We start from the raw sequence: 576716 nt of genomic DNA on the forward strand, positions 1-576716 counted from the left end.
GGGGGACGGTCCATGTGGTGGGTTTTCCCGCGCAACTCCCGTGGGTTTTGACACATTTCCAGATCTTCAAGAATGTGTAAACCTAACAATGCGTCAAAACTGTACGCCTTCCCAGGGGAGGTGTAATGATGAGAAATAACTTTATTTCTCCTCGTTTTTTCTTTTCTATGCTTTTTGCAGCCCACATAGAAAGAGTAAAAAGCCTCCATGGATTGTTTTTGTGCAGGGAGGTGATCCTGCCTGCCACAGAGGCACCCTTGCGCCATGGTGCAGGGATGCCGACTTGTTTGGCGCAAGCTAGTACATGGTGCACCAGCGCAGAGGGAGAGGGCGGGAGTGCACCATATTTCATAAATACGGTGCGTTCCTGCCCTTTCACATTGGCAACGGGCAGCGCAGCAAGAAGACTCGCAGCGCTGCCCTACACCACTTCTTCGTAAAGGAGGCTCTGATTTTCCAGCAGTGAAAGTCGGTGCCAGAGGTACTCTGAATACCCTGGGCCACCAAGTATTGGACCAAGCAGAGGAGGGTGTGCCAGAGTTTCAGACTTTTCTGAATTTAGTTTTAAAGAGCTCCTTTTCATCCCCTCTGACAGAGCTACGGCAGTCCCAAAAAGACTCTTTGGTCTCCTCATTAGCTCTTTGGAAGGAGAACATGGTCTGTGTGGCCGTCAGTATAGAATATCCCTTTGAAGCCACAAGATTTAATAATCGAGGCAAGGGGGGCCATATATACATTAAATAACTTTGGACTAAGAGAAGAGCCCTGAGGGAGTTCATATCTCAGTGACATGGGTGTGGAAGTAAATGTAGATATCCAAACTAGGGGTGGGCGGAATTTGCAAAAGTGACTTTCGCAAATTATCGCGAAAATGTTACAAATCTCCGCAAACACGCGGAAATATCGCGAAGATGCGGAAGTTTTTTTCCCGCCCATTCGCGGTCTTTTGTGCATGGTTGCGGCTCGCCAACTTACCCATGCGGTTGCTTGCGGGCGCAGCCATCTTGTTTTCACTCTTCTCGCGGTGCATGACCGCGAGAAGAAAGACGTGATCGCGCGACCAATGACATTACTGCGGGCGCGAACTGTCGCGAGACAGCGCAAATGGCTACCAACAATCCAACATCTTGTGGAGATCGCGACCGGATCGGGAAAACTTGTCGGCGAACGCGGGGATTCAGGTAAGGCGATCACACGCGCGCGAGAATGTATAATTTTACAGCGCGAGCAAGAACCAAATTATCGCTAAGCTGCGGAATGCGGAAATTTTGACATTTTTGCGCTCTCTGCGGAACGCGAAAATGTCAAATTATTGCAATTTCCGCGAGCGGAACGGAAATTTAGCCCAGGCCTAATCCAAACTGTCTGATATCTGTCTTTCCGAAAAGGCTGTTGGCCAAACCATGGCAGCCCTCCGATGCTTAGACGTTCCAAGAGTATAGGATGGGAAACTGTGTCAAAGGCTGCTGACAAATCTCATAAAACCAGAACAGAGGCTCGCCCTAGGTCCAAGTGCATCTTAATAAATGCTGCTGCTTCCAGCACTGCAGACTCCGAACTGTGGGCAGGATTGAAACCTGGCTGGGAAGTGTGAAGGAGATGATGTACTTCCAGGTATCCAGAAATCTGTTTCATTATCATTTTTCCAGCATTTTGTCGGTGCCTAAAATTTCTGAGATTGGTGGGCTCAGCCAATATTTTTATAGGTCTTTCAGAGACAGTGCATGCTCTATCCCTTGCTAGATCTGCCCATCACTTACCCTTGGTTGGTTTCATTGTCACTCGTTTCTTTTCCGTTCATTGGTCAGTAGCGGCTGGTTTAAGTTTGCCAGTCTTACCACCAACAGCTTTAGCGGAATTTTTGTTTCATCCTCTTTAGATGCGACACACACCATTTTTACAAGATCTTTTATTAACTAATAATGTCAGGTGCCTTCATACAAAGAAAGCACAGAAAGCCCTCTCTTCAATACTCCCTGGAGCTAACATTGGATGTAAGCTCCACTACACACCATTTTAGCTGACATCTGCTTCTAGCTTCTGTGAGGTTCAATGTGACCCTTGTCCAGCGCTACTGGCTGAGGTGGGAGAGGGTGTGGTGTTGCTGCATTACAGCTGAGGAGAGGAACCCGGTTGGATCCTTAGGGGCATATTCACAAGGAACTATCGCCGAGTCAACTGCACTTTATCGCAGCCAAAGTTGCAATAAAGTTATCACCCCATTCACAAGCTGGTGTTAACAGCCCACAGCACCAGTTTACCCGCGATAGCAGCCGCAAAAAACATCACCACAGAGGCCCCCTGCAACTATCGCTAATGAGATGCAGAGTGGGCATTCCCGTGCCAAAAGCCACGACGACATCACACCTCAACATTCTCAACGACCAGACAGAACTGCGATAAAAACACAAAACAGGCGATAAGGCGCGTTAGCAGCAGGAAATCGACACCTGCTCTGACCTGGTGTAAAGTCGGACGGCAGCCGGCACCACAAAAGGGAGCACAGCCCAGGGCCACCTCGGAAGGGCAACAGATGCCATGGAGCCACCCATCATGCGGCACGAACACCCAAGCGGGCCACAACACCCACCGACACCACCCCAGGACCACAACCCACACCCGGAACAACCCCCCCAGAACCACCATAGATGCAGCGCAGACAAAGACAGCGGACCCCCAGGAAGCGTACCTGCCGCACAGACCCAACCTCTGACAATGTCACCGTCCACCACAGGCTGAAAGGGACAACCATCCCACACATCCTGACCATCATCGCCCAACAGGCCTACGGCACCAACACAGCGGACAACCAACATCCCACCCCACACCAAGCTGCTGGCTTGGCTGCACCTGTTGGCCCCTGGCACCCCCCAACCGACACCCACCAGAGTCGGAGGAGTCTCACAGCCAGCCACATCCAAGTCCCTCACACCTGTCCTGGACATCACCATCACCCTGGTACCCCAGTCCCCATACGTCCAACACAATGCGCAGGTCACGCTGGAGTCCAAGCAAGGACCATACACCATAGCAGGATGCACGCACGTGTTAGGGGCAATCCACAGCACACATGTCCCACCTGTGCCCCCTGGTGACACAGCACACAATCACCGCAACAGAAAGTACACATCCCACCCCAATGTGCAGGTAACAACAGAACACAGTGGAACCTCCAATAATGTCGCCTTCAAATACACAGCCAGTGTGCATGATTCCTCCATCCTCCGACAGTCCATCAGCAACCAGCGTTCCCAAGATGGCACCAAGGGAAATGCACAGCCCCTTAGCAAGCTCCAAATGAACACCCCACTCACCTCAACTCCACAACCATGCAAATCACAACTCTGGCAATGCACACGTCACAAAATCACAACCAACATGCACAACAACATGCCCACCCACCAGAACAACTCACAATGGTTACCTGGCCCAGCCGTGAAAATGAGCCATCAACGACATGGCACCTCAGCCACACAACAGCCGAATGTGGGGAGAGGTGGCAAACAGGCATGTGTGAAGGATGCAGCAGTACCATCATTGGGAAAGTACATAATGCAATGCCAAGAGTGGCGGAGATGTGCTGGACAGACCGCAGTATGCAGCAAACACCCATATCCATGGCGACATACACCTCTGGTGTATGGAGTGTAGTGGACAGTGGACTCAACCATGTCACCACAGCCAGTGGGGGACCTTGCCGAAATCTTGCCTGTTACGCCCCCCCCCTAAGCGTGACCGGAGTGGGATGGCCCGGCGTACGCCATGCCAGCGTAGGGGATTGAATAAGAAGCACGTAGCCCTGGGCGTGGTTCTTCCGGAAAGCCCAACGTCTATGCCAGGGCGGCACCTCTCATCCCACCACGAGGCCGACGGTGTCCTCTAGAGCGGAGTTGCCTGTGACCCTGTGCACCTGCTGGACCCCGGCAAGCTGGACCACGAACCCGTCAGGCCCGTCCCTGCGCAGCCAGGCCTCACTGATCACCTGCCGACACCGGCGTGTGTCAAGGAGGGCCCACCATGTTCCGGCGCAAGCTCCAGGCCCGAGTCCCATGACCTTGGCAGCCTCCTCAGACCATCACGGCCTCCACGACACGGGCCCGCTTTAGTCCATTTTCGTTGACATACTTTGCTGCCGCCTCATGCCTACTCCTCGGCCCAGTAGGTCCCATGTGTGAAACTGTGTCCTGAGTCATGAATGGCAGTGACCCCAAATTTGGGCCAGCGGCAACAGCACCAGGCCCCACCCGATCAGTGAGGCATAGTTCCATATGGGCTTCTTGCGACACGTGGTGCCACTAACCCTGTTCAACGCCAGCCGGCGACACGTGTTGCCACTAACCCTGTTCAATTCCAGCCGGCGACACTGTTCAGCGCCAACCGGCAATACATGGATGAGGGACCAGGACTACCCTGCCGACCAGTAGGTCCCACATCCAGCACCTAGGCGCAAATCACAAATGGTTGCACAGAGAGGAGTAAGAGGAAGATGCGTCTCAGTCTGGATGAAACCCGGGTCACATGCACGGAGGTGTCCGAACAAGTGGTGTCACTGAACCTGAACTACGCAGGCCGGTGGGGCCATCCAACCTATGCCGGCGACACTCGGTGAATGGGCTGTGCTGACCGCTGCCTCAGGCCTACACCACGGTCAGGTAGGTCACACATTTGAAACTGAGTCTTGATTACACCATGGCAGTGAACACCATTGAAGGCATAGGACAAGTCACTATACTCACTTCGATGTGGTGCCAACATGTCTGTGGCCCTACGCGGACTACTGCCCTCAACCTACGCTGCGCATGAGTGGGTCTCAGATTTGGAACTGAACATCGGTTATTCAAAAGGCAGAATACATGTCTTCGTACGCACAGAGAGGTGTAAGAGTATGATGCGTTGCAGTCCGGAGGGAACAAGATCATCGTTACGGAGGTGATCGAACACTACTGACAACTGCCCTTGTGTCACTAACTCTGTGCCTCGCCAGTCAACGACACGTGGGTGTGGACCACTGCTGACCGCTGCCTTCGACCTACACTGCGGTCCAGTAGGTCACAGGCTCTTCATTTTGCAATGTCTGAGTTCATTTCAGCGTACCGGCATCATCGCAGACAGCATCCCCTCTCAGCCCCGGTGACACTAAGTCTGCTCCCCGACAATCATGGACATACTCTGGTCGAACTTTGGTGGCGTCTGAGTCTATGGACAAGGGGGCAGTTTTCATCCTCATGTAGCTGATACCGAATTGGTGGTGGCAACGAGGCTGTCACATTCCACTCCTCCATTTGCTGCTTCCAGATAAAATCAAACCTTTCGACGTCATGCCCTGGAGAACACCTTCCACTGTCCCCCGAAACCCTTCGCAACATACACCTCGGACATTGATGGTGACCCGCTCAGGTCACATGGCCCGTCTGACTGCACCGTAAGTCACCGTCCCGTGGCTGGGTGCCTGTGCCGGCCGATGTGCATCCGGGGCCACTAACTCTGTGCTGGTCAGGTCCGGGACCCTTCCTTCTGAGATATTGGATGGCCCCTAAAGCGTCGGTCTTGGGGTCATCATTGCCATTTCTCTGTGGCCCAGTGCTGTACGCAGCCTCCGGGCCCAACAGCGTCCCACCAGGGCTCACACACCAAATCGAGTCCTGACCAGCCCGGACGTGGCATCACCGCAGGAGGCACATGCCACCACCGCAAGAACCACCTCCAACAGCCATCTGCCATAGCCGTCAAGGTGGTCCTGACAGACTTACGGAGTTGCTCGGACCTGTCGTGAATGCCAACATCAGCCTGATACCCTGCTCAGCACTCCAGGTGCCAGTGACTCAGTGCACCGCAAGCCATTGTCCGTTACTGATTGAGTTTTGAGCTGTGGAGGGGTTACGCAGCAATGTCACCTCAAACAGTGTGGGGGCCCTGAGACGTTGATGGGGAAGATGATGCAGGTATGACACACCCCACTGCATCTGCAGCAGGTATCTGTCGGAGGGACACAATCAAAGACTTTTTTTTCACATGGGCGTGCTCATCTCTAGTGTCCCATCCCCAGTGCACTGCAACTCATGGACACTTCTGTTTGCATGTTGGCTGTCCTCTGGACTTTCTCTGGCTCCCTCCATGTTGCTCAGCAGTTGACTCTTTTATGCATGTGTGTTCTGTTTCTGTTGCACTGGTGTATAATGTTCAAGTGGTTGCCAGCACCAGACATTCCGTGCGGAATGACTTACACTCACCCCTCACACATCCAGCACAGGCATCACTGCACATGTGGCCCTGCCAATAAAGGGGCTGGGTGCATATGCCCGTAGCCAGTTCAACATGATATCTGCGTGTGTCCCTGTGGTCTTGTTGTATGCATGAGGGCCCTGGGCCCTACGCCATTACATTGTACTGTACACATCGGATGCAGTCGTGTCACCGCAGGCAGCGGGTTGGAGCTTGGATATGTAGCTTTGTCGTCACCCACTCAATTCGTAAGGGGAGTGGCCAGGGCCATGTACGCAGAGCCAACATGGGTATGTGTCTGCTGTTTGAGCGCCCCTGCCTGTGGTTCTGTACTGTGAATCTGCATCTGCATGTGTCTCTATGGCAGTGTGGGTCTCCTTAGTGGGGTGTTGATGGCCCCTGAGGGGTGATAGACACATACGTATGTGTCCTGGTTCGCATTCCATGGGTCCAGCCCCCACCCACACCTGTTGGGCCACCTCCTTTAGTGTGCAGGAACATGGCATTGGGGTGCGATGTGTGGGTGGGTGAAGTGTGGTGAGCCAGCTGTTCTTGCGGGTGCTTCCTGCTGTGTGGTCTGTTGCAGGCTGGGTTCTCCTCTGAGTAGCTTGGCTGTCCGGGTCCTGGTGGAGGGTTGCGTGGGATATCCATGTGCTGTTGTACGGCGTCGGTGTCGACGGTGTGGTGGTCCTCTCTGGCATCACTGATGTGTTGTATTCTGTGCTCTGCTGAAGGTGTTGTGTTCCCCTCTGTGATGTGAAGGGGAGGTGCGTATTGTCTTTGTGTTGGCATATATGTTGGCGCATTGTGCAGGTTTGCATGCAGACTGTATGGCAATGTACATTGTGACTGTTTGGGGGGTGCTGGATTTTTCTGCGGGGCAGTATACATTTGGTCTACATGACGGATGTGAGGTCGTATGCGTACATTTCCATTTCACAGTTTCCGGCTCCGGCAGATGTAGTAGGCATGTTTCTGTGCATGTGCGGAGCCAGTTGTGTCCTCTATTCTGCAGTGTCGGCTATGCGCGTTGTTCCTCGTTGTCGTCAATGTGGGTGTGCTGTTCGTGCTATGTGTGTGTGCTGCAGTGTGCCAAGGGGATCAGGCCCATGGACCTGGGTGATTGTGGGTGTGCAGTGTGTTACACCTCGTTGTGCATGTATGCCATTGTGCCCACTCCCCCCCGTACCCCTAGTCTCTGTTTGTTGCACGCTCTGTTGATGTTGTGTCAGGTCCTCTCGAGCTGTGTCCGTACTCCCTACTCCTTGCACCGTCTCCACACTGATGACTGTGGCCTGGGTTTCCTTCCGCTCCTCCAGTGGCGCTGGACTGCCACCTTCTGTCGCCGTCGCTGCCTTCCTGTTGGCAGTGGGTTTGTGCCTGGTTTAGGTAGTCACGTCATGCCGGCGCCTATTGGCCTCCTCGGCACTCGTGGGTCAGTTGATGGTGGTGTTCTGTCACCTCCGTGACGCTGGTCTTGTTTTCCTGTGGTCTGCACCCCGTCTTCCTCTCCCTCTTCTCCTTGGCCTTCCCTGACCCCGTTGTTCCTTGCTGGTAGTCTGTGGGGGTTGTGGGGTTCGAGTTGGCCCCTGCGCTGTGTCAGGGTGCATCCATGTTGCTACGCACTTTGGATTGTTTTTGGTGTATTTTTTCTGTGGTTTTTATGGTGCATTGTTCCGCCACATGCGTGGGATTTGCAGGCCTGTGGCTGATTTTCGCTACTTTTTGTACAGCGGTTGGCCTCATTGCATCTTTTTTGCATTCACGTATCGCATTTATGCGGCGTGGCGTTGTTATTCACGCAGAGATTTGGTGCATTATCTGGTGACTATCGCATGCTACCGCCTTGTTGTGAATTCCACGTTGACACGGGGTTATTTTCCTGCGATAGGCTGCGATATTGAAAGTTGCGTTACGCTACTCTTGCGGTAGTTATGACACGTTCTTGTGAATATACCCCTTAGTGTCTGCTCAGCACCCTGCGATTCTATGAAAATCACTCAATCTCCCTGTGCATAAGAGTTCACACTATAGAAAACTACAAAAAAATAAAATAAAAAAGATGCACAGGAAATACATGAAATACAAAATAAGAATTGGCAAAGCCAATAGTCTCACCTCTACAAGATCTATTGCCTTTGTCAGTGTATTTAGCCGTGTTGTACAGCACTGTGGCTGCTGTGCAGCATGGTTGAAAGTAAAAAAAAACTAATTTGTTTTTGAAAAGCACTTTGACATGGCCAGTGCTGACTGCGGCATAGCACTTTTTTCATTTACTTTCAACCATGCCGCACCGCAGCTGAGCTGCTACACAACATGGCAAAAAAACACATTGACAATGCCAAATCGCTCTTTTGTTTGGCTTTGTCAATGTTCTCCTGCCACGTCGTACAGTAGTGCGGCTGAAGTGCAGCACGGTTGACTGTTAAAAAAAAAAGTGCACTGATAGGAACACAGTGCTTTTTAGGTCTCACCTACGCAGTGCGCATGCGCTGCTTAGGAGGGCCTTTAGCCGCCGCTCTGCTCATTTTGAAGCACACACTCGTGCTTGTGGCGGCATCCACCTTGCGGGAGTGTGCAGGGGCGCGCCACAAGCACGAGTGCAGTGCTTGAAAATGAGCAGACTGCGCGTGCACGCACCACTGCTGGACTTGATTTAAACAGCCACGCGTGCAGGGGTCATTTGTATTTCAAAATACTTGTTTGTCGCTTTGCCTGCTCCAGACGAAGCGAACATTACCTAGTGCCCCCGGGGCACAAGTAGGGGCTCACATGAGTGCTTTCAGGCTGCTGTGCCCCTTCCTTTCTTTTTGTTGATCAGCACATCCGCTTGCTCCTCATTGCTGTCCTTTCCTTGATGCGTGGTAAACTTTGTTTACCTCTACCAACAACACGGGTGCCTTGCTTAACATTTTTAGCAGGTACCTGCTTAACTCCCACACCTACCTCCCTGGCTCCTTCACTTCCGACTTTATGAGATGGGACCCATAGTTCCTAACACCAGTGTTGCCAGACTGTGTCAGCTGGCTGGTGGCCTTCTTTCTGCACCGAACCACCAGTTTCCTACCTGGAAAACCCAGCTTCATTTCGGCTGATGAAATGAATCTCCCTCCGTCCGTAACACACACAGGTGCTGTGCAGGAGACAAGGCACGGGTGTGCACCCTGACGCTGTGTGCACTTTTTTCAGGCAGTTAGCACAGCAGCGCTCCCGCGGTAAAGGTAGTTGGCATTGGGGGTAATTAGGGGTGTTGGGGAGGGGGTAAAAGTACAAAAGGTGATTTAGTGCTGGCCCCTGACCTTTTCCACTGGAATGGTAACCCAGCATTTCCTGCAGCAGAGGATTGTGGGACAGGAGACCACTCAGAACAGGGAAACAAACTCTATTGATCTGTGTTTCAATTACATCAGTTCGTTCTACCACGTCTCGCTCGTTATAGGACAAGCCTTTAAGCACTGCCCTTTTTAGAACAACACAGAACCATCCTGTAGAGCAGTGCTTCAGCCCGGCTCTAGATCCACTGCTGACCCCAGAGAGCCCTTTGAAGATAGCCCTAACCCTTCTATCTCTGCATGCACTTTCAGCAGGCCGCATTGCTTAAGTCGAGCTCTGCCTTTAATGCACAAAGCTGCCGCTTACATAGCACATGCCCTGGTAGACAGACACTGCTGCTTCTAGCCGAACAAAGAACCTTCTTATAGGACAGTGCTTCATCCTGGCTCTACCACCACTGCACAGCACCTCTGCTGACGCTACAGTCCCTTTTGTCAGATAGTATTGCCCCTTCTAGTTCTGCATGCACCCCCTTGCAGGTCACAGTGCTTCGGCCAAGCTCTTCCCTTACTGCACAGGGCTGTTGCCCTACACTGCATGGGCACAGGCTGACCGACACTGTTGCTTCTAGCCCAGCAGAGAACCCCTCTGCAGACCAGTGCTCCAGCGCAGCTTTAGCACCTCTGCTCGGGGAGGTAACGCAGGTCCATGCAGCTCCTGCAGTCAGAGGTCCCCTTAGCCTTTAAGGGGCCCCATTAAGCCCAATTTCAATTCTTATCTGGAGATATAAGAGGCATGGGGTACTGTTTGCACTTTGGCAGGATGGGCCATCATTTTGTGTTACTCCACTGCCTCTGCACAGGACTGCTGCTCACACAGTCTGGGTCTTGGCAACCAGGCCTGCCCCCCCTTCCAGCTCTGCATATCACTGCGATTCAGCCGAGTTCTTCCCTTACTGCACAGGGCTGCTGCTGGACACCACAGAGCAGTCAAAATGGCGGCAAAACTCTATCTGAAAATCACACCAGGAGGCTGTCACAGGCCATGCGAGGATCAGGCAAAATTAAAAAGTACCAACAATACATAAAACACAATTAAAAACAGTCTGAAAAAGAGTACCTCACGCAAAGGTATGTGCAAAATCACAACAGGTATCTCGTTACAGAAAGCACGTCTGTGCAGCAAGGTCCATTGAATAGGGCGGACAAGGAAACCCTTCCAATCCTTGCCAAGCTGTACCTCCCTGAAGAGGCCTGACATGGCCAATACCGGTCTGGGGTGCTTGTGTTCCCTTCTGGAGGGGGCCTCACCTGGCCGTTGAATATGGACAGTTCCCATGAGGAGCACGGTCAATGCTGGTTTGTGTAAACTGGGCCTTTGTATAGATTGGCACAATGGGTGAAAACAATGGTTTGGAATGCCCCCGAATGGGTTAGAGTTTTTGCACGCATTTCTTCAGTCCTATCAACTTTTATATGATTGATGTTACACTCTGAGTGGCCAAGGGTGTGCCCAGGCATGGGTCCCTTGCTCGCTGTCCCATGGGATTCAAGCTATACTCATATGAGTGGGCCGACACTGGCAGTTCAGAATGGGCTGTTCCCATGTGGAGCCGGGTCAGTATTTAGGGGCGTATCAGCAACGAGGCGATAAAAAGTTATCTCCACTTTTGCGTCTGTTTTCGGGCAAAAAGCGGCGATAATTTTATCTCCTGATCAGCAAGGTCACGCTATCGTGTGAAACCTTGCATTAGCGCCTGAATTCTGAACGCCCAGCTTTGCATCTCTAATGAGATGCAAAGTGGGCGTTCCTGCCCTGACATGACTGGAGAAATGTCGCTAAGCGACATTTCTCCTATCATCAAGCCCCACGCTATGAAGCATAGCGTCAGGAAAAGTAGCGATAACCTCTGTTATCTCTACTTTCCTAACACCTGCTTCAGGAATGACTTAGCCATGATATCCTATGGAAGGTGGATATCAACGCTAAGTTTGCCTTGCCCTATCATCAAGCTAACGCCACACTTGGTGAGATTATCGCTGGGTTTCCAGCGATAATCTCACGTTTGGCAGTTAGCGCTAGGATTTTTATCGCTTTTAAGATAAGCGTTGCTAATAGCACGCTATCTCATCGATAAAAATCCACGCTACCCGGTGATAATTATCCTAGCGCTAAGTGTGCTTAGCGATAAATATCGCCGGTCCTTGATGATATGCCCCGGAGTTCCATAAGGCGGGCCTTTGCTTGAGTGGCACCTGGGCAAGGATCGATAGGTTGGAATACTACCCTGAATGACTACCAGTGGCCAGACGTTTGCAAACATCCCTCCCATCACATGGTGTGTGATTGATAACAAACAGTGGAGGCACTCAAGCAATAACCCCACAAATGGAAATTGTGAGTTTTTGCGTGTTCAGGAGACAATGCTGTCCCTTCCTATACCCTTGGGGTCATGACTTACGCGGCAGCCAATCTTCTGATGTAAATAAAACACTTTATTAGGAAAAGGCATCAATCATAAAAAGTGATGTCCTATCTTTTTATGTGCGGAGTTCTCCACCCGACTGCAGACTCCCCGCAATCATAGTTTGTGAATACCGAAAAAGAGTAAAAATCTGGCTCTACCTGTTTCTAATATGTACTTATAGGGGAAAAATGCCGGCTTTAGATGATTTTTCTAATTTTCCTACCGACAGAAACGAGCCATGCACCAGGAGGCAAGCCTGCCTATTCTTCATGAAATGTCTCATTCTCTTCCTTTTCAGGCGTTGCCGCGTGACACAAACAATCGGCCATCACATTGCAGAGCCCTGGACAATAGTCCACGGTGAAGGTGAACTCCAAGAGCCGGGGTGGCCTTCGGCTGTGTGTGGTGTGGCTTTCTTACACCCTGTTGCAGTGAGAACATCTGCAAGAGGTCTATGATCAGTAAGTACACCAACTGGGACCCCTCTAGACTCATACTGCATAAAACAGTTCACTCCCCCCACATGCCAGTGCCACACTCACACTCACTGAAGAGCTTGCCTCTGCTTTCTTCAGAGGTTAGGAGGCAAAAGCTACAGTTTCAAGCGTTCCTTTCCGCTTTTGTTGTAGGGCAGACCCCACTGCTGTACTCTTAACATCAATTATGACTAGGGAATTACATTTGGTATCAAATTGTACTACTGGGGCTCGGGCTTCAGTAATTCCTTGTTTGAGTCTCACCAGTTCATTTTCACATTTACCTCTCCACTGAAATGTATATTTTTGTTTCCATGAAACATCTCATATGTTTTGTGTTATCTGCACATTTTGAATTTAGAGTAATATTCTGAAACGATGTCAATTGATTCTCGTCCCTAGGACTTGGGTCATCCTCAATACCTGTGATCGCTTTTCTCAGCAGTTCCCTGATTGGTTATTTTATACCCAAAGTAATCCACATTATCCCTGACAGGGTTGCTCCTGTCTTTGGAGATAGTGAAGCCATATTCCTTAAATACTGGTAACACTTCAGTAAGGCTGTCTGGTGCTCTACATGCCCGGATCACAAACAAGAACGTCTTTTTTAAACCTTAGACACATCTTCAAACACCTGTTGCATCCCTCGCTAGTCCACGGCAGATGCTGACAGCCAGCCGAGTGTCATCCACTTGTACCCCCTTCTCTCCCTGGAGTTATGATGTCAGTGCTGTATATTCACCATCAAATGCAATCTGGCGTATGCTGATAACAAATCAAGGGGCGTGAAGGTAGATGCCCCCTAAAAGTCACCAGCATCTCCTCAATTTTTAGCAGAAAATGGCAGACCATGTTTTCTTTCAAATTGCTTAGTACGACATATAGGGCCCCGTGCATCAAACCAAAAACCGGTCGCAAACGTGCAGATTAGCAAAATCTGCCCCTTTGCGACCTGTATTTTTGCATGTGGGATGCATCATCCCAAATGCAAAAACCCCAACTTAAGGAATCGCTAATATTGCGATTACTTAAATTGCGATTGCATTTAAGGAATCGCTAAAATTGCGATTACTTAAATTGCGATTGCATTTAAGGAATCGCAAATTGAGATTCCTTAAATGCAATGCATTAAACAAAAAATTATTGCGATTTCGCTATTAGAAATCGCAAATTACCATCAAACTAAAGTAGTGATGGTAATTTGCAATTGCTTTGAAAAATGCCTTGGGGCATGTGTGTGTGCAACATGTGGAAATAGGGGAATTTCAGGGGTGTAACAGGGTATCCTTTTGGAATCTTGGCACCCTTGAAATAACATGCACAGTTTGTGAGTACCTATGGAGTACTCTCATATTGCGCATGCAAATCCCATTGATTCCTATGGGCCTCTAGGCCCATAGGAATCAATGGTAATCAAATCCTTAATTGTGACTCTGAATTTGTGAGTCACAATTAAGGAATTTTAAGGAATCACATTTTTTTTTGCAATTCCTCCATGCAATGCATTTTGCAATTTCTAAATAGCGAATCAATTAAATTTGCTATTTCGAAATCACAAAATGCGGGCTTGATGCATGTGCCCCATAGTCTTTTACTCTCAAACTGGTACATGCATCAAGCTAGGATTTTGCGAATCCTTAATTGCGAATATTCAGGATTCGCAATTAAGGACTCGCAAAATCCTATGCATGTAGGAATCGCTATAATAATAGTGATTCCTACACATTCCTTACTTGTGACTCGCAAATTGCGAGTCGCAAATAAGGAATAGCTTCCCATTTATTCCTATGGCCTACAGGCCCATAGGAATGAATGGGAAAGTGCAAATTGCGCATGTAATTTCAGGGTGCAAGGGTGTCAATTGACCTGTGCACATACGTTGCGCACACACATGCCCTAAGGGCATGTGTGTGCACAACATGAAACTTTGAAAAATGCACAAAAGTGCTTTTTTCAAAGCTTTTGCAAATTACCATGAAGTTCAACTTCATGGTATTTTGCGCACCCTATTAGCGAAATCGATAATTTGTTTACTTTAATGCATTGCATTTAAGGAATCTCAATTTGGGATTCCTTAAATGCAATCGCAATTTAAGTAATCGCAATTTAGAGACTACTTAAATTGCGATTTTTTCATTTGGGAGGATGCATCCCAAATGCAAAAATACCAATCGCGAAGGGGCAGATTCTGAGAATCTGCCTGTTTGCGACCGGTTTTTTGTTTGATGTATGGGGTCCATAGAGTTTACATGTGACTACAATTGGGGACAGCCAATTAAAGGACGCTATTTTCTTGTTTACCCATCCCTAACAAAACTGGTTGGGCACATTTTGCACTTTGTATGCATTAGGTATGGCATTATCCTTTAGGTTTATACGATGTACAAAACCCTTCAACTGAATGTCAGATGGGTTTGAATTAACTTTGTCAAACAATTGCAATAAATCCTTACCTCATTGTCTGCTAATGCCTGAATGCCTGAATTCTATCACAATAGGGTCCATCCTTGATGAATTCCCCAACCTCACAAATATTTAATGCAAATTCTTCAGGTATGCCTTCACCTGTGTTCTCTTTAGTAAGACATTTACATTTTCAAATGTCAATTTCATTCTGTGCTTTACCTTGCACATGAGGACGTGGTGTTTCTTGCCTTTGCAATTATTACATTTTTGTCTCATCGCACAACAATTTCTGCTGTTTACTACATGCCCAATAACCTATATCTATAACACGTATAGATCACTTCTTTAGTCTTCTTTAGTTTATTTTCCTCTTCTGCACCTTGATACAGTATGTACTTCTGTTTTGTATATGTATGTACGTATGTATGTATGTATGTATGTATGTATGTATGTATGTATGTATATATGTATGTATCTATGTATGTATGTATGTATGTATGTATATATATATAGCTAACCTAGCCAAAAGGCAGCAGAGCACTGCACGTGGTCAAAGACATGCATAAAGTCAACAAGACATGGGAGAGGAAGCTGGGCTGTCAACGATTAATACAATGTGATGTAATGTTCTTTAAAGAGGCGAGTCTTCAACAGTCATGTGGTAATGCTAGGCCGCGGCAGGAACAACACCATGTTACTTGCTCACGTTTAAAGTTGACAACTTTTTCTTGAATGTTGACATTTGACACACATTTGCTTGCGTGCTTGTATGGACATTGTCCCATGAAGTAACTTTACTTACATTTGCACATCTTTGTAGGCATATTATCAGAGCATTGAACATTCTGTATAAAACCTGAAGTTCATCACACAAAATGATGTTTATTATTGTTCGCTCAGCGACGGCTTTGTCAGGATAGAATCAATGCCAGCCTGACTGGGGCTTCGGCATGGCAACACAGCTGAAGATTATTATATAAACAACATCACTCTTTGTTTAGTTAGAGGAGCGTTTTTCTGACACTGTCGAGGTCACCCAATGCTGTATTTCCAGCCCAGCTGAACCCTGTTTTTCTCCTGCGAGGGATGTTGCCCGGTTCTACACCAAGACGGGCTCCCAGAATATACATACCCACAGGTAACTGGGGAAATAGATCACCCTACAGGGATTCTGGCTCATTCGCCCTCTCTAGGCACACTAGGATAGGCAGCGCTAGGTAGGAGCATAACTATCACAATGCTTATATGCAAGCATATATTCTAAGCCACAGCGCAGTGGTTGAACTGTTCATCTTCTTTACCATTCTTGTGATGCGGATTACTCTGTTTTGTTCCCTGTTATTGATAATTGCAGCGCACGTATTTTACACAAGAATCGTATTTCCTCAATAAATATTGAAATGCTAATTTGAGTATTTCTTGTGTCTACCTTTAGGCATGCATGAGTTATCAAACGAAAGGGTTCTAGATCTGTTTCCATGTTTTCCTTGGGGAGTCAGGGTTGTCATGTTCTGAGGTTGCTCATACCACCTGTTACCTTGCTAGGTTAGGGGGACAGATGGTGCATTGTGAGCAAGCAGGACTACGGTCAACGTATCTTGATTGTGTGTGGGGTCAGCCCTGCCCAGTTTTGACTTTATGTTGTACAACAAATGGACAGTTTTACTAAGTAAGTACGAACACTACAACATAATTCTTTCTTAAATTGGAGTAGTGTAGGGGCAGTCCTGATGGATATGGGGATGTTGCTCCAGATTGATTGAAAAGGTACTCTGTCTTGGTCGGGTTGAGCTTCAGGTAGACGCTGGACATCCAGGCCTGGGTCATGAGCAGGCAGTGTTGGAGGCACTGGATAGCTGAAGCTGAGGATCCCTTCAAGTAGAGTTGAATATCATCGGAATGAGGGTGAAACTTGATGCTGTTATCTTCGAGTGGTGACTCCACTAAGAGGTTGAAGATGACAGGGAGGCAGTGTGGAACTCTGCGGAACTCCACAGGTGATAGGGCTCTTTTGGAACCTGATGGTGCCCAGATGAATAAACTCATGTTGGTTGGACAGAATAGGAGGAGAACCAATGAAGGGCATTGCTGGTGAATTCCATTCGAGACTAGGATGCATATGAGGGTGGAGAGGTCGACTGTGTCGAAGGCAGCTGAGAGGCCCAACAATATCAAGAGGGAAGGGTCATCTTCATCTGTGGTCAAGAAGGCATCATCTATGAGGTGTCAGGTAGTGGTCTCCTTGTTGCAGCATGATCTGAAGCCAGGCTGGCTCATCCTACCTTTCTAACCAACACTGATTTGTTCTTTCTGGCACTTCCATAATATCTTCGACCTTTACATGGAGCCTTGTGGTGCTCTACTCACAGATTACCAGGCAAACAAATGATGGACGGAATGCTGAATAAATCATTCATTCACCCACAGTCATTAGATCTGGGTTGAATCCATCATTCTTTTGCTCACCATGCCACCCCAATTTAGACCCAGCCATATGCAAATCAGTCTTGACCCTGTGCCTCATGGGAACAGTCCAGCCTGAACTGCCAAGCCATGTCCTCACTGGACCGTAAACAAGCATCCTAGGACCGGTTTCTGGGTATTACCCTTCATCAGCCAGGATAGCTTGATTCCAGTGGCACAGTAGGCAAGGGACCCACGTCTGGGCATACCCATCCCACTTAGGGTGAAAAGTGCTACACAAACAAATGATGGACGGACTGCTGAATAAATCATACATTCATTCAAGAGATCTGGGTTAAAAGGGCGCAGGGTCAAGACTGATTTGCATATGAGCAAAAAAACGATGGATTTAGGCCCAGATCTCTGTACTGGGGTGAATGTATGACATTGTTCTGCATTCTGTCCAACAATTGTTCTTTTTGCATTTGTCACACCGAGTGGGAGGGGTATGCCCAGACATGGGTCCTGTGCGCTCCATGCCACTGGAGTCAAGCTATCCTGGCTGATGAAGACTGAAAGCCCGAAACTGGCCCTAGGATGATTGTTTCCAGTCCAGGGAGGACCTAGCCTGGCAGTTCGGGCTGGACTGTTCTCATTGGGCGCAGGGTCAAGAATGATTTGCATATGGCTGGGTCCAAACTGGAATGGCATGGTGAGCAAAAAAAACGATGGATTTAGGCCCGGATCTCTGTACTGGGGTGAATGTATGACATTGTTCTGCATTCTGTCCATCAATTGTTCTTTTTGCAACATTAACAGATTACAGCATCGCAAGTCGCCAATAGGCAATGATACACAGATCTACTTGAAAGTCTCCTCTGCTTCAGACATCCAGTGCCTGAAACACGGCATGCACATCATCCAGATGTGGCTGCCCGTGCCTAAACTGAGGCTCAACCCAACCAGAATTATTATTATTGGCCAAGAACAACAAAAAAGATACTGTACAAACCGAGCTCAATGACATGAACCTTGAGAGCTTTGAACGCCAACTCTCACCAAATGCGAAGTCACTTAGATTGAGTCTGGACATCGTCCTTACCCTCAAGGAACACATCGCCAAAAATAGAAAGACGGCCTGGTCCAGAATCCTTCTTCTAGAGGAAGTCAAAACGCTTCTTCTAGAAATCGACTTCAGAAGTGCAGTTTAAGCCCTCATACTCTTTCATCTTGGTGGTGGTAATGCCCTACTCCATGGCCTGACAGACTCCACACTGGCACCCCTTAGGGTCATCGTACATGCCGTAGCACGTCACATCCAGGGCCTAAATGAATATGATCCCATCACCCCCCATCCTGATGGACTTCCATTGGTTCCCCTTGCCTGTCAGCTGCATTATGATCAGCAACCCCACTTATAATGCAGACAAGCAGCCATCTCTGGTGGGTTTCAGCTCACCCACAGCCAGGACACCATCAGCCTGCAGACTGAATAAGAAAATTCAGGACAACAGGCCTTTCCATTTATGTACTCAGGGCCTAGAACAGTGCCGCCGTATCTATGAGGACTGCTCCATCGCTCCAATTTAGGAAGGATTTGAAGACCGATCTCTTTAAAGACCGCTAGACTGCACTTGTTCTGCACTCTGGCTAGCGCCAAGACACCCCCGGGTATACGTTGCACTTTACAAGTATTTTTAACATAACATAACTACATAACAATGCATTAATTGACAACTGTGCCCAAACAAGGATAAGTACTGAGGTTTTTTGTAGCACTGTTACAAGTCTGAGTGAAAGGGAAGCCTCTGGCCGTGGATGTAGGAGTTAGAAACAGTAGGAGGAGATTTAAGCACTTGCATGTCGAATGTTCAGCTCATGTTTAGATCTACCATACGTGCTGCTTTATCTCTCTGTTGTCAACAGACCTGTTGTGGACAACTTAAATAGTGAATTTGGCCTTTTGGCCCGCCCATTGCTTCTCATTGGTTGTCTTTCCTGTCAATGCTATTCGCTTACTTCTTATTCGATGACTTGCCTTCCTCTTCCTGTGTTTAACCCTCCCCTCTTTACCAGCCTTTTCATTGGATGATTAGTAGCATTTTACTCCTTACCGTCAGACAACAATTTATTTTATTTTATTTTACCTCTGCATAGGAGTGCATGTGTTTTCTTGCTGCCTCCACTTGTGGTTCTCTCTCTCCCAACCTTAGTGCTTTCTGTGTTCATTTTCTACCAGCACGGCAGTTGCTTCCTCCGGCTCTGGGCGCTTCCTTTCATTTCCCCTCAGCCAGCTGCCCTGCCCCACACCCCTCCATGCACATCATCCGTCCACACCATGTCACCTGGTGGAATCCACTTGCTCTCTCGCCTCTCACTCTTCCTTTCTTATTTAATGTGTTTATTTATTTTTGGAAGGGCCTAGGAGCTACAATTTGTTGCTGGCCAGTCCGTTCTAACTAATGCACTTTCATGCACCTTTTTTATTTGTCAATTTACTTCTCTAAGATGGGTGTCCTTCATTTTAGAACAGTAAATAGAGGGCATTAAAAAGAAAACATGCCCACTCAAGAGTCATGATGCATATATGCACATATGTGGTAAAGTATGTGCACGTATACGTCATCATGCTGGGGGCTCTGTATCTCCATGACTCATTTGTACACATGTGTGATGACTCACGTATGTGTATACCTCAATGAGCTACCGCTTTTTTTTGCCAATGCTGTTCAGCATCGTCAATAGCTATTTTTTTCTTTTTAAATCAATGGCAGAGCCAAAAGGCAAGTACATTTGGATTTGATAATGCTTGTTGGTCCAACAACCCTTTCTGTGGCAACCAGCGGACTGCGTCCTTCTAGATGTCTAGCTTCTCAAGCAGTGCCCGGCACCTACCAAGCCGCTTGGAGACCACGGTGCTGCTGCCTACTAGTCCAGTGTGTTATCAAAACCAGGCGTGTATCACTCCCTTCAGCAGAACTGGCTGTGCATCCACCAGGGACCAATCAACCTTCAGCAGGACTGGATGTGCATCCACCAGGGACCAATCAACCCTTCAGCAGAACTGGCTGTGCATCCACCAGGGACCAATCAACCTTCAGCAGGACTGGCTGTGCATCCACCAGGGACCAATCAACCTTCAGCAGAACTGCCTGTGCATCCACCAGGACTAATCAACCTTCAGTAGGACTGCCTGTGCATCCACCAGGGATCAATCAACCTTCAACAGAACTGGCTGTGTATCCACAAGGGACCAATCAACCTTCAGCAGGACTGCCTATGCATCCACCAGGACCAATCAACCTTCAGTAGGACTGCCTGTGCATCCACCAGGGATCAATCAACCTTCAGTAGGACTGCCTGTGCATCCACCAGGGATCAATCAACCTTCAACAGAACTGGCTGTGTATCCACAAGGGACCAATCAGCCTTCAGCAGGACTGCCTATGCATCCACCAGGACCAATCAACCTTCAGCAGAACTGGTTGTGCATTCACCTGGGACCAATCAACCTTCAGCATGACTGCCTGTGCATCCACCAGGGACCACTCAACCCTTCAGCAGAACTGCCTGTGCATCCACCAGGACCAATCAACCTTCAGCAGGACTGCCTGTGCATCCACCAGGAACAATCAACCTTCAGCAGGACTGCCTGTGCATCCACCAGGACCAATCAACCTTCAGCAGAACTGCCTGTGCATCCACCAGGGATCAATCAACCTTCAACAGAACTGGTTGTGCATTCACCTGGGACCAATCAACCTTCAGCAGAACTGCCTGTGCATCCACCAGGACCAATCAACCTTCAGCAGAACTGGTTGTGCATTCACCTGGGACCAATCAACCTTCAGCAGGACTGCCTGTGCATCCACAAGGGACCACTCAACCCTTCAGCAGAACTGCCTGTGCATCCACCAGGGATCAATCAACCTTCAAAAGAACTGGCTGTGCATCCACCAGGACCAATCAACCTTCAGCAGAACCGCCTGTGCATCCACCAAGACCTATCAACCTTCAAAAGAACTGGCTGTGCATCCACCAGGACCAATCAACCATCAGCAGAACTGCCTGTGCATCCACCAGGACCAATCAACCTTCAGCAGAACTGGTTGTGCATTCACCTGGGACCAATCAACCTTCAGCATGACTGCCTGTGCATCCACCAGGGACCACTCAACCCTTCAGCAGAACTGCCTGTGCATCCACCAGGACCAATCAACCTTCAGCAGGACTGCCTGTGCATCCACCAGGAACAATCAACCTTCAGCAGGACTGCCTGTGCATCCACCAGGACCAATCAACCTTCAGCAGAACTGCCTGTGCATCCACCAGGGATCAATCAACCTTCAACAGAACTGGTTGTGCATTCACCTGGGACCAATCAACCTTCAGCAGAACTGCCTGTGCATCCACCAGGACCAATCAACCTTCAGCAGAACTGGTTGTGCATTCACCTGGGACCAATCAACCTTCAGCAGGACTGCCTGTGCATCCACCAGGGACCACTCAACCCTTCAGCAGAACTGCCTGTGCATCCACCAGGGATCAATCAACCTTCAAAAGAACTGGCTGTGCATCCACCAGGACCAATCAACCTTCAGCAGAACCGCCTGTGCATCCACCAAGACCTATCAACCTTCAAAAGAACTGGCTGTGCATCCACCAGGACCAATCAACCATCAGCAGAACTGCCTGTGCATCCACCAGAACCAATCAACCTTCAGCAGGACTGCCGGTGCATCCACCAGGGATCACTCAACCCTTCAGCAGAACAGGCTGTGCATCCACCAGGACCAATCAACCCTTCAGCAGAACTGCCTGTGCATCTAGCAGGGACAAATAAAGAAATATGGTAGGTCACACATTCTGGTAAACTTCAATCAGCAGACAAGCTGAGGAATGAGTGCCCCCTTCTGGACAGCAGGTGTATTTCACCACAATTCAAGTTTCAATGTGGATATGTGGATATATTTGGTCAAAGTAGGTGGTAAATCTGTTTTTTCCTACTGAAGACATTTTCAAATGTTATTTTTGATACAAATCCATGTTCTTGAATTATTTACATAAGAGGGAGAGTTCTGTGAATCAGTGTAGCAGGCTGCCACAGAGATGTATTTGTACCGCATGCACCACACAGGGTTTTGTGTCAGGATGTCATTAGCAAACATTTCCTCACAAAGATATGGGAATGTATTTCATAAGTACCCCGAGGTCCCAACGGGTGTTTGCTCCCGCTTTGCGCGCCTCGGGGCACTTTGGTATTACAGGAGGGGCCACAGACGCTTTTGCGGCCCCTTCTGTGATACCGATAGCGCTGGTGCACAAAAAGTGCCAGCGCTCTTTACAGGGGATGTTCCCTCATTTGCATGGGGCATTTTCCCATGCAAATGAGTGAATCTCCGTGCCTCTGAGCCGGCGCTGTATTACAGCCAAAGAAGTTCTCAGGAGGCACACTGACAGTGCACCCCCTGATGGCAGCCCTCTCGGTGGGGGAGGGGGAGGGGAAAGGGGTCCCATGGACCCCCAGACATCTCCAATCTCCTTTAAAAGTGCAGGCGGGTTGCCACGTGCAATTTGAAAACACAAAGCGGCTTCAAAGCACCTGCTCTGTTTTTCATAGGAATGTGCTGCCCCCAGGGCAGCATGAGTTCACGGCTGCCCTGCTGGCATGGCATGGCATTCCATGTAATAGGGCACACTTTCCCTGTTTGCTCCTGGCGCACCTGTTTTAAGGTGTGCCGGGCGCAAACAGGGAAAGTGCGCCATTTACATATTAGGGCCCTCGGTGACCTAATTACCATTACAAATATCATCCATTTGGTGTAAATTTCCGATGATTAGTTTCAATGCGGTGACATGTTTGTGAACAATATTTAACACACAAAATTACTACCAGCTGTTATTTTGGTACCCTACTTGACTCAGGTTTCTGTGCTCTCCCACAGGTACCCCTCACTCCTGCTCTTCTGGCCTCTGGTTCAGTGCACACGAATGATACACCTACATCCCTTGCCACATATTCACGACAGAGGTGTTAGGTTCTGCCCCGCCGGGGAGCCCTTGTAGATGCTCTCTGCTGCACCCTGAAACAAGCATTTGCAATGCAATAGGTCTCGCAGTTACGAGAGTTTCAGCTATAGGCATTGTAATAACAATGCCTTTTATTTATGTTTTTAAAACAAAAACAAAAATAAAAGGCATTATTATTTGCAATGTCAATAGCTCAAACACGCGTAAATGCGAGACCTATTGCATTGCAAATGCTTGTTATTTTATGGAAATGGGTAAGTGGGTTACTGCTTTTAAGACAGAGATGCTTTTGTTACTGGCAGTTCATAAATTGTAATCCTTCTAATATAGCACTTTGGGGTCGGAAGGACACGTGGCTCCTGTAACCTGCACTGTCGTAAGTAACACATCCTTTAAATTGATGTACACACATATGATTTATAGTCAATGTATAATCTGTACATGTGATGTAAAGCGCCCTGACACCCTGCATTGGGATGAGTGGTGCTAAATTGCTATAAAAGAAATACAATTTGAAAATTGGTGTTGAAATTGTTATTTGTGTGAATACTGGGGCGACCAACAGATCTGACATTCTTACAGTGTATGCATATCACTTATATACAGGGACTGAACAACGTCAAAAGTATTCCTCTCTTAAATACCTGTGAAGTGATCAGATGTGAGCCTTTGTTTCCCCTCCATTGCATCAAGGGGTGAGGCTCCCGATAGCTCCCAGCCAGGATACTCCAACAAAAAGAGGCCTCATGGCCCCTTAACTCCGGCTTTTGTTAAGGGCAAAGCTAGAATCTGATAAACCTCTTTCCCGCCTGCACGTGGCAGCTCAGAACAAAAGCAGACAACGTACAGGCACTGCTGAAAGTGTCCCAGTGTCAGAAAATTACACCGGGACAAGTTCAGCATATGTGAATGCAAGAGAAGTAGGAAAGGAATGTGCCACTCCTCTGAAAGTGGCCAGTTTTGCAGCAGGGTAGATGGCGTCTGCCTGCGTCTACCCTCGACTCGAGCCCTACCTGGATTACCAACTGACAGCCCAGCTCAGCTGACTACATCAAATAGGAGGGTGGGGCAGGTGCTGGAGAGAAGCCTTTCAGAGCAATTGTCATTGTGTGCATGAGCACCATTTCCCCCACCACAACGTTCTATGTTTGTGTGGGTTGGACCATTGCATGATTGACAATGTATGTGTGTGTGTAATAAAATGGGTGATGTTGGTATATGTGGGAGAGCTATTGTGAGTGTGATATCAGAAACAAAAAAGGCCAGACTATTGGTTTTACCAGTTCTTGTACAAAATTTTAATGTGGTGGTCAGGGATCTCATAAGCGAGCTGCACTCTCTTGCTTTCTGCAATTTGGCGGCTGCTATGACAACATTTTCTGGGGCTGCTTTTGCTACAAAGCTCAACGCTGGCCTCAGTGCCGGATTGACCATTTATCCCATTGGGCATTTTCCCGGGCGGCTGGAGCCAGTGAAGGCTGGTTTTTGAGAGTGGCTGTCTATGTCTCCAGCTCCTGGGGATTAATGGAAGCAGAAAAAACTAAAACGAGTGTCAGACAGACAGACCGACAAACAAGAATGGTTTGGGTACTTTTGCATGGACCGCTTTTGGTCCCCAGTACGGCCCTGCCTGGTCTGTTAGTGTGTCACAACCAGCCAAAGAGTGACTGATCTGGGAATATACGGACTGCCCGGCTGTCGCAATGCTAGGTAAGCCTGTTCTTTCACACATTTTGATGCATCCTGTGTGCATGTTGCCCTAGAGTCACCAACGGGAAAAGTAGCACGCAGGCAGGCTGGGACATTCATGGCTGGAGCGCTGCGCTGGACACCGGTGAGCAACGTCAGAGTCCAAAACCAAACAGCAGCACGTTCCATGTCTTCCCCTCTGCTCCTTGAATTGTGCAAGCAGGAAATTAGAACATCTAATCTCGTGGCTGTGGGATTTTGGGGCTGGTCGTTGGCGTAGGTGCTGCACGAGGGCCAGCCCACATGTTTTCTTTACGCACACAGTGGAGCGCGCTGGTTACAAGTGTAAAGAGTCTGAGGAGGCTGAAGGGGTGACGCCGAGGGTGACGCTGGTGTTGTGCAGCGCTCGCGGGATGGTAGAGTGGGAGTGAGAAGTTCGAGGGATGAAGGACTCAGTCACACAAGAGTCATCCAGGCGCAGAGAGCGAAGCTCTGAGCATTCCCAACACCATTGCACACAGCTGGAAACTAGGCACGAGTCACAACATTATTGTGTGCTGGTGTGACGTCAGTCAGTTGACTTGGGTGGACTGGGGGAGACGGGTCAACAGCAGGGACAGTTCAGGGGCGCTCACTTTGGTCTGTGAGAGATAAAGAAAATATAACGTGTTTACTTGCTTACTTACTTGTAGTGATGTTGCACTGCTTCGCGTTCTGCTTGCTGTGTATTTTGCTGTGTCTTTTTTTCATGCGGACCTGCTTTGCTGTTCTCAAAATGTGGCTGATATTCGAGCCCGCACTCTCTGAGGTTGTGCGCGCTGAAAGAGATGCCGTGAGCGTGCATCTCGGCTGTCTAGGCGCACGCTGAAAGAGACGCCGTGAGCGTGCACATGGGCTGTCTGGGTGCCGTGAGCGTGCACATCCCTGTCCCCCTTTGGCCACCAAACCGACGACTATAGGTCTCGCCAAGGCGTGAAGCGCATGCGCTGCGTTGCTAGGCGAGACCTAAAAAGGGTTAGCACACACAGCACCACCACACACACACGCACCACCACACACGCACCACCACACACGCACCACACAGACACACACACACACCACCACCACACACACACACCACCATCATCTGTATGAGGCAAGATGGACACCAGTCAAAATTGTTGATGCTGATTTTTTTTTTTAATTTTGCTTCATGAAAGCTTGCTCTGAGCGGGAAATAACCAAGAAGGTAAGTATAAAATCGAGGAAAGTAATGCATAGAAGTCACTATATTTGCCAGGAAAAGAAAATGAAACTAATATCCCAATCTCCCACGCCCTCCCCCTACCCTGTGGAGGTTGGACAACGGCGAAGCTCGCACTATCTACGAATGAAAAAAATACATACACTTAAAATGTTTGTCCAAAATACAAATATCTCATGGGTTTTAAAACAGAAAATAAAATACATTATTTACAAATAATTTGTGGCGCGGTCTGTATAGCGGGGCTGATCGCCTCTAGAAAAGGAGGGTGATAGTAAGGAGGTGTCGTGAGGAGGCACGTGGTGTCAGTCTCTGGGCGGGGAAGTGGTTTTTAGCAAGTACATCAGAAGGGGAGGTGATTGGCTGGGGAGACAGCAGTGTCATCGGGAAGGCGTGTCACAAATATTCTCTGGGAGGCCGGGCCAAGTGTGTGCTAGATGAGAGCAAAGAACATCAGCCTGGTATCTGGAGGGACTGAAACGTCTCTGGAATGAGTTATTGACGGCTACCGTTAGAAGACTGTATAAAATGTTAGCAATGCAGGAACGCAGCTGTAGACTAAGATCAGAGCCACTGGAATTATGCAGCAGGGGAGCACCAATTTATGCAGCAGAGTAGACTAAATAATGCAGCATAATGCAGTATATTCCTTTGATAGTATTACTTCATTATTTTGTCATTTCTGCACATGGTAATACTCTCTGGACAGGATTTCACCTCATTAGTACCAGTATAACATCCAAATGCACAAATATGCATTTGAAAGATGAACACTCAACCTTTGTGAAGGGCCTTCCACTGCACAGGCACCCATGTTTGCATGTTTTTAGTAACTTTTGTTTACTTTGAGCTAGAAACTATTTTTATTGTTAAAATCTGCAAATAATGCAGTTGATGATGGACTAAGGCAAATGCGGCAAATCCACTACTATGAGATTAAAAGCAGCGGCCGCAGAATTGCGTACTTCCAGTGGCCTTGACTAAGCTACAGGAAGTCACGTGTAGCAGCACTGCAAGAGGGAAATGAGGCTGCAGTCCACGAGGCTGCAGCGTAAGCTTACCTCGCACTCACCAAACAGGTATACCACGGGATGCGGCAGTGCAAGGGACATTCACTCACACAGCACTTGCAGTTCAATCACCGGGAATGCAAGCTGGAATCAAATTCAGCAGTAATGCAGGCATCACTCACACACAGGGTGAACATGGACAGTTGGAAGAACGGACAGTGCGCTACAGAAACGTGGCGCACTGTCCGTGAGCCTCCTCGAGGGATGAAAGGAGGTCCCGTGGACCCTCCAGGACCTCCCGTTGGACGCAGGTACAATCACTCATTGCACCTGCCTGTTAGGGGATCTCTCACCCCTCTTTGAAGTGCAGGTGGCATGCCGACTGCACTGTGAAACGCAGAGAGGTTTGTAAACAACTACTCTGTAGTTCTCTGGGTGCGCTGACCCAGGGCAGGAGTAAATTAGTACGGCCCCGAGGGCAGCACATTCATTGCAATAGGGTGCACTATCCCTGTTTGTGCCACAGCACACCCGCTTAAAGTACTCTGAGCAGCAAAGTCTGTGTGCTTCATCTATACTAAGAGCCCAGCAATGCAAGCTTTGGTCACATAACTGACAGTAGCAGTACAAGCTTCTCTCACACACAGAAGAGGGACAGCATGGAGATCAGCAGTGCAAATTTCTATCTCTTTCAGTGCAGGCACATAGTGGGTAGCAGCAGAGCAAACTTGTCTCAGATACAGGACAGGGGAAGCATGGAGGCCAGCAGTGCAGTCTCCTGTCACCCTCAGTACAGGCATAGAACGGGCAGTGCAAGCTTCCCACATACAGAAACAAGGCGCGAGGCACAGGCTGGAGGATACACCAAATAAGGCACAGACGGGAGCTAGGAGGACATTTCACCAAGCACAGATGACAGTCGCAGGCAATAGTCCAGGCATGAAACCCTGAATAGTGGGTCACTGTTCAACGGACGGTGGTGAGTTGGGGCAGTGCAGCAGGCACAGAGAGCTAAACAATCAGGAAAGTGATGAGTTGGGCCAGTTCAGTAGGCACTGAGAACTAAACACTCAAGAAAGTGGTGAGTTGGGGCAGTGCAGCAGGCACAGAGAGCTAAACAATCAGGAAAGTGGTGAGTTGGGGCAGTGCAGCAGGCACAGAGAGCTAAACACTCAGGAAAGGGGTTAGTTGGGGCAGTTAAGCAGGCACAGAGATCTAAGCAATCAGGACAGAGTTGGGACAGGAGCAGCGCTGCAGGTACAGAGAATCAAGCAATCCGGGCAGAGTTGGGACAGGAGCAGGGCTGCAGACACAGATAACTAAACAATCTCTAATCAAAGCTCTAAGATATTATTTTGCATCCAATTTCAATTGACACAAATTAGATCTTGGCTGTAGCGACTCTTCTCGTCCAACTCGTTTCAGTCCAATGTTTTAAGCGGCACCCTTGTGGCTTCACCAGGGGCCATCCTCACAGCCACCAGAAGCTGAGAGCTCTGAGACAAAGTGCACGAACCGGGTCCCAGTGCACACAATACCAGGTCACAGGTTCAATTCACACCATAAATATATAGATATATAAATATTAATAATCGATAACAATCAGATTCCAAAACAGTTTCAAATTAACCTTTGAGGTTTTAGACTTGAATAATGCAGGCCAAAATTGAGGTGCATAGGCGGAGCTGTATGTGTACCCCAAAGTTGGTCTAGTGGGTGACAGTGCTGGTCAGGACTAGACTGCACTTTTAGAGCCGTGTGCGAGCACCGGTACTGAGAAAGATTGGGCGATTGCAGGCCAGAGATATCGAGACTGAGCTGCCTATGTAATGTAATGTAAGGTGGATTTGTAGAGCGCTGTGTGTCACCCGTGAGAGTATCCGAGCGCTATAGGTGCCAGTAGTGGATATTACAGTGCAAAAAGAGAGAGACATTGACAGAGCTGTGCGTCCATTGCACTCCTGTAAAGTTTAGACTGCTACAGGACACGAATAAGGTACAGACCTCAGCAGTCGTACTACAGTGGCCGCACCAAGCCGGATTACAACCCGGATAGGATTGTGCTGACCGAGTGCTTTTTGGGTCCCAGGACTGGTCAGGAGGGTCTGTGCTGACAGAGCTGGGTGTGAATCCCAGTACTGGGAGACCAGCAGCAGCTACAGGACAAGACTGAGGTACATTGACGGAGCTGTGCATCACTGCAACTGCTTGTAGGCCGAGGTCCGAGTCCAGCTGCGATTCGTGCCATAGTTGTTTGGGTGATGAGATAGGTGGTCAGGACACACTCAGTAGACCATGGGTTTGCTCGGCGTCTCTCCGTTCCACAGTTGGCAGATCCATCCACGTGGCTGGCCACACACATGAACAGAGCCAGAAGAAGCCCTGGGATGACACCGGTTTGTTTGTGGGGCAGTTTTGTGGGCTCAGTGCCTCAGGACAGCCTCCTTCCTCCTCTCTCCACCTCTAGTCTAAGAGGCAGAGCAGCCCGTGGCTTTGAGACGGCGCAGTCCCCACCGCTACAAGACACTCTCCATATCCCCGGAGTCGGCGTCCCTGTGAAGAAAGCAGAAAAGGTGTCAACCAAGGAGAATATATTTAATTTCTTTAGGTACACAAGTCCCGGGTATACAAGCCAATAGGGAAACGTTAAAAGCAGTCGTGGCCGCTGCATGTAAGAGCGGGAGGGCGGTGAGGCCGGGTGGAGGGGATTTCGAGAGACGATTATGAGGGGAAATGATCTATTTATTTAATTTTCCCTCGTGGTCGTCTCTCGACATCCCCCCCACCACTCTTACCTGCAGCGGCCGCAGCTGTTTTTTTGTTGTTTTTTTTAATCGTCTTTATTGGTGTTTTCACAGGCTCATACATAATACAATCTGCCAGCTTTATTATATAACAACAGTACAGTGACATTTACACAGTTGACACTTGGTGGGGAACCACTCTATCTAGATGTTGGTGTCATTCAAATGAAGAAAACCATATCTGATCTCATATACATGTCCACTTATATCGTCCATTCGGTAATCAGCAATTTAAAGAACAAGCATTTGCAATGCAATAGGTCTCACATTAGGAAAGTTTGAGCTTTTTGTATTGTAAATTGACTAATTTTTTATTTATGTGTTGGTATTGAAAATATTGAAATTACTAGCTTTCTCATGTACAATGTCAATAGTTTTAACTGTTGCAAATGTGACACCTATAGCATTTGTAATGCAATATGTGTTGTATTTACGTGAAATAGATGTATTGATATTACAAATAACAATGGCTTTTAATTTTTGCAAATAATTAATACTTAAATAAAAGTTAATGTAAATTATAATGACAATCGTTTAAACTTTTGTTAATAACTCTTGTGAAGATTAGTATTAGTGTATTTAATTGCGCCTAAAATCCAAGAACAGAAGTTAAATATTATCTTTTTTTTTTGTGCCATTTGTAATAAAGCCTAAATATTGAGAGACATATTAGAGCCAGTTGTTGTTGAATGGTTGTACAGATTGATTCCGTGGTGGCGGTGAGTGATGTTGTGGTGGTGTCGAGTGATACTGTGGCGTTAATTGATGCTGTGGTACCGCATAGTGATGTAGTGGTGCCCTTGAGTGATGCTGTGGTGGTGCTAAGTGATGCTGTGGTGATGCGATAGATGAGATAGATAGATAGATAGATAGATAGATAGATAGATAGATAGATAGATAGATAGATAGATAGATAGATAGATAGATAGATAGATAGATAGATAGATAGATAGATAGATAGATAGATAGATAGATAGATAGATAGATAGATAGATAGATAGATAGATAGATAGGGCGATAGATAGAGTGTAATTATGTAGAATATAATTATGTGGCACTGAGTGGTTTTGTGTGGAGTGTATGTTGATTTTAGTGGCGTGTAATTATGTGGCGTTGAGTGTTATTTTGAGTGTATCTTGCATTGTTTGCATTGTAATTAATTGGCACTGAGTGTTATTTGGAGTGCATGTGGCATTGAGTGTAGTGTAATTATGTGGTGTGTAATTATGTGGCGCTGAGTGGTATTTGAAGTGTATGTTGCATTGAGCGCTGTGTAATTATGTGGTGTGTAACTAAGTGGCACTGATTGGTTTTTGGAGTGTCTGTTGTATTGAGTGCATTGTAGTTATGTGGCATGTAATTATGTGGCTCTGAGTGGCATTCAGAGTGTATGTTGCCTTGCCTTGTATTTCTATGGTTCCTTAAACCCTTAGAGGCAATTCTTTTATTTTAACTAAAAGGATGGTAGTTAAATGGTGTTTACGGCAGGATGGTCGTTAAATGGTGGCTACGGAGAAGCTGTGTGCTGAAAGGCAAAGAGAACACGGGCATGAAAGTGAAAGCGAGGATGAAAATGGAATGAGTGTGGCAGGATGGTCGTTAAATGGTGGCTACGGAGAAGCTGTGTGCTGAAAGGCAAAGAGAACACGGGCATGAAAGTGAAAGCGAGGATGAAAATGGAATGAGTGTGGCAGGATGTTAGTTAAATGGTGGTTACGGGTAAGCTGAGTGCTGAAAGGCAAAGAGAACAAGGGCCAAAGCTGGAAGAAAACACGAGATGCGAGAGGCATGTGTGTGTGGCAAACACTGGTGGGGCTCAGAGCATTCTGTTGCTGCCTTGATGCCTGTAAGTGTGAGCAGTGGGGCTGTGTGTGTGAAGTGCCTAAAGTTGCAAGAAAACATATGGTTATTTAAATCCTTAGACGCAGAATTAATGGAGCTAATGTTATCAACCTTAGAAGGATGAAAAGGGAATGAGCGCGGCATATGTTAACTTTGTAAGCGCAGAAAGCGTGCAGGGCAAACTTATTATTTTGGTTGTTTGAGACTCAGATCTGGGCAAAGCTGCAAGAAAACACGGAGGGGGGAGGGCGGGCTGTGTGCTGAAAGGCAAAGAGAACACGGGCATGAAATTGAAATCGATGGATGGCAATGCGTCCGTGAGACTAGCCCTGTGGTGGGGGAGGGACAGTTGTGAGAGACGCCATGAGGAAACAATCTCTCGGCATGCGTGGTGGGGGCGGTGGAGCGCATTCCAGGCGGGGGAGCGGACCCTTTGAAGTATGATGCCGAGGCTGTGGCTACACGTGCACGCGCCAGTGGGCTGAAGCGCTTCCCCAAACGGATTGCATGGCGACACGATGCACGTGATTGTGCGCGTGCTCGCCATGCAATCCACTTTTGGGAGCACTTTGAAATGCCCCTCTTACTAGAGTCTCGCATTGCGATTGCGTAAATGCAATAGCTAGGCGAGACCTAAAAACCACAACTAACGTTTCTGTTTATTGTATCGCCCTGCTGTCACAACAGACAATTCACATTAAACACAAACCATGTGATCTCCTCTGACCTAATTATACCATGTGCCTGGGGGTTTACGTGCGCCAGGGTAAGCACTTACATATACACCCTACAAAAGGCAGCGGGGACAGCGGAGGGAGAGGAGGCAGGGAGGGAGGGAAAAGGGGGAGAGGATGTGTAGGGGAGACCGAGGAAAAGAAAGAGAGAAAAAGAAGAAGAAGGATACAGAGAAGGGCCACCGGCACAAGTGCGTTTGCTGTTGGTATTAGTACTGCGTCCCTTGAGGAACTCATTCATCCCTGGGAGGAGCCAGCTGCGTTCAATGTGTTCTCCTCAAACGTCAGGTATTCCTGCCACTGCATGTGGTTCGTCTGTGGAGGGTCTCGGGGTGCCCTCAGTGATTGGGACGTTGGTTCCTCCACCAGTGCCTTACAGAGGTCCGTTAACTAGACTCGTATGCTGGGGGCTGTGCTCGACTTCCAGGACATGGCAATTCTCCGCTTTGCCAATACCAGAGCCAAATCTAAGATTTTATTAAGGTTTTTTCACCCTGCAGATTGCTTGGTGACCCCCAGCAGGAAGTGGAGGGCTTGCGCTGGAATCGTGGTACCAGTCGCTTCCCCCAGCATTGCTGCAATTATACTCCAATAGGCCCCAAGGCAAGGGCACGACCATGTGGAGGAACTTTGCATCTGCACTGGCGCACCGCGGGCACCTGTCGACCAATGTAGGATACATGCGTACCAGTCTGTGTGGCATTAAATATGTGTGGTGCAGGTAACTAAACTGCATATATTTCAGATGGGCATTCGTGGAAATGCTTTTAGGATACTCTATAAATTGCACCCACTGTTTATTGCTCATAGTGGTTGACAGCTCGGAGTCCCAGTACTCAGCGGCCGCAGCTGTTTAAAAGGCGGGAAGTACTGGAACACACTGAGAGCTTGTAATGCAACTGACCCTATCAAACCCCACTGACCTTCCAGAGACACCAACAGACCAGGAAATGTCATACATTTGCCATAAGAAAATCCCTTATTGTTGTTCACGTTGGCGTGAGCGACCATCATTTCATCCGAATTTGGAGGTGAACAAATTAGTTTTTTAGTAACGTTGTTTTACTTCACTTCACTGGCAAGTCCATCAAATTCCAACCCTAAGATGCCTAGTAAGGCCCTAGTCACCAGAATGGGTCATGAACTTTTGTATGAGGTACATCGTCATAGCCCTCTTTGTTGAAACTAAACTTCCAGCATCCCACTTATCCTCGGAGTGCGCGATCTCTGTTTTGCCCAGATTGTATCAAAAAAAGTACAATGAAAAGGCCACTGTCATAGCAGAGATGTAAACAACGGCAGCCATCTTGCAGTGGCTGCCCTGACACACTTCCTAGTAGACCATGTAGTCACTGAAGCACATATGCAACGTCTCTGCTGAGCAGCACATAGGCAATGTCTATGCTGAGCAGCACAAAAGCAATATCGGAGCAGGACATAGGCGTTAGTCTGTGCTGAGCAGCACATTGGCAATGTGTTTGCTGGGCAACACAGTGAACAACGTAGGCAATGTATCTACCTGAGCAGCACATAGGGAATGTCTCTACCTCAGCAGCACATAGACAATGACTGTGCTGAGCAGTGCATTGGCAATGCATCCTGAGCAGCACATAGGCAATGCCTGTGCTGAGTAGTGCATGGGCAATGTCTGCTGAGCAGTACATAGACAATATCTGCACAGCAGCACATAGGCAATATCTGCTGAGCAGCGCATAAGCGATGTCTGTACTGAGCAGCACATAGGCATTATCTGCTGAGCAGCGCGTAGGCAATGCCTGTCTGTGCTGAGAAGCACATAGGCAATGTCTGTGCTGAGCAGCAAGTTGGGAATGTATTTGCTGGGCAACACGAAGTCAATCTGTTTGCTGAGAACCACAAAGGTCTGTGCTGAGCAGAACATAGACAATATCTGCTGAGCAGCACATAGGTAATATCTGTTGAGCATCAGGTAGGCAATATCTGTGCTGAGCAGCACATAGGCGATGTCTGAGATGAGCAGCAAGTTGGCACTGTCTTCTTGGACCTAATATCTCTGAGCAATTCTGTCAGTGGCAAACAATAGAGATGAGTATGATGTTGTGAGTGAGTTTCTCAAAGTGTTTGGTGATGGGTTAGGATTGTTACATGGCTTTGAACACAAGATAATGTTGAAAAAGAATACAGTGTCATGTGTGTATAAGGTCAGAAAGGTACCAAAATTGATGAGGGAACCTATCAAAGAATAATTGGAGAAGCTCTTGAAATTGGGTATTATTGAGGAAACTGAGTCCTCAGAATGGCTTGTCCCGGTGGTTCTTGCTCCTAAAGATGATGGAAAAAGGGTTTGGGTGTGTGTGGATCTCAGGGGACTCAGGAACGCACATTGGGTAGAAAGCCAGCCTCTCCCCAATATATCAGAGATGCTAGCAGTTCTCAGGGGGGCTTGGATGTTTAGTACTATGGATTTGGCATCGGCCTACCACCAGGTTTCGTTGCATGCAGAATCCAGGCATCTTACGCTGTTGTTTGGTGTATGGGTAGGACAAGGCAAATTATGATAAAATCTTGAGGCAAGTACTGGAAAAGTTGCAATCCTCTGGTCTGAATTTGAGGAAAGACAAATGCAGGTTTAGAGTTACAAAGGTCACAAATCTTGGGCACACAATTTCTGGGGAAGGAATAAGTCCCAAGTTAGGTCTGTACAAAAGTATTGTTGAGGCACCCCAACCAAAAAAACAGGGATCAAGTGAGACCATCTTTGGTTTGGCAGAATTTTGTTCAAAGATCATTGTGAATTTCGTGAGTGTGCTTCAATCACTGAGAAGTTTTCTCATGAAAGGTAATGTGTTTTCATGGTCTGATGAGTGTGAGGCAGCTTTTCAGTTGGTCATACTGTCCATTAGAGAACAGCCCATGCTGGGATATTTTGATACGTGTAAGAAGACAATATTAAAAACTTGCGCAAGTCTTATTGATTTTGGAACTTTAGGTGTTTAAAGGGGAAATCAGGAAAGTTGCTTTTGTCTCTGGATCTTTAAATGGTGCGGAGGGGCGCTGCTGTGCAATAGAGCGTGAAGCTTTGGCGGCGGTTGCATGGGCTATACAACATTTCATATTTTGGTGAGGTCTGATCATCGTCCATTGGTACAAATCTTTATCTGTAGGGATCATGGTAATGTAATACCAAGAATCAGAAGATGGATGGGAGGCTGGATGGAATATAATTTTCAAGTAGAGTATCTACCAGATGAGCCTAATTGCTTATCGAGACTACCCATTAAGGGTCAGGGGGAGACTATTGAAAAAGGGTTGATGGGAGATGCTGTGATGTTGTCATAGGTGAAGGAAAGAGTGTTAAAGGAGACAAGATGAGAACAGATTTTAGTAGCACAAACTTGGCCCAAAGGTTCGACATTTGTTTTTGTAGGCACAGGGAGATTAAGTAAAGACACTTGATATTAAGCCAACGTCGAGACACAAACTGGCTTCTCCAGGTCCAAAGACGGCAGCTCACAACGTCTCAACACTTCCTTTAAAAGCGTACACATGGGAATATTCAGGAAAAATTCATATATAACTTGTAGAAATAGAACTGCGCTCTCTTTTAATATCTTTTGTGATTCACAAAAAGCAAGTAAGTGTGCATAAATAAAGCACGCCGGTGGTACTCATTTCCATAAATGGTTTTGTGAATCTGCCCCAATGTCAGCTGGGTCTGGTGCTTCGTGGGCTGCTGCATCCATGGTCACACATTGACATGCTGGTGTGCCTACTCAGTTGTTCATCCTCCTGACGCCGACGAGTAAGAATGAGTTTAGAAACAATAAACGCCTGTAATTTGGCAAAAGTACCCAAGGACCCCTTGCGGTAAATGTTTGCTCTCCAATTATACTTATGTTATGTTATGCTATGTTATGTTATGCTATGCTATGCTATGCTATGTTATGCTATGTAATGTTATGTTATGCTATGCTATGTTATGTTATGTTATGCTATGCTATGTTATGTTATGCTATGGTATGTTATGCTATGCTATGTTATGTTATGTTATGTTATGCTATGTTATGTTATGCAATGCTATGCTATGTTATGCAATGAAGAGCTCGGCAGATGCAATGTACTCACAGGTATTGATTTGTGGGTGTACAAAGCAGCGAGGACACACTCACCTCTCACGGTACCGCTCTTTTCGATGAAGTATTTCGGTGTCTGTCTGATTCAGGTCAGACACTTCCACCTGAGACTTGCTCAGGTATTTGGTGGCCTCATGTGACTGGGCCAGGTGGCCACGAGGTGGATCGATGTCCTTCCTCTGTGGAATGGGTGGTTCATCTGGATTCCAGCTCTCCGCCGCCCCCACACTCAGGAAGGAAGTGTATGCTTCGTCCACCGGTCCTGCCTCATCATGGAAGAGGAGGCTCCGAGACCGAACTGCAAAGATCAGAGAGACAGAGGGTTACAACAGGAGGAAGTGGGCCAGAAAGAAAGACATACAACTGGCTACACTTATCCTTCATAAATACCTATTACTATTGTGATCTGGGTCATTGCCCCATCAGACAACTGAGCACTTTTTGTCAATGCCAAGCATGTTATTTTTCTGTGATGTTACATTGAGTAGAATTTCTTACCAAGAGGTGTTCAGTGTGGAAATGTGGTCTGACCACAAACAATACCAGAGCAGTGTCATCAACATTTGTGAATCTCAAGGGTAGGCTAGAATGAGCTATTTTTGTAACCAAAGTACCACATAAATCTAAGTTCTGTCAATGTCTACATGCATCAATTTCTGCACCCTGATGCATCCTGTATAATTCTCTGATCCATTATAATATATTTGGGATATTCTCAAGAACGTGTAATAACTACCGCAAAAGTAGCTTAACGCAACTCTTCACATCGCAGTCTATCATGGGAAAATAACGTGGTATTCTCAACACGGTGGCACCATGCGATAGTCCCACGACAGCGCGTCAAATGACTGCGTTAAAACCAATGCAACAATGCAAATATGCGAAACACAAACATGAAAAAAGTTGCGATGAGGCCAAGCGCGATACCAAAATCACCGATAACCAGCAACAGGCCAGCAAATCCCACGCGTCATGCGGGAAAATGCACTATAATAGCAATAAAAAAAACCACACCAAAACCAAATCAAACTGCGTAGCACCATGGATGCACCCGAACCGGGTGCAGAGGACAACCCGAACCCCACAAGCCCCATGGAGGACCAGCCAGGAACCCCCTGCTCGGGGAAGGGCAAGGAGAAGAGGAAGAGGAAGACAGGGTTCAGTCCGCAGGACGACCGATCATCGTCACAGAGGTGATAGAACACTACCAACAACTGTTACTCACCTCCACTGCGTCATTGGCAACACAAACGGAAAAATGGCAGTACATCATCACCAATGTGAATGCAGTCGGAGTATCGAGGAGGTCAATGGAGGAGGTCAAGAGGCGCTGGCATGAAGTGCACAGCCCAACCAAGGAGAAACTCGCTGCCAACAGGAAGGCAGCAAAGGCGACTGGAGGTGGGAGTTCTGCGCCACAGGAGGAGCTGAATGAGCTGGAGGAAATGGTGGCCACAGTCATCAGTGTGGAGATGGTGCAAGGAGTCGGGGGCCTGGACACAGCTCGATATGACCTGACCCAACAGCAACAGGGTGAGTAACGAACAGAGACTGGGGGGACGGAGGGAGATGGGCACAATGGCGCACATGCACAATCATGTGCAGCACACTGCACACCCACAATGAGTGTGGAACATGTCCCTCATACCCTTGGCACACTGTAGCACACATCGAAAATCCAGTTAGGCCCCGTCCACAATGTGCACAAATGGCCACCCTCCATATCACCAATGCCACAACCTACCCATGCATATTTGCTGAATGTAGAAAAGCAGCGGCTCTGCGAGCCACACGGACTATGCAAGTGACACTGCATGACAGATAGCATGGTTGCAGTCACAATACACGACATGCTGCATGAGATGATTTCGAGGTGGCTGAGTGTGAACCACATCCGTAAAGGAGCAGGTCACAGTCTGACACATCCACGTGCACCTACAACCCATGACTTCAAAAACACATCTGAAGACCAACAATGCACAAGAGTACAAAATTTGTCCAAGACCACAAATGACCCAAGTCGCAAACATCCCACCAATGGGCAACCACATTATGTGGTTGCCCAGTGGTGGGATGGCCATGTACCCCTCCAGCTCCGACACTCCCCAGAATGTGAATAAAACTTTCCAAAACACACAGATGTGTCATGTCTATGTTCACTCACGTGTACAAGTATGGATGAATGTAGGGACATTGATTGCACTAAAAGGTACACCCTGGTAAATGACATCAATGCGCATGATTGACCCTGACTCACATGGTCAATTAGATTAATGTGAAGGTATGAATTAGCTGTGGCCTCATTGCACATGAACAATAATCTCGCATCCCCCAACGTAGCCCCACGTCCATGTATTTTATAGGGCTGTATGAAATGTCAGAATCGGTAGCATGCATGATGTAGTGTCCCCCATGGAATGTGGCTACGGAACTTCTGTTCGCATGACGTACTCACACACATCAGTGTGGACACAGTCTGTTTTAATGGATCACATTGATCCATATGGCAAGAAGTTGAACACCATACTCACATTGCTGAAGACACGTAAGAGCACAAATCTACTAGCAACTATCCCAAACACAATGTCTGGCTCACAGAGGTGGAGCTGCCAATAGGGATTCACCACCACTGTACATGCAGCAGTCTGTCGCTCCCTGCGTACGCTCAATGCTCATTGAGGCACACGATTTGTCATACTAATCAACACTCATCACAGTTGTAAACTGGTGAAGTTGCATAGACTTTATTAGCATGTGCGTGTCAGTAAGGGCAAGGAATGGGCCACAACAGGCAGACAAATGCATTAGACACTTACAGGCAGAATGGGAACGTGTCGAGGTGCAAGGAATGGGGAGGCAAAAATGAACACCTCTCCTTATGTTTGGCAACGGTCTCAGCCCACCTTGCCTCGCTGGTCGAGTCATGTGATGTTTGGCATCTGCTCATAGCCCTGTGTCAGGGGACACGACTCACAGCCCATGGGATCCGCATGGAGCTGTACCACCGGACTGCGCCAACTGTGTGCCATGCTGACAGTGAGCAGGTGAAAGGGACCAACAAGGTCACATGTCGTGCTACATTGCCATGTGTGTAGTCTCCCTCCAGCAGTATGTCAGATTTAGGAACTTTGGCAAATGACGCTGTGCAGCTCCACCCATGGGGCTGCATCACCTTGCACAGGTGTGTGACAACATACACATGCATTCTGAGTCCGTGCGAATGCAGACATCTCCACTGTTGTTATGGGACTATTCCTCCATGATGCAATACGGTGTTGGGACCTGTGCTCTGGGAGTCAATCAGTTGTGGCTGCAGGAAGGTAGTTACTCGTCCATGAATGCGAGCGCTGCTTCGTAGGCAATCAGTTCCAGGAGTACGTCGTTCTCGAGTTCAAGGAACACGAAGGAGAGCCAATCCATTACCTGGTCTGGACAGATGTGCTCCATCCAGGCAATGTCACCAATCCGCAACACAGCCCAATAGGGGAGCCCCTCGATGTGGTCACTGCACACGATGACTTGTTCAATCTCCCATCCACTGCTGCTCACTGCACATGATGACTTGTGCAATCTCCCATCCACTGCTGCCTGCACAAAAACCACATATCAAGGCATCCCATGCCTGGGTATCCCGGTTGCACTCCTGTTCATGGGCCAACAGGGGCGCACACACAAGTCATAATCCAGTCCAGCTACCATTGTGTTGGATAGGCAGACCTCCATGAGCCACTCGAATGTGCATGATCGACAGTGGAACCAGGGCTGGACGCATGTGACGTATGCAAGCCGGAAACTCAGACGGTAACTGATTCGCAAAACTGCCATTGGCAGTGTTCCCAACAGATGCAGCATTCGTGCACGGTACAGTTCCACGTGACTGGGGTTTTGCATGTGCCCGGGATTGCAGGCCATTGCGTTTGTTGGTCTTGTACCACCGGCACTCCTCAGATCTGCGGCAGTTCTATGGACGATATGCCACAGCTCGGAGCAATGAGTCATATGTGTGTTCAACGTTTGGACGTATGGGTTGTTTTTTACCAATGTGTTGGGGGCATGCCATGCAGGTGTAGCTCGAGCAGGGACAAGTGTGTGTGGGGTGTGGACAAGTTGGTCTTTCATTAGCGCAGTTCGTTCAGTGGGAGTCGCCAGAGTCTGGTATGGTATCTAACTCAGGGGGTGCCAAGCGCATTGAAGACCAAGGTCGGAGGTTCAGATGTTTTTCCGCCTTGTGTATTGAGCCAAAGGAGCTTTTATGCCTAATTTTAGTCTGACTACTGCTTGCATTTCTGAAATGTGATGTGGTGTTCGAGTTGAAATTGTTGCCAGGCCTTCGATTTAGGGTGCACCAATTGCGAAACACATGCAACAGTTGGCATCTATGAGCCAAGGGCCCGATTGTCCTTGCGCTCCTTGTTCAGTTTCTCTCTCTCTCTCACTTTCTCTCTCTCTGTCCTTTGATGAGTGCCTGACACACCTTCTTATCTTGGATATTGTCTTACAGGCTGTCACTTACAGATTGTCCAGGGATGACCCGCCATGACTCTTCCAAATAGTTGTTTGGTGAGAAATTTGATTGTGATATTTTGTTTGGACTTTCAAGGGTGAATGATTGATTCTGCTTTTTCTGTACTCACATGACTGTTAGTTGTCGTGATTCTGCGGCATCAGGCGAATGATTTAATTCATTATTTCGTGACATTGATGTGCAATCTCTTGGTCTGGGGGAGGTGGGGACTGCCCAGGGTAGGGCCCCGAGTGGTCCGGGGGTGGGTGGCGTTGGGTGTTGTGGCCTTCTTGAGTGTCCGAGCTGCATGATCGTTGTCTCCATGGCATCTGTTGTTCTTCAGGTGTGGCTGTGGTTTGGGCACCCTTTTCTGGTGCCGATTGTCGTCCGACTTTGCACCAGGTCAAAGAAGGTGTTAATTTCCTGCTGCTAATGCGCTTTATCGCATGTTTTGTGATCTTATCGCCGACCTGGCTGGTCATTAAGAATGTTGCGAAGTGGTGTTGTCGTGGCTTTTTGCTCGGGAACGCCTACTCTGCATCACATTAGCAATAGTTGCCGGGGTCATCCATGGCGATGGTTTTTGAGGATGCTATCACCGGAAAACTGGTGATATCGACAGTTTGAACCAGCTTGTGAATGGGGCGATACATTTATCGCGACTTTGGCTGCGATGAAGTGCGATAACTTGGCGATAGGTCCTTGAGAATATGCCCCTCTATGTTTACACAAAGTTTCCCTCAGAGATTATGACAAGGAGTACTTCATGGCTCATAATGTGACAACAGAACCCATTCCAGGAACAGTGAGTAAGATTTCACGTCCTTGTAAGTAAAATACTGAAATGTTTGTACTCCTGTTGAAGGCCTTGAAATATTGGAAAAGCCAAAACAGTAGACGATGGTTTAGTGATCATTGAAGCGTCTCTACACACCTTAAATTTAGGTATACATGAAAACATATCTCCTATAGGTTGCCAATTTAATTGAATCAAGGAAATATAAGTGGGCTTGTAGATAGTATGTAATAAACTAAGTATGTATGTAATAAACTAGTATGTAATAACCTAGGTGGATTCATTTGGATTGCTGTGTATGCCGATGTTAAAAATTAAAGCATCTCTTTTTAACACAGACAGCACCTTACATCAATTACTTAAAAAAGGAATTTTCAAGGGCACAAAATGTGAAAAAGTAAATATAATTAACATTCCATGTAATTCCCCAAGGCAAATAGTCCCCCTTTCAGCTTAGATACTCAGTAATCTTCATGGCAATGAACCAAGTCACAGTAACACTGCAGTACAAGGCTAGGCAGGGAGAGGGTCAAAATGATGCAAAGACTGTGTACACCATGGAGCTCAAAATAAAGGTGTCGAGAGTGGATGTGTCTGTGTACACACGTGTACAGGTGGTAACATACATGGACAAGCAGAGAGTGCAATATTCCATAGCCCAGGCACACACCCAGACAGAGCCAAGGCACACACCCAGACAGAGCCCAGGTACACATACACACACACACACAGCCCAGGCACACACCCAAACAGAGCCCAGGCACACACACACACACAGAGCCCAGGCACACACCCAGAGTCCAGGCACATACCCAGACAGAGCCCAAGATCCCAAACACACACAGAGCCCAGGCAGACACCCAGACAGAGCCCAGGCATACACACACACACACACACACAGAGCCCAGGCTTACACCTAGACAGAGTCCAGGTACACACACACACAGAGTCCAGGCACACACCCAGAGTCCAGGCACATACCCAGACAGAGCCCAAGATCCCAAACACACACAGAGCCCAGGCAGACACCCAGACAGAGCCCAGGCATACACACACACACACACACACACAGAGCCCAGGCTTACACCTAGACAGAGTCCAGGTACACACACACACAGAGTCCAGGCACACACCCAGACAGAGCCCAGGCTCCCAAACACACACAGAGCCCAGGCAGACACCCAGACAGAGCCCAGGCACACACACACACAAACAGAGCCCAGGCACACACCCAGAAAGAGCCCAGGCACACAGACACACACACACAGAGTCCATGCACATACCCAGACAGAGCCCAAGATCCCAAACACACACAGAGCCCAGGCAGACACCCAGAGCCCAGGCACACACACACACACAGAGCCCAGGCATACACCCAGACAGAGTCCAGGCACACACACACACGGAGTCCAGGCTCACACCCAGAGAGAGCCCAGGCTCCCAAACACACACAGAGCCCAGGCATACACCCAGACAGAGCCCAGGCACACACACACACACGCAGAGCCCAGGCATACACCCAGACAGAGTCCAGGCACACACCCAGACACATGCCAGGCACACTCCCAGAGTCCAGACACTCACCCAGAAAGAGCTCAGGTACTGACCCAGACAGAGCCCAGGCGGCTCCCAAACACACACAGAGCCCAGGCATACACTCAGAGTCCAGGCACTCACCCATGCAAAGCCCAGGCACTCACCCAGACAGAGCCCAGGCACACACCCAGAAAGAGTCCAGGCACACACCCAGACAGAGGCCAGGGACACACCCAGACAGAGCCCAAGCAAACACCCAGACAGAAGCCAGGGACATACCCAGACAGAGCCCAGGCACTCACCAAGACAGAGCCCAGGCACCCACCCAGACAGAGCCCAGGCATACCCAGACAGAGGCCTGGGACACACCCAGACAGAGGCCAGGGACACACCCAGACAGAGCCCAGGCACATACCTAGACAGAGTCCAGGAACACACCCAGACAGAGGCCAGGGACACACCCAGACAGAGGCCAGGGACACACCCAGACAGAGGCCAGGGACACACCCAGTCAGAGCCTAGGCATATTCCCAGAGAGAGTCCAGGCACACAACCAGACAGAGCCCAGGCACACTCCCAGACAGAGCCCAAGCACACACCCAGAAAAGACAGATCTCAGGCACACACCCAGACAGAGTCCGGGCACTCACCCAGACAGAGCCCAGGCACTCACCCAGACAGAGCCCAGGCACACACCTAGACCGAGCCCAGCCACAAACCCAGACAGAGGCCAGGGACATTCCCAGACAGAGCCTAGGCACACTCCAAGACAGACCCCAGGCACACACCCAGACCAGACAGAGCCTAGTCACACACCCAGACAGAACCCAGGCACACACCTAGACAGAGCCCAGGCACACACCCAGACAGAGCCCAGGCACACACCCAGACAGAGCCCAGGCACACCCAGACAGAGTTCAGGCACACACCCAGCGAGAGTCCAGGCACACACCCAGAGTGCAGGCACACACCCAGACCAGACAGAGCCCAGGTACACAGCCAGACAAAGCCCAGGCACACACCCAGACAGAGTCCAGGCACACACCCAGACAAAGCCCAGGCACACACCCAGACAAAGCCTAGGCACACACCCAGACAAAGCCCAGGCACACACCCAGACAGAGTCCAGGCACACTCCCAGACAGAGCCCAGACACACACCCAGACAGAGTTCAGGCAGACGCCCAGGCAGAGTGCAAGCACACACCCAGACAGAGCCCAGGCACACACCCAGACAGAGCACAGGCATACACCCAGATAGAGACCGAGCACACACCCAAACACAGGAGGGGCTTGTGTCTTCTAACCATTGAGGAATGAACTAAACGGCTCTTTTTAAACACTTTGGACAGCACCTTACATCAATTACTTAAAAAAGGAATTTTCACGGCACAAAATGTGAAAAAGTAAATATAATTAACATTCCATGTAATTCCCCAAGGCAAATAGTCCCACTTTCAGCTTAGATACTCAGTTATCTGCATGGCGAATGAACCAAGTCACAGTAACACTGCAGTACAAGGCAAGGCAGGGAGAGGGTCAAAATGATGCAAAGACTGTGTACACCATGGAGCTCAAAATAAAGGTGTCAAGAGTGGATGTGTCTGTGTACACACGTGTACAGGTGGTAACATACATGCGCAAGCAGAGAGTGCAATATTCCTTAGCCCAGGCACACACCCAGACAGAGTCCAGGCACACACCCAGACAGAGCCCAGGTACACATACACACACACACAGCCCAGGCACACACCCAAACAGAGCCCAGGCACACACACACACACAAACAGAGCCCAGGCACACACCCAGAAAGAGCCCAGGCACACAGACACACACACACAGAGTCCAGGCACAAACCCAGACAGAGCCCAAGATCCCAAACACACACAGAGCCCAGGCAGACACCCAGAGCCCAGGCACACACACACACAGAGCCCAGGCATACACCCAGACAGAGTCCAGGCACACACACACACAGAGTCCAGGCTCACACCCAGAGAGAGCCCAGGCTCCCAAACACACACAGAGCCCAGGCATACACCCAGACAGAGCCCAGGCACACACACACATGCAGAGCCCAGGCATACACCCAGAAAGAGTCCAGGCACACACCCAGACACATGCCAGGCATACTCCCAGAGTCCAGACACTCACCCAGAAAGAGCTCAGGTACTGATCCAGACAGAGCCCAGGCGGCTCCCAAACACACACAGAGCCCAGGCATACACTCAGCGTCCAGGCACTCACCCATGCAAAGCCCAGGCACTCACCCAGACAGAGCCCAGGCACACACCCAGACAGAGTCCAGGCACACACCCAGACAGAGGCCAGGGACACACCCAGACAGAGCCCAAGCAAACACCCAGACAGAAGCCAGGGACATACCCAGACAGAGCCCAGGCACTCACCCAGACAGAGCCCAGGCACCCACCCAGACAGAGCCCAGGCATACCCAGACAGAGGCCTGGGACACACCCAGACAGAGGCCAGGGACACACCCAGACAGAGCCCAGGCACACACCTAGACAGAGTCCAGGAACACACCCAGACAGAGGCCAGGGACACACCCAGACAGAGGCCAGGGACACACCCAGACAGAGGCCAGGGACACACCCAGACAGAGCCTAGTCACACTCCCAGACAGAGCCCAGGCACACTCCCAGACAGAGCCCAGACACACACCCAGACAGAGCCCAGACACACACCCAGACCAGACAGAGCCCAGGCACACACCCAGACACAGTCCAGGCACAAACACAGAAATAGTCCAGGCACACACCCAGACGGAGCCCAGGCACACACCCAGACGAAGTCCAGGCACACACCCAGACAGAGCCCAGGCACACCCGGACAGAGTCCAGGGACACACCCAGTCAGAGCCTAGGCATATTCCCAGAGAGAGTCCAGGCACACAACCAGACAGAGCCCAGGCACACTCCCAGACAGAGCCCAAGCACACACCCAGAAAAGACAGATCCCAGGCACACACCCAGACAGAGTCCGGGCACTCACCCAGACAGAGCCCAGGCACTCACCCAGACAGAGCCCAGGCACACACCTAGACCGAGCCCAGCCACAAACCCAGACAGAGGCCAGGGACATACCCAGACAGAGCCTAGGCACACTCCAAGACAGACCCCAGGCACACACCCAGACCAGACAGAGCCTAGTCACACACCCAGACAGAACCCAGGCACACACCTAGACAGAGCCCAGGCACACACCCAGACAGAGCCCAGGCACAAACCCAGACAGAGCCCAGGCACACCCAGACAGAGTTCAGGCACACACCCAGAGAGAGTCCAGGCACACACCCAGAGTGCAGGCACACACCCAGACCAGACAGAGCCAAGGTACACAGCCAGACAAAGCCCAGGCACACACCCAGACAGAGTCCAGGCACACACCCAGACAAAGCCCAGGCACACACCCAGACAGAGTCCAGGCACACACCCAGACAAAGCCCAGGCACACACCCAGACAGAGTCCAGGCAGACGCCCAGGCAGAGTGCAAGCACACACCCAGATAGAGACCAGGCACACACCCAGACACAGGAGGGGCTTATGTCTTCTAACCATTGAGGAATGAACTAAACGGCTCTTTTGAGACACTTTGGGGCTTCAACAGGTTACTCCAACATGATCATCACAACCTGCAGCAGTTCATATCCTGTCAGAAAACAAGCATGCGTTAATGTTTCTGAGCCGGCAACTCTCGCCAACAGGCACTGAGGCTCAATGAAACTCGGGGATTGTTCAGACTGCACCAGTTACATCCTGACCTGCCTGGTCAAGTGGCAGTGGTTCACCAGACATCTCCGCTCCGCCCAACTGGACCTGGCCACCATCCCACGGATCTGCAAGACCAGGACCGGAGCAAGATCCTTCTCCTACCTCGTTGCGAAGACCTGGAACTCGCTGCCTCTGCAACTCAGGCAATGACCATCGATGCCGCAGTTCAGGAAGGACCTCAATACCTGGCTCTTCGACTGAACCACAGAACCCTCTCCCCCACTCAGCGCCTTGAGACCCTCACGGGCGAGTAGTCGCGCTTTACAAAAAAATTGATTAATTGAGTGATTTGTTCCACTAAGCGAAGAACTCCATACTCTCTCCCATTCACACTGGGAGCGGGGACACAGAGATTCACACTCATTTAGGGAAGATGAGGAGACTCACACAGGTACATTCAGGAGAGACTCACCTCGGCTGGTCGTGTACACATCCGGCACCGCCCTGGGCACTGCTTTCACTGTCTGCGACCCAGAGGAAAAGTGTGGGAAACACGGCACAAGAGAGCCAAGTACGAGGACGAAGCAGATTACCACCACCTGTGGAAGGAGCAGGGGAGAGGTGAGCAAACACCGGCTGCTGAGCAGCAGGGAAGGACCCGCAGCCACCACATGCAAGGTCTCTGCGTGTGAGGGGCAACCGCCCTCGATCTGGAGCACGCATGAAGGCGGAGAGAATTTCAGTCCCAAAGAGCCCCACCACAGGGAGAAACCCCTCACCACAAGGGAGAGACCCCTCACCACAGGGAGAGACCCCTCACCACAAGGGAGAGACCCCTCACCACAGGGAGAGACCCCTCACCACAAGGGAGAGACCCCTCACCACAGGGAGAGACCCCTCACCACAGGGAGAAACCCCTCACCACAAGGGAGAGACCCCTCACCACAAGGGAGAGACCCCTCACCACAAGGGAGAGACCCCTCACCACAGGGAGAGACCCCTCACCACAAGGGAGAGACCCCCCGCCACAAGGGAGAGACCCCTCACCACAAGGGAGAGACCCCTCACCACAAGGGAGAGACCCCTCACCACAGGGAGAGACCCCTCACCACAAGGGAGAGACCCCTCACCACAGGGAGAGACCCCTCACCACAAGGGAGAGACCCCTCACCACAGGAAGAGACCCCTCACCACAGGGAGAGACCCCTCACCACAAGGGAGAGACCCCTCACCACAAGGGAGAGACCACTCACCACAGGGAGAGACCCCTCACCACAAGGGAGAGACCCCTCACCACAAGGGAGAGACCCCTCACCACAGGGAGAGACCCCTCACTACAAGGGAGAGACCCCTCACCACAAGGAGAGACCCCTCACCACAAGGGAGAGACCCCTCACCACAAGGGAGAGACCCCTCACCACAAGGGAGAGACCCCTCACCACAAGGGAGAGACCCCTCACCATAAGGGAGAGACCCCTCACCACAAGGGAGAGACCCCTCACCACAAGGGAGAGACCCCTCACCACAAGGGAGAGACCCCTCACCACAAGGGAGAGACCCCTCACCACAAGGAGGAGACACCTCACCACAGGGAGAGACCCCTCACCACAGGGAGAGACCCCTCACCACAAGGAGGAGACACCTCACCACAAGGGAGAGACCCCTCACCACAGGGAGAGACCCCTCACCACAAGGGAGAGACCCCTCACCACAAGGGAGAGACCCCTCACCACAGGGAGAGACCCCTCACCACAAGGGAGAGACCCCTCACCACAGGGAGAGACCCCTCACCACAGGGAGAGACCCCTCACCACAAGGGAGAGACCCCTCACCACAAGGGAGAGACCCCTCACCACAGGGAGAGACCCCTCACCACAGGGAGAGACCCCTCACCACAAGGGAGAGACTCCTCACCACAGGGAGAGACCCCTCACCACAAGGGAGAGACCCCTCACCACAAGGGAGAGACCCCTCACCACAAGGGAGAGACCCCTCACCATAAGGGAGAGACCCCTCACCACAAGGGAGAGACCCCTCACCACAAGGGAGAGACCCATCACCACAAGGGAGAGACCCATCACCACAAGGGAGAGACCCCTCACCACAAGGGAGAGACCCCTCACCACAAGGGAGAGACCCCTCACCACAAGGGAGAGACCCCTCACCACAAGGAGGAGACACCTCACCACAGGAAGAGACCCCTCACCACAGGGAGAGACCTCTCACCACAAGGAGAGACCCCTCACCACAAGGGAGAGACCCCTCACCACAAGGGAGAGACCCCTCACCACAGGGAGATACCCCTCACCACAAGGGAGAGACCCCTCACCACAGGGAGAGACCCCTCACCACAGGGAGAGACCCCTCACCACAAGGGAGAGACCCCTCACCACAAGGGAGAGACCCCTCACCACAGGAAGAGACCCCTCACCACAGGGAGAGACCCCTCACCACAAGGGAGAGACCCCTCACTACAGGGAGAGACCCCTCACCCCAAGGGAGAGACCCCTCACCACAGGGAGAGACCCCTCACCACAAGGGAGAGACCCCTCACCACAGGGAGAGACCCCTCACCACAAGGGAGAGACCCCTCACCACAAGGGAGAGACCCCTCACCACAGGGAGAGACCCCTCACCACAAGGGAGAGACCCCTCACCACAAGGGAGAGACCCCTCACCACAAGGGAGAGACCCCTCACCACAAGGGAGAGACCCCTCACCACAAGGGACATGAGCCTCCCACGGGGCAGCGCATTCAGGTGAAATAAGGTGCAGGTGCTTCAGAGCTGCACAGTGTTTCACAGACTGAGGTGTGAAGCACAAGGGAGGGAGGGGGTGCAGCGAGAGACCGAGGTGTGAAGTGTACAGTGACAGCCCAAGGGAGGGAGGGGGTGCAGCGAGAGACCGAGGTGTGAAGTGTACAGTGATAGCCCAAGGGAGGGAGGGGGTGCAGCGAGAGACCGAGGTGTGAAGTGTACAGTGACAGCCCAAGGGAGGGAGGGTGCAGCGAGAGACAGAGGTGTGAAGTGTACAGTGACAGCCCAAGGGAGGGAGGGGGTGCAGTGAGAGACCGAGGTGTGGAGTGTACAGTGACAGCCCAAGGGAGGGAGGGTGCAGCGAGAGACAGAGGTGTGAAGTGTACAGTGACAGCCCAAGGGAGGGAGGGGGTGCAGTGAGAGACCGAGGTGTGAAGTGTACAGTGACAGCCCAAAGGAGGGAGGGTGCAGCGAGAGACAGAGGTGTGAAGTGTACAGTGACTGCCCAAGGGAGGGAGGGGGTGCTGTGAGAGACAGAGGTGTGAAGTGTACAGTGACAGCCCAAAGGAGGGAGGGTGCAGCGAGAGACAGAGGTGTGAAGTGTACAGTGACAGCCCAAAGGGAGGGAGGGGGTGCTGTGAGAGACAGAGGTGTGAAGTGTACAGTGACAGCCCAAAGGGAGGGAGGGGGTGCTGTGAGAGACAGAGGTGTGAAGTGTACAGTGACAGCCCAAGGGAGGGAGGGTGCAGCGAGAGACCGAGGTGTGAAGTGTACAGTGACAGCCCAAGGGAGGGAGGGGGTGCAGCGAGAGACCAAGGTGTGAAGTGTACAGTGACAGCCCAAGGGAGGGAGGGGGTGCAGCGAGAGACCGAGGTGTGAAGTGTACAGTGACAGCCCAAGGGAGGGAGGGTGCAGCGAGAGACCGAGGTGTGAAGTGTACAGTGACAGCCCAAGGGAGGGAGGGGGTGCAGCGAGAGACCGAGGTGTGAAGTGTACAGTGACAGCCCAAGGGAGGGAGGGTGCAGCGAGAGACCGAGGTGTGAAGTGTACAGTGACAGCCCAAGGGAGGGAGGGGGTGCAGTGAGAGACCGAGGTGTGAAGTGTACAGTGACAGCCCAAAGGAGGGAGGGGGTGCAGCGAGAGACCGAGGTGTGAAGTGTACAGTGACAGCCCAAAGGGAGGGAGGGTGCAGCGAGAGACCGAGGTGTGAAGTGTACAGTGACAGCCCAAAGGGAGGGAGGGTGTAGCGAGAGACCGAGGTGTGAAGTGTACAGTGACAGCCCAAAGGAGGGAGGGTGCAGCGAGAGACAGAGGTGTGAAGTGTACAGTGACAGCCCAAGGGAGGGAGGGTGCAGCGAGAGACCGAGGTGTGAAGTGTACAGTGACAGCCCAAGGGAGGGAGGGTGCAGCGAGAGACCGAGGTGTGAAGTGTACAGTGACAGCCCAAGGGAGGGAGGGTGCAGCGAGAGACAGAGGTGTGAAGTGTACAGTGACAGCCCAAGGGAGGGAGGGTGCAGCGAGAGACCGAGGTGTGAAGTGTACAGTGACAGACCAAGGGAGGGAGGGGGTGCAGCGAGAGACCAAGGTGTGAAGTGTGAAGTGTACAGTGACAGCCCAAAGGAGGGAGGGTGCAGCAAGATACAGGGGCGTGAAGTGTACAGTGACAGCCCAAGGGAGGGAGGGGGTGCAGCGAGAGACCGAGGTGTGAAGTGTACAGTGACAGCCCAAGGGAGGGAGGGGGTGCAGCGAGAGACCGAGGTGTGAAGTGTACAGTGACAGCCCAAGGGAGGGAGGGGGTGCAGTGAGAGACCGAGGTGTGAAGTGTACAGTGACAGCCCAAGGGAGGGAGGGGGTGCAGTGAGAGACCGAGGTGTGAAGTGTACAGTGACAGCCCAAGGGAGGGAGGGGGTGCTGTGAGAGACAGAGGTGTGAAGTGTACAGTGACAGCCCAAAGGAGGGAGGGTGCAGCGAGATACAGAGGCGTGAAGTGTACAGTGACAGCCCAAGGGAGGGAGGGGGTGCAGTGAGAGACCGAGGTGTGAAGTGTACAGTGACAGCCCAAGGGAGGGAGGGTGCAGCGAGAGACCGAGGTATGAAGTGTACAGTGACAGCCCAAGGGAGGGAGGGGGTGCAGCGAGAGACCGAGGTGTGAAGTGTACAGTGACAGCCCAAGGGAGGGAGGGTGCAGCGAGAGACAGAGGTGTGAAGTGTACAGTGACAGCCCAAAGGAGGGAGGGTGCAGCGAGAGACAGAGGTGTGAAGTGTACAGTGACAGCCCAAGGGAGGGAGGGGGTGCAGCGAGAGACCGAGGTGTGAAGTGTACAGTGACAGCCCAAGGGAGGGAGGGGGTGCAGCGAGAGACCGAGGTGTGAAGTGTACAGTGACAGCCCAAGGGAGGGAGGGGGTGCAGCGAGAGACCAAGGTGTGAAGTGTACAGTGACAGCCCAAGGGAGGGAGGGGGTGCAGCGAGAGACCGAGGTGTGAAGTGTACAGTGACAGCCCAAGGGAGGGAGGGTGCAGCGAGAGACCGAGGTGTGAAGTGTACAGTGACAGCCCAAAGGAGGGAGGGTGCAGCGAGAGACAGAGGTGTGAAGTGTACAGTGACAGCCCAAGGGAGGGAGGGTGCAGCGAGAGACCGAGGTGTGAAGTGTACAGTGACAGCCCATGGGACGGAGGGGGTGCAGTGAGAGACCGAGGTGTGAAGTGTACAGTGACAGCCCAAAGGGAGGGAGGGTGCAGCGAGAGACCGAGGTGTGAAGTGTACAGTGACAGCCCAAGGGACGGAGGGGGTGCAGTGAGAGACCGAGGTGTGAAGTGTACAGTGACAGCCCAAGGGAGGGAGGGTGCAGCGAGATACAGAGGCGTGAAGTGTACAGTGACAGCCCAAGGGAGGGAGGGTGCAGCAAGAGACCGAGGAGTGAAGTGTACAGTGACAGCCCAAGGGAGGGAGGGTGCAGCGAGATACAGAGGCGTGAAGTGTACAGTGACAGCCCAAGGGAGGGAGGGTGCAGCAAGAGACCGAGGTGTGAAGTGTACAGTGACAGCCCAAGGGAGGGAGGGGGTGCAGCGAGAGACCGAGGTGTGAAGTGTACAGTGACAGCCCAAGGGAGGGAGGATGCCGCGAGAGACCGAGGCGTGAAGTGTACAGTGACAGCCCAAGGGAGGGAGGGGGTGCAGTGAGAGTCCGAGGTGTGAAGTGTACAGTGACAGCCCAAGGGAGGGAGGGGGTGCAGCGAGAGACCGAGGCGTGAAGTGTACAGTGACAGCCCAAAGGAGGGAGGGGGTGCAGTGAGAGACCGAGGTGTGAAGTGTACAGTGACAGCCCAAGGGAGGGAGGGGGTGCAGCGAGACACCGAGGTGTGAAGTGTACAGTGACAGCCCAAGGGAGGGAGGGGGTGCTGTGAGAGACAGAGGTGTGAAGTGTACAGTGACAGCCCAAAGGAGGGAGGGTGCAGCGAGAGACAGAGGTGTGAAGTGTACAGTGACAGCCCAAAGGGAGGGAGGGTGTAGCGAGAGACCGAGGTGTGAAGTGTACAGTGACAGCCCAAAGGAGGGAGGGTGCAGCGAGAGACAGAGGTGTGAAGTGTACAGTGACAGCCCAAGGGAGGGAGGGTGCAGCGAGAGACCGAGGTGTGAAGTGTACAGTGACAGCCCAAGGGAGGGAGGGTGCAGCGAGAGACAGAGGTGTGAAGTGTACAGTGACAGCCCAAGGGAGGGAGGGGGTGCAGCGAGACACCGAGGTGTGAAGTGTACAGTGACAGCCCAAGGGAGGGAGGGGGTGCAGCGAGAGACCGAGGTGTGAAGTGTACAGTGACAGCCCAAGGGAGGGAGGGGGTGCAGCGAGAGACCAAGGTGTGAAGTGTACAGTGACAGCCCAAGGGAGGGAGGGGGTGCAGCGAGAGACCGAGGTGTGAAGTGTACAGTGACAGCCCAAGGGAGGGAGGGTGCAGCGAGAGACCGAGGTGTGAAGTGTACAGTGACAGCCCAAAGGAGGGAGGGTGCAGCGAGAGACAGAGGTGTGAAGTGTACAGTGACAGCCCAAGGGAGGGAGGGTGCAGCGAGAGACCGAGGTGTGAAGTGTACAGTGACAGCCCAAGGGACGGAGGGGGTGCAGTGAGAGACCGAGGTGTGAAGTGTACAGTGACAGCCCAAAGGGAGGGAGGGTGCAGCGAGAGACCGAGGTGTGAAGTGTACAGTGACAGCCCAAGGGACGGAGGGGGTGCAGTGAGAGACCGAGGTGTGAAGTGTACAGTGACAGCCCAAGGGAGGGAGGGTGCAGCGAGATACAGAGGCGTGAAGTGTACAGTGACAGCCCAAGGGAGGGAGGGTGCAGCAAGAGACCGAGGAGTGAAGTGTACAGTGACAGCCCAAGGGAGGGAGGGTGCAGCGAGATACAGAGGCGTGAAGTGTACAGTGACAGCCCAAGGGAGGGAGGGTGCAGCAAGAGACCGAGGTGTGAAGTGTACAGTGACAGCCCAAGGGAGGGAGGGGGTGCAGCGAGAGACCGAGGTGTGAAGTGTACAGTGACAGCCCAAGGGAGGGAGGATGCCGCGAGAGACCGAGGCGTGAAGTGTACAGTGACAGCCCAAGGGAGGGAGGGGGTGCAGTGAGAGTCCGAGGTGTGAAGTGTACAGTGACAGCCCAAGGGAGGGAGGGGGTGCAGCGAGAGACCGAGGCGTGAAGTGTACAGTGACAGCCCAAAGGAGGGAGGGGGTGCAGTGAGAGACCGAGGTGTGAAGTGTACAGTGACAGCCCAAGGGAGGGAGGGGGTGCAGCGAGACACCGAGGTGTGAAGTGTACAGTGACAGCCCAAGGGAGGGAGGGGGTGCTGTGAGAGACAGAGGTGTGAAGTGTACAGTGACAGCCAAAAGGAGGGAGGGTGCAGCGAGAGACAGAGGTGTGAAGTGTACAGTGACAGCCCAAAGGGAGGGAGGGTGTAGCGAGAGACCGAGGTGTGAAGTGTACAGTGACAGCCCAAAGGAGGGAGGGTGCAGCGAGAGACAGAGGTGTGAAGTGTACAGTGACAGCCCAAGGGAGGGATGGTGCAGCGAGAGACCGAGGTGTGAAGTGTACAGTGACAGCCCAAGGGAGGGAGGGTGCAGCGAGAGACAGAGGTGTGAAGTGTACAGTGACAGACCAAGGGAGGGAGGGGGTGCAGCGAGACACCGAGGTGTGAAGTGTACAGTGACAGCCCAAGGGAGGCAGGGTGCAGCGAGATTGAGGTGTGAAGTGTACAGTGACAGCCCAGGGAGGGAGGGTGCAGTGAGAGACCGAGGTGTGAAGTGTACAGTGACAGCCCAAGGGAGGGAGGGTGCAGTGAGAGACCGAGGTGTGAAGTGTACAGTGACAGCCCAAGGGAGGGAAGGGGTGCAGCGAGATACAGAGGCGTGAAGTGTACAGTGACACCCCAAGGGAGGGAGGGGGTGCAGCGAGAGACCGAGGTGTGAAGTGTACAGTGACAGCCCAAGGGAGGGAGGGTGCCGCGAGAGACCAAGGTTTGAAGTGTACAGTGACAGCCCAAAGGAGGGAGGGTGCAGCGAGAGACCGAGGCATGAAGTGTAGAGTGACAGCCCAAGGGAGGAGGGTGCACCGGGAGATGGAGGTGTGAAGTGTACAGTGACAGTGAGAAGGGTGCAGCAAGAGACTGAGGCATATAGGGCAGTGCCCAGATCTCACTTACCATAAGGCAGGTGCCCGTCTGTGTGGATGCCAGCTTGTACGGCCGGGAGACCTTTCCAGCCACCAGGGCCTGAAGTTTCTGCAGCTGCTGGAGCAGGGTCCTGGGCAGAAACACAGCAGAGAAGGGACGTCATTACTGTTTTCAACAAACCTTTGCAATTATAACAGTTATTCATTCAGCAGCCATCAAATCCCCACCGTGTTCTTGTGGTTAGGAGGCGGGGTAGCTCGTGTCCCGCCTCGTGAATCCTCGTCTCGTGACCTCTAAAGGTTGAAGGGATGACTCAGCACTGCTTTAAATGGGCCAGTACTAATCGGTACTGATTATCTGCGCCTCTTTAATTTGAAAGGGAGAGTGCCTGAACTTCCCAGCACTGCCAAAATATATTTAATGGGACAGTATCGCCACTTCTCAGCAACAAACGCAGGGCTCGAGTCGGGGTACCTCGCGTGTGGACGGCGTCCCCCCACTTATTTTAACGGGAGCTCGGTAACTGGAGCAAATGGAGCCACACATTCACTCTTTGGCCTCTCAGGGGCGAGGTCGGAGCTCATTCAGAACGCTGCTCACGCGCTGGCTTCTCTGATGCAATCGCATCTAAAGGGTGAGCGAGGGGAGGCAATGAGTCTGATGGTGCAAGCCACCTTTCGTGACTTCACTTCCTGTCGTGACGTCAGCGTCCCCCCACTTCTGTTTTTTAGGACTCGTGCCTTGAACAAACAGGTACTCTAAAGAGTGAGTACCAGCACTTCCATGGTTTCATTTAAAAGCACAGCGAATCGACACTCCCAAAGGTCAAATCTGTGACCTGCTGTTTACAGGTCTAACCCAAACCCACTGAGCTATCGCACTAGTTTATCGAAAGCTGACCAGTTTCCATTTACTTCTCTGATCGAGAGATTTCACGGGAGATGCCCGAAAGCCTCGAGATTCGACATTAGGAATAAAAAAATGAAAACACAACACTTAAGATAGATCAAATCAAATCAAATATAGCTTTATTCGATTGTTAAAAACAACCATAAAAGCATACATTAAAAAAAATCATTGCGTTTAAAAAAGTCACAACTGTTCATTTAGCGATAACTCAATGGCTTAAACACCAGAATTATTAATACAAATCATTCAAGATAGAAGAACCAGGAGCCCTGACGCCATTGGTGGCAAATGAATGACATGCACTTCAGAAACTATCCAGCAGGTGGCAGCAAAACCCCAATCTTGTCTCACTGACGCATAGAGGCCCATAGGAATCATTGGAAATTGCATGTACAATTTACGAGTACGCATTAGGTACTCTCAAATTGCGCATGCAATTTCAAGGGTGCCAAAAGGACACCCTGTTGCACCCCTGAAATTGATATGTGTACACATGTTGCGCACACACATGCCCCAAGGGCATGTGTGTGTGTAACCTGGAACTTTGAAAAAATTCACTTTAGTGCATTTTTCAAAGTTTTCGCTAATTACCATCAGGTATAATAATTCCGGAAATTAGCGGCCCCTAATAGCAAAATTGCTATCTTAAATGGCATCTTGCATGCATTCAAGGCATCGCAATTTGCGATGCCTTAAATGCAATCACAATTTGCGATTTTTGCATTTGGGATGATGCATCCCAAATGCAAAAATACAGTTCGCAAAGGGGCAGATTCTGAGAATCTGCCCGTTTTCGACCATTTTTTTCCTTGATGCATGTGGCCCTAGATCTAAAGTCGGTGAGATACAAAATAATAAAATAAATAAATAGTGTAACATGCTATATGATCAAGGGAAGTTTAAAAAAAAAAGATTTAATACAATGGCAGCACTTACACGATTCAAACGGTAGTTCTTGGATAAGTGGCACATTACTGATATTGCTTATTTGAAGAAGAAAAAAAAAAGCAATGCATTTTCCAATGGCAGCTGGTGCATTATGTTGGGGCCAAAAATAACTATCGATCACTCTCCCTCGGGCCTTGGCAGCCACCGGGCCAGACTTTCACAGTGCACGCAAGCAAACATGCATACATACACCTACAGTTATAGGCACGCACACAAATACATTCATACACATGCAATCTCCAGCACACAAACACACTTAGACTTTCATTCAGAAAAACGTACCCGAGGCTGGCTCACGATTTCCGACCCTCCCATCTCTCTACAGAGGCCAGAGGCAGGCCCACGAGCTTCCAACCAATCAGAAGCTGGACTAGGGTTAACGGTACCAAAGCAGACCTTTTTCTCGATTCCATCTTCTGATAGGGCAAGAGGGCGTGTGATTGACAAGCCCTGAAGCTCCATTATCTGACATGCGGCACTGCGTGAAGCTAGTGCAGCATATCAGATACGTTTTGTGAATGTGTGAGGCTGGGCTGTAACAGCCCCAGCCTCACACATGCGCAAAACAGGTAGTGGAGCCCTCTTCATCTGCCAACCTGACATTACAACTTTTACATGCAAACAAACGATCTTCAAGATCGTTTGCTTTCACATAAAAGCTGTACTATGCTGAGCGGTAGTGGCAGAGGGTCGACGCCCTGGCGCCCCCCAGGGCCAGCCGCTGCTGCTGAAATCTGGAAAACCCCAGAGACCCTTTTTAGGTTTCTCCTACACAGCACTTGCTCTGTGTTTGTGAAATCTATTGCATTTAATATAATATCTTAAAAGGGACTTATATCCCACCTCCTTCCTTTTCATTGGCTAATGTGCTTGCTACTTACTTTTCCTCCATATTTCTATTGGCTCTAGCATGCTGGTTCCAGCACTAACCAATGCTTGTTCCTCTTGTGTTTCTTTCCCACCACTTATTTTTCAAAATGTTTTCAGCACGTTTTCATTTATGTAATTATTCTTACCCTGGCTCAGCCTTTTCAGTGTATATACCGGCTTTTTTTTTCTTTAATTTATTCTTACACAAGACTTGGAGCGCATCGTGCTCTAAGCCTCGCTTTCAGGCCTGAGCCCCGCAAAGCCTCAGTCTTTTGCCTTTTTTTTCTTTTCTTTTTTTGAGTTTTAAATAGCACAAACTAGACCCCGAACTGAGGTGTCAGAGCACTTTACATAAGCACCAGTTGTTACAGAGGGACATATTCATTTTATTAGGCATGAGGAAATTGAATGATTGCCCAGAATCACAGTATGTTGGAGCGTCCCTGCCGAGACTCGAACCCGGTTTCCCAGCTTCCAGGTTGACTGCTGTAGCCACCCTGTTTTTTTCTTTTCCTGCTTCTTTGTGGTGATGTTTTGGCTTCTAGCAATTTCCCATTTGAGATCGGCCACTGCCAAGGTCAAATTGGTAAAGTTATCCAGTATCAAGCTGTTGAGTTGTTTGAAAATAAATCTCTCATGGCAGGGAATATTTACTGCTCAGAAGGGTTTTCTTTCTAGCATGGGGTCGAGGCTTCTCACGCAAGTTCCCGATAACCTGTCCTGCTGCTCAAACTCCTTTCAAATGCAAGTGTGCTTCCTGAGAGCAGCAGGTATCAGAGGAAGAGCCCTTGCGTCAACAGTGCTGCTTTTTCACTTTTGTGCCTTTCCTTGAATGACAAAGGACGAGTCTTTAAGAAGATCTTTGTATAAGAATGAAAAGGTCAGCCACTTTGACCTTTACAGAACCCTGGCCTCACATCGGTGAATCCAAATGCATTTACCAATGCTTGTTAATTGCAGAGTTTGCGGAATGAATGCAGGAGACCATGACACCAACAGTGAGAAATGAAGGCCCTGCACCTCTCAGACTGTCCAGCAGATGGTAGCAAAAGTCTGTGACGCACATACGAATGATTTAATTGTCAGTGATGTCGTATGAGATGTCTGCACTAATGTCATCTGTGATGTCATTTAACATGTCACAAGTGATGTAATATCTGAGGTCATTAACAGAGCATGGTGGGGCCGTTAACTCAGAAATGTAGAACTGGTGAATTTCAGAGGTCTTATTCCAATACCCAACCATAACGCCAGTTTAACCTATTTTGTTTTCAGTGAATGTCAAGGTTTTTTTTTTAATGTAACCTTACATAACATAGCTAAGATCTTATTAGCAAACCTAACTGTAGCTTCACCATAACCTTTGGTGATATATACATATATAGATATTCAGTGGGGAAAAAAAGGTTACAGGGACATTATATTTAGGTTCAGATTTTACACACACAAAACCACAGAAATTCAGCAGTGAAAGTTGTATTTATCTCAAGTAACTATAACTTGTGCCCACACCATTGAAAGTTTTCTCATCAATAAATTCACTGCAAATGTTGCAGTGATATTATCAATGATATCATGAGTGATGTAATCTGTGGAGTAATTAGCAGTGCATGGTGAGGTTGTGAGTTATAGTTACCTTGGGGTACGAGTTATAGTTACTTAAGATACCTATAACGATAACTGCAGAATTTCTATGGTTTTGTGTGTGTAAAATCTGAACCTAACTATAACATCCCTGTAACTTTTGTTTTTTCAGTAAATTTCTAAGGTTTTTTAAATTTTATTTTCTAACTATAATGTTCTGTAACCTTTGTTTTTTTCCTGTGACTTTCTATGGATTTTAAATGATAAAGGAAAAAACTCTGTTGTTTGGAACTCCTTGTGCTATGCGAAGTGCAGAGTGGGAAAAACACCATGAGCAGAGTGGTATTTCATACCCAGGCCTATCCCACACCAACTCACATACCCACACATCCCCGCTCACATGCACTCACACACCCACCACATACTCACACACCCACATACACACCCACAAAACCACTCGCACACATGGTGGGTGTGTGAGTGCATGTGAGCGGGGATGTGTGGGTATGTGAGTTGGTGTGGGATAGGCCTGGGTGTGAAATACCACTCTGCTCATGGAGTTTTTCCCACTCCACACTCCGCATAGCACAAGGAGTTCTAAACAACAGAGTTTTTTCCTCACTCGTACTCACTAACATTAGGCTGGTGAGTGCGAGCAAGAAAAATCTTACTCCAGACCACCTCTCGGTGAGATTTCTCAATGCAGGCGGTCACGGATGGTTGTTCCCGCTCACTTTGAGAAACTTGAAGGCATTGAGGAAACTGCCGCTCGAGTAGGACATCTACTTGAGCGGTAGAAAATGGCAGCACCCTCTTGCACTGCACTTGGTGCTGCTCATGCTTATTTCACAGCGCGGGACAAACACCTGGCATAGGGCTAACAGCCAGCACTGAGTATGGTGGAGTTTTTTGGACACTTTGAGGAGTTCTGCAGCAAACTCTTCTGGAATTCCCTAAATTCTGTTGGAATAACAATAATCTTACCTACCAAGGACAACTGTATAGGCAGACACGGGGAACCCCCATGGGCGCCTACTTCACCCCCAGCTATGCAAACTTGTTCATAGGCTGGTGGGAGAAGCAGATGGCATGTTCTGATGCTCTAGACACCTGGGTCGAACAGATAATCAGTTGGCAAAGGTACATAGATGATCTATTCATTATATGGAAAGGAACGGAAGAGTCAGCGAAGCAATATATTTCCTTCTTAAACAACAACACCATAATCTAAAATTCACAAGTGTTATCAGCTTAGAGAGGGTGAATATCCTTGATCTACAGATATTCATCTGTGAAAATAGAATCTGTACTGCCCTTTACAGAAAACCACCAGCAGGCAATTCAGTACTGCACGCTAATAGCAGCCATCCTATTAAACTCATCAACAGCATAGCATGTGGTGAGCTATTGCGAATAAAACACAACTGCTCAAGAGAAAGCGATTTTCAAGCAGCTGCAGAGGACAGTATAGGAAGATTCATAAAGAGAGGATACAGAAGACAGATACTCCTTGATGCTATGCATAGAGTGAAAGAAAAAACAAACAAGATTTACTGAAAGAGAGGACCGAGGAAAGAAAAGATGGCAGTAATAACAACTTCAGGATGATTACCAAATTCTCCAATGCGGCAAAAAGCATTACAAATATAATGCAGAGAAATTGAAGATCCTGAAAATGGATGCCATAATAGGAATAGAACTGCCACCACATCCTCTCATCACATTTAGAAAATCATGCTCTATCTGTGATGAGATAGTGGAAAGTCACCTAAGGTAATCACACCAGAAAGGATTAGCCAGATATCTGAAAGAATTCTTTCCCTGTGGAAAATGCAAGGCCTGTACATATAGTAATAAAGTTTTCAACAATAGAGTACCAGGCCTAAAAAAAGTCATAACTACATTTATGAACTGTCAAATGGAGTTCACAGTGTATTGCCTCATATGTCCATGCAAACTTAAATATATAGGAAGTACTATCCATCCTGTGAAACAAAGGATTTTGGAACATATGAGGGCAATCAGTGATAGAGATGCCACATACCCAGTGGCATTTCGAGTCTCAGCATCGAAGCTACAGAATCCTGTTTGGATCATGTACCCATAGACGAACGAGGTAGTAACAGAGAGCTTAAACTAAGAAAACTGGAATCGAGATAAATTATAGATCTACAAACCAAAATACCACTCAGTCTAAATGGGTATGAAGAGCTGGGAGTTCACCTGTAGAGTAGGACAGAAGACAAGGTCTTTAAATATCTAAGCAAAAGAAAAAAGCAGCTAAATAAATTAAAATGACATGTGACTAACTGTGAATTAAAGCCCATTCAGGGCAAGATATTAAAAATAAATCTTGTCCATATAACAAGCATTGTGAATTGTCATAGGACATAACCCGCATAGTGACAAGAGCTCTGATTAAGAAGCAGAGAAATGATAGAATGAAATTATTGAATAATGTTATGATCATGAAATGACACAGATAAATGTTTGAGAGGTTACATGAACATGAAATATATTGAATGGTAACGTTGCAAGATGGTGCTGACCCATACAGGGCAAGAGTTTATGATGAGGAATATGATTAGCCCATCGAGGGTGCTATTTTGAATTATAAACATGAGCTGTGGCAAATGCACGTAGATCGTATAATGAAATCATTGAATGAGACTCATGAAGAACAGGGTAATTATTGCTCTGAGTTTATGCATTCCACAATAGAAGAATAGTAACGTTAAAAGATGGCGCTGATTCGTAACAGAGACCTTGAAGTCCGTTCTTAATGTTATCATGCACTGTGGCAAAGACATAAATGATGCAAGAGTAATTGCGGCCGTCAACGTCGATAAAGGCGGACAGTCGAAACGCTGTTGTTATGAAGTGTACGAGTCATCCAATGAATTGGATTACGGTTTCCCATGAGTGCTGGTCATAACTTTCCGCAGAGCGAAATGGAGTGCGTGGGCCCACGCACGACCAAGCACCCGCTCGCGAGTGCTGCAGCAACAAACGGGATATCTGGAGCATAAATATATATATATACTGCTGCTCACGTGCGTTCTTGTGCATGGGCACACTTGGAGCTTTGATTAGTAATGCGGCAGCTCAGCCGGAAGAACAGCACCACCCCGGGGATTGCAGGTGGCTGACGTACTTGGAATCTGCCAGGTTCGACTTCGGTGCAGTCGTTCCAGATTCAGAAACCACATCACAGTGGGCCGTAATCCAAGCAATCCTGTGAGCGCACTACTAGTCCCAAGATGCAAAGGAACTCACTCATTTGAGTGGCCCATTGGAGGGCGTATATTAAAATGCGGGCGCTCACAGGCTGCAAGGTTTCGTGTGCAGCCTAGGAAGAAGGGCGCTATGCGCGAAACGCGTCAGTGATGAAGCTTCGAAACAGGGCTTGAATGAACTTTGACATGCTGATGTGGTTTTGGAATTAAAGACTCTTAGAGTATACTGCTGCTTGAGTGCATTCTTGTGCATGGGCACACTTGGAGCTTTAATATATATATATATATATATATATTACCTACTGGCGGTCGCCAGTAGGTAGTTATAGTTAGGACCACGTTTCCATAGGAAATCCGCAACATTCTATTTTGAATAACTTTGGCGCCGGTTGACGAATCCTCGCGAATTTTTCAAAATAGGTGGGGCGCTACGCTCCGCTCCTACCCTAAAAGTCTCGGGGGGATTTGTCAAGTGGGGGCTGAGATAAAAGGGGGGGTCCCAAAACGCGTTTTTCCCATGCATTTTTCCATAGGACCTTTAGACACAGCTACAGCCCGAACGGCTGAACAGAATTACTTGAAATTTGGCAGAGAGGTAGTCCTCAGGTCAAGGAAGTGCCTTTTGTAGGTTTGGTGTAAATCTGTTCAGTAGATTCTGAGAAAATAGCCTTTAAATCAATATATATATCTGAGCCAGCTTACGGTGCGCTTACCGTACGCGTACGGTGGCGTGCGCGAGCGCGATTATGATTGGCCCTTAGATCTTAGTAAACATTCGAATCGGTCGAAATCAGGAAGCGGCGGCCGCCATTTTCTCTCTCGCACTCTGACAGGGGGTTGAAAAACCAAGTGCAAAAACATGTAAAGGGGCTGTTTACACAGCTCCCAAGCACCTAGCCATGTCGAGGGAGTCCCCAACGATCCCCCAAGTGAAAAAAGGCAATTTTAATTTTTTCGAAAATTTCGCCAATTACGCTTACCGTACGCGTACGGTAAGAAATAATAAAAAAAAAAAAAAATATCCACATTCTCCCCACCCCGTGTGCAAAAGGTGCCCCAAGGGCACCTTTTATGCATGGCTTAATAGAGCTAAACAAAACATATATTTTACCTGTCACAACGATGCTCATCATATGTCCTCCATGTGCGCACGTGCGTTCATGGCCCATCTAGCGTAACGTGGGCACGAGGTGCGCGAAGCGCACGGCGTGCTCACTGTGCACGCACGGTGCGCGAAGCGCACCGTGCGCGCACGGAACGAACTGCGTTAAGTGGGCGCGCACGCCACAAATGGCGTAAAGTAACTTAGCATTTAAAAAACCGTACAAATTCACTGAAAAAACCATAGGTTTCACACACGTTATAGTTAGGAATTAGCATTTAAAAAACCTTGCAAATTCACTGAAAAAACCATAGGTTTCACACATGTTATAGTTAGCTGGACATTTTACTGATAAAAAACCAATGAAATTCCCCCGTTATAGTTACTGTAGGCAACTATAACTCACGCGACCGTAATCCTCTGCTGATGACATATGTGTCTTTATGAAAAAAAAATATTTGTAATATATGTATAGCTAAAATTTAATGGAAGAAGACATGGGCAAATAAGTGTCTAAATACAGTATTAGCATCAGCAGAGGATTACGGTCGTGTGAGTTATAGTTGCCTACAGTAACTATAACGGGGGAATTTCATTGGTTTTTTGTCAGTAAAATGTCCAGCTAACTATAACATGTGTGAAACCTATGGTTTTTTCAGTGAATATATATATATATATATATATTCAAACACACCTGGTCCTCAGCTAGTGAGTAACGTCCGTTACACCCACCTCCACACCAAGGAACCACGAACCACCGATTGGAAGCAACAAGATGTTTATTGAAGCTGTAAGTCCTCTAGAAGACGCGTTTCGGGCGCCACTCGCCCTTGTTCACATCAACGAGGCAAGGTAACTCAATAATTTTTAAATAGTGATGCAAAAAACCACGTGACCACACACCATGTATAGACATAGAAGAAATATATACATATATTCAACCGTTACTATACATAATTGTTTTTAGGTGTATATACAAATTTCACAACATCCATCATAACATTGGCTAAACATTTTTTTGTTGTTTTAGCTTAGTTTTTTTGTTATTTTGTTGTTTGTCTCTCCTTTTGAATCCGTCTATAGAAAATGACATATTTATGCCCGTATTTTGTCCTTTTAATTTCATGTTCTATCATTCCGTGGAGACACATCAGATAAATATATATAGGAAAAACTGCGAGGCTCAATACCGGAGTGTGGTAAATAAAATTCATTACCGGGACTTAATTTGATACGGAAACATAATAAAATAGCTCAGTAAAATGAGAGGCAGAATCCGTGGTATCAGAGGTTCGGAATGGGCTTTATTCCAATGAACGATTATAATCGGTTGCTCCAAGTTCCATCACCACGGAGGTTCAGGAAGTGAAGTACATACTTTATTGACAAGAAATGACTTTTATAGTACATACATTACAATGAAGCGAATGCAGTAGGCGTAACAATTGATAAGGAAAATAACGATTCACATGCGTAACCGAAAAATGGGTGTAATAAGGAGTAAAAAGGAACATAATTGGTTATGATGTCATATATAGGTGGATCTATAAGATAATACTTGGCATAGATGCGCGCGCAGCAGCATGACGTGTGATTGACGTGCAACTAGGGGGTGAAGGGGACTTGACATTTAGCTCTACATGTGGAGACGAAAAGTCTGGGGGGTCAAGTCAACCTAATCCCAAATCATATCTAACATCCTATGTTTAAAGAACTATGTTATCCACAAAAGAAGGACTCTCGGACAGAATCTATTCTATACTGACCGTGCGTGCGTGTACAAGCGTCTAAGTGTCTACACTAAACGCGAGGGGGTAGGAATATTCCATGGTAACAGGACTATGAATTACTTGCATAAAGACAGAGAAGCCGAGCCATTGCTCGGTAGCTGAAAGGAATGTTTACTTAAACTACTAGACAGGAATGCATCGGCTGAGGGGCGAAGCAGATAACTCGAAGGTGAAATACAGTTCTTGGCAGAGAATAGGCTGATGTCAGGCTTCGTGAGCCGCGCAGAGAATGAGACAAAGTTCATGGTCACGGATGCAGGCTCAGACTGGAGCTTTCAGAGGCAGAAGGCAAGAAGAGTTCGATGACAGAATCAGGGCCTACTTGCCTGGACTGTAAAATGTCATAAGTGAACCATATAAAGCCGGTGGCCTTTCATACTTAAGAATGGAATATCCGGCCTATTCATGGCGGATCTGACAGAGGACATGTTGGCGGTGGACGCACATGTGTTTGCGTCTTCATAACTAGAACTGGAGGGAACATACATGTACTTGTGACTCATACATGGAACCGTTGGGGTCCAAGATAGGGGACATAACTGATCAGAAAAATCCATATTTCCACATTCCCTCCTTGTCCCCTACTTGCCCGTTAAGAGATATCAATCTTCATCAATCCATTGATCTGTTCATATAACATCATTTGTTCTTCTTTCTTCTTCCGTGACGAATAAAATCTTGGTGGTGGAATACACGATGTGGCACACAGGCCACAGATCGCTGGTCCACATTGTAGACATAAACAGCAACTGAATAGTATGAGAAGGCCAATACCTAGGAAGGATAGAACTCTCCATCCCCAGGCTGATATCACACTCCAAAACCAACCGGACCAAGTCCAAGTGCCTGGGTTCTGGTGTATCTGGCTTACAATCTTATGAAGGCGAGTTATAGCTTTATATACAGATGGCGAATTTTCTGGTATGAATACGCAGCAGCTTGATCCGATGACCCTACAAGCTCCGCCCCTATCAGCCAGGATGACGTCAAGGACAAGACGATTTTGAAGCACAACAATCCGCATAGCAGACTGCTCTTCTGTTAAATTGCCTAAAGCGGAAATAGTTTCATTCACTACTCCTTCAAGGGTTCTAGTTAATCTACGTATCAGCTTACTATTAGTAACAGTACCTATATAGGGAAAGAGACCTTTATTGAAATCTGTGTATTTTTCCCATGCTGTTTCAGTGTAATCGACTATTGGGAGATCTCTCCTTACTCTACTATTTACTAAATGAATATTTCTGTGATAATCAGGAGGAGCTAAAAAAAACAGGTGGCAAAAGAAATGCAATGTAGCAGGTACCATCCCAATCTAGGGGTAGACGCATATATGCAGTCTGACCACATATAAAGTAGGAGTGGCGATAAGCTCTAAATGAGGATTTGCCTTGATCACTGAATTCTACTATAGTAGTGCATTTACTATGGCCCATATGTATGGAACCAACCTTTCTTACACACAATTCACCTTTCGCTGGGAATACTGACATTGTTGGTAAAACTAGTTCAACTTCGGATTCGACATTTAGAATCATGAGATTAGGTGTAAAATTACCTAATCCATATACTTCATTTTCTAGATCAGTTCCTGTTCCTTTGGGGCGACCCTCCTTGTCGGGGTAACAGACCTTGAATAAAACTAGGTTCAGATTTCCCCATACCCAATGGTCTTGATAAACTGCTGTGTCTGAGTCTATGGAATTGATTAAGCTGAACCATGCTCCACAGGAGCCATTATGTGTAAACGGATGTGGAAAGAAAGGCAGGACTCCTTCATAATTCTGATAGGGAGGGAGCCGGCCACACACCCAACAATTAGTTGCATTACTAGTCTGATGGGAATGATGTAACATACTAATGAAAGTGTTATTGCGCAGCGCAAGTCTATAAGACAATTCATGCGGGGGTAAGTCACTAAAAGAATGTTCAGCAGTAACATTGTAAACATGTCTAGAAATAGGATAATATATGTGCAACAATATACTTGCAGTAATTATTAAAAGACTCAAGAAAAACAAGATTAATAATGTCACTATGCAATGGCTACGCAGTGATTTACAATACGCCTGTCGTTTCATCATTTTTCGCGACTGTCCATGATTCAGGTCTAGGCGATACATGTCGGAGACAGATTCAACCGCTTCACCTAGGAGAGGACTTAAACAATCAAATCGTCCGACGGCCTAGGCCTTAATTTTAGTTTATAAAGTTCTTTACTGTCGGCCTCAGCCAGAGGTAGTTTTGAGTCAATTGGTGAGGACACACGAGGTGGGCTGTTTACATCTGAAGGAAGTCCATGAAATTTTTTGATATGACTTGAATGCACCCATCCTTTCCTGCCCTCGATCTTCACGGCTGTCCTTGTGGTCAGCAGGACCAGCTGGGGTGTCTTCCACCTGGGCTCCAGCTGAGTCTTTCGGTCGAAATTTCTCACAAGCACAAGGTCCCCCGGAACTACGTCATGGGGTTTCACCTCAGTGTTGTCGGGAAAGGCTGCAGCTACCTGTGAACGACAAGATTGTAGTGCAGACATCAAGGAAGCTAGGTAATCTGTTAGCATATTACAGTCAATATCAGTTATTTTTCGTGGCATAGGCGTCCCCCACATATTTGGTGGTCTGCCGAAGATCACTTCATACGGGGATAGCCCTGTTCGAGAGTGTGCTACCATTCTTGTGTAAAAGAGTGCAACTGGTAGTGCTACTACCCAGTCGACACCTTTCTCCCTGCATATTTTGGACAATCTAATTTTCAGGGTCTGATTATGTCTTTCTACGAGACCTGCTGCCTCAGGGTGTCGGACACAGTGGAATTTCCACTGATAACCTAACAGAAGTGAAACATGTTTCATTAATTCGGATGAGAACGGCTGGCTGTTATCTGAGTGAACAACACGTGGTAAACCGTATCGTGGGAAGAATTCTCGAACTAACTGTTTGGCAGTAGTCGGGGCAGTGTAATCTGAAACCGGGTATGCCTCCGTCCAGCGGGACAGAGCGCAGACAACTACGAGAACATATTTGAATCCTCGACATCGTTCCATCTGGATATAATCCATCTGGAGTACTTCAAAAGGGTGATTAGGAGGATGAAATCCACCTTGTTCTACGGGAACACTTTTTCCTGGGTTGAACTGGCAACAGATCATACAGGTACGGACCTTTTGTTTGGCTGCTGCTCGTAAATGTTTATTGAACCAAATGTGTTGAATGCTATCTAGCATAGCTTTTTCTCCTAGATGTGCTGGACTATGTATAGTGTTAATTATAACTTGGACCATTGAATCAGGAAGGAACCACACAGACTTTTCCTTCATAATCCATCCTTGATCCGTTTGGATCCCTCCTAACTCGGTCCATTTCTTTATTTCATCTGGTGTAGCGTGTGTCTGGATGTCAATTACGTCAAAAGTAGGATCTTTAACTGTCATACAATGTGTCGGCGTTGGGACTATTATCTTTGTCATGTCGGATGTTTGTGTTTGAGCAGTCTGTTTAGCTGTTCTGTCGGCTAGATCATTGCCTTGAGAAATGATATCAGTGACTTTCGTATGAGCTTTACATTTCATAATTGATATTGCATTCGGTAGATGTATCGCATCTAATAAAGCATGAATGAGGGGTCCGTGTTGAATGTGGGCACCGTGGGAAGTTAAATAACCTCTCTCTCGCCACAGCACGCCGAAGTCATGTACAACTCCGAATGCATAACGTGAATCAGTGTATATGTTGACTTTTTTACTTGTGGCTTGAATACAGGCTTGTGTCAGAGCGATGAGCTCTGCGGCTTGAGCTGACAAAGTATTTATATGATTTGTTTCAATGACTTCAGTATCTGTCGTGACTGCGTAAGCAGCCACTAACTCTCCTGTATTTGTTCTCATACATGAACCATCTACATACAATGTCAGGTCTGGATCTGACAATGGGACATCGGTTAAGTCTTGTCTGGGTTTCGTCGTTATAGTAATAACTTCAATACAGTCATGGGCTAGTGGGTCTGTTCCGATTACTGGCAAAAGTGTGGCAGGATTCAATGTGTTACAGCGTCTGATTTCTATGTGTGGCTGAAACAATGTAAGTTCGTACCCTGTAAGTCGCGCTATAGTAAAGTGTTGTGTTTGCGTTCTATTTACAAGAACCTCCACTGCATGTGGTACTTGTACTGTCAATGGATGTCCTAACACTATGGCATCGCTTTGTCTGATTGCTAAAGCTGTCGCTGCCACTGATTTCAGGCATGCAGGCAAAGCCTGAGCTACGGGATCTAATGTACTAGAAAAATAAGCACATGGTTTGTGTGCTCCTGCTTGTTCCTGTGTGAGTACTGACAAGGCAGTACCTTCGCGTTCTGTAACAAAGAGTGTAAACTGTTTTCTGTAACATGGTGTTGCTAAAACAGGTGCTTGACATAAAGCTTTCTTTAGGCTTTCAAAAGCTTGTGTATGTTCCTGAGTCCAAGGGAGAACAGTCGATGTGGCTGCCTCCTGTGTTGTCAACTGAATGAGCGATTTTGCTAGAAATGCATATTGAGGGATCCACTGTCTACAGTATGAAGTGAGGCCTATGAAAGCCCGCACCTCCTTTTGTGTCTTGGGTATTTGCATGTTAGCTATTAACTGAATGCGGTCGGGTGTAAGCTGCCTTCCCTCCTTGGACAGCGAGTGTCCAAGATAAATAACTCGCTGGACACAGAATTGCAGCTTAGAAGGGGACACCTTGTGTCCCTTTTCAGCTAGAAATTGTAAAACTGTCAGTGATGCTTTCTCACATTCGGGTTCGCTTCTAGCGGTGATCAACAGATCATCGACATATTGAAGCAAGGCAGTGTTAACTGGCATGTGGATACTGTCAAGTTCTCGTTTCAGTGCTTGGCTATAGATGCTGGGGCTTTCTGTAAATCCTTGAGGTGTGCGTGAGAATTTAAAGCTACGTCCATTTAAACTAAATCCGAACAAATATTGGCTTTCCGGATCTATTGGGACGCTGAAAAAGGCGTTTTTAAGATCAATTACAGTAAAGAATGTTGCTTCGGAATCAATGGCTGTCAATAATGACGAGATATCAGGGACCACAGGGAATTGTGGCACAATGCACTTGTTTAATTCGCGCAGATCAATAACCAATCGATATACTGGCGGGGCCTTTGGATCTGTTCGTTTAAGAATCGGAATTATCGGTGAATTACATACATTGAGTCTGTTTCTACAACTACTCCTTGGGTAATGAGCTCGTCAATGATTTGTAGCAAAGCCACTACAGCATCTGGTGGTAACTTGTATTGTCGCATTCGTGGTAGCACCACTCCTGCCTTTAATGTGACTCGATATGGTGTAATATTCATGCATCCAACATCAGTAGGGCCTTGTGCCCATAGATGTGTAGGTAAAGTCTGCAGTCGGGGATCCATGTCTCTAGACACATAATGACCTTTAAAATCACGTAAAAACAACCTTACTCCTTCCGGAGAACAACATATTATAGCTCCTAGAGCTTTCAGTGTTTTTATTCCTAACAGATTTTCTGGACATGATTTAGTAAGCAATAAATCTGTAGTTCGGGTCAAAGGTCCTATCGTAAGTGGAAGAGGCTGTGACACTTCATTAACAATAGGTTTTCCTGAAAAACCAAGGGAAATATTCTGAGAGCCTGAGAGGGGTGCCCCTGGAACTTCACTACGTTTTATGGTCGTTCGACTTGCCCCTGTATCGAGTAAAAATTTTCTGTCTTGGCCTAATAATTCACTATGTACATAAGGTCCTTCTTGATCTACAGGGATCTCGATAAGGGGTAAGTCAACTTCCCTCTCTAGGCTGGTTCATGCGTATCGTTGATAATCAGGATAGTCGTACTGTGCGGTCTGGTATAGTTGTCGTGTCGTGGTTTGTGTGGCAGCAACGGGCAGCGCTGGTGCAGCTGGCACAAACTGTACAGACTGTGGTGGAGCTGGCATGGACTGTGCGTGCTGCGGAGCTCCTTGTTCATTCTGATCCTGTCTAGGTGGCCGTGGTCTTTCTTTTGTATTACCTATGGCGATATTATGTTTCAAAACTGGACAATCGTGTACGTAATGACCTGGCTTTTTACAATAATTGCATGTCCCTTTTACAGGTCCTGCTGAATCACCGGAATGTGTCATACCCTTTTTATGTCCTTCAGCTGGAACTGTCTGAGAAACTAGCATTTTCATTTTTGTGTCTTTCATGCGTCTGTGTTCATGTTCTTGTTCCTCTCTAATTCTATTGTGATGGTACTGTAACATTTGTAACATTTGTGATGGAGTGTTACCTTGCCAGGTACTCTCGAATTTTAATACTCTATTCTTTACTTGGGGCAGGGCATTTTCTACTAATTTTGTTACAAACAGATGTGGGAATGATTCGCTACTTGCTTTTAGGCCACTATTTATACCAAAACATTTTTCAAATCGGGCATAGTAATCACTAGTGTCTTCATCTTGCTTCTGCTTACAGGCTGAAATTGTACCCCAATCTTCCTTTTTCGTAGTTAATAAACGTGGCAGTACCTGTACTAATAAACCTGGTAGTGCTTTAGTTTTATCCCCGAGTCCTGCTCCTGCAGTTCGGGCCTTTTCTTCTGCTTCTAATACTGACCATTCTATTTTTTGGTCTCCTACCTCCCACTCTTTTTCCCTGAGTTTCTCATAAATGCCAGCAGGCATCAATACCTTTAATATTGTCATAATGTCGGGATAGGTATACTCTCCCATGAGTAACATGTCTTTAATTTCTCGGTGAAAACCCGCTGGATCTTTGTCATGACTGGGTACCACTTTCTTCATTTCTAACAATTCTATTTTTGATATGGGCGTGTATACAAATACGCGTTTAAACTCGTTGTCCTCGCCCTTTATTGGGTGCACTTCTCGTAAGGGATTCTGTCTATCCATGTAATACGTGGTTCTTTCCTTGATGGGCAATGAGACACGGTCTGAACATACAAAAAGAATATACTGCTTTCTTGATTCTAGAATTTCTTTAATTAATTTAGTACCTGAACCTCTCCATCTATTCATGAGTAATTCAGTCAATATGTCAGGTAAGGGACCAGGGTCCGAATGCTGACTCTGATATAGTATAATGAGTTGTTGAATCATATAAATCCCAGCTAACCGCTGTTCATCTGGGGTGAGATTCAAAAATGCGCGTGCTACTGTATCATCACTATATTTTCCGGGACTGTCCACCCAATGGACAGCTGCCCTAGCTAAATCTTGTTCATCCATAGAATCGAGGAAATGATAACCCCTTCGTTCTCGGAGTAGTTTGTCGGCGGCTTGGAACGAATGCTCGTTAGACCTGATGTTAATTATAGGTATTTGGAAATTCCTGTTATTATCTGGACATATCGGACGTATCGGGTCAATAGGACATCTATTACTATTACAAGATCTTCCTTTACCTACATAGGCTATGGTGTCTGACTGTCCTGCGGGCAGTCCTGACCCTTCCTCCTCGTTTTGTTCGAACTCGTCTTCCGCTAACCTTTCTTCGTGTAGGCGTTCTATTTCTTTACGGATCTTTCGGCACATGGCTATTATACAATTTTGTTTATCATGTCTACCTTCTGATATATTCTGGCTCCATCTGGTAAGAATTTGCATTGCTTCCGGGTCTACCCCCGGTCGGTCTTCATTTCTGATCACACAATTTATGAGGAAACGTAACAGTTCCCCCTGTATCTCCACTTTCTGATATTCCATAGCTCTGTTAATACATTCAGAATCTCGCCCTGTTTGAACAAAATGATATATATTATCTAGATGCGCAGTCATTCCTGGTAACTTCCCTAGATACACCGCGGCTCGTCTGATACGTAATGATGCCAGGGTCATTTCGTCCTCTTTGCCGGGCACAGGGTCATATCTGCAATCTATAAGAAGTTCCTTAAGCGTACGGGCATTTATGAGTTTGGGGGTACGTGAATGTGCTGACTCTTGAAAAGTAAGTTTATTTATTCTGGGTGGCGTAGAAAAAATGTTGCTAGCACCTCCCGCAGCCCCATCTGGGGTGTCGGGTGTGAAAGGATTCGTTGAACGTGACACAGCAACTATAGGTGTGGACACAGCTATAGAAGCAGCTGTGGGAACAGATGTAGAAACAGATGTGCTTGCCGGAACTTGTGACACGATCTGTTGCTGTAGGGATACGGGTACTGGATCTTGGCGTTGAACCTCCCTGGTATGCGGTCTATGTGGGGCGAAATTAGCATATTCGGGAGCTGCGTCGTCTAAATATGAGGAGAGAAAGACATCTTCTGCGGTTCTAGGATGCCCCTTAGAATGTACCTTTATTGGAAATAATGGGGGCGGCAAGTCTTTCGGTATTTCTGGAGTAGCTTTAGGTAATCCTTCGGCTAGAAGGGGATACATACCATTCATAAGGGCATTTCTTTGTCTGTCTACTTGTTCTGATTTCACTCGGATACCTTCCTCAATTAATAGATTTTCTCGAACTTTATTTGAACTCTCTTTATTCTTCTCTTCCTGTCGGAGTGCTTTTTCTGTACGTCTATGAGATTCTTTACGCCATAACTCAACGGCATCTTTCTGTGACTGTCTGACTTTCCTTTTCCATAACTCTTCCTCGACTTTCATGATGCACTCTGCATCCCAGGTCCCCGCTGTGGGCCACCTCTGACTTTCTGGTAATTCCTTGGTGTAGTCTACCCATAAATCAAGAAATAATATAGCGTCTAAGCCATGTTTATGATACATGAAGTACCCTGGAGTGTCCCTAGGAGGAATAGGAACGGCTTCTTCGAGTACCCCTTTTCTTGTAGTGATCTGTCTTAGTTTCGAAAAGAGCGGCATATTGAGAACTGATCTGATACTTAATCTTGAACACACTTAGTACAAAAGCACAATAATGAACAACCATTCATACCACAATATGCAGGACGTTTAACACATTAAACATTAGACATTAAACATTTTTTTAACCTTTAAAATAACCAACAATGATGATCGTCTGCATAACTAATCACCAAGCATAATTCTTTGACAATAACTAGATACTTCGGAATACTTGATATACTGCTAAACAGTACATATACACTGCTAAAACAGTGCAGACCGGATTTGTGTACCCAAACCCGTCTTGACCGGCACAACCTATGTGCACGTCAGAAATGCCTCCCCAGCAATGGTACTCACCGGGTAGCTTCGGAAACGGAAGGCCTCGGAAACTGAACTTGGACCGGACTGGACTCGACTCGACTCGTCGGAAACTGGACTCGACTTCGAACTGGTGGGCCTCTGTATACCTCGGATCTTGCTCTCTCAGCTAGGCTCTGGTCGGGATACTTCGCACTTCTCACCGCCTCGTCTGGGTGTTGATCGCAGCCTCAGTCGCCCCCGCTTGACCGGAGGGAGATACAGGAAATCCTGCTGGTACGCGTTATTGTCCGTCCAGCTGTGGCAGGAGACCGGGCCTGCAACTCACCGCCGGCGCGTGAGATGAGAAAGTGTCCCTATTCGGGCGCCATTCATGTGGTAAATAAAATTCATTACCGGGACTTAATTTGATACGGAAACATAATAAAATAGCTCAGTAAAATGAGAGGCAGAATCCGTGGTATCAGAGGTTCGGAATGGGCTTTATTCCAATGAACGATTTTAATCGGTTGCTCCAAGTTCCATCACCACGGAGGTTCAGGAAGTGAAGTACATACTTTATTGACAAGAAATGACTTTTATAGTACATACATTACAATGAAGCGAATGCAGTAGGCGTAACAATTGATAAGGAAAATAACGATTCACATGCGTAACCGAAAAATGGGTGTAATAAGGAGTAAAAAGGAACATAATTGGTTATGATGTCATATATAGGTGGATCTATAAGATAATACTTGGCATAGATGCGCGCGCAGCAGCATGACGTGTGATTGACGTGCAACTAGGGGGTGAAGGGGACTTGACATTTAGCTCTACATGTGGAGACGAAAAGTCTGGGGGGTCAAGTCAACCTAATCCCAAATCATATCTAACATCCTATGTTTAAAGAACTATGTTATCCACAAAAGAAGGACTCTCGGACAGAATCTATTCTATACTGACCGTGCGTGCGTGTACAAGCGTCTAAGTGTCTACACTAAACGCGAGGGGGTAGGAATATTCCATGGTAACAGGACTATGAATTACTTGCATAAAGACAGAGAAGCCGAGCCATTGCTCGGTAGCTGAAAGGAATGTTTACTTAAACTACTAGACAGGAATGCATCGGCTGAGGGGCGAAGCAGATAACTCGAAGGTGAAATACAGTTCTTGGCAGAGAATAGGCTGATGTCAGGCTTCGTGAGCCGCGCAGAGAATGAGACAAAGTTCATGGTCACGGATGCAGGCTCAGACTGGAGCTTTCAGAGGCAGAAGGCAAGAAGAGTTCGATGACAGAATCAGGGCCTACTTGCCTGGACTGTAAAATGTCATAAGTGAACCATATAAAGCCGGTGGCCTTTCATACTTAAGAATGGAATATCCGGCCTATTCATGGCGGATCTGACAGAGGACATGTTGGCGGTGGACGCACATGTGTTTGCGTCTTCATAACTAGAACTGGAGGGAACATACATGTACTTGTGACTCATACATGGAACCGTTGGGGTCCAAGATAGGGGACATAACTGATCAGAAAAATCCATATTTCCACAGGAGTCAGATGCGTTTATTCACAGGTAAGGTAGCGCAAGAGTTCTCCATTATCCTTACGCGTTTCGGCAGCCATGCTGCCTTGATCACAGGAGGAGAAATAAACAATGTCCTGTGCGTGTAAGCGCACCTTTTAAACTCACAAAGTCACATGAATGATGTTGTAGCATTCATTTCCCACAATGCCTCACACTCGTAGTCAGATTTATCAACTGGATTTCCAATGCGTTCCAGTACACATCGAGTAGAAAGGATTTAATTCAAGGTGTAGGCAAAGTACAATGTGGGTTCATATTACCAGTCCGGTGATGGTTATCTTATTTGCTGATGCTCGATATTACAGATAGCCTGTGTCAACGCTCAGCTCCGGCACGATCAGCACAGGGAATTCCCCATACCGAATCCCTTCCTCTAGTGCTGCAAATTCACTACATTAGCATCTCCCAGGTTGGGTATGCAGCGTCGAGTGGGTCATGCTCCAGACTCACATACCAAAAAAACACCCTCCGCCTCAGGAGCCACCAACCCTGAGGGGCAGCCTCGTTAACAATGGACACGGAGGCGTCCATCAATTTAACATCTAGGAAAAACTGCGAGGCTCAATACCGGAGTCAGATGCGTTTATTCACAGGTAAGTAGCGCAAGAGTTCTCCATTATCCTTACGCGTTTTGGCAGCCATGCTGCATTGTTCACAGGAGGAGAAATAAACAATGTCCTGTGCGTGTGAGTGCACCTTTTAAACTCACAAAGTCACATGACTGATGTAAAGGTCTTGTGCTGCGGATGTCGAGTGCGTCTTTGCCTAGGTGGGCACTCTATATATATATATATATATATATATATAGATATATATATATATATATATGTATATATATTATCTACTGGCGGTCGCCAGTAGATAGTTATAGTTAGGACCGTGTTTCCATAGGAAATCTCAAAATTCTATTTTGAATAACTTTGGCGCCGGTTGACGAATCCTCGCAAAATTTTCAAAACTAATGGGGCGCTCCGCTCAGCTCCTACCCTGAAAGTCTCGGGGTGATTCGTCAAGCGGGGGCCGAGAAAAAAGGGGGTCCAAAACGCATTTTCCCCAAGCATTTTTCCATAGGACATTTAGTCGCAGCTACAGCCCGAACGGCTGAACAGAATTACTTGAAATTTGACAGAGAGGTAGGTCAAGGAAGTGCCTTTTGCAGGTCTGGTGTAAATCTGTTCAGTATTTTCTGAGAAAATAGCATTTAAAAACATATCAATATCTATACGCGCGCAGGGTGCGTGCACTGTGCAAGCCCTGTGCGCGCACCCTGCCGTGCGCGAGCGTAATTCTGATTGGTTGTTAGATGTCAGTAAACATTCGAATCGGTCGAAATCAGGAAGTGTCGTCCGCCATTTTGTCTGTCGCACTGAAAAGGAAAGGTGGAGAACGTGAATAGGGGGCAGAGTAGGGAGTTCTTGACCCCCAAGCCATTGTCAGGGGGTCACAGTAGGACCACGAAGGGCAAAAAAAATGATTTTAATTTTTTTTTAAAACATCGCAAGGTGCGCGCTCTCTGCGCGCACCCGAAAAAAAACATTAAAAAAAATAGAAATAAAAATCAAGTTTAAGTGTTTAGATATAAGGTGGCTCTAAAAAGAGCCCTTGTGTTTATTGAGTGTTTTTCGGTACCTACAAGTAAGTACCGATGCAGAGTCTAAAGTTCAAGCGGAAGACTCTGTTCCCTTCATCATTGAAATGTACACCGTCTCCTCTATAAATGTCTTGCATGTTGTAACGCAAGTTGTTGTGGTATATAGAACCCATACCATAGTCTCTGAGGAAAGCAGAAACAGACTTATTGACGTGCTTTCTTGCTTTGTCAATCTGCGGACAAAATTGGTTGGACCAGTTCCACTTTTGCCTTTGGCATATATTAGAATATACAAAGGCAGTTTGTGGAAAAAGTGACATCAATTGCAGAAAGGTGTCCTTAATAAGCATTTCCAGACCTACCCCAGTTAAAGTGCCTAGGTCATTTCCACCACAGTGCACAATAATAAGGTTAGGCTGTGGGAGAGGTAGAAAGGTTTTCACCAAAGGCATTAATTGGTGCCACTTTAATCCTCTCTGACCAATCCATTTAATGTCTACATTTGGCAAAGCAAGATCTTTTACAATGCCTCTTTTTTCTGCAAATTTTTCACTCCAGAAGACATAGCTATGACCTACAATCCACACTATGAACATCTTTCAAGGAGAACAGGATGCACTCAGGAGGTGTCTTTCAGTAGAATGGCAATATGAAAAGAAAGACAGTTGAAAAATGGAGGCATACATACTTTGTTTTAATAAAAAGAACTCATTGGCTGATTCAAACCATTTTACAGTTAAAAGTAGGCTGTATGTTTACATTTTTAAAAGCATGTTTTGGATTGGTACAGAAAAATGTGTTCCCACTGAACATTACTTTGGATTTGCTGTTAGGTTTGAAAAGTCAAGCACTCTTGCTGTTTGGATTTGAAACATTGTGTGCTGAACTTCTGACCTCTCTGCTCACACCAGTGTTCCATGACCTGTTGCTATGGTAGCAGGCAGAAGTCATGTTGGGGGAAGGGATGATTTGGAAAGGGGTTGAAAGTTGCAACCAATAGAAATGTGTGATTCCATTTGAAAAAATGTGGGAAGGACTGTGATTTTACATTAGCATGTATATGTGTGAAAAAAGAGAGGGAAACATTGCCATTTACTGGTCGTGGTGAGAGGAGAGAGATGTACAGCTCTCTGCCTTACTCCTTCTCAGTTGTTTGCTTTCTGTCTCTGTATCTGTCACTCTCTTTTTGTCTGTTTTACCCTTAACTTCCTTAACATCTCTGGGGCAGATGTACAAGCCACCTGCGCCACCACTTCGTCACTTTTCTTGACGTACTAGTGGCGCAGGGTGCTCCTCCATATTTACAAGGAGAGGATATGCCACTCTGTGTGTCTTTTCCTCTCCTTGTAAATACAGCCAATTCAAACGCAGCACTAAAATGAGCTATTATCTTTTTTGATAGGTTTAGGGTACCTATACGTAAGTACTGATGCAGAGTTTAAAGTTTAATAGGAAGACTCTCTTCCCTTCATCTGTGAAATGTACACCATCTTTTTTTTAATTACTTTGCCACTCCCCTCTCTTTGTCAGGGAGTCCCTGAAGGTTTACTAAAGTAGAAAAAAATGATTTTTTTTTTAAAAAAACGTCATTGGGTGCGCGCAGGGTGCCCGCACCCCAAAAAAAAATTGACAATTAGATTCAAAAAACAAGTTTTTGTGTTTAGATTTTAGGTGGCTCTAAAAAGAGGCCTTGAGTTAATGTAGGGACAGAGGAAGAGAAAAACGAAAAAAATAAATAACAAAACTATGGCCTAGTGCAAGGGTGCTCCTCAAATTTTCTCTGAATGAGATCAACACTGCTCTCACCCATAGTAATAAGAGTAGCACAATCCATGCAACGTGTACTCATCCTCCCAAAACAAGGACGAATATCCAGAGGTGTGTAAGAAAGTGAAGGCACCATCGCAGAAGAAGTGCTCGGCTGAGCTGCCAAAGATGTGCTTGGCTGAGCTACTGCAGATGTCGTCGGCTGAGCAGGTGGAGGGTTTGCTCCAGAAGCTTGACGAAAAGTCACAGGATGCATTTTCTCAACGTGCCTCAACATTGTATGAATACTAAAAGAGTACTTCTTATTAGCATTCCCACGTGACAAGGTGCGGTGACAAAGTATGCAGGTGACCTTTGGTGCATTCACCTTCTTTTGTCCCTCAGGAAAAGTGAAAAACTGCCATATAAAGGAGTCTTTCTACTTCCTCTGCCTCTGTCTCTCAAGAGTGTCCTGCTCACTCTCAGAAGGTGGCTGGTGCTCTGCCATTGTCTCACAAAAACAGAGTAGCTCCTTCTCCAAGGGAATCAGAACTAATAATGAGGGGAGTGGGTGTAGTTTTGGAAGAATCTGGAACTGAAAGTACTTTGAACCAATGAAAAGTGATGTTTCTTGATCACATGACTTGCCATGAGGGGATTGGGTGTGGTGTTGAAACAATCTGAAGCTGAAAGTAATGAAAACCAATTAAAAGTGTTGTTTTATTAATCACATAACCCGAGGTGCGCGCACGGAGCAAGCTCAGAGCGCGCACGGTGCAATTACGCATGCGCAAACGCGTATGTGCGCATGCGCATAAGTATTATTCACGTACGTAACGCGCATACGCAGCACGCGCGCATGCGCGAACGTCAGCGCGCGTACTCTGCGCGTATGCGCGAGTGTAGCGTGCGGAGCACGTACGACGCACGCAAACATATGTACGCATGCGTACTGGGTGCGCGCTGCGAGCGCGTACTAAAACGTACGTATACGTACGTATATAACGTACGTATGCGTACACAAAAAACGTACGCATGCGTACTAGGTGCGCGCTGCGAGCGCGCACTAAAACGTATGTATGCGTACGTAGATAACGTACGCATGCGTACATGAAAAACGTTCGCAAACGTACTAGGTGCGCGCTCTGTGCGCGCACCCTAAAAATTTATAGAAAAAAAAAGAAAGAAATAAAGTGGACATAAGTTAATAGAAGATATTAACTATGCTGTTCAACTTTATCCAAATTCAAAGTAAAAAAAAAATGAGCCACAACAAATTAAAGGATACAGATAATTTATAAATGTATACATAGGGAAAGTTTTGTAAAAGAAATATATAAAAAATATATTAAATAATTCTAAAATTAGCATTTAAAAAACCTTTGAAATTCACTGAAAAAACCATAGGTTTCACACACGTTATAGTTAGGAATTAGCATTTAAAAAACCTTGCAAATTCACTGAAAAAACCATAGGTTTCACACACGTTATAGTTAGGAAATAGCATTTAAAAAACCTTACAAATTCACTGAAAAAACCATAGGTTTCACATGTTATAGCTAGCTGGACATTTTACTCGTAAAAAACCAATGAAATTCCCCCGTTATAGTTAGTTCAGCTAACTATAACTCGCGCGCCCGCAATCCACTGCTGATGACGTCACATATTACATCACTCATGACATGGTCAGTGACATCACTCATGACATCACTGATGACATCTCAAATGACATCACTTTTCTCTTATACTTAAAAATGTTAAAATGCATTTACTCTTTGTACAGGTTTCACCTTTCGAGGGTTTTTTTTGTCTTATAGTCACATTTATATTTTATTTGTATCTTTCTTGCTACATGACTATGTACTGATGTTCTACTTTGTTTACTATCTCAATAAAGCATTCTAAACTCCAAAAAAAAAAAATTTAATTAAATTTAAAGCAGACATTTAAAACACAAGGTTAAGAAATGAGATTGTAGGTACACCCTATGAACAAAAAAAGCAGGACTCCCTGAAATCAACGAAGAGGCACGAAGGGCCTGCCATTTATATATTGTCCAGCAGGTGGCAGCAGCCTCCCATTATGTGTAACTGATGTAATTTAGAAATTGTATCAAACCTGATCTCCATGTGACCCTGCTTTTCCAGCATGGACTCTAATGCACCTTGGCCCTCCCCCTCTGCATCACACACCCCCACCCCCACCGTTCCCGCTACTGAAGAACTGGCAGGCAAACACAACCAGAGAGGAAAGAAAGAGAGAGCAGAGAAAGAAACGATCGAAGACGAGAAATACGAAGAAATCGAGAAGCAAAGAGAAGAAAGGCAAAGAAAAAGTAAACAAAAGCAAATAGATATGCATAAAAAGAGAAACAAGAGAACGAAAGAGAAAAACAAGAAAAAGAGGCGAGGAAAAGAATAACGCAAGAATACATAATTGGAGAGATAGGAAGTTACAAAAAGGAAGAGGTAAAAGACAATGAGAAATAAAGGAGAAGGAAAGTACAGAAGGTAAAGTGGAGGGGAGGGGGGGTGAAGGAAGTGTGAGGGACGATGGAGGGAGGAAAGAAGAGGGGGAGGGCGGAAGCAAGGAGTAAAGGACAAGAGAAGGCTCTCTCTCCACACCAGAGCGGAGACAGCGGTGGAAGGAGGCCCAGTTTCCAATCCAGAGGAGGCTGCTTCAGGGACCCTTCCGCGTCCAAGAACCAGGTGAGTGAACGAGGGCTAGAGTGAGGGAGCTCAAGAGCTGACAAGAGTCACTGTGTGAGTGAACAGGACAGTGGAAGACTGAGGAAACAAGAGTGAGCACATGAGTTTGTGAGTGAGCATGTGAGTTAATGAACTAGTAGGTCAGCGAGGGGGTAGGTCAATCAATCAATTAGGATTTATAAAGCGCAAATCCCCCATGGAGTGCTAGCTGCTTCGCGGTGCTCTGTGAGTAAAAAAGCAAGAATAAGTGAGCGTGCGAGTGAGTGAGCAAACAAGAATGAGTTTGCAAGCAAACATGACTGAGTCAGAGACTATGAGTCATTGAGTGAGCAAGTGCGCAAGCAGGAGTAAGTACATGTGTGAGTATGAATGTGAAGGAGCGAGTGAGTGAGTGAATTAGTGAAAGGGTAGGAACAAAAGTTGGAGGCAAATGAATGAATGGATGAGAGTGAGTAAACTTGAGTGAGTGAGTATGCAAAAGTGAGTTAAGTGAGTGAATGAATGATCCTGTAAGTGTAGTTGCGATAATTTAGTTGTGAAGTGATTACTGCGAGGGTGATCGGAAGATGTGCATCTGGTGGAAGAAGGAGAAGAGCTCTTCTGCACTTCCACAGTTGCAGGATTCAGATCTAAGAGAGCGTGAAACCCCAGCGAGGCAGAGATAAACCCTGGCGCAGACGGACAGGTCTGAGTCACTGTCTACTCTTACAGTAAGCTCAGTAATGCAGCATGGATGCCATGGGCCCTGGTGCAAACAAGGAAAATAGCCCCTTTGACTGGTGTTGGGGTAGTAAATACAACGATTTTCAGGATTCAATGACACCCTCCTCATGGCTCTGGGCATCGGTACCACTGAGCCTTTTGCACCAAGGGTAGGTACACCCCCGCGTAAGCTGACCACGATCAACATAATTCACAACACAAAACCAAAGACACGCTGAGCAGTGTCGGGGGACACGTGTGGAGTGAGCAGTATGAGGGAGCAGAAGGGTAAGAGCACAAGAGAGAGTGCATCACTGAGTGAGTGTGTGAGTGTGCGAGCACCTGCAACATTGAGAGCCCGATTCACAAAGAGTCTCATCACTCCTAGCGGAGGCTCCTGGAGTCGGGCGGAATCTCCACACTCACAGCGGAGCCTCTATACTCATGGTGGAATCTCCGCATTCTTGCTGAAGTCTCTGCACTTCTGGCGGAATCTCCGCACTCACAGTAGAGCCTCTATACTCGTGATGGAATCTCCGCATTCGTGTGGAGGTTTCTGCACTTGCGGTGGAATCTCCACACTCACAGCGGAGCCTCTATACTCGTGGTGGAATCTCCTCATTTGTGCGGAACTCTCTGCACTTGCAGCGGAATCTCTGCACTCACAGCAGAACCTTTATACTCATGGTGGAATCTACGCATTCATGGGGAAGTTTCTCCACTTGCGGCAGAATCTCCGCACTCGCAGCGGAGCCTCTATACTCGTGGTGGAATCTTCGTGTGGCAGTCTCTGCTCTTGCGGCAAAATCTCCACACACACAGCGGAGCCTCTATACTCGTGGTGGAATTTCTGTATTCTTGCGGAAGTCTCTGCACTTGCGGTGGAATATCTGCACTCATAGCGGATCCTCTATACTCATGGTGGAATCTCCGCATTCGTGCAGAAGTCTCTGCACTTGGAGGCAGAATCTTCGCACTGTATTTTCTCATTGCGGAGACTCTGCCACGAGTGCAAAAGCTCTTTGTTATTAGGCCATGAGTGAGTGCATCTAGGCAGCCTCACTGATGGTTTCATGAGTTCTTAGTTTTGTGGATGTTAAAGGGGGGGGCTTACATTACATATACAGAAACCGTGCATTTCTGGCTTGGTGATAAATGTTATTTTCTGCTGAAGTTTTTAGCTAAAAATAAAATCAGTTTTGGAAATTTCCGACAAAGTGTTGGTTTGCAGTATTCACCAGATATGTTTTTATACTCACTCACTCACTCACTCATTTACTCACTCAATGAAAATCCTGATTCCCAAAAGTGTATTATTTATTTTTGTCTAATTTTCCTTTTGGAAATTGCATGGAGCAAAGTGTTTTGGGACCCCTCTTTGTCCCTGCCCCCACTTGACAGATCACCCTGAAACTTCCCGGGAAGGAGTTAAGGTGGATGAACTTTTTCTGGGGAGTTTCCTGAAGAATTGTCAAACATTGCCAAAGTTATTTGCAAAACAATCTTCCCAGGCAAACTCTGACTCCCATATAACTATGAGTCAATGAGTCCAAGACTCGGCTAGGACTGTGGTGGTTTCTCTTCTAAGTATCATACTCAGTTGTTCATTGAAGGGCTAAAATCCAGAGTTTTTGGTCACAGCTCAACCATCATCCCACCTTCTCCTTTTCTCCTACAAAGCTCCTAATTTTTTGATCTCCACATCTAGTTTTTTCCATCTCTTACTATGATGTCTTCTTCCATGTTTCTCTGTGTGATGGTGCAACTTGGTCCCTGCCCGACTGCCAGGTATGGATGCCTGTGACCATTGCTTGAAAGGTAAATATAGAAGTGCAGGTACTCCTTGTCTCAGAGTGCCTGTTTGCTGCAGAGAAGTGCTCGTACTCTCACATCAAAGTTAAAGAAGTGCAGATACTGAGTTCATGACAGTGCCTACCCAGTTAAGGCACTGCCTTTTACCATGTTCCCTCACTCAAGCCCTCCCCTCACCACCCATCGAGTGGGTTCCAAAGGAATATGGCTCGTAATCCCGCAGTCTTTTTCCCCGCAGGGAATTACAACGTGGTCGTTACAACGACCGCGTTGTAATTCCTCATACCATTACCCCGCAAGTCGTAACAATGACTTGCGGGGTGGGGGGCGCTGGATGTTGGAATAGTCTAATTTACTATTCCAACTCCAGTTTGCGCGGACATTAGGGAAGGTGTTGGATTTTAAATCCAACACTTTCTCCCCCCTCCGCAAGTCGTTGTTCCGACTTGCGGAGTAATGGTATGCGGAATTAAAATGCGGACGTTGTAACGACCACGCTGTAATTCCCTGCGGGGAAAAAGATTTGTGGTAAATGTTGTTTACCGCTCCAAAGATGTGGCTAGGTTTCTATTGTGTCTTGCTGTACATGACCCCCTCAAGTTCAAAGTAACAACCCCAATAACTTCAAGTCCTTGGCCTAGTACAATAGGAAGAGTGTGACCTTGCACACAATCAGTGATTCCTGAGATATCAGCAGCACAACCAAGGAAGAACACAATCAGTGATTCCTGAGTTATCGCAGCACAATCAAGGGACACCACGATCAGTGATTCCCAAGAACAGCAGCAGGATCATGGGTCACCACAGTCAGTGATTCCTGAGGTATCAACAGCACAAACAAAGATCACCGTAATCAGTGATTCCTGAAATATCAACAGCACAGCCTAGGGTCTCCACAATCAGTGATTCTTGAGCTATCAGTAGCACAACCAAGAGTCACCATAATCAGTGTTTCCCAACATACCAGTAGCACAACCAGGGAAGAACACAGTCAGTGATTCCCAAGATATCAGCGGGTCACCACAGTCAGTGATTCCTGAGGTATCAACAGCACAACCAAAGATCACCGTAATCAGTGATTCATGAAATATCAGCAGCACAACCAAGGGTTACCATAATCAGTGTTTCCCAACATATCAGTGGCACAACCAAGGATGAACACAATCAATTTTTCCTGAGATACCAACAATAAATCAAGGGTCGCCACACTCAGGGATTCCAGAGATATCAGTAGCAGGATCATGGGTCACCACAGTCAGTGAATCCTGATGTACTGACAGCACAACCAAGGATGAACACAATCAGTGATTCCTAAGATATCAGCAGCACAACACAGGGTCACCACACTCAGGGCGTCCTGAAATATCAGCAGCAGGATCATGGGTCATCACAGTCAGAGATTCCTGCGGTATCAAGAGCACAACCAAAGATCACTATAAAAAGTGATTCCTGAGATATCAGCAGCACAACCAAGGGTCACCACAGTCAGTGATTCCCAAGATATCAACAGCACAATCAAGGGTCACCACAATCGGTGATTCCTGAAATATCGGCAGGACAAGCCAGGACCACCTAAATCAGTGATTATGAGATATTACCAGGACAACCAAGTTTCACCACAATCACTGATTTCTGAGATATCAGCAGCACAATCAAGGATGACCACAATCAATAATTCCTGATATATTGACAGCATGACTGAGGGTCACTACAATCAGCGATTCCTGATATATTAGCTTCACAATCAAGGGTCACCACACTTAGTGATGCCTGAGATATCAGCAGCACGATCATGGGTCACCACAATCAGTGATTCCTGACATATCAACAGCACAACCAAAGTTCACCACAATCATTGATTCCTGAAATATCAGTAGCACAAACAAGGGTCAAAATAATCAGTGATTCCTGAGATATCAGCGGCACAACCAATTCCTGAGATAGAAGTAGGACAACCAGGGGTCACCACACTCAGTGATTCCTACAAAATCAGCAGCATAACCAAGGGTCACCACAATCAGTGATACCCAAGATATCAGCAGCACAACCAAGTGTCACCACACTCAGGGCCCGATTCACAAAAGTAATCTGAGACAAAATCCTAACTTTAAGACTTTCGATATTCACAAAACACATTTACGAGTACTAACGTTAGCAATCCTAACTTTAGTACTCCTAAATACATTTTGTGAATACCAAAAGTCGTAAAGTTAGGATTTTGTCTCAGATTACTTTTGTGAATCGGGCCCTCAGTGATTCATGAGATATCAGCACCATCAAGGGTCAGCACACTCAGTGATTCATGAGATATCAGCAGCACCATCAAGGGTCAGCACACTCACTGATTCCTGAGATATCAGCAGCACCATCAAGCATCAGCACGCTGAAAGATTCCTGAGATATCAGCAGCACCATCGAGGGTCAGCACGCTCACTGATTCATGAGATATCAGCAGCACCATCAAGCATCAGCACGCTGAAAGATTCCTGAGATATCAGCAGCACCATCGAGGGTCAGCACACTCACTGATTCATGAGATATCAGCAGCACCATCAAGGGTCAGCACACTCAGTGATTCATGAGATATCAGCAGCACCATCAAGGGTCAGCACACTCAGTGATTCATGAGATATCAGCAGCACCATCAAGCATCAGCACGCTGAAAGATTCCTGAGATATCAGCAGCACCATCGAGGGTCAGCACACTCACTGATTCCTGAGATATCAGCAGCACCATCGAGGGTCAGCACACTCACTGATTCCTGAGATATCAGCAGCACCATCAAGCATCAGCACGCTGAAAGATTCCTGAGATATCAGCAGCACCATCGAGGGTCAGCACACTCACTGATTCCTGAGATATCAGCAGCACCATCGAGGGTCAGCACACTCACTGATTCATGAGATATCAGCAGCACCATCAAGGGTCAGCACACTCAGTGATTCATGAGATATCAGCAGCACCATCAAGGGTCAGCACACTCAGTGATTCATGAGATATCAGCAGCACCATCAAGCATCAGCACGCTGAAAGATTCCTGAGATATCAGCAGCACCATCGAGGGTCAGCACACTCAGCGATTCCTGAGATATTATCAGCAGAATCAAGGGTGGTGATAGGATGGTTGGAAGTACCACCTACAAACGGCGGCGTACTGGATATGAGACAACTTCTGGTGCAAGCAGAACATGGACGTACATGCTGCATTGATATTTCGTATGAAGAGATTACAACACATATGGAGTTTATTAAGGGATTACTCTGAATAGGACTGGTGGAATCCGGCCCTAGGTGCCGAAGTGGTTAGAGTAGGTGCATGAATAATGTTCTACGTGGTTTAGATTATTTTCACAGCTGGAAATATTTGGGCTTAATACCTATGTTCGTCAACAATGGGAAGATAAAGTTCGAAGTGGATCAAAGACTTCCTCTGTGCCACGATTTAGATGCCTGGGTGATTCACGTGTGGGTGAAGATCTTTAATTTTCTTTGCACATATCAGAATTGTGATCAAACTGCCCATTTGTAGAAGCATTCTTAGTTTTTATGATGTTTCATAGTAACTAAATAAAATCTTAAACAATGAAAAACATTGTAGAATCTAAAACCAAACCAGATACCATCACACAAAGACATATCCTGAAAAAAGACTAATTGAACGTTAATAAATTATGGGTCATTCTAGAATCTGTGATCACTTGTATATACTCTATCGCCCAACCAGGCATTCCTGGTTGAGGCACATCACTGGAATATGATGTGGGATTTGAGACTACGGGCCTGATTTAGAGTTCGGCGGCTGCATTGCGCCGTCACAAGTGTGGTGGTATCCCATCCACCTTATCCCAAGTGCCTTCTATCGTCTGGTATTTGTGATATCCGTCACGTTGATGATGAAGTACCCATCCACCAAACTCTAAGTCAGGTCCTTAGTATTCAGTTGTATTTCTAATCACTGAAGATCAATTTTAAAGAAGATGCCATCATCCCTTGCCCCTCAAGCGTCCCCTCAAGGATTCACGCGCCCTGCTCTGTGAAATCCACTCCCCCCCTCAGCACAGAGTACTCCAGGCAGGTCCAGCTCCCTCCAATCCCTTTCCACACACGTTCCCCACACATTTCTCCCACACACGTTCCCCACACACGTCTCCCAGTCTCAGCCAGAGCATTGATCGTTCAAGGCGCTATCTTAAGTAGACTTGACTACTGTAACGCCTTATTGTTGGAATCTCCTAAATATTTAATCCAGAGACTACAACGTATTCAGAATACAGCAGCAAAATTAGTTCTGTCCAGACTACGTAGCTCTTCTGCTCCGACGTGCCTGGCCGAGCTACATTGGCTCCCTGTGCAGCAAAGGATATTTTTGAAATCCCGTTGCATTGGGTTCAGGCGCTACATGGACTGGGCCCCAAGCCACTGCAGAAGAAACTGGCCTGTTACACTCCTGTCCGTAGTCTCCGTTCATCTTCTGCCTGTCTGGCAAAAGTACCCAGAGTTTATAGGGCCAGACTGGGAGGAAGATCTTTTAGCTATGCTGCCACAAAACTCTGGAATAAGCTTCCACCTGCAATCAGACAGTGCAGTACCTTGTCCCTGTTTAGGAAAAGGAGCAAAACATGGCTGTTTCCTAGAAACTGATCCTGCCACTACCGAGTACCGCTCTTTCCTAGGCTTTATTATATTTTCTTTTCTCCTGTTTTGTGTTGGTCTGTGTTCACGTATCTTTAGCGCCAAGGTACCCGTAGGGTGTTTGTTGCTCTCTACCAATACTGTATACAATACAATACAATACGTTCCCCACACATGCTCCCCATACACGTTACCCACCTGTTTGCGTTCTCCAGGGTCTCTACTTTCTTCCACAGCTCGCTGTTTTCTGATGTGTAGGTTTCCACCCTAATTAAATATATTGCAAAATGTATATCTCAGAAGTACGAATATAATTTCTCAGTTCTCTGATAACAGGTGTTACTATCACTTACATCAATGTTACTTTTTTCTGCCTCGGAAGGATGGGTTGGCCATGCCATGGTTCAGCCCCAAGGCTGCATGTCTCTGTCACTCACACACTTCTGCAGCTAGTCATGAATTGTCTGACAAGCCCAGAGTATCTATACTTGGGTTATTGATTTCATCCTTTCGATGGGTAGTCTTAGATGTCCACACATGGTTAAAAAATACTTAAACAATGACAACTTATGCATGAAAAACAAATCCTATTACTAGAAATATAAAATAGAATTAAATGGCCAAAAATAGTTTTAAATAAACTCTGTGCACATATGTATACATATTATGTATCACAATTTACACACTATGGGGCATTTTTACAGTGAAGTTGTGGAGCAAGGCGTTAGCCTCCTTGGCTTAACGCCACACTCTGCCACTTCAGAAGCGCTGGGCTTCACCATATCTACAACAATATGGTGCAGCCCTGCATTTCCCCTGTGCGCTGGTGCTAAATTTAGCAGCCTAGTGCCAACACAGGCACCCTTGCACCATAATGCAAGGGTGCCTGCGTTGGGGGGAAGATTGTTTATCTGCAGGTAAGGATACCTCCCTACACATAAAAAATCTTTAAATGGCGTTTTGTAACTTTTATGTGTGCTGCTTAACATAGAAGTTGCAAAACATCATTCTTTTCATTGTTTATGTGCAGGAAGGTACACCTCCTGCACATAAACAATCAATGGCATTTTGCTGTTTCTATGTGTGCTGCACAATGCAGCGCACAGAGAAACACACATAGAAACAGGAACAACCAGGAGAAATAATGCATTACTACTCATTTCGCCTATTTAAGACCTGGTTTTCCCCGGTCTAAATGATGGCGCTGCCCCATATTTCAGCCATCCTTGTAAATAGGGGGCAGCATCAAACTCAATGGTTGTTGCGGTGGAACGCCCACCACAACACCGATTGCCCGCCACTTTCATACCAGATATACAAGGCAGTATTAAGGCACGTTCAATGGCTTAACTCTGCCTTGTAAATAAGTCAAAGCCCCTATCGCCACCACAACGTCACTACAAGTGACATCACGGTGGCGATAGGGGCTTGCACATATACCCCTATATCTGTTTACTTTTCAGAATCTACATAGTTTCTTGCTAATCAAACCACATTCTCTCTCATTAAGAGATGTTCAGCAGAAGCCTTACAATCAATAGCGAGAGAACTGAAGACAGTTACCTAAGAAGGCACATTTCTGATTGTTCAAACTTGAGTAGTAAAGATAATGCCAAACGGGAAAACATCAACAGGGTTCGGAAGAGACAATTAGACATGGGCAGAATTTTGATTACGCCGGACTAATCGGAGTAATTTTAACAATTGCACGTTACTCGTTGACACAGAATTAACTACAAATACCCGATTACTCCTGCTCATGTACTTAAGAGTAGTTTGGGGGAAAGTCCTACCACAAGAACACATTTCACTCTTCGAGTTCTGCTGCACTTCGCGATGTTTCTTGGAGCTAAATGCACCCGTGTGTCCATCTTAGACACGAGGGTGAACGTTTCACTAAATAGCAGTAAATGCCGGTTGTGAGTTGGGGTAAACTCCTACCCCAAGAACACGTTAAGCGAGTGCGCAAGGCTGCTCACCTTTACTATTCGTGTTCTGTCACATTTAGCGCTATTTTTTAGCACAAAGTGCATCCTCTCATCCATTTTGGCTGCAATGGGGCATTTTTGGGCAAAGATTTGACACTAAATACTTAATTACGCTTCACGCATAATTCAAGCATTATCTTGCTAAATTCTTAGGTAATTCCTTGTGATTATGCTACAGATATTTACTCAAGTTACTCCCATCACTGGCATTAGCAGCCTTCTTCAGTACAACGGACGATCACGCATCCTATTTACGAGAGGGACACTAAATGTTTTTTGTTCTGGCATTAAGTAACATGTCTATTACCAGATGAAAATACTTGACATAAATTACATTTACCTCTGCAGCATTATGAAACTTCTTTACATTTAGATTGTCTGATTTATTCAGGAAGTAGCATATACAAAGAGAGGGTCCAAGGCTGCAGCAAATTGTAACCCATGCAAGGTACTTTCTTGGGTCATTCTAGAACCAAAGGATTCTGCGGGTGCGCTTCTAAGTACATCATCTTATATTAGCATTTGTCATCATATGCCATACATTGTTTTCTAATCATTTAAGACAATATCTTCCATGATTTCATTTTTTAGGTACCACTGAACTTAGAGACCACTGAGCAAAGAAAATGTATGTGACTCTTCTCAGTGTGATCCATAAGCAACTGCTGTCCTGAAGAAGGCTGCAATTATTAGCAAGCTTGCCGAAACACCAGTCACAAGTTTTCCTTTGGAAGACACATTCATTTTCCTTGGTTTTGGGATTTTAGACACATTTCAGGTCAATGTTCCTTAGTAAATGAGTACAATTCTGTAGCCAATCCATTTTATTGTGATTTTTGCGTTGAATGTGATTTAAAGGCTGTGAACGTGGTTTGACTGGTCTGGTGTGAAGCAACGTAAATTCTGAAATAGTGAACAGGAATGCCGTCCTGTTCATAAAGTGATTCTCCAGACATGGATCAAGCACCAAAACCCAAGAAAGGGTCCTAGAATTGCAGACATCCTGTATTAAAGGAGTTCTTACTTTTATTGGATGTTTATATAAAGAAAGGGGAGGAACTCATATTAGAAATGAGAAGCAGCGAGCCTAGGAACAGGCAGTTTCCTCTTACAATGAATTTGAGAAGTTTCTTCTTTAAGGGCGTGAACCCAGAGTTGAGCCTTACTTTTTTTCCAGGCATTCCACATACTCCTTCTTTTTCCTGCGACTCTCCTGCGCTGAGATCTAATGGGGGAAGTGGGAGAAGCTCATCAGATGCCATAAGAGATCATCCACTAAGTGCCCCCCACCACATGCCCTCAAATTCTCATAACTCACCTTTACCCCCAGATTCATGGTCTGTCACCCCCTTTGCTTCATTCTTACCCTGTCTCCCTCAACTCCAGCTCCTGGAGTAGAACTCTGAGATCCTGAGCTTGACACAAGTCTCAAATATTCCCAAAACTCTGTCCATCCTCATCCCACAAAGACCACCCAGCGTGCATAGCCTGTAGGAACCTGAATCACAAAGGGAAAGTTAGACTAAAAGTCTAACTCAGACTAAAAGTCTAACTTTACTACTTTTCGGTATTGACAAAGGTGAGGTACTAGGAGTAAAGTTGGACTTTTGGTCTAAGTTAAGCCTTTGGTCTAACTTTGCCTTTGTGAATCGGGCCCAGAGTTAGACACTAAGGACCCAAATCACAAAGGTGAACTGAGACGAAAGTCAAACTCTACCACTTTCGGTAGTCACAAAGGTCATTTACGAGTAGTAAAGTTAAACTATTGTCTCAGTTTAACTCAAGATTCAGTCTTAAGTTTAATTGAGGCCAAAAGTGTAGTCTCAGTTAAACTGAAGACCAAAACGTAATTTAAACTGAGACAAAAGTCTAACTTTACTACTTTCAGTATTCACAAAGGGCATCTACAAGCAGTAAAGATAGACTTTTGGTCTAAGTTTCAACCAAAAGTCTAACTTAGACCAAAAGTCTAATTTTACTACCCGTAAATGCCCTTTGTGAAAACCGAAAGTCGTAAAGTTAGACTTTCAGCTCAGCTTACCGTGAATCAGGCCCTTAGGGTCCAATTCATAAAGGTAAAGTTAGACCAAAAGTCTAACTTAGGCCAAAAGTCTAACTTAGACCAAAAGTGTAATCTTACTACCCGTAAATGCCCTTTGTGAATACCGAAAGTTGTAAAGTTAGACTTTCAGCTCAGCTTACCTTTGTGAATCAGGCCCTTAGGGTCCAATTCATAAAGGTAAAGTTAGACCAAAAGTCTAACTTAGGCCAAAAGTCTAACTTAGGCCAAAAGTCTAACTTACCTTTCTGAATACCGAAAAGTAGTAAATTGAGACTTTTGGTCTAACTTTACCTTTGTGAATCAGGCCTGCGGCAATTCTTGTTCTCGCTCAACCTTCACTAAACCCGGGTTCAGGCGCTGCCCAGGGGTCACCTTATTAATAGTCTGTTTGCTCTAAACCCTGTTCATGGGCTATCTAGTTCTTACCTGGGTCTTGTTCTCATCTCTCTTCAACCCCCTCCCCCCAGGACCCACAGTGTTCCCCTTCTCACCCCATCAGGGAGTATGGGCAGTGCCAGGACGCACCTCAGCGCTCTTCTCATGCCCTCGGTGAGGATCGGTACTTCCAGGACCCCAGAGTGTCCCTTTTCACACTCCTCAGAAATGATGGGTGACCCCAGGGCCCCCCCTTGCTCTTCCCACTCCCTCAGTAATACTGAGTTCTGGCCTAGACCCGCCTTTTCATTTTCTTAATCCCCACACTTCAGTAACTGTTAGGACTGACAGAGTGCCTCCTTGTCTTTTTTCTTACCCCCCTCGGTATTGACAGGTAACCCCAGGGCCTCCACTTGTTCCCCTTCTCCCACCATCAGTAATGATGGGTACTCGCCCCTCTTCTTGCGCCCTCACGAGAGGCAGTAATGGTGGGTACCATGATCCTCTTCTTTTTTTCCCCCTCTTGCCCACCCCCCTAGTACTGGTGGTTACAGTGATCCTCATCTTGCCCACTAGTAATGACGGGTACCTGTTCCTCTTCTTGCTCCCAGTAATGATGGGCACCTGTTCCCGTTCTTGCCCCCAGTAATGATGGGTACCTGTTCCCCTTCTTGCCCCCAGTAATGATGGGTACCTTCCCCTCTTCTTACTGCACAGTAATGACGGGTACCTGTTTCTCTTCTTGCCCCCAGTAATGACGGGTACCTGTTCCTCTTCTTGCCCCCGTAATGATGGGTAACTTCCCCTCTTCTTGCCCCCCAGTAATGACGGGTACCTGTTTCTCTTCTTGCCCCCATTAATGACACTTACCTGATCCTCGTCTTGCCCCCCAGTAATGATGGGTACCCACTCCTCTCCTTGCCCCTCGTAGTGATAGGTACCACCCCCTCTTCTTGCCCCCCCAGTAATGATGGGTACCCGCTCCTCTTCTTGCCCCAGGTAATAATGGGTACCTTCCCCTCTTCTTGCCCCCAGTAATGATGGGTACCTTCCCCTCTTCTTGCCCCCCAGTAATGGCGGGTACCTCTTTCTCTTCTTGCCCCCAGTAATGATGGTTACCTGATCCTCTTCTTGCCCCCCAGTAATGATGGGTACTCACTCTTCTTCTTGCCTCTCGTAATGATGGGTACCTTCCCCTCTTCTTGCCCCCCAGTAATGATGGGTACCCGCTCCTCTTCTTGCCCCCAGTAATGATGGGTACCTTCCCCTCTTCTTGCCCCCCAGTAATGATGGGTACCTTCCCCTCTTCTTGCCCCCCCCAGTAATGATGGTTACCCGCTCCTCTTCTTGCCCCCAGTAATGATGGGTACCTGTTCCTTTTCTTGCCTCCAGTAATGATGGGTACCTTCCCCTCTTCTTTTCCCCCAGTAATAACCGGTACCTGTTCCTTTTCTTGCCTCCAGTAATGATGGGTACCTTCCCCTCTTCTTGCCCCCCCCCAGTAATGATGGCTACCCGCTCCTCTTCTTGCCCCCAGTAATGATGGGTACCTTGCCCTCTTCTTTTCCCCCAGTAATGATGGGTACCTGTTCCATTTCTTGCCTCCAGTAATGATGGGTACCTTCCCCTCTTCTTTTCCCCCAGTAATGACGGGTACCTCTTCCTTTTCTTGCCTCCAATAATTATGGGTACCCACTCCTCTTATTTTTCCCCAGTAATGACGGGTACCCGTTCCTCTTCTTTGCCCCCAGTAATGATGGGTACCTTCCCCTCTTCTTGCCCCCCCCCAGTAATGATGGGTACCCGCTCCTCTTCTTGCCCCCAGTAATGATGGGTACCTTGCCCTCTTCTTTTCCTCCAGTAATGATCGGTACCTGTTCCATTTCTTACCTCCAGTAATGATGGGTACCTTCCCCTCTTCTTTTCCCCCAGTAATGACGGGTACCTGTTCCTTTTCTTGCCTCCAATAATGATGGGTACCCGCTCCTCTTCTTTCCCCCCAGTAATGCTGGGTACCCACTCCTCTTATTTTTCCCCAGTAATGACGGGTACCCGTTCCTCTTCTTTGCCCCCAGTAATGATGGGTACCTTCCCCTCTTCTTTCCCACCAGTAATGATGGGTACCCGCTCCTCTGATTTCCCCCCAGTAATGACGGGTACCCGTTCCTCTTCTTTGCCCCCAGAAATGATGGGTACCTTCCCCTCTTCTTGCCCCCCAGTAATGATGGGTACCTGCTCCTGTTCTTGCCCCTCAATAATGACGGGTACCTGTTCCTTTTCTTGCCTCCAATAATGATGGGTACCTTCCTCTTTTCTTGCCCCCCCTGTAACGGTGGGTACCTTGACCCTCTTCTTTCTCCTTTCACCTCCTTCTGCCCCGTTCCCAGTAATGGTGGGTACAGTGATCCTCACCTTGCCCACCTCAGTAATGGTGGGCACCGCCAGGGCCTCTCACCTTGTTCTTGATCTTCCGCCTCACCCTCTTGAGTGCCTTCTCCTCGGCTTTGCTGAGGGGCAGTTTGATGGGGATGGGGTAGCCCTCTGCCACCAGCGTCCTCTTCTCCTCTTCGGTCAGCATGAGAGGCCCTGACGTGCCCTGAAGCTTCTGTGAACAAAAAGGAGCACTTAGGACGGTATGAGCAGCCATGTATGTCACACACAGTGGCAGTGTGTACGTGTGCCATGTTGCATGCGTGTGTGTGCTTGTGTGTGTGTGGGCCATGTTGCATGCATGTGTGTGCTTGTGTGTGTGGGGGCCATGTTGGGTGGGTGTGTAGGATGGCGTGTCATGTGTGTGTGGGCTGTATTGGGCTCGTGTGTGGGGGCCATGTGGCATGTGTGTGTGTGTGTGTGCACGTGTGTGTGTGCGGGGGGCGTTACCTGTGTGTGCGTGTGTGCGCCGTGTTGCACGTGTTTGTGTTTGCTTCTGTGTGCATGGGGGCTGTGTTGCACAAGTTTGTAGGGGCCGTGTTGCGTGTGTGTGTGCGCACGTGTGTGCGGGGGCGTTACCTGTGTGTGCGTGTGTGTGCGCCGTGTTGCATGTGTTTGTGTTTGCTTCTGTGTGCTTGGGGGCTGTGTTGCACATGTGTGCAAGTGTGTGGACCATGCTGCGGTAAGAAGGCCAGGCACAGAAGTCCTGCAAGGGGCGTGGGGGAGGATGCGTGTGCATGCGTTCATGAATGTGTGTGTGTGTGTGTGTGTGTGTGTGCACTTAATTTTGCTCTTGAGTTTCACAACAACAAAGGGTCCCGCTACTACACATGTCATTGTAACTGCAGAGGGCGCCACGGCCTCTCAGGACTACTGAACTGAGCATAAGCTTTCCAACAAGCAACAATCAGGCTACAGCCACACAATTAGAATTGTAAACAACATTACACTTGACAAAGTAAAAGAGGGCGCCTTCTCCATTTACCTCCATGGGCCACGCCCTTGAACGCCTGAATTCCCACTCATGACTTAGGCACGCGGCTGACAGATGTGTGTATCTGGGGGGCTGGTGCCAGACCGAGCTAGGGAACTGGGCGTGGACATGGGGTCAATGGGGTTGTAGACAGAGCAGCAGCAGGACATGGACACCACAGAGGAAGGGAAGCAGAAGGTCCTTCACTCACAGCTAAGGGACCCCCACGTCACTGTGCCCTCAGACAAGGGTACCAGTCAGACCGAACCCACAGATTATTCTGCACCCACCACGGCACACGGAGGAGGAAGAGAACCGGTGATGGAGGACTCGTCAATCAATCATTCAATCAGTCAAATATTTATAAAGCGTGGCAAATCCCCCGTGGGGGTCTCGGATTTAACTAAGAGAGACAGCAACCTCCTGACCGAGGAACGCAGAAGGAAAGTCTTGCACCCTGCACTTGGCTACCAGCCGCAGCCGCCATCAGTGCCCTCCAGCCCGGAGAGGAAGCAGTGACCACTCTCGCTTCCATGCTGTGTGTCCCTCAGAGTAGCAGAATCTAGAACTCCACCAGATGAAGGAAACTCTGAAAACAGGCTGGACATCTCCCAATGTGCTCAAAATTTAAATCCAGTCAGCAGGGAAGATAGGTCAGGTCAGACAGACAGGACGCTGTTGTCCGTCTGCCCTCTCTCCCAGTGTGAATCTCCTTCCATCTCTATCAGTGAAAATGGCGCATCCACCACTAGCCAACCGTGAAGAGTGACAGTTCTGTCACCGTCAACTAGTTGCCATTATCTAACCGTGCCAAGCTTCCAACAGCTCTCCTCAGCCAATCTGCACTGTCCATCATTCACCAGCAATTCTGCACCCGTCATTCGTCTCCAAAGCCACAGTGCCACAGTGTTATGACACCAGAGCATCCAGTGCTGTTGAGACGGTGCCCCTCAGTGGCATGGTCCCACTGCCCCTCAGTGGCATGGTCCTACTGCTCCATAGTGTCAAAGCTACAGTGCTACAGTGTTATGACACCAGAGCCTCCAGTGCTGTTGAGACGGTGCCCCTCAGTGGCATGGTCCCACTGCCCCTCAGTGGCATGGTCCTACTGCTCCATAGTGTCAAAGCTTCAGTGCCACAGTGCCATGACTCCGGTGCTTCCAGTGCTGTTGAGACGGTGCCCCTCAGTGGCATGGTCCCAGTGCCCCATAGTGTCAAAGCTACAGTGCCACAGTGCCATGACTCCGGTGCTTCCAGTGCTGTTGAGACGGTGCCGCTCAGTGGCATGGTCCCAGTGCCCCATAATGTCAAAACTACAGTGCCACAGTGCCAAGACTCCGGTGCTTAAAGTGCTGTTGAGACGGCGCCCCTCTGTCACATGGTCCCAGTACCCCATAGTGCCAAAGCTACAGTGCCACCGTGCCATGACTCCAGTGCTTCTACTGCTGTTGAGACGGTGCCCCTCAGTCACATGGTCCCCCTGCCCCATAGTATCAAAGCTACAGTGCCACAGTGCCATGACTCCAGTGCTTCTACTGCTGTTGAGACGGTGCCCCTCAGTGGCATGGTCCCAGTGCCCCAAAGTGTAAAAGCTACAGTGCCATGACTCCAGTGCTGTTTAGACGGTGCCCCTCAGTCGCATGGTCCCAGTGCCCCATGGTGTCAAAGCTACAGTGCCACATTGCCATGACTCCAGTGTTTCCAGTGCTGTTCATAAAGAGCCCCTCAGTGGCATATCTCCAGTGCCCCATAGTGTCAACGCTACTGTGCCACAGTGCCATGACTCCACAATCTAAAGTGCCACTGAAGGGTCCAATGCCAGCCTGTCTCAACACTCCATTGTCATAGAGCCGTGACTCCGGTGCTTCCAGAGCTGTTGAGACAGTGCCCCTCAGTGGTATGGTCCCAGTGCCCCATATTGTCAAAGCTACAGTGCCACAGTGCCATGACTCCAGTGCTTCCAGTGCTCTTGAGAGGGTGCCCCTCAGTGGCATGGTCCCAGTGCCCCATAGTGTCAAAGCTACAGTGCCACAGTGCCATGACTCCAGTGCTTCTAGTTCTGTTGAGAGAGTGCCCCTCAGGGGCATGGTCCTAGTGCCCCAAAGTGTCAAAACTACAGTGCCACAGTGCCATGACTCCAGTGCTTCAGGTGCTGTTGATACAGTGCCCCCCTAGTGCCCCAAAGTGTCAAAACTACAGTGCCACAGTGCCATGACTCCAGTGCTTCAGGTGCTGTTGATACAGTGCCCCCCAGTGGCATAGCTTCAGTGCCCCAAGTTCAAAGGTACACTGCCACAGTGCCATGACTCCAGCGCTCCCAGTGCTGTTCATAAAGGGCCCCTCAGTGCCATGGTCCCAGTGCCCCATAGTGTCAAAGCTACAGTGCCACAGTGCCATGACTCTGGTGCTTAAAGTGCTGTTTATACAGTGCCCCTCAGTGGCATAGCTCCACTGCCCCATAGTGTCAAAGCTTCAGTGCCACAGTGCCATGACTCCAGTGCTTCCAGTGCTGTTGAGACGGTGCCCCTCAGTGGCATTGCTCTAGTGCCCCATAGTGTCAAAGCTACTGTGCAACAGTGCCAGGACTCCACAGTCTAAAGTGCCATTGATGGCTCCAATGCCAGCCTGTGTCAACGCTCCATTGTCATAATGAAATGACTCCAGTGCTTCTAGTTCTGTTGAGACAGTGCCCCTGAGGGACATGGTCCCAGTACCCCATGGTGTCAAAGCTGCAGTGCCACAGTGCCATGACTCTGGTGCTTAAAGTGCTGTTTATACAGTGCCCTTCAGTGGCATAGCTCCACTGCCCCATAGTGTCAAAGCTTCAGTGCCACAGTGCCATGACTCCAGTGCTTCCAGTGCTTTTGAGACGGTGCCCCTCAGTGGCATTGCTCTAGTGCCCCATAGTGTCAAAGCTACTGTGCAACAGTGCCAGGACTCCACAGTCTAAAGTGCCATTGATGGCTCCAATGCCAGCCTGTGTCAACGCTCCATTGTCATAGTGAAATGACTCCAGTGCTTCTAGTTCTGTTGAGACAGTGCCCCTGAGGGGCATGGTCCCAGTGCCCCATAGTGTCAAAGCTACTGTGCCACAGTGCCAGGACTCCACAGACCAAAGTGCCATTGATGACTCCAATGCCAACCTGTGTCAACACACCATTGTCATAGTGCCATGACTCCAGCGCCCCCAGTGCTGTTGATACAGTGCCCCCCAGTGGCATATCTCCAGTGCCCCTAGTTTCAAAGCTAGAGTGCAACAGTGCCATGACTCCAGAGCCCCAGTGACACTGATACAATGCTCTTGATACCATGGCTCCAGTGCCCGCTCTAGTGCCACAGTGCCATATTTCCACAGCCCACAGCGCCAATGATTCAGTGACCACCATGTCTCTAATGCCCCCCGCCCCTAGAGTCCCAGCGTGCTTTCTTCCCTGTTACTTACATGAGGCGCTGTGAGCAGCGGAGAGGTGGAAATGGCATTTGAAGACCGTGCCACCGGCCGGACCGGGCTGGATGGGGGCTGCGACCGGGGGCTCTGGGACCCATCGCTGTCACTGCTGTGGCTGCTCGGTGGGGTCGGTGGAAGCTGCGCCAATTCGTCTGAAAAGAAGAGGAAAGAACACCTGGTCACTGATTGGCAGATTTCCATAGAGTCCAGTGACTCTGAAAGGCCAGAAGGTTTGGGAAGAGTCAGTTACATGTCCGGATTCCCTCACATTGAAATGATGCTATCCCGGCCCACCTGGTCATTGAAAGGCACGAGGCTGCCGTTGACCCTGTGTATTTGAACATCATTGGGGCTGGTCTTACATGTGAATACCACTCGCCGGACCGTTGCACCTCTCATAGGTCCTTGCCTTGGATTTGACAAACTCTGCCTCTGCGTTGCACTGAGTGGAACTCTCTTGTTTTCACGATACTTACATCTGCCCCTGCAGGCTGCAGTAGAGGTCTCAAGTGCAGTTCATTCAGACCTATTAGTAAGTCTCTTCTCCAAACTGTGCAAGTTATCTGGTTGCAAAAGACCTACTGGGGGCTTACCAGGAACTTACAGTGAATGTACGGCCCACCCATTGCTTACCATTGGTTGGTTTTATGTCACTGTCATTTATGAGCTTTTTATTCAGTGCTTTCCCTTCTTCTTCTTGGATTTGTTCCTCTCCTGGAGCATAGCCCCATTACCTTTTGATTGGCTCACTTGTATCCTTCCACTGCTCCCTTGAAGGGAATTACTTTTGTCTTGTTAGTGAACCACTCCATGTTAGTTCATGTATTTTCTAGCTGTCTTTTTCATATGCTTCACCCGCCTGTGCCTCATTCTGCTTGATCCCTCGTGTGCTGCTTGCTCACTCTCCCGCATGCTTCTACCCAGCCCGCTTGTTACTCTCACCCTCGTGTGCTGCTTGCTTACTCTCTCGCAAGCTTCCACCCAGCCCGCTCATTACTCTCCCCCTCGTGTGCTGTTAGCTCTCTCTCTCGCATGCTTCCACCCAGCCCGCTCATTACTCTCCCCCTCGTGTGCTGTTAGCTCTCTCTCTCGCATGCTTCTACCCAGCCCGCTTGTTACTCTCACCCTCGTGTGCTGCTTGCTCACTCTCCCGCATGCTTCTACCCAGCCCGCTTGTTACTCTCACCCTCGTGTGCTGCTTGCTTACTCTCTCGCAAGCTTCCACCCAGCCCGCTCATTACTCTCCCCCTCGTGTGCTGTTAGCTCTCTCTCTCGCATGCTTCCACCCAGCCAGCTGGTTACTCTCGCCCTCATGTGCTGCTTGCTCTCTCTCTCTTATGCTTCTGCCCAGCCCGCTCGTTACTCTCTCACTTGTGTGCCGTTTAGACTCTCTCTTGCATGCTTCTACCCAGCCCGCTCGTTACTCTTGCGTGCTGCTTTTTCTCTCTCTTGTATGCTTCTATCCAGCCTGCTCGTTACTCTCCCCATTTCTGTGCTGCTTTTTCTCTCTCTCGTATGCTTCTACCCAGCCAGCTCGTTACACTCCCCCTCGTGTGCTGTTAGCTCTCTCTCTCGCATGCTTCTACCCAGCCTGCTCGTTACTCTCCCCTTCTGTGCTGCTTGCTCACTCTCTCACATGCTTCTACCCATCCCACTCGTTACTCTCCCCCTCATGTGCTGTTAGCTCTCTCTCTCGCATGCTTTTACCCAGCCCACTCGTTACTCTCCCCCTCGTGTGCAGTTAGCTCTCTCTCTCGCATGCTTTTACCCAGCCCACTCGTTACTCTCCCCCTCGTGTGCAGTTAGCTCTCTCTCTCGCATGCTTCTGCCCAGCCTGCTCGTTACTCTCCCCCTGTGTGCTGCTTGCTCACTCTCTCACATGCTCCTACCCAGCCTGCTCGTTACTCTCCCCTTCTGTGCTGCTTGCTCACTCTCTCACATGCTTCTACCCATCCCACTCGTTACTCTCCCCCTCATGTGCTGTTAGCTCTCTCTCTCGCATGCTTTTACCCAGCCCACTCGTTACTCTCCCCCTCGTGTGCAGTTAGCTCTCTCTCTCGCATGCTTCTGCCCAGCCTGCTCGTTACTCTCCCCCTGTGTGCTGCTTGCTCACTCTCTCACATGCTCCTACCCAGCCCGCTTGTTACTCTCACCCTTGTGTGCTGCTTGCTCTCTCTCTTGCATGCTTCTTCCCAGCCCGCTTGTGACTCTCACCCTGGTGTGCAGCTTGCTCACTCTCTCGCATGCTTCTAGCCAACCTGCTCGTTACTCTCAACCTCGTGTGCAGCTTGCTCTCTCTCTTGCATGCTTCTACCCAGCCCGCTCGTTACTCTCGCTCTCATGTGCCACTTGCTCTCTCTCTTGCATGCTTCTACCCAGCCCGCTCGTTACTCTCACCCTCGTGTGCCGCTTGCTCTCTCTCCCGCATGCTTCGACCCAGCCAGCTCGTTACCCTCGACCTTGTGTGCAGCTTGCTCTCTCACTCGGTGCTTCAACCCAACCCGCTCATTACTCTCACCCTCATGTGCCGCTTGATCTCTCTCTCGCATGCCTCTACCCAGCCCGCTCGTTACTCTCGCCCTCGTGTGCCGCTTGCTCTCTCTCTTGCATGCTTCTACCCAGCCTGCTCGTTACTCTCGCCCTCGTGTGCCGCTTGCTCTCTCTCTCGCATGCTTCTACCCAGCCCGCTCGTTACTCTCACCCTCGTGTGCCGCTTGCTCTCTCTCCCGCATGCTTCTAGCCAGCATGCTTGTTACTCTTACCCTTGTGTGCTGCATTTCCTCTCCTGCCCCCACCGGGCTTTATTCTAATTTTAGTCCACTCTCGCTTCCCACTACCCATTGCTGGTCTCCTCCAAACTCTTTGGACTTTTTTTTCCTAAAATGTAATTCTTTTGGCTGAGGCTGCTGATTGGTGATGACTGCAGACCCCTCTGCCTTACATAAAGCATGTGTGGAATTTGTTTTTTTTATTTGCTGATGTATATTGGATTGGTAAACATTAAAATAGCACCTGCATCATTTCATAGGCGTGCGTGCATAGCGATGCATGCACATGAATATGCCATCATCATGTGTGCGTGCCTACGAAATAAAGCAGATAGCAGTTTCATCGTCATGCCTTTTTATTTTGGTCTCGCCAAACCAAAGAGTGTGTATGCAGTCTCTTTTGCAAGACATTTGTTTGGCTTAGAGTGCGCTCATTGCTTAGCCTTGGTTGGTTTTATTGTCACTCACATTTGCTTGCTTCTTACTCGTCAGCCTCCTTAGGGTTTCCTTACTCTTCTTGTGTTTGTCCCTCCTCTGGAGCATGGACGCATTACCTGTGTCCTTCAACCGCTCATTTTTCAGGTGCTACTTTTTTATTTTGGTTAGTCACTCTACCAGAGTGCATGTGTTTTCCACCTGTGTCCCATCTCTACTTCCCTCCTTCGTGCTCCTCTTTCCCGCTTTCCGTCAGTTGCCATTCTTAGTTCCTGCCCACCCACCTTTCCTTGCTTCCTCCAACACTATTATCTATTTGCTTTTCCAGCTCCACCCACTCACCCTCTGTTATCCATTTGCTAACAAATCCCTGCCTGCCCAGCCTTCATTGTCACGTGTTTCACCAGCCCTGCCAGCCTGCCCTCCATTGTCCATGTGCTTCCCCATCAGCTGCCTGATACAGCTCTGCACGTCCACCCTCCGTTGTCAGCTGGCTGTCCCAGCCCCTCCCATCCAGCCTCCATTGTCAGCTCCCTTTTCCAGCCCCTCTTTGGGTCATACAGGTACCACCTGAAGAGGGGGCTGCACCCCTCCGACGCCACATGGATGACTTACCTGAGGGTGGGTGAATGAAATGGGGCTCATCCTGGGGTTCATCTTTAATGGTCTGTGTCATCTCCACTGAAGCCTGTGGGAAGTAAAAAGGTGATCACTGAGTGTGTAAGAGTTTGTGCTCAAATTCTGCAGGGGGGTATGAGGAACCCGGAGAACTAGAGGTTAACCAGGGAAGATCTGGTGTAGAGTCAGTTATCTTCTTGACATGTCTGACTTTACCTCAGCCCTGCTTGTCATTCAGAGGCAGGGAAGCATATCTGACTGACTCCCCCCAACACCACTGGCCTCTCAGTGGCAGCTGAGTACAACACTTCCCTGACTCTGCCCCAGCCCTGCTGCCTTACAGAGGCACTGGCCTGTTGGGAGCGCTCCTTGTTTCCCTGTAGCACAGCGCCGCCAGCTGCTCATTGGTGGGTATGGCAGGTAACCCTGCATAGTTGCACAAAGGGCTACATGTACAAAAGGTTTTAGAGGTCGCAAATACAGAATGAGGCAGTTTGCAACTGCTAAATAGCCTTTTGACGTGTACTAACCCTATTTTGCGAGTTGGTAACCTACAACAGAATCGATAAATCGCTATTAGGAAGGAACGTGAGAAGGACGTCCCTTCATAGTAGCAAGTTGCAGGGGAACGTATGAATGTTTTGCGACCGGAATGCAATCGCAAAACTTTTGTAGTTTGTCATCAACTTCAAGTTGATAGTAACCCATTCGCAAATGGGAAGGGGCCCCCAAGGGACCCCTTCCCTTCAGTGCCTGAACCCTAACAACCCACTCTGTACACGTTTCAACCATTGAAAGTATTTATATATTACACTATCAATACTACTATGGTTTAAAGCCCACAATTCACAGTGCTTATGTAAAACCCATAATTTCTATTTTAGCTTGTAAAGCAGATTCATGAGAGATAATGCGTGCCAAGGTCCAGTAATACCCTCTTGGAGGGGCCACTATTCACAAGTAATGCTGCCTGATCTTTGTGCTTACTCCACATCACCAGAGCCCATCAACGGTATATGTGAACCATGTGTTTTATCAATGTTAAAAAATATATATTGGTTTTAGGATATCTCTCTGTCAACTGCATATTATAAACACCAAAACAATTTCAACAAGTTTTTTAAAAAGAACATAGTATGCACCCTTAAAAATGGTGTACGCCAGATGTGCACACACAATAAGGTATAACTCTAAGAGACATGTACAGATTGTGCCCAAGCATCATGCGTGCAATGCTCCCGTGCATGCGTGCAGGCTCTGCGATTCACCCAGTGAAGCAATGAAGCAAGAGGGCCTGGGCAGTCAGTGACATGACGCAAAATCATGCACCACTCCCCCAACAATGACACCAGCACCAGAGGTCTTGGGCTCAGCAGGTAGGCCCCGTACGGTGTCCAATCAAGGCCTAGGTGTGAACTCTGCTCCGTTCCTGGAGTTTACAATGTTAACTGCACTCCGCGTTCCTTGGAGCACGCGGAGTTCCAAAAACTCTGCTCCGCGAAGCAGAGAGGAGTTTCTTTACTCACTCACGCTCACCAACATTAAGTTGGCAAGCGAGGAAAACCCAATGCAAGACCACCTTTCAGCAAGATTTCTCAACGCGGGCGATTGTGGATGGTCGCGACCGCTCTTGTTGAGAAGCCATCCGTTCGCTTTGAGGAAGCGGCTGCGCGAGTTGAAAATCTGCTCAAGCAGCAGAAGCAGCGCCCTCTTGCACTGTGCATGGATCCATTCGCGCTGACTTTCTAGCAAGGGACAAACACCCGGGACAAGAAATTAGCATGAACGGCATGACCTATCGCACTCTGCTGCTTGCAGATCTCTGCTTATCGCGGCTACGTTTTTGGGTCACTTCACGGAGCTCTACGAAGGGGAACTTCGTAAACTCCACCCAGGCCTGGTCACGTCCCTCTCTGCAGAATGTGGTGAGGGGTCCCAAGACTCCTGCATCTCACAGATATCAGAGGTCTCGGGCTCAGCGGGGAGCCCCCTTTAGGGTGCCCCTCCCCTCTCTGCAGAATGTGGTGAGGGGTCCCAAGACTCCTGTATCTCACAGATATCAGAGGTCTCGAGCTCAGCGGGGAGCCCCCTTAGGGTGCCCCGCCCCTCTGCAGCATGTGGTGAGGGGACCCAAGACTCCTGCATCTCACAGATATCAGAGGTCTCGAGCTCAGTGGGGAGCCCCCTTAGGGTGCCCCACCCCTCTTTGCAGAATGTGGTGAGGGGCCCCAAGACTATGCATCTCACAGATATCAGAGGTCTCTGGCTCAGCGGGCAGCCCCCTTAGGGTGCCCTGGCCCTCTTTGCAGAATGTGGTGAGGGGCCCCAAGACCATGCATCTCACAGATATCAGAGGTCTCGGGCTCAGCGGGGAGCCCCCTTAGGGTGCCCTGGCCCTCTTTGCAGAATGTGGTGAGGGGACCCAAGACTCCTGCTTTTCACACATATCAGAGGTCTCAAGGTCAATGGGGAGCACCCTTCAGGGTACCCCGCCCCTCTCTGCAGAATGTGATGAGGGGTCTCAAGTCTCCTGCATCTCAAAGATATCAGAGGTCTCAGGCTCAGTGGGGAGCCCCCTTTAGGGTGCCCTGGCCCTCTTTGCAGAATGTGGTGAGGGGCCCCAAGACCATGCATCTCACAGTTATCAGAGGTCTCTGGCTCAGCGGGCAGCCCCCTTAGGATGCCCTGGCCCTCTTTGCAGAATGTGGTGAGGGGTCCAAAGACTCCTGCATTTCACACATATCAGAGGTCTCAAGGTCAATGGGGAGCACCCTTCAGGGTGCCCCGCCCCTCTCTGCAGAATGTGATGAGGGGTCTCAAGTCTCCTGCATCTCACAGATATCAGAGGTCTCGGGCTCAGCGGGGAGCCCCCTTTAGGGTGCCCTGGCCCTCTTTGCAGAATGTGGTGAGGGGCCCCAAGACTCCTGTATCTCACAGATATCAGAGTTTTTCGGCTCAATGAGATTCCCCTTAAGGAGCACCCCCAAACTTACAGATACCAGAGGTCTTGGGTTAAATGAGGAACCCCCTGAAGTCCCCCGCACCGGGCACATCAGGGGCAGCATGGGCCCAAAGGCAGAGGGGCATTGTACATGGTCAAAGGCCAGCGTAAAGTCAATGAGTATTCGGAGAGGAAGCTGGCTATGGGTGGTTAATGCATCGTGATGTTGTGTTCGTTAAAGAGGTGAGAGTTCAACTCTATCCTAACTTAAAGCAGAGTTGGGGCCGTCCTGATAGATACAGGGATGTTGTTATAGGGCCCGATTCACAGAACTAACTTAAGACAAAATCCTAAACTTACTACCATTTTGGTATTCACAGAAGGCACTTACTCATTTCGGTATTCACAGAAGTTAGGACTCCTAACTTTCCTACTCCTAAACTGAGAAAAATCCTAACTGTAAGACTTTGGGTATTCACAGAAGGCATTTAGGAGTCTTAAAGTTAGGACTCCTAACTTGACTACTCCTAAACTGTGAAAAATCATAACTTTAAGACTTTCTGTATTCACAGAAGGCATTTAGGAGTCCTAAAGTTAGGACTCCTAACTTCTGTGAATACCAAAATGAGAAAGGGCCTTCTGTGAATACCAAAATGAGTAAGGGCCTTCTGTGAATACCAAAATGGTAGTATGTTTAGGATTTTGTCTTAAGTTAGTTCTGTGAATCGGGCCCATAGATCCTGGGTGCTGAGATGAAAAAGGCCTGTTGTCTTTTTCATCAGGCCTTTGTGAAAGCATTTTTTTGTCATCGACCCTGGTAAGAGGAGGGGTGTTATAGTTTCCTGTTGAAATAAGATAAGAACTTACATTAAAATTGGCCAGTTCTAGTTCTGTTAACTAACTCTAACTTGCATCCCTGTCATGCTCTGCGTATGACCTCACATATTACATCACTCATGACATGTTTAATTACATCACTGATATGTCATTTGACAGCATTGATGACATCGCTGATGACATCATCCAGGATACCCTGAGATGGCAATATAGGAGCATATCGCGCACAATAACTGTTATAAATAGGTAAAAAGTTGTGGGCCACTTCATAGAGTCAAAGACAAGCGTACAGACCGCGAGTGACTGAAGAGCGAGCTGGTTTGTGGTCCGTTAATGCATTGTGATGCAGTGTTCTTGAAAGAGGTGCGTCTTCAACTCGTTCTTAAAATAGTGCAGCGTTGGGGCGGTCCTGACAGACATGACAGTGCTTAATTTGTGGCAGTGTCTTCCGGTGCTCGGCACAGGTACTTCATTTTCAACACCGGCACTTGTGTGTCTGCCACATGGAGGCGCTGTTTGTCTAGTTTAGAAATGAGCACACCAGTATCTTTCTATGAATTCAATATATATTAAATATGACTATTGCCTGCCTCCCACGTCATTCTTATCGCTTTGGGGGCCTGGAATAGTCTGAATTGTTGCACATGTGGGAGTGTGATGGTGAGCAGTTGTGTTTTTACTATCACTGACAGCATGGCAGGGGCTAGGTGTGGTGCAAGCTGCGTTAGCACCCTGACGAGGGACCTGGCATTTATTTGGTTACAAATTAAGCACTGTCAAGATACCTACGTGCAGCTGACAAGCTCCTCCTTTGTGGGTGGGACCGCGGAGCCTGTCAACATCTTAGAACTTTGGTTTTGCAACTTCTAAAAGTGTCAAAAAAAGAATGTTAGATGTGTGCACGTGCAACACAAACGCAGCTTTACCCTACCCAGTATTGATGAGGCTGGCACGCAGCATTTGACTTTCTCAGTACCCCCATCTGCTTGCGGGTTTGGGGGTGACAGGCTGAACTGCTGACCTGCACCCCTTTGGTGATTCCTGGGTGGTGGGCAGTAGGCCCCCCACTCTGCCAAACCAATGTGCAGGTCTGAAAATGCAGTGGTGCAGACGCAGTGATGCAGACGCAGTGGTGCAAACCCAGTGGAGTAAACGCAGCGGTCCAAGCGCAGTGGTGCAGACGCAGTGGTACAAATGCAGTGGTCCAGATGCAGTGGTCCAGATGCAGTGTTGCAAACGCAGTAGTCCAGATGCAGTGGTTCAGAAGCAGTGGTGTAAACGCAGTTGTCCAGACGCAGTGGTGCAAAAGCTGTGGTGCAGACACAGTGGTGCAAACACAGTGGTCTAGGTACAGTGCTGCAAATACAGCTTTCCAGATGCAGTGGTCCAGACGCAGTGGTGCAAACACTGTGGTGCATACACAGTGGTCCAGACGCAGTGGTCCAGACGCAGTGGTTCAGATGCAGTGTTACAGACGTAGTGGTCCAAACGCAGTGGTCCAGACGCACTGGTGCAGACTCAGTGGTTCAGATGCAGTGTTACAGATGCAGTGGTCCAGACGCAGTGGTGCAGACGCAGTGGTCCGGACTCAGTGGTTCAGACGCAGTGGTCCAGACGCAGTGGTCCAGACGCAGTGGTTCAGACGCAGTGGTTCAGACGCAGTGGTCCAAACGCAGTGGTCCAGACGCAGTGGTGCAGACTCAGTGGTTCAGATGCAGTGTTACAGACGCAGTGGTCCAGACGCAGTGGTGCAGACGCAGTGGTCCAGACTCAGTGGTTCAGATGCAGTGGTCCAAACGCAGTCCAGACGCAGTGGTCCAGACGCAGTGGTTCAGATGCAGTGTTAGAGACGCAGTGGTCCAGACGCAGTGGTCCAGACGCAGTGGTCCAGACTCAGTGGTTCAGATGCAGAGGTCCAAACGCAGTGGTCCAGACGCACTGGTGCAGACTCAGTGGTTCAGATGCAGTGTTACAGACGCAGTGGTCCAGACGCAGTGGTGCAGACGCAGTGGTCCAGACTCAGTGGTTCAGATGCAGTGGTCCAAAGGCAGTGGTCCAGGCGCAGTAACATTTCTGGATTGCATTGGTGGCCCTGCAGTTTTGTACTTAAATTTATACGAACATTTGTTGTGACTGATCAGACGTCATCCAGTGCAAAGGTCATTTGTACATTTCTCAAATTGTTCCAGTGTCGGTGCTGTTCATGCTAACCGGGGCCAGCTTTGTGACTATGACCGCGTCCGCACATCCGCACACTGGCTGCGCACAATCGCAGTTGTGAGTGGGATCGTTGTGCACAGGCAGATTCTTGGTGAACTGGGGACTGCATATTGTGTACTCATCACATGAGATCCAGCGAGCAGCTAAAGCTGTCTCAGGCCAGACCTAAACATTCGAGTTCATGTTTGTAAAGTCAACGCCAAAGCGTTAAATAAAAAAAGATAGACTGGGCCGGCATTTTGAAAACACGTCCTAATCTTTTGGAACTTGGCATTTCCTAAGTAAGGCTTCCTTCCCAGAAATATATATGCCAAGATTCAAAGAGAGGTTTAGTTTAGGCCAATGTTTTAAGTAATAAAAATATGGGTTTCAGGCGGCATTGACTCGCATCTGAAACCGCTGCTTTACGGCTCATAACCTGGCCCGGCGGGGTCCGACCCCCCTGTCTTTTGGCTTCAAAAGGGGGGTTCTCTCGACAGGCCCCAGCGCCAGATTCAAAGCAGCGTGGCTCCTGTGATTAAATACATAAGCCACCTCTTTAGACGGCGAGGCACGACTCCGACTTTGTAACAGAATCTTCCTGGCAGCTGCCACATTTATATTGTAAATGAGTGTGTGCCAAATAAAAAAAAGCTTAACTTACACCAAAAATAGGAACCAAAAATGTGTTTATAATAAGCGCAGTAAAAGTCTTCTGGGCACCAGAGATGCAGAAAGTTCGTTTTTAAAGGGCTGTGACTTGTTAACGCTCCCAGTGTTTTTAATTTACTATCTACGACCGTGTCAACGCAGACTCCCCGCTCACACATTTCAATTTTTATCCAGGATGTATCTTTTTTTCCGCCATCTGGGGTGAATCTCTCCATTTATGCATTTCCTGTCTCCTTTATGTACGGAAAGCAGGTGGGTAGAGCGTTCAGGGTGCATTCGACGGGTGTCTGGCCTGTGCAGGGTCACTCTGGGAGTCAACAGTGCCCCAAACATGAACAGACACTGTCAGGCTAGGGAAGGGTACAACAGGTGTGCGTCTGTGCGGATGTCTGCAGTAGCTATGGGTGCTTTGGCTCTGCCCAAGATCACACAAGGAAACCGCAACAATGGAAAGCGCGTACTATAAGGCAGCGCGCCATTAGGACGCGGGCCTCTAGGATCCCGGTCACGCCCTCGTGGCTCCTGGCCGAGGGATTGGTCACTGCGAACGGTGAGAAGTACTTCCGGGGCGAGACCGGCGTCACTTCCTGCTGGGGCCAGTAATGGAGGGGGGGAGCGGGCCGGGGACCTTTCTAGGGCACATCGCCCAGGCACTGGTCCTCTCTTCCTTACAGCGCCGGCCCCGTGCGCTGCGGACTGCTTGATTCTCCCACCCACCCACCCCTTGAAATTAGAGCTTGGGAAGGTGTTGGAAGTTGGAAGAGTGGCGGTAAGGAGGCCACATAAATTGCCTTACATTGTTAAGGGGAGTCTTCCTGCATACTCCCTAGGCCAGCACTGAGGGGAAGATACGGTAAGCTCACCCCAGAGAGAATGGAGACACCGCCTGGAGCAAGGGCGCCAGTTTACAATCTAGGGCATGGGGCATCCGCCCCTGGTCATTCCCTACGAGCCCCGATGAGCAACCTGGAGGTGGACGGGGGGCCCTCAGGTGGCGGACAAGGACCAGATGGCAGGGGCTCACCCCTCAAGGACGCAGGTGGGTTGCGCCTTGCATTGTTCTAAGTTGGGGGGCGCTAGCCTTAGTGCTGGAGTGATAGACAACATTCTTTGTCGATAATTTAAGTTCTGTCATCTCTGCTGATAGATTATGAAGTTGGATCAACATGAATGAAAATATTGTTCAGTGATCAAAGCTGATAAATCTATGTCATATGAAATTTGAATCTTATTGATGATATATTGTCATATTTATATGTGATGGTTTATAATAAACATGGCCTCTTTTACCCACAGCTCTGGTCTTCAAGTCTTGATTTGTGGGTTCTGATGGGGGCGGGGCCGGGAACAACTTGGGGGGTCCGGTGTGAGAAGGTGGCCTGATATATGCTGTCCACTAGTTCTAGTGGACACCATGTATCAGTCCAAACAACCCCTTATGGTGAATAGGTTAAAGACAACCTTTATTGAAAGCTATCCTAGTGGTAGCTATGGAGAGCAGCCTTCAGGCTAAGTCTTGAAGGAATGTAAAGCAGCTTGTTTTACCAGTCTATAATCTCTTGAATGATCAAATGAAAAGACAACCACACCAGGTATGTATTCAAAATATATGTATTTAACATAAAACACACCCCTCTAGTCTCTTTATGAGACTGGAGTTCGATGTACATAGTTTAGAAGTGAGCAAGCATCAGTAATAGCACAAATACACGTTTGGGCCCTAGGGGGGGACCAAACCATATACCAAAAAAGTGGTATAAGAATCACAACTGGAATAGACACTAGGCCTATTGCCTGTAGAATCACTGGGACCCCAAGGAACCACCCAAGGTAGTGACACAGGGGACCCACGGGGGCCGTGTGCAGTGTGTAAACACAACTGCGGGGTCCCGTTATCTTCTATGGGCAATGTCGCGGTTCGAAATTTAAAGATTAGGGACACTTCTAATCGAGTCAGGACCAAACCCTTTTGGACTTAAGAAGTTCTAGGGCTAGCACCCACGTGAGCACCGGAGTACTTGAGTTACATCACCCAGGGAAGCGGGGTGCATAGGTGTCTTTTGGTGTCGGGTCGCGTCGTCGATTTCAATGGAAGCCTGCAAAGAACTGCTGCTGCCGTGAAGAGTAGAAGTGTCCAAAGAGATCCAAGACTGAATCTAGGATGGAAGAAACCTGAAAGCAGAGGGGACAGAGTCTGGGTCAATTGCCAGTGACCGAGGGCAGTATGGACCAATGCCCACAAATGTCGGGTGCTTCAGGTGAGTTTATGAGTGTCTTGACTCTTCAGCCACGAGGTCCAAGAGGCGTCAACAAAGTCCATGAGCTGGATTCGAGCTGGCCCATAAAGTCTGTTGAGTGCTGTGGTGTCGGCGGCCAGAATGGACCCAACAAGCCTTGGCAACGGCAAGTCACTGGAATTTAGAGAAAGGACTGTGGTGCAGACCAGCAAGGTCTGAGGGACTCATTCAGCAAGGGTAAGTCAGGGCACGTCTGGAGCAACCAGAAAAGCCCAAGTAGAAAAGGAATTGCCTTTGTGCGACCTGCTAGCAAACGGGCTAGTGATCGCGAAGGAGCCTCAAGCGGTCGCACTTGAAGCTGCCCACGGGTCACTCGTGAAGTGGAGGCCAATAATCTTCAGTGCAGGAGGTGCTCAAGGCTGGGGCTACTCAAAGCCCAAAGCACAACTTCGAGGAGGACCAGGAAGATAGTGTTGCTGCAAAAGTTCACGGTGTCCAGGGGTCAAGGTTTCACGTCACCCACGATGGCCACGGGCCTCAGCTTTGCTGTGGACTCAGGGTAGCCTCAGAGAAGTCTGGAAATCCACCTCTGGTGATGCAAAGACTTCGACGTCCGGCGAGAGCTTTAGCAATGCAGACCGGTCAGTTGCTTCTTTGGTGCCTGCAAGCAGGGGAGTCACTCCTTGAACCCAAGGGAAATTTGTTCAGTCTTCGAGTCAGGATAGAATGTCGAAGGGCCAGGATGTACATTGCAGAGTTTCGTCCAGGGTAATCTAAAGTCCTAGGTACTTGATTCCTATAGTTTAGGGGATGGACTAACTCTAAGGCCCCACCTATGGGTGGGCCAGGAAAGAGGGGTGGTTACACCCATTTCCTTTGTCCAGTTTTACGCCAGAGCAGGAGCAGGTAGCCCCTGCAACCGGTTTGAACTGGGCTATGCACAGGGACACCAAACGTGCCCCCAGTGCAGGACTTCAAAGCACCAGAGAGTTCTCCCTCCCAGCCCCAAAACACATCTGCCTGTCTGGTGAGGTGGTCACACCTCCCTTCGACAGGAAACCTATTGTCCAGGCCTCCCCTGCTGGAGTTTCGGTCAGCAGCAGGAGGCCAGCCCGTGTCTGTGGCAGAGGCTTCCATTTTGTGATGCCAGGGCTCAGGAAAGTCCTACCGGGTTTAGCCAGTGTGAACATGTCTCTCCCTCTAGAAGGGTGGAATGCTACCCCCGCCGCCAGAACTGGTGGGAGGGTAGTATTCCAAAACGTTTGACACCAAACACGACATGTTTTGATGCAGCCATCCCAAAGTTAGCATTTACCGCGAGGTTATAATGCACTTAAGAGTATATGGTATGGCTGTATCACAGAACAGCCATAAGGAAGTATTTCCGAAAGCTGCAGAGTGGCTCAGCTCATGCTTGGGCACCCTCTCACATAAAACCAAGCACTCTGCCTTCAGGATTGTTAAGGCCTGCCATAGGAGTGGCTTATAGGTTTATATGTGTCTGTATATGGTAGTGATATAGGTAGCCTATAGCACTGTAAGGGGTGCAAGCACACCCTTACCCAGGCTGCAGTAGCAGACCTGTGGTGCCATTTTGGAGTGCTTCCCAGGGGTGGCATAATACATGCTTCAGCCCCTGGTAGGCCTCTGGGGTACCTATGCCCTAGGTACATAGTATACCCCTATACTAGGGGCTTATAAGGCACTCCAGAATCCAATTAGATATGTACCTAATGTACATGGAAACCATTTTAGAGAGGAAGCAGCTAGGCTGGGGTCCTGATTAGCAGGGCCACAGCCAGACTAAGGTCGAAAAACAGTGAAACACCCGCAAAAAGTGGGGGTACCCATGTGAAGCAGATCCTACTCTCCTACATCCGGGTCCTATAGAACAGCATTGTTCACCTTTGAGGGCACGAAGGGTGCAGAGAGCATGCTGATTCACAAGGCAGACTCACAAAACTGATTCACAAGGCTGATTCACAGACTGCCAAATCATGCATTTTACATCCCTCCTCAGCGAGCTTCACTGGCTAAGGGCGGAGGAATGCATCCAAGTTAAGGCTCCAGCCAGGTCTTCAAAGCAAGGGCTGAGGGGGACCCCCGCCCTATCGCTGGCCCGCTAAACCCGCATCAGCCTGCTCGCTCTCTGCGCTCCAGCGCCCTCTCCCTGTGCACATGATCATACGGACTCTCAAGGGAGGTCGCTCGGTTGCGGTCCCGGCCTTAGCTCCGGAACGCTTTATCGGCGCACCAGGGATTCGGACAGACTTGAGCTGGGCTGGGGGAACTTTACCTGTTGCTTAAAGCGCCGGGAAGCCCCGAGTGGGGAGCTGTCGCGCTATCTAAGCATACATGCTACACTCACAGAAACACAGAGATGACTTGCCTGCTCCTCGGCGGGAACTCGGGGTCCTGGGTACACTTTCAGCGTGGAGGGACACCTGTGATAGTCGGGGTTCATCTCCGGGTGTCTGTGCACGGGGCTGTACTCGGCATGCTGGTACAGAGTGTTCACTACTGGCGGGGGCTCGGCCGGCTCTGGGTCCAAACTCTGTTCCTGTTTCACCAGGATGGCACACAGCTCGTGCTCCAGGGCCCAGGCTCCGCTCTCCAGCTCTGAAGATTAGAAAACACGAAACAAGGATTTACTCTCATCAGCTCTGACCGGGGAAGAAAACTGCACACCAGACGTGAACTGCATGGTGACAGTCAACCTGCAGGGCGGGTACAAACTGAAAGGCCCTCAGTCGGAGCCAGGACAGGTGAGAGCAGTGGGGAGGGGTGAAGTCAACAGATGAGGGGAAATAAAATAAAATACAACAATTAAAAAACACCTACCTTGAGCCGAGTCAGCAATGCGACGATCGCAAGGTCAGTGGTTTTCTGTCGACTTCATTCCCCTATCCTCCGCCCCAACCCCACCTCACCACTCCCTGCACTGGCCGCAACTGAGGGCAGGCAAAACTGCAGGGCATACACTGTTAAACCACATGCCAGGTGCAAACTGCAGGGCAGACACAGCCAAACTGCATGAACTACCTGATGATAGTCAACCTGCACAGCAGACTCAAACTGCAGGGCAGACACTGCTAAACTACACAGCAGGTGCAAACTGCAGGGCAGACACTGCTAAACTACACAGCAGGTGCAAACTGCAGGGCAGACACTGCTAAACTACACAGCAGGTGCAAACTGCAGGGCAGACACTGCTAAACCACACAGCAGGTGCAAACTGCAGGGCAGACACTGCTAAACTACACAGCAGGTGCAAACTGCAGGGCATACACTGCTAAACCAAACAGTAGGTACAACCTGCAGGGCATACACTGTTAAACCACATGCCAGGCGCAAACTGCAAGGTAGACACAGCCAAACTGCATGAACTACCTGATGATAGTCAACCTGCACAGCAGACTCAAACTGCAGGGCAGACACTGCTAAACTACACAGCAGGTGCAAACTGCAGGGCAGACACTGCTAAACTACACAGCAGGTGCAAACTGCAGGGCAGACACTGCTAAACTACACAGCAGGTGCAAACTGCAGGGCAGACACTGCTAAACTACACAGCAGACTCAAACTGCAGGGCAGACACTGCTAAACCACACAGCAGGTGCAAACTGCAGGGCAGACACTGCTAAACTACACAGCAGGTGCAAACTGCAGGGCATACACTGCTAAACCAAACAGTAGGTACAACCTGCAGGGCATACACTGTTAAACCACACGGCAGGAACAAACTGCTGCGTAGACACTGCTAAACCACACAGCAGGAACAAACTGCAGGGCAGGCACTGTTAAACCACTCGGCAGGAACAAACTGCCGGGTAGACACGGCTAAACCACACAGCAGGTGCAAACTGCAGGGCATACACTGTTAAACCACACGGCAGGAACAAACTGCTGGGTAGACACGGCTAAACCACACAGCAGGAACAAACTGCAGGGCATACACTGTTAAACCACACGGCAGGAACAAACAGCTGGGTAGACACGGCTAAACCACACGGCAGGAACAACCTGCAGGGCATACACTGTTAAACCACACGGCAGGCACAAACTGCAGGGCATACACTGTTAAACCACATGGCAGGTACAAACTGCAGGGCAGGCACTGTAAACCACACGGCAGGCACAAACTGCAGGGCAGACACTGTTAAACCACACCGCAGGCCCAAACTGCAGGGAAGACACTGTTAAACCACACGGTAGGCACAAACTGCAGGACAGGCACTGCTAAACCACACGGCAGGTACAAACTGCAGGGCAGACACTGTTAAACCACACGGCAGGCACAACCTGCAGGGCAGACACTGTTAAACCACATGTCAGGCACAAACTGCAGGGCAGACACTGTTAAACCACACAGCAGGTACAACCTGCAGATCAGACACTGTTAAACCACACGGCAGGCACAACCTGCAGGACAGACACTGTTAAACCTCACGTCAGGCACAAACTGCAGGGCAGACACTGTTAAACCACACGGCAGGCACAACCTACAGGACAGACACTGTTAAACCTCACGTCAGGCACAAACTGCAGGGCATACACTGTTAAACCACACGGCAGGTGCAAACTGCAGGGCGGACCGCTAACTGCAGAAAAGAGACAGCCAGACTGCAGGGTTTGCACAATCAAAATTCAATCTTGGTACGGAGACGAACTGCAGGGTAGACTCACCTCTATACTGGACAACATGCACATGATGCAAGGCATGTAAGCAACTGGAGTTACCCATAAACCTCCAAAGGACCTGGGTATACATAATAACAAAAATAATGCCCCTAAGGTAAAATGTAAACAATCATTATTTTAGCATGACATAAGGTATTTTATACAATCATATAGAAAAGGAAGAGAAATAGGACAAAAAGCGAATAATGCAATATATTCAATATTTATTAACTTCATTTATAAAGCAGCATTGAAAAAGTGTTCCAAGTGCAATGTGAAAAAACTTGCTCGAAGAAGTGCAAGCATCGCAAGAATTATAGACAGAAAACAATGGTGAAAAGAAATAATAACTGTAATGATGTTCAATATTAAATCATAGTTAAGAAAAATTCCATTGTTCTAAAATGATAATGCATTTTTTTTCCAGTGGATATATTGTCGAATGTGTTTCGGCCTTACATGATTCAACAGGTCATCATCAGGACAAAACAATAACAGACTATAAGAAAAAAGGAAAGATTGCTGCATAAAATAGAATAAGAATTATGTGTGGGAGATATCAGAATTAAGACTATATTAAAAACCACTATAGGTCAAAAGATTAAATACTAAGTACCTGTAAAGGTAGTACTTGGTAGTCTCGAAGGAAAAAAGACACAAGGCCACATGTCACTAAAATTGGTATAATCCTCTTTTTTTACAAACTTGAAAGAATTGAAAATAAGGTGCCACACACGAGTGAAAAAGTGCGAAGCCTAAGACTAGATACACCAAGAAAAACTTACTGAATTGGGAGGGGAGCATGGCAAGTAAAAAACAAGGGCTCACAGGTACCCCAAGGGCAATTGATATAAACTGCGAAAGCAAAAACATGTAATTATCTCACAAAGAAATCACAAGGAAGAAACCTGAGAAAAAGGGTAACCGAAATTGGGTAATAAGGTTTACCTTTGACAAAGAAATCCACAGATGAAAAGCCGCTCTGCCAAGGTGCATGAACGATCATGTCTACCAATAAGCAGCCAATGAGGACATTTTAAAAGGAAGCGTTTCACCCAACATGTGTGCACAACAATATGAGCCATGCATGCCGGTACTGAAAAGCTAGTGCATGCAAGCTAACATCTTAAAGTCACCATCCTAGGGAGTCAAAAAATTCAATACACAAAGCGTGAGATATTCACTTCCGTACACCCAGTCTGTCAGTAACTTCAAATGTACGACCTATGCGGCGGTTTCTTCCTTTATTCTTATTCATTTTTTATTTTGATAATTGCTCTCCCCCTCAAATAATAAATTCCATGCAGTTTTGGAAGCAGTTTCCATTTGTGCACCCCTTTAATCTTACAACTATGGATTGCAGAGATCAAGTTCTGCAATTAGTCTTCTGAGTATCTTACGCTTTGCATATGTCATTTTTTAAGCCCCTAAGATAGTGCCTTTATGGTTTTAGCTTGCCCGCACTAGCTTTTCAGTACACGTGGGGTGTAACGCTTCCTGTTCAAATGTCCTTGCGGGCTGCTTACTGGTAGAGACGATTGTTCGCGCTCCACAGCCCAGAGGCTTTTCATCCGTGGTCTCATTCGTCAAAGCGCTTTGAGACCCTTGGGCGATATGTGCGCTCAACAAAATAATTTGACAAAGGTAACCCCAATTACCCAATTTCAGTTACCCGGTTTCTCAGGTTCCTTCCTTGCAATTTCTTTGTGGGCTAATGAAATTTTATTGCTTTTGCAATTTATATCAATTGCCCGTGGGTTACCTATGAGCCCTTGTTTATTACACACCACACTCCCTTCTCAATTCAGTAAGTTGTTCTTGGTATATCAAGTATTTAGGCTTAGCACTCTGTCACTCATGGCTGGCACCTTGTTTTCACGTTCTTCTAGTTTGTAAAAAAACAGGATTAGACCAATTTTAGTGACAAGTGGCCTTGTGTCTTTTTTCCTTACAGACTACCAAGTACTACCTTTGCAGGCACATAATATATAATTTTTGACCTATAGTGGTTATTAGGTTGAGCCTAGTGCAGCGCGCATGCGCTGCTCTGCTCGACTTTATGTAAGGGCTTCTGAAAGCTCACCACACGCTCGTGCGTGTGTTTTTATTTGTGTCATAGGGTATTGGGCTTTGCGTGCGTCTTTCTAAGAAACACAGCACGCAATTGGGCAAAGGCGGGTGCATGTCCCGCCTTTGCTCCGCCCACGGCCTATTGCTTGCGGTTACCCGCACAGGCCACATCTGTTTTCAATTATCGTGCCCAGACACGGGCGCGATAATTGAAAACAGATTGCTAGCGTGCTTGTTTTGTTTGTATTCTCCCACAGGGAAAGGTAACATTAGCTGTGTGCTTCGAAATTTTAATATCTCTTTCCTTTACCGTCTCCTGGCATCTCTTTTTAATCCCCTGTCCACATCTTTTCACATCTTATTATTTCTCAGGTTTGCCTCAGCCCTCCATCGTTTTCATTCGCCATTCTTTTCATTTCATTGTCCCCTCGTTGATTCCTCAATATCTCCCATTATCTGCTTCTCTCCCTTTCACCCCTTTCTGTCTTTTTCATTTGCTCGTCTCTTTCTCCCACTCTTGCCTTCACACTCTATTGATCCCTCATCACCACCAACTTGTTCCTTCCCTCCAAGTGACCGATTCTCTTTCTCTCTCTTCCCTTTACCCTCTCGCCATCTTTGTCACTACGTCTCGTCCATTTCATCTTTTTCTCTTTCGGGCTCCTTCACTCCCTCTTTCTTTCTTTCTCATTTCCTGTGCCTCCTATCTGACTCCTGCTTGTAGCTCCCTTTAGTGCAGTTTGTCCAATTTTCCCCTTCTGGCTCTCTAAGTTCCTTTCATCTTTTCTCTCATTTGTTATTCACAACCTCCCCCTGGTCTCCCTTTCACGTTGTACCAGCCTTTGCACCCCTCTCTCCTTTGCTTCCATTTCACACTCCCTCCCAGTAGTTCCTATCATATTATTTCCCTCCCTACTTCCTTTTCAACTTCTTTCCATCTCTTATTTCAGACGGCTGTGCCCCGTTCCCTTTTTCAGCGTCCATCATGCCCTCCTCACTCTTTGACGTGTGATCTTCGCCCACCCTGTTTCTCCCCTGTGTGCCCTCACTCCTTTCCCTGTTTCTGTATTGGTCCTCTCCTCTATGCTTCCAGTTCTCCCTTTTTGTCCCCCTCCCCCTCCCCGCCAGCTGCACTCTTAATCCCTGTCTGCCTGACCCTATGACTCTGCATACTTTAGGGGAGGAGAGGGGTAAAGAACTGGCGAACGAGCACCTTGACCTCATCGGACAGAGCCAGCTTTCATAGCAAAAAGTATGCTTTCTAATCCAACGCATTTTTCCCCACACTCCCTGACATGCTCGCAGGGCCCGCCACGCTAATGACAAAAGCGCAGCTTCTTCCCTCACACAAAAAATCGTCGCCACCAGCAATTTTCAAAATATGTTTTCCTTTTCTCCACATATGCGGGTCTTTGATTATCAAGCAAGCCTTTCAGTGTACTTGCTTTATCTGACGAATGAGTGAACCTGGCATCTATTGCAGTTTCCATCCACAATTCACCATCTCTCAAGATCTGGGTTCACTGCGACTCTAACCCCTTCATTCCACTCTCAGATCTACCGTGTGTACAATAACCTGCTGATTCCCGCGCACCACCCTGCCCCTCAACGCATCAAGAGTCACCCACAGCTTTGTTTCCAGCCACGCTTGATCCAGATGCCCATTCTGCACTTTCGGCCCCGTCACTGAAAGCCGATACTTGTGATATTCACTTCTTCAAATCAAGGTGCTCCTATGCTATGCGCACGTGCATAAGAAAACGTATATATAAGTAAACATACATGTTAACTGGAGGGTAAGTGTAGGGTAGTGTAGGGTGTTCAGTGTGGAGTAGTTGGGTGTAATTCTCAGACAGGACATGCCTGCTTCTTTTTCTACCCTCTTTGCTTAACCCATTCCGAGCTGTCAGGTGGGGCGTCTATGGTAATGTTGCAAATCGCAGCAAACCGTATAAGGAACATTTCTGTTGATTGTTTTCCCCTGGAAATTTGATATTCTGACAATTGCCACCCTCGGCTGCAGGACTTTTTTCTTGAGCCTCTGCCTGGATTTTGGACCACGAAGGAATGGAATCAACTACTTTCAGTATATTTGGGCATGAAGAAGGAGACACCTGTCAATGAAAGAAATAGCTTTTCAGGCGCTGCACTTCGAGAGGCTTACAAAATATCTAATCCGACAAGCTTCTACGTTATTTATCTAATGCCTCCTCCCTCACCCTCTGCATAAAGGAGGATTTTGTTTGCCTTGAAAAATACCTGGTCATCAGGGAATGAGTCTTTAAGGAATACTCCTGCCTATCTCGTATATTAAAGAAACAAGCATACAAGAATCTAGAGAGACCTTAGGATGAACAGAAAATATGAAACATTCAGTCACTAGCCAAAGTGATTTCTGGATGTTATGCCATCCACTTCCACAGAACCCTAGAGCACCTTACAGAAAACATCAGTAGTTTATTAGTACCTTAGCTGCCCTTGTTGACAAGTAGCTCATTGACAAATTTCTCCTTGTAAAGAATTATGGTTTCCCCGTTTCTTAGTCTCTTTTTGACCTCCTGTCCATGTTTCCATCATAAAAAAAGAGTTTGTTGATGCCTAAGGGCAGGGACATCAGCAACCCTCCACTTTAGCAGTGGGGTCAGTGGCGGTTGTCATCTATGGGGCAGGGGGCTGGGCATGCGTGAAAATACTATATAAAACAAGCATTGGCATAGCCGATAGGTCTCGCCTTTGGGACCTTATAAGTATTTAGTTATGCAGCACAATTTCCTTGGTGCAACAACATCAACTGTTGCATGGCTAAACACTTATAAGGTCCCAAAGGCGAGACCTTTTGGCTGTGCCAATGCTTGTTAATATAGTCTTAACTTATGATATCTCTCACACATAATTATAATTTTTTATGCAGCTCTGTTTCCTTTTTTCTGAGGTTCCGTTATTGTTTTGTCCTGATGATGACCTGTTGAACCATATAAGGTCGAAACGCTATCAATAATATATCGGCTAGAAAAGAATTGGATTATCATTTTAGAAAAATAGAACTTTGCTGAATTATGATTTACTTATGATCATTGTTACAATGATTATTTATTTTCACCATTTCTTTTTCCTGTGTATCATTCTTGCACCATTTGCACTTCTTTGAGCACATTTTTGCACATTATACTTGGGACTTCTTTTTCAATGCTGTTTTAAAAATTAAGTTATTACAAATATTGCAGTATCCACTTTGAGTCATATTTCTCTTCTTTTCCTATATGATTGTATGAACTATCTTATGACATGCTAAACGTATGATTGTTGCTTTTGAATAATATCATAGGGACATTGTTTTGTTATAATGATGCAAGGCAGGCACAGACATTCTTCTGAAGTTACACAATCAAATGTAGTCCAGCTATAAAAAACAAATTGCATGACAGATGCAAACTACAGAACAGACACATCCAAACTGCATAAACAGCATGGAGACAGCCAAACTGCATGACAGGCATAATCTGTAAGGAAGACAGATCCAAACTGCATGACCTGCACAATGACAGCCAAACTGCATGACAGGCACAATCTGTAAGGAAGATACATCGGAACTGCCTAGTAACAATCCAGCTGCATTGACAGACTCAAACTGCATGACAGACACACATGCAAACTGTGCGAGAGGTAAATTACAATTGCTTGATTAACAGACCCCCACCTGCAGAACCACTGACCTGCTGTAGCATAAACGTGCCATGAGAACTTCAACATTCAATGCAAACCCTGTGCAAATTCAAGGAACACTTTCCCCAGTTGCACAGTCTGCTATTTGTTGTACATAGCGAGTGCTTCTTTGTTTCACGATGCGTACAACTCAGAGTAATTTCGCAATGGCCGAATGTATTATTTCCATAAACATGCCCTCATATTAACAATGATAAATGATTTTTATCTGTCACTCGGAATTGCAATGCAGCAAGTCAATAGGACTGTAATATATTTCTGCAGCCTATCGGGAGTACATTTTTAAGTTATTAAGTGACTTCTAGTTAGTGTACGTTTAGTGTACTTGGTCTCACACCAATACTGTTAGGTACTGAACATGCTACTGATCAGCATGTTACTTTCCTGTCTTTGTGTATCGCTCATTTATGATTTGTTTAATTTCCTTCCGTATTCTCAAAAGATAAGTTGGCACTATTCACAGAAGTGTGATTCAGGAAAGAAGATCGAACAAACCATTAATTAATTCTGAGTGTGAGCTATCTGTTGTTTATTACTATGTCAGAAAAGGTGCCTGTCCTCATAAATAAAGGATCGCTGTAAAGTATTGTTTCCTATTGGTAGGTACCCTCATTCATAAAAACAGTGGCCTCCCATAATAAAAAATGGGCACCCCAAAGTAGTGTTTTCAATGGCTGAGACCACAATTCATACATAGGACATTTTGCAAGAACTTACCACCAAAGTATATGACGGGCAAAGTTAAATTGTAAAATAAACATACGACCAGCATATAAGACAGACACAGTTAAACTATTAAAAAAAACATACCACCTAAGTGTAAGACGGGGAAAGACAAACTGTAAAACAAAAATACCACAAAGTGTAAGAAGGGCAAAGTTAAACTGTAAAACAAGCATACCACCAAAGTGTAAGTCTGGCAAAGCCAAACTGTAAAACAAACATACCACCAATGTGTAAGAGGGGCAAAGTTAAACTGTAAAACAAACATACCACCAAAGTATAAGACAGACACGGTTAAACTTTAAAACAAACATGCCACCAAAGAATAAGATGGGCAAAGTTACACTGTAAAATAAACATACCACAAAAGTATAATACATACATGGTTAAACTGTAAAACAAACATACCACTAAAGTGTAAGACAGGCAAAGTTACATTGTAAACAATCATACCACCAAAGTGTAAGATGGGCAAAGTTAAATTATAAAACAAGCATACCTCCAAAGTGTAAGACAGTCAAAGTTAAACTGTAAAGCAAACATACCCCTAAAGTGTAAGATAGACAAAGTTAAACTGTAAAACAAACATACTAACAAAGTGTTAGACAGACAAAGTTAAACTGTAAAATAAGCATAATACTGAGTAAGGAAGTGTTAGATGGGCAAAGTTACACTGTAAAATAAACATATCACAAAAGTCTAAGACATACATGGTTAAACTGTAAAACAAACATACCACTAAAGTGTAAGACAGGCAAAGTTCAAGTGTAAACAATTATACCACTAAAGTGTAAGATGGGCAAAGTTAAACTATAAAACAAGCATACCTCCAAAGTGTAAGACAGTCAAAGTTAAACTGTAAAGCAAACATACCCCTAAAGTGTAAGACAGACAAAGTTAAACTGTAAAACAAACATACTACCAAAGTGTTAGACAGACAAAGTTAAACTGTAAAACAAGCATAATACCGAGTAAGGAAGTGTAAGATGGACACAGTTAAACTGTAATACTAGCATACCACTGAAGTGTAAGACGGGCAAAGCTAAACTGTAAAAGAAACATATCACCAATGTGTAAGTCAGGCGATGACAAAAAGTTAAAGAAAAAGACAATCAAAGTGTAAGACAGACGAAGCCAAATTGTAAAACAAATATACCCCCAAAGTGTCAGACAGACACAGTTAAACTGTAAAACAAACATACTACTAAACTGCAAGACAGACAAAGTTAAACTATAAATCAAGCATACCACCAAAGTGTAAGACAGGCAAAGTGAAACTGTAAAGCAAACATACCCCCAAAGTGTAAGACATACACAGTTACATACTACCAAATTTGTAGACAGACAAAGTTAAACAGTAAAACAAGCAAAATACCAAATACGTAAGTGTAAGAAAAACACAGTTAAACTGTAAAACTAGCATAACACTAAAGTGTAAGACGAGCAAAATTAAACTGTAAAAGAAACATAACACCAATGTGTAAGTCAGGCAATGCCAAAAAGTAAAAGAAACATACAATCAAAGTGTAAGACAGGCGAAGCCAAACTGTAAAACAAACATACCACAGAAGTGTAAGATGGGCAAAGTTAAACTGTGAAACAAACATCCCACCAAAGTGTAAGCCAGCCACAATTAAACTGTAAAACAAACACACTAGCAAAGTGTAAGAGAGACAAAGTTAAACAGTAAAACCAGCATAACACCAAAGAGTAAGACAGGAACAGTTAAACTGTAAAACAAACATGCCACCAAAGTGTAGGACATACACTAGTAAACTGTAAAACATGCATACCACCAAGTTTTGAGAAAGGCAAAGTTAAACTATAAAACAAACATACCACCATCCATTAAAAGAAACAAAGTCAACCTGAAATACAATCACACCACCAACCTGCAAGACAGGCACAGAGAAAGTACTGAAGAAACACACCACCAAAGTGCAAGACATTGAAACTGTAAAAGAAACACACTGCCAAATTGAAAGAAAGGCACATCCAAACCTTGAACCAAACATACACCAAAGTAAAAGACAGTCAAACTGTAAAATAAACTACCAAACTGTAAAACAAATACACCCACAAACTGGCACTGCACAGCAGATGCAGCCAATTGTAAAACAAGCACACCCCCAAACTGCAAGACAGGCACAACCAAACCATAAAACAAGCATGTGCCAAAACTGCACCAAAGGAACAGACAAATTATAAACAAATACGCCCCCAAACTGCAAGACAGCATGGCCAAACTATAAAAGAAACACACTGCAAGGCAGGAGAGCCAAACTATAAAAGAAACACACCCACAAACTGCAAGAGAGGCACAGCCAAGCTATGAAAGTAACATGCCACAAACTGCAAGACAGTAACAGCCAAACTATAAAAGAAACATGCTCAAGGATGTCAAAATAAGAGCCGGTAGAAATGGCAAGGTTGTGCAAGAGATATTTTGTTTCTTGATTGCTCTGTGCTCTTTTCCGAAGTAACTCACCCTGAAGAGCGCAGTACCTTAAAAATGCCACACTTTAGATTACTATAAATTGTACAGTTTTATAATTAGGGAAGTTTGTTCATTCACGTTTTGAGCTAGGGCTTTATTGCTTTCTAGGTCTGTGCTTGTCAGGAAGGTAACAGGAACACTACCTTAGAGGTTTGTCCCAAGGAAGTTCCTTGGTACGTTACAAGGAATGCACCCTCTAGCATCAGGGAATTTAATACAGGATGTTCAGGAGTCACTTCCTTTCAGTTGGAGACTGGAAGTGGGAGGAGACCCATCCGGAATGAAAGCAACATGGCCCCTTTAAATTAGGGGATTCGGGGAACATCAGGAAAGTCACGTCGATGGAGTAGAGGAGAATCCCAGAGTGCTTCAGACCAGGGAAAATGGCAAACCTCAGCAGGAGGCAGGACGATCCTCCAAGGATGAAGCTGTGAAAAAAGGGCCTAAGCCCCGATTAGTGGAGTGTATCAGGAGAAGGAGCAGCAGGGAAGCCAGGAGGCCACCTGACCCACACAGTGCCCAGACACGCTCCTGGAAGACTGTGACTAGCCCAGATCCAGGATTGTACCCTGGGGAAGTCAGGGAGGCAGGAACCACTGTTCGTGGGCCAAGAGGGAGTGGAGAGCAGCAGAACTGAACCCCCTCAACAGGTGCTGCCACATAACCTTAAGGGCAAAATACCATCTCAGTGGTCCCGCCTTCCTGGAAACACCTGAAGAGGGAGAAGAAGGATGACGTCAGGAAACACTCAACCCCAAATAATACTTTAAATAAAGCAATAAGTTGAGAAAAATAAAGTTGCATGAGTCCTAAATCCATCGCTTTCAATAGGGGTTTTAATCCTTTTTAGGTACCAAACAGTGTTGTGATAGACATATTGTGAACTGCACAGAGAGCTTAAAACCCGTCCATTGATTACCATTGGCTGGCCTCATTGTCACATATTTGCTTGCTTCTTATTCAATGGCTTGTCTTCCTCTTCTTGTGTTTGTCCCTCCCCTGGAGCATTGCCTCTTTACAATCCTTTTTGCTTGGTAGAATAGTATCCTTTCACTGCTCACTTTTAGGCAATACTTGTTCCTTTTTGGTTAAGCACTTCTTGAGAATGTATGTGTTTTCCAGCTCTCCCCCTTGTGTGTCTATCTCCTCCTCCCAGCATTCCATATTGCTCTGTTTACGTGTGTATCTTCCATGCCCCCAAGCTCTCTCTCTCTCGTGTACTTCTCCCCTCTGCCTGCTGTCTCCATTATGTGCTTCCCCGCCCACATATGTTGCTCACTCACTTGAAGCATTTGCCCTCTTCGCCTGTCACCTTTATTTTTTGTTTTATTTCCCCACCATCCATTTCTCCATCACCCCGCTACCACCCCAGCAGTCCTATTTTTTTTATATTTTATTTGTTTTGCAGGGGCAGGCAGAAAAATGCTTCTAGCCTCTCCTCCTTAGGAAAATACGTTTAGGGCTACTTCAGGTTAGATTTATTTTTGATATATCCATCCAAGTAGGGACAGTATATAAAAAGAAACGGCTCCTGCATACCTCATTACTCATGTGCATGCCTACAAAATGGTATGGCCACCAGAACCAGGCATGTCATCATGACATGTTTCCTTTTTTGGTGGGGCTTGCTACATAGCATAAGCAAAAAACTAGGAGTGGGAGGAATTGCAGAGTTTGATTCCACCGAATCATGTGGAATTACATTAAAATGCTGCCAGATTTAGTGGAATTCTGCTACGGGGCTGAGTGGCCATTTGCCACTATTTTCTTTGTGAAAAAAGCATCCTTGTGTCAAAAAATGGATGTGAGGGAGCATTTTGCCTAGGAAAATAGCACTGCCAAAAACCACTCGACGCCCTTACATACACTGCAGCAATGATTACAAGTTTTAATCACTGCAGAGTATGTAATGCCGTGGAGCGGCATGCAGTGGCTTTAAAGCTTTAGAAACCACAACATAATTTTTAATTCTGTCGTCAGATCGGCAGATTTTTGATTTATCAATAATTTCACTTTACTAAAGTGACACAAACTTACCAAGGTTCCTCCAATTCTGCTGGCAGAATTGAAAATTCCATGTAGGCCTGCAAAAATGTTTTTTGTCTATGCTGTATATCTTTGCCAAAAAGCGTTGACAAAACCAGAATGTCCCCATGGCGAGACCTATCGGCTTTGCCATGATTGTTAGCATTTAGATTTCATGGAACTTTTCTTTTTTGGCGCCTCCATCCTGATCCGTTGCAAAACCTCCGGCTATTACGGTGCTGCTACTGTCTCACACAAAGCTCTGAATAGCACCTCCGTCATGGTCTTCCACAGTGCCCACACTGAGCTCTACCAGTGCTTTAATCATGACCTGCTACATATGTGACTAACAAACAGCTCTGCCTGTTGTGTGTTTCCTGCATGGCCCATTGTGGTTCTCCCTATGTTAGCCTAACTGTACACATTGTAGGCCTCATTTTCCTTTGCACACGTTACTATATAAACACGCTTACTTTTGTGCCACATTGTACTTTCACACAGAACCTGCACACGATTTTGCGTTCCGTTCTGTTCCTAAGATTTAGTCTGATCACCGCCAACAATGTCAAACAACAATGTCCCTTGCTATTCTTTCTGGCCAGGCACTAGCACCTAGAAATTGCACAAGAATGCAGCTGTTGTTTATGTGCACACAAGTCCTATCATATAGACGAGCACATGAGCCAAAAACACACACATGGAACAAGAGATCTGAGACAAGAGCACTGCGTCCGCTGAGACGTAGAGCGTCCATCTGTGAATGCTAAGGTACGGGGTCTGCGTCCGCTGAGACGTGGAGCTTCCATCTGTGAATGCTAAGGTACGGGGTCTGCGTCTGCTGGGACGTAGAGCGTCCATCTGTGAATGCTAAGGTACAGGGTCTGCTTCTGCTGAGATGTGGAGCGTCCATCTGTGTATGCTAAGGTACGGGGTCTGCGTCTGCTGGGACGTAGAGCGTCCATCTGTGAATGCTAAGGTACGGAGTCTGCGTCCGCTGAGACGTAGAGCTTCCATCTGTGAATGCTAAGGTACGGGGTCTGCGTCCGCTGAGATGTGGAGCGTCCATCTGTGAATGCTAAGGCACAGGGTCTGCGTCTGCTGAGACGTAGAGCATCCATCTGTGAATGCTAAGGTACAGGGTCTGCGTCTGCTGGGACGTAGAGCGTCCATCTGTGAATGCTAAGGTACAGGGTCTGCTTCTGCTGAGATGTGGAGCGTCCATCTGTGTATGCTAAGGTACGGGGTCTGCGTCTGCTGGGACGTAGAGCGTCCATCTGTGAATGCTAAGGTACGGAGTCTGCGTCCGCTGAGACGTAGAGCTTCCATCTGTGAATGCTAAGGTACGGGGTCTGCGTCCGCTGAGATGTGGAGCGTCCATCTGTGAATGCTAAGGCACAGGGTCTGCGTCTGCTGAGACGTAGAGCATCCATCTGTGAATGCTAAGGTACGGGGTCTGCGTCTGCTGGGACGTAGAGCGTCCATCTGTGAATGCTAAGGTACAGGGTCTGCTTCTGCTGAGATGTGGAGCGTCCATCTGTGTATGCTAAGGTACGGGGTCTGCGTCTGCTGGGACGTAGAGCGTCCATCTGTGAATGCTAAGGTACGGAGTCTGCGTCCGCTGAGACGTAGAGCGTCCATCTGTGAATGCTAAGGTACGGGGTCTGCGTCTGCTGAGATGTGGAGCTTCCATCTGTGAATGCTAAGGTACGGGGTCTGCGTCTGCTGAGATGTGGAGCGTCCATCTGTGAATGCTAAGGCACAGGGTCTGCGTCTGCTGAGATGTGGAGCGTCCATCTGTGAATGCTAAGGCACAGGGTCTGCGTCTGCTGAGACGTAGAGCATCCATCTGTGTATGCTAAGGTGCGGGGTCTGCTGAGATGTGGAGCATCCATCTGTGAATGCTAAAGTATGGGGTCTGCGTCTGCTGAGATGTGGAGGGTCCATCTGTGTATGCTAAGGTACAGGGTTTGCGTCTGCTGAAATGTAGAGCGTCCATCTGTGAATGCTAAGGTACGGGGTCTGCGTCTGCTGAGATGTGGAGCGTCCATCTGTGAATGCTAAGGCACAGGGTCTGCGTCTGCTGAGACGTAGAGCATCCATCTGTGTATGCTAAGGTGCGGGGTCTGCTGAGATGTGGAGCGTCCATCTGTGAATGCTAAGGTACGGAGTCCGCCACTGATTCCATAGATCTTTGAGTTATAATCATTTAGCTTCAGGAGCAGGGGAGGGGAATTAGGTTACCCTATCCTCTAAAATGACAGGGCTTTTCATGGTCTATGGATTATTAACAATTCTAGCAATATTTTTAGTATGCATTTGTTTTCTAATTGTGGAACGTATACTGCACTTCAGAGAACGATAGTTTGAATAAATATTCTAAACTGCCTTTGTGTCTCCTGGTTATCTTATTGTGGACGAGTACAAGTGAGAGAGCGAAAGGAGGCTTCCTATTACCGCGATCCCTGAGAGGGTCGAGAGGGTTGTGTTCTGACGTGCGGATTCACTTGTCTCTCTTGTAAGGTTAGGAGGGCAAGTGAGGGAATATAGCTAGTCGGACTCGGACTCATAGATACTGAGGTAGTATGGTGACTCAGTCCATACATGCTGAAGTTCTATGGCTACAAGCAAAGTTCTGTTCCAGAGCCGAATCTGTGCAACTTCAATCCTGCCAGAAGAACTCCTGATATTCCATAAAGTTCCAGTACCCTTACTCAGTAGAAACACCACCAACCCCTTACCCATGTGCACTTTTCTTTCGGTCACTCACCATTATCGGAGTCCTCTGTTTTCACCGATAGCAGTGGACTTTGGGGGGCAGAGTCTCCACAGAGGGAGTAGCTGTGCTCAGCCTGGATATCAGGGGTTTGGGGGTCAAGTTCCATATCGAGGAGGGCGTTCCTCTCTGCCAGGGCAGCATCTTCGAAGAAGCTGTTGAAGAGCTCATTGGAGAAATCTTCCAGGCTTTCCGAGAAGTGCTGGGGAAGACAATAGATCTATTCAGCAGTGAGCAATGGTGGCACATTAAAGACACACATGTAGATAGATAGATAGATAGATAGATAGATAGATAGATAGATAGATAGATAGATAGATAGATAGACAGACAGACAGACAGACAGACAGACAGACAGACAGACAGACAGACAGACAGACAGACAGACAGACAGATAGATAGATAGATAGATAGATAGATAGATAGATAGATAGATAGATAGATAGATAGATAGATAGATAGATAGACAGACAGACAGACAGACAGACAGACAGACAGACAGACAGACAGACAGACAGACAGACAGACAGACAAGACAGACAGACAGACAGACAGACAGATAGATTTCAAAGTGCGATTATAGATAGGTTATTGTAATAAAAAATAATTGGATATTCACTAAAAAAAGCACAGGTAAAAGTGGCATTATATAGTTAGGAAAAAATGTCAGTTAAAGCAAATCATTTTAAACTAAAAAGAACACTGAAATTCATCAGTTATGGTTATCTCACGGCTCTATAATTCGCAGCCCCAACATGCACAGTATTGTCATAAATGATATTTCAGAAGTCATTAATGGTGAGATTAATGCTTTCATTGAACATGTCATGAGTGATGTAACATGTGAGGGTTTAAGCAGTGCAAGGCAAGGGTGTGTTCTTGGCTTTATCAAAGGATCAGCCCCTTGATAAAACAAATTTAATAAGCTTATAATCATCATCGGACTCAAGAAATCCGAAAACCATGCTCAAAGATATTCATCATTATTAACAAGCATCGCATGGCTTGTTAATAAAGATTAAAATTACACATTAATATTCAAACCAACTTTAAACACTATTAGAGTCTTTCTCCTCAGTCCACATAATGCAACCATTGGGGTATTCTGAAATTCTGCATTTCCGAAGTGAAATGTAAAAACTCCAGCTCTGGGAAAACTCAACAATGTTATCAGATTTTCCTGGGGTCATACTGACCCAAGGAAACATAGTGGTATTACTATATATATATATATATATATATATATATATGTCTGAGGGGCTGCTGCACTCCCTGGAGCCCCCCACAATACTTAAATAACATGCTGGTGATGTCCCTGCCCAGGTTGGGTCACCACCATTAAGCCTATTATATGTTAATTAGCCCGTGAAGTGCATTATAGGGAAGCTACTTGCCAGGAGCATTGAATAATACATGAGCAGCTCGGGCTACTCATTTACAATTCTCTCCCACCTTTTTCTGTATTTTAATTTTTTTGGGGGTGGGTGTCCCAGTCCCTCCTGGGACACCCACAGCTTGCTTTTGTGTGTTGGGCACTGCAGGGGGGAGACCCAGGTTCCTCTCAGTCCAGTCGACTCCCTGTACACTGCCCTTATTCTATGGGGCAACGCAGGAGTCATTTTTTTGTTTAGTTTTTTTGGAGTGAGTGTCCTGGTCCCACCACAACTTTCTAAAATATGGGGTGCTGCAGGGAGAAGCCCATGGCCAGAAGTCCATTGGTTCCCCTGCCAGCACCATCCTGTGTGAGGTGGGAGCCAGTCTCCCATTTTTTGGGGTGTTTTCCCCAGCCAAAACATTTTCTGCCATTGGGGTATAGTAAGGAAGGCCCATGACCTTCAAGGCCCTGTTGGCTCCCCTGCCCGCACTCATCCAGGCTGAGGTGGGTGCTGGCTTCACTAGACTGCTCCCGCCCGGTGGGAGCAACTTTTGGTTCTGCTTCTGTCCAGCGGAAGCAATCTTGTGTTAGGGAGTTTGAGTACTCCCTGACTGCACTCTGGTGACCAGGTAACAACAGTGTCCTGCGAGATGACGTCCCTGGGTCACTCATATGCTGCAGACCTCAGGTGATTGCGCACCTGGGTCTTTAATAGGCTCAGGAAAGCAGTGTCATTCCCCCTCTCCAAATCTATATAAGTCGACCCCAGGTGATAGGGCCTCCAGGCCATAAAATGTCTCGGGGAGGGTGCCCCATACCTGTTTACCTCTGTTTATTTGCATAGGAAAAATGTGTTTTGGAACCACCCCTTTTTCTCTATGCCCACTTGACAGATCACACAAAACTTTTCAAGGAGAAGCTGTGGCGGATGAGACTTTTTGTTTGAAAAGTTTCGTGAAGATTCATCAAACAGAGCTAGAGTGATTAGAAAACAAAAAAATACATTTGGCGACCACGGGGTAATATATATGTTAGACTTGGTCCTCTCTGCGGGGTCAACCCCAAATCTTTTGGATTCACCTGCCTGTTTTCTGAACCTGTTCTTATTGGCTTCTGGTCTTTGCACACTTCACCACTGCTAATCAGTGCATGTGCTCTGTCCTTTAAACATGGTAAAATTAGGTGTACTTGTAAGTCCCTAGTTAAGTGATACTACATGTATCCAGGGCCTGTGAATGACATGCTACTAGTGGGATTGCTGCACTTACAGTGCCATCCACTTAAGTAGCCTTTTTAAACATCTCAGGCCTGCCATTGCAGCCTGTGTGTGCAATTTAAACTGCCATTTTGCCCTAGCTAACTAAACCTTTTGCCAGGCCGAAACCTTCCCTTTTAACGCACATAAGTCACCCCTAGGGTAGGTCCTAAACAGCCCATATGACAGGGTGCATTGTGTATATAAACTGGTGGAAATGTACTTTTAAGTTTTACATGTCCTTGGAGTGAAAACTCTAAAATGTGCTTTCACTATTGCAAGGCCTTCCCCTCAAATACGATAATATTGGGTTACCTTCTTGCATTTAATAAGTAATAACTTTTGATTGGGAGGAAGTAGGAAAGTCATGTTTGGTGTCTGATGAATTGTATTTTAAAACCCTATTTAATGGTAAAGTCAAATTTTAAGTTGCAATTCTGAAAATGATACTTTTAGAAAGTTCAACATACAAACGCAACCCAATGTTCCCTTATGGGCTTGGGTATTAGAAATCAGGTGAGTAACAGTGCCAACCAGGAATTCATTAATAAACACTGAAATCACTTTGTAAGTTAATAGGCTATTCGCCAATGCACGTTGAAGACTACTTTCAAATATATAGCATAAAAGTCTGTCTCTCACGGAATGACTAGACTTTGAACATAAATTTAACAATCACTAAAATGAAAGTTGGGTTAGGCGTTGACATTTTGGTCTCGGTTGTTATGCATCTGTGAGATCATCTTCAGGACACTGTAGTTGTATTAAGATTAAAGACCCCCTTATTGGTGAGTCAAATTGTGACTCCGGTTTATTAATTGCCTCTTGTCAAAGGATCAGGCCGTTCTTCAATCTGTGAGGTTGATTTGATACTTGAAAATTGTCTCATTATTCTAGAAACCACCGCACAAACCGTCATTCTCTGTTGGAAGTCAACAAAATTTTGCTTCAATCTTTTGTTGGTAAAGTGTTTTTATTTGAACGAATTCCTTGTTGGCACTTTTAGGAAGTTGGTATTTTCTTCTCCTAAATATTTGGTGCCTGAAGCCTGTTCCCAGGAAACATGACTAAAGGTGGTTGTCAGCTGTTCATTGTGTATTCCTCCTAGACAGTATCACAAAGCAGGGTCTAGGTGTTGGCGGGATGGGCCATCTCTCACTTGATAGGGGTGGATCTGTCAGTTACCACGCTTGCACCTCAATTTGATTTGTGTATTTTTAAAGTGCTCAAATGCCCGGGGGCATTGGCTCGGCTCACAATTCTGCACCCCAGACAGGCTCGGACCAGGGCAGGGAGACAGGAAAAAGTAACGTTATAGTTAGGTGAATTTGTCTATGACAAAATTAACATTTTTAACTAAAAATCACAGAAATGCACCAGTTGTTGGCACTGATGAAAGTAAGTGCACAATAGCTCAGAAGAATATGAAGCTTCTTTACTGCTCTCATACATCCAACCCCCATAGGTAAAGCAGGCTGGTGTTATGTGCAACATTGACCTGATACCTTATACTTCATGGGTAGCCAAGTTCATGTTGACTATTAACCACGGATGAAAGGGTAACCTATCCTGCACACGGTGTTGAATCTGTATACAACTGTTCAGGGAAACCAAGTTCATCCAGATGCTGAAGCCCTGTTGCATTATAATGCCATTATAATGCCCTACTATGGACATCCTTTACCTGTGTCGAGCCCCTGACAGTCACTCGACCTGCATTGTGAAACGAAGTGGATATGAGTAGAAAAGTGGGTACTGCTAGCAGTGTTTACTCTATGGAGAGAGTTTACTCTGTACTACACTGATTGCAGACAGTGAATCTCTCATGAGAAATATCCCACAGCGTATTAAAAAGTGCCTACTAAGCACAGCGTACACTCTATGCAAATCTTGTCTAAGGAGCGACTAATCACTTAAAATTTCCAAGGTCTGAAGGTGTTAAAGATCATACTATCTGCAGCCTTCATACTGTGGTGAAAGCTTTACAGATAGCCCATCGCCTGAAGCCAAACAAGAACATGCTCATGGGTTAGTACCTGGTGCACTCAGTCTTTTATGTTAAGCAGAAATTGTCATTTTTAGATGATTCTGTCGAGTAACTGAAGGCTGCTCACAATACTAAGTATGGAGAACGTGGAATGTTTGCCTTGCTGGAAACTTTTTCTACAGTATCAAAAAACTTGTGTGGAACAAAATAATCACAAGTCAACTAACACCTGCACACAGAGTTAGTCTTCAATATGAAGATTTATAACGTGTTCAATACATCTACACACCTATGCTGCATTAGGAGCGCATGTGCTTTGTAAACACTTATAGTGATTAGCTGGACACAGACTGGGCGAAAATATGTAGAAAAGTAATATTGTAGTTACCCGCCACTATGTACACTATAAAACAAGCTAACACACTCATTGGATGATGTATTATCCTTATTATCGTTAGCGCTTCTAACCAGGGGCGTAGATTCAAGGTGGGTGTTTAGGGTGTCGCACCCCCCTAATAAATGTATTTTCTGGTAAACAGCTGGGTACAGGTGCTTTCAGTCGGGCATGATGAGGTGTCTCTTGGATTTCAGAGGAATGTTTACATAAATACTGACAGAACCGAACACATACCCTCTCTGCTTTGAAAGTCTTCAACAATGTTGGTTATTTAACAAAATATTGTGTTTCCTCTCACTTAGTTCCCCTGCCAATCAGTATTTGTCTCCCTTTCTACCGCCCTGCTTATCCTATAATGTATTAACATTATACACCAGCGTGATAGTCGGACAATCTGAAGCTCACCCGCCCCCCCCACCACCCAGTCTTGCTGACCAAGCTATGTCCTTGCTTCTGACTATAACTGGTGAATTTCAGTTTTTTAACATATATACAAAAAAGTAAGTTTGGAATTCTGGGTAGTTCCCAGGTTTTAGGTAACCCTGGGCGTAGTTCGCGTAGTCGAGCTACGCGAAGTTCACTTTGCACTACGTCACGCTACGCGTAGCTACGCAAACTGCGTAGTGCTGTAGGGAAATGCTGTTCGCAATGATTGCACAATGCCGGGTGCTTGTCTGCACTGTGCAGTCATTGTGAACGGCATCATGCACAGTGCAAGCGGTCGTTTTCTGCCGCTCAAGTAGATTTGTACTCGCGCGGCAGCTTTCTCAACGCGGACTGGTAGTTTTAGGCAGAGAGCAGCTCCTGTATACGTAACACTCTACAACACCGCTGGATCTCTAAAATAGTTCACCTCCAATGTCTGTTTCATCTATTTTTATACATTTTTTTTGCGTGTCTGGGTGCTTTTATTGTGCAAAATGTGAAGTGATATCAAAATGCCTATTTCACTGGGGAACTGTGAAATATGAAAAATGTTTTATGGTTGCTTGTGAACTATGCGCCTCATCATCATAATGAGACCCCTCAGATCACTCTGCAGTGCTTTTACATTGCCAGGGTTAGCGGGGGGAAACAACCGTTACAACGCATGCATTACAACGCATGCTTTTACCCCGCATGCTATTACAACTAAAATGGCTTGCTGTAAGGGGTATAAGGTGCTGGATTTAACTCCAACATCTTCCTTCCAGTTGCACAGACTGGGGTTGGAATAGTAAATTATACTATTCCAAACTCCAGCGCACCCCCGACAGCAAGTCGGAGTAAAATATTGCGTTGTAATGGCATGCGGGGTAAAAGCATGCATTGCAACGTCATGCAACCGCTAGCGGGATTATGCCGCACGGTGGACCGAATTATGCAGGGAGGTTATCTGGAAATACCCATAACATTTCTTTACTCCATCAAAATATCTGATTCAAAAGGATGGCCCTAGAGCCCTTGGTTATTACATGAAGTGCTTTCGCATGGAGGTCATTTAGGGGTCGCCAGGGTCACTGCTGTGGCCCCAGCCATGCCCCCTGTGACCCCTGGCACTGCGTATGCGACCCCTGGCATCAGCAGTGACACCATCAGTGGCAGGAACGGAAGCAGCTGATCCTTATGGGCGTCAGTGGGGGCGTCACTCACAGCGTTTCTTGTTAATTTTCTGTTATACAAAGAGAGAATAAGATGACATTCTTGATTATTCTATTACTTTAATAAAAAAAATGGTGTACAAATAGCTGGAATATGAATTTTCCTGGCAACTGAGAATAAGTTAAAAAAATGTTTTTAAATGTATGTATGCTGTGTGCATGCTTGCAGCTTTGAGTGTGTTTATGTAAGAGAGAGTGTGTGTATGTGTGAATGTGTGTGTGTGTATGTGAATGCGTGTGCATGTGTAGGCAGAATGTGTGTGACTGTGTATGTGTAGCCAGTGTGTGTGTGTATATGTGTGTGTGTCTGTATATGTGAATGTGTGTTTATGTATAAGCATATGTATGTCTGAGTGAAAGTGAAGGTCAAAGGGCATGTGACGTCATTTCCGCTTCCTCAGGCATGTCGGTGAATCCGTGTGCTTGGGGCCAATCCTAGGCTGCCTAGGCTCTTAGAAGCGCTTTAGCACTGATTTACCTTGAGTTCAGCGTTGCTTCACGGCACATCCTGTCACTGTGATACCCCTATGCTGGGCCAACAACCGTAAATGACCCAATCTGAACCTCATTAATCTCTTGACGGACACCCCAGGTTCCCATTTCCAGACAGTGAGTCCGCGTACGAGCCAAGAACAGAGGCCAAGTCCACACAGCGAGTCAGCGGCAGATTAGAGCATCGAGCCCAAGTTCAGACAGGCGGACACGTGGGGGGGAGGGGGCAGATGGGGGTTGTGAGATTTCTTGTCATGTGCAATAAGCTTAAGTCTCACAAGAACCGTGGGTGCGCCAGCAATTTAGCGCCGAGATTACGGTGAAAATGGTGCGTGAGGTATGAGAAGCGTCCTAAGCAGCGCAGCAGCTGCGCGTGGAAGGCTTCCAGAGCGGCCGTTCCAGAGACATGTTGTGCTGGAGCCACGTCTCCCTCAAGCAACATTATGGGGAGAGTGTAAACATATGGAAAATGGGAAGCACGCAGAATACGCAAAACCCAATAATCAGATTTTCTGCGAGACTAGGCGTGATTGATAAAAATGTAGCACAACCCGGAGTCACGCAGAGTCATCAGCGGAGAATAAAGCAAAGTTTCATAACGAGAGCAGGAATGTCCTATTACTTACCGGTAATCTTCATTACTCCGGGTCCCGTAGTCCTCGACATCGCCATGGACAAGTGAGATGTAACTATCTCACTGACAGAAAAAAGAACGAAGGAATGCTGGACCTACCCTCCCCCTCCCACTGGGAGTACTTAAGGAGTACCGTCCCAGCATTCCTCCTGAAATACCAAGCACCAATGAAGGCCGGCAGACAGGGAGGGAGGGAGGGAAGTCATGACGGTGTCGAGGACTACGGGACCCGGAGTAATGAAGATTACCGGTAAGTAATAGGACATTACCCCCAGGTCCCTACGTCCTCGACACCGTCATTGACAAATGAGAAATACCAAAGCAAACACCGGCATTCATACTAGAAAACACAACAAACCACCAGGATAGCAAACAAACCCAGAGATTTATTGGAAATAAAGCAGAAAAAAACATTAGGAGCGAACAGAGCTCAACACCCCCAATGCAAAACCTCCATCATCCCCCAAAAGATTGAGGAGACGATAATGTCTGATGAAAGTATTGGAAGAAGCCCACGTGGCAGCCCTACAAATCTCAGAGAGAGGATCACCCTGAACCTCCGCCCAAGAAGCAGCCACCCCTCTCGTAGAACGACCCTGAACCCCCAAAGGAGGAGGAGAACCAGACAGAGAGTAGGCCAAGGAAATGACTTGCTTCAGCCAACGGCCGATGGACACAGAAGAAGCCTTACTCCCAAGCGAAGCCGCACCAAAGGAGACAAAAAGGGAGTCCGATTTGCGAAAAACCGCCGTACGGTCCAGATAAATGCGCAAAGCCCTGCACACATCCAACAAAGACCACTGGGGACCACCAGGAGAATCCAAAACAGAGCCCAGGGCAGGCAACACCAACTCCTGGCACCTGTGAAATTGCGAAGAAACCTTCGGCACAAAAGAAGAATCCAGTCGGAGCACCACACCCTCCTCCGTGAAGGAAAGAAAAGGAGGTCGCGCCATCAAGGCCCCCAACTCCCCAAGACGACGAGCAGAGGTGACAGCCACCAGGAAAACCACCTTGAGAGTCAGAAATTTCAAATCCACCTCATCCAAAGGCTCAAAAGGAGGACCAATCAAAACCCGCAGGACCAAAGGCAAATCCCACAGGGGAAAAGAAGGACGAGGAACAGGCCGAGAAACAGTAAAACTGCGTAGAAGACGAGAGACCAAGGCCTCAATATCGGAAAGAGTAGACACAGCCAAACCCTTCTCGAAACCTTCCCACAAAAATTGAAGGACAACCTGTAAGGAACAAAACAAAGGGGAGACCCCCAACGCCGAACACCAACGATCAAAATTACCTCAATGCCTATCATAAGCCTTAAGGGTAGAAGGCCGCCAGGAACGTTGAAGAGCCACCGCTAAATGCTCCGGGAAACCGCGCCGTCTCCAACCCTGCCTCTCAACTTCCACACCGACAACCGCACCCGGAGAAGCGACAGGCACGGGGAAGACCGAAGTGGAGACGGAGACAGGGGAAGAAACCAGGGACCCTGCACCGCCAAAAGACGCACCGTTGGAAACCAAGACCTCCGAGGCCAAAACGGCAGGACCGCCACCACCTCCCGATCCTCCTGACACAAACGGGCCAGAAACCTGGGAACCAGAGCCAGGGGGGGGGAAGGCATAGAGGAGACGCGACGGCCACGGGAGAGACAGAGCGTCCACCCCCCAGCAACCCTCCTGCAGAAACCGGGAGCAAAACCGAGGGAGCTGAGCATTGTGCCGGGAGGCAAAGAGGTCCAGAAAGGGACGCCCAAACCTCCCGCACACAAGCCGAAACGCAACCGGGGTGAGAGACAACTCCAGAGAATCCGGAAAGCACCGACTCAGGGCATCCGCCACAAAGTTGTCCACTCCCCGAAGATGAACCGCCGTCAGAGACAGCAGATGGCCCTCCGCCCAACAAAACAGGGGCACCACTATCGCATTCAATGAAGCCGAACGAATCCCCCCTTGATGATTCAGATAAGCCACCGTCACCATATTGTCGGACCGCACCAACACGTTCCAACCGAGCAACAGATCCCGAAAACCCATCACAGCTCGGGACACCGCCGTGAGCTCTCTCCAGTTGGACGACCGGCGGCTCTCCAGGAGGGACCAACGAACTTGAAGGGAGCGGGACCCCAAGGTCGCCCCCCAACCTAAGGCGCTGGCATCCGACGTCAAGACCAGAGAAGAAGAAGAACCGGGAGGACCACCGGAGACACAGGAATAAGAACATCCAAGTCGCGGGACAGGGGATCCGAGAGAGACAGGAGGTACACCAAAAGGGGGCGCAGATGAAATCGCGCCCAGGCCACCGTAAAAACTGTTGCCGCCATCAGACCCATAAGACGCAACCAAAGGCGCACCGGAAAGGCACCCCCCACCCGGAAACGACGAGCAAGGGTCACCAATGTCACAACCCGAGGCTCGGGGAGGAACACACGGTTCAGATCCGAACGGAAGCGGGCCCCAATGAAAACCATGTCCTGTGACGGCGCCAGTTGACATTTGGGCAAGTTGATCAGGAAACCATGGGCCCGCAACGCCGAGCACACCACCTCCCTGGCCTCCAGCAACAGGACCCGAGATGGAGCATGGATCAACCAGTCGTCTAAATAGGGGTACACCATCAACCCCTGGAGATGAAGCCACGTGACCAAAGGCGCCACCACCTTCGTAAACACCCTTGGCGCCGACCGGAGACCGAATGGCAACACCATGAACTGGTAATGACGCCCCTGAACACAAAACCGCAGAAACCTGCGGGATCGAGGATGGACCGAGACATGGTAATACGCATCCTGAAGATCGAGGGTACACATGAAGTGACCCGTCAGCACCAATGGAATCACCCTCTGCAAGGTCTCCATGCGGAAAGGAATCTTGGCCACCCATTTGTTCATAACCCGCAGATCCAAAATCAAGCGGAAACCCCCCGTGTTCTTTGGAACCAGAAAGACCAGGGAATAGAAACCCAACCCCGTCTCCAACGGAGGAACCTCCTGAATGGCACCCTTCCGAAGAAGGTCCAGAATCCCGAGAGAAAGATGAGACCGCTTCACACGACTCGAAGGCCAAGGAGTCGGCCGAACACCCGAGTCTGGAGGAGGAGCCGTAAACTCCAGAACATAACCCTGGCAAATGGTGTCCAACACCCAGACGTCGGAACAAGACTGAACCCAGGCATCCAGGAAGAAGCGCAGCCGCCCTCCAACCAACAACCCGGGAACCACCGCCAAAGAGTCAGGAACGCGGCTTGGCAGGAGGAGGGGACTTAGCCTTACGGTCCCGACCACGGCCAGAAGCAAACCTACCCTGGCCTCTCACAAACTGCCTACGAGAAGCAGGGCGAAAGAAAGATTTGGGTTTAGAAGGGACAGGAGCAGTAGCAGAGACTTTAAAAGAAGAATAATGCTTCTTTTCCTTAAACAATTTGTGCAATTTCGCCTCCAACTCCCCCCCAAACAACATTGTACCCTGAAAGGGCAACCTCAAAGCGCATGCTTTCTGCGCAGAGTCAGTTTTCCAGTCCTTAAGGACAAGACTGCGACGTGCAGCCACACAAGCCCCCCCGGACAGAGCAGAAGCACGCACAACGTCAAAGGAGACATCAGACAGCAGCTCCACCTGACGCTCAATCTGCTCAAGTAAACCAGAACAGTCCGTGGCATTATCCATAGACTGATAGAGAGACTTCAGGTCAGACAACAGGGACTGCGACACATAAGTCCCGTAGATGCCTGCCCTCAAGGCCAGGTGGGAACCAGAATACACCTTACGGAGCGCCACATCCGCCTTCTTGTCAACCGGATCCTTCAGCACAGCATCTTCAGCAAGGGAAGTACGCCCCACCAAACTAGCCACAAACGAGTCAATAGGAATTGAATCAGGCAGTTCAGTAGCCATATCCTGCAGAGGATAGAGTTTAGTCATGAATCGCGGAATCAGAATGCGATCAGGATCAGCCTACTCGCGCTTCAAAACATCCCTGATGAAGGGATGGACAGGTACATCGACAGTGGCAGCACTCTGAAATTGTCGCAACAAAGGGCCCCTAGAGGTACTAGGTGCGTCCCCGTCAGGGAACCCCATGTTCTCTTTAACATGCTGCACAAAAATGGTCATAGCATCCTTGTCCACATATTTGCCCTTCAACTCTTCATCCCCCAAACCAGCAGACTCATCGCCACTAGAGGCCGAAGAAACAGGAGCAGGACACCTGCGACGGGATCCAGCATCACCCATCTCAGTCAAGGTTTCCCTGATCAAGCGCTTAATATGCGCATCAGCACCAGCATCACGGCGCCTGGACCTGGCAGGTGAGGGGGACCTGGAAGCACTAGAAGAAGAGGAAGACCTCTCCCGGTGATGTCTTTTCCTGGAATGCTTTCCCATCGCAAAGAACACACCAACAACAGCAAAATCGCCAGAGATAACAACCGCTATGCGGTACTCACCCCAAACGAGTTTCCCAAAGCCGGTAACCTCGAGGCGCCTGACTTCCGTCCACACGATCAAAAACCGGAAGTCAGGCATGACGACTTCCGGCCGGGGAAGGAGCTCAAACCAATCCAGAGGAGCAGCTCGGCCGCGCCCCCCAGCAAGCCCGGCAGGCCAGGAGATGCGGCCATCGGGCCAAGATGCAACCAACGCGGTATTACACCGCCGCGAGGCTGACGAAAATGGAGAGGCCCGCGCCACTCCCCCCAAGCCCAGCAGGGAGGGAGAGGCCAACAACGAAGGGCCGCCAGCACCAGGTAAGAACCAGCAGCCACAACGCAGGATCCAGAAAGAAGGCAGGAGCGCCCCCGCTCCTGCCGCGTCCTCACACTGTCAGGATGACAGAAAAAAGAACAGGAGGAATGCTGGGACGGTACTCCTTATGTACTCCCAGTGGGAGGGGGAAGGGTAGGTCCAGCATTCCTTCGTTCTTTTTTCTGTCAGTGAGATAGTTACATCTCACTTGTCCATGACGGTGTCGAGGACGGAGGGACCTGGGGGTAATACTGATCTGTCTACGATATAAAATGAGCGGAAAAAAAGTCAAATAAAATGGCAGAATGCATAAAGAGCAGAGACTGGAAGTGAGTAACAAAGTAACCCCTTTCACACGCTCGACTCTCCCAGGGTAGCAGGGTGAGCAGTCAAGGGCCACAGAAGATGACGTGCAGCAGAATAGAGCCAATGTCCAACCAGAGCCACAGTTTCAAAAAGAAAAGTTTTACAGAAGACTCGCAGTGTCCGTGGCTAAGAACCGACCCCGCAGACGACTGAGGCTTTCATGGAGCCAGAAGGTGAATATATATTACAAGGGGCCCTCTGGCCAATGCTGCACTGGGGTGGAGGGTTAGGGGCCCAGGGTCATCTGGGTGGACTCTCAGGGGAGCCCTCTGGCCAATGCTATACTGGGGTGGAGGGTTAGGGGCCCAGGGTCATCTGGGTGGACTCTCAGGGGAGCCCTCTGGCCAATGCTATACTGGGGTGGAGGGTTAGGGGCCCAGGGTCATCTGGGTGGACTCTCAGAGGAGCCCTCTGGCCAATGCTATACTGGGGTGGAGGGTTAGGGGCCCAGGGTCATCTGGGTGGACTCTCAGGGGAGCCCTCTGGCCAATGCTATACTGGAGTGGAGGGTTAGGGGTCCAAGGCCATCTGGGTGGACTCTCAGGGGAGCCCTCTGGCCAATGCTATACTGGGGTGAAGGGTTAGGGGCCCAGGGTCATCTGGGTGGACTCTCAGGGGAGCCATCTGGCCAATGCTATACTGGGGTGGAGGGTTAGGGGCCCAGGGTCATCTGGGTGGACTCACAGGGGAGCCCTTTGGCCAATGCTATACTGGGGTGGAGGGTTAGGGGCCCAGGGTCATCTGGGTGGACTCTCAGGGGAGCCCTCTGGACAATGCTATACTGGGGTGGAGGGTTAGGGGCCCAGGGTCATCTGGGTGGACTCTCAGGGGAGCCCTGCGGACAATGCTATACTGGGGTGGAGGGTTAGGGGCCCAGGGTCATCTGGGTGGACTCTCAGGGGAGCCCTCTGGCCAATGCTATACTGGGGTGGAGGGTTAGGGGCCCAGGGTCATCTGGATGGACTCTCAGGGGAGCCCTCTGGCCAATGCTATACTGGGGTGGAGGGTTAGGGGCCCAGGGTCATCTGGGTGGACTCTCAGGGGAGCCCTCTGGCCAATGCTACACTGGGGTGGAGGGTTAGGGGCCCAGGGTCATCTGGGTGGACTCTCAGGGGAGCCCTCTGGCCAATGCTTTACTGGGGTGGAGGGTTAGGGGTCCAAGGTCATCTGGGTGGACTCTCAGGGGAGCCCTCTGGCCAATGCTATACTGGGGCGGAGGGTTAGGGGCCCAGGGTCATCTGGGTGGACTCTCAGGGGAGCCCTCTGGCCAATGCTATACTGGGGTGGAGGGTTAGGGGTCCAAGGCCATCTGGGTGGATTCTCAGGGGAGCCCTCTGGCCAATGCTATACTGGGGTGGAGGGTTAGGGGCCCAGGGTCATCTGGGTGGACTCTCAGGGGAGCCCTCTGGCCAATGCTATACTGGGGTGGAGGGTTAGGGGCCCAGGGTCATCTGGGTGGACTCTCAGGGGAGCCCTCTGGCCAATGCTATACTGGGGTGGAGGGTTATGGGCCCAGGGTCATCTGGGTGGACTCTCAGGGGAGCCCTCTGGCCAATGCTATACTGGGGTGGAGGGTTAGGGGCCCAGGGTCATCTGGGTGGATTCTCAGGGGAGCCCTCTGGCCAATGCTATACTGGGGTGGAGGGTTAGGGGCCCAGGGTCATCTGGGTGGACTCTCAGGGGACCCCTCTGGCCAATGCTTTACTGGTGTGGAGGGTTAGGGGCCCAGGGTCATCTGGGTGGACTCTCAGGGGAGCCCTCTGGCCAATGCAACACCTGGGGAGCTTTAGGGGCCCAAGACCATATGTGTGGACTCTTGGTGGGCCCTGTAGCAATGCTGTACCTGGGGTAACGGTTTAGGGACACATCGCTCTCTGTGTAGACTCAGGAGCGCCCTGTGGCAATGCTGTACCTGGGGTAAAGGTTTATGGGGCTGCTGTACTCTTTGTGAATTCTTGGGTAGCCCTGTGGCTAATGCTACTCAACGGGTAAAGGTTTAGGGTCCCTGGCATTCTTTATGGACTCCTGTCTATACTATGGGTGCTTTTCTACCACCACCAACAAAATAGAGTGCTGTGTAGAGCTGTATTTTAATTGCATTGGTAAAGCTCTTACAGCTCCTTACGAGACGTTGAAGCGCTTTGAAGCACTTTGCAGCGAGTAGCACGCTACTCTGGAAGCCAAGCCACAGTGTTTAATCCAGAGGTTATTGGTTACTGTAGGTTTGTTGATATCAGTCGCGTTCCCTGTGTTTACTCCAGAGTGCTGTGATGGACCACACTAACGGAGTAGGAGGAGGAATCGCCATCGTCCACAAGAACACCCTCAGAGTCTCGACCAGCACTGACAACACCCTCAGTACCGCCGAACACCTGCACTTCCAGATCCACACTGACCCCAACACCACCCTCAGAGGAACCCTTGTCTACAGACCCCCCGGACCCTGACCACAGTTCAGCGACTCCATCGCCGACTTCGTCAGCACACATGCCCTCGCCTCCATGGACTACATTCTCCTCGGGGACCTGAACTTCCACCTCGAGAACAACAACGACGCCAACTCCGCCACCCTGATCGACAACCACACCAATCTCAGATTCAGACAACTCGTCACCAAACCCACCCACTCTGCCGGCAACACGCTCGACCCCATCTTCTCCACAAGCCCCCACGTCTCCTTCAGCCACACCTCCGAACTTCACTGGACCAACCATCGCTGCATCCACTTCACCTTCCGTAAACCCACCACACACCATCGCTCCCAACAGATGCCTCGCCGCTGCTGGAGCAAAGTCACCGAAGGCCAGCTAACCACCACCCTCGCCCAGAACCCACCCCCCAAGCCCACCGACGCCAACACCGCCGCCCGCAACCTCAGACAATGGATCGTCGACTGCGCCAACACCCTCGCCCCGCCCAAGAAACCCTCCAACAGTCACACCAGCAGGAAAGCCAGCTGGTTCACTGAAGACCTCCAGGCCTCCAAGCAAACCTGCCGAAAGCTTGAGAAGAACTGGCTCCGTGAACGAACTCCGGACAGCTACGCAGCCCACAAGAACGTCACCCGCAGACACCATCACCTCATCAGATCAGCCAAAAGGGCCTCCTTCAAAGACCGCCTAGTCAACAACGCACACAACAGCAAAGAGCTCTTCAACATCGTGAAGGAACTCTCCAACCCCAGCTCCAACACCAACGACATCCCACCATCGCAAGACCTGTGCGACTCGCTGGCCACCTTCTTCCATCGCTAGATCGCAGACATCCACGACAGCTTCCACAACACGACCGCCCGACAACCACTGAGATCTCCACCCCCACAATCACCATCCGCACCAACTGCCTGCTCTCCTGGACTGACATCAACGACGACGACACCATCAAGATCATGAACACCATCCACTCCGGATCTCTGTCAGACCATTGCCCACACCACATCTTCAACAAAGCCAGCACCGCCATCGCACCCCATCTCCGGAAAGCCATCAACATCTCCTTCGAGACAGCAACCTTCCCGGAGAGCTGGAAGCACGCCGAGATCAACGTCCTACTCAAGAAACCCAAGGCGGACCCCAAGGACCTCAAGAACTTCCGGCCCATCTCCCTGCTCCCGTTCCCAGCGAAGGTCATTGAGAAGAACGTCAACAAACAAATGACCCGCTACCTCGAGGAGAACAGCATCCTGGACTCGTCCCAGTCCGGGTTCCGTAGCAACCACAGCACCGAAACCGCCCTCATCGCCGCCACCGATGACATCAGGACCCTGCTAGACAACGGAGAAACTGCGACCCTCATTCTCCTGGACCTGTCAGCCGCCTTCGACACGTTCTGCCACCTCACACTACGAACATGCCTCCACGACGCTGGGATCCAAGAGAAGGCCCTGGACTGGACCACCTCCTTCCGATCCGGCAGAACACAGAGCATCCTCCTCCCCCCCTTCCGCTTCGAAGCCACCGAGATCCTCTGCGACGCACCCTAGGGCTCATCCCTCAGCCCAACGCTGTTCAACATCTACATGGCACCGCTCGCCCACGTCACCCGACTGCACGACCTCAACATCATCTCCTACGCCGATGACACCCAGCTGATCCTCTCCGTCACCAGGGACCCCCACACTGCCAAAACTAACCTCCATGAAGGAATGAAGGCCGTTGCCGAATGGATGAGGAACAGCCGACTGAAGCTGTACTCGGACAAGATGGAGGTCCTCATCCTCGGTTCCACCTCTTCGGCCTGGAACGACTCCTGGTGGCCGACCGCACTGGGAACAGCTCCAACACCCACCGATCACGCATGCAACCTAGGGGTCATCCTCGACTCCACCCTCTCCATGACCAAGCAGGTCAACGCCGTCTCTTCCTCCTGCTTCAACACCCTCCGCATGCTCCGCAAGATCTACAAGTGGATCCCCACCGAAACAAGAAAACCAGTCACCCAGGCCCTCGTCAGCAGCAGGTTGGACTACGGAAACGCCCTCTACGCAGGAGTCCCAGCCAAACTCCTGAAACGGCTTCAATGCATCCAGAACGCCTCTGCACGCCTAATCCTCGACATCCCTCGCCGCAGACACATCACACCCTACCTGAGAGACCTGCACTGGCTCCCCGTCAAGCTCCTCACCCACGCACACAAGGACCTCCACAACACCGGACCAGCGTACCTCAACAGCTGTCTCAGCTTCTACACCCCCACCCGCCAGCTCCGCTCCGCCGACCTCGCCCTCGCCACAGTCCCCCGCATCCGAAGAGCGACCTCCGGCGGCAGATCGTTCTCCCACCTCGCCGCCAAGACCTGGAACACCCTCCCCATCCACCTACGGCAGACCCAAGTCCTGCTATCCTTCAGAAGACTCCTCAAGACCTGGCTTTTCGAGCAGTAGTGGCATTCCCCACCCCCCAGTGCCTTGAGACCCTCATGGGTAAGTAGTGCGCTTTACAAATGCTATGATTGATTGCTTTTCTACCACCACCAACAAAATAGAGTGCTGTGTAGAGCTGTATTTTAATTGCATTGGTAAAGCTCTTACAGCTCCTTGCGAGACGTTGAAGCGCTTTGAAGCACTTTGCAGCGAGTAGCACGCTACTCTGGAAGCTAAGCCTCTGTGTTTAATCTAGAGGTTATTGGTTACTGTAGGTTTGTTGATATCAGTCTTGTTGGAACGTGTTCCCTGTGTTTACTCCAGAGTGCTGTGATGGATTCAATGAGTTAGTTCTGCTGGTGAGTGGGGCATTGGGAGCTCATGCAGGCGGCTGGTGCAATGAGAGCTTGGCGGGGCGGATCAGGTATTGTTAGCTTGCCTGGAGGTGGTTTCAAAGATGGGGAGGTTGTGATGGATTCAGTGACTAAGTGTTAGGTCTGCTGGTGAGTGGGGCATTGGGAGCTCATGCAGGCGGCTGGTGCAATGAGAGCTGGGCGGGGCGGATCAGGTATTGTTAGCTTGCCTGCAGGTGGTTTCAAAGAAGGGGAGGTTGTGATGGATTCAGTGACTAAGTGTTATGTCTGCTGGTGAGTGGGGCATTGGGAGCTCATGCAGGCGGCTGGTGCAATGAGAGCTTGGCGGGGCGGATCAGGTATTGTTAGCTTGCCTGGAGGTGGTTTCAAAGAAGGGGAGGTTGTGATGGATTCAGTGACTAAGTGTTAGGTCTGCCGGTGAGTGGGGCATTGGGAGCTCATGCAGGCGGCTGGTGCAATGAGAGCTTGGCGGGGCGGATCAGGTATTGTTAGCTTGCCTGGAGGTGGTTTCAAAGAAGGGGAGGTTGTGATGGATTCAGTGACTAAGTGTTAGGTCTGCTGGTGAGTGGGGCATTGGGAGCTCATGCAGGCGGCTGGTGCAATGAGAGCTTGGCGGGGCGAATCAGGTATTGTTAGCTTGCCTAGAGGTGGTTTCAAAGATGGGGAGGCTGTGATGGATTCAGTGACTAAGTGTTATGTCTGCTGGTGAGTGGGGCATTGGGAGCTCATGCAGGCGGCTGGTGCAATGAGAGCTTGGCGGGGCGGATCAGGTATTGTTAGCTTGCCTGCAGGTGGTTTCAAAGAAGGGGAGGTTGTGATCTATGAAGTGCAGTGTGGATCATGTGCAGAGGTACAACAACAACGACTGAGGCAGACAGTCACGTGACTCGGAGTAGGGTAGAGGCAGAGAGAGGAGGCATGCGGCAGATGGAAAATGAAGCATTCGTTACAAGGACAGGAGATGGAAAGACTGTAGTTTTGAACACGTTGTAAGAATATAGTGAGAGGGATCTTTTTTGAATCGCTTCCAATGTGAGGGTGTTACACTGGAGAAAGAAATGGCATTACTTGCACTTGAGATGGTGAACTGTAGTATTTGGATGGTGCTCAATACCTCTTTGTGGGATAGTGATGCACACGGACATCGGGCCACATTTACTAACATTACCGTTTGTGATTTCCTAATATCGATTTTTGCGATTTGCTTCTAGGAAATCACAAACAGCGATGTACTATAGTATGCTTTACACTGTTAGTGCTACCCAGTGGGTCGCAATGGACCTACCTCATTAATATTCATGAGGTAGCTCTCAATTTGCGACCCAGTGGGAATGGCCTGTAATTACAGGGATGGTGACCTGCTGGGAACAGAAGACCACCATGTCCGTGTTTGCTTTTAAACAAAGCAACGTTTTTTGCTTTTTTAGGTCTCGCCTTGCATTGCAGCGCATGCGCTGTTCGCTTGTGAGATCTATTGTCGTTGTGTTTCTGTCGGGTTTCCTTCGGAAGTGAGGTGAAAGCTCTACCCACGCTTTTGATTGGCGCGCTTCATAAACGCTCACCTTTCATTGAAAGTGAGGCTTGTTTGTTCCCTCCCTGTCTCCCTCTTGCCTCGCCCACCCGGACTGGAGATTTAGCACAGCGTTACATGCTTTCATGTATAGATTGCTTCTGTATTATTATTCACATATACTTTCAGTGACAATAGCAGCAAAGCTGCATTTCTGGTACGTAATGTTTTGACACTATCCTGACTTCTCCACTTCCATTTGAAACGGGTTAAATAGTTCTTCCACCAGGGTCAGTAGAGGGCCACTTCTGATAGTCAAGACTTTCCCGGTATTCATAAGCCCCTCCCATCATCGCTGCAGGCTGGAGGTGAGCTGTAGTGTCCCGCACGCCACCGTCCCGATCGATCAGTAACATTATCAGGTATCATTCATGCACAGGAGGCCAATTAGCGTGCGCGCTCCATCGATCGAGCAGGCTTCACACCGGATCCTGCTCGACTCCTCCTGGGCACGAGGTAGATTTACTGCTTTGATGGGGACAGAGCGCCGCTGCTGTTCTGCCACCAGGGGCTATGACGTTGAGTGCCCCAGCCCTAGCAGTCTTACCAAAGGGACGAGTCCGGCAAGAGATGCGTGTTCGTCCCTTGCGGTAGACCAGTGCATCCCTGGTCTGCATGCACAGGTCTGCAGCCACGAAAACAAACAAGACTCAGGCCTCGAGGCGCTAATTAAGTAAGGTGGCTCCACAAACAGAAAAAAAAATCATTGGCTTTTCTGAGCAGAGAAACACTTCTAGAGCAGAAGCCTCAAGTACAGTGACACTTGGGGTGCTCTGAACCCCACGCCCTGTTAGTACATTGCGCCTTCTCTACTAGCTTGTATGGTGCCAGTTGATACATAGGTGGGGGCTCCAGGGTGGCGGGGCACAGCCCGGAGTCGTACCAGCTATTTCATTAGTACTTACACAATGAAATTTAATTTTAAACCACACAGTTCTGACCTAAAGGCACGCATCAGATGGGGAAAATTAATTAACTGTTGCCGTAAATTAATTTCTTTTTATCATTAGCATTTTCTTTCCTGCTTGAAGAGTATCTTGAAGTGCATCTACATGTAACAAAGGCTGCGAATTTGTGATTACATGCGAGCACAGGGCACTTTACTCTTGTATGATTTTTGGTTAAAATTACATCCTTTGTTTAAAATTGATTCTGTTATTTTCACTGCTGTCACAATACTCCTCTAAGTCACCCGGCTCTCTGCGCCATTTGATCTTTCAAATGGCGCACACCACGGACGGAAACATCTCTTTGCGCTTTACTAGTAGGTGCTGTAGTTACTCGCCTATAGGCCCTCATTACAAGTGGGGGACTCAATTCAGATCCATGGATCAGAATTACAAGTTGTGTGGTAATAAACACACCCTCAGATTTCCCCACTAATGCATTTCAGACAACTGCAGAATTTCACTGGGGGGAAAGACCGTCAAAAAGTCAAAACATGTGGAATGTGGTGTGTTAAATACTGATTCCAAATGTTATGCCACATTCACAAGTTGACACCTGGAATAAGAGGTATTTCCCTCACATAGTAAATACCTCAACCAGCAGTACTGGTATTTATCGTGTGCGTAAAATTGTAAATACAATGCCAATAACTCTAACTCTAACTCATGCGAGACCTGTTGCATTGCAAATGCTTGTTTTAAATGCAGCTCATTTTCCTGAAAGGAAAACGGAATCCATTTCAAATATAAACATGAAAAGTTTCCTTTTCATTTTTAGGTCGAGCCTGTGCAGCACATGCGCTGCTCTGCAAGGGGTGCTGCATAAAGGGAGGGACTTGAAGCTCCGCCCATGGCCAACCCATCTTTTCAATTGGCTCCTGTTACCGTCCTTCCGAAATCGTTGCTTTTCATTCCTGAATTGGCTTGTTAGTCCCTCCTTGGCACCGCCTTGTCTGCATCTGTAACCTCCCATAATGACTGGATCGTTTAGATGCCTTGTCACACGGTCTGCTTTATCTTGGCTCTGAGCACTATTTTTTTCAATGATTTACCCCTATTCCACCCACTACTGGCAGCACGCCTCCCGCTTTTATTTTAATTACTGATGGCGGGCCGTTTTAACTGTAGCTGCCGCTTCTCTTTCTTTCTTTATTTTAGCAGCGTGGTCCGATTTAAGTATAGCTTATTAATTTAATTATTTATTGTTTACTAGCGCCCATGCGGCGCCTTCACATTAATGAAGGCGGCGCCCCTTTCTTTAGACAAACCGCATCTAAAGAAAGGGGCGCGGCCGCTATTAAAGTGAAAGCACGGTATGGGGCGCTTTTACAAAAAAAAAAGCATTTGTTTGTCTACTTGACACGGCGGTCTTTTAACCTCGTTGTGCTCTTCACACGGCAGTCTTCTAACCTTGTTTTTCTCTGCACACGGCGGTCATTTAACCTCGTTGTGCTCTTCACACGGCAGTCTTCTAACCTTGTTTTTCTCTGCACACGGCGGTCATTTAACCTCGTTGTGCTCTTCACACGGCGGTCTTTTAACCTCGTTGTGCTCTGCACACGGCAGTCTTTTAACCTTGTTTTTCTCTGCACACGGCGGTCTTTTAACCTCGTTGTGCTCTTCACACGGCGGTCTTTTAACCTCGTTGTGCTCTTCACACGGCAGTCTTTTAACCTCGTTTTTCTCTGCACACGGCAGTCTTTTACCTTTAATCTGGCTCTCAGTGGCACACAACAGCGGCAAAGGCCGGAAGAATTGTGCACGGGACACTCACTTGAGTTATTTGGACTGAGGTGCAGCATCTAAAGTCCGGCGCTGGATTTTTTGATTGAGTTGTTGTGTACTACACACTGCAGTGTTTTCACCTTCAACCGGTCACCAACCACCTGCTGCCCTCAGTCCGCTGTCAGTGACACTGACCACTGTCCACACCTTGTTTACAATCCCAGGTCACAATAGCGGAGGGCTCTGTCGCACAAGTGTGAAAATCATACCCCAGTTTTTGTGCGCTCAGCTCAAGGATGGTCGAGTCCACCCTGGAAAACACAAGGCAGGATGTCACAGTTTCCAGGCCGAGTAAGGACTTCCACCACAGCAGGTGTGAGGAGGGAGAGTGGTGCTGTGCAATCTGATTCCAAGGTCCCTGGTTCATTCCAACCGATCAATCGCTGATGGATTGATCAACCACAGCAGGTGTGGGGAGGGAGAGTGGTGCTGTCCAATCTGATTCCAAGGTCCCTGGTTCATTGCAATCGATCAATCGCTGATGGATTGATCCACCACAGCAGGTGTGGGGAGGGAGAGTGGTGCTGTCCAAGCTCATTACAAGGTCCCTGGTTCATTGCAATTGATCAATCGCTGATGGATTGATTGATGGGTTGATACACCACAGCAGGTGTCAGGCAGGGGAGTGATGCAGTCCAAGGTCCATTCAAATCAATCAATCACTGATTGATTGATTGATCAATTGATGGATCCACCACAACTGGTGTCAGGAAGGAGTGTGGTGCAGTCCAAGCTGATTACAAGGTCCCTTGTTCATTTCAATCAATCAATCACTGATTGATTGATCGATTGATTGATTCACCACAACAGGTGACAGGGAGGAGAGTGGTGCTATCCAATCGGATTACAAGGTCCCTGGGTCACTGCAATGTGTGCACGAGCTCTGTTACCGTAAATACCGTACTTCGGAGTCCGGCGCATTCTGCACCCGTGCAGTCCTCCCAGGTTCATATCAGCAGCTCAAACACAACACTATTTACCAGGGAAAAGTCCCGAAAAATACTGGGACATGCGGACATAGCCATGGTGTAAGCATTCAGTACTGGTATGGGAACGGAATAATTCACTACAGGGCAGAACTGGGGGGCGGGATGAAGGACAGAGGCCCCTCAAACTCACCTTTGGTCTCATACAAGTCCTGGAGCGAGGCGGACGAGGCGCACAGGTGACACCCCACTAGCCAGAGGCCAGGCCCTGTGCCCCCACTGCCCTGTGCCTCGGAGTCGGCACCTGGGGGTGGGGATGAAGGGGGGCTCAGGCCCACCAGACTCACCTCTGGCCTCATACAAGTCCAGGAGGGAAGCGGCCAAGGCCCACAGGTGACACCTCAGCAACCAAGGGCCAGGCACCGAGCCCCCACTGCCCTGAGCCTCAGCACGGGGGGGGGGGGAGCTGGGGGTTGAGAGACTTCTCAGACTCACCTCTGGTCTCATACAAGTCAAGGAGCGAGGCGGACGTGGTGCACAGGTGACACCCCACTAGCCAGAGGCCAGGCCCTGTGCCCCCACTGCCCTGTGCCTCGGAGTCGGCACCTGGGGGTGGGGATGAAGGGGGGGGGCTCAGGCCCACCAGACTCACCTCTGGCCTCATACAAGTCCAGGAGGGAAGCGGCCAAGGCCCACAGGTGACAACCCAGCAACCAAGGGCCAGGCACCGAGCCCCCACTGCCCTGAGCCTCAGCACGGGGGGGGGAAGCTGGGGGTTGAGAGACTTCTCAGACTCACCTCTGGTCTCATACAAGTCAAGGAGCGAGGCGCACAGGTGACACCCACTAGCCAGAGGCCAGGTCCTGTGCCCCCACTGCCCTGTGCCTCGGAGTCGGCACCTGGGGGTGGGGATGAAGGGGGGGGGGGCTCAGGCCCACCAGACTCACCTCTGGCCTCATACAAGTCCAGGAGGGAAGCGGCCAAGGCCCACAGGTGACAACCCAGCAACCAAGGGCCAGGCACCGAGCCCCCACTGCCCTGAGCCTCAGCAGGGGGGGGGGGGAAGCTGGGGGTTGAGAGACTTCTCAGACTCACCTCTGGTCTCATACAAGTCAAGGAGCGAGGCGCACAGGTGACACCCACTAGCCAGAGGCCCGGCCCTGAGCCCCCACTGCCCTGTGCCTCGGCATCCCGGGATAGGGGAGGGGGCTTGTCCCACTAACATAGATGTCTTCCCCTCCTCTAGTCCCAAACTCTGTAATTTCAGGGCGGGGCTGGCCTTTCAGGCAATCTAGCAGGTCAGTGTGTGGGCTCTTTTTATAGCCGTTCGAGGAGGCCTGTTTTGTGGCTGTATGAGGGTTCTACTGTTGTTTCCCTGATGTTACCACAAACATTGCCTGCAGCGAGCACTCATGCCCGCAGTTCCCCACAGCTGGTAAAACACCTACACAGCGTATCTGGGCAAAACTGCCCCGATGTGCAGATGGAGGGTGGGAGGAGGGGGGGCACTTTCTAAGCTGTCTGATTCGCTGGTGGGGATCCCTTTCATTCTGCTGCTCACCCGGGCCTGTTTTCTCTTTCAACCCCTCATATTTCAGACTGAGGCACCACCGACACTTGGACCACCCCGACCTGAACGCACTTTAATGGATTGGCGCAGAGAAGAGACACGTGTGACGCACTGGGCTTGGGGGCTGTCGCCAAGCGCTCTATATACTGAAGCGTACAATAGCGCTTAGAGGCGATGGCAACGGTGAATATTGAATTACCCAAAAGGTACAAGGGAAATTAACTTTAAAAAAACAGAAACAGCGAGAAAAGACACGTTATCACCAAGGTGAGAGGAAACATCTCGGGCCCTATCAGATTCAGAACCGGTCCTTGGGACAGCTCCGGCCCTATCAGAACCGGTCCTTTGGACAGCTCCGGCCCTATCAGAACCGGTCCTTGGGACAGCTCCGGCCCTATCAAAACCGTTCCTTTGGACAGCTCCGGCCCTATCAGAACCGGTCCATGGGACAACTCCGGCTCTATCAGAACCGGTACTTGGGACGAGCTCCGGCCCTATCAGAACCGGTACTTGGGACAGCTCCAGCCCTATCAGAACCCGTCCTTTGGACAGCTCGGGCTCTATCAGAACTGGTCCTTGGGACAGCTCGGGCTCTATCAGAACCGGTCCATGGGACAGCTCCGGCTCTATCAGAACCGGTCCTTGGGACAGCTCGGGCTCTATTAGAATCGGTCCTTGGGACAGTTCTGGCTCTCTCAGAACAGGTACCTGGGACAGCTCGGGCTCTATCAGAACTGCTCCTTGAGACAGCTCGGGCTCTATCAGAACCGGTCCATGGGACAGCTCCGGCTCTATCAGAACTGCTCCTTGGGACAGATCGGGCTCTATCAGAACCGGTACCTGGGACAGCTACAGCTCTATCAGAACCAGTCCTTGGGAGAGCTCTGGCTCTATCAGAACCAGTCCATGGGATAGCTCGGGCTCTATCAGAACCGGTCCTTTGGACAGCTCTGGCTCTAACAGAACTGGTCCTTGGAACAGCGCCGGCTCTATCAGAACAGGTCCATGGGACAGATCCGGCTCTATCAGAACCCCTCCTTTGGAAAGCTCGGGCTCTATCAGAACCGCTCCTTTGGAAAGCTCGGGCTCTATCAGAACCAGTCCTTGGGGCAGCTCGGGCTCTATCAGAACCGGTCATTGCGACAGCTCAGGCTCTATCAGAACTGCTCCTTGGGACAGCTCGGGCTCTATCAGAACCGGTACTTGGGACAGCGCTGGCTCTATCAGAACCGGTCCTTGGGACAGATCCAGCTCTATCAGAACTGGTCCTTGGGACAGATCGGGCTCTATCAGAACCGGTTCCTGGGACAGCTACAGCTCTATCAGAACCGGTCCTTGGGACAGCTCAGGCTCTATCAGAACCGGTCCTTGGGACAGCTCAGGCTCTATCAGAACCAGTCATTGCGACAGCTCAGGCTCTATCAGAACTGCTCCGTGGGACAGATCCAGCTTTATCAGAACCGGTCCTTGGGACAGGTCAGGCTCTATCAGAACCGGTCGTTGGGACAGCTACGGCTCTATCAGAACCGGTCATTGGGACAGCTTGGGCTCTGGAAGAACCGCTCCTTGGGACAGATCGGGCTCTATCAGAACCGGTTCCTGGGACAGCTACAGCTCTATCAGAACCGGTACTTGGAACAGCGCTGGCTCTATCAGAACCGGTCCTTGGGACAGATCGGGCTCTATCAGAACCGGTTCCTGGGACAGCTACAGCTCTATCAGAACCGGTTCCTGGGACAGCTACAGCTCTATCAGAACCGGTCGTTGGGACAGCTACGGCTCTATCAGAACCGGTCATTGGGACAGCTCTGGCTCTATCAGAACCGGTCATTGGGACAGCTCAGGCTCTATCAGAACTGCTCCGTGGGACAGATCCGCTCTATCAGAACCACTCTGTGGGACAGCCCGTGCTCTATCAGAACCCCTCCTTGGGACAGCTCGGGCTCTATCAGAACCGGTCCTGGAACCAGCTCGGGCGCTATCAGAACCGCTCCATGGAACAGCTCGGGCTCTATCAGAACCGGTCCTTGGGACAATTCGGGCTCTATCAGAACCGCTTCATGGGACAGCTCTGTCTCTATCAGAACCGCTCCTTTGGACAGATCCGGCTCTATCAGAACCGGTCCTTGGGACAGATCCGGCTCTATCAGAACCGGTCCTTGGGACAGCTCTGGCTCTTTCAGAACCAATTCTTGGTGCAGCTCTGGCTCTATCAGAACCGGTCCTTGGGACAGATCCGGCTCTATCAGAACCCCTCCTTGGGACAGCTCAGGCTCTATTAGAACCGGTCCTTGGGACAGCTACGGCTCTATCAGAACCGGTCCTTGGGACAGATCCGGCTCTATCAGAACCCCTCCTTGGGACAGCTCCGGCTCTATCAGAACAAATACTTAGTACAGCTCCGGTTCTATGGCACCGTCAGCTGTATGGCAGCTATGGTTTTCTCGGAGCTAATCATCTCTTTCAGAACCAAACTTGTTAACAGACACCCCAGGTAACAATCAGCAGAGTCACAAACACTGTAAGGGCTCAGAAATGCACCCCCAGAGGTTGTCAGATGAACAGACGAGTTTTCATCAGGCAGACTTCCTATCTAACTTCTAACAAGCATTAGCGTTGCCAATTGGACTTGCTTTACTGGAATGTTGTATGGTAATGTGAAGTATTACAAGTAAATAGCATTGGAATAGCATGGGCGGCTCCTCCACTAGGGCGGTGGAGTGTCGCCCCACTGCTTTCTCGCAATGCAGCATGCATGGAGAAAATGGGCTCCCCGTAAGCCCCTGGCCGGGTGGCGTCCCCACCAATCACAACGCTGCCATTGCAGCATTGTTATTGGCTTAGGGGAGGGAAGGGAGGCTACCTACTTCCTATTTCTGCCAGAGGCAGGAGGGCAGGAGCCGAGTAGACGTGGGACCTGGCCGGCAGAAAGATACGTTTTAAAAATATTTATTTTTAAATTAAATCTCCCCTCCCCGCGTGACCTCCCCATGCGACCCCCACCACACCACCACACGCAAGACATGACGGCCAAGACTGTGACATAGATATGTATTTGTGTGGAAGAAAAGAACTGTAGAATAATATTGGTGCATGTTAAAAGGTTAACCAGACCTAAAACCCCACGTAGCTTAACGACAGCCCTCCTCCCATCCCTGCTGCTGTCAGAGAACAACAACAATTGTCAAGTTATCTAAGACACTTTAAGAGCATTCCGGTGTCAAGTGTGCGCCATACAAAGTCCAAGCTCAGGCGGCTGGATAAATAAACAAAATGACCACAGCTGCGTGGAGGTCAACCACTTTTCTGTTGGGTCACACCACTTCTGCCTAATTAAAACTTGTACTTCTGACTCCCAACATGTGGGTGGAGCCAAAGCCCCTCTCTCATGATGCTCACAAAATTGTCTGGCAACAGCTGCATTGTGAAGACAGACCATAAAAATGACACAACTCTACCAAAGATAACAGAAGACCTGTCCCCTCCGCACTGACCGGAAGAGCCTGGCCCAGAGGGGAAATCAGGATGCACCCTGAATTTGTCAGTGTCACCAAAATGGAGGCCACTCTCTTCATTGGATAAAATTACTTGGGTCTGACAATGATTGCCACTCAGTTTCCCTCAACTTAATGTTTCTGCACAAGCTCGAGATATGTCATCTCACCGTATGGTGGGTCCACAGTCCCACTCTCCCCCGCTGGCTTCACTCCTTCCGTTTAAGACAAGGACCTACTCTCCCCAGCTGGCTTCACTCCTTCAGTGTAAACAAGGACCTGCTCTCCCCCGCTGGCTTCACTCCTTCAGCGTAAGACACGGACCTACTCTCCCCCCGCTGGCTTCACTTCTTCAGCGTAAGACACGGACCTACTCTCCCCCGCTGGCTTCACTCCTTCCGTTTACGACACAGACCTACTCTCCCCAGCTGGCTTCACTCCTTCCGTTTACGACACAGACCTACTCTCCTCCAGCTGGCTTTACTCCTTCCGTTTAACACACGGACCTACTCTCCCCCAGATGGCTTCACTCCTTCAGTGTAAGACAAGGACCTACTCTCCCCCCGCTGGCTTCACTCCATCCATGTAAGACGGGGACCTACTCTCCCCCAGCTGGCTTCACTCCTTCCGTTTAAGAAAAGGACCTACTCTCCCCAGCTGGCTTCACTCCTTCAGTGTAAACAAGGACCTACTCTCCCCAGCTGGCTTCACTCCTTCAGTGTAAGACAAGGACCTACTCTCCCCCCGCTGGCTTCACTCCTTCAGTGTAAGACAAGGACCTACTCTCCCCAGCTGGCTTCACTCCTTCAGTGTAAGACACGGACCTACTCTCCCCAGCTGGCTTCACTCCTTCTGTTTAAGACAAGGACCTACTCTCCCCAGCTCGCTTCACTCCTTCCGTTTAAGACAAGGACCTACTCTCCCCAGCTGGCTTCACTCCTTCAGTGTAAGACACGGATCTACTCTCCCCAGCTGGCTTCACTCCTTCAGTGTAAGACACGGATCTACTCTCCCCAGCTGGCTTCACTCCTTCAGTGTAAGACACGGACCTACTCTCCCCCAGCTGGCTTCACTCCTTCAGTGTAAGACACGGACCTACTCTCCCCAGCTGGCTTCACTCCTTCGTTTAAGACGGGGACCTACTCTCCCCAGCTGGCTTCACTCCTTCCGTTTAAGACAAGGACCTGCTCTCCCCCAGCTGGCTTCACTCCTTCAGCGTAAGACACGGACCTACTCTCCCCAGCTGGCTTCACTCCTTCAGCGTAAGACACGGACCTACTCTCCCCAGCTGGCTTCACTCCTTCAGCGTAAGACACGGACCTACTCTCCCCAGCTGGCTTCACTCCTTCGTTTAAGACAAGGACCTACTCTCCCCAGCTGGCTTTACTCCTTCTGTTTAAGACACGGACCTACTCTCCTCCAGCTGGCTTTACTCCTTCAGTGTAAGACACAGACCTACTCTCCCCCAGCTGGCTTCACTCCTTCCGTTTAAGACACGGACCTACTCTCCCCCAGCTGGCTTCACTCCTTCTGTTTAGGACACGGACCTGCTCTCCCCCAGCTAACTTCACTTCTTCCGTTTAAGACACGGACCTACTCTCCCCCAGCTGGCTTCACTCCTTCAGTGTAAGACACGGACCTACTCTCCCCAGCTGGCTTCACTTCTTCCGTGTAAGACAAGGACCTACTCTCTCCCAGCTGGCTTCACTCCTTCAGTGTAAGACACGGACCTACTCTCCCCCACCTGGCTTCACTCCTTCAGTGTAAGACACGGACCTACTCTCCCCCACCTGGCTTCACTTCTTCAGTGTAAAACAAGGACATACTCTCCCCCAGCTGGTTTCACTCCTTCCGTTTAAGACACGGACCTACTCTCCCCAGCTGGCTTCACTCTTTCAGTGTAAGACACGGACCTACTCTCCCCCAGCTGGCTTCACTTCTTCCGTTTAAGACGGGGACCTACTCTCCCCAGCTGGCTTCACTCCTTCCGTTTAAGACAAGGACCTGCTCTCCCCCAGCTGGCTTCACTCCTTCAGCGTAAGACACGGACCTACTCTCCCCAGCTGGCTTCACTCCTTCAGCGTAAGACACGGACCTACTCTCCCCAGCTGGCTTCACTCCTTCAGCGTAAGACACGGACCTACTCTCCCCAGCTGGCTTCACTCCTTCGTTTAAGACACGGACCTACTCCCCCCAGCAGGCTTCACTCCTTCAGTGTAAGACAAGGACCTACTCTCCCCAGCTGGCTTCACTCCTTCCGTTTAAGACAAGGACCTACTCTCCCCAGCTGGCTTCACTCCTTCCGTTTAAGACACGGACCTACTCTCCCCAGCTGGCTTCACTCCTTCAGTGTAAGACACGGACCTACTCTCCCCAGCTCGCTTCACTCCTTCAGTGTAAGACAAGGACCTACTCTCCCCCAGCTGGCTTCACTCCTTCAGTGTAAGACAAGGACCTACTCTCCCCAGCTAGCTTCACTCCTTCAGTGTAAGACACGGACCTACTCTCCCCAGCTGGCTTTACTCCTTCCGTTTAAGACACGGACCTACTCTCCCCAGCTGGCTTCACTCCTTCCGTTTAAGACACGGACCTACTCTCCTCCAGCTGGCTTCACTCCTTCTGTTTAAGACAAGGACCTGCTCTCCCCCAGCTAACTTCACTTCTTCCGTTTAAGACACGGACCTACACTTCCCCAGCTCGCTTCCCTCCTTCAGTGTCAGACAGGGACCTACTCTCCCCCAGCTGGCTTCACTCCTTCTGTTTAAGACAAGGACCTACTCTCCCCAGCTGGCTTTACTCCTTCAGTGTAAGACACAGACCTACTCTCCTCCAGCTGGCTTCACTCCTTCCGTTTAAGACACGGACCTACTCTCCCCCAGCTGGCTTTACTCCTTCCGTTTAAAACAGGGACCTACTCTCCTCCAGCTGGCTTCACTCCTTTCGTTTAAGACACGGACCTACTCTCCTCCAGCTGGCTTTACTCCTTCAGTGTAAGACACAGACCTACTCTCCCCCAGCTGGCTTCACTCCTTCCGTTTAAGACACGGACCTACTCTCCCCCAGCTGGCTTCACTCCTTCTGTTTAGGACACGGACCTGCTCTCCCCCAGCTAACTTCACTTCTTCCGTTTAAGACACGGACCTACTCTCCCCCAGCTGGCTTCACTCCTTCAGTGTAAGACACGGACCTACTCTCCCCAGCTGGCTTCACTTCTTCCGTGTAAGACAAGGACCTACTCTCTCCCAGCTGGCTTCACTCCTTCAGTGTAAGACACGGACCTACTCTCCCCCACCTGGCTTCACTCCTTCAGTGTAAGACACGGACCTACTCTCCCCCACCTGGCTTCACTTCTTCAGTGTAAAACAAGGACATACTCTCCCCCAGCTGGTTTCACTCCTTCCGTTTAAGACACGGACCTACTCTCCCCAGCTGGCTTCACTCTTTCAGTGTAAGACACGGACCTACTCTCCCCCAGCTGGCTTCACTTCTTCCGTTTAAGACACGGACCTACTCTCCCCCAGCTGGCTTCACTCCTTCAGTGTAAACAAGGACCTGCTCTCCCCCGCTGGCTTCACTCCTTCAGTGTAAACAAGGACCTACTCTCCCCAGCTGGCTTCACTCCTTCAGTATAAGACACAGACCTACTCTCCCCCGCTGGCTTCACTCCTTCCGTTTAAGATGGGGACCTACTCTCCCCCAGCTGGCTTCCCTCCTTCAGTGTAAGACAGGGACCTACTCTCCCCAGCTGGCTTCACTCCTTCTGTTTAGGACACGGACCTACTCTCCCCCCGCTGGCTTCACTCCTTCCGTTTAAGACACGGACCTACTCTCCCCCAGCTGGCTTCACTCCTTCCGTTTAAGACACAGACCTACTCTCCCCCAGCTGGCTTCACTCCTTCTGTTTAAGACATGGACCTACTCTCCCCCCGCTGGCTTCACTCCTTCAGTGCAAGACAAGGACCTACTCTCTCCAGCTGGCTTCACTCCTTCAGTGTAAGACACGGACCTACTCTCCCCAACTGGCTTCACTCTTTCAGTGTAAGACAAGGACCTACTCTCCCCAGCTGGCTTCACTCCTTCAGTGTAAGACACGGACCTACTCTCCCCAACTGGCTTCACTCCTTCTGTTTAAGACAAGGACCTACTCTCCCCAGCTCGCTTCACTCCTTCCGTTTAAGACAAGGACCTACTCTCCCCAGCTGGCTTCACTCCTTCAGTGTAAGACAAGGACCTACTCTCCCCAGCTGGCTTCACTCCTTCCGTTTAGGACACGGACCTACTCTCCCCAGCTGGCTTCACTCCTTCTGTTTAAGACGGGGACCTACTCTCCCCCCGCTGGCTTCACTCCTTCAGTATAAGACAAGGACCTACTCTCCCCAGCTGGCTTTACTCCTTCAGTGTAAGACAAGGACCTACTCTCCCCAGCTGGCCTCACTCCTTCCGTTTAGGACACGGACCTACTCTCCCCAGCTGGCTTCACTCCTTCTGTTTAAGACGGGGACCTACTCTCCCCCCGCTGGCTTCACTCCTTCAGTATAAGACAAGGACCTACTCTCCCCAGCTGGCTTTACTCCTTCAGTGTAAGACACGGACCTACTCTCCTCCAGCTGGCTTCACTCCTTCAGTATAAGACACGGATCTACTCTCCCCAGCTGGCTTCACTCCTTCAGTGTAAGACACGGATCTACTCTCCCTAGCTGGCTTCACTCCTTCAGTGTAAGACACGGACCTACTCTCCCCAGCTGGCTTCACTCCTTCTGTTTAAGACAAGGACCTACTCTCCCCCGCTGGCTTCACTCCTTCAGTGTAAGACACGGACCTACTCTCCTCCAGCTGGCTTCACTCCTTCAGTATAAGACACGGATCTACTCTCCCCAGCTGGCTTCACTCCTTCAGTGTAAGACACGGACCTACTCTCCCCAGCTGGCTTCACTCCTTCTGTTTAAGACAAGGACCTACTCTCCCCCGCTGGCTTCACTCCTTCAGTGTAAGACAAGGACCTGCTCTCCCCCGCTGGCTTCACTCCTTCAGTGTAAGACAAGGACCTACTCTCCCCAGCTGGCTTCACTCCTTCAGTGTAAGAAAAGGACCTACTCTCCCCCGCTGGCTTCACTCCTTCAGGGTAAGACAAGGACCTACTCTCCCCCGCTGGCTTCACTCCTTCAGTGTAAGACATGGACCTACTCTCCCCCAGCTGGCTTCACTCCTTCTGTATAAGACAAGGACCTACTCTCCCCCCGCTGGCTTCACTCCTTCTGTATAAGACAAGGACCTACTCTCCCCCAGCTGGCTTCACTCCTTCAGTGTAAGACACGGACCTACTCTCCCCAGCTGGCTTCACTCCTTCAGTGTAAGACAAGGACCTACTCTCCCCAGCTGCCTTCACTCCTTCCGTTTAAGACAAGGACCTACTCCCCCCAGCTGGCTTCACTCTTTTAGTGTAAGACAGGGATCTACTCTCCCCCCGCTGGCTTCACTCCTTCAGTGTAAGACACGGAGCTACTCTCCCCCAGCTCACTCCTTCCGTTTAAGACACAGACCTACTCACCCCAGCTGGCTTTACTCCTTCAGTGTAAGACACGGACCTACTCTCCCCAGCTGGCTTCACTCCTTCAGTGTAAGACACGGACCTACTCTCCCCCGCTGGCTTCACTCCTTCAGTGTAAGACAAGGACCTACTCTCCCCAGCTGGCTTCACTCCTTCAGTGTAAGACACGGACCTACTCTCCCCCGCTGGCTTCACTCCTTCAGTGTAAGACAAGGACCTACTCTCCCCCGCTGGCTTCACTCCTTCAGTGTAAAACAAGGATCTACTCTCCCCCAGCTGGCTTCACTCCTTCAGTGTAAAACAAGGATCTACTCTCCCCCAGCTGGCTTCACTCCTTCCGTTTAAGACACAGACCTACTCTCCCCAGCTGGCTTCACTCCTTCAGTGTAAGACAAGGACCTACTCTCCCCCGCTGGCTTCACTCCTTCAGTGTAAAACAAGGATCTACTCTCCCCCAGCTGGCTTCACTCCTTCAGTGTAAAACAAGGATCTACTCTCCCCCAGCTGGCTTCACTCCTTCCGTTTAAGACACAGACCTACTCTCCCCCAGCTGGCTTCACTCCTTCCGTTTAAGACACGGACCTACTCTCCTCCAGCTGGCTTTACTCCTTCCGTTTAAGACGCGGACCTACTCTCCCCCAGCTGGCTTCACTCTTTCAGTATAAGACACGGACCTACTCTCCCCCAGCTCGCTTCCCCCCTTCAGTGTAAGACAAGGACCTACTCTCCCCAGCTGGCTTCACTCCTTCCGTTTAAGACAAGGACCTGCTCTCCCCCGCTGGCTTCACGCCCTTTCTTTTAACTTAAGATGAGGAGAGGAGGAGGTTCGAGCCAAAGTCGGTTCTCCCGGCAGCCTCTGCGCTCAGCCTCCCCTCCCAGGTGCTAGCCCCTTTAGAGCCAGGAGAGGGCGTCTTCACAAGCTGCCCAGCAGGCGTGCATTCCGACCTCGGGCTGTCCAAGAGGGGGCGTTTCAGGTCAGGAGATGCAGATCTGTCCTTATTCGAATTAGAAGCGCAGAGACTGGGGGGGGCTGGGGGGAGTTGGGGCCTGCACCCCAGCTCTATCTGTTCTGGCTCTCCTTGGGCCCCACCATCAAAGCTGTTCAACGTCACAGAAAAAACACAGTCCTGCACCTCCCCACACACATTATTTATTTATTTAGTTATTTTAAAAGTTTTATATAGCGCTAGCTTGACCCGTAGGTATCCGAGCGCTTTACATACATACTGTAAAGAAAAACAGACGGAAATTGCATTACATAGTAGGCAGGCAGTAAGGAACCAAACCAGGGATAAAACAAATACAGCACGGAAGATAAGGTGGTTAACACAGTCCGGACACCAACTATCCTTGAATGTCAAGAGAGGAGTAAACGCGGATATGGACGTCTAGGTTAGTTGACGTTGGTCAGGAAAGTATTTGTTAAGGAGATGGACATTACTGTATTCAACCGCGTTTTACTGCGAAGAATTGTTTGAAGAAATACATGAGCCTGCATTGTTACTTACAATGTGGAAAGAACTCGATGTATAATGTATATATGTATATCTACAAATGCATAGACATGCACAAATACATACAAAGCCATACTAAAATATTTAAACAAAGATAGATAGATAGATAGATAGATAGATAGATAGATAGATAGATAGATAGATAGATAGATAGATAGATCGATCGATCGATCGATCGATCGATCGATCGATAGATAGATAGATAGATAGATAGATAGATAGATAGATAGATAGATAGATGGATGGATGGATGGATGGATGGATGGATGGATGGATGGATGGATGGATGGATGAATGGATGGATGGATGGATAGATAGATAGATAGATAGATAGATAGATAGATAGATAGATAGATAGATAGATAGATAGATAGATAGATAGATAGATAGATAGATAGATAGATAGATAGATAGATAGATAGATAGATAGATAGGTAGGTAGGTAGATAGATAGATAGATAGATAGATAGATAGATAGATAGATAGGTAGATAGATAGATAGATAGATAGATAGATAGATAGATAGATAGATAGATAGATAGATAGATAGATAGATAGATAGATAGATAGATAGATGGATGGATGGATGGATGGATGGATGGATGGATGGATAGATAGATGACACTACACGGGTGTTGTAAGCAGCAGCGCAATTAAAGTTAGGTCAGATTTCCCATTGGAAAGTTATTTTGTGTCTTCTTAATAACTTTGGCCTGTTTCTCAAATCTGCAGAAAACTTTCCAAAAAACACGCTTATCCACTTTAGCGTTTTCATGGAAAGTTTTGCACTGATCTGTCAAGCAGGCACCAAGAAAAAGGGGGGGGGGGGTCTCAATAATGTGATTTCCTGTTTTAATTTCCACAGGAAAACACAGCTGAAGACAATTACACCAAATTTGGCTCAGGGTTGGATCTTTACTCAGAAAGTGCGCTTTTTGTTATTTGGGGAAAATCTGTTCAGCTTTTGAGAAATGACCATTGAAAGAGGTGCTCAGGTCGAGCATGAAGAGATAATCCTAAGAAAAAAATTGTGCTATCTGGGAAGGTTGGATTCCTGGTAGCAATATTTTTTCAAAAGCCGCCTCAGATTGTCTGCATGAGCTTTTACTCCCATCAGCCATTTCGGTACAGCAGATCTGGAGAAGAACCCATGGTACCGAAACAAACGTATTGGGTATAACATGGGAGAAAATGTTGCAGCCGCCATTACAGGACCCAGGGACTTGTCACCTGGTCACCTGGTCAGAGGCCCATACCTGCTTCCAACCCCCCACTGCCCGCAGTGAAAGGCCGCGCACAGTGGGGGCTTGGCCGTCTGCAGGAGATTGGGTGCAGGTTGCTCTTGTTAAGACCTAGTTCATATAAGTAGAATTTGATGTTTGCTTATGACTTTGGCGCTGTTTGACGAACCTTTACTAAACTTTCCAAAAAGAAGTTCATCTCCCTCAGCTCCTGCCTGCAAAGTATTCAGGGTGATCCGTCACGCAGGGACTGAGAAAAAAGGGGGACCCAAAACGCAAAGTCCCCATTCATTTTCCACAGGGAAATTAACCAGCAATAGCGTGAAAACAGCTGAAGAGAAGTGCACCAAATGTGGCTGAAAGCGAGACTGAAGTCCAGAAAACATGGTTTTTGTGATCTGGTGTAAACCCATTGTTGGACTTGGCCCTTCTGGCAGGTTCACCCCTGAACTTTTTTGCTTTTTACTGGTGACTTGGTGTGGTAATTTTTTGGTTTCTGCGCACTTTCCCTGTGTCCCAGGGTAAAGTGCGTGCGTGCTCTGAGTGCATGTGGTGAGATAGGCCTGCCCTCCCATAGGAATGCATGGGGAATGTATGTGTCCCTAGTAGTTCCTGATGCGTGGGGTGTGCAGGCCCGAGTTTGGTATGTGCGGACTCGTGGGAGTGAATGCTGCGCGATGATGTGTGCGGCGTGCATGTACCTAGTGTGGAAGTGCCACTTCTAGAGGTGGGCACTTCTGTGTGCAGTGTGTCTGTCGCGTGATTGGCTGGTCATGTCATGTGACGGGCTAGGGATTCCCCAGAGTCAGGATGAGTCACCCAGTGGTGAATGGGGAGATCAGCAGCTAGATGGGTGGGAGGAGTACACCTGGGTCCTGAATAGGACAGGGTTTTCCACACACAATGCTGGCTCCGCCCCCTGTGGTGCGACTGACGACCCTAGCCCTGCCAGTGAATAGGGTGAGGGGCTGAGCACATCAAGGGTGCTCCCCAACCAGCTGCGACTGGTTTTCCCCCTCACCCTGAACCCAGAACAAAGGGGTTTGCTGTATAAAAATGGGGCTGTGTCCCCACAGAAACTGTTCTCTTCCAGGATCCTGAGGGGGGCTGCTGCTGCTGGAGGCCAGGAGGAACCGCCACTTTGGACTGCCTCCCTGCCTGGAGGGCCCAGTGAGCTGGCCCCTGGCCCAGCCTTGCCCCCCTGCCCACCTTCCGAAGGACTTTGCTGGATATATGTGTTTACTGGCACCCCTAAGCGCCTGGAAGCGCTTTTCTTTGTCCTGCGCGCCTGGAAGCGCTCTGTGTTTCACCTCTAGCGCTGGGAGCGCTTTATTTGTGGCCAAGCAGCGCGGCGCTGCAATGATCAGCGAGGGAACCCCGACGTAGGGATTCCCTGCTATTTTCGCCATCCTCAAACGCGGGTGCCCACCCCGCATTGTGGTGCTTGCGGGAGCCTACCCCGCTTATCGGTAAATTAATATCCCTAGCGGGTGCCCACCCCGCCAGGGACCTTGCCGTATTGAATTTCACCCCCCCTCGCGGGTGCCCACCCCGCGTCACCGCAATCGCAACTCACCGCCGCAGCCCAGGAAGTCAGGCAACGCTGACTGGGACGTGGGCGGGACTTTGAAGCAGGAAGCGACGAGAGCCCACCTCGCGCTCCTGCACTGGCCAGAGGAGAGAGGAATCCGGAAGCTCGGAGCCCGGCAGGCTCCGCTCACCAAGTCCCGGGTCCCAGGAGGGGGCCCGGGCGAAAGGAAGAGCCGCGCCGCCGAGACCGGAGCAGCAGTCCCGGTGAGTGGAGGGGGCTCCTGGCTGGCCGGTGAACGGGGGGGTGCGCTCCAACCACGGGGGCATTGGCGCATTGCTGAGATTAGAGTCCGCCGGGACTCCAACGTTAGGGGCAGCATTCTTTACCTGGGAGCCCACGAGGCTCCACCGCATACGGGGGCAGTTCTTTTGATGCGCAGAGCGGCCCCGGAAGGCAGCGGGCCGCTCCAACGTTACCCCCCACATTTGTGCACGAGCCCATCGAGGCTCCAACGTCGGGGGACATTCTCGTTCTTCAGAGCCCCGTCAAAGCTCCAACGACGGGGGCATTTTGTGTATGCACAGAGCGGCCCCGGAAGGCAGCGGGCTGCTCCTACATTATCTAGGGGGCATTCCTTGTTGTAGAGCCCAGAGGGGCTCAGGAGGCCATAACTGTTCTAAAGGCACAGTGGTGCCCACGCTCATTGTCCACAGCTGCCCAGCACTTAGTGGGCAGCTGCAACGTTTAGGTTGGGGCCCGTGGCACTTTGCCCTGACTGCGTGCGCAGTCTTGCCCTGACTCTGAGTTTTGGACTGCGCCTCCTGCGCAGTCTTGCCCCTGACTTTGCTGGGACGCAGGGCGTCCTCGCCCCGACAAGGCCAGTTGGCCTAGGGACTGCCACAGAGAGTGGCTAATGTGAGTTTTTGCGCCATTGTACCTTTCCTGCACCTCTGAATGTGTTTATGCGTCATGTGCTTTGCTTTACACCTCTGAATGTTATGCATCATGTGTTTATGTGCTTAGACCCCTACAGGTATTGTGATACTTAGGTGGTTGTTTTCTCCTAGTACAGGTGGTGCTAGTGAGGTCCTGATTCCCTGCGCAATATTTTCCTAAGGTGGTTAGGGTTGCGTAGGTGGTACTTACCTGATGCTAGTGTGATGACGCTGAGGTCATTATTGCGCCAGTAGTTACTGGTTGGGTGCTACATGTTCTATTTTAGTGCTACAGTGATTGTAAGTGCTATGGTCTAAAGTTTTATTCCTATGTTCTAAAGTATTATTCCTACGTTCTAAGTAGGCCTGGGCAGTAAATTCCGTTCCGTTCGCGGAATTTGCGGAATTTGGGCAATTTCGCGTTCCGCGGAGAACGCGAAATTGCCCAAAAACCCGCGTTCCGCGACTTCGCGAAATTTTTTGCTTGTTCGCGTTCTCAATATGCGTGTTCGCGAGATATTTCACCCCGAGCACGCAAACAGCGATCGCGAACAGGAAAAAAGTATCGCGAACAAGCAATTCCGCGTGTTCGCGGAATTTCTGCGTGTTCGCGGAGATGTTTTACCGTTTCGCGGAGATTTGCGTAACGCGATTGCGCAAATTCCGCCCACCCCTAGTTCTAAGTGCTATTTCTACAAAGTGCTAATTCCTGACAGTTGTCCATGTGGCCCTGTCCCCTGTATATATAATCCCTTGTAAATTCTACCCGTGCCTTTTGGCACATTGTAAAGTGTGTGTTTTTATCTAATGTGTTGTGTATAATACAAAGGTTATTTTTATATAATACCTTGTGTGGAGTTTCCTTTGTGGTGGGCCTTGGGTGTTGTTGCTTGGTGCACGCGCAAACGCTTTACACATCGCCTCAGGGATAAGCCTGTCTGCTCGTGCCAAGCTACCAAGGGGGTGAGCAGGGGTTATCTTTGGCGTGTAACTTCCTTGCCCTGACTAGAGTGGTGGTTTCTGCCTGACTCTGGCGCAAGCCTTAGCCAACCAGAAATCCCATTTCTAACACCCATGCAATAATTTTGAGTAATTTATATTCAAAAACGTTGTATATCTGGACTATTGGGTTCGCAAGAGTACGATGATCATGCAGCTTCAAAAAATAGAACGATCTGATTGGCTGAGAGGCCTTTTTTCCTGTCGGCCATCTTGCTCCCACGGAGTTGCCTGGCTGACACATAAACAGAAATGTTGCAGCCACCATTTTAGGACACGTGGACTAGGTCCCCATGGACATGACCTTCTGGAGGCAAGGGGGGGCCAGATAGTCGGGCAACTATGCTGGCCTGTGTTGGTAAGGTCATGATTGATGGGCATAGTTTACGGTCCTTAGCAAGCATCACCATTGTCAAATGAGGACGCCATAGAGGGGGACAGATGATCTCTCATGCAACTCCAGGGGCAGTTACAGCCGGTAGGCTGAAAGGGTGCGGGGGAGGGGAAGTTCCGCTTCCGGTAGGCTGTTTGGCCAACCCCGCATATGCGCAAAGGCGCAAGTAAGCTGGGAATAACTGCACAGCCCCTTATGGAAATACTGTTGAGGGCGTAGGGGGTGCCCCGGGGTGAGGTAACCTTCCAGCGAACTGGGACACCTGCGCAAGGTCACTCCGGTAGGAGGGTGGGACCTAGCTTGACCTTGATCTCAGACCAGTCATTGACCTTGCCGTAGGCGCAAACAGGGATACGCAGGAAGATAATGTTGTTGATCACTTAGCTTATGATAGGAATGGCTATGTATTAGAAACATGTTACGGGTAGCCAAAATAAACAAAAACCTCACCCGCAAGCTACAGAACATCCAAAACGCCGCCGCAAGACTGGTCCTCAACCTGCCAAGACACTGCCTCATCTCCCAGCCCCTGCGCACACTCTACTGGCTCCACATCGGAGCTAGAGTCACCTTCAAGATGCTAACCCACGCTCACAAGGCCCTCCACGACACTGGACCAGCATACCTGAACAGCCGACTCAAATTCCACGCACCCCAAAGGACCCTACGATCAGCCCAGCTCTCCTACGCCGTGGTCCACCGCACCAGAAAGACCAGATCATGAGGCCGCTCCTTCTCCTTCCTCGCGGCCAGAGCCTGGAACCTCCCTCTCCACCTCAGACAGATAACATCGCTCCCCATCTTCTCAAGAAACCTCAAAACCTGGCTCTTCAACAGACCCCCTCCTTGATGGACTGGAACCTGCGAACCCTGCCACACACACATCCCAGTGCCGTGAGACCCTTACGGGTGAGTAGTCGCGCTGAACAAACGCCGGATTTGATTTGATTTATCCTCGTTAGGGTACGTAAGTCGGAAACATCATCACATACATCGCATCGTATAATTCAGTATACAAACGCGAAAGATATAGTATGTCTTAAATCTATACGAGTATAGAGGGAAACCGTCACGTTGGTTTCGGTTGCTGTTCAGAATCCTGTTTTTTTCGACATTTGATCAAAACAAGGTGGCCGTAAACATTAAAAGATGGCCGCCACGTTTGCAAGTAATCATCATATAGCTTTTTTGGAGTTAATTGAACCACACGACCACTGAGATGGTATTTAAATCACATCATGAAAAGAGGGGGTCACGTATTCCGACCCGGAAGGCGTTCACGAAGGAGCAGGGAGGCCGGATCTTTTTTACCAAGTAAATCTCTAGCCCGCAAATATATTAGACGGGAGACGTAAACGATAACGAGTTAATATTACAGTCTAAAAGTTGATAGTAGATGGGGGATCCATACCACATTCAATGCATTACTTTATTTGAGCATTTAAAGCGGTGAGTATGTCTCTGTATCGCTAGTAAAACAAGAATAAAACTCATCTTTGTAATATATTTGCATCAGAGTACATCTTAAAACCTCATATACAGCAAAATAAAAGTAGTGGTAGTTTCAGACCATGAGCAGAAAGCATGTCAATACAACGCTATTAGTCCAGATTGAGAGTCGAGCGTGAGAATAACTTTAGAACACTAGTAAACTCGTGTTTGCGACACATTTGAATTAGAGGGCACTTTAAAACGCAATGTACAGCAAAGTAAGCGCGGTCATATTTCCAGACCAAGGGCAGAAAACACGTCTACAGAATGCGATTAGGCCAGATCGAGCGTATAACGCGAGAATAACTTTTGAACAATAGGGTGGTAGAGTAGACTTTTTTTTAAATGCAACCATGGGAGTTCCGATATTTACGGGATATTTCCTATAGTGCTATAAGCACCAACTGGGAAATAGAACTCAGAGCCCTGGGATAATAGATGTAAAGCTGGCAACAAGACTAAATACATTTGTGTACAAATCTAGGAATGTACAGACACCTGCTAAAAGCACGGGAAAACGTATTAATTCTTGGTTTTGCTTTCAAAACTTTGACCCACCAGAAACCGCCACTCATCTAAATCAAATTATCAAGAACTGCAACATATTCAGGTAACTGATATTAATTAGTAATAAATCGGGGACTCCAGATATAGTATAAAGAATGTAAAAGAGAAAAAGAATTCCAATTAATAACTTACATTACATTGTTTTTATTTTCCAGTACGACTAACGTGCAAGACAAAAAGTGCGCTATGATCATATGGGAGTCCAATCACGGCTCATCAGGTTTGATGATGAAAATTGATGAAAAATTGATAAATTTCTTTTAATGGTAATGTTTATTGTATTCCAAACACGTTACGAAACTCCGTGTGGCTAAGTCCTGTTGGTTTCTTATATTATCTAACATATCTCTTCTTAAGGTTGCTATACATCAGCGATAATATATATCGGTGGCTCCTACGTACGCAGAAAAAAATAAGGAATTGTACCATATAAAAAAGGTACGCCCTAAACTAACCGAGATAAGATGAATAGTATAACAGAAAATACTCGCAGGCTTACCTGTTAGTTCTCTAATGTAATTTGTCTTATTACAGGACATTCTTTGATTTTTATTGGAAAAGGCGGTTCCCATCTGAATCAAACAAGGGATCCACTTTCCTGAAATCTCCCCGATAGGTAGGTTACATAACAAATATGTTGGATCGTTTGTTGTTTCTAGCAATGGAGTAGTATTCTGTTATAATGTCATTTTCACGATTCTATATTGCTTAGTTATTGGATTCTGCCACAATACCACGCACAATGTCTTCTTCAAAAGTTACAAAAATCCTCCATGGTTCAAGTATTATTGAGGATGTTATGGTGGTTTTAATGTTGTCGTAGTTATGCGAACAATGAATTAACAGTAATGCACACACAGGTATTTTAGAATCAGGCCAGTGACTATCTCTATGATTTGAGGGCTGCAATTTTTTGAAACATTTACTGGTGTTCACATGAATTGTAATTTAATTTGATGTATTTTTGTATATTATATTTGTAGAAAACTATGTCCTGAAGAAGGTGACCAATCCGAAATTCACCGAAACGCTGCGTCGACTTTTATATAGTTTTCTTGTTTTAACCTTTTCATTGCAAAATTCATTGTATGAGTTTTTTTTAATGTACGGTTTAAACTTGAACCGAATATTTTTATGTGATAAACAGCCTTTTTAATATATGTAGAACACTGTATTTAAGAAAAGCAACTATGAATAAAAACTGATTTTGTACATTTAATACTGTGGTAGCATTACTGTTATGTGTGTTAAAGTGTTATTTCGACAACGAGGATTTATTGAATTTGGCTTTTAGCATCTTGTTAAAAGTATCATATGAATATGTTTATTACTAGAGATGCGGCTCGATGATAGCATTTGATCCACATATTTTCGAAGGGACTTGAAGTTTTCTTGGCTCAATTATAGTTGTAACACTGTTCCGTAGGTAATGGAGGTATAAACAACTGATATATATGTAGATATTGTATATTGTGTTTTATGTGTTATAGGTTTTCCTTACACCCCCGTCCTGATGAGACCCAAATCAAGGCGTCGAAACGTGTAGACCACCAGATAAGGTGGAACCCTTTGATCACTAAAGTGGCGGATAGCTTATTCTGTACGGATACAAGGAATATGTAGAGGTGGAACTGTGTTTTTCTCTCTTCTGCACAATAGGGTTACCTCACAGTGGACCGCAACAGAATTGCGTGTACGGACACTGGTTGGTATTAAGAACTGGGGCCTAGGAAATGCTATAGACTTTGTATATATGTTGTGTATATATGTTGTTTTTTTATGTAAATTATTTTGTTGAATATGTGTATAGAAAATGATTAGTCCCAAGTTCCCAACCAGAATTGATATAAGAAATTAAATATGGTTGCGACATAGAATGGCTTTCTGAATGTGATTTATTATCGATTAATTCTAACCCTAATTTATTGGGATACAGACCCCAAACGTTGGAGTAACTAAAGGTACTGCTCCGTAATAATGTTACCATATTGGTTCCTTCACTTAATGTTCTTCTTTTTGAAATCGTACCGAGAGGAGCAGCGCTTAGGTCGCTCGTAGGCTCAGAAGGGGTCAGCTGCTCGGTGGCCTCGTACTGGCACGGGGTGGAGTGTGGCAAACATGGGAACTCGAGCAGGAGAGGCCACAAAGCTGCAGGATGGCAGAGGTACCAGCCTCTCACAGGGCAGCTCTGCTGACATAGGAGACGCAGTCTCAGGTACCCTCGCCGTCACTGAAGCTGTCTCTTTCCTGTCGCTCACTGCATTAATGCCCAGGTCCCAGGTGCCCTGACAGTCACTGAAGCTGTCTCTTTCTCATCAGTCACTCTCTGCATTAATGCCCAGGTGCCCTGGCAGTCACTGAAGCTGTCTCTTTCCTGTCGCTCACTGCATTAATGCCCAGGTCCCAGGTGCCCTGACAGTCACTGAAGCTGTCTCTTTTTCTTGTCGCTCACTGCATTAATGCCCAGGTCCCAGGTGCCCTGACAGTCACTGAAGCTGTCTCTTTCATTTCACTCACTGCATTAATGCCCAGGTCCCAGGTGCCCTGACAGTCACTGAAGCTGTCTCTTTTTCCTGTCGCTCACTGCATTAATGCCCAGGTCCCAGGTGCCCTAACAGTCACTGAAGCTGTCTCTTTCATTTCACTCACTGCATTAATGCCCAGGTCCCAGGTGCCCTGGCAGTCACTGAAGCTGTCTCTTTCCTTTCACTCACTGCATTAATGCCCAGGTCCCAGGTGCCCTGACAGTCACTGAAGCTGTCTCTTTTTCGTCAGTCACTCTCTGCATTAATGCCCAGGTCCAAGGTGCCCTGGCAGTCACTGAAGCTGTCTCTTTTTCGTCAGTCAGTACATTAATGCCAAGGTCCCAGGTGCCCTGGCAGTCACTGAAGCTGTCTCTTTTTCGTCTGTCAGTGCATTAATGCCCGGTCCCAGGTGCCCTAGCAGTCTCTGAAGCTGTCTCTTTCACGTCAGTCACTGCATTAACCCTCTAGAGCAGAGGTCTTCAAACTTTTTTGCTCAGAGCCCCCCCTAAGCAAAATGTTTTGAGGTTGGGCCCCCCTGCAAAACTGTAAGGCAACGATTGGTGGAGTGGGGGGGAAATGGCTGTGTGCAAGGGATGGGGTTTATGAGATGATTTCAGGAGTACTTTTTCTATAGCTCATAAACCACACTAAGTATGATACTTATAAAACAGCAAATGCACCAAACCCAAACATGTATGGTCCCAAAAATACTGCTTCCCATAATTGGGGTGTTGTGAGCACGTCACACTCTTGGACCCCAATGCAACTCCACCCGCTGTATTATTGATAACAGCAGTCCTGAGTAGTAGGCTATCTCCTCTGCATCTTTCACCTCGTCCCCACTATGCCTGACCATCACTCCGATTTTGAATCAGGTCCCTTTCAGAAAAAAATAAAGCTCCCACACGTTGTCTCCCTTTTTTCTGCAAAGGTGCCCTCGGTTCTAATGCTTAAAAGGAAAATAAGCTCACATGCCCCTTTTTTAAAGGTAGACAGTGATAACTGTGATGCAGTGGGCCCCTCAAACCCATTGGCCCCAGTCCTGCTGCATCTGCTTAATTATTGATAACCAGCAGTGGCCACTTACACACCTGGCAGCAGTACCTGCTTCACTAATGAATGGCCTTTTTTAAAGAAAAAAAAGGGGGGGAAAGGCCACTTATATTACCGCATTTGCTACATAATCCATCATCTGTTGCATAGTAATGCACATCCAATTCTTCAGTGCTGTAAACTAGTACTTACAAACATTCTATTCTGGAGGACAGATTTATGTATTTTCGATAATTCTGCTTTATTGTGCAGTACAGGAAGACCAATACATTCTTGTTGCACACTTATGTTTTTAAGTGAACCTAGTTCTATGTATGTTGTGATTTATTTTGCTGCACAATTCACTTCTTTTGTGGTCTTCTCCCATGTTTTTTAAATATGTTGAGCATTGATTCAGAAGCCATTTAGTCTCCCAAACCTACTTTGTGATGGGAACATCACGGACGGACACCTTGTTATGTCATAAGGCCGTTTGAGCTCAGGTATATAAAACCAACCATCTGCTTATTGCCGTGCAGATTAATATGTCCTCATGGCACTCGAACAAACATTAACTATTCCCTTTACCGCTGAACAATTCCCACCCCCTTCAACAATTTGTTATTTAACTTCATCTTGACAACTTCCGTTGGTGACGAATCCTTTTGCCCTTGCTCCTGACTCCAATATTTCTTTGCACCGAACCAGCCTATCTGCCCCTGGACCAAGCCTACCTTCCTTTCATTCCACCATTCTGCTCTTACTTTCCGTTGCTCTCTCCCTTTTACCTCTAAACTCATCCTTAGTGCCTTTTGATGAGCTTGACCTCTATAACTAATACCTCTTTCTCTGACTGCATCTCTTTCCCAGTGCTCAACCTGCTGCTGAAGCCTATTGTCCCTGTACCAGAGTGGGCTGGTAGGCTCAGTACTTCCCTGCTCGGTTGTGAATTCAGTGCTGTGTAGCTATTACCACTCCCAAATCTCCCGGGGTGAAGAGGGCAGTACCTACCAATCCACCCGTACCCTGCAAGTCCCTCTTTGTGAGGTGTGTATGTAAACGTCATAGAAAATAACAATTGAATTTACCAACACTGTGTGGTTCTGTAATTACAGCATATCTTATAATCATGATTCAAGCAGAAAAAAACAGCTTCCAGAAGATTCGGCACTATGGAAATTTCTGTTATAAAGGCCTAACTTTTGAACTTGTCAAGAAACATCATTTACAAATCAATAGCTCTAACTCTCACAAATTCCAGACATATTGCATTGCAAATGTTTGTGTTTTTTTAGCAACCTTTTTGACCCTGCCAGCACACTTCCTGACCTCCGCTCCCACAGCACGCTGATCACCGTTCTCACAAGGGCTCGAAGTAAATGAAGACAGCCTGGAAATGCAGCAAATAAAAATTGCCGCACTTCCAGGCCATCTTCATTTACAGGCAATTCCAGAGGCATTTGCGCCCCCCTGGGAACCCATCCACGCCCCCCCAGGGGGGCGCGCCCCACAGTTTGAAGACCTCTGCTCTAGAGGTTCCCTGGCAGTCACCGAAGCTGTCTCTTTCTCGTCAGTCGCTACATTAATCCCCAAGTCCCATGTGCCCTGGCAGTCACTGAAGCTGTCTCTCTCTCGTGTTTTAACCCCCAGGTCCCGGGTGCCCTGGCAGTCACTGAAGCTGTCTCTCTCTCGTGTTTTAACCCCCAGGTCCCGGGTGCCCTGGCAGTCACTGAAGCTGTCTCTCTCTCGTGTTTTAACCCCCAGGTCCCGGGTGCCCTGGCAGTCACTGAAGCTGTCTCTTTCTCGTCAGTCACTCTCTGCATTAATGCCCAGGTTCCCTGGCAGTCACTTAAGCTGTCTCCCCCCTCCCCATCTCTGCATTAATCCTCAGTGTGACGAGCGTCAGAGGAGGCTGGCATTAGTCGCTTGTAAACACAGAGGCCGCTCACGCACGGCGTCACACCTGTCCCGGCGCACCCGCGGGTGAGCAGGAAGGAAGTGGGCAACCCCGGATCCACCGGGCCTCCGGATCCTGCCCTGGCAGGAGGGGCTGTTTGCACTGGACTTCACCTGTGCAGGTGTGTAAACAGGAGGCTGAGGTGGGAGGGTGACGGGAGGGGGAGGGAAAGTACGAGGGTGCAGCGGGAGAGAGCGAGCATGAGAGACAGAGGCATCGAGATGGAGAGAGAGAACTCGCGGCAGACAGCAAGAGAAGAATGCAACTGACAAGAGAGTGACACGGGAAGACACCACGCACGAGAATCAAAAGTGAAACTACACCTACCAGAATGCATCTCGGCAGCGGCTAAAAGCCCTGAAGCCAGATTCGGAAGAGACGAGGTGGGGGGCTGAGTTACTGTCTGGACACAGAATACTATGTCAGACTGGATGCACAGTCTCTTATGGATGGCGTCTCTTCCTCTCCCCAACCCCATCTGAGCCCACACATCGTGTCTGGCTGTACAGCGGCCTCTCCTAAAGGTTGCTTCTCTGCTTCTCCTATAGAGACCACGCAGCACTCACTGTAAGTGATGTAAATGTCGCATCCTATAGCCCCCGGGCCCTCCCTGTATCCACGCTCTGTCAGACCTCTTTGGAGACAGCAGGTGCACAACACATCTAGCATACTAATCCCTAAGGGAGAGGAGTTGGCCTGACGGCTAGGGCGGTCGACCTCGATTCAGGGGAACTGGGTTCGAGTCTCGGCAATGACGCTGAACATCCTGCGATTCTGGGCAAATCACTTAATCTCCCCATGTCCTCGTGGTGCTATGTAAAGCGCCCTGATACTCTATTCGGGTCAAGTTTGCGCTATATGAAACTATGTAAAGAAAAGTGTCCGTGGCTCTTCCTCCTTCTCAGAGGGCACAGTGAAAAGAGAGCAAACACTACCCACACATACGTCACAGGCCACACACGCACTATTCCATCCACAGCCCCACCCCCCATGGAGGAGCTTGCAGTCACGTCACCAGAGCACTCTAGCGCCTCGCCAGCGGTGTACAGCACTACATAATTACAGTATGGCATCCCTCACGGGCTATCTGACCCAGTTTGCCTGCGTTAGTATCACACTTACTTAATAAACCATGCGTTGATTTTCAAACAGAAATGCCACCACTTTTCAAGTTATCTGTTGTACAAAGCTCTAATGCCCACATCGGGCAGGTCAACCTTTATTATTAACCAAATTTAAATAAAAATACATTCAACTCAAAGATGTTGGATTTTTTCGACCTGGGAGGGATGAAGGATGGATTTAGCCCAGACATGACTCAGCAAGAGTGGTAGAAATCTCTGCAGCAGGCGCATTGACCTTTGAACTTCCAAGCGGTCTCACACTAGCAATAGCCACCAAACCCTCCTTTTGACCCAGCCCTTGGCTGGTTTCTCCCTGGCCTTCTCGTGATAGGCCTGCCGTAGCGCGTGCCACAGGGTCTGCGATGGCACAGCACCGCCTGGTACTTTGAGGCGCCTTTGAGGTGGCACAGCGCCGCCTGGTATTCTGAAGCGCCTCGGAGATGGCACACCTCCCCCCTGGTATTCTGAAGCGCCTCGGAGACGGCAGCATGGGATTCTGAGGCGCTTTCTGGTATTCTAAAGCGCCTCGGAAATGACACAGCGCCGCCTGGTAGTCTAAAGCGCCTCGGATATTTGACAGCGCCGCATGGTATTCTGAAGCGCCTCGGAGATGGCACAGCGCCGCCTGGGATTCTGAGGCGCTGTCAAGAATTCTAAAGCGCCTTGGAGATGACACAGCGCCGCCTGGGATTCTGAGGCGCTGTCTGGTATACTAAAGCGCCTTTGAGATGACACCGCGCCGCCTGGGATTCTGAGGCGCTGTCTGGAATTCTAAAGCGCCTCGGAGATGGCACAGCGCCGCCTGGGATTCTGAAGGCAAGTATTCTTCCAGTAAGCCCGGCGGGGCCCCCTGTCTGACGGCCCCGGGGCGGGCGGCCAGGCGCGGCCTGTGTTTAAGGCCCATTACTGTCTATAGTCGGCGCTAATTACGGTGATTGTGGAAAGAGGGAGCCGAAAACCAGAGCTTCCGAAATCTGGAAAATAAAAAAATCACTTTAAGTGATGTTTACACAAGAGCCGCTGGCACCGGCTTTGGCAGCGCAGACAGGGCCGTGCCCCTGGGGCTGTGCCAGGGGGCCGGCGGGGAGGAGGCGACGCCGCAGCAGGTGGAGGCTGGGAATGCCATCGACGTGACGGCTCGTGCCAGAGCCCTGGGGCTGGAGGCATGGGGTGGGGGCGCTATGGCATTGTCACAGGAGCAGGAGCAGCTCACAGAGGGGACACCTCACCCCAGGCACCTGGGGCTGGCAGCATGGGGGGGGGGGGCGCTAGGGCATTGCCACAGGAGCCGGAGCAGCTCACAGAGGGGACACCTCACCCCAGGCACCTGGGGCTGGCAGCATGGGGGGGGGGGGGCGCTAGGGCATTGCCACAGGAGCCGGAGCAGCTCACAGAGGGGACACCTCACCCCAGGCACCTGGGGCTGGCAGCATAGGGGGGGGGGGGGGCGCTGGGGCATTGCCACAGGAGCCGGAGCAGCTCACAGAGGGGACACCTCACCCCAGGCACCTGGGGCTGGCAGCATAGGGGGGGGGGGGGCGCTGGGGCATTGCCACAGGAGCCGGAGCAGCTCACAGAGGGGACACCTCACTCCAGACACCTGGGGCTGGCAGCATGGGGGGGGGGGGCGCTGGGGCATTGCCACAGGAGCCGGAGCAGCTCACAGAGGGGACACCTCACTCCAGGCATCTGGGGCTGGCAGCATGGGGGGGGGGGGACGCTGGGGCATTGCCACAGGAGTCGGAGGAGCTCACAGAGGGGACACCTCACCCCAGACCCCTGGGGCTGGCAGAAGAGACTGGTGTGCGCCCGTGGAGCAGTGCCATGGGCGCCGGAGGGCCCGGAATGCCATAGGCGGTAGAACAGACGGGTGACCCCGCTGTATATGTGCAGGTGGGGGGAGGGGAGGCATCAATGCAAGTCACCACCTGGAAAAGCCACAGAGCGCGGGGGTGGGGGGATTCGCCTCTTCCATGGGCACATGCTTCTGGCTGGTATGTCCCTTCGATTTGTGGGGTTCAAATATTGCTACCCAGCTCTTTCATTTTCAACTAAAGACGAGGATAGCAGACACTGGAAGAAGATTGTATGTGCTGCCAATCCATCTATAGACACATTCTGAGCTTTTATGGGTCCCTGGTAAAGAAAACTCGCATGTACGCTGCAAATAATTGTGTGTTGGGGCTTTTTGAAAGGCTGAGCACATAACCTGCTAACATCGCTAATGCTATTAACTATCAGTTACCTCTCGGCTTCGGATGTGAGGATGTCCTTGCCTCAGAAGTCCCGTAACACCCAGGTCCACAGCTTCCCCAAGGGTAGGGACCTTAACCAAAGATTCTCGATTCTTGACAAGAGGAAATGGTGATGGGAAAGGTGCAGAGATGAGACATGGCGAATAATTAGAGGAGAGTGTGTGGATAGAAACGACGAGGGCAAGAAAAAAAGGAAGGATAGGAAAACAATGCTAAGGAAAGAGGTGTATGAAAGTAGAGTAAAGTAGAGAGTAGGAGGGAAGAGAACAAATATGACCGAAGGGTTGGGTGCAGAGGAGTGTGATGAGTGACAAAGCAGAGAATGGGATGAGGGTGTTCGAGGCGGATGAATGAGGACAGAGGGGGGACGAGGGGCAGAGTGGGGGATGGATCAGGGCAACAGATCTGAACTGAGGAAGGAACGAGAGGTGAGTGGAGAGGGGAGTGGGGAGGGGTGCAGGTGGAGGATGATGAAGATAAAGGAGCAGGGTGATGAGAAACGAAGGTGATCGGTGAGAAGCCTTCTGAGCAAACCTACGTTGTGTTGGGGCAGAGAAGGGGTGTTAAGAGGAGAGAAGTAGGGCAGAAGGGGGAGGAGAGTGGTGGGTGGGAGGGTGATGGAGACAGAGAGGGTGATGGAACAGAAGAGACTAGAGGGAGGAAGGAAGAGGAGGAAGGAACATGAGCCACAGTTTAGAAGGCTGTTCAGCCGAGAGGAACTCACCTGAGCTATATATGTCCACATCGTTCCCCTTAAAATACCTTCTACTGAAAGCTCTGACAGCTGAATATTGTCGCAAAAATGAACCACCAAATTACAATTTGAGGGATAATCCTCAGAATCAGTGCTCTTGGCATAGTGGGCACCTAAGGGAAGAAACAGGCTGGCATTGGATGTTTGGCCAGTTGTCAACTCTGATTTAACCCTGGGTGGAGTTTGCGGAGTTCCACTGCGCAGAACTCCGCAAAGTGCAAAAAAACTCTGCCTCACTACGCGGAACTCCGCGGACGGCAGAGTTTCTTTAGATAAATGCAGTTTGCGGTGATTTTCAGTGCCAGGTGCTTGTCTGTATTCTGCAATCATCTCGAACGGCATCATGCACAGCGCAAGCTCAAGTAGATTTTTACTCGAGCGGCAGCTTTCTCAATGTGAGCGGGTGGTTTCTCAACGCGAGCGGTCACGAGCCTATGCAACAACTCACAATGAGAAATCTGACCGCCTGCATTGAGAAATCTCACCAGGAGGTTGATTTTCCACACTCACGCTCGCCAACTTGGTGTTGACAATCGCGAACAAGGAAAAATCTCGCCGGGAGGGGGATTTTCCTTGCTCGCGCTCCCCAACTTGACATTGATGAACACTAGCGAGGGAAAAAACTCCGCTCCACTACACAGAGCGGAGTTTTTCGGAACTCCGCAAGCTCCGCGTAATGCAGAGTGCAGAAAACTCCACACACTCCGCGAGCAGAGTGGAGTTCACCACTCAGACTTACTCTGATTGCTCTTTCAATTGTTGTTACATTTATTTAAAGTAAACGGACAGCAGTGGGATCTTCAAAAAGTCGCGTAGCCTTTTCACAATCTCTTTAAAATGTGCAAGTACCCCCAGTCTTTGTAGACTTTCACACTCTGTATAATCCAGGCCTTGATGCAGCTGCTGTTTGAAATGTAGGCCTGGGCAGTGTACTCCGCTCCGTTCGCGGAGTTTGCTGAATTTTCAATACCCCGCGCTCCGTGAAGCATCGGGAGTTCCAAAAAACTCCAGTCCACAAAGCGGAGAGGGTTTTTTTCCTCGCTCGCCAACGTTAAGTTAAGGAAAATCCAGAGCTAGACCACCTCCCAGCGAGATTTCTCAACGCAGGCAGTCGCGGATAGTCACAACCGCTCATGTTGAGAAACCTCCTGTTTGCGTTGAGGAAGCTGCTGCTCATGTACAACATATACCCAAGGGGCAGAATGAAGCATTGCCCTCTTGCCCTGTGCATGGTGCCGTTCTCATTGATTTACCAGTGCAGGACAAACACCCGGCGCTACAAATCAGCGTGAACAGCGCAAACTAACGCACTCCGTCGCTTGACAAACTCCACATAGTGCAGCTGAGTTTTTTGGTCACTTCGTGGAGTTCCGTGTAGTTGAACTCCACGAACTCAGCCCAGGCCTATTGAAATGTTGAGAGCTGCCAGTGGAGAACAGGTATAGGGCAGCAGGATTACCCAGTCATTTACGCATACCCTCACAAGCACGATCACTGGCGCAGAAACAGTTCAAGCTTCCTTTACATACAGAAAATGATTATCCAGTAGAAAGCAGCACTAAAGGTAAGGCTGAGAGAAGAGGGCGGGGTGGAGAGAGTCAAGGTTGAGATGGAGAGAGAGGAGGTTGTTGACGCAGAGAAAGGGAGGGAGATAGGGAGGAGAGTGAGGCTAAGAGAGGAAGGATACTGAAGAGGAGAGACTGAGGCTGGCGAGGAGAAGAGAAGGAGGCGGGTGAGGGGAGAATGAGAGAAAGGCATGGCATAGAAAGAAAGGAGAAGCGAGAGAGAAGAATGAAGTGGAGACAGAAGAAGAAGGTGGAAGAGGAAGCACAGTGAGAGGATAGAGTGGTAAAAAAAGAGAAGATTGAGGCAGGAATAGAGGAGGGTGTTGGGAGAAAGAGATGAGGGTGAGGTGGAGGGAGAGGGAGAGAATGAGGACGCCACTGCAGGGAGACGGGAGGATGAGCTGGGTGAGACGGAGAGAGAGGACGGCGAGGTGAAGAGAGACAACACTGAGGGAGGAGGGCGAGGAGGGCAAAGACAGCAAATAGGGGTACAACTAGTAAGCGTGGCTCCCACAGTAGGCAGAGTGTGCAGCTCAACCCCCTACAAGACTACCAAGCATGCCCAGACCCAGGGAGATGCTACACAAATACCTTCATCATCATAGCCCACCCATGCTTCTTCATGGCCCTCCCGGAGTTCGAATCCTGGAGCCGGGCCTCAATGGTGGGGGGTGAGAGGGAGGGGCGGGCTGGGGGTTCACATCTCTACTGGGGCCTTTGCACTCCATTCAGTCAACATCCACCCTGACGCCCTTCTGCACGGAACCTTCCTACACTGGCACCTTTCTGCACTTGCACCGTGTTACACTGGCACCCTTCTGCGCTGGCACCCTTCTGCACCAGCACTTTTCTGCACTGGCACCCTTCTGCACTGGCACCCTTCTGCACTTGCATCTTTCTGCACTGGCACCCTTCTGCACTTGCATCTTTCTGCACTGGCACCTTTCTGCACTTGCACCTTGCTACACTGGCACCCTTCTGCGCTGGCACCCTTCTGCATTGGCACTTTTCTGCACTGGCACCCTTCTGCACTGGCACATGTCTGCACTGGCACCCTTCTGCACTGGCACCTTTCTCCACTGGCACCCTTCTCCACTATCACCTTTTTTGCACTGGTATCCTTCTGCACTGGTATCTTGCTGCACTGGCATCCTTCTGCACTTGCACCCTTCTGTTCTGGCACTTTCTGCACTGGCACCCTTCTGCACTGGCATCCTTCTCTACTGACACTTTCTGCACTGGCACCCTTCTGCACTGGCATCCTTCTGTACTGACACTTTCTGCACTGGCACCCTTCTCCACCGGCACCTTTCTGCACTGGTATCTTTCTGCATTGGTATCTAGCTGCACTGGCACCCTTCTGCACTGGCACTTTTCTGCACTGACACCCTTCTGAATGGGCACCTCTCGGCACTGGCACCCTTCTGCACTGGCACCTTTCTCCACTGGCATCTTCCTGCACTGGCACCTTTCTGCACCCTTCTGCACTGGCACCTTTCTCCACTGGTACCTTCCTGCACTGGCACACTTCTCCACTGGCACCTTTTTTGCACTGGTATCCTTCTGCACTGGTATCTTGCTGCACTGACATCCTTCTGCACTTGCACCCTTCTGTTCTGGCACTTTCTGCACTGGAAACCTTCTCCACTGGCATCCTTCTGCATTGACACCTTCTGCACTGGCACCCTTCTTCACTGGCACCTTTTTTTGCACTGGTATCCTTCTGCACTGGTATCTTGCTGCACTGACATCCTTCTGCACTTGCACCCTTCGGTTCTGGCACTTTCTGCACTGGCAACCTTCTCCACTGGCATCCTTCTGCATCGGCACCTTTCTCCACTGGCATCCTTCTGCACTGGTATTTTGATGCACTGGCATCCTTCTGCACTGACACCCTCCTCCACTGGCACCTTTCTGCACTGGCATCCTTCTGCACTGGCACCCTTCTGCACTGGCACATGCGGCACTTTATTCTTCCATCCTGGCAGCCCTTGAGTTGCTAGGATGGAGGGGCACCGAAGACAAGTAAGTGAGCAGCAGAGTAAATGAATGGGAGCCGAGCACAGACTTCAGCTTCGTGGCACTACAAGTAACAACAGTCACAGCCGCACAGTCAGCACAACATGCGCGTGTTAAGTGCCTTTGTGAAGCCCCTTCAAGTTCACGAGCCCCAGAGTCAGAACCAGTCCAAGGGACGGGGTCACCCCCGCGGTACCTGCCAACATGTACCAGTGGAGCGAGAAAACTTCAAAGGAAGTGTAAAAAGGCCAATAAAAATGCCTTTGCCACTGCACCATCTCCAGGTGGCACTCACATCAACCCTGACCACAGCTCGGGTTACTGCAGGAGGTGCCCAGGCAGAGGGCGCCGAATAAAAACCTGCCAGTCCATGCCATGCAGAGATCTTCAAGGGGAAGGAGGAATGTGTCTGGCACACTTTGCAAGATTCTAGACCCACAAAATATCCCAGAGAAGAGCATAACTTACAGACCCTCGACCTACCACTGTGTGGGAGTAATCCCTCTAATGCAAGCAAGAAGGTAGGGGCACCTCTCCACAGCCCTGCGTGTACCTCCCTCTGGCAGTAACCCTTTTTAACACAGCTGATCAGAAGGAGGGACACCTCTCCACAGGCCTGCGTGTACCTCCCCCTGGCATATCCCATCTTAGACACCACACGGAGGAGGGACATCTCTCTACAGCCCTGCGTGTACCTCCCTCTGGCAGTAACCCTTTTTACACAGCTAATCAGAGGGAGGGACACCTCCCCACAGCCCTGCGTGTACCTCCCTCTGCCAGTAACCCTTTTTAACACAGCTAATCAGAGGGAGGGACACCTCTCCACAGCCCTGCGTGTACCTCCCTCTGGCAGTAACCCTTTTTAACACAGCTAATCAGAGGGAGGGACACCTCTCCACAGCCCTGCGTGTACCTCCCTCTGGCAGTACCCCTTTTTAACACAGCTGATCAGAGGGAGGGACACCTCTCCACAGCCCTGCCTGCACCTCCCTCTGGCAGTAACCCTTTTTAACACAGCTAATCAGAGGGAGGGACACCTCTCCACAGCCCTGGGTGTACCTCCCTCTGGCAGTAACCCTTTTTAACACAGCTAATCAGAGGGAGGGACACCTCTCCACAGCCCTGCGTGTACCTCCCTCTGGCAGTAACCCTTTTTAACACAGCTAATCAGAGGGAGGGACACCTCTCCACAGCCCTGCCTGTACCTCCCTCTGGCAGTAACCCTTTTTAACACAGCTAATCAGAGGGAGGGACACCTCTCCACAGCCCTGCGTGTACCTCCCTCTGGCAGTAACCCTTTTTACACAGCTAATCAGAGGGAGGGACACCTCTCCACAGCCCTGCGTGTACCTCCCTCTGGCAGTAACCCATCTTATACAACAAATCGAAGGTAGGGACACCTCTCCACAGCCCTGGGTGTACCTCCCTTCAGCAGTAACCCATCTTATACAACAAATCGAAGGTAGGGACATCTCTCCACAGCCCTGCGTGTACCTCTCTCTGGCATTAGCCCATCTTATACAACAAATCGAAGGTAGGGACATCTCTCCACAACCCTGCGTGTACCTCTCTCTGGCAGTAACCCATCTTATACAACAAATCGAAGCTAGGGACATCTCTCCACAACCCTGCGTGTACCTTCCTCTGGCAGTAACCCATCTTATACAACCAATCGGAGGTGGGGACATCTCTCCACAACCATGTCTGTACCACCCTCTGGCATTAGCCCATCTTATACAACCAATCGGAGGTAGGGACATCTCTCCACAACCCTGCGTGTACCTTCCTCTGGTAGTAACCCATCTTATACAACAAATCGAAGGTAGGGACATCTCTCCACAACCATGCCTGTACCTCCCTCTGGCATTAGCCCATCTCATACAACCAATTGGAGGTAGGGACATCTCTCCACAACAGTGTGTGTACCGCCCTCTGGCAGTAACCCATCTTATACAACCAATCGAAGGCACACCTCTCCACAGCCCTGCGTGTACCTCCCTCTGGCATATCCCATCTTAGACACCAATCGGAGGAGGGACATCTCTCTACAGCCCTGCGTGTACCTCCCTCTGGCAGTAACCCTTCTTAGACAACCAGTCAGAGGTAGGGACATCTCTCCATAGCTCCTGCATGTACCTACCTATAGAAATAACTCCTCTTACACCATCAGTCAAACCCAGATAGGAACGTTTCTCCACAGCCTCCGGTCACACCTCCAAGTGGAAATAAGTATAACCCCTCTTAGAAATCAATAAATTAATCCTAGATAGAAACCTCTAATGCCCCACATCATTTACAAGAGATAGCTAAGGCAGACAATATTCCTACATCAACGTCAAGGGAGTAGCTACCAGAAACCCTTCTACCCGTTGACCTTAAAACAGCAGATATGGTAGAATGAACCAGACCATATACGTTGTGCTGCACGTAGACACCACGTACATCGCAAAGCAAGTAGTAGCAGGCAAAGGTCCATATATGATTGTCCAATGAACAGCGGGAGGTAGGCCTAACGGCTTTTTTCCTTCAATTTTATTAGATATATTCAAACATTACTCCAGCCAATGCATTGTGTTCCTTGACAACGGCAACATCTTCACGGCTGTAATGAATCCAAATCTACGCATTCATATATAAAAATCTAGTTAAACCTATATTAAATGTCAGCTCCATTGCTAAAACCAATAATTACAAATGTCCCAGTCATTGCAAAGCGAGCACCGTGAATTGGCGCCTTCACATAATGATGTGGTTTGGCTACACACAGTAATCATTGACTAGTTCATTGTCAGTCTGTGTGAGTATTTCCTGTGTGTTATAGATATAACTCTGTTTGTTTCAGTTCCCAACAATCTAAATTAATTAGGTTACGCACTGCATCAGAAAAACCCAACAAAGTTGATTTTAAACGTTGCCTCACAAATGTATCCAGGGAACTCTAATTTGAATGTGCATAGTTTTGCCCCAGATTCTCCTGTTCCATAGAAAATAAATGGAAATAAATGGAATTGATAAAAACAGAGGCTATAAACCCTTAGCGACCTAGTAATTTTGAGTAAAAAGCAGTTCAAAACAAAAGGTGTTCTGCTCCACATGGAAGTCCTATCCTCACAAATTCCAGTGTTCTGGAAAAGTAAACCATTCGTGTAACGAGCTCCTGCTAGCAGATATGATAGTCCATATCACATCTAGTAGTGGGGCAAGGGCAGGTCTGCAGAAAAACTGACCAATAACACACAATAAGACTGGACGCGGCGTGAATCATACGTTGAAAGGTCATCATTAACCCTGGGCGTACACACAATAAGACTGGACGCGGTGTAAATCATACATTGAAAGGTCATCATTAACCCTGGGCGTATACACAATAAGACTGGACGCGGTGTAAATCATACGTTGAAAGGTCATCATTAACCCTGGGCGTACACATAATAAGACTGGACGCGGTGTAAATCATACGTTGAAAGGTCATCATTAACCCTGAGCGTATGCACAATAAGACTGGACGCGGTGTGAATCATACGTTGAAAGGTCATCATTAACCCTGGGCGTACACACAATAAGACTGGACGCGGTGTAAATCATACGTTGAAAGGTCATCATTAACCCTGGGCGTATACACAATAAGACTGGACGCGGTGTGAATCATACGTCGAAAGGTCATCATTAACCCTGGGCGTATACACAATAAGACTGGACGCGGTGTAAATCATACGTTGAAAGGTCATCATTAACCCTGAGCGTATACACAATAAGACTGGACGCGGTGTGAATCATAAGTTGAAAGGTCTTCATTAACCCTGGGCGTATACACAATAAGACTGGACGCGGTGTGAATCATACGTTGAAAGGTCATCATTAACCCTGGGCGTATACACAATAAGACTGGACGCGGTGTAAATCATACGTTGAAAGGTCATCATTAACCCTGGGCGTATACACAATAAGACCGGACGCGGTGTGAATCATACGTTGAAAGGTCATCATACGTTTGTAGCCATATGGTAGAGAAACACACAAATGTAATCGCGTAGCTCACTATACCATCATTGTTGCAGACGAATGCAAACGTGGACCTCAAACCCGAGCCAATCTTAATCTCTTTGTAGATATTACAAAAGATTACTTTCAGCAAGACGGCTAGCAACCGTCAAAAAAGTTCTACCAGAAAAATATATTCCCAAGTGTTTTCATGGAGTCCGCTGGGGCCACCATCTTGAAATGTAATGTAGCGACACTCTTCTGAATGTACTCAAGCACATTATGTCCCAACAAGCATCATTGTTTTTAGATTCCTGGGATGCGCTATAAGACAAGGCAGCTTGAGTTGGCACAAAGTCAGTACAGGATATCTAAACAAGGCATAGCTAGGGACCCACTGTTGGAACCAGCACTGTCTGGTTGGCTGAAGAGATGCCCCCAGCCCGGCAGAACCTACCGCTCCCGTCAAGGGCTGGTGAATACACTCTCTGTATAACCCGGACTCACCCTCTGGTAGCTTGGCACTGAGCAGTCAGGCTTATTTCAGAGGCAATGTGTAAATCAAAGGCACAGCAATCACTCATGACAAATACACTGAGCGTCACAAGAGACTTCACACAAGATGTATGCGAAAACGTTTATATTCAACGCACGTATTCAATCATCATACCATGACCATCATATACTTTTGGGCATAAAACACATTCGGAAATATTACTAGGGGTACTAAGCCCACTCGTATTGTTATGATATCTATAGTATGCACACTGTGAACTATTCCGAATCTGAAAATTGAGAGACGCTATCCTAATGCGGTGCACAAGAGCATTATGTACATAAACATAAATAGAACATTTTTTGGCAGCACCGCGGGCCAAAACCAGGCAGGGAAACCCGATGTGAAAAGGTATTGTGCTTCTGGCAACAATCATAGTATGAGGCAGCACCACCGGCCAGTGTCGTGAATCACAGGCAGTCCGTACACGATCACTCCCACTCACACACATCCACTCTGCACCACTGTGCGGTGTGACAGGTATCAGCCAGTCTGTATGGCATACTCTTACACACACACAAACGCACTCAGCACCCTACTGCGGTGCCACTGGTACCCCGGACAGTGGTTCACCCTTTGCAGACTTCTTGCCCCAAGCCTTCCTCCACCCACTGGTACATCCTGATGTCCTATACTCCCGGATGGAGGATAACCAGCCCTGACTCCCGGACGCTGGGCCGCATGCGACCAAAGTCACACCTAGTCTGGGTCCTAGGGACACAGGTGAGTATGTGTAGCAGTTTTTGATTAGGAGCTAGACTTAAACAAGGGAGAGGTTAGCAGCCACTCGGGAAGGTCATCCACAGGTCTCAAAACACAAAGGAGTCACGCAGTCTCTTGACCAGCTTCTGAACTGTCTCGGAAGCGTTTCTTCAACTCAATCAATCTATCTCGCTACTACCTGGTGTCAAGATGTCTTCAAGAGGGCCATGTGTGGAGAGGGCAGTTGGACTACCGCAATGAGGGTCAACAAGGGAATAAACAATTAATGGGGAGTAACACAGGGGAGCCTCTCAATAGAATGAGGTGCTCCGATTATTACATGATGATCCGGGTCATGCCCAGGCAATCCGGGCACAGCGTCTGGTGCTCGTAGGGATGAGTCGCACCAGGCACTTCAGAATTCAAACATGATGAGTTGCAAATTCAACACCTCCCTGGAAAGGAGGAACACTGACCGCTGCACGTTGATTTGGGTTGTACAACGCAATTTGGTCACACAGACAGCGAAGAGTTACAATTCCAAACCTCCCTGGAAATTAGGCTCAATGTTCGGTGCACGATGATACAGGTTGCACCAGACCAGTCTGGTCACTCTCAAACAGGCGCACAATCAGTAGAGCCACATGAGGTAGAATGAGGGACTTCTCTGGGTACACCCCTGCCTCTCAGGTTTGCACCTTGTGAATCAGACCCTGCATGCAATGAGCATGCAGTCAGTGTGTCGCACAAGAGAAATGAGGTGTGGTTGCCGAAACTGGCCGCGCGTGTTCCCGCAACTGGTGAATCCGCTCACTACCAGTAGTTGCTTATGAGTGTCAGGCTGCCCGGCGTATGAGAACCACACGTCTTAGATGTGGGCACGATTTCTGGGGCTCTGCACTAGGCAATCTGGCCTTTAGGCAAAAGTTTTAGGTCCACGCTCACACCACACTACCAGTGTGGATTCAGTAGCCGAGGTGGGCACTTGAGAGGGCTCCACTCTCCATATCTTACAGGTAGATGTTGTAGGTCCCTTGGGGGAGATCTTTGATGTCCCTGAGGTCTCTGAGAAAACAGGAGGCCCATAGTCGGGCCCTTGGAGCGCACACTTCAGGGAGCCACACTTCAGCAGATCCGCGGCCCCGACCAGCCTCAATTCGAACAGTTATTCTCTATGTGCACAACAGAGTCCTCTGGCAATGTACACCACGCAGTTTGGGTTCTCTGGTTATACATCTCCACAAGCGTATCTCACCCTTTGCTGGAGGATGGCACCCATAGTTATACTGACGTGTGTGTTTGAAGTTGGGGTTTTCTCTTTGAACTACAGATGTCTCCCCTAAATTGTAGGTCTGTCTGTCATGGGGCCTTGGAATATATATCTTAATCTTTTAGGGGGCGCCCTGATCCGGCCCGAGAGGCCAAGCGTCACAACATCTATCTTCAATTTATTACATTCGGCCCTCAAATGGCAGAGGTCTGCCGTTCCTGTGGGATGCCCATGTTTTACGGCTGTCGATTGGGGAATGCACAGATGTACTCCCCCGACTCCTGGTGTCCATCGGAGCCAGATGCTCTTGGAGCATAGAAATGTCCTTATTGTATGAGTGGAATATGTAAGCGAGTTATGCCAGAAACCCCTTTACCAATGGAAAGGGTTTGGCACCGCAAATCCATCGACAGGAAACACCATGAGGCTGCTCCACTACAACCCGCCTTTGCCTTGTGCAGTATTGTCATCCACTTCCCCATATTATCCTATTGGAAGAGCAGGCCTCATAGGGAGTGAAAACACGCATGTGTGCTATTGAGCACCCCGGCCTGCAATGGCAGGAGGGACACATAGCTCCCAGCACCATTGGTGACAGTGCACCCGTCTGAGTCTGCGCAGCAGACGGGACACGGGTTTAGCTAATACGTGTGTCTGTGCGCACGCACTAGCCTGCGTTTGCATGTGGCACACACGTTCATGGGCACCATAGGTTTGAGTGTGCACTCACAGCGGCTTACAATGGCAAGCCCCTCATGATTAGTGTCATGCCCATGTTTCAGAACAGGGAATCAGCACCGCTTCGCAACACGGATCGGACGGGCGCGCACACGTTCACACTGTATTTACAGAGGGAAAGTTCCCGAAGGCCACATAAGAGAATCAGCAAAACCCTGGTGGAAAAAGCAAAAAAGTTTAGGGAAACTCTAACTGACGAGTCTCACGTCCAACACTCGCCGTCATATATCCCGGGATATCCAAGCAACGCATCCCTCGGGACTCGCCTTCTGACAGGTTTGTCACACAAGTTCAGCTCGGTTAAGCTTGTGGTGTTGGCATCCCAACCAAACCCCAACTTGACACCTTTGTTTATACCTCAAGAAGCGTTTTCTATTGAGAATGCCCACGTCATGCCTGAAATATGACTTCACACTCTTAGGCCTAAGAGTGCCACTCTGGAATGGTAAACGGGAAGGAAAAACTACTAACGCAACCACGTTTTTATGAAAACATGCCAGAGAGTAAAGTGGCATGTCCTTATCAGGATCGGCAGACACTCAACAAGAGCCTACTTTACTCTACTTTACTATTTCAACTCTAAGCGTGGCCTCTTAGCGCCTCTATGTGTAACGCAGGCATGTTTATAGTTTACTGTTGAAGATGCGACTTGAGAAATGACATCACATGCTTAAGCTTTACGGGCGCCATATTGGAACGGTAAATGAAGACCACAAATAACTAAGGTTCAGATAACCACGTTCCTATCAAAACATCACAGAGAGTTCATTAGTTTTCCTTATCCGAATCAACTCATGCTCAGCAGCAGTTCTCATTCGTCTTCAGTTCTAGGCAGGTCTAATAAAGTCGAACGTGTGCTTTGAGCATGGAACTTTTTAATGCATTTTAATTAACAATATTTATTTTTCGATAGTGCATCATGTGTGAGTGATTGTCATTTTAAAAAAAACACAGGTGGTCACAATAGGGGCACTAAGGTGCAATGTGCAAGGCAAAATCCTGGCTCTTACGATAGAGTCTTGGCCCGATTTTGGTGTTTATAGATGCTTTTACACGGGATAAGAGGTCAATCAAAATAACCTTCTATAACCACAAACAATAGCTTCCCTTCCCCCCCCCACCTAAAATCCCACCCATTACAGACCATTCGGACTGCTGTGAACATACACTACATTATACATCAACTTTCAGAGCCCAGAGGAACCGGTTCGAGGCGCAGTGCAGGATCCAGCAGTCCCAGGGCTTGTAGAGTTTGTGGGCACGCCTGATCCCTGGATCCTGCGTTCATATATGAAGGAGCAGGAACCCATAGTTTATGAAAGAACTGAGGTTTGTCCACCAGGTCATATGCTGTTGCCTCATGCCCCAACGGATGCCGAAGCCGGTTGAGCCGAAGTGTCCAGGATGGAGTTGTTAGTTTACCCCGGAGAGAGAGAATGGTGTGCCTAGCCGCTAGAAGGAGATGGGATATTCGTTTAACCGCTTTGGCGTGGAGTGGATAGAATCCTGCCAAGGGTCTACCGAGGACGGCGAACTCACGAGACTTGGCTAGGGTCTGGACCTGGGTCTGTGAAACTGCAAGAAAGACACTGTCCCACAAGTCTCACAGTTGAGGCATGACCATAGAGGGAGCCTGTGTCTCCACACCCACGCCCCGTCTCAGGGTAAGTGAAGTCGATGATGCAGAGGTGTGCACGGTAAGGTGCCAACAAAACAGTATTTTGTAGAGGATTTCCCTGCCTTGGGTGTGGCGGGCAAAATTATTAGTACAAAGAAATACCTCCTGCCAATGTTTGCCATCTAATGTAATATTAAAGTTTTCGCCCATTGTAGGTGAAAGGAGGATTCACCCGCAGATGTTGGGGTGTTAAGTGAGCTGCAGATGTTGGAGACCGAGTGTTTGAGAGAGGAGAGGGGCTGCAGGAACCTCTCAAAAGGTGTAGGTGCTGTAGTGGCAGATGCTTTGATACTACAATGTGAGATCCAGGGGCACATCTGCAGGCATCAAATTTGGGGATCCCATGATCATGCCTGAGCGACTCACAAGTTTTCATTTGGCGCTCCGAGTAGAAGCCCCAGAGGCGACTGCAATCCTTCTCCGTCCAAACCTGGACGGCTCGTGTTGTCATCCCGGTGGGAAGTCTGTGTTGTCTACCAATGGTTTGAAGAGGGAAGCAACAGAGGTAATAAGGCCCTTCTTGCTTCTAATGGAGTTCCAAAGTGCTAACGTCGCTCTAGTAATGAGGAGACATCTTAGATGCCCACGGTCCCTCACCCAGCGGCCTAGCTGCAAGGATCTGGTCTGTAAAGCACCATTGTTGATCTGTTTCCCCTCTGAACCAATAAACCATATAATATTTTTGAGATGGCTGGTAACAATGTAGTAGTTGCGGAACCACCAGACCCACTACCCGGGGTGTTTTGTGCAGGTCTTGAAGGCCACGCTCAAACATTTCCCTTCCCAGATCTAGTTTAGACGGGCTGCCTGGAGACAACATATATCATCCCTATTGACCGGGAAAGGTCTCGCTTGGAATGGGTATAAGGTACGCAGTCACTTTAAGTGCTGCGATACACCCGACTCATGGAAGGTAAGCTAAGTTGCCAGTGAGGTCTTGGTTTCGCGTAGGAGATGTTCAAAGTTTATCTTGGCGTGATTGGAGGGATTTGGAAGCAGGAGGACTGGAGCTCCCGGTCCAACAGAACGGTCCTGCCTTAGATACGGAGTCTGAGAAGAAGGGTTTCCCTCCCACTAAGATTGAGCCTTCGGATTTGGTCGTGTTTATCTGCAGGCAGCCACTGCCTGAAATGTCTCGAGGAGGAGATCAAGGCCTGAAGTGAGCGCTGGGGCTCCATAAGTGCGAGTCACATACTGTCCGCAAAAGCTGATACCATAAAAGTATTGTACCAAAACGAGAGGCCATGGGTCTGCGGGTCGTTTCTGATGTTCTGCATGAGGGGCTCCAGGAAGACATCGAACAGGAGTGGACATGGAGGAGATCCCTGGTGGGCACCTCTGCAAATAGGAACAGCGGGCAATGATCAACTGTTGACCTTACCTTTCCTCTAGGATCAGAGTTTAAGGCTGCGATGCAGCCAAGGACCCTATTGCCTTCACCGAACAGCACACCCCAGTCCACACTGTCAAATGCTTTTTCAGTATCCAGTGACTGGAGGACGGCCGCTTTCTCTTTTTTCCTGGCAATATCAATAAGATGAGGGGCCAGCTGGGTCTTGTCACTGGTAGCAGGATTAAGTATAAAGCTTAGTTGGTCGGCGTGGATTAGATCCGGCATCAGTTTGTCCAACCGTTTAGTCAAGACTCTGGAAAGAAGTTTGATATCAATATGAAGTAATTAAATTGGCCACTAGGATTGTGGAAATTTAGCTCGCAAACTGAACATTATCTGCGCCATCTTGCCCCTCCCCAGCACCACGCGCAGCGAATGCACAGCCGCCATTTTAGGCACCCCACTCTCTCCCCGCTCACTCTCGACCGCCAGCGCTTTCCCCTGGCGCTGCAAGCATCCCCCCCCGCGCGCCGGCCACCCCCGCTCTCTCATACAGGCCATAAACCCTCTCCTTCTGCGCGACCCTGCTACGGAACCACTTCCAACCGACAACCCATACATGGTCATGCCTCTCCTTTGATAACCCCCTTCCTCTGCGCCCCATTGTCTGAACTGGTCCCAGGCCATCACCTAGCCCTGCGGATGCAGTTTACTGCCCCTACTGTAAGGGAAACACCCCACTTCAAAGGGATTACAGTAGATCAAAGCCCCTACCCCCTGAGACCCGGCCAGTTGCACACACCCCCGGGAATTAGCGGAATTCCCTGCTGCGCGATAGCCATCTCCCACTGCGGGTAGGGTGGGAACTTCTACTGTATCTATGTGTGGGATCGGATCTGAGCCGGGGCTTCAGGGGATGTTCTTTCAGGCATCAAGGGAATCTCAAGAATGTACTATATGTAATAAAGCAATAAACCAGTGTATAAGAGACCAGGTCTCAGAGATGCAGTTAGAGCACCTCGTGACGATACCTTGCTGTCTGATCTGATGTGTTCTGCTCCGACGGAATAAAACTTTGTTTCCTGCCTTCCAGTCTCCGGCGCCTGCCTCTTTTATTGGTAAATTATCGAGTGGTATGAGAGGCGATTACCGCCGGGCAAATATTTGAAAGATTATCAACTGAAACTGCCGCTACCATTTAACAATTGGCGTCCCAAACGTGGGGCCCATCAGCGACACGTGGATCCAGTGGGAGAGGTCCCGACGACAGAGTGAACGACTGCAACGATCGGGAGAGCTCCTGCCCAATAGACCCTCGTCTGGCAGCCGATCATCCGAACTTCACTGGTTCCGAGCAGACCTCTCTCGAGTGATCTACGGTCCTGACTGGGAACCATCAGGAGTGCCGCGGCAAATACGGAGAGTAGAGGACGATCGGGCGCTGGAGGCGGAAGACGAGAAACTGTCCACGCGGTCCGGGTAAGGTCGTGAAATACGACAAAAGTGCGAAATAATTGATTGATTGTTTGAATACTAGTATTGCTCATTGATTGTGCTCATTGATTGTTCTCTTTGAGATATTCGCTGTCTACAAACGGGGAGGAGTAGAAATACTCTCTCTCTCTCCCTTTGCAGATGGTGAAGGGTAGGTAACGCAGACTTTTGTCCCCGTTGAAACCCGTCGTGCCTATCTTTATCTCCCCATTGATTGATTGTCCGAACATTGATTGTTTTGAAGAATAATGCTTTTGAGATATTCTCTGTTTGCAAATAACGTAGAATAGGAATATTCTGTCTAGTCTTTGCAAATAGTGAAGGGTAGGTAACGCAGACTTTTGTCCCCGTTGAAACCCGTCGTGCCTACCTTTATCTCCCCATTGATTGATTGATTGATTGTCCGAACACTAGTTGTTCGATATTGGTTCTTTGGAGGTATTCTCTGCTTACAAATAACGAAGAATAGAGATATTCTGTCTAGTCTTTGCAAGCAGTGAAAAGATAGGTAGTGCTGACTTTTGTCCCCGTTGAAACCCGTCATGCCTATCTTCTCCCCACTGATTGGTAGTTGGTTCTGCCCGGACCGCTTATTAGAGGTGAACCACCCGGCTCCACTGGAAGGCACCCCTAATAAGGACATGTTCACTAAATATGGACTAGTCGCCGTAGCTTATAGCAAGCTGTGGCATAAATATACCAAGAAGGACCCCGAAAGTCAGTGGCCACTGATGGGATCCTTCGACGACCATAAGATAGAAGCGCTAGAAATAGCTCTGCGTAGCAATAAGACGACGCCTACTATGCTTGACAGTATCGGCATGTGGCGCAAAGAAGCAACGCAACGGAAAAAGAGGGAAGAAGTAAAAGCAGAAAAGGAATTACGAAAGGCAGCTCACCTTGCCGCTAAAAAGTTAGAAGAAGACATAAAAGAGAGAAGGGAAACTAAACTAAGACAGGAGCCCGAAACCTCAGGCCAGTACGCTGTTAGGACCCCTTCTTTGCTCTACCCTGTATTGTCCTCCAAGCAGCAAACGAATGACGAATTACTGTTAGGTCCCCCGATCATTTACATGCCCCCTCCGTATGCACCCTCCCAATCAATAGTACAACACCCACAACCCCCGAACACGAGCGAAAGCAGTACAAGGGCCTCGGCCCTCACGGCCTCCGCGCCGGCTGAGCCTCTTGTGCCGAACCCAACGTCGACTACAACGCTAGACGACCATGAGATAGGAAAGAAAGAGTCCACCAGAATGAATCGATTAGCTAAGGATGAACGAACAGGAATCGACAAGATAGTAAAGGCACTGGTAGGATCCTTTTTGACCTTACAAAAACTAAAATAACGCTAGGAGTTAGCCCTTTGTGGGACATATGAAACCAAGGGAAGGAGTCAAGCTCACGGTCGAGACGACCACGAGGTAGCCCGACTCCATTACTCTCGCTACCTAAACATGTCTGCCCTACTGCCCACCCCGCCCAATAAGCATGACAAAATCCCGCACAAACGGAAGCCTGCTGACACCCACCATCGACGTCACCGAACTAGGGCTAGCTCGCGCACAATTGGGCTATGTTATTTTTCCGATTGCACAGTCACCTCCTGGTGCTCGTCATCTGACTACAAATATGTACAAACACTCCAACGAAGTAATGTAGTTATAACATTTTAATAACTTATAGGATATAACAAACACACCAACAGGGTAAACAGGTTAAAACACGTTTTAAAACAACTATTTACATGACGGTCTGCTGCAACCTCCATCCCAAAGCCTTAACGTCCACGTGACACCGTCCTCGCCTCTCCTTCCTCGAAATTGCAACATTGGCCTGTTTTGGGCGGTCCCTCTTAGTTGACTTTGGGCTATAAAAACCATGCAAAAATCCATTGACATCAGTGGCGAGCGATTGTGCGAATAGGCCGGAGGCTATACGAAGCGCCGAAGTTCTGGCAACACCAAGGCGGAGCCCGCCACGCTGTGCGGACCTTCCCGTTTTCTTTCTTCTTTCTTCAATTATGGCTGCTGCCCTGGCGGGGGGAGGCGACGCGGACGGACCTCCCCCACCTCCCCAGGTGGAGGCTTGCCAGGCACCCCAACCGCCTTTAACTCTCCGGCCAGCTAAGCTGCACCCAACCGTCTTTCACTCACCGGCCAGCTAAGCTGCACCCAGCCATCTTTTTCATCGGCCTGCTGAATTTCACCCTGGCACGCTGTGCGGGTCTTCCCAGTCACTTCTTCCTTCAATAACGGAGGGTGCCCTGGCGGGGGGAGGCGACGCGGACGGACCTCCCCCACCTCCCCAGGTGGAGGCTCACCAGCAGATGAGGGCACCCCAAACCACACCTTTCACACGTCGGCCAGCTGAGTTGCGCCCTGCCACTTCATTCGCCGTTCGGCTGAGCCGGCACCCCTGCACGCGGCCGCCAGGCAACCACCCAAGCACCGGGTTCACCAGGACTGCCGCTAGCGCCCGACGTGAGGAGTGGGCCCCCGCAGCAAGGTAATCGGGGACCCACCCCGGTGGTGATACCATCCAAACTGCTGTCGTCACTGCTACTGGAATCACCCCGGTGGCAGCACCACCCGAACTGCTGCTGTTACTGCTGCTGGCTCCTCTCCGGTGACTGTACTGAAGAGCTGCTGCTACTGCTGCCCTTGAACTCCGGCGGTCGACCCCTCCGGTTCCAGGCCTGGCCCACCGTGAGACAATTCTGGACTCGAAAGCTTGTTTGCTAGGGCATGGGCCCCACCCTTGACAGAACGCTCCCCTCAGCCTTGCAGAATTGGTTGGAGTCATTTGACGTTCGACTCCTGCGGACTTCCGGTAAGGACAAAACCACCACCATTGCTCTTTTTGCCCCCGGGCGGCAGCCACCTTGCCTCCGCTTGATACAGTGAGACAGTAAAGCGTCGGCGGAAGAACCCGCCTGCTGCCCCGCCCTAAGAACAAACCGTGGCATTGCTACCAGGTTGCAGTGACGCAAAGTTGACGCTAACGAAAGTTCTCGAACTACCGAAAGGGATTCTGGTTCAACTGCTAATTCATGGAAAGACTTAGACTGTGCACTGGCCCGACCCCGCCCTAAGATGGCGCTGATGTAGGAGTGGCCTACAAACTCCTTGTGGCGTTCCAGTCACGTGACATTCGTGTTAAAAAGAGATATATATACATGTATGCGATGCTTTCACACATGGCGGTGGGGGAGAGGGGGGAACCGATTTTTATGTTAATCCAGTGTTGCTCATGTTGCTCGACGCCTCTCACACCGTGGCCGGCCTATAGCGGCTGTAGGCCCGTATTTCCATACTGACATTGTTTTAAATAAAGGGCTTCTTAAAAAGGAATTACGAACTCAGTGTCATGACTAATCATCTAGGTTGTTGAAGGTTTTTCTTTTTGAATAAATGATTGTTACTCCTAAGCGAAAGCATACAGATAATACAGACACAATTTGCCTAAAAATCTTTTTGTTTAACGGAATTTGTACCCATCACGCCTGCCCTTTTTCCAAGAATTGTCAAATCAATAATGAACTATAACTTAAGGTATATGTCGCATGCAAGGTATGGTATCCTGCACCATAATACACGACCAATTGAGAAATACATGCACGACCAGGGAACGCGAATTTAGGAGATGAATGAACTAGAGCATCTTTGCCTCAAACTAAAGAATAATGGGTCCGTGGTATTACCCAACCCTGCGGCTAGCCTGGTACATGGTAGGTAGAACCTTTCGTGTCTGCGCCCGCTGGGGTATTTTGAATACTGCACCTCCCCTCCCCTCTTATTTCCCCTCTATAGGTCACGACGAAGTTCCGACTGAAGAGTGGAGTGGACATGGACCGCACCAAGTTCAACATCAGGGAAAACATAGACAAACGTTGTGAGATAGTGTGTAAAATTACAGACCACCATTGAGAACATGAAAAACTGTATGATATGATTGTGCGTGTGTACTACGATTATACGATATGAATGTGTATGCATTTCATGTTCGGATCACTTGAAGAGAGCGTCATTGTATGATTGAAGTGTGCGTCCACCGATCAAAGGGAGGAGAATAAAGGGTCAGACAACCCATAAGATGAACTACAAAATACTGAAGGTACGCAGCATGCATAGGAATAGAGGACAGGAAAGGAGAGGTCCCCGTGCTCGACGCAGCCCTGAGTCTCCGTCTTGACGCATGTACTGTCACACCCTATCCGGCATTTGTGTGTACGTGATCACCGAATTTATGTCTTTTCCCCGCTTGTGTTTTCTTACATGGAACAGACCCATGCTACTCCATGTTGTGTGTGCACCAAGTGACCTATTATCTTACCCATCTCTCTCTCTCTCGTTTTGTGTCGTATGTACGCCAGAATAGCCTACTTGATGCACACGTGTCTCTCTCTCTCTCTCTCTCTCTCTCTCTCTCTCTCTCTCTCTCTCTCTCTCTCTCTCTCTCTCTCTCTCTCTCTCTCTCTCTCTCTCTCTCTCTCTCTCTCTCTCTCTCTCTCTCTCTCTCTCTCTCTCTCTCTCTCTCTCTCTCTCTCTCTCTCTCTCTCTCTCTCTCTCCCTCCCTCGCAAAAGGCTCTTTCTTGCCCTCTTTCTTCTTGAATAAATTAACGACATACACCTCTTTGGTAAGTGTATAATTGGCCTGAACACAGTGGTGTTCGAACAAATTGATAGAAACAAAAACGACCATACTTTACCACGTTACTACCTCTCCTTTTTACAAACATTAAGCCTAATCGGCTGAGAAGGAAAGGACAGGTAAGACGACTGATGTCTCCCAATCTGACCCACAACACGGGGACTATATGTCAGTGGTTTTTGTTCTTAAAGGACACCATCTCCACCACCCAGAATTACCCCTGACCAATTGGCCCGGAATAAAATGTCTAAAGCACCCTGTTCTCCCAAAGATAACTCCAGCCCTATACTAGCCGTCTCAGAGTATCCCGAACAAAACAGCTGATGGCCCCTGTTTTAAACTGATAAAGGGTCACCTACTGTATGAAAAGGATACTCGTGAACGCATGACCATAGCACCTCGCACTTACGGGTATTACCAAACCTTGCATTATAGGGCGCAGAAACTGACACCTAGAAGGCCAGACGATGGACAGGGACACCCACAGAACCCTGCACCACAGCAGTAATTAATAGATTAGTAACACGCACATTAACATCAGAGTTAATAGACACCAATCATATAGTAACAGATAAGAGCATTTCCGCAACTACTCAGTGGTTGGGAGAGAGAATGAAGTATGTAAATGTCTTCCCTGCCAAGATCTCTAAGACTTTCGTTTCTTATAACCTATTCAAGGATAACCTGCAGCCATCGGAAGAGAGGGGTCGGATGTGACGCACAGTCTGGCTGCGGATCATAAAACATCTATGACATCGACCAAGGGGGAAGCGACGAAGCAACAAGAGTGTGAGACGAGGCACCATTATCAGAACGATGAGCGCGAAGGGCTACATCGAGGCCCCTGCTCACTGACCAGCGTGCCTGAAGTCTTAACCCGTCGGGCCCGATTGATGGGCCCAGTGCTGAAAAGATTCTGCTCTCCTTGGTCCGCATTTTTGATCTGATCCCATGCCACCCCATTCTCTCTTCCTCTTTCATTTGGACTATGACTTTGACCTACTACCGAGGAACAAAAGGCCGGCACCCTGTCTCAAAAGTACCTGTGGTGAACTGTGTTAAGGAACAGGACTGTGATCAAAGAACAGTGAGTGGTCACACCCTGCCACGTGAAGAAATCGGATTTGAGCTGGACCTTAGTTCCACCGCCGGTGCTCAACAGTGCCAACGAAAGAAGAACAACAATGAGAGCTTACCAGTGATAGCTCTTTATAAACAAGGACACTGGAAAGAAGAACCCATGTCAAAGTTGAAAATCCTCTCCCAACCACCTTATTATATTAACTATCTTCTTATCAAGTTTTCATGATGTTGCATCAATCACTTCCGACTGTACACTGAGAAGTTAAGAAAATGTAACTTTGTATAGTAACATTCATACAACACCAGCCATGTACACAACTATACTGTAACTTTGAATGTACTTCCTCCTCGCCTGCTTCATCAAACTGTATGAGACAATGTACAAATGTGTCAGATTACTCCTGCCTACCCTAAAGACTCTGTATCTTTAAATGTGTGACGAACATTGACGATACTGTAACTGAAAGGCTAACAAAGGCGAATATTGGCCGGACAAGCTGGCGAGATATGTTAAAAGGGAGGACTGTGGAAATTTAGCTCGCAAACTGAACATTATCTGCGCCATCTTGCCCCTCCCCAGCACCACGCGCAGCGAATGCACAGCCGCCATTTTAGGCACCCCACTCTCTCCCCGCTCACTCTCGACCGCCAGCGCTTTCCCCTGGCGCTGCAAGCATCCCCCCCCCGCGCGCCGGCCACCCCCGCTCTCTCATACAGGCCATAAACCCTCTCCTTCTGCGCGACCCTGCTACGGAACCACTTCCAACCGACAACCCATACATGGTCATGCCTCTCCTTTGATAACCCCCTTCCTCTGCGCCCCATTGTCTGAACTGGTCCCAGGCCATCACCTAGCCCTGCGGATGCAGTTTACTGCCCCTACTGTAAGGGAAACACCCCACTTCAAAGGGATTACAGTAGATCAAAGCCCCTACCCCCTGAGACCCGGCCAGTTGCACACACCCCCGGGAATTAGCGGAATTCCCTGCTGCGCGATAGCCATCTCCCACTGCGGGTAGGGTGGGAACTTCTACTGTATCTATGTGTGGGATCGGATCTGAGCCGGGGCTTCAGGGGATGTTCTTTCAGGCATCAAGGGAATCTCAAGAATGTACTATATGTAATAAAGCAATAAACCAGTGTATAAGAGACCAGGTCTCAGAGATGCAGTTAGAGCACCTCGTGACGATACCTTGCTGTCTGATCTGATGTGTTCTGCTCCGACGGAATAAAACTTTGTTTCCTGCCTTCCAGTCTCCGGCGCCTGCCTCTTTTATTGGTAAATTATCGAGTGGTATGAGAGGCGATTACCGCCGGGCAAATATTTGAAAGATTATCAACTGAAACTGCCGCTACCATTTAACAGGATGGCAATGAGCTGTATCCTTGCCTGGTTTAGGAATCACTGCTTGGGACGCTTCGGTCATGCATGGAGTAGCTGCTGCAGTAAGGTCATTAAAGAGAGTGCTTAGAATAGGCAGGAGCTGAGGGGCAAAACGCTTGTGGAACAATTGGGTAAACCTATCGGGGCCTAGAGCCTTAGAGGTTTGAAGATGGTTGGCGGCTGCCAAACTCTCTGCAGCTGAGATGAGTTTTTCTTGCACTGCAACGAATTCTGCCGTGAGGGTGGCCGATCTCAGATTCGCATGTCGATGTTCTGGGGGCATCAGGTGAGCTGAATATAGACTGGTAGAAAGTGTGAAACGCTTGAAGTTTGCCCTCCGTGGTGGTAGATGTGGTGCCATTGTCTCTGATTTCATCAACAAATCTGTGGGCTTGGTGAGCCCACAAGTTGTAAGTCAACATAGGGCCTGGTTTGTTGCCCCCCTCATGGAAAGGGGCCCCCAGTTTTGTGAGAATATAATTATATCTGTCCAATTCTATTGTGCATAATTGACATTGTACCACCAGTGTTTTCTGCTAGAGCATGTGAGAGGGTGCACATTTGTGCTGTTGCTTCACAGCCGCTAGCTCAGTAGTTAGTTGGGTTCAGGTCGGTTCACGAATTTGAGTCTGGGTCCCTCCTGATTAATAGTCCCCCTAATGACTGCTTGGAGAGAGTCCCATACCGTGAAACTATCCATTTCCCTTGTGTCATTGAGAGCCAAGTATACTGTGAGCTTCTTCCAAATCTCAGCCACCACCCACCGGATCTCGGAGGACGGAGTCAGGTGCCAGGTTTCCCGATGCTGACTGACCGACCACTCCTCCCACTGAAGAGTTGGCGAGACCGGACCATGGTCAGAGAGAGTTTGGAGTATTCAAGCATTTTTTCTAACAGGAGGAGGTCAATCCAGGCATAGTTTTGATGTGTAGTGTAGTGTAGTGTGAGTAATCTATAGTGAGGGAGTGTTGTGTACACCAAACATCGAGTAACCCCAGAACTGCAATCCAAGCCCATCACTCCAGAGACAACTCCGGGGTCCCATAATGTCACTGGTGTGAGCTATCTTGGGCAGTGTGTAGACCAATGTTGAGATTGCCCCCGATTATGAGATGCTTTCAGCAAAAGTGCCCCATCTGAAGTGTGTCCCTCAGGAATCGTTCCTGTCCAGAGTTTGGGACGGAGGTTGATGCCAAACTAATAAGGCGAGCTGCCCCCAGAGGCCACTTACCACTACCCTTCGGCCCACTCTATCTGATTTATGGTCATGTTCTGTAAAGGGCGCCGAGCTGGCAAGCATTGCTGTACCTGCCTTCCAGGTACAAGAGGAGGGGCTGTGTTGGATCTCTGTCTGGATGTGTCCATCCACAAGAGACGAGACTCCTTAAGAAAGAAGACATGGGCTCCTGTCTATTTAAGTTCACCTTGGAGGGGTATTAAGCGATCTAAGGTCCTAGGTGACGACTTTCAGCTAAATAAATTTAGTGGCCATGTCGCAATGAATGCATGAGAAATAGAGCCCGCGGCATCACAACTCTAGAATCCAAAAGTGTGGGCAAAAGTGAGTGGTCATTGGTGCGTGCAAAACTTCCAGGACTGTAAAACATCAACAGTAAATGCCTAAAAATGTGTGAAAATAAACCACACAATACTATAAGCATGAGGAAACATACTGCGAGCTTGGAGGTTTCCACACCCTTGTAAGGAAAACAAGACTAGGGGGGATATTGGCAATGGAGACACAGAGAAGTAACCATTCCTCCACCCAGACCCCAAACCGTAGTAGGGTCCCCCCATGGTGCTGGCTCACCACTCATCACTAAGGAATAATTCTGTTGTGTTCATCCGTTTAGCATTCGTCCATGGTGCCATTATCAGTCGTTTGTCAGACATGTTCCAGGAGTTGGGCTTTGTTGTTTTTGATCTCAGTGGACCTCAAACAGTGCCTTCCAGTGTGCCTGGGAACCATTTGCCAGCCAGACCCGCCATCTTGAGGAGCACTCCAGTCCTCCGGAGACCCATCTGCGGGGCTGCAGGCTGGTAAGTTCAGGATTTGTTTCAAAATCTGGAGGGAGGCTGTATTGTATGTGTGACCATCCTAAGTAAAAGTTATGTGGGACGGATATGCCCAGCTATATTTCTTGTCACAAGTGATTAGAAAGTCTGTAAGAGGCTGAAGTTGAGCCATTTTGCAAGGGTGGTGGGTGAAAGATTTTGGAAGAGGAGAAGCTGTGACATATTCATATATAAGGGGACCTCAAATATTATGTCACATCTGGGTGACCCATCATGAAAACCTTCTACTCATCTATCAACATGTATGCAGCTACCGTTAGGTGCGTGTGCTGATAACAGTGATGGCATGTACAGGTGTAATGATACCTCAAGCTGCGCCACTGTTCGTTGCCAAACAATAGTAGATCTATCCAGCTGAATAAATCATTGGGAATAACCAATACACTAATGGCACGAAATCACGGGAGACCATATCCAAAACCCCACATTTCAGTACTCAAATCTTATATCATCCATTCAAATACGCCTTTAGAACATTTCTACTCACAGGTACTTACAGTAAAGCAATAATGACCTGGGAGGTGCATGGTATTCTAACATAATTGTAATTTTAGAGCCACCTCATGTTGCTCTAGATGTGCCGTTTAAATCCAGATGCCACCAGGCTATGAGGCCAACATCCATAAGTCTTCTTGTATCACTCATATAAAGTGACGTAATTCATTATCAGAGTTATGTCCCAATACAACTGTCTGTGGTCTCCTAACCATTGCTCCCCACTTTGTCTAAATTACAGTTCTCCATCACCCGCACCTCGAGTTTTGTTTAATGTGCTCTATACTATGAAACCAAAGTCTTTACAGTCATATTGACATTCTAGACAGTTTGTGGTCATCGGGTACCTACTGTCCCCATTTTTAAGCATCCTGGTATGTCCCTGACTTCTTTATTTGACTTGGCCTGTGGTACTGACAACATATATTTTGTTACAGGGACTACTTACAACATGCACCACAAAAGCTGTAATGCAGTTAGTGAAACTCTTGAACTTAAAAGTTCTCTTTGAGTTATAATAAAACTCCTGGGTTTTATTGCGACCATGTGGTCAAATATTGTAATTCTTACAAATAAAAAAAATGATGGGTTTGTTAGTCCGTCTGGTATTGGCAGACTGTCCTGATCTGGGCGTGGCAATATAACGTGGAGTCAGCATATTTCTCATGGGTTCCCCCTTCAATATAAAACCCTAGTCTTGGATTACAATCTGCGCTTTTTAAAATGTTTAAAATGTCTCCACTCAACAAGTTATATTGTTTGTTGAATGCAACAGGCTGTTGCTGTTTATGCTTTTTGTGACATTGAAGCTCAACAATTCACTCAAGTTTTTAACTCTATTTTCTCTTTTTATGAGACAAGTTTCTCTGTAATGTATATAACTAAAACATTGTTTTTTGCAATTCCTCCTTGCACGCACCATTTTTCCATAGGTTATGCCATTAATCACTGATATGACGTGTGTTAGTCTCATGGATCACACTATTGCACGTCATGGCTTTCTGGGAGATCATGGTCTTGTATTTTATTATTCATCACATAAAGCTCCCAATCATTGTCAGATTTACATTATATGGATTCCAGTTCAGAACATCATGGCGCTCAGCAAGCGGGTTCACAGCACCAGTCCATATGACACCAGCGTCATCTATAAATCTCCATCCAAAAACAGACTCAATCCCAAGGGCTCCCGTTTGCCCCGGGCATGCTCCTTCCCATAGCAACCAGTAAACAGGATAACATAAGAGGGAGCAAACGTGGCCCTCATGGCAGTGCCCTCCCGTTGACCACACCAGGTTTGGTTGTGATAAATCGTCCTTGTTAAGTGTAATATCAACAACCTCTAGCAGTATTTGAGTATCGACCAAAACATGTGCTTTACGTGTTGATAGGAAGCATTTCAAAAGCCGTTGGGCCAAAATCCTTCCTAATGCACGTGTAAAGCTCGCTACATTAAATGTGACATAAATACTTTCCTTTTTCCATTGTACGTTCCCAAATTTGTCTCTATGGGCCTCACAGGTACTTCCTTATAGAAGTAACGCCTTGTATAGAATCAATCAATCAATCAGATCAGATTCAGATAGGAGCAAATATACACAGCCCTGCAAGTACCTCCATATAAAAGTAAACCCTCTTAGAAAATCAAGAAGTAACCCCTCTTACACAATCAATCGCAGATAGGAACAGCTCTCCACTGCCCCCACGCGTACCTCCTTATAAAAGTAACCCCCTCTAATACAATCTTTCGCAGATGAAAACATCTCACAGCTGCCCCGGCACATGCCTTCATATGGAAGTAATGCGTCTTATACAATAAATGAATTACATATGGGAACATCTCTCCACAGCTCTAGTACATACCTCCTTATAAAAGTAAGCCCTCTTTAAATAGTCTATCAATCTCAAACAAGAACATCTCTTCACAGCCCCCCTGTGAACCCCACTAACAAAGTAATCCCTGTATTGCAATCAGTCCCAGACAGGTACATCTCTCCACAGCCCAAGGTGTACCTCACTATAGAAAATCAATCCCTGTATTGCAATCAATCTCAGACAGGAACATCTCTCCACAACCCCTTGTGTACCCCACTATAGAAGCGTTCCCTGTATTGCGATCAGTCCCAGGCCGGACCTTCTCTCCACAACCCTCCTGTGTGCCTCCCTATAGAAGCGTTTCCTGTATTTTAATCAATCTCAGACAGGAACATCTCTCCACAACCCCTTGTGTACCCCACTATAGAAGCGTTCCCTGTATTGCGATCAGTCCCAGGCCGGACCTTCTCTCCACAACCCTCCTGTGTGCCTCCCTATAGAAGCATTTCCTGTATTTTAATCAATATCAGACAGGAACATCTCTCCACAGCCCCTTGTGTACCTCGCTATAGAAGTGTTCCCTATATTACAATCAATGCCAGACAGGACCATCTCTCACAGCCCCCCCTGTGTACCTCTCTATAGAAGCGTTTCAGACAGGAATATCTCTCCACAGCCCCCCTGTGTGCCTTGCTATGCAATAATTCGCTGTATTACAAACAATATCAGACAGGTACATCTCCCCACAGCTTCTCTGTGTACCTCACTATAGAGGCACTCCTTGTAAACCCCTGTGTGCCCCACTATAGAAGCGTTCCCCGTAATACAATCAATCAATCCTAGATATGCGCATATCCCCACAGATCCTGTGCACCCCTCTTCATAGAAGTAGCCCCTCCTATGCATCTCTCCACGGCTCCTACAAAGACCTCCCTATAGCACCACTTCCGCTTCTAATAGTGTTCTTTCCCTAAGAGGATGTCTCTCGTCACAGGGTATCTCTGTACACAAGCACTTCCTGTTATAAGAACATTCTCTGATAAGACCTTCTGTCCATGGCCTCAGCATAGTTCTGCCCACCACATCTGGACGGCCTTCAACCAGGCGTCAAGGCCGCGAGGGACACTACATCCACCCTGCCTACGACGAGGGATCTGTGCTCTGAATGAAGACAAGCCAGCCCTCATAGGACTTGGCAAATCGGAAGCTACTACACTCAGAAACAGAACATACTCCTGAAAAGGGCTGAAGAAAGGGCTGATTAGCTGTCTGTGTCCACCACATACTCCTGAAAAGGACTGAGAAGGCCTTATTTGTACCCAAGCATGTACTCCTGGAAAGGCTCGAGAAAAGGCTTGGTGGGTTCTTCGTAATCACATACTCCTGAAAAGGATAAAGAGATGGGTTGGTGGATTCTTCGGAACCACATACTCCTGAAAAGGACTGAGAAGGCCTTATTTGTACCCAAGCATGTACTCCTGGAAAGGCTCGAGAAAAGGCTTGGTGGGTTCTTCGTAATCACATACTCCTGAAAAGGATAAAGAGATGGGTTGGTGGATTCTTCGGAACCACATACTCCTGAAAAGGATAAAGAGATGGGTTGGTGGATTCTTCGGAACCACATACTCCTGAAAAGGATAAAGAGATGGGTTGGTGGATTCTTCGGAACCACATACTCCTGAAAAGGATAAAGAGATGGGTTGGTGGATTCTTCGGAACCACATACTCCTGAAAAGGACTGAGAAGGCCTTATTTGTACCCAAGCATGTACTCCTGGAAAGGCTCGAGAAAAGGCTTGGTGGGTTCTTCGTAATCACATACTCCTGAAAAGGATAAAGAGATGGGTTGGTGGATTCTTCGGAACCACATACTCCTGAAAAGGATAAAGAGATGGGTTGGTGGATTCTTCGGAACCACATACTCCTGAAAAGGATAAAGAGATGGGTTGGTGGATTCTTCGGAACCACATACTCCTGAAAAGGATAAAGAGATGGGTTGGTGGATTCTTCGGAACCACATACTCCTGAAAAGGATAAAGGGATGGGTTGGTGGATTCTTCGGAACCACATACTCCTGAAAAGGATAAAGAGATGGGTTGGTGGATTCTTCGGAACCACATACTCCTGAAAAGGATAAAGGGATGGGTTGGTGGATTCTTCGGAACCACATACTCCTGAAAAGGCTCGAGAAAAGGCTTGGTGGGTTCTTCGTAACCACATACTCCTGAAAAGGATGGAGGAAAGTGTTGGTGGACTCTTCGTAACCACATACTCCTGAAAAGGATGGAGGAAAGGGTTGGTGGGCTCTTAGTAACTAATAAAAGACTCAGAGTTGGTTGCTTCAACCGCTTACTAATTTGGCTCGGGCACGTCGTCCCGGAGGTGTTACATGGAGCAAAGAGCTGTCTGCTGTAGCCCCCCCTAGTGGGCGATGGAGAAGGGTGCAGCTATCGCTACAAGGCTTAGACCCTTGATTGGAGCTATTAATTAAACATGGCAGCGCTTCCAGGCACTTCCAGGGCTTGGGGTGCGCTGGGCAAGCAGACAGATGTGAGGGGGTCTTTCTCTGCCTCTGTGCCAACACAGTAACTTGAGTCTGAGGCGATCTCCCAGCTGACTGAGCGGGGCTTTCACGCTCAGGGGACTCATTCACAAAGGTAGTGTTAGACCTGAAGTTTAAGTGTAGACCTGAAGTGTAAGTTTAGACCAAAACTCTAACTTTAGACCTGAAACCCAAGTTTAAACCTAAAGTTTAACTTTACACCTGAAGTGTAAATTTACACCTAAAGTCTAACTTTACTCATTTTCGGTATTCACAAAGGTAAGTTACTACTACTAACTTACCTTTGTAAATACCGAAAATGAGTAAAGTTATACTTCTAGTCTAAGTTAGACTTTGGGTCTAAACTTACACTTCAGGTCTTAACTTAGACTTTTGCTCTAACTTTATATTTGTGAATGGGCCCTCTATATGTTAATTTACACTTCCTATCTCTAGATGAATTTGCCATGTGCTCCCCTTGACACTTTCCTACATTACAGGTTGCCGAGATGCTGGACCTATCACCCCTAACGTTTCCTGTGTATCTACCCCCTGCCAGGCGCTGGACACGTTGCTCTCCTCGGCCTCTAATAAGCACTAGATCTCTCAGCTGTATCTGGTGGCGATGGAGGGCGCCCGTGCCTTCTTCATAGGGGCGGCTCCGCTGGGAGGAAGGGATGAGGTTTAAGGTGCCAGGGAGGTAGAAGCTTTGCTATACACAGACGACGGGAAGGATTTCTCCTAGCAGCAAGTAGCACATTATTCACTATAAAATCATACAGCAGGAGTATTTCAATGATTAGGATTTGTAAAGCTCTACTAGTCACCCGCGACGGTATCCAGGCGCTGCGAGCCTGGCTGCAGAGGGTGGACTCACTTGAACAGCCAGGTCTTGAATCCCTTCCTGAATTCCTGAAGAGAGGGTGGAGTCCAGAGGTGGACATGGCAGTGAGGTAGGAGAAGGAGTGTCCTCCACTGTTCCTCCAGCGGATGGGGGTGGGGGGGGGGAGCGGGAGGTAGATGGAGGGCGGAGTGCAGGTGTTGATGGAAGCTCGGGCGGTGGCTGATGTATGACGGTCCTTGATTGTGAAGGGCCTTGTGAAGGTCATAGGTCAGCATCTTGAATTTATGTTTCTTGTGGACGGAGAGCTGATGGAGTTTTTAGAGATATGGGGTGATGTGGGTCCATTTGGGTAAGCCGAGGACGAGTCTGAAGTGTTACACTCCAAAAGCATTACATGATTTTGGTGTGGGAGAGACCTCAGCTTCTGCCAGATGTGGGGAGCTGAGGGCAGGCTGTCTGCATACAGTCATATTGGAAGGAGCTCCTTCCGGCTCTGTCAGCCACCATAGGGCAGGATGTACCTCGAGACGCGAGATTGCGGTATTAGGGTGGGTAAGGAGCTCCCGACTCCGTACAGACCCTACACAGCCCTGGCATGGTCGGTGGCCAAGAGATTGCCTGCTGTTGGGGTACGGCAAGATCCCCTAAATAGAAGCAGTGGAGGGAGCCCTTAATACTGAACTCTGCGTCGAACGTATGCCGCCTACTTCTGGCCCTCGAGATGTGTGGAGTCCACTGAAAAGCTTCCCGATGTCCGCTCCTCCGGAGCGTGAGTGCCTGTGACTCCCGGCCTGGCCTGGGGGGGGCTATTAGGGTTGCAAGCAGAGGGACCCCGAGACTCGGACTCAATGGTATGAGGCCAGCGGTTGGTAGTGGAGGTGGGCGAGGCCTGCTATAGTCCACCGGATGTGGTGATGCTTGACACATCATGACAGATGACGCCACCGAACATGTGGAGTTACAAATGGGTAATGTTGGTCAGTTGTGGGTGAATCTAACTATACCAGTACTGATTTATTGTGAGTGACTATTTTGCATCAACTATGTGGTACTGGGTGTGCGATACATGAAATAAAATAAACCCGTCTGCTGTGTAATGTCTACTTGTGCATTGAGGCTCTGCTCGCTGTGCATGGAGCCACACCTGAGATCCTGCTGGGAGCGGCAGACCCTGACCCACCCCCTCCGACTGGTCCCCGCTGGTCAAGAGAGACTCCCTCCACCCCTCTGAATGGACTGACCGTGGGCGAGCTCTCTCTCCTCTGTTGCCCAAATCAGTCCAGCGGGCAGGTCCACCAGCCTTCAGTTCTGGTGCCCTGCTGGCTCTGGTGGCACAGTGCACTAATGTGACCACTGTAGGGGCCTGTGTTTGACCTCATGGTCACAGATTCAAATCTAGGCAGGGCCACTCAGCCTTCCATCCTTCTGAGGTAGATAAAATGGGTACTTTTGAGCTGGGTAACAATAAATATCTGTTATTCAGCGCCAAGAGGCCCTTCAGGGTGAACGTGCGCTTTATCAATACACAAATATGTCTCTCTACGCCCCCTGAAACTGACCACCGATGGAAGTGTAGCGGGCTCTGGTGGGGGCACAGATAGACTCATGCCACATGCACTGGGCTGCTGAAAGTCACCACGGGGAGGGCTACCAACGCTTCGGAACCCAGCAGCCGGACGGAAGCAGAACTGAGGGATTAGGAACACATATTAGCAGCCATGGAAGCCTTTCCCTGGCCCACGGTAATCTCAAGGATGCGATGTAAAGTGCTTTGCAACCTTCACCACAGGTACCAGGGTAAGAACCTGGTTATTACATAATCTAGCGCCTCGTGACTTGCCTAACAACGCCCCTGAGATCGACTACTGTACATCGGATCACCCAAGATAGACATTCAAACAGCTGTACTATGAAGGCCGCAATCTGGAAGCCGCGGAGTCCGCGGACAACATAACACAGGTGCCCAAGGTACTGCTGAAGTCTAGACGCGCCAAAACAAAGTCCCTGATTGCTAAGAAAGGTAAGTAAAGGGAGACTGCACAGAAGCTGTGGAGTCCGCGGACAACATAACACAGACGCCAACGATAAACACTACTGCTACACTCTGAACGTGCAAAAACAAAGGCCCTGATTGCCAAGAAATGAAAGTAAAGGGAGACTGCACAGAAGCTGTGGAGTCCGCGGACAACATAACACAGACGCCAACGGTAAACACTACTGCTACACTCTGAACGTGCAAAAACAAAGGCCCTGATTGCCAAGAAATGAAAGTAAAGGGAGACTGCACAGAAGCTGTGGAGTCCGCGGACAACATAACACAGACGCCAACGGTAAACACTACTGCTACACTATGAACGTGCAAAAACAAAGGCCCTGATTGCCAAGAAATGAAAGTAAAGGGAGACTGCACAGAAGCTGTGGAGTCCGCGGACAACATAACACAGACGCCAACGGTAAACACTACTGCTACACTCTGAACGTGCAAAAACAAAGGCCCTGATTGCCAAGAAATGAAAGTAAAGGGAGACTGCACAGAAGCTGTGGAGTCCGCGGACAACATAACACAGACGCCAACGGTAAACACTACTGCTACACTCTGAACGTGCAAAAACAAAGGCCCTGATTGCCAAGAAATGAAAGTAAAGGGAGACTGCACAGAAGCTGTGGAGTCCGCGGGCAACATAACACAGACGCCAACGGTAAACACTACTGCTACACTCTGAACGTGCAAAAACAAAGGCCCTGATTGCCAAGAAATGAAAGTAAAGGGAGACTGCACAGAAGCTGTGGAGTCCGCGGACAACATAACACAGACGCCAACGGTAAACACTACTGTTACACTCTGAACGTGCAAAAACAAAGGCCCTGATTGCCAAGAAATGAAAGTAAAGGGAGACTGCACAGAAGCTGTGGAGTCCGCGGACAACATAACACAGATGCCCAAGGTACTGCTGAACTCTAGACGCGCCAAAACAAAGGCCCTGATTGCCAAGAAATGAAAGTAAAGGGAGACTGCACAGAAGCTGTGGAGTCCGCGGACAACATAACACAGACGCCAACGGTAAACACTACTGTTACACTCTGAACGTGCAAAAACAAAGGCCCTGATTGCCAAGAAATGAAAGTAAAGGGAGACTGCACAGAAGCTGTGGAGTCCGCGGACAACATAACACAGATGCCCAAGGTACTGCTGAACTCTAGACGCGCCAAAACAAAGGCCCTGATTGCCAAGAAAGGAAAGTAAAGGGAGACTGAACAGAAGCTGTGGGGTCCGTGGACAATATAACACAGATGACCAAGGTACTGCTGAACTCTAGACGCGCCAAAACAAAGGCCCTGATTGCCAAGAAATGAAAGTAAAGGGAGTTTGCACAGAAGCTGTGCAGAATGGCAGAAGCAGGACACCGAGCAGAGACTTGAGTACAGCGTCCATCCCCGTGGGGTGTTGGCGGATGATAAAGTCTCGGCATCGACGGCTCGAGGCTGGCACGGCAATGATGAGACCCGGATGAGGTCAGACGCTTTTTTCATTTCTCAGTATCCAGCTTCAGAAAATGTGACTTCCGCCAACATTTATCAGCGAAGACGAGAATGAAGAGACGTCAGGCTAAATTATTTAAAAAAAACTAAATGATTTGCATATCTTCAACATACATGAAATGATCGGACCTGTATGTAGATAAAGGTGTGCATCGACGTCTGAAATAGAAACTCAAAAGAGGGCAGTTATGCATGTACCATAGTAAGATTTTTTTCTACGCCAATCTGGCCGATTGTTGAATGTATCTGTTTTATAATCTTCAATAAAAAACATTTTTTACAAAGAAAAGAGGGCAAAGCCGGCGAAGTCTGTAGAACTTGCAGGGAACATCTTAAGGTTCTAGGGGAGCAAGGGTAAACCTTCCACCCCCCGCCCCCTTAAAAGCAAGAGTCGCCCAGTCCAGGGTCACCTCGAGGAGGTCAGAGGATCACAGCTCTGACGCTGTCGTCATCCCTCGTGTGAAGCAGAGAGAGCTGTAACCTACTGCTGTGTCCAGGTGACAACCTGCTGAAGGGGCTCCAAGACATTATATCCAAAGACACGTAGCAGCGCCTTTCAAAACATATCAATAAATAAACAAGTCCATTCATTAACACACGCATTATTAGGTTTAACATACTTATGAAGGCACCCGGCTGTCACACTTTTTCCGAGTCCGGCCAAAAGGCGGGCCTGGGGTGGAAGCCGCCAGATTGGGTGAAACGTTGATTGGCAGGGGAGAGATTCTGCGACCCTTTCTCGATGGAAGGGAGGAAAGGGGGCTGCTTTGAGAGCAGGGGGGCAGCTCAGAGACGTTTTAAGGCATGGGTAAAGTGGGCCCTAGCCCAGGGCCCCAGCCTTTCAGGGGCCCCCAGATAGTGGCAGCTCTGTTCTGCAGAGAGTCTTGCCCTCGTGACCTTGAATAATTCTTCAACAGGTTATTTTGAATGTCATTTATTTGTTAAGGTGGGTGACGTGTGAGTCTATTACAGATATTTTGCAGAGTAATGTTGTGTTTATGTTTTATACAAAATCCATAAAAACAGTTTCTTTTAGATCACAATAGGATCTCACCTATGAGAAGCAGGAGGGCGTCTCAGAGGTTATTTGCAGTGACATCAGAGCGCTGCTGCTGTGTTACAATATTGAACACACCTCACAATCCCTCAATATCAGATGTAAAGACATTCAGAGTTTGATCCAGTGATCTACCCAAAGAGGGCATAAAGAGATGAAATTGGATCATACATTAAAAGTTGTTCCGAACAGGGGCCCCCGAAATACATTTGGCCAAGGGCCCCAGCATCCTTAAGATGTCCCTGGGTGGCTGCCAGGGCCCAGCCATGAACGCTGCAAGAGTTCCTGCTAAGGCTCCTAAGGTGTGGGTCTCAAATCCACATTGAGGCCTGGCCTGGTTCTGGATTGCTTAGAAAGGAAATGGAGGTAGGACTTCAATCCACTGGCTAAACAAACTTATAAGACAACATTAAAAGCCTATTACAATAAAGCTCGCCTGGGAAAAATGAACTTTCTCAATGAAAAAATTGAGAAAGCAGGAAATAAAAGTGAAGAACTTTTTTAAGTTGTAAAAGATTTTACAGCCCCTTGTGCTATAAAGAATCCCTTTACACCAACGAAAGAATGGACTGAGAGCATTGCTCAATTTTTCTTCACTAAAATCTCCTCTATACAGGCCACTTTCGGAGCGGCTTGTCCAGACCCTCAGGTGAATTTGGAAAAGCTTTTCTTACAGACACCTCCGTCTGCGAATTGCCTATTACAAATTCCAGCACTTTCGCTAGAAAAATCCTTACACATTCTTCGCTCTCTTAAGTCAGGCTCTCCCGTGGATCCCTATCCGGCAAAGATTCTGGCCTCGATAGCAGAGGTTATCAACCCGGCAGTCAATCGGGTGCTGAACCTCTCATTAACTGAAGGGTCAGTACCGGATAGTTGGAAACACGGGAAAATTCTTCCTCTTTTAAAAAAAACCCTCTGCCGATCCCTGGACAGCGGGTAAATACAGACCTATCTCACTGCTCCCGGCCCTATCCAAGACTCTGGAGAAATATGTAAATCAGGTTCTCGGGGAGTTTATTGAATCCAATGGCATTTTTCATCCTAGCCAATCAGGGTTCCGTGCTAATTACAGCACAGAAACAGCTCTCCTCGAGATATCAGAGTCCATAAAAGTTACCTTGGACAAAGGTGGGAAAGCAGTTTTGATATTGCTTGATTTATCTGCAGCTTTCGATACCGTACCCCATGACCTTCTTCTTGATCGTCTTTGGAGGTGCGGTATTGGCGGCATTGCCCTACAATGGTTCCGGTCCTACCTCACCAATCGCCAGCAGACAGTTTGGTCTCCCCTTTTGAGACCCCCATTCAACCAATGAATGTGGGAGTTCCTCAGGGATCCATCTTGAGCCCCACACTGTTTAATGTGTATATGGCTCCCCTGGCATTGTTGGTTGAACCTTTTGGTGCCAGAATCGTTTCCTATTCTGATGACACGCAACTGCTGTTCACGTGCGGCAAGGGCGAAGTCTTGGACGGGAAGAGGCTTAACCTATGCCTATCTGCGGTATTCAATTGGTTTAACGTAAACCAACTACGCTGCAACTCTGAAAAATCAGAAATGATCTTCTTCGGCTGCACGCCGGGTGAAGAATGGCGAGAATGGTGGCCATCTTATATGTCTCCTCCAACCACCTTGGCTACTACGGTCAAGAATTTAGGGGTTAAATTGGACAATAATCTTTCCATGAATGCCCAGGTTCAAACGGTGGTGGCATACACAAAACACAGGACTTCCTACGCTTATCTTTCAAAAAGGCAATATGTCCACAAATATTAACAGCAACCACAGACAACGGTGTACAGAACAATGTTATTTCATTTATTAGCTCATTTTGTTCATTTTTTCATTTTTTCATTATTCTTTTGGGCGACATATACATATAGCGTCACAATATTGAAACAAAATTGTAACTAACCTTAACAATATAAAGACAATACATCTAAAAAACATATATACAACATAAATTCAAGGACATTCAAAAGCATTCAAGACAATAGGCCTGAAAAACCCCAAAAAATTAAACAACAGTCTAATAACGGTTAAAACCATGAGTTGTACAATATAGACATGAGACCAGCGCCAACGCGCGTTTCGGAGCACATAAGTTGCTTTTAAGGGCTCCTTCTTCAGGGCGTGCTTAGGTGGTCTTTCAAACAACCAAGGCTTCAAGGCCTAGTTAGGTGTCCAACCTCACAAGGTATAGTTACACAATCAATATTGACAGCCGTAAGTCTGTGGGTATAAAGAACCTCAATGAATAATTTATAATCATCATTTAGATTTAGCAATTTCTTTCAGGAGGTGGAAGGAGCTATTACTGAGAATGAAGGCGTTAAAGGCTCATATTAGCCCGTGATAAAAAGCAATCACCTGAAGAAAAGAAGATGGTGAAGGAATAAAATTCCAAGGACCCATCACCTAGATGTGCACATAACAAACTGTGAGAATAAATATATATACACATACTTGTCATGCAACGACTCTTTTTTAGAAAGAGGATACCAGGTAGGCAGCGACTTCGTTCTTTGAATTAACTTTATACATGGAAACTAAGAAAATAAAATAAGAAACAGACACACATTGACCCTTTTTCAAAATATAAGGATATACTAATAAGTATAAATCTGGGAAATTTTAGAAGTGAGTATTAGAATTACAAGGTTCACGCTCGGTCTAAATAAAAGGAGAACAGGATTTTCTATTTCTTGCTAGACCCTAGTTAGGGATGGTGTAACAGGCTATGTCTAGCTACGAATGTGTACAGAAATTTAAAAGAACATGTTTGTTCTAATACAACTCTCAGATCTAGCGATGTAGATGGCGATAGGCTAATAGGACTTCTTCGCGCAAAAGGTTGGAAGGAGCGCGTGATGCTAGAGGGACTAACGCCAAGGTAAAACTAACCAACTTACTTACTCTGCCGGGGTATAATGGGATGAGATGGCAGTGTCTGAGTCGGTAGGTTTCAAGAACGACATCTGATTGAGTCCAGGTATGTTTGTGTGGATAAGGCTAGTAAGAATGGTCGCATTCAGGAGTAACCTGAAAATGTAAGAACACAAACTGAATAAAAAAATTTAAATACATTTTTTTTTTTATGGGGGCAAGGTAGATATAATAGATTCTATACTAGGCTGCTTACCAACAAGGGTCATCACCGTCCACATTAGTAATATCCAAGCCTGGATATATATAAAATGAGTCAGGGGGATTTCTTATCAATGATTAAAGTTCCCGCAAGGATGTGGTATAGATGGAATCTATGTGGTCACCAGGTTACTCGAGACCTGAGAGTATATATACAGCAGGTTTTATAATGAGCAAAAGGGAACTGAGTATAGTTTAATGGGTTAAAGAAGCTTGATGAATGGTGTGTCATATCCAGAACAAAGAATTAAAGCTGATATTCTGGACATTACCCAAAGGGCACTTAATAGGGGCACTTTGTGTACCCAAGAATTCAACTATCTCAATGTAGAATTCCATCGAATACCCATTCTTTATGGGGTTCCAAAAATACACAAGAACCCACTGTCCCCCCCATTTAGACCAATAGTATAGCCTGTTACACCATCCCTAACTAGGGTCTAGCAAGAAATAGAAAATCCTGTTCTCCTTTTATTTAGACCGAGCGTGAACCTTGTAATTCTAATACTCACTTCTAAAATTTCCCAGATTTATACTTATTAGTATATCCTTATATTTTGAAAAAGGGTCAATGTGTGTCTGTTTCTTATTTTATTTTCTTAGTTTCCATGTATAAAGTTAATTCAAAGAACGAAGTCGCTGCCTACCTGGTATCCTCTTTCTAAAAAAGAGTCGTTGCATGACAAGTATGTGTATATATATTTATTCTCACAGTTTCTTATGTGCACATCTAGGTGATGGGTCCTTGGAATTTTATTCCTTCACCATTTTCTTTTCTTCAGGTGATTGCTTTTTATCACGGGCGAATATGAGCCTTTAACGCCTTCATCTCAGTAATAACTCCTTCCACTTCCTGAAAGAAATTGCTAAATCTAAATGATGATTATAAATTATTCATTGAGGTTCTTTATACCCACAGACTTACGGCTGTCAATATTGATTGTGTAACTATACCTTGTGAGGTTGGACACCTAACTAGGCCTTGAAGCCTTGGTTGTTTGAAAGACCACCTAAGCACGCCCTGAAGAAGGAGCCCTTAAAAGCAACTTATGTGCTCCGAAACGCGCGTTGGCGCTGGTCTCATGTCTATATTGTACAACTCATGGTTTTAACCGTTATTAGACTGTTGTTTAATTTTTTTTGTGTTTTTCAGGCCTATTGTCTTGAATGCTTTCGAATGTCCTTGAATTTATGTTGTATATATGTTTTTTAGATGTATTGTCTTTATATTGTTAAGGTTAGTTACAATTTTGTTTCAATATTGTGACGCTATATGTATATGTCGCCCAAAAGAATAATGAAAAAATGAAAAAATGAACAAAATGAGCTAATAAATGAAATAACATTGTTCTGTACACCGTTGTCTGTGGTTGCTGTTAATATTTGTGGACATATTGCCTTTTTGAAAGATAAGCGTAGGAAGTCCTGTGTTTTGTGTATCATACTTATCCCTGTATTCTTCCTCGCTCATTAACTTTATCAGGGTCCCTCTTTTGTAGTTCCTTCAAACGGTGGTGGCTTCATGCTTCGGCCTTTTAAGGGTGATGCGCAACTTCCTACCTTTACTTTCTGTATCCCACAGGAAGATAGCCGTGCAAGCCCTAATACTATCTCGGCTCGACTACGTGAATGTCCTATATTTAGGCCTTCCCGAGTATCTGATCAATCGGCTTCAGGTCGCCCAGAACGCTGCTGCCTGAGCTAGTTTTTGGGCTGATCGCCATACACACACTACCCCTCTCCGTAGAACACTTCACTGGCTCCCAGTGCGTAAGAGAGTGTCCTTCAAGGCACTGGCACTGGCCTTCAAGGCCTTTCATAATATCGGCACTCCTTATCTGAGGGATAGATGCCAGCAGTATGCTCCAGCTCATAATCTACGGTCTTCATCCTCCTGTCTTTTACTGACCCCAAGGTTTCATCGTGCTCGGCTGGGAGGTCGTTCCTTTCAGGTACTGGCATCTGCACTCAGGTATAATCTACCTATTGAGCTGTGCCGGGAAAATGATCTTTTGCGCTTTCGTCACAAACTAAAAACCTTGTTGTTCCTATGATCTGCGATCTGGGTCTGACTGCTGAGGTTTATCTTGTTACGGGTTCTCTGTGTTAGTGCCGGGACACTCTTGGGAGTAGCCGTGTGCTCTATAAATACCCAGTAACATTAACATTAACATTTCAGTCCGGCCCTGATGAACGGGGGCACAATGGCAACTCCAAACAGGGAGACGTCATCCCACTGCCATGGGATGGGTCCACACGGTGGGCAGAGAGGGGGCTACAGCAGGTTTCGGCTCTCTGGCGAGTCTAGGCCAAGGATCTGTGGCTGGACCAGGGGCCGTGATGGATGCATGAAGATAAGAGACTGTATCTTCAGAGGGGGGGGCAGGTGCACTGACTGGTGGTCGCCGCAGGCGCGCCTGACCCTGCAGCGCACTAGCAGTGTGTGACGTGCTCCCCCTCATTGGCCACATGAGTCAAGCTGTCCAGTCAATTCCTTTCCTCTGCTGGTTGTATTCAGTGCACCAGTGACTTGTCAGTAATCTTTAGTTGTGTCTCCTAAGCTGGCAGTACCTTTCCTCGCCTCATGCACCTGCAGGCTGAAAGCTTGTCCTGAACCTACCTTCCACGGACCCACCAGGCCCTCTCTTCCATAGGTGGATGGGGGGGCAGGTAGCTTCATGCCACACTTTGTGTTACAGGCCTCCTAGCCATTCTGGGGGTGCCAGTTGCATTTCATGGTCCACATCCTCCCGGGGCTCCCCTGCTGGTCAGCCCTTCATGTTGTCATCTTAGGTTCCTACCTGTGATATTTTGCCACTTGCTTCTGAGTTCTCTCTCTGCGTGACCTCTTGTGACTGGCACCGTCTCGTGACATTGTGGGAACCACAGTCCCTTGTTGGCATCTATGGGGACTTGTACCGTGTGAATCTAGCAGCACAGCCCTCATGAAGACCCTCTGAGCTCAGCATCCGCCTTGGCGGACACTGTTCGGTCAACAGTTCTTCCCCGGTTCACCTTCCCTTCACGTCCACTGCGTGTTTAGCATGGGCAGCTGCCTGGTCAGAGGACAAGACTCACACAAGAGCCGGGTCCCATGTGTGATATACAGACATCAGTTAAATATATACAAACACTGTCACGCTCTTAGGTGTTTGATTTTGCGTCCATTTTTCTTTTGAAGACGTCACATATAAGACTACTGACAGGACAGTCTCATGAAGCCACAGCACCGGTGAACAGAATGACAGGGTCCGGCCACCTGGTACCACAGTTTTCATGTGCTCGATGTTGAGTTTGAGCCCGACTCGGACAGTCAAGTCAAGGGGCGAATGTTGAGTTTAAGCCAGGCTTAGCTTGTGCCCAATGTTGAGTGTGAGTCAGGCTCGGTCACTCAAGCCTTGTCCCCAGAGTTGAGTTTGAGCCAGGCTCAGCTTGTGCCCAATGTTGAGTGTGAGTTAGGCTCGGCCACTCAAGCCATGTTCCCAGAGTTGAGTTTGAGTCAGGCTCAGCTTGTGCCCAATGTTGAGTGTGAGTCAGACTCGGTCACTCAAGCCTTGTTCCCAGAGTTGAGTTTGAGCGAGGCTCAGCTCGTGCCCAATGTTGAGTGTGAGTCAGGCTCGGCCACTCAAGCCATGTTCCCAGAGTTGAGTTTGAGCCAGACTCAGCTCGTGCCCAATGTTGAGTGTGAGTCAGGCTCGGCCACTCAAGCCATGTTCCCAGAGTTGAGTTTGAGCCAGACTCAGCTCGTGCACAATGTTGAGTGTGAGTCAGGCTTGGCCACTCAAGCCATGTTCCCAGAGTTGAGTTTGAGCCATGCTTGTCCAATCAACCCATGTACCAAATATTGAGGCTCAAGCCAGACTCAGACAGTCAATGCAAGCCCAGGACTGAAACTCCATAGCTGTTTGTACTAGTTGCCCCCTCCTGCCATTTTTGCATTTTCCCTGCATGTAATCTATTTGAAATGGTTGTTGTGCCCAAGTGGCTAGGCACGAACTCCTGCACCCTCTGCACAGCCCCTGGCTACTGCTGGTAAACGAGAGACCCCAACTGGGCCTTAGTGAAGCACCCTAGCTCCCTTGTTCGAAGGTGGCCTGTTGGTAGCTGTAGAAAAGTCCCTCTTTTTACATGGTTAGTCCCCGCTTTTTGCCTGATACGTGATGTGATTGCGAATGAAAGTGCACTGGGTCACTGCTGACCAGGTTTACAATGGCAGGTCTCTTTCCTAAAACTGCACGACAATTGACACAACTTCAGTAACCCCTGTTTGTCCCTAGTAAGTGGTAGCCCTGGTACCTAGGTCATTGGTACTGACGAGGATACACTAGGGCTGCAGCAAAAATTGTGCCACCCTCGGGACCCCTCACCAAGACCATGCACACTGCCATTAAAGTCTGCATGTCTTGGTGCAGAGAAAACCAAAGAGCTGACTTGGCCCAGATCCCTGTATGCCATGCTCACTGACTCTGCATGATATATAGGTAAGTCACCCCTACTGCAGGCCTTACAGCCCTAAGGCAGGGTGCACTATATCCCGTGTGTGGACATATCTACATGAACAGATTTGAAGCAGTAATATCTAAGTCCATTCTTGGATGTTGTAAGTGCCCTGGAAGCCATAGACGGTACAAGGACTGGATACTTGTCATCACAAGTTTCCTAAATCCATGATGGCTTCACCGTACCCTAAGATATTTGGTACCAAACATCTTTTCTTAATAAAGCCTCACTGATGCCAGTGTTGGATTTAATAATACATGTATAGAGAGGGCACCTTAAAGGGTAACCAAGGCATCTCCAGATAGTGAAGGATGCCAACCCCTGTCCTGCACCACATTTGGTGGGAGCATTGGCAGGAAAATTAGTTAGCTTAGGAGATGTGCCCATATTCAGCCATCACCACCTCTAAGAGGGGGATAGCTGATGTGGACACTACTTTTCCAATTCCTCTCTTTTGAGATGGTAAGAATTACCCTATGAGGGCTAGGGTAGTGCCCCTTCCCACAGAAAATGGTCACTTACAGGGTGTAAACATCCTAAATGTATGTAGCCCATTGGCTACAACCTGTCATTCACTTTAAAACCCCTAAATTTAGTATTTAGGTGGCATCCATCGACCCAGAACTTGTATCTGACAGATGCAAAGAAGACACCGACAAAGAGGAGCTTCGGACCCGAGAACCGAAGACCTACTTAAGAATGTAGCACAAAACCCTGCCTCCTGCTCTCAGGACTCAACCGTCGTGGTGTGCTGTCTCGTCCTGCTGCTGTGAGGCCTTCTGGAACCCTGGAGCACCTCCAGCCCTTTGCCAATTACCAGGGAACTCCTTTGGGGTAGAGGAACTACTCCCCTGCAGTCTGCAGGCATCAGAGCCACAGAGTCTGGTTTACCGACTTGCTTCTCCCCAGCAACTTAGAAGCAGCATCCATGCAAGAAGAAGTACACCAGCTCCTGAGGGTCAGATTAGTCTTCCCATCGAGTGCGAAGACACCAAGACCTACCAGAGCCGGTCCGCACCAATACCCGGGGTACTTGACCCCTGAAACCTACACCGAGACCAAGAGTCCAATCTGGACTCCAACTGCCCAGGAGGCAAGCACCCATCAAAGGACATCAAGACCCCTAAGGCCCACTTCGTGAGTGGCCCAGCTGTCCCAGAATCATCCCACAGACATATGGGCAGAGGACAGAAGCAGTGGCTGGCTGGATGCTCCAGAGTGTGCTTATCATTTTGAGTGGCTGTCTTGCGCCAGGACCAGTTAGAATCTGGCCAAGGATAAGAGGAACCAATTTACGGAGCTGATACTCTCCTGTCTGGCTTGGATCTAAAATAAACGTAGGAGACGACAGTCCAGGCCAGCTTCTGACCCTCACCTGCAAAGAGCATCTCACCTGATTGGTGGAATTATACCAGGCATCTGTTTAGCAGTGACTATTTGGTCCAACTGCACAGCTTGAGACTATAACCTGGTGCTAAGGCTGAGAAATTTGAAGAGTTTCATGGACAATTCAGGGCTAGGTGAGGTGAAGTGAGATATGAACGGTGGCGGTGGTAGATGAGGTGAGATATGAACAATGCAGGGGTAGGTGAGGTGAGATATGAACAAGGCAAGGGATAGGTGAGTTGAGATATGAACAAGGCAAGGGATAGGTGAGGTGAGATATGAACAAGGGATAGGTGAGGTGAGATATGAACAAGGCAAGGGATAGGTGAGGTGAGATATGAACAAGGCAAGGGATAGGTGAGGTGAATATGAACAAGGCAAGGGATAGGTGTGGTGAGATATGAACAAGGCAAGGGATAGGTGAGGTGAGATATGAACAAGGGATAGGTGAGGTGAGATATGAACAAGGCAAGGGATAGGTGAGGTGAATATGAACAAGGCAAGGGATAGGTGAGGTGAGATATGAACAAGGCAAGGGATAGGTGAGGTGAGATATGAACAAGGGATAGGTGAGGTGAGATATGAACAAGGCAAGGGATAGGTGAGGTGAGATATGAACAAGGGATAGGTGAGGTGAGATATGAACAAGGCAAGGGATAGGTGTGGTGAGATATGAACAAGGCAAGGGATAGGTGAGGTGAATATGAACAAGGCAAGGGATAGGTGTGGTGAGATATGAACAAGGCAAGGGATAGGTGAGGTGAGATATGAACAAGGCAAGGGATAGGTGAGGTGAGATATGAACAAGGGATAGGTGAGGTGAGATATGAACAAGGCAAGGGATAGGTGAGCTTAGATATGAACAAGGCAAGGGATAGGTGAGGTGAGATATGAACAAGGGATAGGTGTGGTGAGATATGAACAAGGCAAGGGATAGGTGAGGTGAATATGAACAAGGCAAGGGATAGGTGTGGTGAGATATGAACAAGGCAAGGGATAGGTGAGGTGAGATATGAACAAGGCAAGGGATAGGTGAGGTGAGATATGAACAAGGGATAGGTGAGGTGAATATGAACAAGGCAAGAGATAGGTGAGCTTAGATATGAACAAGGCAAGGGATAGGTGAGGTGAATATGAACAAGGCAAGGGATAGGTGTGGTGAGATATGAACAAGGCAAGGGATAGGTGAGGTGAATATGAACAAGGCAAGAGATAGGTGAGCTTAGATATGAACAAGGCAAGGGATAGGTGAGGTGAGATATGAACAAGGCAAGGGATAGGTGAGGTGAGATATGAACAAGGCAAGGGATAGGTGAGGTGAGATATGAACAAGGCAAGGGATAGGTGAGCTTAGATATGAACAAGGCAAGGGAGAGGTGAGGTGAGATATGAACAAGGCAAGGGAGAGGTGAGGTGAGATATAAACAAGGCAAGGGATAGGTGAGGTGAGATATGAACAAGGGATAGGTGAGGTGAGATATGAACAAGGCAAGGGAGAGGTGAGCTTAGATATGAACAAGGCAAGGGATAGGTGAGGTGAGATATGAACAAGGGATAGGTGAGTTGAGATATGAACAAGGCAAGGGATAGGTGAGATATGAACAAGGGATAGGTGAGGTGAGATATGAACAAGGCAAGGGATAGGTGAGGTGAGATATGAACAAGGCAAGGGATAGGTGAGGTGAATATGAACAAGGCAAGGGATAGGTGAGGTGAATATGAACAAGGCAATGGATAGGTGAGGTGAGATATGAACAAGGGATAGGTGAGGTGAGATATGAACAAGGCAATGGATAGGTGAGGTGAGATATGAACAAGGCAAGGGATAGGTGAGCTTAGATATGAACAAGGCAAGGGATAGGTGAGGTGAGATATGAACAAGGGATAGGTGTGGTGAGATATGAACAAGGCAAGGGATAGGTGAGGTGAATATGAACAAGGCAAGGGATAGGTGTGGTGAGATATGAACAAGGCAAGGGATAGGTGAGGTGAGATATGAACAAGGCAAGGGATAGGTGAGGTGAGATATGAACAAGGGATAGGTGAGGTGAATATGAACAAGGCAAGAGATAGGTGAGCTTAGATATGAACAAGGCAAGGGATAGGTGAGGTGAATATGAACAAGGCAAGGGATAGGTGTGGTGAGATATGAACAAGGCAAGGGATAGGTGAGGTGAATATGAACAAGGCAAGAGATAGGTGAGCTTAGATATGAACAAGGCAAGGGATAGGTGAGGTGAGATATGAACAAGGCAAGGGATAGGTGAGGTGAGATATGAACAAGGCAAGGGATAGGTGAGGTGAGATATGAACAAGGCAAGGGATAGGTGAGCTTAGATATGAACAAGGCAAGGGAGAGGTGAGGTGAGATATGAACAAGGCAAGGGATAGGTGAGGTGAGATATGAACAAGGCAAGGGATAGGTGAGCTTAGATATGAACAAGGCAAGGGATAGGTGAGCTTAGATATGAACAAGGCAAGGGATAGGTGAGGTGAGATATGAACAAGGCAAGGGATAGGTGAGGTGAGATATGAACAAGGCAAGGGATAGGTGAGCTTAGATATGAACAAGGCAAGGGAGAGGTGAGGTGAGATATGAACAAGGCAAGGGAGAGGTGAGGTGAGATATAAACAAGGCAAGGGATAGGTGAGGTGAGATATGAACAAGGGATAGGTGAGGTGAGATATGAACAAGGCAAGGGAGAGGTGAGCTTAGATATGAACAAGGCAAGGGATATGTGAGGTGAGATATGAACAAGGGATAGGTGAGTTGAGATATGAACAAGGCAAGGGATAGGTGAGATATGAACAAGGGATAGGTGAGGTGAGATATGAACAAGGCAAGGGAAAGGTGAGGTGAATATGAACAAGGCAAGGGATAGGTGAGGTGAATATGAACAAGGCAAGGGATAGGTGAGGTGAGATATGAACAAGGGATAGGTGAGGTGAGATATGAACAAGGCAAGGGAGAGGTGAGCTTAGATATGAACAAGGCAAGGGATAGGTGAGGTGAGATATGAACAAGGGATAGGTGAGGTGAGATATGAACAAGGCAAGGGATAGGTGAGGTGAGATATGAACAAGGCAAGGGATAGGTGAGGTGAGATATGAACAAGGCAAGGGAGAGGTGAGGTGAGATATGAACAAGGCAAGGGATAGGTGAGGTGAGATGTGAGGAGAGATACGAGCAGTGCAGAGAGTAGGAGACAATTCCCCGCTCTTCTGACAGAGCAACCACTGGATAACCTAAAGAATTTGTTCATTTTTGAGTTTCTGTGATCCCTGTTTAAATGACAGACTTCGCCAATTATATAGAAAAAAGCCTCAGAACTTTACTATTATAAGTCAACTCAGAAAAGCTACAAACTTTCTGCAGCTTTTATGTATTTTTTAAAACTGACGCGCATTGAACTGTTTCTAATATCTGTTTGCAACAAATATCTAACAGGTTTTTGATGTGTTTAACTTTGCAATTGAGCTTTTTTTTTTCTTCTTTATGTTTGTAAACATGCTCGTTCTTTCACTTGAAAGAGCTACGCACCAAGATTGTGGCTTGTGGGATTAGGTGATGGTGCGACCAAGTACCATATGGGATAAACTTCCCCCTGTGTACATGATAAGGATATTACAAACCCCTCTGAAGTTCCATCACCTTATAAAGGAACTCGTCCTACAGCCTCGTTCCTCGATATGGTTATGAAACTCCTCAGTGACTTGCAATATCCTTATAATGTACAGCAGGGGGTACTTTATTTCATATATAAAACTAAAGAATTGCCAAGGCCATGTCAAGAGCAGACTTGATTACAAACCCGCCAGCAAGTCACTCTTTCTATCTGTTACATATGTTATGATTCAAATTGGGCATCTGTTGCTGGTATTTATTAAAAGCGTATAGAGCATGCATTTGAACGTAAACAAGGGTTAAAAGGATGCAGAGCCCATTGCCAGCATTCAGTGACTGGAAGCGGCGCAGTTGAAGCCACCTGTGCATTTTTCGAAAGGGATGAATAAATTACGTTTATTTTGAAGACTTCCTGACCATCTGGACATCCAACACTGGCGACGAGGTGGAGTGGACAACAGTCATCAGTTTTTGCAATCCACACAGATTGTTTAAAAAATACAGTACCAGCCGTTGGAGGGACTCCACAAAGAGGCGTGCTGACAGGAACCTTCTTCGGATTTGATGGCAGTGACGATCGAGCGTTCATATCGGATTTGGATTGTTTTTCTTGCTTATTGTTTCTATGCTGCATATGTCATCGCAGCTGTTATTGACATTCATGGCAGGCAGCCATCTTTGATTGGGCAGCATGATTGCATCATCACGCATGAGGTTATTGACGTTGACAGTGGGCAGCCATCCTGGAGCGGGGTGTTACTAGGGGTGGGCAAAATATTCTGTTTCACCAGCGGAATTGCTGGAATTTTGGTGAATCTGCGTTACTCTTGTAACACGGCGTTGCACCCAAATTCTGCCAATGGCCGTGTTCTGGATTTTTTTCTTCACACGAGTCCAGAACAGTAAGTTGGCGAGCAAGATTTGGCATCCCCGAGCGTGACTTCCAGTCGCTATAGAACAACTGGCAGGCAGTCACAACCGTACGCGGTCACAAGGCTGATGCTCAAGTAGAAAATGTACTCAAAAGGCAGCATAATCAAATCGAGAAGCTGCGCACCCTGGCATGCCGTGTGGTGCCATTCATGCTGATTTTCAACACAGAACGTGCTACCAGCGCCAAATCACTGAACGAGCAGTGCAATGTGCCGATTTCAGCTCATTGGCAGAACTCTGCAGAATCTCACTGAGTTTTTATATTACTCCGTGGTATTCCACGAGTTCCGCCCACCCCTGGGTGTTACTCAGCCGCGGCCCGTGGAGAGAGTTCCGTGGGGCGGTAAGGCGGGGCGGGGGAGGGGCAGGGTGGGGGGTTCTAAAAACCGGAATATGGATAATTACAGGTGAGTAAACAATTAAATAAATAAAACGAATCTGTATTTCTTGCTTATGTGGAAGTGTTAGAAGGACATGATTGTAGTTTGGAAAGTTATCATTGTTTAAGTCGCCTTGGGTTAAAGGAGTATGAGAATTTACCAGCTGTGGTCAATGTTATGAATGTAGACATTTTTCAAAGAAATGCACATAAGGCTTGGTAGGAAAACCAGTGGGTTTATGGAAAGATTTACATTTTATTCTAGGAACCAAGGTCTGGATGAATTCATCGAGGGCTGTGCATCAAAGTTGAAATCACTCGCATCGACTTGTGATTTTGAACATATAAATTACGAGCAAGTTTCAAGGGATCAGATGTTTAATGAAGACCAACAGCAAGAATGTCCAAGAAAGGATATAGCTCAGTGTGATATATCACTTGATGCAGTCATTAAAATCTCTAAGTCTGTAGAACATTCGGAAGAATGTGTCTAAGAAATAAGTGGTGCTTCAGGGAGTGAGGTTCACATTGATAAGCTTAAGAAACCTGTGTTTAGGAAAGAAGAAACTACAAGAACATATCCCCTGTCTTATGCATGTGGGAGTTTGTCTCATCTTGGGAATTAAAAAATGGGTCTGCCAAGGATAAGGTGTGTTCAAAGTGCAACAAAAAAGTAGCACTTCAATTGAGTGTGTAAATATAATACCTGGAGAGTGAACTCCGTAAACGTTTGTGATGAGAATCAATACATTTAGGACATTGAAAACAGGATCCTTGGACCTAACATTCCAAGTCCTATAATCCACATATAGACTTCCCTCCAGTCACGCCACTCACCATGAATGCCTTCAGGCGATTCTCTCATTTCTTCTCACTCTCTACTCAAATAAGCCGAACGCCCCACACCGTCTCCTGTTTTCAATTTCTCATCAGAAACTTGTGCCTCCTTAATCTATAAAACTTTGGATCACCACCGCATTGTCAGGCCACAGACTAAATTAGAATCATTTTGGGAAAATGATCTCCAACAAATCTTTCCCTTCAAACATGAAATAAATTTTGATCCAATATTGATTCTTCTTCGCGTTCAGCCCGAATTACACCCTCATCATTCTTTGTCTACAATAGACTGTTTTTAATCTCTATTTCTGTTAATAAATTCAAACTCTACACTAATAACAACTGCTGATCTTCTCAAAAAGATAATAGTGACGTTCATTATATGTTCCTTGAATGTCCAAATGTACATGCCTTTTGGTTGCAGGTTTGGGATAAGATATCCAATATCTGCTCTATGAATATACCATTTGATAACATATGTATTTTCCTAGGAAGTTCCTCACACATGCAGCATTGCCAGAATGGTTGGAAAACTTGTAGACCTACTCATAGCCATTGCGTTACAGATTAACGTGTCTAATTGGAGGGACACTACTAAAATCTCGTATTCCGAATGGTGGGATATGATACGCTACAATCACAGACTCGATAGAGCAAATGCTACTTTCACACATCTGATGATCAAACGGGATTGGCTATGGCAGCCGTTTATGTCCATCTTAACTAGACTATCTGTTATTTTTATCAGCTCTAATCATTGAGTCTGATCCTCCATAAAGCACAGATACTTTTACTAGCTATATTCTTCCTTTTATATTGTTTACACTTACATGTATATACTCTAGTGAGGATTACTTTCCCTCTTTTTCTCTTTTCTCTCTTCTTCTTCCCTCGCTCCCCAAAACAAAAACGTTACATAAAAATGACAAATTGTTTTTTCAGACTTTTTATCGTCCATTATGTTTAGACTAATTCTTTGTATTTCTATAAGTGATCTTATACGCCTCTATCAATTCCAGTTATTCATGTAATTTTGTTTCTTTATTCAATAAAGAATTTTCAAACATAAAAAACAGGATCTTTCCACCATCCTAAGTATAGGTGATGAGAATGTTAAGAAGAGATTTCCATCACCAGGGACGGTAAACAAGTTGCTGTTCTGTTCGATTCGTGTGCTTGGTCCACCATTATTGGGCAAGACGTTCTAGATGAATTGTGGGCTTATAAATGTTTACTACCTCCTGTTGTGTCTCTTGAGGGGTATACAGGTCACATCATTGATTGGTGGGTTATGTTTGGGCTGATTAGGAATTTCAGGTCAAAGTACTTGTTGGGAAGAGTATTTGGTGAGAAAAAGACAATACATATTAGGGTGGCATCATCAAGTAGATATGGGCATCAGATTAGAGACTAGTTTGAACCCCCCATGTGGTTGACAAATTGGAGAATGACTTTCTAGTTGGCACAATTACTTAATCACACGTGAGTGAATTTATGTTAAATCTAAAAGAAAAGCATAAAAGTGCTTTCAGTGAGAAATTGGGTGAACTCCGTGGTTTCAAGCATTGAAATAATATTGAAGGAAGATGTTATAGCCATAAGACAGAAAGTCAGAAATGTTCCATCTCTTATAGGGAGAAGTTTAAGGTGATGTTGAAAGACTTATGTTAAGAGGGTATTGTTGAGCCTGAGTCTCTGCATCAGTCTACGCAGTCTCAATCATGTTATTTGTGTTAATTCCCATCCTCGTTCGAACTTGACATTAAAAGAGACGGCTAAAAGCTAATTTTGAAGATATGAAGTGGAATATCTTGGACACTTAATAAGTGGACCGGGTATTAAACCTAAAGGTGGTCATGTGGAAGATAATACGGAGGCTCCTCTTCCAAGCTCTAAGGAGTAATCAGTCGCCTTTCTTGGACTGACAGAATTGGGTTCAAAGCTACTCTGCAAAGGTTGAACTGTTCAGGAGTTTACTGAAGACCAAGGCCAGATTTGTGTGGAATGAAACAATGACTCTTGCATCCAATGGGTTAAAAGGTGTAACAGTCAATGCATCACATCTGGACGAGTTTGTCGTGGTTAAAGAACGTGTGGTTGTGGTGGGTCCACACAACTGTGGCCTGGGAGGGGTCCTCATGCAGAGAGAAGATGGAAGGGAGGGAATTGTTTCTGACGCGTCGAGAGCGCTCCGTGGGGCAAAGAGAAATTACTGTGTCATTGAAAGAACTTCATGCATTTGTGGGGGTCTGGAACATTTCAAGATGTTTTAATGGGGGACAAAATACGTGATAAAGACAGATCATAGGCCTTTAATGTATACATTGTCACTGGAGAGTGGACAGTACATGACCGCTAGAACAGCCAGGTTAGCATCTCGATTGCAAGCATTTCAATATAGGATTGACTATGTTCCAGGGACCAAAGTAGACACGTGGCATGGATATTTATTGTAAATCAAGATTACCAATGTCAGTGGAGGATTTGGATGGTGGAATGGTGGCGGTTTGTGATGTGACATTTACAGTTCTAATGTCAATGTGATTGCTGCAGACACTTGCCAGGGAACTCAATCAGGGGCGGCCCCTCTGCAAAGACGGAGGAGCGTCGGCCACTGGCTCAGAGCCCGCAAGTGAAAAGTAAAACAATATACAATCATTGTATTATTTTTCATTTGCTGGCTGTCGGCCGGCCTGTGAAAGGAGGAGGAGTGCTATGTGCACCTCTACGTGGGCATGTGCGTTTGACGGGATGTCTCAGGCCGGCCAAACACACATGCACACTTATGTTTCTCCAACACGGCTGTATTGACCAGCAGGGGTGAAGCATCAGCACAGACTCCATGTTCTGAGCAAAATGTCTTTTCAGCCTGTTCAGCAAGCAAACAACAGGGTAATACCCAATTGACCCTTTATATACCTGGGTATGGGACGTAGTTATATACAGAAAAAGAGAGCAGGCGGGGATTGCACAGGGAGTCTGGTGCTGCCCCAGTGCATGCTGGGACCAGGAAGCAGCACAGCAGAACACCGAGGCGTGAGGAGTGATGCGTCCGGCAAAGTGTTTTTTTACATTAATTATTACCCCCCCAGCGCTCCCATCCTCCCCTTCACACCACGTCTTACTTGTGTCAGCCGCCACTGATCTAAATGGAATGGTGAAATGAGGTTGGACTCGTTTCTAAATTCATTGAGTGTGGATGGCCTGAGAAACGTTATTTCCCAGGGGTGTTGATGGGGCTCCATAAGGGTACAAAAAACTTGGTATTGAGAATGGGATAATAATGATGGGAGACAAGTTTGTGCCGCCTTTTGTCCTGAGAGAAAACAAGTATTGACTGTGCGCATGACGGTTGTATGGGAATCTCCAGCACAGGAGGTATGTAAGAGAACTGTTTTGGTGGCCTGGAATTGATGCCATGATCAGGTTAGATCACGTCATGAGTGTGTGTCCCGTGACAGTTCTGCACGGCCTCTGATTGGCTGTTCGCTTCCCGTTGAACTCCCTGCGGGACCGTGGAGGACGGAGGGAGTTGATATCATTGGTCTTCTTGCAGCTTTGCCCTGGCAAGAAGCATTTGGTGTTGTTGTTGCGGATTATTTTCCTAAATGGCCTGAGCTCACAATGGTCAGGACTGTGACTTCAGAAAGTATTGTGGAGTTTTGGGATGAGTTGCTTTGCAGAGATGGGTATTCCACAAGGGAGTTTTTCAGATAACTGTCCGAAATGTATTAGTATGTATACTCAAAACTATTTGACTAAATGCGGCATCTTTCAGAAGAAAACTCTCGTATTCCATCCTGAATCCAATGGTCGAGATGAGAGGTGCAACAGAGTGGTGAAAGATGCCATCCAGTCGGCTGTCAAGGGAGGATTACATTGAATAAAGGCGTTTTGCAAACGATGTCATTGGCTTATAGGACCATTACAAATTCTGTGACTATATCAGGTCCATGTGAGTTGCTGAGAGAACGCAAGCCGAGCACTAATCTTGTGCTGTAGTGATTAAGGAAAAAGAAAGGGAGTGATGACGAGGTTGATTTTTAAAATATAAGAAGAGGGGTAGGGGATTATAAGCATAGAATAAAACTCAACATGAACAAAAGGAGGCGTGCTTGTAGTAAAGGGTGTGTAAAAGTTGGTGATTTCGTGCTGCTCAAGAAAAACATAGCTGTAAGAAAAGGATCCGCGTATTGGGCTGTTCCTGTCAGAGTTATTGAAGTGTTTAAGAATGCAGCACATCTGATTGGTGGTCAATCAATCAAATAGGATTTATAAAGCACAGCTTGTCACCCGCAAGGTTATCCATGGGCTTGATGTAGGTCTTAGTCGAAGAGACAGGTCTTGATCCCCTTCCTGATGTTGGTCAGCGAGGACAAGGTGTGATGGTGGAGGGTTTTCCAAGCCTTGGCGGTGAGACAGGAGAAGGAGCGCCCTCCAGCATGGCAACCGCGTATGCACGGGATTGTGCGAGGGTGAGGTGTGCAGAGTGGAGGTTCCTGGGAGCTCAGTTTGCCGTGCAGATGGGGGTTCAAATTCCGGTAGTTGTTGAGGGTTATTTGAAGGTGGCTCTGTCAGTGTGGTTCCTGCTAGTATGCCATCTTCTTTCTAGTTGTTTGCATCTGTGTTTTGATGTGCTAATTTCCAGGGTGTACTAGCTGGCTTCTTTTGAGGGTCTGTCCGTTTCGGCTGGTGGTGCAGTTTGGAATTGTATCATCGTTCTTCATTCAACGGAAGAACAGCGGAGTTGATGGAAAATGGTGAGCGCAGGACGGGGTGAGGGTGATGACAGAAGTAATGTATTTTGGGATGTACCTAATGTAAAAGTGAGACAAACAATGACTCGGCGTCATGAGCAGAAGCGACTGCGGGTTTCCACGTCAATACCCCCGTACCTGGTGTTATGAGGTGTAATCCTTCTAAGGAATATGCATTTAGTAGCAGAATACGCAGATTACCTGCCAAAATCAAAGGTTGCACATATACTAGTAAGTTTTATTTTAATTTTGATTAAGGGGGAAGATCTTTTATGTATGTTATGATTCAAATCTGTTGCTGTTATATATTAAAAGTGTATAGCGCGCGCATTGGATTGCGGAGAAGGAATACAACACACCTCACTTTTATGTTGTGTTACAGCAAACAAATGATGGACGGAATGCTGACAATGCAAACATTCGCCCCCAGTCAAAAGATCTGGGTTAAATCCATCGTTCTTTTGCCCACTACGCCACCCCAGTTTGGACCCAGCCATATGCAAATCAGTCTTGACCCTGTGCCCCATGGGAACAGTCCAGACCGAACTGCCAGGCCAGGTCCTCCCTTGACCGGAAACAAGCATCCTGGGACCGGTTTCAGGGTAGGTCACCCTTCTTCAGCCAGGCTAGTTGAATCCAGTGGCACAGTGAGCACGGGTCCCACGTCTGGGAATACCCATCCCACTTACGGTGAAAAGCGTTACAACAAACAAATGATGGACGGAATGCTGTCAATGCAAACATTCTCCCCAGTCAAAAGATCTGGGTTAAATCCATCGTCCATTTGTTTGCTGTATCACTTTAATGTAAGCATTAACACCCGATCAATGTATCTTTGTAAAAGATTCGCTGAGAGCATTTAATCTACTCAGTTAAAATTTCTCTTTTCAAAAATGTCAACAATTCTTACCTCCCCTTCATTTTAAAATCTTGTTTCTATGGGTTATGCATACCTTTGCCTCTTTTTCTTAATTTATAGCTCTTACTGTCTTTTTAAGGGACCTAAAATTAACAGATCTAAAAGAAGTTACTAATATAGAGAAAGTGAAACAACAAAGGGGCATTTTTTAACCCTCATATAACATAGAGTTCAAGTAGCTTCTTTACACAGTTTTCGTTTCCTGTTTGTTCACTCACTTCGTGACCTTGCGTGACCTTTACCCAAAGATAAGTAGAAAAGCAAAGTTTTCTATTTACTCTAAAGATTATCCTTGTGTTACTGGTTGGTTGTGTTAATTCCTTTGTTCAAGTTCTGAAGTCGGGCTCTCTGTCTCCTTTCCGTTTATGCGGGATTAGTTTCCACTGTGACAGATTCTGGAGCTCAAAGTTGCACTCAAGAAGTCTGCAGAATTGAAAATAACAAGGGCCCACCTACTGTGATTGGTTCATCAAATATCCCTCATAGTTACTTAATGACTCTTTTCCAAAAAAAGTCCAGTTTTCGAAAATTGAGAAATGTGTAAACGTTGTTGTTTGCCTTATGACACTTTCAGTCATCAGTGTTGTTTTAAAATTCACAAATCCTTGCTTCCATTTCGGTTCGATAAAGCTCTCAGATTCCAGGGAGCTTGTATACTTCACTTTTTCCAGGAACATAATTTATGATTCTGGATCCCATTTGAATATTATTTTTTGACATTTCTGTCTGTAATTTTCTCTGTTTATTTTGATCATATTGTCTCCCCATATATTAATTTTAGGTGTTGTGACAAGATGAAGCAGCTACCAGTGGTTGGTTGCAAATGTCTGTAACTGGTACAGGCACACTCATTCCCACCCTATGTATATACTTCGCCCCTACTATACACGGTGTTATTATACGCAGCCGACTCGAATATATCTCTTGTAAATGACCCCTGTTTCCCCCACACTATTGACCTCCTTCCTGTCTTCTTGTGCATTACTTTTTGCTTCCCACTTACGTCATACCCCCTGCAAAGGATGAATATATAACCCTTGTGAAGCGCTGTGATGCCCTCAGATCAAGTTTACTCTATACAAAATTAAACAAATAAATAAAAAAGTAAAATGGAGAACCATCCCTTTGCAAAAAACTCTTGATGCTACCTCAAAAGGGGCAGTCCATCCCGAACGTGTCGATGATGTCCCCTCTTCAGAGAAACCCTAGCAACCTCAATCGCACTTTACCCTTTTTGGTCCTCCACAGTGAGGTGGTGTGATCACGAAGGGACCTCCGTCCTCAGTGAGGCAGTGTGATCACGAAGGGACCTCCTCAGTGAGGCAGTGTGCTCATGAAGGGACCTCCGTCCTCAGTGAGGCAGTGTGATCACGAAGGAACCTCCTCAGTGACGCAGTGTGATCACGAAGGGACCTCCGTCCTCAGTGAGGCAGTGTGATCACGAAAGGACCTCCACAGTGAGGTGGTGTGATCACGAAGGGACCTCCGTCCTCAGTGAGGCAGTGTGATCACAAAGGGACCTCCTCAGTGACGCAGTGTGATCACGAAGGGACCTCCGTCCTCAGTGAGGCAGTGTGATCACGAAGGAACCTCCTCAGTGACGCAGTGTGATCACGAAGGGACCTCCGTCCTCAGTGAGGCAGTGTGATCACGAAGGGACCTCCTCAGTGAGGCAGTGTGATCACGAAGGGACCTCCTCAGTGATGCAGTGTGATCACGAAGGGACCTCCGTCCTCAGTGAGGTGGTGTGATCACGAAGGAACCTCCTCAGTGACGCAGTGTGATCACGAAGGGACCTCCGTCCTCAGTGAGGCAGTGTGATCACGAAGGGACCTCCTCAGTGAGGCAGTGTGATCACGAAAGGACCTCCACAGTGAGGTGGTGTGATCACGAAGGGACCTCCTCAGTGAGGTGGTGTGATCACGAAGGGGCCTCCACAGTGAGGTGGTGTGATCACGAAGGGACCTCCTCAGTGAGGTGGTGTGATCACGAAGGGGCCTCCACAGTGAGGTGGTGTGATCACGAAGGGACCTCCTCAGTGAGGTGGTGTGATCACGAAGGGCCCTCCACAGTGAGGTGGTGTGATCACGAAGGGACCTCCTCAGTGAGGTGGTGTGATCACGAAGGGGCCTCCACAGTGAGGTGGTGTGATCACGAAGGGACCTCCTCAGTGAGGTGGTGTGATCACGAAGGGGCCTCCACAGTGAGGTGGTGTGATCACGAAGGGGCCTCCACAGTGAGGTGGTGTGATCATAAAGGGGCCTCCACAGTAAGGTGGTGTGATAACGAAGGGGCCTCCACAGTGAGGTGGTGTGATCATAAAGGGACCTCCACAGTGAGGTGGTGTGATCACGAAGGGGCCTCCTCAGTGAGGCAGTGTGATCACAAAGGGACCTCCTCAGTGAGGCAGTGTGATCACGAAGGGACCTCCTCAGTGAGGTGGTGTGATCACGTAGGGACCTCCTCAGTGAGGTGGTGTGATCACGTAGGGAGCTCCTCAGTGAGGTGGTGTGATCGCGTAGGGACCTCCTCAGTGAGGTGGTGTGATCGCGTAGGGAGCTCCTCAGTGAGGTGGTGTGATCACGTAGGGACCTCCTCAGTGAGGTGGTGTGATCACGAACGGACCTCCTCAGTGAGGCGGTGTGATAGTGCAGGGACTTCCTCAGTGATACAGTGTGATCGTGTAGGGACCTCCTCAGTGAGGTGGTGTGATCACGAAGGGACCTCCTCAGTGAGGTGGTGTGATCACGAAGGGACCTCCTCAGTGAGGTGGTGTGATCACGAAGGGACCTCCTCAGTGAGGTGGTGTGATCACGAAGGGACCTCCTCAGTGAGGTGGTGTGATCACGAAGGGACCTCCTCAGTGAGGTGGTGTGATCACGAAGGGACCTCCTCAGTGAGGTGGTGTGATCACGAAGGGACCTCCTCAGTGAGGTGGTGTGATCACGAAGGGGCCTCCACAGTGAGGTGGTGGGATCGCGTAGGGAGCTCCTCAGTGAGGTGGTGTGATCGTGTAGGGAACTCCTCAGTGATGCAGTATGATCGTGTAGGGTCTTCCTCAGTGAGGTGGTGTGATTGTGTAGGGACCTCCTCAGTGAGGTGGTGTGATCACGAAGGGACCTCCTCAGTGAGGTGGTGTGATCACGAAGGGACCTCCTCAGTGAGGTGGTGTGATCACGAAGGGACCTCCTCAGTGAGGTGGTGTGATCACGAAGGGACCTCCTCAGTGAGGTGGTGTGATCACGAAGGGACCTCCTCAGTGAGGTGGTGTGATCACGAAGGGACCGCCTCAGTGAGGTGGTGTGATCACGAAGGGACCTCCTCAGTGAGGCGGTGTGATCGTGCAGGGACTTCCTCAGTGATGCAGTGTGATCGTGTAGGGACCTCCTCAGTGAGGTGGTGTGATCGTGCAGGGACTTCCTCAGTGAGGTGGTGTGATTGTGTAGGGACCTCCTCAGTGAGGTGGTGTGATCACGAAGGGACCTCCTCAGTGAGGTGGTGTGATCACGAAGGGACCTCCTCAGTGAGGTGGTGTGATCACGAAGGGACCTCCTCAGTGAGGTGGTGTGATCACGAAGGGACCTCCTCAGTGAGGTGGTGTGATCACGAAGGGACCTCCTCAGTGAGGTGGTGTGATCACGAAGGGACCTCCTCAGTGAGGTGGTGTGATCACGAAGGGACCTCCTCAGTGAGGTGGTGTGATCACGAAGGGACCTCCTCAGTGAGGTGGTGTGATCACGAAGGGGCCTCCACAGTGAGGTGGTGGGATCGCGTAGGGAGCTCCTCAGTGAGGTGGTGTGATCGTGTAGGGAACTCCTCAGTGATGCAGTATGATCGTGTAGGGTCTTCCTCAGTGAGGTGGTGTGATTGTGTAGGGACCTCCTCAGTGAGGTGGTGTGATCACGAAGGGACCTCCTCAGTGAGGTGGTGTGATCACGAAGGGACCTCCTCAGTGAGGTGGTGTGATCACGAAGGGACCTCCTCAGTGAGGTGGTGTGATCACGAAGGGACCTCCTCAGTGAGGTGGTGTGATCACGAAGGGACCTCCTCAGTGAGGTGGTGTGATCACGAAGGGACCTCCTCAGTGAGGTGGTGTGATCACGAAGGGACCTCCTCAGTGAGGTGGTGTGATCACGAAGGGACCTCCTCAGTGAGGCGGTGTGATCGTGCAGGGACTTCCTCAGTGATGCAGTGTGATCGTGTAGGGACCTCCTCAGTGAGGTGGTGTGATCGTGCAGGGACTTCCTCAGTGATGCAGTGTGATCGTGTAGGGACCTCCTCAGTGAGGTGGTGTGATCGTGCAGGGACTTCCTCAGTGAGGTGGTGTGATCACGAAGGAACCTCCTCAGTGAGGCAGTGTGATCACGAAAGGGCCTCCTCAGTGAGGCGGTGTGATCACGAAGGGACCTCCTCAGTGAGGCGGTGTCCAGTCTTCCATGTGCAGGCCTTGGCCAGTACTTGTGATAATATCATGAAATGCTTCATCAATATAAATTATAGATAGGTATCCTGGTTTTATGTTATTGATTTTTTTTATTTCCATAGACATTTTTCCATATTTCTTTTTTGATAATTTCATGTGTATTTAGCCATATTTATATTGAGTTTTTGCAAAAACAATGAGTTAAAACAACTATATTTACACGTTTATTTAACTAATAAATGTACACTCATACTCGAATAGTTGACACTTTTCAATTACATGAGTATCCATATGTTATAAATCAGCTCATTGGTGTGCATACAGGTATATTTTAATATCAATCATATGCACATATACAGCTGTTTCAACCTCATTAAGAAACTTTCGCTCTCTTTTTCCCCCCTGCCTGTCAATCTGCAGAGTTATTGGCCCGGCAGTCACCACTGACAGAATTTTGAATCACTCAAAAGACAACAGACTTTCTGGTTTTTATCCATAATTAAGAATAAATACAGACTTGAAAATAGATATATTTCTGTCTCCGTCTGTAAAACACAGTAACAACAGAAGTCTGGGAGCCTTAATTATAAAATATCTATAGTTATTCAGAAGAAATATGATAATTTTCCCCCAACTATCAGCCTGTTTCTGAAAATGTACACATTTTGCGATGACACACAGAGATTTGTTGTGGATAAAACATTATCTTCCTCCAGGTGAAAGGTAGTCATTTTCATTAACAAAACACTCTTTATAAGTATAAATACCTTTTAGTAAATACATATTTGGCCACCAAACATCAGTTTTTCATGTTATCAAGTACTTGCATGTACTGCAAACACACAAAGACAGATTCTGACTTTAATGCTGGTTACCATCAGATACCAGGGACTTCCACCATCCTAAGCACGTCACTCACCACTATGCCAAGGATATGTAAATGTTGTAAATGTTGTAGACTTGTAAAGCGCACAGCTACCCCAGCAACGGGGCGTCCCGGCGCTGTAGACCGCTGGGGAACCCATCCTGGCTATCCCTGTGAGATGGTCCCTTTCTGGGTATCTCCAAGGTGAAACCAGGCATCCCCGGCGTCTGTGGGGGGCCGTTGTAGAGATGAGGCAAGCTTAATGCCCAGAGTTGCCGAGTGTGTTCCTGGTTAGAGTAGGTACCGAGGCGAGAATTATCGAGTCCGTTTTGACCCTGGTCCACGACCCTGCCGCGTCGGGAATTGAACCCTGGTCCCTGGCCGATTCTCTGCTTACGGGTCTGCCGCCTCTAACTAGTGAGCCACACCTCTCCACATGAGTGGAGTCAGTGTTATGTCACTCACAGTATAAGTTTACCATCATGCCAAGTCTCACAGTAAACCAAGGACAGACAAAAGGATGTCGCAAATGTTACATCACGGATGGGCACCATTCACTTTACAATTCACCATAGGGGTTATGTAACACCTGAACAACTCAACCGCACACCCGGGTGGCCCACGCTGCCACGCACCATCCATCAGTGGATCTTAAATATATGAGGCGTTCAAATACCACTCTCACCATATACTGGCAGGAATAGTTGGAAATGTGTCAAGAACATCTACAATATGTCAATGGTTGGGGGCGGGAGGAACTCGCAGAGTTTCACTCTGCGGAAATCCGTGGAGTTACAGAAAAACTGCAGGATTCTGGGGAATTCTGCCAACAGGCGGAAAATATCTAGCTCGGGCTGCATTTTGGCGCAGGTAGTACGAGCCGCGCTGAAAATCAGTGTCATGCTTTGCAAAAGAGCTTGCCACCATTTGAGTTGATTTTGCTGCTGCTCACGTAGAAAATCAACTCGAGCGGCAGGAAATCTACTCGGACAGCAGCAAATCTACTCGAACAGCAGAAAATCTACTCGAACAGCAGCCCTCTGACTGCAATCACTCGATTTTATTCCACTATTGTTCCAGGAGTGGCCAAACTGTGGTTGAGAATGCCTTCAATGTATCATGTATGTGGTTGAGAATGCTTTGATGTATCACATATGTGGTTGAGAATGCTTTCAATGTACCACATATGTGTTTCAGAATGCCTACAATGCATCACATATGCCGTTGAGAATGCCTTCAATGTATCATGTATGTGGGTGAGAATGCCTTCAATGTACCACGGATGTGGTTGAGAATGCCTTCAATGTATCACGTGTGATATAGAGAATGCCTTCAATGTATCATGTGTATGGTTAAGAATGCCTTCAATGTATCATTTATGTGGTTGAGAATGCCTTCAATGTATCACGTGTGTGGTTGAGAATGCCTTCAATGTATCATGTGTGTGGTTGAGAATGCCTTCAATGTATCACGTGAGTGGTTGAGAATGCCTTCAATGTATCACACGTGTGTTGAGAATGCCTTCGATGTATCACAATTGTGGTTGAGAATGTCTTCAATGTATCATGTGTGCGGTTGAGAATGCCTTCAATGTATCATGTGTGCGGTTGAAGATGTCTTCAAAGAATCATGTGTGCGGTTGAGGATGTCTTCAATGTATCATCATGTGTGCGGTTGAGAATGCCTTCAATTTATCATGTGTGCGGCTGAGAATGCCTTCAATGTGTCATGTGTGCGGTTGAGAATACCTTCAATGTATCCTGTTTGCGGTTGAGAATGCCCTTCAATGTATCATGTGTGCGGTTGAGGATGCCTTCAATGTATCATGTATGTGTTTGAGAATGCCTTCAACGTATCATGTATGCGGTTGAGAATGCCTTCAACATATCATCTGTGCGGTTGAGAATGCGTTCCACGTATCATGTATGTGGTTGAGGATGCCTTCAATGTTTCATGCATGCGGTTGAGAATGCCTTCAATGTATCATCTGTGCGGTTGAGAATGCCTTCCATGTATCATGTGTGTGGTTGAGGATTCATTCTATGTATCATGTATGTGGTTGAGAACGCCTTCAATGTATCATGTGTCTGGTTGAGAATACCTTCAATGTATCATGTGTGCGGTTGAGAATGCCTTCAATGTATCGCGTGTGGTTGAGAATGCCTTCAATGTATCACATCTGTGGTTGAGAACCTTCAATCAATCAATCAATCAGGGGTTGGTAAAGCGCACTACTCACCCGTGAGGGCCTCAAGGCGCTGAGGGGTGGGGGGGGGGTGAGGGCAGCTCAGGTCAGTTGAAACGCCAAGTCTTGAGTGCAGTCCTGAAAGCCAGCAGGGTTGGTGTGCGTCGTATTTCCAACGGGAGAGAGTTCCAGGCCATGGCCGCGGTGTAGGAGAAGGCCCTGCCTCCGGATCTTCTAGGGCGGATGCGGGGGACTTCTGCCAGGGCGAGGTCGTGTATCATGTATGTGTCATGTATGTGGTTGAGAATGCCTTCAATGTACCAGGGGTAGCTAAGTGTCACCGATCACATGCAGCCTCACCAGTGACACTGGTGGTGACAATAACTTCAAAGTTGTGGAAAAGGCCTGACAATGTGTGTTGTTTCATTTTTTTACCAGCTCATCAGAACTTGTGTATCTTCCTTTACTTGCAGCACCATGCGCTGCAGTGATCGCTGCGCTCTCTTTAGATGGTCCCAGGACCCTTCTTCGTGGTTCCTTGGGAGTATCCGCATGAGGGAGGGGTGGTATTTTTGGGCCCCTCGCCATCAGCCCTGAGATGTCTCTGGCAGTGGCGGTCAGCCCTTGCTGTAAAGGTTGGACACGGTTGGCAGACATTGCCCCCTTGTCTGACTCCATTCCTACCTGGAGGTCACAGTTTCATGCTGTTAATGTTCACCTTACAGCTGATTCATACATGAGGTTGTTATGTTGTATGTTTCGCTCTGCTCCAGTAATATTCGCAGTCTACAGTCCAGTTCTGAGAGGGTCGACTCTTTTTCGAGAGTTAATAAAGTAACCAGATGTTTCCTGCCGCGTTTTTGTTCTTGGCATATTTACTGCTCCGTCTCTGCTTGGAGAAGATACATTCTGCGTTTCACGGTTTATTTATTAAAACTGCTAGGCCCCTTGTAAAATAATACTGTCATTTCGGGTCAGAGGTGTCCTCTTGAAAATAAGGCTGCCCAGATGCCAGCCCGAAGAGGCCCCCGCAGCTGTTTGGGGCGAGGCTGCCTTTACAGCCAGGACTGATGTGTCCTTGCTGGGAAGTGCCCAGATTGTAATATTATGTTGCAAAGCTTTAAAAGTGCCTTTGGTCGTGCAGTAAGTGCTGTATTCGAGTATTCCATTTAGTATATTGTATCTTTGGTGACATCTTCCAGGACACTTAGCTTTGTCTGTGTCTTCATGCTCTCTGTGAGGGTTTCAGCAGGGTCATATTCCTTCCGGCTCACTGTGAGGGTTTCGGCAGGGTCATATTCCTTCAGACTCTCTGTGAGGGTTTCAGCATGGTTATATTCCTTCCGGCTCACTGTGAGGGTTTGAGGCAGGGTTATATTTCTTCAGGCTCTCTGTGAGGGTTTCAGCAGGGTTATATTCCTTCAGGCTCACTGTGAGGGTTTGAGGCAGGGTTATATTCCTTCAGGCTCACTGTGAGGGTTTGAGGCAGGGTAATATTCCTTCAGGCTCTCTGTGAGGGTTTCAGCAGGGTTATATTCCTTCAGGCTCTCTGTGAGGGTTTCAGCAGGGTTATATTCCTTCAGGCTCTCAGTGAGGGTTTCAGCAGGGTCATATTCCTCCCGGCTCTCTGTGAGGGTTTCAGCAGGGTCATATTCCTTCAGGCTCTCTGTGAGGGTTTCAGCAGGGTTATAGTCTTTCAGGCTCTCTGTGAGGGTTTCGGCAGGGTTATATTCCTTCAGGCTCTCTGTGAGGGTTTCGGCAGGGTCATATTCCTTCAGGCTCTCTGTGAGGGTTTCAGCAGGGTTATATTCTTTCAGGCTCTCTCAGGCTCACTGTGAGGGTTTTGGCAGGGTCATATTCCTTCAGGCTCTCTGTGAGGGTTTCAGCAGGGTTGTATTCCTTCAGGCTCTCTGTGAGGGTTTCAGCAGGGTCATATTCCTTCAGGCTCTCTGTGAGGGTTTCAGCAGGGTCATATTCTTTCAGGCTCTCTGTGAGGGTTTCAGTAGGGTAATATTCCTTCAGGCTCTCTGTGAGGGTTTCAGCAGGGTCATATTCTTTCAGGATCTCTGTGAGGGTTTCAGCAGGGTTATAGTCATTCAGGCTCTCTGTGAGGGTTCCAGCAGGGTTATATTCCTTCAGCCTCTCTGTGAGGTTCTCTGTGAGGGTTTCAGCAGGGTTATATTCCTTCAGGCTCTCTGTGAAGGTTTCAGCAGTGTTATATTCCTTCAGGCTCTCTGTGAGGGTTTCAGCAGGGTTATATTCCTTCAGGCTCTCTGTGCGGGTTTTGGCAGGGTTATATTCCTTCAGACTCTCTGTGAGGGTTTCAGCAGGGTTATATTCCTTCAGGCTCTCTGTGAGTGTTTCACCAGGGTTATAGTCTTTCAGGCTCTCTGTGAGGGTTTCGGCAGGGTTATATTCCTTCCGGCTCACTGTGAGGGTTTCGGCAGGGTTATATTCTTTCAGGCTCTCTGTAAGGGTTTCAGCAGGGTTATAGTCCTTCAGGCTCTCTGTGAGGGTTTTGGCAGAATCATATTCCTTCAGGCTCTCTGTGAGGGTTTCAGCAGGGTTATATTCCTTCAGGCTCTCTCAGGCTCACTGTGAGGGTTTCGCAGGGTCATATTCCTTCAGGCGCTCTATGAGGGTTTCAGCAGGGTTATATTCCTTCAGACTCTCTGTGAGGGTTTCAGCAGGGTCATATTCCTTCAGGCTCTCTGTGAGGGTTTCAGCAGGGTCATATTCTTTCAGGCTCTCTGTGAGGGTTTCAGTAGGGTTATATTCCTTCAGACTCTCTGTGAGGGTTTCAGCAGGGTCATATTCTTTCAGGCTCTCTGTGAGGGTTTCAGCAGGGTTATAGTCTTTCAGGCTCTCTGTGAGGGTTTCAGTAGGGTTATATTCCTTCAGGCTCTCTGTGAGGGTTTCAGCAGGGTCATATTCTTTCAGGCTCTCTGTGAGGGTTTCAGCAGGGTTATAGTCTTTCAGGCTCTCTGTGAGGGTTTCAGCAGGGTTATATTCCTTCAGCCTCTCTGTGAGGCTCTCTGTGAGGGTTTCAGCAGGGTTATATTCCTTCAGGCTCTCTGTGAAGGTTTCAGCAGGGTTATATTCTTTCAGGCTCTCTGTGAGGGTTTCAGCAGGGTTATATTCCTTCAGGCTCTCTGTGAGGGTTTCAGCAGGGTCATATTTCTTCAGGCTCTCTGTTAGGGTTTCAGCAGGGTTATAAAATATTCCTTCAGGCTCTCTGTGAGGGTTTCGGCAGGGTTATATTCTTTCATGCTCTCTATGAGGGTTTCAGCAGGGTCATATTCCTTCAGGCTCTCTGTGAGGGTTTCGGCAGAGTCATATTCCTTCAGGCTCTCTGTGAGGGTTTCAGCAGGGTCATATTCCTTCAGGCTCTCTGTGAGGGTTTCGGCAGGGTTTTATTCCTTCCGGCACTCTGTGAGGGTTTCAGCAGGGTTATATTCCTTCAGGCTCTCTCATGCTCTCTGAGAGGGTTTCAGCAGGGCTATATTCCTTCAAGCTCTCTGTGAGGGTTTCAGCAGGGTTATATTCCTTCAGGCTCTCTGTGAGGGTTTCAGCAGGGTTATATTCCTTCAGGCTCTCTGTGAGGGTTTCAGCAGGGTAATATTCTTTCATTCTCTCTGAGGGTTTCAGCAGGGTCATATTCCTTCAGGCTCTCTGTGAGGGTTTCGGCAGGGTCATATTCCTTCAGGCTCTCTGTGAGGGTTTCAGCAGGGTCATATTCCTCCCGGCTCTCTGTGAGGGTTTCGGCAGGGTTATATTCCTTCCGGCTCACTGTGAGGGTTTCGGCAGGGTTATATTCCTTCAGGCTCTCTGTGAGGGTTTCAGCAGAGGTATATTCTTTCAGGCTCTCTGTGAGGGTTTCAGCAGGGTCATATTCCTCCAGGCTCTCTGTGAGGCTTTCGGCAGGGTCATATTCCTTCAGGCTCTCTGTGAGGGTTTCAGTAGGGTCATATTCCTTGTGGCTCACTGTGAGGGTTTCGGCAGGGTCATATTCCTTCAGGCTCTCTGTGAGGGTTTCGGCAGGGTCATATTCCTTTAGGCTCTCTGTGAGGGTTTCGGCAGGGTTATATTCCTTCAGGCTCTCTGTGAGGGTTTCAGCATGGTTATATTCCTTCAGGCTCTCTGTGAGTGTTTCAGCAGGGTCATATTCCTTCAGGCTCTCTGTGAGGGTTTCGCAGGGTCATATTCCTTCAGGCTCTCTGTGAGGGTTTCAGCAGGGTCATATTCCTTCCGGCTCACTGTGAGGGTTTCGGCAGGGTTATATTCCTTCAGGCTCTCTGTGAGGGTTTCAGCAGGGTTATATTCCTTCAGACTCTCTGTGAAGGTTTCAGCAGGGTCATTTTCCTTCAGGCTCTCTGTGAGGGTTTCGGCAGGGTTATATTCCTTCAGGCTCACTGTGAGGGTTTCAGCAGGATTATATTCCTTCAGGCTCTCTGTGAGTGTTTCAGCAGGGTTATAGTCTTTCAGGCTCTCTGTGGGGGTTTCGGCAGGGTTATATTCCTTCCGGCTCTCTATGAGGGTTTCAGCAGGGTTATATTCCTTCAGGCTCTCTGTGAGGGTTTCAGCAGGGTTATATTCCTTCAGACTCTCTGTGACGGTTTCAGCAGGGTTATATTCCTTCCGGCTCACTGTGAGGATTTCGGCAGGGTTATATTCCTTCAGGCTCTCTGTGAGGGTTTCGGCAGGGTTATATTCCTTCCGGCTCACTGTGAGGGTTTCAGCAGGGTCATATTCCTTCCGGCTCACTGTGAGGGTTTCGGCAGGGTTATATTCTTTAATGCTCTCTGAGGGTTTCAGCAGGGTTATATTCCTTCAGACTCTCTGTGAGGGTTTCAGCAGGGTCATATTCCTTCAGGCTCTCTGTGAGTGTTTGAGCAGGGTTATAGTCTTTCAGGCTCTCTGTGAGGGTTTCGGCAGGGTTATATTCCTTCAGGCTTTCTGTGAGGGTTTCAGCAGGGTTATATTCCTTCAGACTCTCTGTGAGGGTTTCAGCAGGGTTATATTCCTTCCGGCTCACTGTGAGGGTTTCGGCAGGGTTATATTCCTTCAGGCTCTCTGTGAGGGTTTCGGCAGGGTCATATTCCTTCAGGCTCACTGTGAGGGTTTCAGCAGGGTTATATTCCTTCCGGCTCACTGTGAGGGTTTCGGCAGGGTTATATTCCTTCAGGCTCTCTGTGAGGGTTTCAGCAGGGTTATATTCCTTCCGGCTCACTGTGAGGGTTTCGGCAGGGTTATATTCCTTCAGGCTCTCTGTGAGGGTTTCGGCAGGGTCATATTCCTTCAGGCTCACTGTGAGGGTTTCAGCAGGGTTATATTCCTTCCGGCTCACTGTGAGGGTTTCGGCAGGGTTATATTCCTTCAGGCTCTCTGTGAGGGTTTCTGCAGGGTTATATTCCTTCAGGTAGGTTTATAAAGTGATCTGTTCATGTCTCGACCTCCTGGGCAGCCAGATCTGGTTTCTCAATTGCTTGAAGCCCACCACAGCTCCCACCAGGAGGGTGCACGCCTGGTTGTTCATCTTGTGCTCTGTATTTACTTAATGTTGATTTATATTCCCTGAGCGTGTCAAGACATTTTCAGCATAACTCAAGGTCTGCTGGTCCCAGTGCTTAAGGTCGGATGCCTTATAGAGCGGCGGTAAAGTAGGCTCCTAAGGTACTCGTTTGCATACTCATTCATGCCTTTGTGTATTGATGTTAAAACTTCTAAAACTGGAATAAAATGGGAATCTTCAGAAAATATTCATATAGTCGTGTACAAACAGAAAGTACTGCGCTATCCTTGCAGTTTTACTAATATGGAGTTTGATGTTTCGGCCGATTCACAAAGGCGCGTGCAGGGTGCTTCTACAGTACCTCTTCCTAGATACATATATATTTTTGTGAATCCTATTCTAGGTATTTGCCTTGATTTTAGATGTCCTTTCCAAACACAGCATCAGCTGGTTATATTACTTTTCATCTTTGTTGCTAATGTTCTAGCTGCCCTGACAAGGGTTCTCTTAAGCCTCGGACAGGGTGGTGGGTGTGTGATTTAAGAAAAGCACTGGCCTTTTCTCTAGTTCGCTTATTTGAGAGTATGCATGAATTCCATCCCCCTCCCAAAGGAAGGAAGCTAGAGGGCGCCAGAAGACCAGCTGCTACTCCTGGCTTGCTGATTGTGAGTCCAAGCACCGCCCTTGCTACCCAGCAGGGTCCATGGAGCGAGCAGTAGGGGCAAGGAGGGCAGGATGTTCTAAGCACTCTTATAACTATCGCCAGCTCTCACTCCTTGCTGGTCCTGTACTCAAGCACCAAATGTGAATGAATGAATACTAATGTATATAGCGTCAACAGCTGGCTTCTGAGGAAGCTTCCCAATGCTAAACTGATAAAAAAGACACACTGCAACTTTAACACTGTTCTACCCTAAAACTGTACCTTTTCTTTAAACAAAAATGTTTTCAAGTTGGCCTTTAAGATGGATTCAAATAGAGTGGCTCGAAGCTGGTCCGGCAAAGAGTGCTGTAGGTTGGCAGCGTGAACGGTGAAGGACCTACCTTTCCCCTGTATGTAAGCAGGGTCTTTACTGTGTATGGTCCTAAATGTGATCCTTTCAGCTTTGCCCTTTATTCTTTGCTTGACCGGCAGCCAATGCAGTTGCTCCAAGTCCCTCCGGATAGATTGTCTTTTGAGGATGTTTACAACCGGTCGTTGCACTCGTTGTGTCCATTGAGCACTTTTGTGAATGTCCTTAGATGCAGTGCATTGACACAGTCCAGCCGAGGAGTTATTAAGGCATGTACCATGTCCTTCCTGGTCACTATCGGGACAAACTATAGTGTCTTGTTTAAAGACTTGAACAAGTGTCAACCAATGACATCTTTGGGGGTCCGTTTTTATCAGTGGCGGCTCCTCCGCTGAGGCGGAGCGTCGCCCCACTGCTCTCCGAGCAGTTGAAAGAGGAAATTAAAATTATAAAAACTCAGCGTTATTATAATTTTATTTTTCCTGCTGCAGCGGCTGAGTTGAGGCGGAGCTGAGCCCCATGACGCCAGAGCACTGCTGGGGGAGGAGTGGAGAGTGCACTCTGTGAGTGCGCATGACGCTTTGGCAGGCCCGCAACTTTGCATGTTCTCGACACACCGTGTCTCCTATTCCCTGGCTGAGTGCCGCACCACAGTGCTCAGACCAATCACAACACTGAATTGAAGCATCGTGATTGGCTGTTGGAGCCTGTTGCTTTCTGCTGCCGGACTCAAGGAAGACGAAGAGGATTGGGTAGAGAGAGACGGCAGCCGATGCTATTCCAAGTAAGTGTTTTATTTTTATTTTTTAATCTTTTTTATTCCCCCCCCCACTGCACCACTCCTGTCCAGTAGCAGCTGCTACTGGTTTTTATCCCACAATTGTTTCTACATCAAATGAATTAAAGTTATTAAAAATGTTTGCAGATGGAGTAACAGTGCAGCTGACACTTTTCAAATGTTAAGTGGCCACGATTACTGTACTGGCGCTTTACTCAGGCATTAAAAAAGGTAACAGTTTTGACAAGATGCTGTAAACAGATGGACAGGGGAAGGGCTTTGCTTGCAGCGCCATAAAAGCAGTAAATAAGGAAGAGAGGAGAAATCATGGTCACTTCTTGTCATGAAAATGTTTTTTTTTCAGCATTCAATCACACTCATGCTAGCATCACAGGCAATGCCCTCAGAGCAGCAACAGCAGCGGTGTGGCGCAGCGGCCAGGGCAACTGACGCTGGAACCTGGGGGCTCACGTTTCGAGCCCCAGTGCCGGCGGCAGATCAGCCCAGCACCATGTGACTCTGGGCAATAGCTTGCTTAATCTTCCCGAGGGCCCCCAGCGCCTTGACATCTTCGGGTAATTATTTGCGCTTTACAAATACTGGACATTTTTATTTTGAAGTGTTCAGTCTGGGAACCTGAGAGCCAGTGAGTGTGGACGCAAAGCCAATGAGTGCAGTGGGGGCGGGGTCAGTGAGGGTGGGGGCAGAGCCAATGAGTGCAGTAGGGCGGAGCTAGTGAATGTGGGGGCGGGGTCAGTGAGTGTAGGGACGGGGTCAGGGAGTGTAAGGGTGGGTTCAAAGACAGGCTAAAAAGAACATAATTTTTAGCAAATATTTTGTGTGGCTTTCACCTTTAGGTAAATAAATATAAAAATATAACACTTTCTCCTTAGATGAAAAATAAACGAAGTTAAAATAATCAGTGGTAATGCACTCTCCTGCATTATGCAGGCTCAGCTGGTCAATGTGATCACAGCAGATGCCTGTGTGTCTGTTTGTGAACAAGTAATTGTCAAGTCGGCGATGCAGCGCGCTCAAGGTAAATTGTTTTATTTATTTAATTACTTACCTTACTCCTGTCCGTCGTGGGTCGGACTCCACTACCCCCCACCCTTCCCCGCCCCACTCTCCCGCAGCACTCCCTCGTCGAGCCGCCACTGGACTGGAGACTACCTCATGCGTAGGAAAAGTTTTAGAACATAACCGAGATGTGCAGAATAAACAAGGCCTGCCTTTACTAGAAGAAGTGTGCACATGTAGACAGCTTTGTGCTGAAGTGCAAATTTGCATCTATTTTTCACAACCCACCTCTCTATTGGAAGTTGAAAGAATAGAGCAGGGCTATTGAGGTGGCGATCCTGCCCTGTCATGAAAGCCAGAATTAATAATTGTTGGTGACTAAAATTCTGAATTGAATTAGCTGGATGTGTACAGATTCTCTCTAAAGAGACGTGTACTTGACAGCATCAGGATCCCTTCTCTATCACGATATACTAATGCCAAATAGCTACATAGAACATGCCATAGAATTTACCATAAGTCATATAGTATGCCGCATAATTAGATTTCCGGTGCCACAGAAAGTGTCTTTCATTGCCACATGATTTACCCATACCAGACTAGCAGTTGTGTTTTCTCTGTCTGTAAAAACCCACTGGGCCAGTTATAACTTCTTAGAGCTCCCCACATATGTGTGAGGTTGCCTGTGTTTCACTCTAGACTCGAGGGCACCTGGCCTGGCGGTTCGGGCTGCACTGTTCATTGGACCAGGACCTAGGCGGCACATGGCTGGTTTCTGTCTAGAGGGGCATTGGTTGTGAAATAAATACGGGCCAGAACACAGACTGGTGATGTTAGCAGTGACTGGCATCAATAAAGCATTCCACTCACCACTGTCTGTTTGGTTTGGGTCTGGCAGCTTAGTGGACTAATGCCTCCGCTGCAGGGGCCTGTGTTTGACCTCATGGCCATAGGTTCACATTCTGGCGGGTCCACTCAGCCTTTCAGCCTTCTGAGGTCAATAAAATGAGTACCATCGAGTTTGGTAACAATAAACATCTGTTATTTAGCACCAAGAGACCCTTCTGGGTGAAAGTGCACTTTACAAATACACATAATGTTTCTGTATATTCACTCTTGTGCCTTTTTTGTCACTCTAGCATCTTGCTGTTCCCCAAGTGTCTAAGATCATGTTATCAAAATTTTTTCTGCTCTTTTGTTTCCAGTTTCGCTTTTTTATTAAAGTTCAAAGGAGGGTACACAACAATTAATTCAACAAGATCATTCACAATATTAATTTTCTAAATTCGTATAGATGCATTACACTGATAAACTGACCGCCTCTTTATGCACCACATAGTCAAGGTGTGCATACTTTTGGTCAGCCCTCTTCATCCATTGGTCTGTTGAAATGTAATTCACGTTTTGGTTCCAACCGCTAGGAGGGGTCAGGGTGTGGTACGGAGCCCCACCTATTCAGTGGGAGAGTGGTCAGGGTGTGGTATGGAGCCCCGCCCATTGAGCGGAGGAGGGGGTCAGGGAGTGGTACGGAGCCCCGCCCATTCAGTGGGAGAGTGGTCAGGGTGTGGTATGGAGCCCCGCCCATTCAGCAGAGGAGGGGTCAGGGTGTGGTATGGAGCCCCGCCCATTGAGCGGAGGAGGGGGTCAGGGTGTGGTACAGAGCCCCACCCATTCAGTGGGAGAGTGGTCAGGGTGTGGTACGGAGCCCCGCCCATTCAGCAGAGGAGGGGTTAGGGTGTGGTATGGAGCCCCGCCCATTCAGCGAAAGAGGGGGTCAGGGTGTGGTACAGAGCCCCACCCATTCAGCGGGAGAGTGGTCAGGGTGTGGTATGGAGCCGGTGGTGTATTTTGCAACACACTGTTACACATACCATGGAATGGTAGCCCGGTGTCATTTACAGACAGTGCATTTGTACAGCACACGTACACCTCTGTTGGAGGTAGACGTGAGCTGTATATATTCCAAATAATAATAATAATAAGTTCTCCATTTAAATGGCCACTAAATTTGCACAAACATGTTGTTTACTGATAACAATATATAGCACACAAATGTATCATTTGAGCAACACCGTGTCTTGATTTCTTTGATCATATTAAAATATTTGTTCCTATCACACTTCAGAGTTACAAAAGAAAGTGATTCATTTGTGCTTTCCGTCCTGCCGTTATTTTGACATATTGGAGCAGTGTAAGTTTTGTTGTGTGTTTAAAAAAGATTAACAACCTTTCCTTTCGCACTCAGCAAGATTGTCCCATTGATCACATTACAAAATCCTCTCCCTTTGAAGTCAGAGAAAGAAAAGTAAACACCAGTCTCCTCTGTGACAAGATATACACAACATTTAAACGCATCTTGATTGCTCATTCCCCTTCTGAAGTTCGGTATGGTTATTTTGAGGGGTGCTGGAGCAGCCCGCACCCCTACTTCCAGCGCCTATGACCACCACACCATACTGCATGGGGCTATGGTCCCGGTCCCGCCCACTTCAGCGATTGGCTCTTCTCAGGGTGATTGATGGCACTCTGCGCGTGAACATGTGCACATCCACCAAAGAGTCCTCCAACTCAGTGCCACAGCTCGTGGCCCACTCCCTCTTTTCAGGGGTTGTCGTCCTCAGGCGCATTCCTCTTGCTAGCCGCCTTCCTGTTTAGGACTACAACTTCCAGAGGCCTCCCAGGCTGCACCCTGGTGGGTAATGTCTCCCACGCAGCAGCACACAGATCTGGGGGTACTCACTGCACAGACCAGGGGGTCCCTACTGCAGTTTCAGGGGGTGGATGCAGCTTCCTCTCACCCCCACCTTGCCTGACTCTAAAAGTGCAGCAGGTGCAGCCCCTGGTGGGCCTGAGGGGTTCGTCTCTGCTTCAGTTATGACTGTACTTCACCCCCTAAAGGGAAGCACGGAACGCTTTAAGAATTAAGGCCCACGCCATGCACCTCTCGCAGGCCGGATGTCTCCCCTTCACACGTGAGCCCGATTGACACCAACATGTCTGCGTTCGCATCCTCTTGAGATTAAATACAGAAGGACACTGCAATGTGCACGCCAGACGACAGACAGTTGAACTTTGCCCTCCCGCCTGGGTGTCTTGTTAACATGTGTATTGCTTTTATTCGAGCTGCTTTTCTGGGAGGTTGCTGCCTTGAACGACGAACACAAGGACGTCACGAGCTTAATGTGTGTTGATCCCTCTAGCAGCTCAGTTTCAGAGGTGTAGCACAAGTAACGTATTTTATATGCAGCGTTTGTTGCATTTGGAACCGAACGCGATGGATGATGGGAAATTGAATGTATACTCAACGTGATCTGGGCAGGTTGGTTAGATGCACCCCTGGGGTGTTTATCATGGCTAGGTTCACCCTTAGGGTATTTATGATGCTTAGATTCACCCTTTGGGTGTTTATGATGGTTAGATGCACCCTTATTGTGTTTGTAATGATTAGATTCACCTTTAGGGTGTTTATTATGGTTAGATGCACCCTTATGTTGTTTATGATGGTCGGATCTACCCTTAGGGTGTTTATGATGGTTAGATTCATCCTTAGGGTGTTTATGGTGGTTAGATTCATCCTTAGGGTGTTTATGACGGTTAGGTTCACCCTTTGGTTAGATGCAAGTTCATCTTTAGGGTATGCAGGAAGGTCAGATGCACCTTTCGGGTGCTAAATATGGTTAGTAGAACCCTTGGGGTGTTTATGATGGTTAGATGTGTAGATTTATATAGCGTGGCATATCACCCATGAAGATTCCATCTTGGAGTGTTTATGATGGTTAGATGTGTAGATTTATATAGCGTGGCATATCACCCATGAAGATTCCATCTTGGAGTGTGTATGATGGTTAGATGCACCCTGAGTGTTAATGATTGTTAGATTCACATTTGGGGTGTTCATGATGGCTAGATTCACCCTTCGGTGTTCATGATAATTATATAGACTTTTGGGGTGTTTACGATGGTTAGATTCATCATTGGGGTGTTTACGATAGTTAGATTCACCCTTTAGGTGTTTAGCATTGTTAGCATTGCCCCCACAGTGTGTTTGTGATTGTTAGATTTACCCTGGGGTGTTTACAATGGTTAGATTCAACCTTGGTGTGTTTATGATGGGTAAATTCACCCTTGGGGTGTTTATGACTGTTACATTCACCCTTGGGGTGTTTATGATGGTTAGACTTACCTTTGGGTGTGTATAATAGTTAGACGCACCCTTGGGTGTTAATGATTTTTCGATGCACCCTTTGGGTGTTCATGATGATTATATAGACTCTTGGGGTGTTTACGATGGTTAGATTCACCCATGGGGTGTTTACGATGGTTAGATTCACCGTTAAGGTGTTTATCATTGTTAGATGCACCCTTGGGGTGTTTGTGATGGTTAGAGTCGACCTTTTGGGTGTTTATGATGATTAGAGGCCCCATAGTGTGTTTGTTGTGATTGTTAGATTTACGCTGGGGGGTTTACAATGGTTAGATTCACCCCTGGGGTGTTCTGTAAGATGCACCTTAGGGGTGTTTATGAAGGTTAGGGTCACCATTGGGGTGTTTATGATGGTTAGATGCACCCTTACAGTGTTTATGATGGCTAGATTGACCCTTGGGGTGTTTATGATGGGAACATTTACCCCTGGAAAGATTCACCGTTGGGGTGTTGATGATGGCTAGATGCCCTATAGGGTGTTTATGGTAGTTAAAGTCACCCTTGGGATGTTTACAATCAGATTACGCCTTGTGGGTGTTAATGATGGTTACATTTGCAGATTTATATAGCACAGCTTATCACCAATGACGATTCCCCCTTGGAGTGTTTATGATGGTTAGATTGGATTCACCCTTGGTGTGTTTATGATGGGTATATTCACCTTCGGGGTATTTATGACTGTTAGATTCACCCTTGGGGTGTTTATGATGGTTAGATTCTCCCACCCTGCTCAACAGTGTGATATAGAGTTATAGCTTTACCCATTCCCTCTTCTGCAGATACAGGCAGCCACGTACCCTGCTGGCCCATGTGATATAGACATAGAGCTTTGCCCACTCCCTCCCCTGCAGATATAGGCAGCCACGTACCCTGCTGAACCATGTGCTATAGTCATAGAGCTCTGCCCACACTCTCTCCTGCAGATACAGGCAGCCACATGTTCTGCTGACCCATGTGATATAGACATAGAGCTCTTCCCACTCCGTCTCCTGCAGATACAGGGAGCTGTGTGCCCTGCTGACCCGTGTGATATAGACATAGAGCTCTGCCCACTCCCTCTCCTGCAGATACAGGCAGCCGTGGGCTCTGCTAAACCATCTGATGTAGACGTAGAGCTCTGCCCACTGCCTCTCCTGCAGATACAGGCAACCACGTACCCTGCTGACCCATGTGATGTAGACATAGAGCTCTGCCCACGCCCTCTCCTGCAGATAGAGGCAGCCATGTGTCCTGCTGACCCTGTAATAGAGACGTAGAGCTCTGCCCACTCCCTCTCCTGCAGATACAGGCAGCCATGTGTCCTGCTGACCCTGTAATATAGACATAGAGCTCTGCACACTCCCTCTCCTGCAGATACAGGCAGCCACGTACCCTGCTGACCCATGTGAGATTGACATAGAGCTCTGCCCACACCCTCCCCTGCACATACAAGCAGCCGTGGGCCCTACTGACCCGTGTGATATAGACATAGATCTCTGCCCACTCCCTCTCCTGCAGATACAGGCAGCCACATGTCCTGCTGACCCGTGTGATATAGACATAGAGCTCTGCCTACTCCGTCTCCTGCAGATGCAGGCAGCCGTGTACCCTGCTGACCTGTGTGATATAGACATAGATCTCTGCCCACTGCCTCTCCTGCAGATAGAAGACAGCCACATGTCCTGCTGACCCGTGTGATATAGACAGAGCTCTGCCTACTCAGTCTCCTGCAGATGCAGGCAGCCGTGTACCCTGCTGACCCATCTGATATAGACATAGAGCTCTGCCCACAATCTCCCCTGCAGATACAAGCAGCCGTGGGCCCTGCTGACCCATGTGATATAGACATAGATCCCTTCCCACTCCCTCTCCTGCAGATACAGGCAGCCACATCTCCTGCTGACCCATTTGATATAGATGTAGAGCTCTGCCCACTCCCTCTCCTGCAGATACAGGCAGCCATATGTCCTACTGACCCATGTGATATAGAAGTAGAGCTCTGCCCGCTCCCTCTCCTACAGATACAGGCAGCCATGTGTCCTGCTGACCCTGTGATATAGACATAGATCTCTGCCCACACCCTCTCCTGCAAATACTAGCAGCTGTGTGTCCTGATGACCTATGTGATACATATATATGTCTGCCACCATTAGATCTAGACAGTTTTAAGCACTGCTGCCCTATGTAATAAGTATTCATGTCTGGCCCCATAAGCTGCAAACAGACATGAGCACTGGTGACCTGGGTAAAACCAGTCACCTTTGCGACTTCCACTCCCCATGATATATTAGAGATGGGACGGCCGTAGAAAGCTCGAGGAAGGCTCGAGTCTGAAGCCTACGTTGAGCCCATGACAAGGTGAGCATTTCTGTAGCTTCGGCCTGCCTCCCTTGCACGACCCTCATGTATAAAGAGGGAGAAACAAAGTATTAACACTCAAGGTAAAAAAGAAAGAGACATGGACACCCATTTAGTGTCTAATTTGCACGGTGTGAACCTGAAAAATCTGGATTCATCGCTGCTTTCCCTGCTCAACCAAACTGTGTGATCTCAGGCAAAGATTTGATTTCACTGATTCTCTTTTTTCTTCATTATCACATGTGAAAGCACCTTCAAAAAGTGAGCTCCGACTGCCAGCTGCTCAAAACCCTATTAAGTTTGATTTAATAAACTACAAGGTTATCTTTAAGACCCTTGGCTCGGCTCTGGCCCAACTGGCTCTGAATGAATGAATGAACAAATGAATGGATTTCAAAGCGCTCTGCTACTGCAAGAATGTCCCGGCACTAGGCATATAGCCAAGGGAGGATCGAGACCATCTTATCCCTTGAACAGGTAGGTTTTCAGTTGTTTTCGGAAGAGTTTTTTTATCCGGAATACATCTAAGGGCCGAGGGGATTTCATTACAATAGTTGGCAATCAGCACTGAGCAGGTAGAGCCACTGCATTTCATTCTTTTGGCAAAAGGGATGGACAACAGATGGACCAAATGTGACTGTAGAGATTGTTAACATCGGTGAATGCGATGTCAATGTACACCATGATGTATGCATGCACAACAGCGGCAATACCAATAAATGCAATGTCGATGTACGCCATAAACTATGCACACATAACAATGTCATTACCAGTAAAAGCAATGTCGATATACGCTATGACAACTGTAAGCATAATGATGACAATTTTGGTAAATATAATATCAATGACCGCCATGTTCTATGTACACGCACTAACAAACTTGTATAGTTGCGGTCGAATTCACCCAAGATAACCTCTTCATCAACCCAGAGTCAGAGATATGTGGCCAGACAGGCCCTACAACCCAATCGATCGATCACACTGACAGATAGTTTAATGACAAACAGGTCCAAAGAAATTGGCCCCAATAAAACACGTTTATCCAAAGGCACACATCCCCAAAATACCACAGAGTTAGATACCACATGTAGTCAGGAACACTCAGCCAATCTGGACACCACAAACACACCACACGTAGTGATCACGCATTCCCCATGCCGGACATCTGCACGCATACAAACTGGCCTACACTAGCTCTCCCCGAGATCGAGAGCCACCTGTAGTCCCCTTATCAGATGGTTGCATTTAGTAACTATGACCAAGGCCCGGATCTCCATGTTTGCCAAGAATTCAAAATCATTTTATTAAACCTCAGGAACTGCATGTATGGTCGGCCAAATCTTCAGTGTATTCAGACTGTCTTCAGAGGCAACTCTGTGGACTCTCTCCCGGCCGCTGCATTTAAATCAACTTGTTCCTCTTTTGCCAAACGCCTCTTGTCTTTCACTTTTTCAAGGTAAATTCATATCCAAGCAACAAGATTTGTTAGGGCAGTATAGGGTCATTCTTTTAAGTAGGTATCTTAGGCTGATCTTATAGATAGATGGCTAAGTGTGCCAAAGCTTTAAAAAGGGCTCTGTCCTTCACTCGGGCCTGCTGGCTTCAGTATTGGGCGATCGAGGAGTGTCTGGGAAGATTGCAAATGTATTGGCTGTCCCACCTCACTGACATATAAACAGTTGTGTCCTCAGCTTACCCATCTCATATATCTACACCGGCCTCCCTCCTCCAGTGAGTTACAGACAGCTGTGTACCATGCTGGCTCGTGTGATATATACCCCTCCTCCAGTGAGTTACAGACAGCCGTGTACCATGCTGGCTCGTGTGATATATACCCCTCCTCCCATCAGATACAGACAGCCGTGTACCATGCTGGCTCGTGTGATATATACCCCTCCTCCCATCAGATACAGCCAGCCGTGTACCATGCTGGCTCGTGTGATATATACCCCTCCTCCCATCAGATACAAACAGCCGTGTACCATGCTGGCTCGTGTGATATATATACCCCTCCTCCCATCAGATACAGAAAGCCGTGTACCATGCTGGCTCGTGTGATATATACCCCTCCTCCAGTGAGTTACAGACAGCCGTGTACCATGCTGGCTCGTGTGATATATACCCCTCCTCCCATCAGATACAGACAGCCGTGTACCATGCTGGCTCGTGTGATATATACCCCTCCTCCCATCAGATACAGACAGCCGTGTACCATGCTGGCTCGTGTGATATATATGCCCCTCTTCCCATCAGATACAGACAGCCGTGTACCATGCTGGCTCGTGTGATATATACCCCTCCTCCCATCAGATACAGACAGCTGTGTACCATGCTGGCTCGTGTGATATATACCCCTCCTCCCATCAGATACAGACAGCCGTGCACCATGCTGGCTCGTGTGATATATACCACTCCTCCAGTGAGTTACAGACAGCTATGTACCATGCTGCCTCGTGTGATATATACCCCTCCTACAGTGAGTTACAGACAGCCGTGAACCATGCTGGCTCGTGTGATATATACCCCTCCCCCCATCAGATACAGACAGCTGTGTACCATGCTGGCTCGTGTGATATATACCCCTCCTCCTTTCATATACACACAGCCGTGTACCATGCTGGCTCATGTGATATATACCCCTCCTCCAGTGAGTTACAGACAGCTGTGTACCATGCTGGCTCATGTGATATATACCCCTCCTCCCATCAGATACACACAGCCGTGTACCATGCTGGCTCGTGTGATATATATACCCTTCCGCCCATCAGATACAGACAGACGTGAACCATGCTGGCTCGTGTGATATAAACTCCTCCTCCCATCAGGAAGAGACAGCCGTGTACCATGCTGGCTCGTGTGAAATATACCCCTCCTCCCATCAGATACAGACAGCCGTGTACCATGCTGGCTCGTGTGATATATACCCCTCCTCCCATCAGGTACAGACAGCCGTGTACCATGCTGGCTCGTGTGATATATACCCCTCCTCCCATCAGATACAGACAGCCGTGTACCATGCTGGCTCGTGTGATATATACCCCTCCTCCCATCAGATACAGACAGCCGTGTACCATTCTGGCTCGTGATATATATACCCCTCCTCCCATCAGATACAGACAGCCGTGCACCATGCTGGCTCGTGTGATATATACCCCTCCTCCTATCAGATGCAGACAGCCGTGTACCATGCTGGCTCGTGTGATATATACCTCTCCTCCCATCAGATACAGACAGCCGTGTACCATGCTGGCTGGTGTGACATATACCCCTCCTCCCATCAGATACAGACAGCCGTGTACCATGCTGGCTCGTGTGATATATATACCCCTCCTCCCATCAGATACAGACAGCCGTGTACCATGCTGGCTCGTGTGATATATGCACCTCCCCCCATCAGGTACAGACAGCCGTGTACCATGCTGGCTCGTGTGATATATACCCCTCCTCCCATCAGGTACAGACAGCCGTGTACCATGCTGGCTCGTGTGATATATATACCCCTCCTCCCATCAGGTACAGAAAGCCGTGTACCATGCTGGCTTGTGTGATATATATATATATATATACCCTTCCGCCCATCAGATACAGACAGCCGTGTACCATGCTGGCTAGTGTGATATATACCCCTCTTCCCATCAGATACAGACAGCTGTGTACCATGCTGACCTGTGCTATTTATATATCCCCCCCCCCTTCCGAATCGCTCCAGACGGCTATGTACCATGCTGCCCCATGTTTTATATATCTACTTCCTCCTCCCAAGAGATACAGACAGCTGTGTGTCACTCTGACCCGTGTGATATACACACACACCCCCCAGCCCCCCTCCCACACCCGAAAAGGCATCCAGTCAGATATGTTGCCAGCTGCCCCGTGTGTAGTATGTGCACTTCTGCCTCTCTTCACCCATGGGATATGCACGGCTGTGTGCCCTGTGACTCCTGTGATATATATACCCCATGAGATATAGACAGTCGTGTGCCTTGCTGACCCCAGTGATATACACAAATCTCTGCGTCCCTGCCCCCTTGTGTGATCTGCGCAGCTCAGACGCCCCCACCCAACGCTCCCCCTCCTTTGGCCAAAACTCAAAACTTCACTCACTTTCCAGCTGGAAGTCTTTGAAGAAGAGGGTTCCCCGGGACAGCGGATTGGCCGCTTCCAGAGGGCTGCGAGCCAATGGGAGCCTAGTATGCAAAGCAGCGAGCAAGCCAAGGAGGCCGCCTGAACCGATCTACAGGAGTGCAGGGTTAGGACGGAGCGGAGACTGCAGTGCAGAGAGCAGGGGCAGTACTGTAGTACAGAGAGTAAGGACGGTACTGTAGTACTGAGAGCAACGGTGCAAAGAGCACTACAGCACTGCAGTGCAGAGAGCAGGGGCAGTACTGTAGTACAGAGAGTAAGGACGGTACTGTAGTACGGACAGCAACTCTGCAAAGAGTACCACAGCACTGCAGTGCAGAGAGCAGGGGCAGTACTGTAGTACTGAGACCAACTATGCAAAGAGTACAACAGCACTGCAGTGCAGTGCAGAGAGCAGGGGCAGTACTGTAGTACTGAGAGCAACTATGCAAAGAGTACAAAAGCACTGCAGTGCAGTGCAGAGAGCAGGGGCAGTACAGTAGTACTGGGAGCAACTATGCAAAGAGTACAACAGCACTGCAGTGCAGTGCAGAGAGCAGGGGCAGTACTGTAGTACTGGGAGCAACGATGCAAAGAGCACAACAGCACTGCAGTGCAGAGAGCAGGGAGAGTACTGTAGTACTGAGAGCAACTATGTAAAGAGTACAAAAGCACTGTAGTGCAGTGCAGAGAGCAGGGACAGTACTGTAGTACTGAGAGCAACTATGCAAAGAGTACAACAGCACTGCAGTGCAGTGCAGAGAGCAGGGGCAGTACTGTAGTACTGAGAGCAACTATGCAAAGAGTACAAAAGCACTGCAGTGCAGTGCAGAGAGCAGGGGCAGTACTGTAGTACTGAGAGCAACTATGCAAAGAGTACAAAAGCACTGCAGTGCAGTGCAGAGAGCAGGGACAGTACTGTAGTACTGAGAGCAACTATGCAAAGAGTACAACAGCACTGCAGTGCAGTGCAGAGAGCAGGGGCAGTACTGTAGTACTGAGAGCAACTATGCAAAGAGTACAAACGCACTGCAGTGCAGTGCAGAGAGCAGGGGCAGTACTGTAGTACTGAGAGCAACTATGCAAAGAGTACAAAAGCACTGCAGTGCAGTGCAGAGAGCAGGGGCAGTACAGTAGTACTGGGAGCAACTATGCAAAGAGTACAACAGCACTGCAGTGCAGTGCAGAGAGCAGGGGCAGTACTGTAGTACTGGGAGCAACGATGCAAAGAGCACAACAGCACTGCAGTGCAGAGAGCAGGGAGAGTACTGTAGTACTGAGAGCAACTATGCAAAGAGTACAAAAGCACTGTAGTGCAGTGCAGAGAGCAGGGACAGTACTGTAGTACTGAGAGCAACTATGCAAAGAGTACAACAGCACTGCAGTGCAGTGCAGAGAGCAGGGGCAGTACTGTAGTACTGAGAGCAACTATGCAAAGAGTACAAAAGCACTGCAGTGCAGTGCAGAGAGCAGGGACAGTACTGTAGTTCTGAGAGCAACTATGCAAAGAGTACAACAGCACTGCAGTGCAGTGCAGAGAGCAGGGGCAGTACTGTAGTACTGAGAGCAACTATGCAAAGAGTACAAAAGCACTGCAGTGCAGTGCAGAGAGCAGGGGCAGTACAGTAGTACTGGGAGCAACTATGCAAAGAGTACAACAGCACTGCAGTGCAGTGCAGAGAGCAGGGGCAGTACTGTAGTACTGGGAGCAACGATGCAAAGAGCACAACAGCACTGCAGTGCAGAGAGCAGGGAGAGTACTGTAGTACTGAGAGCAACGATGCAAAGAGCACAACAGCACTGCAGTGCAGAGAGCAGCGCAGTACTGTAGTAATGAGAGCAACAATGCTAAGAGCACAACAGAACTGCAGTGCAGTGCAGAGAGCAGGGACAGTACTGTAGTACCGAGAGCAACGATGCAAAGAGCACAACAGCACTGCAGTGCAGTGCAGAGAGCAGGGGCAGTACTGTAGTACTGAGAGCAACTATGCAAAGAGTACAAAAGCACTGTAGTGCAGTGCAGAGAGCAGGGACAGTACTGTAGTACTGAGAGCAACTATGCAAAGAGTACAACAGCACTGCAGTGCAGTGCAGAGAGCAGGGGCAGTACTGTAGTACTGAGAGCAACTATGCAAAGAGTACAAAAGCACTGCAGTGCAGTGCAGAGAGCAGGGGCAGTACAGTAGTACTGGGAGCAACTATGCAAAGAGTACAACAGCACTGCAGTGCAGTGCAGAGAGCAGGGGCAGTACTGTAGTACTGGGAGCAACGATGCAAAGAGCACAACAGCACTGCAGTGCAGAGAGCAGGGAGAGTACTGTAGTACTGAGAGCAACTATGCAAAGAGTACAAAAGCACTGTAGTGCAGTGCAGAGAGCAGGGACAGTACTGTAGTACTGAGAGCAACTATGCAAAGAGTACAACAGCACTGCAGTGCAGTGCAGAGAGCAGGGGCAGTACTGTAGTACTGAGAGCAACTATGCAAAGAGTACAAAAGCACTGCAGTGCAGTGCAGAGAGCAGGGACAGTACTGTAGTACTGAGAGCAACTATGCAAAGAGTACAACAGCACTGCAGTGCAGTGCAGAGAGCAGGGGCAGTACTGTAGTACTGAGAGCAACTATGCAAAGAGTACAAAAGCACTGCAGTGCAGTGCAGAGAGCAGGGACAGTACTGTAGTACTGAGAGCAACTATGCAAAGAGTACAAAAGCACTGTAGTGCAGTGCAGAGAGCAGGGACAGTACTGTAGTACTGAGAGCAACTATGCAAAGAGTACAACAGCACTGCAGTGCAGTGCAGAGAGCAGGGGCAGTACTGTAGTACTGAGAGCAACTATGCAAAGAGTACAAAAGCACTGCAGTGCAGTGCAGAGAGCAGGGGCAGTACAGTAGTACTGGGAGCAACTATGCAAAGAGTACAACAGCACTGCAGTGCAGTGCAGAGAGCAGGGGCAGTACTGTAGTACTGGGAGCAACGATGCAAAGAGCACAACAGCACTGCAGTGCAGAGAGCAGGGAGAGTACTGTAGTACTGAGAGCAACTATGCAAAGAGTACAAAAGCACTGTAGTGCAGTGCAGAGAGCAGGGACAGTACTGTAGTACTGAGAGCAACTATGCAAAGAGTACAACAGCACTGCAGTGCAGTGCAGAGAGCAGGGGCAGTACTGTAGTACTGAGAGCAACTATGCAAAGAGTACAACAGCACTGCAGTGCAGTGCAGAGAGCAGGGGCAGTACTGTAGTACTGGGAGCAACGATGCAAAGAGCACAACAGCACTGCAGTGCAGAGAGCAGGGAGAGTACTGTAGTACTGAGAGCAACGATGCAAAGAGCACAACAGCACTGCAGTGCAGAGAGCAGCGCAGTACTGTAGTAATGAGAGCAACAATGCTAAGAGCACAACAGAACTGCAGTGCAGTGCAGAGAGCAGGGACAGTACTGTAGTACCGAGAGCAACGATGCAAAGAGCACAACAGCACTGCAGTGCAGTGCAGAGAGCAGGGGCAGTACTGTAGTACTGAGAGCAACTATGCAAAGAGTACAAAAGCACTGTAGTGCAGTGCAGAGAGCAGGGACAGTACTGTAGTACTGAGAGCAACTATGCAAAGAGTACAACAGCACTGCAGTGCAGTGCAGAGAGCAGGGGCAGTACTGTAGTACTGAGAGCAACTATGCAAAGAGTACAAAAGCACTGCAGTGCAGTGCAGAGAGCAGGGGCAGTACAGTAGTACTGGGAGCAACTATGCAAAGAGTACAACAGCACTGCAGTGCAGTGCAGAGAGCAGGGGCAGTACTGTAGTACTGGGAGCAACGATGCAAAGAGCACAACAGCACTACAGTGCAGAGAGCAGGGAGAGTACTGTAGTACTGAGAGCAACTATGCAAAGAGTACAAAAGCACTGTAGTGCAGTGCAGAGAGCAGGGACAGTACTGTAGTACTGAGAGCAACTATGCAAAGAGTACAACAGCACTGCAGTGCAGTGCAGAGAGCAGGGGCAGTACTGTAGTACTGAGAGCAACTATGCAAAGAGTACAAAAGCACTGCAGTGCAGTGCAGAGAGCAGGGACAGTACTGTAGTACTGAGAGCAACTATGCAAAGAGTACAACAGCACTGCAGTGCAGTGCAGAGAGCAGGGGCAGTACTGTAGTACTGAGAGCAACTATGCAAAGAGTACAAAAGCACTGCAGTGCAGTGCAGAGAGCAGGGACAGTACTGTAGTACTGAGAGCAACTATGCAAAGAGTACAACAGCACTGCAGTGCAGTGCAGAGAGCAGGGGCAGTACTGTAGTACTGAGAGCAACTATGCAAAGAGTACAAAAGCACTGCAGTGCAGTGCAGAGAGCAGGGGCAGTACAGTAGTACTGGGAGCAACTATGCAAAGAGTACAACAGCACTGCAGTGCAGTGCAGAGAGCAGGGGCAGTACTGTAGTACTGGGAGCAACGATGCAAAGAGCACAACAGCACTGCAGTGCAGAGAGCAGGGAGAGTACTGTAGTACTGAGAGCAACGATGCAAAGAGCACAACAGCACTGCAGTGCAGAGAGCAGCGCAGTACTGTAGTAATGAGAGCAACAATGCTAAGAGCACAACAGAACTGCAGTGCAGTGCAGAGAGCAGGGACAGTACTGTAGTACCGAGAGCAACGATGCAAAGAGCACAACAGCACTGCAGTGCAGTGCAGAGAGCAGGGGCAGTACTGTAGTACTGAGAGCAACTATGCAAAGAGTACAAAAGCACTGTAGTGCAGTGCAGAGAGCAGGGACAGTACTGTAGTACTGAGAGCAACTATGCAAAGAGTACAACAGCACTGCAGTGCAGTGCAGAGAGCAGGGGCAGTACTGTAGTACTGAGAGCAACTATGCAAAGAGTACAAAAGCACTGCAGTGCAGTGCAGAGAGCAGGGGCAGTACAGTAGTACTGGGAGCAACTATGCAAAGAGTACAACAGCACTGCAGTGCAGTGCAGAGAGCAGGGGCAGTACTGTAGTACTGGGAGCAACGATGCAAAGAGCACAACAGCACTGCAGTGCAGAGAGCAGGGAGAGTACTGTAGTACTGAGAGCAACTATGCAAAGAGTACAAAAGCACTGTAGTGCAGTGCAGAGAGCAGGGACAGTACTGTAGTACTGAGAGCAACTATGCAAAGAGTACAACAGCACTGCAGTGCAGTGCAGAGAGCAGGGGCAGTACAGTAGTACTGGGAGCAACTATGCAAAGAGTACAACAGCACTGCAGTGCAGTGCAGAGAGCAGGGGCAGTACTGTAGTACTGGGAGCAACGATGCAAAGAGCACAACAGCACTGCAGTGCAGAGAGCAGGGAGAGTACTGTAGTACTGAGAGCAACGATGCAAAGAGCACAACAGCACTGCAGTGCAGAGAGCAGCGCAGTACTGTAGTAATGAGAGCAACAATGCTAAGAGCACAACAGAACTGCAGTGCAGTGCAGAGAGCAGGGACAGTACTGTAGTACCGAGAGCAACGATGCAAAGAGCACAACAGCACTGCAGTGCAGTGCAGAGAGCAGGGACAGTATTGTAGTACCAAGAGCAACTGTGCAAAGAGTACCCCAGCACTTCAGTGCAGTGCAGAGAGCAGGGGCATTACTGTAGTACTGAGAGAAAAAATGCAAACAGTACCACAGCACTGCAGTGCAAAGAGCAGGGCCCGTTCTGTAGTACTGAGAGCAACGATGCAAAGAGCACTACTGCACTGCAGTGCAGTGCAGAGAGCAGGGGCAGTACTGTAGTACTGAGAGCAACGATGCAAAGAGCACAACAGCACTGCAGTGCAGTGAGCAGGGGCATTACAGTAGTACTGAAAGCAACGATGCAAAGAGCACAACAGCACTGCAGTGCAGTGCAGAGAGCAGGGGCAGTACTGTAGTACTGAGAGCAACTATGGAAAGAGAACCACAGCACTGCAGTGCAGTGCAGAGAGCAGGGGCAGTACTGTAGTACTGAGAGCAACGATGCAAAGAGCACCACAGCACTGCAGTGCAGAGAGCAGGGGTGGGCAGTACTGTAGTACTGGGGGCAACGATGCAAAGAGCACAACAGCACTGCAGTGCAGAGAGCAGGGACAGTACTGTAGTACTGAGAGCAACAAAGCAAAGAGTACCACAGCACTGCAGTGCAGTGCAGAGAGCAGGGGCAGTACTGTAGTACTGAGAGCAACGATGCAAAGAGCACAACAGCACTGCAGTGCAGTGCAGAGAGCAGGGACAGTACTGTAGTACCGAGAGCAACGATGCAAAGAGCACAACAACACTGCAGTGCAGTGCAGAGAGCAGGGGCAGTACTGTAGTACTAAGAGCAATGATGCAAAGAGCACCACAGCACTGCAGTGCAGAGAGCAGGGGCAGTACTGTAGTACTGAGAACAACGATGTAAAGAGCACTACAGCACTGCAGTGCAGTGCATAGAGCAGGGGCAGTACTGTAGTACTGAGCGCAACGATGCAAAGAGCACAACAGCACTGCAGTGCAGAGAGCAGGGGCAGTACTGTTTTACAGAGAGCAAGGACATAACTGTAGTACGGAGAGCAACACTGCAAACAGCACAACAGCACTGCAGTGCAAAGAGCAGGGACAGTACTGTAGTACTGAGAGCAACGATGCAAAGAGCACAACAGCACTGCAGTGCAGAGAGCAGGGGCAGTACTGTTTTACAGAGAGCAAGGACAGTACTGTAGTACGGAGAGCAACACTGCAAACAACACAACAGCACTGCAGTGCAAAGAGCAGGGACAGTACTGTAGTACTGAGAGCAACAATGTAAAGAGTACCACAGCACCGCAGTGCAGAGAGCAGGGCCAGTACTGTAGTACTGAGAGCAACAATGCAAAGAGTACCAGAGCACTGCAGTGCAGAGAGCAGGGCCAGTACAGTAGTACTGAGAAAAACACTGCAAAGAGCACTACAGCAGTGCAGTTCAGTGTAGAGAGCAGGGACAGAACTGAAGTACTGAGAGCAAGGACAGTACTGTAGTACTGAGAGCAAGGATGCAAAGAGCACAACAGCACTGCAGTGCAGAGAGCAGGGACAGTACTGTAGTACTGAGAGCAACGATGCAAAGAGCACAACAGCACTGCAGTGCAGTGCAGAGAGCATGGCAGTACTGTAGTACTGAGAGCAACAATGCAAAGAGCACAACAGCACTGCAGTGCAGAGAGCAGGGGCAGTACTGTTTTACAGAGAGCAAGGACAGTACTGTAGTACGGAGAGCAACACTGCAAACAACACAACAGCACTGCAGTGCAAAGAGCAGGGACAGTACTGTAGTACTGAGAGCAACAATGTAAAGAGTACCACAGCACCGCAGTGCAGAGAGCAGGGCCAGTACTGTAGTACTGAGAGCAACAATGCAAAGAGTACCAGAGCACTGCAGTGCAGAGAGCAGGGCCAGTACAGTAGTACTGAGAAAAACACTGCAAAGAGCACTACAGCACTGCAGTGCAGTGTAGAGAGCAGGGACAGAACTGAAGTACTGAGAGCAAGGACAGTACTGTAGTACTGAGAGCAAGGATGCAAAGAGCACAACAGCACTGCAGTGCAGAGAGCAGGGACAGTACTGTAGTACTGAGAGCAACGATGCAAAGAGCACAACAGCACTGCAGTGCAGTGCAGAGAGCATGGCAGTACTGTAGTACTGAGAGCAACGATGAAAAGAGCACAACAGCACTGCAGTTCGGTGTAGAAAGCAGGGGCAGTACTGTAGTACTGAGAGCAACAATGCAAAGAGTACCACAGCACTGCAGTGCAGAGAGCAGGGCCCGTACTGTAGTACTGAGAGCAACGATGCAAAGAGCACTACAGCACTGCAGTGCAGTGCATAGAGCAGAGGCAGTACTCTAGTACTGATAGCAACGATGCAAAGAGCACCACAGCACTGCAGTGCAGGCAGAGAGCAGGGGCAGTACTGTAGCATTGAGAGCAACAATGCAAAGAGCACCACAGCACTGCAGTGCAGTGCAGGGAGCAGGGACAGTACTGTAGTACTGAGAGCAATGATGCAAAGAGCACCACAGCAGTGCAGTGCAGTGCAAAGCGCAGGGGCAGTACTGTAGTACCAAGAGCAACTATGTAAAGAGTACCACAGCACTTCAGTGCAGTGCAGAGAGCATGGGCAGTACTGTAGTACTGAGAGCAACAATGCAAAGAGTACCACAGCACTGCAGTGCAAAGAGCAGGGCCCGTACTGTAGTACTGAGAGCAACGATGCAAAGAGCAGCACTGCAGTGCAGTGCATAGAGCAGAGGCAGTACTGTCGTACTGAGAGCAACGATGCAAAGAGTACCACAGCACAGCACCGCAGTGCAGAGAGCAGGGTCAGTACTGTAGTACTGAGAGCAACAATGCAAAGAGTACCAAAGCACTGCAGTGCAGAGAGCAGGGCTAGTACTGTAGTACTGAGAGCAACAATGCAAAGAGCACTACAGCACTGCAGTGAAGTGCAGAGAGCAGGGACAGTACTGAAGTACTGAGAGCAAGGACAGTACTGTAGTACGGAGAGCAACACTGCAAACAGCACCACAGCACTGCAGTGCAAAGAGCAGGGACACTACGGAGAGCAAGGATAGCACTGCAGTGCAGAGAGCAGGGCCAGTACTGTACTACAGAGAGCAACAATGCAAAGAGTACCAAAGCACTGCAGTGCAGAGAGCAGGGCCAGTACTGTAGTACTGAGAGCAACAATGCAAAGAGCAATACAGCACTGCAGTGCAGTGCATGGAGCAGGGACAGTACTGAAGTACTGAGAGCAAGGACGGTACTGTAGTACGGAGAGCAACACTACAAACAGCACCACAGCACTGCAGTGCAAAGAGCAGGGACACTACGGAGAGCAAGGACAGCACTGCAGTGCAGAGAGCAGGGGCTGTACTGAAGTACAGAGAGGAGCACCGGCAAAGAGCACCACAGCCCTGCAGTGCAGTGCCGAGAGCAAGGCCAGTACTGTAGTACTGAGAGCAACACTGCAAACAGCACCACAGCACTGCAGTTCAGAGAGCAGGGGCAGTACTGTAGTAAGGAGAGCAAACCAGCACCACAGCACTGCAGTGCTGAGAGCAGGGGCAGTACTGTAGTACAGAGAGCATGGGCAGTACTGTAGTACGGAGAGCAAAACAGTAACACAGCACTGGAGTGCTGAAAGCAGGGGCAGTACTGTAGTACTGAGAGCAACAATGCAAAGAGTACCACAGCACTGCAGTACAGAGAGCAGGGACAGTACTGTAGTATTGAGAGCAACAATGTAAAGAGTACCACAGTACTGCAGTGCAGAGAGCAGGGCCTGTACTGTAGTACTGAGAGCAACAATGCAAATAGCACCAGAGCACTGCAGTGCAGAGAGCAGGGCCAGTACTGTAGTACTGTGAGCAACAATGCAAAGAGCACCAGAGCACTGCAGTGCAGTGCAAAGAGCAGGGACAGTACTGTAGTACGGAGAGCAACACTGCAAACTGCACAACAGCACTGCAGTGCTGAGAGCATGGGCAGTACTGTAGTACAGAGAACAACACTGGCAAAGAGCAGGGACAGCACTGCAGTGCAGTGCAGAGAGCAGGGCCAATACTGTAGTACGGAGAGCAAGAGCAGTACTGTAGTATGGAGAAGAACACTGCAAAACAGCACCACAGCACTGCAGTGCTGAGAGCAGGTGCAGTCCTGTAGTACAGAGAGCAACACTGGCAAAGAGCGCCACAGCACTGCAGTAAGCAGGGCCAGTACTGCAGTGCAGAGAGCACAGGCAGTCCTGCAGTGCAGAGAGCAGGAATAGTACTGCAGTGCAGAGAGCAGGGACAGTACTGCAGTGCAGAGAGCAGGGACAGTACTGCAGTGCAGAGTGCAAGAGCAGTACTACCGTGCAGAGAGCAGGGGCACTACTGTAGTACGAAGAGGAGTACTGGCAAACAGCACCACCGCACTGCAGTGCAGACAGCAGGGGCAGTACTTTAGTACGGAGAGCAACACTGGCAAAGAGCACCACAGCACTGCAGTAAGCAGGGCAGTACTGCAGTGCAGAGAGCAAGGACCGTACTGCAGTGCAGAGAGCAGGGACAGTACTGCAGTGCAGAGAGAAAGGGCAGTACTACAGTGCAGAGAGCAGGGGTCCTACTGTAGTACGGAGAGGAGTACTGGCAAAAAGCACCACAGCACTGCAGTGCAGAGAGCAGGGGCAGTACTGTAGTATTGAGAGCAACACTGTCAGCACCACAGCACTGCAGTGCAGAGAGCAGGGACAGTACTGTAGTATGGAGAGGAGCACTGGCAAAGAGTACCACAGCACTGCAGTGCAGAGAGCAGGGGCAGTACTGTAGTATGGAGAGCAACACTGACAGCACCACAGCACTGCAGTGCAGAGAGCAGGGGCAGTACTGTAGTACGGAGAGCAACACTGTAAAGAGTCCCACAGCACTGCAGTGCAGAGAGCAGGGGCAGTACTGTAGTACAGAGGGGAGCACTGGCAAAGAGCACCACAGCACTGCAGTGCAGAGAGCAGTGCCAGTACTGTCGTACGGAGAGGAACACTGACAGCACAACAGCACTGCAGTGCAGAGAGCAGGGGCGGTACTGTAGTAAGGAGAGCAACACTGTAAAGAGTCCCACAGCACTGCAGTGCAGAGAGCAGGGGCAGTACTGTAGTACGGAGAGCAACACTGTAAAGAGTTCCACAGCACTACAGTGCAGAGAGCAGGGGCAGTACTGTAGTACGGAGAGCAACACTGACAGCACCACAGCACTGCAGTGCAGAGATCAGGGGCAGTACTGTAGTACAGAGAGCAACACTGTAAAGAGTCCCACAGCACTCCAGTGCAGAGAGCAGGGCCAGTACTGTAGTACGGAGAGCAACACTGACAGCACCGCAGCACAGCAGTGCAGAGAGATGGGGCTGTACTGTTGTACGGAGAGCAACACTGTAAAGAGTCCCACAGCACTGCAGTGCTGCGGGCAGGGGCAGTATTGTAGTACAGAGAGGAGCACTGGCAAAGAGCACCACAGCACTGCAGTGCAGAGAGCAGGGTCAGTACTGTAGTACAGAGAGGAGCACTGGCAAAGAGTATCACAGCTCTGCAGTGCAGAGAGCAGGGGCAGTACTGAAGTACAGAGAGGAGCACTGGCAAAGAGTACCACAGCACTGCAGTGCAGAGAGCAGGGCCTGTACTCTAGTACAGAGATTAGCACTAGGAAAGAGCACCATAGCACTGCAGTGCAAAGAGCATGGCCAGTACTGTAGTACTGAGAGCAACACTGGAGAGCAACATTGGCAAAGAGCACCACAGCACTGTAGTGCAGAGAGCAGGGGTAGTACCATACTACAGAGAGGAGCACTGGCAAAGAGCACCACAGCACTACTGTGCAGAGAGCAGGGCCAGTACTGTAGTACGGAGAGGAGCACTGGCAAAGAGTACCACAGCACTGCAGTGCAGAGAGCAGGGCCAGTACTGTAGTACGACGAGGAGCACTGGTAAAGAGCACCACAGCACTGCAGTGCAAAGAGCATGGCCAGTACTGTAGTACTGAGAGCAACACTGGAGAGCAACACTGGCAATGAGCACCACAGCACTGCAGTGCAGAGAGCACGGGCAGTACGGTAGTTCGTAGAGGAAGGACAGTACTGCAGGGTAGAGAGCAGGACAGTACTGCAGTACTGAGAGCAACACTGGCAAAGACACCACAGCAATGCAGTGCAGAGAGCAGGGACAGTGCTGTAGTACAGAGAGCAGGGGCGGTACTGCAGTGCAGAGAGCAGGGACAGTACTGTAGTACGAAAAGCAACACTGCAAACAGTACCACAGCAAGCCAGTACAGACAAAAGGTACCACAGCGGCCTGAACTGCAGCACTGCAGTGCAAACAACTGGTACTACAGCAGCCCAGTACCACATCACTCCAGTGTAGTCAACTGGCACCGTAGTGGCACAGTACCACAGCAACTCCTCTAAAAATAGAGAGTTACCCCAGTTGGGCCAAAAGGGACTGTGTAGTTACAACTAAGGACAATAAAATGTCCCTTCTGTATCATAATAATGACCAAAAGTAGTATACACCGAACCAAGTCCACACAACCAAATGATGAGTATCTGACAATTCTAATATATCGAAATAAATGTATTACATACAATACACATAAAAGTTCATAACAATTCTGTTATTTAAGATGTATTGAAAATGCAATCAAATAGTTTGTCTAGTTATCAACATTCACAATCGTATAAAGAACTACTTGTATATATCTAGAGTCCTGTACAGAAACTATTTTTTTTTAAACTTCTCTTTAAAAACTTTGCAATTTCCCTGTTGCAAAATCCATTTAGTAAACATAGAAAAAATGTGTTGACGCAGCGTTTCGGCTGATCTTTTATTTTATCTCTGCCTTCTTCAGGACTTATTCAAAATACACAGGTTTTTCATGTAATTAATAAATATCAGACGTAGAATCCAAACAAGCTTAAGCGGAGCAATTCCACATGTTAGGCTGAGTGCCTTGCACCCCATAATGCAAAGGACCCTCTCGCCTGACCTGCTGGGGGGCTTAGGTGCTTCAATCAGATCTGGGGGTGCAACAGGGCATTAAGTTGCCCAGATCTCTCTGGATACGAGACCCAGTAGTGATTAAAAATGGATATTGAACAGGTCCCTGTTGGACTCGATAACTTTGTTCTTAACCCTACTGGTAACAAGAATCCGCAATGCAATAGGTCTCGCATTTACGCGCATTTGATATATTGGCATTATAAATGACAATGTCTTTTATTTATGTTTTTTTAAAAAACATAAATAAAAGGCATTGTCATTTACAATTCCAATAGCTTAAACTTTTGCAAATGTGAGACCTATTGCATTCCAAATGCTTAAAGGCATTTTTGAGCTGACCACTTCTCTCTCCCATGGCCCCTGAAGAGCTCCCCATTTGCTACGAGTTAAATAAACAAGCCTGTGGTCACAACTGCGCATGAGAGACCTTCCTGTAGTAAGAGAAACTCATTAAAGAAAATAGAGCTCACAGACTAAAGAAGCCGTACCGTGTAACAACCGAAGTAAAAGGACCAGTCCTCATGGGAAGTGACAAATAAAGACAGGGCGGTAATAAGGAGGGACTAACAAGCCTAATAACGAATCAGAAGCCAGCATTTACAAAGGACAATGGCACAAGCCAATGATAAATTTGGACGGAGAGTGGGCGGGGCTTTAAGTACATACTCCAATACAGCGTGCATCGCAGAGCAGCCCTGGCCAGGCTCGACCTAAAAACACTTATCGATGCCTGAACAATAATTGTAAAAAACATTAAGGTGATGGATATCAATGAATTAGTTCCGGTGTATATTTCTCATGTTTGGCTTAATTTTGCATTCCCTAAGAGTGTTAACTATTTGCATGATGTTGTGTTTGTCTATTTTTTGTGTGTAGCATGTTTCTCTTGTGTAGCGCAGACTCTGAAGGGAGCTGCATCCAGGTGTTTACAACGGGCCACGATTGAGACCTTTGGAATTGTGGCTGAAGGCAGTATCGGTTTCTCACAGTGCCTGTCAGTGGGTCAAACAGATGTTCAGAATGCATGATCATCCAATCCATGGCCTCTCTGTAGAGGGCAGTAGTCATGAATTCTAGTTGAAATTGAGAATGTTTGCAAATCTACGTGCAGGGGGTACACAGCTGTCAAAATACTAACAAGAAAAAAGTAAAATAAAGTGCAGTGCTTGTAGGTGAGTGAGTGTGTTGTGTGGTTGGGGGATGGTGAACGGAAGGAGAAGCGAGATAGTGCATTCAGGAGAGAATGAAAGAGGGTTCTAAAGAGGAAAGCGATGAGGTATAAGACATACAGATGGACGAGATGTGGAGATAAACAGGGTGTACATGTCTAACAGGGTGAACATAATGGGGGTGACTGAGGCACTCTGAAGAGCACTGCCCCTTCCACTGGTATAAGTAACATTTAATTCACAGCCTCACAATTTTAGAACTGAAACATTTTCAATATTAATTTATGTTGTTACTAATTTACCTTAAATATCTAGCAACCACTGACGCAGCCAATAGTCCTGGCTGGTTTTAGGTGTCTGTCAGCTTTTGTGTTAATAATCTGGATGCAATAACGAAAGCTCAGAGTGGAACCAAAATACGGGTTGGGCAGCACAGTCTAGGATTCGCAGAAATTCATGAATTTAAGCCACACCCTTAATTACATAGGCCATGCCATATCTAGATTATTGTGTACAGTTCTGGAAGAGGCCTCATTTGAAATATTCTATTGAAGAAGTCAACTCTAGAGCACTTCTTTCAGTTGTTGAGATGGACTCAGCAGTATTTGCCATGCTCTGGAGACCACATCTGGAATGATGTGTCCAGTTCTGTACACATGTATGTGGTATTTGTATAGCGCAATCCTTGCCAACAAGTATTGTGTCCATCTCTGAAAGCCGTACTTGCAGTATTGGTTGCAGTTCCTGGGTCACATCTGGCTCATTCTGTCCTAGCTTAGTTGCGCATCTGGAGTATCATGTCCAGGTCTAGAGGCCCGGGTGGGCTCAGAGGGTAACCTATGTCTGCTGTGTGTCCAAAGCTGGAGGCCTCATCACCAGATGGATGAATGGATTATTGGCAGCTCATAAAAGTCACTGATTGACCCTCACCTCTGTGGTGGAGGAGTAATTAGTGAAGGAGAGATGGAGGCATGAGCCATGGCAGCCTCCATCAGGAGCCAGAGGTTGACGACTCAAAGTAACTCCAACAACTCTTACTTCATGGAACGGGTGAACTGCAGGAACTCTCTTCCAACACAAGCGTGAAGCTGGAGACCAAGTACCATCTGTCAATCTATCAATCAGTACTTATATAGTGCGGCTTATCACCCCTGGGGTATTCAGGTGCTGGGTTGCTTGGCTTAGTTTCTTTCTTGAGTTTCTGTGAGTCAATTGCAGCTGGATTGTGGGCAGCTTTGGTGGACGAGTGCCTGTATCTGTGTAAAATTCTAGGTTTTCAGGCCTTTTCTCGTGCCCCACCCAGGAACAGCTGACATCACCATAAAATCAGCCACAAAACCAAGCTGCCCACATCAAACCCCCATAAACTCAACATTAGGGAGTCACTGGCTCAGGCAGCCAGTAAGAGAAGCCCATTGAAGAGGAATGCACCAAGAGTGGGGGTGTCGGGGGCAGCAGACTCAGGGGGAGGGTTCAAATGGGATGAGGCTTGGCTTAGCTTCGTGCATTCTTTTTACAGTCTGCTCCCAAGAGGTGCACTCTCTGGACATAGCCTCTCAGTTGGGAATACCATGCGCTCATCATATGGAGGCTCATGCCTACCCCTATAAGGCAGAAGGTGTCTCTGGTGGTTATGTAGATAGACCCTGTCCATTAAGGAGACCCTTGCCCAGGACTGAGATCTCATGAAACAGAATAACTCACCTGAGGCAGATGGTGAGGTCATGACTTCTCTGCTCATGAGAGACGCCCCTTGCATGAAGGAGACCCCAGCCTACTGGAGAGACCTCCTGCTCAGCCGTGATATAGAAGAGGCACCTCCTTCTATAAGGGAAACCACGCCCCTGAGTGAGATGCCTGGCTCCCTCATGGTATGGGATGGACCCCCCTCCATTTCCCGAGAGAGACCCCTGCCCACTAGAGACACCATGCAACCACCGCCCCTGAGTGAGAAGCCTGGCTCCCTCATGGTATGGGATGGACCCCCCCTCCGTGTCCTGAGAGAGACCCCTGCCCACTAGAGACACCATGCTGAGCCACGCTATAGGAGAACCACCCCCTTGTGGGAAACCACCGCCCCGAGTGAGATGCCTGGCTCCCTGCTGGTATGGGATGGACCCCCCTCCGTGTCCTGAGAGAGACCCCTGCCCACTAGAGACACCATGCTGAGCCATGATGTAGGAAAACCTCCCCCTTGTGGGAAACCAACGCCCCTGAGTGAGATGCCTGGCTCCCTCATGGTATGGGATGGACCCCCCCTCCGTGTCCTGAGAGAGACCCCTGCCCACTAGAGAGACCATGCTGAGCCACGCTATAGGAGAACCAACCCCTTGTGGGAAACCACCGCCCCGAGTGAGATGCCTGGCTCCCTGCTGGTATGGGATGGACCCCCCTCCGTGTCCTGAGAGAGACCCCTGCCCACTAGAGACACCATGCTGAGCCATGATGTAGGAGAACCACCCCCTTGTGGGAAACCACTGTCCCTGAGTGAGATGCCTGGCTCCCTCATGTGATGGGATGGACCCCCTCCGTGTCCTGAGAGAGACCCCTGCCCACTAGAGACCTCCTGCTCAGCCATGATATAGGAGAGGCACCTCCTTCTATAAGGGAAACCACCGCCCCTGAGTGAGATGCCTGGCTCCCTCATGGTATGGGATGGACCCCCCTCCGTTTCCCGAGAGAGACCACTGCCCACTAGAGACACCATGCTGAGCCACGCTATAGGAGAATCACTCCCTTGTGGGAAACCACTGTCCCTGAGTGAGATGCCTGGCTCCCTCATGGTATGGGATGAACCCCCCTCCGTTTCCTGAGAGAGACCCCTGCCCACTAGAGACACCATGCTGAGCCATGATATGGGAGAGGCACCTCCTTGTGGGAAACCACTGCCCCTGAGTGAGATGCCTGCTGGTATGGGATGGACTCCCCTCCATTTCCCGAGAGAGACCCCTGCCCACTAGAGACACCATGCTCAGCCATAATATGGGAGAGGCACCTCCTTGTGGGAAACCACTGCCCCTGAGTGAGATGCCTGCTGGTATGGGATGGACTCCCCTCCATTTCCCGAGAGAGACCCCTGCCCACTAGAGACACCATGCTCAGCCATGATATGGGAGAGGCACCTCCTTGTGGGAAACCACTGTCCCTGAGTGAGATGCCTGCTGGTATGGGATGGACTCCCCTCCATTTCCCGAGAGAGACCCCTGCCCACTAGAGACACCATGCTGAGCCACGCTATAAGAGAACCAACCCCTTGTGGGAAACCACCGCCCCGAGTGAGATGCCTGGCTCCCTGCTGGTATGGGATGGACCCCCCTCCGTGTCCTGAGAGAGACCCCTGCCCACTAGAGACACCATGCTGAGCCATGATGTAGGAGAACCACCCCCTTGTGGGAAACCACTGTCCCTGAGTGAGATGCCTGGCTCCCTCATGTGATGGGATGGACCCCCTCCGTGTCCTGAGAGAGACCCCTGCCCACTAGAGACCTCCTGCTCAGCCATGATATAGGAGAGGCACCTCCTTCTATAAGGGAAACCACCGCCCCTGAGTGAGATGCCTGGCTCCCTCATGGTATGGGATGGACCCCCCTCCGTTTCCCGAGAGAGACCCCTGCCCACTAGAGACACCATGCTGAGCCACGCTATAGGAGAATCACCCCCTTGTGGGAAACCACTGTCCCTGAGTGAGATGCCTGGCTCCCTCATGGTATGGGATGAACCCCCCTCCGTTTCCTGAGAGAGACCCCTGCCCACTAGAGACACCATGCTGAGCCATGATATGGGAGAGGCACCTCCTTGTGGGAAACCACTGTCCCTGAGTGAGATGCCTGCTGGTATGGGATGGACTCCCCTCCATTTCCCGAGAGAGACCCCTGCCCACTAGAGACACCATGCTCAGCCATGATATGGGAGAGGCACCTCCTTGTGGGAAACCACTGCCCCTGAGTGAGATGCCTGCTGGTATGGGATGGACTCCCCTCCATTTCCCGAGAGAGACCCCTGCCCACTAGAGACACCATGCTGAGCCACGCTATAGGAGAACCAACCCCTTGTGGGAAACCACCGCCCCGAGTGAGATGCCTGGCTCCCTGCTGGTATGGGATGGACCCCCCTCCGTGTCCTGAGAGAGACCCCTGCCCACTAGAGACACCATGCTGAGCCATGATGTAGGAGAACCACCCCCTTGTGGGAAACCACTGTCCCTGAGTGAGATGCCTGGCTCCCTCATGTGATGGGATGGACCCCCTCCGTGTCCTGAGAGAGACCCCTGCCCACTAGAGACCTCCTGCTCAGCCATGATATAGGAGAGGCACCTCCTTCTATAAGGGAAACCACCGCCCCTGAGTGAGATGCCTGGCTCCCTCATGGTATGGGATGGACCCCCCTCCGTTTCCCGAGAGAGACCCCTGCCCACTAGAGACACCATGCTGAGCCACGCTATAGGAGAATCACCCCCTTGTGGGAAACCACTGTCCCTGAGTGAGATGCCTGGCTCCCTCATGGTATGGGATGAACCCCCCTCCGTTTCCTGAGAGAGACCCCTGCCCACTAGAGACACCATGCTGAGCCATGATATGGGAGAGGCACCTCCTTGTGGGAAACCACTGTCCCTGAGTGAGATGCCTGCTGGTATGGGATGGACTCCCCTCCATTTCCCGAGAGAGACCCCTGCCCACTAGAGACACCATGCTCAGCCATGATATGGGAGAGGCACCTCCTTGTGGGAAACCACTGCCCCTGAGTGAGATGCCTGCTGGTATGGGATGGACTCCCCTCCATTTCCCGAGAGAGACCCCTGCCCACTAGAGACACCATGCTCAGCCATGATATGGGAGAGGCACCTCCTTGTGGGAAACCACTGCCCCTGAGTGAGATGCCTGCTGGTATGGGATGGACTCCCCTCCATTTCCCGAGAGAGACCCCTGCCCACTAGAGACACCATGCTCAGCCATGATATGGGAGAGGCACCTCCTTGTGGGAAACCACTGTCCCTGAGTGAGATGCCTGGCTCCCTCATGGTATGGGATGAACCCCCCTCCGTTTCCTGAGAGAGACCCCTGCCCACTAGAGACACCATGCAACCACTGTCCCTGAGTGAGATGCCTGCTGGTATGGGATGGTCTCCCCCCTTTCCTGCGAGACCCATGCCCATGAGAAGGACATACTGCTCAGCCCCACCCTCAATCCAAGGCCCCAACAGCCCTGGTATGTTATTTCCATTTAGTAAAGTGCATCAAATTGCACTGAAGATGTACCTTGGTGCTCTGCCTCCACAACACTCTCATCCAATAACTCAAACAGACAGGTTTTCAACAGTTTTTTAGATGTAGGAAAATCCAAGCAGCAGCGGAGATAGAGTTAGAGCTGATCCCACGCCATTTGGCCAGTTTCGGAGAACGCTCGACCCCATATTTCGAGGCACAAATGCGAGGACTGGCCAGCAGCGCCGTGCCGCTGGATCTTACTGTGCACGAGAAGGACAATGATAACGTCATTTGTGAAGGGCTCTGACGATGGGGGCAGGAGCAAAGCCTGGCAGGAGGTCACAAACTAAACAGGCAGCCGTATTTTCCGCCCCCTGTAGTTCTGTCGGGAGGGTGTCCTTCGTTGCCATATGCAAAGCGTGGCTATAACCCACATGGCTAATCATCAGAGCCTGGACCAGCGTTTTTCTAGCCAAAGATGGAAGCGGGAAGAAAACGTTCCTCAAAAGTCTCAAGGTAGCAAAGCATGTTCCTCTTCTAGATGCGACGTGGCTTTTCCTAGACAGTTAGAAAGAGATTGCTATTACTAATCTCGTAAATAGTAGATACATTTCTACCGTAGAGCCAATAAGAAGAACGTAAGCAGTTCAGATACAAACAGTAGCACTTGCATATTCCTTGAATGCGCGCCCTAAATAATTTTGCGAAAATGTACCGAGCCTAACCTGGATGTGGAGGTGTGTGTGTGTATGGCTATATGTATCTGTAGCCAAGAAACCCCCAGGGATGTACCAGCCCCTCACCTGATGGTTGAGAATGAAGGACCCCGCCTCTGCTCCGAGGATGACACCCCGCAAGGGATGTCAGACCGCTCAGGACCCCGTCTCAGCTTGGAGGGAATTCTCCTCTAATTTGTAGGGGGAGTGAGGGTCTTTTATACTAAAGTGGTCCCTCTAGGGTTTTTCTAGAATCTATATGTTTTTAAAACAACCATGGATGTTTTGAAAACAATGATACATGTCTTGAAACAATTACCATTGCTTATCTAAACAAGTGTGATCATGCGCAGCTGGCTGTTGGCCAAGGATGAAAAAGTGCTAACCCTCCTACAAAATAAATCTGCCGTGCCTGGGGACATGTTTATGTGTGTCAGGTACAGGGATTATGATAGAATACCGAGAGCCTGGTGTCGGGAAGACAGGAGCAAGCTACTAGGTAAAAGGTCACCTGTTTAGAATCGTTATTGTTGTGTTGATGGGACAATGTATGTAAAAATGGGGTATACATTGATGAGACTATCCTAAAAGACATGACAACAGCACAAGCATTTCAGGGGCGTCCGCATCCCAAGAAAAGCGGATGGAATCTGTGACTGCAGCCTGTGCCGTCTGTGCTGTCGGCCGCTCTAAACCCCGATTGGGAGGGATCTAGAATCGCAGGATCCTCCAAAATTGTCATGAGCTGTTTGTTCACACAACTTTTGAGCTTTTTCCCTTAAAAAGGTATGGGATGATAGTCGGCTGGGTTTTTAGGGTCCACATTAGGTTTTTTAAGTATGGGGCGACCAAGGCAGTCTTCCAAGCTGATGGTCATTTCGCTGACTCCAGAGAAAGGTTGAATCGCAATGCGATGGAGGGAGCTAGCCCTGCTGGTAGAGTGGCAAGATCGTAGGGGACAAGAACCTGGGTTTGCTTTAGTCAGGAGAGCTAGGATATGGTCTATAGTGAGGGGTTCATACCTATCCCAGATCGGAGAAGAATCACCACAGGAGAGTGTCAGTGGGATGAGATCCATCTGCCCCTGATTGGTGGAACATTTCTTGTTAAAATCACCTGCAGAATCGCATCCTCGGCGGCCAAGGATGGATAAAATCATTCAGCACTTTATCAACCTCTTTGGCAGAGTTGCCCGATGTGCAATCTAGCTGCAGATGAACCCCCTCCTGGTCTTTCTGATGTGGGCATGGTATTCAGACGCGGCATATTTGAGGCTGCTTTGTCATTAAAAATTTGTGAACGGCACCAGCGTCTTTCAAGCCTTTTGTACTCAGCTTTCAATGCGCTTAATCCACTGGGAAACCACAGCGCATGAGATCTGGCCCAGATCTGCTGGGAGTGTTTAAGGGGTGTCATTTTATCAAATGCGGCAGACAGAGCCCTGTGATAATTATTTAATGCTACATTAATAGCTGAGCCCTGGTTCCCACTCCCAATGAAACGACCCTAGAGAACGTTTCAAGCGAGATGCCGGTCCAAGCTCTATAGGTCCTTTGCCCCACTGTAGCAGACTGATTTGTAGGGTCAGTCCAAGCAATCCGGAAATTAATCAAGTCTGTCCAGGTGAGGGTAAGAGTTTGTGAAAAGCAAGTCCAGTGTGTGGCCAGCCATGTGCGTGGGGCCGGCAATACACGGGTGGAGCCACAGCACCTCTAACTCTTCTAAAAGAGGAGCACCCTCTGGCTTTGAGACGTCCTCCCCGTGGTAGTTGAAATCTCCCAGCAGGAGGGAATTATTAGAGGAAAGTACCTGGGGAGCAATGCGTTCAATCAAAAGATGACTCAAATCTTTCTTAGATCCTAGGAGGGATAGATCAGTTCTCCCTTCCAGTGAGGGCCTGCTGCTCGCTCCAGTCTGAACATGCACATTTCCACCAACTCTTTGATAAATGATTCAATCATTTGAACCTAAACAGGGTTGTGAAATGCAAAGGAAACTCCACCGACAGGTCTGGATTCTCTGTCCAGTCTGACCAGTTGGTAATTATCAGGAGAAATGTAGGGGAGAGCCAAGATATTTACTCAAGTTTCCATAGGAAAACAGCATTCTGGGGAAAGGGATGTTGGAAGATCCCAGATTTCAGTTGCATGCTGTGGTAGGGACCTAATATCGCAATAGATGCCACGGAGAGGGCTCTGGGCCATTTTTGCCGTGGACCACGCAGGCAGCGTTGACAGGACAGTAGAAGAAGAGCCAGGTAAAGAAATAAAATTCAACCAACTCGTAGGTGGCAGAAGGAACGCAAGACTCACAGGGACTTTAGTTGTCACAGATAGGCAGGAAAACCTGCAAGTCGTACAGGTGACCGGGCCTTCTAGATTTCGAGAAGAAAAATAGCCACAGGTTTGCTTTGGCCCATCAGGGTATAAAACATTGTTACCAGTTTCATGCAGGGCCACAGAAGAGTATCAAAGTCTATCCTTAGAACTCATAGTTGATACCTGAGAGGCAGGGCAGGGTGACGTCCGGGTACAGACGGGAGCAGATGGTCTTGCCTTTGGCGTGCCAGTGGGGAGTCTGCACTATTATCCAGCAGAAATAGGTACAGCTGAGATGAGCAGTAAACCACTAACCAACCGGAAAGCGGAGAGCAACCAATAGAATTGAGTCTACCTAACCACTGTTACCGCACAAACGGCTACTACTGCAGCGGACCGAAGGGCACAATGTCAATCAAGATGAGGGTTCCAAATCAAGTAAAACCCCTCCCATCAAACACAACCCAAAAAATCTTTAAAAAGAAAGCGGCGTTTAACATAATCAGATGCGGGGAACCTGCATATGGCCCTGGACGGGACAGATCACTTCAACATCTCCCTGTTCAGCCCTCATACCTGGTGAACACATCAAGGTCAACTAAGAGAATGAACCCTTTGGCTCCATACTAGACCCCATGGACCCCTCCAAGAGCTTAGCTACATGTCAAGGCTCTATACGGGCACATCAGAGGTCAACACACTCCTCAACGTCTACAAGACAACTCCATGAGTGGGCGCCAGGGTCTGGTCTTCTGCATGGGGGTGATGTGGTAATACTTTTAGAGGACTGTGATGAGGTGCGCCCCTGCATGGATGAATGCTGGTGAGGTCCTGGCGCGGCTATTATTGATAGTGCTACCTCCAATCAGGTGGGCGGAGCTAAAGATTGCGCTCTTCTTCTGAAATTGGCTTATGGAAGAAAAGGTCTCACTTTTTGTCATGACGTTGAGTTGGCACCACATTGGTTTGGTTTCCTTTGCAAATTGTCGGTTGAAGGAAAGAGTTGTGTCAAAGGCAAATCCAAGTTATTTTGCTTTGGCCAGGAGTTGGGTTCATACACGGTGTTGGTTCGAGTCAGGTGACCATGCTAGAATCACTGGTCGCTTGGGCTATTGTCAAACAAGGATTTTGTCCTTCTATGGTTAAGCTTCGTGTGGTTAAGCTTCATGCAGGTGCATGACAACCAATTCTGAGTGAGTTTGAGGCAGGCTTTTAGGAAGTGAAAGTCATTCACTGTGGAGATTTTGAGGTGGCGTTGAGTGCCGTGTTGGCATTCTGTTGAACGTCGATGTTCCCGGTGAGAAGGGATCCAAGGGATGCCATGCAGAGTTGTAAGATAGTGAAAAGGATTGAACCCCTTCGTGCGCCACAGCAGCTGCTAAGTGTTTTGGGTCTTGTTGTCGCTATCTGTACCATCAGGTGATTGTTAGCAATGTAGGAGGTGAGGCATGTGGATCAGTGATTGATGGTCATCGGCGATGGAAGCTGCAGAGGGCACCTTCAGAACCAGGAGGTAGCGATTGTTCGTGTCGTTCATGAGGATGTCATTGTTGACTACCTAAAGGGTAGCACTCGCCATGCTGCAGTGTGGTCTGAAGCCACTTGCAATCTTGAAGATTATTTTCATAGTTCTGATCATGTTGTTGGGTGTTGAATGCTCTCTGGATGTTTTTGCCAAAGAAAGGCAGGTGGGTGCTGGGGCGATAGATGTTGAGGTCGCCCAGGTGTCGGTTGTTTTTTTTGTATCAGGTGAGAACCTGTCCTGGACTGTGAGCTTCTCGGAAGATTCCTGTGTTACGGGTAGGTATGAGTTTGTTTCCTCAGGGAGATTTGACAATGAACGACTGTAGATTGTTATTTACCGAGGAGGTGGAGGTGCATGATGAGGTCATAGGCTTTCAACTTGCAGGTAGTTTTATGAGTGATTGACAGCAGGCTAGGTTTCAGTCTCATGGTGTTGATCTGGGATAAGATTTTGTTGAGCTTCTTGGGGAAGCGGTGATTGATGGGTTGCATTTGTAGACTGTCTGAGGGGTTGGAGGGTTTCAGCGGAGGTTGGCACAGTTCTTTGCCTCTAGCGGACATTCATTGATGGCCTTCGCTTCTCTTGCACGCCCTCTGATGGCGGTCTTGTACAAGGCGCCCTTGGCAGTGGGGGTGCATCATCTGCTTGCTGGGAAGGGGATATAAATATGGTGAGGCCACTGGGAATACTGGTCCATTTCCAATGCGAGTTCTTGGCTGTACTATGTTGCCGAGTGTTTGAGTTTTGTAGATCGTGTTCCTGATTGTGTACTGAATTTTGCATGTTTTTCAGAGTTGTGTTTTGTATACATCTAGGAATGTGAAACATCTAATATGGGCACATGGGTGTTTGACATGTTGGTAGGTTCTACTGGGCGCCAATGGGTGGATCTTCGAAGTAGAAGAATGTCTTTCTCATTTTGCTGGGTCTCAATGTGTCCATCCATGAGGTCTGAAGAAAGAAGAACGTGATGGCGAAGTAAGGTGGCCAGTCTAGTGGCATTGGGAGTTGAATCAAGGGTGAACCTGTCAGAATGAGGCCAAGTGTGTGCCCTCGCAATGGGTGGGTTTGGTGTCATGCATCCTCGTATCAAGGCAATCGAGCAGCAGGCCAAGGACTCTTTCAATGTCTCTGTGTTTGGGTCCCAGGGAAGGTTGAGATCTTTAAGGAATGTGGAGTGGCTCTTCTGAAAGGAAGCGTCTGAGATAAGATGCAAGTTTCCTCTCTGAAGTTCTTGGTGGGTCTACAAAAGAGATGACCTATAGATCAGGCTTTGGATGCTGAGTGTGGAAAGTTACGTAAAAGTTGTTTGGTCCCATGAAAGTGAGAGACCCTGCTCAGCCATGGAGGAGAGCTGAGCTTCCTTCCCTTAGGGAGACCGCTGCCTGTGAGGGAGACCCTGCCAGGTCAGATATCCCACCAATAGTTTGGGAGGAAAAGTTCCTGCCAAGACATGAATAGGAGGTATGCCCCTTCGCAGGAGGATCTCTGAGTAAGAGAGGCCTTTGGGCTGGGCAACCTGAGGCACATGCCTCAGATGGGAATAACCCCCCACTGCCCCTTACATCAGGAAGCCCTATGCCTCCTCAAGGTATAGATGAAAGACGCAACGTCTACCAATAATATAGGAGAAAGACCCTTTCTTCAGTCCTGGTGCATGAGAAAAGCCTTGTACACAGCTGTTGCATGGGAGGGAGGCAGCCTGCTCAGAAGGACTCTTGTCAGCAGGACTTTGCATGTATGGTCCTCAGGCGTGCGGTAGAGGAGGCTTATCCCCGTTCGCATAGGGGACAGGGAGAGTCACTCCGGCCATCATGATATTTGAGGCATCCCTAGTCCAGAAGGACCAGCCAGGGCCTTTCATCAACAGATGCTTATAGAGTGGTCTGTGCTCAATCCCCCAGTCCTGGAGGGAGACCTCCGGTCCATACGTGTTATGGGAGGGAGACCGTCTGTTCAGAATGTCAAGGAGGAGGGCCTTTTAATGGGTTATAGAAATACCTCTCATTTACAACATTTAATAGCAGAAAACCTTGTCCATGGTAAGCCCAGGAATAAATACAGGTTTTATCGAATTGTAATAGACGTCTAACGCAGGAGAAGGACCCTATGGTGGCTTTTCATCTAATGGACTTCGTTTTGCTTTAGACGCTGCAAGTGTCGCATCCTTGCCTCTTACATCAAAGACTTTCTATATAGAACTCGGTCCCTTCTTGGGTTTTAGGCACAGTTGGCCTCACCAGTCTTAACCCACCGGGACCTTCCAAGACAGAGAAAGAGATCTGCTTCCAGGTGAAGTGATGTCAAGGTGCTGGTGGGGATCACGTAAGCGTGGCCACGCCCTCTCTACCACCTGGATGACATCACTTCCTCATCTTTCTCACGCTCACCTCTTGTGTAAATTACTGAGTTATACAAGAGGTTGCCTTAACTCTTGGGAAAGTTATTTATGCCCCGAAGCACTTTCCAACAATACAAAAACTACACCTGACAGGTCAAGCTGGCCTTAGGTCCATCCACACCTACAGCTCAAGGAACAGACTGTCCACTGATTGGCTGGCTGCTGGTTACCACACGCCTCTTTTTTAGGTCCCTCTCAAACTCCACGCCCCAAGCCAGCTTCCTTCCCTGGTTCTCTTTTCTCTTTCTCGCATTCGCAAATGACTCTTTCCTACTTCTAGTTCACACTCTTTCATTAGGTGAACAGAAGCCCGTTCCCAGAAGCCCCTTGCCCTGGCGCGCGGCACTATATAACAACTATATAATGTAACACATCAGTCAGTCTGTGTGTCCTCTATCTACAGGAAGAAATCTGGTAACTACCTCTTGGGCATTAAATGGTCAAATGATCTACCACCGAAGGACAACGTACGAGAGTATTGTGTGTCGCTCTCCATGGCACGATTCATAGTTTTCTGATTAGTTGGTAAACTGAGTTAAGTACACTAACTGAGCCCTAATAGTAGGTGATTTTAACTGGATTTGACCCTACTCTGCCTACTCTCTGCCTCTGAAAGCTTGCAGGACCCTCTAATGGGACACCGAGGACATGCAGCGGGTCCAATATTGCAGAGCAGGTCAGCTGGTTGGATCATTCAGGTATTACACTTTGGATCAAAAAATATTGGCCACTTTCTTTTTCTTGAAAATCACTCGGCATAAATTCTAACACTTCCCATCTAACTTCATCCAGAGGGGCTCATGCAAAAATTAATTTAAAAAATGTTGAACTAGGCAGAGGATGCGTGATTGTATTTCTTAGACCTTAAGATTAAATGTCCAGTTTCCCAATAATACTGACGCGCTATGGAACTCCAGCTCTTAAACTGGAATGATCGGACTAGGAGTTGCGTGGAGGACAAAATATCTTCACAAATATACCAAGTCCAGTGTAAGTCACCTGAGTCATTAACACTTCTGAGACGAACGGCTTGGTATGTTGCGTTATGTTCTTTTAATTTGTATAGCGCACTAATCACCCGAGAGAGCATCCAGGCGCTTGGGCCGGTGTGTAGGTTTGTGGTCCCCAAGGTGCTTACACCAGGAGCCAGGTCTACAGCTTCTTCTTCGTATCAGATAAACTTTTTTTTAAATATATTACAACAAGATCCAAAAAAGAGTAAAGTACACAGCAACCACAAATCTAAAATCTAGTGGATGAAAATCATATTAGGTGCCCGTCCGTCCGGCCTGCACTGGGACCGGAACTGCTGTGCTTGAAGGAAGGCGACCATCACTGACTCATGGCCAGGTCACCCTCCCGCACCTGTTGGCGGCTTTGGACACAGTGCAGCGCCCACCCTGAGGAAGCGATCAACGCGGTGGGTAGGATCGTGGGTGGGCAACGGCCTCTGGCTCTCAACAGTGCTGGAAGCCCTCTTTTGTTGTAGGGTCCCCACATCAGCCTACAAGCAGGTGACCCCCACTCCACGCGGCTGCCCAGTGATGCTCTAGGAGGAAGGTTTGACAGGTACCACAACATGCTTTCCAACCTCAACTGTGGGGCACACCATGAACCCCTCTAGTCTATTCATCTGTTCAATGTCTCTATCAGGACAACCCAGTCTTAGCAGGACACACGCATGAGGATCCGTGATGCGTGGACGAAGCACACCTGCTCGCCATCACCAAAGTAAAAGAGGCCCTCGCTCTCACCTCAACACATGGACCGGCTGCACAAGAGTTGACCCAACTGAACACCAACAGCATGGAATCAGCTTGTTTTGGGTCCCAAGTCAAAACTAAACTTACTCCGCCTCAGTGGGGTGATCCCAAGCCTGCTCAGCCGTAAGGTCCTCACTGCACCCGTGGTAGGAAACCTTAATTTCAGCCGGGACGAGGCTCTTTCCATGCGTCACAAGATCAGGCTGAGGTAAGTTCCGCCACCCACCGCAACGTAAAAACAGAGTCACCATGTGCCTCCTCAGTAGTGTAATATCTAAGGCAGGGCCAGACTGGGAACCACAACCGGCCCTGGCAAAGTGCTCGGCCCCCCATCCCTCCCCCCCCCCCCCCCCCCCAGCGGTTGGGGGTGCTGCCGAGCTCTTTGCCAGGGCCGGTTTTCGGACGATTTTGTTACAGGGTCGATTTTCCAGCTATGCTGCAAAAACGGCCCTGTAATAACCCAGGGGCCCAAAACTGGCCCCCAAACGTGCGGCCCACCGGTGGATCTAAGGGGCTTATTTACAAGCCCCTTCTGCCACCAGTGCGTAACTTTTTATGATGCACCCCTTACAAAAGTATCGCCGGATTCCTATTTTGCATGCAGTACACACTCTTTCCCTCTTTGTCGCCCTCCCTGAAATGCCATCTCGTACCCCAGGGGGGTGCGGGCACTCCAGGTTGAGACCGGATGGTTTACAAGATGAGCAATGTGTGACCAGTAGGGCTGGCGCGTGATTGCTGCCAGAAAGAGGTCGCTATAAGGCCACAGATAGACCATGGATGTGTTGCCAATGGGTCGAAGCTTGCCCTTTACCCCAGTAAAAAGGCTCCTGTCCCTGTAGCGCTCTGAAGGGTTCATCACCCGGCGCTAGAATGGAGGGCGGGGGCGAGCTCCAGCTGCCCTCCCTCGCTCTCTGGGAGCGACCACACCCGCCGCCCTCTGCTGCGATCGCTGCGCCGCCATGAGAACGGCGGTCTTGATCTCTCTCCAAGAAACATCGGATGAGATTCCGCCTCAGTCACCGTAGAAAGGCGGAGCCGCAGTGGAGTTAAAGACAGAGCGGGAACGGCGTCCTTTTCGTCTCTGCGACGCTGTAATGAGAGGTTCCTATAAAAAGACGGAGCAGCAGCCCGCCCTCATCCCCCCAACCGTCGCACGGCGCGCCCCTGGTGAACGCACAAGTGCAGCGCCTGGAGTCCGGCCATCCGCAGAGGGAGCTATGCTAACACCGCCTGCCTCTTCCACCGAGCTGCCTCCCCGACCCCGCGGGGCAGGCACAGTCATTCGCAGGCGCTGAGGATACGCTGCTGCTGGGTGTCTCGGGTCCCCCCCCCCCCCCCCCCCCCCAATCTCAGAAACGCATCTTCTCCCACAGGTAGAGTCGGAGCAGCCCCCACAGCGCCAGAGAGTGCGGCTTCCAGAGTGTTATTCAAACGCAGGTTGTCAGTTAGGGTAAACCCGCAGAAAAGGATGCCTGCATGCCCTTATTGTAACCCCTCCATGTGCTTTACAGTGAAGAACAGCCCCGCAAGGACACGGACCACCAGAGCAACGCTGGCCCTCAGCTATTGAGAGGAAAACAAGTCCACACCATATATGGAAGGTTGAATCTTGGAACGGCCCATACCGTGGCCACGACCTCCTTCATATCGCCCCGTTCTTCTCCCCAGGGCGTCGCCTGCAGCTCATACAGAGCACCTGACGCTCCCGGCCCTTCTCAGTCAGCTGCGTGACACCTGCCGCCACTCTCCTGTCGGAAGCACTCGTCCGCACGAAGCGTGTCCATGGTCAGGGGTCTTGAACGCAGGTGCATTGCACAGACCAGCCTGAGATCACTGCATACCGCCTGACTCTGCAGGACAGGTGACACCTGTCGCAACTCTCCTGTCAGAAGCACTCGTCCGCACGAAGCGTGACCATGGTCAGGGGTCATCACCACAGGTGAATTGCACAGAGCAGCCTGAGATCACTGCATACCGCCTGACTCTGCCGGACAGGTGACACCTGTCGCAACTCTCCTGTCGGAAGCACTCGTCCGCACGAAGCGTGAGCATGGTCAGGGGTCTTCAACACAGGTGCATTGCACAGACCAGCCTGAGATCACTGCATACCGCCTGACTCTGCAGGACAGGTGACACCTGTCGCAACTCTCCTGTCGGAAGTACTCGTCCGCACGAAGCGTGACCATGGTCAGGGGTCATCACCACAGGTGAATTGCACAGATCAGCCTGAGATCACTGCATACCGCCTGACTCTGCCGGACAGGTGACACCTGCCGCAACTCTTGTGTCGGAAGCACTCGTCCGCACGAAGCGTGAGCATGGTCAGGGGTCTTGGACACAGGTGCATTGCACAGACCAGCCTGAGATCACTGCATACCGCCTGACTCTGCCGAACAGGTGACACCTGCCGCAACTCTCCTGTCGGAAGCACTCGTCCGCACGAAGCGTGACCATGGTCAGGGGTCTTGAACACAGGTGCATTGCACAGAGCAGCCTGAGATCACTGCATACCGCCTGACTCTGCCGGACAGGTGACCGCCCGGCTTGGCTGCCTGGAGCTGAGATGTGGCAAGGAGGGAGCGATGGTCACATCACTGGACACGAAGCTTTGGTAGTTGCCATCGACGCTCAAGGAAGTCCTCCGTGTGTCTGGGTTTTAGAAATCTCACAATTAAATACTGCTTGAAGCTTTTCTTCCAGGGCTCTGCTTATGAGCACTCGGTTAGATTCCGATACTTACAATTACTGTTACTGCCACATCAATGGGAATTATGAGTGTTGGGGTCGGTACTGGACCGCCAGCATTTTTACTCACGGATGTTTCAGCAGCTCAAACCTGCCACAGTTTGCCAGGGTAAAATGCCAGCTAAAGTCTGATATTGGTGAAATGGGTGCAAAAAACGTCGGCTCAACATGTACCTCACTGTTTCTTGAGGAAACTCACACTATGGGGTAATTGCCCCATACATTGCTCAGGGCAAATAGTATTTACTGAGTGTGGTAAATTCCCCAGCCCACTTGTGACAGATGCCGTGGGGGTTCATCCTTCCACGTCGCCCAGAGTAGATTACAGCAGACTGACCGAACTGCCACTTACTGGCCTTGTCGGTCCGTTGAGGTCCGTGCATCCTTTACAGGGCCCTCTCCAGGTGATCCGTGAAGCTTTCCATGAATTGGTGAAGAAGGCCGCATCATCTACGTAAGCACAGCTCTTCCAGGCACATGGTTGAACAGGCATTAAAAAGTGGCAAAAGCATTTTTCAGTCCAAGAAACATGAACCTGAATATGTGTAGACCCTTGAAGTTGAGGATGTGAACTTCTTTTTGGCCCCACGTGCAAGGGTCACTGGTCAGATGAAACCTACTGAGACACTTGGCTGTGCCCAGCCTTCTCAGCAGTTCATCCGCTTGAGGAAAGAATGAGCGTCCATCTTGGTTACAGTTTTGAGGCCCAATAGACCATGCAGAAGTGCAGGTCAATTGACCCGTACATGGCTCCCAGTACCACAGGACTGGTCCATGGACCAAGGGAGCAGGCAAGAGGTTCCAGCTCTAGCATCTTGGACACTGCGTCCAGTCTTGATGCATTCTTTGACTTGGCCTGGCATCATGTAGGTCACACTTTTGACTGGCAAGCTTTCCACTGACACAGACTACTGTCAAGTCTGGGTTGATTTAGAAGAGGTAAAGAAAGTGCCCTAGAACTTCCTTGAACTCAGCTTGCTGTGCAGGAGTAAAATTAGAGCGTTACAACAAACAAATGATGGACGGAATGCTGACAATGCAGACATTCTCCCCCAGTCAAGAGATCTGGGTTAAATCCATCGTTCTTTTGCCCACTACGCCACCCCAGTTTAGACATGGCCATATGCAAATCAGTCTTGACCCTGTGCCCCTGGGAACAGTCCAGCCCGAACTGCCAAGCCATGTCTTCCCTAGACCGGAATCAAGCATCCTAGAACCGGTTTCTGGCTATCAGCCGTCATCAGCCAGGATAGCTTGACTCCAGTGGCGTAGTGAGCACGGGTCCCACGTCTGGGAATACCCATCCCACTTAGGGCGAAATTAGAGACATGTTTCACTCCCTTTATTGATCCATCCTCCTTATCAATTTGCATCACTCCCCGAAAACTTGTGCCACTGCCAGAATGGGAATTGCATAATCAGCCGATGAGTTCACGTGTGGTATCTGTCTCTAATTGTTTGTAGCTGAGATTTCCTTGATCATTTTGTAGAGGTACTCATTTGTCCTCTAGAGCTTAAAGGCAGATTGGCTTTAGAACCATCCAATCATAGCCTCTGGCTGCACCATCCTTCATGAGCTGTTAGCTGATCTTAACATTATTTTTCAGTTTGTTCGTGAACTGGCCATGAGCTTCCTCAGGATCAGAATGCAGTCCAGCACATCATGACGAGACGACTCATGGTTGGCTCCCCGTCTTCGCTGACCGTAGTCAGGAGACCCTGAATGGATGCTCAAAAATAGTTCTGTCGGATCTTCCTGTAAGTGAATAAGAGACATGGTAAGCGCTGCTCCCGCCTCCTCTTGAGGGCTCGTAGTAGAGTCTTGATAATAATGTTAAGGCTCTTCTTAAAGCATTCCACTACCCCATTCATTTGAGGGTGATACACCGTGGGCAGTGGAAGGTCACAGCCGCTTGCTCTCATATTGTCCTTATGTTGGAGGAGATGAACAATGTTGCTTGGCAGCTGCCATTCTCCAAGGAACTCTGAGCCTAAAAAGATTCTAATCAAAGTCCAACCTTCTTCCCTAATTACCAGTGTCAGGACTGTTCTTCAGAGAGGAGTCGTCACTACGAGAATGTATTCGTTGCATGAGGCTGTGACCAACAATGTTGATGTATTTTCTCTCCAAGAGCATACCCATTCCAGATAGGGGTACCAGAGGTGCCTTAGTCTCTTCCCTAGATCTACCGATGAATTGAAAAAGCAGGATGGTCCGGCGAAACCTATCAGCATCCTGGCCCATACATGGCGGGTAAATCAGAGGATCCAGACTGTGGTGGGTTATTTTTAGGACCAGGTGCCTAGCTGGGGGAACCTCGTGGGCTGGCGCTGGCTTAAGCAGGATGGTCCGGCGAAACCTATCAGCATCCTGGCCCATAGATGGCCTGTAAATCAGAGGATCCAGACTGTAGTGGGTTATTTTTAGGACCAGGTGCCTAGCTGGGGGAACCTCGTGGGCTGGCGCTGGCTTAAGCAGGATGGTCGTCATTACTTGAGAGACTAGCAGGCTTTTGTTGGCATCAGGTTTAGGGCGAGCAGGCTTATTGCACTGGAAGCCATCTTCCCAAACCAGACTGTGCTTATCTACCTTTCAGTAATCAGTTCCTAGTCTAGTTTTTGCAGACCCATGAGAACAGCACACTCACCTTTTCCCTAATTCATCCAGGGACTGTGCTCCAGGAGCCTACAAATCACACACTCTCCACCTCTCATTCCCCTCTGGGACTTAGGACACTAATGCATGTGCATCCCCAGAGGTTGCCCTGTTTTGCTACGGCCTGCTTACCCTTGGTTCCTCCACTGTCGGAGTGGGTTCTGCCTTTCTAGAGTGTAGCGTGTTTCCTGGTGAGCACATCTGACGAGGCCTGTGCCACACAGGCACTAGGCGCGATGAAAGTGCTGCCCAGCAAGCAAGCAGGGCCCAGTTTCTCCCTCATCGCTGCTTCTGTCAGTGTGCAGAAGGTGAGAACCGACTTCCATTCTCATCTACTTCTACTCTTACAAGTGCGAACTTTATGATGTCTCAACTGGCCACTAGCTCACTCCCAGGGAGAATCTGTGTGGGTTGAAGAAGTGAAACTCAACAACTGTCTGGTAAGCACTAGGTCTGGGCGGTGAACTCCCCTCCGCACGTGGAGTTTGTAGGGGTTTCTGCACTCCACGTGCACTTCATATGAGTTTAGTTGACATCTGTTTAAGTTGGAGAGATGGACCGAAGCCAGATTTTCAAACTATCCACATGAGATACATTTAGATGCAGTGACTCTAAATGGGGGTTATTTACATTGTCAGCGGTCATCCCTGGAGCCGGCCCTCTTTCCTGGACCTACTTTGGGCATCCCTGGCTTAAATGGTGTTAAACGCTTTAAATGTATTTGTCAGCCTAGCTGTAGTCCTGACTTGGATCCAAAGGGAACACAGAAGAAGCATGAAACGAGGGCGATAAACAAAGTAAACCCCTCTCCTGCCCACACATACTGGGGAGTGCACAAGAACCAGCCAAGTCAGCCCTACGTCTTCCTGAGCTAAAATTAACCAGACAAAATGAATTCCGGCTAAATAGAGCAGACGCAGCTGGGCAAGATTTGAGTAAACTCGTACTGGCAGGCACGGGAGCAGTGGCATGAAGTCCTCGCTGACCTGGGAAAGCCAGGCCCAGATTCTAACTAAATAAAGCCTTGGCTGCCTCAGGGAAGCCAGGCCTAAAAGAAACAAACTCTATGGGTCTTATAAGAGGTGGGTCTTAAGGGAACATGCATCGAGAATGTGTGGTGTCCTCTTCGCTCAACTCTCTAACCCCTTCCTCCACCTCTCTGTCCTCTTCCTCCACCTCTCTGTCCTCTTCCACCGCCTCTCTGTCCTCTTCCTCCACCTCTCTGTCCTCCTCTTCTACCTCTCTGTCCTCTTCCTCCACCTCTGTCCTCTTCCCCATCTCTCTGCTCTCTTCCTCCACCTCTCTGTCCTCTTCCCCCACCTCTCTGTCCTCTTCCTCCACCTCTGTCCTCTTCCCCATCTCTCTGCTCTCTTCCTCCACCTCTCTGTCCTCTTCCTCCACTTCTCTGTCCTGTTCATCCACCTCTGTCCTCTTCCCCATCTCTCTGCTCTCTTCCTCCACCTCTCTGTCCTCTAGCCCACCTCTCTGTCCTCTTCCCCCACCTCTCTGTCCTCTAGCCCACCTCTCTGTCCTCCTCTTCCTCCACCTCTGTCCTCTTCCCCCATCTCTCTGCTCTCTTCCTCCACCTCTCTGTCCTCTTCCCCCACCTCTCTGTCCTCTTCCTCCACCTCTGTCCTCTTCCCCCACCTCTCTGCTCTCTTCCCCCACCTCTCTGTCCTCTAGCCCACCTCTCTGCTCTCTTCCCCCACCTCTCTGTCCTCTTCCTCCATCTCTCTGTCCTCTTCCTCCACCTCTGTCCTCTTCCCCCATCTTTCTGCTCTCTTCCTCCACCTCTCTGTACTCTAGCCCACCTCTCTGTCCTCTTCCCCCACCTCTCTGTCCTCTAGCCCACCTCTCTGTCCTCTTCCTCTACCTCTCTGTCCTCTTCCCCCACCTCTCTGTCCTCCTCTTCCACCTCTCTGCTCTCGTCCTCCACCTCTGTCCTCTTCCCCCACCTCTCTGCTCTCTTCCCCCACCTCTCTGTCCTCTAGCCCACCTCTCTGTCCTCTTCCTCCATCTCTCTGTCCTCTTCCTCCACCTCTGTCCTCTTCCCCCATCTTTCTGCTCTCTTCCTCCACCTCTCTGTACTCTAGCCCACCTCTCTGTCCTCTTCCCCCACCTCTCTGTCCTCTAGCCCACCTCTCTGTCCTCTTCCCCCACCTCTCTGTCCTTTTCCTCCACCTCTCTGACCTCTTCCTCTACCTCTCTGTCCTCTTCCCCACCTCTCTGTCCTATAGCCCACCTCTCTGTCCGTTTACTCTACCTCTCTGTCCTCTTCCTCATCTCTCTGCTCTCTTCCTCCAACTCTCTGTCCTCTAGCCTCCCTCTCTGTCCTCTTCCTCTACCTCTCTGTCCTCTTCCCCCACCTCTCTGTCCTCCTCTTCCACCTCTCTGCTCTCGTCCTCCACCTCTGTCCTCTTCCCCCACCTCTCTGCTCTCTTCCCCCACCTCTCTGTCCTCTAGCCCACCTCTCTGTCCTCTTCCTCCATCTCTCTGTCCTCTTCCTCCACCTCTGTCCTCTTCCCCCATCTTTCTGCTCTCTTCCTCCACCTCTCTGTACTCTAGCCCACCTCTCTGTCCTCTTCCCCCACCTCTCTGTCCTCTAGCCCACCTCTCTGTCCTCTTCCCCCACCTCTCTGTCCTTTTCCTCCACCTCTCTGACCTCTTCCTCTACCTCTCTGTCCTCTTCCCCACCTCTCTGTCCTATAGCCCACCTCTCTGTCCGTTTACTCTACCTCTCTGTCCTCTTCCTCATCTCTCTGCTCTCTTCCTCCAACTCTCTGTCCTCTAGCCTCCATCTCTGTCCTCTTCCCCATCTCTCTGCCCTCTTCCCCACCACTCTGTCCTCTTCACCCACCTCTTGGTCCTCTTCCCCTACCTCTCTGTTCTCTTCTCCCATCTCTTTTTCCTCTTCCTCCGCCTCTTTTTCCTCTTCCCCCACCTCTCTGTCCTCTTCCCCACCTCTCTGTTCTCTTCTCCCATCTCTTTTTCCTCTTCCTCCGCCTCTTTTTCCTCTTCCCCCACCTCTCTGTCCTCTTCCCCACCTCTCTGTTCTCTTCTCCCATCTCTTTTTCCTCTTCCTCCACCTCTCTGTCCCTGTTTGGGGGAAAATTGCGTGCCACGGGCTCCCGGGAGGGGGGTAGCCTTGTAGTCAAACGTACTTCAAAGGTCCTGCCTGTTGGTAAACCTATTTGGAGACCTCTGGTCCCCGGTGCTCGGTTGCAGATCCGTTAGCCGAAGAGCCAGGTCTTGAGGGTCTACCTGAAGGTGTTCAGGGAGGGGGCATATCTGATGTCTGCCAGTAGCTCATTCCAGGTCTTGGCTGCAATGTGAGAGAGGGATCTTCCGCCTGCTCTGGCTCTGTGGATGCGGGGGGTTTCGGCCAGTGCGAGGTTGGAAGATCAGAGGTTTCTTTTGGGTACGTGGAAGTTGATTCTGTCGTTGAGGTATTTAGGTCCGTTGTTATGTAGGCATTTGTAGGCGTGAGTGAGGATTTTGAAAGTGACTCTTTTCTCCACGAGTAGCCAGTGGAGACTTCGTAGGTGTTGACTGATGTGTTTGTGTCGGGGGGATGCAGAGGACGAGTCTGGCGGCGGTGTTCTGTATTGTCTGGAGTTTGCGGAGTAGGGACTTGTTGATGCCAGCGTGGAGTGCGTTTCCATAGTCCAGTCTGCTGGTGATGAGTGCGTGGGTGACTGTCTTCCTTGACTCAGGGGGGATCCACTTGAAGGTCTTGCGGAGGATGCAAAGGGTGTTGAAGCAGCTGGAGGTGACGGCGTTAACCTGTCGGTTCATGGTGAGTGATGCGTCGAGTACGATGCCAAGATTCTTGGCGTGGTCTGAAGGGGTAGGTGGGCTTCTGAGTACTCAGTGAGTACTAGAGTATGAGTCGCCGAGGGGTATTGCTAGGGCCTCTTACAGGTACTCTTGCATTGTCGGTTTATCCAAGACCCCCAGATATAAAACTCTGACATGTACAGGATAAAGAGGTGTATTTCTTAACAGTGCTACGTGAGACAAATGAAACATACAGGGGGGGCTCATACTTCACCTCTCCCTTCTCGTGAAGTTTGTTTTTTACAACTAGTGCCAGCTTCACCAACCCCACCAGTTTTTGGAAAGTATTGTGTTTGGGGGCGAAAACTTCAGCAGAAATTGCTGTAAGGTTACATGCTGCCAAAGTTGTGTTAAGATCAAATACTTAGGGCCTGACAATCCGACCACTGGCCCACCACCGTGGTGGGACTGAGTACTTCACCCAGGCAATAGCCTTCCACCCGCCGTATTTAGATATATACGCGATACAGCCAAGACCGCCGGGGTGGCAGTCTCCTATCCTGCCATATCCATCTTGACAAGGGGTACCGCCGAGCCGGTTTGGTTGTTCACAATGGGTTGGCGGTGTCCTGGAAGCAGAGTACTGACGGAGCGACCGCAGCAGTGGAGGGACAGGTAAGTAACATAATTAAAACTAATATCTGTTGTGTCTGTGTATATAAGTGTTTGTAGGATATGTGTAGTGTGCATTAGGTGTACATACTACCTCACCCCCACCTGAGAAACCTGCACTGGCTCCCCGTCAGAAGAGGATATCCTTCAAGCCCCTCATCCACGCACACAAGGCACTCCACAAGACCGGCCCAGCCTCCCTCAACAGACGGCTCTAATTCTACATCCCCAACCACCAGCTTCGCTCCGCCGACCTCGCACTCGCCACCGTCCCGTGCATCCGAACAACCACCACCAGGGGAAGGTCCTTCTCCCACCTCGCCGCCAAGACATGGAACACCCTCCCACTGAGCCTACGACAGACCCAAGACCTGCTGACCTTCAGGGGGCTACTAAAGACCTGTCTGTTCGATCAGTAGCGCCCCCCCCCCCGTCCAGCGCCTTGAGACCTTCGTGGGTATGTAGTGCGCTTTACAAGTGACTGATTGATTGATTGACCAACATACACACACTATGCAATGTATACCCGCATTCACCACGACCACCTACCTTCGATTCTGTCAAGACGTGGTGCCCGTCCATCGCGGGCAAGGTGCAGTGGGATCGGGGCACCTAGACGAAGGAGAAGAGGACAAAACCACATCCTGTACCTCTGAAAAAGGGTGCGTTTCCACCCCTTTTCATCCCATTCTGCTGACTTGAAGTGGTTGGAATTCCCTAAGAAACAGCCACATCCAAATACAAACGGCGGGAATCCTGGCTGGACAGTGCTTAATTTGAGCCGGTGCTAAGCACTGGCACTTAATTGGTTTCCGGTGCTCGGCACCGGCACCTAATTGTCAACACCATACACAGAACAGTTCACCATGTGGTGGCGCTGCTGCTCTAATTTAGAGATGAGCAGAACAACGGTTGTTTAGGAATAGAATATACATTATATTTGCTCATCCCTGCCTCCCCAGCCATCCCTTGAGCTTTGGGGACCTGGAATAATTTGAGCTGTCGCATTTACACGCCAGAGCGATGGTCAGTAGTTGCTTTGGCAGCGATGACAAGGGCGGTGGGTGGTGCAAGCTGCAGTGTCCTCCCGGTCAGGGCCCTGGCACTTCATATTTTACAAATTAAACACGGTGGCTGGAGTCCCGCCCCCGCTGGCTGCAGCCCATCCCGCCATCGGTGCGGGAGGCAAAGTCCTGGTGGAGACGGCGGGATCGCAGGGGGTCATGATCGGGCGCGTGACCGCCAAGAAAGCCAGCCCGCCAACATCTCCACCAGGCCCACAGTCACTTCAGAGAGCTCAAGCGGTAGATCCCGTTCAGCGACCTGCAGAGATCCCTGGACCCTCAGGTCGGAGAGCTATGGGGGATGCTTATAGAGTAACGTGACCCCAAGTCACGGACCCCAACCAAGGCTCCACGGCTGGCGCCGGCCCTTTGTGCCCAGTCAGGAAACGCAGGGCTTCTCGGAGCACAGCCAGAAAGGCTGACGTAGCCTTTTCTGGATCTAGCGCCAGGCCGCCCTTGTCCAATAGGAAAACGCCAACCATGGGATCTGCACAATCCCAGCAGAGGCTGAAGATAGTTCAAAGGGGCTTCCGAGGCCCCCTGACCCAGCTGTTCAGAAACCGAGCCGGCCCGAGCCTCCTCGCTGTAGGAAGGGGCGTGGCTTAGTCACTGAGATTTGGGGGGGAACGCTGCAGGGGAATGGGTAAGATAACTGTGTCTATGGGGAACATGGTCCGCACTGACGCGCATTATTGGAGCCCCTGTCTAGAGTGGCACCGCGAGCGTAAAACGATGTATTGGAATGTTATCGCAAGTAATTGCCGCTGGTTAGACTCTGTGCAAGCATAGGAAGAAATGCATTAAAAGTGATAGTTTTAGAAACATTCATGGCTCGCCCCACCAACGCCACTAGTGAACGAAGAGGCAAGTCGGTCATGTAAACCTCAAACGTGGCCTAGATGCTTATTATAGACAGAGCAACCTTACGGGCTATTGAATCACACACGCCACCAGCTCGCGACTCCGTCACTCAAAAGTGCGCCCGCATCTGATCACAAAGGAAACACGGTCGCTGCGAATAAATGATACTTAGGGCCACACAATGTGGAAAAGCAGGGAAGCCGGTTTTAATTCCAGGTTACCGGGTTTCACATTTTGAACTTTAGCCACCAGAGGGGTATTTCTGTCTCTCCCCATTTACGGCAAAGTCAGGGTTTTGTCTTTCATTCTTGGCTCATGAAAAACGACACAGAGATAGCAGACCCGACTGAGGGGTCCCAGACCCAACTGCCAAGTCAAGTATACATTACTTTAGGGGGCGTCACACCCCGAACACCCCACCCGCTCCCACCCTGGAGCCGAGCCCCAGGCTGCACCTTGACTCGCCTAAGGCAGCACGACCACACACCAGGGATATCCCCACCAGAGGTGTACACCTCTGAGGGACTCGCCCAGCCAAGAGTTGTCACTCAGGGAGGCTTCTAACGCACACTGGCTTCCAAATAGTAAGCAATTACTAACTAGCTACCAACAAATGATATGGGGCGAAAATAAACACAGATTGAACCATTTGAAATGGTGAATATTAGGTTTTTCACAGTAAGAGCTTGTACTCTGCAGAAGGATGAAAAAAGCCGACATCTTTCCACCACCCCCTTTGTGGCAGGATTGAAGTGTGAGCTGAGCCAACGATGAACCGAGCTGCGCTTGTGGCGAAGGTTGGCACAGATGGAAAAATGCTTATACACATTTTTTCTCATGTTATGATTTTCAAGTGGAAGCAAAGGAGTGAAAAGAAAGTATTAGTTTAGTGAGAAATATGCACCATGGTCCAACCCCCTTCTACACTTTCACTTCATGGTCTAACCCCATCCAACACTTTCACTTCATGGTCTAACCCCCTCCAACACTTTCACTTCATGGTCCAACCCCCTCCAACACTTTCACTTCATGGTCCAACCCCCTCCAACACTTTCACTCCATGGTATAACCCCCTCCCACACTTTCACTTCATGGTCCAACCCCCTCCAACACTTTCACTTCATGGTCCAACCCCCTCCAACACTTTCACATCATGGTCTAACCCCCTCCAACACTTTCACTTCATGGTCCAACCCCCTTCAACACTTTCACTTCATGGTCCAACCCCCTCCAACACTTTCACTTCATGGTATAACCCCCTCCAACACTTTCACTTCATGGTCCAACCCCCTCCAACACTTTCACTTCATGGTCCAACCCCCTCCAACACTTTCACATCATGGTCTAACCCCCTCCAACACTTTCACTTCATGGTCTAACCCCCTCCAACACTTTCACTTCATGGTCTAACCCCCTCCAACACTTTCACTCCATGGTCCAACCCCCTCCAACACTTTCACTTCATGGTCCAACCCCCTCCAACACTTTCACATCATGGTCTAACTCCCTCCAACACTTTCACTTCATGGTCTAACCCCCTCCAACACTTTCACTTCATGGTCCAACCCCCTCCAACACTTTCACTTCATGGTATAACCCCCTCCAACACTTTCACTTCATGGTCCAACCCCCTCCAACACTTTCACTTCATGGTCCAAGCCCCTCCAACACTTTCACATCATGGTCTAACCCCCTCCAACACTTTCACTTCATTGTCTAACCCCCTCCAACACTTCATGGTCCAACCCCCTTCAACACTTTCACTTCATGGTCTAACCCCCTCCAACACTTTCATTTCATGGTCCAACCCCCTTCAACACTTTCACTTCATGGTCCAACCCCCTCCAACACTTTCACTTCATGGTCTAACCCCCTCCAACACTTTCACTTCATGGTCCAACCCCCTCCAACACTTTCACTCCATGGTCTAACCCCCTCCAACACTTTCACTCCATGGTCTAACCCCCTCAAACACTTTAACTTCATGTTCTAACCCCCTCCAACACTTTCTCTTCATGGTCTAACCCCCTCCAACACTTACACTTCATGGTCTTGCACCCCCCAACACTTTCTCTTCATGGTCTAACCCCCTCCAACACATTCCCTTCATGGTCTAACCCCCTCCAACACATTCCCTTCATGGTCTACCCCCCTCCAACACATTCCCTTCATGGTCTACCCCCCTCCAACACATTCCTTTCATGATCTACCCCTCCAGCACATTTACTTCATGGTGTAACCACCTACACTTTCACTTCATGTTCTACCCCCTCCAACAGATTCACTTCATGGTCCAACCCCCTCCAACACTTTCACTCCATGGTCTAACCCCCTCCAACACTTTCACTCCATGGTCTAACCCCCTCAAACACTTTAACTTCATGTTCTAACCCCCTCCAACACTTTCTCTTCATGGTCTAACCCCCTCCAACACTTACACTTCATGGTCTTGCACCCCCCAACACTTTCTCTTCATGGTCTAACCCCCTCCAACACATTCCCTTCATGGTCTAACCCCCTCCAACACATTCCCTTCATGGTCTACCCCCCTCCAACACATTCCCTTCATGGTCTACCCCCCTCCAACACATTCCTTTCATGATCTACCCCTCCAGCACATTTACTTCATGGTGTAACCACCTACACTTTCACTTCATGTTCTACCCCCCTCCAACAGATTCACTTTATGGTCAAACCCCCTCCAACACTTCCACTTCATGGAATGTCTCCCAGTTCCTTCCACGCGAGTTATTGGGGTGCAGGCCCGTCCGTGACATCTTTCAGGGTCTCAGCAGCAGCTTTAGGTGGAGCGGGACCTGCCGGGTCTGAGATACAGCCGTGATTGAAAGCCGACTTTGAAACCGGTCCCTAATGGGCCCAATTTTCAGGGGAGTACCTTGCTCATTAAAATTGAGGGGTGGGGGTGAGTTTCAGACTTTATCTTGCATTCTCAAAAAGTATTTGTTTTTTCCAGATGTTCACACAGCATATGACTGTTGTGCATGTTGTGACCTGAGTCACCACCAGGTGTCTGGGTGAGCTCAGGGGCAGATGGGTGTTTATGATGGGGTACCGGATTGAGAGGTCTGAAGTTGATGCTGAAGGCAGAGTGAGGTTTTCACAGTCCCGGTCACTGGGTCATAAAGGTGTTCAAAGTACATGCTCATCCAATCCTTGGCCTCTGTGCAGAATGCACAGAGCAAAGCTCTCATCTGTGCCAATTGTAACTGTGGGAAAGTGTCTACGCTGCATAAATAGAAATAGACAGGTCCAAAAGAAAAGAAAATGTATTTCTTACAGATGAAAGGGTGGATTATGCGGGGGAGTGGCTAAGTGGAGGAGATGAAGTGGAGGAGAAGGGGGCAAGTGAGTAACAGAGTGAGAGACTCCAGAGGAAAGTGATGCGAAGGTAAACACTCAGAAGTCCACTAACTCTTCACAGTCCTTAGTAATGCATAATTCAGTTTTGCCATTTCAGAATAGAAATATTTTAAATTCTAATAATTTACAACAAAATTATTGTAGGCGCTCATTTCTTTGAACCTGGTTACATGCATTGACAAAGCAAAAAGGTCTGGCTTGTTTGAGTTGTTTGTGTTTGTTGTTGTGTGACATATTTGGATACAATAATGGTAGAATTACCCAGAAGCACCCAAATGCTGGCCCAGTGGCTTTAGTTCAGATGTTTTTAGACGCACCCTTTATTCAAAAGGCCCCACTCTTGCAAAGGTGCCTTAGGTATGCCCCAGGAGCAGAGCCGCCCAGCGTGTAGAGATCCTCACCTATTACATGCCTCTTAGACCCTGGACATGGAGTGATTACACGAGTGTCTGCACAAAGAGAAACTGCAGGATGCTTTAGACATAGAGTAATGAAGCAGTGTCCACACAGAGACAGACAGAGGGACTGTTTAGACATGGAGTGATTATACCAGTGTCTGCACACAGAGGGACTGTTTAGACATGGAGTGATTATACCAGTGTCTGCACACAGACCGACCTTAAGGGTGTTTAGACATGGAGTGATTATGACAGTGTCTGCACACAGACAGAGGGATTGTTTAGACATGGAGTGATTATACCAGTATTTGCACACAGATAGACCTTAAGGGTGTTTATACACGGAGTGATTATACCAGTGTCTGCACACAGATAGACCTTAAGGGTGTTTATACACGGAGTGATTATACCAGTGTCTGCACACAGATAGACCTTAAGGGTGTTTAGACACGGAGTGATTATACCAGTGTCTGCACACGGACCGACCTTAAGGGCGTTTAGACACGGAGTGATTATACCAGTGTCTGCACACAGAGGGACTGTTTAGACATGGAGTGATTATACCAGTGTCTGCACACAGACCGACCTTAAGGGTGTTTAGACATGGAGTGATTATGACAGTGTCTGCACACAGACAGAGGGATTGTTTAGACGTGGAGTGATTATACCAGTATCTGCATACAGATAGACCTTAAGGGTGTTTAGACACGGAGTGATTATACCAGTGTCTGCACACAGATAGACCTTAAGGGTGTTTATACACGGAGTGATTATACCAGTGTCTGCACACAGATAGACCTTAAGGGTGTTTATACACGGAGTGATTATACCAGTGTCTGCACACAGATAGACCTTAAGGGTGTTTAGACACGGAGTGATTATACCAGTGTCTGCACACAGGTAGACCTTAAGGGTGTTTAGACACGGAGTGATTATACCAGTGTCTGCACACAGATAGACCTTAAGGGTGTTTAGACACGGAGTGATTATACCAGTGTCTGCACACAGGTAGACCTTAAGGGTGTTTAGACACGGAGTGATTATACCAGTGTCCAGGCGCACAACCCCCATTGGACTCAAAGGGCTTTAGACCCCCCTCGTGTGTGGCAGCCCGGGATGAAACAGCTTCCCGGGTACACACACAGCCGCACCCGAGCACTCCACAGGTCTTTAAAAGACCATTTGCATGTTAATGAGGCCTCGCTGTTGTTTCACCCCTTCTAAGAGCCCCTGCAGCTCCACTCTGCCTATGGCTTAAAAGATTCAGCCTCCCCCCCGAAACTTTTGGTGTGCTTGGTCGCTGTATCACACCTGGACTCGCCCCACCCTTCCCCCCTGAGCTGGCCTTGGTCTGCTCATCCACGTCTACCTGGAGGGTCAAGGAGGCATAGGGAGGCCACCTGTCCATCATAGACCGAGTCCCTGAGCCCTGGCTCGTGGCGAGCCCGTGAGTTCACACTTTGTAGTGCCTGGTGGCCCTTGCTGTTGTGATCTGGGAGAAAAGGCTTGACAGCACGTTAAAAATGCAACAGCAGCACCACACCTGGACCTACCCACCCCTCCACCACACCACCTTGTCCCCTCCCACCCCAACCAGACCTGCAGAGTTAGGGATGCTGAACAGATCCTGCTTGAACTGAGGAGGGGTGAAATCCAGGGCCTGGCAGCAGCTGGCGCAGCTGGAGCCGAATCAAAGGCAGGAAGGGCCTAGGAGAGCAGCCAGACCTCAGGGACCAGAGGCAAAGGAGGGGGGACTACCTCTGACTTACTCGGGGGGAGGAGAGAGGAGAGAGCAGAGGACGGACAGGGAGAAACAGACAGGATGACAGAGAGGGTGGAGAGAGCACAGTGGTGGGGAGTTGGAGAACAGAGCAGAAGAGGGAGACGTTGGTGAGGGTGAAGCAGATGTGAGGGGGAGCAGAGTGAAAGGCAAGAAGGAAGAGGGAGGAGAAAGACGGGGAGAGGAGAGGCAGCAGGAGAGAGAGGAGAAGAGGGAGAGAGCAGAAGAAAGGGAGGGAGCAGATGAGAGGATGTAGGAGATGGTGAGTGACGGAGGGAGAGGGATCGAATGAGAAGGAGGGACAGAAGGCCGAGGAGGGAGAGAACTCTCTGCCCTTTGCTTCCTCACAACATTTCTTCTTTCACCTGCTTCTTAACACCGGAAATGATGGTACACTAGTAGTGAGGTAGCTCAGTGGATTAAAGCACTGCACATCTGTGCATGTAAACAACAGGTTACTATTCAAGTTCAAAGAATGATTTTAGAATCCCCGAGCCCATCAAGGCCTTAGACTGTACTTCGATACTTTTATGATTCGGCGCTATGTGAGCGCTGTATTATTAATCCGCATAGCGCTTAGAAACCAGACAGTTGTGTATCGTCCACTGTAAAAGGGCCTCTTGTCTTTCATTAACTCATTTTTAAAACACAACAAAAATGAAAGTGAGAAAATAGATAATAATAGAGCCCGAAGCCGAATATTTTTAAAGAGGAGGACAAGACAGGTGCTCTCTTTCTGCCTAGAACCCCCCCCCCCCCACCTTCCTAAAGGTGGCATCAGCTGCTGAAGTGTCATCTTTCCACACTGTGGAACGTTCAAGAGTTTGTCAGATGCCTGCGGTCATCATCCCTCTAAGAGACATGCAGAGACATGCACCACGGCTCCAGTGTTGCGAGATGCTCGAGGCCGCTTCCTGCGGTGCAGTGATATGGAGCCTAATCTCTCTTCGAGGGCTCTATCGACCCCCCTCCTAGAGGTGTGTTTTGAGGAGTTCACTAAGTATGAGTTCTCAATCTCCACTCTCTCACTTGCGGTGTCTTTCAAACTAAAGGCCTAATTTAGAGTTTGGCAGACAGGATACTCCGTCACAAGCATGGTGGCCTCTGCCGTGTTACAAGTGCCACAGGATATAATGCACTTGTAATATAGCGGACGGGATATATGCCATGTTTGTAATGGAGTAATCCGCCCATCAAACTCTACAAGAAGGGCCTAAGTGTCGGTATTCTAAGCATTCTGAGACATAAAGCGTTGAGCTGTTGTGGAGAGGATTCAGAAAGTAGGTTCTAGCGATTCAACATTGTGTTGGCGGGGTTCTCAGAAGGGGCTGAAGGGCAGACTATGAGAACTTCCCAGGGATCTGTCTCTGGTAGAAGTTCCCGAGAGATGGGAAACACATGACCCATGTAAAAACCAGCCATGTTTGTCTGGATCTGCCCATTCCGCTTTTTCTTTTCTAAGCTTACTAACCTAGTTACACCTGTAGTATACAGCTCAGTGTGGAGTGAAGTTCCAACGTGCACCTCTACAGGGCTACTATATCACTTCGGAGAGGGTGTCTAGTCCATTTTCTACCTGCACAGAGGTCGCTACAGGGGACAGGTGCCTAATGCAAGTCGATACTCACTCCTTATTTAATAGCTCCAAACATGTTTGGCAAGCTTTGTGTGGTCCCAGAAATGTGGGTGCACACTCTGAAGATAGTAAGGGCCTGGATCACTCCTTCGGGGCACACTGTCGGAGCAGGCAGACCAGGTTTTCATTTCGGCACAATATCTCAGATGACACAAAAAATGTCCTAACAGTGGTTAATTTGTACCAGTGATTTCAGGTAATGGGTGGGCGCTGTGCCCTTCCCAACAATGACATACATCAAAAGTATCTTCCATGACTAGCAGAACGCTCATCTATTCCAGGCGGGTCCAAAGGTATGAGTTGCAGAGTTTTTGTTGCTAGGTGCTCCCAGATTTAAACAGGGAGCTCTATCTTTAAAACTTAGAAAGCGCACACCTCTCACTACTTTCAGCAGACAGGACAAACACATCTATGGAAACAGTTCTAACCGCAAGCTAGTGTATTCCAAAGGACAGCTACGTCAACGTAAAGCATGTGCCTTGTCACCTTTTAAACTACAACCAAATAAGGGTTCGTCCCGTAACCCTGTAAACCTGGGCGATACAGTAAACAACATACAGAAAGGCTTCCTCTGGGAGAACGTCCAGTCTGTGCTCCCCGGGCCCTTATTCAAAAGGATAGAACTTTCACAATGACTTGCATCTCCAGCTCCTCGATTACTCAAGAACCGAACATCGGTAAAAGTCCATATAATTGCTTCAAAGAAAACAGCGCAGTGGAAGTGGTTTTTGACAAAGGCGAATAAAAGTGCGCAAACAATATTTACAAGAGCTCATCAACTGTAGACAAAGAATATGCTTTCAATGTCAGAGAAGTAATATTCATAAGCTCCACCGTACAACAAAACAATGTGGCAACAGGCAACAGTGGAGTACGTTGACGTTTCGACCCTTAAAAAACGATTGTCTTGGGGTCTTCATCAGGACAAGGAACAATGGTGGCAACGCTGAAGATATCGCCATAGATGTATGTTTGAGCCTGCGGTATCAGCAAGCAGAGGGTAACTCATGCTGTGTCTGTGAGGGTGTTCTATCACTGATTCATTGTGACGGTGAAAAGCGGCATAAAGAGTAAATGGTTCTCCGTCCGGCTCTAAAATATCCTGATGGACACAGGAGCGAAACATTGACAAGGAGCATACTCTAAACCTCTCCCCGGGGAGTCTTATGTGTTGTTCACCTCTAGGCATTGGCATGAAACCTTTAGATGGAGAGCTATGAACGGTGCAGATGATTTAATTGTTATAAATTAATATCCTCACCCTCATCTTGGTGTATTCTTGGTGCTAGCTTGATTCTTGATATGTAAAGCGCGTATAAACCTCCTTGTTGGGCTATACAAATAGACACTCATTTTTTGGGGTCAGGACTTTCATCATCAGACTTTAACCCGGACCAGGAGAGAGAAAAGTGTAACAGGGTAAAGAAAAAGAGAATTTATAGATAGACAGCGGTAACAAAGAGAGGAAAATGGATGAAAAAAGTAGCCAACAGGTCTGAGCTAGAGAGACAGGAGGTTCCGAGTGGTGGAAGAAAGAGGCCACCCCGATATACAGGCGCCCCGGCAGCGGGCTCTTTCAAACTTTGATGCCCAAACACTGCTTTAGATCTCGGCGGACGAGTTGCTCCATCACAACGGGGACAGATCTACCGTCTGATGAAATATAAATCCCATTATATCCTATGGGATTTATATTTCGGTGCAGGGGATATCCGTCACAACGAGACAGAGTAACCCATCTGCTGAGATCTAAATCAAGCCATTAATTTAATACAAACGAATCTCAGGCAGACAGAGACCCGTGCTGGGAGCACACGGCGGCTCGACACAGGTCGCACCACCGCGCCCTGGCCTCTCAGTGGGACTGGGACGGGTCTGGATGCTATTATCTCATACTCACGGCACTCACTCAGCGTCTAGCGCCACCTGACTTGCAGACAGAGTCAAGGCACGCTTTTCGGAGAAAGCCTCGCTTCAGTTATTGGAACTAGCCCCCTTTTCCCCATACCGAGCCCAGATCTCCGCGCAGAGCATCAAAGCTAGCCGCTGACACCTTTCCAGCGGCACTCTCAGAGACATCTTACGGATTTTGGGGGCTATGAGCCAAACTATTTTGGGGGGTCCTGTTCAAAACAGCTTTGAATTTATAATCCAATTTCAGCTCTTTCAGGCCCTCTTTGGTGAGGTGACTGACAGTGCACAGGCGCACTTGCCCAAATTCTAAATGTGTTTCCATCTAATATTCAAGGATTGTAGCACGTGTTTCCAATACTGTGACGCAGCAGCATCGCTCTGATGTTGTTTCAAATATTATCCGTGGTGCCTCCCGTTTCTCATATGTGAGCTCCTGCTTCGATCTGAAAGAAACTTTTTTGTTTGTTGTGTGAAACATAAATACATCTTTCTGCAAAATGTTTGTAATCGACTCTCACACATCAACTGTATTGAAAATGCATTAAAGGAAAACGGTATCTAAAACAATCTGGGCAGATTTATGTTGCCTGGCGCATCCCTGCAAATCAGCAAGGATGCGACAGGAATGATGCGTCACGCAAGTTTACCCTTGCGCCACACATGATGCGCCGCATTTATAATGCGGCGCATCATGGCGCAGGAATAAACTGATGCGTGACGCATCCAATGGCGTAATGTTGGCGCAGTGCTTCAGTTGCGTCGCAAGCGCGACGCAACTCCAGCACTGTTCCAACCAACCCTATTCCTAACATGGTGCGTCAAGCCTTACGCCTGCTTCAAGCAGGCGCAGGGTTTTGGCGCATCAGCGTTGGGAAAGTGACTCAGTCAAATGTTATAGATTTGACTGAGTCACTTTTCAGGGGCGTTCCTGCGACGGAACGCCCCCCCCTATGTCGACACGCCCACGTGAAACCTGACGCAGGTTTTACGTGGCGCAGGGCTTTACATCGTGACGCATCTCCATAGATGCGTCACGATGTAAATATGGCGCAACGTGGCGCAGGGTTTACACCGCCACTGCGTCACAAAAGTGACGCAACGGCGGCGTAAAAGTGGCGCATCTTCGATATAGATCTGCCCCTCTATGTTTAAGAATCATGGTGAGATCTTCAGGGCAGAACTGTCAGCAGAACCGAGCCTATCAGAGGGCCCCTGGAAGGCTGGGGCCCTGGGCCAGCGCCCACCTTGCCCATGCTTTAAAACGTCTCTGACTTAGCGCCAAGAGCCGGCCAAGCGCACAGCCAGGCGCCAGCAGGCCTCGATGTGCAGGGAGCACGCCGAGCTGTGCAGTCCTCCCACGGATACTTCGAGGGCCCCGCTGCGAGCCTGTACCTTCGTGTTAAAGTGAGTGAGGGTGCGTTTAAGTGTTAGCAGGTGAACGTGAGTGCGAGTGACCACTGCTCATGAACGTGTATGCATCAGTGGCGGGAAGTGCTTGTAAGAGTGGGCATTGGTGACGGGTTGTTTGTGTGACAGAATGTAAACGAGGGTGTGTGTTAGTGAGCAGTGGTGAGTATGTGTGTTTGTGTTAGTACAGGTGAGTTCTAGTGTGAGTGAGCTTTGGTGATGGTGAATTTTAGTGTGTGAACATACTAAGTGAAAATGCCTAAATCAGTGCTGGTGCGTGTTTGCGTGAGTGAGCACTGATGAAGGTGGATATGTGAGTGAGGACAAGTGAGTGTGCGTGGTAGTGTGAGCGTGCATTAGTGAAAGTGATTGGTGACTTCATGTGTGTGAACATGCGCAGTGAGGCTGTGTTAGTGTAGCATGCGTCGGTCAGGATATGCACCAATGACGTGCTTGTGACTCTGGGGCCCGGATTTAGAAATATGTCACGGAACCAGTGTTAGAAGTGGGGGGGGAACGGAGGGGCACGGCGTGCTCCTACTTTTAAAAATTATGCTAGTCCGTTCCCCTACTTCTTGATTTAAAAAAAGCGTCCCGGGACTGCCCTAATTCAGGCCCGGTTCTCGTAAGGGCTTGAAGGCAGGCGCGAAACGCCATGGGGCTCAAAGTGCTTCAAAACCGCCCCCCCCCCCCCCCCAACACTCCTCCCCCGTCGTGTGTGTGCGCCTGGGCGCGCACACAGACAGTTTTTGAGATTATCGCAGCCTTACCCGAGTACTTCACAGGTCTTTAAAAGACCATTTACATGTTAACGAGGCTTTGTTTATTTTTTCACCCCTTCATCTCCAACAGGGGCATGGCGAAAGGCGACACATCCTTTCTTTGGCCTCGGTAACCTTTGCCGACTGTCCTGCTGCGTGGATATTCTTTTTCTCAGCAGCGCAGGAGAAAAGAAGTTTGTTTATTTTGATTCACCTTTCCCAACCCCTGCAGCTGCTTATCACTTCAGGCTGCCACACTAAGATTGACTAATGGAGTAGGTAGGAGAATGTGTCACTATTTGTTTTTCTTTTTAAAATCTGCACAGGCCCAGCAGGACATGTACTTCGTGTGTGCTTCATTTAATCCGTTTTTATCATTATCATGGCCTATGCAGGACAACAATAAGACAATACAAAATGCCCAGATAACGCTGGGGATTAATGATCCTGCTGGAGAGCAATCATTTCTCTGTTAGTAGTTAAGTGCAGATGAACTGTATTTTATGTGGAAGCTCAGTGGGTTACTGTCATTGCAACAGAGATCCTTGTGTTACTTGCAGTTCAGAAGTTACAATCCTAACATAGGACAGTGACCAATGAACTGTCATCAAAGAGCTGTATGCAAACCTGAATGATATAGTTAGAACTTCGCGTTTTTTTTTTTTGTGATATAGTTAGAACTTCCCCAGTCTTTCATTATTCTAATGTTGCTAAAATGAGTATCTTTGGGCAGATATACATTTTTATCAGTAAAGCCAACCCCTAACCACTGGAGTACTCTTTAAATCCTGAGTTTTTGCTTCTCCAGACCAAACCCTCTTAAAATATACTGGCCACCAGTATGGATGACATGTGATTCATACACCTTGTAATCCTCATTGGCTTATGTGACATTCCCTGTAGGCTGATTTACATACTTGTATGATTCATTGTCTCTGGATAATGTGTGCGTGGTGTAAAGTACTGACACACACTACACTGATATGAGTAGCGCTACACAACAAATGAAATGCATATGAGAGAGGGGCTACATAAAGATGAGGGGCACTGTTGGAGGGTGGCAGTGAGGGAATCCGAGGAGGAGGTAGTGGGAGTGGCTATGGAGCGATGAGGGGCACTGTTGGAGGGTGGCAGTGAGGGAATCCGAGAAAGAGGTCATGGGGGGGAGGGGGGAGCTAGGGAGAGATGAGGGGCACTGCTGGAGGATGGTAGTGAGGGATTCTGAGGAGAAGGTCATGAGGGGGAGGGGCTACAGCGAAATGAGGGGCACTGGTGGAGGGTGGCAGTGAGGGAATCCGAGGAGGAGGTCATGAGGGGGAGGGGCTATGGGGAGATGAGGAGCACTTGTGGCGTATGGCAGTGATTATTGGTGTGGCGCCAAAAAAGACTTTCGCATCAGCGCTAAAGCCGGCCTTGTCATGGCCTTTCTGTTTTTGTTTATTTAATTAGCAGTCGGGTCATAAGGGCTACTGTGGAACATACTTTAAAGTGTGTGCTAATTATATTTACTGCTATATTCAATGTTTTAAGTTTGAAGGTGATTTTACTAATGTTTTTACCGGGGAAAAAGGAAAGTGGAGCCCGATGGTGCCTGATATGGGCCTGGGGCCCAAGGTCAGCTGTGAGATAAGGTGCACTAGAGAGGAGTAGTGGATAATCAAGCCTGTAAGGAAGTGCGTTGCGGAGTCTGGGGTCAGGTGGAGGTAGCAATGAAGAGGGATTCTCCCTGAAGGCTCGAACAGAGGGAGCCCAAGTAGTGTCACTTGCCTGATACTCTCACCTCAGAAACCTCCTCTTCCCATTAAAGGAAAATTACATAGAAAAAACAGTTTTTGAGAGTGATAATATTTAGAAAGAGATTTGGAAAAGAGTGCGATTTACTGGGCCTTGTAAGACTAAGAAGAGATAAAGGAGGGCCCGGAGGATTTGCAGTCTGGGTGTTGCTACTCCCAAGATAATTTTGAAAAAAAAACTATAGGGTCAAATACTGCATTTTATTTTCAACACCCCATTTTTACACAAATTCTCTCAAAAGCCATTACTGTGCCAAGACAACATCCACAGGAGTTGACCACATTTTTTTTCAAGATGCACAATATGTTCCTCCCATAAGTAAATATTTACCTCCACTTTGCCAAGGCCTGTGTTTTGTCCTGCTTGCTCACATGTTATCTCACTCAGGCTCACTACCCCCATTATTCATTCTCAGTCACTTTCCCTTTTACTCAAAATTGCTCACTTGCACTCACTCTTCAACATTCGGTATCACATTCTCACTCACTCAGTCTCACCACTTTTTCCTACTCTGATTACCTCATTCTAACTTACAGTTTCACTTACTCTACGTGACTCCTTCTCACTCACTTTCTCTCACTTTCATCGACATACACTCTTTCACTCATGCTCAGTTACATTCAGGCACTCAATCATTCACACCCACATTTACTTACTCGCACTCATTCTTCTTTGCAGGACACTTGAATACATATGTGCTATACTATGTTTGAGCAGCTAGCTGGCTGACATGAATAAGAATTATTTATTTATTTATCTCACTTGTAAAGCGCACTCTCACCTAACAGGTATCCTGGCGCTGACAATCAAGAGTGCACAATTTGTGGATAAGAAGGAGCCCTTGTGGGTTTCCGTGAGTCAGATCAGATTCTCTTGAAGAGTTCCTTTGTCTCTGAGCCCTGCTTAACACATGTGTACAGGAGGAGCCCTATATTCATGTCCTCAATGTTTGAGACAAAAAATACTCATTGATTTCTGAACGAGAGTAAAAGCGTTAAGGTAACATGTCGTTCCTGCTTATATTTTGCATGCTTTACATAATCCTGCATTCCCTATGAGTATTTGCTTTTCCCAGAATGTTGTTACTTTTTTCAGGCACTGCATAATTTGAAATGAGTCACATCCAGGTGCTTATAATGGGGCAGAATTAGGTTGTAGCTGAAGACAGTGCGAGTTTCACTCAGTTGTCCATCAGACCACTCCTGAGGGAGCACCCATGATAGACTTTAGAAGGCCCCACTAGACCTTAGAAGCCCTGATCTCTTAGCACCAGCAGGTGAACCCTACCGGTGGCCAGTTGGGTAAACTTAAAGCCCTATCCACCACAATTCATACCGAAGTTCACCACCAGTCTTGCAGGTCTACAAAGCAGCACACCCTAGAGCAGCAGTGGCTTTGTCACGCAGTAGTTTTCCTGCAATAATAAAAGTCTCCCACACAACCCCCACGGTTTTTGACGCATTCATAGATTTACAAGGACTTGTAATCCTGGGAATGCGGCAAAATCTTGCGCTGCCCCAGAGGAGGCATAACTAGGAGAAATATCTTTATTTCTCCTTGCTTTTTCCTCTTTCAAACTGTGCTTTATTCTGCAGCCCACATAGAAAGATGAAAAAGCCTCTCAAGATTGTTTTTGTGCAGGAAGGTGCCCCTTCCTGCACAAAAACAATCCTGCATGCAAAGGAGGCACCCTGGCACCATGGGGCAAGTTTGCCTGCGTTGAAGCTAGGCTGTCGAAATGGCGCCAGTGCAGGGGGAAAAGACCGGAATGCACCATATTGGATAAATACGGCACATTCCCGCCCTTTCCCTGTGACGCAGGGCAGCGCAGCAAAGTAACTTGCTGTGCTGCCCTGCGCCACCATTCCCATAAATATGTCCCTAAGCTAACAAATAGTAAATTGACCACACTAATTATCTGTGTAAGAGCATGTATTGATAAACACAATGAGCAACTGACCTTTTTCTTGGACCTTGTTGAGTTGCCAAGCACAGCAGCAGATCTAATCTTAGATACCTTACTTGCATGCTTAGAGAGACACGGTTTTACTGATGAGTATTTAAAAAGTCATTTGGTTCAGCTTGTAACAGATGGTGCTTCCAAAATGATAGGTAGGAAATCCGGTGTGGCAACTCTTCTGAAACTGAAATATCCACAGTTGAGTGTATGGCACTGTGCTAACCACAAGCTGGAGCTTGCTGTGGGTGATGTTTGTAAAGAAGTCGCAGGCATTAATCAGCTCAAATTTTTTTTTGATAAACTATATACCACCTACCATGCCTCTCCGAAAAGTCAGAGAGAGCTTGGGGAATGTGCTCTGGAGGTAGAAGTAAGACTTCTGGCAATTGGAAAGGTGCTAGATGTACGTTGGGTGTCCTCAAGTGAAAGATCTGCGAGAGCTGTTTGTAATAACTACAAAGGACTTAGTAAACATTTCATGGAATCTTCCGAAGACTCAACGAGGAGTGACATTGAGCAGAGGAAATATGCTGGTTTAAACCGTTTATTAACCTCCCTGGTGTTTGTTGAAAATATGGGCATTTTATATGATGATCTCACAGAATTGGGTGACCTATCCAGAAGGCAGCAGCGGCGTGATATGACCATATATGAGGCCGATCGTTCAATACAGATGCAGATTTTAGTATTTGAATCAATGGCTGATGCACCTGGGCCCTATGTTTGCTACAACTGCATTAGATGCTGCTGAACGGATGCAGTTTGCTGGTGTAGGACTGCAACAGAACAAAGGCTGTGTTAGCATCAATAGGGCACAGTTCTTTGGGAGCTTAGCAAATAACCTGCGAAAAAGAATGACAATGTCTAATGCATCAAATGTTTCTAGATGCACAACCACAAACAATGATGAAATAGAATACAAAGAGTTAGTACATAGAATGAAACTCCTACAACCAGTTTATTGGCCAGATCCAGTAGACATCTTATACGGTGAGGGAGAATTACAAAACCATTGTAGCAGGTTGCATGTATTTGATACCAGGCAGTACATCCTTGGTTTCAGAGAGTACAAACAAAATAAAAATTGCATCTCTGAAAGCCTGAAACCATTAATGCACATTATAAATACCTTTTGTACCTCAACTGCTGAATGTGAACGGGGCTTTAGTGTAATGAATGATGTGCTCACACCACTGCGGAACAGAATATCAATCAATCGTCTGTCTTCTACAATGTTCATAAATATCGTGGGGCCACCTGTCATAGAATTTAAACCTGAATTTTATGTTCAGAAATGGTTAGAAAAAGGGAGGAGAAGTGCAGATGAAAGCAACTGCATGGCTCGGAGACAAATGGCTTATGATTCCACTTATAAGCGTATTTGGAATATTCTGTGATTGGAAACATGTCCCACATTGTAAATGAATTAAATATAAACAACTTATATATTAAACCTCAAATAAACATGTTTATTGAATCTTTGAATTAAATAACGTTATAAGCTGTAACTGGTCAGTGAAATGCCAAACGTTCAAAAATTGGTATGTGTTGCTATTTGTAGCCACACCTCCGACTCCGCCCACTAATCCAATCCTTGGGTTATTCCCGCCCCCTGAGTCTCCGCCCACAGTTCCCCTACTTTTTTCCCCCCACTTCGACCACTGCACGGAACACAGGGCAGCAGCTTGCAGTTACTGCGCTGCGCTGTGCTGCGCTGCGCTGCGCTGTGCTGCGTGACAGCGAAGGAGCACGAGAGGGGCATTTCCACAGAGATGGCCCAATCCTGCTCTCTCCTTAGTGCTGGCGCACAATTATGCTGCCACGCACCAGGTGCACACCCTACCTCCATAGTGAAAGCGTGCGTGCATTATATCTAGCATTCATTTGGTACCAGAAGGGTACCCTTTAAGTACAGATTACTATAGCTAGACACACTTCAAAACGTGTCCCACTTCAGATGTGCTCTGTACAGTGCACATGCAGGAATACACGCGTGTCTCCTTTCAAGGTCTGCTGCAAAGGGACGTTATGTTTTGGTGCAAAACTCTAGGGCCTGTTTTCAAGGGTTTGCACCACCGGAGCGTGATCTGGACCGCAGCAGTGCCCGCCCCAGCCCCACCCACCCGTGTTATCACACCTGCCGCTGCAGATCAGATTCAAAGGGGCTGGATTACAAACTCTGCTTGTTCACTTACTCTCAAGCTGTGATTTTCCGACCCGTCGACTGTGCGTGCATGAGACCTGGCCCTAGGGCGCCGCCTACTCCCCCCTTGCCCCAGCGCACCCTCCCCAGTAGCGACGGCAAGAGGGAACATGAGGGGCTGCCAAGAGAGAGATGGAAGCACAGCAACCACTCCCAGTGCCCCCTCACCCTCACCCTCGGGCCGCATCCCAAGCAGGTTTCGCATTCCAGCGAAGGACCTTCATGGAAGGGGAATGATTCTGTCGAAGCGCAGTGCAGGAGTCAGAGGAGCAGCTGGGACTCCCGTTCCTATGTAAACAGTAGAACATGAATCTTCCTGCCCAGGTCCCCTGGAGGCTACGGGACAGCGGAGGTGCTGTAACACTGACGAGGTAATACTGGAGGAAGCTCACACTGTTAGAGGCCTGTGCACTGACAGGCACTGCAGCTGACAGATCACACTGCAGAGGTACCATAGCACTGACAGGTACTGCAGATGGGAGATCACACTGCAAAGGTACCATAGCACTGACAGGCACTGCAGCTGGCAGATCACACTGCAGAGGTACCATAGCACTGACAGGCACTGCAGCTGGCAGATCACACTGCAGAGGTACCATAGCACTGACAGGCACTGCAGAGGGGAGATCACACTGCAGAGGTACCAGAGCACTGACAGGCACTGCAGCAGGCAGAGCACACTGCAGAGGTACCATAGCACTGACAGGTACTGCAGAGGGGAGATCACACTGCAGAGGTACCATAGCACTGACAGGTACTGCAGAGGGGAGATTACACTGCAGAGGTACCATAGCACTGACAGGCACTGCAGGTGGCAGATCACACTGCAGAGGTACCATAGCACTGATAGGTACTGCAGAGGGGAGATCACACTGTTCATATGTAAACAGTAGAACATGAATCTTCCTGCCCAGGTCCTCCGGAGGCTACGGGACAGCGGCAGTGCTGTAACACTGACGAGGTAAAACTGGAGGAAGCTCACACTGTTAGAGACCTGTGCACTGACAGGCACTGCAGCTGGCAGATCACACTGCAGAGGTACCATAGCACTGACAGGTACTGCAGACGGGAGATCACACTGCAGAGGTACCATAGCACTGACAGGCACTGCAGAGGGGAGATCACACTGTTCGTATGTAAACAGTAGAACATGAATCTTCCTGCCCAGGTCTTCCGGAGGCTACGGGACAGCGGCAGTGCTGTAACACTGACGAGGTAATACTGGAGGACGCTCACGCTGTTAGAGACCTGTGCACTGACAGGCACTGCAGCTGGCAGATCACACTGCAGAGGTACCATAGCACTGACAGGTACTGCAGCTGGCAGATCACACTGCAGAGTTAACATAGCACTGGCAGGTGCTGCAGAGGGGAGATCACACTGCAGAGGTAATATAGCACTGACAGGTACTGCAGATGAGAGATCACACTGCAGAGGTAACATAGCACTGACAGGCACTGCAGCTGGCAGATCACACTGCAGAGGTACCATAGCACTGACAGGTGCTGCAGATGGGAGATCACACTGCAGAGGTATCACAGCACTGACAGGCACTGCAGGGGGGAGCTTACTCTGCATAGGTATCACAGCACTGACAGGCACTGCAGGTGGGAGCTCACACTGCTAATGTATCATAGCACTGACAGCACTGCAGGTGGAAGCTCACACCACTGAGGCACTGTAGCACTGATGAGCACTGCCGGTGGAAGATCACACTGCTGAGGCACCATAGCACTGGCAGGCACTGCAGGTGTAAGTCCACACTGCAGAGGTACCAGAGAACTGACACAGCACTGCAAGGGGAAGCCCGCACTGCAGAGGTATCACAGCACTCACATTGTACTGTATCTGGAAGCTCACACAGCAGAAGTATCACAGCACTCACATGGCACTGCAGGTGGGAGCTCACACTGCAGAAATACCAAAGCACTGACAGGCACTGCAGGTGCAATTCCAGACTGGAGAGGTACCATAGCACTGGCAGGCACTGCAGATTGAAGTCCAGACTGCAGAGGTACCATAGCACTGACAGGCACTGCAGATGGGAGCTCACACTGCTAATTTATCATAGCACTGACAGCCCTGCAGGTGGAAGCTCACACTGCTGAGGCACCATAGCACTGACAGGAATTGCAGGTGGAAGTCCACACTGCAGAGGTACCAGAGATCTGACACAGCACTGCAAGTGGAAGCTCACAGTGCAGGGGTAGAACAGCATACTGACAGGCACCACAGGTGGGAGCTCACTCTCCATATGTATCACAGCACTGAGAGGCTCTACATGTGGAAGCTCACACTGCTAATGTACCATAGCACTAAAAGGCACTGCAGGTGGGAGTTCACACTGATTATGTTTCATAGCGCTGACAGGCACCACATGTGGGAGCTCACACTGATGAGACACTGTAGCACTGACAGGCACTGCAGGTGGAAGCCCACTTTGCTAAGGTACCATAGCACTGGCAGGCACTGTAGGTGGAATATCATACTGCTAATGTACCATAGCATTGACAGGCACAGAAGGTAGGAGGCTACACTGCAGAGGTACCGTAGCACTGGCAGGCACTGCAGGCAGAAGCTCACAATGTAGAGGTATCAGAGCACTGACAAGCACCGCAGGTGGGAGTTCCCACTGCAGAGGTATCACAGCACTGACAGGCACTGCAGGTAGAAGCTCAAGCTGCAAAGGTATCAGAGTAATGACAGGCACCACAGGTGGGAGCTCACTCTGCATATGTATCACAGCACTGACAGGCACTGCAGGTGGAAGATCACACTGAAGAGGTATCAGAGCACTGAGAGGCTCTACATGTGGAAGCTCACACTGCTAATGTACCATAGCACTAACAGGCACTGCAGATGGGAGCTCACACTGCTTATGTTTCATAGCGCTGACAGGCACCACAGGTGGAAGCTCACACTTCTGAGGCACTGTAGCACTGACAGGCACTGCAGGTGGAAGCCCATTTTGCTAATGTACCATAGCACTGGCAGGCACTGTAGGTAGAAGATCACACTGCTAATGTACCATAGCACAGAAGGTAGGAGCCTACACTGCAGAGGTACAGGCATTGCAGATGGAAGCTCACACTGTAGAGGTATCAGAGCACTGACAAGCACCGCAGGTGGGAGTTCCCACTGCAGAGGTATCACAGCACTGACAGGCACTGCAGGTGGAAGCTCAAACTGCAGAGGTATCAGAGCACTGACAGGCACTGCAGGTGGAAGATCACACTGCTAATGTACCATAGCACTGACAGGCACCACAGGTGGGAGCTCACACTGCTGTGGCACTGTAGCACTGACAGGCACTGCAGGTGAAAGCCTACTCTGCCAATATACCATCGCACTGGCAGGAACTGTAGGTGGAAGATCAAACTGCTAATATACCATAGCATTGACAGGCACTGAAGGTGGGAGCCCACACTGCAGAGGAACAATAGCACAGGCAGGCACTACAGGTGGAAGCTCACACTGCAGAGGTATCACAGCACCGACACGCACTGCAGGTGGGAGCTCACACTGCAGAGGTATCACAGCACGGACAGGCACTGCCGGTGGAAGCTCAAACTGCAGAGGTATCAGAGCTCTGACAGGCACCACAGGTGGGAGCTCACACTGCAGAGGTATCACAGCACGGACAGGCACTGTGGCTGAAAGCTAAAACTGCAGAGTTATCAGAGCACTGACAGGCACTGCAGGTGGAAGCTCACATCGATAATGTACCATAACACTAACAGGCACTGCAGGTGGAAGCTCACACTACTAAGGTATCATAGTGCTGGCACAGCAGTGCAGGTGGAAGATCACACTGCTAATGTACCATAGCACTGGAAGGCACTGTAGGTGGAAGATCACACTGCGAATATACCGTACCATTGACAGGCATGGAATTTGGGAGCCCACACTGCAGAGGAACCATAGCACTGGCGGGTACTGCAGGTGGAAGCTCACACTGCAGAGGTATCAGAACACTGACAGGCACCGCAGGTGGGAGTTCACACTGCAGAGGTATCACAGCACGGACAGGCACTTGCGGGTGGAAGCTCCCTCTGCATAGGTATCACAGCATTGACAGGCACTGCAGGTGGAAGCTCACATTGCTAATGTATCATAACAATAACAGGCACTGCAGGTGGGAGCACATACTGCTAATGTAGCATAGCACTGACACAGCACTGCAGGTGGAAGCTCACACTGCAGGGGTATCAGAGCACTGACACGCACTGCAAGTGGAAGCACATACTGCTAATGTAGCATATTACTGACACAGTACTGCAGGAGGAAGCTCACACTGCAGGGGTATCAGAGCACTGACACGCACTGCAAGTGAAAGCACATACTGCTAATGTAGCATAGTACTGACATAGCACTGCAGGTGGAAGCTCACACTGCAGGGGTATCAGAGTACTGACACGCACTGCAAGTGGAAGCACATACTGCTAATGTAGCATAGTACTGACATAGCACTGCAGGTGGAAGCTCACACTGCAGGGGTATCAGAGCACTGACAAGCACTGCAAGTGAAAGCACATACTGCTAATGTAGCATAGTACTGACATAGCAGTGCAGGTGGAAGTTTACACTGCAGGGGTATCGGAGCACTGACACGCACTGCAGGTGGAAGCTTACACTGTAGAGGTGCCATAGCACTGACACAGCACTTCAGGTGGAAGCTCATACTGCAGAGGTACCATAGCACCGACAGGTACTGCAGGAGGAGGTCCAGACTGCAGAGGTGCCATGCACTGACAGACACCACAGTTGGGAGCTCACTCTGCATAAGTATCACAGCACTGACAAGTACTTTGTGTGCAAGTTCGCACGTCAGAGGTATCAGAGCACTTACAGGCTCTGCAGGTGGAAGCTCTCATTGATAATGTACCATAGCACTAGCAGACACAGCAGGTGGGAGTTCATACTACTAATGTATCATAGCAGTGACACAGCACTGCAGATGGAAAATCACACTGCTAATGTACCATAGCACTGACAGGCACCACAGGTGGGAGCTCACCCTGCTGAGGCACTGTAGCACTAACAGGCACTGCTGGTGGAAGCCCACACTGCTAATGTAACATAGCACTGACAGGCACGGAAGGTGGGATCCCACACAGCAGAGGTACCATAAACATAACACAGCACTGCAGGTGGAAGCTCACACTGCAGGGGTTTCAGAGCACTGACAGGCAATGCAGGCGGAAGCTCACACTGCAGAAGTACCATAGCACTGACACAGCACTACAGGTGGCAGCTCACACTGCAGAGGTACCATAGCACTGACAGGCACCACAGGTGGGAGCTCACACTGCTGAGGCACAGTAGCACTGACTGGCACTGCCTATTCTGTGGAAATTTAGCGTGCAAACTGAACATTATCTGCGCCATCTTGCCTCTCCCCAGCGCCACGCACAGCGAATGCACGGCCGCCATTTTAGGCACCCCACTCTCTCCCCGCTCACTCTCGACCGCCAGCGCTTTCCCTTGGCGCTGCAAGCATCCCCCGCGCGCTGGCCACCCCCGCTCTCTCATACAGGCCATAAACCCTCTCCTTCTGCGCGACCCTGCTACGGAACCACTTCCAACCGACAACCCATACATGGTCATGCCTCTCCTTTGATAACCCCCTTCCTCTGCGCCCCATTGTCTGAACTGGTCCCAGGCCATCACCTAGCCCTGCGGATGCAGTTTACTGCCCCTACTGTAAGGGAAACACCCCACATCAAAGGGATTACAGTAGATCAAAGCCCCTACCCCCTGAGACCCGGCCAGTTGCACACACCCCCGGGAATTAGCGGAATTCCCTGCTGCGCGATAGCCATCTCCCACTGCGGGTAGGGTGGGAACTTCTACTGTATCTATGTGTGGGATCGGATCTGAGCCGGGGCTTCAGGGGATGTTCTTTCAGGCATCAAGGGAATCTCAAGAATGTACTATATGTAATAAAGCAATAAACCAGTGTATAAGAGACCAGGTCTCAGAGATGCAGTTAGAGCACCTCGTGACGATACCTTGCTGTCTGATCTGATGTGTTCTGCTCCGACGGAATAAAACTTTGTTTCCTGCCTTCCAGTCTCCGGCGCCTGCCTCTTTCATTGGTAAATTATCGAGTGGTATAAGAGGCGATTACCGCCGGGCAAATACTTGAAAGGTTATCGACTGAAACTGCCGCTACCATTTAACAATTCAATGTTTGACATGCTGTTCCCTGCACAAGCAGCCCAGGCTGACCATTTCAACACAGTATTTTTAAGAGTTTGCACCGTGGGTGCGCCCTCGCCTCCTCTTGGATCAGTCTTGTTGTAAGTGATTTGACAAGGTAAGTGAACAGAACCAGGGGTTCCCTCCTAGGACTGCACAATGTTCAACTCTTCATTTGACATGCATTAATACCAAGCTGCAAGGATGTACTGCGCAGCTTGCCCTAGTGCTACCATAAGTGCTGTTAAAAATGTGCTCTATCAAATGAAAACATGAACAATCTAGTCAAATTATTGTACAATTTACCTTGCCAAAGAGGACAATCAGTAAAAGCCAAGCTTAGTTTTACTTTCCTAGTTTCTTTTAACATAGTTTTAAAAGGAAATAATTAATACCCTCCCTAGATTACCTATTTTTCCAATTTTCAGAAAGCTTTGGGTAGCATGCACAAGGAAGTGGGAGAACATCTGATTTTCCCAATTTTGTGTCCGTCCATCTATTTGACCGCATTCTTCCTAAATCATTTATTAATAGCAGCCACTGTTATCTGAATTACTTCTAGGTGTGGTGGCCTGGCAACGTTGAGAACTTCAACGACTATTTCCTCTTGGAATATAGCAGGGCTGGAATCAAAAGTCTCGTCTGCTGATTGGATAACTTATATAGGAGACTCAGATATCTGGGCATTCCAGGAAACATGGTCTATTGATGGGGTCTTTCACGTTGGCTATTTGAATTTCTTCAAACCAGCAATAAGGGGTCATAGGGGTAGAGCAGTTGGTGGACTGACCTGTTGGGTGAGACAATCTGAGGGGATAACGGTGGAGGAGGTCAGCGTTGATAGCCCAGATATTCTGGCCATAAGGGCCAGATCAGTGAGCGGCCTTGATTTAACTTTGTTTAATGTTTCCTCTAGGGGTCAACCTGGCGGGAGGTGCTCCCAGGTCATAATGGCTTTAGAGAATCGTTTGTCCCAAGTGGCCTCTAATGATGATTTAATTATTGCAGGGGATTTTAATACCTGCTTCGAACCACTAGATTCAGTAGACGGCAGGCTTAGTGAAGAGATTGATGCACTTTGAGGGATCCATCAACTGGATCTCGAGCCTATTAGAAAATGGACTGAGGCCGCACTTCAAATGAAAGGGTTATGCCTGGAACGAGGCCTAAGGGCGGTTAACGGTAGGAATAAGTCCGATGCCAAGGGTGCGGTGACATTTGATAGTGGTAGATCCAAAAGCCGCATCAACTACATCCTTGTGAATGTGGAGAAATGGATACTAGTTTTAGACATGGAAGTGCAATGTCGCCCTGAAAGTGACCACAGCCCCTTGGTTCTTAAATTTGATGATAGGAGTTTTTGTGATCCAGTATTGATGGAAGGCGACATTTGCCCCAATATAGTAACTATTGCGAATGATTTAAGAAGGGTACGGTGGGCCAAGGTAGCAACGGATGGTAAGAACGTGGCAGAAATTAGGGCTCTAGTGTCAGGTTCTTTAAGGGAACTTTCCGAATGCGGCTCCCAGGAGGTCCTAAATGCCAAGTTGGGGGGATTCCATAGTGACCTCTTTAGCGGCCTAAAAAGGTTTTTCATAAACGCTGGACCTGCTAAAAAGATTAGTATGAATAAACCTAACTCGTGGTATAACAACACGTGTAGGCTAGCTCACAAAGCTCTAGTGGTAGCCATTAAATCTAGGATCCATGGTACTATCAAGCAGTGTAGAGTAACTTATAAAACGGCTATCAGACACGCCAAGAAAGAATGGGATGAGGATCGCTGGCATTGTCTGTTGTTAGCATCTAAAGGCAGGAATATGACCCAATTCTGGGATCTTATTAAAAGGGGGAATGGACATCGGTCAATAATCCCGAATAATAAAGTCGAACCGCAGCAATGGGTTGTTTTCTTCGAAACACAATTCCAACTGGTTTCAGAGAGGTCAGGGGTTGTCCCACAAATCCAAATTGACGTCCCTCTGCTGTTTAATACAAAAGAGGTAAAGACAGTTATTAAGTCTATCCCAAGTGGTAAGGCACCAGGGCCTGACTGCATTCCAGCCGATTTATTCAAACTGGATTTTGATTTATGGATACCCTACATTACAAATTTAATTAATTCGATAGCTGGTGGAGCCCCAATTCCTGCATCATGGTCCGGAGCGGAAATCATCCCTATCTATAAGAAGGGTGATCGTTCCGCTACGGCCAATTATAGGCCCATCAGCCTAATTGACGCTACTCAAAAGATAACAGCACGTGTAATATTGGGTAGGATCCAGGGCTGGATGTCTGAAAATGACATTTCATCTCCTTTACAGGCGGGGTTCCGGTGTCATATGGGGACTTTGGATTAGGCTTTCAGATTTGTCCTTATATATTGGAAGGAGGTCTTTTTGGGTAGGGGAATGCTCTTTGGTGCCTTTGTGGATCAAAAATCCGCCTTCGACCTCGTGCCAAGAGCAAAATTATGGGGGGTCCTATTGAGACTGGGGATGCCTAAAGAGTTAGTCTCCCTCGTGGTTATACACCACAAATCAACGTATGCTCAAGTTCGTTGGGGGAAACCGGGCGAGGTTACAAAGAAATTTGAGGTAGGAAAGGGCGTCCGGCAAGGGTGTGTGCTGGCACCAACCCTGTTTTCTCTATTTATTAACGGGGTAGTGCAGTATTTTGTTGACCAACCAACGGACGAGCCGATGCTCGCCGGCCAAAAGGTGCCCCTGCTCATGTTCGCGGATGACACGCTGATACTATCCAAGACGAGACAGGGGTTGCAGTTAGCTCTAGCTCGTTTTGAGGAACTTTGCTGCGAACATGAGCTTGTAGTTAACGTAGGGAAGACTAAGTTTATGGTGCTCCATGGGTCCAAGCCCGTTAAAGCACGAGTCTTTATTTTTTTTTTTTTATTTTTTTTTTATGTAGTTTGTAAAGCGCACAGCTACCCCCAAAGGGGTGTCCCGGCGCTAGAACCTGAGCCTCCAAGGAGAGGAGAGGAGCAAGAAGGGGAAGTAGCGTAGTAAATCAGAGTCTAGAGAAAAGCCAAGTTTTGAGTCTGGCCCGGAAGATGGATACAGAGGGACAGAATCTAAGATCGACTGGCAGTGCGTTCCATAGTTTTGCCGCAGTTACACTGAACCCTCTGCCACCCATTCTGGATAGTCTGAAACGGGGAGAGATCAGAAGGCGTAGGTCATTGGATCTCAAAGATCTGATGGAACGGGATATTGAGACACGTTTTTTCAGGTAGTTTGGTCCGTGATCGTTGATGGCTCGGTGAGTGAGAGTGAGGACCTTGAACTGGATACGGCTGGCCACAGGCAGCCAGTGCAGTTCCTTACGATATGCGGTTACTGATTGACGGTAGGGAATATTGCCAATCAGCCTGGCTGCCGCATTCTGAATAATCTGCAGCCGGTCAATCAGGTATTGGGGAGCACCCGCATAGAGGCTATTGGCATAGTCCAGGTGGGACGTGCTAAGGGCATGGGTAACTGTACGGCGGGAGTCCAGAGGGAGATAGGGAAGTATTTTTCTAATCATGCGCAACTTCAGGAAGCAGGCAGAGGTCACTTTATTAATCTGAGTCTTGCATGAGAGGGAATCGTCAAACTGGAAACCCAGGTTGCGGGCCGAGTGGACGGGAGAGGGAGCGGGATCAAGTGCCGCGGGCCACCACCAGGAGGATGGGATGGAGTTTTTCTGGTTAAAAAACAGCACCTCTGTCTTGTCTGCATTGAGTCTTAGATGGTTTTCAGACATCCAACCACTGATGTTGTTGAGGCACTGGCGGAAGTTGGAGAACGCGGAGTCAGAGTGGTCTCTAAAGGAAAACACTAGCTGGGTATCATCAGCATAGGAGACCACCCTGACTCCGTAGGACTCCACCAGGCCGGCCAGTGGGGCAAGGTAGATGTTAAAAAACAGAGGGCTGAGGGCAGAGCCCTGTGGCACACCGCAAAACAGGGGTTTTTCCTCCGATTTAAAAGGCCGCAACAATACCCTCTGACTTCTTCCTGAAAGGAAGGACTCGATCCAGCTAAATGCAGTGCCGCCAATGCCAATCTGTTTTAGTCGGTCAAGGAGGATGGGGTGAGAGACCGTGTCGAATGCAGCGGACAGGTCGAGGAGGACTAGCATGGCCTCCTCGCCCCTGTCCACGCACTCCCGGATTGTCTCCGATACTTCCAGCAGAGCCGTCTCTGTGCTGTATCCCGCCCGAAAACCAGATTGTGAGTCGTGCAGTAGTGAGTTGCTTTCCAAGTACTCCGTGAGTTGCAACTGCACGGCTTTTTCCAAGACCTTTGCGGGTTTGGGGAGAAGGGAAATGGGGCGGTAGTTGGAGAAGACAGTGGGATCAGCATCTGCCTTTTTTAGAATGGGGATCACCAAGGCTTCCTTCCAAGTGGTAGGGAAAAAGCCATGGTGGAGGGAGGCGTTCCAGATGGTGAGGAAAGAATCGGCTAACGAGGGGGCCAGCTCACCCATAAGTTTGGCAGGGACAGGGTCAGAGGGTGCACCAGACTTGCAATGAATGAGTAGTCTGATGGCATCCTCCTGGGTGAATTTATTAAAAGCGAGAAAGGACGGTAAAACAGGGGGACTAGTGGACGGAGGCCAGGATATTGGCCCTTTAGGGAAAGAGATGCATAGTTTGTTGATTTTTTCAAGGAAGAAGTCCGACAGTCCTTCGCACAGAGTCTGACTAGCTGAGTTCTGAGTGGCCCTGGCCGGAGGATTGATGAAATCTTTAACGATGGTGAAGAGGGTTTTTGAAGAGTTTTTGGCCTTGGCAATTTGAAGTGAGAAATAATCTTTCATGGTGATTTTTTTGTGTTTAAGAAATGTTTTCAGGGCAGCTTTGTAGGCAAGCTTAGCTTCAGGGTCGTAATTTAGTCTCCACTTCCGTTCGAGTGCTTTGCATCTACTTTTTTCCTCACGGAGAGAGGTGGAGAACCAAGGAGCAGAGGGGCGAGATCTAGTAGAGGCAATGATTTTCTGGGGAGCAATGTGGTCGATGGCATTGATGAGGGCGGTATTAAGCCTAGAAATATTTCCGTCGATATCAGAGGATAGATGCTCCGTCTGGAAGTGAAATACCGGGTCCAGGGTGGCGCATGTTACTTTGGGCCACTTCCTTCCCAGCTCCTTCCTGGGTGCAGGAGGAACAGATTTCCGGTCTAAGGCCAAAGAAAAGGGGATGAGGTAGTGGTCGGACCACGTAAGGGGGAGGGGAGGGGAGACAGTGATAGTGGAGAAATTGGCGAAGATAAGATCTAAGGTGTGACCAGCCACATGAGTAGGACCGGTGACTAGTTGAATGAGGTTAAGACTACCCATGATTTCCAGCAGATTATACGCTTTCGCGCAAAGAGGGTTGTCAACGTGGAGGTTAAAATCACCTAGAACTAAAAAGCATTGATGTTTAAGAGATAAGTCGGCCAGCTGGTGGGTGAGAGCGGTAAGAGAAGGGGGAGCAGCAGTGGGGGGGTTATAGATTAGTGAACCAGCCAGTATAACTGCTGCAGAATCGGATACAGAGAAGTATAGGGCTTCAATTATACCAATGTTGGTAAGTTTGGTGGTGGTCAGCTGAAGACGAGATTTGAAAATTACTGCTAGTCCGCCTCCCGATTTACCCCCAGCCCGGTTAATACATTTTATGTCATAGCCTGAAGGAATGGCCAGATAGATGTCCGGAGAGGAGGAATCAGTTATCCAGGACTCAGTGAGAAATAAAATATCCCACTCGTCGGAGGAAATTGACAGCCAGATGTCGTTGGCATGACGGGGGAGAGACCGGCAGTTGACCAAGCCTGCTTTCAACATCCGGTGGTTAGATGCGGGGAGCTGCGGCGTGGGATGAGAAGGAAAGTGAAAAGAATAGGAAGGGAGAGTGAAGTTGCATTGAGGGCAATGAAAAGGAGCGGATTCTAAGCAGATAGGGTTGCAGGGGGTTGTGGCCGCGCAGTGGGAGGGATTAAGTGAATGCAGTTGGGAATTGGTCCAGGACGTGCGAGCGGAATCAGCGGACCAGACAGGGGGACTGGCCCTGGGCCCGATCCAGGCCCGGACGGGCCCAGACGGGCTTGCCTTTGGCGCGCCTTCGGCGCGCTGACGGCGCGCCCGCTGCGCCCGTCCGCTGCGCTTCCTAGCGAGGCACATAGTTTATACCTGAGGGGGGGGGCGTCACGGGGGCGTGGCCAGCTGAGGTGGGCGTGTCTAAGGAAGCGCCTCGCCCTCGGTAATGGCGATGATAGGAATCGTTGCAGCGCTGAAAAACGCTGTTCGTGACCAGGAGGTGAGTGGATATGTTTTAAAAAACAGAGTAATGGACAAACAATTTTAAAAGATTAAGGCTCACTCCCGGCTTCCGCCTCAGGAGACTCGTGGTTCTGTTGTGTCGTGCTATCAGCTGCGTGCACTTTATAGCCGGTATCAGGGGGCGTGGCCAGCTGAGGTGGGCGTGTCTAAGGAAGCGCCTCGCCCTCGGTAATGGCGATGATAGGAATCGTTGCAGCGCTGAAAAACGCTGTTCGTGACCAGGAGGTGAGTGAATATGTTTTAAAAAACAGAGTAATGGACAAACAATTTTAAAAGATTAAGGCTCACTCCCGGCTTCCGCCTCAGGAGACTCGTGGTTCTGTTATGGGTGGGAAACCTCTGGAGCAGACAAAAGTCTTCACCTATTTGGATGTCACCTTTGGCGATAAGTTGAGCTGGGATCTCCAATTTAAGATCCTCGCACTGAAACCCACTCAATTAGCGGGAGCATTGACCAAGGAACACAGGCTATCATTAACTAAGCCAATAGCTCCAGTGGTCAAAATTTACACGACTAAAATCATTCCCGCTATTTTATATGGTGCTGAAATCTGGGGGTTTTGTAACCTGACCCAATTGTCCACAGCCCAGAATAAATTTATGAGATCGGTTGTGGGCCTGCCCCAATCGTCCCCCCGTACTCCACTGCTGTTTGACCTAGGCTGTCATAGTTTTGAGGATACTGTTCGTTATAGGCCGTTGGCCTTCTGGAGGCGTCTCTGGATTACTCCAGAGCTCCATCTCTTTGCTAGGGCTTTGTCCGAAGTAAGGGGATTGGATCGCCTGCATAGGATCCCATGGCTGATTGGCATAAAATCTCTCCTTATTGACATGGGGATGAGGGAACTTTGGGAGAGCCCTGAATCGGTGGAATTTCCTTCCAAAGAATCCTATCGAGCAGCATATTGGGAGCTAATTAAAATAAGGAAGTTCTCCTCTGTCACTAGCCCTACTCTGTCCAGAGATTTTTTAGATCTAAAATATGAACCCTGCCTGGAAAGCTATTGGGACCTTATATCAAAGCCATCAGACCGCAAGCTTTACCACCAATTCAGAGTTGGGTCATTGCCACTCCGGAAGTTTACATGTAAGTGGCAACCAGGAATTGGTGATAAGTGCCGATTTTGCCCGGATCATACCGAAGATATTGACCATCTTCTATTTGTATGTCCGGTCTATCACAAACCTCGTAGCTAGTGGCTAAAACCAGCATGTCGGTCGAACCAGCTCTGCGATGGCTGCTAAGAGGCTGCTGAAATCTGGCAACAATGAGATCGCAGTAATAGGAGTAGCTAAATTCCTGAGTTGGGCATGGGTGTTGCGGATGAAAAATGGGGGGCCCTAATAGCTAAGATATTTTCCCATGGGGTATTGACGAATTACGTGAAATTATGTATTTTTATGGGTTTTTTATGATGTGCTCATAGTCTTGTGCGTGGGATATATTTAATTTTGTATTAGGAACTGTTTTAATATGTAAATATAGGTATTTATTTTTTAAACCTTACTGAGAAACTTGTTAAACTAGTCTTAGGTCTTGGTATGGTATATATGTGGTTGTATCTAATTTTAATATACTGACTGTTCTGTCTTTTAAGATGAATATTCGCAATAAAGACTTTTTGAATTGAATTACTACTCACAGGCATCATATCAAAGTGTTTGAAATGCTGCATTTCTAAAGCTGAACCCTTTGCAGAAGAGGTTCCTGTCGGACCTTAACTACTAATGCTTAGAAAGAAAGGAGGCGGCGGGCGGTGTCTGGTGCTCTCTGCAGATAAAGACACTACTATGTGAGCTCTTATTAATGACTCTGGCACAATCATGGGAACATACAGCTCAAAACAAATTAAAGGAATTGTCTTCAAAGTCAAATTTATGAAGCACTAGTGATAAGAATTGGATCTGCAAATAGTTTTTTTCAGAATCTGACCATATTAAAGCAGCAAGTTTTGCAATTTTAAGTGGGAGTCTGTTATCACCACCATTCCTCCCCTCATCAAGATAAACAAGCTTTGGCAGCAGCTTGGAAAACCTTTTAGAGATAATTCAATCTAACATGTGAGGCTCTGCCCTCAGCAGGAGATGGGTCAGAACATTTCAGATGTCATGGAATCTTTATTCGGCTTGAGAGTCACAGAGCGCAAACCCACGGGCGAGGTAGGAGCCAGCTGCCCCGTATAAGTTACAGAATGAAGGGACACAACTCACATAACGGTGGGTTAACTCAACTGAAAATGTTAGGTAACATTGTGTAACAAAAGCATCCAGTCCTGGGGTTTTATTTCTTATCGGATGTTCTGTTCTTCAGACCACTCTTCAATGGATATCTTGCTATCCAAGGTGGCTCTTAAGTGTTCATTTAGGAAGGACTAGTCTGGAAAAAGCTGCTAAAGGTTATTATCCATCAGATGTAAGGTCTCCTCATACAAGTTACAATATTATTCAGAGGATGTATCATTAATATCTTTATTTTATATGGCTACATGCCCTCTATGGCTTTGAATGGATACAATATTTGTATCAGTCGGTAGTTTTTTTCACTCATGATATGAGCAAAAGATGTTTCTTGTACAACTTGCTTCCTCTGCTTTTAATTCCTAACATATTAGTTCTTGCATTATTTTAGAAGCATTTTTCAAAAGATCGCCAGGTTTGTCATGACACTTTTTCCTGAAAGTTGTAAAAGGTTTCTCTAATTTCTTGTTCTGCTAAAAACAAGAGTACCTATTCAAGTATGCAACTCTAGTGGCCTTAACTACATCCCAAACTGATTGAGGAGCAGAAGACCTAAAGTTAATCACATATGAGTTTTGATTTTCAACTTTATAGAGTTTCCCAAGTCTTTATCTGCCCAGTGATGTGATCTGAATGACCCCCTGAAAAAGATGTCCTAAGATTTATAGGCATTTAGGATGTTAAATACTGACTGTGATCATAATGTGCAGTGGAGGACTACTTTGGGAGTCTAATGCCCTCAACAAATGGCAGGCTTGAGTAGCAGGAGAGGGCCAGTAACGATAGAGCGCGGGCCTTTATCAGGTGTAGCAGAAGCCTTCTAGTGATGTCGTAGATACCGAGAGCCCCCTCCCAGTAGGAACACACTGCTCTACGCTAAACAGAGGGACAGAGAAACATCGGAGTGTTCAAGCAGAGGGCAGCGGTCAGCCAAGAGTCCCCTTGGGCAACCATCGCCTTCAACGGAGCCCAGCATTGCCTTTGGGTAGGTGATGTTCCAGTGATTCAAGATTTCACCGTGGCCTGCCTCCTTGATGCTGTCAGAGGGCTGTGCTCTCCCAGCACAGACACACACTGTGACACTCAGGGTCTGATAAAGAGCCGGCGCCCCGCTCCCACTCTGCCAAACCCGTGTGCGCACTCCCCACCAGACTGTGACTTTTTTAGTCACTGGTGGGCGGTTCTTTGCCGTTCCCATGGCTGTGCCTATGAAATAGGCACAGCCATGGGAACGTCAAAGGCAGTACCTGCACGGCATGGACTGGTGCAGTCCGTGCAGGTACTGGGGTGCAGTGCGTGCAGGTACTGGGGTGCAGTGCGTGCAGGTACTGGGGTGCAGTGCGTGCAGGTACTGGGGTGCAGTGCGTGCACGTACTGGGGTGCAGTGCGTGCAGGTACTGGTGTGCAGTGCGTGCAGGTACTGGGGTGCAGTGCGTGCAGGTACTGGTGTGCATGCACACAGAGGGTCTAAACATGTGCACGCCTGCATGCACCCCATGTCCCAGAAGCACAGTTTCTTCTCCGCCATAGTTTTCATGGAAGAGAGGCTGCCATGAAAACCGTGGTGGAGAGTTATCTCTTAATTTGCTTGGCAGGACCATGGCTGCCCCGCCAAACATATCGCAGCCTCAAGACCACTGTGCCACCGCCAGGGATCACTGATCCCGGGCAGGTACAATAGCAGTCCAACCGCCCAACTTGTAATGGGGCTTTTGGACCGCTGGTGGCTGGACCGCCACCGCTGCACCACCATGAGTCGGGAGGTCTGTGGACGCCAGACTCATAATCGGGCTTTTACGGGAAATGTTACTGCAGAGTGTATTTAAAAACGACTGGGCAGGATTCACCTCACATGTGAGACGTTCATCCGTCCACCAGATTATATATTTATATAGAAGCTTTTCAGTTCTCAGTCAGATTTCCCATGTTGGCAAGTAGAGGTGTGTAAAGTTTGAAGTGGCGCCTACCTTTGTAAATATGTGAAATGCAAATGGAGTTGTTACTGTGCACAATGCAATTTTGTACTTCAAAAAATTCATAGATCTCCATTCGATGTACACAATTTATTATCGTTTCCAAAACCCCATTAACGTCAGAAAAAGAGCATGGCTCAAGCTCCTCTGTCTGACTCACAAATCCCTGATCAGCAAAGACCCCAAAAACTTACAGGAGAAACTCACACTTTACTGCCCAGGCACATGTAAGATCAAAGAATAAACTTCTCTTATGCCCTCGACGCATCTGTACGTCAACATAGGGCGGGTGGGCCCTTTCTCATCTGTCGCTGCCCCCCCCTCACCCCCTTCCATTGGAATAGGCTCGTGCATGCACCGACTTCACAAGTTTAAAAAAAAACATCTTAAAACTTGGTTATTCTGTTCAGCTGCTGCTCCATTTGACTGTCTGTACAGCGCCAAGATGCCTCTCCGGGGGCGAGTCGTTGGCGCTATATCAAGTAACCATTAACATAACATAGCATAGAGTGGACTGTTGCTCTCCTCTAGGCGTGTGCTCTATGAACTCTCAAACATCCATGTACACATGCAGACATACATACATTCCTATGGACTCGCAGACGCGCACACATGCCTTGAAAAGTTAATATGATCTATGTGAGGCTTCCTGAAAACTCTGACTTGGAATAAGAAGGGAAATTTAAAATCGCAGCGCTTTTTGAGTGCCAGGGTGTCCCAGGGAGATGAACTGATGTCATGTGAGGCTGAGCGTGTCAGGCCATGGAGGGCTGGAAGGCGTCGCAGGCAGCTTCAATGAATGAAGCTGATGGTGGTGCCCTTCAACATTTGAAGGGCTGCACGGGATCCCTGGATACTAAAAGGAGCACAGATCTTCTGCGCATGGCCGCGTCTCACCCTACCACTCTGAGAAGGGTCACGCCGGCTTCTGGAGCTTTAGATGAGTGATGACGCTTTCTTAGAATGGCGGCGTCTCACACCTCCAAGAGAACTGCTCACCTGTCTGGAACAATTCCCAGAAATTCAAGATTAGCATTTTTCTAATATGTCATTCATTCTGTATAAAAAAGCTTAAAGGGAAGCTTGACGGACAACGACTTGATGTATGTTCAGTAAAATGTTTGGGTCTGAGTACAATTAGTCATATGTGCCCAAAGGCAACGTAGCGGGTAATAAAGGTAGTAGACAGACTATCAGACGCGTGTCCAAGCTCAACTGGACTCCACAATAATTCAATAATCGAGGGTTCTGGTTGATGGCTCTTGAAGGAAGCCAGAGTTCTTTAATGTCCAGATAGGCCACTAGACGCTTTATTTCCTGTTTTATTAGGATGTCGATTGCTGGGTTACAAACTTTAGGACTCCTAAACGCCTTCTGTGAGTACCGAAAGTCTTAAAGTTAGGATTTTTCTCAGTTTAGGAGTAGGAAAGTTAGGACTCCTAACTTTACTACTCCTAAACTGAGAAAAATCCTAACTTTAAGACTTTCGGTATTCACAGAAGGCATTTAGGAGTCCTTAAGTTAGGACTCCTAACTTCTGTGAATACCGAAATGAGTAAGCGTCTTCTGTGAATACCAAAATGAGTAAGTGTCTTCTGTGAATACCAAAATGGTAGTAAGTTTAGAATTTTGTCTTAAGTTAGTTCTGTGAGTCGGGCCCAGAAAATGTAATCTGTAAATATGTTGTCTCATTTTGAGTAATTGTAAATGTAATCCGTAAATACGTGCCCTTCTCTCTCTTATGTATCCTGCCCCCCCCCCCCCCCCCCCCACTACTCGATCCGTTACCTGGTGATTCTAAGCCTGTCTATGCAATCCTCTGTTTTCTTATAAAGCGCTCTGATACCCTAACGGGCCAAGTTCGTGCTCTATAAACCACAGAAATTAAATAAAATACATAAAACAAATTCAGGATGTGTGAGGTCCCTGCAGAGTGGGACCTCAAGCGAGTGAGAGCTGAAAAGTGCTTTGCGGAGCCCTGAACTGTCCTTGTCTCGTGAATCCTGCTAGTCCTGCAGGCTAAAGAGTTCATCCTCGCGCACAGCTTCCTCGAGGTCACTTCCTGTCACGTGGTCAGGGTACCACTGGCTGAGACCTCCCCAGCCCTCCCTGCCTCTGTGAAGATCCGAAGTCACTCAGGCCACGGGTGAACACGTAGATGTTTTACATCCTTTTTAGGGGCTGGGTTTTACAATTTCGTACCAACCTTACATTGAATGATGATTTTGATCCCAATCGGCCTCAAGTGTCAGTTTCAGTTTCAAAGATCTTTTCGATCGCGAGATCGAGTCTTTTGTGTTCAGATTGCTCAGTTTTGTAATGGATGTACGTCACTTTCTGGGGGTACAGTGCATGTCACTTTAAGGGGGTGCAGTGCACGTCACTTTAAGGGGGTACGGCGCATGTCACTTTAAAGGGGTACAGCGCATGTCACCTTCTCGCAGTACAGTGCACGGGGTACAGTGCATGTCACTTTCTGGGTGTAGAGTGAATGCCACTTTCTAAGGGTACAGTGTATGTCACTTTCTGGGGGGACAGTATATGTCAATTTCTGGGGTTACTGAGTGTATGTCACTTTCTGGGGGTACAGTACACGTCACTTCAAGGGGGTACAGTGCATGTCACTTTAAGGGGGTACAGTGCATGTCACTTTCTTGGGGTACAGTACACGTCACTTCAAGGGGGTACAGTGCATGTCACTTTCTGGGTGTAGAGTTAATGCCACTTTCTAAGGGTACAGTGTATGTCACTTTCTGGGGGGACAGTATATGTCAATTTCTGGGGTTACTGAGTGTATGACACTTTCTGGGGGTACAGTGCATGTCACATTCTTGGGGTCTAGTGTATGTCATTTTCTGAAGGTACAGTGGGTGTACAGTGCATGTCACTTTCTGAGGGTACGGAGTGCATGCCACTCTTGGGGAGGATACTGCATGTCACTTTATTGGGGTACAGTGCATGTAATTTTCTGAGGGCACAGTGCTAGTCACTTTCTGAGGGTTCGGAGTGCACGTAACTTTCGGGGAGGACAGTGCATGTCACTTTCTAGGGGTAAAGTGCATGTCACTTTCTGAGGGGACAGTGCATGTCACTTTCTGGGTGTACTGTGGTATGTCAATTTTGGGGGGACAGTGCATGTCACTTTCTAGGGGGACAGTGCATGTCATTTTTGGGGGGGAAAGTCCATGTAACTTTCTGGGGGTGCTGAGTGTATGTCACTTTCTGGGGGTACAGTGCATGTCACTTTCTTGGGTTATAGTGAATGTCACATTCGGGGGGACAGTTTATGTCATTTTCTGAGGGTAGACTGATGGTGCAGTGCATGTCATTTCCTGAGGGTACGGAGTGTATGTCACTTTCTGGGGGGACAGTGCATGTCACTTCCTGGGGTAAAGTGCATGTCACTTTCTGGGGGTACTGAGTGCATGTGACTTTCTGGGGGTGCTGAGTGTAAGTCACTTTCTTGGGGTAGAGTGCCTGTCACTTTCTGGGGAGACAGTGTATGTCACTTTCGGGGGGTACAGTGCATGTCACTTTAAGGGGGTACAGTGATTGTCACTTTTTGGGGGTGCAGTGCATATTACTTTCTGGGGGTACAGTGCATGTCACTTTAAGGGGGTAAAGTGCATAGCACTTTCTGAGGGGCAGTGCCTGTCATTTTCCGGGGGTACACTGAATGTCACTTTCTGGGGGGGACAGTGCATGTCACTTTCTGGGGGTACATTGCATGTCCCTTTCTGGGGGTATATTAACTGTCTTTAGCTAGGGTACAGTGCCTGTATTTAGCTGAGTACACTGTCTGTCTCTAGCTGGGATATAGTGCCTGTATTTGGCTGCGACACAGTGTCTGTCTCTATCTAGGGTATAGTGCCTGTCTGTAGCTGGAATGCAGTGCCTGTCTGTAGCTGGGTACAGTATCTGTCTCTACCTGGGGTACAGTGCCTGTATTTAGCTGGGTACAGTGTCTGTCTCTATCTGGGTACAGTGCTTGTATTAGAGCCCGGACCCACCAGGGTAACCCCCGCCCCAACCCGATGTAAACCCACAATCAGCTAGTCAGTCCAAGAGTGCGGGTAAAACGGCCATGTTTAATCAATCAAAACATTCATAAACATGACAAGTAAAACATTTTTTAAATAGCCCCACCCTGGCTCCACCCCTCTCGAACTCATCCTAGACCAGACACCCGTCACGGGTGACCCGGAAGTACTACCACCGGCCAGTAGCCAATCAGGCTACTGGCCGGACTATGGGGGTGTGGCGCGGGTACGGGGGGCCTGGCCCTAAGGGCACGCTCGCTAGGTCTCGCGCTTGTCATTAGCTGGGTACATTGCCTGTCTCTATCTGGGTAGAGTGCCTGTATTTAGCTGGGTGCCGTGTCTGCTTGTAGCTGGGTACAGTGTCTGTTTCTACCAGGGGTACAGAGTCTGTCTCTATCTGGGGTACAGTGCCTGTCTCTATCCAGGGTACAGTGTCTCTCTCTGTCTGAGGTACAGTGCCTGTGTTTAGCTGGGTACAGTGTCTGTCTCTATCTGGGTACAGTGCTTGTGTTTAGCTGGGTACAGTGTCTGTCTCTACCTGGGGTACAGTGTCTGTCTCTACCTGGGGTACAGTGTCTGTCTCTACCTGGGGTACAGTGCATGTCTCTATCCAGGGTACAGTGTCTCACTCTGTCTGGGGTACAGTGCCTGCCTCTAGCTGGAGTAAAGGGGCTGTCTCCATCTGTGGTGCCTGTGGGTGCTGGCACCGCCCCACAGAGGCCTGGACGCCGCAGTGCCACTCGTGCTTTCAGCCGCGCTCAGCCAGGACATCTTATCACCAGCTCTCCGAGACTCCAGGATACGCGAACCAGGATAGGAAAGGCTAAGAGAGGGTGGAGAGGCTAGGGGTGGGGGAGGGGGGCACTGGAGGGAAGTAAGGAAAGAGCCAGGGAGGAAAGAAGGAAGAGGCGGAGAGCGGGAGAGGTAACCAAGGAAAGTGCTACGAAGGAGGGAAGAAAATGGAGGGAGAAAGAAAGCGGGAAGAAGAGGAGGGGGGGCGGGAAGAGAGCGAAAGTACGGAATCATCAGAGAAAAATAAGGAATAAACACGTATGTGAGAAGGGAATGTGACTTGACACCACCACTGGGCCTGGAGTGAGCAAGGGGCAGCACAGGGGCCAAGCAGCACATGGACCTGTTGAGCAGCAGGGGGTGAGGAGCGAGCAGCACAGGGGGTGAGGAGCACGGGGGTGAGGAGCACGTCACGGGTTCAGGACATCAGCACAGAGTGCCAGGGGAGCAGCACAGAGGGCCAGGTGAGCAGCACAGAGGGCCAGGTGAGCAGCACAGAGGGCCAGGTGAGCAGCACAGAGGGCCAGGTGAGCAGCACAGAGGGTCGGAGGAGAAGCACAGGGGGACAGGGGAGCAGCACAGAGGGTCAGGTGAGCAGCACAGGGGGTCAGGGGAGCAGCACAGGGGGTCGGAGGAGTAGCACAGAGGGTCAGGTGAGCAGCACAGAGGGTCGGAGGAGCAGCACAGGGGGTGTGGAAGCAGCACAGAGTCAGGGGAGCTCACAGGGGGTCGGGAGAGCAGCACAGAGCCTCAGGTGAACAGCACAGAGGGGAAGTAGCACAGACGGTCGGGAGAACAGCACAGACGGTCGGGTGAGAAGCATATACGAGTGGGAGAGTCGCACAGAGGCTCAGGTGCGCAGGATAGAGGGCCAGGAGAGCAGCACAAAGGGCCAGCGAGTAGCACATTGGGGTCGGAAAGCAGCACAGAGGGTCGGGTGAGCATCACAGAGGGCCAGGAGAACAGCACAGAGACTCGGGTGAGCAGCACAGAGGGTCGGGTGAGCAGCACAGAGACTTAGGTGAGCAGCACAGAGGGCCAGGTGAGCAGCACAGAGGGTCAGCAGAGCAGCATAGAGGGCCGGGTGAGCAGCACAGGGGGTCAGGGGAGCAGCACAGAGGGTCAGGAGAACAGCACAGAGGGTCAGGAGAGCAGCATAGAGGGCCGGGTGAGCAGCAAAGATGGTCAGGAGAGCAGCACAGAGACTCAGATGAGCAGTATAGAGGGCCAGGAGAACAGCACAGGGGGTCGGTAGAGCAGCATCGAGGGTCGGATGAGCAGCACAGAGGGCCAGGTGAGAGAGGTACAGAGATTCAGGTGAGCAGCACAGAGGGCCAGGTGAGCAGCACAGAGGGTCAGGAGAGCAGCACAGAGGGCCAGGTGAGCAGCACAGAGGGCCAGGTGAGCAGCACCGAGGGTCTAGTGTGCCGCCCCCCCCCGCCCCCTATCGGCATCCAGTCCAGCCCGCCTTTGAACCCCATCCTTGTGAAAAGTGCCCAGTACCCGTTATCGCTCACTCTACCTACACACGTACACGTGCACGCGGCGCGCACACACCGGTGCTCCTTTCTAGTGAATCTGCTCCCTACGGTTTCTTAGCGCTGGAAATAACGGCGTCACTCTTTGTATCGGCTGTAGAAGATTTAAAAACGATGTTGACCACAATAACGTACCTGCAGTAAAGACTTTAACCCGCGGAGCTATCCGCGGTAAGATAGGTCTGTGGGGTAAGGTTGTCGCTGCAAAGAAACGTGTGGAAAATGCACACAAGTGTTAACGAACACAAGACACTCCGAGGGTTAATACGCTTGTTGCGGAGCACTGGTTCAGATACCGGTAAGGTAGCTCCGTGGTTAATGCACCTGCTTTAAAGGTGCGTATAACCTTCAGTAATTACGGTGGTATCTCCGCAGGGCCGAATCAAACATACACTCTTCGGAGGCTGATAACAGCATCCTGGGAAACAGTAGCAATTAACGCCTCCGCTTAAGCGCCAGACAACAGCTCCGTTTGTGTAGTGTGAGGTGTAAATAGTCATGATTGGTATAATTAAACACCCACAAACACACATTACCTGTAAAGTGCTTCACGGAGTCATCCTGTCTCCTTTGTCTCACCCGGGTGCCGCGTGCCTGGCTAATCATTCTGCTGTCTCTCCCATGGAGACACCCGGGACAGATCTGTCATTACCCCGTTCCCATCACATAGAGGCTCTGTTCACACTGCGGGTTGTTTGCACCGGTGTCAGCCAAGATCTTTTGGTTTTACCAAGAATATATGTATAATATAAGGTATAAAGGACCCCCGCCATACATTCTAGGATATGAAGTCGCCGAGGAGTTTCATAAAGGGGAACGAGGCGGAAGACTGAGTTCTTTTCTACGGTTAATTGAGAGGTCACTCAACGCAAAAGGTTTACAAAAAACATAAGCTAGCATTGGCAAAACCAAAAAGATGGAGGTGAACATCAGACCTATTGGCTTTGCTGGTGCTTGTTTGTACCATGTCTAATGTTTCAACCCCACACAGTCCAGAGAGACCAGTCACAAAGATTGACAGAAATCCCGTCTCATCAATATTCAGACGGCCCCATTGCTCGCGCCAATCCTCGTGACCACGTGTGAATGGACATGTCTAGAGGAGTGAGTGAGGGCTGGCCAGCCTCCGTGTCTGCGCTCAGTGAGTAAGTGCCCGTAGTGCACGAGACAGGGGTGGACTGTAAAAGGTGCATCGAATGAGCATGGGGCCTTGCTGTCGTTTTTCAATAGTACTGCACACCACACAACTCCCTTATCTAAGCACTAGGAATACCAGATGGTTCTATGACCCAGTTTAGTGGTCATTGATTTAACAAGCATGGACAGAGCAAAGGGAGTCCAAGGATTCATAGAACCCGGAGCCCCCAAGTTGTGGAGCCCCCACGTTGTGACGACCTACTCTCCCCTCTAACCCCTTCCGGGCTCACGTCGGCCAACGGCCGTCATGAGCGCTACCAGGCTAGTGCTGCGCACGTCCGTTGGCTGACGTGCCCCGCCCACTATTTCAAACCGCCGCGGTGGAATTCGCGCCGCGGTTAAGCGGAAACCCCACGAGTCAATGACAGACACACATACACTGGTGCGATTGGGAGAAAAAGGCCGTGTTTATTATAACCCTGGGCAATGAACTCTGCTCCGGTTGCGGAGATTTGTTAACTGCGCATTCCATTAATAACATGGAATTCAGGCAAAAACTCCGTTCCTCCACGTAGCACTAAACTGCACCCAAAAATGCTTTGATACTGCAACTTTACATGCTAAAAAGCATATAACCAATTCACAAAAGTGAACTTTGAAAAAGAATAATATTAGGCAATGAGAGAGGTGATGATTTTGGGTTCCCCCCTAACCTAGGGGGAGGACCAAGCAGATGCCTTGAACACAAAGAGTGCATCATGCTGAACGATTCGGTGGTGGTCCCATCCTCTTAGGACCACCCCAAGCACAGTTATGGGCAAAAATACAATCCCAACCAAAAGCCCTGCAAAGCATTATGGGACGAGATTAGCAGTGGGCAGTGAATATTACAGTATCCAATATCAAAATCATTCTACAAAGAGCTGCAGTTCAACTAGTTTGTGTTTTTTAGTTCTGTAGCGGGTTGTGGGTTTATAGGGTGGGAAGTAATTTAATTATAATAATTTTTTAAAAGAAATGTATTTATTAGCATTTATTTAATTTAGAATTTATAGTGTTAATTGTGGGAATTCATTTATTATTCATTAATTCTTAAGTGTTTGTTAATTATTATTAATTAGCTAATTGGTAAGTATGTTAATAGTGTCATTTTTCTAGGAGCAGGTTGTGGGTTTATAGGGGAATAGGGTGGGAAGTAATTTAATTATAATACATTTATTAATATTTTTTATGTATATATCTATTTTATTTAATATACATTTTATAGTGTTAATTGTGGGAATTAATTTATTATTAATTATTTATTAATTGTTTGTTAATTACTATCAATTAATTAATGGGTAATTGTTTATGTTAATTGTGCTATTTGTTTAGGAGTGGGTGGTGGTGTTTATAGGGGAATAGGGTGGGAAGTAGTTTATTTATAATTAATTAATAAATATTTGTTAATTAATGCTAACTAATTAATTAAAATGTAAATATGGCAATTGTATAATTATTTTAGGATGTGAGTTGTGGGGTTTATAGTGGTAAAGGGTGGGAAGTAAATTCTTTTAAATTAATAACTTGTTTTTAATTGATATTAATTTATTAATGTAAAATTAGTCATGGAAATTGTGTAATGGTTTTTAGGTGTAGGTTGTGGTGTTTATTGGGTAGAGGGTGGAAAGTAATTTATGTTTAAATAATTAATAATTAGATAATCATTAATATTAATTCATCAATTCATAAATATTTATGGTACTTGTTTATTTTGTGTGTGGGTTTTGGTTTTATAGGGGTAACGTTTGGGGAGTAAATTAATTTGTATCTGTTTTAATAATATTTCTTTAATTGATAATTAATTATGTTAATTATGGAGGTAAATATTTTTTAAATTTAGATGTGTGTAGTGAAGTGTGTGGTGTTATAGGGTAGGAAATAAAAAAGAATACATTTATCTAATAATTAATGTTTTTGATTATAAATATTTCTATTTAAAATAGTTATTTGTAAAAAAATTTAAATAAAAAAAATCTTTCTAGGTATTTGTTAGATCCTTTTAACATTATATTATGTTTCTATTTTTTGAAAATGTTAAATATTTTTATATGGCTTCTTTATTTGTTTTTTAAAACTTTTGTGTTGTAGTTGATATTTTGTTTGTTTTTAATTTTGAACTGACTCCAATGGGATTATTAATTTTTACCCCTATGCTATCCAACACTTTCCGTACTGTTGTACTCACTGGAGTGAGAAGAGTAAGTTTTACCCCTCCGCTATCCAACACCTTCCCTACTGTTGCACTAAAATTTAAGTTTAAATACTATTAAATATTTTAATGTTTTAATTATATATATATATATATATATATATATATATATATATATATATATATATATATATATATATATATATATATATATATATATATATATATATATATTCACTTAAAAAACCATAGGTGTCACACATGTTATAGTTAGCTGGACATTTCCCTCGTAAAAAAACAATGAAATTCCCCCGTTATAGTTAGTGCAGGCAACTATAACTCACGCGACCGCAATAGTAAGTAATACCTCTCCGCTATCCAACATTTTCCCTACTGTTGCACTCACTGGAGTGGGAATAGTAATTTTTACCCCTCCGCTATCCAAAACTTTCCCTAGTATTGCACTAAAATTTAAGTTTAAATACTATTAAATATTTTAATGTTTTAATTATATATATATATATATATATATATATAAATATATATATATATATATATATATATATATATATATATATATATATATATATATATATATATATTCACTTAAAAAACCATAGGTGTCACACATGTTATAGTTAGCTGGACATTTCCCTCGTAAAAAAACAATGAAATTCCCCCGTTATAGTTAGTGCAGGCAACTATAACTCACGCGACCGCAATCCTCTGCTGATGACGTCAGATATTACATCACTGTATTTAGACACCTATTTACCCATGTCTTCTTCCATTAATCTTTAGCTATACATATATTACAAATATTTATTTTTCAGAAAGACACATATTTAATCAGTGATGTAATATCTGACGTCATCAGCAGAGGATTGCGGTCGCGTGAGTTATAGTTGCCTGCACTAACTGTAACGGGGGAATTTCATTGGTTTTTTACGAGGGAAATGTCCAGCTAACTATAACATGCGTGAAACCTATGGTTTTTTAAGTGAAGTTGCAAGGTTTTTTAAATGCTAATTCCTAACTATAACGCGTGTGAAACCTATGGTTTTTTAAGTGAATATGTACGGTTTTTTAAATGCTAAGTTATGTATTTATTAATATTTTTTTTTTCAGGTTCTTCACCGTGCGCGCACCGCCAGTAGATAATATATATCTATATATATATATATATATATATATATATATATATATATATATATATATATATATATATATTTATATATATATACATATATATATATATACACATATATATAGTTAATTGTAAATTTTTATATATTTATAACATTTTAAAATAAATTAAAATTAATAGTTATTTTTACCCCTTTGCTATCCAACACTTTCCCTACTGTTGCACTAAAGTTTAAGTTTAAAGACTATTAAATATTTTAATGTTTTCATTATATATATATATATATTACCTACTGGCGGTCGCCAGTAGGTAGTTATAGTTAGGACCCTGTTTCCATAGGAAAACCGCAACATTCTATTTGGAATAACTTTGGCGCCGGTCGACGAATCCTCGCAAAATTTTCAAAACTAATGGGGCGCTACGCTACGCTCCTACCCTGAAAGTCTCGGGGGGATTCGTCAAGCGGAGGCTGAGAAAAAAGGGGGGTCCCAAAACGCGTTTTTCCCATGCATTTTTCCATAGGACCTTTAGACACAGCTACAGCCCGAACGGCTGAACAGAGTTACTTGAAATTTGGCAGAGAGGTAGTCCTCAGGTCAAGGAAGTGCCTTTTGTAGGTCTGGTGTAAATCTGTTCAGTAGTTCCTGAGAAAATAGCATTTAAATCAATATATATATGTGGGCGGAGCCTAACCACACATCTCATCCTGAGATCTGATTGGCTGTCAGCACTTCATCCAAGAAGTGTTGGCAGCCATCTTGGGACCAATATACATGATAGCACCTCATTAAAAAGCATTGCAGTTAATAGAAGATTTTAAGACTTTAGTTACATTATAAATCATTTGTTGATGGTACCATACTCATTTTAGGAATTGTGGTATGTTCTAAGGTGATTTCACCATGTGAAAAAGCCTTCTGCTGGGATATCATGATTGAGAGAAAAATATTTTCTCATGCTTTTACCACAGAGGTTTGGAAGGTGATCTATAAGCTAAACTGAGAGCTTATTTTCTGTAAATTCACATTATCTTTCTCAGTCATGTGAGAATGAAGTCTGACATTCTCAGTAAAACATGTACATCCAACAAGGGCAGAGACTGTCAGTTGATTCCTTTGTGTTCTACTGCAGCTTTCCAGAGTGTTCCAAAGAACTACTAGAGCGCTAACCGTCCTACTTATGATAAATGTATGGCACACCTGAAGCCATCTTGCTTGGATTAAAGTGGTAACTCTTAAAACATTTAATTTAAAAAGGAACAAAATGAGGGGGTTCATTTTTCCATAAAAAGTATGATTAGTGCTGCAGAAAGAAAAATTAGGGCACATTTTGAGTGACTTCTCAAATCCTGACATGCAGACTGAAACATGCACTTTCAATACCAGCAGCAGTTTTCCCTGGTGAGCAGTAGCTTTACTACAGTGATCTAATGAGCAAAAAGAGTGCTAACATTCTGATTTTATGGCAAATGTGTGACACATTTGAATGCCTTCTTGATGGAATCAAAGTAAAAAACTGAAAGTATTTCCTACTGAGGAGACTGCAGTAAATGAGGAAATTAGGAAACTTCATAACAAATAAGTCTCCCAAGATGGCCACCAGAGACAAAAGAGCCCAAATGTAGCCCAAATATCACCCAGATGTAGCCCAAGTATAGCCCAATGACAGAATGTCCAAGAATGTTCTTAAAAACAACTAGAGCACTTACTGTCTTCATTATGACAAAAGTATGGCACACCTGAAGCCATCTTGATTGGAATAAACTGGTAACACTTAAAACATTTAATTTAAAAAGGAACACAATGAGGGGGTTCATTTTGCCATAGAAATTATGATTAATGCTGAAGAAAGAAAATGAGGGCACATTTTGAGTGACTTCTCAAATCCTCTTCTATTTCATTAAAAAATTCTGACATGCAGACTGAAACATGCACTTTTAATACCAGGAGCAGACTTCCATGGTGAACAGTAGTTTTACTACAGTGATCTAATGAGCAACTAGAGTGCTAACATTCAGAATTCATGGCAAATGTGTGACATATCTGAATACCTTCATGATTGAATCAAAGTAAAAAACTGAAAGCATTTCCGACTGAGGAGACTGCAGTACATGAGGAAATTAGGAAACTTCATAACAAATAAATCTCCCAAGATGGCCACCGGAGACAAAAGAGCCCAAATGTAGCCCAAAATCACCCAGATATAGCCCAAATATAGCCCAATGACAGAAGTGTGCAAAACACTTATTATTTTGTGTTTTCGCAGTGTTATATAGTGCAGACTTGTCAGGTATTGGAGTGCTTTACATGAGCATTGGTTACATCACACAAGAACAAATTCATTTTGGTTGTAGACATGGGGAGACTAAGTTATTTGACCAGAGTCACAGAATGTCGAGCTGAAGCAGAAACTTCAACCTGGTTCCCCAGTTGCAAAGTCTGCAGTTCTGGAAGTAACACCACATCCTCTCCCCTAAGTGCAACATTTAATCAAGTTGTCAACTAGATAAAAAAACATAAAGATAACAAATAATTTAAAAGTGCTTTGTCACTATTTGAAAACTCAGAAAATATGTCCTAATTTTAGTGTTTTAGAGCACTAACCATAATTTTGATGCCAATAAGACCCTCTCATATATGCAATTTCTAAAGGAATGCTCTAGGTATTACAGTTTTGATTACATCAAGATGATGTCAGGCGTTCCACACTTTTGTAATAAATATAGAATGTTAGCAATCTAGTTGTTCATTAGGATACTGTTGAGAGGCAGAGGCCAGGGGCACGGACTCTGAAAATTGAAGGCAGGTAGGAGGGTGCAAAGGCAACAATTTAACCACACTGAGCAGGCAGGAAGGGCCGTGGAAGCACAACAGACTATGGAGGGCAGTGGAAAGGGGGGCAGGGGCAACAAACCAACAATACAGGACTTGCAAGAGAGGCTGTTGGAGGGAAGATCTATTACGGGTCAAGGAAGCTAGGGGCGGTCCCCAGAGCACCGGGAGCCACCACAGAACTGAGCAGGAGAGTGAGTCAGGGACAAAAGGGGCACCTTAATTTGAGCCGGGGTGCCTAGGAACGCTTGCTCCAAAAATGAAGAAAACAGACATATGAGACATGGAATTGGAGGCAGAATACAATGGCAGTTTAATGAGAAGATGCAACTTCAAAGAAACCGCAGAATAGAGACATAAAGTACAAAATACAGAATCCAGATAATCATACAGCTGTCATGATATTCTCTGTATCTCAATTAATGGACCGACAGAGAGAGAGAGAAAACACATCTATAAATGCATCATGAGAAACAAGTTACACCAAGGAAAATGTTACCTAGGGACACTCACATTTACTCTTAGAGCAAGCATTCCTGCAATTACAATACAACATCTTTTAAATGCAAAAGTAAAGAGAACAATGGTTAAACATAACATGACATTTCATATAGGTAAAATAGAATAAGATACTTCAAGCAAAGCAGAGCAAGACATTTTAAGCAAAGGAAGACAAGAGCTCCCAGTTCTTGGGGAAAACCTGCACAGCCTGTTAACCTACATACAGACGGCGAGGTTGTCCGTCGATATCTGTGGGTGCTCCCTTTTTATATCATTTTGTGGGCTCCTTTGCACGCTACATCTACCTACGTATGCTACCCAAAAGCTTCGTCTGCAGATTTTACCAGACATTTCGTCATTTACCCACTTAATGCTGACAATGGACTGGGTGAAAAGGTCAGTCTCTCAGGCCAATCGCTTATCGTAAGTTCCATAGAGCAAGCAGAAAATAATGGGTATTGTACAGGAATTCAATATATTCATGTATAAAATCTCCTCAGTTCTCCTAACTTGACGCTCTGCGGTTGCCACTTCCTTAAAAGCGGGAAACCTGCCCAGGAAGCAAGTACCAGTCCAGGATGCAGCCTACTGTATGTCGACAGCTTCAGGGGGATGTTGAACTTTGATACCGAGCACGGAGCACTCGGGTAGGGTGGGGGCTACTAGTTTGGAGCAGAAGGCCTCGCAGACCTGCCTTCAGACTGCTATACACTAAAATTGCAGAGCTATGGTCAATTTAACAAAGAGGCCTACATATTGAACAGAAGGGCCTACACAGGGGTTTTATGCTGGCTGAGTGGTAAGGATGTCTCAGGATAATTATATAGCAACACAGGACCCGCTGGTCAATTTAATACGGCCTACAAATGCGGCTGGCAGGGCAAGGACAAGGGTCTCATACTTCAGGTGTGGACAGAACGGGCCAGGGGCCCCCTGTGATACAAAATCTACCCTCCTTCAAGGCTGTGGCAATGTAATAGACCATTGTGGGCAGAAGGAAGAGGCAATGGTAGTACAACCATACATGCCAACAGACCCGATTCAGCCAGGAAACGTCCAATGTTTTTAAGCTCAAATGGGCTTTATTTGATCTGTCTCCTGTCTACAATATCCTCTTTTTCAATGTAACTCAAAGGGGAAAATCAATACCCCAGTTTTTTTTCAAAATCTCCCTCTTACCAAGTTCAAAATGTTCGCAAGTATGGTACATTGGATCATGGAAGGAAATGGGATAGGGACATGGACTTGGATAACAGAGGACAGGAGAGACATGGAGAGGTGCACCAAACTGACCCTGCAGGGCAGGCATCAGGGTTTGCAGCAGCACAATACACCACACAGGGCATGCAGGACGGGAGTGCAGCACAACAATCCATAGAAAGCAAGAGGGAGGGGACAGGACCATGCACATGGACAACGGAGAACAGAGGGGCAAGAGGCAATGGTAGCTAGCTGACCATAATGGACAGACAGGAGAGAAGGCTGCAGCATAACAGACCATAAAGGGCAGGAGGGACGGATCAGGGGCATTACAATGGAACAGACAAGCCAGGAGGGAGGGAGTAGGGGTCTGCACATGTAAACAGAGGGCTGGGGGCAAGGGGGCAGGGCAGGAGCAGCAAGATAGCCATGGAGGTCAGGCAGGATGGGCACTAGAAGCAAGACACAACATGAAGAGCAACAGTGAGACTGTGATGGCATACACACAGACCATGGAGGGAAGGTGGGAGGGGGTCAGGGGCAGTTACCTGACCACACAGGGAAGGTGGGAGGGGCCATGGCAGCACAGAAGACCATGCATGGCAAGTGGGAGGGTTAGTGGCAGCACAATGGCTATGATGGGCAAGAAGGAGGGTGCAGGGGCATGCACAAAGGACGATGGAGGATAGAAGGGAGGGTCAGGACCTGTGCACAGACAAGAAAGTTCAGGGGAAGGGGCCTCACAACAGACCACACGGGGCAGGCAGGAGGAGCAGTTGCAGCACAACAGACCAGGGAGGGCAGAAGGGTGTGGCAGTACAATGGACCATGTAGGACAGAAGGAAGAGGATAGAGGCATGGCATGTGGACAGGCAGGGTGGAGGTGGCAGGGACAGGTTACAGTCATCTGACAATGCTAGGCAGGTGGGAGGGGAGTGGCAGCTCAACAGAACACTCAGAGTAGATAGGAGTGGCAGGTCCATGGGACATGGTGGGCAAAAAGGATGGAGCAGGGGCATGCACAAAGACATCGGAGGGCAGGGGGAAGGAGAATAGGGGCAGCAAGCTAAGCACAGAGTTTAAGCAGGAGGTCAATGATGGGGCATAGAATTGGGCAATGGAGGGCAGGAGGAGTGGACTGGTACATCATACTAAATTGAGGGCAGTGGCAGCACATCAGACCATGTTCAGAGAAGGCGGGTATTAGAAACTTTATTGTTTTTAAAACATTTTGTCTGTGCAAACTACTTAAAATATGAACAAGTATGCAGCATAATCTCACTTTTATTCAGGAAGAAGAAGACGTTAGTGACTGTGACTCCGGGCTCACTTGGCAAAAACACCCCCTGACCCTCCACCCCCTATCGCAAAATGTAATGCCCGTGAAAAGGGTAGGTGAACACAGTGTTATATAGAACATAGTCCTGAGAGCACGATTGAAAATGAAAACTAGATATAGTGTATGGTATAAACTATGCACCAAAAAGTGTGATATAAGATGAACCAGGCGTGAAATATAATATGCAATACATTGTGCGCAATGACAGATTCATTGGAAAGCGCGAGATAGCACAGGCACTAGCGCGTGCTATGCGATATGCGCCTTGGAGTGTAATATGCACAGGGCAGTGTTGTGTAACCTAACTAGTCTCTAAAGTTGTAATATAAAATATGTGCTGGGGAGTGTAACGTTGCATATGCACTGTGACAAAGATATGGATCCCAAATTGTAATATGTATGGCATAGCACTGTGCGTTATAACATAGGCATCGAGGAAGGCACGTTAGATGGGGCAATATAACCCGTGCGAAGACAAGTGTGGCATGACATTTTCACGGGGTGGTGTTACAGTGCACATGGGCTAGAGAGTGTCATAGCATATGCACTAGCTAGTGGAATACAATACAGACGTGTGTGGCACTCGGCAGGCAATGGTGGGTGTAACACAGCATTGGGCTCTGTCAGGAGCGCACTGTGACTCGGAAGTGATGTTCGTCCCCTTTCCAGAGAGTAAAATAAAAAGTATTACACATCCGGCAGTGGATGTGTGTTTTATTAACTGTGAGGGGGGTTTCTTGCATAGTTTTGGTCGAATTTTTGTCGAATCCCCTTTGAATGGCTTGGTGTGCATGTGTATTAAATGTGCCCGTCAATAGCTACCCATGTTTGTATAAATAAACGACAAGGGTGTCTACCGGGATTAGGCACGGTAGAGCATCAGACATGTCAGAGCTTCACTAGTGGTGTAAATACATTCCACGTGGATTAATTGCATGCATAGTCGCCTTTTAATGAATATCACGCAAATCGTCATGGTGATAGGTACGTACGGTTTGTCCAGCATGTCCTAGGTGTGTCTATAAATATATATTTTTTAAAAATAATAAAAAACAGTGGCCGGCCCTGGGGATTGGGGTCAAAAAAATATAATTAGGAGACAGGCCCTGGGGGATGGGGTCATCAGGGCCAATAAATTAGAATAAGAAGGGGAACCACACAGCCCCCCTTCTTAAAAAAATAAAATAAATAAAAGACTGGCATCGTGCCGGAGGCCATGCCCTCTCCATGCAGCACTCTGCAAACGCGCCCCCAACAGGCATCTCCAGTATGCGCCAGGGAGCTGCGCTGCAGACAGGTGTTCTGAGGCCAAGCCCCTTTTTACACCTCTCTGCAACGCAGCTCTGTGGCGCTTACTGGAGGTACCTAGTGGTCTAGTGTGACCCTAGGGACCCTTAGGATTCAAGGGGACTTAATCTCTCAACTTAGAACAGCCACAGGGCGCGTTTACACAGTGGTGAAGGGAGGGGACGGGGCCTGAGGTGACGTGTGCAAACACGCACCATGGCACGTTTTAAATTGGGGATATAATTTCCCTTCAATACTGAGGGCCCCTGGGGGCTAACTAGCCCACCAAGTGCTTCCAGTAAGCGCCACTGAGCTGCATTGCAGAGAGGTGGTCCAGGCCGTGCCACTTTTTACACCTCTCTGCAACGCAGCTCTGTGGCACTTACTGGAGGTACCTAGTGGGCTAGTTGGACCCTAGGGACCCTCAGGACTCAAATGAACTTAATCTCCCAACTAAAAACGGACACAGGGCGTGTTTACACAATGGTGAAAGGAGGGGACGGGGCCTGAGTTAACGTGTGCAAAAACGCCCTGTGGCCTGTTTTAAGAGGTAGTTTTAATCCCCATGCCCTATTATATACTAGGGGCTTATAGAGGAGGTAAGGCTAATCACAGGGGGACCCCAACGCACAATGTTCCCTAGTGTATGTAGGTGTTTTCACTGTATTCTAAGTGTCTTTTAACATAGCACTGGCTCTAGGACTGGTTAGTCAGACTCAGTTACCACCAGTATCCGTCTGAAAAAGTTGAGGGTACAGGATGATTTTGCAACAAGGCTTCTTTCTGCTCTTCTTTTTGTTCTTTCTGCACGTTATCCTTCTTCCTGCACTTATCTTCGTATTTGAGGACTTCTGTTGCTTCTTTCTGCACTTCTTTTGTTTCTTTCTGTGCATTTTTTCTTCTTTCTTCACATGTCCTATCTCTGTAGGCATAGTTAGAAATTAGCATTTAAAAAACCTTTGAAATTAACAGAAAAAACCATAGGTTTCAGGCACGTTATAGTTAGGAATTAGCATTTAAAAAACCTCAGAAATTCACTGAAAAAACCATAGGTTTCAGGGGTGTTATAGTTAGCTGGACTTTTCACTTGTACAAAACCATTGAAATTCCCCCGTTATAGTTAGTTCAGCTAACTATAACTCGCGCGCCCGCAATGCACTGCTGATGACGTCACATATTACATCACTCATGACATGGTCAGTGACATCACTCATGACATCACTGATGACATCTCAAATGACATCACTGATGACATCACTGATGACATCATCCTTGTGATAGAGTGGCAGACCTCCTCTCACCCTAATATAACCTTTGATACACACATTCAAAAATAGAGACTAAAATTTTCAAAACAATGGACATACCAATACCAGTTACAACAACCTCTTCAGTAATTCTAAGATCCACATACACATCCACTCATTCACCAACAGTCCAATACAGTCACTCATACATGTACTCACTCATCATATGTACTCATACACCTATAAATCCTGTTACACAATGCCACTCATCCATAGAGTTACTCACACACATAGTCACTCATGCTAATAAAGAATCAAACATACATTTACTTGCATATACAGTTATACACACACCACCACACTTACTTCTACGGAAACTTACACATACTTAGTCTTTTAAACAATCACTTATAGAAACACATACTTATTCATACAGGAACTCTTTCAATCTCTCACTCTCACATATACTCACATATATACACCAATAGTCACATATACTAGTTTAAAACATATGTAGTTACTCATAAAGACACTATTGAGACAGTCATTCACTCACTAACACACCCATACACACACTCATCCACCCATACAGTCCTGCACACATACTGTGTTCAACACATACAAACAGTGAGTCACTCATTCATGCACCTATGCACTACGTAATACCCCCACCGAACCATGCAGACACTCAGACTGATACTCAAAAAACCAACTAATAACCTATATAGACACCCATGTAGCTACTCACCAACCCATGCAGCCACTTATACACAAAGTGAGAGACTGATACAGATATTTACATATTTAAACATTACTCACTAAGCCATGTATTCACTATGATACACTTAAATCAGTCAGTTACACAATCAATTTTTCAAAAACAAATCATCCATTTAGACACTTATATACCCATTTATTCTTCCATCGACCTTGAGATATACATATATAAAACATATTTAATTTTCAGAATAACACACATTCACTGGATGATGTCATCAGTGATGTCATCAGTGATGTCATTTGAGATGTCATCAGTGATGTCATGAGTGATGTCACTGACCATGTCATGAGTGATGTAATATGTGACGTCATCAGCAGTGCATTGCGGGCGCGCGAGTTATAGTTAGCTGAACTAACTATAACGGGGGAATTTCAATGGTTTTGTACAAGTGAAAAGTCCAGCTAACTATAACACCCCTGAAACCTATGGTTTTTTCAGTGAATATATATATATATATATATATATATATATATATATATATATATATTTATATATATATACATATATATATATATACACATATATATAGTTAATTGTAAATTTTTATATATTTATAACATTTTAAAATAAATTAAAATTAATAGTTATTTTTACCCCTTTGCTATCCAACACTTTCCCTACTGTTGCACTAAAGTTTAAGTTTAAAGACTATTAAATATTTTAATGTTTTCATTATATATATATATATATTACCTACTGGCGGTCGCCAGTAGGTAGTTATAGTTAGGACCCTGTTTCCATAGGAAAACCGCAACATTCTATTTGGAATAACTTTGGCGCCGGTCGACGAATCCTCGCAAAATTTTCAAAACTAATGGGGCGCTACGCTACGCTCCTACCCTGAAAGTCTCGGGGGGATTCGTCAAGCGGAGGCTGAGAAAAAAGGGGGGTCCCAAAACGCGTTTTTCCCATGCATTTTTCCATAGGACCTTTAGACACAGCTACAGCCCGAACGGCTGAACAGAGTTACTTGAAATTTGGCAGAGAGGTAGTCTACAGGTCAAGGAAGTGCCTTTTGTAGGTCTGGTGTAAATCTGTTCAGTAGTTCCTGAGAAAATAGCATTTAAATCAATATATATATCTGTGGCAGCTTACGGTGCGCTTACCGTGCGCTTACGGTAAGCTTACCGTACGCGTACGGTGCCGTGCGCGAGCGCGATTCTGATTGGCTGTTAGATCTTAGTAAACATTCGAATCGGTCGAAACCAGGAAGCGGCGGCCGCCATTTTCTCTCTCGCACTCTGAGGGGGGGAGGAAAAACAAAGGTTGAAAACAAGTAAAGGGGCAGGTTAGACAGCTCCTAACCACCTAGCCTTGATTAAGGTTACCCAAAAGAACCCCCAAGGCAAAAAATTCAATTTTATATTTTTTCGAAAAAACGGCGATTACGCTTACCAAACGCGTACGGTAAAAACTAATTATAAAAAAAAATTATCCAAATTTTCCCCCCCCCCGTGTGCAAAAGGGGCCCGTAGGGCACCTTTTGTGCACGGAATAGTGAATAAATGAACATTTAATAGTTTACCTTTCACAACGAAGCGCATAATATATCCTCCGTGTGCGGACGGTGCGCGAAGCGCATCGTGCGTACATGGCCCATCTAGCGTAACGTGGGCACGCGGTGCGCGTAGCGCACCGCGTGCCCACCGTGCGTGCACGGCACTAACTGCGTAAAGTGGGCGCGCGGTGCGCGAAGCGCACCGCGTGCTCACTGTGCGCGCACAGTGCGCGAAGCGCACCGTGCGCACACGGAACGAACTGCGTTAAGTGGGCGCGCACGCCACGAACGGCGTAAAGTAACTTAGCATTTAAAAAACCGTACAAATTCACTGAAAAAACCATAGGTTTCACACACGTTATAGTTAGGAATTAGCATTTAAAAAACCTTGCAAATTCACTGAAAAAACCATAGGTTTCACACATGTTATAGTTAGCTGGACATTTTACTCATAAAAAACCAATGAAATTCCCCCGTTGGCAACTATAACTCACGCGACCGCAATCCTCTGCTGATGACATATGTGTCTTTATGAAAAAAAAATATTTGTAATATATGTATAGCTAAAATTTAATGGAAGAAGACATGGGCAAATAAGTGTCTAAATAGAGTATTAGCATCAGCAGAGGATTGCGGTCGCGTGAGTTATAGTTGCCTGCACTAACTATAACGGGGGAATTTCGTTGGTTTTTTATGAGTAAAATGTCCAGCTAACTATAACATGTGTGAAACCTATGGTTTTTTCAGTGAATTTGCAAGGTTTTTTAAATGCTAATTCCTAACTATAACGTGTGTGAAACCTATGGTTTTTTCAGTGAATATATATATATATATATATATATATATATATATATACATATATGGTGTTGCGAAAGGAGGAGTTGATATATGTATATATATATATATATATATGAATCAAGCAAGCTGACCTTGCGGGAGGAGCACTCGTTAGCTGGTGCCGGAGGCGGGGTAAGGACAAACCTCGCAATTGTATCCAAAACAAATTTGAGAAAAACAAAACGCTGCACTCTTCCTGGATATTTGAAGATAGGATTTATTTTCGCTCTTCACCTACGCGTTTCTAACTTCAACAGTTCTTGTTCACGGTAGTATACATAAGTCCCTTTTTGCTTTCCATTATTTATACCAAATCTCCACATAGCCGACAATGAGGCATTGTGGGTATGGTAGTTTATGCAAAACATGCAAAATCACATGAGATTCAAATCGAGTCTAAACCACTGAATGAACATCTTTACCCTGATATCGGCATAGTTCTCAAGTTATTGTTACAAAGATGAGTTTTTGTACTTGTGATATTTGCTTACTATCAATATACATATTCATAAGCATTTGCGTTTAGTCGCAATTTGTTATCAACAGTGCAATACTTTGTGTCAGGTATTCTCGGCTGAGTGCCGTAATTAACAGTGCAATCCTAAGTTTCAGGTATTCTCGGCTGAGTGCCAAACCTGCCTTGATATGCCAGATTGTGGCGCAGTGACAAACAGTGGATCAGACATCGAAAACGAAACAACTTATTTTTCTTTTCTCAATATTTTCAATCTGAGTGATCAAATCATACATTCATATTTACTTAATTGATTCTAATATGTGACAGTCAGGCCATGTCTAGTGAATGTTAATTTCTAGTAAGTATTTACAGTTGCACTTAGAGTTCTTTACAGGTGTACATAAAGTTCTTCATCTCCATTTAACCCTCCAGGGATTCGGGTTTTAAAACGAATTATTAGTTTGGACTCCAGCCGTCTGAGTTTTTGAATCCTGTTTCCACCTCTTTCATGTTCCATAATGCATGCAATGCCTGAATATTTGATCTCTTTCAAAGTTTTTCCAACATGGGTTTGTAGATGTTTTGTTATTGTATATGTTGTGTCTTCATTTTGAATTGCGCGTATATGTTCTAAAATGCGCTTTTTCAATGGGCAGATGGTTGAACCTATATATCGTTTGCCACAGAGACATTCAATCATGTAGACTACAAATTGCGTTTCACAAGTGATTGTGTTTTGAATTTCAAATATACGGCCTTATGTCTTTGATGGCTTTAAGATTTTTGCCTATTTTGCATGCTTTGCATGTCATACATTTGGTGACTCCTTGTTGTCTTTTTTCAAGCCATGTTTTGGTTTTCTTGTTTTCAAAGTGGCTGTTCACCAATGTATCACAAAGAAATGGTGCCTTCCTGTATGAAATTAGTGGTTGATTCCCTATTGTGGGTCCAATGTCCGGATCTTTTTTGATAACATTCCAGTACTTTAGTAGAATTTTACGAATTTTGAAGCTTTCCTTTGAGTATGTTAGAATTAGACGTGGTGCCTCATCTGTAATTGTTGTGTCTTTCTTTTTTACAGTCAAGGTTTGAGCTCTCGTTTTTTGTCTGGCTTTGTTCTCTCCACGTACGATATCACTATGTTTATATCCCCGTGATGTAAATCTTTTCTTTGTGTCGAGAAATATTTCTTCCATTTCTTCCGGCTCAGAGCAATTCCTTTTCATCCGTAGGAATTCTCCATACGGAATGCTTCGTTTCAAAGATTGTGGATGAAAGCTGGTACCATGCAAGACGCTATTTGTAGATGTTTTTTTACGAAAGACTGTTGAATGAATCTTGTTGGACTTGATGTATATTTTAGTGTCTAAAAATTCAATCTCTCTAGATTGTATATTAGAGGTGAATTTTAAGCCTACATCATTTTGATTCAGTATTGTAATATACTCCGCCAGTTTTTCTTTAGTCCCCCTCCATAAGAGGAAGAGGTCATCAATAAAGCGTAGCCACAATACTACATCTGTGGTGTATGAGTCGTTTTCCTCCCTCCAAGCTATGTGTTTCTCCCACCAACCCATGGTGAGATTAGCATAGCTTGGAGAAAAGGAAACTCCCATAGCAGTACCGCACTTTTGAGAGTACATTTGTTTATCAAATAAGAATACATTATTGGTTAGACAGAGTTGGATCATTTCCATCAACATGTTGGTGTGTTGTAGTTCCCCAATTGGTCTTTGTTTGAGGAAATATGCTATGGCTGTCAAACCTACATCATGATTGATTGATGTATATAATGAAAAACATCAATTGTTGCTAGTAGGTAGTCAGATTGCCATTCTGTTTCGATCAGGATTCTTAAAAAAATCACCAGTGTCTCTGATATACGAATTTAAAGTTGGAACGATTGGTGCTCAAAAGTAGTCAACATAGTCCGCTATGTTCTCATAAAGGGATCCACAACTAGAAATTATAGGGCGACCTGGGGGTTTGTGTAGAGTTTTATGAACTTTAGGCAAGAAGTAAATCGTTGGTGTTACTGGATTTGTTACTGTTAGAAAGTTTTTTTCATCTGAGCTCAATAGGCCATTTTCATACCAACTGTTTATTCGATTGTGTATGTCTCTAATCATTGCGGGAATGGGATTGGAGTTTAATCGTATATAGTTATTTTCATCTCCTAGTTGACGATTTGCCTCGTCAATGTACGCTTGTGATACCTTTATGTACACCTGTAAAGAACTCTAAGTGCAACTGTAAATACATACTAGAAATTAACATTCACTAGACATGGCCTGACTGTCACATATTAGAATCAATTAAGTAAATATGAATGTATGATTTGATCACTCAGATTGAAAATATTGATAAAAGAAAAATAAGTTGTTTCGTTTTCCATGTCTGATCCACTGTTTGTCACTGCGCCACAATCTGGCATATCAAGGCAGGTTTGGCACTCAGCCGAGAATACCTGACACTTAGGATGGCACTGTTAATTACGGCACTCAGCCGAGAATACCTGACACAAAGTATTGCACTGTTGATAACAAATTGCGACTAAACGCAAATGCTTATGAATATGTATATTGATAGTAAGCAAATATCACAAGTACAAAAACTCATCTTTGTAACAATAACTTGAGAACTATGCCGATATCAGGGTAAAGATGTTCATTCAGTGGTTTAGACTCGATTTGAATCTCATGTGATTTTGCATGTTTTACATAAACTACCATACCCACAATGCCTCATTGTCGGCTATGTGGAGATTTGGTATAAATAATGGAAAGCAAAAAGGGACTTATGTATATACCGTGAATAAGAACTGCGGAAGTTCGAAACGCGTAGGTGAAGAGCGAAAATAAATCTTATCTTCAAATATCCAGGAAGAGTGCGGCGTTTTGTTGTTTTTCTCAAATTTGTTTTGGATATATATATATATATATATATTCACTAAAAAAACCATAGGTTTCAGGGGTGTTATAGTTAGCTGGACTTTTCACTTGTACAAAACCATTGAAATTCCCCCGCTATAGTTAGTTCAGCTAACTATAACTCGCGCGCCCGCAATGCACTGCTGATGACGTCACATATTACATCACTCATGACATGGTCAGTGACATCACTCATGACATCACTGATGACATCTCAAATGACATCACTGATGACATCACTGATGACATCATCCAGTGAATGTGTGTTTTTCTGAAAATTAAATATGTTTTATATATGTATATCTCAAGGTCGATGGAAGAATAAATGGGTATATAAGTGTCTAAATGGATGATTTGTTTTTGAAAAATTGATTGTGTAACTGACTGATTAAGTGTATCATAGTGAATACATGGCTTAGTGAGTAATGTTTAAATATGTGAATGAGTGACTCACTGTTTGTATGTGTTGAAGACAGCATGTGTGCAGGACTGTATGGGTGGATGAGTGTGTGTATGGGTGTGTTAGTGAGTGAATGACTGTCTCAATAGTGTCTTTATGAGTAACTACATATGTTTTAAACTAGTATATGTGACTATTGGTGTATATAAGTGAGTATATGTGAGAGTGAGAGATTGAAAGAGTTCCTGTATGAATAAGTATGTGTTTCTATAAGTGATTGTTTAAAAGACTAAGTATGTGTAAGTTTCCCTAGAAGTAAGTGTGGTGGTGTGTGTATAACTGTATATGCAATTAAATGTATGTTTGATTCTTTATTAGCATGAGTGACTATGTGTGTGAGTAACTCTATGGATGAGTGGCATTGTGTAACAGGATGTATAGGTGTATGAGTACATATGATGAGTGAGTACATGTATGAGTTACTGTATAGGACTGTTGGTGAATGAGTGGATGTGTATGTGGATTTTAGAATTACTGAAGAGGTTGTTGTAACTGGTATTGGTATGTCCATTGTTTTGAAAATTTTAGTCTCTATTTTTGAATGTGTGTATCAAAGGTTATATTAGGGTGAGAGGAGGTCTGCCACTCTATCACAAGGATGATGTCATCAGTGATGTCATCAGTGATGTCATTTGAGATGTCATCAGTGATGTCATGAGTGATGTCACTGACCATGTCATGAGTGATGTAATATGTGACGTCATCAGCAGTGCATTGCGGGCGCGCGAGTTATAGTTAGCTGAACTAACTATAACGGGGGAATTTCAATGGTTTTGTACAAGTGAAAAGTTCAGCTAACTATAACACCCCTGAAACCTATGGTTTTTTCAGTGAAATTCTGAGGTTTTTTAAATGCTAATTCCTAACTATAACGTGCCTGAAACCTATGGTTTTTTCTGTTAATTTCAAAGGTTTTTTAAATGCTAATTTCTAACTATGCCTACAGAGATAAGACATGTGAAGAAAGAAGAAAAAATGCACAGAAAGAAAAAAACAGAAGTGCAGAAAGAAGCAACAGAAGTCCTCAAAGACGAAGAAAAGTGCAGGAAGAAGGATAACGTGCAGAAAGAACAAAAAGAAGAGCAGAAAGAATCCTTTTTGCAAAATCATCCTGTACCCTCAACTTTTTCAGACGGATACTGGTGGTAACTGAGTCTGACTAACCAGTCCTAGAGCCAGTGCTATGTTAAAAGACACTTAGAATACAGTGAAAACACCTACATACACTAGGGAACATTATGTGTTGGGGTCCCCCTGTGATTAGCATGACCTCCTCTGTAAGCCCCTAGTATATAATAGGGCAGGTGGATTAAAACTACCTCTTAAAACAGGCCACAGGGCGTTTTTGCACACGTTAACTCAGGCCCCGTCCCCTCCCTTCACCACTGTGTAAACACGCCCTGTGTCCGTTTTTAGTTGGGAGATTAAGTTCATTTGAATCCTGAGGGTCCCTAGGGTCCAACTAGCCCACTAGGTACCTCCAGTAAGTGCCACAGAGCTGCGTTGCAGAGAGGTGTAAAAAGTGGCACGGCCTGGACCACCTCTCTGCAACGCAGCTCAGTGGCGCTTACTGGAAGCACTTGGTGGGCTAGTTAGCCCCCAGGGGTCCTCAGTATTGAAGGGAAATTATATCCCCAATTTAAAACGTGCCATAGTGCGTGTTTGCACATGTCACCTCAGGCCCCGTCCCCTCCCTTCACCACTGTGTAAACGCGCCCTGTGACTGTTCTAAGTTGAGAGATTAAGTCCTCTTGAATCCTAAGGGTCCCTAGGGTCAAACTAGACCACTAGGTACCTCCAGTAAGCGCCACAGAGCTGCGTTGCAGAGAGGTGTAAAAAGGGGCTTGGCCTCAGAACACCTGTCTGCAGCGCAGCTCCCTGGCGCATACTGGAGATGCCTGTTGGGCTAGTTGGCCCTCAGGGACCCTCAGAATTGAAGAGGAATTAATTCCCCAACTTACAACTCGCCAGGGGGCGCGTTTGCAGAGTGCTGCAAGGAGGGGGTGTGGCCTCCGGCACGATGCCAGTCTTTTATTTATTTTAATTTTTTAAAAAGGGGGGCTGTGTGGTTCCCCTTCTTATTCTAATTTATTGGCCCTGATGACCCCATCCCCCAGGGCCTGTCTCCTAATTATATTTTTTGACCCCAATCCCCAGGGCCGGCCACTATTTTTTATTATTTTTAAAAAATATATATTTATAGACACACCTAGGACATGCTGGACAAACCGTACATACCTATCACCATGACAATTTGCGTGATATTCATTAAAAGGCGACTATGCATACAATGAATCCACGTGGAATGTATTTACACCACTAGTGAAGCTCTGACATGTCTGATGACCTACCGTGCCTAATCCCGGTAGACACACTTGTCGTTTATTTATACAAACATGGGTAGCTATTGACGGGCACATTTAATACACATGCACACCAAGCCATTCAAAGGGGATTCGACAAAAATTCGACCAAAACTATGCAAGAAACCCCCCTCACGGTTAATAAAACACACATCCACTGCCGGATGTGTAATACTTTTTATTGTACTCTCTGGAAAGGGGACGAACATCACTTGAGAGTAACAGCGCGCTCCTGGCAGAGCCCAATGCTGTGTTACACCCACCATTGCCTGCCGAGTGCCACACACCTCTGTGTTGTATTCCACCAGCTAGTGCATATGCTATGACACTCTCTAGCCCATGTGCACTGTAACACCACCCCGTGAATATGTCATGCCACACTTGTCTTCGCACGGGTTATATTGCCCCATCTAACGTGTCTTCCTCGATGCCTATGTTATAACGCACAGTGCTATGCCATACATATTACAATCTGGGATCCATATCTTTGTCACAGTGCATATGCAACATTACACTCCCCAGCACATATTTTATATTACAACTTTAGAGACTAGTTAGGTTACACAACACTGCCCTGTGCATATTACACTCCAAGGCGCATATCGCATAGCACGCGCTAGTGCCTGTGCTATCTCGCGCTCTCCAATGAATCTGTCATTGCGCACAATGTATTGCATATTATATTTCACGCCCGGTTCATCTTATATCACACTTTTTGGTGCATAGTTTATACCATACACTATATCTAGTTTTCATTTTCAATCATGATCTCAGGACTATGTTCTATATAACACTGTGTTCACCTACCCTTTTCACGGGCATTACATTTTGCGATAGGGGGTGGAGGGTCAGGGGGTGTTTCTGCCAAGTGAGCCTGGAGTCACAGTCACAAACGTCCTCTTCTTCCTAAATAAAAGTGAGATTATGCTGCATACTTGTTCATATTTTAAGTAGTTCGCACAGACACATGTTTTAAAAACAATAAAATTCCTAATACCCGCCTTCTCTGAACAGTTAGCTTGCTACCCCATCCCCCTCCTCCCTATCATCTGTTGTGTGAATCCATGGACTAGCCTCCTCCCTGCTGCCATGCATGGTCTGATGTGCTGCCACTGCCCTCAATTTAGTATGATGTACCAGTCCACTCCTCCTGCCCTCCATTGCCCAATTCTATGCCCCATCATTGACCTCCTGCTTAAACTCTGTGCTTAGCTTGCTGCCCCTATTCTCCTTCCCCCTGCCCTCCGAGGTCTTTGTGCATGCCCCTGCTCCATCCTTTTTGCCCACCATGTTCCATGGACCTGCCACTCCTATCTACTCTGAGTGTTCTGTTGAGCTGCCACTCCCCTCCCACCTGCCTAGCATTGTCAGATGACTGTAACCTGTCCCTGCCACCTCCACCCTGCCTGTCCACATGCCATGCCCCTATCCTCTTCCTCCTGTCCTACTTGGTCCATTGTACTGCCACACCCTTCTGCCCTCCCTGGTCTGTTGTGCTGCAACTGCTCCTCCTGCCTGCCCCGTGCGGTCTGTTGTGAGGCCCCTTCCCCTGAACTTTCTTGTCTGTGCACAGGTCCTGACCCTCCCTTCTATCCTCCATCGTCCTTTGTGCATGCCCCTGCACCCTCCTTCTTGCCCATCATAGCCATTGTGCTGCCACTAACCCTCCCACTTGCCATGCATGGTCTTCTGTGCTGCCATGGCCCCTCCCACCTTCCCTGTGTGGTCAGTTAGCTGCCCCTGACCCCCTCCCACCTTCCCTCCATGGTCTGTGTGTATGCCATCACAGTCTCACTGTTGCTCTTCACGGTGTGTCTTGCTTCTAGTGCCCATCCTGCCTGACCTCCATGGCTATCTTGCTGCTCCTGCCCTGCCCCCTTGCCCCCAGCCCTCTGTTAACATGTGCAGACCCCTACTCCCTCCCTCCTGGCTTGTCTGTTCCATTGTAATGCCCCTGATCCGTCCCTCCTGCCCTTTATGGTCTGTTATGCTGCAGCTTTCTCTCCTGTCTGTCCATTATGGTCATCTAGCTACCATTGCCTCTTGCCCCTCTGTTCTCTGTTGTCCATGTGCATGGTCCTGTCCCCTCCCTCTTGCTTTCTATGGATTGTTGTGCTGCACTCCCGTCCCGCATGCCCTGTGTGGTGTATTGTGCTGCTGCAAACCCTGATGCCTGCCCTGCAGGGTCAGTTTGGTGCACCTCTCCATGTTCCTCCTGTCCTCTGTTATCCAAGTCCATGTCCCTACCCCATTTACTTCCATGATCCAATGTACCATACTTGTGAACATTTTGAACTTGGTAAGAGGGAGATTTTGAAAACAAATTGGGGTATTGATTTTCCCCTTTGAGTTACATTGAAAAAGAGGAGATTGTAGACAGGAGACAGATCAAATAAAGCCCATTTGAGCTTAAAAACATTGGACGTTTCCTGGCTGAATCGGGTCTGTTGGCATGTATGGTTGTACTACCATTGCCTCTTCCTTCTGCCCACAATGGTCTATTACATTTCCACAGCCTCTCTTGCAAGTCCTGTATTGTTGGTTTGTTGCCCCTGCCCCCCTTTCCACTGCCCTCCATAGTCTGTTGTGCTGCCACGGCCCTTCCTGCCTGCTCAGTGTGGTTAAATTGTTGCCTTTGCACCCTCCTACCTGCCTTCAATTTTCAGAGTCCGTGCCCCTGGCCTCTGCCTCTCAACAGTATCCTAATGAACAACTAGATTGCTAACATTCTATATTACAAAAGTGGGGAACGCCTGACGTCATCTTGATGTTATCAAAACTGTAATACCTAGAGCATTTCCTTTAGAAATTACATATAAGAGAGGGTCTTATTGGCATCAAAATTATGGTTAGTGCTCTAAAAGACTAAAATAAGGACATATTTTCTGAGTTTTCAAATAGCGACAAAGCACTTTTAAATTATTTGTTATCTTTATGTTTTTTTATCCAGTTGACCACTTGATTAAATGTTGCACTTAGGGGAGAGGATGTGGTGTTACTTCCAGAACTGCAGACTTTGCAACTGGGGAACCAGGTTGGAGTTTCTGCTTCAGCTCGACATTCTGTGATTCTGGTCAAATCACTTAGTCTCCCCATGTCTACAACCAAAATGAATTTGTTCTTGTGTGATGTAACCAATGCTCATGTAAAGCACTCCAATACCTGACAAGTCTGCACTATATAACACTGCAAAAACACAAAATAATAAGTGTTTTGCACACTTCTGTCATTGGGCTATATTTGGGCTACATCTGGGTGATTTTGGGCTACATTTGGGCTCTTTTGTCTCCGGTGGCCATCTTGGGAGATTTATTTGTTATGAAGTTTCCTAATTTCCTCATGTACTGCAGTCTCCTCAGTAGGAAATGCTTTCAGTTTTTTACTTTGATTCCATCATGAAGGTATTCAGATATGTCACACATTTGCTATAATTTCTGAAAGTTAGCACTCTAGTTGCTCATTAGATCACTGTAGTAAAACTACTGTTCACCATGGAAGTCTGCTCCTGGTATTAAAAGTGCATGTTTCAGTCTGCATGTCAGAATTTTTTAATGAAATAGAAGAGGATTTGAGAAGTCACTCAAAATGTGCCCTCATTTTCTTTCTTCAGCATTAATCATAATTTCTATGGCAAAATTAACCCCCTCATTGTGTTCCTTTTTAAATTAAATGTTTTAAGTGTTACCAGTTTATTCCAATCAAGATGGCTTCAGGTGTGCCATACTTTTGTCATAATGAAGACAGTAAGCGCTCTAGTGGTTTTTAAGAACACTCTGGGACATTCTGTCATTGGGCTATACTTGGGCTACATCTGGGTGATATTTGGGCTACATTTGGGCTCTTTTGTCTCTGGTGGCCATCTTGGGAGACTTATTTGTTATGAAGTTTCCTAATTTCCTCATTTACTGCAGTCTCCTCAGTAGGAAATACTTTCAGTTTTTTACTTTGATTCCATCAAGAAGGCATTCAGATGTGTCACACATTTGCCATAAATTCAGAATGTTAGCACTCTTTTTGCTCATTAAATCTCTGTAGTAAAGCTACTGCTCACCAGGGAAAACTGCTGCTGGTATTGAAAGTGCATGTTTCAGTCTGCATGTCAGAATTTTTTAATGAAATAGAAGAGGATTTGAGAAGTCACTCAAAATGTGCCCTAATTTTTCTTTCTGCAGCACTAATCATACGTTTTATGGAAGATTGAACCCCCTCATTTTGTTCCTTTTTAAATTAAATGTTTTAAGAGTTACCACTTTAATCCAAGCAAGATGGCCTCAGGTGTGCCATACGTTTATCATAAGTAGGACTGTTAGCGCTCTAGTTGTTGGCTGCCAACACTTCTTGGATGACGTGCTGACAGCCAATCAGATCTCAGGATGAGATGTGTGGTTAAGCTCCGCCCACATATATATGATTTTACTTTTGATTTTCTCAGGAACTACTGAACAGATTGACACCAGACCTGCAAAAGGCACTTCCCTGACCTGAGGACTACCTCTCTGCCAAATTTCAAGTAATTCTGTTCAGCCGTTCTGGCTGTACCTTGGACTACAGGTCCCTATGGAAAATTGCATGGGGAAAACCTGTTTTGGGACCCCCCTTTTTTCTCAGCCCCCGCTTGACGAATCCCCCCGAGACTTTCAGGGTAGGAGCGGAGCGAAGCGCCCCACCTATTTTGAAAATTTCGCGAGGATTCGTCAACCGGCACCAAAGTTATTCCAAATAGAATGTTGCCGATTTCCTATGGAAACACGGTCCTAACTATAACTATCTACTGGCGACCGCCAGTAGATAATAGATATATATATATATATATTCACTGAAAAAACCATAGGTTTCACACATGTTATAGTTAGCTGGACATTTTACTCATAAAAAACCAACGAAATTCCCCCGTTATAGTTAGTGCAGGCAACTATAACTCACGCGACCGCAATCCTCTGCTGATGCTAATACTCTATTTAGACACTTATTTGCCCATGTCTTCTTCCATTAAATTTTAGCTATACATATATTACAAATATTTTTTTTTCATAAAGACACATATGTCATCAGCAGAGGATTGCGGTCGCGTGAGTTATAGTTGCCAACGGGGGAATTTCATTGGTTTTTTATGAGTAAAATGTCCAGCTAACTATAACATGTGTGAAACCTATGGTTTTTTCAGTGAATTTGCAAGGTTTTTTAAATGCTAATTCCTAACTATAACGTGTGTGAAACCTATGGTTTTTTCAGTGAATTTGTACGGTTTTTTAAATGCTAAGTTACTTTACGCCGTTCGTGGCGTGCGCGCCCACTTAACGCAGTTCGTTCCGTGTGCGCACGGTGCGCTTCGCGCACTGTGCGCGCACAGTGAGCACGCGGTGCGCTTCGCGCACCGCGCGCCCACTTTACGCAGTTAGTGCCGTGCACGCACGGTGGGCACGCGGTGCGCTACGCGCACCGCGTGCCCACGTTACGCTAGATGGGCCATGTACGCACGATGCGCTTCGCGCACCGTCCGCACACGGAGGATATATTATGCGCTTCGTTGTGAAAGGTAAACTATTAAATGTTCATTTATTCACTATTCCGTGCACAAAAGGTGCCCTACGGGCCCCTTTTGCACACGGGGGGGGGGAAAATTTGGATAATTTTTTTTTATAATTAGTTTTTACCGTACGCGTTTGGTAAGCGTAATCGCCGTTTTTTCGAAAAAATATAAAATTGAATTTTTTGCCTTGGGGGTTCTTTTGGGTAACCTTAATCAAGGCTAGGTGGTTAGGAGCTGTCTAACCTGCCCCTTTACTTGTTTTCAACCTTTGTTTTTCCTCCCCCCCTCAGAGTGCGAGAGAGAAAATGGCGGCCGCCGCTTCCTGGTTTCGACCGATTCGAATGTTTACTAAGATCTAACAGCCAATCAGAATCGCGCTCGCGCTCGCGCACGGCACCGTACGCGTACGGTAAGCTTACCGTAAGCGCACGGTAAGCGCACCGTAAGCTGCCACAGATATATATATTGATTTAAATGCTATTTTCTCAGGAACTACTGAACAGATTTACACCAGACCTACAAAAGGCACTTCCTTGACCTGTAGACTACCTCTCTGCCAAATTTCAAGTAACTCTGTTCAGCCGTTCGGGCTGTAGCTGTGTCTAAAGGTCCTATGGAAAAATGCATGGGAAAAACGCGTTTTGGGACCCCCCTTTTTTCTCAGCCTCCGCTTGACGAATCCCCCCGAGACTTTCAGGGTAGGAGCGTAGCGTAGCGCCCCATTAGTTTTGAAAATTTTGCGAGGATTCGTCGACCGGCGCCAAAGTTATTCCAAATAGAATGTTGCGGTTTTCCTATGGAAACAGGGTCCTAACTATAACTACCTACTGGCGACCGCCAGTAGGTAATATATATATATATATAATGAAAACATTAAAATATTTAATAGTCTTTAAACTTAAACTTTAGTGCAACAGTAGGGAAAGTGTTGGATAGCAAAGGGGTAAAAATAACTATTAATTTTAATTTATTTTAAAATGTTATAAATATATAAAAATTTACAATTAACTATATATATGTGTATATATATATATATGTATATATATATAATATATATATATATATATATATATATATATATATATATATATATATATATTCACTGAAAAAACCATAGGTTTCAGGGGTGTTATAGTTAGCTGGACTTTTCACTTGTACAAAACCATTGAAATTCCCCCGTTATAGTTAGTTCAGCTAACTATAACTCGCGCGCCCGCAATGCACTGCTGATGACGTCACATATTACATCACTCATGACATGGTCAGTGACATCACTCATGACATCACTGATGACATCTCAAATGACATCACTGATGACATCACTGATGACATCATCCAGTGAATGTGTGTTATTCTGAAAATTAAATATGTTTTATATATGTATATCTCAAGGTCGATGGAAGAATAAATGGGTATATAAGTGTCTAAATGGATGATTTGTTTTTGAAAAATTGATTGTGTAACTGACTGATTTAAGTGTATCATAGTGAATACATGGCTTAGTGAGTAATGTTTAAATATGTAAATATCTGTATCAGTCTCTCACTTTGTGTATAAGTGGCTGCATGGGTTGGTGAGTAGCTACATGGGTGTCTATATAGGTTATTAGTTGGTTTTTTGAGTATCAGTCTGAGTGTCTGCATGGTTCGGTGGGGGTATTACGTAGTGCATAGGTGCATGAATGAGTGACTCACTGTTTGTATGTGTTGAACACAGTATGTGTGCAGGACTGTATGGGTGGATGAGTGTGTGTATGGGTGTGTTAGTGAGTGAATGACTGTCTCAATAGTGTCTTTATGAGTAACTACATATGTTTTAAACTAGTATATGTGACTATTGGTGTATATATGTGAGTATATGTGAGAGTGAGAGATTGAAAGAGTTCCTGTATGAATAAGTATGTGTTTCTATAAGTGATTGTTTAAAAGACTAAGTATGTGTAAGTTTCCGTAGAAGTAAGTGTGGTGGTGTGTGTATAACTGTATATGCAAGTAAATGTATGTTTGATTCTTTATTAGCATGAGTGACTATGTGTGTGAGTAACTCTATGGATGAGTGGCATTGTGTAACAGGATTTATAGGTGTATGAGTACATATGATGAGTGAGTACATGTATGAGTGACTGTATTGGACTGTTGGTGAATGAGTGGATGTGTATGTGGATCTTAGAATTACTGAAGAGGTTGTTGTAACTGGTATTGGTATGTCCATTGTTTTGAAAATTTTAGTCTCTATTTTTGAATGTGTGTATCAAAGGTTATATTAGGGTGAGAGGAGGTCTGCCACTCTATCACAAGGATGATGTCATCAGTGATGTCATCAGTGATGTCATTTGAGATGTCATCAGTGATGTCATGAGTGATGTCACTGACCATGTCATGAGTGATGTAATATGTGACGTCATCAGCAGTGCATTGCGGGCGCGCGAGTTATAGTTAGCTGAACTAACTATAACGGGGGAATTTCAATGGTTTTGTACAAGTGAAAAGTCCAGCTAACTATAACACCCCTGAAACCTATGGTTTTTTCAGTGAATTTCTGAGGTTTTTTAAATGCTAATTCCTAACTATAACGTGCCTGAAACCTATGGTTTTTTCTGTTAATTTCAAAGGTTTTTTAAATGCTAATTTCTAACTATGCCTACAGAGATAGGACATGTGAAGAAAGAAGAAAAAATGCACAGAAAGAAACAAAAGAAGTGCAGAAAGAAGCAACAGAAGTCCTCAAATACGAAGATAAGTGCAGGAAGAAGGATAACGTGCAGAAAGAACAAAAAGAAGAGCAGAAAGAAGCCTTGTTGCAAAATCATCCTGTACCCTCAACTTTTTCAGACGGATACTGGTGGTAACTGAGTCTGACTAACCAGTCCTAGAGCCAGTGCTATGTTAAAAGACACTTAGAATACAGTGAAAACACCTACATACACTAGGGAACATTGTGCGTTGGGGTCCCCCTGTGATTAGCCTTACCTCCTCTATAAGCCCCTAGTATATAATAGGGCATGGGGATTAAAACTACCTCTTAAAACAGGCCACAGGGCGTTTTTGCACACGTTAACTCAGGCCCCGTCCCCTCCTTTCACCATTGTGTAAACACGCCCTGTGTCCGTTTTTAGTTGGGAGATTAAGTTCATTTGAGTCCTGAGGGTCCCTAGGGTCCAACTAGCCCACTAGGTACCTCCAGTAAGTGCCACAGAGCTGCGTTGCAGAGAGGTGTAAAAAGTGGCACGGCCTGGACCACCTCTCTGCAATGCAGCTCAGTGGCGCTTACTGGAAGCACTTGGTGGGCTAGTTAGCCCCCAGGGGCCCTCAGTATTGAAGGGAAATTATATCCCCAATTTAAAACGTGCCATGGTGCGTGTTTGCACACGTCACCTCAGGCCCCGTCCCCTCCCTTCACCACTGTGTAAACGCGCCCTGTGGCTGTTCTAAGTTGAGAGATTAAGTCCCCTTGAATCCTAAGGGTCCCTAGGGTCACACTAGACCACTAGGTACCTCCAGTAAGCGCCACAGAGCTGCGTTGCAGAGAGGTGTAAAAAGGGGCTTGGCCTCAGAACACCTGTCTGCAGCGCAGCTCCCTGGCGCATACTGGAGATGCCTGTTGGGGGCGCGTTTGCAGAGTGCTGCATGGAGAGGGCATGGCCTCCGGCACGATGCCAGTCTTTTATTTATTTTATTTTTTTAAGAAGGGGGGCTGTGTGGTTCCCCTTCTTATTCTAATTTATTGGCCCTGATGACCCCATCCCCCAGGGCCTGTCTCCTAATTATATTTTTTTGACCCCAATCCCCAGGGCCGGCCACTGTTTTTTATTATTTTTAAAAAATATATATTTATAGACACACCTAGGACATGCTGGACAAACCGTACGTACCTATCACCATGACGATTTGCGTGATATTCATTAAAAGGCGACTATGCATGCAATTAATCCACGTGGAATGTATTTACACCACTAGTGAAGCTCTGACATGTCTGATGCTCTACCGTGCCTAATCCCGGTAGACACCCTTGTCGTTTATTTATACAAACATGGGTAGCTATTGACGGGCACATTTAATACACATGCACACCAAGCCATTCAAAGGGGATTCGACAAAAATTCGACCAAAACTATGCAAGAAACCCCCCTCACAGTTAATAAAACACACATCCACTGCCGGATGTGTAATACTTTTTATTTTACTCTCTGGAAAGGGGACGAACATCACTTCCGAGTCACAGTGCGCTCCTGACAGAGCCCAATGCTGTGTTACACCCACCATTGCCTGCCGAGTGCCACACACGTCTGTATTGTATTCCACTAGCTAGTGCATATGCTATGACACTCTCTAGCCCATGTGCACTGTAACACCACCCCGTGAAAATGTCATGCCACACTTGTCTTCGCACGGGTTATATTGCCCCATCTAACGTGCCTTCCTCGATGCCTATGTTATAACGCACAGTGCTATGCCATACATATTACAATTTGGGATCCATATCTTTGTCACAGTGCATATGCAACGTTACACTCCCCAGCACATATTTTATATTACAACTTTAGAGACTAGTTAGGTTACACAACACTGCCCTGTGCATATTACACTCCAAGGCGCATATCGCATAGCACGCGCTAGTGCCTGTGCTATCTCGCGCTTTCCAATGAATCTGTCATTGCGCACAATGTATTGCATATTATATTTCACGCCTGGTTCATCTTATATCACACTTTTTGGTGCATAGTTTATACCATACACTATATCTAGTTTTCATTTTCAATCGTGCTCTCAGGACTATGTTCTATATAACACTGTGTTCACCTACCCTTTTCACGGGCATTACATTTTGCGATAGGGGGTGGAGGGTCAGGGGGTGTTTTTGCCAAGTGAGCCCGGAGTCACAGTCACTAACGTCTTCTTCTTCCTGAATAAAAGTGAGATTATGCTGCATACTTGTTCATATTTTAAGTAGTTTGCACAGACAAAATGTTTTAAAAACAATAAAGTTTCTAATACCCGCCTTCTCTGAACATGGTCTGATGTGCTGCCACTGCCCTCAATTTAGTATGATGTACCAGTCCACTCCTCCTGCCCTCCATTGCCCAATTCTATGCCCCATCATTGACCTCCTGCTTAAACTCTGTGCTTAGCTTGCTGCCCCTATTCTCCTTCCCCCTGCCCTCCGATGTCTTTGTGCATGCCCCTGCTCCATCCTTTTTGCCCACCATGTCCCATGGACCTGCCACTCCTATCTACTCTGAGTGTTCTGTTGAGCTGCCACTCCCCTCCCACCTGCCTAGCATTGTCAGATGACTGTAACCTGTCCCTGCCACCTCCACCCTGCCTGTCCACATGCCATGCCTCTATCCTCTTCCTTCTGTCCTACATGGTCCATTGTACTGCCACACCCTTCTGCCCTCCCTGGTCTGTTGTGCTGCAACTGCTCCTCCTGCCTGCCCCGTGTGGTCTGTTGTGAGGCCCCTTCCCCTGAACTTTCTTGTCTGTGCACAGGTCCTGACCCTCCCTTCTATCCTCCATCGTCCTTTGTGCATGCCCCTGCACCCTCCTTCTTGCCCATCATAGCCATTGTGCTGCCACTAACCCTCCCACTTGCCATGCATGGTCTTCTGTGCTGCCATGGCCCCTCCCACCTTCCCTGTGTGGTCAGGTAACTGCCCCTGACCCCCTCCCACCTTCCCTCCATGGTCTGTGTGTATGCCATCACAGTCTCACTGTTGCTCTTCATGTTGTGTCTTGCTTCTAGTGCCCATCCTGCCTGACCTCCATGGCTATCTTGCTGCTCCTGCCCTGCCCCCTTGCCCCCAGCCCTCTGTTTACATGTGCAGACCCCTACTCCCTCCCTCCTGGCTTGTCTGTTCCATTGTAATGCCCCTGATCCGTCCCTCCTGCCCTTTATGGTCTGTTATGCTGCAGCCTTCTCTCCTGTCTGTCCATTATGGTCAGCTAGCTACCATTGCCTCTTGCCCCTCTGTTCTCCGTTGTCCATGTGCATGGTCCTGTCCCCTCCCTCTTGCTTTCTATGGATTGTTGTGCTGCACTCCCGTCCTGCATGCCCTGTGTGGTGTATTGTGCTGCTGCAAACCCTGATGCCTGCCCTGCAGGGTCAGTTTGGTGCACCTCTCCATGTCTCTCCTGTCCTCTGTTATCCAAGTCCATGTCCCTATCCCATTTCCTTCCATGATCCAATGTACCATACTTGCGAACATTTTGAACTTGGTAAGAGGGAGATTTTGAAAAAAAACTGGGGTATTGATTTTCCCCTTTGAGTTACATTGAAAAAGAGGATATTGTAGACAGGAGACAGATCAAATAAAGCCCATTTGAGCTTAAAAACATTGGACGTTTCCTGGCTGAATCGGGTCTGTTGGCATGTATGGTTGTACTACCATTGCCTCTTCCTTCTGCCCACAATGGTCTATTACATTGCCACAGCCTTGAAGGAGGGTAGATTTTGTATCACAGGGGGCCCCTGGCCCGTTCTGTCCACACCTGAAGTATGAGACCCTTGTCCTTGCCCTGCCAGCCGCATTTGTAGGCCGTATTAAATTGACCAGCGGGTCCTGTGTTGCTATATAATTATCCTGAGACATCCTTACCACTCAGCCAGCATAAAACCCCTGTGTAGGCCCTTCTGTTCAATATGTAGGCCTCTTTGTTAAATTGACCATAGCTCTGCAATTTTAGTGTATAGCAGTCTGAAGGCAGGTCTGCGAGGCCTTCTGCTCCAAACTAGTAGCCCCCACCCTACCCGAGTGCTCCGTGCTCGGTATCAAAGTTCAACATCCCCCTGAAGCTGTCGACATACAGTAGGCTGCATCCTGGACTGGTACTTGCTTCCTGGGCAGGTTTCCCGCTTTTAAGGAAGTGGCAACCGCAGAGCGTCAAGTTAGGAGAACTGAGGAGATTTTATACATGAATATATTGAATTCCTGTACAATACCCATTATTTTCTGCTTGCTCTATGGAACTTACGATAAGCGATTGGCCTGAGAGACTGACCTTTTCACCCAGTCCATTGTCAGCATTAAGTGGGTAAATGACGAAATGTCTGGTAAAATCTGCAGACGAAGCTTTTGGGTAGCATACGTAGGTAGATGTAGCGTGCAAAGGAGCCCACAAAATGATATAAAAAGGGAGCACCCACAGATATCGACGGACAACCTCGCCGTCTGTATGTAGGTTAACAGGCTGTGCAGGTTTTCCCCAAGAACTGGGAGCTCTTGTCTTCCTTTGCTTAAAATGTCTTGCTCTGCTTTGCTTGAAGTATCTTATTCTATTTTACCTATATGAAATGTCATGTTATGTTTAACCATTGTTCTCTTTACTTTTGCATTTAAAAGATGTTGTATTGTAATTGCAGGAATGCTTGCTCTAAGAGTAAATGTGAGTGTCCCTAGGTAACATTTTCCTTGGTGTAACTTGTTTCTCATGATGCATTTATAGATGTGTTTTCTCTCTCTCTCTGTCGGTCCATTAATTGAGATACAGAGAATATCATGACAGCTGTATGATTATCTGGATTCTGTATTTTGTACTTTATGTCTCTATTCTGCGGTTTCTTTGAAGTTGCATCTTCTCATTAAACTGCCATTGTATTCTGCCTCCAATTCCATGTCTCATATGTCTGTTTTCTTCATTTTTGGAGCAAGCGTTCCTAGGCACCCCGGCTCAAATTAAGGTGCCCCTTTTGTCCCTGACTCACTCTCCTGCTCAGTTCTGTGGTGGCTCCCGGTGCTCTGGGGACCGCCCCTAGCTTCCTTGACCCGTAATAGATCTTCCCTCCAACAGCCTCTCTTGCAAGTCCTGTATTGTTGGTTTGTTGCCCCTGCCCCCCTTTCCACTGCCCTCCATAGTCTGTTGTGCTTCCACGGCCCTTCCTGCCTGCTCAGTGTGGTTAAATTGTTGCCTTTGCACCCTCCTACCTGCCTTCAATTTTCAGAGTCCGTGCCCCTGGCCTCTGCCTCTCAACAGTATCCTAATGAACAACTAGATTGCTAACATTCTATATTTATTACAAAAGTGTGGAACGCCTGACATCATCTTGATGTAATCAAAACTGTAATACCTAGAGCATTCCTTTAGAAATTGCATATATGAGAGGGTCTTATTGGCATCAAAATTATGGTTAGTGCTCTAAAACACTAAAATTAGGACATATTTTCTGAGTTTTCAAATAGTGACAAAGCACTTTTAAATTATTTGTTATCTTTATGTTTTTTTATCTAGTTGACAACTTGATTAAATGTTGCACTTAGGGGAGAGGATGTGGTGTTACTTCCAGAACTGCAGACTTTGCAACTGGGGAACCAGGTTGAAGTTTCTGCTTCAGCTCGACATTCTGTGACTCTGGTCAAATAACTTAGTCTCCCCATGTCTACAACCAAAATGAATTTGTTCTTGTGTGATGTAACCAATGCTCATGTAAAGCACTCCAATACCTGACAAGTCTGCACTATATAACACTGCGAAAACACAAAATAATAAGTGTTTTGCACACTTCTGTCATTGGGCTATATTTGGGCTATATCTGGGTGATTTTGGGCTACATTTGGGCTCTTTTGTCTCCGGTGGCCATCTTGGGAGATTTATTTGTTATGAAGTTTCCTAATTTCCTCATGTACTGCAGTCTCCTCAGTCGGAAATGCTTTCAGTTTTTTACTTTGATTCAATCATGAAGGTATTCAGATATGTCACACATTTGCCATGAATTCTGAATGTTAGCACTCTAGTTGCTCATTAGATCACTGTAGTAAAACTACTGTTCACCATGGAAGTCTGCTCCTGGTATTAAAAGTGCATGTTTCAGTCTGCATGTCAGAATTTTTTAATGAAATAGAAGAGGATTTGAGAAGTCACTCAAAATGTGCCCTCATTTTCTTTCTTCAGCATTAATCATAATTTCTATGGCAAAATGAACCCCCTCATTGTGTTCCTTTTTAAATTAAATGTTTTAAGTGTTACCAGTTTATTCCAATCAAGATGGCTTCAGGTGTGCCATACTTTTGTCATAATGAAGACAGTAAGTGCTCTAGTTGTTTTTAAGAACATTCTTGGACATTCTGTCATTGGGCTATACTTGGGCTACATCTGGGTGATATTTGGGCTACATTTGGGCTCTTTTGTCTCTGGTGGCCATCTTGGGAGACTTATTTGTTATGAAGTTTCCTAATTTCCTCATTTACTGCAGTCTCCTCAGTAGGAAATACTTTCAGTTTTTTACTTTGATTCCATCAAGAAGGCATTCAAATGTGTCACACATTTGCCATAAAATCAGAATGTTAGCACTCTTTTTGCTCATTAGATCACTGTAGTAAAGCTACTGCTCACCAGGGAAAACTGCTGCTGGTATTGAAAGTGCATGTTTCAGTCTGCATGTCAGGATTTGAGAAGTCACTCAAAATGTGCCCTAATTTTTCTTTCTGCAGCACTAATCATACTTTTTATGGAAAAATGAACCCCCTCATTTTGTTCCTTTTTAAATTAAATGTTTTAAGAGTTACCACTTTAATCCAAGCAAGATGGCTTCAGGTGTGCCATACATTTATCATAAGTAGGACGGTTAGCGCTCTAGTAGTTCTTTGGAACACTCTGGAAAGCTGCAGTAGAACACAAAGGAATCAACTGACAGTCTCTGCCCTTGTTGGATGTACATGTTTTACTGAGAATGTCAGACTTCATTCTCACATGACTGAGAAAGATAATGTGAATTTACAGAAAATAAGCTCTCAGTTTAGCTTATAGATCACCTTCCAAACCTCTGTGGTAAAAGCATGAGAAAATATTTTTCTCTCAATCATGATATCCCAGCAGAAGGCTTTTTCACATGGTGAAATCACCTTAGAACATACCACAATTCCTAAAATGAGTATGGTACCATCAACAAATGATTTATAATGTAACTAAAGTCTTAAAATCTTCTATTAACTGCAATGCTTTTTAATGAGGTGCTATCATGTATATTGGTCCCAAGATGGCTGCCAACACTTCTTGGATGAAGTGCTGACAGCCAATCAGATCTCAGGATGAGATGTGTGGTTAGGCTCCGCCCACATATATATATTGATTTAAATGCTATTTTCTCAGGAACTACTGAACAGATTTACACCAGACCTACAAAAGGCACTTCCTTGACCTGAGGACTACCTCTCTGCCAAATTTCAAGTAACTCTGTTCAGCCGTTCGGGCTGTAGCTGTGTCTAAAGGTCCTATGGAAAAATGCATGGGAAAAACGCGTTTTGGGACCCCCCTTTTTTCTCAGCCTCCGCTTGACGAATCCCCCCGAGACTTTCAGGGTAGGAGCGTAGCGTAGCGCCCCATTAGTTTTGAAAATTTTGCGAGGATTCGTCGACCGGCGCCAAAGTTATTCCAAATAGAATGTTGCGGTTTTCCTATGGAAACAGGGTCCTAACTATAACTACCTACTGGCGACCGCCAGTAGGTAATATATATATATATATATATATATATATATAAATATATATATATATCCAAGCAAAGGGATCCACATTCCGGGGCACACAACCAGCGGGTGCTCTGCATACGGGCCGGATCCTGGCCACGAAAACCACTATTTCATTCCAAAGATGCGGCACTCGGAAAGGAGATATTTCCAAAAAACGTATTTATTAGTCACACAGCTCAACCAACGCGTTTCAGCCTACACGGCCTTGCTCACGGTCAGTAAGTCCTTCTTCTATGGCACTATATATACGCCCAGCTAGCCTCAATGTGGCATTGTGGGCGTTGTAGTGCAGTCAATACAATGTTGTACTTTTTTAAATTAGATCACATACTGTTATTAACAGGAAAATGAATTAGCATCAGCACGTCATGGTATAGTACCTAAGATATACATAATATCATAGTTTAACCTAGTCATTGTATAGTACAAAATGATTTTTACAAAATAATTTCATTAATTCGCAAAGGTTTCCAAAAAACTTTTCAAAAAACTGGTTCAGCCTAGTGTCTCTGTATAGTACATTGTTGCACAAACAGCGGAAGATCAGTAATCAAAAAGTGGAAATAGAAAAGGGGTGAAAAAGGGCACAGGTTGGTGTCAGATCAAAAGGTTTCAATACCTAAAGTGTGTAAAAAGGAAAAGAGAAGAAAGAAAGAAACAGGAAGGGGGATAGAAGAGAGGGGAAAGATACTGGTATTTCAAATTGTCATTGGTGGCTATGGAAATCAGAGTTATTAATTCGTTATTCCAAGTGCACGTAAAGTTCTTCATCATTGTTCATTCCTTTCGGTGTCTTGGTTTGTAATCTAATGATATAGCGGGATTCCAACTGCCGTAGTTTTTTAGTTCTATCGCCACCGCGTTCATTAGGCATGATGGTATCGATTCCATAGTAGCACATTGCTCGCCAATCTCCCTTTTGGCATGATATCATGTGTTTGGCAGTTGCGTATGTAGTGTCTTTATTTTTAACTGAATGCGCTTTTTAAGTGGGCAAATAGTACTACCTACGTATTTGTGTCCGCAGGTGCACTCGATGATGTAAATAGCGAATTTGGTGTTACAGGTTATTCTTTTTCTTATATTTATTGCATTTCCATTTGGCTCGGCGATGTATCTCACATTTTTTCCAATTTTGCAAGCCTTGCAGGAGTTGCATTTGGTAAACCCATTCCGATGTTCTGTTAGCCAGCTGTTTTTTTCTTCCTGAACGAAGTGGCTCTTGACAAGCATGTCCTTCAGAGATGTCGTTTTTTTGTATGTTACTTTCGGTCTTATCCCAACTAATTTTCCAATATCAGGATCTTTTGTAATCAAATGCCAGTGTTTCTTTATTTTGCTCATAATAAGCCCACTCTCTTTGCTGTAGGTAGTGATAAACCTTGGGACTTGTTTCTCATCTTCAGGAGTTGGTTTAGTTTTGGGCATGAGAGTGTCTGCTCGAGTTTTGGCATCAATTCTCTTTTTGTTCCGCTTTAAAATGGACTCAGTATAACCTCTTTGTTTAAGTCTTTCCATGGATTCATGTATTTGTTCCTCCGCGTCTTCTGGTTTTGAGCAGTTACGCTTGAGTCGTATAAATTCCCCAAAGGGAATACTGTCCAACAATGGTTTGGGGTGAAAACTGGTTCCGTGCAGGATGCTGTTGGTAGCCGATTTCTTCCTGTAGAGTGTCGAGTAGATCTGGTCATTTTCAATGTAAATCAGAGTATCAAGGAATGGAATTTTCGATCTGCTCATCTCATATGTAAAGGATAGACCGATCTCGTTGTTATTCAATTTGTTAAAGTAAGTTTGAAAGTCCCCATCTGTGCCATTCCAGATGAGGAACAGGTCGTCGATGTAACGGACCCATAAAATGATCTTGTCCATCTCTTCTTGATTGTCTGAGTTCCAGGCTACAGTCTTTTCCCACCATCCCATGGTGATGTTGGCGTAGTTCACGGAAAAAGAAATGCCCATTGCCGTTCCACACGTTTGTTTAAAGAGTTCTTTGTTGAAACAAAAAATTTTATTTGTAAGGCATATCTTAATCATACTAAGTAACATTTGTGTGTGTTTCATTTCAGTGATTTTCCTTTGTTTTAAAAAATAGGTACATGCTTGCAGCCCCACCTCATGTCGTATTGACGTATAAAGTGACACAACGTCTATAGTGATTAGAAGGTATTGGTTGTTCCAGGAAATACCATCCAGGATCCGTAAGAAGTCACCAGTATCCCTGATGTAGGAGCTCATACTCTGAGCTATGGGAGCAAGAAAGTGATCCACATATTCTGAGATATTTTCATACAGTGACTTGCATGAAGAGACAATTGGTCTACCCGGTGGATGATTCAGGGTTTTATGAATTTTTGGTAAAAAATAAATGGTCGGTGTGACCGGAAATTCATTCGTCAGGAATTTAAGTTCTTCTTCATTGATTAGGTTTTCCTTGTACCATCCCGTTAGTTTATTCTCTAGTTCATGTATCATTTTGTTCATCGGGTTGCTGGTAATCCTGCTGTAATTTGCGGTGTCATTTAATTGCCTATAAGCTTCATCCAGGTAATCCGTGGTGTTTAGAAGTACGGTGTTGCCACCTTTATCTGCAGGTTTTATAGTCAAGGTTTTATCTTGCATCAGATGTTTAATTGCTTCCCGTTCTTTTTTACTTAAATTTTCTCTATTGGTGTTGTTCCTGGTGTTTTTGATTTTATTTAATTCTTCAATTACAGCTTCACTGAATTGGTCAAAGCGGTTCCCAGGTGGTAAAATGGGACAGTACTTAGATTTTTTCTTTAACCCACTGTCTGTTCTCTTATCCGTTTCAATTGACAGATGTTCCAAAACTTGTTCTTCTGTCATGTCGTCATCCTCTAGGTCGTATAGGAGGTCAAAAATAGTTTTTAAATCGGTAGCTTGATCAATGTTAAGCATTAAATCCGAATTGGATGTGTGCTCATTATTTTGTGCATGAGCATTTGTAGGTTTTTTGGAGGTTTGGTTGGCATGGACTTTAGCTAGTTTGAGCTTGCGGATATATTTATATAGGTCTATTCTCACTTGTGTGTGATCAAAGTGGCTCTCTGGGCAGAAAGATAATCCTTTGTTTAAAGCGGATTCTTCTTCCGGTGTCAGTATGTGCTTTGAAAGATTAATGATTAGATTTACATCATTCATTTTCGGCTTCGTAGTGGATATTGCCTTTTTGCGCTTTGAATAGAATGTTGTGGATTTCCTATGGAAACACGGTCCTAACTAGCGACCGCCAGTAGATAATATATATATATATATATATATATATATATATATATATATATATATATATATATATATATATATATATATATATATATATAGTTATTTGTAAATTTTTATATATTTATAACATTTTAAAATAAATTAAATTTAATAGTTTATTAATTGTTTCAAAGTACCTTTTATATATGTATGTTTGCATTTTTTAATTAAATTTCTTTCTTATATTTCTTAAAATGTATATGAGATCCAAATAATATTTTTAAAGTTAATGTTATTATTTAATATATTTAAATATTTTTTATATATATAAAAAATCAATATTTTGTACATCTATATTTTTTACAACAATATTTTTTTTCCGATATTTTTATACTTACCAATATAACCATAGTATGTCGATATTTTTTGACATAGATATTTATGACTCGATATTTGTGTATGAGGATATTTTGGTCGTCGATATTCTGTCAGTGAACCTGGATGAGAATCAATGGCCTCCTAAGGGGTTTTGAGTGGACGCCTGGCATTGCAAACCATTGCCCGATTTACATAGGTAAACTTAGACGTTTTGGCTAAGCATACACCAAACGCCTAAGTTTACGACTTTGGGAATTCAAAAAGGGGATTTAAGAGTACTATCTTTATGTCCGTACTTGGGCCACATCTCCACCCGAACACAAAGATAGTACTGTTAAACGCCCTTTTCGAGTTCATAAAGATAGTACTGTTAAACGCCCTTTTCGAGTTCATAAAGATAGTACTGGTAAACGCCCTTTTCGAGTTCATAAAGATAGTCCTGGTAAACGCCCTTTTCGAGTTCATAAAGATAGTACTGGTAAACGCCCCTTTTGAGTTCATTAAGATAGTCCTGGCCATCGCCCTTTTCGAGTTCATAAAGATAGTACTGGTAAATGCCCCTTTCTACTTCATAAAGATAGTACTCGTAAAAGCCCTTTGTAAATTCTCAAAGTCGTAAACTTAGACATATGGTCTAAGTTTCGACCAAACATCTACGTTTACCTTTGTGAATCGGGCCCCCAGTGTCACTATCTGCAGACGGCTTGCTCATGCTTCTTCGGCATCCCAAATGTTCTGGTCAACGGGCCCTGCAGACAGTCCACGTATCAGGCAGATTCTTGGGCCTCAAACTAAACCTAAGTCTGTAATCTTCTCAACTGGCACCACAAAGACGGATTTGTGCTGGGCCTCCGACTTAAAGATGGCTACAGACGGCTTTCGGGACAGATGCTGGCACGGCAACGTCATCTTACACCCCAGTTAAAAAGGCTACAAAGTGACTTTGCTTTCCCTTGGTGGGTAGGTCAGTCATCTTTAGGTGGTTCCATTACCACAGTTGCCTTACCACATTGACAACTACCCATATGAGTCCCTGCACAAGTTCTTCACCCGTCTTAACCCACAGATCCATACATTTATTTGGGCAGGGTGCAACATGGATCACTCATCAATTCACCAAAATGCCAGGGGTAGCGGAAGGGACATCACACACCGTTTGGCCTTTACTTTGACTCACACACACAAGCGTAAACATACACACACATTCACGCACTCCCTCTCAGATAAACACACTCACCTGCAAGCATGCATACAACCTACATTGAAATGCATTTTCTACTTACCTTAGCTATCAGATAGGGTCATATTGCAGCTCATTATACTCTATTTTTTATTACACTAATTGTGAATAATATTATTTAATATTTGTGTAATAAAAAATTGAACAGAGAGCCAGGATAACGGAGATTCATCCGCCGTCCATAAGGAGGAACTGCTCCTGTGTTCCAGGCACTGATTTTGCCACCTCTGAGGCCAGGGGTGGCTAAGGCAGTGCCAGGGGTAGCAAGGGGCAAGGGAGGATGGAGCTAACACCCCCACTATGCTCTGCTTAATTTCACCTAACTGTATCATCACTTTTCAGTGAGTTTTTAAATGTAAAGTTAGATATTATAAGCATACCTAATGGATGGATGAATAGAGTGAAAGACTGCATGAATAGACCGAGTGAAAGAGGGGATATATGCACTGAGTGAAAGGATGGGTGGAGGAGTTAATGGATGGATGTATGGATGGATGGATGAATGGACGGATGGGTGGACGGATGTGTGGACGGATGGATGGATGGGTGGATGGATGGGTGGACGGACGGACGGATGGGTGGACGGATGGATGGACGGATGGATGGATGGATGGATGGATGGATGGATGGATGGATGGATGGATGGATGGATGGATGGATGGATGGATGGATGGATGGATGGATGGATGGGTGGATGGATGGGTGGACGGATGGACGACGGAGTGATAGATGACATTACAGGCGATTGAGGGGCGCTATTGACATCATAAACCACCAGGCCACAGACTGAGTGGTTTATGTCGCCTGAGCCTCGTGATGGACAGAGGGGTCCATCTTACACATGTTAATCCTCATGTATGTTCACATTGCATGATTCAGGAATGGATTTTAATATTCTTCAGGAGTATTTGGAGCATTTGAGCAGTATCCTAAGTTTATTGTTTAGTAGCCATTGTTTGCCTGAGACTGCAGGTATGTCTGTCAATGTTTTGAGAAAAATTTATTTTTTTGTTGGGGGAAAGATAATATAAAAAATGTTTATATGGACAACGTGTATTATTATATGGGAAATGTATGTGGAAAGCAACATTGTAAGGGTTAAAAAAACTAAAATATGCTCTTTTGTATTATGTAAAATAATTTACGGTATGACTGAAAATGGAGGAGTAAAGAGCATTGTGTATTTAACATATGGCTGACGAGGTTCTGTGTTTACAATCTTTATTTTCAGACACTGGGAGGGTTCATTGGTGGTTCACGCATGAAGGATCGTGACACGAGCGCTGATTAATGCGCCGCGAGCAGCAAGTACAAGCAGCGCTGGCTAACCAATAAGAAATAGCGATGGAAATTGCTGTAGATTAGATATAGATATATATATACAGAATGCTAATTGACTTTAAATGTAACATGATTTGGATTGCCGCGTGTAAACTAGGATCCATGGCCTGGCTGGACCGCAGGATTGTCTCTGGTCAGGCAGAGTCTTGCGGAGACCTTCAGCCATTCCCTCGCCCTCCACTTCCTGCTTTTTGGCTATTTTGCTGCATGCTCAAAGGTGATTGGTGGAGAAGGATGCCTGCTCTGGGGAAGAAAGATCTCTATGAAAGCTATTTTAAACACGCTACACACCCATCACCCACTCCTGGCTGTTTACAACCCTGCAGAACTCCTCTCTACAACTGACTGGAGCCCAGAGGTGAGCCTGTTCTTGCAACTGTCCCTCAGTGGTGGGCACCATGGGGCCGGAGGTTAATTAATACCTCTCATTAGCGCCCAGAGGCCAGACCCTCTGTGTACTTCTTCAAAATAGATGTAGTTGTCATTACTATGGTAACAATCGTCATTATTTTCATATAATACATGGGATTCTACAATCCCTGTGAAGATGGAAGTCACTCATTTCATTGTAATCGGCGACTAGTGGGCGTCACAATGCCCACTGCCAGAGCCGGGAGCCCAAGTGTAAGGCAAGTCAGGTCACCGAGCATATTTGAAGCAGCTGTTTAAAGCCACAAACTGAACTTTGCTTTTCTTTCTTCTGCTCTACTTTAATAGCTTAGAATAACAAGCAAAGAGAATATGTTTATTGTTGGCACTCCTTAGAAAGAGAAAAGCTGGAATCTTTCTGCACGTTTCTACACATTCCAAGCTACTGCAGCTTTTTTTTAAAAAACAGACTTGTATTGAACTGTTTCTAACATCTGTTTGCAACATATATCTAACAGGTTTTTGATGTGTTCAACTTTGCACTTGAGGTTTTAGTTTTATTCTTCATGTTTACAAACATGTTCGCTCTTTCATATGAAAGAGCTACACACCAAGGTTTTAAGTGGTTTCTAGGAAAGGTGATGGTGTGATCATGTATTATATGGGATAAAGTACCCCCTGGCATACATGATAATGTTACTGCAAGTCACCTCAGAGTTCTATACCCTTATAAAGGAACTCAGCCTGCGGCTTCATTCCTCTGTATGGATATGAAACTCCTCAATGACGTGCAATATCCTTATCATTCATGGCAGGGGATACTTTATCTCTTATATAATGCATGGGATTCTACAATCGCTGTATAAAAATGGAATATAGTATAATCGGAGAGTTGTGATGCTCACAGTTGCCAATTATAAAGAAATTACATCAGAACTCAACTGTAATAGCTTATTACAGTTGAGTTTTGACTTCACAATGCCTACTGCCAGAGGTAGCAGCTGAGGGGAAAGGCAGGTCAGGCCACAGTTGCGTTTCTTTCCTCTGCTCTCTTTTTTTAACTCTAAAGTGCCAAGCAGTGGTGGCTCCTCCACCAGGGCGGAGGAGCGTCGCCCCACTGCTTGCAGCAGTGAAATAAAGGAAACATAAAATGATAAGAGCTCGTTGTTATTATTAGTTTATGTTTCTGTCCTGTGGTAGTTTTGTGGGTGGGCGTGGCTGCTCTGCTTACAGAGCAGGGCATGGGAGGAGGGGTTTGCACTCCCTACATGCACCCTCTCCAGCTGGCCAAACAGTCATGCGCACTTTGAATGTTCTCCATGCAGGCTGCATTACAGCCTGCATGGAGAACATTCCCAGGCCCCCAGTTCACGTCTGAGTGCCGAACCACGACGCTCAGACCAATCACACCGCTGCATTGCAGCACTGTGATTGGATTTGGGGAGCCTGGGTACTTTCTACTTCCGAGTTCTGGCTGGAGAGACGACGGAAGGACGGCAGAGGAGAGACCCGGCAACAGGTACATTTTTTTCCTTATTTTTAACCCCCTCACCACCCCCGATCCTTGCCGGCCGCCACTGGTACCAAACTAAAGTAGACATTTAACTGCCTTTAATATATTTTTTCAACGGCCAGCAAACACCTTTGTTGGTGCGCTGGTGATTCTATTTTCATTCTACACGTTTGCAAACATGCTCTCTTTTTCTTAAGAGCTACGCACCAAGGATTTAAGTGGTTTATGGAAAAGGTGATGATGCAACCAAAGTATTATAAGGGATAAGGTACCCCCTGCCATACATGATAGGGATATTGCAAGTCATGTTGGAGTTCCATAACCTCATAAAGGTACTCAGCCTTCGGCCTCATTTCTAGTTGGTAATATTCGTATAATGCATGGCGGGGGTACTTTATCGCATATATAATTCCTTGTACCTCACACCAAACTGACCCCTTCTTCTGAAACAGCCCAAAAGGTGAGCTTCAGAAGTTCAATCACCCTGTGTGTCTCTGTCGATGAAGTCGCCTAGACTGCGAAACGCAGGGGGCGAGCAAGTGCGACAAAGAACCTGCACTCCCACCCCTGTCCTTGCACACCTGAAGGTCCTGACACACCCTGTCTGTACTGGCCAGGTACAGGTCAAAGGGCCTCTGGAGTTCTCTCAGTCACAGCGAAGCCCGAAACCCTCAGTGAGACAGCCTCTGCCGAGGGACCCTCTCACCTTTGGGCTGGGCACGCACTTCCGGTTGGACTTCAGGCACTTTCCTAGCGCTGAGGGCATCTTACTGTAGTGATGCTCAGACTCGCTGCAAGGTTTAGATAGAGTTTATTCCAGTACAGAGGGGGGGGGGGGGGGTAGAGCGGAGCACAACATTCAACACGCAGGGAGTCCGCTGCAGCGGCCCTTCCCCCCCACATTCCACGACACCTCCTACCACGAGAGCCAGAACTCTACCCCGCGCACATGCTACATACCAACTCCACTTAGCAACACCACTTACCTGCAGCTTTGTACACCATGTCATTATTGAATATAGACAGACGTGTCCCAAGACCACGTACATCAGCTGCTGCTCTCTGCGTTCTTGATAAAAGGCTGAGCATTAAAGTTACCCTCTCTCTTCCACGACACTTACACTCACTCAGAATGATATATGCAGTAACTGAGGACTCATGGACCTATAACAACCTGCTCTGCGCAGCGCTTTCTGCAGTGCGGTGCCGCTTCGTAGTGCTGTAAATAACAGCTTTTACTATTAGCTAACTCAACGGTACTCTGGTTCTCAGGCCTAGAAGGATGAAAGGCCGGGTGAGCCCTACGGGAACGTGTCCTTGTCAACTGCAGGTTGAAGACACATGCCAGAAGTCAACTCCCGGAGCATCAGCAGTGACTCCGTCCTACTCTACTCTCTTCCCCTACATCACTCCTTTTCGTCAGACTGGGCGTGTCCCTACCTCTTCTGGTCTCATGAAGCGCTGTGTTATAGAAGCCATGAATAAATGAATACATATGTATGCCTCTAGGGTAGTTAAGTCATTCTTCCATGTTTATTGTTTAGCTGTGCCTGTCCTGCCTCCGCCCTGCATACTCCATCATGTTTCTACCTCTGAGGTATTTAAATGCCTCTATCTTGCCCTCTCCCTCATGATGCCCAGGAGGCATTCGTTAGTATCCAGCTTTTCTCCGCTGTCTCCTCTCTTCCAGGGACATGTCAAGGCTCTTCTCCCTCATCATAGTTACTCTAAGGCACGCCTGGCACCACCTTGGCAGCCCCCCCTGGGCTGGCTCGCATCTAATGGACGTCTGCTGCTACACACCGCTGTATCTGGGCTGATGGAGCAATATGGCACGGTCGGGCACACCGCCCAGGTGCACTGCAGCTCTGCAGAGGCATATCACGCGGGGACCGATGTGAACATGCTCTATTTCTTCTTCAGGGCTGTGTCCACCCAAGCTTAAAGGGAGAGGTGTGGCGAAGTGGCCAGAGCAGCTGTCTCTGGCGTGTGGAGCTCACAGTTCGATCCCCGGCGCCGGTGGCAGCTCAGCTCAGCATCATGTGACTCTGGGCAATAGCTCACTGAATCTTCCCGATGGCCCCCAGCGCATTGAAACCCTTAACAGGGGGACATATTTGCACTTTACAAATATGAATAAAGCGGCCACCAGCCCCCCTACGCAGCAGTGCTTTCAGGGTACCTCGCATAGACACCCTGCAGAGATGGCCTCCGAAAGACAACATATTCCCACAACTGAACCCAACAGCACAGATGTGTCCATCTGTGCAGTTCAGTCAATTCCTGCACCTGTCTCACAATTTAAGGGGACACTTACGCTCCCACACTGTTGAGTATTGGATTGAGTGTTTCCAGTGCTCAACACAATACTACCAACATGTCCTCCAGTACGAGGTACGATGTCCCCCAAACAATGCTCCATTGCTGCAAAAAGGGCACAAATGTAACGCAGCAGCCATAAATGCTGCGCTGCGCGACAGGGCGAGAGCAGGAGAGCGCTACATTCACAGAGCTATGGCCCTCTCCTCCCCTCCACCTAGTGCCGGCGCTGATTTCAACTGCTGTGAACCACGCCCACACCTTAGTGCCGTACTGGGAGAGTGCGTACCTGAGTCTGCCTTAGGTTTTGTACTGGGAGGGTACACATCCTGTACAAAATCCTAAGCTTAGACACACTTTACACCTTTTCCTACTTTACACACAAAATCAGAAAAGAAAGAGGAAATAAAAACATTTCTCATCTTAGCGCCACCTTTCAAATGGTATTAACTTTTGGCACTAAACGTAGTCTGCTTTTGTTTGTAGAGAGGGTTTTGCTTCGAAGGGCATGGGTGGTAGCATCGGAATGCCCATGTAGCATCCTCTTGGCGCTAAGTAACGCTTACCAGTGCTTTGCACAGCTTGTGTCACTTTGAGGTTATTTTCCAACTCAAAACAAGTTTTGCACTGGACAGTAAATTAGGAAAAAAACTGTGGGGCATATTTACACAGATCTTGCGCCATCGCTTCGTCATTATTTTTGACGCAGCAGCTGCGCTTTATTTGCTCCATATTTACAAGGGGACGCATCTAGACAGATGCGTCACTTTTCATAAGCCTTTGCTGTGGTTTTTCCGTCGTCGGAATCGGCTGTGTCGGGTTCGTGTTAATATATGCAAGGTAGGTGTTCCCACCTAAATTCTAGCATTCCCACCTAAAATCCCCTGTAAGACTGACGCAGTTGCATTCATGACATTTATTTGGCAAAAGTGATGTGTCTTCGAGAAGCAGGCCGCTGAGCTTGAAATGTGTCAAAAATCCTACACCTCAAAAACCCAGGTGTAGGAATGACGGACTGGCTGTGACATGGTATCTACCCCACTGACGTGACTTGAAACTGTGCAATCTGTAAGCTATGCCACATCCCCTCAACAGGTAAGTGCACACAGAAGGTAAGTAACACCGCAAATATCACATCACACACCAGCACAGACTTGCATGCCCTCACATTGTACTTTCAAATAATATGTCACACATACGTAGGCACCGTGGTGCACATAAGTACACTATGCCCATTTGTATGTGTGCCATCCAGGACCAATGTGATAGCGTGCACGGGGAGTTTCACCTTTTCACACTCTATTAAATTGGCCCCCTCATGAGGCTACTTGCGTCAGTCAAAATGGATGCGTCGCCTTTGAATTCTACCCCGTTGCTGTAGTTGTGTCAATCTTATCACTAACTACTGCAGTGTGCAGCTTGTGGGCGGGATGCCTTGCGCCATCCGACCCACAGATGAGTCAGAATTTGTGACGCACCCTTGGGCGCTTGCACCATCCCCCTTTTGTAAATACGGCGCATCCATGGCGTTGGAAGGTTTTTTGATGCAGGCGCAAGAAATGTTGACACGTCGCTGCCTTGACGCAGCGATGCGTCATTTGTTGTAAATAAAGCCCATTTTGTGCTGGTTAGTGTCACTTTTGTGACTTTTACCCAGCGCTAAATGTTTGTAAATCTGCCCCTTTGGCTCCAGCTAGAGTGGGCTAGAGGAGGGCTTCAGACCTGGCCACTCTGGTCCGGCTGTGTGCTCCAGAACATGGCAGCATCTTCGAGCTAAGGTCTCCGGAACTGGACCCCGCGCTCATCCATGTTTTAGACAAAGGACACATGCCCTCGTTTCCCATTTCTCTTTAAGCACCACCCCTTCACCGAACCTTCAGAGTAAAATTGGTAACCATTCAGATGTCAAAAAAACGCAGTGGCTGATTTAAGTTTGAAACATCTGCACATTACCAAGAGTCTGAAACTTCTGAGCAGGTTTCACGTCAGTGCAGTTCACGGCGCCCCCCCTACCCACCCACCCCCCTACTCAAGAGTTCTGCTGCTGAGCAGAACCGAGCTCAGCCCAGACTCGGCCCCTTTGGTAGGAAAAAGAATATGGGAACACAAACTCACTTCCGGTCTCTGGTGCAGCTCAACATCCCAGACGCAGGGTGGGGGCCTGAGCTCCCAGGGGCGTGGGGGCACGGCCAGACCCCAAACACGGCAGCACGTGCAAAGGGAGGCGCTAGTGCACGTTTTAGGTGTACATGGGCTACCAAGGGGTATTAAGTCTTAATAACAGTGTGGAACCGGAAGTGTCCTCTGGACCTGAAATTGGGATTCTGGTCAGGAATTGACTGAACGCCACAACAGTGTTCAGTGGACTGCATCTGTTTAAGTTCTGTGGACTTGAACATCAGTGGGTTCAATGTTCTTGGGGCTCAACATTCAGGGTGCTTCACGTCTGCACCAGTAGTTCTGTGAGTCTGACATTATTAAATCGTAACACCCAGAGGTCCTGGGTTTGTGGGCTTAAGATGCTGTGTACACATCATTTCCGGATGGGGCTTTAATGTGCGCCTGTGGGCATAAGATTCTGGGACCTGGGGTTCTGTGTGCTGAACTTCTTGGAGGCCTCGCTTCAGTGGAAAAGAGGTTCTGTGCACCAAAGGTCCTGGCAGCACGTGGTTCAGTGGACCTGAGATTGTATCTAACAAAGGTCCTGGCAGCCTGGGCTAGGGTGGCTCCAGGTTCTGTGCACCAAAGGTCCTGGCAGCACGTGGTTCAGTGGACCTGAGATTGTATGTAACAAAGGTCCTGGCAGCATGGGCTAGGGTGGCTCCAGGTTCGGTGCAACAAATGTCTCGATGCCACAGTTCAGTGTGTCAGCGGAGATGTGTACCAAAGGTCCTGGGAGGCTGGGTACTAGAGGGCCTTAGGTACCTGTGTAACAAACGCCCTCGGTGCCTGGGGTTCAGTGATCCTAAGTTTCTGAGAAACAAACCCCCTGGGAGTTTAAGGTTCCAACAGTCCAGGTGACCTGAGGGCCAGTGAAACTAAGTTTCCGGGAGCATGAGACTCAGTGGACCTGAAGTTCTGTCTGCTAAAGCTCCTTGAAGCCTGAGCTTCAATGGGCCTGAGTGCTTGCGTAACAGAGGTCCTCGGTACCTGGGGATCAGTGGCCCTGAGGTTCTTCTACCAATGACGGTGGTATCCTGGAGCTCTCCAGTCCTGACGTCATGAGGCCGGAGCTTCCATTGTCTCAGACTTTGGTGGGCGCAGGCTCTAGATGGCCTGAAATAGCTAAGATTCTGGGGGCCTGAGATACTGAGGCCTGACCTTCATGTGCCTCAGATAAGCTGCCTCGAGGCTCTGAGTCTAAAGGTTCAGCGAGCTGTCTTCTGGAGGGTTGAATCAACGTGGGCCTAAGATTCTGAGGTCATAACTCCCACTTTCATAGGTTTCAGTGAGACTTGGATTCTCTGTGCTTGTTCCCTGACTCCTGAGTCACTGTAGATATCACTCAGAGTGAGTGTGAGTGTCGTGGAAGAGAGAGGGCCTGGGTTCATAGTGCTTGTTCCCTGACTCCTGGGTCACTGTAGATATCATTCTGAGTGAGTGCGAGTGTCGTGGAAGAGAGAGGGCCTGGGTTCTCTGTACTTGTTTCCTGACTCCTGACTCACTGTAGATATCATTCTTAGTGAGTGCGATTGTCGTGGAAGAGAGAGGGCCTGAGTTCTCTGTGCGTGTTCCCTGACTCCTGACTCACTGTAGATATCATTCTTAGTGAGTGCGGGTGTCGTGGAAGAGAGAGGGCCTGGGTTCTCTGTACTTGTTTCCTGACTCCTGACTCACTGTAGATATCATTCTTAGTGAGTGCGATTGTCGTGGAAGAGAGGGCCTGAGTTCTCTGTGCGTGTTCCCTGACTCCTGACTCGCTGTAGATATCATTCTTAGTGAGTGCGAGTGTCGTGGAAGAGAGAGGGCCTCGGTTCTCTGTACTTGTTTCCTGACTCCTGACTCGCTGTAGATATCATTCTTAGTGAGTGTGAGTGTCGTGGAAGAGAGAGGGCCTGGGTTCTCTGTACTTGTTTCCTGACTCCTGACTCCCTGTAAATATCATTCTTAGTGAGTGCGATTGTCGTGGAAGAGAGAGGGCCTGAGTTCTCTGTGCGTGTTCCCTGACTCCTGACTCGCTGTAGATATCATTCTTAGTGAGTGCGAGTGTCGTGGAAGAGAGAGGGCCTCGGTTCTCTGTACTTGTTTCCTGACTCCTGACTCGCTGTAGATATCAGTCTTAGTGAGTGCGATTGTCGTGGAAGAGAGAGGGCCTGGGTTCTCTGTACTTGTTTCCTGACTCCTGACTCACTGTAGATATCATTCTTAGTGAGTGCGATTGTCGTGGAAGAGAGAGGGCCTGAGTTCTCTGTGCGTGTTCCCTGACTCCTGACTCACTGTAGATATCATTCTTAGTGAGTGTGAGTGTCGTGGAAGAGAGAGGTCCTGGGTTCTCTGTACTTGTTTCCTGACTCCTGACTCACTGTAGATATCATTCTTAGTGAGTGCGATTGTCGTGGAAGAGAGAGGGCCTGAGTTCTCTGTGCGTGTTCCCTGACTCCTGACTCGCTGTAGATATCATTCTTAGTGAGTGCGAGTGTCGTGGAAGAGAGAGGGCCTCGGTTCTCTGTACTTGTTTCCTGACTCCTGACTCGCTGTAGATATCATTCTTAGTGAGTGTGAGTGTCGTGGAAGAGAGAGGGCCTGGGTTCTCTGTACTTGTTTCCTGACTCCTGACTCCCTATAGATATCATTCTGAGTGAGTGTGAGTGTCCTGGAAGAGAGATGGCCTCGGTTCTCTGTACTTGTTCCCTGACTCCTGACTCGCTGTAGATATCATTCTTAGTGAGTGTGAGTGTCGTGGAAGAGAGAGGGCCTGCGTTCTCAGTGCTTGTTCCCTGACTCCTGGGTCACTGTAGATATCATTCTGAGTGAGTGCGAGTGTCGTGGAAGAGAGAGGGCCTTGGTTCTCTGTACTTGTTTCCTGACTCGTGGGTCACTGTAGATATCACTCCGAGTGAGTCCGAGTGTCGTGGAAGAGAGAGGGCCTGGATTCTCTGTACTTGTTTCCTGACTCGTGGGTCACTGTAGATATCACTCCGAGTGAGTCCGAGTGTCGTGGAAGAGAGAGGGCCTGGGTTCTCTATACTTGTTTCCTGACTCGTGGGTCACTGTAGATATCACTCCGAGTGAGTCCGAGTGTCGTGGAAGAGAGAGGGCCTGGGTTCTCTGTACTTGTTTCCTGACTCCTGACTCACAGTAGATATCATTCTTAGTGAGTATGATTGTCGTGGAATAGAGAGGGCCTCGGTTCTCTGTACTTGTTCCCTGACTCCTGACTCGCTGTAGATATCATTCTTAGTGAGTGTGAGTGTCGTGGGAAAGAGAGGGCCTCGGTTCTCTGTACTTGTTTCCTGACTCGTGGATCGCTGTAGATATAATTCTGAGTGAGTGCGAGTGTCGTGGAAGATAGAGGGCCTGGGTTCTCTGTGCTTGTTCCCTGACTCCTGACTCGCTGTAGATATCATTCTGAGTGAGTGCGAGTGTCGTGGAAGATAGAGGGCCTTGGTTCTCTGTGCTTGTTCCCTGACTCCTGACTCGCTGTAGATATCATTCTGAGTGAGTGCGAGTGTCGTGGAAGATAGAGGGCCTTGGTTCTCTGTGCTTGTTCCCTGACTCCTGACTCGCTGTAGATATCATTCTGAGTGAGTGCGAGTGTCGTGGAAGATAGAGGGCCTGGGTTCTCTGTACTTGTTTCCTGACTCCTGACTCGCTGCAGATATCATTCTTAGTGAGTGCGAGTGTTGTGGAAGAGAGAGGGCCTCAGTTCTCTGTGGTTGTTCCCTGACTCCTGACTCACTGTAGATATCATTCTTAGTGAGTGTGAGTGTCGTGGAAGAGAGAGGGCCTCGGTTCTCTGTACTTGTTCCCTGACTCCTGACTCGCTGTAGATATCATTCTTAGTGAGTGCGATTGTCGTGGAATAGAGAGGGCCTTGGTTCTCTGTGCTTGTTCCCTGACTCGTGGGTCGCTGTAGATATCATTCTTAGTGAGTGGGAGTCTCGTGGAAGAGAGAGGGCCTCAGTTCTCTGTGCTTGTTCCCTGACTCCTGACTCGCTGCAGATATAATTCTTAGTGAGTGCGAGTGTCGTGGAATAGAGAGGGCCTCGGTTCTCTGTGCTTGTTCCCTGACTCCTGACTCGCTGTAGATATCATTCTTAGTGAGTGCGATTGTCGTGGAATAGAGAGGGCCTTGGTTCTCTGTACTTGTTTCCTGACTCGTGGGTCACTGTAGATATCATTCTTGGTGAGTGCGAGTGTCGTGTAAGAGAGAGGACATCGATTCTCTCTGCTTGTTTCCTGACTGCTGTGTCACTGTAAATATCATTCTGAGTGAGTGTAGGTGTCGTGGAAGAGAGAGGCAATTTTCATGCACAGACTTTCATACAAGAACACAAAGTAGCAGCTGATGTACGTTTTCAATCGCACGCTCTCTGTTTAATACATTCATTGTATAGAAAGATTTAATAACGATCTAGGGACTGATTCACCAAGGTAAACGTTTACTTTTAAGTACGTTTACTTTTGTTTTGGAATTCACGAACTTCAACTTAGGGGCCGATTCCGATCCGGGTCGGAAAGCACTCCGACCGAGCCGGATCCGGAGTGTTTTCCGACCAAGCCGGAGTCCTGCAATCCGACCGAGCGAGTACGATACGGCCATATGCTGCCGGACTCGGTTCGGTCGGACTCCCATAGAAGTCATGGGCTCCCATTGACTGAATGGGTACGTCGCGGACAAGTGCACCCCCTACAGTGCCGACCCTCCGTAGGAGTTCTTGAATCCAAAACACGTCACCTTACATAAAAATGGAAGTTTACCTCTGTGAATGAGGCCCTCCGTTCTCAGTGCCTGGAAGCGCTGGGTATTCGGCTTCTAGGTGGCTGGGTTTTGTGTGGCCCTGATATTTTGACTCCTGTGCTTCCGCGGGCCCTGGTTTCAGAGGGTCTGAGGTTCATTCCCACAACGGGGTGACCTTCTCCAAATGCCATGAACGGGTCTAAGGTCTGTGGTCTCTGATATTGTCAGAACAGTTGAGTTCTTTGCTACGGTCTGTATCACCTGCAACAGGCCCGGTTCTAGAGGGGGGGCCGGGTGGGCCAGGCCCACCGAAACATGAGCCTGGCCCACCCAAACGTGAGCCTTGGCCCTGACACTGACAGCGCAAAGGCCAATACAAAATGGCATCTTTCATTTCAAACGTTACTCCTAATGTTGTTTTCCTTCCTGTTCTGGGAGTTGAGTGATTTGGCCTGGGCTCTTTCTTACAACCATCCCCAATCACCCAACTCCTTTTAGAAAGGTGGACTGTGTCGTGCAGGAACAATAGGGGCATGGCGAAGGGGGCACATTTTTGATTTGGCACCCAGTAACTTTTGCCTACCATCCTGCTGTGTGGATATTTCCTTTTCTGTTTAGCCCTGGAGAAAATAAGTCTGTTTATTCCTATTCACCTTTCCTGACTCCGGCAGCTGCATATCACATCAGGCTGTGACACAAACTTTGACTAATGGAGTTGGTAAGAGAATGTGATACTATTTGTTTTTATGTTTTAAATCCACAGGCCCAGCAAGGCACATGCTTTGTGTATGCTTCATTTAAATAGTTTTTATCATTATCATGGCCATGGATGCAAGACAACAATAAAAATGTCCAGATATGGTGATTAATGATCCTGCTGGAGAGCAATCATTTGCCTGTTGGTAGTTTTGAAATGGAAAAAGGCTGTATTTTATTTATGTGGATAGCTCAGTGGGTTACTGCTTTTGTCACAGAGATTCTTCTGTAAAAAGTGTTTGGGCCGATATATATTTTTATTAGTAAAGCCGACCCCCAACCACTGGGTTATGCTTTAAATCCTGAGTTTGTGCTTCCCCAGCCCAAACCCTCTTAATATATACTGCCCACCAGTATAGATGACATGGGATTCCTACACCTTGTAATCCTCACTGGCTTATGTGGCCTTCCCTATAGACTGATTTACATACTTTATGATTTATTGTCTCTGTATACTGTGTGCTTGGTGTAAAGTACTGTGAGACCCTACACTGATATGAGTAACACTGTACAGCAAAAGAAATGCATATGAGAAAGGCTACGGAGAGATGAAGGGCACTGTTGGAGGGTGGTAGTAATGGTATCTGCAGAGAAAGAGGTAATTGGTGGGGCGCCAAAAAAGACTTTCGCACTAGCGCTAAAGCCAGCCCTGTCATGGCCTTTCTGGTTTTATTTAATTAGCAGTCGGGTAATTAGGCCAACTGTGGAACATATTTTAAAGTGCGTGCTAATTATATTTACTGCTATAGTCAATGTTTTAGGTATGAAGGTGATTTTTATGGGAATAATGAAAGTGGAGCTGGATGGTGACTGATATGGGGCTGGGGCCCAAGAACAGCTGTGAGATAAGGTGCACAGGAGAGGGATGGTAGAAAAGTGGATAATCGGGCCTGGAAGTACTAGTTTTGAAGCCGGGCCTGTTGGAATTTGAGGGTTAGCACTTAGGTCCAGACATTGCTCTTACTTTCAATGAACTCTCCACATGCTCTGTATCCACACAGCATCTACCGGCTGTATCATGGGGACTGTTTGCAAGTATGATGTAATCTAGGGCTTGTAGGCTATCACAAGAAGCGACAAATTGGGCCCGCAGTGGCCCACCCAAATGCATCCTTGGCCCACGCCAAAAATAAATCCTGGATCTGGGCCTGACCTGCAACCTGCCCATGTGGTCCCTTCTTGCCCCTATCTACCCCTGTGGCACCTCTGTCCACCTCTGCTCTGTTTCTGTCCACCCCTATGAGGCCTCTGTCCACCCCTGTGGCGCCTCTGTCCACCTCTGCACTGTTTCTGTCCACCCCACGGGGCCTGTGTCCACCCCTGCGGTGCCTCTGTCCACCTCTTCTCTATCTGTCCACCTCTGCTGTGCCTCTGTCCACCTCTGCACTGTTTCTGTCCACCCCTATGAGGCCTCTGTCCACCTTTGATGTGCCTCTGTCCACCTTTGCACTGTTTCTGTCCACCCCATGGGGCCTCTGTCCACCCCTGCAGTGCCTCTGTCCATCTCTGCGGTGCCTCTGTCCACGCCTGCTCTGTCTGTCCACCCCTGCGGTGCCTCTGCCCACCCCTGCAGTGCCTCTGTCCACCTCTGCTCTGTCTGTCCACCCCTGCTATGCCTGTCCACCCCTGCGGTGCCTCTGTCCACCTCTGCGGTGCCTCTGTCCACCTCTGCTCTGCCTGTCCACCCCTGCGGTGCCTCTGTCTACCTCTGCTCTGTCTGTCCACCCCTGCAGTGCCTCTGTCCCCCTCTGCTCTGTCTGTCCACCCCTGCTGTGTCTGTCCACAACTGTGATGCCTCTGGCCACCCCTGCTCTGTCTGTCCACCTCTGCGGTGCCTCTGTCCACCCCTGCTGTGTCTGTCCACCCCTGCTCTGTCTGTCCACCCCTGCTGTGTCTGTCCACCCCTGCAGTGCCGCTGTCCACCTCTGCTCTGTCTGCCCACCCCTGCTGTGTCTGTCCACCCTTGAGGTGCCTCTGTCCACCCCTGCTCTGTCTATCCACCCCTAAGGTGCCTCTGCCCACCTCTGCGGTGCCTCTGTCCACCTCTGCTCTGTCTGTCCACCCCTCCTCTGTCTGTCCACCCCTGTGGTGCCTCTGTCCACCCCTGCTCTGTCTGTCCAGCCCTGCGGTGCCTCTGCTCACTTCTGTGGTGCTTCTGTCCACCTCTGCTCTGTCTATCCACCCCTGCTTTGTCTGTCCACCCCTGCGGTGCCTCTGCCCACCCCTGCAGTGCCTCTGTCCACCTCTGCTCTCTCTGTCCACCCCTGCGGTACCTCTGTCCACCTCTGCTTTGTCTGTCCCCCCCTGCTTTGTCTGTCCACCCCTGCGGTGCCTCTGTCCAACTCTGCGGTGCCTCTATCCACGCCTGCTCTGTCTGTCCACCCCTGCGGTGCCTCTGCCCACCCCTGCAGTGCCTCTGTCCACCTCTGCTCTGTCTGTCCACCCCTGCTATGCCTGTCCACCCCTGCGGTGCCTCTGTCCACCTCTGCGGTGCCTCTGTCCACCTCTGCTCTGTCTGTCCACCCCTGCAGTGCCTCTGTCCCCCTCTGCTCTGTCTGTCCACCCCTGCTGTGTCTGTCCACCCCTGTGATGCCTCTGTCCACCCCTGCTCTGTCTGTCCACCTCTGCGGTGCCTCTGTCCACCCCTGCTGTATCTGTCCACCCCTGCTCTTTCTGTCCACCTCGGCTCTGTCTGTCCACCCCGGCAGTGCCTCTGTCCACCTCTGCTCTGTCTGTCCACCCCTGCTGTGTCTGTCCACCCCTGCAGTGCCTCTGTCCACCTCTGCTCTGTCTGTCCACCCCTACTGTGTCTGTCCACCCTTGTGGTGCCTCTGTCCGCCCCTGCTCTGTCTGTCCAGCCTTGCGGTGCCTCTTTCCACCTCTGTGGTACCTCTGTCCACCTCTGCTTTGTCTGTCCCCCCTGCTGTGTCTGTCCACCCCTGCGGTACCTTTGTCCACCTCTGCTCTGTCTGTCCACCTCTGCTCTAGTCTGTCCACCGCTGCAATGCCTCTGTCCCCTTCTGCTCTGTCTGTCCACCCCTGCTGTGACTGTCCACCCCTGCAGTGCCTCTGTCCACCTCTGCTCTGTCTGTCCACCCCTGCTCTGTCTGTCCACCTCTGCGGTGCCTCTGTCCACCCCTGCTGTGTCTGTTCACCCCTGCGGTACCTCTGTCCACCCCTGCTCTGTCTGTCCACCTCGGCTCTGTCTGTCCACCCCTGCAGTGCCTCTGTCCACCTCTGCTCTGTCTGTCCACCCCTGCTGTGACTGTCCACCCTTGCAGTGCCTCTGTCCACCCCTGCTCTGTCTGTCCACCCCTAAGGTGCCTCTGTCCACCTCTGTGGTGCCTCTGTCCACCTCTGCTCTGTCTGTCCACCCCTGCGGTGCCTCTGTCCACCTCTGCTCTGTCTGTCCACCCCTCCTCTGTCTGTCCACCCCTGTGGTGCCCTGTCCACCCCTGCTCTGTCTGTCCACCCCTGTGGTGCCTCTGTCCACCTATGTGGTGCTTCTGTCCACCTCTGCTTTTTCTGTCCACCCCTGCTCTGTCTGTCCACCCCTGCAGTGCCTCTGTCCACCCCTGCGGTGCCTCTGTCCACCTCTGCTCTGTCTGTCCACCTCTGCTCTGTCTGTCCACCCCTGCGGTGCCTCTGTCCACCTCTGTTCTGTCTGTCCACCTCTGCTCTGTCTGTCCAGCTCTACGGTGCCTCTGTCCATGTCTGCTCTGTCTGTCCAGCTCTGCGGTGCCTCTGTCCACCCCTGCTGTGCCTCTGTCCACCCCTGCTGTGTCTTCCCACCCCTGCGGTGCCTCTGTCTACCTGCGCTCTGTCTGTCCACCCCTGCGGTGCCTCCATGGTTTCACCCCCTCCTCCTTAGTATAGGGCTCACCGTCCTAGCGGTCACTCTTTGATACACCTCATGCCTTCCCTTCTTTCCTCTTCGTGGCGCTGTTATTCCCTCGCTCACACGCCCATCCCTTGCCTCCTTCTATCGTCTCTCGCTTTCGATGTCTATATCTGCCTCCCTATGTCCCTCCTTCTCCTTCTCTCTCCTCACATGTGCCTGTCTCTTCTTCTAGCCGTCTCCTTCGTCGGCATTAACGGTCCCCGGCACGGCCACGCCCCTTTCATGTGACAGCGGAGCCACGCCCTTTACATGGGCCAGACAAGCCACATTACTCCCCTGTGACAGCCGAGCCACGCCCCTTCCATGTGAAAGCCCGCCACGCCCCTCCATTAGACAGCCGACCCACGCCCTTTGATGTGATGGGGAGCCACGCCCCTTCCACGTGCAGGCCGTGCCACGCCCCTTTCATGTGACAGACAAGTTGGTCGCCAGCAGCAACCATGCTTCCGCTCTCTCCCCTCCCACTCTCCTCCTGTGATGAACCGCTGCACAGATGTCTTCCCCGAGACCCCTTTACAGTTGTCTCTTCCAATATCTCCTTAGAGAGGCGTCTCCTTAGAGACTTGCTATTACAATCGATGCTTCAGACTCCGTTCTACTGATGTCCTTATGATACACGATTTCATACCTGTCTCTTCTGAGGCCTCGTATGGCAGCTGTCTTCTGAGATCTCAGTTTGCAGGTGTCTCTCCTGACAACTGTCGCCTTCGAGATGCCATAACCTAGATTTCTTTTTGTGGTTGACAGTACTCGGACCTCTCTTATCAGATTATTATGCAAGTCTCTGGACACCTGTGACCTCATTAAACCACATTCACTTTCGCCTCTCTCTCTCCCTGCCTCTTTCTTTCTCCCTCTCTCTTTCTCTCCCCATCTCTCTATATCGTCCACTCTCCCCCTCTCTCTCTCCTTCTCTCTCTCTGCCTCTTTCTTTCTCCCTGTCTCTTTCTCTCCCCATCTCTCTATATCGCTCCTTCCCCCTCTCTCTCTCCTTCTCTCTCCCTGCCTCTTTCTTTCTCCCTCTCTCTTTCTCTCCCCATCTCTCTATATCGTCCACCCTCCCCCTCTCTCTCTCCTTCTCTCTCACTGCCTCTTTCTTTCTCCCTGTCTCTTTCTCTCCCCATCTCTCTATATCGCTCCTTCCCCCTCTCTCTCTCCTTCTCTCTCCCTGCCTCTTTCTTTCTCCCTCTCTCTTTCTCTCCCCATCTCTCTATATCGTCCACCCTCCCCCTCTCTCTCTCCTTCTCTCTCACTGCCTCTTTCTTTCTCCCTCTCTCTTTCTCTCCCCATCTCTCTATATCGCCCTCCCTCCCCCCTCTCTCTCTCCCTCTCTCTCACTGCCTCTTTCTTTCTCCCTCTCTCTCTCCCCATCTCTCTATATCGCCCCTTCCCCCTCTCTCTCTCCCTCTCTCGCCCTCCATCTCTCTCTTCCCTTCTCTCTCGCACACACACAAGAATACCTCGACACAGATGGCTCATACAAGACCCATTACACAGATGTGTCTTCAGAACAGCCTTTGCACATACATCTGTTCTGAAACCCTGTTATATACAGGACACAAGTCGGGGGTACACGGCCTCCATCCACTATTTTCACAGGGTGGACACCGTCCACCCTGCCAGGAAGTTGGGCCCACTGATAAAGATGCTGAACTCGTCCCGGTGTAATATCCGAACGCTGGGACACTTTCAGCAGCGCCGGCACGTGCCTGCAAACACCGTGCAGGCGGGGAGGGGGCTTTCTTATTTCTGACTCCTGCTGGGCCCATAACAAAGGCCGAATCTGAGGGGTCATCAGGCCTCCTTTTGTTGGAGTCTCTTGGCTGGGAGCTGTCAGGAGCCTCCCACCGGATGCAAATGCAGTGGAGGGTAAACAAAGGCTCGCACCTTGTTAGCACTTCACACACGCTTAGGAGAGGCAGCTTTACACTTTGTTCAGGCTCTGTTTAGGAGATACACATGCACTGTAAGAATGTCAGATGTGTTCGTCTTCCCAACTATTTGCACAACATAAATAGCACGTATATAGCGCTTACTACCCTAGAGGAGGCTTGTAGTAATTTAATTATCACTATTTTTTCTTGTAAAGCACTATGGGTAGAGGAAGTTTACGCTGACAAAAGGCAACGTTGCTTTACCTGTAGTTTACAAAAGTGTGAATCTTCTGCCTAAGTCAGGAGGGTTTGTATGTACACTCGAACTGCGCTCATATGTACTCATGATAGACCTGCTAAACATATATGTGGAGGCTTTAGATCTGGTGTCACTTTTTGTGATGTCACTTCCTGTGGTGTCACTTCCCGTGATGCCACGGGCGATGTCACGTGCCGCGATGTCACTTGCATACTGATTAGTTTCCCCACTTCTTTTTTAGGACTTGTGCCCTGGTTATATAGATGTCTCCTCTGGAACCTCTGTATACTGCTGTCTTTTATGAGGCCTCTTCACCATGATGTTTCCGACGAGACCCCTTTAACAGATGTCTCTGCCGAGACCTCAGTACATAAATGTCTCTTCTAATACCCCCATGCACTGCTGTCTCTTGAGGCCTCTTTACATAGATGCCTTCTACGAGACCCTTTTACAGATGTTTTCCACTGGACTCGTTATAGACATGTCTCTTCGGAACCCCTATTTCCATTCTGAGATCGTATTGCACCGGTCTCTCTTCAGAACCCCCAAACACACACGTTTATTCTAAAATCGTATTACCCAGCTGTCTCTTCTGAAGCCCGTTTCACAACGGTCTCTCGTGCGACCCTTTAGCAAGCCATCTCTCCAGAGACGTATTCAAGCAGCTGTTCATTCTCAGACACCCATACCGAAGTCTGAGACATCAATACCTAAGTCTGAGACACACATACCTAAGTCTGAGAGTGAGACACCCATACCTAAGTCTGAGAGAGACACACATACCTAAGTCTGAGAGAGACACACATACCTAAGTCTGAGAGTGAGACACCCATACCTAAGTCTGAGACACCCATACCTAAGTCTGAGACACACAAACCTAAGTCTGAGACATCCACACCTAAGTCTGAGACACCCATACCTAAGTCTGAGACACCCATACCTAAGTCTGAGACACACAAACCTAAGTCTGAGACATCCATACCTAAGTCTGAGACACCCATACCTAAGTCTGAGACATCCATACCTAAGTCTGAGACATCCATACCAAAGTCTGAGACACACATACCTAAGTCCGAGAGAGACACACATACCTAAGTCTGAGAGTGAGACACCCATACCTAAGTCTGAGAGAAACACACATACCTAAGTCTGAGAGTGAGACACCCATACCTAAGTCTGAGACACCCATACCTAAGTCTGAGACACCCATACCTAAGTCTGTGACATCCATACCTAAGTCTGAGACACACATACCTAAGTCTGAGAGTGAGTCACCCATACCTAAGTCTGAGAGAGACACACATACCTAAGTCTGAGACATCCATACCTAAGTCTGAGACACCCATACCTAAGTCTGAGACACACAAACCTAAGTCTGAGACATCCATACCTAAGTCTGAGACACACATACCTAAGTCTGAGACATCCATACCTAAGTCTGAGACACACATACCTAAGTCTGAGAGTGAGTCACCCATACCTAAGTCTGAGAGAGACACACATACCTAAGTCTGAGAGTGAGACACCCATACCTAAGTCTGAGACATCCATACCTAAGTCTGAGACACCCATACCTAAGTCTGAGACACACAAACCTAAGTCTGAGACATCCATACCTAAGTCTGAGACACACATACCTAAGTCTGAGACATCCATACCTAAGTCTGAGACACCCATACCTAAGTCTGAGACACCCATACCTAAGTCTGAGACACACAAACCTAAGTCTGAGACATCCATACCTAAGTCTGACCCATACCTAAGTGTGAGACATCCATACCAAAGTCTGAGACACACATACCTAAGTCTGAGACATCCATACCTAAGCCTGAGACACCCATACCTAAGTCTGACACACACATACCTAAGTCTGAGAGTGAGACACCCATACCTAAGTCTGAGAGTGAGACACCCATACCTAAGTCTGAGACACACATACCTAAGTCTGAGAGTGAGACACCCATACCTAAGTCTGAGACACCCACACCGAAGTCTGAGACATCCATACCTAAGTCTGAGACATCCATACCTAAGTGTGAGACACCCATTCCATACCTAAGTCTGAGACGCCCATTCCTAAGTCTGAGAGTGAGACACCCATACCGAGGTCTGAGACATCCATACCTAAGTTTGAGACACCCATACCTAAGTCTGAGACACTAATACCTAAGTCTGAGAGTGAGACACCCATACCTAAGTCTGAGACATCCATACCTAAGTCTGAGACACCATACCTAAGTCTGAGAGTGAAACACCAATACCTAAATCTGAGACACCCATACCTAAGTCTGAGACACCCATACCTAAGTCTGAGACACTAATACCTAAGTCTGAGAGTGAGACACCCATACCTAAGTCTGAGACATCCATACCTAAGTCTGAGACACCCATACCTAAGTCTGAGAGTGAAACACCAATACCTAAATCTGAGACACCCATACCTAAGTCTGAGACACCCATACCTAAGTCTGAGACATCCATACCTAACAGTTATTTCGAAGCTATGTTAGTTTCGAGACCCCTAAACCTACTTTTCTGATACCTCCTCACCAAGCTGTAACTACTGATACATTACTGGGCTGTCTCTTAGGAGAGTCTCCTTTCGTGTGTATGTTTTAACGAAGGCCATTCATCAGGGTTCTCTTCTGAGACATCGTTTCCATCTGTCTCTCCTCCAGCCCCGACAAACAGCCTCTTCCGAGACCTCCATCCACTCTCTACCCCATTACTAAGATGTCTCTTCTGAAATACCACATTATCGCACCTTATTGTCTAATACTCTCACTCTCTGTACCTTTACATTAATTGAGTCGAGCACGTTACCCAGCCGTCTCATCTGAGACTCTATGATCCCACCATCTCCCATTATCCAGCTGTCACTTTACAGTAATCAACCCCAGATGCAGCTTCTCTGAGCCCCATACGCAGCTGTCTCTTCTGTAAGTCTTTTCTACCACCTTCTTGTCTAAGCCTCCCATTGGCTAGCTGTTAGACTTGATACAACAAGCCCAGCTGTTGCTTGTCTGAGCCCCTTACCCATCTCTCTCATCTCAGAGTCTATTCTACCATCTTTTCGTCTAAGCCTCCCATTGGCTAGCTGTCAGACTAGATACACCAAGCCCATCTGTTGCTTGTTTGAGCTCCTTACCCGGCTGTCTCTTCTCAGAGTCTATCATCCCACCTTCTCGTCTAAGCCTCCCATTGGCTAGCTGTCAGACTAGATACATCAAGCCCAGCTGCTGCTTGTTTGAGCCCCTTACCCGGCAGTCTCTTCTCAGAGTTTATAATCCCACCTTCTCGTCTAAGCCTCCCATTGGCTAGCTGTCAGACTAGATACATCAAGCCCAGCTGTTGCTTGTCTGAGCCCCTCACCCAGCTGTCTCTTCTCAGAGTCTATCATCCCACCTTCTCGTCTAAGACTGCCGTTGGTGGGCTGTCACTTTAGAGCTACCGAGTCCAGCTACTGCTTCTGAGACCCCATTCGCAGATGTCTCTTCTGAGGCACCATTATCCCACTTTCTTGTCTAAGCTTCCAGATGGCTAGCTATCAGACTAGATACATCAAGCCCAGCTGCTGAGTCTCTGAGCCCACTCCAGATGTTTTTTTCTTGGGTTCCCCCTGCCCATCTGTCTCTTCCAAGGCCATGTGCCCTAGATGTCTCTGATTAGAGCTCCAGCTGTCTCTTACCACATTATTGAAGAAGTCGATCTCATTGAAGTCATCCAGGTCCAGAAAGCTGGGGCTGGGGAGCGTGTACCCGCGGGGTCCTGGGAACCCCGGATTCTCCACGAAGTTCATGGTATCCATGGGGCGCGAGTGGTCTCTTGCGAAGGAATCAAAGGAAAGACTGTGGACCAGGTGAGGTCTTGGGAATTGTCCCCGAGTCAAGCTCTGGGGTGTACTCTGGATTCGTGTCTAGAATGTGCCCTGGTTCTTTTCTGGACTCTATCCTGAGTCTGGACTCTGCCCTGGATCCGCTTCAGCGGTGTCTAGAGGGCTGCAGGTTCGGCTGTCAGTGAGCCCTGGTCTCTGCAGGCTCGGATCTCTTAGGCTCGGATCACCTGTGACGTGTGGTCCCTTCTCCACGACTGCTGGGTGGCCCGGGTTCGGACTTCGGATCTCCTGCTTCTTGGTTCGGATCCCGTCTGAACTCAGATCCGGTTCTCCAGGAGTCCTTGAGCTCCCAGGTTCTGACCTCTTGTACTTGGTTCGAACTCCTCTGGTCCTAGGCTCCTGTCTCCACAAATTCGCCTGTCCTAGCCTTGTTCGGATGCCCCAAGTTCGGATCTTAGATCTTGGTTTCGGATCTCTAGGACTTGGGTTCGGATCTTGAAGGCTTGGATCTCTATGGCTTGGGTTCGGATCTTGAGGGCTTGGGTTCGGATCTTGAGGGCTTGGGTTCGGATCTCTGGGGCTTGGGTTCGGATCTCTGGGGCTTGGGTTCGGATCTCTAGGGCTTGGAGTCGGGATTGGTATCGGATCTTCCCGCCTTGGCTAGTCTCGGCACTCAGGTTCGGAGCCGGTTCCGTCTGCTCTCGGGTTCCGGAGCTCCGCTGGTGTCAGGGATACAAGGAGGGGGTTCCAGGGAGACATGCTGCTCTGGGCCTGGCAGGAGGGGCTCTAGGCATCCGATGACCCCCTCTCCTCCTCTTCTGTCTCCTCACTCTCTGTCTCTTCTTTCCTCCTCGCCACCTTCCTCCGGCCTCCCACCTCCATCTACCCCTCCTCTCCTGCCTCTCGCCTCCTTCTCTCTGTCTTCACTCCTTCACTCGGACTCTGTTCATTCTGTCTCCTCCCTTTCTCCTCCTTCGCCGTCTCCCCTCCCTCTGAACCTCTCTGCCTCCCAGCCACGCCCGCCTCTCTCCTGCCATAGGTCCTCCTTTCCAGATCTCAGTTTATATTTGACACTCTCTTCCTTCCCTACGCTTCTCCTTTTCTCTATCCGCTCTTACTCTGTCGTAGTATCTTCTACTCTTTCTTCACACTCTAACTCGTCCCTTTCTCCCTCATCTTCCTTTCTCCCACCTCCCTCTGCCCAGTTTTCCTGTTCTATAACACCTTGTCTGTCTCCCACACCCCTTTCTTCCTGTTATTCGTGTGATTTTACCCTCATTCTCTTCCCTTCACTCTTTCCCATCTCTCCCTTCCTTCCCCTCTCCTCCCTCTGTCGCGTCCTTCCTTCGACCTTTTCTGACCCTTCCCATCTCTGTCCTTCTAATATTACCCATCCCTTTCCCCTTCCCTCCCAACTTGTCTCTCTTTCGTCTAACTCTAACTTCTCCCTCTCCCCTGCTCCCTCGAGCCTTGTTTATTGCCCCCTTTTCCTCTTCCCCCTGTCTCTGCTTCCCCCTATTTCCCTGCATCCATGACCCCCATCCTTTGCCATCTTTTTCCCATGCAAACCATCGCCCCCATCCTTCTCACCTACCCACCTGCTGCCCACTTTCTTCCCCACCCACCTCCCGCGTCTCCCTCCCCGCAGTCTCTTTCCCGCTCTCATCTGTGCGCCCCTACTTTCCTCTGAATCTTGCTTTCCACCTATGTCCCAATCTCGCTGCCTCTTCTTCTATCACTCCCTCTGCTGCCATGTTCTCTATTATTTGAAAATAATGACTGTCTCCCGCAAACTCCTCCCACTCTATTATCGTGACCACGCCCCCGTATTACTGTTAAACAGCCTCATCCGAGCCCCTACTGCTCTACCAGGTCTACTCATTAGAATAACCCCGCCCCCTGGCTTCATTCATAAAGCCAGGCACGGGCCCAGAATAACCGCTCACTGGTTACCCCGGGGGACTTCTAAGGGTGAGCGAAGGATTACTGCTGACTCAAGTTAAAGGGACCGAAATAGTCTCTTAATGGTGCCCCAGGGGCGCACTTCTGTCGTGCAGACTTTCAACACGGCCATATCGGAAAGGGGATTTCACCTTAAAGTCCTTAGAAGAGATGCAACGTTTACTTTCATTCTTTCCCAGAGATAACAGTTTTAAGGATTTCATGGCTGCAATGCTAAAACACTAACATAGATAGCAGAGGACTTGAAACCAATGGTGTCACAAGAAGACCTCAAGGAAAGAATAAGTCCTCCTCAATTAAACGTAACATTATTATAATAACTCCCAATTCCTCACTACTCACGTGACATGGCTAGATTAAATGTCGAAAATATACTTGCCAACGTTTGACAACAGCTAAGAATACAGTAGCCACCTGATTGGTTTTATAAGGGCGTGACCGGTATTATAATGTCCTGCTGGCCTGGTACATAAATTAGAAATATCACCTAAAGTTGATGTGAGAAGGTGGCCTGATATATGCTGTCCACTAGTTCTAGTTCTAGTGGGCACCTTGTATCAGTCCAAACAACCCCTTATGGTGCATTGGTTAAAGACAACATTTATTGAAAGCTATCCTAGTGGTAGCTATGCCGGCTGCCCGGGGTCCACGAAGAAGACCCCCTCTGGGGTGTGAGCAAGGGAGTGGGCAGGCGGTCCACCGGTGGGAGGGGTCGCCCCTCCCCCAAATCTGACCAACACTGATTGGATTGGCCACGGTGTAATTTGGCTCATCAGGTGCCAGGCGGCGAGGGGCTGCCTGCCCTGGGATCGCCCGTAAGATAACCCACCAATCTTGGCATATTTGTAATGCTAATAAACCTGCAGCAGTTTTCTCCACAAAGAAGGTGTCTTGTCTGGTTATTTCTCTAGGAGACTGCTGTGTGGGGGATGGTGAGTGTTGCCGATATTGGCACTATGGAGAGCAGCCTTCAGGCTAAGTCTTGAAGGAATGTAAAGCAGCTTGTTTTACCAGCCTATAATCTCTTGAATGGTCAAATGAAAGGACAACCACACCAGGTATATATTTAAAATATATGTATTTAGGATAAAACACACCCCTCTAGTCTCTTTATGAGGCTGGAGTTCGAAGTACTTAATTTACAAGTTAGCAATCAACAGTAATAGCACAAATACACGTTTGTGCCCTAGGGGCGTACCAAACCATATACCAAAAAAGTGGTATAAGAACGACGACTGAACTAGACACAAGGCCTAGAGCCTGTTGAATCGCTGGGACCCCGAGGAACCACCCAAGGTAGTGACACAGGGGACCCATGGGGACTGTGTGCAGTGTGTAAACACAACCGCGGGTTCCCGTTAGCTTCTATGGGCAATGTCGCGGTTGGAAATTTAAAGATTAGGGACACTTAGAATCGAGTCAGGACCAAACCCATTTGGACTTAAGAAGTTCTAGGGCTAGCACCCACGGGAGCACCGGAATACTCGAGTTACCTCACCCAGGGAAGCCGGGTCTTTTGGTGTCGGGTCGCGTCGTCGATTACAATGGAAGCTGGCAAAGAACTGCTGCTGCCATGAAGAGGAGAAGTGTCCGAAGAGATCCAAGCCTGGATCTAGGATGGAAGGAACCTGAAAGCAGAGGGGACAGAGTCTGTGTCACTAGTCAGTGACCGAGGGCAGGATGGACCAATGCCCAAAGATGTCGGGTGCTTCAGGTGAGTTGATGGGTGTCTTGACTCTTCAGCCATGAGGTCCAGAAGGCGCCGATTACAACCAGGAGCTGGATTCGAGCTGTCCCACAAAGTCTGTCGAGTGCTGCGGTGTTAGCGACCAGATTAGACCCAACAAGCCTTAGCAATGGCAAGTCACTGGAAATCAGAGAAAGGACTGCGGTGCAGACCAGCAAGGTCTGAGGGACTCACCCAGCGAGGGTAAGTCGGGGCACATCTGGAGCAACCTGGAAAGCCCAATTAGAAGAGTAGTTGCCTTCATGGGGACCTACTAGCCAACAGGCTAGCGATCGCGAAGGAGCCTTGAGTGGTCGCCCTTGAAACTGGCCCACGGATCACTCGTGGAGCGGAGGCCAGCAATCTTCAGTGCAGGAGGTGCTCAAAGCTGGGGCTACTCGGAGCCCAAAGCACAACTTCGAGGAAGTCCCAGAAGTTAGTGTTGCTGCAAAAGTTCACGGTGCCCAGGGGTCACGGTTCCACGTCAGCCACGATAGCCACGGGCCTCAGCTTTGCTGTGGACTCAGGGTAGCCTTGGGGAAGTCTGGAAATCCACCTCTGGTGATGCAAGGACTTCGGCGTCCAGCAGGAGCTTCAGCAATGCAGACCGGTCAGTTGCTTCTTTGGTGCCTGCCAAGCAGGGAAGTCACTCCTTGACCCCAAGGGAGATTTCTTCCATCTTCTAGTCAAAATAGAAAGTCGAAGGTCCAGGATATATGTTGCAGAGTTTCGTTCAGGGTAATCTAAAGTCACAAGTACTGGGTTCCCATACTTATAATAAGTTTGGGGGTTGGACATACTCTAGGGACCCAACTATGGGAGGGTTTGGAAAGAGGCGTGGTTACACCCATTTCCTTTGTCCAGTTTCACACCAGAGCAGGGGCAGGTAGGCCCTGCGACCGGTTTGAACTGGACTATGCACAGGGACACCAAGGGTGCTCCCAGTGCAGGACTTCAAAGCACCAGAAAGTGCTCCCGCCCAGCCCCAATACACACCTGCCTGTCTGGGGAGGTGGTTACACCTCCCTGGGACAGGAAACCTATTGTCCAGGCCTCCCCTGCCAGAGATTCGGTCAGCAGCAGGAGGCCAGATCTGTGTCTGTGGCAGAGGCATCCATTTTGTGATGCCAGGGCTTTAGAAAGTCCTACCGGGTTAGACCAGTGTGAACATGTCTCTCCCTCTAGAAGGGTGGAATGCTACCCCTGCCCCCAGAACTGGTGGGGGGTAGTATTCCAAAGCGTTTGACACCAAACACAACATGTTTCCGTGCAGCTATCCCAAAGTTAGCATTTACCGCGAGGTTATAATGCACTTAAGAGTATATGGTCAGGCTGCACCACAAACAGCATCAGAGGAGGTCCCCCAAATGCTGCAGAGGGGCTCTGCTCATGCAGGTGCACCCTCTCACATAAAAACCAAGCACTCTGCCTACAGGATTGTTAAGGCCTGCCATAGGAGTGACTTATAGGTTTTATATGTGTGTGCAATGGTAGTGATATAGGTAGCCTATACCACTGTAAGGGGTGCAAGCATACCCTTACCCAGGCTGCAGTAGCAGACCTGTAGTGCTATTTTGGAGTGCTTCCCAGGGGTGGCATAATACATGCTTCAGCCCCTGGTAGGCCTCTGAGGTACCTATGCCCTAGGTACATAGTATACCATATACTAGGGGCTTATAAGGCACTCCAGAATCCCATTAGATATGTACCTAATGTACATGTAAACCATTTTAGAGAGGAAGCAGCTAGGCTGTGGTCCTGATTAGCAGGGCCACAGCCAGACTAAGGTTGAAAAACAGTGAAACACCAGCAAAAAGTGGGGGTACCCATGTGAAGCAGATCCTACTCTCCTACAGTCGATACATTTCCCCCTTATAAGCACGTACTTTAAGCAGTAAATGCTAGAAGAAAACATTTCAAAATGTGTTCTACATCTGCCCGAATGACCTTTGGCTGATAAATAAAGGCAATATTAAAAATGAATACAGACCACTTCACATAAAGTTCCACTTAGGAATCATGTTGTTCCTTTGCAGAATCCTAGAATTTGATCACATGGCCAGCATTAAAAAAGAAATATAGTGCAAACGCAACCAAAGGTATCCAAGCACTTCACATGAGCACCAGTCACATTACACAACGTCAGATTCATGTTTTTGTAGGCACCGGAAGATTAAGTGATTTTCCTAGAATCATTGGATGTTGAGCAGACCTCGAGACTTCAACCTTGTTCCCCATTTTCCAAGTAGGTAGCTCTGCCTTTCTCGCCACATCTTCTATGGCAAAGGTGGCACCATTAGATAAAGGGGAGATTTGAAAATAAATCAGGAGTGTATTTTCCTCATTGACTTGAACTGAAGTAGTGGATTTTGTTCGGCATGAGGAAACCAAACTGCTGAGGTCCGACTTCTCCCCAAGAAATGGGAAAGAAGGCGGATCACAGGGTCAAGAATAGGGTGACCAGAGGCCTCCCCAAGGGAAAGAGGGTGAACATCCAAAGGATAAAAGTAAAGGGTCTGCCAAAGACCACCAAAAACCTGCTCAGGATGGAGTGCCCCTAAACTCTTCACTACCAAAAACTGGGTACCACGGTAGGAATTGGGATACCCAAAGGATGTGGTGTCACAACTGTAAACAGGCTGGCCGCCGCCCTGGAGACTCTCCCTGTCTCAGGAGAATCCCCTACGGCTCCTCCAGCTCGCTCTGGTTGGCAGGTCTCCAGGTGGGATCCCCACTGTGACCTGAGCAAATCAGAGAGCACACAGAAGCTACATTAGTCTCTGAGGGGCGAGTGGATCTTGCAACCTTAGCTGTTTGGCCTACTTAAATGGAAAAACACAAACAGCAGCGCTTAATAAATGGAATCCGAGGAGAAGCACTGAGAGATACAGGTACAAGTGTCACCATGGCGACTGAAAAACTGGCATCTCTGACTGAACAGACATTTCCTTTCGCCAATGTTGATAATGTTACTAAGGTTCATCCCATGGCTGTGATGTCCTTAGACAGAGAGGAGTTACTGGCCCGAAACAGGCAGTGGTCTCTTCAGCAATCCTGGTTAAATGTCTGCTCGGGAATGATCTAGAATTCTCAGCTTGGACTGACGTCAATCTTTGGTCCCATGCAGCTATGTTGGGAATCCCTGAATGGATGTGCGTAAAAACCCTAGCACAGTGCAAGGCCCAGGGTGAAAAAGAGGTGTTGAAGCCTGAAACTATGGCCCAACCTTCTAAGAGAAAAGGTAAGAAGCTGGGAAACCAGCTTCTGAACAGCCATAAGCTCAGGTACCCTCTCCTCAGGGAGAAGACCTGTCAGTACTAGAAGGAACTGAGTCCCAGGAACTTGGGCTTTACCAGGTAGATCTCCTATGCCCAGGGGGACCCTCTAGGGAAGAGATGTGCCAAGGGCAGAGGATCTGCCCTACTCTTGAAAGCCTAAGACAGCACAGGAAAAGGGTGCTGTCAGTGGCTCCTACCAGACCTATTGGGAGGATGGGCTCCTGCATACTAAGGCCAGAGACCCCAAGCCTGGTGCCACCAGGAGAGTGGTAGTGCCTAAACAGTTTAGAGAGTTTCTCCTCACATTGGCATTGGACACTGCCATAGCTGGCCATCTTGGCCAGAACAAGACTTGGAGTAGGCTAGTCAGCCATTTATATTTGCCAAACATGTCCCAAAAGGTGAGGGAGTTCTGCAACTCCTATGCCACCTTCCAAGCCAGTGGCAAAGCAGGTGGCCACACAAAGCCTCCCTTAATTTTACTTCCAGTGGTTGGGGTACCATTTGAGAGGGTAGGGATTGACATTGTCGGTCCCCTTGACCCTCCAAATGCATCAGAGAACAGATTTATGCTGGTAGTAGTGGATCATGCTGCTAGGTACCCTAAAGCAATACCCCTTAGGACTACTACTGCTCCTGGAGTGGCCAGGACCCTCATTGGTATCTTTAACAGAGTGGGTTTCCCTAAGGAGGTTTTTTTTCAGACAAAGGGTCAAAATTCATGTCTGGTTACCTAAAACATATGTCGTTTGAATGTGGAGTGACTCACAAGTTCATTACCTCATATCACCTATAAACAAATGGCCTTGTTGAGAGATTCAACAACAGCATAATAGCCATGATCATGGGTCTCCCTGAAAAACTCAGAAGGAGATGGGATGTCTTTTTGCCATACCTGCTTTTCACTTACAGAGAATTGCCACAAAAGGGATTAGGATTTTCCCACTTTGAACTTCTGTTTGGCCAGCCTGTGAGGAGACCACTTTGTCTAGTTAAGGAAGGCTGGGAGAGACCTCTCAACAAGCCTCAATCAATCAATCAGATGTTTGTTAAGCGAGACACTCACCCGTAAGGGTCTCAAGGCGCTGGGGAGGAGGGGAGGTGCAGGTTCCAGTCCATCAAGTAGGGGGTCTGTCGAAGAGCCAGGTTTGAGGTTTCTCGTGAAGATGGGAAGTGATGTTTTCTGTCTGAGGTGGAGCGGAAGGGCATTCCAGGCTCTGGCCGTGCGGAAGGAGAAGGAGCGGCCTCCCGATCTGGTCTTTCTGGTGCGGGGGACCACAGCATAGGAGAGCTGGGCTGATCCCAGGGTCCTTTGGGGTGCGTGGAATTTGAGTCAGCTGTTCAGGTATGCTGGTCCGGTGTCATGGAGGGCCTTGTGAGCGTGGGTTAGCATCTTGAAGGTGATTCTATCTTCAATGGGGAGCCAGTGGTGTGTGCGCAGGGGCTGGGAGATGTGGCAGTGTCTTGGCAGGTTGAGGACCAGTCTTGCAGCAGCGTTCTGGATGTTTTGTAGCTTGCGGGTGAGGTTTTTGTTTATTCCGGCGTAGAGTGCGTTGCCGTAGTCAAGTCTGATGGTGACAAGGGCATGAATGACGGTCTTTCTGTGCTTCAGGGGGATCCATTTGAAGGTCTTACGTAGGAGGCAGAGGGTGTGGAAGCAGGACGATGCGACGGAGTTGATCTGGTGGTCCATTATGAGCTCGGAGTTCACGATGATTCCAAGGTTGCGTGCGTGGTCCGTGGCGGTGGGTGGGCTTCCGAGGGCGGGGGGCCACCAGGTGTCGTTCCAGGCGTCGGGGTTTGGGCCCATGATGAGTACTTCTGTTTTGTCGGTGTTGAGTTGTAGGCAGCTGCTTTTCATCCATTTGGCGACGGCTTTCGTGCCTTCTCGAAAGTTATGTCTGGCGTTGTTGGGTTCGTTGGTTAAGAAGAGGATGAGTTGGGTGTCGTCTGAGTATGACACAATGTTGAGACCGTAGGTTCTGAAGAAGGGGGAGAGTGGAGCCATGTTGACATTGAAGAGCGTGGGACTGAGGGAGGACCCCTGGGGGACTCCGCAGGTGGTTGGTGTAGGGTCCGAGAGGAAAGGGGGAGTCTGACCCACTGCGTTCTGCCAGGGAGGAAGGAGTGGATCCAGTCGAGGGCCTTGTCCCAGATCCCTGCGTCGTGGAGTCTGCATATTAGGGTGCGGTGAGGGACTGTGTTGAACGCCGCTGAGAGGTCGAGGAGGAGGAGGGCTACTGTTTCTCCTCTGTCCAGTAGGGAGTGGATGTTGTCTGTTGCGGCGAGGAAGGCAGTTTCTGTGCTGTGGGTTTTTCTGAAACGGGATTGGGAGGAGTTGAGGATGTGCTCTTCGATGAAGGTGGCGAGTTGGTTGTTGTTCTTGAGATCGGCGGGGTCTGCCGAGGGTTTCTTCAGGAGGGGGTTGATCTCGGCGTGTTTCCAGTTGTCGGGGAATGAGGCGTTCGTCAGGGAGCGGTTGATGGTGTGGCGGAGCATGGGTGCAATGTTGTCAGCGGCTACAGATGTGGGGGCCCCGGAGTGGATTGACTTTATTGTCTTCAGTGTGTCTTCGGTAGTGAGGGCTGTCCAGTTGTCAATCATTGGCTTCAGGGTGTTGGGGTGGCTTGTGAGGTTTCAGCGTGTTGGTTGTCTTCGTCGAAGTTGTCGTAAATGTTCTTGATTTTGAGGTGGAAGAAGGTGCTGAGTTTGTTGCAGAGGTCTTGTGAGGGAGGGATGTCAGTAGACTCGCTTGTTGGTTGGGCGAACTCCTTCATGATGCTGAAGAGTTCTTTGCTGTTGTACGCATGTGTGGAGATTCTGTCTTCAATCACTTTTTATCTCATTTTTCTGATGAGGTGGTGGTGGCGGCTCTGAAGTCGTTGTGGGCCTCTGTGATTTGGAGTTCCTACAGGCCTTTTCGAGGTGGCGGCACATGTGTCTGGACTCTTGAAGTTCGGTAGTAAACCATCTGGCTTTCTTGGCGTGAGTGTTGTTGTTTTTCTTGAGGGGAGCTATGGTGTTGGCGCTGTCAGGGATATACATCTGTGCAGAGTTCGGTCTGCGGTGTTGAGGTCATCGTCTTCCGCGATGGTTGGGGTGGAGTTGCTGATTGAGGAACTGAGCTGGTCGTTGGTGATGTTGGTCCAGTTTCTTCGTGGGAGCATGTGCTGGTGTCTGTGGATGGTGGGTGTTCTGAAGGTGAAGTGGACGCATCGGTGGTCTGTCCATGGGAGTTCAGTGGTATGGTTGAGTCATGGAGCTTCCTGTTGGGAAGAGGGGGTCGAGGATCCTGCTGCGTGCGTGGGTTCGGTCACGATCTGGCAGAGTCCAAAGTTGTGGAGGTTGTTCAGGAGGGATGTGGTGTTGGGGTCCAGTTGATTGTCGAGGTGGAATTTGAGGTCTCCCAGCAGGATGTAGTTGGTGGATGCGATGGCATGCTGGGAGTAGCCCTGGGCAGTGAACTTCGCTCCATTCGCGGAGTTTGCGGAGCTTTCTGCACTCCGCACTCCTCATAGCTCGCTGAGTGAAGAAAACTCTGCTTCGCGATGTGCAGCAGAGTTTTTTCCCCGCTCGCTATTGCAAACGGTAAGTTCGCGAGCGTGTACGATAAGTTCGCAAGTGCCAGCTGCCGCTTGGGTAGAATGTCTACCCGAACGGCAGGAATCCCAGTACAATCTGCAGTTCACACTGCACTCCGTCACTTGCGGAACTTTGCAGAGTTTTTTGTAACTTTGCGGAGTTCCGCGTAGCAAAACTAAGTGAACTACGCCAAGGCCTGGCCTGGCGGGGGATGATGTCCTTGATGGAGTCGGCGAATGATCCGCAGGGTCCATGAGGTTGGTAGATGAGGGTTCCCCAGAGGGTGGTGGTAGGGCTGGCCAGTATCTAGAAGTGAAGGTGTTCCATCAGGTCTGTGGGCTCATCGGGGAGTGTGCTCAGGAGGAGGAGGGTGGATTTGTGGACGATGGCGATTCCTCCTCCCGGGCGGGTGGGATGTCCTTCCTGGAGATCTTGTATCCTTGGGGAATGGCAATGGCGATGACCGGTCCCGAGGTGGTGTTGGTCCAGGTTTCAATGAAGAATGCTATGTCCGGGGTGGTGCTGTCGAGGAGGTCACAGATTTCGGTGGCGTGTTTGTGGTGTAATCAGACGTTGAGGAGGATGCATTGCAGGGTCTTCGATTCGGGTGTGTTCTTGGGGGGTGGGTTGTGCTGTGTCAGTGTTCCTGGCAGGGCTGTAGGTGTGCCGGCAGCGGTGACAGCTAAAGGATCAGTGGGTGTCGGCTGGCGATGCTAGCTTGCAGTTGTTGTTGTGGCTTGGGTTGAGTGCGTGGAGTGCCATTGGGTCATAGCGTTGGTGGTGCGGAGGTCCAGGGTTCCTAGCACTCGTCGCGGTTGGGTCACTGACGGGCGCAGACAGGCTTGCAATTGACGCGCCCGCGGACACCATTAAGTAGGGGCCAGCGAGGGCTGGACAGCTGGGAGGGGAGCTGGATTGGGCCGGTCGCGCTGGTCGTGCTGGGGGCATGGGGCCGCGGAGGCAGCAGCGTCAGGGAAAACAGGCGAAAAGAGGAATAAAAAGGAATAAAAAGTGGAATAAAGCAGAATAAAGCAGAAAATCAGAAAAGTGCAAGAAAGGTGGAGGAAAGAGATGAGAGGGAGAGATTGAAATGAGGGTAAAACAAGTGAACTGGAGAAGGAAAGCGGAGCGAGTGAAAAGAGACAGAGGTACACTGGACCACGAGGGATGAGGCGCAGGTATAACCTGCGGGTGGAGGAGGGCCTCGGACACCAGCACTTGAGATTGCAGGGGATCCGTGGAGGCCTCACTTACTTAATGGTGGAGCTGCGAGGGTGGGAGTGCAATTTCACTGAGACTAAACAAGATATTGTGGACCATGCAGGAGACATGCGTTCCAGGGTGGCAGAGTAGAAGGACAAAGCAACCGAAAACCTTGAGGCCAACCAAGAGCTTAAAAAAATCTGTTATGGCCAAAAGGCTGCAATGGTGGAGTTTTAACCAGGATAGAAGGTGTGAGTAATGGATCCTGTGGCACCTAGGGCCATCCAGGAGACATGGAGTGGTCCCTACTCTACCTTTGAGAGGAAAGGTGAGCTCTCCTATCTGGTGGACTCCAAGAGAGTCATCCATGTTAATTGCCTGAAACATTTCCATGACACACCTGAAGTGACTCTGCTAATGGTCACTGAAGAGGATCAGGAATGAGAGACTGAACTTCTCCCTGACCTGCTCTCCAGCAGCTCTAAATAGGGGTCAGTAGATGGAGTTGTCTATTCAGACACCCTCTCTACCGAACAGCAAGGTGGCATGGCTCTTCTCAATAACTCCAGGACAGACTCACTGGTGTACTCATGATTGTGGACACTGGAGACAGCATGCCTGACAAAAACAAATCTATTGACAGCCTGACCATGTTAAGGAGAGCATCAAAGCTGAAGGAAGCAAGATGCTGGAGTTAGGGGTTATTCAACCTTATGACAGCCCCTGGGCTAGTCCAGTAGTCTTAGTTCCAAGGCCTCACACCAAAGTTGGGGAACCAAACCTGAGGTGTTGTGTGGACTACAGAGGTCTCAGTGCTGCCACAAAGACAGATGCATGCCTCACACCCAGGGCTGATGAGTTGATAGACACATTGGGTGCAGCCAAGTTTCTCAGTACCCTTGACTTAACACCAGGGTACTGGCAGATTGACCTAACCCAAGGAGCCAAAGAGAAAACAGCATTCTCAACCCAAGATGGGCATTATCAGTTTTCTGTTATATCTTTTGGTTTGAAGAATGCCCCTGCCATATTCCAAAGGTTGGTGAACCAAGTCCTGACTGGGTTGGAAACTTTTAGTGCAGCTTATCTAGATGATAGTGCTATCTATAGCTCCACCTGGCAGAATCGCCTGATTCATCCTTGGTAAGGTTTTGAAGGGCCTGCAGAATACAGGCCTAACAACCAAGGCATCCACATGCCAGATTAGGCAGGGCACAGTTGTATACTTGGGCCACCTAGTAGGTGGAGGCCAAGTACAACCCTTGCAGCCCAAGATCCAGGCCATCCTGGACTGGGAGGCTCTAACCACTCAGACCCAAGTCTGGGCATTCCTTGGCTTGTCAGGGTATTAGAGGAGGTATCTGAAGGGGGCATGGTATCATAGTGATCCCGTCACAGTACTTACCTCAAAGAAAAGGCCTAAAAAGGCTTCTGAAACCCTGAAAGAGGCAATGTGTTTAGCACCCATTCTCAAAGCTCCAGATCGCTCTAGACAGTTCATTGTGCCGACTGATGCCTCAGAGCAAGGGAAAGGGGCGGTCCTATTCCAGACCAACGGTGATGACTAAGACTAGCCTGTTGCTTTCATTAGTTGGAGGTTACTCCCCAGGGAACAGCATTGGTGTGCCATTGAGAGGGAGGCCTTTACTGTGGTTTGGTCCCTGAAGAAGTTGTGACCATACCTGTTTGATACTCACTTGCTTGTCCAAACTGACCACTGACCTCTCATGTGGCTAATGCAGATGAAAGGGGAAAACCACAAACTGTTGAGGAGGTCCATCTCCCTACAAGGAGTGGACTTTACAGTGGAACACAGACCAGGGACTGCCCATGCCAAATCAGACGGCCTTTCCAGGTTCTTCCACTTAGACAATGAAGACTCTCTTGGGAAAGGATAGTCTCATCCTCTTTCATTGGGGGGGGGGGGGTTGTGTAGGTAAGTACCCTTTTTGCATGGTTACCCCAACTTTTTGCCCGGCATCTGACGCTACTTTGACTGAAAGTGTACTGGGTTCCTGCTAACCAGGTCCATAGTACCAGTGTTCTTTCCCTAAACTGTACCATTCTTCACCAACTGTCACTACTTTAGACTCCAAATAAGTCCCTGGTAAATGGTACCCTGGTGCCTTGGGCATTGGGACTAAAGAGGGTCCCTAAGTGCTGCAGCATGAATTGTGCCACCCTTAGGGACCCCTCACCAAGCTCCAGCAAACTGCTATTGCAGCCTGCATGTCTTGGTGCCATGCCTGCCAAACACTACGTGTGGGATAGGTAAGTCACCCCTACAGCAGGCCTCACAGCCCTATGTCAGGGTGCACTATACCCATGTGTGGGTAGATCTGTGTGAGTAGATATGTACCTGTGATATCTAAGTCCATTCTTATATACCACAAGTGTAAAGGGAACCCATACTGAGTACAGATGGTGGACACTCGTGACTACGAGTTACCCAGCTACATGATGGCTTCACTGTAACCTCAGATGTTTGGCACTTAATAAAACCACACTGATACTAGTGTTGGATTTAATACCAAATGCACACAGAGGGCACCTTAAAGATGCCCCAGAAAAACATTACGACTACCAGTGTGTTGATTGAGAGATACACTACCCTGAAAAAACGATCACAAATGCAAATAAAAGAGCTTTGAATAACAAAAGGGAAGCCCAATTAGGAACATAAAAAAAGCTGGTCATGAGACACTGGGGGATACTGAACACTGGAAACCTGAAGTGTCACGACCCATGTTTGCATTTAAATGCAGTCAGAACATCAGAGACACGTTTGTGCATACACGCCCAACATTTTTGAGAGTGGAGTCTCAACAGAGACTCTGGAATCTCCCTCCACCCACGGGCCGCTACCCACGTGGAAGCTGTGCGGTATGTACATTCAAACAGAAATGCACTGAGGTCGCTGTGGGCCTTTCCTCACCATGGAAAATAAAACACCTAACAAATTGTAACTCAATAACGTGATCTATATGCTGAAATACCCGTGTGGACTCCTATACATAGGGATGGCCTCAAGAAAAGTTAAAGTAAGGATAACAGAACATCGAAGCACCATCAGATGCAAGAAAGATAATACTAAACTGACAAGACATTATATAGAAAGACAACATACTGAAAACAAAATAGAATGGTATGTTCTAAAAAAAAATGGCATGTGAGTATCAGTCCTCCACACAAATTCCTTCTATTAAAAAATCTATAAAACAGAGGCTGGTGGCACATGTAAAAATTCAGGGAACTATATCATTTTCCTTTTAGAAAATGAGGGCTCTGTCTCACATGTCATCCAGAAATATTCTGGAGGGATTCTAGATCTCAGTAATTTTGACAATGAGCAAACGTATGATGTCTTAATACTCTGTTTTGCTAGATATAAATATATTTTTTTGTTAAGAAAACTACAATTTGTCCAGCTATCAATACGATGAGGGACTTCATGTCCCATAATACAGCACAAAAGAGACCATCACATGAGTATATAAAAAACAATACCGGGTTAAACAAACCAGCATTTCAATTACATCGCTCTTCCGCAAGCAAACGTACGTGCCATAGGCCTTGGGGAAACGCCCCAAATCAACATACAATCGAGGTGCAAGGTGCGGGCATGTCTGGCCACGGGGCGGGTCCCTCGGATCCTGACGCATGGTGGGCGAGTATTCCGGCTTTGGTCTGGATTTTCTCACCTGCCCCGCGGCTACGGCCTGCAGACACAGGTGAAAAGGATCCTCTGATTTTACTGTGACATGGAAGCTTAAAAGCAGGAACTTCCAGGCAAAAAACCTTGGCACCAGACGGCTGTTCGATGGGGCAAGTTAGGTGGCTAGTGAAAATCAGGCCTCCACACAAATTCCTTCTTTAAAAACAATCTAAAAAACAGAGGGGGATATTCTCAAGAACGTGTGATAACCATTGCAAATTTAGCTTAACGCAACTCTTCACATCGCAGTCTATCGCGGGAAAATAACTCTATTTTAACGTGGTATTCTCAACACGGCAGTACCATGCGATAGACCCACAACAACGCGTCAAATGAACGCGCTAAAATCAACGCGACTCCCCAAATATGCAAAACACAAACGCGAAAATAGTAGCGATAAGGCCAATCGCAATACAAAAATCTGCGCAAGCCAGCTACAGGCTGGCAAATCCCACGCGTCATGCGGGAAAAGGCACTATAAAAAAAAAAAAACACAATCAAAAGCCAAACAGCAGCGAAGCACATTGGAGGTAGTCGGAGCAAGTGCAGAGGACAGCCAGACCCCACAAGCCTCACGGAGGACCAGCCTGGGACCTCAGGGTCAGGGAAGGGCAAGGACAAGAAGAGTAGGAAGAAGCGGTTCAGTCCGCAGGAAAACAGGATCCTGATAACGGAGGTGGTAGAACACCAGCAACTACTGTTCGTCACCTCCACTGTGTCACTGGCAACTAAAAATGGACTATGGCAATCCATCGTGGACAAGGTGAATGCAGTCGGAGTGCTGAAGAGGACAATGGAAGAGGGCAAGAGGCGCTGGAATGATGTCAAGCGCAAAACCCAGCAGAAACTCGCGAACAACTGGAAGGCAGCAATGCAGACTGGAGGTGGGAGCCCAGCACCACAGGAGGAGCTGGACGAGATGGAGGAAATGGTGCCTATAGTCATCAGTGGGGAGACGGTGGCAGGAGTTGGGGGACCGGACACAGCTCAACATGACCGGACACAACAGCAACAGGGTGAGTAACGAACAGGGACTGGGGGGACGGGGGGAATAGAGCACAATGTCACACATTCACAAATAAGCATAGCACATCTGCGGACAAACCATGCCCCAGACCCCCAAATCCCACCAAGAGGCCAATGCACCCAATCATATATCATTCCAGCACTGCAGAAGCACAGAAGCCAGAGGCAAACCTCATGTAAGGGCCAAGGGGCAGCCAAATCAGAGCTGCAGGGGTGACTCCTCCAAAATTCAGCACACACACATCACATAGAAACCCGGCCAATCACATTTGGCATTGAATGGAACTGTGAGTTTACAATGTACAAGTAAAAACACACATCCGTGCTGTAATCAGAATGTCCACTGTCCCACATCAAATAGGTACACTGTCATGCAGTCTGAATGTAAACATGTACAATGCGTCAACATACATGTGAACACAATGTTAAACTGCATCTCCCCTTCACATTGCAGGGGGAAATCCAACACCTCCTGCAGAGCAGTCCGAACCCCTCTTCTCTGATGACAAATAGGACCACCGCACCTTCGACTCCGACGCCCTCCAACAGCTCATGGAGAACTTCCACAGCCCACTTCCAGGAGCAGGGCAGCCTAACTGCTACGAACGGAACCCACTCCCTGCACAGAACACACAGCAGGCAGCACAAACCACCACGGCTGCCTCCCAGGACCCCCACAACGAACACATGGCCTTCCAACGCTGTGTGTTGGGGTGCCAGGAGAAGCTGGCTGAACAGGTGCAGGTGAGGTTCGACCGCATGGCAGACAAACTAGACGCCATACATGGGTTTCTACGTCCCACCAGGGACCACTCACAGTCCCTAATGGACACCCACAGTCCGCTCCATGCTCTCCAACGAACCATGGCTGACATCGCTAGAGTCCTGACTCTGCGACAAGAATGACTGTCTAGTCAGAGTGCCTCCAGTGATCTGGCCCGGGAGTTGGGACTCATGCGGAGGCTCATGGAGAACATGGAATGGACGCGGGCTGCAAGAGCAGCTGCCACGGCTGCACACCAGCGAGAGGTAGCTGGGTCCCTCAATGCCCTAAAGACCTTCCTCATGGCATCGCTGCCACCAGGCCTGGCGCTGATGCATGCTGCTGCTACCACTCCATCCACATCTCCGGCCCCTGATGTGTCAGTGTCAGTGCCACACAGTGCGGCAGACATTCCACCTCCAGTCCCTGAGGTGTCACTGCCACACAGTGCTGGAGACAGAACACCACCACCCACATGTGAGGCACCTGAAACAGCAGAGGATGAAGATGCAGATGAATCTGCCTCCATGGTCAGAAGGAAGCGGTAGCATTCACTTCCGCCATATGGCCTGTTTCTGCTTGGTTCTGCCCTCTGCATCATCACCTTCCACTGTCCCCAGAGGCACTCTGCGACACTCACCTTGGACCTCGACATGGACTGCCATAATCTGTTTGCTCACCAATGAAACAGCCATCAAACTGCAAACTGAACTCTTCCTCTTCCGATGAACTTGTCATTCCCTGAAGGACTCTGGCTGGCCCTGCATGGGCCACCAATGTGAAGTGGGGTTTGCAGGGCCCTGTACTGCTCCAGCTGCAACACTCCACTGAATGTGCAATAAACATACATGTTAACACAGATGTGTCATGTCCATGATCCTTCAAGTGTGGAAGTATGGATGAATGTAGGGTCAGTGATTCCCCCTTATGTCCATGTTGTGGGACTTGGGTCACAGGGGGACACATTGCCGATCGCGGTGCGGGTGGCGCCGACACGACAACAGGGACACTTCCATTACTCAATTCCTTGTCCAGCCCAGGACGGAACCACGCTGAGAGCCCCGGGGTCATTGTTCACACCCTTACACTGGACTGGCATACGCCAGGCCAGCCCACTCTGCTTACGCTTACAGGGGGGGGACGACAACGCTACATGTCCCAGGTCTTCCCTGTAGTGATCTGCTGCTCACAGGTCTAGATGTCGGCATGCCACAGCCACTCCCTCACGGCTGGTTTACACCCACACCACACCCATCCAGCACAGGCATCACAGGACATGTGACCCTGCCAATAAAAAGGGCCGGGCGCACGTGCTGGATGCCATTTCCACTCTCCAACTGGGTATCTCCGTGTGGTTCTCATTTATGCATGAGGGCCTAGAGCCCTGCCACTTCACATTGACCAGGACTGGGGGTGACATGATGCCGTCTGCACCACAGGACTCAATCGTGAAGGGTCCTTGGTTAGCGGTGCACAGACTTGGTGGCACCGGATACACTGCGGCAGGCAGAGGCACACCACCACGAGACGGTGTCTTTCGGTGCACTGAGGTAGGGGCACCTGAACAGCTGAGTGGGTGTGCAGCCTGCGATGATGCACCGTCCTGGCGGTCCAGACTAGTGAGGATTAGTGTGCGCCCTGCTGGACCACAGTGTAGGCCTGAGCCAGCGGGTAGTGCAGGCCTCCTGCCAAGTGGCGTTGCCTCACGGTTCACAGCGGGTGAGCAGCCTGTGATGATGACGTGTGAACTGATATGGTCTCTGCTATTGCGCAATCAAGACCTAGAATCAAGTGTGTGACCTGGTGGTCCGCGGTGCGGGGGTACATGATGTGGAGGGTGCCATGGTCGCGGGACCCAGGCTTGGAGCTCCCACCGGAACGTGGAGACACGCCAGTGGCGGAAGGTGAGCAGTGAGGCCTGCTTGAACAGGGTCGGGCAATCACCGCTGGGCGGTGGGAGGGGCTGGGGTGTGGCAGCCTGTGTGCGCAGGGGCGGGCAAGCGATGATGGCGTGTGCAACTGTATGGACTCTGCCATTCATGTCTCTGTGAACTGTTTCAGATAAGGGTCCTGGGGGACTGCAGAGTGTAACGGCACGTGGTTGGAGACACACCGGTGGCTGCAGGTGAGCAGTGAGGCCTGGGTCCTCAGTGTCGGCACTCTCTCTCCTTCTTTCTCTCTCTCTTTCTATCTCCCTCTCTCTCCCTCTCTCTCCCTCTTCTCTTTCTCTATCTTTCTGCTTCTCTCTCTCTCTTTTGCTCCCTCTCTCTCTCTTTCTATCTCCCTCTCTCTCCCTCTCTTTCTCTCTCTCTCCCTCTCTCTTTCTCTCTCTTTCTCTCTCCCTCCCTCTCCCTCTCTCTCCCTCTCTTTCTCTCTCTCGCCCTCTCTCTCCCTCTCTTTCTCTCTCCCTCCCTCTCTTTCTCTCTTTGTCTTTCTCTCTCCCTCTCTTTTTCTCTCTTTCTCTCGCCCCCTCTCCCCCCCACTCTCTCTCTTTCGCTCTCTCTCTCTCTGTACTTTGATGGGCGCATGACACACATTCTTATCTGTATTTCTGTCTTGCAGGCTGTGACTTACAGAATGCCCAGAGAAGACCTGCTGTGCCTCTTCAGAATTGTTTTTTTCCCCGTTTAATCTGTAATAAACGTTTTACTTGGATTATATGATATGAATGTATGATTTCCCTTTTTCTGGCCACACCTGTATGTTAGGTGTTGTGATTGTGCGACTTCAGGCCATTTATTTGGTTCATGGTTTCGTGCAGTTGATGTGCATTCTCTTTGACCAAAGGGGGGGCTGGGTCCTGGGGGTGGTGACTGTGGGTGTTGTTGCCGTATTGGGGCTCCGGGCTGCATGTTCAGTTGCTCGGGGGCATCTGTTGTTCTTCATGTTTGGCTATGGGCTGTGCTCCTTTGGCTGCTGCCGGTTGTCATCCGACTTTACACCAGGTCAGAGCAGGTATTAAAAATCCTGCTGCTAACGCGCCTTATCGCCTGTTTTGTGATCTTATCGCCGATCTGGCTGGTCGTTGAGAATGTTGCGGAGTGGTGTTGTCGCGTCTTTTTGCACGGGAACGCCTACTCTGCATCTCATTAGCGTTAGTTGCCGGGGTCATCTGTGGCGATGTTATTTGCGACTGCTATCGCAGGTAAACTGGTGATATGGGCTGTTAGCACCAGCTTGTGAATGGGGCAATAAATTTATCGCGACTTTGGCTGCGCTAAAGTGCCGATAACACGGCGATAGATCCTTGAGAATATGCCCCAGAGGCTGGTGGCACATGTCCCATAATGCAGCACAAAAGAGATCATCACATGACTATATAAAAAACAATCCCGGGTTAAACAAACCAGATTTTCAATTACATCGCTCTTCCGCACGCATACTTACGCGCCATGGGCCTTGGAGAAACGCCCCCAAATCAACGTATGATCGAGGCGCAAGGTGCGGGCAAGTCTGGCCGCGGGGCGGGTCCCTCGAATCCCGACGCATGGCGGGTGAGCATTCCGGCTACAGTCTGGATTTTCTTACCTGCCCCGCGGCTACGGCCTGCAGTCACAGGTGCAAATGATCATCTGATTTTACTGTGACGTGGAAGCTTAAAAGCAGGAACTTCCAGGCAAAAAACCTTGGCACCAGACGGCTGTTCGATGGGGCAAGTTAGGTGGCAAGTGGGTACTCGAACTTGATGAAGTAAGTCTTGCATGGAGTGTTTTGAGGATTGTTAGACTGCAGGCCGTTCAAGAGGCAGTGAAACTGGATATTTTAGTATCCTGGTAAATTGCTCCTATTACAAAAGAGGACAGGGGGGTGGTTTTATGTTTTAAGTATATCTGAAGTGTTGTTGTGCTTCCCCATATTACTCATACTATCTGTGGGGCCTGAATCTTTTGCCTACCATTCTTGTTCTAACCACAGTAGGGCAATATATATATATATTTTTTTTTAAAACATTCTCAGGTGTTTTCCATAGAGATGATATCTGTCTAGCCTCTAACATATATCTATGCGTGACTCAAGAGTGTGACTACAGGAGAGACCTACCCCGAACAGACCATGAAGCACGTATCTAAATAGTTCTAGGTATTTCATTTTGTCTGCTTTCTTCACTTTGATCACTGCATTGTTATATGATATGCTCGGGACTAACCTTATATATGTCACCAAAGGCGAGAGTTAGTCTACTCACCCTAATCACTTGTCTATTGTTAATTAATTTGTGTCATATAGTGCTACATATTTTAAACGTTTTTGGTAAATGGGACCATCTCTCTGGTCGAATATTGTGCTAAGTTAAGTCAACTGTAACTCCTTGTTCACCTATTTCATGAACAACAGTTTTGACTGCTTTTTGTATTTATCTCATAGGTTATCACAAATTATGATACCAGTAGAGAGGTAGGTCCTCTGTGTACATCTAAGCCCACCCAGGACTTACTTATTGCGGTGTACGAGGCATAGACACTGCCCTGACAAATGCCTTGGACCCACGGCTGATTAGAGGCAAAAACATATTGGCATAATTATTTGTACAGTGACACACACGGGTCATTACACCAAAGTATGCCTCCTGTATTTACCCCTTGGTAATATTTTAATCAACCAGGGATACCACCAAATTAAAGGAAACTTTAGAGGATTATCCCATGGTTTTTTAAAGTCATAAACTGGACCTAAATCATTGTTCTGAGAGAAGAAATATCCAAGAACTCCCTCAGCAAAAAACCCCGTTCTGAGGTCGAGTCCACCCTGGTAGGAACATCTTACCAGGGTGCGACGAGGTGGCAAAGATGAAGCATGTTACATTACGTGAGTGAGCCATCCTCGTCCAATTCTTGGAATTGCCTTGAATTTAGGTAACGAACAACTAGCAGCACACAGAGAACTCATTGGGCGTCTGGTACTAACCTGCTGACTTGCTGATTAAGCAAACAGCATTTATCTGAGGGTATCACACCAATGTTTGTGTTTCCCCTGAGGTGAGAGCCATCCCTCTCAGAGGTCGAGAACAAAGCCTGTTCTGAGTGGAGATGTTTGCACCTCCTTCATGAAGGAACTGCATTCCACGGTGGTAAGATTCAAAGGCCCTGCCACCTTTGTTATGCAATCCAGGCCTCTCCAGATAGTGGAGATTTTGCCTCCCTGTCCTGACCCTACTTTTTGGCTACAAGACAGACAGGAAAATTAGTATGTTTAGGAGGTGTGTCCAACACCAAGACAGCACCAACCCTAAGGTGGACTAGCTGTTGTGGACACCACCTTTTCATATTCCTCCATCTTGTTTTGGATGGAATTAGCCTTCCAGCGTCTGAGTTATGCGCACTTCCCACAGGAAGGATATAGAGGGTGTAAACACCCTAAAGGTAGGTAGCCCATTGGCTACTACCAGTCACTCCCCTTAACTCCCTTAAATTGAATATTTAGGTGGCACCCCTGCACCTAAGAACTCATATTCGACGGATCAAGAGAAGAGGGATGAAGAAGAGTCACTACCTGGGGAGAACTGAAGGACTGTAAACTGTTGGCACAAAACCCTGCCTGCTCGCACCTCTCTCAACAATCATGACAGAGTGACTTGTCCTGCAAGCTGGGGATCGACCACAGCCTTGGGTAGCCAGCCAGCACTTTGAAAATTGTCTACAGTCTCCCTTCGGGTAGCGGGGCTACTCCCCTGTAGTCTGCAGGCACCGACAAGCAGAGACCAGCCCACTGCCTTGCAGCTAAATGGCCCGACCGAAGATTCAGATGACCAAGAAGAGGCACTCCTGCTCCGAAATGTCAGATCTGTCTCCCCACTGAGTGTGAATACACCAGGACCAACCGAAGCCCTGCAGCCCCAATACCCGGGATACCAGACGCCCTGTGCCAAACACCAACAGGGAGAGTCCAAGCTGGATTCTCCCTACACCATGACGAGCAGCCTTTGAGGGACGTCAGCATCACTGAGACCTACTTCGTGAGTAGCTCAGCTGTCCTGATTTTGCCCCACCAGCTGTTTGTCCCTAACCGCGAGGAGCACCTTTGCGCAATCAACCCAGACATCCTAACCACTCTGCACCTGAGCTGCCCAGCCTGGGTACCAAAGGACCGGGGGTGCCCCCTTGCTCCAAGGTCCATTGTAACCGAAGCCCCTGTTTGGGAGCTCAAGGAATTGTCCCAAAGTCCCCCTGTGCAGCCTGTTTCCAGGTAGCCCCTTCTCTGTAGTGTGCACAGCTACACCCTCACAAGCACCCTGCTCCAGGCTAAATCCGGGCAGTTCTCGAAAAACTGCTGGTACTATGTTGGACCTTGACCCACTACAACCCGAAGCCCAGAAGGTGAACCCCTGAAACTGACTGTCCTCACCATTATGCATATATGTCTTTTCCTTCCAGGAGATTACATTGTGTGTAAAGGCACACGATTTTGAAAGATTTACTTACCTGTAAAAATTGCTCACAAAAATAGTACTTACGTTTGAATGAAGCTCTTTGGTTTACAAAATATATAAAAAGAAGTGTTATTTTTCTAATTTGTTCTCGGATTTATTCTTTGAGTGTGTGTCATATATTCCCTCTGTGAGTACAACAAATGCTTAGCACTAATCTCTGATGAGCCTGACTGCACTCGCACACTACCACAAAAAGAGCGTAAGTTTTAACTACTTTTGCCTCTGTAAGCCAAATGGGGGTCCACCTGAACTCTCTACACAGTCAGTTTTCTACACATTCATCCTGCAAATTTCCATTAAATTGTTTAGGTGAAATGGTTTCTCAGTAATGGCAAGCTATGAAATCGCTTTTCTGTGAAATAAAATCCATCCATCTGATCTCGTTTTTGAAATATTTTTATGTAAAAGTCTGTAGCTGACTCACGCCCTGCGGGGATGACGAGATAGGATCCCGGCTTGTGTCTCCATGGAGACCAGTGGGGAGGCAGGCGTGCTCCTGTCACTCCTCAGTGTCAGCTCGACAGGATCCTGGCAGAGGGCCAGCGACTCTGGCCACCTGTGGCTCGCCTTCAGGGATGCAGCTCGTGTCTGTCTGCCGGTCTGTCTGTCTGTAGGGTACTTCCAACTCATTCTCTGCCTTCCATCACATCCGCGTCTCACTTCTCAAAGTCTCTCTGCCTCTTCCCTTCCCAATGAACTGCAATTTCATTACCTCAGAGTGGAAAATACTCACCACTTTTTGTACAAGATCACACAGCACCTTGAGGTGCAGTGGCACTACTTTGTAACAGACAAGGGTTACAAATGACAAGATAACATTGTTGTAGACACAAGACCACTCAAAGGTCTGAGATTCCATTAAAGTCAACGGGCCATTGAGGCTGGCGAGGAGAGACACTGTGCGTACAGGTGTGAGTCTCAGTAGATACCTACACGACCATCGAAGATGGCCAGGAGGGACACTGTGCGTACAGGTTTGAGACTCAATAGAGGCCCACAGGACAATTGAAGATGTCCAGCAGTGAGGCTGGGCTTACAGGTGTGAGACTCAATAGAATCCTACAGGACCATTGAAGCTGGCCAGGAGTGAGACTGTGCTTACAAGTGTGAGACTCAATAGAAGCCCACAAGACAATTGGAGCACGCCAGGAGCAACACTACTCTTATAGGTTTGAGCCTCAATAGCTGCCTACAACAGTATTGAGATTGGCCAAGGTGAGACTGGGCTTACAGGTGTGAGACACAATAGTAGCCTACAAGGCCACTGAAGCAGGCAAGAAACAAAACTACCCCCACAACAACCCATATACTTCTATGTATGTATGTAAGTATGTATATATGTATATGTGTGTGAATGTATGTATAGATGTATGCATGCACGTATGTATGTATATGGTATTTCTACAGCACAAACCGAGACAAAAGGCGGCGGAGCGCTGTACCACACTAGGACTTCACCCTTCCCACCAGAACTAACTTGCCTGTATGTATCTATCTATTTACATGCATGTATATAGTATTTTTATAGCACAAACCTAGCCTGATGCCAACTTTGAAGTGATAGAAACTTTTAGAGGTTTCAACAAAAGTGTCCAGAATTTCCTGCCTGCCATTGCCATAGTCCCATTATGTCTGCAGGCACAATACGCTAGTGTGAAGTTCTTTGTGTGAGTGTGTGTGTGTGAGCGGCAGTCTTTTGAAGTGCAAGTGGGGCTGCTCAAAGCTGCACCTCCCCTCATCCTGCCTAAGATGGCCCATTCAGGAACCACTAGTCCTTCTATTGTGTGGCTGTCTTGGAGGCCATTTGCCACCCATACCTAGTCATGTGACCCGCCACCCACACCTAGTCATGTGACCCAAATAGTTAGTGCAGACAAATGCTAACCCAATGAAGGTGGCATGTTCAGAAATGTGACTTAAAATCCGACCTTACCATTAAAGAGGGTTTTGAATTACAATTCCTTAGACAACAAACATGAAATGTAATAATGCAACCCAATGTTACCATATGGGAGAGGTAGTAGTGAATAATACATTTGTGAGCTTTACACTATCAGGTCATATAAAACTTACACTGTTCCATGTCCTATGGGCTGTTTAGGGTGTTGTGTGTAGATTTAGATTCAGATTTATGCCCTTATATAGGTACAATAGATATTGCCCTTATTTAGGCATAGAAAATCCAGCACTTATTCAGGCATTGTCCATGCTAACCAAATACAGGCATGGTCTCCTACAACCGTCAATCCACCTCACAACGAGTTCTGAACATCTATTCCTTAGGGGTTCATTCATGACGTTCCGATGCCCGACTTTTACGTGAATCCTGGCATTCCTAAACACCTTCAAGGTATACATATACCTGCACTTGCCCTGGCAAACCACGGTGCCGGTATGGTCCAGTTCGACTGCCTACTTGCGGTTCACCACGACAAGTTCGGAAGGAAATCGAGTTCCCACCTGATGCACTGACCAGACGCTGTCATCCTCCTTACAGAGTATCCAGCTCCAGTGTTTCTGACTCCCCTTGCGGGGTGTTAGATATCGAGTCCCGGAAAGAGATTCCAACCTCACACATTCTAAGGTATGGAGCCGACTAGAACTTAGAGAAACTTTTGGCAACTCTTGGCAAAACTAAAGCTAGCTATACTTTAAGAAAACAGCACCTACTTCTTACCTCGTACTACACTTAGGTTAGGTACACTGGGGTAGAACTATTTAGAATAATCAGATGAGTATTCACATTTTAGCTTGTGTTATTTATGTATGTATTTTATGAATAAATGTCATAGCTAGAAACCATGCTATTGCAGTATTATTTTATCTTACTGCTAACCCTGTACGTATTTTACTTCACATCCTGTCTTACGATTGTAGCAGTTCATATCTCTTGCATGAGAAATAAGACTGTTCAATAAACCCCTTTTTATTGAAACGCCCATCTCTCTATTTCTGTGCAACTCTGTAGAAACGAAGCATGCACGATTGACTGAGTGAAACTGTTATCTATTGTTTCCACGGTTCTGAGATTGTTCCGACTCTAAGGGAAACAAAGTTGTCATGTTTATGTGATTGTCAGAAACTAATCCCTTCTTGTATATTCGAGAAGTTTCTAGTGACCTCTGAGTTAACTGGCACACGCAAGTAATTAAGTTTAATGTACTCGATAGAGACATACCGACCTCAGTCCTATGTCAAAACGATAGTGTATATTATTCCAATGCGCAGAGCCTATCAGGGATATAGGAATTACACTACATGGCGCCCAACAGTTTGGTAAGGCACTAAATTAACGCTAGATACTGCAGTAACTCAGTCGTGCTTTTCTCAAAGACCCCTACTCATAATACTCCATAAGACGTCTGGAGTGGGTAAGGATAATATCCGCCATAGCTGAGTAGGATAACAATCCTATGTATTAGCTGTTTGGTTTGTTCAACGTTGAAAGATACAGTGTTCCAAAATATTGTGCACCTTATCTTTGTTCCCTTGAAACTTGCTCTGAAAACTTTCAATAAACAATGACCGAAAACGGCACAAACACCGATACTGGTGGAGCTGTACCCGACGAAGTTGCAGCAGTTTTTGATTATACAGGTTTTGATGAAACCAATGAAAATGCGAAAATCATCGCTCCAAATTTAAGGAGAGCCATCAATCTAAAACTTATAAAACATGGCCTAACACCAAGAGGTGGTAGGGCAGTTTTTGTGATAGAGGCACATGAATCTCACCAGACAGAGGTATTCTATTCATGGATAGTATTCCCAGAATCAAATCCAGTAACTAAAACGTTTCACTTCTACAAAGAAGATGAACCACCTGAGGAATATATTCCTTTCGAGGATATTGAAATTCCACTCACATACCAGGAGCATGATCTCTGGTTTAAAGGCACCTTAAAACATTACAATCACATGACCAGGCTCGGTCCACTAGGTAGATCAGGAGCAACATGGCCGATTTTAGCCGGCTACACACCTCATCCTGACATTGAAGAAATGACAGCTGTAGAATTACTTGCTGAACTCAAAGAGTTGATCAAAATTTATAGACAATTAGTTCAATAAGTCATGAGGACTTTCACAGTCCAACCAACTATAGCAATTCCAAGACAAACCTCTCACCAGGGGAAAGCGCTAAAAATCACTCCATAGACTTTACACGCAGTCACGGGTAAAATGCCCATAAAACGTGAACAAATTCAATTCTGGATAGCTCAAAAAATTACTCAACTCGAAGCAGTATTTCCTAATACGAGCCCTTATGAGAAACACAGAATTCTAACAATCTGTTTACCAATGGGGATCACACCACATCTGGAAGACTGCACCACTTGGGGCACAGTCTTTGCTGCAATCTACACAAAAACACATGGTGTTCCGTCTATGGCGGTAATAACTGATGTCCTGAAACAAATTCAAAACGAATACGGGGCAGAGCCTGCTCTGAATTTAGGTATGAAGTTACTGAAAAATTTCGACCAGGTCTCAACAATAATATTATCTAATATTAAAGGAGAAGCAGCATCAGTGGCAATCCGCCGGAAATTAAGGGAATTTGATGTAACAGAACAACCACAAGAACTAGCCAGAATAATTGAAAAGTCCTATGAAGAATTAGGCCGAGACAGTTTGGGAGGGAAACCAGTTAAACCACAACTGTCTGAAAGTCCTGAAAAGGTCTTTCCTAAAAACATTCTTACCTCTAGTAAAAAGAAGTGGGAAAATACCAAACAACACTCAAAAGAGAAAGATTCTCAATCCCGAGATAGGTCTTCTCAAAAGGAGCCCTCTGAAAGGAGAAATAAACTCAGGAATAGGGATAATTTGAGAAAACCTGACAGGTATCAAGATACTGATACACGTTCCTCTCGTACCTTTCAGATATCATCACAGACATCGAAAGAAGAGGACGGTCAGAGAACAAAGAACGCGTAAAGTCCAAAGACGATCAACACGTTCAGAAAAGCAAACCAAAACCTCAATTCTCCAAAAAGAAGGTAGCAGGTCTGAAGATCAGACAGGCCGAGGATTCTGCGAACACAACTCAAGAACGGAGAATGGGCTCAGACAATGTTGGACAGCGCAGCAGACATTACAGTAGCTTGCCAGAACCTGAAGGGGCTTCTGGAGACAGTGAACTTGAATAAGGACATTCAAGTTGAAACTGCAGATGCCAGGGTTAGTTCTTCGCATAGGTTATATGAAATAACACTCCGGATGGAGGGAGACATACCAAGAAAAGTGAAAGCACTCTTTTGGGAGCGACTTTCAAAGGGTTATGATACACTTCTAGCAGAACAAGACTGGCCACCAGAATTTATCAGGGAGTGACCACATGGCGAAGACATCATTATGCCAGCCTTCTCCAACGATGTTCCAATACACTTAAAATATACTTATGCCAGAAAATGGGCAGTGGTCCAGGCCCCAGCATTATATAAGAATCATGTAGGATGGGATGAGGACTCACCTCACCACAAATTCCAGTTAAAAAATCAACCAACTGCACAAAGGCAGTATCCAGTTAAGCAAGAAGCTAAAAAACAAGTCAGGGAGATCTTAGATCAACTTGAATACCAAGGGGTGATTGAAACATGCACCTCATCAATGAACAATCCTTTGTTTCCTGTCTCCAAACCAGACAATACATATTGTCTCGTTTTGGATTACAGACACCTAAACTCTTGTAAAACATTTGCAGTACAAAATGCACACAGTACAGCATTAATGAATAACATTGTGCGTAAAAAGTACAAAACCACATTAGACATTTCAAATGGTTTCTTTTGTCAAAATATTGCACCAGAAAGGAGATATTTGACAGCTTTCTCAAATATAGGGGCTCAGGGTCAATTTTGTCGACTACCACAGGGGTTCAAAAATAGCCCGAGGTTATTCTCAGCAAGAGTTACAGAGTTACTACAAATTTATGATGACGAGGCATTGTCATATGTCGATGATATATATCTGACAGACGATGACCTAGACAGACACTTGAACTGGGTGAACACCATTATATTGGGCTTCGCCTCTGAGGGTAACTAATTCAACTTTAAAAAGTCCAGAATTACCCATCTCAACGTCCTTTTCCTAGAATATGAACTTTTAAGTGAAGTCAAAAGCCTGGCAGCCAACTTTTTAGAAACGGGTGCGCTGCTCCAACCTCCAAAAACGCTGAAAAACTTACAGTCAATTCTAGGTTTACTGAATTTTGGAAGAACATACATTCTAAACTATGCAGAGAGGGTTAAACCTCTCTACAAATTAATCAAACCTGATTTCAAAGCCACAACTTGGACACAAGTACACACAGAAATCCTGCATTCACTTCAAACAGACATGTTAATAACTAAACACTTGCAAACATGCGTAAATGTACACAACTTAGTGATCCAAATCATTCCGGGTCAATGCGGATTCACCTACTTAACTTTTAACAAAGGTGAAAAAATACCAATTGCATACAAATCACACTTGTATACACAAGCAGAAATGAAATTCACTTCTACAGAAAAGATTCTGACAGCAGTTCAAACCGCTGTAGCAAAAGAAAGAGCCTCAGTACAGGGGAAACGTATTATGGTCGTGACTCCTGTACCAGCCTTAGAGGCAGTTTCTAAAGCTAGTATTCCGATTGCAAAAGCTTTACATCCCAGATGGATACAGTGGGTTACTTCTCTTGCTGCAACTGATGTTGAATATGTTTTTGATCCTTATTTAAAAACACAAGCATTCCTGCAATACGAACACGAATGTCCTCTGCCTACTGAAATTCTCCCTCTTGATCAGTACGAATTTATAATTTATACTGACAGATCTGCACAACCCGCTACGGAGAGTAAACAAGCTTACAGTGCAGCATGCGTGATCGTTAAAGGTCGTATGCGCGATGGCAAATTCAGACCAATGGTCACAGATACGCAATCTCTAGGAGATTGTACAGCTCAGCGAGCTGAATCACAAGCAATAAAGATGGCACTTTAAAACACAGATCGCAAATTACCCACACTCATAGTGTGCGATTCTTTTTACTGTGCTCAATCTTACAATGAATATTTACAGACTTGGCTTCAAAATGGTTTCAAAGATGCAAAAGTTGGCACAATCAAGCATAAAATGCTTTGGGAACAAGTAGTTCAGTTGCAAGACGGACTACAAAACACTCACGTTATACACACGCTGAGTCATCAACGTGATGGCGTTCACGTTGAAGGGATTTAATTGGCTGATGAAGCCGCGAAAGGGGCTGTGCAAACGGCTTCCGAAGCTGCAATCACTCGTTCAAAAACAAAAATAGACAGAGAAGTAATGCTGGCTGTCAATGTTTCAAGCAAAGGCAGCGGTGCAGCATTACCTACAAAATTTCCACTCATATATAATTGATGCGAGCAATGTTCCGTTTGCTCGAATCCCTGGAGTGGGGGATAGGGTAATACCAAACATGGAACATAAATTAGGACTAATCCTAGCAACACATGAAGGGATCGCCTCTGCCCATGCAGGTGTTTCCGCCACAGTATCGCTATTAAAACAGAGATATTGGTGGCCCGGCATTAGGAAACAGACCAGGAACTATGTTTTGGAATGTGAAATATGCCAGAAGATGAAAGTCTCTACTGTGAAACGTCCTGTGCAGACGCCCCTGTTAATTTCAGATAAACCATTAGCATGTGTTTACCTGGACCACTGTGGTCCCTTACAAAGGGATGGTAACTATAAATATATCATGGTTGCAGTGGATTCGTGTTCTAGTTTCCTATGGATCTGGCCTCAGCGCTCGTCTGACGCTCGAACTGTTATAAAAGATTTGCGAGTCTTTATCAGCACATACGCAATTGGCACACTACATTCTGACCATGGTCCTCCATTTAGCTCTCGAGCTTACAAAGAAGCCATGGCCAGTTTGGGCGTAGCATTGCGGTATTCTTCTCCATTCCAGCCTGAGGGAAAATCTGTTGTGGAAAGAAGAAACCGGGACATAAAGCAGTCTATAACAGCTAGGGTATTAGGTTAGGGTGATGGGTGGGTCAAACAACTTTATGGGGTTCAGCGCGCACATAACAACTTGCCAAGAAGTTCTCTAGGGGGTGTCACTCCATATGAAGTTCTATTTGGAACTTGATATGCAAGGCACAATGATGGAACATAAGAAATTTGATATCAAAGATCGTTTGGCTGTTTTACAGGACTTAAATGAACTAAGAATGAAACAAAGCAACGTGCTCCTGAAGCCAACCATCACTGGGGAAAAACCGGCCGTCCCAGCAAGGCCTGTCTGTATCCCAAAGCTTGGTGATCTAGTCAGTGAAAAGATCACGGACAAGAAGGAATTTGGGCCTTCTTACCGACAACCAGTACCTGTCCTAGCAATCCATGGATCAAGAACAGTACTTTTGCCGCCCCTTGCTGGTAAAAAGGAGAAAAGATTTGTGCCCATCGACCTGATCAAACCACACTATGTGGCCGATACAAAGCAGTAAGCCAAGTGGACTCCGCCAATGTAGCAGACGTACTCCTCCAGCCACAATCCAAGAGGTTCAAACTGAGGGACTCATCACTTTTGAAGATTCTGCAGTGAGAAATGAAGGACTAAGCAACAAATCTATGGAACTCGTCCCTCTTGAAACCCAAATAACAGTTCATCCTGATACACCTGTCTACAACGAAGTAACAAGTGATCAACTGATTCCAGCGATTTCAACAAATCCTGATGCAATTCCAACCATTGACAGAACTGCCTCTGGCTATTTCATGAACTTTGATACATTTTCTGAAGATCCCAGCGAACCTGAAACGACGCCAGCACAAAGAACTTTCAAAGAACAAGCAACAGACTTTTTGTATCTCTTGAAAAAGACACTATGGATTGAACTATGGATTGTTTTGGGAATATTCTTCTTTCTACTATGGTTAGCTCTGGTAATAACTCTGGGTATGCTGATAAGTGGAAGATATATTCAAATGAACACAGCAAGTAAAAGAGTGAACTTACTTCTCCAGCCACACAAATCATCCCATCGTAAAGCAAGAGGCTTGTCAGCAGTGAACATCACAGCCGTTCCTATACCAGATAGTATAGTTTGGGACAGAACTGAATATGACATTTTTGACCCGTCGGAGCTTTTGAAGATTCCCCATTTATTTAAGATTTCATTGAATGACTTTATTACCTGTTGAAGCCGGCCTTGTGGCGTGGTCCTGTTCCCCCTCGCTAACCCGCATGAGGTCCCATGCACCTCGGGGCTCCTCCATTTTGGATTATACGTGACTCTACGTAACCACCTACGTGACCCCGCTCCCCCCGGCCTCGGTCCCAGCGAGGCCCGACATCGAGGCGCCAACCCCTGGCCCGGGGGATACCACGTGAACCCTTCCCACTCCCGGCGGAGGGCAGTATCGATGGGACCCCCAACCGTCTTTCCACACCTAGGTGCGATCGCCCCACAGCTCTCTAGGGCCTGGCGCCTCTCCTGCTGGGCGTCTGGCCGCTCCCTACCCGGCCTCTCCGCCCCCCCGGGCGCAAGGGTCCGGACATCAAAGGGCTCCAGACCTATATCTGGGGCGACCCGGCAACAAGACGACAGTTGTATCCCGGAGTCAAGAGCCCTGCTGATCGGATCGCGGCTGACCCTACGGAGAAAGACTCATCCTGAAACCACCCTCTGAGCCCCGCTGACGACGTCGTGGCTCCACCGTGCTTAAAGACCTTCACGAACCTTTGGGGCCCTGCTGACGCTGTCGCGGCCCGACCTTGTTGAACGTACCATCAGAGCCCAGCTGACCTCGTCGCGGCTCGACCGAAGCGGACCTACCACCGGAGCCCTGCTGACTGTGTCGCGGCTCGACCCAAGCGGAACTACCACCCGAGCCCTGCAGACGCCGTCGCGGCTCTCCAAGTCCGAGCTGCTTTGAGACCAGCACGCAAGGTCTGGCGCAGAGCCTCCCCGTACCTGGCTGGTACTGAGACTGTCCCGCTACCCTATCCCTCTAAGGACATTGAGACTCTTTTCTGGATCACTCGATCCTACTGTAAATATTGAATGTGCTACCATTGATAAAGAACCAAGATAAGCAACTGATACAGAGTCCTGTGTGGTGGTGTTACTGGGCCTAGTACGATCACAGGAGAAGGACCTCTCCTAGGAGGCTTCTCAGCGGCGCTCGGCTATAACTTTGCGGTAGGAAGGTGCCCCGGAGCAGTCCCCCCCGACTCCCCGGTGGTCCTCCCTCCAACATTTGGTGGCCAGCGACGGGATCCGAGCCAGACGCAATCGTACAGGCAAGTACCGCAACCATTACCTAACCAAACGGAAAGAAGGGAACAATGAACGACCAAGAAGCAACCGTCGCCGCAACCTTCCAGCTGGAAAAGCTGGAAGAATACACCCACAAAGAACTGAAACAATTCTGCAAGGACAAAGGGATCCCAACCACAGGATTGGGCACCAAGGAAGAAATGCAGAAAGCCCTGAAAGCCTGGGCAGAATCCGAGACCGCTCCACTCCGAGCCGAAGGGACCTCGGCCCTAGGCGGAAACCTGCCACCGACCATAACCCCGACCAATTGGGGATGAAGCATCCCGGAAACCGGCCTGTCCCACGAGGATATGCAAGAACGGGAGAGGGCCCGGACACACGAAATGGACCTCGCACGACTCCGGCTGGACGGTGAACTCCTGCTGGCAGAGAAGAAACTCGCCTTGGAGCAACTACGGCTGCAGGAGGAAATCGAGGAAAAGAAACGGCAGCGAGAACTAGAAAAGAAACGGCTAAACCTCGAGCACGAGAGGGGCCTCAAGGAACTCGAACTGAAATCCAAAACGGGGGAGACCAGCACCCCCGGGGCCCGGGACACTCTGCCACTAACCGAGCCGAAGGTTCATATCCCCAAGGATGTCGTCAAGGAATACTACAAAAACGACGACATCCAGCAGTGGTTCCGAGCCTACGAGGTAGCCATGACCTCCCATCGGGTACCCCGGAAGGATTGGGGTGCCGGCCTATGGGGGAGGTTCCTCAGCGAGAGCCGAGATACCCTGCTGCAACTCCCCGACGCGGTGATGACATCATACGACCACATGAAGGAAGCCCTACTCACACGCTACGGACTATCCGCCGAGATGTACCGGCAGCGCTTCCGGGACTGTAAGAAGCTCCCCGGTACCACATGGGTCGAATACGTGGACTTCTTCAGCCAGGCCTTTGAAGGGTGGATAAAAGGGAGCAAGGTCACCTCGTAAAACGAACTGTTCGACCTCATTGTCTGGGAGCACCTCGCCAACAACTGCTTTGTGGAACTAAGGCAACACCTCCTGGACAGTAAGCTGACCGAGCCCCGGAAGCTCGCCGCCGAAGCCGACCGATGGGTCAACACCCGGGTCACCCGGAACCCCGTGGGGGACTACCAACGGAGTACCATGGGACCTCCTCGCCAGCGGGGCGGAGGAGGAGGGTCCCACCGCAGTCGAGAATTCCCGACCGGGCCACCCAGAAGCCCGCCACAAGGCCAAGCCGCCAACCACACGTCCCCGACCCTGGCCCGAAGGGGGACCCCCATCGCCAGGCCTGGACCCCGACCAACAGTGACCTGTTTCGGCTGCCAACAGACCGGCCACTATGCGAGCGACCCGGCCTGCCCCGTGAACCGACGGAACGGGCCCGCTGGGCCCCCTCCCCGACAAATAGCCGCCGCAGCCCTGGGGGAAGGAGAGGAAGAGGAGGAAAACCGCGAGGACGGGTCCCCCGAGTGGGAACCCGCTGCCATGTCACTCGTATGCCTGGGCCCCCGAGAAATGGTGCCCCGAGCTGCCATCCCAAGCAACACCCAGAAGTACCAGCAGTGGGTCACCATCAATGGACAACGGGCCGAAGCCCTCCGGGACACTGGGGCCAGTGTGACCGCTGTCCGCTGCCACCTGGTGACTCCCGAGCAAATCCTGCTGCATGTCCTATGCCCTGTCCGGACCGCGGACAACACCGAAAGCATGTGCCGGATGGCCAGGATCCCCTTCGAGTGGGGAGGAGTGTCAGGCACCCTCAAAGTGACTGTCCGCGACGACGCCCCAGTGGACTGCCTCCTGGGGAATGACCTAGAGAGCTCCCCCTGGGCCCAGGTGGAGCGCCGAGAGCATCTGGGGATGCTAGGGCTGCCAGAGTGGGCCTGCGCCACCACCCGGTCCATGACCGCCCAACCTGCCGCTGCCACGGCCCCCGACAAGCCTACGGGCCCAGAACTACCACCCTCCTCCGGCACGGAGGAACCTGACGATGAGGCCGGGCCATCCGAACTTTCTCCCGACGAGGCCGCCTCCCTCAGCGAGATCCCCGAGCTGGCCCAGTGGCGCCACGACGGGGGCCCCACCCGCGAACAATTCCAGCAAGAGCAGAAGGCCTGCCCGTCCCTCGAGGGGGCCCGACAGCAAGCGGCCGCCCAGGCCTCGGGGGACCCCACAGGAACCCACTGGATCTATTGGGACAATGACTTATTGTATAGCGAGCAAAAGGTCTCCGAACTGGGAGCCGGCCGGGTGCTGGTGGTTCCCCTCCAATTCCGATAGTTCCTCCTGAACCTGGCGCATGACGTGCCCCTCGCCGGACACCTTGGGCGAGACAAAACTTACAGCCGCCTAGTGACCCATTTCTATTGGCCCCGAATGCGGAGAGACGTGGACCATCACTGCCGGTCCTGCCAGACCTGCCAGGCTAGCGGAAAGACTGGGGGTCGAGTTAAGGCCCCCCTCCAACCATTTCCAGCCATCCACACCCCGTTCGAATGAGTAGGGATCGACATCGTGGGGCCCCTCGACCCCCGAACCGCCCTGGGACACCGCTTCATCCTGGTACTGGTCGACCACGCCACCCGATACCCCGAGGCCATCCCACTCCGCACTGTGACAGCTCCAGTGGTGGGCCGGGCCCTGATGGGCATCTTCTCCAGGGTGGGGTTCCCCCGAGAAGTGGTGAGCGACAGGGGTACGAACTTTATTTCGAAGTACATGAGATCCCTCTGGCAACAATGTGGGGTCACCTACAAATTCACCACCCCTTACCACCCCCAGGGGAACGGACTGGTCGAGCGGTTCAACAGAACCCTGAAGGGGATGATCAAGGGCCTGGAAGAGCCCCTGAGGAGGAGATGGGACGTCCTGCTGCCCTGCCTCCTGTTCGCCTATCGAGAGGTACCACAGAAATCCCTGGGCTTCAGCCCCTTCGAACTGTTGTATGGGCACCCCGTCCGAGGGCCCCTCAGCCTGGTCAAGGAGGGCTGGGAGGCGAACGTCGAAGGTGCCCCCCCCGATGTCTACCGGTACCTCCTGACCCTGCGGAACCAGACTCGGAAGTTCCGAGCCCTGGCAGAAGCCAACCTCGAAGCCAGCCAAGAAGACATGAAACGCTGGTATGACGAAAATGCATCGACCATCGAGTTCGAGCCAGGCCAGCAAGTCTGGGTCATGTCACCCGTGGACCCCTGCGCCCTGCAGGACAAGTGGACCGAGCCCTTCAAGGTGGTTGAGAGGAAGAGCCCCGTCACCTACCTGGTCGACATGGAGTCCCCGAGGAACCCCCTCCGGGTCCTACACGCCAACCGGCTCAAGCCACACTTTGCCCGAACTGAACTAAGCCTGCTGCTGGCTACCGACGATTGGGGCGAAAGCGACTCCGAGCCCCTACCAGACCTCCTGGGGTCCTCGGGCCGAGACGGCTCCTTGGAGGGCGTCCACCTCTCCGCCACCCTGACCCCAGAACAGCGCCATGACTGCCGGAAGCTGCTGCAACCCTTCGCTGCCCTCTTCTCTCTCACGCCCGGGGTGACCCCCTGGTGCGTCCACAACGTGGACACCGGGGACAGCCCCCCTGTGCGGCACCGCGCCTACCGAGTACCCGACCGAGTCCGAGCCTGCATACAGACCGAGGTCTCCAAGATGCTCGCCCTCGGAGTCATCGAGCCATCAGACAGCCCGTGGGCCAGCCCGGTGGTCTTGGTGCCGAAGGCCGCCGCCCCCGGCACCCCCCCGGAACTCAGATTTTGTGTAGACTACCGGGGCCTGAACGCAGTCACCAAGACCGATGCCCACCCCCTGCCACGGGCAGACGAGCCGATCGATCGCTTAGGGGCCGCCCGCTACCTAAGCACCTTTGATCTCACCACTGGGTACTGGCAGATCAAGCTCACTCCCGGCGCCCAAGAACGATCCGCCTTTTCCACCCCCGATGAGCACTACCACTTTCGGGTGATGCCCTTCGGTATGAAGAACGCCCCAGCGACCTTCCAGAGGCTGGTGAACAAGGTCCTGGCCGGGCTAGAAGCTTTCAGTGCGGCCTACCTCGACGACATTGCCGTCTTCAGCAACCACTGGGCCGCGCACCTAGGACACCTCGGAGAAGTCCTGGCCGCTCTCCAAAGGGCCGGGCTCACAATTAAGGCCAGCAAATGCCAGATCGGTCAAGGACCTGTGACCTATCTGGGCCACCAGGTGGGGAGTGGCCAGGTGGCGCCCCTCCAGTTAAAGGTCGATGCCATCCAGGCGTGGGAGCCCCCCGCAACCCAAACCGCTGTCCGGGCCTTCTTAGGCCTCACAGGCTACTACCGGCGATTTATTAAGGATTATGGCAGCATTGTGGGGCCCCTTACGGAGCTCACTTCCAAGAAACACCCCAAGGCGGTGCACTGGACGCCATGCTGTCAGTCCGCTTTTGAAGCCCTCAAGGCAGCCATGTGTGCTGCCCCTGTGCTACAGGCCCCTGACTACAGCAAGGAATTTGTGGTTCAGACCGATGCATCGGAGTACGGGGTCGGGGCGGTCCTCTCCCAGATGGACGCCGAGGGCCTCGACCGACCTGTGGCCTTTATCAGCCGCCGACTGCTGCCACGGGAACAGAGGTGGAGCACCATCGAGCGGGAAGCCTTCGCTGTGGTATGGGCTCTCAAGAAGCTCCGGCCCTACCTTTTCGGCACCCACTTCAGAGTCCAAACTGACCACCGGCCCTTGCGGTGGCTAATGCAAATGCGGGGCGGAAACCCCAAGCTGTTGCGATGGTCCATCTCGCTGCAAGGGATGGACTTCACCGTGGAGCACCGGCCCGGCAACGACCACGCCAATGCCGACGGCCTGTCCAGATTCCTCCGCCCCGGCGAGGAGAACCCCCAAGGAGATGGGTGACTCTCCCTGCCTTCAGCTGGGGGGGACGCGTGTTGGAGCCGGCCTCGTGGCGTGGTCCTGTTCCCCCTCGCTAACCCGCACGAGGTCCCATGCACCTCGGGGCTCCTCCATTTTGGATTATACGTGACTCTACGTAACCACCTACGTGACCCCGCTCCCCCCGGCCTCGGTCCCAGCGAGGCCCGACATCGAGGCGCCAACCCCTGGCCCGGGGGATACCACGTGAACCCTTCCCAATCCCGGCGGAGGGCAGTATCGATGGGACCCCCAACCGTCTTTCCACACCTAGGTGCGATCGCCCCACAGCTCTCTGGGGCCTGGCGCCTCTCCTGCTGGGCGTCTGGCCGCTCCCTACCCGGCCTCTCCGCCCCCCCGGGCGCAAGGGTCCGGACATGAAAGGGCTCCAGACCTATATCTGGGGCGACCCGGCAACAAGACAACAGTTGTATCCCGGAGTCAAGAGCCCTGCTGATCGGATCGCGGCTGACCCTACGGAGAAAGACTCATCCTGAAACCACCCTCTGAGCCCCGCTGACGACGTCGCGGCTCCACCGTGCTTAAAGACCTTCACGAACCTTTGGGGCCCTGCAGACGTTGTCGCGGCCCGACCTTGTTGAACGTACCATCAGAGCCCAGCTGACCTCGTTGCGGCTCGACCGAAGCGGACCTACCACCAGAGCCCTGCTGACTGTGTCGCGGCTCGACCCAAGCGGAACTACCACCCGAGCCCTGCAGACGCCGTCGCGGCTCTCCACGTCCGAGCTGCTTTGAGACCAGCACGCAAGGTCTGGCGCAGAGCCTCCCCGTACCTGGCTGGTACTGAGACTGTCCCGCTACCCTATCCCTCTAAGGACATTGAGACTCTTTTCTGGATCACTCGATCCCACTGTAAATATTGAACGTGCTACCATTGATAAAGAACCAAGATAAGCAACTGATACGGAGTCCTGTGTGGTGGTGTTAATGGGCCTAGTACGATCACAGGAGAAGGACCTCTCCTAGGAGGCTTCTCAGCGGCGCTCGGCTATAACTTTGCGGTAGGAAGGTGCCCCGGAGCAGTCCCCCCCGACTCCCCGGTGGTCCTCCCTCCAACATTACCTCTAGTACCTTTTCTGATGATTGGGACTTCGAGACTGCTAATAACATGATGTCTGATCTAGAGATGTCTTAGTATTCACAAATCATGAATATTTAGAGGGTTCATCAGACTATGAACAAATGTATTGTTATAACCACTATGGTCATCATTTCTTGCATAAATCTGCAACACCTAGAAATGTATTTATGTATAACCAATGGGAACATTGTCCTACGCCACCAAAGGGTAGCTCAAAAACTTTTGCAATGAAATTTCCATATTTTTCAGGCTACAATTTGTCTAATCCAGAAACGTTTTACTTTAAAAATGTGAACAAGACAGGAACAAAAAATATGTTAACCAATACGAAACAGATTTATTCTGTAGCCTTTATTGCCCAAATGTCTAGACAGGGTTTTGACTTTTGGAAAGACAACATTGAGACAAAATCTGCCTGGGGTACAAAAGATTGGCAAGTACAGGGGGTAGAAACTTTGTTTAGAGCCTGTATCATCCCTGAGCAAAATATGTTTTTGAATGACACTGTCCAACAAACGTCTTGCCTTGGATTAGCCAACATCAAAGACATGAACACACCGACCATACCTATACCTGCAAGTAATAGCACCACACGGGGGGAGGTCGACGTACATAATATCTTGCATCACAACAAATCAGATCCAGAATGGAAAAAATGGTTGCTCTGGCCCACAGACACGAATAACTGTCAAGATCGATTCCTGAACAAAACACAGGGTTTCACTATCAATAGGCCAGACCCACGCTATGTTCAAAGAGAGCATCCAGGGGTAGTAACAACATACAGTGTAGGGAAACTCTGCCTTGATTGGCTACAGAAAGCTACACTGAGGGATGTAAAACAACACTTCAATTCAATTCAATTCAGCTTTATTCGGTACAAATTAATGACCATAAAAGCATACACCATTACAATCACAAATACAAAATATGAACGACTTAAAGCAGACATAATCAAACATCACTAAATGCTATAATTAGTTAAAACAATAATTTACACATTTAAAATTGCATATCTACATCTAAAAACACATACTTTTCCTCGAATTGATGCATTTGTTTAAAAAAGTAGCAGTATAAAAACAGATGTCCGCAGATTGTAAATTAAAAATCAATTTCATTGCGTGCTCAACCGTACGTGTACCGTATTTAACAAACATGGGTTTAAGCAAAACGATACGGAAATTAGAGTACAGCTTGCAGAATAATATAAAATGCATTGTACTCTGCTTGGAGATCCCATCACATCTACAAGGTCCTAAGGGATATTTTTTCATTACTGGATGGGCCACCAGATGGTGCACTATTCCAAATCTCAATCTGGTCAGCACATATTTATGTGTCGGCCTGGTGACAAGGGTTAAATAGACAGGGAATCCATCCATGGCCAAGTATCTGTTATAAAACATAACAGTGGACAAAGTACCAGCAATAACTGTTCTCTTCCTCTCAGCAAAAGCTAGGAAGACCCTTTTTAACTCGACTTTGGGGATCAATAAAACAGCGTTCGGATCAGTTACAATATTCAGGTTAAAAATATCTGAGAAACACACAATAATGTATTTAATCCAGGGTATTGCTATGACTTTATCTAATCGCAAACAGTCCTGGATAATAGACCTTGTGAAGGACTTTTCCTCATTCAACCAAATAGACCGCCAAACCATCAGAGGTCTAAGTGACAAAAGGTCAGATAGGTAGTTCACAGATAGTTCTTGATGACATAAGGCATTAGAGGCCGAAGTGGGTAAACATAAAAGTTTTTTAAAAAAGGAATTCTGTTCCAGTTGCAGCTCATATACGCAACTGTAACCCCAGATTCCTGCCCCATACAATGCAGTTGATACACATCTAGCCTGATAAATTTTTACCATGTCTCTGGTCCTACGATCCCCAATTTTCTGAGCAAATCTAAAAATTCCATGGGCATTTCTAGCCATTTTATTGCGTATATTATTAAATTCATGTGTCCACTTTTTGTCATTAGAAAAAGTTATACCTAAATAACAGAATTTGTCCACCTGCTGTACTTTTAGCTTATCAATAAAAAACCCTTTCACTACATGTTTAGATTTCTTTGGGCCACAAATCATAGTGTACGTTTTACTTTTTTTAATAACTAATTTTTTGTCGTCAATAAAGGAAGCAAAACTATCCATCAATCGTTGTAACCCTATCGGAGTTCTGGACAACAACACAGCATCATCGGCGTATAGTAACACCGGTACAGGAACACCATTGATCATTGGAGCATCTGCGTGTACTTCCTTTAAAATTGCATCAATCCCATTTATAAATAAAATAAATAAAAGAGGGGCTAAAACACAACCCTGCCTTATACCTCGTTTTACGCTAAAGTTCGGGGTACATTCTCCCTTCCTACCAAAACGTACGCATGTTTTTAATCTCTCATACATCCTGGCAAGAAAATAAATTATGCCCTCTGGCGCACCCAATTTCAACAGGGTCGACCACAGAATAGAGTGGTCGACCATGCCGAAAGCGCTGCTTAGATCAGCAAAGCACATATATATATGGCCAGGTTTGGCTTCACTATACTTCCCGATCAATAATTCTAAATTGATACATTGATCGAGCGTACCCCTGCCTTTTCTAAAACCATATTGGCTATCTGCCAAAATACGATCTTGTTCTGCCCATTCTTCCAATCTTACCAGCATAATCCTACTCATAACTTTTACGGAAGCATCCAGTAATGAAACTGGTCGGTAGTTTTTAGCCTCGGACCTGGATCCTTTCTTGTATATAGGTACAATTATAGACTCCTCCCATGTCGACGGAGGGTCTATACAAACTGCGGCGTTAAAAACAACAGCCAGCAAAGGACCCCATACTTCTGGCGCATCCTTGTACACGTCGCTTGGAACCCCGTCCGGTCCTTGGGCCTTTCCTCCCTTACTTGCCCTAATCCCCCTTTCCACTTCTTCCACAGTAATATCAAGTGGTAATATAGGCCATCTATCTGACCCAACATTACTATTTTTACCTGAATCAAAGATTGTTGAAAAATGGGTAATCCAACCTTCACAGGAGACATTTGCTGTTAACTCAGGTGTATTTGTCTCCTTAAGGAATCGGGAGTTGACTGTTGCCCAAAATAATACAGAATTAGAGAGTTCCGCCGCTTGGTTAAGAGAATCCCATGCCTGAAGCTGTAGAACCGTCTTCCTAACTTTAATGGCATTTTTATATTCTAGCCTCAGAGTTGCTACTAATTTTTTATCCCTAGGTCTTATTGCTAGGGCCTGCTTAAGATCAGTCAGAGCAGCAGAACAGGTTTTATCAAACCAGACAAAACCAGGTTTTGTACCACCCCTGCTACCACTTGTGAACTTTGCGTTAATGGCATTGTTGATTCCTATAAAACTAGATAAGACCCGCTCATGATCCAATCTATTTTCTAAAATAAAAACAATGTCTGCTAAATTCTTCATAATAATGGATTCAGTCAATTCGGATGCTTTTGTACCTATCCACCTCAACCTTACCCCATTAGCCCGATGGGCTTCGATATTTCCAACCGTGAACCCTATCTCTCTATCATTCTACCCCCACAAAGTCATGGGCACAATAATACAGTTGTGATCACTAGTGTCCATTATTTCCATTTCCAATGGGGCAAAACAATCGGCAATACTAGAGGATACCAACACATGATCAATTACGGACTTGGAGCGCCAATTCCTAAATGTGGGGATAGGTGAGCCATTACTGTCCCTGCAGCAATCCAAAATTTCCAGGTCAAGGCACCCCATTAATGTATTCACATTTTCCCCATACATATCATGACCAAAGTGTGGGACCTCCCATCCGTCATTATTCGTAACCCCACAAACCTTTGTAGATAATAATTCACATAATTATGTATTGAAATCCCCACACCAGATAATATCAAATACTACATTGGAGTCCAAACTTAAGGTATCAATAGCGTCGGCCAGTTCGGTTATTATTCTGCCCCTGGTGCTATCAAAAATGTTGTTATAATAATTGATCAGAAGGATGTTACGACTTTTGCCTTCGCGAATCCAGATCATCTGTATTAGATCGCCCACCGGCACATATTTTTTCACCAGCATCTGGCGATTGACCGATACAAGGGTGAGTAAGCCCCCTTTAGCTCTTCCCGGGCACTCTTCATATGCTGGTAGGTTATATGAAACAAATCCCTCATAATCAATATTATCTTTGCACCAGGTTTCCTGGAAACATAAAATATCGTACCTATTAATAAAGGATTCCCAACCAGGGTCTCTACTTTTAGATTTCAGACCAGCTACATTCCAGCACACCATCCTGGAACATGTACCTGTTCTGGTGGTAATCCCAATGATGGAACCTCGGGCATTTCCCTCCGTGTTGCCAGCCCCGCTTGATTGGCCCGTTTCACATACATTCATACTACCCTCATGATTATTCTCTGCCTCATTCTGGTTAGGCACAAATCCGGAGGCCATAGAAGTTATTTCAGGTACGCACTCGATTTCAGGTACGCACTCGTCCTCCCTCCAACATTACCTCTAGTACCTTTTCTGATGATTGGGACTTCGAGACTGCTAATAACATGATGTCTGATCTAGAGATGTCTTAGTATTCACAAATCATGAATATTTAGAGGGTTCATCAGACTATGAACAAATGTATTGTTATAACCACTATGGTCATCATTTCTTGCATAAATCTGCAACACCTAGAAATGTATTTATGTATAACCAATGGGAACATTGTCCTACACCACCAAGGGGTAGCTCAAAAAACTTTTGCAATGAAATTTCCATATTTTTCAGGCTACAATTTGTCTAATCCAGAAACGTTTTACTTTAAAAATGTGAACAAGACAGGAACAAAAAATATGTTAACCAATACGAAACAGATTTATTCTGTAGCCTTTATTGCCCAAATGTCTAGACAGGGTTTTGACTTTTGGAAAGACAACATTGAGACAAAATCTGCCTGGGGTACAAAAGATTGGCAAGTACAGGGGGTAGAAACTTTGTTTAGAGCCTGTATCATCCCTGAGCAAAATATGTTTTTGAATGACACTGTCCAACAAACGTCTTGCCTTGGATTAGCCAACATCAAAGACATGAACACACCGACCATACCTATACCTGCAAGTAATAGCACCACACGGGGGGAGGTCGACGCACATAATATCTTGCATCACAACAAATCAGATCCAGAATGGAAAAAATGGTTGCTCTGGCCCACAGACACGAATAACTGTCAAGATCGATTCCTGAACAAAACACAGGGTTTCACTATCAATAGGCCAGACCCACGCTATGTTCAAAGAGAGCATCCAGGGGTAGTAACAACATACAGTGTAGGGAAACTCTGCCTTGATTGGCTACAGAAAGCTACACTGAGGGATGTAAAACAACACTTAAATTTACTTCAAGAATGCTCACCCTAGGGAATTCTTGCTAGGACCAAGAAAACCGCATCAAAAACATTTCATATATGCCGGTATCTACGCTGCTTATAATGAAGCATGGAAGGTTACCCAAGCAGAGACTGCAGAATGAATACGAGAAGTTGATCGTATTAATTTAGAGAAAACTCTCTCTGTAGTAGACAATGGGTTAACAACTCTGTCGTCCAGAATATATTCATTGGACAGCATTGTGTCTTCTGTCATAGACATCATGGAACAAGACTTGGTCATGTTGCAACATGGTCAGTCTCAGCTATGTTCTATCATGCTATTGGGCTGGACGCTACAAAACGTGTGTGCAGGCTATGTACCTTGGCGTTTAATCAACACTACGTCACTGTTTTCAGAATTCAATCTCACTGATAAACAGATCAGACTGGCACAAAGGGGAGCAGATTACACTGTGCTGAGCATTGAAAAACTGGAAAAATTACCATTCACAGTGGCTGAAAAACCAGCTACTGAATGGCTCATACATGGTAAAATTACTCTGCCTGTTACAACTGTTACAACTTTACATTTTCAGTATTGCCTAAAACATATACCAGTGGGCAAATATGAAAGGTTGGGTAAAGGATACATCAAGACATCCTGGGATTTACCTTACACACATATATGTTGGAGTGGGGAGTGTGAAGTGTTTCTTAGCGGTGAAAACTGTGAACACACACTAAGCGGTTCTCTCCTTTGTCAGGGTATTAACTTACACGGGGCCTGTGATGGTTCCACTACAAACTTATCCTGTCACCTGCAAGGTTCACCGGCTGCAGTGATTAATCCAATTGTTGGCCAACTTTCTAATGAGAGTTACATTATGTTGAATGATCACAGCTGCTGTGGCATGTTGCCAGGTATTCCATATCTAGTTACGGTTACATCCAGGGTCACTTGCTGTATGCAAGTCTTGATTCCACAAATAGACGCAGTCAGGGAGTCGCCTTTATGGCCTTCACTGAACATCTCTTCTATACGAATTGATACTCTAAGCAGAATGAAAGCCATTCTTTTACAGAAAACAGTGCCACTGACCTTGGCCAGAGAAACCTATGATCTCCAAGTCGCAAGGACGTCTGCCGAGATACATACCCTTTTGTATACAAACTGCCCTGTACATTTCTCAGAAATATTAGGTCGTACCTAAAAACATGTCTGATACGAGCGGTATTATACATGTATTTAAGAACGTATGTGCAGAACTCTTAGCACCATTTCAAGCAGTCCTCGGCATATTTCCAAACTTCGTGCACTCTGTGTTTGGCAGACTGCCGCTCCTTTTAGCACTTGTTGCAGGGATCCTATTTTTGCTCCTACTGCTACAATATGGGAAGCCAAATCACCAGCGACACCCAATTCACCATGGAGAGAGCTCTATTGGAGATAAAGTGTCGTGAGCGCATCGTCCAAATTTTTGGGTTTACCTCGTCTACGAGAATTAAATACCACATGGTTTCTGTCATTCAGACCAATCTGGCAAGATTGCATCTTACCTGTTCTATGCTGCCTGCTTTGCGGTGAAGAATGCGTGCTGGACATCTGTCTAACACTCCCATCAGTCATGCCTACGGATATAGATACTCTGCTGGACCCGGTAACTGCCTATGCTCTGTGTTGTCCCCAGCGGCTACCAATCCTGATGACGGCATTCATTGAGATCTCACAGACGCAAATTGCTACTGCTGAGGTACGAGAAGAAACATCAGGCACGCAGGTAACATCCGATTCGAACATTGCTGATGCGACCAATGCTAAAGGCGATAGTTCACATCTATGTGCAGTTAATCTTCTAAACGAGGTATTCCAACTCTCACCTACAACGGTAGATGACTTTTTGTCTACAGGATTAGACGATTTCATGTTTTCTCCAGGCCCACACACTGACTTTTGATTCAGGCACACTGTGTTCCGAAGAGACTGTGAAGTTGGGCTTCGTTCTTTTCAAACAAGGGACTAACTTTGGAACTTTTTTCCTATGATTAATTTTTTTTCTCCAAATTTGTATTCTTCATTTTTGGCACAGTAATCTGCTTATAGTAGAACTATTCATAGAGAATATAATTCTTTGAAAATCTTCCAGGGACATTATGCCACCTTGTTACATCAATGTTTGATTTGTATTAACCTGATATGAAATGGTTTCGGCCCTTTTTCTTCTGTATTAACGAGCCATTTCATCAAATATCTGGGGGTGAGCACTCCAAGGCTGACAGGTCTATCACATAAGCAAGCAAAAGCCAATTCTGGAAAAAAGACATTCTATGAATTGGTGTAGTTGAATTAGTTAATGCCATTCTGTAGGAAACGGGCTCTCTGTATTCTGTACTAAAATAATGTACACTACATAGAGAGTCCAGTAAATCCCTAATGGGTATGCAGAAGTGTAAGTAGAGAATACTAACTCTCTTTTTGTGGCGGTGTAGGAGAGCAGTTAGGCTTATCAGAGGGCAGTGCTAAGCACTTGTTGTACTCACGGAGGCAATAAATGAGACACACACTCAAGAATAAATTCGAAGACAATTTGTAAAAATAATATCGATTTTTTATTTACTCTGTAAGACCAAGAACACAATTCTATGGTAAGTTCTTTCAGAGATAACATTTTGCAAAGTTCAATTATTATATCACTTCTATACGCTATTTCACAATATGAGAAAGAACGGGGGGAAAAGCAGAAACATGCATAGAAATTTAGCCAATGCTTTCATGAAGTTCACATTCTAGTCTTAGGTCGAAGTCGGGACCAGGTCCAAAGTTTCGGCAGGAGAAGTCTGGGAGCGTCCCGGATCAGCCGGAAGCAGAGTGCTAAGGTCTTAGAAGCTGGTGCACAAAGACGAAGGTGGCCACCTGAAAATGCACTGCACAGAGGGACTCACAGGTAGGTCTGGTGGGTCTCCTTAGAAGAAAGAAGAAGCAACAGCCTGGGGAGCATTGAAGCAGAGCTGGTTGGTCGGTGCTGGGGTCAATGGGGCTGGTGCAGAGTGAACAGATCAGCTGGGCGTCATGCGTCCTGAGGTCTTCGCAGTCAGGATCAAGCAACTTGAAGAGGGGAACTACCTTTACAACGCAACTTTTACAACGCTGTGCTATTACAACGCTTTTTTTACAACGCTAAAACTTTTACAACGCATGCTTTTACAACGCGTTCCATTATATGGTAAGTACCTTTACAACGCATATACCTTTACAACGCATTTTGTGGAAATGCTTTTACAACGCATGTATTTACAATGCATGTGTTTACAACGCAAGATGTTATATTGTAAGTACTTTTACAACGCATATACTATTACAACGCATTTTTTTTGCAAAATATTTATCTTGTTTTTTTTTTTAAATATTATTACTTGGGTAGCATTAAAATTAATACTTGAGTTTTTTTTTTTTGTTAATATAGCAATTCTAATTAAAAAAAGGGCAGTAGTTAATTAAAAAATTAATACTTGTGTATTATTTCTGGTAGAAAGGTTTGGTTGGTTAGCAGTAAAATAAATACTTCAGTATTAAAATAATTTAAAAAAATGCAATATTTATTTGAAATAAGTGAGTAGTTTATAAAAATAATAATACTTGAGTATTGTGACTAGTAGAAAAGTTTGGTTTGTTTGGTGATAAAATAATACTTTAGTATTTTTAGTTTCTATAGTAGTTTCAAAAAAGTGAGTAGATAATCAAATTATTAATGCATGTGTATTTTATTATGTATAAATTTTTAATACTTGAGTTTTTTTAAATTTAATACTTGAACATTTAGTATAGTGTTTTAAAATATAAAAAATAGATACTTCATAAAAAATTATTTTAAATGTTGTGTATTTATCTACATAAAAATTAGTTTTCTTAAACATTAAAGAGTATATAATATTTAAATATATAGAAAAATGATTGAGTACCTATTTTTAAATACTAGAGTATTTTTATCATATATGAAAAGACAAGAGTATTTATATGTTTAAAAGAAAGTGTCCTTTTATAAATAAATGGAAGTGTATTTATGAATAATTTATTATATAAATAAATTAATAATATATTTAAAATATTAATATCAGCATTAAAAAATATTTACAGTAATAATTATACCAATTTAACTCTTAAAAAATTTATAAATCAGAAATAACAATTATAACTTACTTTTTGAATTTATTTCCCACGGTTTTCAATTGAAGTCTATGAGCGTGTTTGTCCTTTATTTATTTTGGCAGCCTCAGCATATACAGCCCGCGGAACAAGAAAATAAGGTACAGAAAGAGAAGTAAGAGGAAGTTTTGCAAGGAAAAGAGAATAGAGCCAAGGTAAGGAACATATTAAGTAATTTAACATTTATATAATTACAGTATTGGAGATTTAAAAACTTAATTAAAAATAATGACAGGAAAAAATTATTTAATTCACAATTTTATTTGCTTTATTAAACATGAAAAAAATAAACATATTTTTCATTAATTTTTCAAAGTAAGTTTTAATTTTTAAACAAAATATAAATATTTTATTTACATATATTAACATTTATTTACAGTTGAATGTAAAAAAGTAGTCCGCCATAAATAGAGAAGCACGCGATGACGTAAGGACGTGTGCGTCGACGTAATACGCCATTTTGCAGAGCATCGGAGGAGGAAGCAGCAGGAAGCTGATCTGCGTCCAGGTAGGAAATATTTTCTGTTGATATTATAGATTAAACCTTTTTAAGGGATACATATATAGTAAGGAAAGAATAAGGGGAGGTTGCTGGAAAACTAATAGATGTTTTAAAAGTTGTTAAACATGTCCACATTAATGTCATTAATACATGCCTATGTCGGGTTGCTGAAAGTAAGTTAGTTATTTCAAAAAAGTATGTAACTCTTTCTAAATGAAAAGTTACGGTTCAGACAGTTGTTTTCTTTGTTTCCGAAGATAAAGATGTACTGTCGATCTTCATTTCTTTGTACAAAAATTGTGCGTACTTTAATATTTTGTAAATGTAAAATTGAAATACAAATGAAAATTCAGCTGCAATGTGTATTAAGGAATATGGTTTTATTTCTATTTTATAGTTAGAATTGAGTTTTGGTGATTGGTTTTGACGGAATTTAAATAGGATTTTTGTTGAAAATTTGAAAAATGGCGTACCGATAATGATAAATGGTTCGAATACTATGGAACAGTAAATTTTGCAGCATTGGTTTATTTTTGATGAAATGAAGATTTGTTTGAAAAAATGCAAAAAACCCGACTTGTTAATTTGAAAAAAATTTTAAAAAAAAAATCTTTGTATGCCAATTGAATCATTGTAATTACTATAATTTTTAGCAAAGCAGGAAAGTAAGCAAATTCATTGTTTTAAAAAGAAAGAATGTTAGAAAGATTTTCGAGGTAGTCTATAGCCACACACAACGAAAACTGTTGTAAAATTGCCAATAGTCTCTCAGACATTTCCCTTGTTTTGACTGTTACTCGTGGGTTTAGACTACCTGCGAGTGTTTGTGCTATTCTCATTTCTTGGAAACTTTGCTCCTTCTTCAAAGTTTCCAAAAATGAGTAGAAGTTAGGATGTGGTTTTCCAATTGTATGATTGAAGGAGTTATGCCACCCCTCAATGGCATTGTTTGTTTTGGCCTCTCCCTCTAAACAACTCGTGTAGCAGTTCCACCACTCCACATGGAATCGTGGCTTCCTCCTGCGACCCGATCTGCTTAGGTGTCCAATCCATGTGTCCTCAAAGTAATTTAGAATGGGTGCCAATTTTTCCTCATTACTCGTATAATAAACAGATTCTATAATTGCAGTGTAGTACTCGTCCACACTTTCGGGAGGAACAAAACAAAGTGCAGTTAATTTTTTTAGTTCAAACTGTAATTTGCTATCCCGAGAATATTCTGCAACTAGGGATGTTTTTTGTAGTTTACGCCAAAATGCCTGCGAAAAATGGAAGAAACATCCCTGAATTTGGGTATCCGTGTACGTTTTGGTGATCACATTGATCATGCTCAATTCGAAATCGATTATTATTTTTCGAGGACTTGCAGATGTTTTGCTTTTAATCACTGATAAAAATTCAGTGTATGTTGCAGAAGTCTTATCAGGTAGCAAACTATACACTAAGGGAATTACACTATTGTTAATCTTAGCATGTATAGTGTAAATTTGAGTGAAAGGATGGGGTGTACTTTTAAACGTCCCATCCATCATCCAAATTTCACTACTTTCTAACTTAGCAAGGTTACGGGGGGTACTAAAAATTAAAATACGTTTCTGAGGGTTTTCGTTGTCATGCAGAAGGAAAGGTTCATCAGAAAAAGAAATAGAAAGATCATGAGGAATTCTAATGTCAGAGAATGTATGTGGTGTAGACAATTGAATATTACTTGCCTGCTTTTGTCTCTGAATAATTCTTCTCAAATTGGGTATTATAGGCATGTTGCTAGCAACATGACTGGGGACATGCTGTGCAACCTCCCTTAAAATGGATCCTGTAGAATCATTGGAGGTGCTTGCAATAGCTTTCATCTCATTAATTGTCTCTCTGATTTCTACATCCATTGCAGAGGCAGAGTGGTTATGTTCTGTGGTTTTCACAACCAAATTATCAACAGTAACCGCTCTGCCACTGCAATGGGTAGTGTAGTATTGCACGCACCTCCAATGATTTCTAGTTAAACTTATTCTTTCCTTACTATATATGTATCCAGCATGGTTTAACAGATTTTTGCCCTTCCTGGATTTTATGAAGTTGGCTGCTCCAAGGCTAGACATTATCTGAAAAAAGGAGAAAAGATAAAACATTTAGCTTGATATTTTTAAATATTTGTATACAAAACATAACATGTACTCAATCCTTTCTTTTGTCTACTGATGCATCTTCATGGAGTAAGAATAGCAAATTGTTACCCCTACAGTATCCAACACTTACCCTACTGCTGCACCTTCCTGGAGTTAGAATAGTAAATTGATACCCCTACACTATCCAACACTTTCCCTACTGCAGTACATTCCTGGAGTTAGAATAGTAAATTAATACCCCTACACTATCCCACACTTTCCCTACTGATGCACCTTCCTGGAGTTAGAATAGTAAATTAATACCCCTACACTATCCAACACTTTCCCTACTGTAGCACCTTCATGCAGTTAGAATAGTAAATTTATACCCCTACACTATCCCACACTTTCCCTACTGATGCACCTTCCTGGAGATAGAATAGTAAATTGATACCCCTACACTATCCCACAGTTACCCTACTGCTGCACCTTCCTGGAGTTAGAATAGTAAATTAATACCCCTACACTATCCCACACTTTCCCTACTGATGCACCTTCCTGGAGTTAGAATAGTAAATTAATACCCCTACACTATCCCACACTTTCCCTACTGATGCACCTTCCTGGAGTTAGAATAGTAAATTAATACCCCTACACTATCCAACACTTACCCTACTGCTGCACCTTCCTGGAGTTAGAATAGTAAATTAATACCCCTACACTATCCCACACTTTCCCTACTGATGCACCTTCCTGGAGTTAGAATAGTAAATTAATACCCCTACACTATCCAACACTTACCCTACTGCTGCACCTTCCAGGAGTTAGAATAGTAAATTATTACCCCTACACTATCCCACACTTTCCCTACTGTAGCACCTTCCTGGAGTTAGAATAGTAAATTAATACTCCTACACTATCCCACACTTACCCTACTGCTGCACCTTCCTGGAGTTAGAATAGTAAATTAATACCCCTACACTATCCAACACTTACCCTACTGCTGCACCTTCCTGGAGTTAGAATAGTAAATTAATACCCCTACACTATCCCACACTTTCCCTACTGATGCACCTTCCTGGAGTTAGATTAGTAAATTAATACCCCTACACTATCCAACACTTACCCTACTGCTGCACCTTCCAGGAGTTAGAATAGTAAATTAATACCTCTACACTATCCCACACTTTCCCTACTGTAGCACCTTCCTCGAGTTAGAATAGTAAATTAATACTCCTACACTATCCAACACTTACCCTACTGCTGCACCTTCCTGGAGTTAGAATAGAAAATTTATTCCCCTTACACTATCCAACACTTACCCTACTGCTGCACCTTCCTGGAGTTAGAATAGTAAATTAATACCCCTACACTATCCCACACTTTCCCTACTGTAGCACCTTCCTGGAGTTAGAATAGTAAATTGATACCCCTACACTATCCCACACTTTCCCTACTGCAGCACCTTCATGGAGTTAGAATAGTAAATTAATACCCCTACACTATCCCACACTTACCCTACTGCTGCACCTTCCTGGAGTTAGAATACTAAATTGATACCCCTACACTATCCCACACTTTCCCTACTGCTGCACCTTCCTGGAGTTACATTAGTAAATTAATAACCCTACACTATCCCACACTTTCCCTACTGTTGCACCTTCCTGGAGTTAGAATAGTAAATTAATACCCCTACACTATCCAACACTTACCCTACTGCTGCACCTTACAGATTTTGGAAAAGAAAATTGTTACCTCTACAGCATGGTACATTTTAAAAATTGTTGCAACTTACAATGTTGGTCTAAATTACCTTTTGTTCCGAATTGGTTTTCTGGCAGACTCTTGTTCAGTGGTATTGGTGAGTCGGTTTGTGTAGACACTTTTGTGGTGATTTGTAGGGGAATGGATAAATAAATGTCTGGAAAAGTGAAAAAAGAAAAAAATTTGAACACAGAACGATGTTGAGAAATGTGTTTAGTAAAATTATTCTACAAAAATTGCACATGTGATATAAGTTGCTGCACATAACTATTTTCGTAATGAAAAACCATTCTTTAGACATGAAATATAAATCTAAAATTTGAAAATATAATCATAATTGCATTGATTATTTCTTTGAAATTTAGCTATGTGATAGTTAGTCAAATATATTGAAGGTAAAGAATGCGTGCAGGAAAAAAATACCTTGTTTTTGAGAATTCGTTTTTGTGGATGAGGTGGTACAGGATGTTTTTCTTTGTTGACTCAAAATTTTAGTTTTGAGAAAAAAAATCTTTTCTGTTCAGAAGAAAAGGCGATAAAAAAATAATTAACGGTGGGTAGAAATGTAGTACTTGAGTATCTTTAAAATTAAACAGACATACAATATAACTAGTACTACATGATACTGTCATAATTAAAACACATTACTGTAGTAGAAATAGAGATATGTACCCCTACCCTACAAAAAAATTATCACTGATGGTGTTCTTTCCTACAGAAGAAATTGAATATTGTTTCTCAAAACTATCCATTAGTTTTCAAATTAGGTACGATACAGGAGGAATAAATGCAAAAGTAAGGATTAATAATGTATCGTTAAAATACAATGGGAAAGAAAACATACCTTTTCTAGTAGGTTTTTTGTTAACGTGCCTTTATCCTGATGTTTGCTGGAGGTTAATAGGTTTTTGGGAAAAGATGTTCACTGTTGGAGAAAAAAAAAAATAATATTGTTCCTTTGTCAACGTTGGTTATAAACTGTAAATTTTGATTTTAATGCGGTGTGATTGAGTATTAAAAAAAAACACCATTGGCATACATAACTTAATGAAATTTTTACAAATACATTTTACAAGTAATACCATGACACAAAAATTACATTTACCTAAACAATTGAGTTTGTCAGTCGTTTACGTGGTGGGGATGTCCAAATAGGTTCAGCTGATGTGGAATGTAACAGTCTTCCGATTTTCTGGTTGAGGGAAATAAATTACTTGTTTTAATTTTGTGTTTTATTTTATTTATAATATATTTTAAACAGTTCATTTCTTAAGTTTTTATTACTAAGAGAAAAAATATTTTTGTGGTTTAAGAAAATATATTTTTCTAAAAACTATTGTTTTCAAATATATTAATAACTTACTAGTAGTTGCTCTGTTGTGAATTCCGTTCTCTCTCTGAGGAGGTCGCAGTGCAGGTGACAGAGGGTCAGCTTATTACGTCTGCTCTCTCTGCTAGTGGATAATCAACTGAGTGCAAAATGGTGTCTCACTTGTATTTATAAGTTTTACTGTGTGTCACTAATAATTTTTAAAAAAACTGCGTTCGTTGTGTTTTTTTTAATGCTTTGTTTTACTGTGGAAAATGATAATTTAAAAATGCTTTTTAACAAATATTGTTTTCATTCATTTGCTCCGTTTTGGCATCCATTTTGGAACATGTCTTTTGGTATTGTTTACATAGAAACTGTGGTAGGACAAGTTTTACAAGTGAGATGGTTAAAATGGCGCCTATGTGTATGTGTGTTATGTTTTAGTTGGTTTACTTACTTTGCGATCTAATCATGTTACAAATGTGTTTGTTCTGTTATTTAATTTTTCGTTATTTTTTAAAAACTTAGTAATGTGTGAAAACGGATTTTTATGGGGAAGTTTGAGTATTAATTTTAATACTCGAGTATTAATTTTAATACCCGAGTATTAATTTGGTAATGCGTTTCAGTCGATTTACGTACAGTTCTTCTCCACGTTTTAATACACTTCCCCACCCTAAAACCCCTAATTTCCCTGCATCCCGTGCCAGATTTTATTGTACTTTTTATTTAAAAAAAAAAAAAATCGCGTTGTAATGGTATGCGTTGTAATATACTTCGTTGTAACACCACTTTTCAGTATTTTAATAGGTTTGGCGTTGTAACAGAATTCGTTGTAAAGTACTGCGTTGTAATAGTACTAGCGTTGTAAAAAATGCGATGTAAAGGTATGCGTTGTAATAGCATGCGTTGTAACGTCATACATCCACTTGAAGAGGGTCTCAGGACAGCTGGGCCACTCAGGAAGTGGGTCTCGGGAGTCTCAACGTCCCTCAGTGGTTTCTTGCTTCCTGGTGCTTTGGGAGTCTGGAGGGGACTTCCTGGTGTTTGCCGTGGGGGTGGGGTAACGCATGTATTGGTACGCCGTGAATCCGGTGGGTCCTGGTATCTCCAAGTTGGTGGGGAGACAGAGCTGTTGTACCTTCTTTTGCCGCAGTGCTGTATCAAGGTCATCGAGGAGCAGCAAGTTGACTAACCGGACTACACTGGATTGGTGCCCGCAATGTGTAGGCAGGGCCGGCTCTAAGGCGGTGCGATCGGTGCAACCGCACCGGGCGCTGACTTGGGGGTGTCATTTTTACAAGTAAATTATCATTTTAGAAGCACCTGCTGTCACATTCTTGTTCTCCAGCAATTTTCAGGCATCAATTAAAATGTTACGATAACTCTGGTGATTAATCGTCTCCCTGGAAAGAGAACAGAGGTTTGTCTAGTGGATGTTTTGACTCTAAGGTAGCGCAGAGGGTTAAAATGCCTGCTGCTAAGAACATGTACCATGCAAATAACACAGTGCATATAATGTAAATAAGTCAGTGGGTTGCTGCTTCTGTAAGAGAGCTCTTTTTGTAACTTGTAGTTTATAAGTTTAGATCCTTATATAGAACATTGAGCTATTAACTGTCATCAAAGAGTTGCATGCAAACTGCAAGGTATATGTTAGAGTTACATGTTTTTTTCCTCAGTCTTTCATCATCCTAATTTTGCGAAAAGGGTTCCTTTGAGGAGAAAACAATTCTTATTATTAAAGAGAACCCATAGCAATGATGTTACGTTTTAAATTCTGAATTTGTGCTTTTCCAGAAAAAAGACTCTTAAACTTTATTGCCTAGGAGAATCGATGACATGTCACTCCGAAACCTTGTAGTCCTGTCTGATGTAACATTTCCTTTACACTGATTTACACACATATGTGTGCGTGATATAAAGTGCTCTGACATCTTACACTGATGTGAGCGGTGCTATAAATCTAAATGAATCTGAGACGCAGTGGTTATGGAGACTTGAGGGGCACTGTTAAAGGGATCAAGTGAGGGAATCCGTGGCAGAGGTGGTCATTGGGGGTCGCCAACAGACATTGTCGCACAGGGAGCCACCAGGGTTAAAGCCGGCCCTGTGTGTAGGGGAGTGATACATTCACTCCAGGAGAGCTTCATGGTGATTTCTTGAAGGCTGAAGGTGCTCTGGGTTCTTGGAGTCGTATCAGGTTTCAGGATGACACTGTCGCATCCTTCACACGAGACTCCTCAAAACCGGAAAGATGCACAAAGGGGTCCACCTCCTGTTAGCTCCAACTCTGAGAATAATTTCACACAGAGCATATGGGGGAGCAGGGGAGGGATAAGGTAGTGTGAATAGGAACAGCAGGGAATTGAACCTGTAGGGACCAAGAAAATACGCATTAACACTGTAAATAAATCACTACTCTCTATGGGCCCGATACACAGAACTAACTTCAGACAAAATCCTAAATTTACTACTTTTGGTATTCACAGAAGTTAGGATTTTGTCTTAAGTTTGTCTTAAGACAGACTTAAGACAGACTTAAGACAAAGTTAAGACAGACTTAAGACAGACTTAAGTCAGATTTAAGACAGACTTAAGTTAGGATTTTGTCTTAAGTTTGTCTTAAAACAAACTTAAGACAGACTTAAGACAGACTTAAGACAGACTTAAGACGGACTTAACTTAGGATTTTGTCTTAAGTCTGTCTTAAGTCTGTCTTAAGTTTGTCTTAAGTCTGTCTTAAGTCTGTCTTAAGACAAATTTAAGACAAAATCCTAACTTCTGTGAATACCAAAAGTAGTAAGTTTAGGATTTTGTCTTAAGTTAGTTCTGTGAATCGGCCCCAATATGTCTTGCTTATATACAATGTAAACCTTAAGAAACAAGGCCGACCAAACTTCTGGGATTTCCACAGAACACGCCAAGTCCTAGGATAACTTATTCCCTGCTGATGCCTGTAAGTACAAGAACAAGAAGAATCAATTCCTTCCCTACCTCCAGAAGCCCACAATCCACAACACCTATAATATTGTAAATAGGTTTGACCAATAATCACACATACGTCACACAACACAAAATAGAGCAGAAGAAAAAGGTAGAACAAAAAATATACTAGGGAAGCCTTGTAAGGAAAAAACGTCTTCTGTACATGGATGAATCCTTGTGTAAGATTACAGTCGCGTAGTTCTCCCCTAATCTTCACGTTCACCTTTGAAGGATAATCCAATAGGAGTTAAACTGCCAAGAGTGTTTAAAATCAAAGTTAAGGCAAAAACGAATATATCAATAAAGTATAACATAAATCCAAAAAGGAAGAAGTGGTGTAATTGCAAGAACAATGCTTCCTACCTGGAAGTTGTTTCCTTCACCATAATCCTTGTAGAACTATTGCCCCTAGTATCCAAGTGATCACCCGGGTGAGAGCGGTATCTCCGCTGATACTACTCACAGTATTCAAATCAGGAATGTTTCCTTTCCCGCGCTTCCTTCGCTGGAAACGAAACGGACACCAAGAAACAGAGAGCAGCCCTCCAAGGCCGACTCTCCAGCACCGGAGCCCTCCGAGGCTCCGGACCCAGCAAACGCAGAAGACTCCGCTAGAGGAGCAGTTCACGCCCCAGCGCTTCCCCTTCATTACAGCATGAAGGCGGGAAGAACAAGTACTGTGCAGACACTCTCTCCTTCAGCCGAAGGCAATTTCCTGATGGACTCCGTGAACGCGGGACAGCAAGATGCGATGAAATTGGCAGAAGAATTACGCACTGAAAACGCGGTGCGTCATTGAGATTTTTTTATGCCCTGAACCTCCCACCAGATGGCTTCATGGGATTTGTAGTATGTCATCATTATCTTGCACGAGGAAGGCGCTAGAGTCCGCGGTTCCTGACAAACACAGCAGCAGCGATTGTCGAGTCCTGGGAGCAGCAGGCAGGGTTTGGCTTCTTTTTCTCATGCAGCATGGCTTCAGTTCTCGTGCAGCGGGTCTTCTTTGTCCTGATCTTCTCTTGGTCATCGAATCTGATGTTCAGGTCTTGGGGAGTCACCGAAATCCTGAATTTAGGATCATTACAAGGGAAGACAGGTAGTAGCCAATGAGCTACCTACCTTTAGGGTATCTACACCCTCTAGTGACCACTTCCTGTGGGAAAAGGCACTACCCTAGACCTGATACCATGTTTTCCTACCCCCCTATGATGGTGGAATTGCAGGAGAATGGTTCACAACACCTGGCACGCCATCGGGGTGGTGTAGGCTAAGGGAGAACCCTCCTCCTAATCTAACACATTTTCCCACCTTTCCTCCTGCTGAAGGTGGAGCAGGAAAGGGGGCTTTGCTTTCAGCACTATCTGGAGGTTCCTGGGTTGGATTTCAAAGGCGGCCTTGCCTTAAGCATCCCACCTGAGAAGGCCATTCTGTCCTGGAGGAGGTATGAAGCCCCTCCGCCCAGAGCAGGCTTTGTCTCTGTCCTCTGAGAGCGCTGGCTCTTACCCCATGAGGTCTGAAATGTGTCTGGTTGTGGCAGGCTAGCGAAAGCACGTCAGGAACCACACCAGTGCTTGATAGGTTTTTAGAGGACCACAAAGAGGGTCTACTGTGTTAATTTATTAATAAATCTACCACTGGCATCAGGGAGGATTTATTAAGACACAATATTTGGTACCAAACACTCTAGGAATAAGTGAAGCCATCATGGAGCTATGAAACTCATGTTGACAAGTATCCAGCCAATGTATTTTTCATGGCTTCCCTGTACACTTACAGCCTCTCAGAACAGATGGAACATTGTAGGGGCATATCTGCTCATGCGAGTATGCACACACTTAGGATATAGTGCAACCTGCCTTGGGCTGTGGGGCCTGCAGTAGGGGTGTGTTGGAAGGCGGACCCCGAGGAGTCGGTGAGACCACCAAGGGGGGGCCCTCACACTGCACGAAGTAGCCGAGCGCTGCCGAGAAGTCTCCTGAGAGATCCTTCTCCTATCACGTACTAGCACAGTAACACCACCACACAGGACTCAAGGAGGTTGTCTTGTGACAAGCAATTCTTTATCAGCAATAAAAAGGTTACGTGGTCAATATTTACACGAAGGGATCGAGGGATCCACCAAAAGTCTCAGTGTCTCTTTGGAAGGGTCGGGGTAGCGGGACAGTCTTTGGCAGGAATGCGGTACGAGGGTACCTGGGGCCCAGTTCTTATCCTCCAGCTGGAGGACCTCCGGATCTCGGATGGGTCGAGCCGCGACGGCGTCAGCAGGGCTCTGGCGTACAGTTCGTGGAGAGCCGCGATTCAATCAGTAGGGCTCTCAAGATGGTTTCTGCTCAGCTCGAGCCGCGACGTCGTCAGCAGGGCTCCGAGGAAGGTTTCAGCGAGGTTGGGCCGCGACAGCATCCTCAGGGCTCCGATGTTCCAGGTGGTTCAAAAAGGGTTCACAAGAAGGAGCCGCGACGTAGTCAGCAGGGCTCGTGATGGTTCCGACAAGAGTTCTTCTCCGTAGGGTCAGCCGCGATTCAATCAGCAGGGCTCTCAACTCCGGGATACAACTGCCGATCTGTGGTGGGGTCGCCCCAGATATAGGTCTGGAGCCCTTTGATGTCCGGACCTATGCGCCCGAGGGGGCGGAGTGGCCGGGTGGAGGTGGCCAGACGCCCAGCAGGAGAGGCGCCAGGCCCATGGGAGTTGCAGGGCGATCACACCTCGAGAGGGGAGGACAGTTGGGGGTCCTATCGATACTGTCCTCCGCCGGGGGCGATGAATGGTTCCTGCGGCACCCCCTGGCTAGTTCGTGGTGCCTCGATGTCGGGGCTTCGCTGGGGTCGAGGCCGGGTCGAGCGGGGTCGCGCTGGCTGGTGCACGGTGTGACGTGGATGCCAACAAGATGGCGGAGCCACGAGGAGTATGCGACCACGTGCAGCTCCGGGTGAAGGGCCTTGGTGCAGTTCAGACGGGTGGCCCGTGAAGGCCGGGGCAGGGAACGGGCACAATCCAGGGGGTTAAGGACCACGCCACGAGGCCGGGTCCAACAGGCGTCCCCCCCAGCCGAAGGCATGGAGAGTCACCCATCTCCTTGGGGATTCTCCTCGTCAAGGCGGAAGAAGCGGGACAGGCCGTCGGCGTTGGCGTGGTCATTGCCGGGCCGGTGTTCGACGTCAAAGTCCATCCCTTGTAGCGAGATGGACCACCGCAGCAGCTTGGGGTTCTCGCCCCGCATTTGCATTAACCTTTGCAAGGGCCGGTGGTCGGTCTGGACCCGGAAGTGGGTGCCAAAGAGGTAGGGCCGGAGCTTCTTGAGGGCCCACACCACAGCGAAGGCCTCACGCTCAATAGTGCTCCAGCGTTGCTCTCGGGGCAGTAGTCGTCGGCTGATGAAGGCCACTGGTCGGTCGAGCCCCTTTTCGTCGGCTTGGGATAGGACGGCCCCGATCCCATACTCGGAGGCGTCCGTCTGTACCACGAACTCCTTCTGGTAGTCCGGGGCTTGCAGCACCGGAGCAGTACACATGGCTGTCTTTAGGGTGTCGAAGGCTGTTTGGCAGCGGGGTGTCCAGTGTACCTTCTTGGGCTGCTTTTTGGACGTTAACTCTGTGAGGGGGCCAACAATGCTCCCATAGTCCAGGATAAACCGCCGGTAGTATCCGGTGAGGCCCAGGAAGGCCCGGACAGCGGTCTGGGTAGTGGGGGGTTCCCAGGTCTGGATGGCATCTATCTTCGCTTGGAGGGGGGCCACCTGCCCGCTCCCCACTTGATGGCCCAGGTAGGTCACGGATCCGTGGCCGATTTGACATTTGCTGGCCTTGATTGTGAGCCCGGCCCGCTGGAGGGCGGCCAGGACGGCCTTCAGGTGGAGGAGGTGCTCGGCCCAGTGGTTGCTGTATACGGCAATGTCATCTAGGTAGGCCGCGCTGAAGGCCTCAAGCCCGGCCAAAACCTTGTTCACCAGTCTTTGGAAGGTGGCCGGGGCGTTCTTCATTCCGAAGGGCATCACCCGAAAGTGGTAATGCCCATCCGGGGTCGAAAAGGCGGATCTTTCTTGGGCGCCGGGGGTGAGCTGGATTTGCCAGTACCCGGCGGTGAGGTCCAGCGTGCTCAAGTAGCGAGCGGCCCCTAGGCGGTCGATGAGTTCGTCGGCCCGGGGTATCGGGTGTGCGTCTGTCTTGGTTACTGCATTCAGGGCTCGGTAGTCCACGCAGAATCGCAACTCCGGGGGGTGACCGGGAGCTGCAGCCTTGGGCACCAGGACGACAGGGCTGGCCCACGGGCTGTCGGAAGGCTCGATGACCCCCAGGGCCAGCATCTTCGCTACTTCGGCCTGGATGCAGGCCCGCACTCGGTCAGGCACCCGGTAGGCTCTGTGTCGTATGGGGGGGCTCTCCCCGGTGTCGACGTCGTGGACGCACCAGTGGGTCACCCCCGGGGTGAGGGAGAAGAGGGCTGCGTAGTCCCGCAGGAATTGCTGGCAGTCGTTGCGCTGTTCCGGAGTCAGGGAAGAGGCGAGTTGGACCCCTTCGATCGATCCATCATGAATGTCGGATTGCAAGAGGTCGGGCAAGGGCTCGGAGTCGTCCTCGCCCCCCTCGTCGGTCGCCAGCAGCAGGCTCAGTTCGGTCCGGGCGAAGTGGGGTTTTAGCCTGTTAGCATGTAGGACCTGGAGGGGGTTCCGGGGGGACTCCAGGTCGACCAGGTAGGTGACGGGACTTTTCTTCTCCACCACCTTGAAGGGCCCGGTCCACTTGTCCTGGAGGGCGCCGGGTTCGACCGGGGCCATGACCCATACTTTCTGACCTGGCTCGAATTCTATAGTAGAGGTGTTTCGATCGTACCACCGCTTCATGTCCTCCTGGCTGGCCTCGAGGTTGGCTTCGGCCATGGCTCGGAACTTGCGGGTCTGATTTCGGAGGGTCAGGAGGTATCGGTAGACGTCAGGAGGGGCGCCTCGGGGCTTCATCTCCCAGCCCTCCTTGACCAGGCTGAGCGGTCCGCGGACCGGGTGTCCATACAATAGTTCAAACGGGCTGAACCCCAGGGACTTCTGCGGGAACTCCCGATAGGCAAACAGGAGGCAGGGCAGCAGGACATCCCATTTCCGCCTGAGGGGCTCTTCCAGGCCCTGGATCATCCCTTTTAATGTTCGGTTGAACCGCTCAACCAGTCCGTTCCCCTGAGGGTGATAGGGGGTCGTGAACTTGTTTGTGACCCCGCACTGTTGCCACAGGGACCGCATGTACCTGGAGATAAAGTTCGTGCCGCGGTCACTCACCACTTCGCTGGGGAATCCCACTCGGGAGAAGATCCCCATCAAGGCCCGGCCTACCACAGGGGCCGTTATAGTTCTTAGCGGGACCGCCTCCGGGTACCTGGTGGCGTGGTCCACGAGGACCAGGATGAAGCGGTGGCCCAGGGCGGTTTGGGGGTCCAGGGGCCCCACAATATCGATTCCGACCCGTTCGAACGGGGTGCTGACGGCTGGAAAGGGCTGGAGGGGGGCCTTGACCCGACCCCCCGTCTTCCCGCTGGCTTGGCAGGTCTGGCAGGACCGGCAGTGGTTGTCCACATCTCTCCGCATCCGGGGCCAGTAGAAGTGGGTCACCAGACGACTGTACGTTTTGTCTTGCCCCAAGTGTCCGGCGAGGGGCACGTCATGGGCCAGGTTGAGGAGGAACTCCCGGAAGCGGAGGGGGACCACCAACACGCGGCTGGCCCCGAGTTCTGCTACTTTCTGTTCACTGTACAACAGGCCCTCGGCCCAGTAGACCCAGTGGGTGCCGGTCTGGTCACCGTTGGCTTGCGCGGTCGCCTGTTGTCGGACCCCTTCGAGAGAGGGACAGGACTGTTGTTCTTGCTGGAACTGTTCTCGGGTGGGGCCCCCTTCGTGTCGCCATTGTGTCAGCTCTGGTAGGGCGTTCGGAGAAGCCATCTCTTCGGGGGAGGATTCGCTGGGTCCAGGGTCAGTGTCCGCCTCCTCCTCGCTGCTGGTGGGAGGGGGTGTGAGCCCCTCGGGTTGGGCGGCCCCGGAGGTCGAGGATGAGCGGGGGGCCTGGGCGGTCATGGACCGGGTGATGGCGCAGGCCCAATCAGCCAGTCCCAACATTCGGAGGTGCTCTCGTCGCTCTACTTGAGCCCAGGGGGAACTCTCCAAGTCGTTCCCCAGGAGGCAGTCGACCGGGGCGTCGTCGCGCACTGTCACCTTCAGCAGGCCCGTCACCCCTCCCCACTCGAAGGGGACCAGGGCCATCTGGCATAGGCTTTCACTGTTGTCGGCCGTCCGTACGGGGCACAGCACATTCAGTAGAATCTGTTCAGGGGTCACCAGGTGGCAGCGGACAGCGGTGATACTGGCGCCTGTGTCACGAAGGGCTTCGGCCCGTTGTCCATTGACCGTGACCTGCTGCCGGTACTTCTGGGTGTTGTTTGGGATGGGGGTGCAGGGTACCATCTCTCGGCTACCCAGGCAGACCAGGGACATGGCTGCCGGTTCCCACTCAGTGTTCTCTCGGTCGAGGGCCTCCTCTTCCTCTTCTCCTCCTCCCAGGGCGGCGGCTGTCAGCTGTCGGGGCGGGGGCCCGCCGGCCCCGTTTCTTCGGTTCAGAGGGCAGACCGGATCGCTGGCAAAGTGTCCGGTTTGTTGGCAGCCGTAGCAGGTCACTGGTGGCCGTGGTCCGGGTCGGGCCGGGCCCGCCCTTCGGGCTAGGCTCGGGGAGAGATGTTGCTGCGGTGGCCCTCGAGGGGGGCTCCTGGGGGCCCCGGCGGGAGGGTCTCGGTTCCTGTTCGGCCCTCCCCCCCCACCGCGCTGGCGGGGGGGTCCGTTGGGGTTCCTCTGGTACTCCCCCATTGAGTTCCGGGGGACCCGGGAGTTGACCCACCGATCGGCCTCGACGGCAAGTTTTCGCGGGTCGGTCATTTTGCTGTCGAGGAGGTGCTGTCTCAGTTCCACGAAGCAATTGTTGGAAAGATGTTCCCACACGATGAGGTCGACCAGCTGCCCGTAGGTGGTTACTTTGCTCCCTTTGATCCACCCTTCTAGGGCCCGACTGAAAAAGTCCACATATTCCACCCATGTGGTACCCGGGATTTTCTTGCAGTCTCTGAACCGCTGTCGGTACATTTCCGCTGTTAGCCCGTAGCGGGTGAGCAGGGCCTCCTTCATGTGATCGTAGGAGGTCATCACCTCCTCTGGCAGCTGGAGCAGCGTGTCTCGCCCCTCACTCAGGAACCGCCCCCACAGGCCCGCGCCCCAGTCTTTTCGGGGCACCCGATGAGAGGTCATGGCCACCTCGTAGGCCTTGAACCATTGTTGGATGTTGTCATTCTTGTAATACTCCTTGACGACCTCTTTCGGGATATGTACCTTGGTCTCGGAAGGCGGTAGAGTGTCTCTAGTGCTGGGGGTGTCGGTCCCTCCGTTCTTGGCCTTGATCTCGAGCTCCTTGAGACTGCGCTCGTGCTCAAGAGTTAGTTTCTTTTCCTCCAACTCCCGGTGTCGTCTCTTCTCCTCTATCTCCTCTTGAAGCCGTAGCTGCTCTAGGGCCAGTTTCTTTTCTGCCAGCTAGAGTTCGCCGTCCAGCCGCAGTCATGCGAGCTCTAGCTCGTGGCTCCGGACCTTTTCCCGCTCTCGTATTTCTTCTTCGGAGAGGCCGGTTTCTAGGCTCTTTCTTCCTCCGGTTGCCGGAGTCAGTGCGGTTGCTGTGGTCTCAGTCAGGGGCAAGGGCCCTTCTTCCTGGGAGGGGCCTGCCCCGGCCCCCAACCATGCCCTCAGAGCTTTCTGCATCTCCTCTTTGGTACCTAGGCTGGTGGTTGCAATGCCTTTGTGTTTGCAGAACTGTTTTAATTCTTTGTGCGTATATTCTTCCAGCCGTTCGGGCTGGAACTCCATTGTCGCGTTGTTTTCCTGGCTGCTCATGATGCTGTTCGTTTGGATGGGTAGCTAGTGGGTACTGGCTGGTACGTACTGCGTTCGGCTCGGATCCCGTCGCTGGCCACCAAATGTTGGAAGGCGGACCCCGAGGAGTCGGTGAGACCACCAAGGGGGGGCCCTCACACTGCACGAAGTAGCCGAGCGCTGCCGAGAAGTCTCCTGAGAGATCCTTCTCCTATCACGTACTAGCACAGTAACACCACCACACAGGACTCAAGGAGGTTGTCTTGTGACAAGCAATTCTTTATCAGCAATAAAAAGGTTACGTGGTCAATATTTACACGAAGGGATCGAGGGATCCACCAAAAGTCTCAGTGTCTCTTTGGAAGGGTCGGGGTAGCGGGACAGTCTTTGGCAGGAATGCGGTACGAGGGTACCTGGGGCCCAGTTCTTATCCTCCAGCTGGAGGACCTCCAGATCTCGGATGGGTCGAGCCGCGACGGCGTCAGCAGGGCTCTGGCGTACAGTTCGTGGAGAGCCGCGATTCAATCAGCAGGGCTCTCAAGATGGTTTCTGCTCAGCTCGAGCCGCGACGTCGTCAGTTGGGCTCCGAGGAAGGTTTCAGCGAGGTTGGGCCGCGACAGCGTCAGCAGGGCTCCGATGTTCCAGGTGGTTCAAAAAGGGTTCACAAGAAGGAGCCGCGACGCAGTCAGCAGGGCTCGTGATGGTTCCGACAAGAGTTCTTCTCCGTAGGGTCAGCCGCGATTCAATCAGCAGGGCTCTCAACTCCGGGATACAACTGCCGATCTGTGGTGGGGTCGCCCCAGATATAGGTCTGGAGCCCTTTGATGTCCGGACCTATGCGCCCGAGGGGGCGGAGTGGCCGGGTGGAGGTGGCCAGACGCCCAGCAGGAGAGGCGCCAGGCCCATGGGAGTTGCAGGGCGATCACACCTCGAGAGGGGAGGACAGTTGGGGGTCCTATCGATACTGTCCTCCGCCGGGGGCGATGAATGGTTCCTGCGGCACCCCCTGGCTAGTTCGTGGTGCCTCGATGTCGGGGCTTCGCTGGGGTCGAGGCCGGGTCGAGCGGGGTCGCGCTGGCTGGTGCACGGTGTGACGTGGATGCCAACAAGATGGCGGAGCCACGAGGAGTATGCGACCACGTGCAGCTCCGGGTGAAGGGCCTTGGTGCAGTTCAGACGGGTGGCCCGTGAAGGCCGGGGCGGGGAACGGGCACAATCCAGGGGGTTAAGGACCACGCCACGAGGCCGGGTCCAACAGGGTGACTTACATATACCTTGTGCAAAGTATGGAAGACATGGCGCATAGGGCTGTGTGCCATGTCGACTCTTCGGTTTTCTCTGCATTCAGACACGCAGCCTGCAATGGCAGAGATCATAGCCCAGGTGAGGGGTCCCTGGAGTGGCACAACCAGTGCTGCAGCCCTAGGACTCTCTTCAGTACCCAGGCCCTAGGTACCAGAGGTAACATTTACTAGGGATTTACAGCGGTAACTTAATTTGTGCCAATTGTGGTATAGTTTTAGGGAAAGCAAACTGGTACTGGAGACCTGGATAGCAGGGACCCAGTACACCCCAGTCAATGTTGCATCAAAAGCCAGGCAAAACGTAGGGGGCGGGAGGGCGGGTTCCACACCAGAAACCCAGTTACCTACAGATTTATCGTGCAAATTTCCAATAAACAGTTTAGGTGAAATGGTTTCTCAGTAATGGTATTCCATGAAATTATTTTTCTATGACCTCCAATACAACTATTTCTTCTCGTTTAAAAAAAGATTTTTATATAAAAATCTGTAGCTGACTCTCTCTGCCGCGTTAGGAGATATGGTCCCGGCTTGTGTCTCCATGGAGACCTGAGGGGCGGCGGGTGTACTCCTGTCACCCCTGAGTGTCAACTCGACAGACTCCTGGCAGGGTGCCAGCGACTCTAGCCACCTGTGGCTCGCCTGCAGGGGTGCAGCTAGTGTCTGTCGGTCAGTTCGTCTGTCTGAATGGAACATCCATCTCCTTATCTGGTTTGCATCAGAACCGCACCTCTTCTCTCACTGAGGGTCTCTCTGTCTCTCCCTTTCCCAATGGCAGCTTTTCATTACCTCAGAGTGGGACATACCGCTTTTTTTACAAGATCACACAGCGCCTTGAGGTGCAGTGAGACTAGTGTGGACAATACAGGGGTTACAAATAAAAAGATAACATTGTTGTAGACACAAGACCACTCCAAGACCGTGATTCCATTAAAGGAGGGACACTGCGTACAGGTGTGAGACTCAATAGATGGCTAGAGGACCATTGAAGCTGGCCAGGAGGGACACTGCGCAGACAGGTGTGAGGCAGGGGGGACACTGTGCGTACAGGTGTGATAATCAATAGATGGCTACAGGGCCATTCAAGCTGGCCAGAAGTGAGGCTGTGTTTACAGTTGTGAGATGTAATAGATGTCTACAGGACCACTGAAGGTGGCGAGAAACAAGACTGACCTTATAGGTGTGTTTATGTCTCACAGATTTCATTCCTTTATTCACCTATAGTCATTTAAATATGCCCCCACAACAACCCATGTACTTCTATGTATGTATTTATGTGTGTATGACTGTATGCATGTGTGTATGTAAATATGTATGTATGAATGTATGTATGTATGTATGTATGTATGCATGAATGTATGTATGTATGCATGTATGTATGTATGCATGTATGTATGCATGTATGTATGTATGCATGTGTACGTATGTATTCATGTATGTATTTATGCATGTATGCATGTATGCATGTATGTATGCATGTAAGTAAATGGTATTTCTACAACACGAACCGAGTCAAAAGGCAGCAGAGCATTGGACACGGTCAAAGACAACATTACAATCAGCAAGAAGGAGCTGGTTGTAGACAGTTCAAGCATTGTGATGGTTCTACACAACCACCGAGATTAAGTCATACAATCTAATTATTAACCAGAATTAATATTCTGAGGGAATTACATAGGGACACCTCTGCAATGGTACGTTATAACATGGAGGGGGGCTGACTGACTCTTTTCCATGTACCAGTGGGGTGAGGCAAGGTTGTATCTTGGCCCCCTTTTTATTCTCACTCTATATTAACAATCTGGAGAAGTTCTTGATCAATTTAAAAACTGATTGCCCAAGCGTAGGCTCGCGTCCTACCCCGGTACTTTTAACATAACATAACATAACATAACATAACACGTGTATTTGTACGTGGACGACGCGGTCCTACTTGCACGTACCCCCAAGAGTTTACAGCTCCTAATAGATGGATTCGTAGAGTTTATGGAAACCCTAGACCTGTCGGTTAATTTGAGCAAATCATACGTGATGTTAGCTGGAAATAAACCCTGTACCAACTTCTCTTATAAAACAGGAAGCCATACACTAGAAAAGGTACAGTCTTTCTCCTATCTGGGTCTACCATTTGATGGCTCTTTACAATTTAAGCCCTTGGTGGAGGAACGTTGTTGTAAATTGGTATCCTCCAAGGGTGCTATTGCAGGCTATGGGAGGAGAGTGGGTCGTTGGTCCCCTGAACAAACAATGAATCTTTATGGCTCCATTTGCTGCTCTAAGGCCACTTATGGAGCAGAAGTGTGGGGCTTTGTAAACATCCAGCAATTACAGCGGGAGGAAAATAAAATTTTACGCTCAATTCTGAAGATTCTGCAGAGTACCCCAGCCGTAATAGCCCATAGCGAACTAGGGAGGCCATATTTAGAAGACTTAGTTAAACTTAGACCCATTTTGGCATGGCTGAAAATGTGGTTAAACCCTGAGGCGATTTTAGGAAGACAAATTATTAGTGATTGCATGGGAAGGGATAAAAGCATGAGCATACCATGGCTGAAATACTTATCGATCAGCCTAGAAAACCTTGGCCGTAAGGACCTATTCTTAAAACCAACAACGATTGTAGTACAAGATAGGTTGTTGATTAAGAGATCATTTTTGGCCCAGAAAATTACATGCAGAACAGAGGCTGAAGGGATTAAAAGTACCGTGAGAGCCTATAGTTTGGTAAAAAACTCGGAGGGAATGGAGCCGTATCTCTATCTCATGCACAATGCCCAGGATAGATTTTTAATGTCCCGATTTAGGCTCAATCTTTTACCTTATTTACTGGCTGATCCACCAGGTTTTATATTTCCGATTGAGCAGAAGGGTGCCTGCGGCTGCGACAATAGGTCTCCGCAGGACACCCTTCATTTTGTACTTCTGTGTCCTTGTTATTCAATGCCCAGGCGCAGATTTCTGGTAGAAATTTTAAAGCGTGCCAAATTAGCACATGCCAAAGATGCATTAATTTTTTTGCAAAAAGCTGCTGACCCCCTGACACTATGTAGTATTATAAACTTTATTAGAGTTGCGGTGCGATTAAGGGCAACTACAGAGACATTTTGATCGTAATCATCTCAATTGAAATGTTTTATCTAGCTTTCCTTTTATTATATATGGAGTAACAGTCAGGATCTTGGTAGTGATTTAATTGTATTTTTAACTGTTTGTATATATGTGCTTTTATGATGTTTTTTAATCATCGAATAAAGATCGACTGACAGAGAAGTCATACAATCAACCACAGACCTACACCCTACGTTCCACCTACAAAAAGCCACCTCACTGTAGCCACACAGCTACCCACTGCCATCAACTTGCAGCAATAAAGTCATCTACACACCTCCATCCATCAATGAACATTGTCCACTCAACCAATTCAGCAACCCATTAGGTGTGCGGCACTCAAATAAAACCCATCTTCAGAAGATCTCCGATGTCCAGAGCTTCAAAACCAGCAGTCAGACCTTTCTCTTCTGCACCACCTTTTGTCTTCAGTCTAGCTTTTTTGAGAGACTAGGACAGAGAGGCAACTAGTTGTTGAAGTGAAGTTAGGTAAATGTTCATATTCATTCATTAGTGTATCATTCAATTCCACCCATAAAGCTACCCAATTCACCAACACAATGCTTACCAGCAACTATAGATTCACCAACAGTCACCCACAACAACCTGCTTAGCCACCTCATCCACCCACATCCATCTACCGACAGACCACATCTATCAGCAGACCCACACGCAACAAAATGAACACAACACATACTTCTACTAATGAGTATGCACCCAACCACCCTGTACATGCACATTCAGCCTCACTGCAACCGACATCTATCAATGAACAAAAAACGTCTATCAATGTACATAGAAACACCACAACTACATATAGAGTTGCTGCTCTCAGTGCTCCCACACACACACCCTATACACGAACCTCCCTATCCATATATACCACCTACACCTGACAATGAACCTCCAAAAACACAACCTATGCAGTCATACTGACTTAAACCTACAATACAACCTCATCTATCAAAGAAAATGTAGACACCCACTATGTGCATGGAAACACCAAGTCACATCCAGCCTGTACATGCACACGTCCACAATATACATGCACACACTAAGCAGCATCTACGCTCAAACTGACCTCCATTGTCAATATACCTGTTCTTATTCTTTCATTAGTATATCATTCATTTCCACCCATTAAGCCACCCTATTGACCGACATAATACTCCCCAGCATCTATAGATTCACCATCAGTCATATGTGTCAATATACATGTACACACTCACAATATACATGCACACACCAAGCCACATCTACACACATATACATATATGTCAATATACATGTACTCATTCACAATATACATGCACAGACCAATGCACATCTACCCACAGAGCAACCAACATTAGTCAACAAACGTGCTCATCTATAGTTAGTTACCCCCACCCACCAACTAAACATACCACTGAACCTACACAAACCCTCTCTATACACTTACACACCGTTCCACATCTACATAATACAACCACCCACACCAAAATCTACGCAGACGTCCACTGCATAAATGCACACCCATTACATGCCTTCCCACAAAAGCACCTACATCAATGAATATGTAGACGCCGCCTCTATTCATGCACACACAAACAAGCACAAGTACCAACTTTTATCAATTAACCTGCCCACACACTCCATGCTAGCATACATCTCCAAGCGTGCTAACATGTCTGCATGCTTGCACACAACTCCATGCCTACACACACACAAACTCCAGGCTTGCACACATCTCCGTGCCAGCACACACATGGATACTAGCACACATCTCCATGCAATGCCTGCATTCACACTCCATGTTTGCACACACACTCCATGTGTGCACAAACCTCCATGCCTGCACTCACTCCATGCTTGCAGACACATTGCATGCTTGCACACACATCTGTATGCTTGCACACACACACCATGCTTTTACGCACCTCCATGCATGCACATACACCTGCATACTTGCAGACTCCTTGCCCGCATGCACACTCTATGCTTGCACTCACCTCTATTCCTGTGCATACACCGGCATGCTTGCACACATCCATGCCTACACGCACACTCCATGCTTGCACACATCTTCCTGCCTGCACAAACATCTGCATCCTTTCACACACCTCCATGCCTGTACACAGTTTCCATTCTTGCACACATCTCCATCCCTGCACACACAATCCATGCTTGCACACAGCCTCATGCCTGCACACTTACCTACATGCTTGTACATACCTTCATCCCATGCCTGCACACACACTCAATATTTGCACACACACACCATGCTTGCACACACCTCATTGCCTGCAGGTACAGTCAGTGCTTGCACACATCACCATGCCTGCACACCCCACCATGCCTGCACATACACCTGCATGCTTGAACAGACCTCCATGCCGGCATGCTCACTCTATGCTTGCACACATCTCCATTCATGTGAATACACCTGCATGCTTGCACACTTCCATGCCTGCATGCACACTTCATGCTTACACACAACTCCCTGTCTGCACACACATCTGCATCCTTTCACACACCTCCATGCCTGCAAACACTCTCCAGGCTTGCACACACCTCAGTGCCTGCACACACTCTCCATTCTTGCACACATCTCCATGCCTGCACATACACTCCATGCTTGCACACATATCCATGCCTGCACACACCTCCATGCCTGCAGTTCACATGCACTCTATGGTTGCACACACACTCCATGCCTGCACACACACTTCATGCTTCACAACCCTCCATGCCTGCACACACACCTGCATGCTTACACACCCCTCCATGCTTGCATACACTGCCATACCAGCAAACACACATACATGCTTATACACACCTCCATCCCTTGCCTGCGCACACACTCAATGCGTGCACACACCTCCATGTCTGCAGACACAGTCAGTGCTTGCACACACTGCTATCCCTGCACACATTCTACATGCTTGCTCACATCTACATGCCTGCATACACACCTGCATGCTTGCACCAACCTCCAGGCCTACACACACACTCCATGCGTGTACACACACACTACATACTTGCACACACCATCATGCCTGCACACACACCCCTTGCTTGCATACACCTCCATCCCTGCACATACTTGATTCTTGCACACACACCTGGATGCTTGCACGCACACTCCATGCCTGCACACACACCTGTATGCTTGGACACACCCTCCATACTTGTATGCCCCTCCATGCCTGCACATACAACTGCATGTTTGCACACACCACAATTCCTGATTGCACACTGCATCCTTACATACACCTCCATGCCGGCACACACACCTGCATCCCAGTACACACTTCCATGCCTGCAGTGCACACACACTCCATGCTTGCACGCACCTCCATGCCTGCACACCTATTCCAAGATTGCACACATCTCCACAGCTGAATGTACACTCCATTTTGGTATTAGAACAGTGGTCCTTAAACAGAACAAATAGTCAATCGAATAAATATAGACTAGAATCAGTACTATATTGTGAATGTCCAGCCGGATAATCAATTTAATAAATCAAAAAAATGTCAAAGAACACAAATACGAACACATCAATCCTGCATCCTACACAACCACATGACAAGTACATTTAAGACAGAAACATTTCAGGCAAGACAAAGGTAGCTTGTGAAATATTGAACATAATTTGTGACAAGCTTAGAAAAAAAAGTAATTGCACTTCTTTTAACACATCGGATTAATGTGCATACTGTTTTCATTAGTCAACGACGTTTCGATCCTTTTAAAACAATAGTAGGATCATCATCAGGACAGTTAAAGATACAAGCCTGAATTTCTAAAAATGCCTTGGTTTAAAGTGCGGGAACAGTTTGACCGCACGTAGGCTCGGAACGAGCAAATGGAGCCGCACAATTAACGGGTCTTGGTAATACTTGTGAGGATCTGCTGGAGTTTGGAATGCATGAATAATTAGTTAACGGCAAGGTGGCGATGCACGTAATGCCGTGGATCCAAGGCTGTATAGCTGAGATACACTCCATGCCTGCACACACACTCTATATGTGCACAAGCCTCCATCCCTGTACACACACACCTGCATGCTTGCACAAACCTGCATGCCTGCACACAAACTCAGTGCTTGCCTACATCTCCATGTCTGCACACATACTCCATGCTTGCACACATCTTCATGACTGCAGACACACTCAATACTTGCATGCTTGCACACACACACTCCATACTTGCACACACCTCCATGCCAGCACACATACTGGCATGCTTGCACAGACCTCCATGCCCACATGCATACTCCATGCTTGCACACTTCCATGCCAACATGCACACTCCATGCTTGCACACACCTCCCTGCCTGCACACACATCTCATCCTTTCACACAACTCCATGCCTGCAGTGCACACACACTCTGTGGTTGTAGTGCACATGCACTCTGTGGTTGCACACACACTCCATGCCTGCACAAACACCTCATGCTTCACATCCCTCCATGTCTGCGCACACACCTGCATGCTTACACACACCTCCATATATACACACACACACACACACTCCATGCTTGCATACACCTGCATACCTGCAAACACAACTACATGATTGTACACACCTCCATCCCATGCCTGCGCACACAATTAATGCATGCACACACACTCCATGTTTCCACACATCTCCATGCCCGCACACACTCTCCATTTTTGCACACATCTCCATCCCTGCACACAACTTCATGCCTGCACACATCTCCATGCCTGCACACACACTATACACTTGCACAAGCCTTTATCCCTATACACTCACCTGAATGCTTGCACACACCAGCATTCCTGCGCACAAACTCAGTGTCTGCATACACCTACATGCTTGCACACATCTCCATGCCTGCAGACACACCTCTGTGAATGCACACAGACTCCATGCTTGCACAACACCTCCATATCTGCATATAAAATCAATGCCTGCACTCACACTGCATGCTTGCATACACCTTCATGCCTGCACACAAACCTGCATACTTCCTCACACCTCCGTGTCTGCATATATGCCTGCATGCCTGCTCACACTACATGCTTGCAGACACATTCCATGCTTGCAGACACACCTGTATGCTTGCACACAGACACCATGCTTGTACGCACCTCCATGCCTGCACATACACCTGCATGCATGCACAGACTTCTTGTCCGAATACACTCTATGCTTGCACACACCTCCATTCCTGTGCATACACCTGCATGCTTGCACACTTCCATGCCTGCACACACATCCGCATCCTTTCACACACCTCCATGCCAGCACACACTCTCCATTCTTGCACGCACCTCAATGTCTCCACACAAGCTCTTCATTCTAGTAGATACCCGCCTCTCTGTACCGTGTACTGAAAGGGAGTGCACTATGTAGAGAGAGCGAGAAATCCCCAAGAGGCAGGTAGAGGTAAAAGTCGATAATCTGACTCTGTTTTTGCAGTAGTGTGGGTGAGCCGCGAGGCTTATCAGAGGATAGTGTGAAGCATTTTTTGTACTCACAGAGGCCATAAATGAGACACACACTCAAGAATAAATCAGAAACCAATTTGTAAACATTGCGCAGATTTTCATATCGTTTTAGGACCATAGACACCGTTCTAAGGCAGGTACTTTTGGAGTAACGACTTTTCAAAGTTCTGAAAAGAGATGATTTGTGTGCACAATTACGCACCATAGGAAACAATAGAGAAAAAGTAGAAAAATGCATTTAAATTCAGGCAGTGCTATCGCGAAGTTCACCTTCTCGTTTTCAGGTTGATGTCGGGACCAGGACCAAAGTTCAACCAGTTGAAATTCTAGAGCATCCCGGGTCAGCCTGGAGCAGAGGTGCTGAAGTCTTAGAAGCTGGTGGGCAAAGACGAAGGGGGGCACTTGAAAAAGCAGTGCACAGAGGGACTTACAGGTAAGTCTGGTGAGTCTCCTTGGAGGTTGGAGGTTGCAAGGGCCTAGGCACCACAGGAGTTGGCAGTAGCAGCCACCAACATAAATATATGGTGGAGCGCAATGCCCAAAAAACTCACCATATGTATGTTGCTGGCTACAGGCTCCGATCACCGTCTCTCGTTACGGTGCTCTCCTCGGACTAGGGCAGAAAGGGAGGGACTTCTTCCCTTGTGCCATGGAATACACCCAATCCTGGAGCTGCATCGCTGCTCCAGGATTGGTTGGAGGAGGTTAACCCGGCTCTCATTTTGAGGCTTTGGTCCTGCGACAGGATCAAGGTCGTTGGGAAGCAGCAAGTCGACAAACTGGAATTCATGAGATTGGTGCCTGTGGTGTGCAGGGGAGTGATACCTTAACTCAAAGGGAGCGTCACAGTGATTTCTTGAAGGCTGGAGTTGCTCTGGAGTTCTTGGATTCCTTTCAGGTTTCAGGACGATAAAGCAACAGTGATTGTCGAGTCTTCGGAGCAGCAGGCAGGGTTTGGCGCTTTTTTTCAGCAGTAGGGTTCTGTTCTCAAACAGCAGGTCTTCTTTGTCCTGGTCTTCTCGTGTCCATCGAAATTGATGCTCAGGTCTCAGGGTGCCACATAAATCCTGAATTTAGGGGCATTATAACGGAAGATAGGTAGTATAGTGGCCAATGGGCTACCTAACTTTAGGGTGTCTACAGCCTCTAGTGATCATCACTTCCTGTGGGAAATGGCAATATCCTATCCCTGATAGGAGGTTTTTTCATCATCCCAAGATGGTGGAACTTCAGGAGAGGGGTTCACATCGCCTGCCCCACCCTTGGGGTGGTGCTGGTTAAGTGGGGACCCTCCTCCTAATCTAACAAATGTTCCCACCCTTCCTCCTGCCAAAAGTAGAGCAGGAAATGGGGCCTTGCCTCCCCCACTATCTGAAGGTTTTTGGGTTGGATTTCATTGCCTTTGAAGCTTTCCAACCGGGAAAGACATCCAGTCATGGAGGAGGTGTGAAGCACCTCAACCCATAGCAGGCTTTGTCTCTTTAAGAGCACTGGCTCTCACCCCACGTGGTCAGGAACATGCCTGCTAGTAACAGGCTGGTGAAAACAAGTCACAAACTACACCAGGGCTTGGTATGTTTTCAGGGGACCCTCTAAAAGAGTCTCTTCAATGAATGTATTAATACATCCATCACTGGCATAAGGGAGGGTTTATTCAGACAAGATGTTTGGTACCAAACACCTTAGAAAACAGTGAAGCCATCATGGAGCTAGGAAACCCCTACTGACAAGTATTTAGCCCAAGCACTCTCTATGGCTTCATTGTGCATTTACACCTTCTCAGATTGGACTGAACATTGTAGGGGCAGATCTGGTCATGCTGATGAGCCCACACATGTGATATAGCGCCCCCTGCCTCAGGGCTAACACCCTGCAGTAGAGGTAACTTACCTATATCCCATGCAGTGTACGGGAGGCAAGACACATAGGGCTGTGTCAAAAATATGAGGCACGTCCTCACGCGCCAACTGTTGCACAGCCTTTAGAACAAGAAACTGCTTCACAATAATCCACTTTTAAGTCAATACTCCATGTTGAATCCATGTTTTTATTTCAACCTTCTTCCATGATTTATCCATTCACTACAAAGGCAACGTCTTTCCAAGGCCTTACATGTGGCATGTAGTGATTCACTGTTCATACTAGGTAGCCTCAAACATTTTCCACCCAATGCATTTCGGGCTCTGCAGCCCTTCATCAGAGGTAACTGAAAAATTAAAAAGGAAACGTGAATATTCTGTTTGGTTTCCCTGCAAAACTAAACTCAGATACAGAGTCAAACCCTTCACCTCTTCTATCCACTGAGGGTCAAACACACAGTTACAGAGTCAAATCCCTCACCTATTCCTTCCACTGAGGGGTCAATATGGAGATATAGAGTCAAATCCTCACCTCTTCTTTCCACCATCCACTGAGGGGTCAAACACACAGATACACAGTCAAACCCCTCACCTCTTCCTTCCACCATCTACTGAGGGGTCAAACACACAGATACAGAGTCAAACCCCTCACCTCTTACTTCCGCCATCCACTGAGGGTCAACCAAACAGATACAGAGTCAAACTCCTCACCTCTACCGTACACCATCCGCGGAGGGTCAAACAAACGGATACACAGTCAAACCGATCCCCTCTTCTTTCACCATCCTCCGTGAGTCAGACACACAGATACAGACTCAAACCCCTCACCTCCACTTTCCACTATCCACTGAGGGGTCAAACACACAGATACAGGGTCAAACCCTTCACCTCTTCCTTCTACCATCTGCAGAGGGTCAGACTCACAGATACAGGGTCAAACCCGTCACCTCTACCTTCCACCATCTTCCGTGAGTCAAACACACAGATACTGAGTCAAACACCTCACCTCTTCACTTCACCATCCGCCAAAGGTCAAACACACATATACAGAGTCAAACCCCTCACCTCTTCTCTTTACCATCCGCCGAGGGTCAAACACACAGATACAGAGTCAAACCCCTCACCTCTTCTCTTCACCATCCGCCGAGGGTCAAACACACAGATACAGAGTCAAACCCCTCACCTCTTCCCTTAACCATCCGTCGAAGGTCAAACACACAGATACAGAGCCAAACCCCTCACTTCTTCTTTCCACCATTGGACAAGGGTCAAACACACAAATGCAGAGACAAACCCATCACCTCTTCCTTCCACCATCCACTGAGGGGTCAAATACACAGATACAGAGTCAAACCCCTCACCTCTTCCTTCCACCAATGGCAGAGGGTCAAACAGACAGATACAGAGTCAAACCCTTCACCTCTTCCTTCCTCCATCCACTGAGGGGTCAAACACATAGATACAGAGTCAAACCATTCTTCTCTTCCTTCCACCATCCACCGAGGGTCAAACACACAGATACAAAGTCAAACCCCTCAATTCCTACTTCCACCTAGGGGTCAGTCACAGAGATACAGTCAAATCCCTCATCTCTTCCTTCCATCATCCACTGAGGGGTCAAACACAAAGATACAGAGTCAAAACTATCACCTCTTCCGTCCACCATCCACTGAGGGGGTCAAACACACAGATACAGAGTCAAACCCTTCACCTCTTCCGTACACCATCCACTGACGGGTCAACACATAGATACAAAGTCAAATCCTTCACCTGTTCCATCGACCATCCACGAGGGTCAAACCCTTCACCTCGTCCTTCCACCATCCACTGAGGGGTGAACCCCTAACCTCTTCCACCATCCACCAAGGATCAAACACAAAGATACAGAGTCAAACCCCTCACCTTTTCCACCATCCACCAAGGGTCAAACATACAGATACAGAGTCAAACTCTTCACCTCTTCCTTCTACCATCCACTGAGCAGTCACCACTGAGCAGTCAAACACACAGATACAAAGTCAAACCCTTCACCTCTTCCATCCACCATCCACCGAGGGTCAAACCCTTCACCTCTTCCTTCCACCATTAACTGAGGGGTCAAACCCTTCACCTTTTCCTTCTGCCATCCACTGAGGGGTCAAACACATAGATACAGAGTCAAACCCTATGCCTCGTCCTTACACCATCCACTGAGGGGTCATACACATAGATACAGAGTAAAACCCTATGCCTCGTCCTTACACCATCCACTGAGGGGTCAACACACAGATACAGAGTCAAACACCTCACCTCTTCCTTCCACCAAGGGGTCAAACACACAGATACAAAGTCAAACCCCTCACCTCTTCCACCAACCACCGAGGGTCAAACACACAGATACAGAGTCAAACCCTTCACCTCTTCCTTCCAACATCCACAGAGTGCTTAAAACACACGGATACAAAGTCAAACCCTTCACCTCTTCCTTCCACCATCCACTGAGGGTCAAACCCTTCACCTCTTCCTTCCACCATCCACTAAGGGGTCAAACACACAGACACTAAGTAAAACCCTACATCTCTTCCTTACACCATCCACCGAGGGCTCAAACACACAGATACAGAGTCAAACCCATCACATCTTCCATCCACCATCCACGGAGGGTCAAACCCTTCACCTCTTGCTTCCACTATCCACTGAGGGGGCAAACCCACAGATACAGAGTCAAACCCCTCATCTCTTTCTTCCACCATCTACTGAGGGGTCAGACAGGTGCAGAGTCAAACCCTTCACCTCTTCCTTGTACCATCCGCAGAGGGTCAAACACACAGCTACAGAGTCAAACCCCTCACCTCTTCCTTCCACCATCCACTGAGAGTTAAACACACAGATACAGAGTCAAACCCCTCACCTCTTCCGTACACCAACCGCGGAGGGTCAAACACAGATACAGAGTCAAACCCCTCACCTCTTCCTCCATCCACCGAGGATCAAACATACAGATACAGAGTCAAACCCCTCTCCCTTTCCTTCCACCATCCACTGAGCGGTCGAACTACAGATACAGAGTCAAACCCGTCACCTCTTCCATCCCCCATCCACTGAGGGTCAAACCCTTCACCCTTTCCTTCAACCGAATGGTCAGACACACAGATACAGAGTCAAACCCGTCACCTCTTCCATCCCCCATCCACTGAGGGTCAAACCCTTCACCCTTTCCTTCAACCGAATGGTCAAACACACAGATACAGAGTCAAACCCGTCACCTCTTCCATCCACCATCCACTGAGGGTCAAACCCTTCACCTTTTCCTTCAACCGAAGGGTCAAACACACAGATACAGAGTCAAACCCATCACCTCTTCCATCCACCATCCACCGAGGGTCAAACACACAGATACAGAGTCAAATGCCTCATCTCTTCCTCCCACCGTCCACCACACGGTCTCTTTCAACCAACAGCCATCTGGGGGGTCAAACACCCAGATAGACGGCCCACCCCATTTGTCCTCCTTTCCACCTTCCACCCAGGGCCTAGCAGAACCACTTCCTTTCTTCAACTTCCCTATCTCCCAATCACCCCCACTCTGCCTGATACCCGCTCCCTCACAGCCACCTCACTTAGCTGCCAGGTCCTCTCCAACCCCCTCCCCTCTTTTCCTCCCAAACCTCCTTTATCCCTATGACCCCACACACTCCTCCCCTATCCTTCCGCCCCACCGCCTCACTCCTCTCCTATCGCCCCCTAATTTTGTCCTTAACTCCTATCCTTCTTGCAACGCCAACAATGACAACTCCTACTCCTGCTCCCATCCAAAACCTCTCCCCACCTCTGAACCCTATTCCCCTACTCCCCTCCCGTTCCCTCATCTCTCCCTGCCTGCCACCGCCAAGTGCACCCCCTCCTGCTTCCATGGAGTCACCCAACATGCCGTGCTCTGCCTTCCTCTCTCTGGAAAATAAGCTAGGCTCTCTAATCACCTCCATCTCCCAACTTGAAGCTACCATTTCACTTTTAAGCTCCAAGATCTCGACTTTTCCATACACCTCAATTCCTTTGGAAAACACTCACCCTCCCACGAGATGCACCTCGCCCCCACAACCCATAATAGCTAAGCATAGCCTGGCGTCTGCAAATTCACACAAGCATTCGAACGCCTCCCTTCCTCCACTTTCACTTCCCAATAACCCTGCTATCTACACTATTCCGACCATCTCCTCTGTCAGAAACACTCATCCACCTAAACCCTCCCGAGCGCCCTCATATAAGTTCAATATCCCCATCACCCCTCATAGCCCAAGTGCCCCCGTCACCAAAACAGTCTCGACAGAGCTGCACTGTATGCTCCACAACTGCAGATCTGCAATAAAACACAAACTTGAAATCTCCGATACCATCAACTTGCACAATATTGACATGCTCTTCCTCACAGAGACCTGGTTCAATGATACCTCTCACTCTATGTATGATCTCCTTGTACCCACAGGCTATTCTATACTTAGACATGACAGAATTGACAAAGTTGGGGGAGGTGTTGCAGTCATCTTTAGAAACTCCCTTCAACTTAAGGCCCTTCCTAACAGCTCCTTCCGCACGTTTGAATGCCTATCTCTTGAGCTTCAGTTGCACCACCGCTCACCCCTCAGATTCCATGCCATTTACCGCCCGCCTGGTAGCAGCCCTTCGTTTATGGAGGAACTCACGGACTGCATCAGCGACCAATACTCGCAAAGTGACAATCAGATCTTCGTGGGTGATTTCAATGTCCACTGGGGCTCGCCTCAAGACACCTATGCGAAGGCGCTGGCCACCTTCCTCTCTGCAAACGACCTTATCCAACACTGCACAGAAACAACACACTCTAAGGGCTCAACCCTGGACCTTGTTATCTCTAAAGCAGGCTTGTTGACCATCGCTTCCCCTATTCATGTAGAATGGTCTGACCACCTCCTCATCCCATTCTCTCTTCACCTATCACACTCTATAACTCTTGGCCAGCCTAAGAGGGCTACTTCCTGGTTCCGTGACACTAAAAATATTGACATCAGTACCCCCTGTGACTCTGCTTTGCTATCACTTCCAAGGCTTGACCCGGACCTAGATGTTAACGAACTCCCCTCCCAATGCCTCACAGTCCTTGCAGTCGAAATCAATAATGTCGCTCCTCTCCAAAGCAAAAAGAAAAGACCCACTCCCTCAGCACCTTGGTTCAACAAATCCCTCTATGAAGAAAGGAAGTACCTAAGAGTCCTTGAGAAACAATGGAGACAAGCGCCCTCCACCGAAATCTTGGCCACGCTGCATTCAGCAAGATCCAAGTACCACAAGCACATTTTCCTTGGAAAAGCGTCGCACTTCAAATCCCTCCTTGACTCAGCCGAAAATAGACCCAAAAAACTATTCGACCTCCTCAAGAACCCTAACAGCTCTCCCCCAACCTCCAAATTGGAGGACTCTACAAAGAAAGCTGCGGATTTCGCTATATTCTTTGACAAAAAGGTGAAATCACTTGTAGATCAGGTCATTCATCCTACCCCTACAGAGGAGCGCAAATCCTTAACCATTTGGCAAAACTTTGACCCCATCTCTGATGACGCCCTCCTTAAATGCATCCTCGATACAAAGCCCTCTAACCACTCTCTTGACCCCATCCCTAGTGCCATTGCCATTGACTTCTATACCCACCCTCTTTCCTATTGGACCACTCTGGTCAACCTCTCCCTCAGTCAAGGCTCCCTTCCTGTTTCCTTCAAAACTGGGCAGGTCACCCCTCTGCTTAAAAAACCCACCGCTGATGCGAACAACCTCAACATCTACCGTCCCATCACTAACCTACCCTTTCTTGCGAAAATCACAGAAAAATGTGTAGCGAAACAACTCTCTCGCCATATCAAGGACAATGATCTTCTTGACACTTTCCAGTCCGGCTTCATTCAAAACTGCAGCACTGAAACAGCCCTGCTGCTCGTGATTGATGACGCGCTGCGGATACTCGATCTGGGAGAGTCTTGTCTTATAATCCTCCTTGACCTTTCTGCAGCCTTTGACACTGTCAATCACAACACTCTCCTTAACACTCTTCAACAAAGGATGGGCGTGGAGGGCACTGTGCTTAAATGGTTTGCCTCCTTCCTCTCTGATAGATCCCAAATGATCAAAATAGCGAACAGCCTTTCATCTCCTTTAGCGGTCAGCCAAGGTGTCCCTCAAGGCTCTATACTTGCACCCACACTATTCAATCTCTATTTAGAACCTTTGGGAAATCTCCTGAGTAAATCCGGGATCCACTATCATCTATATGCGGGCGACACTCAAATCTATCTTAAGGTGGCCTCCACTCACGATCTCTCCTTCCTAAGCTCTACTCTCGACTCCATTCAAAACTGGATGTTAACTCATCAACTGATCCTGAATCCCTCCAAAACTGAATTCCTCCTCCTCTCCTCATCACTTTCTCCTCCCCCAGTGCAATCATGGATGGATCAGACTAATCTACTGAACAATAAACCCATCATTGTCGAGAGTGCAAAATCCCTTGGTGTCATACTCGACAAAAAACTCAATCTACACTCCCACATCGATTCCATTGCAAAGTCTGCTCGATACCAACTGCGACTTCTTTGGGGGATTCGTCGCTTCTTCCCGGAGCACGACCTTAAAATCCTGGTCCAATCGCTGGTTCTCTCCAGATTGGACTACTGCAATTCTCTTCTTACTGGCCTCCCCAAAACCCACCTGTCCCCCCTTAAGTCTGTTCTCCAGTCAGCAGCTCGTTTCATATATGGGGCCAAAAGAAGCGACCACATCACACCCATTCTATCCACCCTCCGTTGGCTTCCCATCGAGGCAAGATCTATCTACAAGACTGCCTGTATCACCCACAAAGCCTTGCACTCCTCCTCCCCTCGCTACCTGGCGAATAAACTGAAACTCTCTGGAGGCTCCAGACCATCACGTATTGCAGAAAATGTATTGCTTGAACCTCCCACTTTCAAGAAGGAAAGATCGATGGCCCAATCCTTTTCAGGCAACGCGGTGAGAATCTGGAACTCACTTCCGCCTCAGCTCCGGACCACCACCTCTTCCCAGGCCTTCAAAACTGACCTCAAAGCTCTCCTCCTTCAAAGACTCTTCCAAATTTAATTCACGCCCTCTATTTTCTGAAGGAAGTCCTTCCATTATAGGAAATTCTGTTCTCCATGCCTATAGAAGTGCCTTCCCAGTGTGTTCTTGTGTTTTGAGTGTCTGCCATTTAGTGCAGTATTATACCTCTACTTGTACTTTGTACTCTTTTGTAACTTGCACACATGTCACCTTTCCTTTGTAACGTATCGATTGCCACCTCTTGTATTTTGTGTGCTTTTGATACTTGCACAACGGCCACCACTGCCTCATGTAACGTAACTCTTATTTTAGTGTTTTGAGTGTCTGCCATTTATTGACCTCTGTGTACTTTGTATGCTCTTGTAACCTGCACACGTCACTTTTTTTCCTTTTGTAACGTATCGTTTGCTCCCTCTTGTATTTTCTTTGCTCCTGATACTTGCACAAATGCCACTATTGCCTCATGGAACGTAACGTTTGATTTTGTAACATGCTCACTTGTCATTTTTCTCCTTGTGTATCATTACTGCTCCTATTGTGAAGCGCTCTGACACCTTCGGGTAAAGTCCGCGCTATATAAAAACGCATTAAATAAAATAAATAAAATAAAAAAATAGCTTCGAACCCTTCATTGCCCCCGCGTAGAGACACAGCCCTGAGTCCCCTGTAACTCTTCACGTCAACGCCCACCCTTCCCCACCCCCCTTACCATCCCCCATCCACTGTTCACTTTTTCCACCCTCCGCCCGTGACGCATCCTAAATTGAGGGTTTCTCGGGCGGGCTCTGGCTCGGGGGCCCTCCCATGGACTTCCAGCTCTCACCAGGGATGAAGGCCCGGTTGTCGGCAGGGAACGGCCCATGAGGGGCGCTCAGAAGCCACACTTCCCATTCTGTGGTGGAGTCTTGGGTGCGGCCATTGAGGCCAGCTAGAGACGAAAACCACTGTCTCCTCTACGGGGCAGAGCCGGTCAGATCCCCAAGCAAGGCCTCGGATGACCGACAGAGGAGGAGGAGAGAGGCCATTCACCAGTATTCCACTCTACCGTCAGGGGTCCTGTTCTTGCTCATTCAGTCCATGGCCTCTCGGGAGAGGGGCCACGATGGAAAGTAATAGGAGCTTCATGTCTCGTTGCAGTGCCTGGACTCTCTCTCCGGGGTTTGTGCCTAGATAAAAAGGAGGTTCAGTTCCCATTCAATCCTTGGCCTCTCAAGAGAGGGGCAACGATGGAAAGCAATATGAGCTTCATATCTCTGTGCAGTGCCTGGCCTCTCTCTGCGGGGTTTGTGCGTGGATGAAAAGGAAGTTCAGTTCCCATTCAGTGTTCTTCGTTCTGAAGCAAGGGTGTCCAGCGCGGGTCCACCAGTCAAAGAGCCATGGATGGCTGTAGGCCAGGCATGTGATTTCTGTTGTTTAGTATCATAATGAGCAAATGTATGTTACGTGGATATTTTTGAACCGACATGGGAACCCAAGCACTTGAGAGAGCGGACGTTGGACGTTAGTACAATCGAGCCAGGCTGTGTAGAGAAACATCACAGCAGTGTCCAAACCTATCCCCGCCCCTGTCACACATGACATCTTTCCAGTACACTCAAACCAATCACCGCCCTTGTCTCACATGACATCTTTCCAGTACACTCAAACCAATCAGCGACCCTGTCACACATGACATCTTTCCAGTACACTCAAACCAATCACCGACCCTGTCACACATGACAGCTTTCCAGTACACTCAAACCAATCACCACCCTTGTCTCACATGACATCTTTCCAGTACACTCAAACCAATCACCAACCCTGTCACACATGACATCTTTCCAGTACACTCAAACCAATCACCGCCCTTGTCTCACATGACATCTTTCCAGTACACTCAAACCAATCACCGCCCCTTTCACACATGTCATCTTTCCAGTACACTCAAACCAATCACCGACCCTGTCACACATGACATCTTTCCAGTACACTCAAACCAATCACCGACCCTGTCACACATGACAGCTTTCCAGTACACTCAAACCAATCACTGCCCCTGTCTCACAAGACATCTTTCCAGTACACTCAAACCAATCACCGCCCCTTTCACACATGACATCTTTCCAGTACACTCAAACCAATCACTGCCCCTGTCTCACATGACATCTTTCCAGTACACTCAAACCAATCACCGCCCCTGTCACACATGACATCTTTCCAGTACGCTCAAACCAATCACCGACCCTGTCACACATGACAGCTTTCCAGTACACTCAAACCAATCACCGCCCTTGTCTCACATGACATCTTTCCAGTACGCTCAAACCAATCACCGCCCCTTTCACACATGTCATCTTTCCAGTACACTCAAACCAATCACTGCCCCTGTCTCACAAGACATCTTTCCAGTACACTCAAACCAATCACCGCCCCTTTCACACATGACATCTTTCCAGTACACTCAAACCAATCACCGACCCTGTCACACATGGCATCTTTCCAGTACGCTCAAACCAATCACCGACCCTGTCACACATGACAGCTTTCCAGTACACTCAAACCAATCACCGCCCCTGTCTCACATGACATCTTTCCAGTACACTCAAACCAATCACCGCCCTTGTCTCACATGACATCTTTCCAGTACACTCAAACCAATCACCGCCCCTTTCACACATGTCATCTTTCCAGTACACTCAAACCAATCACCGACCCTGTCACACATGACATCTTTCCAGTACACTCAAACCAATCACCGACCCTGTCACACATGACAGCTTTCCAGTACACTCAAACCAATAACTGCCCCTGTCTCACATGACATCTTTCCAGTACACTCAAACCAATCACCGCCGCTGTCACACATGACATCTTTCCAGTACACTCAAACCAATCAATGCCCCTGTCTCACATGACATCTTTCCAGTACACTCAAACCAATCACCGCCCCTGTCACAAATGACATCTTTCCAGTACACTCAAACCAATCACCGACCCTGTCACACATGGCATCTTTCCAGTACGCTCAAACCAATCACCGCCCCTGTCACACATGACATCTTTCCAGTACACTCAAACCAATTGTTAGAAAAGGTAGACGGACCGGGAGGGCCGGCCGGGGTCAGGGGGAGAGGTCTCCGGGGAGAGCCGTCTCCAGCGATCGTACAGACAAGTAACTTCCCCCCCACAGACCGATATCACACACGGATAAGGTTCAGTGTTCTTTATAAGCACTTATTTAAGATACGGTTGAATGGTACAAGGAGGTCTGGACTCAGGGGTCCCCTCGATTAGAGTCTCGCAAGGTAGGGAAGGGGGTAGCGGGACAGTCTATTTACCAATCAGGTAGTTCGGATGAGATGATGATGAGCTCACAATCCTCGAGCTTGGTGGTTAGGTGGTACGGACCGCGGCAGCGCCAGCAGGTCCCGGTGCGGGTGGTCGATACAACGGGCCGCGGCAGCGCCAGCAGGTCCCCGGAAGATGTACGGTCCGCGGCAGCGCCAGCAGGTCCCGGTGCGGATGGTCGTTACAACGGGCCGCGGCAGCGCCAGCAGGTCCCAGGAAGATGAAGGTTGCAGAAGGCCGCGGCAGCGCCAGCAGGTCCCGGTGAGGATGGTCGTTACAACGGGCCGCGGCAGCGCCAGCAGGTCCCAGGAAGATGGTCGTTACAACGGGCCGCGGCAGCGCCAGCAGGTCCCAGGAAGATGAATGTTGCAGAAGGCCGCGGCAGCGCCAGCAGGCAGGACGATGGTTCACAAGAGCGGCTACGGCAGCGCCAGTAGACCGTCAAGGTTGAGTTCACTCGGTGTCTCTCGACTCCAGGATACAACTGCCTTCCTGCTCCGGAGCTGCCTCAGTTATAGGGCTGGTGCCCTTTGATGTCCGGACCCTCGCACTTGGAGGTCGGAGGGTCCGGGATGAAGGTGTCCAGACACCCAGCAGGGGGTGGAGCCAGTGCCTGGGGGAGCTGGGGGCGATCGGCACCTGGCGGGGGAGAGCCCTTGACACTTCGTTCTCCCATTGACCTGCCAAGTGGTCTGCTCACCTCCTGGGTGGATGGTGGTGCCGGGATGTCGGGGCCGGCCAGGCCCGGGGTTAGGGTCGAGGTGAGGCCATGCGGCCGCGTGGTGCAGGGCCCAAGAGGGCGGCTTGACCCGGCCGGGGAAGCCGGTGGGGCTGGACCCCGTGATGAGTAGGGGTCCGAGGGCAGAGGGTCCGGCGGGAGACGGAGTACGGGTGCTTGTCGCGGGGATATGCCAGGTGGGCCGGAGTTCGGGCCCTGTCGTGCGGGGAGGGAGCAAGCCGTCTGTGAGGCCTGTCCAACATGCGTCCCCCCCAGCTGAAGGCGGGGAGAGTCACCCATCTCCTTGGGGACTCTCTTCGTCGAGGCGGAAAAAGCGGGACAGGCCATCCGCGTTGGCGTGGTCTTGGCCTGGTCGGTGCTCCACGGTGAAGTCCATTCCCTGCAGGGAAATGGACCAGCGCAAGAGTTTTGGGTTCTCCCCCCGCATCTGCATCAGCCATTGCAGGGGTCGATGGTCGGTTTGTACCCGGAAGTGGGTACCGAAGAGATAGGGTCGGAGCTTTTTGAGGGCCCACACTACTGCAAATGCCTCCCTCTCGATGGTGCTCCAACGCTGTTCTCGGGCCAGGAGACGTCGACTGATGAAGGCCACCGGCTGGTCATGACCTTCGGGGTTCAACTGAGAGAGGACGGCTCCGATGCCGTGGTCGGAGGCATCGGTCTGCACCACAAATTCCCGACTGTAATCGGGGGCCTGGAGCACAGGGGCGGTGCACAGGGCGGCCTTCAGCTCCTCGAAGGCCGCTTGACAATCAGGAGTCCAGTTGACCCGCTTCGGTTGGTTCTTGGATGTGAGACCCGTGAGGGGCCCCACAATGCTGCCGTAGTCCTTCACGAACCGCCGGTAGTAGCCGGTGAGCCCCAAGAAGGCTCGGACCTCGGTCTGGGTGACGGGGGGCTGCCAGGACTGGATGGCCGCAATCTTAAGTTGTAGTGGGGCCACCAGCCCGCTTCCCACTTGGTGCCCAAGGTAGGTCACAGACCCTTGGCCAATTTGGCACTTGCCGGCCTTAATGGTGAGGCCAGCCCGCTGGAGGGCTTGTAGGACCTCTTGGAGGTGACGGAGGTGGTCGGACCAGTGGCGGCTGTATACAGCGATATCGTCCAGGTAGGCAGCGCTGAATTCTTCGAGCCCCGCCAAGACCTGGTTCACAAGGCGTTGGAACGTGGCGGGGGCATTCTTCATGCCAAAGGGCATGACCTTAAATTGATAGTGGCCATCGGGGGTGGAGAAGGCTGACCGTTCCTGAGCCCTGGGTGTGAGGCCGATCTGCCAGTAGCCCGCCGTTAGGTCGAAGATACTAAGGTAGCGGGCGGCCCCCAGCCGGTCGATCAGCTCGTCTGCTCGGGGGATGGGATGAGCGTCGGTCCGGGTGACAGCGTTCAAGCCCCGGTAGTCGACGCAGAATCTCAGTTCAGGTGCGGTGCCGGGGGCAGCGGCCTTGGGAACTAATACAACCGGACTGGCCCAGGGACTGTCCGAGGGCTCGATGACCCCGATCGTGAGCATCTTGGCCACTTCCTCCTGTATGCAGGCCCGTACCCGATCTGGTACGCGGTAGGCCCGGTGCCGGACAGGGGGACTGTCCCCGGTGTCTACGTCGTGCAAACACCAAGGGGTGACCCCGGGGGTGAGGGAGAACAGGGCAGCGAACTGCAGCAGGAGGTCCCGGCAGTCCTGGCGTTGCTCCGAAGTGAGGGCGTCAGAGAGCCGGACCCCGTCCACGGAGCCGTCCTTCTCCTGAGTCTTCAGGAGATCCGGGAGGGGCTCGGAGTCTTCTTCTGTACCACTGTCTGTAGCCATCAAGAGGCTTAGTTCGGAGCGCACAAAGTGTGGTTTGAGCCGGTTGGTGTGGAGGACCCGAAGGGGGTTCCGGGAGGACCCCATGTCGATGAGGTAAGTGACGGGGCTTTTACGCTCGACCACTTTGAAGGGCCCCGTCCACTTATCTTGCAGGGCACATGGTTCGGTGGGGGACATCACCCATACTTGCTGCCCAGGCTCGAATTCAACGGAGGAGGCATTGTGATCATACCACCTCTTCATGTCCTCCTGGCTGGCCTCGAGGTTCGCCTTGGCCATCTCCCTGAAGCGCCGGGTCTGGTTTCGTAAGGCCAGGATGTATTTGAAGACGTCTGGAGGGGTCGTTAAGGGGGCCATCTCCCAACCTTCCTTGACTAGGCTGAGGGGCCCTCGCACAGGGTGCCCGTACAGGAGTTTGAAGGGGCTAAAACCGAGGGACTTCTGGGGAACTTCCCGGTAGGCGAAGAGGAGGCACAGGAGCAGTACATCCCACTGGCGACGGAGAGGCTCTTCCAATCCCCCAATCATCCCCTTGAGAGGGCGGTTAAAACGCTCCACTAGTCCGTTCCCTTGGGGGTGATAGGGGGTCGTGAATCTGTAGGTGACCCCGCATTGTTGCCAGAGGGACTTCATGTATTTAGATATGAAATTCGTACCTCGGTCGCTGACGACTTCTCGGGGGAAGCCTACCCGGGAGAAGATCCCCATCAGGGCCCGGCCAACCACCGGAGCTGTCACTGTCCGTAGGGGCACCGCCTCGGGGTAGCGGGTGGCATGGTCCACTAGTACCAAGATGAACCTGTGTCCTTGTGCCGTGCGGGGGTCCAGAGGCCCCACAATGTCTATCCCCACCCTCTCGAACGGGGTGGTGACCACAGGGAAGGGTTGCAGAGGGGCCTTCAGCTTCCGACCACTCTTCCCGCTGGCTTGGCATGTGGGGCAAGATCGGCAGTGGTTCAGGACGTCATTCCTCATTTTCGGCCAGAAAAAGTGGGTCACCAGGCGACTGTACGTTTTGTCCTGGCCCAGGTGTCCAGCCAGGGGGACATCGTGGGCCAGGTTGAGCAGAAAGTCTCGGAAGCGGAGCGGTACCACCAGAACTCGACCGGCCCCCAGCTCGGCGATTCTTTGCTCGCTGTAGAGCAGGTCGTTATCCCAGTAGACCCAGTGGGTTCCGGTGGTGTCCCCGGCGTTTTGGGTACTGGCTTGTTGGCGGAGTCCCTCGAGGGAGGGACAGGTCTTTTGTTCCTGGCGGAACTGTTCTTGGGTGGGCCCCCCTTCTTGACGCCACTGAGCCAGATCCGGAAGGTCCTGGTGTTGCGCGTCTTCTTCGGTAGTCGGGTCCGGGAGGTCGGACTCGCCGTTGTCCTCTACGGGGGCAACCGGGGGCGGAGGTGCTGGCCATTCGGTTTCTTCTGATCGGGGGGCGGCACGGGCGGCCATGGATCGGGTGGTTATGCAGGCCCAGTCCGGGAGGCCCAGCATCCCCAGGTGCTCTCTTTTCTCGACGGTGGCCCACGGGGAACTCTCGAGGTCATTCCCCAGGAGGCAGTCCACGGGGGCATCGTCCCGGACCGTCACCTTCAGTAGGCCGGAGACCCCTCCCCATTCAAACGGGACGCAGGCCATCTTACACATACTCTCAGAGTTATCTGCCGAGCGGACGGGGCAGAGAATGTTCGGCAGGATCTGCTCGGGCTTCACCAGATGACAGCGGACGGCCGTCACGCTGGCGCCGGTGTCACGCAAGGCCTCGGCTCTCTGTCCATTAATGGTCACCCACTGACCGTATTTTCTGGTGTTGGCGGGTAGGGGAGCCCGCGGAACCATGTCTCTTCCCCCTAAGCACGCCAGGACCATGGCGGCCGGTTCCCACCCTTGCTGGGCCGGCTCGTACTCTTCGGGTCCCTCCGATGATTGCTCTTCCCCTAGGGCAGCGGCAGCTACCTGGCGGGGCTTGGGTGTTTGGTTTAGCGGGCAGTTCGGGTCATTGGCGTAGTGGCCTAGTCGCTGGCACCGGTGGCACGTGACGTTGGCTCGGTACCCAGGCCGCAACGGGGGGTTGCCCCGGCCGGCCGGAGGCGGGGTGCTGGCCACGGGTGTTGCTGGTAAGGCGTCTCTCCCTCGCCCCTGGCCCCCTCCTCCTCCCCGAGGACGGTGCTGGCCTTGGTTGCTTCTGTTCTGGTCGTGTGGCCCTCTCCGGCCCACTCGGGTGCTTTCCCACCGGTCAGCTTCGGCGGCGAGCTGCCGGGGGTCAGTCAGCTTACTGTCGAGTAGGTGCTGCCTGAGCTTGACGAAACAGTTGTTTGACAGGTGCTCCCATACCATAAGGTTGAAGAGTTGTTCGTAGGTGGTGACCTGACTTCCCTTGATCCAACCCTCGAAGGCCCGGCTGAAATAGTTCACGTATTCTACCCAAGTTGTACCTGGGATCCGGGTGCAATCTCTGAACCTCTGGCGGTACATCTCGGGCGTGAGGCCGTAGCGGGTGAGGAGGGCAGCCTTCATGTGGTCGTAGGACGACATTTGGTGATCGGGGAGCTGCAGCAGGGCATCGCGACCCTCGTTGATAATTCTCCCCCAAAGTCCGGCTCCCCAATCACTCCGGTCGATCCGGTGGGAGGTCATTGCGATCTCATAGGCTTTAAACCACTGTTGTATGTCGTCTTCTCGGACATATTCGCGGACAACATCCTTGGGGATGTGAACTTTTTTCTCACTTGGCCCCGGGGTGTGTGGTCGCTCAGGCACCCCCAGTTCCTTATTCTGTTTGCGCAGTTCTATTTCCGCTAGTCGGCGCTCGTGCTCGAGCGTTATTTTTTTCTCTTCCAGCTCTCTCTGTCTCTGCTTTTCTTCTCGTTCCTCTCGAAGCCGCATATGCTCGAGGTTGAGTTTCTGTTCAGCTAACTTGAGTTCCCCATCCATCTTGAGTCGTGCCATCTCCAACTCGTGTAATCTGACTCTGTCTCTTTCTCGGATCTCCTCTTGCGAGAGGCCCGTTCCCCGCTCCTCGGGAGCCGTGGCGTTCCCCTCTGGTGTGATGCTGTTTTGGTCTGGTGTGACGCTGCTTTGGTCGGAGGGTCCTGTGACCCCAGTTTCTGTCCATGACTCAAGAGCGCGCTTTAGATCATCCTTGGTACTCAGGCCGGTGGTAGCAATGCCAAGTTCTATGCAAAATTGTCTCAGTTCGCGGTGGTTGTATTCTTCTAATTTCTCCATTTGGAATTTCTCGGTGGAGCTGCTATCTTTGGTCGACATCGTGCTTATGTCTTGGGGTGAGCTACTCTCTGTACGATTACGCGTTGATTCGGATCGCGCCGCTGGCCACCAATGTTAGAAAAGGTAGACGGACCGGGAGGGCCGGCCGGGGTCAGGGGGAGAGTCTCCGGGGAGAGCCGTCTCCAGCGATCGTACAGACAAGTAACTTCCCCCCCACAGACCGATATCACACACGGATAAGGTTCAGTGTTCTTTATAAGCACTTATTTAAGATACGGTTGAATGGTACAAGGAGGTCTGGACTCAGGGGTCCCCTCGATTAGAGTCTCGCAAGGTAGGGAAGGGGGTAGCGGGACAGTCTATTTACCAATCAGGTAGTTCGGATGAGATGATGATGAGCTCACAATCCTCGAGCTTGGTGGTTAGGTGGTACGGACCGCGGCAGCGCCAGCAGGTCCCGGTGCGGGTGGTCGATACAACGGGCCGCGGCAGCGCCAGCAGGTCCCCGGAAGATGTACGGTCCGCGGCAGCGCCAGCAGGTCCCGGTGCGGATGGTCGTTACAACGGGCCGCGGCAGCGCCAGCAGGTCCCAGGAAGATGAAGGTTGCAGAAGGCCGCGGCAGCGCCAGCAGGCAGGACGATGGTTCACAAGAGCGGCTACGGCAGCGCCAGTAGACCGTCAAGGTTGAGTTCACTCGGTGTCTCTCGACTCCAGGATACAACTGCCTTCCTGCTCCGGAGCTGCCTCAGTTATAGGGCTGGTGCCCTTTGATGTCCGGACCCTCGCACTTGGAGGTCGGAGGGTCCGGGATGAAGGTGTCCAGACACCCAGCAGGGGGTGGAGCCAGTGCCTGGGGGAGCTGGGGGCGATCGGCACCTGGCGGGGGAGAGCCCTTGACACTTCGTTCTCCCATTGACCTGCCAAGTGGTCCGCTCACCTCCTGGGTGGATGGTGGTGCCGGGATGTCGGGGCCGGCCAGGCCCGGGGTTAGGGTCGAGGTGAGGCCATGCGGCCGCGTGGTGCAGGGCCCAAGAGGGCGGCTTGACCCGGCCGGGGAAGCCGGTGGGGCTGGACCCCGTGATGAGTAGGGGTCCGAGGGCAGAGGGTCCGGCGGGAGACGGAGTACGGGTGCTTGTCGCGGGGATATGCCAGGTGGGCCGGAGTTCGGGCCCTGTCGTGCGGGGAGGGAGCAAGCCGTCTGTGAGGCCTGTCCAACACCAATCACCGCCCTTGTCTCACATGACATCTTTCCAGTACACTCAAACCAATCACCGACCCTGTCACACATGACATCTTTCCAGTACACTCAAACCAATCACCGACCCTGTCACACATGACAGCTTTCCAGTACACTCAAACCAATCACCGCCCTTGTCTCACATGACATCTTTCCAGTACACTCAAACCAATCACCGACCCTGTCACACATGACATCTTTCCAGTACACTCAAACCAATCACCGCCCTTGTCTCACATGACATCTTTCCAGTACACTCAAACCAATCACCGCCCCTTTCACACATGTCATCTTTCCAGTACACTCAAACCAATCACCGACCCTGTCACACATGACATCTTTCCAGTACACTCAAACCAATCACCGACCCTGTCACACATGACAGCTTTCCAGTACACTCAAACCAATCACCGACCCTGTCTCACAAGACATCTTTCCAGTACACTCAAACCAATCACCGCCCCTTTCACACATGACATCTTTCCAGTACACTCAAACCAATCACTGCCCCTGTCTCACATGACATCTTTCCAGTACACTCAAACCAATCACCGCCCCTGTCACACATGACATCTTTCCAGTACACTCAAACCAATCACCGACCCTGTCACACATGGCATCTTTCCAGTACGCTCAAACCAATCACCGACCCTGTCACACATGACAGCTTTCCAGTACACTCAAACCAATCACCGCCCCTGTCTCACATGACATCTTTCCAGTACACTCAAACCAATCACCGCCCTTGTCTCACATGACATCTTTCCAGTACACTCAAACCAATCACCGCCCCTTTCACACATGTCATCTTTCCAGTACACTCAAACCAATCACCGACCCTGTCACACATGACATCTTTCCAGTACACTCAAACCAATCACCGACCCTGTCACACATGACAGCTTTCCAGTACACTCAAACCAATAACTGCCCCTGTCTCACATGACATCTTTCCAGTACACTCAAACCAATCACCGCCGCTGTCACACATGACATCTTTCCAGTACACTCAAACCAATCACTGCCCCTGTCTCACATGACATCTTTCCAGTACACTCAAACCAATCACCGCCCCTGTCACAAATGACATCTTTCCAGTACACTCAAACCAATCACCGACCCTGTCACACATGGCATCTTTCCAGTACGCTCAAACCAATCACCGACCCTGTCACACATGACAGCTTTCCAGTACACTCAAACCAATCGCTGCCCCTGTCTCACAAGACATCTTTCCAGTACACTCAAACCAATCACCGCCCCTGTCTCACATGACATCTTTCCAGTACACTCAAACCAATCACCGACCCTGTCACACATGACAGCTTTCCAGTACACTCAAACCAATCACCGCCCTTGTCTCACATGACATCTTTCCAGTACACTCAAACCAATCACCGCCCCTTTCACACATGTCATCTTTCCAGTACACTCAAACCAATCACCGACTCTGTCACACATGACATCTATCAAGTACACTCAAACCAATCACCACCCTGTCACACATGACATCTTTCCAGTACACTCAAACCAATCACCGACCCTGTCACACATGACAGCTTTCCAGTACACTCAAACCAATCACCGCCCCTGTCTCACATGACATCTTTCCAGTACACTCAAACCAATCACCGCCCCTGTCACACATGACATCTTTCTAGTACACTCAAACCAATCACCGACCCTGTCACACATGGCATCTTTCCAGTACGCTCAAACCAATCACCGACCCTGTCACACATGACAGCTTTCCAGTACCCTCAAACCAATCACCACCCCTGTCTCACATGACATCTTTCCAGTACACTCAAACCAATCACCGCCCCTGTCTCACATGACCTCTTTCCAGTACACTCAAACCAATCACCACCCTGTCACACGTCATCTTTCCAGTACACTCAAACCAATCACCGACCCTGTCACACATGACATCTTTCAAGTACACTCAAACCAATCACCACCCTGTCACACATGACAGCTTTCCAGTACACTCAAACCAATCACCGCCCTTGTCTCACATGACATCTTTCCAGTACGCTCAAACCAATCACCGCCCCTTTCACACATGTCATCTTTCCAGTACACTCAAACCAATCACTGCCCCTGTCTCACAAGACATCTTTCCAGTACACTCAAACCAATCACCGCCCCTTTCACACATGACATCTTTCCAGTACACTCAAACCAATCACCGACCCTGTCACACATGGCATCTTTCCAGTACGCTCAAACCAATCACCGACCCTGTCACACATGACAGCTTTCCAGTACACTCAAACCAATCACCGCCCCTGTCTCACATGACATCTTTCCAGTACACTCAAACCAATCACCGCCCTTGTCTCACATGACATCTTTCCAGTACACTCAAACCAATCACCGCCCCTTTCACACATGTCATCTTTCCAGTACACTCAAACCAATCACCGACCCTGTCACACATGACATCTTTCCAGTACACTCAAACCAATCACCGACCCTGTCACACATGACAGCTTTCCAGTACACTCAAACCAATAACTGCCCCTGTCTCACATGACATCTTTCCAGTACACTCAAACCAATCACCGCCGCTGTCACACATGACATCTTTCCAGTACACTCAAACCAATCAATGCCCCTGTCTCACATGACATCTTTCCAGTACACTCAAACCAATCACCGCCCCTGTCACAAATGACATCTTTCCAGTACACTCAAACCAATCACCGACCCTGTCACACATGGCATCTTTCCAGTACGCTCAAACCAATCACCGCCCCTGTCACACATGACATCTTTCCAGTACAACTGAATACTACAATGCAAGGGTTTTATGTCCAGGAAGAAAATGGCGCACACATTAATCTACGCAATATTACTACAAAAGACAGTGAGGTATGGTGCTGACAGGGAGGGGGAAGCCCTCGACCCCTCAATCCGTATGGGAAAACCCACACTTACAACATGAAACAACAGTCCCGTGCACTCATACAAATATCGGTTCCACAGAGTCTGTGTGTCATTGGTATGACATGAAAATGTTGAAGCTTCACAGTTTTGTATATCCTTTAATAGGTCATCAGACGTGAACACAAAAAGCCAGCCGACACGTGTTTCGTCAGAGAGAAGGTCACACTCTGACTCTTCAGGGCTGGAAACAATACAAACACATAATTGACATAATACAAAATGAAATCTTTTTACAATTCTTAGACATGACATCCGCGCATTTAAAGTGCGAAGGAAGCAGAGCAGAAGACAAGAGGGATAGAATACCATAGATCCCCCTAGTGTGACAAAAATCACGAAAACCATCTCAACTGGTGTTGAGTGCCCTATCAGTAGATCATGTGTAGCACAAAAGAAAGAACCACTGTCAATCCCAAGACCATGCGTTGACAGACCACCACACCCAGTGAGTGCCTGATAAGCGCACATTGATGTTGCCACTGAAACACCAATACAGAAAAAGACCAAACCGCGCACTGTACAAAATGCAGTGAGACACATGAACTTCCATCTTACCTAAAAGACCGGAAGTGATCCCAAAATTCACGCAATCTGTAATGCTCATGTGTCCCCACAAAACACGGATAATCGTTCAATCAGTCTTATTTCAATCAAAGACTTCATATCAAGCTATGATCAACAGTCCTGCAAGTGAACAAATCAATATAGCAAAAACTCGCACCTGAAGTGAATATTAAATAAAATTACTCAAAACTCATCCTGAAACCAATTCTATTCTTTAAATTATTTTTAATAATGATTCAATGGTCCCAAATGAACCTCATTATGTGCTTATACCACCCATAGACATGGCTTACCTCCAGAGACAGGATAATAATCCCCGCGAGTTGTGTCCATATGGACTATGTAGTTATAAAACCTTCGACAGTGTCCGATTCTCTAAAACCAATAAAACAATATATATACCGATGTCAGTCGACCTATCCATCTAAAAAACACCAAGTGTGTCCCTCCACCATATTGAATCATCTCAAATTCAAACTTACATTCTCAGCAATTGCGCCGTTCTTAATATCACTGGAGGACACGTGTGTATGTCTATCTCAACCTGGATAAATACCCAAGATAAAAAACACACCCACTTATAATTATTCTTCAATCGACTATTATTGCACTACAATAGTCGTCATACGACCAAAAGAGCTCTGTGATCTCACAGCTGTTCAAAGGCGGCCCAAATACCTTAAGTCTCTCCAAACACGGGTACGTGTCCTGTAGCTTCTCACTCCGACTGGTAGTGGGGCTCCGGCCGAATTGCACCGGAAGTATAAACACTGTCGATGGACTACGTCGAAGGCAACCACTAGACTGCATCACCTGCAGTTGCCAGACGTCCCGCCATCCCCGGGGGAGAGGAACACTGAGTCACCTCTAATTTAAATTGGGATACCAATAAGCGGAGAGGTCACGTTCTCATTTATATTCGGAGAACCCGTACAAATATGTACATAGAAAATAACCCGCTATCAGCCTGATCCAAAAAAAAATGGGAACAGACATACACGGATCAGCAGATGTTACGCTGAAACACACGTCATCATGGCCCTCGCTTATGGACGTAATATTTGTCCCGAGTGTCAATGCAACAGTCAAATTGCACGCATTATTTCAAAAGTTATATAACAGAAAAAACCATCTTAAAACAATGTAAAATCCTAAAATTTGTATATCTCCAGACACTGTCGATCATACTGGAGATTAAATTACTGTGTAATTCGTGATCATCTTATCACGATCTGCAGGCCAAGGAAATCAAAGATACTCAACACAAAACCACAGAAAAAATTTTACAGAAGAAAAACACAGTATGTTCCCCCTGGATGGCAAACATCAATAATGTCTGCCCCAAAATTCAGCGCTAGACCAAAACCATCTCATACGGTGTCCGTAGAAGTGGGCACTCCCCACAATGAAGGGAAAATAGATAGAAGTAGATATGGCACGTATTGCCAGTGTCAAGGGAAACAGAAAGAATATAAAAAAACACATCATTAGGCAGTATATAAGGGTGTGACCTTCTAAACCATTAGCAGAGGTATGACACTCGACTTCATCTTAGATCTCAATGTCGAAAACAGCCGATAAGCATATCGGGAATTACATCACACACCTCCACAAACTCTGAATGTGACTGTATGGATCCCACATTATGCACATTTATGGTTCATCAAAATATGAAAATCGTCGCGTCCATTATTTATGTCCAGAACAGTAATTTGGTAGACCAGACCACATACAAGTGGACTACATGTTGGTTAATGGCAATTGTTCGGTGGGTTATTAGACCAATAAATTCACATTGCCCATATAAGGGCAACTACAGTCATGTCATCACAATTTGTTATGACTTAACATACATGTAATAGTCTCTCATTGGATCAAACAGATCAAGGACCACACTATACATCGAGCACTTAATTGCCCAAAAAATATTGCATCTCTGAATCACAATTGAGACCATGCTCCACCGTATGTAAACGCATGATCCAGAATGCCTCTGTTCTTCTCAGTCGCAGCTCCCTATTGCCTCCGCGACTATTGAGGTCTATTCTTTCAATGCCAAAAAAACTTATTTCTTTGTGTGGGCCCTGTGCAGGGCAGGCCCAAGCATGTGTGGCTACAGGATACCTCACATCCTGTTGATGGATTGCCCTGACATGTTCACTAATTCTCTCCTTAAGAGTTCGAATAGTACTACCCACATATTGTTTACCACATTTGCATTCAATAATATAAATCACAAACTTGGTTAAACAGTTGATGTTGGTTTTGATTATATACGTTCTATCATTGAAACCCTTGAAAGTTTTGACCTTATGTTGTGCCCACCTACACATCCCACAAGATCCACATTTGTGGAAGCCCGTGCAGTGTGTGGCAAGCCATGTCTCTTTGGGATTACTCTTGGGTACTGTGGGGCTCAGTCTGGCACGGAGAGTTCTTCCCCTTCTGAAAGTAATTAATGGCGAGTTGGTAATGCAATCTGACAAAGCATTGTCTGACAGAAGTAAACCCCAATGTTTTTTGAGACTTTTGCGTAAAATTTGATTCAGATCAGAATATTCCGTGATCATTCGAATCTTCTGATTGTCCACTCTGTGCTTATCTCTGGTTAGTAGTGTGTCTGCACGATTTATACTGCTCACCCTTCTTTCTGCTCTATTGAGATGGGTCGCTGCATAGCCCCTTCTATGGAATCTAGTCCTCATGTCCTTAATACAATCATGGAATTCAGTATCCTCACTACAGATACGTCTCGCCCTAATGTACTCACCATAAGGGATAGAACTGATTTGATGGGCTGGATGATGACTATCTGCATGTAAGACAGAATTACATGAGGTATCTTTACGAAAAAGACGACTGTGTAGATGACCATCCTTAACGTATAGTTCTATGTCCAAAAAATTAATACTTATGGGGCTAGATTCCATAGTAAATTTCATGCCAAAATCATTAGTGTTTAAAAAATGGCTGAATTGATCCAGTTCCATCTGTGAGCCCGACCAACAGAGCAGGCAGTCGTCAATATACCTGCCCCAAAAGCCCCACTACCAGTCGGAGTGAGAAGCTACAGGACACGTACCCGTGTTTGGAGAGACTTAAGGTATTTGGGCCGCCTTTGAACAGCTGTGAGATCACAGAGCTCTTTTGGTCGTATGACGACTATTGTAGTGCAATAATAGTCGATTGAAGAATAATTATAAGTGGGTGTGTTTTTTATCTTGGGTATTTATCCAGGTTGAGATAGACATACACACGTGTCCTCCAGTGATATTAAGAACGGCGCAATTGCTGAGAATGTAAGTTTGAATTTGAGATGATTCAATATGGTGGAGGGACACACTTGGTGTTTTTTAGATGGATAGGTCGACTGACATCGGTATATATATTGTTTTATTGGTTTTAGAGAATCGGACACTGTCGAAGGTTTTATAACTACATAGTCCATATGGACACAACTCGCGGGGATTATTATCCTGTCTCTGGAGGTAAGCCATGTCTATGGGTGGTATAAGCACATAATGAGGTTCATTTGGGACCATTGAATCATTATTAAAAATAATTTAAAGAATAGAATTGGTTTCAGGATGAGTTTTGAGTAATTTTATTTAATATTCACTTCAGGTGCGAGTTTTTGCTATATTGATTTGTTCACTTGCAGGACTGTTGATCATAGCTTGATATGAAGTCTTTGATTGAAATAAGACTGATTGAACGATTATCCGTGTTTTGTGGGGACACATGAGCATTACAGATTGCGTGAATTTTGGGATCACTTCCGGTCTTTTAGGTAAGATGGAAGTTCATGTGTCTCACTGCATTTTGTACAGTGCGCGGTTTGGTCTTTTTCTGTATTGGTGTTTCAGTGGCAACATCAATGTGCGCTTATCAGGCACTCACTGGGTGTGGTGGTCTGTCAACGCATGGTCTTGGGATTGACAGTGGTTCTTTCTTTTGTGCTACACATGATCTACTGATAGGGCACTCAACACCAGTTGAGATGGTTTTCGTGATTTTTGTCACACTAGGGGGATCTATGGTATTCTATCCCTCTTGTCTTCTGCTCTGCTTCCTTCGCACTTTAAATGCGCGGATGTCATGTCTAAGAATTGTAAAAAGATTTCATTTTGTATTATGTCAATTATGTGTTTGTATTGTTTCCAGCCCTGAAGAGTCAGAGTGTGACCTTCTCTCTGACGAAACACGTGTCGGCTGGCTTTTTGTGTTCACGTCTGATGACCTATTAAAGGATATACAAAACTGTGAAGCTTCAACATTTTCATGTCATACCAATGACACACAGACTCTGTGGAACCGATATTTGTATGAGTGCACGGGACTGTTGTTTCATGTTGTAAGTGTGGGTTTTCCCATACGGATTGAGGGGTCGAGGGCTTCCCCCTCCCTGTCAGCACCATACCTCACTGTCTTTTGTAGTAATATTGCGTAGATTAATGTGTGCGCCATTTTCTTCCTGGACATAAAACCCTTGCATTGTAGTATTCAGTTGTAGCAATCAGGAAGGGCAGCCTCAACGCCATATTTTGTGATACTCTATTTTGATCAACAATTGGGTCCATTTATTAAAATGGACAGAGATAAGGAAGCAGAGGAATTGTTTGGGAATTTAGAAACTGGCTCGAATAGTAGCAACCCGACCACTAGTGGGAACACTGTCCGTAATGAGGGCCTGAGGGACAAATTTGTGAAATTAGAACGTCTGAAAAAAACCGAAAACGCTAGATGGTGGGATAAAGCTACTCTCAAGCAGTATCTGAGATTGAAAAGGATACCTAGGGGATTAAGAGCCCAAATCCTACCCACATATGACGAGCTGGATGAGGACCTCTTAGTTAAATGGGAGGAGGCCCTCAATGTTAATTCACAGACATTGATGTTAATATTGATCGATAGTGCAGATAGAAAAATGACCAAATTACAAGCTGAGATTGACATCTTGGAAAAGGAAATCAAGGATTTAAACTTAAAGGAGGCCACAGAGAAGAATTATGTGATACTTAACCAGGTATTAGCTAACCATCAGAAAGAAATCAAAGATAGGAAATCCCGACAATTGAAAAGGGATGAAACTGATTACACCACAGGTAGAATTTTCACTTATGCCAGAAAATATGATGCCTTAATCCAAACGGGTATGAAACAGGACATAACATCTAGAGCCAATTCAACCTCTATACACTCCAGCTCCACTTCCATCAGTGCCCCAGTGTCTAGTGACAGTGAATTAGATAATAATCTGGGTGAAGGAGCGACAATGTCGTCTTTTTTACGAGAGGTACGAACAGTACGCAAGGGGAACAGATCCCAGGTCACACGTACAGGGGTAACCCCAAAACCCGTAGAGGCTGTAGGGGGAAAACAGGAAGAATACAAAAGAAAACTCAGATCAGGGAACGAGAGGAACAAATAGACACCTCTATCAATAACTTGCAGGTCATTAATTTCTCTTCCAAAGAACTCACTCCTGATATGATCTCTCTTTTGGGTAAGGGACTCAGTTTCAACCCACGAGAGTGGGGAGATATATGTAGATTGAAAGTGGATTTGTTCAAGTTTGTGAGAGCACTTAAATTGAAAAAACATTTTGTGTGTAATCCTACTGCTAATAAAAATGTGAGCAATACTAAGTTGGGTGGTGTAGTTGGTGTGCCGAGCATACAAGATGTACAGGCCACAAGACTTTTGTTGTCAATCACCGAGGTGGAAGATTCTCCTTATACAATGACGGGCTTGTTGGGGGAGCTTGATATTGAATTGGACTACTCCATTTGCAGTGGTCTGAAAAACAAATCCAAATGGATCCCGACTTTACCAGGGGGGAATAATATTGACATCTTCCATAAACGGATTTTACAAGACCTGAATGACTATGACCAGAAACATTCATTGAAACACAACTTCTCACGTGATAATCTAAATACTGGTGAAAGACAGGCTCTTAGATTGTTGAGTACCGATCAGGAGATTCTCATCAGAGAAGCCGATAAAGGTGGGAACGTGGTCATAATGAATAGAGTGGATTACAATAGGGAAATCATGTCTCAACTCACAGACACGACTTGTTATGAGGAAATTGCTTACAACCCGATGGGTCCACTCAGCAACCTGATCAATAAACATTTGGCTGAATGGCACACTAAGGGCCTTCTAGATGATGATGAGTGGGCTTACCTTAAAGTATTCAGACCTACCTATCCATGTCTATACACTTTGCCCAAGGTACATAAACACCAACCTTTTCCACCTGGTAGACCCATTGTCTCGGGGATAGGGGGCCCCACCGAAAAACTGTCTGAGTATGTGGACGTATTCTTAGGTCCATTAGTCTGTAATTTACCGAGTTACATCAGAGACTCTAAACATATTTTGAGTCTACTCACAGACTTGGATTGGCATCCAGGAATGATTTTGGCGACACTAGATGTGGTATCTCTTTATACCAAAATTCAACCAGTATTGGGGCTCCAGGTTATTACACGACTACTGAATAATCGTCCAGCTACCCAATGGTTGCATAATGAGATGATAATAACTATGATGCAACTCATTTTGGACAATAATTTCTTTTTGTTTGACAACAAGTGGTATAAACAGATTACTGGAGTCGCGATGGGTTCCAAATTTTCGCCCTCTTTTGCATGTTTGTTTATGGGAGGCCTGGAAAGTGAGTGGATATGGGGTGACAAAGGAGCATCTTGGGTGGACCATATTATCTTTTGGGGCAGGTATATTGACGACTGCCTGCTCTGTTGGTCGGGCTCACAGATGGAACTGGATCAATTCAGCCATTTTTTAAACACTAATGATTTTGGCATGAAATTTACTATGGAATCTAGCCCCATAAGTATTAATTTTTTGGACATAGAACTATACGTTAAGGATGGTCATCTACACAGTCGTCTTTTTCGTAAAGATACCTCATGTAATTCTGTCTTACATGCAGATAGTCATCATCCAGCCCATCAAATCAGTTCTATCCCTTATGGTGAGTACATTAGGGCGAGACGTATCTGTAGTGAGGATACTGAATTCCATGATTGTATTAAGGACATGAGGACTAGATTCCATAGAAGGGGCTATGCAGCGACCCATCTCAATAGAGCAGAAAGAAGGGTGAGCAGTATAAATCGTGCAGACACACTACTAACCAGAGATAAGCACAGAGTGGACAATCAGAAGATTCGAATGATCACGGAATATTCTGATCTGAATCAAATTTTACGCAAAAGTCTCAAAAAACATTGGGGTTTACTTCTGTCAGACAATGCTTTGTCAGATTGCATTACCAACTCGCCATTAATTACTTTCAGAAGGGGAAGAACTCTCCGTGCCAGACTGAGCCCCACAGTACCCAAGAGTAATCCCAAAGAGACATGGCTTGCCACACACTGCACGGGCTTCCACAAATGTGGATCTTGTGGGATGTGTAGGTGGGCACAACATAAGGTCAAAACTTTCAAGGGTTTCAATGATAGAACGTATATAATCAAAACCAACATCAACTGTTTAACCAAGTTTGTGATTTATATTATTGAATGCAAATGTGGTAAACAATATGTGGGTAGTACTATTCGAACTCTTAAGGAGAGAATTAGTGAACATGTCAGGGCAATCCATCAACAGGATGTGAGGTATCCTGTAACCACACATGCTTGGGCCTGCCCTGCACAGGGCCCACACAAAGAAATAAGTTTTTTTGGCATTGAAAGAATAGACCTCAATAGTCGCGGAGGCAATAGGGAGCTGCGACTGAGAAGAACAGAGGCATTCTGGATCATGCGTTTACATACGGTGGAGCATGGTCTCAATTGTGATTCAGAGATGCAATATTTTTTGGGCAATTAAGTGCTCGATGTATAGTGTGGTCCTTGATCTGTTTGATCCAATGAGAGACTATTACATGTATGTTAAGTGATAACAAATTGTGATGACATGACTGTAGTTGCCCTTATATGGGCAATGTGAATTTATTGGTCTAATAACCCACCGAACAATTGCCATTAACCAACATGTAGTCCACTTGTATGTGGTCTGGTCTACCAAATTACTGTTCTGGACATAAATAATGGACGCGACGATTTTCATATTTTGATGAACCATAAATGTGCATAATGTGGGATCCATACAGTCACATTCAGAGTTTGTGGAGGTGTGTGATGTAATTCCCGATATGCTTATCGGCTGTTTTCGACATTGAGATCTAAGATGAAGTCGAGTGTCATACCTCTGCTAATGGTTTAGAAGGTCACACCCTTATATACTGCCTAATGATGTGTTTTTTTATATTCTTTCTGTTTCCCTTGACACTGGCAATACGTGCCATATCTACTTCTATCTATTTTCCCTTCATTGTGGGGAGTGCCCACTTCTACGGACACCGTATGAGATGGTTTTGGTCTAGCGCTGAATTTTGGGGCAGACATTATTGATGTTTGCCATCCAGGGGGAACATACTGTGTTTTTCTTCTGTAAAATTTTTTCTGTGGTTTTGTGTTGAGTATCTTTGATTTCCTTGGCCTGCAGATCGTGATAAGATGATCACGAATTACACAGTAATTTAATCTCCAGTATGATCGACAGTGTCTGGAGATATACAAATTTTAGGATTTTACATTGTTTTAAGATGGTTTTTTCTGTTATATAACTTTTGAAATAATGCGTGCAATTTGACTGTTGCATTGACACTCGGGACAAATATTACGTCCATAAGCGAGGGCCATGATGACGTGTGTTTCAGCGTAACATCTGCTGATCCGTGTATGTCTGTTCCCATTTTTTTTTTGGATCAGGCTGATAGCGGGTTATTTTCTATGTACATATTTGTACGGGTTCTCCGAATATAAATGAGAACGTGACCTCTCCGCTTATTGGTATCCCAATTTAAATTAGAGGTGACTCAGTGTTCCTCTCCCCCGGGGATGGCGGGACGTCTGGCAACTGCAGGTGATGCAGTCTAGTGGTTGCCTTCGACGTAGTCCATCGACAGTGTTTATACTTCCGGTGCAATTCGGCCGGAGCCCCACTACCAGTCGGAGTGAGAAGCTACAGGACACGTACCCGTGTTTGGAGAGACTTAAGGTATTTGGGCCGCCTTTGAACAGCTGTGAGATCACAGAGCTCTTTTGGTCGTATGACGACTATTGTAGTGCAATAATAGTCGATTGAAGAATAATTATAAGTGGGTGTGTTTTTTATCTTGGGTATTTATCCAGGTTGAGATAGACATACACACGTGTCCTCCAGTGATATTAAGAACGGCGCAATTGCTGAGAATGTAAGTTTGAATTTGAGATGATTCAATATGGTGGAGGGACACACTTGGTGTTTTTTAGATGGATAGGTCGACTGACATCGGTATATATATTGTTTTATTGGTTTTAGAGAATCGGACACTGTCGAAGGTTTTATAACTACATAGTCCATATGGACACAACTCGCGGGGATTATTATCCTGTCTCTGGAGGTAAGCCATGTCTATGGGTGGTATAAGCACATAATGAGGTTCATTTGGGACCATTGAATCATTATTAAAAATAATTTAAAGAATAGAATTGGTTTCAGGATGAGTTTTGAGTAATTTTATTTAATATTCACTTCAGGTGCGAGTTTTTGCTATATTGATTTGTTCACTTGCAGGACTGTTGATCATAGCTTGATATGAAGTCTTTGATTGAAATAAGACTGATTGAACGATTATCCGTGTTTTGTGGGGACACATGAGCATTACAGATTGCGTGAATTTTGGGATCACTTCCGGTCTTTTAGGTAAGATGGAAGTTCATGTGTCTCACTGCATTTTGTACAGTGCGCGGTTTGGTCTTTTTCTGTATTGGTGTTTCAGTGGCAACATCAATGTGCGCTTATCAGGCACTCACTGGGTGTGGTGGTCTGTCACTCAAACCAATCACCGACCCTGTCTCACAAGACATCTTTCCAGTACACTCAAACCAATCACCGCCCCTGTCACAAATGACATCTTTCCAGTACACTCAAACCAATCACCGACCCTGTCACACATGGCATCTTTCCAGTACGCTCAAACCAATCACCGACCCTGTCACACATGACATCTTTCCAGTACACTCAAACCAATCACCGACCCTGTCACACATGGCATCTTTCCAGTACGCTCAAACCAATCACCGACCCTGTCACACATGACAGCTTTCCAGTACACTCAAACCAATCACCGCCCCTGTCTCACATGACATCTTTCCAGTACGCTCAAACCAATCACCGCCCTTGTCTCACATGACATCTTTCCAGTACACTCAAACCAATCACCGCCCCTTTCACACATGTCATCTTTCCAGTACACTCAAACCAATCACCGACTCTGTCACACATGACATCTATCAAGTACACTCAAACCAATCACCACCCTGTCACACATGACATCTTTCCAGTACACTCAAACCAATCACCGACCCTGTCACACATGACAGCTTTCCAGTACACTCAAACCAATCACCGCCCCTGTCTCACATGACATCTTTCCAGTACACTCAAACCAATCACCGCCCCTGTCACACATGACATCTTTCTAGTACACTCAAACCAATCACCGACCCTGTCACACATGGCATCTTTCCAGTACGCTCAAACCAATCACCGACCCTGTCACTCATGACAGCTTTCCAGTACCCTCAAACCAATCACCACCCCTGTCTCACATGACATCTTTCCAGTACACTCAAACCAATCACCGCCCCTGTCTCACATGACCTCTTTCCAGTACACTCAAACCAATCACCACCCTGTCACACGTCATCTTTCCAGTACACTCAAACCAATCACCGACCCTGTCACACATGACATCTTTCAAGTACACTCAAACCAATCACCACCCTGTCACACATGACATCTTTCCAGTGCACTCAAACCAATCACCGACCCTGTCACACATGACAGCTTTCCAGTACACTCAAACCAATCACCGCCCCTGTCTCACATGACATCTTTCCAGTGCACTCAAACCAATCACCGCCCCTGTCACACATGGCATCTTTCCAGTACGCTCAAACCAATCACCGACCCTGTCACACATGACAGCTTTCCAGTACACTCAAACCAATCACCGCCCCTGTCTCACATGACATCTTTCCAGTACACTCAAACCAAATACCGCCCCTGTCACACATGACCTCTTTCCAGTACACTCAAACCCACCCGGATCAATTATTGGCTGCTCATTTTCAGGACAGATACAGATTCGAGCCTTCCAGCCCTTCATCCACCACCCAGCTGGGAGCCAGCTGTACCATCATGGAGTCACCCCTTCCTTGTACCTCTCACCCAGGGGTAATATGCACTGGCACAGACTCGAGCCCCTCACCCCTTCCTTGCACCCTCGACTCGGGAGTAAAATGCACTGGCACAGACTCTCACCCCTCACCCCTCTAGCACCCCTGCCCAGTGATAAAATGCACCTGAACAGACTCGAGCCCCTCACCCCTTCCTTGCACCCCTCAACCAGGGGTAATATGCACTGGAACAGACTTGAGCCCTTCACCCCTTTCTTGCACCCCTCACCCAGGAGTAAAAGGCAATGGAACAGACTCGAGCCCCTCAACCCTCCCTTGCACTCTCCACTCAGGAGTAAAATGCACTGCAGAGACCCGTGCCCTTCACCCATTCCTAGCACCCCTGCTCAGGAGTAAACTGCACTCACACAGACTCGAAAACTTCACCCCTTCCATGCACCCCTCACCCAGGAGTAAAATGCACTGGCACATACTCGAGCCCCTCACCACTTCTTTGAACCACTCACCCAGGGGTAAAATGCACTGGTACAGACTCGATCCCCTCACCCTTCTTTGCATACCCCACTCAGGAGTAATATGCACTGACAGACTGAATCCCTTCACCCCTTCCATGCACCCTCCACTCAGGAGTAAAATCCACTGACAGACTGAATCCCTTCACCCCTTCCATGCACCCTCCACTCAGGAGTAAAATCCACTGACAGACTGAATCCCTTCACCCCTTCCATGCACCCTCCACTCAGGAGTAAAATCCACTGACAGACTGAATCCCTTCACCCCTTCCATGCACCCTCCACTCAGGTGTAAAATCCACTGACAGACTCAATCCCTTCACCCCTTCCATGCACCCTCCATTCAGGAGTAAAATCCACTGACAGACTCAATCCCTTCACCCCTTCCATGCACCCTCCACTCAGGAGTAAAATCCACTGACAGACTCAATCCCTTCACCCCTTCCATGCACCCTCCACTCAGGAGTAAAATGCACTGAGAGACTCAATCCCTTCACCCCTTCCATGCACCCTCCACTCAGGAGTAAAATCCACTGACAGACTCAATCCCTTCACCCCTTCCATGCACCCTCCACTCAGGATTAAATCCACTGACAGACTCAATCCCTTCACCCCTTCCATGCACCCTCCACTCAGGAGTAAAATCTACTGACAGACTCAATCCCTTCACCCCTTCCATGCACCCTCCACTCAGGAGTAAAATCCACTGACAGACTCAATCCCTTCACCCCTTCCAGGCACCCTCCACTCAGGAGTAAAATCCACTGACAGACTGAATCCCTTCACCCCTTCCATGCACCCTCCACTCAGGAGTAAAATCCACTGACAGACTCAATCCCTTCAACCCTTCCATGCACCCTCCACTCAGGAGTAAATCCACTGACAGACTCAATCCCTTCACCCCTTCCATGCACCCTCCACTCAGGAGTAAAATCCACTGACAGACTCAATCCCTTCAACCCTTCCATGCACCCTCCACTCAGGAGTAAATCCACTGACAGACTCAATCCCTTCACCCCTTCCATGCACCCTCCACTCAGGAGTAAAATCCACTGACAGACTCAATCCCTTCACCCCTTCCATGCACCCTCCACTCAGGAGTAAAATCCACTGACAGACTCAATCCCTTCAACCCTTCCATGCACCCTCCACTCAGGAGTAAATCCACTGACAGACTCAATCCCTTCACCCCTTCCATGCACCCTCCACTCAGGAGTAAAATGCACTGGCAGACTGAATCCCTTCACCCCTTCCATGCACCCTCCACTCAGGAGTAAAATCCACTGACAGACTCAATCCCGTCACCCCTTCCAGGCACCCTCCACTCAGGAGTAAAATGCACTGACAGACTCAATCCCTTCACCCCTTCCATGCACCCTCCACTCAGGAGTAAAATGCACTGACAGACTCAATCCCTTCACCCCTTCCATGCACCCTCCACTCAGGAGTAAAATGCACTGACAGACTGAACCTCTTCACCCCTTCCATGCACCCTCCACTCAGGAGTAATATGCACTGACAGACTGAACCTCTTCACCCCTTCCAGGCACCCTCCACTCAGGAGTAATATGCACTGACAGACTCAATCCCTTCATCCCTTCCTTGCATCATCCGCCCTGGAGTGAAATGCACTGACACAGACCCCAGCCCTTCAATCCTTCCTCTCACTTTCCGTCCAGGGATGGTGGGTGGAAGGAGTGTGTCCACAAACCACTAAGATGTTCGTGGAGATAAACTCTTATCCTCTGAGATATACTGGTCTAGAGAGAAAGACTCCCTTGCATTTGAGAGAGTCTTTCAGTTCAAAAGGACTCTCATTATCTACACAGACTCACAAACATCCCCCCTCAGGCACCGTCTCTTCCATCAAGATGTACCCTCTCCCTCTAAGAACGACTCTCTTCCTTCAAGAAGTATGTATCCTCCTGCACAGAGAGACTCTCTTCCATCAAGATATACCCTGCGGCACCGAGAAAGACTCTCTTCCATCAAGATATACCCTGCAGCACCGAGAAAGACTCTCCTCCATCAAGATATACCCTGCAGCACCGAGAAAGACTCTCTTCCATCAAGATATACCCTGCAGCACCGAGAAAGACTCTCTTCCATCAAGATATACCCTGCAGCACCGAGAAAGACTCTCCTCCATCAAGATATACCCTGCGGCATCGAGAAAGACTCTCTTCCATCAAGATATACCCTGCGGCACCGAGAAAGACTCTCTTCCATCAAGATATACCCTGTGGCACAGAGAAAGACTCTCCTCCATCAAGATATACCCTGCGGCACAGAGAAAGACTCTTTCATCAAGATATACCCTGCGGCACAGAGAAAGACTCTCTTCCATCAAGATATACCCTGCAGCACAGAGAAAGACTCTCTTCCATCAAGATATACCCTGCGGCACAGAGAAAGACTCTCCTCCATCAAGATATACCCTGCGGCACAGAGAAAAACTCTCTTCCATCAAGATATACCCTGCGGCACAGAGAAAGACTCTCTTCCATCAAGATATACCCTGCGGCACAGAGAAAGACTCTCTTCCATCAAGATATACCCTGCGGCACAGAGAAAGACTCTCCTCCATCAAGATATACCCTGCGGCACAGAGAAAGACTCTCTTCCATCAAGATATACCCTGCGGCACCGAGAAAGACTCTCTTCCATCAAGATATACCCTGCGGCACAGAGAAAGACTCTCCTCCATCAAGATATACCCTGCGGCACAGAGAAAGACTCTCTTCCATCAAGATATACCCTGCGGCACAGAGAAAGACGATCTTCCATCAAGATATACCCTGTGGCACAGAGAAAGACTCTTTCATCAAGATATACCCTGCGGCACCGAGAAAGACACTCTTCCATCACGATGTACCCTGCGGCACTAAGAAAGACTCTCTTCCATCAAGATATACCCTGCGGCACCGATAAAGACTCTCTTCCATCAAGATATACCCTGCGGCACAGAGAAAGACTCTCTTCCATCAAGATATACCCTGCGGCACAGAGAATGACTCCCTTTCATCAAGATATACTCTGCGGCACAGAGAAATACTCCCTTTCATTAAGATATACCCTGCGGCACAGAGAAAGACTGTCTGGGACAGATTCACAAAAGTAATCTGAGACAAAATCCTGACTTCACAACTTTCAGGTATTCACAGAAGGCATTTAGGAGTACTAAAGTTAGGACTTTGTCTCAGTTAATCTTACATTTTGGTCTTAAGTTAAACTTAAGACAAACTTAAGTTTAACTGAGACAAAATCCTAGTCATAAAGTTAGGATTTTGTCTCAGTTAAACTTAAATTTGAGCAGCGCAGAGTGGAGGTTTTCCTCTCGCATGGCTCAGTTGGCGAGCAAAGAAAATCATATGTTGGACCACCTCCCTGCGAGATTTCTCAATGCGGTCAGTCGCGGCAGGCCGCTACCGCTCGCTTTAAGAAACATGCCTCTCGCTTTGAAGAAGCTGCCGCTCAAGTAGAACATCTACTAGCACTCACGACACTGGGAAAAACGGAGACATTTCCACTCCATCGCTGCGGCCCTGAAAGAAGGCAACATCAAATATCAATGTCGCTCCTCCTTCAGTCTGATGTTACAGTGGAACGGACGGCGCAAGGGGATCAGTTCACTACGGGAAGTTTCTACCTTATTGGACCTACCCCTGGATCAACTGACGGAGACCCCCGAGCAAAGTCAGCAGCCTGGGGGTCCGGATTGACAGACTTCCACACACAAACATCAACCCCGCTACAGGCGACCCGACACCTCCAATGATGCCAACGCTGATGTCATATTTCACTATCTCAGGATGAACCAAGTCTCCCCTCCCTGTGGGACATCCATTCAGGTATCCCTCTCTCAAAGGGAAGCCGACCCACCAGTGTCACAGCAACTCCTCTACTTAAGGCGCTCCGAGAGGCCAACGGTTGGTCACTGGAGTGCAAACATTGAAAAGTCATTCACCCCCCTGTCCTCTACACAAGGGGCTCCTCTTCTCAGGAGCCTCCTTGTCAGGCCAACCTTCTTTTCAGGCGGGATCGCACCACTGGTGGACTTGAACTTTCAACACACAAATTGGACATGGACGCTGTTTCGTTGTGCCCTGTTCGCCACTCTGATTTTGTTGTTTCCCTTCTTCTTTTCCACATGTTCTCTTCTCCTTCTCACAGGTTGGGAACTTTTGGCAGAGTGGGAATGCAACATGTAATGTTCCTGAGCCCTTAGCCTCCTCCTATCCGGAAGACCCCTCTACACATCCCTCTGGTTCCGTCTAACCCTGAATAGACATGGAGTCCCGGCCTACATTCAAGTTACTAACGCTTAACGTGAGGGGCTTTAGCTCCCTGAATAAATGCCGTCAAGTGTGGCATACTTAACCCAGCAGGACCCAGACACTATGGAGCAGATTTACAATAACTGGCGCATCCCTGCATATCAGCAGGGATGCACCAGTTATTGTGCGTCACGGCTCTGCCCCCATTGATGCGCCGCATTGTGAATGCGGCGCACCATGGGGCAAAATCAGACAGATGCGTGACGCATCTGTGCCGTAAAGGCAGCGCATTGCTGGAGTTGCGTCGCAAGCGCGACGCAACTATAGCAAGGCTCTGGGGTGCCCTATCTTTACAATGCTGCGTCAATCCTTACGCCTGCTTTAAGCAGTTGCAGGGTTTTGACGCAGCATGGGCTCAAAAGTGACTGAGTGAAATCTTATAGAAAAGCATACTTGATGGTGTGCGTGGATTGAGGACGCTCTATGTTTCCTGGCTGGGCCGCATTAATGTTGTCAAAATGAATATCTGTCCCATGGCCCCTTATCCATCCCAGGGCCCCTTATCCATTCCAGGGCCCCTTATCCATCCCAGGGCCCCTTATCCATTCCAGGGCCCCTTATCCAGCCCAGGGCCCATTATCCATCCCAGGGCCCCTTATCCATCCCAGGGCCCCTTATCCATTCCAGGGCCCCTTATCCATCCCAGGGCCCCTTACCCATTCCAGGGCAACAATATCAAATCATTCAAACACTATAAACAGGAGTTCAGACATGTTGAGAGCTTGCCTCTTCAATATTACCAAATCCGGCACTTCGCCCTACACCCCACCAGGACCGAGACCACCACCTGACTTCTTACACCTTTTGAAAAGATGGTAAGGTCTCTTAAGGAGTCAGAAGGATTGATCTCAGAGACTTACAAGACCATAGAAGATTCCAAGCCTAGGACACTCCTTCTGTACCAAAGTTAATGGGGTAAAGCCTTAGGAATAGACATCTCCCCAAGGACTGGTAACAACTGTGGGTGGATAGACCCAAATCCTACCGTAGCATCCCCCAACAAGAGTCGGCATACAAAGTGATGTGCCAGTGGGACCTCACCCCAACCAGACTACAATGCATGTTCCCCACAGCCTCTAACCTTTGCTGGAGATGTGAACGGCCCGGGGTACTTTCTGACACATATGGTGGGACTGCATCCTCATCCAGACCTTCTTGAAAGAGATTCTGGGGAACATCAGTGCCACCATAGGGTACCCTACACTGGCCGTACCCTCCATGGTCATCCTGGGACTGAAACCTGTTGCATTGGAGGGGATGACGGGACCAGATTTGAAGCTCACGTCACATGACAGGAGTCACCAGGCAACTGATAGCCCTGTACAAAAAAAAAAGGACCCATTCTAAGTGTACTGTGGTTTCACAAATTACGGCAAGTCCTTGCCGTGGAGCAAATCATACATACCCTATTGCACACAGACAAAACATTCACTCGGCAATGGCAACCCATCATATAATACCTCATGAGGGCTCGAGCATGCAATCCATGTGCCTCAGAGGCTCGCGCCGCTTCAACTGTTTAACAACAAGTAGGGCATAAAGCACTGGCCAAACATTTGGACGTTTCCCCCTCCCACACCTCCCTCATCTCCCATTTCTTGCTCTATACTCTCTTTCTTCTCTATCTTTCCCCACCCCCTTTCCGCCTTCATCGGGTGTGGGGGGTCAGTTGCATTACCATCACCTTTTGCAACTTACCTTCTACACGGGTCTGCTCGGACTATCACTTGAGGTTGGAGGAGTCGGTGGAGAGAGTGGGGCGAAGCCCCTGTTAGGAATCCTAACTTTATACTCCTAATGCCTTTTGTGAACACCGGAAGTCGTAAAGTTAGGATTTTGTCTCAGCATAGGAGTAGTAAAGTTAGTAATCCTGACTTTACTACTCCAAAATGCCTTTTCTGAATACCGAAAGTCATAAACCTAGGATTTTTTCTCAGTTTAGGACTTTTAAAGTTAGGCATCCTTCTTCATTGAAAAAACACTACGTTGTACGTTTTACGTACAACGTAGTGTTTCTGTTAATGAAGGACGCGAGAGGAGCAGGAAAGAGAGCGGCCAGGCAGGGAAGGCGGCAGACACACAGGTAAGTACCTACTTTTATCATTTTTAAAGATTTTGGTAGTGGGGAGGGAGTGGCAATTACGCTCTGCCACAGAAGCAGGGTTTTGCCTACCTCTGCGTTCACAACGGAGCACGGAGTAGGCAAATCTCCGCAAAATCCGCTGGCGGAGCGGAGTTACCCACCCAGAGTTAGTTGTGATTAAAGACTGTACTAAACTAGATAGTGCTCTATCAATTCTGTGGCTTCCATTTGCGAGAAATAAATGAGATAGGCGTGGGGCACTTTTACCAGAATCCTGATAGTATCCTCACAAATGCAAAAGCCATTATCAAAGAGGCGTATTATTCTGGGGCAAATATGCACCACACGCAATCAGAGGCGACTGGTTTCTTATGCTTGCTCCCTGCCCAACAGCAATTTTATTTAACCTTTACCACCAATGTACAGATACGACTTCTTTTAACTAGATTTCGTCTATGAACTCTGTACTTTTTAGTGGCAGTCGCGAGACAATCAGGGTGGGCCGACAAACTTATGCCCTGTCCGTGAGATAATTTGGCAGGCCAGAGCACCTTGCCCTTTATTTTAATTTGCCCCCTTTGTAAAGAGCAAAGGGGAAACTTTGTAGCTCCGTTTTTGAGGGAAATGTGGCCTTGCACATACAGTGATGGTTTTAATCTGGTGTATTCATTGGCCACTCCTGCAATGTTTGCATTGGGGTCTCTAATTATATAAACGTGTCAATGGCCATTAGAAAGCGCTATGAGCTACAGAAGTTGATGAGTGATATATCTTGCCGTGCTCGGTCATTTGTATTATGGATGACATCTTTTCACCTGCCAGAGTCTTATGAACTCCTCTTTTATTGATTTTAACTATACTATTTTATAAATATGCTTTGAAATCTTAAAATTGTGATGTTTTGTTTGTTAAACTTTTATGGTCTTTGGATCCAAATAAAGTTGATTTGGTTGATTTGATTGACTCTCTTACATCTCTAAGGACGAACTGCTCTTGGGGGGCCGTGGCATGCCGTGGAAGATGGCGGACGCGAGATAGAACAGCCTGGCGCCCAAGACCCACGATCTGGAAAACGTCGCCGCAGCCCAGGTTGGTAGAACCTGACAATAGAGCTGGATGAGACGTGGTAATGGGGTGGCATCGGCTGTGTTACAGGCTGAGCTGATTGGAGTCAGGTAGGGACTGTGGCATAGTCGGACCCAAGGAACTGAACACATACGCACTGGCATATTGGTAAGGGCGGAAGACCACAAGCGATCTATTCTTCACCCCTTTATTTAAATTCTCTGACCACGCCTGACCAGAGGGTGATACATTGTTTGTAGGCCCATCCGGGGCAGACCCCGGGTTCCGCTCTCACGGGACTCAGGTCATTACATCCCTCCCCAAATTGGTATCCAAAATGCAATAACAACATTTTAATAAATAAAGTCTCTGAGCCTTTGGCTGGGAGTCTAGTTTGGCCTAAGGTTATAATGCCGTGAACAGGATCGAGGACCTGCACTTGGGCCTGGCCAGGATGTGACAGTCAACTCCTTGTTGTCTTCGGCCATAGTAGTTTATGGTTCGGGAGGATCTGCCAGGCTTGTCTCCCTCGAGCTGGTAAGGGTCTCTCCGGGCCCAAGTATCTTCTGTCCTCCTGCCTTCCCGGCTGACACTCTTCTGCTCCTGCTGTTTAACTTTCTGGAACCAACATATGTTCCTGGTGACTACTTCAGTTCCGTGTTTGGTGGTAATACCGGTGCCATTCACTCGCAGTACAGTCCAGGTCCAAGGCTCATAGGTCGTTCTGAACTTTCACTTTAAAGGAAAGGGAGTAGGAGGATAGGGAGGCAGGCTTTTTCCTCCTTTTATAATGTACCTAACAAAATAAGGAACCTAGAAGGATCCTAAAAAATCCTACCTAGACAAAGATAGGGGCTCCATAATTAATAGAGTCCTCTACTAGAAAAAACTTTTTGTTTTTCTATAGTCCCCTCACTCACCTAGGGTTGCCCCAGGGTGACATGCTTCATCATAGGGGTCCTCCCAGGCATCTACTGCCTGGGGCGTGCTGCAACTTGGCGAAATACGCAGGAGCACTTATATTTTCAACTATGTGTGGTGATGTGTAGTGCTGTGCTATGTGGAGTGAAAAAAAGAAAATTATAATAAAAATTACCTGGATAGTGAACCCTAATTTTATTCAGCTCCTATCCGGTAAATGTAGATTAAAATGGGGCTAGTAATAGAGTACAGTAACGTTATGTGTACCTGTCCCTAATTACTTGGTCGACATGTTTCGTGGTTACCCCAACCACTTCCTCAGGACCGCGCAAGGACCAGCCTTGCGTGTACCACTCCGAGTTATTACGAACAAATCACTAATTTGTATTGTTATTAAACTATTTGTTAATCAAATACGATACCCATAATACCAGGATTTTCTTTCGAAGTATTGGGTCGTAGTTTCTGTATAGAAAAACAATGACACAAAAGATTAGTTGCACTCCCAGAGTCCACAAATTAATGTGGACTAGGGACCAAAAACTACTTTACATTAATTATATACCTAAAATTGCTTATGAATCTTAAAAAAGTGCAGATTTACTAAGTGCTTAAGTGACTATAGTGCAAACACACAGATACATACACATACAGACAAAAAACACAAGATTGCGGTAGATTACATGAGTAAACCTACTTTTCAGGAGGGATAATTCTACTCCCTGGTGTTTGCTGGGGCAAGGAGGCTCTAGATATCTAGAAAATGATTAAGGAAGTAAGTTTTAGCGCGTGAGAGTAAATCGAAGGGATATGGTCCGGTATTTTTTCGCCAACTTACTTATCTAGAATGCACCATCAGCCATTGAACCTAGTGACTCCCAGGAACACCGCATACTAGTGTGGCTCTATCGATGCTTGCTTTTAAATGCTACTACTGGCGGGAAAATCTAGTGAATGATTCACAGGTGTGGATGCCCGTTTGGTTTTGGGCGCCATCTTGTAATGGCGAATCGATACATACTTAGATATATTTAAGACAGAAATGAAGCTTATTACCATCCAAATGTCAAGTAACACCTCATTCTTTTGTCAGGAAAATGTACCAAAAGGCGAGGTTGTATCCGTCATCCAAAATGAAAAGATAGTTATTCTTCCATATCGTTTTTGCGCGCCATCTTGGAATGGTGGATAAATCAAACTTATATATTATCATTTCAGCTCAAAAGCTAACATATATTTCTTAATGTAAGCGCATTTGGACTATGATTTGAGATCTACATGTTCATGTAAAATCCAAAACACCGATGTTGAATTTATCAAGCCTGCCCACATCGAAAGATAATTATTCTTTCGTATTGGTTTTTAAGCGCCATCTTGGAGTGGTGGATGGTTAAGTTAAGATATTGGCAACTAGCTAAGAAGCTAGCAAGTAGTTTTAAAACAAGGAATTCATATTGTAGTTCAAGGTAACCTCATTTGAACAAAACCCAAAGAAATCGAGGTTGTACTTGTTGAATGAAAAATAGATTATTTATCCATAGCGTTTCTTAGGGGCCATCTTGGAACGGTAAATGAATCCTTCTTATAGATGGTACATAGGGTCCAACACATAAAACTCGTGCCAGTTCTCTACATACACGGATGAGTTTATACTCAATTCTGTTTAGGGATGTTTAATTTATTGTGTTGAAACAGAGGTTTTTACTTGTCAGCCCTATGATTTTTCAGGGGCCATCTTGAAGTAGTGAATTAGGCTTTCTTATACTGGCACTTATAACCCAACATCCAATTTGCTTTAGTCATTCGAATGTTTGTCAACATGTGGTCTTACTCATGGGTTCAATGCATTCCATGGGATATTATCATTGAGACCTTGGGTGTCCGTATGTAGTTTGTAGACCCATCTTTGTTCTTTTACATGCAGACGTTGCTCAAGATTATCACCCGATCTTATTTTTTCAATGATGATCCATTGCATATCATGTGGAGAATGTTTCTTCTCTACGAAATGATTAGTCATTCTTGTGCTTGATCTCAAACATCGGATGGTGCTGCGATGTTCACTAATTCTGGTTGTGGTTTTCCTGGTGGTCATTCCCACATAGTGGAGGTTACACGGACAGGTGATTAAATATACTGTTCCAGTGGTTTGACAGTTTGTAAAGGTTCTGAGATCCCAGGTTGCTCCTGTATTGAAAGTAAATCTCGTGGTTTTCTTGGTTAAATGACATACACTGCAATTACCACATGGATGGTGGCCTTCAGGGAGATTGCTTATCTGCTGGTTAATTTGTTGTGTCATTGGACGTGTATGTACCAGAATGTCCTTCAAGTTTTTACTCCTCTTATGTGAAAACATTGGTAAAGGTATGTTAAGACCACTGCTAGTGAGGGTGGACCAGTGTTTCTTCACCACTTTTGTTACTTGGTCCGACATTGTGTTGTATGTTGTTATACAAATGGGACGTTTGGGTTGTAACGATACTTCTTTTTCATATGTCTCCAACAATGCTTCTCTGTTATTGTTGCCTGCCCTCTTTTGTGCTTGTCTTACAATAGATCTTGGATATCTTCTTTGTTGTAATTTCAATGACAATTCTTTTGCTTGTTCAACATAATCGGTTTTCTCTGAACAGTTCCTTCTCAGCCTTAGGAACTGTCCATAGGGTAAATTGGCTTTCAAATGTCTGGGGTGGAAACTGTCATATCTGAGAAGGCAATTTTTTGCAGTGGATTTAAAATGAGTGGTTGTCCGCAAACCTTCACTGGAAACATGAATGTTGAGGTCGAGAAATACTAGTTCCGATCTACTCATCGTATGTGTAAATTTTAAAAAACAGTCCTGTTCATTAAGCCACATGAGGAAATCCAGTGCTTCATTTTCAGTTCCTTTCCATATCATGAGTATATCGTCAATGTATCTCCACCATCCTTGGATCTTACTTCGATGGGGGTTGGCGGCATTCAAGATCTTGTTGGTTTCCAGATGGTGAACATAGAGGCCAGCCACACTTGGAGCAAAAGTGCTTCCCATGCTGGTACCGTGTTGTTGCTTGAACATGAGATGTTCAAACCTAAAGAAATTTTCTCGTAAGGCCAAATTACAACAGGCCAGTACAAAATGTTGTGGTGTCTTATTTGGCCATATATTCTGGTATAGAGTATCTTCTAGTATTCTCATAGTTTCATTGTGCGGAAGACTTGTATATAAACTTTCCACATCAAGGGAAACAAGAATGTTTGTAGTTGGATCAAAATTCAATTCCTTCAGTAGTACCAGGGTTGATTTGGTATCTTTAAGATAAGTACTAGTTGCTTGTACAATAGGACGTAAGAAGGCATCAGCAAATTTGGATAGTGGTTCTAAAATTGAACCAATACCCGATACAATCGGGCGTCCAGGGGGATTCTGTAATGATTTGTGTATTTTTGGTATGGTGTAAAAATACGGAATTACTGGATTTTTGTTAATCAACAACGCACCCTCTTTTGGGGTTATCCAGTCATGGATCAAAGCTTCCTCTACAGAGGACCCCAAAAGAGGGTGCGTTGTTGATTAACAAAAATCCAGTAATTCCGTATTTTTACACCATACCAAAAATACACAAATCATTACAGAATCCCCCTGGACGCCCGATTGTATCGGGTATTGGTTCAATTTTAGAACCACTATCCAGATTTGCTGATGCCTTCTTACGTCCTATTGTACAAGCAACTAGTACTTATCTTAAAGATACCAAATCAACCCTGGTACTACTGAAGGAATTGAATTTTGATCCAACTACAAACATTCTTGTTTCCCTTGATGTGGAAAGTTTATATACAAGTCTTCCGCACAATGAAACTATGAGAATACTAGAAGATACTCTATACCAGAATATATGGCCATATAAGACACCACAACATTTTGTACTGGCCTGTTGTAATTTGGCCTTACGAGAAAATTTCTTTAGGTTTGAACATCTCATGTTCAAGCAACAACACGGTACCAGCATGGGAAGCACTTTTGCTCCAAGTGTGGCTGGCCTCTATGTTCACCATCTGGAAACCAACAAGATCTTGAATGCCGCCAACCCCCATCGAAGTAAGATCCAAGGATGGTGGAGATACATTGACGATATACTCATGATATGGAAAGGAACAGAAAATGAAGCACTGGATTTCCTCATGTGGCTTAATGAACAGGACTGTTTTTTAAAATTTACACATACGATGAGTAGATCGGAACTAGTATTTCTCGACCTCAACATTCATGTTTCCAGTGAAGGTTTGCGGACAACCACTCATTTTAAATCCACTGCAAAAAATTGCCTTCTCAGATATGACAGTTTCCACCCCAGACATTTGAAAGCCAATTTACCCTATGGACAGTTCCTAAGGCTGAGAAGGAACTGTTCAGAGAAAACCGATTATGTTGAACAAGCAAAAGAATTGTCATTGAAATTACAACAAAGAAGATATCCAAGATCTATTGTAAGACAAGCACAAAAGAGGGCAGGCAACAATAACAGAGAAGCATTGTTGGAGACATATGAAAAAGAAGTATCGTTACAACCCAAACGTCCCATTTGTATAACAACATACAACACAATGTCGGACCAAGTAACAAAAGTGGTGAAGAAACACTGGTCCACCCTCACTAGCAGTGGTCTTAACATACCTTTACCAATGTTTTCACATAAGAGGAGTAAAAACTTGAAGGACATTCTGGTACATACACGTCCAATGACACAACAAATTAACCAGCAGATAAGCAATCTCCCTGAAGGCCACCATCCATGTGGTAATTGCAGTGTATGTCATTTAACCAAGAAAACCACGAGATTTACTTTCAATACAGGAGCAACCTGGGATCTCAGAACCTTTACAAACTGTCAAACCACTGGAACAGTATATTTAATCACCTGTCCGTGTAACCTCCACTATGTGGGAATGACCACCAGGAAAACCACAACCAGAATTAGTGAACATCGCAGCACCATCCGATGTTTGAGATCAAGCACAAGAATGACTAATCATTTCGTAGAGAAGAAACATTCTCCACATGATATGCAATGGATCATCATTGAAAAAATAAGATCGGGTGATAATCTTGAGCAACGTCTGCATGTAAAAGAACAAAGATGGGTCTACAAACTACATACGGACACCCAAGGTCTCAATGATAATATCCCATGGAATGCATTGAACCCATGAGTAAGACCACATGTTGACAAACATTCGAATGACTAAAGCAAATTGGATGTTGGGTTATAAGTGCCAGTATAAGAAAGCCTAATTCACTACTTCAAGATGGCCCCTGAAAAATCATAGGGCTGACAAGTAAAAACCTCTGTTTCAACACAATAAATTAAACATCCCTAAACAGAATTGAGTATAAACTCATCCGTGTATGTAGAGAACTGGCACGAGTTTTATGTGTTGGACCCTATGTACCATCTATAAGAAGGATTCATTTACCGTTCCAAGATGGCCCCTAAGAAACGCTATGGATAAATAATCTATTTTTCATTCAACAAGTACAACCTCGATTTCTTTGGGTTTTGTTCAAATGAGGTTACCTTGAACTACAATATGAATTCCTTGTTTTAAAACTACTTGCTAGCTTCTTAGCTAGTTGCCAATATCTTAACTTAACCATCCACCACTCCAAGATGGCGCTTAAAAACCAATACGAAAGAATAATTATCTTTCGATGTGGGCAGGCTTGATAAATTCAACATCGGTGTTTTGGATTTTACATGAACATGTAGATCTCAAATCATAGTCCAAATGCGCTTACATTAAGAAATATATGTTAGCTTTTGAGCTGAAATGATAATATATAAGTTTGATTTATCCACCATTCCAAGATGGCGCGCAAAAACGATATGGAAGAATAACTATCTTTTCATTTTGGATGACGGATACAACCTCGCCTTTTGTGTCATCTACAATTTTGGTACATTTTCCTGACAAAAGAATGAGGTGTTACTTGACATTTGGATGGTAATAAGCTTCATTTCTGTCTTAAATATATCTAAGTATGTATCGATTCGCCATTACAAGATGGCGCCCAAAACCAAACGGGCATCCACACCTGTGAATCATTCACTAGATTTTCCCGCCAGTAGTAGCATTTAAAAGCAAGCATCGATAGAGCCACACCAGTATGCGGTGTTCCTGGGAGTCACTAGGTTCAATGGCTGATGGTGCATTCTAGATAAGTAAGTTGGCGAAAAAATACCGGACCATATCCCTTCGATTTACTCTCACGCGCTAAAACTTACTTCCTTAATCATTTTCTAGATATCTAGAGCCTCCTTGCCCCAGCAAACACCAGGGAGTAGAATTATCCCTCCTGAAAAGTAGGTTTACTCGTGTAATCTACCGCAATCTTGTGTTTTTTGTCTGTATGTGTATGTATCTGTGTGTTTGCACTATAGTCACTTAAGCACTTAGTAAATCTGCACTTTTTTAAGATTCATAAGCAATTTTAGGTATATAATTAATGTAAAGTAGTTTTTGGTCCCTAGTCCACATTAATTTGTGGACTCTGGGAGTGCAACTAATCTTTTGTGTCATTGTTTTTCTATACAGAAACTACGACCCAATACTTCGAAAGAAAATCCTGGTATTATGGGTATCGTATTTGATTAACAAATAGTTTAATAACAATACAAATTAGTGATTTGTTCGTAATAACTCGGAGTGGTACACGCAAGGCTGGTCCTTGCGCGGTCCTGAGGAAGTGGTTGGGGTAACCACGAAACATGTCGACCAAGTAATTAGGGACAGGTACACATAACGTTACTGTACTCTATTACTAGCCCCATTTTAATCTACATTTACCGGATAGGAGCTGAATAAAATTAGGGTTCACTATCCAGGTAATTTTTATTATAATTTTCTTTTTTTCACTCCACATAGCACAGCACTACACATCACCACACATAGTTGAAAATATAAGTGCTCCTGCGTATTTCGCCAAGTTGCAGCACACCCCAGGCAGTAGATGCCTGGGAGGACCCCTATGATGAAGCATGTCACCCTGGGGCAACCCTAGGTGAGTGAGGGGACTATAGAAAAACAAAAAGTTTTTTCTAGTAGAGGACTCTATTAATTATGGAGCCCCTATCTTTGTCTAGGTAGGATTTTTTAGGATCCTTCTAGGTTCCTTATTTTGTTACGTTCTGAACTTTCCTCCGATACAGCGGTTTCTGATCAGAACTGAACTCCCTGGTGCAGTGATCCGAGGCTCAGCCCCTCTTCTTCGGCCGGCCCACTCATTATTCTGGGTCCGCCGCATCTGATAGTTGGTTGGTTCATAGGGTGGAGGTACCCACGTCTCGGCCACGGGGATGGTGTCTCGTCTGTGCGAGCGTCGGGGACCAGGGAGACCTTTGGGTTGTTGTGCAATGCAGGGTGCTTCGGCATTCATGAAGAAACCGTTATAGCACTATTTTAGGACTGGCTTGTTTTCCCACGGCGATGCGCAGGGTCTTGTTCAGCGTGCGCATGAAACTCTCTGCTTCACCGTTGGCTTGTGGCCAGTGAGGGCTGATCAGATGGTGAAGTATTCCCAGCGATGTGAGCAGATCTTTAAATTCTTCTCCTTGTAATGGGGGACCATTGACTGTCTTTAGCTCACGTGGCAGACCGAACATCGCAAATGTCTTTTCTAGTACTGGTAGTACGTGTGTGAATGACGTGGAGTCCACTAAATCGACTACTGGGTATTTGGAGTAGTTGTTGACAAGTACTGCGGTCACTCACTCACTTTGGGAAGCTTCCAAAATCGAGGCTAACTCGCGACCATGGTCCAGGGGCGGGTTCATTGGTTATTATTGGTGCAGGTGGTTCTTGGTTGCTTGTGAGTTGGCAGGAGCTTCAGTTTTGTACTAGGGTGTCTACTGCCGCCTCTGGCCCTGGGAACCACACTTTATCCCTCATGCGGGACTTTATGCGCACCGTTCCTTGATGGCCCTTGATGGCCCTTGTTGGCGAGGGCTCTCACCCTCTCTTGGAGGCTGAACAGGATCACGATCCGGAAGCCTCTTAACAACTGACCTTCAGCTGCCAAGATTAATTTGTCCCGTACCCTCCATAGTTTTCTGAGATGTTCTTGCCGCACAAGTTGTTGGTGTCGTGCAGGAAGTTCTCCCATGATCCCTTCTGTAAGGAGTCCTTTACTTTGGCCAACACTGGGTTGTCTTTGGTTGCCACTTTGATTTCTTCATTGGTGTGTGCGCGGGGTCATGACCATTGTGAGACCATGTCGACATACACTTCCATCTTCGCTTCACTGTTGGTGTCTCCTTCTCTTGGAACTGGTGGGTGCCGTGAGAGAAAATCTGCAGGATTCTTTGATCCGGGTCGATACACGAGGTCCATTTGGTAGTGTTGTAGTTGTAACGCCCATCGTTCAATCCTCAGAATCGGCTGTGGGACTCTGCCTCGGAATAATGGGACCAGTGGTTGATGGTCCATCACTACCCAAAAAGGGTGCCCGCTGACATACTAATGGAAATGGTTGCATGCCCATTTGATCACCAGGGCTTCCCGTTCGACCTGGGAGTATCTTGCTTCTGTAGGTGTGAAAGCTTTGCTCGTGAAGGCAAGGGGCACCGACTTGCCTGGTTCCACTTCTTGCATAATGACTGCTCCAATGCCTGCGGGACTGTGTCTACCAGTAATTCTGTAGCTCTGTTGTTGTTGAAGTATGCCATGGTGGTTTTGATGAGTAGCGCCTCCTTGACTTTTCAGAATGCCTCCTCTTTTTCTCAGCCCCATTTCCATGCTGCGTCTTTCTTTGTGAAGGCTCGCAGAGGCTCGGCTATCATGGCCAGGTTTGGTATAAATCGTCCGCAGTACGTGGCCACCCATAGGAAGCTCAGTACTTCTGATACTGTGGCCAGGGTCGGTGCGTCCATTGGGGCGTTGCCCCACTAAGCCACATGGACGACGGTCACGGGTCACGCTAAAATTTAATTGAGTAAGAAAGTTAACAAAGTAATCTCGCCACAGCGCAGTCTCGCTGAACTGCTACCGGGACAAACCCGGCTCAATCAGACGGCACTGAAGGGGTGGGGGCAGGGGCTGCGGCAGCTTGAGTGAGCGCTGCACTATAGCGCAGCAGTGCAGCAGCAGTGCAGCAGCAGTGCGCATGTTCGTTTTTGGGCTGGTCATTTTCATGACCAGCCCGAGCATGTGCACACGCCGCACAAAAGTACCTTCCCTGTAGTAGCGACTGGCGAGGGACCCAAGGACTAATGGGCGAGGATTAACCAAGCCCCTTAGCCAATCCTGGCGCAGTCGCGCTGCATTAAAAGTGACAGGATTGGTTGAGAGACCGTGCAGCCTGAGCCTGAGGCCGGGCAGGCAATGGCATATGGATATGGTTGCTTGCTGCGCGTGGGTGGAGGCACTGCCGCACTTTGGGCAATCACTGTGGCTTATGTGAAGCCATGCAGTAGTGATTGGCCATTTCCTACGCTGTCGTCGCAGCGTCCGGTTTCGGCACGTCACCGAGGCACACAAGTCACGAGTCGCACTCGCACCACACAGACGGACCTCGTGCCAGTGCCTCTCTACAGTCAGAGTCTACTGCTCGCTCATTGCTATTGATAATTTCGCTAATAATCTATCTGTTGATTCTGTTCGTGAATCGTTGGAAGTTGGAACAAGTAAGTTATTTGCTGAGTTGGGCGGGGTCCCTCTGACTGTGACCCGGGCCGATGCTGCCTCTGGCCGCGGCACCGGCCCTCGTATTATTTATTGATGTGAAGTGATTTAGTAGCAGACCTAAAAACAAATTTTCTGGCATGCACCGGGCCAGCAAAATTAGTTCACTATTTGGCATGGAGGAGCTACCTGCACCCTCATTATTTTCATAAGTATCAGATAACCAGAAGGAAACTTTATTTTAAGCAATTCCCAGCACTCTGAACTTGACAATATTCGGGTTAAAAAATGCACTTCAGCAGCGAGAGAACCCATGTTAACTGTTGAAGTTGATAACAGAAGTCTTCTGTTTTTTTAGGGCTCGCGCCTGCGTTGCAGTGCGCAGAACTGCTCGCGCAGCGAGAGCCCTTTTGTATGGGGTTTTGAAAGCTGACCACACGCTCGTGCGTGTGATCAGCTTTCGCCGTCAGGCATTGGCTTTCGCGTGTTTTTTTTTTACAAAAAAAGGCACGCGATTGGGCAAAGACAGACGCATGTCCCGCCTTTGTAACGCCCATTCCCAACGGTGGCTAGCACGCGCAGCAGCACGCGTGCGCCTCGCTGCCGCGCTCCCTCCCCCCGCACCTCTGTGGTGCGCGCGCACCACTAGTTGCATTTTCAAGAATCCTGCATTCCTTGTTGTATTTCTCCACGCCCCTTTCTATTCCCTCTCTGCCTGTAGCCCCTACAAGTTTCTTTACGCCCCCACCCCCACATACAGTCCATCCGCTCTCTACGCAACTCATCTTTATCCTACTTTTTCCCAAGCTCGTTCATATTTTTTGCCTCTCTCTCGTGCTCTCTTTTTTCATGGTACCTTGTACCTCTGTCTTTCCTTTTCCATCATCCACTTTCTGTCTCTCCCTTTTTGTCTACCTCGCTCCCCCCTTCCACTTCCCTTCTCAGGATCTCTCTGTCGCCTCCTCTCCCGCCTCTCCGATTTCTAACAATCTTCCCTTTCTCCTTCCATTCGTCTTCCCTTTTCTTGCCCCTCCCCCATCCTCTTCTGGGTCGCAGCAGACAAAATATGTCTGTCTGGAGAGTCGAGATTGATCGGTTGCACGGAGCACCGGGCCAGGGACTGTCTCCAGAGGTGTCTAAGATAAGCAAAGGCACAAAGCGCTGTCCCAAGACACTAGCTGTCTCGAATCCAGTCTTTCAGCACACTCTAGATCTGTGTTCGTGCAGCTATGAACGTGCGTGTGTGTGAGCACGCGCAGACAAGGGGCAGTGTATCTGTGCATTTGCTATGTACGCAGGTATTTGTACAAAGCTGAAGGTTAGATATGTCAGAACACACCTTATATGCAGTAATGTGTTTGTGTGTTCATGTAGGTCCATGTGGTGTGTGTGTTGTGTGTGAATGTGCGTGTATTTGTTGTTTGTGCGTGGGAGGTCTGTTTGCCGGGGCACGTTTTGAACATCCTTCCAGGCCTCACGCACTCCACCATTTTTGTCCCACAAGCTGCTGGGAAAACCCACACCATGAAGGAATTGTCTGCAGTGCTTTAAATGAGCCGGTGCTCACAGGTACTCAGTACCTGCACTACTTTCATTTGAAAGAGAGCGTGCCTGCACTTCGTAACAAGGGTGTAATAATAGAGGGTACTGGCACTTCTCAGAAGGTACTTTTGGCTAGTACCTCCACTTTTATATTTTCACTTCTAGCACTGATTAACTGCACATAAAATAAATGAGGCCAAGAACTCCAGTAAGGAACTGTTTGCCACGGTAAAACAAATTAACAAATCTCACCAGTAATAAACACATAGAATGCAGCGTTGAACTATGTACTACACTGGGACAGTTTTTTGCTGATAAAGTCAAATCAGTATACGAGTCTTTTAAGACGATCAACAAATCTGACACCCCCCAGTTGCATATACATCCTCAATCTGGGGTTCTGCTTTCTGACCCCATCATTGGAACAGATCAGACAGGTGATGATGACAATTAAGTCTGGGGACCTAACGGACCCCTGCCCACCCAAGGTGATGCACTTGTTCCCAGATCTACTTAGTGAGCAATTAAATTTGGTTTTCACAAAGATAATACAGTTGAGCTGTTTCCCAGATGCCTGGAAAACTGCATCAGTCCTGCCTTTACTAAAGAAGCCAAGTCAGGATCCCGGGAGCTACAGACCAATTTTGAGAATCCCTTTCCCAGCGAAAGTATTGGAAAAACTACTGAATAAACAACTGTAAAAATTTCTAGCTTCTGCAAACGCCCTGGACCAATCACAGTATGGGTTCAGGGAGGAACATGGAACCGAGACAGCTCTGATCATGGCAGTAGAGGAACTCAGGGGTGTATTGGATACAGGTGGGAAGGCCGCCCTGATCCTTTTGGATCTCTCGGCGGCCTTCGACACCGTAAACCATGATATACTCCTGACCCGACTATCAGAACTAGGAGTTCATGACACAGCACTCAAGTTGTTTAACCTCATATTTGACCGATAGAACTTTTACAGTTAAATTAGGAGATTCCACATCCAAACCCTTTAATTCACCGTGTGGGGTACCTCAGGGGTCCTCCTTGAGCCCTACCCTTTTTAATATATATGTTGTCCCACTAGCAACTATAATAAGGAAATGTGGATTTCTACCAGTCTCCTACGCAGATGACACCCAAATAGTGGTGTCGGTCTCAAACAACTTAGAGGAAACAGCAGACAGATTTAGTAACTGCATGAGACAGATTAATCACTGGATACAGCTTAACTGCCTAAAATTAAACGGTGATAAAACCGAAATTATGCTGCTTGGGACAGATATGAATTTCTGGTCCCCAAAATGGTGACCGGATAGTTTAGGCGACCGCCCCTCCCCAGTAGACAAAGTTAGAAATCTGGGTGTTGTATTTGATAATAAATTGTCTTTTAACGCAAAGATAAATAAACTGTCTTCTACTGTGTGGTATATTCTGAAAATGATATAAAGACTACTGCCTTTTTTTCCCCAAGGATCATGCAAAACACTAGTAACGGCACTGGCCTTGTCTAGGTTGGATTGCGGGAACGCCCTGTATGCTGGGATACAAATCCAACATCTAACAAAACTCCAGCGTCTACAGAACGCAGCATTGAGGTTGGTGCTGGACATTCCCAGATCTGAGCCGGTTGCCCACAGATTAAGGGCCCTCCACTGGCTACCAATAAAGAAAAGGATAAGGTTTAAGTCAGTCTGCCTAGCCTACAAGGCCCTCCACGGGGTAGGATCACACTTTTTAAAAACTCATCTGAAACAGTATGAGCCATCCAGGAGCCTGAGATCTGGTCAGGCAAAGCCGATTCAGGTCCTGCTTTGCCCCCTCGCTACTATCATTCAGGAAATCTGTAAAAACCTGGCTTTTTACTTCCTAGTTAGAGCATTATAATTAGACTTTTACAATGACTTAGCGTCAAGACGCCCTTGGGCATTCGTGTACTCTACAAATTCTCAAATCAAATCAATGCTGTTTTTGGCTTTGCGTCCTCAGCTAATCTGATTTGCAAGTAGCCAGCTGTCAGGTCAAATGTACTCAAAGTTGGCTGAGGCCAAAGTATCTATTAGCTCATCTTCCCTGGGTATTGGATGGGCATCAATCCTAGTGACTGCATCGAGACCCCTGTAGTCAACACAGAACCTCATCTCTCTATTACCACCCTGGGTGTGAGGTTTTGAGTACCAAGACTACTGGATTAGCCCAAGGGCTATCTAAGGGCTCAATCACTCCCAGCTCAAACACTTTCTGGACTTCAGTCCTGATGCAGTCCTTGACATGGTCAGGTTGCCTGTAAAGCTTATTTTCAACAGGCAGACTGTCCCCAGTGTCCACTTCATGAGTGCACCAGGTAGTCTGATGTGGAGTCATCCGACATATGTCTGTACTGATTGAGGACTTTCCTACAATCAGTTTGCCGCTGGTCAGTGAGTCTGACTGCCAAGGCTACACCATCAACTGAACCATCATCAGGGTTCTGTGAAAGCAGGTCAGGGAGTGGATCACTCTCTTCCTCCTGTCCCTCATCAGTAGCCAAGAGCAAGCCCATGTCTGTCCTGTCAACATATGGTTTGAGCCTGTTCACATGGAGCACCCTATGGGGGCTCCTGGGAGTTCCAAGGTCCACCAGGTAGGAAACCTCTCCCTTCTGCTCAATGATTGTATGAGGGCCACTCCACTTGTCTTGGAGGGCTACTGGGGCCAGAGGCTCCAACACCCATACTTTCTGTCCAGGCTGATAAACAATCAACACAGCCTTTTGGTGATGCCAGGCCTTTTGCAATTTCTGGCTAACCTCAAGGTTTTTGGATGCCTTCTTCATGTATTTAGCCATTCTGGAGTGGAGACCAAGTACATAGTCCACAATATCCTGTTTATGTGGTTTGAGAGGTAACTCCCGTCCTTCCTTCACTAGACATAAATGACCCCTAACTGGATGTCCAAACAGAAGCTCAAAAGGGCTGTAACCAACCCCCTTCTGAGAAACCTCTCTGTAGGCAAAGAGAAGGCAGGTCAAAAGGATGTCCCATCTACGCCTGAGCTTTTCAGGGAGACCTTTAATCATGCCCTTGAGGGTTTTGTTGAATCTCTCAACTAACCCATTGCATTGAGGGTGATAAGGGGTGGTAAATTTGTAATTTACTCCACACTCCTTCCACATAGCATCAAGTAACCAGACATAAAGTTTGCATATCTGTATGATACTACCTTAGGAAAACCCACCCTGGAAAATATTCTCAGGAGGGCTCTAGCCACCACAGGAGCTGTGGTGGTCCTAAGTGGGATTGCCTCTGGATACCTAGTGGCATGGTCCACCACTACTAGCATGAATCTGTGCCCAGATGCAGTTTGAGGATCCATGGGACCAACAATGTCAATCCCCACCCTCTCAAAGGGAACCCCCACCCCAGGTAGTGGTATCAGGGGAGCCTTTGTTGTACCACCTGCCTTACCACTGACTTGGCAAGTGACACGGGAGCGACAACACTCCTTTGTGTCTTCAGACATGTGAGGCCAATGAAAGTAAGGCACAATTCTGTCCCAAGTCTTGTTTTGGCCTAAGTGTCCTGCTAAAAGGATATCATGTGCCAGTGTCAATAGTAAGCCCCTAAACTTCAGAGGTATAACCAACCTCCTGGTGGCACCAGGTTTGGGGTCTCTGCCCTCTGAGTATAAGAGTCCATCATCCCAGTAGATCCTGTGGGCTGCTGTCTGTAATTGCCCAGATTACTGGAACTGACACCTAAGGATGTCTGAACATTGTCTAAAACTCAATACCGGAAAATCGGAGATTTTACCCTTTGGAGGAGCTCAGACAATTTGGGACAATAGTTGGTGGCCCCAGGCTCTGGGAACTGCTCCCGAACCTAGGCAGGCCGCCAAGAATTTGGGTTTCATCTTTGATAATGCTCTGTCTATGCAGAACCAAGTACGTTCACTATGTGGAAAAAGTTTTGCCATTTTAAAACTTCTTAGAAGACTTTTCCCATGGATTCCTTTAAGCTGTAGGAAAACCGTGACACAGGCACTTCTGATGAGCAATCTGGACTATGGTAATGCATTGTATATGGGCATGGCCGACTACCTTTTCGCTAGATTACAAGTAGTCCAAAATGCAGCTGCTAAATTTATATGCAATAAGAGTAGATATAGTTCTGCCGCTTTCTGCATGAAAGAATTACACTGGCTACCTGTACGTCAAAGAGCCAATTTCAAGCTCATGTGTTTTGCACATAGAACGCTATATAAAACTGGCCCTCAAATCCTACATGGGAAACTAAAATTTCACGCACCTTTGTGTAATCTGAGATCCCGCCATCAGGCATTGGCATCAGTAAAACGTACGACCAAAGTTAGGATGGGCGATCGATCGTTCTCAAAATTAGCAGCGGTCAATTGGAATAAACTCCTTCTAGAACTACGTCTGACTGAGGAATACCTGATGTTCAGGAAAAAACTAAAAACACATTTATTTCCCAGCTACTAAACTGCAATCTGGAAATCCTCCCCGCCTATACTCAACTATGTTTTTTAGCGCCGTGATGTCCCTTGGGATGAGTGTTGCGCTTTATAAATAAATAAATAAATTAATTAAATAAAAGGAGGCAATATCCATGCCACCATCACAGACTAACACAGTCTGAGTTGGAATTCTGACTAGGCCAGAATCCATCTCAGATCCCAGGGTTAACCCTACTACACCCTTATTCTGCGTACCACCACTTTGTGTTGAACTAGGGGGAACAGTTGCCTTAGGGGCAGTGGTGGTTGGAGTAGATTCCTTGGCCTTTGGACAATCAGTATCCTTTGTCGAATGGGTCTTATCCTTACAGATATAGCACCAAGGTTTATTTTTGCCTTTACACTTGTTTGATTGTGACTTCCCCCAGATGAAGACATTTGGGGCCCTTGTGAAGACTTCTGGTCTTTACCCTTCTCCCCGCCCTTATCTGAGGTTTTATAATCTTGCTTCTTAGAGTCACCACCTTAGTTCTGAGTTTCCTGCTTCACCCTGGTTCTGACCCATTTGTCTGCCTTCTTTCCCAATTCTTGGGTAGAAGTCATATCAGAGTCCACCGCGTACTGATGCGACAGCTGATTTTGACAATTATTAAGGATCTGCTCCCTCATAATTAAATTGTACAATCCTTTAAAATCACACACTTTACTGCCAAGTAACCAGCCTTCCAGAACCTTAGTAGCACAACCTACAAAGTCAAGCCAGTTCTGGGTCTGTGTCTTCTGGGTTTCTCAGAACTTAATGCTGTACTGTTCAGTGGTTAAGCCAAACCCATCTATGAGAGCACTTTTCAGGACTGAGTAATTGTCAGCATCCTCTTCTCTTACAGTGAGGAGCTTATCTCTACCTTTGTCTGCAAAGGAGAGCCACAAGATAGCTGCCCTCTGCTCTGTACTTTACAGGCCCTCTCTAGTGCAGTTATCCATTTGTGGATGTCATTCCCACTCTGATAGGGAGACACTATCTTGTTCTGGTTCCTATGATCATGAGAATACTCTCTAATTCTAGGGATGCTGTTGCTGCCACCATGGGTCTCTAGTCCCAATCTTCTGGAAGCTCTCTGGAGCTCTAGGGATTCCCTGACTAAGGCCAATTGCTCCTTCTTGAGCCTGAGTTTGATTCTCCCATACTCTAGTAATTGGCACTTCTTATCATAAGAGGATTCTCTTCTATGAGAAGCAGAGGTCCCTACAGAAGTACCTGAATGATTAGACTCCACAGAGGGAGATCGTGATCTTCTAGGCAAACTTTGTACTCTTTCTGGTGGAGTAAAGAGAGGGCCACTAGGACCTTCTCCTCCACCTAAAGGAAAAGTTAGATTTTCCAGGTTGGAATTATTTTGATCCTCCTGGCCAGAGTTTGATTCCAGATCAAAGAAGTGTTAACTTCCTGCTCTGTCCTCACCTCCTGTCCCACCCACTCTTTCTACTTCGTCAGCCCCTGGGGTCTTTCTGAGGTCATCTAAGAGCAACATCTCTATGAGACGTTGGGTGCTTGCACTTCTCCCCGTCCTCAGCTTCCTAAGTCTAAACATATTTTTCAATTCCTGGAATGAGAGATGGTCATACGTAGTTGGCAGAGAGCCACTGGCTTCTCCTTTAGAAGACATACTAGTGTTATGTGGTGTAGGCACCTACCTAACCTAGTGGGAACTAAACTCTCTTGAGTTGGAGAAAGGGTGTGCTAGACCCTTGACTTACCCAACTCCAAGTTCAGTAGAACTTACTTATTCTAATCTTGATGTATTATATGTACCTAGGCTTTCCTGTTTTCAGTTTCCATTTTTGGTAAATTCTGGTGGGGTTTTTTCAGTGTTTTCAAGTGATTTCAATATCTTAAAAAATATAGTGGTTATCAGTGGTTACACATTTTCGCGCCATTAAAAACAACAGAAACTGTGTTTTTCTGGTATTTATGCAATGTTTTGCTTTTATTATTACTTGCTTTCTGCACTGATAGCGCATGTTATATAGACAGTGTACCTATAGTGTATATGAGGTCCAAATAGAATTTTGCAAATTAAACTTATTGTGGTACACCATACATTACTTCTTCAGTGAGTCTTTGGTCATGTGCGCTCGCTCTTTCCTTACCATTTAAACTACTGTGAAAAGGTCCTTTCAACATTTGCACTTGAGACGGGCAACACCAAAACAGCCAGTACACAATTTGTTAACTCTGGCCACTGACATAGCTTTCCATGCCAATACTGGTGTACTTGAAGATTGCGATTCTCAGGGCTGGTTCTGCAACATTTGTATGAGCTGGGCGCTTATGCCCTCAGAATTATTGAAGCGGTCAAAAATGAAGCAGCACTTTTGAAACTACAGAGGAGGTTCCCCTTTAAGGAAGGGATCTAGAACTTGTACAGAGTACCACAGTAAGGTTTCATTGACTTCAAATGCCATGGTTGGTGAAGGGACATTTCTATGCATCATTGCAAGCCATTTCTCATACATTGGAAAATAAAAGTTCCTGAATTGCTCTTCAACATTGCTTTGCTTACCAAGTGGCAAGCACTCTAACATGGAACATGATGCAGTGCCAAAGTCACTAAAGGTGTCTCCCAGCTTACTCTCAAGGAGATGTTTCACATCTACACCAATTATGCTGAATACTTGGCAGACAAGGGTGTTTTCAGACTCTAGTTTTTATACGTCCACTAGAGCCGTTATGTTTTCCTGTACAGAATGCAGTAGCGTGTCCTTTTTTTCACATCACTATCAATATGCGACCAAAGATCCTCACATTTCTTGCCTATGGCATCATCACTTAGCAAATATTCTGTAAACGGTTGCCAATGGATAATATAGCATTAATGGCCCCTTGGACTGAGAATCATCAGCTAAGGGAAACAGTTGGGATGACTCTTTGATGCAACACATAGCACGAAAAGAGAAATATTTGCGTTCTAGTTCCTGTGCATAAGAAAACAGTGCACCGGAATGGAATAAAAAGTCAATAGCATTCCTCATGAACCCTGAAGATTGGAAAGATGCTTTCTTCTTCTTTCAATCTTTATTTCGGCAATATTTCAGCCATAAAAGAGTACATAAAGTATTATACACATTAAAATTACGATGTTAAAACAGCATCTAAAATAACTTTGGCAAATACAGATCAGGAATTGAGGTCATTGATAGGATACACCATTATAGCAGTAGCTGAAATTACACAAGCAAAATATAAGCCCGGCTGCTAGGCAGTATTTGATAGTATAAAACTCCTTTTAATCCAGAAAGCATGCAGATACTTAGCTAGAGCAAATACAATGTGTCCTGCAGTTTCAGTCTTAAGGACCCTTAGTGCGTCTGAGCACTTCCTAAATCCAAGGTTCCTACAGATAGGTACGATCCAGTTCCGCCTTGCTCTACTGTATAGAGGACAGAAAAAACGAATATGACTTTCGTCCTCTTTGATCATACCACAGCCAGGACAATGTGAGGACCTAGTCGGGGTCCATTTACTTATTAGACACGCTAGGGGGAGTGCCCCAAACCTCCATTGTATGTATAGCTTCCTAGCCAAAACAGGGAAAATTACATCCAGAAATGCTTCGAATGAGTAGACAGATTTAATCTCTATAAATGCTTTTACCAAGGTACCATTCTTTGAGTCATGGAGCCATGCGTTGGAGCATCGAGATCTGTACAACTCAGTGAATGTGTTCCCTGAGATCTCCCTACACGCTACTACTGGATTGGCCCACATATCTGCAAGACCCAAATTCGTAAATTCGGCTTTGATGTACGAAAGCCAAGGGATATGTGCTGCCCTGCCTGATCTCAGTATTTCTTGGAGCTCGATTTTATACTGCTCTAGCTCGGGGGTCAGCCAGATCCTCCTCCAGAACCTGAGAGGTTTAATGGCTAATTCCTCCTGGATGGGAAGTAAACCCAAGTCGAGCCTCAGCGGTAATAAAGGTGTGCTTTGGGGGAGCGAGAGCAGCTGTCTCAGGAAATTGTTCTCAGCTTTGATCAATCCTGGTCTATTGACGTGCCCCCAGAGTTCCCCTCCGTATAATGCAGCCGCTCTAGCCCTCATTTTATAGATTTCAAGGCTAGGGCTAATGGGTTTATAAGTGGAGGCGTTTGTCATTTTTAAAATTCCCCCAGCTATTTGAGTCAGTTTGAGTTGAGATTTAGCAAGGTGTGGGCACCAGGAGAGTTTTTCGCTTAGTGTGACACCAAGGTATTGAAAGGTGTGAACTCTCTCAAGTGCGACCGAATCAAGGGTAGGTGGTGGCCTAGTGTATAACGGGGGATTAAAAATCATGTATTTGGTCTTATCAACATTAATCTGTAGTCCATGCTCTCTACAGAAGTTGTTAAATCCCTCCAATGTACGTTGAATACCCATTGATGTCTTGGAAAGGAGCAAGGTGTCATCAGCAAACATTATAGCTGCTACTTTCCTGCCTGCCAACCTGGGTGCATCATTGTTGGGGACTGCATCCAGACTGGCTATCAGTCCATTCACATATATACAAAACAGAGTAGGGGCCAAGACACACCCTTGCCTAACTCCCTTGTTGACAGCGAACCTAGCGGACAATACACCTCCTCTTGCACACCTGACCTGGGCAAAATTCTCAGTATGCAGCCTCACCAATATACCTAATAAGGAATTGGGTACGCCCAGATCACGCAAAACAGCCCAAAGTTTACCCCTAGGAACTGTATCAAACGCAGAGCGTAAGTCGACAAATACCATGTGAAGGCTGCCACCCTCCAATACCACAGTCTTCCAGTACAACATTACTAAACGGAAGATCTGGTCCATGGTAGATGTTTTACTTCTAAAACCAGCCTGATAGGGAGAGAGGATTTCATTCTCATTGATCCAGTCCAGCAAGCGATCTAAAATAAGTCTTGCCATTATTTTTTGTGGGACGTCAATGAGACTAATGGGCCTGTAATTAACGGGGAGCAGAGGAGAACCCTTTTTATATATAGGTATAATTTCCGCTCCCAGCCAAGAGCCCGGAACCTCTATGCCGTGCAAGATTGAGTTATAGAGTGCACATAGATATGGTGCCCATATCTTAGGCTGATCTTTAAACATATCCCCGGGTATCTTGTCTATACCAGGTGCTTTTCCCGTTGCAAGTTTTCCTATGGCACTCCTAACATCATCTACGGAGAATTCCAAAACTTCGGCGTCCCCCGCAGAGGATGGCTGAAAGGGCAAAAGATCTAAATCAGAGGTGGCGGCGTAAAGGTTTTTGAAGTGGGATTCCCACACCCCCGGATCAAGATTAACTTCGATTGCATTGCGGGGTTCCGCACACCCTGAATTCACAATGGCCCAAAATCTACTCGATTCCTTGTTAGCAAGAGCAGATGATAAATTTTCCCATCTGTCCCAATCCCAATCTATCTTTGCCTGTTTTAGAACTTGTTTATGGGCAGTCCTGAGTGAACAGATTGTTAGCCTGTCACTGCCGGTTTTGATGGCATTAATCAAAGCAGATTTGGCACTCCTACATGTGGCATTGTACCAGGATGAGGTGGCGGTCCTGGGATGCCTGGTGGGGGCGATAGGGTTTAAAAAGTCTGCAAGGGTATCAATTAGATCCCGATGGACATTGAGAAGACGTGCAGAGTTGTCCTTAGACCGCTCTTGGGCCCAGATATCACTTGCCATTTTGAGCAGGGGAAGGATAGAAGAGTATAATCTTGGCAATGCATCCCGCCTTTCGCACAGGGTTTCCCACTTAATCCTCCTCCTGTTGTTTGTAAGAACCAATCCTAGGTCGACGGTTGGTTCCGTGTGGGTGTTAGCAGATTTTGGCAATTCCATTTTCAACAGCAGGGCGTTATGATCGCTGTCCGATCTATTCACAACCTCCAAGTCCACAATTTTGGACCACATCCTGGTCTGAACCATGAAGTAGTCCAGGTGGGATTCTTGATCTTTTTTGTTATAGGTACATTTGGAGGGAATGTCCGAGGGCATCCGACCATTGACCGCCCTAACTGAGAATTGCAGGGTTAAAGTCATAATCTGCATAGCCAATGGGGTCCATGCCTTTGCATAGGTGGTCCTACACTGCGGGATGCCCCAAAACTCATCTTCATCCTGCAGTGCCCCCTCACCCAACCCTTGGAGGGGCTCGAAGTGGCAATTGAGGTCTCCTGCAATTACACAGTGAATATCATGGTCCAAGGATTCAAGAAGGGCTGATAATTCACCTACGGTGTTAGATTCCTTAGCCATAGCAGTGGGACGTGAGTAAACATTCACAACTGCCAGTTTGTATAAGTTAGGCCAGGACAGTTGAACACATAGGATATCATCCGAATTAGTCTGAATCAAATCCACCCTGCAGCCCAGATGCACGCCTATCCATGTTGTCAGACCACCAGAAGGGCGGCCCTTGCCTCCCCACCGTGATGCGATGTTAAAGGACGCAAACCCGGCTCTATGAACCTCCTCCCTAGCCCAGGTCTCCTGCAATAAAATCACATCAGCAGTGTCCACAAAGGAACCCCATGCAGGACATGCTAGCTTATTCTTTAGGCCTGCCACATTCCATGATAGAAGGTTCATGCATTGGGGACGAAGCGTACAATGAGATGAGGGATCTGGTAAAGAAGGAGTACTACTCTGCTGAAGGGGATCAATTTCCCCAGTAGGGGTGGGACTAGCACTCTGGAAAGTGGCTGGCATTGGGAGGGTAGCAGAAGGCTGCATAGAATACACTTGGGTAGTACCAATAATATTGCTATTACTAGTCCCCACTGTACTAGAGGTGTACCCCTTGGTAACAGGAGTCAGATTCCCTTCCTTAGGCAACTCAATGGGCTCTAAACCTAAGGTACTACCCCCCATGGACCCCTGAGCAACATAGTTGGACTTAGCCAGTCAATCAACCTGGTCGAGACAGCTGAACCTGTTTGAACAGACAGGATAGGCCCAATGTGCACCAGAAGGGATATGTCTTGCTTTCCCACCACCTCTCCTTAGCAAATGCGGGATAAGGGTCCAGCCGCTTTCATCTATCTTCAGGTGATCATTTGGGTAAAAGTAGGAAAGGGAACGCACCCCGATTTTGGTGTCTAGACGGGGTTTTACCCAATTGCAGATATAATCTGCTGTCCTGGCGTCCCGAAAGTTAACTATGACACAATCGCCGGTTAAATTTTTAGGGGTGTGCCCTACCCACCCCACCCTTCTGACCATAATGATCTCACAACTAACCTGCGGTGGCAAGGGCCTAAAATTAGAAAGCCAATGGATTGCCTTGTTTTTCAGGTTGGAGAACTCCTCAATGCTGTGATCATTGATTTCGGGGACCCCTGTAAGGACAACCAGGTAGGGACTAGCTTCCGGGGGCAAGTCTATTCTAGAAATAGGCCTGGAAGCCTCATCCTGGATTCGCTTTCTCGCTGTCCTCACGTTGTCACTATTATTAATCAGGGGGGCCTCTCCCGAGATGTTACTATCTATGTGATGGTCAGTGGGGGACCTAACTTCATGTTGTACTAGTGAGGGAGTGTTAAGAGTGGCTGGAGGTGCCAATGCTGTGGCTGTTGGGACGGATAGTGGCTGTGAGGCTATACATTGGGCCATAGGGACTGGTAAAACCCCAGCTATAGTGGTACCATGACAATTACAGGAGCATGTGGGGAGTACTTTACTATTGATGGCACCCTCAGTTAGACCCTTAATTTGGTGTTCTAGCTTAGTAAGAAGGGTCACTATTCCCTCCAACCTAGATTCCAGGGGTACCAATAACGTACGCAGCAGAAGATCTAATTTCTGCGGAGCCAATGGGTCCCCGAGTGACTGCGGCATAAATGTGGGAGAGACTGGTACCTGAGCAGGGTGCTCCCCAGGGGAGTTGGAAAAAGTCGAAGCTGAAGGAAGGGTACGACTGCCCTGTCCCTCTCTGGCCACCGAATCGGTAACCAAGGCTGCGCCTTGTTGTGCGGATTTAGCTCCCCCTGATTTGGATTTAACTTGCCTAATTGCTTTTGGCTTGGTTTTTGAAATCGGCCCTTCCTTGGTAACCCTTTTTTTCCGCAGAATCGGTCCCAACCTAGTCACGGGGGGGGGTGTAATTTTTAAGTTGATCGTAGGATCATTGTCACTCGAAAGATCACTAATTGAGGTGTCATCAACAAATTGGGTCAGAGGGAGGACATTACTGCTCGCACCAGTGCCATTTGGGGTGCGTGCAGATGCAAGGAGGCCCAAAGAAGACCTTCTTGCTTGGGCCAAATCCTGCGACACTCTGCGCTCCATGAGGACAATACCCTGATCAATCACCGAATTAGCTCTCACTATAAATTGATCTAGTGTACCGGTGAGGTTGCCTTTAGTCGCATGGTTTCTACCCTCTTTAGCTGCCATGCTCGATTAAAATGTAACACAATAAGCAGATAAAATTATAAGCAACAATGTACCCTCCACAGGTCAGTATAAAAATAGTTATAACCAAGTGCAATAAGAGTACAGTAAAATGAGCACGTACGGAATGGTCCGTGGGTGAAAGAGAGGTGGCCCGGTCCGGTCTCTCTCGGTCTCAAACGGGCTACAACGGGCCCGCCCTTGGCCCGGGCTTCGCCCGCGCTGCGATCCGCGCTGCGGATTCACGTGGACGGAACTAAGTAATGAAGTGGGCGGGGCTTCAGCAAGGGGAGCAGGTGAGCCAGATTAACGGAGCGCAATGCTCCCCGGTCCTCGCAGTCCCGTAGTTTCAGGCGATTCAAGGGCCCCACAATCAGCGAAGCGTCCTCTCCGTCGGTACCCCTGCCTTACACAAGCTGCAACCAGAGGCAAAGATGCTTTCAGTGTACCATCTAACAAGTGGCAAGGATCTCATACAGGGAAGCACTTCAGCTCAGGTATTAATTTTGACAGGTCATCACACAACATTTTCATATACGTAGCTGATTCACTGCAAATACAAACAATATCACTCCAATCTTTGTTGAACATGGAAAGAACCTTTTTTGCACAGCATTCAAAGTGACACTGCGTTCCATTTTTTCCAAACGTCTGGGGTCATGCTTTAACCACTATCTCAGATGCTTGGCGATAGCGCTCTTTCACATTTACTTGTCACTATACCTTGCATTGAATGTTTAAAGCCTGAGGTGTTGGCAATTCACCTACTATCAATACTGACTCACTAGAAACTAGGGGCTGATGTATTAAGGGTTTTTACCCATTCTCTGTGGGTAAATATGATGACACATTTGGAAAGATTCTTATGAAACCAGTCATTTTACCTATCAGTGAAAGAATCAAACGTAGCCAAAATATCAAATATGGTTTTGATATTTCCTGATTCTCTACAGTTTATAAAATATTTAAACAAGACCTAAAATATGCTTCTAAACCTTGCATCTTTAGACCAAAGACCACAAAACTGAAAAAAGGAAGAAGAAACAATATTTGAGTGGCATCAGTAAAACAACAAAACTCAAGCAGAATAATGTTAGCCCAGTCTTTCTTACTGCTAGCTTGTATAACAAAGTTACATTGTATTGGCCCCTTCAGGAAGAAAATAAATGACTGTCACTCTCTTTTTCCTTTCTTTGAATTGAATTTAGCTTGTGGTTGTGCAGGTGTTTTTTCAGTGTTTATATGTTTTCACTGGGGAGGGCTATTCCTCCTTCAGTGGGGTTTTATCAGTTATTATAGGTTTAAACCTAAAACCAGACAGCCTATATGTACCTAATACCTTTAGTGGTTTTCAGATAATAACTCAATGAGGTTTATCTGGTAAAATAAAAGCAAGCTTGAATCCCAACCGCTGCACACCAATGTGAGAAGTTGGCCTGGTATATGCTGTCCACTAATTAAAGTGTGCACCCTGTATCAGTCCAAACGACCCTTATGGTGATTAGGTTAAAGATAACCTTTATGAAAGCTATCCTAGTGGTAGCTATGGAGAGCAGCCTTCAGGCTAAGCCTTGAAGGAATGTAGAGCAGCTTGTTTTACCAGATCAGAACCTCCTGAATGATCAAATGAAAGGAGAACCACACAATTGTTATATAAAATATATGGATTTATTACTTAACACTCTCTACTAACCTCTTCATGAGATTAGAGCACAAGGCACACAATACTTAATCAATAGAACAACAGTAAATAGCACAATACACAGCGGGCTCCAGGGGGAGACTGAACCATACACAAAAAAAATGGTATAACAACAACGAAAAGAATACAAACCAGGATGAGAGGGTGCTAAGGAAAAAGTTTAAAGACCGCAACGGACTAAATTTAACAACAACGACTTCACTAGACAAAGTGCCTAGAGCACGTAGAATCGCTGGGACCCCAAGGGACCACCCAAAGGAGTGACACAGGGAGCCCACGGAGGACGGGAGCAGTGTGAGAACACAGACGCGAGCTCCGTACAACTCAATGGGAAAGTCGCGGTTGGAAAATTACAGTTTAAGAACACTTCGGAGAGTACTTCAAGCAAACCCATTGAAACATAGAAGGTTCTAAGGCCAGCACCCTTATGAGTACCGAGGTACCCGTGTTACCTATCCCAGAGGAGCCAGGTGCATAGGAGTCAAGTGGTGTCGGAAACCCTCGTCGTTTTCAATGCGAAGAAGTGCTGCTGCCGGGAAGAGGAAAAGTGTCTAGTGGAATCCAAGCCTGGATCCGAGGTGAGAAGAGCCTGAAAGCAGAAGGGACAGAGTCTGGGTCACTTCAGGGTGACCAGGGGCTCGGTAGACAAATGCCCACCGATGTCGGGTGCTTCAGGTGTGAAGATAGGATGCTTGACTCTGCAGCCACGGGGACCAGGAGACGTCGACCATGTCCAAAGTCTGTAGGTGAGCTGTCCCACGAAGGATGTCGAGTGCTGAGGGGTCAGTGTCCGGATTGAACACTAACAAGCCTTGGCAAAGGCAACCCACGCGGGCAGAGGAAACAAGTTACGGTGAGGACCAGCAAGGTCCTGGGGACTCTCCAAGCTATGGGGAGTCAGGGCATGTCGGGAGCAACCAGGGAAGCCCAAGGAAATTCAAAGTGACCCTCGATTGGACCCACAGGCCTACGGACCCGGGATCGCAAAGGGACCTCGAGCTGAATCACGAAGTACCAGCCCACGGAGCACTCGTGGAGTGGAGGCCAGAAATCTTCAGTGGAAATACTACTCGGGGTCAGGACTACACGTAGCCCAATGCACAGCCTCAGGGATCGCCAAAAAGCATATGCAGCTGCAAAAGTACACAGTGTACAGGAGTTCGGGTTGCACAGTCCCCACGAAGGATACTGGTCTCAGGATTGCTGAGAGAGTAGATCGACCTCAGAGACACTCGAGAACCTACCTCCTGTGTTGCAGAAATCTTCAGAGTCCTCAGGAGCTCGGGAGGTGCAAACCGGTCAGATGCGTTAAGGTGCCTGCTGCTGCAGGGGAGTAACTCCTTTACTCCAAGGGAGATTCTTCTGTCGTACAGTGAAGTGTAGACCGTCGAATTACGTGGTTTCTGCTTGCAGAGTTTATTCCAGGTAAAATCTAAAGTCCTGTAGTCAGGTTTCCTACTTAATACCCAAGGAAGGGGTTGGACAAACTCTGGGGACCCACCTAGGGGAGGGTCAGGACAGAGGGGTGGCTACACCCATGTCCTTTGTCCAGTTTCGCACCAGAGCAGGAAAAAATGGCTCCTGCAACCGGTTTGAGCTGGACTATGCACAGGGACACCAAATGTGCCCCCAGTGCAGACTTTCTGGCACTCTCAGAGTGCACCCACCCAGTCCCAATGCACTAAAGCCTGTCTGGGTGGTGGTCACACCTCCCTGTGACAGGAAACCTATTGTCAGGCCTTCCTCTGCGTGAGCTTGGCTCAGCAGCAGGAGGGCAGACTCGTGTCTGTGGCTGACAGCATCCATTTTGTGATGCCCAGGTCGAGAAAGCTGGTACCGAGTGTACCGGTGTTTCACATAAGTCCCTCTAGAAGGGTGGAATCATACCCCTCCCCCTGGCGGGGAGGTATTATTCCAAGGTGTTTGACACCAAACATGACATGTTTCTAAGCAGCCGTTTTAAAGTTAGCATTTACCGCGAGGTTATAATGCACTTAAGTATATATGGTTGGCTGCATCACAGACAACCCCGGAAAATAGGTTCCGAAGGCTGCAGAGGGGCTCTGCTCATGCAGGGGCACCCTCTCACATAAAACCCAGCACCCTGCCTTCAGGATTGATAAGGCCTGCCATAGGTGTGACTGATAGGTATATATTTGCAGGGCCCGATTCACAGAACTAACTTAAGACAAAATCCTAAACTTACTACCATTTTGGTATTCACAGAAGGCACTTACTCATTTTGGTATTCACAGAAGGCACTTACTCATTTCGGTATTCACAGAAGTTAGGAGTCCTAACTTTAGGACTCCTAAATGCCTTCTGTGAATACCAAAAGTCTTAAAATAAGGAGTTTTCTCAATTTAGTGGTAGTAAAGTTAGGACTACTAACTTTAGGACTCCTTATCTGAGAAAAATCCTAATTTTAAGACTTTCGGTATTCACAGAAGGCATTTAGGAGTCCTAAAGTTAGGACTCCTAACTTCTGTGAATACCGAAGTGAGTAAGTGTCTTCTGTGAATACCGAAATGAGTAAGTGCCTTCTGTGAATACCAAAATGAGTAAGTGCCTTCTGTGAATACGAAAATGGTAGTAAGTTTAGGATTTTGTCTTAAGTTAGTTCTGTGAATCGGGCCCGCAGTGATTTTGAATAGATATAGGTAACCTATACCTAAGTAAGGGATGCATGCACCATCTTACACAGGGTGCAGTAGCAGACCTGTGGTGTCATTTTGAATGGCCTGTCAGGGTGGCACAATACATGCTTCAGCCCCTGGGAGGTCTCTGGGGTACCTATGCCCTGGGTACATGGTGTACCATATGCTATGGGCTGATAAGGGTACCCCACTATCCAATCTGGAGTGTACCTAAAGTACATGCAATCAATTTAGAGGAGAAAGCAGATAGACTAGGGTCCTGAATAGCAGGATCCCAGTCAGTCTAAGTCGATACATCAGCAGAAAGTGGGGGTAACTATAAGAAGCAGATCCTACTCTCCTACAGGGTTAAGCCTGCACTCAGGGCCCCAGAGCTCACAGTCCAGCCTCGGTGAGGGTAAAGCATGCACTCAGGGCCCCAAAGCTCACAGTCCAGCCTAGGTGAGGGTAAAGCCTGCACTCAGGGCCGAAGACCTCACAGTCCAGCCTTGGTGAGGGTAGAGCCTGTACTCTGGGCCCAAGAGCTCACAGTCCATGCTTGGTGAGGGTAAAGCCTGCCCTCTGGGCCCCAGAGCTCACAGTCCAGCCTTGGTGAGGGTAAAGCCTGCCCTCTGGGCCCCAGAGCTCACAGTCCAGCCTTGGTGAGGGTAAAGCTTGCTTTCAGGGTCCCAGAGCTCACAGTCCAGCCTTGGTGAGGGTAAAGCCTGCACTCAGGGTCCCAGAGCTCCTAGTTCATGCTTGGTGAGGGTAAAGCCTGCACTCAGGGCCCCAGAGCTCACAGTCCCTGAGCCTTGGTGAGGGTAAAGCCTGCACTCAGCGTCCCAGAGCTCACAGTCCAGCCTTGGTGAGCGTAAAGCCTGCACTCAGGGCCCAGAGCTCACAGTCCAGCCTTAATGAGGGTAAAGCCTGCACTCAGGGCCCCAGAGCTCACAGTCCCTGAGCCTTGGTGAGGATAAAGCCTGCACTCTGTGCCCCAGAGCTCACATTCCAGCCTTGGTGAGGGTAAAGCCTGCACTCTGGGTCCCAGAGCTCACAGTCCATGCTTGGTGAGGGTAAAGCAGGCACTGAGGGTCCCAGAGCTCACAGTCCAGCCTTGGTGAGGGTAGAGTCTGCACTCAGGGCCCCAGAACTTACAGTCCAGCCTTGGTGAGGTTAAAGCCTTCACTCTGGGCCCCAGAGCTCACAGTCCACCCAGCCTTGGTGAGGGTAAAGCCTGCACTCAGGGCCCCAGAGCTCACAGTCCAGCCTTGGTGAGGGTAAAGACTGCACTATGGGCCCCAGTGCTCACAGTCCAGCCTCGGTGAGGGTAAAGCCTGCACTCAGGGTCCCAGAGCTCACAGAACATGCTTGGTGAAGGTAAAACCTTCACTCTGGGCCCCAGAGCTCACAGTCCACCCAGCTTTGGTGAGGGTAAAGCCTGCACTCAGGGCCCCAGAGCTCACAGTCCAGCCTCGGCGAGGGTAGAGCCTGCACTCAGGGACCCAGAGCTCACAGTCCAGCCTCGTGAAGGTAAAGCCTGCATTCAGGGCCCCAGAGCTCACAGTCCAGCCTCGGTGAGGGTAAAGCCTGCACTCAGGGTCCCAGAGCTGACAATCCATGCTTCGTGAAGGTAAAGCAGTCACTCAGGGTCCCAGAGCTCACAATCCAGCCTTGGTGAGGGAAAAGCTTTCACTCTGGGCCCCAGAGCTCACAGTCCACCCAGCTTTGGTGAGGGTAAAGCCTGCACTCAGGGCCCCAGAGCACACAGTCCAGTCTCGGTCAGGGTAAATACTGCACTCACGATCCCAGAGCTCACAGTCCATGTTTGGTGAAGGTAAAGCAGTCACTCGGGGTCCCAGAGCTCACAGTCCAGCCTTGGTGAGGATAAAGCCTTCACTCTGGGCCCCAGAGCTTACAGTCCAGCCAGCTTTGGTGAGGGTAAAGCCTGCACTCAGGGCCCCAGAACTCACAGTCCAGCCTTGGTGAGGGTATAGCCTGCACTATGGGCCCAGGAGCTCACATTCCAGTCTTGGTGAGGGTAAAGCCTGCACTCTGGGCCCCAGAGCTCACAGTCCAGCCTTGGTGAGGGTAAACCCTGCACTCAGGGACCCAGAGCTCACATTCCAACCTTGGTGAGGTTAGAGCCTGTACTCAGGGCCCCAGAGCTCACAGTCCAGCCTTGGTGAGGGTAAAGCCAGCACTCTGGGCCCCAGAGCTCACAGTCCAGCCTCGGTGAGGGTAAAGCCTGCACTCAGGGTCCCAGAGCTCACATTCCATGCTTGGTGAGGGTAAAGCAGTCACTCAGGGTCCCAGAGCTCACAGTCCAGCCTTGGAGAGGGTAGAGCCTGCACTCAGGGCCCCAGAGCTTACAGTCCAGCCTTGGTGAGGGTACAGCCTTCACTCTGGGCCCCAGAGCTCACAGTCCACCCAGCTTTGGTGAGGGTAAAGCCTGCACTCAGGGCCCCAGAGCTCACAGTCCAGCCTTGGTGAGGGTAAAGCCTGCACTCAGGGCCCCAGCGCTCACAGTACAGCCTCGGTGATGGTAAACCCTGCACTCAAGGCCCCAGAGCTCACAGTCCAGCCTCGGTGAGGGTAAAGCCTGCACTCAGGGTCTCAGAGCTCACAATCCTGCCTCGGTGAGGGTAAAGCCTGCACTCAGGGCCCCAGAGCTCACAGTCCTGCTCAGTGAGGGTAAAGCCTACACTTAGGGCCACAGAGCTCACAGTCCAGCCTCGGTGAGGGTAAAGCCTGCACTCAGGGCCCCAGAGCACACAGTCATGCCTCGGTGAGGGTAAAGCCTGCACTCAGGGCCCCAGAACACACAGTCCAGCCTCGGTGAGGGTAAAGCCTGCACTCAGGGTCCCATAGCTCACATTCCAGCCTCGGTGAGGGTAAAGCCTGCACTCTGGGCCCCAAAGCTCACATTCCAGCCTCGGTGAGGGTAACGCCTGCACTCAGGGCCCCAGAGCTTACAGTCCAGCCTCGGTGAGGGTAAAGCCTGCACTTAGGGTCCCAGAGCTCACAGTCCAGCCTCGGTGAAGGTAAAGCCTGCACTCTGGGCCCTGGACCTCACAGTCCAACCTCGGTGAGGGTAAAGCCTGCACTCAGGGCCCCAGACCTCACAGTCCAGCCTCTGTGAGGGTAAAGCCTGCACTCTGGGCCCCGGAGCTCACAGACCAGCCTCGAGGAGGGTAAAGCCTGCACCCAGGGTCCAGGAGCTCACATTCCTGACTCAGTGAGGGTTAAAGCCTGCACTCTGGGCCCCGGAGCTCACAGTCCAGCCTCGATGATGGTAAACCCTGCACTCAAGGCCCCAGAGCTCACAGTCCAGCCTTGGTGAGGGTAAAGCCTGCACTCAGGGCCCCAGCACTCACAGTACAGCCTCGGTGATGGTAAACCCTGCACTCAAGGCCCCAGAGCTCACAGTCCAGCCTCGGTGAGGGTAAAGCCTGCCCTCAGGGTCCCAGAGCTCACAATCCTGCTTCGGTGAGGGTAAAGCCTGCACTCAGGGCCCCAGAGCTCACAGTCCTGCTCGGTGAGGGTAAAGCCTACACTCAGGGCCACAGAGCTCACAGTCCAGCCTCGGTGAGGGTAAAGCCTGCACTCAGGGCCCCAGAGCTCACAGTCATGCCTTGGTGAGGGTAAAGCCTGCACTCAGGGCCCCAGAACACACAGTCCAGCCTCGGTGAGGGTAAAGCTTGCACTCAGGGTCCCATAGCTCACATTCCAGCCTTGGTGAGGGTAAAGCCTGCACTCTGGGACCCAGAGCTCACATTCCAGCCTCGGTGAGGGTAACGCCTGCACTCAGGGCCCCAGAGCTTACAGTCCAGCCTCGGTGAGGGTAAAGCCTGCACTTAGGGCCCCAGAGCTCACAGTCCAGCCTCGGTGAGGGTAAAGCCTGCACTCTGGGCCCTGGACCTCACAGTCCAACCTCGGTGAGGGTAAAGCCTGCACTCAGGGACCAAGACCTCACAGTCCAGCCTCTGTGAGGGTAAAGCCTGCACTCTGGGCCCCGGAGCTCACAGTCCAGCCTCGAGGAGGGTAAAGCCTGCACCCAGGGTCCAGGAGCTCACATTCCTGACTCAGTGAGGGTTAAAGCCTGCACTCTGGGCCCCGGAGCTCACAGTCCAGTCTCGGTGATGGTAAACCCTGCACTCAAGGCCCCAGAGCTCACAGTCCAGCCTCGGTGAGGGTAAAGCCTGCACTCAGGGCCCCAGAGCTCACAGTCCTGCTCGGTGAGGGTAAAGCCTACACTCAGGGCCACAGAGCTCACAGTCCAGCCTCGGTGAGGGTAAAGCCTGCACTCAGGGCCCCAGAGCTCACAGTCATGCCTCGGTGAGGGTAAAGCCTGCACTCAGGGCCCCAGAACACACAGTCCAGCCTCGGTGAGTGTTGGAAGGGGCGATCTCAGGGGGGTTACAGAACACGTTCCTGACCACCCAGTGACCCACCTCTCCCAGAACCAGGCCGAGCACCGGCGGGGAGGCCCTTTCAGGAAGGGGTCTCGTACTTTAGGATCGCACGCGCTGAGCTTGCACTACTTGACAAAGGGACACCACACAGTAGGTTTCAGTAGACGGAGATCTTTATCTATAGATTCTATAGAGTCTTTGGTCAATACAACAAGCTTGGTAATTCCTTGATAGGGTGGTTGGGGTAGCGGGACAGTTCTAGGTTCAGAGTCAATGCCGAGTCTCCTTCGCACAGCTCTCAATCCTCGAGCCGGGGGACACGGTACAGTCTCGGGTCCAGTCGGACCAGTGTATTCTCGAGCCGCGACCACGTCCGCAGGGCTCCGGCGGAAAGGAACTGTCGATCGGGTGATTTTCGGAGAGCCGCGATTCACTCGACAGGCTCAGCCGGTCTTAGAGTTGGTGGGAGCCGCGAGTCTCTCAGCAGGGCTCCGATGGTCTTAGGGTCGGGGGGAGCTGCGAGTCTCTCAGCAGGGCTCCGGTGTTCTTAGTGTTCTCGGGAGCCGCGACGACGTCAGCAGGGCTCAGATGGTTTACATGCATCAGGCAGCGTCCTTCTTTCCAGTTTCGTCGAGCCGCGACCAGGTCCGCAGGGCTCTCTTAGTTCCAGGCCTTCTCTACCCCAGTCCCCTCAGCACCCCCTGTTATACACCTTCACCTCTTTGAAGTTCGGCGTCCTCACAGAGAGGGGTCTTGGCGTCTGGGGGCAGTGTGTTCGGATTTCCTGCCGCTCGGCTCTTTGATCCTTTCAAGTTGGGCTGGGAGGGACTCCAGACACCCAGCATGCGGGGAGCCAGCTCCCTGGGGGCCCGGAGGGCGATCGAAACCCTCTATTGAGAGGAGGTCAGAGGTGTGACAGAGACTACTCCTCCCTGTCTTCGGTGGCTACGGGGTGGGGAGGCCGGGCGGCTATAACCAGGGATCAGGGGTGGTGTATGGGTTGGGTTGGGGTGCTAATGGTCATGGAGGCCCACGCCACGAGGCCGGGCCCCACACGTGTCCTCCCCAGCTGAAAGTCGGGGAGAACTACCCATCCTCTTGGGGGTTCTCCTCGCTGAGGCAGAAGAATCGGGACAGGCCGTCAGCGTTGGCGTGGTCAGTACCTGGGCGATGCTCTACGGTGAAGTCCATCCCCTGGAGGGAGATCGACCATTGCAGCAGTTTGGGGTTCTCTCCTCTCATTTGCATCAGCCACCGTAAGGGTCGATGATCTGTTTGGACTCGGAAGTGGGTTCCGAACAAGTAAGGCCGTAGTTTCTTTAGTGCCCAGACTACTGCGAAGGCCTCTCTTTCAATGGTGCTCCACCGTCGTTCCCGGGGTAGTAGCCTCCGGCTAATGAAGGCTACGGGCTGGTCTAGGCCCTTCTCGTTGAATTGTGAGAGGACGGCCCCGATGCCGTGCTCCGAAGCGTCCGTCTGTACTACAAATTCCTTGGAGTAGTCGGGGGCTTGGAGCACAGGGGCAGTACACATAGCGGTTTTTAGGGCGTTGAACGCCTCTTGGCAAGGGGGGGGTCCATTGTACTCTCTTCGGCTGTTTCTTGGAGGTTAGCTCTGGGAGGGGGCCTACTATGCTGCCATAGTTTTTAATGAATCTTCGGTAGTAGCCGGTGAGGCCTAAGAAGGCCCGGACTTCTGTCTTGGTCGCAGGGGGTTCCCAGGCCAAGATGGCGTCGATCTTGGGCTGGAGGGGGGCGACCTGCCCGCTCCCGACCTGGTGTCCCAGGTAAACCACTGAACCTTGTCCAATTTGGCATTTGCTGGCTTTAACGGTTAGGCCCGCTTGGCGCAGGGCCATCAGCACCTGTCGGAGGTGCTGGAGGTGTTCGGTTCATTGGGAGCTGAACACCGCAATGTCGTCTAGGTACGCGGCGCTGAACTCTTCCAGCCCGGCCAGGACCCTGTTGACCAGCCGCTGGAAGGTGGCCGGGGCATTTTTCATTCCAAAGGGCATGACTCGGAAGCGATAGTGCCCATCTGGGGTGGAGAAGGCGGACCGCTCCTTGGCTCCCTCGGTGAGCGCAATTTGCCAGTACCCGCAGGTCAAGTCGAAGGTGCTGAGGTAGTGAGCAGCTCCAAGGCGGTCAATGAGTTCGTCTGCGCGGGGAATAGGGTGAGCGTCGGCTCGGGTGACCACGTTGAGCCCCCGGTAGTCCACACAGAACCTTAGTTCGGGGGCGACCCCAGGGGCCGCTGCTTTCGGAACCAGTACCATGGGGCTGGCCCATGGACTGTCGGAGGGTTCGACCACCCCTAGGGCTAGCATCTTGGCTACCTCGGCCTGGATGCAGGTCCGGACCCTGTCAGGGACGCGGTAGGCTCTGTGCCGTACTGGCGGGCTGTCTCCGGTATCCACGTCGTGGACACACCAGTCGGTGACCCTGGGGGTGAGGGAGAAGAGGTCTGCAAATTGCCCCAATAGCTGGCGGCAATCGTCGTATTGTTGGGGGGTGAGGGAGGAGGAAAGTCTCACTCCTTCTATAGAGCCATCTTTTTCCTTAGCGCACAGGAGGTCCGGGAGGGGCTCGGTGTCCTCCTCGGTCCCATCGTCGGTGGCCAGGAACAAACTCAACTCTGTCCTCACGAAATGAGGTTTGAGGCGGTTCACGTGGAGGACCCGGAGGGAGTTCCGAGGGGACTGGACGTCAACTAAATAAGTGACTTGACTCTTCCGCTCTACGACCTTGAAGGGTCCAGTCCATTTGTCTTGGAGAGTGCAGGGTTTCACCGGGGCCATCACCCAGACCTGTTGGCCCGGCTGGAACTCGACCAGAGTGGCATTCTGGTCATACCAGCGCTTCATCTCCTGGCTAGTCTCGAGATTTGCTTCGGCGAGCTCTCGGAATTTCCGAGTCTGGTTGCGGAGTGCCCTCGGGGGGCGGTCTCCCAGCCCTCCTTGACCAGGCTCAGGGGTCCCCAGATGGGGTGCCCGTAGAGCAATTCGAATGGGCTGAACCCCAGGGATTTTTGGGGGACTTCCCGGTAGGCGAACAGGAGGCAGGGGAGGAGGACGTCCCACCTGCGATGGAGGGGCTCTTCGAGGCCCATGATCATCCCCTTCAGGGTCCGATTAAACCGTTCCACTAGACCATTGCCTTGGGGATGGTACGGGGTGGTGAATTTGTACGATACCCCACATTGCTGCCATAAGGACTTCATGTACTTCGAGATAAAGTTAGTGCCGCGATCACTCACGACCTCGCGAGGGAACCCCACGCGGGAGAATATCCCCATCAAGGCTCGTCCCACCACGGGGGCCGTCACGGTTCGGAGGGGGATGGCCTCGGGGTAGCGGGTGGCATGGTTCACCAGTACGAGGATGAACCGGTGGCCCTGGGCTGTCCTTGGATCCAGAGGTCCCACGATGTCTATCCCCACCCGCTCAAAGGGGTTACTAACGACGGGGAAGGGTTGTAGTGGCACCTTGCGCTTTCCGACACTTTTTCCGCTGGCCTGGCACGTGGGACATGACTTACAGTGGGCCTCGACATTAGCTCGCATCTTGGGCCAATAGAAGTGGGTGACTAAGCGATGAAAGGTTTTGTCTTGGCCCAAGTGTCCCGCCAGGGGCACATCGTGGGTTAGGCCCAGGAGGAAGTCTCGGAAGCGCAGGGGTACCACCAGTACCCGGGCCGATCCTAGCTCGGCAGACTTCTGCTCACTGTACAGGAGGTCGTTTTCCCAATACACCCAATGGGTTCCGGACCTGTCGCCCGCCGCCTGGGATTCGGCCTGCTGCCGGAGTCCGATGAGGGAAGGGCAGGCGGCTTGTTCTCTGCAGAACTCCTCCCGGGAGGGGCCCCCCCTCGAAGCGCCATTGCGCCAACTCGGGCAGGTCACCTAGCTCCGTTATTTGCTCGGTGTCCCGATATAATGGTCCGCTGTCGGGGACGGGTTCCCCTTCCGGGGGAGGTCATCGGGCTCGGGTAGCCTGTCTCGTCCCTCGGGGATGGCGACTGGGTTCAGGGTTGGGGCCTCACCTCCCTCGAGGGGAAGCGATCGGGCTGACATGGAGCGCGTGGTGGCGCATACCCATTCGGGTAGGCCCATCATTCCTAGGTGGGCCCTTCGCTCCACCTGTCCCCACAGGGAGCTCTCGAGATCGTTGCCCAGGAGGCAGTCCACTGGCTGGGAGGTTCGGACGGCCACTCTCAATTTACCGGTTACTCCCCCCCATTCGAAGGGTACCAGGGCCATCCTGCAGAGGCTCTCGGAATTGCCAGAGGATATAACCGGACAGAAGACGTCGGGTAGTATCTGGTCTTCGGCGACCAGGTGACAGTGGACCGCTGTGACACTCGCCCCGGTGTCGCGGAGGGCCTCGACTCGGTGACCGTTGACCGTCACCTGTTGTCGGTATTTCTTAGTGTTGGCGGGTAAGGGAGACCTTGCTGCCCTTGATCCACCCGTCCAAGGCTCTGCTGTAAAAGTTTACGTACTCCACCCACGTAGTACCGGGTATCTTTTTGCAATCTCAGAACCATTGCCGGTACATCTCCGGGGTGAGTCCATATCTCGCTAATAAGGCCTCTTTAATGTGGCTGTAGGAATTTAGCACGGTGGAAGGCAGGTCCAGCAGGGTGTCTCTCCCCTCACTCAGGAACCGGCCCCACAAGCCAGCCCCCCAATCCTTCTGTGGAACTCGGTGGGAGGTCATGGCACCCTCGTAGGCCTAGAACCATTGCTGGATGTCGTCGTTTTTGTAATACTCTTTCACCACATCCTTGGGGATGTGTACCTTTGGTTCCATTGGGGGAGAGGTCTCTTGATTCCCCGATGGGCTGGATTCCTTATTCTTGGCTTTGAGTTCGATCTCTTTTAGGCTGCGCTCGTGTTCCAGTTGAAGTTTTCTTTCTTCGTGTTCTCGCTGGCGTTTCTTTTCCTCAAGTTCCCCTTGTAGGCGTAACTGTTCTACAGCTAACTTTTTTTCGGCCAATTTTAGCTCTCCCTCTATCTTAAGCTTGGCCAGTTCTAGTTCGTGGCTGCGGCTCCTTTCCCGGTCCGCTAGTTCCTCCGGGGATAGGCCCCCCTCTGGGGCGTTGCTCCTCACCGGGGTGCTTCGGAGTTCGTTCGGCAGTTCCCCCTCTCGAGTGTCTCCTTCGGTTTGGGAAGGGAAAGCTCCGGACTCTATCCAGGCTTTTAATGCTTTCTAGAAATCTTCTTTTGTGCTTAATCCGATGGTAGCGATTCCAAGGTCTTTGCAAAACTGTTTTAATTCTCGGTGCGTATACTCTTCCAACCGGTCCTCTCGTAACGTAGAACTCGCGTTGGTTCCTGTAGTACTCATGGCGGTTCCTTCTTCCATCTTTGTTCGGTAGTGCGTCAGCCGTTTACTGTACGATCTCTAGGTGTCGGCTCGGATCCCGTCGCCTGCCACCAAATGTTGGAAGGGGCGATCTCAGGGGGGTTACAGAACACGTTCCTGACCACCCCGTGACCCACCTCTCCCAGAACCAGGCCGAGCACCGGCTGGGAGGCCCTTTCAGGAAGGGGTCTCGTACTTTGGGATCGCACGCGCTGAGCTTGCACTACTTGACAAAGGGACACCACACAGTAGGTTTCAGTAGACGGAGATCTTTATCTATAGATTCTTTGGATCTTTATGATCCGCAAGGTAGTCTTTGGTCAATACAACAGCTTGGTAATTCCTTGATAGGGGGGTTGGGGTAGCGGGACAGTTCTAGGTTCAGAGTCAATGCCGAGTCCCCTTCGCACAGCTCTCAATCCTCGAGCCGGGGGACACGGTACAGTCTCGGGTCCAGCCGGACCAGTGTATTCTCGAGCCGCGACCACGTCCGCAGGGCTCCGGCGGGAAGGAACTGTCGATCGGGTGATTTTCGGAGAGCCGCGATTCACTCGGCAGGCTCAGCCGGTCTTAGAGTTGGTGGGAGCCGCGAGTCTCTCAGCAGGGCTCCGATGGTCTTAGGGTCGGGGGTGCCGCGAGTCTCTCAGCAGGGCTCCGGTGTTCTTAGTGTTCTCGGGAGCCGCAACGACGTCAGCAGGGCTCAGATGGTTTACAAGGATCAGGTAGCGTCCTTCTTTCCAGTTTCGTCGGGCCTTCTCTACCCCAGTCCCCTCAGCACCCCCTGTTATACACCTTCTCCTCTTTGAAGTCCGGCGTCCTCACAGAGAGGGGTCTTGGCGTCTGGGGGCGGTGTGTTGGGATTTCCTGCCACTCGGCTCTTTGATCCTTTCAAGTTGGGCCGGGAGGGACTCCAGACACCCAGCATGCGGGGAGCCAGCTCCCTGGGGGCCCGGAGGGCGATCGAAACCCTCTATTGAGAGGAGGTCAGAGGTGTGACAGAGACTACTCCTCCCTGTCTTGCTTGGGGGGTTCCCTCTCCCTCAGCCGGGCATGGCGCGTTTAGAGTCTAGGTGTCGTTGGGGCCCCGGGCCGGCCATCGGGACATCGGGACATGGTGGCCGGGGGTCTTCGGTGGCTACGGGGTCTGGGAGGCCGGGCGGCTATAACCAGGGAACAGGGGTGGTGTATGGGTTGGGTTGGGGTGCTAATGGTCATGGAGGCCCACGCCACGAGGCCGGGCCCCACAGTGAGGGTAAAGCCTGCACTCAGGGTCCCATAGCTCACATTCCAGCCTCGGTGAGGGTAAAGCCTGCACTCTGGGCCCCAGAGCTCACATTCCAGCCTCGGTGAGGGTAACGCCTGCACTCAGGGCCCCAGAGCTTACAGTCCAGCCTCGGTGAGGGTAAAGCCTGCACTTAGGGCCCCAGAGCTCACAGTCCAGCCTCGGTGAGGGTAAAGCCTGCACTCTGGGCCCTGGAACTCACAGTCCAACCTCGGTGAGGGTAAAGCCTGCACTCAGGGTCCCAGACCTCACAGTTCAGCCTCTGTGAGGGTAAAGCCTACACTCTGGGCCCCGGAGCTCACAGTCCAGCCTCGAGGAGGGTAAAGCCTGCACCCAGGGTCCAGAAGCTCATATTCCTGTCTCAGTGAGGGTTAAAGCCTGCACTCTGGGCCCCGGAGCTCACAGTCCAGCCTCGGTAAGGGTAAAGCCTGCACTCAGGGTCCCAGAACTCACATTCCAGCCTCGGTGAGGGTAAAGCCTGCACTCAGGGCCCCAGAGCTCAAAGTCCAGCCTCGGTGAGGGTAAGGCCTGCACTCAGGGCCCCAGACCTCACAGTCCAGCCTCGGTGAGGGTAAAGCCTGCACTCACGGACCCAGAGCTCACAGTCCAGCCTCGTTGAGGGTAAAGCCTGCACTCTTGGCCCCAGAGCTCGCAGTCCATCCTTAATGAGGGTAAAGCCTACACTCTGGGACCCAGAGCTCGGAGTCCATTCTTAATGATGGCAAAGCTTGCACTCAGGGACCCAGAGCTCACAGTACAGCCTCGGTGAGGGTAAAGTCTGCACTCTGGGCCCAGAGCTCACAGTCATGCCTCGGTGAGGGTAAAGCCTGCACTCTGGGTCCAGAGCTCGCACTCCATCCTTAATGACGGTAAAGCCTGCAGTCAGGGCCCCAGAGCTCACAGTTTGGCCTCGGTGAGGTTAATGCCTGCACTCTGGGCCCAGAGCTCACAGTCCATCCTTAATGATGGCAAAGCCTGCACTCAGGGACCCAGAGCTCACAGTACAGCCTCGGTGAGGGTAAAGCCTGCACTCTGGGCCCAGAGCTCGCAGTCCATGTTTGGTGAAGGTAAAGCAGTCACTCAGGGTCCCAGAGCTCACAGTCCAGCCTTGGTGAGGTTAATGCCTGCACTCAGGGCCCCAGAGCTCACAGTTAGGCCTCGGTGAGGTTAATGCCTGCAATCTGGGCCCCAGAGCTCACAGTTTGGCCTCGGTGAGGTTAATGCCTGCACTCAGGGCCCCAGAGCTCACAGTCCAGCCTCGGTGAGGGTAGAGCCTGCACTCAGGGCCCCAGAGCTCACAGTCCTGCCTCGGTGAGGGTAAAGCCTGCACTCTGGGCCCCAGAGCTCGCAGTCCATCCTTAATGAGGGTAAAGCCTGCACTCAGGGCCCCAGAGCTCACAGTCCATCCTCGGTGAGGGTAAGGCCTGCACTCAGGGCCCCAGAGCTCACAGTCCATCCTTAATGAGGGTAAAGCCTGCACTCTGGGCCCCAGAGCTCGCAGTCCATCCTTAATGAGGGTAAAGCCTACACTCTGGGACCCAGAGCTCACAGTCTAGTCTCGGTGAGGGTAAAGCCTGCACTGTGGGCCCAGAGCTCGCTGTCCATCCTTAATGACGGTAAAGCCTGCACTCAGGGCCCCAGAGCTCACAGTTTAGCCTCGGTGAGGTTAGAGCCTGCACTCAGGGCCCAGAGCTCGCAGTCCATCCTTAATGATGGCAAAGCGTGCACTCAGGGACCCAGAGCTCACAGTCCAGCCTCTTTGAGGGTAAAGCCTGCAGTCAGGGCCCCAGAGCTCACAGTTTAGCCTCGGTGAGGGTAAAGCCTGCACTCAGGGCCCAGAGCTCGCAGTCCATCCTTAATGATGGCAAAGCCTGCACTCAGGGGCCCAGAGCTCACAGTCATGCCTCGGTGAGGGTAAAGCCTGCACTCTGGGTCCAGAGCTCGCAGTCCATCCTTAATGACGGTAAAGCCTGCAGTCAGGGCCCCGGAGCTCCCAGTTTGGCCTCGGTGAGGTTAAAGCCTGCACTCACGGACCCAGAGCTCACAGTACAGCCTCGGTGAGGGTAAAGCCTGCACTCTGGGCCCAGAGCTCGCAGTCCATGTTTGGTGAAGGTAAAGCAGTCACTCAGGGTCCCAGAGCTCACAGTCCAGCCTTGGTGAGGTTAATGCCTGAACTCAGGGCCCCAGAGCTCACAGTTAGGCCTCGGTGAGGTTAATGCCTGCACTCAGGGCCCCAGAGCTCACAGTTTGGCCTCGGTGAGGTTAATGCCTGCACTCAGGGCCCCAGAGCTCACAGTCTAGCCTCGGTGAGGGTAGAGCCTGCACTCAGGGCCCCAGAGCTCACAGTCCATCCTCGGTGAGGGTAAGGCCTGCACTCAGGGCCCCAGAGCTCACAGTTTAGCCTCGGTGAGGTTAGAGCCTGCACTCAGGGCCCAGAGCTCGCAGTCCATCCTTAATGATGGCAAAGCCTGCACTCAGGGACCCAGAGCTCACAGTCCAGCCTCTGTGAGGGTAAAGCCTGCAGGCAGGGCCCCAGAGCTCACAGTTTAGCCTCGGTGAGGGTAAAGCCTGCACTCAGGGCCCAGAGCTCGCAGTCCATCCTTAATTATGGCAAAGCCTGCACTCAGGGACCCAGACCTCACAGTCTAGCCTCGTTGAGGGTAAAGCCTGCACTCAGGGACCCAGAGCTCACAGTTTGGCCTCGGTGAGCTTAATGCCTGCACTCAGGGCCCCAGAGCTCACAGTTTAGCCTCGGTGAGGTTAGAGCCTGCACTCAGGGCCCCAGACCTCACAGTTTGGCCTCGGTGAGGGTAAAGCCTGCACTCAGGGCCCCAGAGCTCACAGTTTAGCCTCGGTGAGGTTAGAGCCTGCACTCAGGGCCCCAGAGCTCGCAGTGCATCCTTAATGAGGGTAAAGCCTACACTCTGGGACCCAGAGCTCACAGTTTGGCCTCGTTGAGGGTAAAGCCTGCACTCAGGGCCCCAGAGCTCACAGTTTAGCCTCGGTGAGGTTAGAGCCTGCACTCAGGGCCCCAGACCTCACAGTTTGGCCTCGGTGAGGGTAAAGCCTGCACTCATGGCCCCAGAGCTCACAGCTTAGCCTCGGTGAGGTTAGAGCCTGCACTCAGGGCCCCAGAGCTCACAGTTTGGCCTCGGTGAGGTTAATGCCTGCACTCATGCCTCTTGTTAGAGCGCGCCCTCAGGTCCCGGGGTAGACAAAACCCACACTCAGCGGTCCAGACCTCCAGCCTTCCTGGGAGGGGCACTGCTGCCTTGGTGGGTGGTTGCTCGTGCCAGGTGCCAGCCTTCTGACCCGGTGCCGCAGATTTAGTAATACACCCTGTAATTACAACCCGGCCTCAAAGAGGCTGCTTTAGAAATAAAAGACAGGGTTCAGAAGGGCTGTGTCTGGAGGCTTGCATTTCTAAACAAGGGCTGAGGAGTCTGAGGGCGGGAGGGGGGGGGGGTGGCAGGGGGTACATAGAGGGCAGGAAAGAGGCTCCAAGAGAAAGAGTGACGGGAAACAAACCCCAGCCCTGCTTGCAGAACCAGCAGAAAGAGTTGTAACTGCTTCCGGTTCAACAAGAACCCTCCTCCAATAGCTGGATTTTGTATTCGATGAACAATGTTAAAAGAGCGGGTGCCGGGGGGCATCGAGCGCCCAGCTCCACACGGCAGAGGTGTAAGCGGCATGGCAGGCGTGGGGGGGGTGGGCATCGACCGCCCAGCTCCACACAGCAGAGGTGTAGCGGCATGGCAGGCGCGGGGCGGGTGGGCATCGACCGCCCAGCTCCACACAGCAGAGGTGTAGCGGCATGGCAGGCGTGGGGCGGGTGGGCATCGACCGCCCAGCTCCACACAGCAGAGGTGTAGCGGCATGGCAGGCGTGGGGCGGGTGGGCATCGACCGCCCAGCTCCACACAGCAGAGCAGAGGTGTAGCGGCATGGCAGGCGTGGGGCGGGTGGCATCACCCGCCCAGCTCCACACAGCAGAGGTGTAGCGGCATGGCAGGCGTGGAGCGGGTGGGCATCGACCGCCCAGCTCCACACAGAAGAGGTGTAGCGGCATGGCAGGCGTGGGGCGGGTGTTAGCACAAGTGCACCAGGCTGCAAGGGGCATTTGCACTCCTGTTTGCACGATTATTTCACAGAAGGGGCACTTTTATACACAGGAGGTCACCAACAGCGGTCATAGCTTGGTATGTTATTTTAACATATGTTTATTGAGTTTTACACAAACGAACAACAACTTCTTGCCAACATCCTTCAAATGTCTAAATCCTTTTGCAAATAAATGTAATAATAATAACAATGTAAGTGAAGAAGGAAGGAGGAGGCCCCGAGGTGTTGAGGGAGGAAGTGAAGAAGGGAGGAGGAGGCTCTGAGGTGTTGAGGGAGGAAGTGAAGAAGGGAGGAGGAGGCCCCGAGGTGTTGAGGGAGGAAGTGAAGAAGGAAGGAGGAGGCTCCGAGGTGTTGAGGGAGGAAGTGAAGAAGGGAGGAGGAGGCTCTGAGGTGTTGAGGGAGGAAGTGAAGAAGGGAGGAGGAGGCCCCGAGGTGTTGAGGGAGGAAGTGAAGAAGGGAGGAGGAGGCTCCGAGGTGTTGAGGGAGGAAGTGAAGAAGGGAGGAGGAGGCCCCGAGGTGTTGAGGGAGGAAGTGAAGAAGGGAGGAGGAGGATCCGAGGTGTTGAGGGAGGAAGTGAAGAAGGGAGGAGGAGGCCCCGAGGTGTCGAGGGAGGAAGTGAAGAAGGGAGAGGAGGAGGCTCCGAGGTGTTGAGGGAGGAAGTGAAGAAGGGAGGAGGAGGCTCCGAGGTGTCGAGGGAGGAAGTGAAGAAGGAAGGAGGAGGAGGCTCCGAGGTGTCGAGGGAGGAAGTGAAGAAGGAAGGAGGAGGCCTCGAGGTGTTGAGGGAGGAAGTGAAGAAGGAAGGAGGAGGCTCCGAGGTGTCGAGGGAGGAAGTGAAGAAGGGAGGAGGAGGCCCCGAGGTGTTGAGGGAGGAAGTGAAGAAGGGAGGAGGAGGCTCTGAGGTGTCGAGGGAGGAAGTGAAGAAGGAAGGAGGAGGCTCTGAGGTGTTGAGGGAGGAAGTGAAGAAGGGAGGAGGAGGCTCTGAGGTGTCGAAGGAGGAAGTGAAGAAGGGAGGAGGAGGCTCTGAAGTGTCGAGGGAGGAAGTGAAGAAGGGAGGAGGAGGCTCTGAAGTGTCGAGGGAGGAAGTGAAGAAGGGAGGAGGAGGCTCCGAGGTGTTGAGGGAGGAAGTGAAGAAGGGAGGAGGAGGCTCTGAAGTGTCGAGGGAGGAAGTGAAGAAGGGAGGAGGAGGCTCCGAGGTGTTGAGGGAGGAAGTGAAGAAGGGAGGAGGAGGGGGCTTGGAGTGGAGGGAGGAAGTAAAGAAGGGAGGAGGGGCCTGGGAGGTGTCGTGGGAGGAAGTGTAGAAGGGAGGAGGAGTAGGCTCGGAGTGAAGGGAGGAAGTGAAGAAGAGAGGAGGAGGCTCCGAGGTGTTGAGGGAGGAGGTGAAGAAGGGAGGAGGAGGCTCGGAGTGGTGGGAGGAAGTGAAGGAGGGAGGAGGAGGCTCCGAGGTGTCGAGGGAGGAAGTGAAGAAGGAAGGAGGAGGCCCCGAGGTGTTGAGGGAGGAAGTGAAGAAGGAAGAGGAGGAGGCTCCGAGGTGTTGAGGGAGGAAGTGAAGAAGGGAAGAGGAGGCCCCGAGGTGTTGAGGGAGGAAGTGAAGAAGGTAGGAGGAGGGGGCTTGGAGTGGAGGGAGGAAGTAAAGAAGGGAGGAGGGGCCTGGGAGGTGTCGTGGGAGGAAGTGTAGAAGGGAGGAGGAGTAGGCTCGGAGTGAAGGGAGGAAGTGAAGAAGAGAGGAGGAGGCTCCGAGGTGTTGAGGGAGGAGGTGAAG

At 48.2% G+C, this 576716-nt stretch overlaps 1 protein-coding gene across 2 annotated transcripts; it reads right to left on the minus strand.

Annotated features, from left to right (window-relative positions):
• Nucleotides 1-26123: 26123 nt before the first annotated feature.
• Nucleotides 26124-413368, minus strand: CREB3L1 (cAMP responsive element binding protein 3 like 1). Of its 2 annotated transcripts, none has more exons than XM_085646694.1 (12): nucleotides 412263-413368; nucleotides 132493-132700; nucleotides 116397-116626; nucleotides 105119-105191; nucleotides 101295-101452; nucleotides 96905-97054; nucleotides 93179-93237; nucleotides 90223-90291; nucleotides 55715-55814; nucleotides 47751-47877; nucleotides 36748-37009; nucleotides 26124-29772 (listed from the first exon to the last, which is right to left on the minus strand). In XM_085646694.1, the coding sequence occupies exons 1-12, from the start codon at nucleotides 412380-412382 to the stop codon at nucleotides 29736-29738; spliced, it is 1593 nt and encodes a 530-aa protein (XP_085502820.1). In that variant the 5' UTR covers nucleotides 412383-413368; the 3' UTR covers nucleotides 26124-29735. The 2 variants fall into 2 exon arrangements, with proteins under 2 accessions (XP_085502820.1, XP_085502821.1); XM_085646695.1 differs by lacking the exon at nucleotides 412263-413368 and adding an exon at nucleotides 232774-232950.
• Nucleotides 413369-576716: the final 163348 nt, after the last annotated feature.

Source organism: Triturus cristatus, chromosome 3_1, assembly GCF_964204655.1.
Source record: "Triturus cristatus chromosome 3_1, aTriCri1.1, whole genome shotgun sequence".
Classification (NCBI taxonomy): Eukaryota; Metazoa; Chordata; class Amphibia; order Caudata; family Salamandridae; genus Triturus; species Triturus cristatus.

Coding starts and splice junctions, on each gene's coding strand:
- CREB3L1 (XM_085646694.1), bottom strand. CDS start 412,382: ATGGATACCATGAACTTCGTGGAGAATCCGGGGTTCCCAGGACCCCGC. Junction 105,192..116,396: donor GAGTTCCCGCCGAGGAGCAG/GCAAGTCATCTC, acceptor TACTTCCCACAG/GCTTCAGTGGAGATGACACA. Junction 97,055..101,294: donor CGCTGCTCACAGCGCCTCAT/GTAAGTAACAGG, acceptor TTTTGTTCACAG/AAGCTTCAGGGCACGTCAGG.